At 43.2% G+C, this 499,355-nt stretch overlaps 15 protein-coding genes and 1 long non-coding RNA gene across 37 annotated transcripts; 6 read left to right on the top strand and 10 right to left on the bottom strand.

Moving 5' to 3' along the window:
- The first annotated feature begins 24,375 nt into the window (after positions 1 to 24,375).
- Positions 24,376 to 111,825, top strand: rxrab (retinoid x receptor, alpha b). 4 transcript variants are annotated; one of them, XM_023809542.2, is made up of 13 exons: positions 24,838 to 25,036; positions 45,301 to 45,691; positions 45,817 to 45,990; positions 48,474 to 48,605; positions 75,408 to 75,646; positions 90,075 to 90,225; positions 90,894 to 91,073; positions 92,448 to 92,617; positions 100,530 to 100,659; positions 103,478 to 103,610; positions 105,422 to 105,513; positions 107,468 to 107,573; positions 108,067 to 111,825. In XM_023809542.2, the coding sequence occupies exons 4-13, from the start codon at positions 48,572 to 48,574 to the stop codon at positions 108,212 to 108,214; spliced, it is 1,383 nt and encodes a 460-aa protein (XP_023665310.1). In that variant the 5' UTR covers positions 24,838 to 25,036; positions 45,301 to 45,691; positions 45,817 to 45,990; positions 48,474 to 48,571; the 3' UTR covers positions 108,215 to 111,825. The 4 variants fall into 4 exon arrangements, with proteins under 4 accessions (XP_023665309.1, XP_023665310.1, XP_072559420.1 ...); XM_023809541.2 differs by lacking the exons at positions 24,838 to 25,036; positions 45,301 to 45,691; positions 45,817 to 45,990 and adding an exon at positions 24,376 to 24,721; XM_072703319.1 differs by lacking the exons at positions 45,301 to 45,691; positions 45,817 to 45,990.
- A 1,624-nt stretch (positions 111,826 to 113,449) lies between these two features.
- On the bottom strand, positions 113,450 to 123,145 carry LOC111842672 (WD repeat-containing protein 5-like). Of its 3 annotated transcripts, none has more exons than XM_072703362.1 (14): positions 123,022 to 123,145; positions 119,503 to 119,633; positions 119,247 to 119,355; positions 117,713 to 117,786; positions 117,336 to 117,425; positions 117,024 to 117,113; positions 116,748 to 116,831; positions 116,261 to 116,316; positions 116,095 to 116,141; positions 115,643 to 115,718; positions 115,406 to 115,439; positions 115,230 to 115,304; positions 114,682 to 114,769; positions 113,450 to 114,544 (listed from the first exon to the last, which is right to left on the bottom strand). In XM_072703362.1, exons 2-14 carry the CDS (start codon positions 119,581 to 119,583, stop codon positions 114,444 to 114,446), a joined length of 1,005 nt encoding a protein of 334 aa, XP_072559463.1. In that variant the 5' UTR covers positions 119,584 to 119,633; positions 123,022 to 123,145; the 3' UTR covers positions 113,450 to 114,443. The 3 variants fall into 3 exon arrangements, with proteins under 3 accessions (XP_072559463.1, XP_023665308.1, XP_023665307.1); XM_023809540.2 differs by lacking the exon at positions 123,022 to 123,145 and adding an exon at positions 122,916 to 122,934; XM_023809539.2 differs by lacking the exon at positions 123,022 to 123,145 and adding an exon at positions 120,519 to 120,683.
- Positions 123,146 to 123,288: 143 nt separating this feature from the next.
- On the top strand, positions 123,289 to 143,671 carry brd3b (bromodomain containing 3b). 8 transcript variants are annotated; one of them, XM_023809531.2, is made up of 14 exons: positions 123,298 to 123,398; positions 127,133 to 127,239; positions 128,147 to 128,491; positions 128,976 to 129,113; positions 129,465 to 129,609; positions 129,901 to 130,112; positions 130,287 to 130,658; positions 134,402 to 134,530; positions 134,821 to 135,027; positions 135,381 to 135,449; positions 137,023 to 137,267; positions 138,699 to 138,991; positions 139,594 to 139,719; positions 140,855 to 143,671. In XM_023809531.2, exons 3-14 carry the CDS (start codon positions 128,291 to 128,293, stop codon positions 140,971 to 140,973), a joined length of 2,256 nt encoding a protein of 751 aa, XP_023665299.1. In that variant the 5' UTR covers positions 123,298 to 123,398; positions 127,133 to 127,239; positions 128,147 to 128,290; the 3' UTR covers positions 140,974 to 143,671. The 8 variants fall into 8 exon arrangements, with proteins under 8 accessions (XP_023665298.1, XP_023665300.1, XP_023665304.1 ...); XM_023809530.2 differs by lacking the exon at positions 127,133 to 127,239 and having other exon boundaries at positions 123,289 to 123,398; XM_023809532.2 differs by lacking the exon at positions 127,133 to 127,239 and having other exon boundaries at positions 123,289 to 123,398; positions 134,821 to 135,012.
- A 208-nt stretch (positions 143,672 to 143,879) lies between these two features.
- Positions 143,880 to 145,876, bottom strand: LOC140581250 (putative uncharacterized protein BRD3OS). The gene has a single exon (XM_072703364.1). The coding sequence runs from the start codon at positions 145,137 to 145,139 to the stop codon at positions 144,873 to 144,875; it is 267 nt and encodes an 88-aa protein (XP_072559465.1). The 5' UTR covers positions 145,140 to 145,876; the 3' UTR covers positions 143,880 to 144,872.
- A 1,147-nt stretch (positions 145,877 to 147,023) lies between these two features.
- Positions 147,024 to 255,530, top strand: LOC111842692 (guanine nucleotide exchange factor VAV2-like). 4 transcript variants are annotated; one of them, XM_023809589.2, is made up of 30 exons: positions 147,024 to 148,417; positions 184,660 to 184,776; positions 225,959 to 226,017; positions 228,749 to 228,817; positions 235,728 to 235,827; positions 236,348 to 236,362; positions 237,020 to 237,118; positions 237,998 to 238,066; positions 238,268 to 238,368; positions 245,779 to 245,878; positions 246,646 to 246,741; positions 247,294 to 247,362; positions 247,564 to 247,650; positions 248,247 to 248,332; positions 249,374 to 249,506; positions 249,697 to 249,711; positions 249,836 to 249,945; positions 250,027 to 250,128; positions 250,935 to 251,023; positions 251,147 to 251,160; positions 251,338 to 251,359; positions 251,915 to 252,042; positions 252,182 to 252,253; positions 252,414 to 252,475; positions 252,613 to 252,729; positions 252,971 to 253,058; positions 253,136 to 253,259; positions 253,824 to 253,910; positions 254,154 to 254,308; positions 254,516 to 255,530. In XM_023809589.2, the coding sequence occupies exons 1-30, from the start codon at positions 148,214 to 148,216 to the stop codon at positions 254,561 to 254,563; spliced, it is 2,637 nt and encodes an 878-aa protein (XP_023665357.1). In that variant the 5' UTR covers positions 147,024 to 148,213; the 3' UTR covers positions 254,564 to 255,530. The 4 variants fall into 4 exon arrangements, with proteins under 4 accessions (XP_023665357.1, XP_023665359.1, XP_023665358.1 ...); XM_023809591.2 differs by lacking the exon at positions 253,824 to 253,910; XM_023809590.2 differs by lacking the exon at positions 236,348 to 236,362.
- Positions 255,531 to 256,650: 1,120 nt separating this feature from the next.
- On the bottom strand, positions 256,651 to 260,196 carry edf1 (endothelial differentiation-related factor 1). 2 transcript variants are annotated; one of them, XM_023809511.2, is made up of 5 exons: positions 259,962 to 260,193; positions 259,426 to 259,477; positions 258,278 to 258,438; positions 257,580 to 257,673; positions 256,651 to 257,146 (listed from the first exon to the last, which is right to left on the bottom strand). In XM_023809511.2, the coding sequence occupies exons 1-5, from the start codon at positions 260,037 to 260,039 to the stop codon at positions 257,085 to 257,087; spliced, it is 447 nt and encodes a 148-aa protein (XP_023665279.1). In that variant the 5' UTR covers positions 260,040 to 260,193; the 3' UTR covers positions 256,651 to 257,084. The 2 variants fall into 2 exon arrangements, with proteins under 2 accessions (XP_023665279.1, XP_023665280.1); XM_023809512.2 differs by lacking the exons at positions 256,651 to 257,146; positions 257,580 to 257,673 and adding an exon at positions 257,773 to 257,893 and having other exon boundaries at positions 259,962 to 260,196.
- A 10,389-nt stretch (positions 260,197 to 270,585) lies between these two features.
- On the bottom strand, positions 270,586 to 292,545 carry LOC111842674 (protein PRRC2B-like). 2 transcript variants are annotated; one of them, XM_023809547.2, is made up of 32 exons: positions 292,330 to 292,545; positions 289,355 to 289,532; positions 289,051 to 289,228; positions 288,525 to 288,627; positions 286,566 to 286,629; positions 286,276 to 286,419; positions 285,247 to 285,554; positions 285,046 to 285,161; positions 284,649 to 284,812; positions 284,231 to 284,318; positions 283,791 to 283,947; positions 282,809 to 283,607; positions 282,408 to 282,580; positions 281,726 to 281,909; positions 281,447 to 281,642; positions 279,228 to 281,105; positions 278,880 to 279,070; positions 278,625 to 278,761; positions 277,361 to 277,502; positions 277,150 to 277,229; positions 276,556 to 276,717; positions 276,141 to 276,422; positions 275,841 to 275,942; positions 275,360 to 275,546; positions 274,722 to 274,819; positions 274,491 to 274,612; positions 274,090 to 274,330; positions 273,739 to 273,906; positions 272,800 to 272,888; positions 272,653 to 272,710; positions 272,288 to 272,377; positions 270,586 to 272,146 (listed from the first exon to the last, which is right to left on the bottom strand). In XM_023809547.2, exons 2-32 carry the CDS (start codon positions 289,467 to 289,469, stop codon positions 272,003 to 272,005), a joined length of 6,960 nt encoding a protein of 2,319 aa, XP_023665315.2. In that variant the 5' UTR covers positions 289,470 to 289,532; positions 292,330 to 292,545; the 3' UTR covers positions 270,586 to 272,002. The 2 variants fall into 2 exon arrangements, with proteins under 2 accessions (XP_023665315.2, XP_023665316.2); XM_023809548.2 differs by having other exon boundaries at positions 281,726 to 281,831; positions 292,330 to 292,544.
- A 13,466-nt stretch (positions 292,546 to 306,011) lies between these two features.
- LOC111842688 (inactive phospholipid phosphatase 7-like) lies at positions 306,012 to 316,690 on the bottom strand. Its single transcript, XM_023809582.2, has 2 exons — positions 315,503 to 316,690; positions 306,012 to 308,567 (listed from the first exon to the last, which is right to left on the bottom strand). Exons 1-2 carry the CDS (start codon positions 315,984 to 315,986, stop codon positions 308,179 to 308,181), a joined length of 873 nt encoding a protein of 290 aa, XP_023665350.1. The 5' UTR covers positions 315,987 to 316,690; the 3' UTR covers positions 306,012 to 308,178.
- Positions 316,691 to 317,153: 463 nt separating this feature from the next.
- On the top strand, positions 317,154 to 323,932 carry LOC140581255 (protein FAM78A-like). Its single transcript, XM_072703378.1, has 2 exons — positions 317,154 to 318,890; positions 323,350 to 323,932. Exons 1-2 carry the CDS (start codon positions 318,568 to 318,570, stop codon positions 323,873 to 323,875), a joined length of 849 nt encoding a protein of 282 aa, XP_072559479.1. The 5' UTR covers positions 317,154 to 318,567; the 3' UTR covers positions 323,876 to 323,932.
- A 50,923-nt stretch (positions 323,933 to 374,855) lies between these two features.
- On the top strand, positions 374,856 to 379,455 carry LOC111842670 (solute carrier family 53 member 1-like). Its single transcript, XM_072709218.1, has 9 exons — positions 374,856 to 374,993; positions 375,584 to 375,664; positions 375,966 to 376,047; positions 376,990 to 377,177; positions 377,428 to 377,607; positions 377,857 to 378,025; positions 378,143 to 378,337; positions 378,725 to 378,885; positions 379,318 to 379,455. The coding sequence occupies exons 1-9, from the start codon at positions 374,856 to 374,858 to the stop codon at positions 379,453 to 379,455; spliced, it is 1,332 nt and encodes a 443-aa protein (XP_072565319.1).
- Positions 379,456 to 385,714: 6,259 nt separating this feature from the next.
- nacc2 (NACC family member 2) lies at positions 385,715 to 407,628 on the bottom strand. Its single transcript, XM_023809528.2, has 6 exons — positions 407,413 to 407,628; positions 392,221 to 393,104; positions 389,798 to 389,974; positions 389,221 to 389,326; positions 387,264 to 387,361; positions 385,715 to 387,175 (listed from the first exon to the last, which is right to left on the bottom strand). Exons 2-6 carry the CDS (start codon positions 393,053 to 393,055, stop codon positions 386,649 to 386,651), a joined length of 1,743 nt encoding a protein of 580 aa, XP_023665296.2. The 5' UTR covers positions 393,056 to 393,104; positions 407,413 to 407,628; the 3' UTR covers positions 385,715 to 386,648.
- Positions 407,629 to 409,261: 1,633 nt separating this feature from the next.
- Positions 409,262 to 411,636, bottom strand: tmem250 (transmembrane protein 250). Of its 2 annotated transcripts, XM_023809516.2 has the most exons (3): positions 411,218 to 411,636; positions 411,065 to 411,098; positions 409,262 to 410,587 (listed from the first exon to the last, which is right to left on the bottom strand). In XM_023809516.2, exon 3 carries the CDS (start codon positions 410,389 to 410,391, stop codon positions 409,972 to 409,974), a length of 420 nt encoding a protein of 139 aa, XP_023665284.1. In that variant the 5' UTR covers positions 410,392 to 410,587; positions 411,065 to 411,098; positions 411,218 to 411,636; the 3' UTR covers positions 409,262 to 409,971. The 2 variants fall into 2 exon arrangements, with proteins under 2 accessions (XP_023665284.1, XP_023665283.1); XM_023809515.2 differs by lacking the exon at positions 411,065 to 411,098.
- Positions 411,637 to 411,686: 50 nt separating this feature from the next.
- LOC140587681 (uncharacterized) lies at positions 411,687 to 414,685 on the top strand. The gene is made up of 4 exons (XR_011989362.1): positions 411,687 to 411,778; positions 412,040 to 412,214; positions 412,601 to 413,404; positions 414,068 to 414,685. It is a non-coding gene; the product is annotated as an uncharacterized lncRNA (long non-coding RNA).
- Positions 414,686 to 445,192: 30,507 nt separating this feature from the next.
- On the bottom strand, positions 445,193 to 455,952 carry LOC111842701 (LIM/homeobox protein Lhx3-like). Of its 3 annotated transcripts, XM_072703397.1 has the most exons (8): positions 455,910 to 455,952; positions 455,504 to 455,574; positions 452,282 to 452,333; positions 450,870 to 451,041; positions 450,071 to 450,273; positions 448,653 to 448,804; positions 446,725 to 446,899; positions 445,193 to 446,534 (listed from the first exon to the last, which is right to left on the bottom strand). In XM_072703397.1, exons 1-8 carry the CDS (start codon positions 455,935 to 455,937, stop codon positions 446,197 to 446,199), a joined length of 1,191 nt encoding a protein of 396 aa, XP_072559498.1. In that variant the 5' UTR covers positions 455,938 to 455,952; the 3' UTR covers positions 445,193 to 446,196. The 3 variants fall into 3 exon arrangements, with proteins under 3 accessions (XP_072559498.1, XP_072559510.1, XP_023665371.1); XM_072703409.1 differs by lacking the exon at positions 452,282 to 452,333 and having other exon boundaries at positions 455,910 to 455,937; XM_023809603.2 differs by lacking the exons at positions 452,282 to 452,333; positions 455,910 to 455,952 and having other exon boundaries at positions 455,504 to 455,853.
- Positions 455,953 to 459,853: 3,901 nt separating this feature from the next.
- qsox2 (quiescin Q6 sulfhydryl oxidase 2) lies at positions 459,854 to 476,128 on the bottom strand. Its single transcript, XM_023809607.2, has 12 exons — positions 475,798 to 476,128; positions 471,593 to 471,693; positions 471,244 to 471,292; positions 470,747 to 470,852; positions 470,539 to 470,629; positions 470,107 to 470,252; positions 469,424 to 469,567; positions 467,769 to 467,898; positions 466,843 to 466,965; positions 465,831 to 465,981; positions 464,745 to 464,933; positions 459,854 to 462,656 (listed from the first exon to the last, which is right to left on the bottom strand). Exons 1-12 carry the CDS (start codon positions 476,060 to 476,062, stop codon positions 462,181 to 462,183), a joined length of 1,971 nt encoding a protein of 656 aa, XP_023665375.2. The 5' UTR covers positions 476,063 to 476,128; the 3' UTR covers positions 459,854 to 462,180.
- Positions 476,129 to 476,432: 304 nt separating this feature from the next.
- On the bottom strand, positions 476,433 to 487,924 carry LOC111842661 (uncharacterized). Of its 2 annotated transcripts, none has more exons than XM_023809513.2 (7): positions 486,648 to 487,924; positions 484,675 to 484,940; positions 480,781 to 483,215; positions 480,156 to 480,398; positions 479,940 to 480,080; positions 478,731 to 478,856; positions 476,433 to 478,032 (listed from the first exon to the last, which is right to left on the bottom strand). In XM_023809513.2, coding segments are annotated over exons 1-7 (3,432 nt in total). In that variant the 5' UTR covers positions 486,650 to 487,924; the 3' UTR covers positions 476,433 to 477,813. The 2 variants fall into 2 exon arrangements, with proteins under 2 accessions (XP_023665281.2, XP_023665282.2); XM_023809514.2 differs by lacking the exon at positions 486,648 to 487,924 and adding an exon at positions 485,519 to 485,789.
- Positions 487,925 to 499,355: the final 11,431 nt, after the last annotated feature.

The raw sequence follows: 499,355 nt of genomic DNA on the forward strand, positions 1-499,355 counted from the left end.
ATTGTCATTGATGCAATCTGACAACCTGTTTTGGACAAATCGACGTAGAAGAAGAATCCTGTTCCACAACAAACACAAAGTTCAGCATTGAAGTAGACCGTCACCATCAGAACAGTCATGCATTTAAAGGCATGTGTCTGATTTTTCATGTTTTCCAGACTGACAGTGTGGGGTGACTGATCCTTATGCTCCTTTATGCAGTAAGGCTGATAGTGTAGGGTGACTGATCCTTATGCTCCTTTATGCAGTAAGGCTGATAGTGTGGGGTGACTGATCCTTATGCTCCTTTATGCAGTAAGGCTGATAGTGTGGGGTGACTGATCCTTATGCTCCTTTATGCAGTAAGGCTGATAGTGTAGGGTGACTGATCCTTATGCTCCTTTATGCAGTAAGGCTGATAGTGTAGGGTGACTGATCCTTATGCTCCTTTATGTAGTAAAGCTGATAATGTGAGGTGACTGATCCTTATGCTCCTTTATGCAGTAAGGCTGATAGTGTATGGTGACTGATCCTTATGCTCCTTTATGCAGTAAGGCTGATAGTGTAGGGTGACTGATCCTTATGCTCCTTTATGTAGTAAAGCTGATAATGTGAGGTGACTGATCCTTATGCTCCTTTATGCAGTAAGGCTGATAGTGTATGGTGACTGATCCTTATGCTCCTTTAAGCAGTAAGGCTGAGAGTGAGAAGTGACTGATCCTTATGCTCCTTTATGCAGTAAGGCTGATAATGTGAGGTGACTGATCCTTATGCTCCTTTATGCAGTAAGGCTGATAGTGTAGGGTGACTGATCCTTATGCTCCTTTATGCAGTAAGGCTGATAGTGTAGGGTGACTGATCCTTATGCTCCTTTATGCAGTAAGGCTGAGAGTGAGAAGTGACTGATCCTTATGCTCCTTTATGGAGTAAAGTTGATAGAGGGAGGTGACTGATTCTCCTACAGCACAAAGTATCATGCTGGTGGATTTTGGCAGAGTTTCTTTGGGTGAAAAAAAACTTATATATGATAATTCTGCAGGGGAAAGGATAATGGAAGCAAGACATCTCAAAGCCAGGAACACATCATTTCCTAAATCACATGAGCTGAACCCTTGGCGATATTAGAGGCTCCCTCAACATCATTTTTTAAGTTAAATCAAGCGTGGATTCAGGTCGAACCTCTCTGGACTGGCTAAGGTTGCCTGCCTATAAGCCAAAACTCCAAATCCTGGTAATGTTCACTCTATGAACAAATCATCAGAGGACACTTTCTTAGAGTCCAAGCACAGCTGGAGGGTCATAGTTCTTCAATGTTTCGGTATTATGTTACATTTCAGTTAACTTTACCTATCCCAGCTCGTCTACATGAAGATCATAGCAAACATAAGACAACACTCACTATGACCTTAGTTGTGACTAAGAGCAGTTGGCAAATTTATCACTGGTCTGCAGCAACTGGTAGCAAACCTTCAGTTCACCACGTCCAGGATGCAATGTGACTTTGAAAGTTCTGATTTGTTTTCTGTAAAGGTTTGCCTATAGTACAGGTAATCCACTGGTTCAAAGCAGCAGTACTGCAGTGGTCCTGGAGCTCTGCAACTGCTCTCCGGTTTTCCATCTGTCAGTACAATGGCAAGAAATCCTGATTCACAATCTATATATGAATTCATAAAAATAAGAGATATTTTAATCTTTTTTTGGGAATTTGAAAAGCCTTTAGTACAAAGTACAAAACATTTGATTCTTTCCCTCTGTGTCCTGAATAAATGCAGTGTCTCTAGTTTCTATTATAAGTTATATTGTGATGCACTAAAAGACACACACAGATACAGTAGAAAGATTAAACAGTTAATGATTCATTTCTTCTAATTTTCTGTCAGCTATGCCTTGCATCATGCCCAGTCGTGTCACGACTGCAAGCCAATCAGATTTAATGTTGAAAAAGACCCGCCCTCTGCTTTGCTGGTGTGTTTATGGAGGTTCAGAGAAAAACAAGAATTTCCTGCCCTCTAAGCACACAGATTGGAGGCCAGTGACATTTCTGCACTGTTTGCAGTAACATCAGAGTACTGCATTAGTACTGTAGTAAGATATGTTCAATCCTTAGAGTACATAAACTATTATATCACTTTAAACTCTGACAAATAGCATGTTTATCTGGTGGTTTATCATGTAGTAAAATGTTACATTGAAAATTTTAAATGGTGTTGTACTGAAATCAATCAATAGAATAATAAAGTATACCTCATATCCTCATCTCCATTTACCATAAAGATTTGTTTACTAAATGGACATGCATAATTTTAGTGGTTTTTCTTGTAGATGGATGTTTGCTGGGGAGTTTGAGATGTATGCTAGGTACAGTAGCAAACTCCCCCTTTAAATCCTGAGTCTTATGGTCATAAGAAAAGTAAGTATTATAACACCTGCTGTTTTTACTGTATTGTGAATAGGTGCATGCATACAGTCCTCAGAGAGGACATTAATGGAGGATGCCAGGATCTATGGTACATGCCAAGGATCTGCCATGGGGCTCTGGCCAGGCCGCACTCCAGATTCCATGCTGTCTGCAGCTCTGCCATCTGGCCGAGGTTAACGCACATCATCTGGTTCACATTTCCCAAGATCGTCGACATCTTTGAAACAAACTGACTGAGGAAGCCCCCCACCCCAGCTACGTGGTTGATGCAGCCAAACATGTTTGCTTCCTATGACGGCACTCACAGGTGATGCTTTAGAGAAATAAAATGAACAGCAACAAACTAGGAAATGGTGCACACTGGTTCCACTAGTGCCGCTGTGCTTCCAGTTAACTGATGACGTGCTAATGCGTTCACATCATTGTGACTCAAGTCACAGCACTTCCTAATTTTATCGTTGTCTTCAGTGGTGAGACAGTGTGGCTTGCGCTCCTGGTAAGACGTTCTCCATGCCAATTTGTCTAGAAAGTGTCTGAAATTCTCCTACTTGATGTCAGTGGAGACGTTCAGGTTTTTTTGTTCTCAACAGTACATCCACAGAAGACCCCTTTTCCCGGTTTGTTAAACATCTGAAAGTCTCCATAAGCCAAACATCATTTGGGGGGCAATATACATGTGGTTTAAACTGGACTGTTTTTAACACTGGGGTGGCCCAACTATCTCCCAAATTCTTTTTTACATTGACCAGCTTTATTATTAACAAGTATTAAACTAAAGTCATTTCATTGTTGATGATTGTGTGTGTGTGTGTTGGGGGGGGGGGGGGGTTATGCATATATACCAAATATCCCCGCAATGTGATAAAAGCCTATTATTTTGACGTTCTAGGGACCATTTTTGCGATCCCCAAGAGGGGAAACTCAATTTTATAAAAATCTGTGACTGCAATCAAAAACCTAAAAAATAAAAATGTATTTTGTTTGGTTACTTAGGGTTAAGGTTATGGCTGGGTAGGGGTTAAGGTTGTCATTGTTGGGATTAGAGTTTTCTTATAGAAATGGAAGGAGGGTCCCAAAGATATGGAAACAAACATGTGTGTGTGTGTGTGTGTGTGTGTGTGTGAGCGGGTTTACCTATCCTTATGGGAACACAATGTCCCCATAACGTGATAAATATCCGGTTTCCTGGTCCCCATAAGGGAAAACTCTATATTATAAAAATAGGTGACTGCTATGAAAAAACTAAAAATGCAAAAATACTCTTTTTTTTTGTTTGGTTACTTATGGTTATGGTTAGGGCAGGGTAGGGGTTAAGGTTATCATAGTTAGCATTAGCATTTTTCCCATTGAAATGAATGAGCGGTCCCCATAAGGATATGTTTACCCTACATGTGCGTGTGTGTGTGTGTGAGCAAGAGAGGGAAAGGTTGCGTGTGTGAATAAGAGAGATTACAGTAATAATCCAAACATTCAGTCGACAGATGGCATGCTCATTTCATTGAGGATTCAAGGCAGGGAGAGACTGGGGAACTAAAAATATCGAGGCATATTTTCACATAGCTACTCTGGAAGGCATTGAGCAATCTAATTATAGAATCGTTTCCGTCTTTAATGCTTTTTATTGGCCTAATGCTCTGAGGTATCTGATGTGAGTCTTTTGGTTGCCCGCAGCTACACCGAATGGCACATCCAGGTAACGAGAGCTGCAGCGATCACACCCTCTACATTGCATTAGCGTGGTTTCTGTACAGTGGGTATCGACTGGAGCTAGCATGTGGCTGAGCTGGATTTTGTGCCCTCTTTCTGTCAGGGTTTGTGTGGGACACGTGGGCTGCGTTAGATGCAGCCATGGGGGATTGTCTTAAACGTGGCACTCCTTCACTTCCATCAGCGTGTTTCAGGTGTGTTCTGCAATGTTGTTTTTAAGTTCCTTGTCGGTATGAGTTTGTGCAGTACGTGTGTGTTTCTGTGAGCATATGTCTGTGAGGCATAGCAATGAGCGTGAGGCAGGTTAGATTCATTATTAAATAGCTTTAGCGAACAAATGGCATTTTCTTGCCTGTATGTTTTGTGTTAGTAGCATTTTTCCTTTCAAATGCAGGCATGTTGCAATTCTAATTTTAGAAAAGCCAACCCTTCAGTGTCCTCAGAGCCCCAAAGCCATTTTCATAAGCTGAACAGGGTGTAATTAAACATTGAAATACATGCGATTATATATGTATAATGTATCATGTCCATATGAGATTGCATGTTATTGATCCACTATATATATATATATATATATATATATATATACCTGTATATATATATATATATATATATATATATATATATATATATATATATATATATATATATACCTGTATATATATATATATATATAAACATTTCTGGCAATATTGGTTAGTGAAATTCACAAGTAATTCAAAAGCCTCTAGCTTCAAGTCTAAAGAGGTTTCTTGCGTCATACATTTTGAGATGTGTAAGGTAAGGTCAAGCTTTAAACAATAACTGGGAAAAGTGCAAAGCTTTTAGATGACTGGTACAGTTTGAAGAAATTCTAAACAACATAATAACAATTACCCTGTATGTATAATGATATAAAAGCATATAAAATCAGGGATTAGTCTCAGCGGGCTTCTAACACTAGTTTCTCTTGTGGTGAGAAAAAAAAATACTTTAATCCTCATAATTTAGAGCTTGTTCTGTTTAATCTTGATCTGCTAATATTACAGTGGTTCTCTTCCTTAATTGATGTGAATTTTGTATCCCCATGTGGTGCGATCTGTGAAGGAAGTGGGTCATGCAGCATTTGATTTTGACAGTGAATTTTACAGACTTATGTCTACCAGATGAGCCAATCCACCAGCAGGCTGCAAGGACTGAACTGGAATTCACAGGGATGGACCTCCAGTCCATACACATTCCTCAGCTGTGAGGTCTTTGGGGCTAAGAACAGGCCACCAGAGAAGAGGAGATCACATCGGTGTGGTCTGTAGTAGTCATGTGTGAAATTAGTAAACACTGGGTTTGCTCATAGGAGGGATTTATTTCATTTGATAGCCAGCTAATTGGTTTGCCAACCCCTGTTATAATGGTCAGAAAGATTCTGTAATAAGAATATAACTCTAAACCTCAGGAGTTCATTCTTTCTGATCCTCTATTAGTCAACGGTAACCTGTAGCATTTGGAAAACAGCCATTCATCATTTAATTTTAAAAAAATCTTAGAAATTAAGGAAAATGGAGGGTGGATGAATGAGTGTCCTCTCATGTGAGCATCATGACCAGACAATCTCCTGGTATTTGCAAAACTCCTTGGCTCAGGAGGGGGGTGAGTCAGCCAGCTGGTGCTTCTCCACGGGCTGGACTGAAGTGAAAATGCTGTTTTCAGCAGAGATTTCATCAGCGGGTTTGACGCCTGTGAGCACGCGGCAGACCTAACACTTTCCACACCAGCCCGCTCCCCCACAAGTCGGCAGCTGACGATGTCATTATGCTAATGCTTACGCTTTTTTTTGGGGGGGGGGGGGCACCGCTCAAAGGATAATGAAGAGTGTAAAACATCGCCGCTGCCCTCCATCCCTCCATCCCTCCATCTAGCTGCTATGCTTAGTCTGCCTCATCTGTGATTTGATCTGATTCGTGGGTGAACATGGTCAGCGGTAAGGAGAGACAACGAGACCACGGGGCAATGAGGAAACACACATAGTTTTGCTGCAGACACAATCTCGTATTCAGAATGACCAAACATCATCTACATGCAGTATATGGATGGATGGATAATCTGCGCACTATGAGCCACATAATATAAAATAGCTGAAACAGTGAGATAATCTAAGTGTTAATGTTATGAAAGCTCATTTTAAGAAACATAAAAAGAATATAATAATAATGTTATACATAAGGTTCAAGTTAAACCAAGATCTCAAAGCTGAGTGTGGACTGCAGTTTTATAGGATCCCCCTAATGACTGAGTTTCAGCCACAGTGCCCATTAGACCATCTCAGCCATTTCTGAGCTACTGCTGCTTCCTGCATACCACAGGCCTGCTGGAACGCCTCTGTTTCCATCCAGCTGTGTACAGTTCCCACACTGGAGAACAGGAGAATACACTGTTTATGCCCAGAAAAGCCATAATTCATGGCAGGACAGATTTAAGTAGGACCCTCTTGTTTTCTCCATCGAAGCCAGAAAAGACAAGTGAACGCTATAAACCTCTTTTCATTGCCTCGTGTAACCATTTGGTTTTGTGTTTGTAGAGGACGTTTGCTAAGAAATTATTAGGTTCTTTTTTACGGTGTGGCCTGAATCATGCGAGACTCCTGCCGGGCTCCTAAAAGCATTTTTTTTAAGAGCTGCAACACCCTCCAGCCCCTGGGACCATCATAACGCCTGTCAGAAGCTTCTGTCTCTTCTGCCTTCCAGAATGTTCCACCCAGGACGTCCAATGAGGCAGTGGGGGATTTGGAACATTTATTATTTTTTTAATGAATGAGGTTGTGAAAGGCCCACTTCGCCATGCCTTGGTAAGCTCGATGTTAGATGTTTGTTTTCTCCTGGTTCATATGCTGGACAACAACAGGGTGTTGGAGAGGATCAGAGGTCACACAGAAAAACCAGCCGAAACTACTGAAGGCCAAATAAGGCATCCAAGGACAGCATTTCTAACTGCTTGTTGCCGTTCATTGCCCCAAGTGTTTCCACTACGTATCGGCAAGAATATATTTTTTTCATTTCTTTGAGTATTTGCAGCTGGATCAATACTCATGTGTACATATAACATTCAAGCAGACTGTAAAAATGTTCGAGGTTTAAATCTTCTCTCAGTGTGATGGGAATCTCAGTACCAAACCCTATAGCTAAACTTTCAACCTTAGGGGGAAAAAAATGTCATTTATTGGGTTGATTTAGCTGTACGAAATGAGAATGGAGTATATTTATCTCACAGTGTATATTTTGACATTAAAATAACTGTCAGTTTCCAGGCAAAGTCCTGTTTTGACAGGAAGTAATGATTGTGTTTGGAATGTGACAGGAAAGGGAGAGCTTATAGCTGATGTTTCTGTCTGGGATGAACACAATAGATGGTAACTGTCTAGAGGATGCGTTCAGAAAAAGACAGAGTGACAGTGAGAGAAGGCTGTCAGGGGAGATTTTTTTGGAAAGCCTCCAATGATGATGTCACTGTTCCATCTAGTAGAGTTCAGTGGAGTATGTCAGAGAGCATTTGTGTTCATGGATTTTTCTTTCCATTTATGCTACAGATTTGGGCATCTTCTTCATTTGTGACCTTGTCTATTTCTGATCTGACCACTCTAGTTAAAAAGGAATGATGTAGTCAAAATAATGTTTATTCTTTGTTTTTTTCCACAGTATTTAACATGGTGATACAAAATCTAAAATTTCATCATTAATGCTTCATTATCATATTGTTGCCTTGAGCTTCACGGTAAATGGTTAAGTTATGTCTGAGTAACACGTATCTCCTTCACTGGAAATTATCAGATCTGTGTGGTTAGTGAAAGGAGTTTGGTTTTTGAAATCCACACACTGTGTAGGGTAAAGATGACAGGAGTAGATAAGTTTAAATAAACAACGGCCTTTATTGGCTGCCCCCCCCCCCCCAACACGTGGGTAAGTCAGATCTGAGCCAGCGTCATGCTGCTGTTGCAGTAAGTCAGGCGGACTTCAGTCACTGGGATTGTTCACATGCTCCCTGCCAAAAAGGAAAGGACATTTCACCAATTGCATAACTGAACAGATCAAAATAGGAGGCCATCAGATGTCTAATAACCACGATCCTTGCTCAAGATTATCTGGGATCTTTACTGTGGATTGACATTGGTTGTTTCTTGTGCTCAAGTAGATAACCATATTTAAAGAAAAGGCATTTTGAAATAGTTCAGACGTATTCACTGGGCGGCTGGGAACTCTCATCCCATCCTCCCAGACTGACCAATTGGCTCTGAGGTGAAGACAACACCTGCCACTGGGATTCTGTGACTGGGGCCGTCTTTTTCAGACAGGCAGTTAATCGTGGATTCTGAGCTCAGCCTTGAAGGATAGAGTCCTCCTGGGCCACTCTGGGGTTTGAGTTGAATCAGCTTCTACTGAAATGCCATGGTTTATATTCTGGGCCCATGAGGGCTCACTGTGAATGACAGCTTTTGATCTTGATCAAAGATGGCTTGCCTTGATACTCACGTTCAAGTACACTAAACTTAACTTGCAGTGTTTATAATATAGTGCATAGTGCTTAGGCTGTGCATGAGAAACATGCATGTAAAGTTGCACAAATTGCCCATGACAATAACTGAAAGCATAACAGAAATACCATGCATAAAAATTATCTTCCATGAATGGTATCTGGTTACGTACCTCTGCTTTCTTCGGTATTCAGTGGAAGGAACACTCTACTATTCATTGCTGAATTTGGAAAAGACATCTTGAAGTTTCCTGCCACCAATCTGGTGACATGTTTGTTTGAAAGGGAGCAGCATAGACCTTAGGGAACCACATCTTAGGAATCAGAGCCGCTGCCCCAAACGTGGGGACCTGACTTACAGTATAAGAATGACAACGGAAAACAGCACAAATAGTTTTGACGGGATGTTCAATAGGGGATGTGCAGGGGAGGGGGGGGAATTAGGTCATTTTACCAAAAACAGGGATCGTCTGCTCCTTCTTCTTTGTTCCCTCCCGCATGATTCTCTGTGATCAAGGTGCCTCTGTCAAGCTCCTCCGCCAGTACCTTTTAATCTCCACTCTGCACACATCATAACTCAGCAAAGAGGACACAGGCCCAAGCAGGGAGTGGCGGGCCGGATTTCCACAGCCCGGGGTGCCAGAGCCGCAGCCTGCATGTTATGTAAATCTGGGGTGACTTTGAGAGGAAGATTTACCACAGTTCCTTGGAAGGGGGGGGGGGGGGTCCCAGGCATGCCCTCAATCACAGTGTCTGTCTTCCGGGTCATTCATCACAAAGAAAAATGCATATGAGTGTTGCAGTGAGGAGAACAGATCGCCTCCTTCATCCATCTCTCGGCGATTATGCATGCAGGAACAGACACACCTTACAGCCCTTACCTCAATCCAATTCAGCACAAGTACGTGGGACGCTTGGATAAATTATGTTTGGATTCAGTCAACTAATTAATTAGCCAGCTATATTCAAAACATTGATCGTTATTCATTCCTGTAATTGCAATTTTTCAAATAAAATTACACTGTGTCAAATTTGGGCTAAGATTAAACATTCTATTACAAGGAAAAATGATAGGGAAAAGGGGGAATACTGCAGGTTCTGTTTTTTGTTTTTGTGTTTGCCCTCACTCACGTCTAAGTATGACTGCTAAATATTGTATTCAAAATGCATAACCTGGAAAATTAGACTTAACTGAAAGACGGTCCCACATTAAAATCCTACAAATCAAGCTGCAAAAGACATCAAATCTAATGAGGCACTAAAGTTTCGACATGCAGTATGTTTGCTATAACTAACATTATATAATTGGGGATCCACAGAGAACAGCTGAATGACTTCCCAGGTTCCCTCCAAAACATCACTCTCACTTCCTTTGAGAATCTCTCTCAAGGTATAAAACCTGGGAGCTGAAAACTTTTCCCTTTCTTGCCATCTATAAAAAAAAAAAACTTTGGTTCCTGCACTCATCAAAGTCAGCTACAGAAAAATCCCTTTCCCGTGTCAGAGGGGGAAAAAAACGGCAGGTTTACTGTCATGATTACAATGTAAAAAATGTCAAACTCACACCTGTCCATTTTTTTTAGCGCTAGAGCTTTTCTTAATTCTGTCAAGCACTCCACTCATCACTGTCAGCAGAAAATGAGGACATCGAGGGAGAATGCAGGGACTCCGCTACACTGACCGATCCTCTATTATAGGAAGGGTGTCAGTCCCAGTATGAGCAGGTCTTGTTTTCACAACCCTGCTGTTCGTGGAGTGCGAACCTCACTTGGACAGGCCTTGCAGCAAGTGAGTCAGGGTTTGTCATCCATCAATGAGAAGTTTAGTAGGCCCAAGGTTATTTTGTGCTGGGTCACCTCACTAATGAAACGTAACCTCATAATTGCCATCTGGAAAACTATTTGTCCAGATTGAAAGGCTTTCAACTAGCTCCCTCTCCCCACTTTGAGTTATACTCCTTTGATTCCATGGCTGATTAGTGGGGACTGCTATTAACCTCTAGTGAGACATAATAAATAGATGGAAATAGAAAAATAGTCCAAATCACATTGAACAAACTGTAGAATCTAAAGAGGGCAATCTGATGTGCTCTTAGTAAGCCACACTGATCGAGGCTCTAGAAAAGCCAAGGCATTGGGGAAAATGTTTCAGTTCTGCTTTTTATCCCACTGCAGAAAACAAGATTACCTTGGTGTTAAAACCTTAACGCATACATTATTATTATGTATACCTAAGCCTTTCGCATTAGCTTGTGCTATTTTCTCAAGATATTATTAATTGACAGCGATGTAAGCTGGGAGCTATTCGACAAGAACATTAAAGTTTAATCGTCAGGGAAAAATATTTTTATGAAGATTAAAAAGGCCCCAGATGCCTTCTGAGAACACAGTGAAGACTGAAAACATGACTCTGTGGTATTTTGTTTCCAGGGTTGTCAGGTCAACACGAGGATTCTGGGATACTCCAGGTGTTCTCTATCCCCCATGCTAAACAGGTGAATGTCATGTGAGTGTGTGAGCTCTGTACTGCGGGCTGGCCACCCATGCTTCCTGAAAATCCCAAGCTCTGAGTCACCGTGACCCTGAGAATGGAGAGCAATCATGTGGGTAGGTTTAATAGTTGGGAGATGGATGGATGGATGGATGGATGGATAAGTGAGGCCTTTGAGAGATGACTGGAAGGGTGTGGTCTTTGGAAAGATCTCATATACACTCACCTAAAGGATTATTAGGAACACCATACTAATACGGTGTTTGACCCCCTTTCGCCTTCAGAACTGCTTTAATTCTACGTGGCTTTGATTCAACAAGGTGCTGAAAGCATTCTTTAGAAATGTTGGCCCATATTGATAGGATACCATCTTGTAGTTGATGGAGATTTGTGGGATGCACATCCAGGGCAGGAAGCTCCCGTTCCACCACATACCAAAGATGCTCTATTGGGTTGAGATCTGGTGACTGTGGGGGCCATTTTAGTACAGTGAACTCATTGTCATGTTCAAGAGACCAATTTGAAATGATTCGAGCTTTGTGACATGGTGCATTATCCTGCTGGAAGTAGCCATCAGAGGATGGGTACATGGTGGTCATAAAGGGATGGACATGGTCAGAAACAATGCTCAGGTAGGCCGTGGCATTTAAACAATGCCCAATTGGCACTAAGGGGCCTAAAGTGTGCCAAGAAAACATCCCCCACACCATTACACCACCACCACCAGCCTGCACAGTGGTAACAAGGCATGATGGATCCATGTTCTCATTCTGTTTACGCCAAATTCTGACTCTACCATTTGAATGTCTCAACAGAAATCGAGACTCATCAGACCAGGCAACATTTTTCCAGTCTTCAACTGTCCAATTTTGGTGAGCTCGTGCAAATTGTAGCCTCTTTTTCCTATTTGTAGTGGAGATGAGTGGTACCCGGTGGGGTCTTCTGCTGTTGTAGCCCATCCGCCTCAAGGTTGTGCGTGTTGTGGCTTCACAAATGCTTTGCTGCATACCTCGGTTGTAACGAGTGGTTATTTCAGTCAAAGTTGCTCTTCTATCAGCTTGAATCAGTCGGCCCATTCTCCTCTGACCTCTAGCATCAACAAGGCATTTTCGCCCACAGGACTGCCGCATACTGGATGTTTTTCCCTTTGCACACCATTCTTTGTAAACCCTAGAAATGGTTGTGCGTGAAAATCCCAGTAACTGAGCAGATTGTGAAATACTCAGACCGGCCCGTCTGGCACCAACAACCATGCCACGCTCAAAATTGCTTAAATCATCTTTCTTTCCCATTCTGACATTCAGTTTGGAGTTCAGGAGATTGTCTTGACCAGGACCACACCCCTACATGCATTGAAGCAACTGCCATGTGACTGGTTGATTAGATAATTGCATTAATGAGAAATTGTTCCTAATAATTCTTTAGGTGAGTGTATATACATATTACTGCTGTGGAAATAAATACGTTCATTTTTGTGATTAATTTGGACATCTTTACGTGTTAAGAATTGACGTGACTGACACATTATCCTTTTGTTATTTCCTGTGACGTACCAAGAATTTGCTCACTTGTCCAATTTTGCTATTAAGCATTTGCTTATGCTAGTTATGGAGGCAAGGAAACTTTTAGGTGCAAAGTTCTACTTTAAAAAGTTACCAGACGGCACTTTAGAAAAAACAAAAGTAATATGTTCAATTTGCAAAGCTGAATTTAGTTATCATCGTAGTAATTCATCACTGGCCTATCATCTGAGAGCGAAACAGCCGAGTGAAGTTTCCGAGACATCAGGCACTCTTCGCCAGTCCGCTCTGAGTGTGCTACTCCAAGCGAACCTTTGGCGAAGGAAATTAATGATAAAGTAACAGAGGCTTTAGCTAAATGGATAGCTAGAAACTGTCCCCCCGTTAACACAGTAGAAGATGAGGGACTGAAAGAAGTAATTCAAGGCGTGTGGCGTGCCAGTGATACCCAGCGCAGATACGTAGTCTAGATTATTAATAGTTGCGCATATGGTCAGGTAAAGTTGGATTACTACATGTACAATATAATAATCTATACCACAAGTGTATCTGCTGGGGTGTGGCATGAGTAAATGGTGTCCTGTAGTTGTGTTCTGGCCATACAGCAACTCTGGATATAACGGACTTTGGATATGACGGACTGTTTTGCCAGATCCCTTGAAGTCTGTTATAACTGGATTTTACTGTATGTCTAGAATAGTCACTCTATATGAGAATGAGAGGGCACTGCAAATGAGCATGTGATAGAGAGCTCAGTACGTTGCCCTAACTGGGGATTATTGGACATCTGTAAGTAATAACAACTACCTTGGTGTCACCGTACACTTTACTGATGAACAGTAGAATCTATTGTCATTTGCATTAACTACAGAACGTAAAAGTAAAATGGTGACTGTTAAGAATTACAATAGCTGATCTGATGAGAGATGAGTAGTTTTAAGTTTCAACTGCTATGTTTATGCAAACTAATTTAATTGCGTGTTTTGATGGGTAATACAATGGCATCTCTTCTCAGTGAAGTCTGTTTATCTAGTTATAACTCAGCTTGATACTTGTTTGCTACAAGTGTAAGTAAAGAACTGTAGTTTTTTCACAGGTTAATTCATTAAAATGTAAAATCTAAAATATGATGCTCATCGGTTTATGTTACAGAAAATGTATATATTATTCAATTGTCATTGTGTAAGTTTACATTTGTAAATGTTAAGAATTTCGTTCGATTAATCATTAATACAGAAAACTATGATTAATTAGTTACATTTTTTTAATCGACGCACAGCCCATATATATATATATGAACTGCATTACAAAACAACATAATGTGACACCCTTAGAACCAAAAACAGAAACCTGTCTTTATACAGGCATCAGTGAAGGTTAAATGCTTTAAATGGACTAACGCGGACTATTGTCAGTGAGGCAAATATGTCAGCGAGATATTACATAATCCATGCCAATGACTGGGAACACAAACATTAACTAGTACAAGTTAGTTAAACAGATGGTTTCATAAAACATCTTTTCATTGGTCAATTAGGTGTCAAACACTATCAGTAGACAGAAGACAATGGGCATATTCCATCTACAGTAAAGAGTCACAGTCGTTATTTGGCATGTTTTGTATTGAATGATTTAAGTACCCTGTCCTAGAATTTCCCCCTGGGATCAATAAAGTATATCTTATGTTTACCTTATGAAACCCCTCAATATTATGCATTCCAAACCATAGTATCTATGGACATGAGCAAAAGCTGAAACTATGAACCTTACACTCAGTATTTCATTGGTGGAGAGAGTGACCCAGGTGTATACCTGGCTTGCAGACTACTTGTAGAAATCCACAGCATTTTTTGCATTTATCCTCATGAGATTCAATGTTCTCTCTCATCACTGGCACAGATCCATTCTGCTTGGGGTGATATAGAGTAGGGGGCGTGAAGTGTCACCCATTTTTTTCTGCAAGTCCACTTATATCTTGAATGTATGCCATAAAATATAAAGCAAATGGTTGCGTAAAAGCCCATGACTACAGGATGAAACTGTGAAAAAAAACTGAATTCTCCTCTATAAATCACATACATAAAAAAACATGAAAAATTCAAAACTGGAAAATGGATGTGTGGAGAGGGGGTCCAAACATGTTGAAATATTTACACTGGGATCTCTTTCCAGAAGATTAAATTACAGCTCATTCTTTGTGAATATTTGAGTTATTGCAGCGGGTTGTCATCTTCATCATCGTCATCAGATTCTCCAACTATTGTTAATGATGGTTCCTTTGGTATTTAAAAATAACCACTTTGTTTTGGTATATTACACTTTAAGCTGACTGAAAACAGATATTTTTTTCATCAAATCATTGCTGAAGTCAGATAAAATAAAAAGTATATATATTTTAAGATAAGATAAGATAAGATACGATAAGATACGATAAGATAAGATAAGATAAGGGATTATATATATTATAGATGATCTTCCAAGTCTTTCGGTGTCTGTTCTCCAGATTCGTGTGTTGTGTGCAGTTTGGCCACTCAGCTGTCCCTCACCGAAGAGATTAATGGGGTCCTTGCACTGATAACCATGAAAACATGCTCATTTTACTTCACCGGGAGATCAATGGTCTGATTTATCATCTCAGTTTCCCACAGACCAAAAAAAGGAGAGGAATTCTGACACACTATTGTTTGTTACTGACAAAGCAAATTCTAATATAAATTATACAATCTAATATAAATGTATAATATAAGCAAACCAGGGTTGGTGTCTCATTCTGCTAGCAGGGTGTCCATTAGATTGTAAACTCCTCTGCAAAGTATAAACAATACGTTGAAATTTCCTGGACATGGGTTTTAAAGGCCTGTAATCCACCGTTCCTCATTGAGGCCTTTTGCGCATGAAGCAAGATCATCTCACAGCTCACATGAATTAAATTCGTATGCAAAAAGGTTTACTATGAAGCCAGGAAGGGAACAGCCCCGCCAGGCTGCCAGCCCATTGTGAGGCACACAATCACGTTATGAGTAAATTGGAGGCACCGTTTCGCCAAACCCACTGAAACCCATGTGACTCCGCAAAAGCAGAAAGGAGGATGGGACTCAAGACCCAAACCCTGCAGGTGTGAGGTAGCGGTACCACCGAGTAAGCAGCCCTGTCCGCCAAACACAGGATGCTAAATACGAAAAATATCCTTCACAAATCATCTAGATCACAAAGAACATGTTCTGTTTGGCATATTGCATTTAAGAACTGCCACAGAATTAAATCTGCATTTTTTCGTTCTCACAATATGCAGGCTTTCTGCTGCAAGGACAGCGGGAAGATGAACTGCCATAGATCTTGCCGCCGAGGTGCTGCACGAGTCTGTCGGAAAGATGAATTAGGGCACGTATTGATCCCGATCAGTTCATCAGTTGGGGAACAATGCCCCTCGACAACTTCTGTGGGAATCCTTTGATTGCTGAGGATAGATGCTATCTTGTTAATGTTTTATTAGAAGAAATTTGCCCATTCAACGGGATCTTTTGTGTCCGTCTCACAGGAGCTGTGGGAACACTTGAATGGGGGGATGCCGTCGGCCGGCTCCATTGTGCGTTTCGTTTCAGCCACACGGGAAAGACTGATCGCTTTGCCTGAAGCTCTGCCCATCGCCCCTGCCTCTCAAACCGTATTAGTGAGCCGGGGGAGCTGGGGGAGTTGGGCGACTTATTAAATTTGGTGGCCTGTTTCGCGCGCCCTTGCCTCACAGGCACTCATCACTCAGGAGGCTGACAGGGCCATGTGTAAAAGACAGCCCACCCTTTTCACGAGTCCATGTGTCTCCCTGGCACCGCGATAAACCGGCTGCATCCCAGAGCGTCGCTGGGCCTGAAGGGAGGGATAAGAGGGGAATGAGGGGGGTGGGGAAGGGGGGGACAGGAGCTCCTGCTTTGACGACTGTGGGGTTCCTGAGAGCTGACCTGCCTCTGACCTATTCCGCGATGAAGTTAGCCTGCCACTGACTTCTCCACAGTGGGACAAAATGGTAGATCCCTAGAAGGGGGCCCCTTTGAGGGAGACTCATACATCCAATAAAAATAATTCTCTCTGGCAGTGGATCAGCTGCTCAGCAGCAGTACCCAAAGTGGAATTAAGAGAGATGTGAAATTAAATGGAATTAAATGCCAAAAAAAAAACCTTATGTGCAATGACCGCTTTTGAAGTTCTCTCCTTGGTTTCTCTCCTCTGTGTTATGTAAAAGACAGTAGTGCCTTTGAATTAAGATTTCATTCCAGTGTTGTGATGCATGAACAGTCCCTTTGATGTTATCTCACTGATCTGATCGCCTGTGAAAATATATTTTCCCATGTCAGATGATTCGCTTTTTTTGTTTGCAATAAGATTGAGGCTTAATTTTTATATTTTTTTCCAGAGCAATAAAACATCATTTAATGTATTAATGTTCACAGTTTATTGGTAGTTAGTTAATGCTTAAAAGGAGAATAATCCCTTGATTGTTCAGCTACTTAATCTGCCTCTTAATGCCATTTTGCACACGAATAAACACTGGCAGAGTAAGAACTGGGTGTTTAGTTTTACAGTAAGCAGGTTACATGAAGCAGCATGGTGGCTCAGTAGGGTCAGATCCTACCTCTACCCCATGGAGTTTGCATGTGCTCCTCCCAATACCCTGGTTCCCTCCCTCAATACAAGGACATGTAGTTAGGCTAATCTGTTTCCCTAAATTACTCACGGTGCTTGTATGTGTGTGTGTGTGTGTGTGTGTGTGTGTGTGTCCTTTGATGGACCAGCATCCATGCAGTCCAGTGTGAACCCCAGTACTCTGTCCTATGCTGCCTGGGTCAAGCTGCAGCCTCCTTTTGACCCTGAGCAGGATAAGTGATTAGAAGATGGATGGGTCATATGATCAGGGGTATAATTAGCTTTTGTATAAGAAACGTTAGAGGAACCACAGCAAAAGCAAAACACCTTCAAAGCAAATGAACAGAATGGAGTGAATTACTAGTTTTCCCCACATGTCTACACAACATCATAATAAAGGTTGGAGATTAAACAGGCTTGACAGCTTCCAGTCCACATATAGCTCCACCGGACAAAACAATTATAACCTGTGAAAATAACCTCTCTGCTCTCAACACATGAATTAAATAGATTTATTTTATAAATCATTACTTAGTGTTTTCTGTACCCAGTGTGATTCAAAACGCAACAAAGATGAAACCAGAATTCTGTTTTGTGTTAACGAGTACTGTTTTCACATGCTTGGTCTCAGAAGATAAATGGATCATCTTTACTGTGATGTTCCTTTGTTTTTTATTGAACTTTTTTCTTTCATTCGCTACTGTGAAGGTTGGCACAGCTAACAGGAGAGTGTGATTCGCATCAGAACACAGCAGTTTGCCCGGTGGTGGCCCTCAGATTCTGGGCCATATGGTGCTGCTCTGTGCCCCCTGCTTTTGAAGGCCGGTCCTGTCTGTCGAGGACTCCGTAAGCATCCCGGTGATCACGGCGGGAAGAAGGAGTGATGCTAATCAAGAGCAGATGTGGCATTAAGGGGTAACTCTGTTAGGACCCGCAGAGCGTCTGTGTCCTCACCCTACCCCCAGACTGGCTCCGATCACCAGCGGGCCATCCTCTGTCTTTCAACGTGCCCTAATGTCATGCCTCTTGGTGAATAATGTGTTGGTGGAGTCCCACTGCTGATTCTGCTCCGTTAGTCTGCTTAGATGACCATCTGTGTTGAGCCTAGCAGCAGTGAGCACACAAGCTATCGACTGGGACACAAATTTGTCCGGTGCCAATTACACCTTCATGTAAACGTGTGGCTTTTTTTACTTTCTGGATGTTCCCCAAACCAAACATTTTCTGCACTGTTTTCATAATGACTTTTTCTCAGCTTCTTCCTATTTTTTAAAGAATCAAGTGACTATCAAAATCATCAGGAAATTTCTGATAGTTTTCAGATACATGTGCTGCATATAATAGGTGTTTTATACAGAAAATCTCAATACATTGCACTGAAATATAAAGACAATAGCAAACTATGAAGAATAAAACATCAGAACTCCATGGGGATGCTTTTTTTTTGTGCAAATCGCCCCAGGAGAGTGCTGCCGATGAGGTACACAGGACCTCTGCTCATCCCCCAGAGATTCCGTCGTCTCGTGATAAGAAGCGTGTCTTATGTGTGTACGTATGCCATGCCTTTCTAAAAGCTACCCAAGAGCTTCTCTCATCCCCAGCACACACAGCTGCTCTCCTCTTGCATTGAAATTACCCTTTAACTTGCCTGTATTTATGTTAAGTGATCCCTATCTCGACTTAATATAACAATATATGCTGAATGAAACCCTTAGGACAAAGTAGCCACACATGAGAGTACTCAATGGTGGAAACAGTAAGTAGCAGTAAGGAAATGGTCTTCCTGGAAAAACTGCACACTTCAGAGTGCACTGCGACTAAGACGGTCTCCTCTGTGTTTTGGGGGCTGACAAGTGTGGGGGCTGGGGCAGGGGCCGAGGACCTTAATGGCGTCTGCCTTGGCCGAGACTTTCCTTGAAGTGGGAGACAGTGGAAGGAAGTGTTCAGATTTATGATGGCGGCTGATTGCCCCCTCACTCCAGGCCAACAGTGAGTGCTGCCTTTAGCGCAGTGGCTGACCAGCAGAGAGCCAGAGGGCCGCAGTAAATCACAGCCTGAACGCAGACGCTGCACTTGCTCTTGAGAGGCAGACAGTCAAAGCGAGCAGGAGGATGTGCCCTTGCGTTGCTGGCAACCTGCACCCTTCTTCCTCAACAAAACCATTTTTGTCAGTTCAGATTTCTAAGTATTCAGCTCCTTAAAATTGCATTTTAATTTCAAATTAAAGCACAACAGACATTGTATCACACTGATTTGGAAATACAGACTATTAACTATCTCTAATGTGATATCCTTTTAATTTGCTAAATGCACACCCACTCTTTTACTGTACGTGTGGTCACCAATCTGATCCAGTTTTTAAGCATGCTGGAATTAAAAATGAATAACAGGACTATGACTGAATATTCTTTGGAGTTCTGTCACCCAGGCCATTTTGGGATATATGCATGCATGCGCTTCTTGGTTTGAGTTGAAATACACAGCTCAAAGCTATGTACGCTTACAATTCAGTTGCTAAACCAATGAGTTACTTGAGGTCCCAGGTGACCCAGTAAAATTGCCATTGTGTTAATGACACTGACAGAAAGCTCCAGCATCTTCAGGCACCTTCGACTCCAGACAAGGCATTCTTCTAGTACGTCCATAACGGGGATGCAGGAGCTAATGAGGTCTGATGCACAACATGGGGATGCATCTGGCCCCATTAGGCCAGCCGTTTTTCTCCAGCACGCTCCATTGACTTGAATTCTTGCTCAAGAGGCCTGAGAAGTGTCAGGTGACAGCAGGAACATCCACTGAACCCCAGCCAGCTCGCTCTTGGATGACGGCTCAGTTTGTCAATGCATTATACTCAAAGAGGCCAATTTGGCAATAAGCTTTGCCCTCTGTGTAAGCAAGAGGACACGACTTAATTTAGAAGGACTCTTTATCCACACAAGGTATATCAGAATACACGCATTATTTACGGACATAACAAAATGATTGGTCATTATGTCCCTTGTCACAGGCATCAGGGTCATGTCAGACATGAATGCATTGCCATCCATATCCTTTGCAGATGAAATGACAACCGTCCTATTCTGCACTAACATTGCTGTGGTTCTGTTCCTACAGTCCAAGTTCTACAGTACCTTGCTGAGCTTCAGCAAAGAGCAGCATCTGTCCCTCTTTTCCGCTAATCCCAGAGGGCCAGGATAGAGTGGTCCGTGTTAATTTCGCCCCCTTCGAAAACACCACAGACCGCATGCTATCTATTGCCTTCCTCAGACAATTGCCTCCCTGCCAGCAACCAGATTAACCTGATGGAGAGGGAGCCTTGTGTACCTCCTACCTCAGCAGTAACAAAATCACATGTCCAGAACAGTCGAGATTTATTGGTGCATCTATATGTAGCCAATTTCAGTCTAATACAGTATTAAAGAATGATTGATCAGGCTATGTATGGAAAGTGTTGATATTACAGCCATCAGATTTAGCCTGCTAGGCAGCCTGTGGAGTAATTTAAATGCTATCTCTGTCACTCTCAAACCAGTGGTCATATAATATTTAATATTGATAGCAGGCATTGAGCATTAGGGACTAATCTGTTATGAAAATATTTTTCAGTATCCACATCGCAGACACAGACCCAAACTGGGAGGCCCGTTCCCAGCTCATCTGTTACCTTATTTATACACGATAATCTCTAGATAAGCCTCCTAACTCCTGCTCTCATAATCACTTTGAATCTGACAGTGTGGAATATCTGTGAGACATTGTCTCTTATTTTATATCAGGAAAATCTGATGACCGTAGCAGAGGACTATCCTACAAGGTAGTTTTCACCTTCCGTCAAAAGGGCCAGCAACACAGAGTCTTGTGAATCCGTAAAGAATGTCAAGTCTCTGTTTTACTGGCCATCAGTTTATTTTTAAATGTATCATCACTGCTCATGCGGTTTCGAATTCAAGCGCTGTCCATTGAGGGCCGTCTTCTCATCCAAGCCGCCGGGTAACAGATAGCCATTTCATTGTTGTTTTCGGTTGGCTTGGTAAGTCTGTTCTTGATCAAGGGCCAGTCTCTCCTCCGTCCCCATGGGCGAACACTCACCCCTCCACAAGGGAAGCTGACCTCCAGATCAGGGCTGTCTCCAGACAGGACCCTGACCCCCAGGCATGGAATGTGAACCCAGGACCTCTATTGATCTTTCGGGTCCATGCCACAGCCTGAAGACACTGCCTCAAACCCATTCTGCTGCCACTGAGACCCTCAGAATCTGTCCTCTGTCAAGCGGCTTCACCCTAACACAGATCCAGCCTTTCTTACCTGCTCTCTGACACTCCTTTCTGGAATCCTCCTTTGTGTTTCACACAAACCTTCCCTCTCATGTATTTAAAGCAATACTGCTATGAACACTGCTCATAAGGACAGTTGGTTCAGGCATTACCGAACGATGCATGTTATTTTTTTCAAACCAAATCTTGTGGGAGAGATGCGGGTTTTTGTTTTGGGAAATGTAACCTGAGTAGACAATCGGAAAAAAGAAAACATAGGTGTTACGCAAAGGACTGACATTGAGTCATTATGACAAATACTGCATTTTCTTTCTTTGATTTTATTCCCGTTTCTCTTTGTTTATCCCTTGGTTAACCACTGTTACAGTTAACAAAAAGGAGCAATAATCATTGTTATTGATGAGAGGCATGTGAAGGTTCCGACGAAGCCACAGCTCATTAGCGCAGTATGAGCTGATAAAGGGGGCGATTGTCACCATAATTCAGGGCCAGCTGTAATGGTGGTCTCTCCATGATGCAACCGTGTTGTTTAAAGCGCAGGACATCGAGGAGCTAATAAAGATGGACTGCTACACACAGCTGTGTGAAGACATGGTGTGAGTAGTGAGCTCTTGAGTGAGTGTGACAGGCTAGACCAAAGGACCTATGAGATTTATACCAAAAAAGTGAAAGGTCAGACGGCTATTAATCACAGCCGAGCAGGACGAAGCTGCCCGGGCCAGTAGTTGGCCAGAGAGCCAGCCATTGGGAAACTTTAAAGGAATCTGTTGCATCTGACATTGATTAGTGGAAACTAGAGGAACAATGCAGTACCTGAAAATAAATTACTTGACTGAATAGTTATATACTTATTATTTTTCATTCTAAACACAGAATAATGGAATATATATCCATGTTGCATTTTTTTGCATAGTCGGATTGTAGCTCCTGTTTTCAGAAACTTTACCTTTGTTGTATGTTCAGTTTCTAGAAAGTAATAAAACTCAAGGACCCTTCCACCTTTTAGTATAAGCAGGTTCACAATATTTACATTTTCCCTCATCTTACACTTCAGAAAGGGTTTTTAGTTGATAAAAAAAAACTCAAGAGAAACTAATTAATTATTACAATACCCAAAATCTGCTTGTGTGGCCACATGGCTAGTCTTTAGAAGAACCTGGTAAATGGCCAAAATCATAATCATACCATAAAGTAGTAACATACAAACATGCACAGAAAAACCAGCCGTATATAATTCTAAGCTACACACAGAATCCTCCATATGGTAACTTGTCCTTGACTAGTCAATGGCCCACTTCAGTAGTGAGCCATCCGCCGATGTGACTAGAAGAGCCTTCACTCACTGACTCCCCTCTGCTGTACTGCTGCACCAAATGTAACGAGTTATTCTTGCTCCGACTGTTTATTGCGCAGCGTCAATAAATGCCTTTGATCTTAGCCAAGCCTCGCGCTGCATTAATCATGAATTACGCCCCCAGCTCCAATGCAGCAACCATGCTTGTTCAAATATTCCGTGGAAAAGAAACAGGTAGTCCTTTCTTTACCAGCCTCCAGGATGGCTTTAGATCTCAGCAGAAGGCAGCAAGAATTTTTAAACTCTATCTATCTATCTATCTATCTATCTATCTATCTATCTATCTATCTAACAAAACAAACCATACTATCTATATACACACAGATATCTACACACACACACTCACAAATATATATATATATATATATATATATATATATATATATATATATATAGTTTTGAATGCCATCACATATGTTATTCCTGCTTGTCAGTAAAGTTTCTTTGTTGGAAAAAGGTTAACTCAGTTACTTCAGTTGTTCTAATTGCAATTGATTGCTCTACATTTAATTTATAGCAAAAACTAAACTGACAGGCAGTGCATGGACCAGATCTGCAGTCTGACAACTGCTGTTGTTAATACCTAGGTAAGTATCAGGAGAAGGGGCCAAATGACTTGGCCTAAGCACCTTGTCCGGAGCAATAAGTGTCAGGTATCTAATGCTTCTTTGGGTTGCTTTGGCCTTCTGTGTCACCACTAGGCTACACTGCTTGCATATTCTATTGTGTCGTTGTCTTGTGTTCCTGCCCACGTTAATTACTTTTTGTTAGTATAGTATATTATAATCTTAAAGGACATACTCAACCAGATAGCCCCCCCACCCCCCCTCCCTTACCCACACACCCACCTGGTCTTATAAAAGAATAACAGCTCCTTAGTTATGAGGAGACTCCTTAAGATCCACACCGATGGCCAAATACAGTGTCTTTAACCGCTTTCATCGCCTTCAGGTTATGTACTTGCTTGCCAATTTGCTTTAGCCAGGGATACTTAAATAACTACTTCATATTTTCGCGCAGCTGAACAGTTGCACAGCCGCAAGGTCCCCAAGGTTTTTTGAAATAAAAATGGACAGGTTTCCGGTAAAACCCGCAACTGTTCATTTCTCCAGCTCTGTGAAAATGTTATAATGCACAAAACTCAAAGCCAATTAACGTAAGAAACAGAATAAATTCTGATTTGAACTGCCGGTTTGGCAGTAATAATTTGTGAATATAAATGCCATTATTTCAGTTTTCTTTTTGGTGGGGAATTGTTTCCTTGAATACAGTAATGAATACAATAATGAAGACATCGTTTTTAAATAATTCGCCGAAATGATCGTAACTGCACTGAAACTGCTTTGGTTTAAAACTTTTTCAGTTTAAGTTATTCGCGGTTTTAATTGTAAAATGATAACTGAATTTCATGCTTTTTTGATATATAGTGGATATTTCAGTTATATATTGATTTAGAGCTGTTCAAAAGCGTTCATACCGCATGCGAGCTCCAAGCCGATTACTTACAGGGGTTAATCATGAACTAGCGGCGCTTGTTTCGCGTCGCTGCGTGAGCGCATGTGGCAGTGGGAGTCCCCCCTGGGAGGGTCCCTTTGCGATCTAGCTCCAGTGGTTGGAATAGTAGTTGAGCGAGAGGGAGAGCGCAAGAGAAGAGCTCAAACAGACAGAACTAGTTTAGTGAATTTTGACACAACGGAGCTCCGCTCCGACACGATTGCCGTCAACCGCTGGATCATTTTGGTTCTCCCGCGATAAGACCTTTTCATTTTCTTTGGCCGAAACATCAGCTGGCATGAGCTAACCGACTAGAACATGGAAACTAAACCTTTCTTACCTCTGGGTAAGTTCTCCTTCTCTTGTGAAAATGTGTTTGCCGTCATCGTTTTGGGTCGGGACCGCACGCGAAGGCTGCCACGCGCGACGCCGCGAGGGACACCGCGCGCCTCTGGCGCGTGTTTACAAACGCAGCTGCTGTCAAGGCGATCGGGCAGCCCATCGATCCCACTGTCGGTCAGAACCGCCGAACCGGCTCCGCGCTGGGGATGCTTGCGCGAACTTTAGTCGCGCACTTCGCGCCGTTCAGACCAACTGTTTAGGCAATAAGCAAACGGTGCTAAGCTGGGTCCGGTGTCGGGTTCCGACGTGCGGCGCTACGGTGAGTGGCATCGGTAGGTGGCTGCGTACCTCAGAGCTTCTCCCGCTAGTGTCGGGATGCGGTCCGATTAGCCAACTAGCCGGCTCCAGCTGCCCGAAAGTCACTTTTCTGTTTCGTTCGGGATTTATGGTTATCTTTAACGTTTCGTTTCATATTGCTGGCGAATTGACCCGGAAGATATGAATAGATAACAACCGCGGATAACCCCGAACTAAGTCAAATTAATACTCGGTATGAGAGGTAGCTTGATTTGCTAGTGGATCACACCGACATTTTCTCTGAACGCAGTATGATGCCATGTGTGTTACGTAACATGCATACATGTATGTACACATTCATATATATGTACACATATGTGTGTGTGTGAAGCGTCCCGTCAGATCACTTGTCTGTCCCTTCACAAAAAGCCGCGGCGGCAGCTATCTCCCGAGGCGGTGTCTTTCAGTGGATGGCCGGCTCGCTAGCAGTCCGCCGGACGGTCCGGAGGGGTGGATGAGAGGGACAGTCCGAGGTGTACGGAGATCTCGGACAGGCATGCGCTCCTTCCAGTCACCGCCAGAAAAAAAGAAAAGCCACCAGTTATTTCACTACGAAATGTTAATCAGTCTGCAGTTTTTAAATTACTGCCAATCTCTGTAGCATTAAACACAATTAATGCTGGCTACATACCTCCTTTAGTACGCATATTCTTATCTGTATACATTTTTGTGTGCATCACTGTAGTATAACCTTTTCTGGAAAATAGCGAAATCCCCTGTGACATGGACGTACCTTCCTTAGATTAAACCACTGCATTCCCTTTCCTCTGTTGTCATCTTAAGTGGCCCTTTCAAGTTTAAAAAGTATATTTAATTAAACCCGAATAGTACATGTACTTCGGAGGTTCCATCGTATGTACACGGGAAAGGTCTTCTTCGTGCATTAAAACAAGTTATTTAGATATTTATTTGCTTGTTTTACGGTGAATAATGGCTGCATTTAGCAAACCGCAGATTGCAAAATCCCCAAGGTGTTTTTTTTCATTTAAGTTGTTCTAAAAAGTGTGCCGATGGCTTTGGCTCCGCATTTAGAAGTTCAAGGTCAACTGTTTTTTAAACATCTCTAAAATTAGAGGAAATTATGTAGAAAGATTTAAATAAAATGTGTTCTAATTCGGCTCATGTACAGACGTAGTATAGATCTTTAAATTAGTACAAAATATATTCTTTATTTTTATAATGTCGCACGCAAGTTCAAAATACGATGTTTTAATGATATAAATAAAGTGGATCGATTATTGTTGCGGGTTAAAGATGTTAAGAAATAGAGAAATAGTTATGCGGTTGATGGGATCAACATGAATTTTCTTAACATGACGCTCACTATTATGATTTTTAGTGTATTACTGTTGCTATGGACGCATAACTTAACATGCGTTTAATAAGCTGCCTCAAGTTTGTGTGAAGTCCGTACTATTAAGTCCTGTTGACGGTTATTTCAATTTGCATTTCCGTGATCAGTCAAGTCAGCTTAGCTTGAAGGCAAAAATGTAACTGATAAAGGTAACAGGAAAGCATTTAATATGGTATGTAGGGTGACAGATGGCCACGTCATAGAAACATAGATAAGCAATGCTATGAAATGCTATGTACAATTACGGTGTTGGGATGGAAGAATGACGCTAACCTAAAACAGCCATACTGTTAAAATAATGAAAGTAAAGTTATAAAAAAAAGGCTGTTTTTTCTGTAAAAACTACTTACATGGAATGTATGGACAATGTGAAGAGGGATGTAGACTGTCATGGAAAATACTAATCAGTTATGGGTTAAATCTCAGGCTTTTTCTAATGACTTTAAAATGAAATTATCTTCTCATTCAAATTTTTTAGAGCTTGGTTTTGTATTGAACATTTTTTCCCCACAGCTGTTTATATCTCCCTTTTTTCCTTTGCAGTTTAATTCCAAGAAACAAACATTTTTGTTGTCACATAGATACTTTATCCTGCTGATCTGATGCTTGGTCCCCCAGTGAAGGGCTGCAGCTGTCACCTTTTTTGGGAACTCTTTTACAAGAATGTTAAATACTTAAAGCGGTATTACTGTTTAGCTTCAATACACCAGAATATTTGAGTGCCTCTGGGTCACACTGATCGGAGTTACTGCTCCCCAGAGATGGGGACAAACCCTAAGAAGATTGTGAATCCATGCACAACTCTCTCCTGTACATTGGCCAATCAAAGGTCATAGGATATGCTCCTCATTGCCGGATAATGCGAGTGACTACAAAACATGCATATATTTGAACTTTCAGCATATAGTGACCAACACAATTTCCTGAAATGGAAAATTAGGTGGTTCACATGTAGACCCTGTTAATGCCATAGATCTCAAACTCTCAAGTTTTCAGCTGGAGATACAGTATCATTGTGAAAGCCCTTCTTATGAAGCAGCAATTGAGGCTGCAGGCCAAAATATTATTGATTTCTATCCACAACTACACATTTCCTGTGTTTTTATATAATCCCCCCTGGTTTGAGCAAGAGTAGTTTTGATTTTTAAAAATCCTTTTTACGCAGATTGTGACAGTACTGCTGTTAATGATTTACACTGTGCAGGTCCACGAACAAGTCAGTGATTTATTGATAAAGGACAGCTTGTGCTCTTTGCACTTTGACTGTTGCTTTAAGCATGTTATTTTTTTAATGATTCTGCCTCGTACACGTCCATGGACTCGCTGCTAAATACAGTTAGTGAGAAATCGTAGAAAATGTAACTTGATATGCGTACTCCAATGTAATTGCACAATATGCCTTTCCCCCTCATTTATCTCCAATCTGGAATGGCCAATTATCCTATTTCTCCTAGTTTCCCCTCTCAACCAATGACAACCGTATGAACTCAGGAAAAGTTTTGCAAGTGGTCTGCTCTTCTTCGACTAAGAGGGGTTCCTTGTATGATGTAAAATGCTTGGCCGGAGAGCTTCAGTTCGACCCAAAGCCCTGTATTTGCCAAACCAATGGTAGACTGTAAGGCCAGGGAGTATTACCTGGCTGTCTAGCCCCTCAGAAGTTCTCCAGAAATCCAGGCCTATCCAGCTAACACAGCTTGGCTGGGATTGAACCCAGATCCCTACTGCAGCATGTCCGCTGCTTTGGCTGGTGGTCTGTTTAATCACAAACATGCTGTATTGTTATACATTGTACTGTCACCATTCCAAGTATATTACATTCTGTGGTTATGCTTGAGAAGCTTGTTGGAGAAGTCTGCTCATTAGAAGTGAAGTCTCATTTTTCAGTGGGAGCTGTTCAAGAAAAAAGGTGATATCCATGTGCCGGAAGCCGACATTGCTCTTTGAATGTGCGACCCTGCCAGGGCACCTAATAGGAGATGCTGGAGAAATGTTGGCATCCTGGGCTGTCTCTGCTCTTCCAGGACATGTCTGCTTCAGTCACCTTCCCTCGGTGACATTTTATGAAAAGTCTCCTCTGCTGGTATCTTCTCGTGAGATTTGGTTTACCGCCATCCCAAAATGCCTTAATGAGGTGAACAAGAAAAGCCACCAGTGTTTGTTTTGTGTGTGCTTGTTTGCATTTGCAGGTTGTGTTACCCTTGTGAAGACGACTTTTGCCTCTTCAAAGATAGTGCCTCATGAAAGACATTGGGAGGACATCCATACAAAACACGGCTCCTTTGCAACTTCATCTGCTGCTTTATTTCCTGAGTTGGTGTTTTTATGTGAATTTTGATGTTTCAATTGGCTACAGTGTTCACTCATTAATGGCCATATAATGAGTGTCAATGGGAAGTCCTCACAAAGTCAGAAGTGCAAACGAGTGTCTGTGACTTTGTGGCTGATGTAGACAGACTGCAGTGGCTTGCCACTGCACCAGTGAGTCAGGATTCGGCATGACTTAGGAGGCAAAGAACCACTTCTTTAGCACCACAGAGTCCAGGTAGTGAGGTGGCACCATTCATACAGGTAGAAGCATGGGGGTGTGTGGAGCATGGGGGTGTCCCCTAAAGGGTCTCTGTGATATCACCTGGCGATACCGTTCATCTCGGAACATCTCAGGACTCGCCACAGCGGTCTGGAGTTTATTTCTGGATGATGCATTACTACTTCTGCGCTCTGGGTTGCATCACTTGACTGCTATCAGGAGACAATCGACGACGGAAGCTGCGAGCGGGGTTTAAATTTAGCTATGGTTTTTCTCAGTATCGCAGCTTTATTAGGGAATGTGATCCTAATATGTCTCCTTAAAGTGAGACATTATCACTGGGAACGATCCAACACTCTCTGCACAGAGACTTTCACTACCGTTGGAGGAGCATCACTGGACTCCTGCTTTCCAGTTGGGCCTTCTGTCTGATCCCTAGCATACCTGTGTTAGTCTTCATTCAAGTTAAACTTTATAGCAGTCTGCATTTCCTGATGCTTATCACAATGTCATTGGAAGGAAGCTGTAGGGTTCCCCATCATTCCAATCATGAGGGATTGGTGGCACTCCAGTAGAGAGTTCCACAGAGACAGTGCAGTGGATGTGTCATCAGGAATGGTGACATTCGGACACAGTAGCCACCTGCGTGATGCCGCATCCCTGTTGGAGTGGGACTGTGTGGGGCTACAGTAAGTTTCTGTGTTGCTGTTGCGGGGTTGTTCATGTTAGTACAGGACTGCGCCTCTGAGGCTCTGTGTTGGGGTGGAAGTGCTTTTCTGTGAGATGTATCTGTGCCAAGCTCATTGGGATTTTTCTGTACTACTTGTGTGCAGACTAAAAAAATGTCAGCAGATGTATAAACGTGCAACTCTTCCGGTTAAAATTGTAATATGCACATCCTTAAGGTGAGTCACATGAGTTCAGGGAGGAACACATGAGACACATTTGTAATTTTATTGTAAGAAAATTATTAATAACAAACTATTCCTTCAACTACCTAGTGATCTGTGTGGTTAAATTTGCATTTGCAACCCAAGATAGCTGGATGACTAGCAGACTTTGACAGTAAGATGAAGGATGAACAACCTTGAGAAAGTCTTGGTTAATATTTACTCCCGTGCTGGCTGACACCGGGACCTGGGGAGGAGGTCCGCTCAGATTAGTCATGATATCTGTTTCTCTGAAGGTGATGGCTCTCTAAGCTTCTGTTTTAGTACTTGAATACACCCAAGAGACTGAAAGACAAGACTGCAATTATGAGGATCAAAATCTGTTGGGGGGAAAAAATACAGGTATATAATAAAATCACAATGTATAGAGACTTTTACTTTAATCATTTGTCCAACGTCCCATCCTAAAGCTGCAGATTTGTATTACTGTTGTTGACTGCAAATTTATGGAGTGGACAGAACGCAACATTTGGAAATCCTGGATTTGCTGATACTGTGTCTTATTTTTCCCTTCAAGGACTATGAGTCCTTCCTCTGCATGCAAGCAGAACACAGCAGCCCTTCTGGTGGCACAGTCATGCTATAGTGCTGTATGACTGTGCTGATGAACTTAGATATGGATGTGTTTGTGGGAGAAGATACAATTGTTATGGATGTCTGCTCTCTTCAGCCTCCCCTCTTTAACTCTATGTTGTCCCTAGTTTGCGTGGCTGTAAGCTAACAGCTGAGAAAACAGATTGCTCTGTGGCTGTTGAGATCACAGCCCAGAGGGGAGACGTTTCTATCATCTCGAAGCCTAAGTGTTATCAGTTGCCAGATCTCACGCCTTTTTCAGGGAAGGCTTCAGAGCTGATTGAAGTGCTTCCATCACTCGCTTAGCAACCAGTGTTGCGGCGACTTTAAAAAGCTGAATAGGCTCCTCCCACTTGACCTCTTCTGGAGCAACTGTATTATTTACAGAGTCATCATTTTATTACTCTGTGTGCTTTTTATCAGATAAGTATGTTTCCCTGTCAGATTTACATTAACAAAGCGTAGTGCTTTGGCAGGGTTTTTTGGTGGGGGTTAGCTTGTAAAATTAACGTTAACGTTAGCAGTGCAACCCGAGAAATGGAAATTGCTTTCACTGGGTGATTCATTCAGAAGGTTTCCTGGGGAAAATAAGAGCAGGCCTTGTTCAGAGGCTGTTGCCATGGATGAGTAATGTCACGACTGGCATATCGAGTAGCGTTCTGGGAGACGACGTTGCTGTCTCTCTCTTTGATGACAGGTCTCAATTAAAAGTGCCCGGGTCCCCATACCCCCGGCTGGTCGTATTCGTTGACATCACATCAGCCCTTTATTTTATTTTATAGTCTTTCTACTAATGGAGCTACGAGCTTAATTGCAGGCTATTTTGTGCTGATGTGATTAAAGAAATAAAAACTCTGTATTGTGCAACAGGGTTCGCTAGTTTGGAGTCTGGAGCCAGTATCTTTAGAAATAGCACGCTTTGCATTTCTGTAAAAACAGCACACACCAGTTTGTCTTTTTATGTTTCAGTGGTGAGTCGCTCTCTTTTGTCTCATTACACTGAGAAGTATTGAGTAAAGCTGGCTGTTCTTTCCCAGCTGAGGTGTAATTTTGAATTTCAGAAATAAAACGGAAACATTTTCTTAGATGTGGGTAAATCACCAAATTGAGGTTTGATATGTATATTTTGGGAGTGGTGCAGTGGCACGGTGATCAGTACTGCTGTCTCACACGTAGGTTCAGGTCGGCACCATGGCTTTGTGGGTTGGTGCCCGATCCTGAGTTGTTCCTCTGTGTCTGTAGCATCCAGGAGGGGTTCCAGACCCCCTGTGATCCTGAATAGGACAAGAGAGTATAGAAAATGGAAGGAAATCCATATCTGAAATGCTGAAATAAAATTTTATTTAAATGCGCTAACAAGGGATAGAACTGAACATGAATAAATCCCTTCTTTAGTACCAGTTTGTCTAAGACAGGGGGGGGGCAATCTTACCCAGAAAGGGCCGGATAACCTTTAGGTCAGCTGATCAAACCCAGGTGTGAAGACTCTTTAGCCAATCATTCTTCTAATTAGGGAGTTGCAGCGAAAACCTGCATACACACCGGCCCTTTGAGGATAAGATTGCCCACCCCTGGTCTAAGACATGCAGATGAAAGGAACATTTATAGCATTTTATCTCTTAGATAAAATGAGCTCAGTACAGTACAAATATCACACTTACTGTACTGACTTTCGTTTTCCAGATGTTTCTTAGAGAATCTTTGAAAATCTTACTGAGGACTCAATAGGATCTAAAAAATAGGTTCCTATACGGTTTTTCCTGCAAAGTACCTTGTGATCTCCCTTGCATAACTCCACTGATTCTACATTTTTTTTAATATAAATTATTTATTGAAACTTACTTGTATCTCATTCATTATGCTTTATTATGCTGCTGTGTTTTTGTACCTTTATTTTCGGCAAAATAATTTACACAACAAAGAGTCTGCTGTCTCTAATGATTTTACTGTGCTGAAAATGAGAGCGGTCTCAGCAGAAAAATAAAAAAAAGCACATGATTGAGCAATAACATTTTTCTGTGAGTGTGCAAGGTGTGTTTTGACACCTGCAGGGGCGAAGCTGAAGGGGCCGGTTCTCATATTTGCTATATTCCAGTTTCTATAGAACTATTCCGGCTTTTCCCTCTTCCTCTCCAAGATGTGGGAGGCCTGGGAAAATCCAGACCTTTATAGGATACTTTCGTAAGCCAGCAATGACCGCTTGAGAGGAATTCTGCATTTTTTCAGCGTTAATGCGGTGCAGATGAATGAGCAGAATGGAGTGAAGGCCACTTGGTGAGGGTGAGGCTGAGTGTGGTGAAACCAAGAGTCTCGAAGGAGGGGGCTGGAATGGGAAGTGTGCATGCTTGCAGGTAGAAGAATGAAGCAAGTGGTTAGCACTGAAAAGACACCTGATATTCGGAGCGTGCCAGCAACTATTTCAGGGACATCTGGAATAATTATAATAATAATAATAAGTAGTAGTATAGGAATAACACTTCCTTAATTCCTCAAAAACAATTTTTAGCAAATTTAAATGAGTGGTTGCATCAAACAAGATTGTGTTATGAAATATGAACAATATGAACTGGTCTTCCTGTAGAGTTTGCTTATTTTAATTAAGATCCTATTAAGGCTGGATGAACTGTGTGAAAAGATGGCTTCATACCACTTATAAACCTAAATCATCAAATATTGAAGATTACAATACAAATAGCTTTATAAGAAGCACAACTATGCTATTTAAATTATTAGTGTTCTATGAATAAATCTGGTCTTCATTGGGTAATAAACATCAATGTATTAAATATTAAAAAAAAAATATATATTGAAAGAAGAATTTTCCCAGGTTTAACTTTTAAATCCTACATAAGTGAACATTCACCAAAAAACAGTAGACTTGTTATTGGGCTTTATCAGAAAACTGAAATATTACTGTAATACAGTAACTTGTTTTAAATGATTGCAGTGTTTTGATCTTTACAAATCTTGGCCTTTACCAGATGTTTATGACCTTGGCTGAAGTACTGTACTCTCTGGAGTCAAACTAAAAATGTATTTTGGTTAGTTCAACACAGACTGAACTGAAGAGCGCTGGATGTACTTTTGTGAAGCCCTTAAGATCGGGAATTTTCCAGGTAAATCTTCTCTCAGGTTTCTATTGCTAAGGTTACACACCTGAAGGTTTTATAAACCTTCTTCGTGGTTTAAAGTCAGGGATCAACAGCTTTGCCCTTCTCTGAACTCCGTCCTGTTCTTTATATATCGTGCTGTTCTGTATCAGTGTGTGGAAGGATGTGAGTATAGGTGTGAATGACCTCATTACCCTTTCCCTGGGTACCCGACAAGGTTCTCCCATGGTCACTTTACTTTGCCCCCTAAGAGACATATCAGCTAATATCCTTAATTTTCAAGCCATGTGGTCAGATCATTGCTTTGGATACATGCCCTGGGTACACATAGAAGCCAAAGATTTTCTTGTCTGTTGTCCCAGGAAATTTGCTGGCTGACCTTTGATAATAACATTTATCTCCTAAACAGTATTCTGAATAAATATGATACTGATAACAGATGCAATACTGAGCTCGTCTCGCTCTGAGTAAAAATTTAACAGTTGAGATAGTTACAGTCATTTTTAGGCAGAATAATGAGTTTTGTGCGTGTTCATCACAGACAAGTATGTTGTGTGAATTTGTGCGATGGATCATAACAAAATGGAGCTATCTGCTAAACATTTACAGCATACCACTTCACGTTAGAACTTATGTATTTTACATAAACATTGATTGGTAAAATGTTTTACTTGTCCAAAGTATTCGCAAGATTCCAAGTCACAGTAAATTCTTTCCTCATACTTGTAAACCCTGTTTGGTATTTCTATGTGCATTTCATGTTAATTGTATTAAATGGCCCTGACTGTGGTTACTGCATCAAATACTCTCTCCTTACTTCTAATTATTTAAAACATTCAAAATGCAGTGCACTGTCTTTATTTCAGTAATCAGTCTCAGAGTGTTTTTAATGCATCTTAATGATTCTGCTCACCAAACTGCATGTGTTAGTCCGGTATAAAACATCGGAGGGTGGGGATATATGAACTGATCAAGGCGCGTCATTGGAAAAGCTAATGTGCTGCACCTGACATGTTGGTATGATCGACCCAGAAATTTTCCCAAGTAACAGCTGGTGGGAACACAGCAGGCCCACGCTGAAGTTCTGCTCTGTTCCTTACGTCTTGGGGCAAAATATCTATAAATTAACAAAAAAGCAATCCAAATCCATTCAAGCAGGCATTATTCAGAAACAGTTTCTGGGTATTGAACGAGCCAGTGACTAAATTAGCTTCAGACTCTGTCCTTTGGCACTTTGGCAACTAAATAAAATGACCTTCTGATGTGCTTGTACTCTCTTGGCATTAACGTCTCCCAAGATGTCACCCTGCGTTAAGTTCATATCTTAGTCACAAATGTTTTAACCAAATTTAAACTGATGTTTCCGTCGTGTTCTTTCTGCATGATGTCCTTTATAACTGGACTGTATTTAGCTGATTTATAATAATCTCTATGTAAAACAGTAAAGCCTACAAATTTGAGGATTTGTACAATAGTAATTTAGTTGAGTTTAATATACTTGGGCATGTACTTGGACAGTCATAGAGAATTTATACTGGCCATATTCATACAAGCATAAAATTCTAACAAAATCCATAAACCGCTAGGTACTATGGATGTGAGCAAGAAATCATTTAAAATCATAGCCATTATGTACGATAAAACGGAAATGTAAACAGCCTGCCAGCCTGTCTGTCTTCTAACTGCTGTCCAGGTGGGGGGGGGGGCTCTCCTGATCATTGTTGGTCATCTCTTCCGTAGCATGCTGTGGTTAAAGGCATACGGAATGTCATTCTCAGCCTAGCTTCCGCTCTGTTAACCCTGGCCTTTTTAGGATTTTGTTTTGTCATGTCAATCCAGATAGGAATCAACACTCCAGTGAATTAACTTTTGATGGGGAGTTGTATGTCCATCCCAATTCCCCAGGGAACATTGTGTCACCACCAGCATTTTGGCTGTATGGTCAGGGCTCTGTTTTTTCTTATTTCCCCTCACTTCGATGGCTGGCTGAAGCCGTAGCCGCCATTCTATGTCCCCATGACATTTTTGTTGATTTACCTCTTTTGGCCACTTTGAGTGAGTATTGGGGTCCATTCTGTGACCATGTGAGGTTTCTGTTGACTTGGCTTGTCTTATTCCCCCTTATTCCCCTTCACTCTGATGTAATTGTTTCTCAACCTGGTCCTCGGGGACCCCCAGACAGTCCAAGTTTTGGCTCCCTCCGAGTTTTTGCTCCCTCCGAGTTTTTGCTCTCTCCGAGCTTTTGCTCCCTCCGAGTTTTTGCTCCCTCCGAGTTTTTGCTCCCTCCAAGCTCACGCTTTTTGGTGACTGTCTGAGGGTCCCTGAGAAACGCTGGTATATGTAACCAGGTATCATTATTGGATCTCGATAAGAGCCTGAAGGTGTTGTGCTGGTATCTTTATTATATTTATGGTTTGTTGCATTCCACAAGCATTAATTTGGAATTTTCCTATTGGCCATGTTTTGAATAAATGTGTTTATTACTGTGTGCATTCTTGGGGGAAAAAAAACTAATTGTCTTTCAGTTTGTTGTTCTGAGTGATTTGTTTAATTTATTTCTAACAGGAACTATTAAAATATTTTATTTATCTTTTGATTGAAGTACACCATGATCATGCGTTGTGGTACGTTGCAGTTGTTTCCACCAGGAAATGGTTAACCATACTCCAGCCATATATGGTTATGGAAGGACACATTTCTCTTACATTGCAACATCCCTGTTCATAATATTGAATCTACATTTTCCATTTCATATGCAGGTTCTCATCTAGCTAGTCTTGATTCTTTTTCTTCTTGGAAGTTGCACTTATTTTTCTAATGCATATTTCTGTTGTTGTTTGTCCTATTTCTAGTTACTTCTATCTCCTGCAGCGATGTCTGCTGTCCGCCTGACTCCTCTCTGACTCTTCTCTGACTCTTCTCTGTCGAAGGCCATCTGCAGTCCAGCTTTAATCCAACTTGCATTTATACTTGCAGTTCTTCTTCCCTTTTTCCTTTCTCTTCTTGTGTCTTTATTTACTCAGGAAAGAGAGGCAGGTTTCCTGTGTGGTTTTATTTGGTTTGTCAGCAAAAGTCTAAAAGTCTTCAACTAAAGCTATTTCCAGTTTGCTAATTCTGCCTTGGCATGGAATGAAGATGATGGATAAAGGCTGTTTATTGCTGCAGTTTGGGGCAAAACTGTGGCTGTGCACCAAAGTATTTATTCGGCAGCAAATTCTGAGCTAGACAGGCAATAGTCTCTTTTTTATTGGGTAGGCAGTTTTGATTGGTAGGGAGTTCTCTGTCTGTGATTCTTATTCTAGGATAGGTCAATGATTTTCTCAAAGGGTGATTAATTTTAAAACCTTTTCAAGTCAGGAATTCACAATTTAGGAAGTAGAAAATGTAAAAATTACCCTCATCAGTAGTGGGGAAAAAAGGAAAAGATGCTTTAAGTTTGGTGGTTTACTGTGGACTTGAAAGTGTAAAGTGTGAGCTTGGTCACCACGCTGTGTTTACACTCCAGAGTTTGTCTTTTTCACATGATCTCCTTAGAGCAGGAAGTCGTTGGAGAACAATGAGTGGCTGAGTAACAGGATGCAGGGGCGGCCGCAGCGTAAGGGAGGTTCTCCTGACGTCCCGGAGGCTTCAGTCATGATGGCCAACCTCTTCACTGAGGGCTGCTTTTTAAATGCCATCAGTGTGGCCATTTCTGTGACAAAGCCCTCAACCCACTCTAACCACAGCCTTGTGTTCACCTTCATATGTCTTTTGCTATGACTTTGTATGCTTCTATACAAGAAGAGAGTCTTGTATTAACCAGGAAATAGAATTAGCAATATTATCTAATTATGTATTTTTTTAAAACTACATATATGTAAATATAGAAATATTCACTGACATTCTTGCTAATATTCATTGTACTTCACCCTAACAACTATGTACAAAGTCTTTATGCACCTTCTAATTTGTAGCCAAGAAATCCTTTGTGACGCGTTTGCCGACATCGAGAAGAGCCGCTGGCAGCATTAGGGTGATGTGGAACATCAGTCACCTTAGATGCAATAAGCCTGCAGAAGGACACAGATAACTGGCTCAGCTTTGCCCAGGGCGGTGCTGAGTGATTCCCAGCGACGCCTCATCGTCTGCTTTGTCTGAGCACATCTACTGCAGATATCACATCACACGTAATTGAGGGCTCTCTACGTTGTTTATAGGACCTTTGTGGGCAGAAGTTGCTTAAAGATTTGTGGGCACCACTTATATCTTCCCCTCCAACTCACAGCATTTATCTTTTAAGTTTGGCCCCAGGATGTCTTCACATTATGTTCACATTGAACAGGTATTTTTTATAATATATTAATGTAACGTGATAGAATAGAATGTAATAGAAGGGTATATACAGAGTTTCAAAGGTCTTAGTGCCTAGTGCCTTAAAATTGAGGAGTTCAGTACTTCATTCATTAATTCATTTCGATGGCTCAGCTGAAGCTGGCCAGGCTGCACATAGTGCATCTGAAAACAGACGAATGAGCACTGATCTCCCAGAAAGGTGTTCAGGCCTCTTGAACGCCATAATCTGCCTCTCTATCGCTTAATTGGCCGCTCTGTCCATTCAGTTGTGGTCCCTAATGGCCGCAGTGTAAGTGAAATGGATTAGCAGGCATATCCCTTGATCTGATTTTGCCCGCTAATACAGTTGCTCTCAGTATGGCTGGTCTACTGGGGCCTGTTACGGTGATGGCTTAACTCGCAGTGGAGTGCGTCCAGCACACTGCATTCCAGTGGAATGCCGCTGAGGGGGTCACTTCTGCTGAGGTCTTCTGTGCTATGGCCTTCAGCTTTACAGCAGTCACATAGCTTAACAAATCCATCAGCCTCAATTTGGTAAAGTTCACGTGAGGTCGGGGCATAATATTTTTCCTTTTGTGAAGGACGACGTAATTTTGAGTATTGTATTTCACATCGTCCTATGGAATTATATATGACAATGAGAAAATGACATTGAACCGGTGGCATTTGTAAGTAATATCTCTAAAAGTTAGATGCAGGGGCAGAATGTATTCTGCTGAGACGCGCGCTCACAATGCGAGCCGTTTAATAGGAGCCCCCATCCCTGCATCCTCATAAGACCCTGTTTATGTCTTCCTTTGAAATCCGAAACTCTGTGGCTGTGTTTGTAACAGGTTTGCTGTTTTGTTCCCAAGAACAAAAAGTACCAGAAACCTAATTGAACACTTAGGTAGACTGAGCGTCACGGCTTTGTCGAGCAGGAGAAAAATAACTGCAGGGGAGAAGACGGGGAATCTGTGTGTCTCCTCACACTGTCTGGTTTCGCAACGGTGCTGAAAAATTCCCAGCATGGAGCGTGTTAAGCTAGCAAAACTGGAATTTGGAAAAAAAGAAAAAAAAACATCATTCTAACAAGTTGTTTTTTTTTATTTCGGATCGGGCTGCTATTAGAATCTGGGTCAGGCGCACATTGTTCAGATAAGGAGGAAATGCAGCTGGGTATGGTGTGTGTGTGTGTGTGTGGATTAGGTTTATATTACATTGTGGGGACCAAATGTTCCCCACAATGTAATAAAAACCTGTTATTTTGACGTTGTGGGGACCATTTTTCAGGTCCCCACAAAGATCTGTGAATCCTATCGAAAAAAGCCAAAAGTCTCGTGTTTTGTTTGGTTACTTATGGTTAAGGTTAGGGTTGGGTAGGGGTTAATTAAGGTCGTCATGTTGGGATTAGAGTTTTCCCTATAGAAATTAATGGAGAGTCCCCACAAAGATGCAATTACAAACCTGTGTGTGTGTTTTATGTTCATGCATATAAGAAGAGAGGCAGTGGATCGTCCTAGTAAGTGATATTCACATAATGCACTGCAAGGCATTAAATGCTTTGTATTAATTATTCAAGTGCATTACATATGTTACTGATGATCAGCTAATTACATGGTGAAGTGCTGAAAGAATAAGCACAGAAATGAGCTTTTCTTTAAAGTGTCAAACGCGTCAGAGGTGGTTCAGCCACAGCCCAGGAGCGACGGCGTGGGGTCTGTCTGTCGCTGTTAATCGCAGTGTCAAACATCCTGCGTTTGAGCGGGTCAGCAGAGAAGGCCTGATTGTGTGTGATAACGGCACTACCTGAAAACAAAAAGGAAAGAGGAAAAAAATGGAAAAATGTCACGCCCACACGGGGTGCAGCTCAGAGCAGGAAGATGGAGAGTTTAGACCCCTGGGAACTTCATGGAAGGAGATGCCTGTGCTGGGAACTGGCTCTCAGCACTGCTTTCTGGGGTAGAGTTCATCTCCTCTCCGGTCATTACTTGGTCACTCAGAGGACAGGGACATTTTATACACTGTATAATCCTCCTGAAGTTTGTGTTTTTGGGTTCTCCAGGTGTTCTCCAGGCTTAAACTATGTGTTTCTACAAGGGGGCAAATCACTGTCAGTTTATAGTGGCATAATGTCTTTTTTAATCATGTTCAGTGACAGAAAGAGAGCATGTCACGCTGTTATCAGCAAATGCTTTTATGATATTTATTGCTAAGGGTACAGATACAAGAGTTTAAGTCTGCACATGTCAAGGAAATTCTTTATTTGTGTCTTGATCTGTGCTTAATTGCACAAATTTAATTATGTTGTTTGCCGAAGGAGCTTTTAAAGGCAGAACTGAGCCACAGGGAAGCCGTTCGCTGCAGGCTCTCACGGGAGATCTCTAAAGCAGACACATGCACATTCTTCTTCCAATCATCCGCATAACCTTGTTATCACGTTCACTCTTTCCTGTTGTTTGTCTCACCACCATCTTGTCAAATCTGCCTCCTCTTTGTTATTCTTCTCCTGAATTTGTCAGTCTCCTTCGTCGGGAGGAAAACAAGCACTGATAAATGGCTGTGGAATCCAGAAAGCTGTAGAATCCAAATTGGCATCCTGGCTGGGGTGTAACCCTGCCTTGTGCCCTCTGATGCCTGGGACAGGCTCCAGTCACACCCCCATGACCCTGACACGGATATGCAGTTAGAAGATGGATGGATGGATGGATGGATGGATGGAAGGAAGGAAGGGTGGTTGAGCTGATGTCTCTTTCGGCCACTACACTGGCCTGTAGCATCTTCATACATTTTGAATGCCTCTTTGTAAATATGTAGCTAGTATTTGTGTGTTTTTGTGAGCATTTAACTCATCTATGGTGTCTCGGGCAAGTGAATATAAAATAATGGTAAATAATTTGTAATTCCTAAAAGAATTTCCAAAACAGTATTGAACTGCAGAAAAATGGGTTTGTTGTATGTTTAAATAGACATGCAACATTATTATCATTTGTGAACAAAATGAGTTTGTTCTTAGTCTGTATGGGATGCGTGTCTGTATGTGAATAGTAATCAATGTATTTAGGAATGATGACAAAATGTATGTCATTTATGTGGAACTTTAACCAATCAGATTTTCAGGTCTTCTTCTTTTTTAGGACTTTTTTGGTTTAGAGAGGATGTAATGTGGGGATGTTTACTTTGGAAATTGCTTAAGCGAGTTAAAAAGTGACTGAAATCAAGAAACTGTGTGTTCTGTTATTGTAATCCAGAGGGATGCCAGAGCATTGAAATCCAGAGGAGAGATCACTCCACCAAGGCCTCTTGTGTGTCTTTGGAAAGCTGCTGATTCATGCTGCCCCCAACTCGTGCAGCCTGATATCAACAAGAGCCGCAGCCATTCATGCGACTCATAGAGGTCAGACATGCGATGGAACATGCAGTTACTTCTCGTCGTTGGGCACTGTGTCTGAGACAGAGTGTCAGAAATGTGACCTCAGGAACTGTGGTGATATTTTCGGGTTCGTATCATTACACATGTTGGTTGGGCTGTTTGACTTTTTATGCGTATTACATTGACTCACAGTTGTGAGAGTGAGTTCCGAGCGGATTCCTGAAAAGATGGAGCGAGGCCGGCTCTTTGGAGCGGCAGCGTGGAGACGTCCCTCCCAGTAGATCACACCGTGTTCTTCTGCTCAGGAAAGAGCAGGACTGAGCTGAAGGAGGCAGGAAGAGGCAGGGCTGTAAGAGGACACCGGGAATCTCTGGCTGGGAATCTCTGGAGGGTTCCAGCCCGTGGAAGGCGGGGCGGCGGCACGTTGCCAGGGACGCGCTCTCTTTGAAAGCCGGAGAGCTTCAGGAATGAACTCTGACCGTGAGGTTGACCCCGAGGGACATAAGTTCCCCTCAGCTCATGTGTGGGCTCCGGGGGCGGTGCAGAAAAAGGAAATGCCCACCCAGCTACTTACATAAGGCATCATGGGGTGGAGACACAGCGAGAGGAAGGCAGAGCGCTGAAGTCTCCGTTCAGTATTCTTCGCTTTTCTTCGCTCTTGAATCTGCTCGCTTAGGTCATGTTTCGCTTTGGAGGTACGATCTCCTGCTTTGAGGTTACATGCTATTCGGGTCTGTGTCTGGCTTCTGCAGGGCCGCCCACAAATTAGCATCTGCCCGTGTTGCTAAATGATTTGTAATCCAGTGACCTGACACTCGTCGCGTTTGTCCCTTTTGAACAAATGGATGTTCCCAGGCATGTGACTTGTGGGATAATTAATGCTCCCGCACACTGCCAGAGGGCACAGGACACATGGAAGTTAATCAGAATGGGAACTGGGACCCTGGGAACAGCTTTCTGTAGCTATACTTGCTCTTACACCTATTCCCCACATGTTTTTACACTAAAATTAGTACACAAATGACCCTCAGTCACATTGGAAATGCACTGGTACTCCAGGCAGGGCAGTCAATGGATGGTTACATCAGCCCTTTCATTACCAGGCGAGTGGACACAAAGCTAGCTAGGCAGGCTTGTTAAGCCACTAGCAAAACAGTGGTTATCTCGGTGTGTTAGTTATCTTCAGCAGTGTACAAGTCATTTAATGTTTTATGTGCTCCTCTGCATTTTTACTCTGCTTAAACTAGTGAAATTACATCGAGTTTGATATAGAAACAGTCATTCCTCTAGTTGAGTGTGTTTAGTTGTATGTCCAAGTTGGGGTTAGTAATATATTGCAGTTATATATTGTTTTTCATTGAACGAGAAACGCTGGTGCTGTGATACTCAGAAGTATTAGGACAAATTGACCTTAGTATAAGAATGAATAATGTTATTCCTGAGTGATGTAGCCATCTGAATACATGGGACAAAAATTACTTTGGAGGACGAATTTGTGTACAGTAGTAAACTAATACTTGTGTATTTGGTCCTTTTAAGAATGGCTTAAAAGCTACTCAAGACTGAAAATGTACATGCCTTTGAAGTTGTTTCTTTACACTTCCAACAAGTTTGATTAATCAGTATAACAAAGGTGAAAATTCACATTTTGCAAGTTGTATAAATGGCATATGGCATTATTAAAAGCTGCTATACAGTATACTTTGGACCTGTCTGGTTTAGACTCGCCCAGTTCTCTGTTTAGTTAAACTTTAATTAAACCTCTAATATGACTTTCCAAATAGTATAACATTTATAATTGAAAGGTTGTTACAATAATTATATTATGATAGGAGTCTGTTTAGTGTTCACATTTTAACAGAAAAAGCACACTATAACCAAAATTGAAAAAAAAAACATTTTAATAAACAACAGGACAGAACTGAAAACAGAAATGCCTTTGTGTGTTATGTTGCATGCTACAGCGAGTTCTGTTCGAAACAGACCCTGAGGGTAAATTCAGAAATATGAAATGAGCCAAACTAACTAAGCATTTTTTTCCCAATGAGACTTTATATGTGGCCCTTGAACCTCTGTTTGACTTAAGATTTAGCTTCTTTTAGCCTCTGGCATTCTGGAATAAATTAAATGTGAAATAAGTCTATTGTGTTGCGTGTCAGAATCATTCGGATGACTGAAGCCTTCCTCTTGTCAATTCTCAGCTGATTCACATTTCAAGTTAGAGCTCGTAGGTACTCAGACATGTTCTTACATTTCGTTGTGAAAGTATCCTGCTACTACCTTTGCACAGTGCCCAGGAATCTCAAACTGCTCAACAAAGTATTTTTCCAATAAACTTTCTGTCCTAAAACCTCTCTACCATACCTCAATATAATTGTAGAAAATCTCTATCACTGCATTTTCAGACACCTTTACATAGAAATCTATAAAATACATCTAAAAACTGCTATCTTTGGATAAGTTTTGTATAATTTCGCATAAAGAAGATGGCCTACATGCAACGAGACCCATGGCTATGGTTATATACTTTTATTTATATCTGGACCATTTCTCTCGTCCTAGACCTTAGGCATGGTAGAGCTTCTGTTAGGAGTAGTTTGCTCTGAAGGTAATCGATAGGCATTCAGTAGAGAGGCCACATCACAGACAGGCTAGCTAAAGGAGGTACGTGTTCTCATTTGAAATTCCTGTGCATTCCGCAATTCTCTCGTGAACGACTAATACAGAGACGGCTTTGGCGCTACCAGGAAACATGCAACCTACTTTAGATACCTTAACTGTGGGCACAAATTCCGTCGTAACACCATAAGATACGAGGCCGGGAAAAGATGCAATTGCAGAGTACCACTCGGGAGGGACAAGGTCCCCCATCCGTGAGGCAGACAAGGAGATCTTATTGGGACCATAAAGCCTGGCTTGGACACAATAGGGAGAACCATCTGGGCACAGTGTTTGAGTGCTGAGATGTCTTCAATGGTTATGTGGCTCAGTCTCCTAAATATATAGTGACATTATTGATGGAATATTTCTTTAGGATGTGAAATATTGTGTTGTAACACAATTAACCTTATTGCTGGATCTCGCAAAACAAATAACACAAAAGAAAAAATGGATCTAACCTTTCTACTCCATGCAGTCTCTACGGAGCCAGATAATAATTACAGGAGCCTGTGACAGGTCCTTAATTGACAGGCGAGTGCATAAATATTTCCATTGGTGTCCGATGCGGAGCCTGGCTGTGCTTGTTCATACATGTGGCTGCCATAGCCGCTCCTTTTCCTGGGAGACGAGCACAAACACATTCTGAGAAGAAATCACTTTCATGCTGAATGTGATACATTTAAATGACTCAATATTAGTGATAGCGAGGTCGGGGCAGCATGCCTGTTTACCCCTAGGGTATTTCCGCTGTCAGTGCATTGTGGTAAATGAAATCAAAGGCTTGGGTGGATTAATGCCCTTTTACGTGGGAGTGTCTGTGTTGATGACATGGAATTTTGATGGCAAGAATTGCCCACATCTGCTCACAGGTTAAGAAATATGTGAAAACTTCACATGCTTCAGTGCCTGTTAGAGAGGCACAAAGCCCTAAACATGAGGAGTCTGTCACTGTCTATCCCGCCGTCCATTAAAGGCTCGTAGCATAGTTGTTAATATGCAGGTTCTTTGGACTCATGTTATTTTTATAAACTTAAAAATTCTCCTGTATGGATTTATTTTATTATAGCTAGGTTCTGTTTTGCATTTTCATTCGTACTTTTTTCTCTTTCTGTCCTCTTACATTATTGAGATTCCTAAATGCTCTTCTTACAGAAATAACGCTTAGTGACCATCACGTGAATAGTGACCCCATGCTTTTGAAGCAATCAGGTTACCGCATTTTATGAGGCTGATGGGCCGCCGTTTTAAAGCCAGAACAGATGTACAGCAGTCAGAGGCCCAGAGGGATCGATGTGACATCCTCCACCACATTCCCTTCCCAGCCCGTGTCCTCCTCTCTCATGTTATCTTCATCACGCGAATCTTAGGGGCAGCTGAGATGCACATTCAGAGCCAGAGAGAGAGTGACCAGCATGCCCACTGGTCAGAGGGACCCCACCATGCTCACTGGTCAGAGGGACCCCACCATGCCCACTGGTCAGAGGGACCCCACCATGCCCACTGGTCAGAGGGACCCCACCATGCTCACTGGTCAGAGGGACCCCACCATGCCCACTGGTCAGAGGGACGCCACCATGCCCACTGGTCAGAGGGACCCCACCATGCCCACTGGTTAGAGGGACCCCACCATGCCCACTGGTCAGAGGGACCCCACCATGCCCACTGGTCAGAGGGACCCCACCATGCTCACTGGTCAGAGGGACCCCACCATGCTCACTGGTCAGAGAGACCCCTGTCGCAGTGGGCCCAGTGTAGAATGTACGGTTGTCTCAGATGTATTCATTGCTTTGCAGTTGCACACAGTAGACATAACAGGATTGGTATGGTTCTGTATGAATTGTGTTTTGTGAATTTTAAGACATTATATTTACTTTATTCAGCAGAAGAGCAACATACAAGTCAGGCTCAGAGAGCAGAGTCAGGCTCAGTGTCCCTGGAGCAGTTAGGATTAAGAGTCTTCCATTTGAGCTCACAACGTTCTGGACATGGACACAGATCCATACCCTGCTGAACTGAATGCGACCCCAGTAGATGTACCTGCAGAACAGAGAAAAAAAGTTAGTATGGCATATTTTTAACACATTATAATTCTCCAATCAACCTTAATGGCTTCGTTGATGGTCCATCTGCTCAAGAAAGCCATATCTCAATGTTTGGATGGAAATATGACGGCATGTAATCCAAAAAAATCAGTCTCAATGAGCCATGATTAAACTGTTGCTTGGAGTCCAATGTCTCCTTTGAAATAATCCTTGTTTACAGTCAGTAGAAATCAGGAGCTGGGTTGATGTTTTCTCTGCTCTCTCTCACACCCAGCCAGCCTGTAGGAATAGAAGATGACAGCCAGGAAGTCATCATAGGGCTGCCGTTTGACCTGCTCGCCACTCCACAGGTGGCTGCTGTTCCAGTTTATCTGACACTAATGAATCGTGCTTTCAGTTGTTGTTGTTCTCATTTAAATTTCTTTTTAATTAGTGTCGCTGAGCTCTTCCTCCCGTGTCTAATTGGCCAACTCAGAATATTGGATTTCGGTGCCCGCGCCTGTCGGCGAGTCGGCTCTGAGGGCTTCGCCGAGTGGCCCGAGGTCCAGGTCTCCTGATGGATGTAGATGTTTTTTATTTTTATTTCCCTTTTTATTTTTTTGATTCAGATCATTGCGGAGTGTGACAGACTGGCAGCAGTCTGGCAGGCGGCGAGGAGAGCCGTCTGGGTTACCAGGGGGCTCTTATTCAATATCACCGTGCTTGTTTTAAATGTCATCCTCTCACTGTGGCTAGGCTGACATGTCATTCTTGTCGAAAATAATACGGCACCATCGAATGTGGCTGCTCTTGCTTTCATTCTGGATGTCTTTATAAAGGAAATAAAAAGCTTGGATGTTCCCCTGAGCATGGGAGTATGAAGCCAGCCATTCCCTTTCAGTGTTTCTCCTACCATTATATTAGGGGGGTGCCCAGCCCCCCCAATGGGACCTCCCGCCCTCCTTTAAGTTAATTTTTATTTAATTTTATTTTCTGTATAGCGCCAGATCACAACAGAAGTCATTTAAAGGTTACCTTTCCCATAGAACAGGTCTTTACATTGTCCTTTTATTAAACAAACTAAATAGCCTTATATTATTTATCATATGTACACAACAGCTTGTCATTTTTGCCTCTACCCGGTCGCGCGTTTACAATTCTCCTCTACTCTCTGTATCATGCATGGCGGAGTTCCGCCCCGACGCGTGCGCACAGACACGTGCGAGCGCACAGACACATGCGCACACACAGGTGAGCACACTCCCATCAGCGGACAGAGAGCATGTGTCGGAAAATATGTCGCGTCAACCACCTGAAAGGCAGACAAAAATATCTGTGTTTTTTTGACTGCCGTCATTAAAAGAAACACATGAACACCAAGAGTCCTGTCGGTGTCCGTCTGCCCCCCCCCCCCCCCCCAAAAGCTGTAAACCTAGGGGAAACACTGCTTTTGGATAACTCTTCTGGCTCCCCCACCTCTGAAAGCACCTCCTGTCCTTCCCAGCATTCACTAGTAGCTGAAGCTTGATGGAGTCCACTTTGATACAGGCCTTCACAGACGACGACGGGTGATTTCATGTCAGATCGTGCCCAGGCTCTTCTCTCTCACCATCTAGCGAGAACTTAATCTTGAGTTGAGTTGCTGAGGGCTTTGTTTTTCATGCACGTGGACTTGTTGGTGGTGCCTGATGCGTGTCCTTTTCTTGGCAGACCTGTGCTTTACATGCAGGAAGAAACCTTTTCTGGGCAGCCATCTGTCGAAGGGCTATTGGACTGAGACTTTGGGTCCAAGGTTATCTCGGGAGATGCTGTATTTTTTTCTTTCTCCATTTGTTTCTGCGAGTTTATTCTTTGCTCCAGGGCTAGTACGACAGTTTGTGTCAGTGTTGGCCTGGAGAACCTGAGACCCAGGATTTATGAAGGTGCCCAGCAGTTGGGTGACCTTGTCCCTGGTAATGGCTTCCCGGACGAGGGTGACTTTCCTGATCTTGGGAACAGACGGCCGTAGGTCCTTCTCTCCCTTGCAAGGGGATCGGCGCTGGCATTTCACCCAGAGATCATACCCTGCACTCTGGCTCTGCGCATCAGGCACGGGCGCCGGTCCGGCAGGGTGGCGGGGCTGCTGAGAAATGGCCCCACGGTGCGCCGAGGCGGTGAATGTGAAAGGTCGGCAGGGCCTCCCAGTCGGGGGCAGGAGTCGAATCCACAGGCCATTATGCTCAGGTGGGAGGGGTCTGTTTACCATTCGTCCGCTGCTGCTGAAAGGGCAATTCTTCAAGTGAGCCTCATCTACGTCGACAGAGCTACCCGGTGCTGGGAGTCCCCCGTGGGGCTTCCTTTACTGCCACCCAGGATTCTCCTCCCTCACCCCCAACCTTTTGAATTCCAGACGCCCGCCTGCAGTGTGTTTGTTTTTACTGTATCCTTACTTCACCCATCACTTCCATCGTCACGCTTTATCTGCCGCCTGATTTATTGAAACACACAGGAGCGCTGACATGCCCCCTCTCTCCCCCCAGGGTTCCTGAAGCCCCAGTGCTCGCTAGCGCCCCCCCATCACAGAGGCCGCACTGGGGAGGCCGACGGCTCGCCCACCGTCTGCTCGTGCTTCACCGGCATGTGCCCCCTTCACCAGCGTCGCATATCCACAGGTAATCACATCCAGCTCGCCCACCTTTCATGGGAAACTGTGTTTCTGCGGGAAACACATAGCAGTTATCGTTATCTTAATAAATGAGCAAGAGCCAATTTCCTGAAAAGGAACCATTTATCCCCACTTTATTATAATTTTTTTTTTATTATTTAAAAAAAAAGCCTTTTGTTCATATGAAACAGCATGCGACTTAATCCAGATCTGTCAAGTGAAAAGTTTTTTATTCATTTGTATCCTGTTGTGTGCAGCATATAAATTTCAGGATTTTTTTAGCGTCTGATTTTTTCTTTCTAACTAGAACTTTTCTTTAAAAATGGTCAGTGAATCTTTGAAGGGTGTGTGAGACCAAGGCCGTCCCACTTATAAACTTGCATGGAAATCTGAAGGAGCACAAATAATAGTTACTATTTTTCAGTAGAGTTATAATTTGTATTTTTCCAGTGCAGGCTTGGCTGCAGGCTGCATTCGCTATAAAGGATCAATTGTATCCGTCCATCCATCCATTTTCCATAGCCACTTACCCAGTGTGGGGTCGTGGTGAGGCTGGAGGCTTTCCCAGGAAGGACAGAACGGGAAGCAGGGTGCAGCCCAAAGGGATGCCAGTGCGTCTCAGAGCATGCACATATACGTGAATACACACACTCACGCACGCATACACACACACACACAATCTTTGTAATCTAGTCATTTTCCTGTCCAAACATTTACTATAAGGCTGTACTTTAATGTAGTTTCCCTCGGCTGAGTTTTGTCAAAACACCCAACAAAGGGGAAACTTATTATACCGAATGTTGTTCTGTTTCTCAGTTCCTGGGCTGTACCGCCGCCAGTGTGTTTGTGTCAAACTGACAGGCAAAAACCTCATTAAGCACATTTTTCTTTTTACCTTTGCTCTCTTTGTTTCTCTTATGTGGCGGCACGCCTGTTTCGCAAAGCTCGTCTTGTCGTTTTTGAAAGCCAGCGAGTTTATTTGTTCTGCACTGAGTTTATTAATGGCGTCCAAAAAAGAAAAAGTGTTGCTACAGGCTAATGTGCATTAAACATGAGCTTCCTCGACGGCGCGTTGATCTGTTCTGAAGATTCGGCTATGAAGACTCCCTTCGTAAAACGGCGCCCTCCGCAGGGAACGTGTCGCGACAGGGTCAGGGAAGCATGAGCCGTGTCTCGCGGTCTCGCTCTCTGAAGTTTAGCTCCTCGTTCGAACTCCAGCGCTGCAGACGCCGTGACGCTCGTCTTTGATAGGTGCACATTATGGCTTTCATGCTTTTTTTTGGGTCTTTATTGTGGCTCGATGTTTATGACACGACCGAGGCAAGAAGATGGATTCCTGGCGAGTTCAGTGCCTCCCAGAGAACTGGCGGGGAATGGGCCCTGTTTGGCAAAGTTTGTTTTGACACAGTTGCTGTGTAAATGCTGAGGTGTGGTTACAAGGGGTTGGAGTTCTCGTACTTTAGTGTGAGCCTGGATTACGGGTCTTCAATTATAGGATGTATAGCCATAAGTCAGAGCAGCCGCATGCAGGCCGCCCGGGAAGGTCTGTGTCTTCCGTGATTCTCGGCAATCCCAGCCCACCGCAATGATAGCTTGTTGCCCGGCGTGCAGACAGCTGGAAAGGGGGGAGTGGAGGTCGCCAGAAAGACCCTCGGCCTCCCGGGATTCCGTCCACCCCGGTGATGTGGCGAGTGTTTGCCACGCCGCCCGCGTGTTACCAACATGGCGGCTCACTGAGAAGGCCGACGCTTGCCGCCTGGAGAGGCGCCGCCCCAGAAAGGTACAGCATAAAGAGAGCGAAAGAAAAAAAGAAGGAAAAAGAAAGAGCGCACTTTTTAGGGAGCCGTACAATGCAGGCCTTGTGTGGCGATCCGGCTTCTCTGCGAGGAGCAGAGTGGAGGAATGGAAAAGATTATCCACTGGAATGTCTGGGGTGGCCTCAAACGGCTTAGGCTGCGCGGACAGCCAATGGGAGTATGCGGACAGCCAATGGGAGCACGCGGACAGCCAATGGGAGCACGCGGACAGCCAATGGGAGCACGCCGCCCAGCACTGGGCTAATTTTTTCCTGATGAATGCAGCCGCCTGCCCCGTAATAGAGTCTGATTGTCAACACTGGCTTCACATATGGTCTGTGTTGTTAAAATTAAAGTGGCAGCTGCCTCTAGGAGAGTGAGACCCATACAACTCGGGCGATTTATTTTCCTCCGAGAGAATGGGTATCGGCAGGGGACACGCTGCCGACTCTCTCTGGATGGTCACCTATCAGTATGACGTCAGTATCATCAGTGTTTTTAGTCTGACTTATAGAGTCTTAGTTCTTCATTGGCTCTCACAAGACATGGTGCCTCCATCAACTGAAAGTCACTGTAAAGGAAAAATGAATGGAATAAGTTAGAATAGTAATATTGACTGTCAGTAGTATTTATTGTTAATCTGACTGAAAGTGAGAGTCTAAACTGAGGAATGATGGTGTTCACACGACTGTCCACTGCTGGAATGACTCTGCTAGCACTTAGGAATTGTATGAACAGCAAAATATAGATTTTATGAGGCCTTCCTGCTATTCAGGAATGTGTTTATTATTAGAGGCTGTAAGCATGTGACCCCCGCCTCCTGTTTGCTGTTTCCCCCTTCCGAAACATGAAACATGAAACATGAAAAGTATCATCATGGGTCGACAGAGAGCTGTGTGGCGGAGCATGCCTTGCGTGTTCCTGAAGCGCATGCGGACTCCCTGGGGACTCACCTTGCCCCCCCCCCGACTGCCTTACCTATGGTCTGGCGAAGGTGGAAGAGGTCGCGGCAAGAGTCCGCTAGCGTTGATATGTTCTCCTCCCTCTGGGATGAGATTGACCCTGCCCCTGCAGATTGTGCTGGATCATGTGTTAAGGAGGTCAGAACAGCATAGTTGAATAGTCCAGCCTTCTAACCAGTGTAACTCCGAGAGTGTACGAGTCCGGGATACATACTTCCAATGCATGGAGCAACAAAAGGTCCCATACGACTACATCGATTGGACTTGCGCTGGGACTCCCTGATTCCAGTATGGACAGGATTGGTAATATATTGTATGGAATTACCAACTTTAGAGGTACGTTAGGTTGTTTCATCTATTGGTATGCAAAGATGTTTTCCATATTCATTGTTAAGGGAGTAACAATACACAAAATTCATGGCTTGGTATGAACCACGGTTTTGGGTTCAAGGTTCGGTACAATTTTGGTGGAGCTGCGAAAACAGAATTTATTTTGAACTTTCATATTAAATATGCAAACAGAAAGACAATTAAGAACAGTTGTAAACCAAAAGTGTGTGTCTGTAACAGATGCTTATTTGCATATTTGTAAACATAAATATATGAAATAAATTAATCAAAAATGTAACATCATAACAATCATGATGGACTAAATCCCGTCTAAGTCCCATGTTCTCTACTACAGAGTATGATCGCATATTGGTAGCGATAAACACCCCTATAGTTGTAGTTATTTTTTTAGTCTGGTCTGAATTTCCTGGCAAAAGCCCCTTAATTGTCACCGGGAGACTAATTGGCAGAGGCAGCTTCTGCCATGCTCTGGTCATCCACACGTGCGGATGATGTCGTCTCAAATGAGCTTATTGGATGTGTCACCAGCAGCATAGCCAACAAACAGCCTTATCAGCTACTCTGTCTCTGGTGCTGCTTGTATTTTATTTGAAAATCAAACTGTTCACAAAAGGCCGACTGGCTGTTACCAGCATTAGCCGTAACCAACACGCAGCCACAATTAGCATAATGTTTTCCATGTTAAAAATCTACTTGTGAACTTAGTTTCTGCCCGTGTTAATAAATGCATTCATTCATTTCATTGTGCGTACTGAACCAATAATGATGTACCGAATGGCACATGTATTCAGCCCTATTCATTACCTAACGGCAGCGCTCAAAAACAAGAAGTAATAGTTTTTTCTGTAAAGATCTGCTACCATGACATTTACCAAATGTTGATTTGGGGAACAAGACTGGGCAGCAGGCTTGAGAAATGGGCTAAGAGCAGGATGATGTCATGAAGAACAAAGGAGAACTAATTCCCCCACTACTGCCACAGGAACACAGCTGACCAACGTTATTAACCCTTCTGTCTCCTGTCATTTCTCACTGCTCATTGCTCATTTCTCTGGTTGGTCCCTTCTTTTACATTTGCTAATGTAATTCTTCCAGCCATCAGTCACATCGTGGACTAATCGCAATGTGAGCAGAATTAGTCTTTATAATGATTTTTTTTGTGTCACAGAACTCGGATTAGGTTCAGATTTAAAACCATGATAAAGGTAATGCGCTGTACATGTGGCCATGTGATTCCTGGCAGGTAAAAACATCTCACATTGATGTGCTCGGGGTAAGCAGTCGAGTTATGTTTGTATATGTGTGTAAGTGTGTATTTTTTCCGGGCACCAGGAATTGGGAAGGGATCAGATCCGAGCGTAGCCATTACTCTGGGCTGTCCCTACCTCACAGGCATGGAGTCCTCTATCGTGTCAGCAGGCGGTGGGGGTGGCTGAGGTGATCCTGTCCGGGGGTCGCTATCAATCAAGGGTCTTTATCACAGCGAGAGCGAGCAGCTAAGCCTTTGATAGCTCGCTGAGCACTTAATCTCTCCTCGGCACTATGGGGCCGAAACGCTATCTGATTGCTGTGGCTCCTTGATGACAGGGCTTTCCTCTGCTCCCCAGACCCATCCTTCAGCCCACCGCTGGCTACGTCACATCTGCGTAGTGTGTATTGAGGTAAAGGCTTGGCAGGGAATCCTCAGGGCTTTCCTCTGCTCCCCAGACCCATCCTTCAGCCCACCGCTGGCTACGTCACATCTGCGTAAAGGTTAAAGGCTTGGCAGGGAATCCTCAGGGCTTTCCTCTGCTCCCCGGACCCCTCCTTCAACCCCTCTCCCAACAATGGCCACCAATCGTTGAGCCATGTGGGCATGGTGTGTATAGGCTTAAGGCTTAGTGGGGAATCCTCCACAAGTTACGCATCATCAAGCAAGTTGTACTTCAGGACCATAGCTGGCCCCACTGGCCTACCTTTTCTGCTGCCGCTGTCCCCGTTGGCGTGGTACACTAGCATCATTTGTAGTGAACTTTTAGTTCAGAAGGTACGGGAATTCGGCTAGCTGGGTATCCTGCCAGCTGTAACATTACTGCCGATGATTTGGTGGGGTAAAGTGGCAGAGGATCTATGTACTTTTTTCAGCACGGAGTGGACCCTGCTTGATAAGAGCTACACCAGGCAAAACTATTAGCCTTAAATACGGCAGTTGTGCAGGGATTGCCCATTCACCTGATAACACGTGTGAATTTGTTCCCTGATGAAGCTAAACTCACTGTGGATACCGGAGGATCCCATTCTGGCTGCTAAGCTGCATTGTCGTCGGTCACCCCACAGCATGCTGCATCTTCGAGGTCCATTGCTTCAGGCCTGGGTGAACTGACTGCTCAAACTGGCGAGTATAAACGTGAGGGAAGGAACATTTGATCGGTCAACCTGAAAAATGCTTTTCGGAAGAGGAGGGGGTCGGAAGTTTCATTCATTAAATGGTCAGGGAGACTTGACGTCCTGAGGGAACAAACAGAGGCAGGACAGGATTCTGGGGTGTGTGCTTGGTCCAGGTGCCACTGAAGTACAAGGCCAGAGGTCGTGTCCCAGTCCCCCCGGTCTGTGGGTTCCTAATGGAAACACAGCGTTTTATAGTCCACTGCCCAAGCTGAGCAGACCCTGAGCAGGCTACCCCCTCAGTGACACTCATTCACCTCACCCGAGTCTCACCCTGCATAATGCACTAATGCTGGTGGAGCTGTTCAGAACCGTGATGAAGTCTACTCACTGGGCACATCAGTAACATAGTCAAGTTACTTTGTTTCTCCTCAAGTACTTCCGGAGCTAGTGTGCCCAATGACCTGGATACATCAGTAACATAGTCGAGCCAGAGTTTGTTTCTCTTTGAGAACTCCTGGAGCAAGTGTGGCCAATGAATTGGACACATCAGTAACTTAGTCAGGTCAGGGTTTGTTTCTCCTCAAGAACTTTTGGAGCTAGTGTGGCCAATGATAGTCAAGCTGAATCTTCTGGCTTTTAAGAAGCAGCTATATTTCAGCAGAGGAAATAAGTCTTTCACTTTTCTCTTTGTTTGCTTCGCTCCACTGTTGCCTCCTGCTGGGCGGTCAGAACAGAAGATATAGTGATGTAATGTAATATATGCTAAAAATAATTAATGCTAATATAATTATTTATGTTTAACAACTGCCTTTCTAACTGCATTATCACTTAATAACAAGGAGAATAAATAGTACTGTAAACACAGTAGTTTCATAAGATAAATGTATAGTCATTAATTGAACAACATTAGTGCTAAAATGTGACAGCACTCGGCTCCCATTGTAATCAGAGTGGTAACAGAAATGTTTCCAGGAAGTAGCCTATTAGTGCACGTCTCCAGGATCTCCAGCCCGCGTACCTGTTACACAGAGGCCTTCACAGCCGAACTGTCTGCTGCAGCCCGACAAATGTGCTAATTGTCCAATGGGACCAATTAATGAGCTGGGCTGGAAGCTGTCAAGTGCGGAGGAAGGAAAGCGAGTGAATAAGAAGCTCTGGTGTATTTTCTTGGCTGTTATGCGAGCAGAAGTGGCCGAGAGCTCTATCCACAGCGCTCCCACGCCCAGGCAAGAACCGGGGAAGGCGATTCTGATCATTCTTTGGACATCGCGAGGGAAGAAGCCTGCAGATGAGCGGGAGCTGCAGGAAGGGGACGTCGGGCAAATATGTGAACGTCACATGATCCCATTGGGCAGCGGGCCGAGGGCTTGATGAAGGGCTGCCAGGGAGGGAGAGCAGAAAGGCGGCAGCAAGGTCGAGCGCCCCCCAGGGAAACGGACGGTGATGCGGAACGAAGCAACAGTAATGCGCTGGGGGAGTGCCGCTGTGGCTGAGAAGGAGTTAATGATGTGTGACCGTCCCAGAGGGAGCTGAGCCGTGATGAAACTCACTGGGGAGGCCAGCAGTGTCTCTCACTAGCTAGGGTAGGCGGCAGAAGGGCTAACATGCTGGGGCCAGGAGCACAACATAACGCAGGAAGAAATAGCTCTTTGGCAGAATTAAATGAAGATATTCAAGTTATTTAACATATTTGTATTGTTTTTTTTCTTGTTTTTGCATGTGGTTGTGGCAGGGTGATTCCTCCTTGCGGTTAGTCTGGTTTTTAGTACTGACAAATCTCTATACTATGAGTTTTTTTTTTTTTTAATCTTGAGCTGAGTGTGAATCTTGCATACAGATCTTTATGGCTGAGAAGCAGTATTACCTGGAAGGCAGGTTTGTCCCCTGCATCCCCCCCCCCCCCCCAGATCTGTAGACCTGACTTCAAAACTCCCCCATGAGGCTGCTTGTACCATCACACTCTCATAATCGGTACAGATTAAAATTTAGCACTTTGTGGCTGTTAACCATTTTATGAATTCCTTGTTTATGGGAAATTTCCATTTTTTTTAACTCAAGATAAAAATACATCATGGATTCTTTTCGTTTGTATTTCTCACTGTGGCTGAGTCTTTCATGTACAGTAGGTATTTTTTAAGGATATACATTTTATGAGGTTGACTGTCATGAAACGTGATACTGTTGATATCCTTAGTATTAGGCCTCAGGTGCCGCAAATATCCTTCGAGAATTTATCACAGAGCATTCAGTAAGCAGGTGTACATATACCTATTATTAAATATCTATGATACCATTTCTGCAGCATTAATAAATTATATCAATGTGAAAAATATGGATACAATATGGGTTGAACACATGCAGAATATCCTGTAACCATAAACAAATATACTGTTACGTACTAAACATGTTATATTTAGCTACTAAACCAAATAACTAAGCTAGCTGTTAGGGCAGCTCCTAACAGAATATATATTACCACTTTATCCTCGCTGCCAGAGTTTTTAGATTTAAACCACAGCTGTTAAAGTGGTTATGAAACTTGGATTGTGATCAGACTTATTCCAGTTTAAATCCCAGAGGAAGAAAATTATACATTGAGCAAGAATTTGTAGTACCATTGAAGGCTATTGAGTTGCTTTGGAAATGCCTACATATATAGAGTATATATTTATATTTATATATCTGAAAATATTACCCTAAGGCGTGTGCCCAAGGTGCATTTTGCATGCTAATAATCCTGAGTATATGGATAAATTCCATCTGATCTTCTCCTGTTAAAGACTTCCTGTGGTTGACAGTTCCACTAAATTCTTACAAATTAATGTCTTTCTACAGAACAGTCCAGCTTTCTATTTCTGTTAGCTGGTAAACAGCAGAAGATTAAAGATCTTATCTCTTGTTTTAGCAGAGCAGTGTGGTGCACAGGAAACCTCAGTGAGTCTTGTTTCCTACGCTGCAGAAGCGTCACCTACCCATTAATTGCCTTTCGCCTTTGACACGTGACAAACATGTAAACTTCTAACAATATTGAGTTTACAGTGGAGTCCCGCGTTTTTGAGGTGAATGGGCTAATGGACGTCGTTTGCTTGTTTATTCCAATTGCAGTGCAGCTTTTGGAAGCTAAATAAGAGCTTCTATGGTCTCCACAGAAGAACCTTGATGATCCTTCTCAAGATCCAAAGTCAAAAAGGTCCCACAACAGTTGCATGATTGAAAATGTGTAATTTCAAATTGAACAATTATGTTATTGCTCATTGTGGCAGCGTTTAAGCCACCGACCTCAGTGTTCAAGATGCAAACGCATGAAAGAACAGACCGGTCCCCCACAAACCAGCTCGCACCTGCAATCGGGAGGTTCTCATTCCACTGTAGTCATGGTGGGAGTTAAGGCAGGAGACGGGGCTCTGTGCAGCCACACAAGCGCTTCCCCTCTCAGGGAGTGTGCATCTCTACATCTTAGCCGTCCGACTTCTCCTGCCGTTCTGTGTGCAAATCCAACATCTCTCACCTAGCGAGGGGCTTTGTGGCACCTGCTTGTGTTTTGAGCTGTGAAAAGGCAGAATGGTTTGAGATGAGGTGGGGAAATCCAGAAACAAATACACACACACACACACACGTGCACATGGTCACCGGCACATTCTCTGGTTATCAGTCTGCAGATGGCCGCCTATGTGGTTAATACTCCAGTGTGTGTCATGCGCTTTTATGGACCTCCTAAGAAAAGATTGCCAGTTATAACGTGGTTTGATGAACTTTACAGCCTCGTTGGCCAGGTTTTTCAGCCACTCCACTTGCTTTAACCCGAAACTTCAAAGTCAGGGGAAAGGCAAGAAACACTCTGATCTTTTGATGCCTTCGTGCATGAATAAATTATGGAGAATCAGATAGCGAGATGCTAACCTTTACTCCCAGCTAAGCCGCATTTTTCCAGCATTACCAAGGCCTTGCTTTATTGATAATGTGCACCTGAATTTTGGACGTCTTTGAGGAGCAGATGGGGGTGAGTGGAGGTGTGCTGCATCCGCCTGGCCCGTGGCCGCCTGCTCTGTGACAGGAGAGCAGGGGCGCTTTGCGTCGCACCCGGCCATCAATCACCATGGCTCGTGTCTGCGGCCTGGTCCCACTGCGTGACCCGTCACTCCCCATTAACCGTGGTCATGCCCCCGTCTCCCTGGCTCTGTGGCGGGTCAGACCGCCGTCGTAATTAGCAGCTAATTGCCTCTCCGTGGCTGACAGGGGGTGTGCATTTCTATGTCTTTTCCAGCATGTTGTGTCCCTTAGAGACGCGTTTATTCGAGTTTTGTGAAGGGATGCATTCATTATTAGGCTGGGTCTGTGAACATTCTTATTGAGGCTTCTTGGGGGAGTAAGGAAATATCCTGGTTATATTTCTTAATTTTACCTTCTGAAATATAATAATCCAACTAATAGTTTTAAATATCCAGTTTCAGATTATTTAGATTAACTTTCATTTTCCCTCCAGAGTTCACCAACCTATTAAAGGTCATCTGTGATTTTAAGATTGATACATCACACATGTCAAACATTATTTTAGACTAAAAACAAGATGGCAGCATGACCGAAGCCAGCCATTAAACGTTTTTGCTAGAAGCATGATCCCACTTATTTTCCATCTACGTGGATGTTAAATTTGCTGTTACAATCAGGCCTGCACTATGACTTTTGATTTTTTAAAAACCCTTTGGCAGAAGACCTCAAACTCCGAAACTTGATCCTCTCTATCTGTAGCTTGTTAATGCTCCTTCATACCCTACCGGAGAAGCCCCATAATCTGCGTGATGGTGCTTCTCCTGCACAAGCTGTAGCAGAAGCTGGGACGTGAGAATTCCCAAGTTAGGACCCATTTAATCTGCCCGCGAGCCAGAGCGGCTCAGGGGGGCCCATGCATGTGCACTCACTCATGTTTTGGTGCAGAGTCATGGCAGTGGGTGGGGGGAGCTTTGCCTGGGCTGCCTTGTCCATGTTAAACAGCTGCCCACCACAAAGGCATAAAGAACTCAAAAAAGGACAATTCTGGGAAATAATGTTTTTGCAGCCTCCGTGCATTAGGTTCTCATTTATTTGCCTTCTGTTTTTAGAAGTCTATACTCGAATTTGGTTGGGGAGTTCATCTCGTTTTTGTGTTTTATGGCTCCGAATTTCATCCGGGTAATTGGGGTTATGGGTGATTAAACTCTAGGTGCCCTACAGTGCTCTCTAGCAGGTTATTATTCAGCGTCAGACGCCAACCCATCACCCTGCCAGCACCGGGCTCCTGTTCTGGGCTCTCAGCGTATTAGGGCTGATTTAGTGAGACTCTAGTGTTTACTTTGGGACTGGTTCAAAATGGAGTGGTGTTCGGATTGATGCACATGGGGCTGAGTGTGTGGGTACACATGTACGGATTTCTTTACGAGTGCAGTGAATGCAGTACTGTTTCTTTGTAATGTAATTAAGTTTGTAATCAAGTCTTCTGAGTGGGATGCTGAAGACTCCTGGCTTTTATTGCTGGAAGAGGACGTGTCTCTCTGCTTTCTTCCCAGTAGCCCCCTATTGCTGTAGGATCACGGGCTTGTAAAACCTCCAGTAACATGTAGGATTTGGGTTTTAAGGGAGAGGAGGCTTAACTAGAGGGCCGGGCTGTCCACAGTTCTCCATGTGCATATCAGCAGCTAGGCAGGACCTCCTGACCATTAGTAACCTGAAGTCATTTCACCAATGAACCGACAGCATCCGAATGTACATTCATAGGCACACTGCCTGTACCTCTGGCCGACTTTGCTGACGAGGAGTTTCCAGTAGGAAGGGCGGTAGGAGATGATTGCAGGTATATAAATGTGTATATGGGAAACAAGGTAGCACTGGACTGCTCATACAGTGTCTTTCTTAGCTGAAGATCAGCGTTAAACTCCTGCAAATAAATCCAGTTATTGTATCATTTTGAATGAGCCTCATTTTAAATGCCACAGAAAATCCTTTTGGAATCTTTAGGTAATATCATAAAAATTCCATATATTACAGCATAAATTATGGGTTATTTATAAAACCGTTGTGGTTTACTGGTGTTAATATATCTTATTATCTCTTATCTCCAGAGCTGCAGATATTTCTATCAACTGACAGAAACACTCACCACAGAGCTCTGTATAAGTGATGTTTGTTTCCGTCTTTTTTGGCTTGCTGCCAGTTAAAGGGAAATGTGTTTCATTAGCAATCACCATGATTCGCCTTGTTTTTCCTGACCGTGTAGCTGGAGCAGAGGGCAAATGGCCTGGGAGTGAGTCTGGGGCTGTCGGCTGTCCCACGTCCTACCATAGGTGTTACACTGCAGCCTCCAGCAGCAGAAGAAAAGACGTATGGACTGGAAACAGGATGTGGGGCTTTACATTGATGTTTAGCCTTAATCTGCTTGTGGGGCTACTCTGTATGGCCACTGAACACTTGCTTACGTCTTGTGCACTGCTTGCATCTCCCCAAGTCCCCGCGTTGCTATGACTCCAGGTGGAACAAGTATGGAAGAATTTGTTGAGTCATTTTTTTGCCAGTGTGAAACACACCCCCTCCTCGGTCTGCCGCAGTTCTGATGAGGCGTCTGGCATTTGCTGCTTAGTCCAGGTGCTTATAATCGCTTTTCCTGCGACACTTTCCGGTGAGTAAATCGCACTTTCTTTGTGCGTGGGTGCATTAGCCACGTGTCTGTAGGTGATAGGGAACGCTTTAGAAAGTGGCTTCCTGGAATGACATCAGTCACCTGGAGAGCCTTGAGCAGTGGCACTCACCATCCGGCTTGCCGTGAAGCGGAGCACAGCACGTTAATTAAAGCCGTGCAGAATGAAGTCTATGAACTGTAAAGTCAGTGTCTGAAAATTACATTTCTTATGACGTACACGTGTGTTTTCAGAATTTTAGGCAAACTCTTATGCATGTGGGTAATAACCAAAATTAATGCCATGTTTACTTTAGCCAAAGAGAACGCGCCCCCTGTACTCAGAGCCAATCATAACATCACACCATTCTGTATGAGCCAATCGCAAGAACCAGCTCATTATCATTAAAGTCTTAAGCATGAATATGCGGGCTGTTTTTATGCCAGTAATCATTTGATTTTCTTTGTTCTGGAATGCTTTTTTTAACAATTACGTTTCGGTTTCATTATTTGTATGAACAGTAGAATGACAAACCATGTAATTAATTCAAGGACTTATGATAAAAAGGAAAGTGTAAAATTTAATTGCTTTAATTGATCAAAAGTTCTCTTCATTTTCACGCACTTCCCTCCAAACTTAACAGGTTTTAAGCTGTTAAAACAAGGATTTATTGGAAATGCAGTCATGGATTAGGGTCCCGTATCCTACTGCTTCCTGTTAAAATAAAAAGATCTTCTCTGCAGATAGATCTTCATGTCATTAGCTGCACTGAGACATCTTCTAGCTACACTTAAGGCTACGTGACGTCAGCCTGCTGGCCTCTGCCGATGGCTCTAGCTGAAGGAAAATGTGATTGCCAGAAAGCAAAACCAGAACCATGAGTACCGTCTCGCACTTCATTTCCGAACAGAAAAGGCCTCTATCCAGACAAGCGACATGGCTGTGTTTGCACAGGCACCCGAGTCGTTTTCGCCGTGATGAAGTGCTGTGCTGTTGTAGTCTGGAGTGTCAGATTGGCTTATTAGCGACCCAGAAAAGTCAGCGGAGTGACGCCAGCTCAGAGCGTATGGTAAGGCGGGGTGAAACGCTATTGGTAGGGAGCTGGTCAGCTGACACACGTGCATATGGCTTTTGCAGAATCTTTTTCACACTGTTGAGTAATTCATTAAGCCACCCCCATTGGCTGTTGGGGCTGTGTCTTGGCCTTTAAAGTTTCCTTTAAAAATGTGTTAAGGTCACTGGTACAAAGCCCCAGTAAAACAAATGATTAATATCCATGTGTGAGAATTTATAATCTAAAGGACCTTTTCGTTCATCAGGGAAAACGGCCCTCACATGCACAAATTTAGTGTTATTTTTATATCATGTGTAAAGCAGTGTTTCTCAAACCGGTCCTCGGGAATCCTCAGACGGTCCACGTTTTTGTTCTCTCCCAGCTCCCTGTCAGACAGTACATGCCAGGATCTGGGAGGAAGCTAAAACGTGGAGCGCTGGGGATTCCTCAGGACCGGACTGAGAAACACTGTAGTAATGAAACTGAAAGGCATCAACAGAGTCTGGTGTGTTTAGTCTGAAAAATAGACACTCGTCATCTGTACACTGGACTATTTTTTCCTCTTTTTAAGGTAAAAAACAGGCTTCTAGAGTGGTTGTTTTTTGTGTGCGGCTTGGGTTATTCAAGTTTGTGTTCTTGGTAGCTTTTATGCATTTAAAACGTTCTGGTTTTATGATAGAAGTATGTTGTCCGTATTTTTGTGACTCACTGTGTGTGGATGATGCCATGTGTCAGAAGGGTTGGGAAGAGGTGACAGTGCACGGCACCTCCCTACCGCCCAACCTGGACCGCCCAGCCTGGCTAACAGAGCCCCCCCCCCATATTTCTTTGTACGGCAGCCTGGCAGCTTTGCTGGCACAGAGCCGCTTCCGGCTGCCAGCAGACAGGCATCATTCCGAATCATTAGGCCATGGCTCAATGACATCAAAGGTGTGTGTTTGGGGGACTATTCCAGATGGGCAGCACCGGAACCCCCGCCCTGCCCACCCGCCACACAGATTACACGGTGGCTGGAGATGGGGATTTCCCAGCCACAGTGATGCCAGCCATGAGGAGTCCCCCTGATGTCACAGCGAGTCACATGACCCTGGCTACCGTCAGCCTTATTTATCACTCTGGGCGCTGAGGTTTACTGGGGAGGTACTCCCCCCGGGGGGGGGGGGGGGGGGGGGGGCTGTAAACTCACTGGCTTGTATTTCCCTGAAACACTAGGTGAAATTGGCCACCCTGGGCCGTGACACATTCCTCAGCCTCATGATTCACAGATATGCGGATAGAAAAGCCTTTTTAGAGAAAAATAGATCTTTACATTTATCCTCAAGGTGCATAGACCTCCTCATGACGGCATGTGGCAGGTGGTTGGTGTGGGAGACGCCAGCCGGCGTCGTGCCCGCAGTCTCTGTCCTTCGGCCTGGCTCCCTTCTAACAGACGGCTCCTTCTCTCATACCTTCGCAGTCTCTGTCCTTCGGCCTGGCTCCCTTCTAACAGACGGCTCCTTCTCTCATACCTTCGCAGTCTCTGTCCTTCGGCCTGGCTCCCTTCTAACAGACGGCTCCTTCTCTCATACCTTCGCAGTCTCTGTCCTTCGGCCTGGCTCCCTTCTAACAGACGGCTCCTTCTCTCATACCTTCGCAGTCTCTGTCCTTCGGCCTGGCTCCCTTCTAACAGACGGCTCCTTCTCTCACACCTGTGCAGTCTCTGTCCTTCGGCCTGGCTCCCTTCTAACAGACGGCTCCTTCTCTCATACCTTCGCAGTCTCTGTCCTTCGGCCTGGCTCCCTTCTAACAGACGGCTCCTTCTCTCATACCTTCTGTCCACCAAGTTTACTCACAAAGTGATAAAAACCTGCCATTTTGACGTTGTGGGGAGCATTTTCTCGGCCCCCATAAGGAGAAACTCAATTTAATAAAAATCAGTGATGGCAATCAAAAAACCGGAAATGTCAAAAGTTTTGTATTTTGTTTGCTTACTTTTGGTTAAGGTTAGGGCTGGGTAGGGTTTAAGATGAATTCTAACATATATATGTGTGTGTGTGTGTGGGGGGGGGTGGTAGGGGATGGGGGGAGGCGGCTGAACATGCTGCTGTAATTGTGTCCGTTGGAAGCACAGGGCCTGGTTGGATATTGTTGTTTGCTTGCGGATGTTGGCCGCTGCTCTCCGGAGTACAGCACACGCCGTCTTCCAGCCCGGGAGGCTCCTTCCTGCAGCACGTAGATGCAGAGTTTCCCAGGATGCATCCCCCCGCCCCCACCCCCCACTCCCAGAGCCGGAAGCATCTCCATCTTTCCTCTGAGGTCCCCCCACCCCAACACACACACACACACACACACACACGTGTGCACACACACACAGCCAGCCAGCCATGTCTTTCATGTGTAGTGTGTCTGGATCCAGGTCATCCCACATTTGTGTTCCATTATGGTCTCTTTGAGCATGCAGAGTATCAGGAGGGAAGACAAATCATCGTAAAAGTTGGAAAGGATTTCAAAGGCTTGTTACATGCTCGATAAATTCAGCCTTTCACTGAGAGTGTCGCTTTACACCGATTCGGCTTTGACAAATAAGAAACATCTTTCTGCTTCCCCTTAGATGGGATTGTGAAAAATTTCCACTTCCAGCTTTTCATTCATGCAGCCCATGGGAAGTTCAGTAAGAATTGACAGCAAGTCACCAATGGTCAAGTTATTACCCTTTAAGCAAATATCAATCATTTTGTGGGATATTGGCATCCTAAGTTTAGGTCCAGTTTGCTTCATACGTTGTTATTAGTTTACAGTTTATATACATTTAGAAAATTTTTTGATGCATCCAAGTACAAATTGTGTGCCTCGTATCTGACAAAAATTATATCTTTCCTTTCTTTGTTAAGGTATTTGTAATATACATTCTTTAGCATATAAAAGATTTTGCAATGAACAAAATAAGCAAAAAAATATTTAAATAAATTTTGCTTGTATTGGGAACTCTATGTAATAGATAACTGTAATTCATAGAAATGCATGAGCTGTGTTTTGTCTTTGCTTAAAAAAAATATTATAGTTTGTCCATGGGATTAATGACTTGACATCATGGGAATCGTTCTAGCCAGTTCATAATTTCTCACAAGGTTTATTAGCTCTGAAAATGTTTTGTTATTTCAGAAGTAGTTTAGCAGGTTTCATCCTCCTCCAGTTTTATAATGCCGGGCTGCTGGGCTCATCGTGTTTATGCTCATCGTGAAATCTGTGCTCTGCTCAGACACATTGCCACGCTTGCAGGAGCTGTGTGCTGTCGTACAGCCTGCCTGCCGCTGGCATGTTCAGCCTCCCTCACACACCTGCTGTTAGTTTACTCTTTATGCTTTATCCTGCATTACTAGTTGTGAAGTTGGGTATCAATTATTCATATTGCAGGACATGGGAATCTTGGTCATGGGTTGATTAAGTGTCGCGGAGCTCGGTGACCTCGGATTTAGGGGTCACAGTATTAGGAGGAGGTTGGCCTCGGTGTGTAAATATGCCCTGATGGACCCCTCTACACTGGCCTGCAGGTGTCCCTCCTGTGTGCCTCTCGTAAAATATTTCAAAGAAAAATAACCCTAAACAGCAGCTGCAGAGTCCATATATGGCCATGGCCCTATAAAGCGGCTTTTATAAGGATTTGGCGAAATGTAAAAGGCTCCTGCAGTAATGTGTCTGAGCACATTTCCAGTAACCGTGCAGCATTTGAGAAGTGGATTCCAGTAAATTACTTGGAAATTTCTTGTTGAATCATAGCTTCCTTTAGCTATTTTAGACCGCTGAGAAATGGCTCATGCTTCTCCCAGTGCCGTGTTCTCCACACCAGCCATGTAACGGAAGGCTGCTCACACAAAGGCAGCCTGTCTGAAAGGTTTGTGCTGATTCTCAGGTATGCTAATGCTACGTGTCTGCTAATGCTACTTTGCCGCTAGCTCTTCTCAAGCAAGTTCCACGCGAAACTCCAGCACTGGGGTGTGCTTGCTTTCCAGCAGATATCACTGAAGGTGTTCAGATGAGATTATGTCTATGGTGAGAAGCATCAGACCCGCTATTGTCAGTGTGAGATTATTTGAGTGTGGAGTCTCTGAAACCTTCCAAATGATCAGTATAGAGTCATTATCTGCCCTTGCTTTTGAGTAAAATTCAGTGATGGAGATGAGAACATCCAGACAGCTAATGGACATGGAGCTGAATAATGCTTGAGCGCAGCTGTCATGTCGCCGTCTAGTCCTTCTGAGATACCGCCAACTGGAAAACACATTCATAGACGGAAGATCATACGAGTGCAGGTCTTATCCGCTCTGTAATCCCTATTCTGTGTTTTCCGCTGCTGAGACTTCCGCATCTGGCTTTTGAGGGGTTTGGACCCGCGATGCCTCCGTATCTGCCTGCTCTCGGCATGTGGATTTGGCTCGAGTAGCCGCCGGCAAGGTAATGAAGATCTGGAGCTTTCAATAGGCATCAGTGGAGACGAGTTTGCCCTCCTGTGGGGCCGAGCCACAGGTCGGCCGTGTAATTACAGCGGGCCGCGCTCACCTGTCCTCGCAGTGCACTGCGGCCTCTGTGTCCTTCACTGGCAGCCGCTGCTTCTCGTGGAGACCGTGCGAGCAGACCGCTGTGAGCACTGTTATAGATGTGCTCCACGTTCCAGGGTAAAAATAGCTCCCCGACACACTCGTCTTCGATGTTCTCACCGTCCTCTGGACGCCGCGTGCTGCCATGATACTAAAAAGAAGCAGATAATTCTGTAATGGCCCGTCAGACTCTGACAGAAGAAAGCAGCGGCTCTGGTGAGTGGTGAGTGTAATCTCACAGAAATCCTTAGGGTAGAGTTTTAATTCTGCTGGAGGCATAAAGAAACATGGTGTGCGGCTCAGCGCGTTAGGGTGCCGCACCCACGGTGTGCGGTTCAGCGCGTTAGGGTGCCGCACCCACGGTGTGCGGCTCAGCGCGTTAAGGTGCCCCACCCACGGTGTTCGGCTCAGCGCGTTAAGGTGCCGCACCCACGGTGTGCGGTTCAGCGCGTTAGGGTGCCGCACCCACGGTGTGCGGCTCAGCGCGTTAGGGTGCCGCACCCACGGTGTGCGGCTCAGCGCGTTAGGGTGCCGCACCCACGGTGTGCGGCTCAGCGCGTTAGGGTGCCGCACCCATGATCGGAAGGTCGCCGCTTTGAATCCCAGGGTCAGATGAAAGATTTCACCGTTGGGCACTTGAGCACGGCCCCTAACCCTTGTTGCTGCAGGGACTTCGTGACTCTGCTTTCTCAGAAGATCTATGTTGCTTTGGATAAAAGTGTCTGATAAATATAATGCAATTAACCTCAACTTAATTATACCACTCAAGTATTATGGGCTCGGGTACGGCAATGAAATGGGGTTTGCTTTGCTTGTGGGGGGTAGTTAAATTCAATATGAATAAAAGCACATCACATCTGATTGAATCTCTGTTCTGGAACCCGCTGGTCTCCATCTGCTGTGCATCCTCAGCTCCATATAACACATAAACACATAAACACATAAACACCGTCTGCAAATAGTGCTGGGCTCTATACCGGTTTTAATTTTCCATACTGTATTAATTTTTCATATACCCCCATACCATAGTATCGATTAAACTGCAGCTGTAACACTTGAATAAGCAGCCAGTTATATAATATTGTTTGCTGCTAGAAGCACTGTGGATAATAAAATCACACCTTTTTAAAGCATTAGTAAACATATTTTATTGAAGTAAATGCATGCTGCTGCAGTAAGAGTGAACTTCAAGGGGAACAAAAATGCGGTATACCGTGAATCCACCAGAATCTTAAAAGATACCGTGATACAAGCTTTTGATCATATCGCCCAGCACTACCTGCAGGGGCTGCTCATGTGGCTGACATTTGTGGTTATGCCGGCCTCTGGGACACTCAAAGGAGCAGGGTATAGGGGTGGATGGGAGCTTCCACTAACGTTCCTGGTTCTGCAGGGGAGTTTTTCTAGTCATGGCAAATGTATGAAGACCGGTAAGAGCCGCTGAGGCAGCGCAGTGAGAAAGGCTCACAGAAAGACATCAAAAGGCAGCCACCGTGGCTGAAGGGCGTTTACAGCAGGACGCCCCCCGGTGTGACAGTGAGGTACAGCACGCTCACAGAAAGACATCAAAAGGCAGCCACCGTGGCTGAAGGGCGTTTACAGCAGGACGCCCCCCGGTGTGACAGTGAGGTACAGCACGCTCACAGAAAGACATCAAAAGGCAGCCACCGTGGCTGAAGGGCGTTTACAGCAGGACGCCCCCCGGTGTCACAGTGAGGTACAGCACGCTCACAGAAAGACATCAAAAGGCAGCCACCGTGGCTGAAGGGCGTTTACAGCAGGACGCCCCCCGGTGTCACAGTGAGGTACAGCACGCTCACAGAAAGACATCAAAAGGCAGCCACCGTGGCTGAAGGGCGTTTACAGCAGGACGCCCCCCGGTGTGACAGTGAGGTACAGCACGCTCACAGAAAGACATCAAAAGGCAGCCACCGTGGCTGAAGGGCGTTTACAGCAGGACGCCCCCCGATGTCACAGTGAGGTACAGCACGCTCACAGAAAGACATCAAAAGGCAGCCACCGTGGCTGAAGGGCGTTTACAGCAAGACGCCCCCCGGTGTCACAGTGAGGTACAGCACGCTCACAGAAAGACATCAAAAGGCAGCCGCCGTGGCTGAAGGGAGTTTACAGCAGGACGCCCCCCGGTGTCACAGTGAGGTACAGCACGCTCACAGAAAGACATCAAAAGGCAGCCACCATGGCTGAAGGGCGTTTACAGCAGGACGCCCCCCGGTGTCACAGTGAGGATCTACCTCGTCCCCCCCTCCCGTGTCCCGGAGGCCTGCGCTCTCTACAGCATCCCGCAAACAGTTTCCAGCATGCTTTGACTCAGTGTGCCCGGTTGAGACTCTCAGCATGAGCTGTGCAATTCCTGCTGAGGGCTGTGGCTTTAATTAAGGGCGCTCCCTGCTTTCGCGTGTGGGACGTCCCGCTACGATGGGGGCCGCCTGCACTGCCTGCTCCAGTAAACACACCGGGCTGCACTGTTTACATGCTGTAGCTAAACTGTGTGTCTAAGATTAGCATGTTTATGCAACAGCGAACGGAGATTTCCTAACTGCGTACAGCCTCTAAATGGCTGGCATTCATTATAATAAACAGCACGTTGGGCAGGTGTATTTTTAATAGTTAGTATTACAACTAAAATAGACAGAATTATGTCATTTCCACGTACTTAATTTCAAATGCTTTAATAGATTTCTCTTCATCTAGGGTTGTTGTCTTCACATTTTACATTTGAAATGGATTTTTTTGTTTGTTTTAACTTTTCTTATGACTCAATTTATAGCATTTGGTTACAATTCTAAAAATGTTTACACCTCAAAACATTATCAGTTCTCAGTTTGCTATGACTCAAACAATGAAACCACAGAGGACTGGTTAACCTCCTGCAATTAACACATATCTACCTGTTGTAGATCTGTAGGTATCTGCTTATTTAGCAGGATTTACATCTCAGATGTTCCCGGCTCTATAAATGGCAATGCAGCTTTAGCATATCTTCGCCAAACGCTAATGGAATAATGGTTTTAAAGTCCTCTGTTAGCTTTGTCTTGCTTGGCACTGAGGTCCATTTCATCCTGCCAGTCACTGGTGGCTCACTGACCAAGACTTTCTCTGCGTTATGGCCATTTAGGGAGATGATCTTGTCAGCTATGTTCTGTCAGCCCAAGGTGCTTTTAAGCAGGGTAAATGTAAAAACGTACCACATCCCTTTGCCAGATGAACAGAACAGAAAATGATGGATGGAAAGTCAGAAAAGACCCAGCACATATTAATAAAATCCAGTGCGGAATGTTAGTTTTTTTCCTCAATAATGCAGATTTTGACCTTGACCGATGAGCAGGACATTTTTGCTGAAGTGGTTGGAGTTAAACACCTTGGGCTGGAACAAACAGGTCTGAAACCACGACCTTTTGATGGCGCCTTGCCGACCTCTCACCGTACCTCCCACCCGCCGTTCCAGCTCGCGCTCAGCGTTTCATACGCTGTGGGGAGTTTTAAATGAGTCACTTCTTCAGTGGCGTAGGGGCCGATGTGTGGCTCTGTCGGTTAGTGTCAGCGATCAGTAGCTTGCTGGTTCAAATCCCAGGGTTAGTGATATGATTTCACTTTTGGACCCTTGAGTAAGTCCCCTAACCTCTAATTGCTTCGGGGATTGACTGACTCTCCTTCTTCAAATGTTCATTACTTGTGATGAAAGTGTCTGTTAAATAAACAGATACAAATGTTACATCTTGATATAACCAGCTGCAAGACACAATACTAATGACCTGAAACTGTTTCGATTGGACTGATGGCCAGGACATTCGCTAGTGCACCATTAAACAGCTCAATGACATCAAATGTGAGAAGAAACATAGTAGCCTTGTTGTTTTTCCTTTTAGTTGAATGAGCGGTTTGCCCAGCGACAGGAGAGGCTTACTGCACTCATGGCACTAAAGTAACACGTTAGGGCCGCTGGCATCTGTCAGTGCTGCTTGCATATTCGGCTGGCAATGACTGCGACGGCGGCAAAAGGTGCTAATGGTAACGTATGCAAGGGGCGGCTGTGCTGGCTAACGTCGCCTTAGCAGAATGGAGGAGATATCCAACAATGACAGGCCGCTGTCCTGCAGGAATCCGTGAATGATAGAGTGATCAGAGCAATGCATTGTGGGTTGCTTTTACCCTTCAGACTGCTTTTACTTCTTCCTGTCGTATCAATGCATATATTTTTATTTCCCTGTTCATAGCCCAGACTTCTTGCATTGCCCTAGATAAAATTGTGGGTAATTAGGTATCTGAGGTTGGGTGTTCGTGGCTGGTAGAGGGACCTGCTTCATGGGGGAGACCATTCTGGAGTAGCTTGTGTTGCCCGTGGCCCCGGGCCTCCCCAGTGACTCCGCTGATGAATAATGGAGTCCGGGGCAGTAATGGGCTCGGATCCTGGTGTTCGCTGGTCTCCGGGAGGGTCCCTTCAATAATGCAGAAGTGCCTGCTAGCAGGAGGCTGACTGTCCGGGCGCGGGGCTGATGTAGGCCAGCGCAGTGAAGCCCGGCCGCACCAAGCAGCCGTTAGTCACCTGGCACCAGCCACCGGGTTCGACACCCCCAAGAGCCCCTGCCTGTAAAAGCTGCACCCCCGGCGGCTCGGGTCGGGGCTCTTGATGCACAGCCTGGTGCAACGTAAATGCCCTATTTTTGGCTGTGTGATCACCTCCAGTGTGGCCCCAGACTGATGCAGTGGTCACCTGTCGGATTCCAGGTGCCGTGGGCCAGTCCTTCACTCTTCACCTGGGACGGCACCAGGGGGCTCGCAGGGTGACGGGCTGACTCCAGGAGCTCACGAGCGCCCCCCGCTGTCTGCTTGGGACACATTCGGGCTTCTTACGGAACAGCGTCATACTGGGCGAATCTCACAGGCTGCAGGGAGGTGGCTCTTGAAAGAAAAACTGGCTTTATTCCTTTACTGAAAGCAGAAAGACGGTGTGCGGGGCTTTGGGTAGCTGGAGGGATCGCACAGTGACAGCGGCGTCGGCAGGGGGTAGGCCAGCTGTCTCCCCCCCCCCCCCCCCCCCCCCGTCTGGCTGTGGTCCCGCCGTGCTTGTGAGGTTTTATTAAGAGTGAGAGAGACGGGGAGCGCGGGATGCTGACGCTCAGACAGCGCACCCAGAAGCTGTCTCCACCATTAATGGATGACATAGTTTCAATTTGGAGCGCTTCTGTTTTTCTGACCCATTTTGCTGTCAGGCGGAGTGTCCGCACAAACAGGGAACTGACACATTTAACGAGGCGGAGGCACCTCTGCTCGCTCACGCCAGCCCAGGGCCGCCTCGTCCGGGGCCAGCTTTCCGAAGAGGAGGGGGGGGGGGAGATTTTCTCAGGACCACTTGACTGCTCAGCGGGACGTAGGAATGGGCATGTTTCCCCTCCCGGCGGGCCTGAGTGCCCACCTAGCAGAATGGGCTCTGTGGCACAGGTTGGGACTGACTTGGCTCAAGGCTCTCTGATGAGATGCAGTGGTGGCTGCCCATGGCGCCCCCTGGAGCACGGGCTGAACACTGCATTCTACATAGAGCTCACCCAAAGCCTAGTTGATTTAAAAGCCATCCCTGGATTCAGGCCCTAAATGCCACGAATGTGGACTCAACATTCGGTCCCCAGCTGTGACGTTCCTTCCTGTGACGCGTGGCTGCATCTCTTAGCTGCACCCGGACCTGGGTCTGAAACTGAGAATCCAGCAATGCTATATTTAGCTCCCAGACGCGGTTTGCCTGCATTAAGTGGCAAGTCGGGGGCGTCCGGCCGCAGGCTGCAGAGCATGCAGATGTACGTACACACCCACCCACTCAGGGGCAGAATTCAAAGGAGGGGGGTTGCCACTTCCAGTTACAGGTGCCGCTGATCTGCGGCAACGCAAGGCTCCTTCTTCCTCTGTCGCTGAGGAACATAGGTAACGCTGGCCGCGGTGGTAAAAATAAAGCCTTTTCCAGTCCATGTGCAGGTTTGTTTTTCCCCTACCGACGCCGAAGCAACCATGGCGCTATGAAACTGCCGCCCCCTGACCACTTCCTGTAAACAGCGGCTCAAACAGACAGACAGACAGACAGACAGACAGCATCTGTATGGGGGCTACTAGGCGTCTTACAATAGCAGCAGAACTTTTGCTTCTGAGTGAAATGCAGCCCCCGGTTGGCATTTTCTTTTCAGGGGGGAGGGGGGTCAACTCAGTGTTTCCGACAGCAGTAAAGAGAGTCCAGGTGAAGTGGTGAATAGACACAGCACTGTGCTAGTGACAGCGTAATGCATGCAGTTTAGAGGGTCATCATTCATGCTCGTATTTATGTACTTAATTTACCATCTGGCCTTCTTAGGTCCCTCGTTAAAAGCGATGATGTCACATTTGTCTTTTATCTCTATGGGGCTCCAACTCACAATCTCACGACACGTGAATTATAATACGCAGTTGCGAAAAGTAACTATCCTCATCTCTTTCTGAAGGACTGTTTCTCTTTCTCCATCAAGAGAGGACTTAGTTCCTAGGTACAACTCCCACAGACTTCGTATTCCGGGATGACTGACTGTCGTCCAGTATCTGGGTTTTGTTGCGTTCTGTTGGTTTCTCTTGAGTTTCTGTTGGACGTTTTACACCAGGACCTAAGAGGAAAACTGTACCGGTGATAAACCTCTGACTGCTTTGAATCTCGCCTCTTTGACCTCAGATCAGTTCATATCTTATGTGAACCTTCAACGAGATGAACTGCATCAGATACGTGGACGTGATCTTTCAGTCGGCCTCACATAGATTGTTACATGGATTGCAGTTAGCTCAGTTTTCTCTTGATGGTGACTCGCAGGCCGAATCCCTTTTCGCTCTCAGTTGGTTAGCTGTGCTGCCCCGGAAAGGGTGAGCAGATGAATTTTGGTTCCAGAAGGCCGCCCGCTCCTTCCCGTTGGAGCTGTGCAGGTCACCGGCATGTCCCCTACTGTGTCATGGCGGTATTCAGCGTCCTGCACTGTGAGAGGTGTCCCGTCCCCACCGCAGTGATGGCCACTGAGGGCAGCTATCACTGTGCTGCTGCTTTTCATTAGATCAACGTGAGTCAGTCCTTCCTGCTTGCAGACACACTCTGGCTCTCGGTCCGCACAGGCTTTGAATTTCCCTGGGGGGGGGGGGGTGGGGCAGCAGTCAGCCACCTGTCACCATGCTGGGTGCTCTTCCTCAGTACAACACGCTCGTCCACTTTGGTGACAGACAAATAAATATGGTGTGGATTGCTGTCACTCATTTGAGAGCCCCAGTCAAAGCTGTCATTCTCTTACAAATATCATCTATCCTAAAGGGACAAACTGAAAATGATCATTGAACTGAGCATTTCAGCACTGCACCCTTGCCACAAACGCCTGTGTCTTCCCTGTGCACCTTGTATGTAAAGATTCACTTTTGCATGTCCTCTCAGCATAGCTGCCGGTTATATCTGGCATTGGTGCTCTGGAGGACCTGCATGGGTAGCAGGGAGCGCAAGGCTGTCCTTGAGGGAATTCATTTGCCCCAATATAAAGTGTTTTTTGACCTCGATCGCCATAAGATTCGATTCAGTTCGATCCAATTTTATTGCATTTTCATTGTCTCAAAGCGCTTTACATTATCCCAGTCCAAAGCCCCAATTGAACAAGCCAGAGGCGACAGTGGCGAGGAAGAACTCCCTAGAAGGAAGAAACCTTGGGAGGAACCAGACTGACAGGGGGAGCCCACCCTCCAGGAGCTGGCAGAGGAAATCAAATGAGCAAGATGGCGAAGTCCCAATTCACAGCGTCCAAGTTTTAACATTTGAGTCTCAGAGCCGGGGGCAGGCAGGTGCTGCTGCTGCTTCTGGAGGAACGAGCAGTGGTGCAGCAGCAGGGCATGCAGGAGAGCTGTACGGGCAGCTTAATTTCTTGTTTTGTGTGATTAACGTTTGCATGAAGCTGTGTTCATTCTGCTTCTGAATCTTGGCAGGTGAAGTCATCCATGTCTGCTGGCATCTGAATCAGTTTTAATAGCCTTAGGCGGTGTTTTCCAATCCAGTTCTCTGGGACCCACAGTCAGTCCACGTTTTGTTTTCTTTTGGGTCCCTGAGGATTGGCCACGTACCAGATCGCATAGCGCCCGTTCCAGGGCGGGGCGGGGCGGGGCAGGGGTCTTCCACTCGCTCTTCCGCTGCCTCACATTGAGCTCCATGTGACAGAGGAGCGGTAAGAACCCCCCCCCGCCCCGGGCCCTCAGCCGGGAGGACTTGGCTGCGTCAGATTACCATGTGGAACTCGCACTCAAGTGTTTCTGGAAGCTCTGCAGATAGGAGCCATTGTTATTCTCAGCTGGCATGGAGCTACGATATAAATCATTTTTATTTCATCTGGTGGACGAGAAGAATTACAAAGGAGTGCTGCCGGTGTCATTAGATACGCTGTGCGATGCGGCCAAACATAGGCCTGTAACTGCAGCTGTCTCTTAGCAGGGCTCCTCTCACACCAGTAACGCAATGCAAAATGCTCCTGCTCCTAGATCCACACTGTAAACCGTACATGTATGTGTGTGTATATATACACACACAAACACACACTGCCTGCGGGTCTCTTATTCTCTGTTAAACGTAATAATCAACTTTGTGAATGATTTATAAGCCTGATCTCCATGGCAGTGAGCTGGCAGTGAGCTGGCAGTGAGCTGGCAGGTGGGGTAATGTCAGTGCCTGGTACCAGCAGGGGAGCCACCAAAGGGGGAAGTTAGCATAATTCCAAGGACCCCTGTCGCGAAAAAATTTGGACCGTAGTTGGATTGGTTTGGGTTGGGGGTCCAGTATGATATGCTTTCATGGGGCCCAAAATCTGTAAGTGGCACCCCTGAATGTCACGGAATGAAAGTGTCGGCACTGTGCATGCCGAGCTGATCCTGAGTGTCACTCTGTAGCCCCCCACCCCACCCCAGCTCCCCGGTGGCATCCTGGTGCCGAGAGACACACAGGATGTCTGGTTAGAGTGATGCCATGCCCCGCCCTGACTCCTGCCCGCTTTGACATGTGATTACCCCCCCACAGACTCCAGCCAGCTGTCCTCCTCGCCCCTGGGCTCGCCCACAGGCCACCGCGGCATGGGCGCCCACCCGCTGCACCCCTCCATCCTCAGCCCATCCTCCATGGGCTCGTCAGGCCAGCTGCCATCGCCCATCAACGGCCTGGGCTCTCCCTTCTCCGTCATCAGCTCGCCCATGGGCCACCATACCATGCCTGCACCCCCTGTCTCGGCCATGGGCTTTGGGCCCAGCATCAGCCCACAGGTAAGAGCCCCCCCTCCTGGTCGCACTGCGCTGGCGCGACTTCAGCCGCTGCTCGGGTGCTATAAATATGCAGCTGCAGTCTTTGCTCCCTGCAGTGTTCCTCCTCTCTGCCTTTCAAAGGGAGAATTTGCTTTCAGGTCACAAAATGCATCAGCATATAGTCAGAATTATTTATGGTGCTGGGGAAGAAAGTTCACTTTAATTGGTTAAGTGCCCTTATAAGTGCCCTTATATATTAGCTTTATCATCTTAGGTTCCCTTCACACAGTTCAACTGCTGAACTTCACTATGACTTGAGTAACGGAAACTCATGGAGTTGGGAGTCACCGCTGGGGGGCGAATATCCGCAGCCCGCGAGTGCCTGTCCCGCCGTGCATGGGGGGGGCTGTTTACTAACAGCGCTCTTAATTGTTTTTAAGGAAACGGATGTAGGAAGGCAGCTGCTGTCTCTCGATGGATGACGGAAGCACCTTTTTTTTTTTTTGCTGTACTTGTTTTCAGGATTTGCCGAAGCACTATTAAAGGGTTCATTGTCACAGAGGCATGACATCACAACATAAACACCGTGTACAAAATGTAACATCTTCATATATTTAGACACATACATTAATTCTGCCCCATATCATACTTACACAACATTCAGCATGTAGGTGTCCGTATGTCAACTACTCATTCCGGTAATTTCCATTCTTATTGTCTGTTATGATTGCAGCTAACATTGCAGCCGTGTCACATGAATTAATGTCTGCCCAACTGTTAATGAAAGATATTGTTATGATACTGTTATGGATGCTCATGCCTGTCACCCTGCGGCCAAGAGCGGGAGTTGGGACACCAGGGTGCATTTGCAATGGGGGCTGCTTGGGGCTCATTGGCTGATACTCAGGGCTGACTACAATCATAGAGCAGGGAAGACAACATCTGACCACTAACACATGCGACTAATGCAAGACTCCTCAGCTAGGGGCCTAAGCTATTACCTATAAAGGGTAAAACAGAGGTGCAGCACATGAGGGCAATAGGGGCAGGATAAATGGCAATTACAAGACACACTAGGGCAACACAGTCGGTAATCCTGACAGTGCCATTGCAGGGAAGCTGTTTTTCCGCTTATGTTTTTTAGCCAAAATTGCATCGATTGAACAAAATTAAAACCACCCGCCAAAGGAGTTCACATATATGTGTATAATTATATACACCCATGTGTTTATTTGAACGTGAAACTCCGTGGTGGAGAGGCTATATTACTCTGCCGCTTTTTTTTTTTCCTGCCCACATTAAATGACCTGTATTTTAAAAGCATTTATCGTAACCTGTACAGAAAGTGTTGCGGAATATAAATAAATGCATATTTTCTGCAGTCATGCTGAACGATTTCAGTAAAAGAGGTCCGTGCTGTTTGCTAGTTTAATGTGATTTGCCGGAAGTGTGCAGTGCACTGAACACTGTCCTTAAAACGTTTGAAAAGAGTGCCCAGTAGCTTTAGGAAACTGATCTCGTGTTGACTTCAAAGGAGAGGTGGGTGTCACTATTTTCATTGTTTATCGCACTTATATTACACTTATTTATTTCAAGCAGCAGCAGCTGGACTAGAGAGGGACTGAAATGTGATATTCAGAGAGGGCATATGATCCAGAATAAGTGACACTATGAAATCACGGTAATTACAGTCGGCTGAGGCCAGCCTCACCTCTTCCCTGCCGAATGAATTCAATCTTATAACACTCCCGTCTCATCCAGCCTCCGATGCCCCAGAACGAGCAGCTTTAGAAGAAGCTTTTTTCTCCAGCTAAATTTAAACTCACAGTAACTTTCGTATTCTCCTCCATGTCGCGCCGGACAGCTTGTCAGAGGCCAGGAGAGGCCAGGTTTGTTTCTGGCTGAAGCCAAAGGCCTCTTCCCAGTCACGAGCAGAAAGGGGAGAACGTCCCAGTCGCGAGCAGAAAGGGGAGAACATCCCAGTCGCGAGCAGAAAGGGGAGAACGTCCCAGTCGCGAGCAGAAAGGGGAGAACGTCCCAGTCACGAGCAGAAAAGAGGAGAACGTCCCAGTCATGAGCAGAAAGGTGAGAACGTCCCAGTCATGAGCAGAAAGGGGAGAACGTCCCAGTCATGAGCAGAAAGGGGAGAACGTCCCAGTCGCGAGCAGAAAAGAGGAGAACGTCCCAGTCGTGAGCAGAAAAGAGGAGAACGTCCCAGTTGCGAGCAGAAAAGAGGAGAACGTCCCAGTCGCAAGCAGAAAGGGGAGAGCGTCCCAGTCATGAGCAGAAAGGGGAGAACGTCCCAGTCACGAGCAGAAAAGAGGAGAACGTCCCAGTCGCAAGCAGAAAGGGGAGAACGTCCCAGTCACGAGCAGAAAAGAGGAGAACGTCCCAGTCGCGAGCAGAAAGGGGAGAGCGTCCCAGTCATGAGCAGAAAGGGGAGAACGTCCCAGTCGCGAGCAGAAAAGAGGAGAATGCCCCAGTCACGAGCAGAAAGGGGAGAACGTCCCAGTCGCGAGCAGAAAGGGGAGAAGGTCCCAGTCACGAGCAGAAAGGGGAGAACGTCCCAGTCACGAGCAGAAAGGGGAGAACGTCCCAGTCACGAGCAGAAAGTGGAGAACGTCCCAGTCACGAGCAGAAAGGGGAGAACGTCCCAGTCGCGAGCAGAAAGGGGAGAAGGTCCCAGTCACGAGCAGAAAGGGGAGAACGTCCCAGTCACGAGCAGAAAGGGGAGAACGTCCCAGTCACGAGCAGAAAGTGGAGAACGTCCCAGTCACGAGCAGAAAGGGGAGAACTTCCCAGTCGCGAGCAGAAAGGGGAGAACGTTACGCATTTTTTTCTTTTTTTCCTCAAGGCGTCCAATTCTGCCCATCACCGGGCGCCTTCTGCTGTCTGTGCCGGCATCCACGGCAAGCTGGGCCGGGCCGGGCCGGGCATTAGCGAGATGGCGCCGGTCAGGGGAACTTCTCACTGCCAGATGCTGATTTCAGTCGCATGGCAGGTGACTCTTGTGCTTAACACTCACTTTACTGGTTGTTTTTTTATGTTTTGTCGAAGCCTCTTGTGCAGAAGAAGGTCATGAATCAGAGCCTTGGAGTTTCTCATTTAACCCCCGAGGGTCCGTGTCAAGGCCTGGCCCCAGTCTGGTCTGACCCCCACCTCAGGCTCTGACCCATCACCTATACTCTCGTCCCCCAAACAGCCCCACTTGCCCCATTCGAGCCTAAAGGCAGCACAATGGCATGTTAAAAACTGCAGAATGCGATTGCCGCTCTACTGCTGCTGAGAGAGCCTGGAACGTACCAATCAATGAGAGGCAAAACTATCACAGGCCTGACATTAGCAATTAGCACCTGTCCGTTTGATGTCTTCCCCAAGGGGTGACTTTGGTGCTAACCTGATCCTATGATGTGTACTGAGAAAATGGACCCTACTTCCTACCTTTAAAGACCGTGTTGGATTTGCTACTTTTAGATCTGAAACTTCCTTCTCCCACCTATTTGGGTCAACAGTTGACCAGGGAACATGCTATAACCATGACACGGGGCTTTGACTGCCTTATGGGACAGTTCACACATTTAACCGCAGGTTACCGCTATCCTCCTCATAAAAATACATGCCTGGCCTATTTAAATCCTGTTTAGTAATCTTATGTGCCAATTTGTAGAAAACGTTCAATTTATCTTAGCGGCAACTATTTCTGTGCTAAAATAAACCGTGCTGCTCTCCCCGGCCAGTTAAAGGTAGCATGTTTTTTGAGCACATTGTTTCCCCTCTCTTCTTGTTTTGTGTCAAAAAGTGGTTTTGCTTCGTTGTCTCTCCTTTTCCCCATGCTGGAATGTTCTCTGAGATCTGCCCTGGGACGCTCAGTGTGAGTTTGTGCCAGGACACCGCTCCGCAGCCCCACTCAGTGCCGTCCTTTCGGATACCGGCACTGGCTGACAGACACCTTGCAAATCACACTGTCATCCACACTGAAATCTTAGAGCAGCTGTAAAAGATTACAGAACGCTGGAACTAATTTTACACTTCGGACGACAATTGAGGAGGCTGTCTTGTAGTGTTCTGGTGAATGAGACCTTTTATAATTTGTTTGACCATAACCTCACAGTGGAACGAACACTGCAAGTGCAGTGAATAAATGATAATTTCTTTTTTATGGATTTGAGCTGGCAGCGGCTCAGAAGGTGTCAGGTCTTCCTTCTCGATGGTAGCTTGTGTGTCCAGTAGTTACATGGCTGATCTTACCCGAGAGAGAATGTTGCTGTACATAGAGTTGGTGGTGATACTGGAGTCAAATTGCATTTTAATATGAAAAAGGTGTAAATGTTTTATAAGAAATGAAACAAGAACAAACAAGGTAATATCTTATTTATGATGTCATAAAGCTTTAACATGTTTGGTCACCAGGAGATTGAAGCTCAACCAAGCCCTATGTTATGTTGAGTGTGTACAGGCATAAACTGTGAATAATGGTGGAGATCCGATTTACTGGCTGGTTTCAGTGAAACCACCAGAACGGTGCTGGATGACGTCATGACATAGGCGTCAGAATCGGCGAACAATGGCCGTGTGTCTGACTTGGTCCAGTTTGTTATTACATATGGTGGAGTAATGGAAAGAAACACGCTGGCATACAGGCACACACAGAGACACACAAAGCGGCATGTGTCTTTGAAAACATCAGTTGGGTTCAATTAGCTTCAAGGAATTTCTTAGGTCTTGGATCGCTAATGAGGTAACGGCTAATGCATTTTTACAGATATCATGTGAGCTGCTGATTAATCTTATCCAGACCCAGTGACATTGTTCCTGCGCTTATTGGGCCCTCCGTGCATGTTTCTGAGGTAGAGCTCGTGTTGCCTGAACGCACATACGGCGCACATACGGCACGCATATGGTGTCTAATAGGTCTGCCAGGTGTGTCGTTTGAAGTTCCCTCCAGAATTCATCACAGCCTTGGATTTCTGAGACTCTCGATTCACTCATTGGATTATATGGAAATGGAGGACGTCAGCTTGGTGTTCGTACACTGAACGGCGTTTTCACCGTGCCTCACTTGGATTTCCCTTCGCCAATGTCTGTCCAACCCTCCATTGTTGTAGCTCAGGTCCAGGAGCACAAACACATTCTGACCTGTTAATTGTCAGCCAGGGGGAGGGGCAGGCAGCTCATTAACCCCCACAGAGAAGCTGAACCCTGACCCCTGGTGTTGTCACCTGTGAACCCAGTCTGCCACAAGAGGCTGTCGCGCTTTATAACCTGCCCAAATGAGCTTAGCAGGCCTTCGTTAACTGCCCTGGCCGACCCATGTGACGCATGTCAGGAGTGAATCGTAAAAAGCCCACCAAATGGGGCCTGCACGCATTAATGACGATCCCCTCCTGAAATTTCCAAGAGCACATTTGGCCCCAATCCTATAAGATCAGAAATCCACTCAGTCAGCCAGAGCTGCCAATATGTTCTGAGTTTAGGCCATTGTTTTTTTTTAAAAGGGAAACGTAAGTCACATTTACGCTGCAGCAATACAATCTGCTCTTGGACTCTTAAAGCAGAGCAAGCCGGCGATTTTCCCAGCTCCCGTCTACCAGAGGGAAGGCTGAAGGAATGCAGTCCAGCAGATGATGGCCATGGTTATGATCACTTCAGCCAGGACTAATTAGGCAAATACAGCTGCAACGCCATGTATTCAGATGTGCTCTGAAATTTCTGGGAATGATGGAAAAACATAAAGTGGGATCAAGAGAAAATGGCTTGATAGTGTTTCAGGGAGATGTTTAGGCCTGATGGGTGTGATTTTGATATTTAACCATTGGCTTCATACTGATTCACGCACATACAAACACGCACATACGGTGTGTACATACATGCCGATACACGCACATACAAACACACAAGCAAAGGCCCAAACAGCAGCCTTCAGCAGAGACCGTGTTTCCCCTTACAGGATGGACACGGCATCACGGTGTCTACATACATACTGATTCACGCACATACAAACACGCACATACGGTGTGTACATACATGCCGATACACGCACATACAAACACACAAGCAAAGGCCCAAACAGCAGCCTTCAGCAGAGACCGTGTTTCCCCTTACAGGATGGACACGGCATCACGGTGTCTACATACATACTGATACACGCACACACAAACACGCACATACGGTGTGTACATACATACTGATACACGCACACACAAACACGCACATACGGTGTGTACATACATACTGATACACGCACACACAAACACGCACATACGGTGTGTACATACATACTGATACACGCACACACAAACACGCACATACGGTGTGTACATACATACTGATACACGCACACACAAACACGCACATACGGTGTGTACATACATACTGATACACGCACACACAAACGCACAAGCAAATCCTGCTCATCACATTACCTAATTGGAATATCTTTGGAAGGATATTTAAAAAGGTAAACAAGTACTATGTGATTATCAAAGTAAAATGGCAGTCCTTTTGTGAAGTCAGTATTTATATAGCCTTCTTCTTATTGCACTACATATATTTAATTCACGTCTTTGTTATGCCCTGCAGAAATCAAATCCGTCCATTAAATCCAAAAACACCATAAAACACCACAACATAATTATGCTGAATTTAGTCTGGGTATAGTGCCAGTCATTTAGAAATAACTATTAAAATGAGGCTACTGTAGAGATGATATAGAGTTCATATGCATACTGTTGCCAAGTGCAACTAATTCTTCAGATAACTTTCTCTTTTTCATTTTGGAAACATATGAAACCTTGAAATGAAGCTGTCTGGCTCTTTTTGTTAACTTGTATCTTTCCTTCATGTTGAGAGCAGAAGCTTCTCTTTGCATGCATGCTGCTTATTGGTCAGTGATTAATGTAAAACAGGCATGTTTTTGCAGTGCAATGGATTAATGACCGGGGGATATGTAGAGAAATGTAAATCCTTTAGTGTTCTTGGAGCATACAGCCCAAAACATCTAACAGACAGCTTTCAGTCTGTCAAAACACCACTGTTAATATTTCTGATCTACAAAAGGGTAAAAGAATGAGTGTCTGTCTTTCTAAAGCCTGTTTTTAAAGCTGTTCTCATGCTGTTCGCGTCTTGCCCTTTTTAGGAATGCAGTACCATTTTTTTGTAATGAGAATGACTGGTGGGTGTTTTCTTAATCACAAGATTTTAAAATCACGAGATTTTAATTGGTTATTGCTTATTTGTTGTTTCGTGACTGTGCTGCTCCCTTTGAATTTGGATTGAAGGCCCAGTGAAGCTTGTCCACATTCCTGTCTGATAGTTTTCATGACTGTATTTCAAATACATTTTATGAAGTTGAATTTTCATCATAAATTAGAAAGGCTGGTTGTTATAAGGGTTAAATGCTGATTGCTGATTGTTTCCTGTAAGTTATTTCTTTTAAGAACTTCTGGACACGTTTTTTCAGCCAGATCAATGAGCCTGGGTGTTTCATTGGCTGTGTGGAGAGTAAAGCCCGACTGGCTTCAGACAGAGCTGGGTACTCAGCTCACCGTGCTAAAGGAGAGCGGTCTGTGTATGACAGGACCCACCCATCTGCTGATTCGAGTTTCTGTCAAAGATGGGAAGGTTAGCTTGGGGCCTTTGAGTGACATGTTTTTAGTATGTGCTACAGGCTTAATGAAAATACTTTGGTGTACATTATTTCATTTCATGAGGTATACGTCATCTACAGAAATGTACATAGTGCAACTATTGTGGAATGTTTTAGGTACGGCACATGCTATATAAGACTGTGATATCAAGACAATATACGCAGAACCAAAAAAAGAAAAAAAATGTCGCACCTTTGCTTGAGTGTGGCATTGCTATTTTCACCCGTACGTCTGCCACCTGCTCCTGCCTGCCCACTGCAGGGCAAGCTCCCGGCGGATGGCCTAGACATGCCAAGTAACAGAGCCCCGTATCTTAGGGCTGCAGCAGGAGTACCTGCCGGACACTCGCACAGCACCAGGAGAACGTGCGCACTTCACACACGCCACACGCTCCACACACGCCACACGCCACACGCTCCACACACGCCACACGTTCCACACACGCCACACACACACAGCAGGGGCTGGACCCAAAGTGCCCACTCCGGAGTTGACGGTGCCACCCACTCAGCCATCGTGCCACCTCTGCGACTGTGGCCTTCCAAATTTAAAATAATATGTAATAATTCATCTCTTCAAATATATTACATTAAGCAACAAAAGTAACAAAATGTAAGATCGGAAATATGGAAGCTGTAATAAACAAGATGTTTTTTTTTTTTTTTTTTTTATTAAAATTCATTTTAAATTACTAGTAATTTTCAATTTTTAAAAAGGTATCAGATATGTTGGTTATGTTAAAGATTCAGTTTAACATGACAGTGTTATGATTCTTTGGTACTATTATTCTATACATCAAATACGAGATGCGAGTATCGATTTTTGTGAGTACCATCAGGGTATTCCTGGTTTGTGAGTACCATCAGGGTATTCCTGGTTTGTGAGTACCATCAGGGTATTACTGGTTTGTGAGTACCATCAGGGTATTCCTGGTTTGTGAGTACCATCAGGGTAATCCTGGTTTGTGAGTACCATCAGGGTAATCCTGGTTTGTGAGTACCATCAGGGTATTCCTGGTTTGTGAGTACCATCAGGGTAAGCCTGGTTTGTGAGTACCATCAGGGTATTCCTGGTTTGTGAGTACCATCAGGGTATTCCTGGTTTGTGAGTACCATCAGGGTAATCCTGGTTTGTGAGTACCATCAGGGTATTCCTGGTTTGTGAGTACCATCAGGGTAATCCTGGTTTGTGAGTACCATCAGGGTATTCCTGGTTTGTGAGTACCATCAGGGTATTCCTGGTTTGTGAGTACCATCAGGGTAATCCTGGTTTGTAAGTACCATCAGGGTATTCCTGGTTTGTGAGTACCATCAGGGTAAGCCTGGTTTGTGAGTACCATCAGGGTATTCCTGGTTTGTGAGTACCATCAGGGTATTCCTGGTTTGTGAGTACCATCAGGGTAATCCTGGTTTGTGAGTACCATCAGGGTAATCCTGGTTTGTGAGTACCATCAGGGTAATCCTGGTTTGTGAGTACCATCAGGGTATTCCTGGTTTGTGAGTACCATCAGGGTATTCCTGGTTTGTGAGTACCATCAGGGTAATCCTGGTTTGTGAGTACCATCAGGGTAATCCTGGTTTGTGAGTACCATCAGGGTAATCCTGGTTTGTGAGTACCATCAGGGTATTCCTGGTTTGTGAGTACCATCAGGGTATTCCTGGTTTGTGAGTACCATCAGGGTATTCCTGGTTTGTGAGTACCATCAGGGTAATCCTGGTTTGTGAGTACCATCAGGGTATTCCTGGTTTGTGAGTCCTGCTGTTACACCTCCTGTGGTACTTATGAAGGCTGTGCGGAGGTGAAGATCTAAATCGCGGTGATGTAGCCGTCCAGCCGAACTGTCTGGGCGTGAGCCCTTAGCCAGACTAAGCACTGCCACGCTGCAGACTGATCGATTCCGGCTGCCATGCTTTGTGCAGGAAGGCTGTATTTTTCATTCTGTCACACCCTTTCGCACCTCTTAAATATTTACTCGCCGTTGCATGGGGACATTCCTCTCACAGCAATCCGTCTGTAGCACAACGTCGGCGGTTTTGCTCATGTTTGGCCGTGAAGATTTTCAGCTGGAGGCACGTGGTGACGCAGACAGCGAGGCAGCCTCACTCCCACGAAGCGCTGCCTCTTCCAGGAGGCATCAACAGACTGGGGCCGCCGCTGCCTGCTGATGCAGTTTGTGATATTTGATTTATAAACTTCTCTTTGGGGCTGTGATTTCATCACCCGCAATGTGTGGCCGAGCGAGGAGGAGCCGCTGTCGCTGTGAATAATAGGAGAGTCTTATACAGTACATGTCATTTTTACATGCATAAAAGCATCTAAACTCATATATAAGACAGAATTAAGCAGCGATCCTCATCTGTCACCACAAGCGGATTGTCCTCTCCAGTAGCACAGGACTGTCTTTGTTCCTTGGATGAGTCCCGGTTAGCTGAAAAGCTGGAATTTTCCATCATATTTGTTGTGCTTTGGGTTTGTGCCTCTGATTGAGCGCCCTTAGCGTTTAGCGCAGGTCAGTATGAATGTGTGCATCACATATATCAAAACAGCTCTCTTTTTATTTTGATTCTGCACGACATTTATGGGTTATACAGTCTTATATTACACATTCCATATGTGTGGAACATGAAGAATAGCTGCAAGAAAACAGTATGGCTCCTTCACCTCATCTTCGAGTGATTTTGTGATCTTATAACCATTTAAAATGGAAAAATAAATATAAAACTCCCTGTCATGTCCCTTGGTGAGATATGTTACCGATGATCTAGCCCAGCACCTGTCTTCCCAACACAATGCATAAAGATTACCATAAAGAGGTTGTTTTTTGCCAAGTGAAGACTAGGCCCATTTCCCACAAACTTCCACACATGGTCGAGTAAAATCTCCAAATAAAAGCCACAGCGTGGATGAAAGTCTGCCAGACCCCAGGTGTGACGTCCCTGCGCTTCAGGGGCGGGGCGGCCGAGTGGGGGCTTGTGTAACAGTATGAGGTGCTAGGAAGTTGAGCGCAGGGCTTGGAGCGTGATGGCTAGAGGAATCCTTCCCCCGGGTCCCTGGCTGGAGCTCAGGAAGGGAGTTTCCAGCCAGTAGGGCAGGACACACTGTTTCGCATTATGTACGGAGCCCCGGGACTCTACCTGAAATAAAGCAGATTTCCCACAAACAACCCAAGTCCGTGTCCCCTTCACTGACTTTGTTGTCCATAATCTATGTTTTTATAGGGCCGCGAAAGCCAGAGATGTCGACGCAATGTCGTCATGTGGCAGTGTGATGACAATAAGGCTTCTTGACTTTGCAGTCCTTCTTTACTCTGCCGTTCACCGCCAAACCCCGGGTGAGACGGAATAGGGTGTGAAATGGGTTTTCCCAGTTCTGAGGCGCCTTCCTTCACAGGGTGCTGTTCCTGAGGCCAGTTCACAGATGGAGCGAACTGGGGGAGAGCCTTTCTATTTCTGGGCACTTAATGGGGAAGCCGCGATCGGCCTGCATCCCCCCGGCCAGAGCAGAGTCCCCTGGCGCTGCCATGGAGAGCGCTCTGGGTAGATTGAGTTGCAGGACACTCAAAATAGACACAGAGAGGGAAAGCACTCTCAGAGAGGCGGCAATTCAGTTTGATTGTGGCAGTCAAACAATCGGGCTCTTCTTACAAGAAAACTAGGTGGCAGTTTGGAAGGACTGGCCCATGCACTAAGCAGAGGTGAGATTCTATTTGCTTGTGATGTGGACAAAACTAATACTAACTTAGAGGGAAACTTAATCTTGGGGGGAAAAAGATCAGAACAAAATTAACACAAACTAAACTAGCAGAATTTTTCTGATTTTAATATTCTTTAAGAATCTTGTTAACATTCATTGGAGCAACTTAAGATGCATCGTTCTTCGTGTTCCTGTTCCTTTGATTTCATATCCTGCCTGTATAAAGTTAAGGTGTCCTCCTTTCTAGTATGTACTAGAAAGTTAGTATGGATGGCAAGATTGAAGTTACTCTTATATAAGTGTCTGTGTGGCCAGGGTGGGGAACAAATACCCAAGGCTCGCTTTAATCATCAGTACAGAATAAATTACTGTCATATTATTAAATGCTGAGAAATATCGTCAACGAAAGAAGGAAGAAAGTAACACAAACACATCTGTGGACACTTTTGACTTGGAGCCAGATTCTACCCACAAGTCATACCTCGGAAATGCCTCTGGGCATGTCCAGCAGCCGTGGGCTCTGCAGGCTCCTGCCCACTCTCTGGGTCAGCGAAGGCTTCTCATCTTACTGCACAGCAAGACACATGTGCATTCAGCGGCCCTGCTGAGGAACCATGCGATTTACGGAGGAGGTGAACTGAGAAGGAGCTCGGTGTCTGCAATGAGCTGAAACACAAAGGTGCACGTCGGTTGGGGGACCATCATGCTCTCTTTCGAGAACATGTTGTGACATCACCATGGGAACCGCGGTGCTCCGGTGGGAACCGCGGTGCTCCGGTGGTATCGGTGCAGCCGTGTTTCTGTTGCGGCTTTGGCTCTTATATGAAGGTTTGCATGCCCCCCCATGTTAGCTCCCAGTTCCTCTCCCAGTCCAAAGACATGCTGCTGGGGGAGGGGTGTCCCCAGTTAATAGTATATATGTTCATGAAGCCTCTGGCAAACTGGAATCTTAGCCAGGGCAAGTCCTGCCTCATGTCTGTCGGATTGTAGGCTGTCTTCACAGATATGGATGGATGGTGGGATGGATGGATAATTAATAATTCATTGGAAATCCACATTAAATAGGAACATGTAGTTAGAATCAGAACATATACATTATACATGCAGCACAGTCAGGTATGTGTGGGTGATGCAGAATATTTTAATGAAGAGAATATTCAATGAATGTTATCTATTTCTGTTCTTCCCTAGTGGATATTATTTATTGACAAATTTCCCCAGCTCTTCTGGCAATAAGGGGTTGAGTCCATGCTGCAGCTGAAACTTTTAGTAACTGTTTTAGTTATTATCATGGCATCATTAGAAACTGATTGAATATGCATGTCTGTTTGTTGGAGAGAATAGCGACTTTCTGCGGTTCTCAAATCGCATGGATCCAGGTCACATTCTCTATGTTCTTCTGTATACAGTTAGAGAGGCTGTACCTGGGGTACAGCAGCAGCTCTCGAGCTGGAATGTTAATTGGCATCATTTAGGAGGCAACCTTCAGTTCACGAAACAACGAGCCAGTTACGCTCAGATGCTTTTGCTTTGGAAATTATATGTAAACATTTGCATAAAAACCGTTTGCTATTGCACAATTTCCATATCTTTAACATGATTAGCTCTAAGCTTTCTGGTCGGCTTCCAAATACGTTCTGCGCTAAACTAGCCCCTGAGTATTTGGGCCACGTCCCTGCACTCCAAGACACTTCACTGTAAAAAGGCCTCATTAGATTTTCATTAGGAAAATTTGGGTCAGGTTTGCGTACACGGCTGTCTATTCGAAGAGCTTGTCTTCCTACCTGCGGGGACAGATCTGATGGCAGTAGGCAGGAAGCCTCGTCGTATGTCAAGCAAAGGTAAATAACAGAATGAGTGTGTTTATCTTCTCTTTATATGTCTGGCTGCGACAGGCTGAGCAGATAACTGGCATTATCTTTCTACAGCCCCGTCCTACAGGCTGTTTTTTTTTCTCATGTCATGTGAAAACATACTATGTACATTATCCATCTTACCAGCAGCCCTGTCTTAAACGAACAGGGGGGGGGGGGGGTCGGTCCAGGGCTGGGAGAGATGAGAAACTGAACTGGGGGAAAAAAATCAAAGGGTTGGACAGATGCCGGGTGCCGGGTGGGTTGGGTGTCTGCTTGCAGGACCGGGATCTCTCACCCCTGTGTGTGGCCTTCTCTGTGGAGAACACGAGGGCCCCTCTTCATCCTGCCCAGGTCATTAGATACACGGTTTACATTAGCCTGTGAATGTGATCTCTCCTTCATTTTTAAGGGGGTGGGGGGGGGGTTGTAGAGCTGTTGCATGTCCCTGGCTCAGACTAAAGAGTCTCTGAAAATGCCCCTGCTTCCCGAGAATGCAAGCCGGTAGCTCCGTGCTTATTTACAGACTGCTGTAGAGAAACACTATTAACAGGAAGAAGTGACACAATAACAAGCCACCTCTTCAGAGAGCAGAGAATGAGCGTTTTGGAAAATGCTTTGGCTTTTGTTTTTTTTTTTCCCTCCTCTCTGAAATCGTAGTGTTGCTTTATTCTGGGGACTTTGCTGTTAAATGTTGCATTTGCCTGTTAAGTTTTACACCCACATTTCTTATGCTGGACTTAATAATTTAAATAAATCATGAGATTTTTGCTTTTACGATGGTTGATTTGAACAGGTGCCGTGTGTGTTTTTTTGTCTCGAAGTGGATAGGCCTGTTTTCTTTTGTGTGTTAGCCGAAGCCAGTGGAGCGGCGTTTAAATGGCCTTATGAGCTGAGCTGAGGGTCTTTAAACAGCAGAGATGCCTCCTTCACCCGTCTGCTTTGGAGAAGAGAGACCTGACATTGGAGCTCTAACCGTGGCACTGTAATCCTTTTGCTGCCCTTTGCTTGTCCGTAGTTGTTGGTGTTTTTGTTATTACTTCCATTTTCCATCCGCAGCTATTTGCATGGGGAGGGGGGGGCTTTAGCAGTGCAGTGAGCACATACGTTTTAGCAGATCAGAAAGGGTGCTTCTCCCTAATTCTGAATGTCTGTATTACTCCTATATGCTTTCCCCCCAAAGCCAGTATGTCTTGCCCTGAGTCAGTCCCACGGTTAGTCACATATCTAACCCATCGTTCTGCATTTGTGCCTCAGCTGAACTCCCCCATGAACCCAGTCAGCAGCTCCGAGGACATCAAGCCCCAGCTGGGTCTGAACGGAGTCATGAAGGTCCCGGCTCAGCCCTCAAGTACCGCGCTCTCACACACCAAGCACATCTGTGCCATCTGTGGGGATCGCTCCTCGGGTGAGAGCACCGTGAGAGCACCATCAGAGCACCGTCAGAGCACCGAGAGAGCACCGTGAGAGCACCGTTAGAGCACCGTGAGAGCACCGAGAGAGCACCGTTAGAGCACCGTTAGAGCACCGTTAGAGCACCGTGAGAGCACCGTTAGAGCACCGAGAGAGCACCGTTAGAGCACCGTGAGAGCACCGTTAGAGCACCGTTAGAGCACCGTTAGACCACCGTGAGAGCACCGTGAGAGCACCGTGAGAGCACCGTTAGAGCACCGTTAGAGCACCGTTAGAGCACCGTGAGAGCACCGTTAGAGCACCGTGAGAGCACCGAGCCCCTTACAAACCACCACCAGGGCTGTGGGAGTTGGTGACACATCAACAAAACTGTGCTTGAGGAATCATTCTCTGATTCTTCCAGTTTTTTATTAGTTGGTCTAAATTCCCACAATTGGCTGCGAAAGTGAAGGTGTGGCACTGGTCCAGAAGAAAATGGTAGAGGCCTGTGAAAGTAGACATAGGACTGTGAAGCTCAGTAACATTCAACCTGGTTTGCTTCTGCCAAGTTATATAAGTCAGTTTACTCGGGTTTACATGAGGTTAACGTCTGATCATTGTCTTTCACCGTGTCCAACCTATGCAGTGCTGCTTGTGTAAGATTCACCTTGTGACTTCTTGCAGGGAAACACTATGGCGTATACAGCTGTGAGGGATGCAAGGGTTTCTTCAAGAGGACGGTGAGGAAAGACTTGACCTACACCTGCCGAGACAACAAGGACTGTATGATCGACAAGCGGCAACGGAACCGATGCCAGTACTGCCGCTATCAGAAGTGTCTGGCCATGGGCATGAAGAGGGAAGGTATGGCATTTGCTGGAGCGGGCAGAGCCGTGCTGCACCGAGCAGCTCAGGACCATAGCATCTCTACTCTGACCAGTGTCTCTGCTGTAGCCTGCATTCCGCATGAGGTTCGTGAGATAGCCGGTCTGCGGGCTTCACAGCAAAGACAAAATGTCGGTTGTGGACGTCACATGGAAGATTCTCTCAGCTCGATTCCTAAGCATCTCTGTCAAACGACGCCTTGCTGCTGAAGAGTAGAAAATACACACACACACACACACGCACACACACAAAGAGCGTGCACATGTGCATTCATACACCTTCCTGGGGTGCATGTGGCTTTGAGAAAGGATGGCTAATTTCCTCTTCCCGTTACCCCGCCTCGCCCTAAATACACATAACATCCCTCGGACATGGTCAGAGGAAGCAACTCCCTGTCCGCTCTAGGTGCAGCAGCGGTTTGCGGGGGTCCCACTTTAAAGCAGCAGAGCACAGGCCCAATGCCGTTCACTTACACTGAGAGCGGCAACTCCCTGCTAAGCTGATTTATCATGAAACTGTGAGCAGAAGCATTTGTCAAGTTACTTACACTGTTAATTGTCTTGTTACACCTGCCATAAACAAAGAATAATCAGCTAAATGCATCTAGATGAAATTCTACAGAACACATATTGCTAGGAATAAATGAGCGCATACCCTCCCCCTCAGAGGAAAATGCTAACACGATTTCCTCTTGTGAATTCCTCCATCTTTACCCCAGGGTGACTTATGACCAAAACCGTACCCTTAAGCTGACCCCATAGCCAGACACCGGTGACCTCAGCCGACGGCGGCCTCCAGAATTCCCCACGTGTTTCATTAACTCCTACACAGGCAGAGTGGAGGGAGAAGTTTTACGGAAAGACGGAGGGGGTTCTCACTCGGGTGCGGAGTGAGACCTAGAAGCATAAGCAGCTTTCTCCTTCTCCGACCGCAGAGGGCGGGTCTGTGGTTACCGCTGCCTCCGCTGAGCAAAGCCCAGCGCCCTGCACACAATGTCTGCTCCGCTCAAAAACCACTTCCTGTGTCGCCAGAGGACATGACTGGCAAACTAATCAACCAGAGACATTTTTACTGTCGATTGTGCTTGTTTTTTTATGGAAAATCACTAGCTATTTAAAGTTGTTTAATTTTACTTGAATTAAGGTTTCAAAAAACCCCAAGCAGTGCAATAATTATTTATAAATAATTAAAAGTCAGACCTTAGAGATGTACCTTTAATCTTAGTGACTGCCACTGGCGTTCTGGTAAAACCCCCAAAAAATGGGCTCATTGCACAGAAATAGCCAAGAACTAGAGACTAGACTCTAGAATCATGAAGGTGTGTGTGACCAGAGGCGCTCTTGTCAAATGCAGCTGTTCAGGAGGAGCGGCAGCGGGCGAAGGAACGCAGCGAAAATGAGGTGGAGTCCACCAGCAGTGCCAACGAAGACATGCCCGTGGAGAAGATCCTAGAAGCGGAGCTGGCCGTGGAACCGAAGACGGAGATGTACACTGAGGGGAGTCTGGGCATGCCTTCAAACTCGGTGAGTTCCTTTTGCCTCGAAGGGTCTTTTCCATTTTTAGGCCTCGCCGACCTCCTTCACTGCAGTTCTCATTACCTCCAGGTGTGATATTGTACTGTAAAGTTGCAGAGCAATTGGTGGTTTAAGAGGATGGTTCATCAAAAGGTGCCAGACACATTTAAGTCCTCTGGAACATCAAAGGAAAGCTTGCTAGATAATTCGGTAGTCCTGGCTTAACAACGTATAATGAAGACTTGTAAGGAGGGACTTGATTTATGGTGACATCCTCCAGATTCCTGCGATGATCTACCATTGAACTCATTTAGCATTTGAGCTCATTTAATTTGCTGAATGCGGTGTGTAGTATGTTTCAGTAATAATTCAATAAATCCTACTTTTTTCCATCTGACATTGCCAAGACCTTTCAGATGTAGCTGCTGGGTGGGGCTGTAGATCTCTGTTGTTAAATTAGGTAAGAAATAACCAGTAGCACTTAATGATGTGCATGAGCCGGCAGATTATTTCACCAATCTTACAGACTCTGGCGGTTTTTCAAACAAAGAAAGGATTTGCTGGTGTTTGCTTTTTGGTGTGGTTTATGGCAGAGTACTGCCTGGTCCTGACACTCGCTGGTGGAAATTGGAAATGCAAGTTCTTCACACATTCTCAGCGTCTGACTCCCAAAATAACCGACTAAAGTCTCTTCAATTGTCCTTCATACCCGCAACGTAAACACGAGCTGAATTTCTTAGACATTTAAATTTACTTTTAGCAGGATTCCCTCGCGCTTCTGCCTGAAGCTCCATTTCACAGGATTTTCTGTCAGTAGAAACTGGAGGGAATGCAGGAATGTGTGCAGCGAGATGACTCAGTCCAGTTTGCTTTCACAGATGAAGACGGAGGATGTGGGGAGGAGGAGGGGATCAGGGGAAGCAGGGAGAGCAGACGAGCTCTGGGGATGTTCTCGTGCAGAAATGGGAAAAGAAGTCGGAAGGGCAGCGACTGTTATGCGAGTAAATGGGTGCTATTTCTGAGCTGATGGAAATGTACATTGTGAAAGCTGACATTAAGGGGGGCTCAGTGGACCTGCTAGCAGCTGCTACATACTAAAGCACTCTAACACTGGAGACTCCCGTCCAACTCAGCAGCCCCACAGGGTCAGTGGGATAAGCGCGATGCAGACATGACTGAGGTGAGACACTTTGAGTCACATTCACCAGCGCCTCCGACGTGATTGGTCATTTTGCAAGTAGTGTGCTGGAAACATGTAACTGTCCCACCAGAATTCAATTGGATCAAACAGAGCAACCTGCAAATTTTTATCTATCAAATTCTACCCAGCTGATCGTTTTAACATATAAACGTAGCTGCTGTGTTCTGTTCTAATTAGTCGCCCTCCTCTGTGTTTGAAGTTGTTAAAGTCTGCAGGTTTCACTCATTGGTTTACGCAAGTGAATGTTAGTCAGATGAATTGGCGATCCTTGTCCCGGAATTTCCCTGTATAGACGCAGAATGTTGTGCCGTTTGTTGCCGGAGACTCAGCATAGTCCCACTAAGTTTCTGTCTGAGTCGTTAGGCGCCAGCCCCCCATGTCATAATTAATCAGAGTTGGTGTCAAGAAGAATCCACACTGTCACTTAATCGCTAGAATTTGGTCAAGCTGAATGAAATGCATTTATCTCGTAGCATGTAGTTAAACAGTCATTACTAAGAAGTTGAATGCCTTTGTCTTTCCCTTCTGTTTTCGTATTTCATGTAATACTTCTTGCATTGGCTGAGGATTTGGCATGATATGTGACATGGTAGTGTATATTTTGATAGTTTCTTTTGTCAAAACTGTTAGATAAATATGGGGAGAATAACTTGGAAACTAGGGTCTATATTACATTCAACATCTGTGCAAGGAAAGATTTTTGAGTAAAATATAGAGTAAACAAAGTCATATTTGTATTGTATTAATTGGTAAGAGGGCCTGGAAGCTGAAAGCATGAAAGGGCTATATCACAGTCAACCCACAAGGTACGTTTTTAACGTTGCGTACCAACATGTTAATCATTAGCCAGTCGCTAACATTGTAGTTTCATCTGAAGTGTTTTGAGAGCTGTGTTGCAGAGCTGTGTTTTGAGAGCTGTGTTGCAGAGCTGTGTTTTGAGAGCTGTGTTGCAGGGCTGTGTTTTGAGAGCTGTGTTGCAGAGCTGTGTTTTGAGAGCTGTGTTGTGGTATCACCACTTGTATTTGTTTAATATGTGTGAATTTTGTTTTGAGTGCGACCCGTTCATTACGCGCAAGGGGCTGATTTTTCCGTCAGGACTCACTTTGCCAAGTGGACACAGTGAATGGAAGGTCACATATACACAGCAAATTACAGAACCATCCATGATTTCATATGAGCTCTGGTGTTCAATGGAAACTCTGGGAAATTACTTATATACTGGGGACATACAGCAGACCTTGGTTTTATGGTGTATACTTTTCTGTATTCATAACTTCATGAATTAATTAAGCATTTTATTTCTATGATCATGCGTTAAGCTGTGTTCTTCATAAAATGTTAACATACTGGCTAAATCAATATATATTCTGTTGTTCAAATAACCAGATGGCTGATGATGTCACTGGCATATGAAAATCGCTCCCAGAACACAGTGTCACTTCTGAAAAACAATAATGTCTTTCCTGAATCCTTCTGCACTGAATTCACTTGCCATTTGAAGTGTGAGTACTGGGGATTTCCGGTGCGGTGCAGCTAACATTCGGATAACCAGCTCACTGCCCCAGTAAACACCAGTGACAGGTAGCTAAAGGAGCCTGGAAGAAAGATAGAGCAAGTCAGCTATGGATAAAACGCTCGTCTTAGTTTAATCTCCTCGGAGAAACTTCATTTGAAGTTTGGATCCTTAAGACTGTGAAGCTTAAAGAAGTGAAAGTGGTCGAAAAGTCTTTTGCCATTTCACTCGTTCTGAATATCAATCAGTTGTCATTATCATTAAACCGGCAATGCTTCTCATTGGCCCTGTTTACGTGTTGTCTTAAAATGCCTCTTGGGTGATCGGATCACAAGTGGACCGTCGGGACTCATAACCATTTACATCTGTGTCTATCATGTATCTCCAAGGTGTCCGGCAGACCACTTGTGTTCAGATTTTATTACTGACCCGTGCACAGTTATTGTAACATCCTTTTCGGGGACACATCCAGGACACATTAGCGTTTATGTGACAAAAGATATGTGGTTAGCTGCATTCCAGACCACCACTACTAGTGCTCACGGATCACATCTTGGTGGTTCTTTACACTTGTATTTAGCGCTGTCTGCTTGTGATCTGATCACCCAAGACGCATTTTAACACCAAGTGTAAACAGAGCCAAAGTGCGCTCCGTAGCTCCATTGGCAATTCTCTGCTTTTTTTTTTGCCTACCAAAGTGCATGGTGAGTTTTTGTGGTGTCAGACCTGCTCAAACTAAACAGTTAGACATGAATGTACGTTTAATATTCAGACATTGTCCATCCATCTTCTGTAATTGCTTGTCCTCTTCAGGGTCGTGGGGGGGTCCGAAGCCTTTGGGCACAAGGCAATGAACAGTTCAGGATGGGGTGGAAACCCATTGCAGGGCAGAGTCACACACCTACGGGCAATTTGGTAACTAGTTTACCTTAGCAAGTTTTGGGACTGTGGGAGGAAACAAGAGTACCCGGAGGAAACCCCACGACGATACGAGAGTCTAACCCTGTAAGCTCCACACACACAGAACCTGGGGGAGAGTCTAACCCTGTAAGCTCCACACACACAGAACCTGGGGGAGAGTCTAACCCTGTAAGCTCCACACACACAGAACCTGGGGGAGAGTCTGACCCTGTAAGCTCCACACACATGGAACCTGGGGGAGAGACTAACCCTGTAAGCTCCACACACACGGAACCTGGGTGAGAGTCTGACCCTGTAAGCTGCAGACACACGGAACCTGGGGGAGAGTCTGACCCTGTAAGCTGCACACACACGGAACCTGGGGGAGAGTCTGACCCTGTAAGCTCCACACACACGGAACCTGGGGGAGAGTCTGACCCTGTAAGCTCCACACACACAGAACCTGGGGGAGAGTCTGACCCTGTAAGCTCTACACACACGGAACCTGGGGGAGAGTCTAACCCTGTAAGCTGCACACACATGGAACACATGGAGAGTCTAACCCTGTAAGCTCCACGCACACAGAACCTGGGGGAGAGTCTGACCCTGTAAGCTCCACACACACGGAACCTGGGGGAGTGTCTAACCCTGTAAGCTGCACACACATGGAACACATGGAGAGTCTAACCCTGTAAGCTCCACACACACACGGAACCTGTGGGAGAGTCTGACCCTGTAAGCTCCACACACACGGAACCCGGGGTGAGAGTCTGACCCTGTAAGCTCCACACACACGGAACCTGGGGGAGAGTCTGACCCTGTAAGCTCCACACACACGGAACCTGGGGGAGAGTCTGACCCTGTAAGCTCCACACACACGGAACCTGGGGGAGAGTCTGACCCTGTAAGCTCCACACACATGGAACACATGGAGAGTCTAACCCTGTAAACTCCTCACACATGGAACACATGGAGAGTCTAACCCTGTAAGCTCCACACACATGGAACACATGGAGAGTCTAACCCTGTAAGCTCCACACACATGGAACACATGGAGAGTCTAACCCTGTAAGCTCCACACACACACACGGAACCTGGAGGAGAGTCTGACCCTGTAAGCTCCACACACACGGAACCTGGGGGAGAGTCTGACCCTGTAAGCTCCACACACATGGAACACATGGAGAGTCTAACCCTGTAAGCTCCATACACACGGAACACATGGAGAGTCTAACCCTGTAAGCTCCACACACACACGGAACCTGGGGGAGAGTCTGACCCTGAAAGCTCCACACACACGGAACACATGGAGAGTCTAACCCTGTAAGCTCCACACACACACACGGAACCTGGAGGAGAGTCTGACCCTGTAAGCTCCACACACACGGAACCTGGGGGAGAGTCTGACCCTGTAAGCTCCACACACATGGAACACATGGAGAGTCTAACCCTGTAAGCTCCATACACACGGAACACATGGAGAGTCTAACCCTGTAAGCTCCACACACACACGGAACCTGGGGGAGAGTCTGACCCTGTAAGCTCCACACACACGGAACCTGGGGGAGAGTCTAACCCTGTAAGCTCCACACACACGGAACCTGGGGGAGAGTCTGACCCTGTAAGCTCCACACACACATGGAACCTGGGGGAGAGTCTGACCCTGTAAGCTCCACACACATGGAACACATGGAGAGTCTAACCCTGTAAGCTCCACACACATGGAACCTGCGGGAGAGTCTGACCCTGTAAGCTCCACACACATGGAACACATGGAGAGTCTAACCCTGTAAGCTCCACACACATGGAACACATGGAGAGTCTGACCCTGTAAGCTCCACACACATGGAACACATGGAGAGTCTGACCCTGTAAGCTCCGCACACATGGAACACATGGAGAGTCTGACCCTGTAAGCTCCGCACACATGGAACACATGGAGAGTCTGACCCTGTAAGCTCCACACACATGGAACACATGGAGAGTCTAACCCTGTAAGCTCCACACACATGGAACCTGGGGGAGAGTCTAACCCTGTAAGCTCCACACACATGGAACACATGGAGAGTCTAACCCTGTAAGCTCCACACACATGGAACACATGGAGAGTCTAACCCTGTAAGCTCCACACACATGGAACACATGGAGAGTCTAACCCTGTAAGCTCCACACACATGGAACCTGGGGGAGAGTCTAACCCTGTAAGCTCCACACACATGGAAGACATGGAGAGTCTAACCCTGTAAGCTCCACACACATGGAACACATGGAGAGTCTGACCCTGTAAGCTCCACACACATGGAACACATGGAGAGTCTAACCCTGTAAGCTCCACACACATGGAACACATGGAGAGTCCAACCCTGTAAGCTCCACACACATGGAACACATGGAGAGTCTAACCCTGTAAGCTCCACAGACATGGAACACATGGAGAGTCTAACCCTGTAAGCTCCACACACATGGAACACATGGAGAGTCTAACCCTGTAAGCTCCACACACATGGAACACATGGAGAGTCTGACACTGTAAGCTCCACACACATGGAACACATGGAGAGTCTAACCCTGTAAGCTCCACACACATGGAACACATGGAGAGTCTAACCCTGTAAGCTCCACACACATGGAACACATGGAGAGTCTAACCCTGTAAGCTCCACACACATGGAACCTGGGGGAGAGTCTAACCCTGTAAGCTCCACACATGGATAACATGGAGAGTCTAACCCTGTAAGCTCCACACACATGGAACACATGGAGAGTCTAACCCTGTAAGCTCCACACACACGGAACACATGGAGAGTCTAACCCTGTAAGCTCCACACACACGGAACACATGGAGAGTCTGACCCTGTATGCTCCACACACATGGAACACATGGAGAGTCTGACCCTGTAAGCTCCACACACACGGAACACATGGAGAGTCTAACCCTGGTCCCAAAGGTGTGAAGCAACAGTGCTAACCAGTGCACCACTGTGCCATATTCAAACATTAATGCTCAGCAAAACACCAAATTTTAGGTGGTTCTGATGCGGTCAGTCGACACATGGAGGTTACGACGCTGCTATGACGCTATGACTTCCTTCAGTAGCTAGCTACTTACAGATATTCCTATTTGTATTTACTGCAGACTGTTTTTCCGAAATGCCTTTTTACCCTTCGGGTGCCTCACCTTTCTGAGGAGAGTTTTCTTGTGCTGTTGGGCTTTGGGTCTGAACACCTGGCCTCAGACAGACCAAGGTCTGCTGTTTGCCATACATTTACATAGGAATACATGGCAGCATTACACATACATTTAGCTATGCAGCTCGTGTCTGTATACCAGTGTCCCAGATTTTCACTCACTTTCTTCATCGTGATGTTTGCTGTCTGCCGCGCAGAGCAGAATCGCCCAAGGTCGCCCATTTCTCCAATATGTTACATAGGAAATCCTTATTGTGGAATTACTCTTTTGTAACAGCTAGTAGAGAAATTAATTTGGATGGAACATGCGCCGCTGTGCCATGCTGTGATTTTCTCACTGATTTTTAGCAATTATTAATTCCAAATGAACATCCCCAGGGAAAAGCAGCTCGTAACGACACGCCGCACAGCCTCGGCAAATGAGGACACGCCGCAGCCTCTGGCGGCTCATGCCTCTCGGCTGTTTGCCTGATGCCCCCCTGTCTGTCTGGCTGCCTGTCTGTCTGTCTATCTGTCTGTCTGCAGTTAAGTCTGACTATTTCGCAGGCTGCCTGTCTGCTTGTTGTCTGTCTGTTTGCCTGTCTGGCTGTCTATCTGACCGGCTCTGTCTGTTTGGCTGTCTGTCTGCCTGTCTGTTTGACTGTCTGTCTCTTTGGGTGTCTGGCTGGCTGTCTGTCTCTCTGTCTGCCTGTCCATCTGACCAGCTCTGTCTATTTGTCTGTCTGTCTGACTACCTGTCTGTCTGTTTGCCTGTCTATCCGACCAGCTCTGTCTGTTTGGCTGTCTGTCTGGCTGTCTGTCTCTCTGTCTGCCTGTCCGGCTATCTCTCTGACCGCCTCTGTCTTTTTGGCCATCGGTCTGTCTGTCTGTTTGCCTGTCTGCCTATCTATCTGACCAGCTCTGTCTGTTTGCCTGTGTGTCTGACTATCTGTCTGTCTGTTTGCCTGTCTGTCTGTTTGGGTGTCCATCTGCCTGTCTGTCTCTCTGTCTGCCTGTCCGGCTATCTCTCTGACCGGCTCTGTCTTTTTGGCCATCGGTCTGTCTGTCTGTTTGGCTGTCTGTTGGTCTGTCTGGCTGCCTGTTTGACTGTCTGTATGACTGGCTGTCTGCCTCCTCAGCCCAATGATCCGGTCACAAACATCTGCCAGGCGGCTGACAAGCAGCTCTTCACCCTTGTCGAGTGGGCTAAGCGGATCCCGCACTTTTCGGAGCTCCCCTTGGACGACCAGGTCATCCTCTTACGAGCAGGTACTGCCGGCCCACCTACCCTCACCCTCTGTGTCACCTCCCTGCACACAAGTGTCATTTCAAAAAGAAATTCATATATTTTTTGATCAATGCCTCCAAGACCTTAATGCACCAGTTTGCATATTTTTACTTTAAAGATTGTCAAAGAACAAAGTTAAATAAATTACAAAGAATCCCACCAATCAAACCTAATGTCTCCCCTGACGTGGTTATAGATGTTTACAAATGCAAGTGAACTTGTTAACCGGTACAAAGAGGGTTCTAGGATCTCCTTCTCAGACTCTGACTCCCTGTAGTCTAAATCTGAGCCAGACATCAAGGTTGTAGAACCGTAAACTAGGATAAGAAGTAGAATGGAGCAGCAGGACAAGTTTCACTGTCCCTTCACAAAGACCTTTCACACATTTCAGGCATCTGGCCCCAGAGTAACATTGCCCTGTATCCTCAGTCACAGCAAATAACCTACGGCCTGTAATGGTTATAACGAGTAATGGTTTCTCACATCAGAGTAGAGTCAGCTCCTCACAAATAGTAGTCGCTGTCAGTCACATCTTGTCAGAGGATTGGTCAGTAATCATAATAATAATAATAATAATAATAATAATAATAATAATAATAATAAATGCCCGAATCACAATTGATTAGTCTGCGATCATTGATATAGTTAAAGATGCTACAGTATAAACATCGCACATTAAATATCTGGCATTTTAAAGACATAGTTGAGACCCGGGTGACCGAGTGGTGCAGTGGTTTATTGTATGATAGATTACATTTAGTGCATTTATCATTTGTTATCCCAAAATAAGAGTTTGTGGCACATGAATTTATTTTTTCAGACTCTACAAACTTATGTCTTTGGGAAGCAAAGTCTTATGAGATTCACAAGGAAATACTGCATACCTGAACCGTACTGGGCGCTCTTATTTAAGACTGTTTAGCAGAATGTATAGATAGGAAAGGTTTGTATGCGCGTCAGGATCCAGTGCTTTGTGTCTTTCTGTGCTTTCCAGCGTCGGGTTCTGCTTCCCCTCCTGCATTGCATGTCTCCCTGGGGAGATCTTTAACAGTTCGGTGTGTGGATTTACACCTGCCTGCCAGCTCCACACACCTCACCGCCGACTCAGTGTAAAGGTGTATTATTCATTATTCACGCTAAACAAACACACACCTACTCAGCTGCAAAGGCTCTGTCTCCTCACCAAATCACACAGGCCCTCTGGGGATGGCCGATTCCTCCCCTGCGCAGCCTGGCTATCTTTACAGCCAATAGCTATATTTTTCCCATTGCAGTTTTATAAAATTTTGATCCCCTTTTGCTGCAGAAGTAAGATATTACTCACAAGTCAGACAATATTAGCTCGTAAGTCGTGGCCCAAACATTTGGTCTTCATGTCCCCGTCTGAGCAGGTAATTAAGTAAGTTAAGTTAGTCTCCTGCAATGCCTCATTGCGATATCATAATGTGACTCAGGTTATTAATCTGTTTGTGTACCAGCAGACCACCCTGTTCACCCAATACTCATAGTCAGGCTCCAGACTGAGAGCAGCTGACATTAAACTTTATTTAGCCGGACCATGTTCAGCCACACGCTCGCCAGAAACCGCGGTCACTACAGACGTGATCCGCATTCACAACATGAGCACGCCGGCTGTTTCCAGTGAGCGTTAATGCTGTTTACTCTTTAAGCATAGAGTGTGCTTTTTCAAAATGGGGCCTTGTATCGTTTATGTTTATGGTGTCATATGTTTGACATTAAAATCATCCGGAATGCACCCACCAAAGCTTTAATATGCCAACGAGTACAGTTAGTGCTAACTAACTCCCTACTTATCTCTAACTGTTGGATGCTGATGGATGTGCTGTGAGTAGCTTGAGTGGCAGTGACACCGCTCTTCACAGGGGATGACTTTACAGGCGCACTGCAAATAGGTCCCTTTCCCTGAATTCCTGTAATCATCTATTAAATCTAATGTCTTCTGTATACAGATTTACTAACAGAGAACCCATTTCGCAACTTAATGTTAATTACTCTAAGTCTTATGTTGATCATTTTAAACAGCATGAAATCTTTTTTATTTTAATAAAGATGAATGCACCGATTTTAAAATTCCTCCTGAAAGGGGATTCTGTCACCTTTGAGTGCTTTGTTTCTTTTGGAAATACAGGCAGGGCATCAGCAGTAAACTCAGCTTCTTCAGATTGCCGTCACGTCGTGTGGAAGACCTGTGTCTCAAATCATATTCTCCCAAACTCTCTAGCTCTATTAATAACCAGTTTAGTTCTGCTGTCTCGCAGACGAAAGCATCCAAGGAGATTCACAGGACTCAGATAGGGGGGGGGGGTGTTGCTAGGCAAAACAGTTAAAGGAGCTCTGTACCTACATCTCTCAATTAAGTATGATTGTGTGTGTGTGTGTGTGTGTGTGTGTGTGTGTGTGAATGAGTGGTCCCCATAAAGATTTGTATATGATTACATATCTGCTCGTGCGCATGTATGGTCATGTAATGGACTGTCATGTCATCCATGGAGTTGTATCTAAATTTTCTCCAGACAACTTCATCCCTGACCAAGCTAATCGGTTAGGTGATGGATGGATGTCACCTAATGGTGTTTTGGTTAGAGGTCCACCTAGTGTGACCTGTCTATGCCATAGACTGCATATGTGCTATCATTACTGTTTATTGAAGATCAGCTAGATGACCTCATTCTAGGGTAGAAAGGCAGATTCCCTAAGCAGTAGACCACTTGTTGATGCTAATCTTCTGTACTTTGTGCTCAGCCGGATCTCTCTCTCTCTCTCTCCCTCTCTCTCCAGGGTGGAATGAACTCCTCATTGCCTCGTTCTCACACCGCTCCATAGCGGTGAAGGACGGCATTCTGCTGGCCACAGGCCTTCATGTGCATCGCAACAGCGCCCACAGTGCCGGAGTGGGCGCCATTTTTGACAGGTGGACGTCTTTCACCGTTCTGTGTTGTCTTGTTCTGGACAGACACCAGCATAGTCCAGTAGGAAATTGCCAGTCATTTTGTGCATAAGTTAGGTTGAGTGTCCCCGCCAAAACGCATCCCAAAAACCAGTGTGTTGCTCACAAGCTAAGGCTGAAATGCCCTTATTAGACAATACATGCATTATGACTTTCATAAGAGGCTTGGTTCATTTTTTCCACACATTTCGATTAATGGATCGCATCTTTGCATTAAAGACAAAAGCTTTAAGTGTGATGATGCCTCTTTGTTCATCTGCTGATGGGAGCTATTACACATGACCAATACAGAATACCTTAAACACATAATTGCTTTATTCTGCCTGTTCTTTGGGACTAAAGAAATTAGTTTAAATAGACAGAATAAGCTATTTACATGAATTAAAATGCATTGATTGAAAAAAATCAATTAAGTAATTGAATCTTAATTAAACTAGACACTGATTTGTACAGGTATTTAGGGTACATAAGTAAAACAAATCAGGCAAAACTGAAATTTTAATGTCTGATCCTGTTTGGTGATGATTTATTTAATATAGCACCTTAGCTGCAGGCTTCATATCTTGCTAGTTGAAACTGTTGTAATTGCTCACCGACACCGATAAGGAGTTTACACATGAGTAATGCATTTACAGTCTGCTCTTGTCCACAGTGGTCAAAAATATTTGTATACCTTTCAGTATTAATATATGTTTTTGAATTAATATTTATATACCTGTATAAATCTTGAGTGCTGAGAAAACTAGATCAGCAGTTCTGCATATGCCAGTTTTAGTTTCAGCTGCTATAAAAGAATAAATCTATAGCATATCACATTGCCGAATAAAATTTAAGTTCTTCATTAAAAGGTTTATACATACCAAAAATATACTAAATCTCAAAATTATTTTATTTTATTTTTCAGTTTACTTTACTGTTGAGGGCTGTGTAACTACTGAGATATCAAGGTTATAGCAAATCATGGTCTAGATTTAATCAACAGTGCAAATCAGCCAAATTAATTGAGCCCAAAATGTAGCATGCCACGGCTGGGAACCACTGAACTAGATCACACCCTGGCAGAACCCCAGAGGAATCGCCATGTGTGGGCGGCATGCCTATTTTAGTTTTATATTATGCCACTAATTAAAGGCATTGTATAATAAAGAACCGCTCTTTGGAAATCTCTCGCTTTTGATTGATTACGGATGGCAGGTACTGGATTTACATAGTGCAGTTTTTTCCAGGCTATTCTGCCATGTCGGTTCATCGGTGTTGTTGTCTTATAGCATGATTAAAGAGTGACAGGTCCCCCCCCCCCCATGGAGGTTGTTTCACAGCCATATGTAAGATAAATAAGTGGAGCGCCTGCCGGCATGGCTGTTGGTAACTCTGCGAATCTGTTGTATTTCTACTGCATCTGAATAATTATTCAACATCATGTACAATGCTACCTTCAACAGTGTCCCTGAGCACAGATTTTTTTAAATGTGTATTTTTACCTTTTTATTGAACAAAAAATTCTCAGGCAACAAAAGAATTGTTGCTTTCCTTTTTACTTTGATGTTTGTTAAAAACAAGTCAGTTTTTAATTGCGGACATCAATGTAGTTTGATGAAAAATACTATCACTGCATATATCTTTATTTGAAACTCTTTGGAATTTTATAGGTGGATACAGTAGCAATGATCTATTCAAATGATGACATTTAATGTGCCATGATTTCCAGGATAAAAGCTATAACGTTTACGTCAGGACTGTCTCATGCCTCGCTTCTCTCATTTGGGTGGCGACAGGGTGTTGACAGAGCTGGTGTCCAAGATGAGAGACATGCAAATGGACAAGAGCGAGCTGGGGTGCCTGCGTGCGATCGTGCTCTTCAATCCAGGTATGCCAGATGCCACTTTATCCGTGGGGGGGGCGGTGATTAGACTGTATTACTATTTATTTCAAGAGGCAGGGGCCTCTAAGGTAAACACACAGAAACTGTTTCATAAGGAAGGATGAGAAGATCAATGGCCCAAGGTGCTCGTGGCCCCATCAGGCTGCAAGCACATCCCACTCTTCTCTACTCTATCTGTACTGGTTATCACGTCCAAGGCCAAGCGATGTCTCCTGGTCAGAGACGAGTACAAAGCAAGCAGAGCAGCTCCTGCGTCTCTCACATCCTCTATGACTTCAAGCCAAAACTGTATATAAATATATGACATGTAGATCATATTACCATTTACTGCCACATGAGCTCAGAATACGAACTTTCAAGATACAAGCACAATACCAGCCCCAATCCTTGTCCCAGTTCCAAAGCCTGTTAAATACCCACCTTTCCTTGAGGTTGGTATTGATATGTTAATATAACAAGGCTCGCTCAGTAACACAGGTGCCAGACAGGTGGTCCCTTGGAGCAGACGCCTCTGTCAGAGAGGTGCGCACCCCCGAGGACTATTGTTATGCGAGCAGCGTTCTTCCAAGACAGGCCGCTCTCCTTTTCCTTTTGATCATACTTTTGAGCAAAATTGATTTTGATGGCCTACTTTTCAAATGAAGCTTCCCCCAAAGTCCCTTTTAATGCCAGATAAGCCGTTCCCAGCCGTCCGCTGGAGCGCTTTTGTCTGGGGTGTCCGCAGAGGTACCGTGCAGCTTACATTATGGTAATTACACCCCATCCCCCTGCACCCCCCCTGCTGGATTCTGCTTTTCCACCTTGTGAGACCACTAATTTCCTTTGTTTATTCAGCTTATAAAAGTACATATTCAAATTCATGTGGCACCAATACCTATTTGTAACATTTTTACTATTGTTATTATTATGAAACTGGTACAGTAGCAGCACTCATTTCTTTGTCCAGAACCTTCTTCTACAGAAATCATAGAGACATGTGACAAACCCCCCTTTCCAAGTACAATCCCTGGAAAAAAAGCTGCTTAAGGGCGAGTTTGGACTTAAGGGCTTCTTAGTTTCACACACCATGGTACACACTGACCTTGCTGAGCAAAGGATGTCTATTAAGGAACAACTTGGTTTACAGTAGATTCACTGACCACAGCTTGGTGTGTCTAACCAAGTGTCTCTGAAAACATCTCCACCAAACAGAAATTCTCCATACTCAGAGAGATAACATTCACAGATTCGAGTAATCTTTAAAGCCTTTATTTGTGATTGTAATTCTTTCACGAGGAGCAAGATTTCTAAATGAGACCATCCACATCCCACAGCAGTTAGATAGTAACCATCCTGATATGGCATCACATACTCTCTACCTATCAGCCGTATGCGCTGAGTAAAGCAGATGGCGTCTCCAGCACACACGAAAACCCACGGCTGGAAAATGATTCTCACTGCAATTATGTGGTGTTTATATTTACCCATTACAGCGGCCCTTTATAATGTTTTATATCCATAGACTGGTCACAAGTGATGCGCAATCAGTGCAACTAATCATTGCCTTATGTTCCACACAATATGGGGATGAGGCCTTTCGTTTGGCAGAAATGCTAGAAAATAAAGCTTTAGTGTACAACTGTGTTATATTTTATAGCCTGTCTTTGTTTGGGGATAATTAAACTGATTATATCAAATTAAAGTTCCTCAGCATCAGTCTTTGGTGAAGCTTATTCTTCTCCTCAAGCCTGTCAAGTATCAGCATCATCCAGGTTAATTATTACCTCTTTCCATGGTAACCATAAAGTAGGTCTTAGCCAAAAAGCATCGTTACCAGTAGCTGAGAGACCTCTTTACTCTCAGTCATGTTTTACAAGGGCTCAGTAGGAAAATGTCAATTCCGTCGCCATAGTATGCTTGCATACTGAGCAGTGTGTGGCTCGTCCGATCCATTTCCTAGACTCCAAAGGTCTGTCGAACCCTGGCGAGGTGGAGGCACTGAGGGAGAAAGTGTACGCTTCACTGGAGGCTTACTGTAAACAGAAGTACCCAGACCAGCCTGGGAGGTGAGTGTTTCACTCATTGGCTCATGTGCTCTGCTCTTTGGGTCACATGTTCTGCCCTGTAGGTCACATGTTTTGCAGTTTGGATCAAATACTCTGATCTTTGGATCTCTCCTCCTCACACTTCACGCATTTACATGCAAACCATGTCTAATGCGACCCATTCCTTCCCAGTGCATTTTTGATGACATTTATTTTATTTTATTTTATTTTATTTTTCTTTCGGCCCAGAAGTCAAGAAGCCCATTTAATGATGGATTTTTAAAAATCCACCAAGTAGTTGTTTATGTATAACAAAACAGGAACCAATACTGGCCTTGTCATTTCTCATTACCAAAGTTTACTTAGTTTAATCTGATTTGTTACAGAGCCACAGTTTGTTTAATCAAATTTGTAAGGTACTGTTTGTATTTATTTCTTCAAACCACGTGTGGGACTGAACCCAAAGCTGCCCTCTAGTGGCTAACATGTACGCTGCTTGTCACTCTGCGGCCAGGTTTGCCAAACTCCTCCTGCGGTTGCCTGCCCTGCGCTCTATCGGCCTCAAGTGTCTGGAGCACCTGTTCTTCTTCAAGCTAATCGGAGACACACCCATCGACACCTTCTTAATGGAGATGCTGGAAGCGCCACACCAAATGACCTAAAGCGGAGGCCGGCCCAGTGCCCAGGCTTCCCTGCACGACAGCGGACGGTTTCCTGATGCCCTATGGAAACACCCAGGATCTCCCTCATTGTTTTTTTTTTCATGTTTCAGAGGAGTTCATTATGTTTATGGGTCTGTTTTTTTTTACAATGTATAAAAGAATAGATTTGCGATTATATAGCTCATGAAAAATGAGAACAAGGGATTCAAATCTGCAAATTGAAATATCTGAGACCCTTTTTTATTAAGAAAAAAATGTCACGGAGCAGAAACAGATATTGCATAGAATGGAAATGTGTGCGCTGATCCCAAGCTCAAAGTAGGATAAGTATTTGGACAATCTCGTTATTTACAGGGAGTTTTAGAGTGGCAGCCTGGTACGCCTCATCTGATGGCCGTACACGGTGAGTTTCTCTGCAGGCCAATCAGACTTTACGAGAAGAGGAGGTCGGGTCTCCTTTCTGACTCCTGGGACCGGACCCTGAAAACGTAGGACACTGCTCCGACCAGCAGAGGGAGCCGCTGACCAGCCCAGCCTCAGGGAGGCGGACCGTCCTGACTGTGCAAGGTGTGAGGGGGGCTCCAAACCCACATCACGGCGACTGTGACACGGCTGTCTTCTAAGGAGATGGATTAGCTCCCCGGGCTGGGAGCACGAGATGAGCTCTGGCCTCGGTTTCCGGGGGAGACGATGCCATGCTAGCCGACCCACAGCGACCCGGGGACTCTTCTGCGCACGGTTCTGCAGGCTTGCGACATTCATGCACTTTCTCTGCCCTTTAACCATGAGCCACTGCCCACATTTGGTCTGGAGCAGATTCATCCCTCCCCCCCTACTTCTCTCTGCAAGATCAAAACTCCACAGTACCTCAATAGACTGTGACCGCTAACCTCCGGATCCCTCCCTGCGGCCCCGCATGGGAGCCTCGCTACACTGTAACTTGTTACAAGTCATACGTCACAGCCAGACACAGTATTGAAGGCGCATGTTTCGTGACGCGACCGGCATTTGGTGTGATCTGTTAGTGTGATCTCTGCTGGGTTAGCCAGTGACTGGAGGAGTGCTGGGTGGGACCTGTGCTCTTAGGAAGGAAAGCTTTATGTTCTTGGCACTTAACTCTCCGTATGAAATAAGGACGGAGCCAGGAGTAGGTGGGTAATGCAGGAGCGCATGGACTGGTGAAGGAGCGGAATGGGTGAGTCACCGCCCCCCTGCTCAGGGGATCAAAGCACAGGGCCTTCACCTGACGAGACCGTTAGGGCTCTTTTGCGAAGATGGTTTGTTTGTAGAGATGTGCAGGTCAGTGGCTCTCAAGCCTTTCCTGATGCATCTCCAGCCTTTCTGTATGTTTCTCCAAATTCTACCACCAGACAATCTAACGATAACACGTCAGCTCATCTTCAAGCCCGTGATTAGGTGCATAAACTGTTCCGGAGCCCAAATGTAGCAAACATATGCAACGGCTGCCGGTGCTGAAGGAGAGGTTTGGGAGGCACTGGGGAAGGTGATCGTGTGTCTCTGACCATATTATTCACTTTCGTGCTGCTGTGGCGAAACTATGCATCTGTCATTTCCAAAGATCATCCACGGGATAGTTTTTATCTGACGCAACCAAGCTTAAGGAGTGCTCAGCTGTGAAGCTGTGCATCAAGGCAGTATTCGATGAAAACTCTGACTGGGCTCAGGGACATTTCAGGAAACTGAGAGCTTTTACTGCCCTCTAGTGGAACAGAATGAACAATGCAATTTAGCTCGTCAAGGAGAACAGCTGCAAATCAGATAAATACTTAGATGGTCTCACAGTCAGAAGCGTTGCAAGGCTTTCGCAAATCAAACAGTTTTACCTCAGGTATATACAACAACAAAAAAAGTTTCTAAAGTTGTTTCAAAGAATAACTTGTCCAATTTTCTTTTAAAAAGGAACTTGTCAGTATTTTTATGTTTTTAATGTATTTTGAAAATTATTTCCATTAAAATGTTAAATTTTAGAATGAGATTATTGGCAGTTCTCACACTCACAGACTAGCACTGCAGAGCGTGTGAATGAATGCTTTCTCAGTTCACTATTGTAACTAGATCCTACCAGTGTTTACCTTCATTGGCAGTAACTCACCAGCCAGAAACTCAGAGGGAGCTACAAGTATATTTTTGAAATTTGTAAATTGCAAGTAGTGGGATCGTGTAATCTCCCTCAAATAAATCTCTTGTCTAGGGTTCGTTCTGTAGATGTGACTAGCCTTTCATTATAAATTTAAAAGCACTAATCATTAACAGTTTGCAACCATGCTGACTAAATCCAGATTCAACCAATCATACCACTCCTTGTCTTTTCTCTCATGTGAATAGATGGACACCTAACAGGTGTTACAAAAATCAGCAGATGGTTTAGCCAGAGGTTAAAAAGCCATATTGGTGTACGGCAGAAAACTCCTAAAAGAGACGGTTAAAGAAATGAATTCATAAATATGCTTTATACATGCACAAAGCTATTTTGTCTATATGTATAAGTGTGTATATTTATATAGAGATCTAAGTGTTAAACAACTGATATATGCTAGCAATGGGGATAGAATCGCAGCATTCATCAAGATGTGTTTTGCAGTCTTCAGACACCTTTCTGTTTGTTTGTTTTGTGGCCTTTATCTCTGATTACTTTATGTTTGTTCTCTTCTACCCAGTGAAGCTAGCAACCTGTAAATGCCACCTGCAGGATGTAACCCCTGTAAATGACCGCGGACCGGCTCCTGTAGCCCCTCCCCCACCCGTGCTGACCTTTCTGATTGGTTGGCACATGCTCTGCTGGGGGGAAGGCTGTGCAGTCCCCCGTCACACCCCCTGCTGAGCAAATAACATCCCTTAACACAGGGTCGCACTGTGGCTGCACAAACACAGGTACACTGTGACACCCCAGTGGGGAAGCAGTGCCAGTGTGCCCCCACTTCTGGACAACTGTGGGGCCAAATTTCATTTGTCAGCTGACTTGTTTCATGCGTTTTAAAAAGAAGATTCATGCCGCATACAAGCGACAGCAACCTGGCAGGGGTATGTAGTAGGGGGACATCAGTGTCTGAAAATAGAACTATCCTGTTTGCACAAAAACGACAGACAACCCGCTGGATGCTTTTGCGCATTTCAGACGATGATCACAGTGTGATACCAGAAAACATAACATGGCATCTGAAAGCTGACTTTTCAGCAAGCTGACACAAAACAAGTTATGATTCCCAAATTAACACAAAATTCATGCCCCACAACTCTGTACTGAATAAACTGTTAGAAGATGGATTGATTTGAAGATGTGCTTAGTCAATATCCTGCACGTGTCCAAGACAGAGGCATTATGAGAGTCTCGTATGGTATTTTTATTTCCCCAGAATGGACACGAGTTCAGCGCAATATACCGTTTTGTGCTCAGAATGAACAGGACGAGAGTCTGTTATCCATCTGACTGTAATAACTTGCACTTGTTTTATGCTGACATGGAACAGCCATGCCTGCGGTGGAGGACAGGGTCAGGGGGTGCAATTTGGGTGCAGCCAGCGAACGAGAGAATGGAAAACAGCCGCGGTCATAGTTATCGGCCCTGTTTACACTAGATTTTAAAAGCATCGTGGGCGCTAATGTGAACTACGCTAATTAGTTGTTAAGTGTAAAGAACCACCAAGATGCACTGGGAAACAATCACTCAAACCACTTGCTGATGTGGTTTGGAACACGTATCTTTTGTAGCGTAAATGCTAGTGTGTCCTGGATGCGTCCCCAACAAGGACAAGGACAATAACTGTGTGCGGGGCAGTAATGAAATCTGAACACAAGTGGTCTGCTCGTCACCTTGGAGAGACGTGATAGTCCACTTGTGTTCACCCAAGACGCATTTTAAGACAAGGTGTAAACAGCGCTATGGTCATGAGGCGACATAAGCAGGACACAGGCTGCTCAGCGTGTTTATCAGTAGCTGGGTCACTCAGGAACTTAAAGGTTTAGTGAGAATCTTTCTATCACGCGTCCAGTTGTAGCAGTAGCTACCAGCGTGAGAAACGTGCACCAATCCTGGAGTGTGTTTGACTGGGAAGTGGCCAACAGGAGCCCCCGGAAGCTCGAGGAGCAGCGGTCTGACAGTCCCAGTAGCACAAGTTGCGCTGTTCTCTGTTAGATGCCTGAGGTCAGAAATTAGTGTTTGTTTCGATTTCATTTTCTTTTTGGTTAATTTACTTAATTATGGATCAGGTGAAGCCCCAACAGTCACTGCATTTGTTGTAGCAGTTTAGCAGTAACAAAAAAGAAAAAAAAAATATACATTAACGAAAAAGTCTATTTTTGTACAAATGTAATTTTATCCCTCGGTTATATATTTCTGATGGTTACCTTCATTCTATGGAATGTTATATACATTAATTGTATAAATGTTAATTTTAAACAGAAAAGAACCTTCAAAATCCGCAGGGTGCTCGGGTACCCGTCATCCATCGTCCATGTGCATTCACAAGGTTTTTTGGTTTTTTTTTTTTGGTCCAATTGAAAATTCAGTTGTCCTTTCTATCGTTTACCTTTTTTTTTTTTTTTTTTTAGAAAAATGAAAAAAGTCATGCTTTGTGGGTTGTTCTTTGATGTACTGTTTAAAGATTATTAAAATCAGAAGGCTTGTGAGAGTTCTGTTCTTTCATTTTCTGTTAAATTCCAGTAGAATCACATACATGGTGAAGTTATCAGGAGCAAAGACTGCAATTAAGACAGAACAACAAATGCAAACCTTAAGTTCTGAGACTCATCAGCGGCAAACAAAACATCTCACATGTAAGCATTTCATTAGCAATTAAGTAAACGTACAACGTATTGACTAGACCAGTGTTCCTCAACCCAGTCCTCAGCGAACCCCAGCCAGTCCACGTTTTTGCTTCCTCTCAGCTCCCAGCGCGCCTGTACCAGCTATTCGGTGTTCCTGATTGGCTGGGAGCTGGGAGGGAGCAAAAACGTGGACTGGCTGGGGTTCGCTGAGGGCTGGGTTGAGAAACACTGGACTAGACCATAAAAAGCTCCAGAGATCCCAGGATTGGGAGAACTGCACTGCAGGATGGGTGGAAAAATCATCCCACTTTGGAAGAAAACTAATGGGATGCAGGTCATACACTGGGAGGAACTAAAAAGTAGAGTTGGAAATTATATTATCCACATGCATAACTATAAATATTCATCATTTCTCCTCCCCTCAATATGAACGTCAAGAAAAGTTACAGCTTTTATATAAAAGGAGTTTAATCAAAGTTTGTTTTTAAACATCAAACATTTTAGCCAAAATTTTGATCAACTGCTGCACAACAGAACAAGCAAATAACCATAGAAAAGGAGCAACTTTTGAACCTCACACAGCCTATAAATAAACGTACACCGTATACTATGTTAGGCGGACAAAGAAGATTCGAAACCCCTGCCATGTATTTTTCAGCTATACATCTGAAAAGCAACCGTACACAGGAACATGGAGAAAAATCTGGATTTTACATGCCATTGAAAGAAAGCCATTTTGCACACACAAAAGTAATATTCCTTGATGAATAATTGCATACATATGCTGAGGCGTGAGATTTCTGATAAACACAGTATAGAGGCAGAGTGTAAGGACCAAGCTGTCGCTGTCCACAGTGCAGTCACAGAGCGTCTCTCTCTCTCTCAGACTCATTGTATGTTACTAAGCTATGAAATTCCAGATGTTTAAACCAATTGGTCAAAGTGACGACCGAAAGTCAAAGTGTAAGTTCTATCAGCCTCATCAGAAGTCACCGCTGAAGCACACAACTGCAAAGCTATATATTACCTATATAACTATATATTGTTTATATAAAAATCAGGTATATGTACAGCTAAGTGGAAAGAGAATTGCTGAAAGGAGCAGGTCTTCGCTCTAGCAAGTCTACTAGAGGTCAAACTACCAACACGTTCACAACCAGCTAACTGGTAAAGTTCTAAATGGGAAGCCAACTGATTCCCAGCAAATTGGTGACAACATTTGTTATGAATAAAGCAGAAAACACATTTTACAGTGTTGAGATAAGGCTCTCGGCAGATGACGCGGGTCAGACGAAGTTCAGACTGCACTGGCAGCCTGGGCGGCTCCTCGCTGAGCAGAAGGGGGCGCTGCTGTCCCATCTCACGCAGACCAGCATCCTTCTGAAGCCGGACCTTCTCGCTAAACAGTTCCTCCTCAGAGTTGAAAAGCCGCGGACCCTGGAGCTTAGCAGTCGCTCTTCCACAGTTTGATGGTTTTGTCATTTTCCAGTGCGGCAGAGGCGATGATGTTCTCCGTGGGGTGGCAGGCGGTGGAGATCACAACATCTGCAGAGGAGAGAGCAACTGCCACTCAGCTACAGCCCTCTCACAAAACATGGCCGTGACACCCCACCAAATCCTAGCCCAACCCGCACTGGGCCACCAGCTCCATACAGCCCTCATGGTCCCTGGACCCGCCTTACCCATGTGTCCCGGCAACTTCTGCACGATCTCTTTAGTCTGGAGGTTCCAGATATACACCATGCTGTCTTCCGACCCAGAGACGATCCACTGCGGAAGGAGGAAACCAAAACAGACACAGTGAAGCAGACTACGGCTACACGTAGCGGCCAAAAAGCCAGGGCCCCATCCCAGAATGGAGAGAGTTCATCCAGCAAGCACCTGGACTAGAAGGTTTTAAATCCAGATAATTCAGACAGACCCACTTATCACAGCTCATGAGAAGGTCACCATATTCTATCATCTAGCGTTTTGTCTGAGGTGCAGCTCAGCTACTCATGGGTTATTTAAAGCTGGCATCGAGCGACAAATCTGACCAACACGTGGCATCAGGTGGCACAGAGTGTGAAGCAAGTCAGAAAGCTGTGCTTCACGGGTACTGCTGTAACTATTTGCTCATGCAAGTGGAAACCTATCAAACCGGTTCCAGAAGTGGAACCAGTCCTGCATTTCAATACTCTCATGGTCATAGGACACTGGCAGCGTTAACCCTTTACGGCGATGCACCCACCTTACCACCAGTGACGGAGAAGTTGGCAAACACACAGTATTTCTCATTTTTATGGCCAGTGTACGTTTTCAGGCACTGAAAAAGACAGGCATGTTAAAACAGCATGGTGACGTCACGGTACTGCAGTCATGGTACTCCAGTCACGGCTCTGGGAGCCCAGTAAGATTCACACACACCTTTCCTTTACTGTAGTCCCACAGCTTCAGGGTGCTGCAAGACAAAAGAGTTTGTTCTGCGTTAAGACTTACAAACATTAAGAATGAAGCCTAGAGCCAGACACGGGGGAGGGTCATTCCTGAGAAAATTCACAGCTACAAAACAAATTTCTAGACTGTCCTTCACCTCCTTGGGTGGGGGGGCAGGCACCTTTGAACACAAGCAGGCAAGCATGAAGGACCAGTGATGACACTCACTTATCCAGGGTGGCTGCTAAGATGTATTTCCCATTGGGGGAGAACTTCACAAACGACACTGGGGGGTTGTCATCATCTGTCAGAGACAAAAAGAAACGGCACCTCAGCACTCTGAAGGCCCAATCTGTGCACCTCATACACAGCAACACAGGTCATTGAACAGCTCCTTAAACACCGGCCAACTTGGTGCAGATTCGTGAATCCTGAAGGTGCCATTTTTACCGTGGAATATGAATCCCATCCCCATATTATTTATGCAGGTGAAGCTGGAGACCGATAAAAGCAGCCAGACCACAAGAAAACCAGATGCCAGACGCCTTGTTGCACCACCCACTTAGATACTGGTCAAAATTTATAATGCAAATCAGAATTACTGGAACATACATTAGCTGTAAATAGGTCTGCATTTAGGTCACTGTTTCTGCTTTTGTATTCATTCAAAAAGGACATACCGATGAGTGTTTTAAGACACTGTCCTGATGCCGTGTCCCAGATTCGACTGGAAAAAAATGTTTTTCACATTAAAACTGGGAGACACTGAGCACAGCAACTGACAGACAGACAGTAAAGTCAATGGAGAGATAGGAATCATCTACTAACAGAGGTAGGAGAACCTACCAAAGACCATCATAGCTGCTGGACACAATCAGAGAGCCGTCCCTGTTAAAATGGACCTGGAAAAATACATTTTAAAAAGAACATTTACACCTATGGCAGATAACTTTGCAAAGAAATGTTCCAAGTGTGATATCTCTCATTCAGAATTAGCTCATTCAAGTTATTTCAAGTCATGAATGAGTGAAACAGAATGATTCTGAAAGTGAAGCAGGAGAGGAATCCATGGTAAAAACGAGAGACTGCTTAAAGTCAGCAGCTGGATGAGGGAGGGAAAGGGCCCAGAGAGAACAAGACTGTAAATATGAGAACGCCACCTAGAGGACACAGCATTGCAGTACAGCAGAAATGAAATGACAAGGAGGCCTGAAATGTCAAGTGCCTGTGTGTTCTGACTGAAAACGGACATGCAGGTTACCTGCCCAATACTGTGTTAAAAGTGTCACATACATGCAGCTGGGCCTAAGCAAGTGAAACCATGACTACTAACCGCAGACACCGGATCTGAATGGGCTGGCAGGGTCTTCAAGCACTTTCCAGTCTTGACGTCCCATATCCGCACGCTCTCATCAAACTGCAAAGACATTCAGACGCTCGTGACCCGACGGACCAAGAATCAGTGCCTAAAGTCTGCCGGTCCATCAGTACGCCGTTATAATTATTGTGGTCCAACTAATTAAAACTCAAGTTTGGCCATTGATATAATGGAAGTCAGACAGGATATTCTTCTCCACGTGGAGCTAAACATCCCTGGAAATGGACTTACCGATCCTGACACGATGAGGTTCGACTGGGGGTTGAAGTTACAGCAGAAGACGTAGTTGCTGTGGCCCTTCAAAGTTTTCAGACATTTTCCCTATGAGAAAAACCCAAATTAGGCACTATACAGCTGGCTATCAGGCCAATGACAAAATACACCTCCATGGCCAACGGAGCTGAAAGGGAGAACACAAATTCATAACAGCAAAAAGTTCTGTGGTATTTGGAGAGGTGGGCTGACACGCTGGCTTCTGTCTGCAGGAGCCAGCAAATCCTCGGCAGAAAGAGAGAAGGCAAACGTGCCCCTCAACCCCCTCACCGAGCTAACATCCCAGATCTTCAGGGTCTTGTCGTCAGATGCCGAAACCAGAAGATTAGAGTCTGAGGACCAGGCCACATCAGAGATGCCCTGGAGAAGATGTATGAAGTTAGTCAGAGTAGTGATTGGTTAAGTTGTGTCTAATCTCCATTAATCCAATGCTAAAAACCACTGTTTCTCTCTTTATGGATCCCAAGACCTCTAGAACTTATGTGTGTTGGGATGATAAGTATGTGCTAGTCTTTACAAAGTTCATACAAACTGCAACCAATTTAGTATTAAAATCTGATTAACAGACAAGGTGACTGAAAATAAGGCTGCTGTCTTGTAGCTACAAACATAACTATTACATGATTGATACATATAGGTGAACTTACTAGTTTGTGTCCAGATATCGTTTTCTCAAACTTTCCATCATACGCCCCCCATATTTTGATCAACTTATCAGCAGCTGAAAAACACACACACAAAAAAAATCAAAGCTAAGCCATGTTACATCTATATGTCAACAGCATGTGGAAACCTAACAATCAGGTAACATTAGCATATCAACTCAGCATCAACAACAGCAAGACATGTTGCATCATCTCAGAATTTTCACAGCTGCTTACACAGGGTGGCGTCTGTGAGACTGTGGACTCCATGGATGGATGCCTCTCATTCACACACTTACACACTAAGGGCAAGTTAAGGTCACCAATGAAACCAGCATTATTACTGTTAACAAAAATTAAAGCTATAAGAAAACATTTTCATAAGCTGAACTAAGATACGAAAATAAAATGGAAAAAAAATGTTTTTTAATAAAAACTATAAATACTGATTCCAAAACTAACTGAAATAAAAACATTTCCATTATCATTTTAAAATACTGTTCAGTAGTCATTTATCTTTCCTCATTGATGAACATCATGCAAGGAAATGTAATTCACCATATTGCCATCAGATGGCGCCACATCTTGGACCTCTTCTGTGCAGTGCACTTGAACCACAGAAACTACACCTAACTAAAAGTAATTGTCTTTACGCCTCCCTCAACTTGCTCTTTGCAGAGTATATATTATACTTTTTAAATATAGCTTAATTTTTATATTATTTTCCATTTTTTTAATTTGATATGGCAATATTCAAGTTTCAAGATTCTTTATTCGTCACATACAGTTATAACAAGTCAGTGAAATGAACCCAGACCGATCTGGGAGAAAGAGCGGAATCTTAGATTGCACTGTGAACAAAACTGTGCCTTGACTGCAAATGTGCGTTTCGCAGTTGACAGCTGGAGACAGCAGCATATCTCAGGTGCACTGTGCATTGGTTGCATTAAAAAGGGCATCTTCAGCACACAAGTGGTGATAGATGAAATGATTGTTGTGCGATATACAGTGAACAGAGATAAGTAATGTATTTAAAGTGCAGTGTGCATTGACCTATAGGAGGATAGATACACACAGTTGTATATATAAAGCTGTGAATGCAGTTGTTTGCCTTAAGTAGATAGCAGGGTGTAAATAACGGCAGTTTATGCATCAGCTGTATAATATATAAAAGATAGTGATGTCATGTCCTGGTTAAGAAGTCTTACGGCATGAGGATTTCTTAACCAGGACATGACACCATGACAATATGGTGGATTACATTTCATATATATATATAAAATAAAATAAATTTAAAAGTCTAAACTTTAACACTGGTGGAGATCACACGGGATTCAAAATCCACTGCATTGTTTTCTCTGCTTTCACAAAATTTATACACAACTGACGAAGTAAAAATTTTGTGCAACTTGTGCATGAAGAGTCACAATCAAACCATGAATCTATAAAGACACGCCACACTCACATAAGGCTGCATTCAACAGTAAAGTTTAGTCTGAACGCCAGCTTAAGAGAGGAAAAATAACGGGGCACTTACAGGAACTGGCCAGCCACTCCCCACTGGGGCTGAACTTGACAGAAGACACGGCTTTCGTATGGCCAGCGAGCGTGAACTTCAGGGTGTAGTTTGGCTTTACCGGTGTCGACTATCCAAGAGTGGAAGACATGGGAATGATATGTGAAAAACGACAAAATAAAATACACTAAATAAAATGGCTAAAATGGCAAAACTGGCCTCTCAACCTGATAGATTCTGTGATTTAAATTAAACAGGCCTGAGTCACTGCCGATACCTTGCTTTGACTCGCTGAGGCAGAGGATGCAGACTGCGTTTTAGCGCCTTCAGCTTCCGGTTTCTTCTCTTCTGTTGCCATGGTTGCACAATGAGCGAATCAGAAAGTCGGGATCGTGAGCCTGTTCAGCACTGCCAGCAACACAAAAGTGAAGAAGCATAACAATCAACCATCCGCATCAGTATAAAAATACACTTAAACTGTACGTACAGGGCATAACGTATTATCGTCCAAATAACAGGCATTTAATAACCAACCGTATGTTAAAATCACCAACGGTACGACACATTCGGCTATCACTGCACAGCATGTATTTTGCTAGTAATAAACCTGACCATTTCTGCCTTTGTGAGTATGCAAGGTACACCCAAAGAAGCACATTCATTTATGCCAACGTAGCCCATGTGTTTTAACACGGCAGCGGGATGCAGGGCTTCTACCCTTGGTTAGCAGGAGCCTACAATGGGTCAGTGTTGCACTTTTTCTCATCTGATGTACGGTACCATCAAGATCCGTGAAGCTCACTGCCTGTCACAGATTTTCCCTTCACCGGCTACCTGTTGTCTCACGCTGCAGAGCTACTCTAACCGTTAGCTTCCCACTGACAGCGTACAGCCCCGCGGACTGGCACCTGGGGTAAACCCCTCCCGTGAATTCTAGCTAAGCACCCCCAAGACTGCCATCAGCACTGATCATCCCGGTGCATAGCTAAGGCCCGGGAAGAACAAAATGACCAAGCGAGACTATCTGCTGCAGATCCATACTGGATCAGTTAATACTGCCAACTCAACCTAGTGATTTCATAATTAGTTATTTAGTCGCAAAATATCTGCTTCTAAATATGTTCTGGTTTCCAACAGCGAATATCCTCCCTTGTCGGTTTTCCTGCCCGATTCCTTCTTCCTTACAATTAAACCTGCTGGCTGTTGCTATTAGCACGTTAGCAAGCCAGCATCGTCCCATTCAAACAATACTCGCACGCTTAGTTAAACCGATCGGAAGCTAAAGGTACTCACCACGACGGCGGCGATTTATTTGCAGTAAAAGTCTTGTAAAGCGAAGAACCTTATTGTTATTTCAGGATAAACGCCAGAGCTTCTTCCTCTTTAACCGCAACTCTCAAGACAAATATTCTTTTCGCTGGTCTGGCGGGTAATGTGGCATTTAACCGCCAATGCGCGTGCGCGGAAGCTGACGACGATATACGGCGCTCAAGAAGGGACATGTTTTAGGGGCAACGGTACTGCATGTTGGAAATATGTCTTATCTAGATGCATATCTAAATGATCAGATAATATAGATTATATGTAATTATGTATTTTCTGATTCCCTTATTCAAGTCTAGAGGAAATGCAGTCGAAAATTCTCTTGGAAAATCAAATCTGTAATTAAACTTAAATATTCCATAGAAAATAGGTTTTAAATACTTGTTTCCATTTTTTATTTAAAAATAAAAGCAATACACGCAGCTGGCCAGGTTACTTAGCTTTCATTGATCAGAGTAGAATTCAGTGAATATGACCCTGCTGAAATGCTTCTAAAATTTACAATTAACTGGTAAACATCTTGTCATGACCCTCTTGATAATTAATTATGGTTATTTTCTTTTTCAAGTCATAATACCATAAAGGAAACAGTAATGTAAACAATATTTTAATAAGAATCCAATGCCTTGCTTCAATAGAAATAATGCTTGGAAATGCAAATACTAATATGTTGAAAGGGTCTTTCAGTTCTCTGTAATAACATTACCCTCCGTATTTATTCTAAAAACCATAAACATATAATTGCCAGAAACAACCAATCTACAAGACATTTACAAATACCTAATATCTGCTCTAGCAATAATACAGACCACTGACTGGACTAAAATGAAAATACCACTTAATGGTATAATCTATGTGATATACACCTATAGTGACACACATTTTAAAAATCTAAGCTGTACATAAAAAACACCCACAATTTATTATGGGGTTTTCAAAAGGTATTTGTGCAAGCGGTGTTCAGTTGCACGTTCTGTCACTCTGCTAGTATTTTTAGCACCACACACCGGCAAAAAAACAGAGAACATCAGCCCATCCACATATCCACATCATTATCCCACTCAGTAAAAACACATTCTTATGCTCGACATATCATGCAACTTTAGAAGAAAGCTGTTAATTATTGGCATCAATTACTCTTTGGTTATGCACACATTAAAGTATGACTAACAAAAAGTGTCTTAAGGAGGTCAGTCCATCTTGTCTTATATTTCTTTACTTCCTCTCCTTATTACTCCCATGGATCTTCTTTTGTATGTGCACAGTTATTAGCTGAATTGTCATTTAAATGATTCCATGCAGTGTCATAGCAAACTTGATGATGCACAAGAACAGAGAGCACCTTTAAGGGATGCCAGTCACAGTGCACATACACACCGCTGCCTTTAGGCAATGGGAGGAATCCGGAGGTATCTAATGCAAAGCCATACAAACAACAGGAGAACAGATTGTGCTTATTTACCTACAACTTCAATGATTCTGTATGTTTTATTATCCCCCATTTTTTGCTTATCTAAATTAAAGCATGCAGAATTGGGTTAGAGCTTGCAGGGAATCAATTTAAGCAATACTCGCGCATGGAGAAAAAAACAACGTATTTTAAATGAGGTACTAATTCTATGGGTGTGCATTATATGCACGAGTGATGTAATAGTTCTCATATTTACCAACTTACCTGTGATTTTGGCAGAACTACATTATTGCTGAAGTGAGTTTTGGAATAAGGCAACATGCAATTACATGGGTATTATTATAAACGGCAACAAAACACATTTATGTTTATATCAAATTGTGTATTTCTTCTGAGTGATACATGATATGATTATTCTTAGATGATATAATCATAAATTCTGTAGATCCCATACTATAAAAATTCCCGTTATATCAATGCTGTAATTACTATTTTTTCCACTAACGTAGTTCACTACAGTCTATCTTTAATGCAATTTATTACGGTTTACATTACATTTATAAGTTGTGTTAGACGCGGTGTCCAGTAAAAAATAGCCATTCGGCTTTTTAAAAAACACGTAATAAATTTTAATTATTACCGAGATAAATATAGAGCAATCGTAATCGCGTCCAAACTATATATGTCGAGTAACTGCAAGGAAAAGTCATATCCACGTTCACTGATTATCGGTTGCACCTTCCTTCTCTATAATGGGGATCGCGAACATGATTTTAGGATTGACAATCATCAGTTATTGTACCACTTTCACTTGAAACACATTTTTATATTAGATAAAATAAAAGAGCTTGGATATATCGCTGTATAAACCAACTATCTATTTCTGGGCCTTTGAAAAATATAAGAAGCTGGCATTCTTGTTATTGTTTTGATATGTCTCTCCAGCAGTGCCTTACCGCTGAGCCACTGTGCAATGACGTATGGTTAGCTACTAGGTAATGTTAGCCCGTGTCTCACCGCAGGAAAACGGGCAAGAACGAGTATTTCGGGAAAACGATTTACCTAAATACGAGACTGTACTCAATTTAGTCATATACAGTATGCATATAAAGCCACGTGCTGACTTCTTAATGGTAAATTCTACATCAAAATCTCCTTTAATGTCCTAACCCTCGCGGACGACATGCTGAAAGGGCCAAAAACATCACCGCTCTCTTTTATACTGCATTTTGGGAAGCGTAGTGCTGTTTTTAATGAATATTAAATTTCCCTACGTAAACGTGTCTTTAAGAGAACTACAAAGACCATACGCGCCCTCTTCATTGCGCATGAGCAGGGGGCTGGTGTTACCTCGTCTATTATGCTGCTTCGCTGAAATAAAAGAGCAGCTAGGACGACTTCAAGCGAAACGCTGTTGGAGCCGCAGAGGGGGAAAAAAAGTAATAAACTATTTCTCTTTATTCGTCGCTGTTTTTTAAATAAAGAGCGGTTTAGTTTAGCTACACGAGTTGATTGTATTATTTAGAGCACAAAGCGAACCTCTGGTGTTTGCTGTGTGTTTCAGCAGTGCTAACGTTATCTCTGCGCTTTGCAACAATGCAACAAAGCCTGCTTTCTTTAACATTGGGGGTTAACGCGTGAAGTTTAGATCGTGAAAAATTAAAGAGTGTAACGGCGAATCGGCCCTTTCGGTACTGGCGATCGCGGCATTGCTCGCCTAGCCGCGTTTGTGAAACGCTAACTAGCTGTATGCATGGCGCGCGTTACGCGGTGGGTCTTTTCGTGTGGCAGCGCTACGGGGAGGGCAGCCTGCTAGCCTGCGAAATAAGATCGGCTGCATTTCTCACTGTACCGTATCTCTGCCCTGCCCGCCATCTTTTAAAGGAGAATGTGTGGAGTGGGGTACATTTTCCCCCCCGAAAGGACAGGTCTCGCTCGCGTCCGGTCTTTGCGCCATTTGTTTTCTTTCTTTTTTTTGCACGATTAGCAGATCGTGCAGAAATCGCGAGGGCAGCCGGGCGCGCGCCTTTCGGTTTAATTAGCCCGATTCCGCGTGTTTACTATTTACTCTCGTGGCTCAGTCTAAATTCCGGAGCGAGTCTTTTTTTGCGATTTTGCTTTAATTTCTTGTTACGTAGCATGCATTCTTGTTTTATTGATTGCAACTGTTTGCGGAGTTTGTTTTGTGGATTCTGTTTGATCGTGAAGCTGCTGTGCGGTTTGTTAGACTTTTAGCGTGTGTGTGCTAGAGGGGGGTGGTTGACGTCCCATTCATAAATTTGTCTCCATGTTTGCTAAATTATCAGCTCGCTGGTTAGCAGCTGCTGGCCGTATGGCTACATGCTCGATCGCTCTTTAAATGTGCCGCTTAACATTAAACGCGATGACCATTACTGTTTACAAATCTTTAAGGAATGCTTCTGGTGAAAATAGTGCATTGAACTGATCCGTTTCACTTTAATATTACAACGACATTAAATTTATTCTATTGTAGATGTACAACACATGATCGGAATATTAGATGTTGCCATTATTCAGAAGCATTGATACATTTCGCACGGTTTCTTAGTCGTTTTATTGGAATATCTTAGTTAACATCAAATCTGTCACCAGTGTAAAATTTTAATGGATGTTACATAGTTGAATCATATCGATATACAAATATAGATAAGGACTCGTCATGTTTCGTTTGTTATGGTGCTGTCAGTCTGAAATCCGAGAATACAGGGAAAAAATTCTGACGAAATGTTTTGCGTGCTTGTATTATTATCCTTTAACATTGTAAGTTAAAGTGTTTTATTTAAAATGTGTGTGAATTGCCAGAGCAGCTCTATACAGTAGGATTTGTTGAGCAGTCACTATAGTTTTAATCAGTGATGTGAGTCCAGGCTTGGAACTAAGCGCTATTTAAATGTAATTTAAAATGACCTAAATGTTGACTCCACTAATCATACAAAACTTTTCTAAAGTTATGTATTAACCCGAAACATTTCATTCAGTCTGTCAAACAGAGAGGAAAGTGTCCATTGTGTACTTTAATGGTTTTTGCATCGACCTGTTGGCTTTCCGGGGGAAAACGTTAAACAATTTATTCTGCTGTTTTTATATATATATATATATATATTTCTCCTTTTTTAAAATGTTGTTCAAATGGAAATTGGAAAGACCCTTCGAAAGAACTCTCTCTATATATTTTTTTTGCCTTAATTTAGACTAAGATCTGTTGATGGCAATACTACATTTGTTTTCATAACACATTGCCAGCCTCTTGGGAGGAATAAAAGAGAAATCTACTGTGTGGTTTGCAATACAAACAAGTTAAATATTCCTGCTACATCTTTCATTCTTGCATCAACACATTATCAAATAAGGATTACAGTGTGACATGATTGTTTTCCACTTTGTGCTTATGTTTTCTAAGTAATGTAATACTTTTGTTACATGCAGAGTAGACTGATGCATGCTCAAAGTCACTTGTACACTTGAGTTTTTAAGAATTTGAATACATTTTAATCAAAGTGCATCTTCCAGTCAGCACACATGCAGTTGTAGGTCTTTTAAAAATGTTATAGAAATCACTTTTTCAAATGGTATTAATCTCTTAAAATTATTATGAGTGAAGTTCTGCAATATTAATCAATTTAATCACTTGGTCTCTATGAAGGGCATTGATCTTGACTTGTCAGTCGTGTGCCGCTTTCATCTAAGACTGATGTCCTCATCTTTAAAGTAATGAAGACATGCAAACTTGTTATGGTTTTACGTTTGCTTCAGCCACGATGCTACGGCCATGAGGTGCACTTAGCTTGTATTTCATGTACATGTATGTTGGCTTTGCCCAAAGTTGTATGCATGCTAGTGAAATGGTCGAGTTGTCATCTGATGAATCTTCATGTTAGCGCTGTACTGATCATCACTTCTGCATTTTGTCTCAAGTTGGCGTATTTTAAAATGAAAAACTTGATTAGCTTCATGTTTATATTGCTAACTGATTAATGCTCTAAACATCAGTTGCTACACAAAAGCATGTCTCTGTTAAATTGTTACTTTCTGCCCCTTGGTTGAGTTTACCGCGTGTTTTTGGTGTGTCCCTTTTCCTGCTTGTGCGTATAAGAAATGACATGGTGTCCCACTGCTTGGGATTTCAGTCTCCTGAGTTGATGTTCAAGGAGTTTTTGACCAGCTACAAAATTACTTTCGCCCTCTGTGGGTTACTTGCAGTGCTGCGCCTACACAAGTCCTGTTTCCCGTGAGTGGGATCACGCCCTTGTTTTAGGAGGCATTTGTTCCTGACCGTCATGTGACCCTGTCGCATCGCTCTTGGTGGGAGTGTTATTTCTGTGGTTTTGTGACATTGCGTGCTTTTCAAGTAAGACTCCTCCTGTTCCTTTTCTTTTGTTGCCGGTCGTAAATATGTATAAAAGGACAGTGACTGTGCTTCTGCTTGTCTTTGAGATTGCGTCTAAGTCAAGTGCTGTGTCCTTGTTTGTTCTAAGTTGTTGCCTTCCTGCTGTTTTTTTTCCCCCTTGTTGTTGCACATGTGCATAACTGTTGTGTATTTATTGGAGTTATCCTGGTTAAATGCGTTCCTCCAGGTCTCTGTAGCAGTTCCCCTCCTGGGAGCTGAGCAAGGAACTGTCGGCGTTCACTAAAGTCTTAGTCGCTCTCCTACCCGCCGTCTGACATTCCCAGAGAAGCTTTTTCATTCTCTTGGTACCAAAACAGATATATCACACACGTATACACATATTAAAATATTTATTAGTCCATTTGTTTTCTCTGGCCTAATTTTGGTTATCTTTTGGGACAACTATCCCTTTTCTGGGGCAATTTTGATTAGTTTGAATATATATATATATATATATGTGTGTGTGTGTGTGTGTGTGTGTGTGTGTGTATATATACACAGGTGCGCACGCACACATTTTATATATATAGTTTTATTGGTAGATATCTGAAAACATAGTAATAACTGATAAGTGAAGTGCGTTTTGTAGTATTTTCACCTTCAAGCATCACTGCTTCTCAAAGCGTTCCTCTAGAATTATACTCATGTTGGCTTTCTGTCCTGATGTTATTGCCTAGAGGTGTCGTAACTAATAGTCTATAAGTTCTGGAGCTGTCTTCTGTAATATACTAAATGTATTTTATACTGTTTAACTGCACTCTACAGAGCTGTTACAGATGTATCCACTGGTCCTTTTGCCTGCCTATGATGGCTCACTTTCGCTCGACATTTACTAGCCAGCTGTCAAAAGATCCAGTCACCAATTAATAAAGGTATAGTCATTATCTAACACCCCCTATATGTTTTTCACTTAATATGGATGAGGTTATTGCGCTCATTTTTCCCGCTATTGTGCTGCGAATGCTCTGGGAGTTTCTGGTTCTCGCGTGGTTTTTCCAGGTCTGTTACACATCTGTTACCTTTTCCATGATAAACGGTGAAGTGTTTGCTCCCCTCTGTTCCTGGAGCTGGGACCCCCTTCAAGTGGGTTGGTCTGATTTCTGTGACATCACTTATCCGGTTAACTTCGACCGTTTCTATACTTGGTCACATTTGTATTGTGTTTTTTTTTTTATTATTGTTATTGTGATTTTAATGTTGATATCACATATGTGTAGGGATGTAATTGGGAAAGAAACTGAGTGTATCCTGTGGTGGACTTGTCTGCTTTTGTTGCAGTCTGGTATATTTTTTGAAAAGAGGTGGTAGACAATCAGAACGTTACTCCCATTTAGGAATTGCACTTCAAACACATCATCTCTGGCAGTTTTTTATATAAGTAAAATGTACACGCACACACATGTTCTGCTAACATTTCAAATAAAGCCCATTCAGTTTTTACTTTTTTGTATACCTGTAATAGTAAATGATGGCACATTAATTTCATTTTTATTTTTAGTTTTAGCATTTGATCATAATTTTGTTAGCTTTCTATTAGCATTGAAATCAGCCTTTTAATTATCACAAAATATAAATGCTTAGGAAAATGTTGCTGTTTGAGCTGGAGCTGGTGCATGAACATGCTATATGCGTAAGGTGCACCTGACCTTATCTTGATTTGTAGGAAATTACCCAACGTACAAAATGAACATAATGGTTTTTTTTCTGGTTTCCCTTTTTTCGGGATGCTGTGTTCTGTTTTTTTTACACGCTGCTTTCTTCTGAATTATTTTTTGGCAGCATACAGATCAGCCCTGAAATGGGATATCGGTCCCCCAAAGAGAGTGAAGACCAGAAACAGGAACACCGTACCCACTGAAGACACAGAATAGCCACAGACGAGGAGAGCATTAGAGAGTCCGCTCCCCCCCTCCCCTCACCGCCATGTCTGCCGTCCCCTCGGCAGTCCAGACCCCGCCTCCGGGGACCAACCCACCTCCACCCGAAGTCACCAATTCCAACAAACCTGGCAGGAAGACCAACCAGCTGCAGTACATGCAGAACGTGGTGGTGAAAACACTGTGGAAGCACCAGTTTGCGTGGCCCTTCTATCAGCCTGTTGACGCCATCAAATTAAGTCTTCCAGTGAGGATGACCTTTATGTCTCTCTTTCAGATGAATAAATATATGGACATGCTCTACTGATACTGAGCATGGAACTTAGTGTGGTAACTTTGGATTGTAGCTGGAATGTCAGTAAGTGATAGATGTGCCTATTTATTGCAAGAAAAGTGAACAGTACTAACCTTTATCTCAGAGTCCCCTTTAAGCTGCTGTTAGATGCTTTGTTAGATTATAGTGCCCAGGAGAGCTTTCTTGCACTTGGAAAATTCCAGATTTTTAGTGGATAAAATTCTTCAAACCGTTTCTTTGGACAATTTCTTAAAATTCCAAAATCTTTAATGCATGGAATAATTCTTTTGTGCATACTTGGTCTTTTTGATTAAATATGAAAGGCTAGTGACCCTATCAAACCTGAAGCAGTAATTTCATGTGGAAAATACAGACTTGAAGGTGATCGTCACCAGCGCTGACGTGATGTTAGAGTAAGGTGGCTGCTGTTTTTTAGGATTACCACAAAATAATCAAGAACCCAATGGATATGGGAACCATTAAGAAGAGGCTGGAGAACAGCTACTACTGGAGTGCCAGTGAGTGCATGCAAGACTTCAACACCATGTTTACCAACTGTTACATCTACAACAAGGTAGGTTCTGGAGCGGCCCAGCCTGCCTTCGGCCGCCTGCTCTGTAAGAGCCCTGCCAAGAAGTTTTAGTTGCGTTACTATCCAGGATGTCTGATCCCTGTAGCTCAGGGGTGCTTCTTAAACCACGATGACGACCTTATTATCTGTAGATATCCGAAACCCTTAGCTTTCGACTAGTCCTTGTGTTCTCATGTGTTGTCAGTTTGATATTGCTAATCAAAGTCCTTCAGTTCTGTAAATGTAGAGCCTATGTGCAGAGTGAGGATGTTTTTCATATTGTTGCGTCTTGAGTTACAGTTGGTTTTCAAACTTCCCTGGTGATTACATCTCCCCACCTTTTTTTTTCTGAAGCCCACAGATGACATCGTCTTGATGGCCCAAGCTCTGGAAAAGATCTTCCTGCAGAAGGTAGCTCAGATGCCTCAGGAAGAGGTGGAGCTACTACCGCCTGCCCCCAAACACAAAGGCCGCAAGCCCGTAGGGGAGCCTGGCCTAGGTAACGTGTAACCCGATTGGCCGGATACCCAGCACTGTGTTTATTCTGCTGGCGGTTAATGGTAGCAAAGCTCGTTTCCCGTCAGTGCCATGATATGGGTTATGGAGCTTGTCGTCTGTACATTGTTGAATCAACTTCATTGATCATTGCTCCTGGTTTTGGTTTATGGACAGAATGGGAAGAGTCCCAATAGTCTCAGTCCGTATCTGTTCCGACTAAAGGAGCATTAGCGTAGCGTAGCAGTGTTGCTATGCTGCTACTCATCACTCATTCTCCTGCCTTTGTCTGCAGGGGGGCAGCAGGTGCTGGCCGTGAGTTCGCCTTCCCCGCCGGCGTCCTTCCCCAGCACACCCACCACGCAGGTCACACAGACCCCCGTCATTGCGGCCACTCCCATACCTGCCATCACCCCCAACGTGGCCCCGGCCCCGGTCCCGGTCCCGGCCGCGCCGCCCTCCGCCCCCATGATACCCGTCGTCTCCACCGCGCAGCCTGTCGTCAAGGTAGGTTCTGGCCCCCGAGGGTCTGCGATGGTAGCATTCGGCAGACGGGGGCACGCCGAGATCACTGCCGCTGACATTTTGCTCCATCCCGTTTTGAGGAAAGCATCCGCTCTGGTGTCACTGAAACTCCTTGTGTGTCTGATGCTTGAGCCTGTTCTTCATTCCTCCTTGCAGAGGAAGGGGGTGAAGAGAAAGGCAGACACCACGACTCCCACCACCTCCGCCATCACGGCCAGCAGAAGCGAGTCACCCACCCCCCTCCTGGAGCCCAAGCAGGGCAAGGTGGTGTCGCGGCGGGAGAGTACAGGACGGCCCATCAAGCCTCCCAAAAAAGACCTGGAGGATGGCGAGGTCCCTCAACATGCGGGCAAGAAGGGCAAGCTGAGTGAGCACCTCAAGTACTGCGACAGCATCCTGAAGGAGATGCTCTCCAAGAAGCACGCGGCCTACGCCTGGCCCTTCTACAAGCCCGTCGACGCAGAGGCCCTGGAGCTGCACGACTACCACGAAATAATCAAGCACCCCATGGACCTGAGCACCGTAAAAGTACGTCGCCCCTAGACCGCTTCCCAGCCTTCCTGCCCTCTGGGTCTGCTAGACATGTGCTGTAGGAACAGGGTTATGTGATGATGATGATGGTAGTGGTCTTAATGATGGATATTGGTAGGGCTTCACAGTTAATTGTGAAAGAACCACGATCTGCCGTCTCATTTCTAAATTACAACGGCTCCTCTGCATTGTGTTACATCAGCTGGATCACGACAAGAGCTGCTTCTCCTCAGAGAGCGTCAAGCGTCCCATAATTCTGCATTCTCTTTGAAGGGCGCTTTTCCAGTGCCCCAAATACCTTACTTTTGTTACTTCAAGGAAATACCAGAAGTACGGTACTTCAAGGTGTTGGTTACTCACAGGCGTAAAAACTGGTACCGGCACTGAATGACATCACAGCGTGAGGTCGGGTATTTCGTACTGAATTCAAAAAATGGCTGTAGCGTTTTATAGGCTGGCCGATGTGCGATATTAATACCAACATCGCATGCTGTGCATGTGCAATTCATACTTTGGCTGTCAGCTAGATTATGATCGGGCTTTTTCTTACTTTCAATTCTGTTTGGACATTATAGCCTTTTGCTAAATCATTTTTATTCAGTCATGGGAAATAAAAATCAAGTTTTGCAATTTTAATTATTCCTTTTTGAGATTATCTAGTATATATTTGAAAATCAGTTTAAAGTTTTTACCTCCTCCGCTTTTGCATGTCAATCATAATAATTTTCATCCTTGCTGTTTAAATCACTCCTGGATGGATTTTTGAGAAATTTATGGTGAACTCCTTTTTTGTTTTATAAATACACAATATTTATAAAACAAAATCACATTGCAGTACTTAGAAATTTTCCAATACCATGCTGTCCTAGTATATAATATAAGTGCCTTATTACTTTTTGTGCTGTCCTGATCTCAGGTTCTTCCTAACAGATCGCAGTTAAAGCTTGGGTCACTTGGGTCATTTGTCCACAAATCCATTTTTATTATTTTTATTATTATTTTTTACATTGTTTATCGTTGTTTTCAAGACTGCGGTTGCATTGCTTTTCAGAGGCAGTCTATCTACATAGCCGCTGGACAAAGAAAGTGTTTCAAGTCCCACCCCAAAGTACTGAAGTAGCACAAAAGTATCCCACTGGAGCTTTTGGTCTGGCTGTTTTGGTTGCCCTAATCGAATGGCCCATGAGCGTTTCCTTTCTGTTTTCAGAAGCTGATATGCCGGTTCTGGATCAGTCACACGTTTGGCACAGTCATGTTTTGTTCTTTTCTTTTGCAGTTTAATGACTGCAATAAATGCTTAAATTTAAGAAAAAAAAAACAATTCCAGAGAATCGTGATCTCAATTCTCATCAAAAGAATACCAATTTGCATGTTCTTTCCCCAGAATTGTGCAGCCCTTAGGTATTGGGTGGGATGAGCTTGCTGCTCCTGTGTGACGCAGTTGAATCCTCCCTTGGTGGCTCCGCTTTAAAACATGTGCGCTGATGTGAGCTTCTCAGCCCCAGACATTGAGCGCCTACCAGAACCCCTGTGTGTCTAGGGGGGCGGCGGGTTTGGGGCTGAACTAAGTCTGCATGCTATTGGTAAAAAATCATATTGTGATATTTAAATTTTTTGCAATGAATATCATGATGTTTATAAAGCAGTAGTCTGCATTGCTGCCATGAGTTGTGCCAACACAAAGTAGTGCAGACAGAACTTACTTTTGCTCAATGTCATGTCTGTGGAATCCAAAATATTTCCATACGGCGGAATTTGGATGTATTTTGATGACGAGTTTTTGTTTACTTTTCTCTTCCTCACTCATTCTTGTTACATTTCTTACAAACACGACTTAGAGTGAGTAGAACAGTAAGGATTAGGGCTGCACGATTTAATTTGCGATTACATTTTTTTAATGTCAAGCCTTAGTTCAATATTGCCCATTCCCAACTGTAATAGCAATTAAAGCGATCTATTCTTTTAGTATTTATGTTAAAGCAAGACTTATTTTATTACTGTTAATTGTGGGATTAATCTTTGGAAATACTTAAATTTAATAAGCACAAAAACATATGACATAAACATGACTGTATTGTGGGTTTTACGGCTTTTGGAGGTCACCGACTCCGCTGCTGTGAGAATTACTGACTGTCCCGTTGTTGTTTTGATGGGTTAGCGGTATACTAATGCTATTGCCTATTAAAAACCAAAGGTATGATACGCTGAAGATATTGCAACTGGTGTTTAAAAAGAGCTCGCCGGTTCTATTGATTGGACCTTTCTGAAACAATCTCGGACCATGAAATAGGAAGGCAATTCACTTATAGCTCAGTAGCTTAATCAGTATGTTTCCGCACCGCGAACGTAACATTTTCCTTGGGTTTCACGTGTTTGCTGTTTGTGGACCTATATGCCTTCTTGGGCCACTTCTGATTGGTGAGCATGACTGGCATGCGAGAAGCACGGCGCTTGTGATTGGTGAGAATGACTGTCACACAGGGAGCACGGCATGAATTTGTAAAACTATTCTCACAACAGTTTTAAACCCTGGGTCCGACGTGCTGTATAATGTATATCCTAAATCGCGATTTTTGCGATTTCCTAATTGTGTTGTTTCAAATCGCGATTTCGATTTGAAATCGATAAATTGTCCAGCCCTAGTAAGGATGAAAATGAAGGATTGGCCCCGAGAGTGCATGCAGAGCTTGTGCAAAACCAGTGACTGCAAACTTGGAAAGGAACAATCATGAACATTGTGGAACTTGCTGTTTTCATGTGACCGAGTAAAAATGTTGTAGTGTAACTTACTGACTCGCGTTCTGTGTGATGCGACAACTGCATTGAATAACATGCGATGTCGATATTGACATGGCACCCCATGCGGCCCCAGCTGTTTCGCTGAAGCGCCACTGTGTGTGACTGCTGGCTGATGCTAACGCTAGAGGTCCTAGTGTTGTGGTTCGAGCACCACACCTCATAAATCACGTTGGCTTCATTTCATTCCTTAGAGATGATGATGATGATGATGATCACAGTTTAAAAAAACTTCTTGTTTTTATCTGACATCCATTATTACATCTTACACGTTCAGTTAGATCAGAATTCTTGCAGATGTATAATATACCGAGATGCACCGCTTCTGTTGTTCTGATTGGCATGCTGCAGTGCTGGGGGGGGACGTGCCAGTGGGTTTGCAGTTGGTCTTTGTGCTACTTGGTCAGCATTAGGCTCCCTCTCACTATTGTCCTTGTCATTTGTTTCTGGACCTTTGGCCATGATTCCAGTCTATATCCATGTTGAGCTGTTTGTTTGTGCAAAGTGCATTTATCTGTGCTCTCCTATGGTTTTACAGATTTACTTTTTATTGTGTTCAGTTCAAAGATCTGTTTATAAGTCTTGCGCACATCACGATGTAGATGTGAGTGTATTTTGCATGAACTATCTTAGGTGTTAATCACATGGTACTCTTTGCACAATCTTTGCAAAATAACCTAAATATTCAATTAGTAGTGTAATTGCCTGACACTCTTACGGGTTTTGAGTCCTTGCCAGGCTTTTCCATCACTGGTTGAACTGCCTTTATACTTTTCCCTACTGAATGATTTAATAAGGATTTTCTTGAGGTGAACCGTTAATGTGAACATTCTTTTTTTGATAGGTTTTGTCTGTAATTACTGCTTAACGAACTGAGGAACAAGTTAGCGCTCGTGGTCACAGGACCCTGCGTTCTCACGCCAGTTGTTCCTGTTCCCCTGCAGAAGAAGATGGACGTCCGCGACTATCAGGACGCCCAGAGCTTTGCAGCTGACATCCGGTTAATGTTCTCTAATTGTTACAAGTACAACCCGCCTGATCATGAAGTGGTGGCCATGGCTCGCAAGCTGCAGGTGTGTGTCTCTCTCCTGAAGTTTCAGTCTCTATTTAGCCTCTAGCTTTTATTCATGCAGAATGCAGCACATTTATAATGGCACAGCATTAACACATTGCATTTGTTTATGGATTTGAATTAAAGCAATTTTGATTTATTGTGAAAAAAAAAAATCTGACGGTTGCCGGAATCTGCTTAATCCGTGCAGATTGCCTGTCATTCACCTGTCTGTCTTTTGCTGTCTCTGTACGGCTGATCCTTGCTGTGGGTGCCATTGACCATTGACCCCCGCCCACTGTCTTCCCTCAGGACGTCTTCGAGATGCGCTTCGCCAAGATGCCGGACGAGCCGGCCGAGTTGGCCCCGCCCACAGCCCCGCCCACCTCAGCTGTCGTCAGCAAGAGCACAGAGAGCAGTGAGAGCAGCGGTGAGACGTCGAGCTCAGACAGCTCCGACTCGGAGGAGGAACGCGCCACGAGGCTCGCCGAGCTGCAGGAACAGGTGGGTTCGGAACAGGTGGGTTTCAAACCGCGGATCGAGATCCGAACCCAAGGGTGCTGGGGGACGGGGGAGGGTTTCAGTCTCGCTCCGGCCGCCTCCCGCCTTCAGCCGGGCCCTCCCTCTCACACTGCAGCCACACAAACCTCTCTGCTTCCAAAGCTGCCCCCCCCACCCACCCCACTCTTTTTTTAAACTGAAAGTTAACCCTCTACCGCCTGGAACGCTCTCGTTTGGGCTCCTCCTAGTATAAATGCATGATGTATTTGTCTTTTTTTAACATCAGTGCTGCTATATGGAATAGCTCTGATTTGTCATAATAACATTATGAATATTCTTGTCCCCTGATTTCACTCTGACTTTTTTACCAGCCGTTCTCTGTGGAGCACCCCAATGGTAACAGGGCGGGGGAAAAAAACGGGTGTGCCAAACATTTTCAGGTGATTTACGTTTTTCTTCCCGCTCCCCACTGTCTCCTCACTTTTTTTTCCTTTATTTTTATCGTGTATATATTTTGCACCCTGTCGAGCGAGCGGTAGAGGGTTAAGTTAAGGGAGCGTGTTCAGCAGGGGGCATCCCTGGTTGGTGGGAGGCGCCCCCTGCTGACCGTTGGTGTCCCCGGCTGACGGGAGGCGCCCCCTGCTGACCGTTGGTGTCCCCGGCTGACGGGAGGCGCCCCCTGCTGACCGTTGGTGTCCCCGGCTGACGGGAGGCGCCCCCTGCTGACCGTGGGTGACCCCGGCTGACGGGAGGCGCCCCCTGCTGACCGTGGGTGACCCCGGCTGACGGGAGGCGCCCCCTGCTGACCGTGGGTGACCCCGGCTGACGGGAGGCGCCCCCTGCTGACCGTGGGTGTCCCCTGCTGACCGTTGGTGTCCCCGGCTGACGGGAGGCGCCCCCTGCTGACCGTTGGTGTCCCCGGCTGACGGGAGGCGCCCCCTGCTGACCGTTGGTGTCCCCGGCTGACGGGAGGCGCCCCCTGCTGACCGTGGGTGTCCCCGGCTGTTGGGAGGCGCCCCCTGCTGACCGTTGGTGTCCCTGGCTGACGGGAGGCGCCTCCTGCTGACCGTTGGTGTCCCTGGCTGACGGGAGGCGCCCCCTGCTGACCGTGGGTGTCCCCGGCTGTTGGGAGCGCCCCCTGCTGACGGCTGGTGTCCCTGGTTATGGCGGGCTCACCTTGCTTCTCTTGATCTGCTCTCGCCTGTTTCCCGATTCCTCTCAATCACTCTGACTGCTGTAAAGTGGGGGAGCTGAGAGCAGGTCTCCTCCATCGTTATCTATTTCTTTTTTTTGTTTTTACACCCCCCCTCCCAACTCTCAGCTTGTGATTGTCCTCTGGCCATATACTCTCCTTAAGGTCTTTATTCCCTTTTTAACCTCTTCCACCAGTACAAAAGAGGTAAAGGCCTTTTGGATTGCTTACCCAGTGTAGGTCACCTGGAGTACTGTGGCCATAACAAGATGCAAGATCTATCAGGACAGCAAGTGATTTTTGCCATTTAACCCAATTGACAGTGTGTCCCTGTAGTCATTTTCATTCCCCCCCTGATAAGCTCCTGGTGTGGAGGAGATGGTCACTTTCCAAATTCTGCTAGTCAGTGGTAATACTGAGATAACAGAACTCCAATGAAGCCATTGGACGGTGTGAGTTCTGAGTTAATATATCCCGTCTCCTCACACCTACGTACAGTGGAGCTATTTTCCATTTAAGCACTAGGTAAGCAAGGCGAGTATTAGCCTGCAAGCACCCAGTAGCTGTGAATCATTTTTAACAAATAGAAAATATTTCATTTTGAGTCAGCATTCAATGACTGGAAGGAATATTGCAATGTGATTTACTGTTTTTACTGTGTGCGCATATATATATATATATATATATATATATATATATATATAAATAACACATAGTATACAAGATTCCTCCTGATCAGCATGACTTATGCCTGTAGCGCCCCCTACCTGCTGAGGGTGCCCTGGTTGAAGGCTGACCCCCTCCTCTGCCTCTCTCCCCAGCTGAAGGCCGTCCACGAGCAGCTTGCCGCTCTGTCTCAGGCGCCGGTAAGTAAACCAAAGAAGAAGAAGGAGAAGAAGGAAAAGGAGAAAGACAAGAAGAAGAAGGACAAGGAGAAAGAGAAGGACAAGCACAGCAAGGCCAAGCCAGAGGACGAGAAGAAACCGAAGTCCGTACAGCCAGCCAAGATGGCGCCGCAGAAGAAGGGCCCGGCAAGGAAGGCGAACAGCACGCTCACGGCCAGCAGGTAGCGCTCATCGTCCCGCTGGGCTGCTGGCAGCACTGCGGCCTTCCTGCCCATCATCTAGATCAATGTTTTTCAAACCAGTCCTCAGGGACCCCAGATGTTCTCCCCAGATGTTCTGGGAGTGGGTCTGAGGATCCCCAAAGACCAGGTGGGGAAACAGTGGGTTAGATAACCACAAACTCTCACTGAGCCAGATGCCCACGTTGACGCTGCAGGCCAGTTTCATTCTCGGAAACCTGTGACAGAATGGTAGCCCGTTACAACTGGCAGTGCGGGCGACTCACGATTAGAGCTGCAGCGCTAGATTATTCCTCACACGATAACAATAGACTGATGGCCAGTCCCAAGAGCAGCTTGCTGGGTAGATGGTCAGCCAGTACCAGAAAAGAGGGGCAGACGAGGAGGAGGGAGAATGTGAGAAACCGCGAGAGAGCTTCATTAGCCGCCACGCTAGTGGCAGCTTGGAGATTGGGGTGTCCTGAAAAGGCAGCCGGCCATGGCAGACGAGTGAGCGAAAGTAACCGTAGACCTGCAAGGTGAGAGGCTTTGCACTATAGCATGTTGCATCCTGCTCTCTTGGCTTGGCTAGTGGTGCATCGATGTGGAAAATCTGTCCAATAACGATATATTTTTTGTCCAGTATAAGCGATGCCAGTCACTGGCTAACCTTTGAGCCGTTTGTGCTGCCAGTGAAATGTGACAAGCTTGCCAGATGTAGTACAATGATGTTACGTAATTTAAATTTTGTGGAAAAACAGGTCGATCTGTGGGCCTCTTCTAAATGGTGAATGAACCAATGAAATCCATTGTTCTCCATTACAGATTAAAACTACATTAAATATTGCCCCACACTCTCAGCCAAGATTGTCGCATTTGGCTGATTTTGATTTTTAACAAATATCAACCAATAACGTTTTGGTCGTTCATCTCTAGGCTTAGCCAATGCTAAATCTGCATTACCTCATGTCTTTACCGTTATAACCGACGCTACAGCAAGGTGTTAGATCAAATTATGACTGGTTTATATTTCATAAGAGATGACCAATGGATGGATAGCCCTCAAAGTAATCACCACCATCTCTTCATTAACTGCCTCCTCCTCTCATTAATGGCTGTCCCGTCTTGAATACTGTGGTTATTTGCCAGTCTCTCACAGAATCATGAGGGAATTCTGGTCCACTTCATGATGCATTAGCTCGATGGCATGTGTCTTCTGAGCTTTACTTCAGGCCTAAAGTGCACTTTGCTCATGCCACTACATGTTCATAGGATTTAGTTCTCAACTTTGAGCATGGCTTTTCTTGTACTCCCAGACAGGCGGCATTGGGCCAGCGGAAGATTACAATGAGAATCATTTTTTGTGGTCTGGTATTTGGAGCCCCTCCATGCTGGGGTGAATGTCCCTCTTGTGACGCGACTCTGACTTCGCAGGCAACTGAAGAAGGGTGGCAAGCCGGCGGCAGCGGGGGGCTACGAGTCTGACGAGGAGGACTCGCTGCCCATGACGTACGACGAGAAGCGGCAGCTCAGCCTGGACATCAACAGGCTGCCGGGTGAGAAGCTGGGCCGCGTCGTTCACATCATCCAGTCACGCGAGCCGTCGCTGCGAGACTCCAACCCCGACGAGATCGAGATCGACTTCGAGACGCTCAAGCCCTCCACCCTGCGCGAGCTTGAGCGATACGTCAAGTCCTGTTTACAGAAGAAGCAGCGGAAACCTTTACGTAAGTCCGGTGGGCCGCCCTTGCTCCATCCTGGATCTCTCCTGGCTTCTCTAAGCCAGAGAGCCTGTCTGCTTCTAAGAGGAACCGCACTTCCCTCTCCGTCATGGCCGCCCCGCAATCTTCTAATCTGCCGTCAGATGCTCTGACCTGCTTAGGCCTTAATTATTTTCCTCCCCCCTCCCTTTGAGTTGGAGTAGCCCCCATCCCTAACCCTTATGCACGTCTGTTGGTTAGTTATCTTCAGTATGATTCCTGTTTTATTTCATTTTTCTATAGGCATATCCATTTTTGTAAGCCTTTTCTTCTTTGGACCACCTCTTTAGCATTTTTCATTTATTTATTTATTTTTTTTGGTAGCAGAGTTTCCGATTTTAAGTGGTGTGTTGCCCGATAACGCCCACGTGTTAGAAGTTTTTGCTGGATCACTGTAGTAATCCTTCACCGTCCACATTATCTCTGGGGAATTAAAAAAAAAATAATAAAAAAAAAAAAAGAGAGAGAGCGAGAGAAGCAGTGGTGCTGCTTGTTGCCGTGGCAGCGAGGTCCACTTGTGGGGGGGGGGGTCCTTGTGCTTACGGTGCACCGCTGTGTGTCTCCTGCAGCGGGCACAGGGAAAAAGAGTGCCAAATCTAAGGAGGAACTGGCTCAGGAAAAGAAGAAAGAGTTAGAAAAGAGGCTTCAGGACGTGAGCGGACAACTGAACAACAACAAGAAACCGCCCAAAAAAGGTACCTGTGTTCCAGGGTTGGACACCGTGACAGGCTGCCCAGTGGACTAGAGACAGGCTAGGACAGGCCCCCCGTAGCAAAGCCCCCGCTCACTGCGTGTCTTTATCATTCGTCACCTTTACATTTTCTTTCTAGTGTTTTTTTTTTTTTTCGTTTTTTTTTTTTTTTTTCCGTTTTTTTAATATTTCCCTCCATATGGTTATTCTTGGATATAAGATCTGATCTTCTACACGCCAACTTGCCTGGGATTGATTTTTTTAAAAGTTTGTTTTATTTTAACTAGTTCTTTTTTTGGATGTTTATTCTTGTCAGCTGTCCCGGAATTCATGACGTTCTGTCGTGCATCCAGTGAACGTCCAGTGGTCACGTTAAGCACATCACATTGCGTGACGTCGGAGTCGCTCCCCATGTGTGTGACGTTAGCGGAAGCAGACGTGCTGATGGGAAGGCGTAGGCGCCCGGGGAAGCCCCTCCTACCCCTGCTTATCTTCCTCTTCTCGTTGCGTTCCTCCTCTTCCTTGCTCATGCGTGTGTTTGTGTGTCTGCATGCCTCAGGTCTGCTGCTGATGCATTTAACGCTTTTGTTTGCTGGTGGGGTTAAGGAACCTTTCTGGAAAGAAAGGCAAGAGAAAATGAGCAATGTCTACGATTGCTTTAAGACACCAAAATTGTTTTACACTGAAATTCAGAAATGGGCAGATCCAGGAAAATATCACTCTGGTCTGGATAAGTTAAAGTTAGGGTACACCCTGGATGGGATGCCAGTCCATTGTTGGGCACATACAGACATAGACTATGGGCAATTTAGAGATATTGTTTAGCCTAAATGTATGTCTATAGATGCTGGGAGGGAGATGTTTGTGAAGGAAACCCATGTAACATGGGAAGATCCCACAAACCTCAGACGTGCACACAGTCGAGGGCAGGATTCAGACTCCTACCCCCAGCCTGGAGCCCCCCCACTCTGCCACCTGGCTGCTCCCATATTTGCCCTGTAGCTTAAAGATTCCATGTGTGTTTCCCTTTGGATGTACCCGAGTAGGGAGGTGTGCGAGGCATGTGTGCGCCCGCTTGGCGCGTGCCCGCTTGGCGCGTGCCCGTTGACCCTCCCCTCTCTCCCCCTCTCCCCCGGCAGAGAAGGCGGGCTCAGCGCAGGCCGGGGGCCCTTCACGCCTCAGCGGCAGCAGCAGCTCCTCCGACTCTGGCAGCAGCTCGTCCAGCGGCACCAGCTCAGACAGCAGCGACTCCGACTGAACCCGGCCACACCCAGGACTGCCCCCCCCCTCCCCACAGCAGCGACTCCGACTGAACCCGGCCACACCCAGGACTGCCCTCCCCCCCCTCACCTTCCTTTTGGTTGCTATTTTTTTTGTTTTGTTTGTTTTTAAGGCCAGCCGTCATATGTGCTCACGGTCGTCGTCCCCCCCCCCCCCCCCCCGTATGACTCGGTCACAAACAAAAAGCTCTACGAAGGCAGAGAAACGTCTAAGATTCCTCCTTATTTTACCACTCAAGATCTCCAGTATAAGGAAAGAAAATGGGTGTTTTTTTGTTTTGTTTTTTTTTTTTTAAGTGGATGGGTTTTTAAACAGATGAGAAAGGGGTCAGGCATCTCACGTGCAGTGTGGAATATCCATGCCTGACCTGCCGCCCCCAGCGGGAAATCCTCCTGTCTTTTGAGTTTTATTTTTATACCCCCCTCGTTCTCCTCCATCGTTCGATCTCCAGACCCTCTCCACATTCCACAGCATCTGCCTACATGTATATTTATATATAAGTAAATATATCTACTCTTACATTTTTTTTTAATTTATTTGAATTTATTGTGTAATATGCATTGAAAACCAAAATGCATGTTGCTTTTAATCAGCCGTTTTTTAAAGCACATGTAAAAATTGGATCGCAAAGAACGATAGGTACTTCCCCAAATACACTAATTCAGTTGCCTTGTCTAGATGTGAGCTGCGAGTCCGCAGAAGCGATACTGGTGTCCTGCAGACGTGTTTCTCTGTGCTGGCCACGTATCGAGAGGGATTTGGAACGCGACTATTGTGTAATTTTTTTTATTTTTAATTTCCTTCATTCTCCTGGATCATTTGGGGTAATTTCTTTGGTTTAGGCTACTATCTCTTCGTTTTTTCCTTTTTAGCCCTTTCATAGTGTTTCAAAAAACATTTGGTCAGTTTTGTAATTCAGCTGCATGTCTTTCTAAATACGAAAATTAGTTACGCAGATGGTGTGCGTATCTCACCCCTATTGGTTTATATGATGGTAGTGTCTCATAGCTTTCTGTAGTCCATTCCATAGGACAATCAAGGGGGGGGGGGGGAGGTGGGCTGGGAGTTTGGGCTTTTCAAGCCAAAATTGGGTGGTTTTACTTTTTAAAAAAAAAACAAAAAAAAAAAACTTATTTATATTGACAATAGATGCAGTTGTGGCATTAATTTCTGTTTTCAGGCATTTTAGTTACTATCATTTTCACAGCTCCTTCGACTCATCCGTATGTGACTTAAAGTCATTCGCTCGTGTTTACCAGTATGTCTGAATGTCTTTCGATACACTGTAGCCCATGCCAGACAGGCAGTTGGAGGGCTATTAAGAGGTGACGTAGTGCGACTTTTGGAAGTTTACGTAGCCCGAAAATCTCCTCGGTCTGCTTTACAATACTGAAAGGTTTCAGTAGTCGTTCTCAGAAATGCCTTTTACTCAATGTTGTAATGGGTGATCTTTACAGATTCGGTCGTGTGAATCACATGATGTAAACAAAACAAAATGGGTGTTTACACTGGGCTCATGACAAAGTAAGCAATAAATCTAGTTGAGAAAATGCAGTATTAATATTTCAGCCATAAATATCAGTACATTAACTCAACATTTAGGCCTCAAACTAATAGTTGTTGAATTTGGGTGAGTAATACATTACTTAATAAAAATTCCGATTCAAAGCTGTGTTACCGCCAATGCACACGTCTATAACGGATACCAAGTTTTTCCCTGATTGTGACAGGGACCGTTCTTCTCTCCCCCCCTTAGTTTGGATTATATCTTTATTAAACATGAGATGCACTGATTAAAACACTATACTCAAGTTCAGAATTGAAAATAGTCTCCTGAACATGTATTTCATTTTCTTTCCGTTTCATGCCGTCTTGGTTAGAATCCTGAAAGCTTAAGAACTGCAGGTGTTAACAGGACAAAATCAGCAAGTCTTCCTCTCCTGGGTGGGGTATTGCTTTCCGAATGTATTCATTTATCCTTATTTTGATATTTTATATTGCTAGCCCTCATTGTGACTCGACTACCCTATTTCATACCCATGTTTTTTTTTTTTGGTTTTTTTTTTTTAAACTATTTTTTGTAACTAATCTGAAATGGAAATCTTTAAGGAGGCAAGGTGTCAACGGTTAATTATTGTGGTGGCATTTCTTTTTCTGGCAGTACTAATTTTCAAACTCCTCACCCTTGCAGTACTGCAAGGATTCAAGGATTGAGCTCCAATTAAAAACCATGATAGGTTTTCCTGAGTGATGTCACTAGAGTTTAAAGACTGAAAATAAGTATATATAAATATATATTCACCACTTATTAGTTCATTTTTTAGGCCCTGGTCAAGATATAATAGTTCTTTTTATATTTAAAAATAAAAAATAATAATAAAAAAAGTTTTTATGTATGTGCATGCAGGAATATTGTAACTTTCTTATACCTTTTTTGAGCTGTTTATAGTACCTTCCTGTAAATGTCAGTCATTGAGAAAATCAAGGATTCAATGTAAGTAGTTTTAGGCTTGTTTATTGCAACAAAGGTTTAAAGAGCCTGTGGGAGGGGGTTGGGGAGGGGGTGGGGGGTGTTGGGCAGAGTTAGAAGCTAATATTTGATGTAACTGCTAACCTGGAGTCTCTGACTCATCAAGCTCATTTTGTTTTTCGTAAATAAACTACAAAAAACCTTACCTCTGTTTCTGTGTCTGGTTCTATACTGGGATCGTGCAGCAGTGCAGGCTTCCAGCAAGAGATTCATAGACATAATGCTGCATTATTTTCTATTACCGGTGTCATCTGCAGACCTGCATACACCTACACCAGGTGAAAAACTGCATGCTGGGCTTCTCCGTCGGGCTCCTACAACAAATATCTGGTTTTTGGGTAAAAGCACAAGTGTTCCATGGAAAACTGATATTTATTCCATGGCCATAGACATAAAGCTTATGTGGTGGTGGATATCTGGGCTACTTCTGCCAATACACCTAATCACAGTCTAGTAAAAATATCTAGAGATACAATCAGCTGCCCTCCATATTACTTGCACATGAGTTCAAAACCGAATTTTGAAAGGAAACTAAATTGTACTGTCTGTTAGATGGGGTGCTTCATAACCTTGAATTTACAATGCAAGTCTGTAGTACAGTACTGGAAGACAAACCTTCCCTATCCAATAGTCACACTCATAAAGTTGCTACTTGGAAAGCATTGTAAGTAAGAGAATGAATAGTAATGATAAAAGTAAGTAAATATCAGAAATGTATGTGTAGATCGCAGACAAAACTAAAGTTTCAATATATCTTGAGCATTACCAGTAATAGTGGATGCAATTAGGCCTACACAATATTTCAAAACAGTAATCTACCATATTTTATACAGTTCACACGAATTTCATCTATGATATTTAAAATTTAATTCAATTACACTCATTGTTATGGAACACGGATAATTCTAGTACGTTATGACCAACAAATGTGAAATACAAGTGACAGATTCTAGACCTTGTAACAACATAAAATAACTAACGTTGCCGTTTTATAAAGATACTGTTTTGGTTATAATACTGTTCCTTACACTTTTTGAAAACAGTAAATAAACTATATTTTAAACACACAATAATACGTATCAATTCAAAACATGTTCCACTCAATTTAAACAGATAAGATAAGCCAAATTGCAAATATAAGTTTAGTTTGTAATTAAAGTTTGTTCGTCTGGACCTCTGGATCAGTGACCAACACAAAAATTAAAGCCATATATCAGGTCAAATGCTCCCAGTGAGAATACGAGGTGTATAATAACTTAATAATAAATGAATGTTTTACAGTATACGCCACGTTAAAAGAGAGCAAATAAAGCACGCGTGGCGCTGACCCATCAAGGCTGTATGCGTCACATGATCAGACAGATGCGGGACCCCCCGGGCCCGGGATCCACGTGCGCTTTCCCCTTGTCCCGCACCACCACGGCCTGGTTGCCGTACTGGCTGTACCACGTGCTCTGGCTGCGACTCAGGTAGGTGGTCGGGGGCGCGCGCTCGAGCTCCAGCTGCTGCTGCTGCCAGATGAGCAGCGACGTGTCGCGGTAGCGGAGGCGCGCGTAGCCTTCGGACAGCGCCTTCTGCGCCAGGGGCGGCCTGTCCGGCGGGCTCTCAGCCATGTCTCTCCGGTGACACTGATGTGTGGGATGTCGTTGTCCGGCACATCGCTTTGACTTTCTTAGCAATCAGATACCTCCCACGACTAGGTCTTTCAGGTCCTGGAAAAAGCTAGTCGTAAGAATCACGGCTTATTCAGTAATCACACTGTCCACTTTTACATAAAATGCACAGCTCTCCGCGACATCGGTAAAATCACTCCCTAAAGAAGTATATTTTAAGTTTTTCCTTGGTTTAGTCCAGTGCTCCAAAAACGGTTCCCGCTTCGCTGGGTCATAGATGAATTAGTATTCATATTCCTCATATGACCGGATTTGTAATACTGCTTTCTTTTGACGAGCAGTACTACGTGGATAAATTCATGTATACTCCTACCGACCCTCGCTCATTTCTGCACGGGCTTCTGTACAATACGCCGCTTAAACGGTGCTATTTTTATTGCAAACTGAATATTAACAACAATTATTTCAAAAGCAAATGACCCAGTACCAGACACAGATACTTGCGAATTCCTTTCATCCTTTTACTCAGGATGTAAACAGAAACTTAATCATTATCATTATTATTAAGTATTAAACTGCAATGGTAAAGCTAAGGCAAAATATCATTCCGTCTAAGTTGCCTGTAACTTCCGTCGACAATATTTTATTGCTGCTAAGGGCAACAGTGCTCTTCTACACTCCAGTCCCAATGGAAACAATGGGCACAAATATTGGTTCCGAGTACCTTAAGTTTCTTGCATAAGCCCTTTTAAATGTCTGTAGCTAATTAATAATAATAATAATAATAATAAGACAATGTTGTAATAACCTTTCGTGCTTGCTTACTATTTAAGATACCATAATAACACTGACCTCACCAAATTTGAATGGTTCAAAATTTAAATAATAATGCGTACGGTTTGAAGGTTTACCTCAACAAATACCAAATATGCAAATAAAATCAAGAGCATGTATTTAAATATAATTAACGGTTCATTTTTGATTTCTGGTAATTTACTTTTCAAATATATGTATTCTTTTTCATAGGCCAGCAGAAGTTCATTTTCAGATTTTTGCAATTTATTTTATGTCCAGGAGATGGCAGAATTGTAAACATCCAAGTCACACACCACGCTTTTGAGGGGAATGTGATAGTGGTCTTGGACCACTGGTTTAATTACCGATCAAATGCAATGCGTTTTTGATTGGATAAGATTGTTGGGTGACATAACTAATAGCTATACTTCTTCGACTCTTACTACGGTAAAGTACAATGACATTAAGATAAAAGAAAATGTCAGTTACACTTCGGGCGATTGTTGCACATATAGAATTTGACAGCAAGCAGCAGGAAATACTAATCTTACATCATACAATGAAAATATGCTTGTAAAATATAACTAAGTGACCGGCGCGCGGTCAAAAAATGTGTATCTTCTGGCATTTAGGCTATTCAGTAAAAAAGTAAGCATATTATAACATGATTAACACAGCTAATATTACTAGGCATATATTTTGGTGACAAAAATAAAATAGTGGTTAATATAAAAACTAAATCAGTATTTATTTCGGTGCTATTATGGCATGGCTACCGTCACTAAAAAGGGTTAATGTGCACTTTCTTTTAATAATTTTGTGTCGTAAATACAAAGGTTATTTGACAGGAAATTACTAAGATAAACATTTGCAATACAACATAAAAATAAGTTTAAAAAAAAGAAACAGTAATATAGGCCTGTCAAAAAATAAAACGTTCACTGCGAACAGTTTTAAATAACTAGTTTTATTCTCAATGTATCTCATGTTCCGCTTAAATTGGGAAAATCCGGTTTAAATCCTGCTCTCTGCAATAACGAAAAATAATAAGACTTTCGGCCTCATGCAAATTGCCGCACTAGCTGTTTGTCCTCGTGCTGACGCGTGTGCTCGCTCCACCGTTTCAGTCCTCGCACCCGCTCCGTCACGCTCAGCCGCCAAGACCGACAAACTGAGCTCGACGCCGACGAGGAAGACTCTCCAAGTCAAAGCATGTAGCTATTCTGCGAGGTAGAAGAAGGCGAGGAAGAAGAAAAGGATTACAAAGGATGCAGAACATTTAAATCTTTCAAAAAATTGACTCCACTGGGATAGGGTCCAGACCCCCCGCGACCCCGACCAGGTTAGAAGATGGATGGTTGGATGGTTAGACTTTATTCATTCTGTTTTCAGTAAAGGTTGAACTGAAGATTACGATTTTATTGTTTCAATTTTCGGCTGGGCGAAGAAACATTACAGCTTAGCGGAGCTGCTTAATTAGAAAATATACAATGACCATTGTGCGAAACAGTCTGTCTGCGTCAGCACGAAGAAGACATATCTCTGGCTGTGGACCAGAAATAAATATATATGCACCGCTATAACTTTCAAGTAAAAACTACGGCTGCGCTTACACTGATACTTTCTATGCGAATGCAAACGTTAGCCAAGTCTTGCAGGTCCTATAGTATATGGGATTTCAGTTTCTTTTGGAAAATACATTTCTCCATCCGTGCTTAAATACCGGGATTAAAAAACGCTGCTTACGGCTAATACATAAAAGGCTTGCATGCATTTTCCGGCGACAGCAACGTGACAATGGAGAGCTGCGCTGACCTGTGGTGTGTGGCTGAAATCAGACATGTTTATACGGGATAACATTGCCTGGCAATTTACTGTATGCGATCTCACTGGTATTTTGACTCTTCTGCTGCTCGAGAAACTCAGCAAAGCGCTTCTTCCCTCTGCACAAAGCGGCCGTCCGATTTAATGATCTGACAGCCTAATCGGAACTGCGGCGGAGGACGGGCTGTCTGTATAAGAAAGACTTCAGTTCCATTTAAAACACTGGAACAAGGAGAAAACTTTATATGAAGTTCTTCCCTAATGACTTGTTTCACCGAGAACGACATTTTCATCTAAACTGGAGAAAGGATTGTTGGATCGCAGTTTAAAGTGCCCTTCGGCGTGAAATAATTGCAGGAATCGGAAGGGATCCGGGTACCACGCCGATTCACTCCCCAAGACTTTCCGTGTTTCGGGGTGCTAGAGAAGGGTGCTTTTTTCTTTCCACCAGCGAAATGGAGGAATGGAGACAGTGCGGACGCTGGCTGATAGACTGCAAGGTCTTGCCTCCTAATCACCGGGTCGTGTGGCCATCGGCGGCCGTGTTTGACCTCGCTCAGGCGCTTAGGGACGGAGTGCTCCTCTGTCAGGTGCTGCACAACCTTTCGCCGGGGTCCGTGGACCTAAAAGAAATCAACTTCAGGCCCCAAATGTCTCAGGTAAATCGGTCCCACATGAATAAATATTATCTCGGTGTTCCATGTACTTCTTTTATTAAATGAGTAATTAACTGATCGACAACAATTTTCGGATTAATCGAGACATTGCTAGACGAATGGGATTATTATGGAAGGAGGAAAAGCTAAACCGTAATAATTGAGGACGAATGCTGTTGCTTCGGATTCACTGAGGAGGCAGGACACTTTCATGCAATCTCACCCACCCAACAAACGAGCGATTTATTGTCACTCCAGTAAACCTTCAATAGGGGGCACTGTAGAACATTTTGAAGATTACATATTAAGCTATAGAATATTTTGCAAATGTGAACATTTTGCAGATTACAGTATTTGAGACTGAGATTGGCAGGAGGTGGAGAGAAATACTCATTATACTAACCCTCAGTCTGAAACTGTATCACAGACACAGTGTTTTGTCCAGATTTTCAGTAGATATCTTAAAGAGGTAATGGCTTATATTTATAAAACGGCGAAGCATCCCTAATGGTTTGCATTCACAATTACACGTGTTAATTCTAAAATATAGAGACTGCAGTTTTTATTGCTTTAATATTCAACTTTTTTCCAAGCAATTTTTGTGCCTCATTTACGACATGCAGCATGTAGGCTTACCAGTGGAAACATGGCTACACCCTGCATTTAGGTTCATGTAAACATGGAAGATTTGTGGAATGAGGCTTTCATGGACAACTGACTTTAGAACTGTGTGCGGTTAGGTATGAATGTCATTATGACAGTTCCCTGTGGGTGTATTTATGAATATTATGGAAAACTCCTGGATATGATGTTTATGATTGTATCACCAGAGATAGAAGAGTTATACCATTAATTTATCCTGCCACAAAACACATTTGGGGTAATTTCTGGAAATATTTTCAGCGAATCTCTCTCAGATTATGGCACGTAAAGTATAAACAGACATAGAACCTTGTTCCTCAGTGCATCCAGTAGCATGTCATCGCTTGCTGTAAATCTCGAATGGGCTTTCTGTATTGGTCAACCTGTACTAGAGAAATTGTGACCCGATGTCAGGAATAAATTACCCTGTTATGAGGTCATGCAGTTTGTATGGGAAAACAAACTTGGTCCCTTGTTCTGCAGGAAATGAGTAGGTGGTTAAAGAGGTTTCCATTGTTAATGAAAACCAGTAAAAAGAGTTTTTTAGCCATTATGTAAGCCAGAAACTTAAAAAAATTTCTGCTCCTATTTTAATTGGTTGATATACAGGTGAATGCTGTCATTGTTCACAGTTGCAGATCACTTTTTTTTCCCAAACTGTTAATGCAGGTTTGCTGAGCTGTGTCATTCTTCATGGAGGACAGTGATATTGCTGGGCAGGCAGTGTTTATTTGTCCTGACATGTTCTGTGACTTTCTTGCAAACCCTCCTACTTGGGGAAGGTGCGGGTTTATGGGTGCGGAGGGTGGCTCAGCGAGCTGAGCTTCTGTGCCTGTAATCAGACACCCACCGCCTTGAGTCTGGCCTCGATGGAAGCAGGGCCTGTATCCCCCTGCTCTGGGGGCGCTGCATGACGGCTGACCCTTCACTGGGACCCCCACACTTGCTTTCAGCTGTACATGTGTCTCATGGAGAGAAAGTTGGGGTTGGCAAAGAGAAGCAGTCTAATGTACCTGTACTTGTGTGGAAAATGATCTTTTCGTTGTGCTCTTTTCCTGTACAATGATTTTATTAGTAGGCAAAAGGTGTATTAAAGTTTTGTGATTGGTTGTTTGTGGTATTTGTGCTGCATGATCCATTTCCTCCCATTCAGATAGATTTTTGCTGCTGTAGATATGAGTCTTGTATTTTACAAGGGTTACTGTTTAACTGCATGTTTTAGATGTTCCTATCCAGTGAGCATCCAAACTTTGCCCAAGGCGTTGTTTCAGTGTTTCAGATGCACAGAGGGATTTCTGTTAGCTGCTTTCACAATTTATAGGGAACATTATTATCAGTGTAAGAATACGGTCTTGAATGAAGGCTGTTGTGTGCAATGCCAGTCACTTGTTGTGAGTTCCATTTATTTTAATTTTATTATTAATGTATGATTGATTGTTTTTGAATTGCCAATTTTGTAGGATGTTAATTAGGGATGGGCATTTCAGGCAGAATTATTAGTCGGATTTCCCCAGTCATTATTTGAATAATATTTGATTTACCCAGCCCCCAACCGCCCCCACTACATGCACAGTGAAATTGTGTATGGATTAAAATATTTCTTTCTTTCCATACACATTCAGATATTACTTATTGCTACAAAAGGATAACACAAAACATTAAAAAGTACAATTAATTAATTGAAATGAAACTGAAATTAACCTGAAGGGATAGCTCAAGTGCAGTAGCATACAATAACATTTAACAGGCTATGCCTTGAGCAGTTACATTGAAAGGTGATGTCATTAGTTTCCGAACAATATGTCTCTGGCTTGTAGGCAACTCCATTAATTTATTTCCATACAGAATGAAACATCATTTGTTTCTGCAAGTGGATAACTTAAAAGAACTTTAAATTGGCTTTGAAACTGGGGCTGGATCATAATGGGGGAAAAATCTTTGCAATATTGCAATATTTATAAAACAAAAAAGCAGTTTAAAATTTAACTGAAACGAACTATAACCAAATAGAACTTCTTGTTATCTACCAATGGAGTTTGTCTCTAATGGGAAAGACAAGCCAGTAATTTATGTGTTAAAGTGTGGTTCTTGTGATTTCCCTGGTCAACTCTGTGATTTGTCCTTCTGTCACTGCTTGTAACCTCAGGGTAACCTTGGACAGTCACCTGTCCTTTTCCTCTCACATGGTTAATCTTTCCCTCTCATATTGATTTCTCCTCTTCATCATCAGAAGGGTTTGTTAATTCCTTTCTGCCCAGGCCACTCAGGTACTTGTTCAATGTATCGCCATCTTGAGACTAGACTACTGTAACTCACTCACAGGTCTGGTTCTGAGCATTGTTCGTCCTCTGCAAATGATCCAGAATGCAGCTGCCCGACTCATTTACAGCCTTCCTAAGTTCTCCCACAACACGCCATATTATGATCCCTGAACTGGCTGCCTGTCGCTGCCCATACCAGATTCAAAACACTGATGGTTGCATATAAAGCCAAAAATGAACCAGCACCCTCCTACCTAAAAGAACTTATCTCACCCGCACTGCACCACACTCTATTCCGTCGTCCAGCACTGCTCAGCTGCTCCCACCATGTCTCAAGGCGCAAGGAAGACATGCACCTAGACTCCTCTCTGTTTTGGCACCTATGTGGTGAAATGAACTTCTGCTAGATGTCCAAACAGCTGAGTCATTGGGTGACTTCAAACGCTGACTAAAACCCAACCTCTTTCGGAAGTACTTGGATTAGCACTTCCAAGATTATACTCATTAAAAAAAAAAATGTATTAATAGGCAACTGAGTTTATTAGAGTGATTGTCTTCTAAACCGGGTTCAATTGGACCAATGTCAGAATGTATTCACTGATGAGACTTCTAAGCACTTATGTAAGTTGCTCTGGCTGAGGTCGTCTGCCAAATGCTGTAAATGTAAAAGAGTAATGTTAACGTATTGGGTTTATTTCAGAATCAGGTTAATCCCTGTTGGGAATGTATGTGAGAAAGCTGTCTCAATCTCATGCATATTTTAAGGAATCATTTTATATTGTATGTGGTAAGATAATGATTGGCTTATGCTCACACTTTAGTCTTAAAAACTGCTTCTCTCTTGTCCAGTGGATGTAATTCTTGTGGGAAAAAAGACTTAATCATGTGTAGAAATTCTACTAGGCATTAATCCCAGAACAACAATCAACATTTTGCACAAAATCAAGGCTCCTGAAGATTAATTGATTAATCAAGTTTGATCATTAGTTATTATTTATTGTTTGACTCAATTATTTTTAAACCACCCCCCCCCCCCACTCGGGGTATATAGGATAACATGTAACATGCATTTATTGCAACCCTCTGTTTTCTGTTTAATTTGCTTGCCAGTCATTTCAGTATGCTTGGATTTGCCTAGATATATGTAAACAGCAGAGTCCTGCTCTCACTTCTCAGTACAAATGTGCTGGTTTGGATTAAAAATATCAGCTGTCAAAAATGCTGGTTCCAGACAGATGGTGTTAATAAAAGTCTCCCACCATCTGTTGGGATGTTTTCAGCTTTAGACGAATTAGTTTCTACATTCATTCCTCTCAGGAAGCCATGAACATTTAGCTATTCCCAGTTAGGTAGGAGACAAAAAAATATAATTGTGTTTGGTGTGTTTTACCTTGCTGCTGATAGATGAGGTTAATGTGATTGATCCTTGTATATGACATTCTGCAGTTGCTGCAGTCTTGCGGCGATGTTGCGATTAATAGCAATCTAGCTCTCTATGTGACCCAATCCATCAACATTTCAATGCCACAGTACATTGCTCTGGGATCCACTTTTGCCAGGGAATATTATTTCTTGTGTGTTTGTTTTTGGATGGAGAATGTGGATGGATTTAGATCTCCATGGCTTGGATGAACTTGGGTTAGTAAATACAGATTAGTTCCCAAAAGTAGAGTTTGCAGTGCCATTAAACATTTCTTTCTGGAGTGCTGTGTTCTGCGTGGTTGCACGTGTCTAGGGTTCCCCCAGTGTCAACAGACCATCCTCAGGCTAAGAGCTCTCCATCCCCTCAAGGTGACTCTCCACCCCCTCATGGTCACTCTCCATCTCCTCATGGTCACTCTCCATCCCCTCATGGTCACTTTCCATCCCCTCATGGTCACTCTCCATCCCCTCATGGTCACTCTCCATCCCCTCAAGGTCACTCTCCATCCCCTCAAGGTCACTCTCTATCCCCTCAAGGTCACTCTCCATCCCCTCATGGTCACTTTCCATCCCCTCAAGGTCACTCTCTATCCCCTCAAGGTCACTCTCCATCCCCTCATGGTCACTCTCCATCCCCTCATGGTCACTTTCCATCCCCTCAAGGTCACTCTCCATCCCCTCATGGTCACTCTCCATCCCCTCATGGTCACTCCAATGTGCATGGTCCACCTTGTGCTGTGTCTGTTTGTGGTGCAGTTTTTCCTGACACATAAAACCCCTTTATGTCATCCTCTCATCTTTTTTTTTTATTTCACTGTTCCCCTCTTTCCTCCTCAGAACAACGTAGATGCTATGGTCGTCAACGACAGCCACTTAATCTCTGGCCCAGGGAGAATTTTAATGAACTAATTATGGGGTGAAATTTCTAAGAAAAAATAGATTAAAAAGACTCATATTGACATTGAAGTTATATGAATTATTAAGAGTACACATAAGTTAAAATACTACATAGCCCTGTAACTGGTGTTGATATGCCAAACCAGTGGAGGGAAAGGCTACTTCTTAGCAGATATTTAATCTTACAGTAACATCCTGAATGATGTCTTGGTTCACTGTAACTTCCTTTTTCATTCTCGGCAGCTTGCACTTGACTCGTACTGTAAGATGCGCAGGTGCTTGATGTAGGCAAAATTCCCCTCTTTATGAAATACCTTTGGCTGTCATTGAAAAGGCGAATGGCTACTCTTCAGCAGAAGCGGGAAGAGGTATCAAGGCAAATGCTGCATGTTATCATGCAAAGGTGTGTGGTGATTGTGGGAGAGCGACTGAGCTGTTTCCCCTCAGAGGGACCTGACAAACATCAGGGGGTTAATGTGATGGCACTGAATGGCTACGTCGGCCTCTTATTGCAAAGCATGCGTCTGATGCATAGTCAGTGTCTTTTCTTTTTCTTGATTTATTCCAGCGCGGACATGAAGGCATTTGTGATGTCCCTCAACATGCAGTCAGATTGCATGCCGCTACAATGCAGTCCCTGGTGCTCTGATGTCTGCACATTTGATCGTTCATTATACATCTTGAAGACCACTTAAAAAAAAAATTAGATTTAGCATAAACACTTGACCTCTTCATAATTTCACGCTTTGAACAGTGATTTGTGTTCTTCCTAATATTGCCTTTACCATGGGCATTTGTGAGCTGGCCATGAACAGTAGAGCTTATGCTTGAACATTGTGCAGGACATCATGGGTTCTACTATGCAGAGGATGTGGACACTCGATTTTTTTATTATTTTGAAATACAGTCAGCATAGAATGCATGGATATTTTAGGAATACAACTGGAATAAATGTTTTTAGGGTGAAATGACATTTGGTCACATACTAAGTGACAGATACGTGGTAAGTACAGTTACATGTTAAGTAACAGATCATTTCATTTGACTTCTTTGTCCTTTTTAAATTAAACGTGTAAATTATAGGAGGAGTTTTGTGGGCACTTTGCTGGTTCTTCTTGAGGTTGAGTTGCAGTCCCCTTTTCACAGCCTCTGAGATCCACCTCCCACATGGCTGGAAAAGGAGAGATAGGTTATGCGCTTCTGCCGTGGCTCAGATTTCTACTTGTAGGCCTGCAGTGATGCTTGTAGGCCTGCAGTGATGCTTGTAGGCCTGCAGTGGTGGGTTCTCCATGCTTTCTGGGGGAAGGGGTCTTGCCACACAGACTGTGGACCTGCCTTCCCTGCTTTTTTTTTAACTGTACATGTAAAAAAACAAAGCAGTTCAATAATCATTCATCAAAGTGAACAGAAGCTGGTCTAAGGGCAAAGAAATAGGATTTTTATGGCCAGGAATCTGGTTGATGAAACAATGAATCCATTTGGGCTTTGGTACCCTGGTGAATGAGTGAATGATCATGTGATCAGAATAGTTGGAGCACACATTGGGTTATATGCAGAACAGATCATGCAAGGTGATATTTATCTATCTCTTAGATCTCATTTGTTTGGAATAATGGCATTGCAGTATAGGGCTGTGAACCAATCCAGACAGTGCTGACCTCTTTATATCCCATAAATTGAAGGACATTATGTGTGGGGAATGGCCTGTCAGCCATGGATGGGTAAATTATGTTAACTTGTCATAATGCTGCACGGCATCTGATTTACAGCTCAGTCCGAGCACATTGGCTGGCTTTAAGAGGGCTTAGAATGCACAAGGAATATAACAGGGCTAATGACCACAGCCGTTCAGTATTCATGTGTATTTTTCCATTGAAATTTACCACTACGATACAGACATCTCTTTTGTATGTTAATAGGTAAATAAAATGAAGCATGATAATAGAGTTGCTTCTACAAAACATTTGGTTTTAGACTGAAAATCTGTGTATGTGAACAGCATTCTAATCCATGGATGTCTTTCCTTGATATGGGACACCATCTTGATAAGCTAACGAGATAAGATAAGGAAAGATAGGTGATGCCTTGTAGGAAACAATGAAAATGGAAGAACCTGTAATTCACCACTATTGTAGGCCAATGTGATGGCATCTTGAACGATCAGAAAGTATCTGCTATTAGTGGTAATTAGGGCCGGGTATTGGCAAGATGCCCTGATTTTGATTTGATTCTGATTCACGTGGTAACAATTCGATTCAGTCCAATTAGAAAAGATTCCAATTCAATTCAGTCTGATTTAGATTTGATTTCAGTTCATTTGATTAAATTCTATTCCAATTTAATATCAATCTAAGTGTAATGAGATGTGAAATACTAACACAATTAGTAATAAAACAATAACACAAATTTACAGATGCAGGGTCACTGGAAACAAAGTAAAGAAAGGCAAAAGGCTTGTATGCTAAAATGGGTATAGTTCCTTAAAAATAAAACCAACCGGTCTCTTTCAAAGCATAAAAAATTACTTCTGACCGAATGGGCAAAAATGGGCAAGTCTGAAACTCACATGCCTTGTTTTAGAACACAGGTGTCAGACTCCAGTCCTGGGGGGCCGGAGCCCTACACATTTTTGGGTTTCCCCTTGTTTAACACACCTGATTCAACCCCTAATTGCCATACAGCTCTTGAGCTGAATCATTTGTGGTGGAACAGGGAAAGAACTAAGCTACACAGGGCTCCGGCCCCCCAGGACTGCAGTTTGACACCCCTGTTTTAGAAGGACTTGCAAAGATATGTGCCAAAACATAAATTAGAGTCTTTTTATTTGAGGAACAAATGGGTATTGTTTAGGGCAATACTGTTGCAACCCTCTTATAGGTGAGAGCGAATTCAATTCGATTTTGATTCACAAGTGGCTGACTGGATTCAGTTTCGATTGTATTCAAGTAATTCTATCCACTAATGTGCGATCAAACGAGATTTGTTGTAAAAACAATGACAACAGGCACAGCACTGTAGCATCAAAATCACAAAGCAACATAATTAAGTTACCACTACATAATGAAAATAAGAAATTTATTCTTGTACCTTCCCATGAATACACCAAAATATTTCACCCACACTTTTCTCTCTGTAGTTCTTGTACCAGCCAGAAATAAATTAAACCTGCAGACCTTTAGTCGCTTTCACTTGCTTCTGTGATACCCATGACGTTTGAAAACCAGGTAATTTACAATATTCTCATAATTGACAGCAGGTCACATCCAGTAATATCAGTTTTCTCTTTACATCGTTTGCTTTGTTTAAATTGCTTTTATATAACATTTTATTTCATATCCCTGTAAGCAGTGTACTCAATATGACTGGTGTCAGAATAAAGCCCTGTTCGACTTGACTTGCTTGTATTCAGGTGCTTGAAGTATTCCATCACCATTATTGATAATCCAAGATGGCGGCACAAGGCGGTTGGGCAATACTGTTGCAACCCTCTTATAGGTGAGAGCGAAAGTAGTGCCACCTACTTGATATGAGGACCAATATAAGTAAAATGCAGTGACAATATTTTCAAAGTCACAGGGAAAAGGCACCAATTAACTAGATCAATCTCGGGATTTTGTGAATCGGTATTGAATCCAACCTATCAAAACCAGGATTGTGATTAATCATAAAATTGATATAACTTCCCACTAGCGTTGGGAAAAAATAATACATCCGCCTTCAATGTCTTGGCGGGTGGATGGGATACAATTGGCCTAATCCAAATAAAGGTTGACCTGTTCTTTAGGACATTATTACAGCACCACATCCAGCAGTATGATATAACTTGCTGCTGATTTTAGTTGGCATCCACATGAAGCTGCTTCCATTGTCATATTTTGGATTATTTTCATAGGTCAGTTTGTGTAATTTCTTTAGGGGGAGGTTAAGTTCCTGGAATACAAAAGGGTCAAGCCCCCTCCTCTTTTCTGCTGAGTTCCTTGGACCTGATTAAAGACACAATGAATTCTTCCTGCCTGGCTCCAAAAGAAAAAGCATAGTTGAACTTCCTCCCTCCACCCTGGACTGAACAGCAACAGTCATCTGGAATCAGAACTGAAAGGTCAGAGGGCACCCTGAGGAGTAAAACAATGGCATGTTAAACATTTTTTCTATTGGTGTGTAGACTGTGAGAGTAGTGTGTGAGCAGACAGAACACACCCAGTATCGAATGTCTGAAGGCATCAATGCCAAAGTGCCTTTGATGATCTACAGTGAACCACTCACTCATTCATTCCCGGGCCCAAAGTTCCTTTCATCCTTCAAAATTTTCCATCTCCCAAAGAACAAGAGTGGCGTTCTCCTCCAGAAATCCGTCAGAAATTCCAAAAATAGCCCCAAGCACTGCTTGCTGCCAATTATTTCATAGCTATGTTGGATATGTAAATAAGGAAATGTGTATCTTTGTTCCGTTTTCACTCTGATCCACCAAGCAGACGGCTCTCCACCCGGCACTAATAGGGTACGAATCGCACTGCTTCTTGGAAAGCGGGTACATTCATGTTAGTTTTGTGCATGTGAATACATTGCTGTGTGCATTTTTAATAGACAGCAGCAGCTCTGATCATTTCCTGGCTTCTCTTGCCGTGGTTGAGTCAGTGTTTTCGCATCTGACAGCAAAACAAAACTATCAAGTCAGAAAAACCACACTTTTCTCTAAACTGATAATGACTGTTTTATATGGCTTTATATACAGTGTTAATAGATGCTGAACATCTGTGCTTTTCTGTACATGTCCAGTCCCAGGATTAACTGAGTAACCCTGTTATTATTATAAACAACAGCATGTAGTTGTGAAAAGCTGAAAGATATTGTCAGCTGTCTCACAAAAGAAGTATTTTACCCAGTGAAGCCATCAAAACAAGTTGAACATACTCAGCTGTATGCTTGTAATACACTTTGAGTGTAATTATTTTGTTGTTTTGCATTTTTTATTTCCCACAAGAGTAATACTCAGGTTCCTTAACTGTGTATTTTTTGTGCTGCAGGTATCTCCGTGACATTTTGGGCAAGCAGATATGTTATTGAAGGTAGCAGTATTTTAATTGTGTAAGCTTTTAACATCCTGCTCCTTGCCAGTGTGCTATCTTGTGTGTTAATGTGCAGGCAGGTTGGGGAGTTTGCCTGGAGAATCTGTTATGGACCCGTGCAGGAGATTGAGTAGGAGAGTGTCCATATTCATCTATTTTGGGACAAATTTTGAGAGAATATGAGGGCATCTTAACAAAATTATAACAGAACTTGGCTTAATAGATAACACAAGGTTTTCAGTCTTGGTATTTCTGTTGGTTTTCTTTATTAGTTGAGCAGTAGTAACTGGCATTAACACTGAATTCAGTAGGAAGCACGTGCAAGGCCTGCCACATGAGCAATGCTGACTTCTGCTTTGTGTCTCAGCTGGGCCCACGGTGCCTCTAACTGGGTGTTCAAGTTCTGTGCTGCAAGATAAATGTCTTCGTGCCTTGCAGTTCATCATTGTGGGCAACTATTCCAAGGCACGCGATCATTTCGCTTTCCAGACCTTCTGAGGCTCAAGGTCAAACTCCTGGGGGGGGGGAGGGGCTTACTATGAATCTTGGGGGTGGGGATCCATCACACTAAGGGTGCCGGGGTGGTATTATATTGTCCTGGCCTGTGAATAGGCCAGTAGGGGCAGGGAAGCCTCGTTATTGCTGAGACACACAGTTCATTGTTCCAGCTGCTTCCCCTCCCACCAGAGCTCCCATCTCTATTCCAGTACAAGAAAACAGGGCTTGTCTGCACTGCACTGATGCATTTAATAGCGTTCAATTCTCCGAGGTGAATTTCACTACAGTGTGGTGCCCTTTCTGTTAGGCTTACAACAAGACTATACAATGCATTGATTCTGGTGGTCAGTGTGCTGTCTGTCATGGGAGGGAGGGCTGTTTTAAAAAGCCCATTGCATTTTGGATCTCAAAACTGGCAAATAAAATGCATGTTTTACCATTAAAGCCTAATAAAATGTTTAATAACCCATTTTCACTGTGACTTCAGCATTCGATTATGACTGCTCTTCCATCGAGTGATTTGTGGTGCAGTGGTATTTCAGACCAATAATTTGTTTTATTAAACATGGGAAATTGAGTTATTTGTGTCCAGTTGCATTGCTTTTTTATTCTGCATTTTGAAAGTTATTTTTACCTAGTTCAAATCAGGAAAGCAATAATAGAGGTCTGTGTGTTTTTTTCCAGATGAATCCATCCAGGGGTAGGGTTAGGGTTAGGGTTAGGGTTAGGGTGAGCCTGTCCCCGGTGGCAGGGCAGACTAAGGGTGGGATGCAGCGCACAGCTCACACACCAACAGGCGATTTAGAGAAGGCAGGCCACCTACATGCTGGAGCGCCAGAGTTAAAGCCATGCAAACTCCATAGGCATACCTCAAAGCTGAAGGGAGCAGTTAGGGTGCTACCCACTGAGCCAGTTTATCAGTACAGAGGCTTATCCCTGCACAGGTTTTTGCCTTTTTATGTTCCTCATCTTAAGCTGAAGATCTTCTGTATTAGCAATATATTAGATGTCTGTACTTTTCACTGTGTGTTAGATGTACGCCTTCATGCATGTCTGCATCCTCTGTTTCCGGGTCATTCACTCCTGCTTTTCTGATGAGATGTCACATACTGCCATTAGCATGTCAGCCACTTATTTAGCTTTTCTAAAATGTAATTTCATCCATCCCAATGGGAGATCCAAGATGTATTTTGAGATATGGATCCCTGGGGTCATTATTTATAATAAGGGGCATCCTTTATCTACAATGACAATAACCTTGGGTGCTTTTCCACTGCCCCAAGTACAGTACTTTTGGTACTTTCACTTTTCCATTGACTTCAGGTCAATTACCAATACCAAAACCAACTGGAGTACTACTTTGGAACTTTGGGGTGGAACTTGAAACGCTTTCTTTGTCGATTGGTTATGCAGATAGTCTGGCGCCTTCGAAATGGGAAAATAATGATAAATGAAGTAAAAAAAAAAAATGCAATTTGGTTGGCATGACAAGACAAAAAAGGATGAGAAAAAGTATTTTGTCAAACATAGTAATACAGCATGCATCTATAAAAGGAATAATAATTAAAATTTCAAAGCTTTCTTAGTTTTTTTTCCTATGACCGAGTTAGAGTAAAAGTTTTTTAGCGAAACTTTAACCCCCTGCGCTGTAATGTCCGTACAGAATTGAAAGTAAGAAAAAGCCTGATCTTAATTTGACTCAGTAGAAAATATCGCACCTCAAGTTGCGATATCATTCGGTGCCGGCAGCAGTTTTTACGTCAGTGGAAAACCAACACCTTGAAGTACTGTACCTTTGGTACTTTCTCAAAGTACCAAAACTATGGTACCTGATGTGGTGGAAAAATGCGCTATGTATTACAGTAACTGGGGCTGCATCATCCATCCATCCAACTATCCATCCATCCACTTCCTATAATCACAGTACACATTCTTGGTATGGTGGTATTATGGGCGCACTGAGATATGTGCTACAAGACAATCAACCACTGGCCCTGCAAAAATCACACATACAACCCATCAGTTTCTCATTTGGTGTCAATATCAAGTCAGCTGACTTACATCAACAGCAGTGTTTTAACAGGGTGTAGAAAGAAGAGAAACTTCTCATGGGAGAATCTCTCCACCTCTTTAAAACACTTCAGCTTCAAAATTTACCTCATTACATCCTTGTCAATCATGCAGCTTTTTCTTTTCAGACAGACTGATAGATGTTCTGAAAAATGCCTATTTTAACATATCAAAGCTATTTGGCCGCCTAACAGCTAGCTAGGTATCAGCTGTGATGTCATAAATGTCTGGGATGATATTTAAAAAGTCACATTTTTGAATAACCACCCTAGAAGTCAGTGAGTCTTCTGTTATTTTATATACTATAATAGAGCAGAATAGGATATTTACTGTGATGTGTAAGTGATGAGTCATCTTGCTCTGACTTAAATGCTTTCCAAAAAGTTTCTAAAAAGAAGCCAATGTTCAAATGACATTTCTGCTGCATGAATAAGACAGTTTCTGAAAGCTGTGCAGGGAAAGTGCATGTCCTTCCAGTTTCCCACCGCGCCTTCTGCCAGAGTGACCTTTACGCTTATCATTAGCAGTGACGTGGTGGAAATCGCTCCCCTACTTCGCAATTAGGAAATCCACTTTAAAACTCCACAGTATTTTTGTTGTTTTTCCATTTTTCCTGATGCTCCTGCATTCACCTTCAGAGTTTCACCTTTCGTTACACAGCGAAACCTTATCGGTTTGTAGGTTGGACATCATCGCTTTGCATGGAAGACTGAAAAGCAGGCTGTTAACTGAGTTTTAGCTGCACGTTAGCACAGTGGGTAGCTCTTATGTTCACCCTCCTGGGTTCTGCGTTTGGTTCCTGTCCCCAGCTCTCTGTCTGATTCAGACATGTTGAGTATTCACATCTGCCTCTTTCTGAGGACTGATTAGTGTTGTTTTGAAGGTCAGTTTCCTTCATTTGACCCCTTACTTAATAAGGCTAAGAATATCTGTATAGATTTCCTTCCTTCTAAGCTGAACGTACACTAAATGGACAATGCTTCAGGGACGGCTGCTCTTTCTTCGGAATATTTATAACCCCTAATTAACCCCTAGGTTCACTTTAGACATTGTTGGTGAAGGGGAGGAGACAGAATAAAAAGGATTTGAAAGGTTTTCGGAGAACCAGGCAATGGGTCTCTAAGCACCCTGGAGTGGAATATGATACCAGGAGCCTGGTGCTGGTTTTATGGTTACATGTTTGTGTGTGGCAAGAATTGGAGCAACCTTGATAGTCTTCCGTGTGTATATGGACATCAGCACCCAAAAGCCATCCAACCAACAAAGCTGCAGGACCTATTGGGTCAGTCAACGTGAGCCAGTAACCCAGTAGGACGCTTTCAAAACCTTGAGTCCACATGCTAGTGAATTGATGCTGTTTTGAGGGCAAAACTGGGTGCAAAACAATATTAGCCAGGTATTTCTACTGTTTTATGCTGTATACATAGATGATTTTATTCATTCCTATCTTGCTATTCCTGTTGTATTTGAGAGGAGTGTTAGAATTCCAGTGTGAAATTAGATTTGAACTGTTGAACCACATCAAGTTGTTGTGCTATAAATGAAGGACGTTGGCTTCATGTTGCATTTGCATGTCAGCAAATCTGCACCTCTGCACTTTAATAGTGACAACTGCCAGTTTCAGTCACGCTTCACGGACGAATGTTTTCTGTGTAGTTTTGCAGATTTCAAATATCTGCAATTCAGTCAGTTGCACACAGGCCAATGGAGGGGACTGGAAAAAATGTTTACCGCAGGAAAGCAAACAGCCATTATCATCATAATCATGTTTGTGGTTCTCATAGCTGCTGACTTTTTCAGTAGACTTTTGTTGACTGAGCAATTAGCTGATTAGTACTGTAAACTGTGCCTGCTTTTCAACTTATCTGTTATATCTGTTAAGGTGAAATGGAGGCTTTTATAATAAGTGTAATTATGATGAAATATATTGATTCATTAGCATTAGAGCCAAAGAGGTCTCTGGGTGGTCCTATGGCCTAATATTTGCCTTTTTCTGGATATGTCAGTCCAAAAACATGTGGTTTAGGTGGATCAGTGTTGCTAAGTTGCCCATGCTGTCTCACTTGGAGTGTGATTGTATGACTTGTGATGGACTGTTACATACCTCATGTTCTGTGCAAGCTTATATGGGTTTCAGGTTTACCACGACCTGCGTTGGAGAAGCGTGTGTAGAAAGTGGATATTTAAAAATTGCTAAAAGTTTTTTGTGATTTTGTGTGATAAAACAGGGAGTGACTAGAATTCTGCTTTAGTCCTCTACCTACACTGCTGCTGTTTTGGACCGGTTCTGATTTATTCTGTTAATGTGATTCACTGCTTCTGAGTAACCTTTTAAAATATTTCTGGCACAAAAGCATTTTTATAAAGTTAGTTTCCTGGTATTGATACATAAGCTATATGAATTTTTATTTTTACCAAATCATTCTAGAACAGGTTCTCCAGTACTGGTTTGTAATATAATTATTAATATAATTAATAATTACTGGTTTGTAATATTGCAACTGTGCTGCAAACTGGTGCTCCAGGACCAGAACTGGGGAACCCTGTTCTTGAACAATCCATGGTGATGGATTTCTCACCGAGTTCCTGGTATCAACAGCTCCTCTGGATCTTTCTGCTGCAATATGGGGGGGGGGGGGGCATTAAGGTGTGGTTCTACTGGGTTGCCAAATGATTTTCTCTCACAACACTGGCCACTATTGTCGAGGAACCCTATTGCATTGCTCATGGAGACCTGAAAGCGAGGCTTAAAAAAAGGCATAATTTGGACCAGATCATGGAAAATAGCTGAATGTCCCCGGATGAATTCCCTGAGCCCCCTCAACCACCCCCCATTCCTCTCAAAGCCTTGCAGTTACTCTAATGAATCGTAGGAGTGAGTGTCCCTTGGGAAGCAGGTGCTTGCTGGGGAGATTAAACAGGAGCAGCAGCAGAATGGTGCTGAGGACAGTGCAGGGCAGGACAGGACAGGACCGGACAGGACAGGACAGGACAGGACAGGGCAGGGCAGGGCAGGGCAGGGCAGGACAGGACCGGGCAGGACAGGACAGGACAGGGCAGGGCAGGGCAGGGCAGGACAGGGCAGGGCAGGACAGGACCGGGCAGGACAGGACAGGGCAGGACAGGACAGGGCAGGGCAGGGCAGGGCAGGGCAGGACAGGGCAGGGCAGGACAGGACAGGGCAGGGCAGGACAGGGCAGGGCAGGGCAGGACAGGACAGGGCAGGACAGGACCGGACAGGACAGGACAGGGCAGGGCAGGGCAGGGCAGGACAGGACCGGGCAGGACAGGACAGGACAGGGCAGGGCAGGGCAGGACAGGGCAGGGCAGGACAGGACCGGGCAGGACAGGACAGGGCAGGACATGGCAGGGCAGGGCAGGACAGGACAGGGCAGGGCAGGGCAGGACAGGACAGGGCAGGACAGGGCAGGGCAGGACAGGGCAGTCGTCCTCTGCTAATATTCTGGCCATATTCTATTTTGCCTTTGTAGGGTTTTGCTAGTGTAATATTCAGGAAACATGCACCAAGGCAAACACTGATGAAGGCTTTGCTAAGCAGATTCATGTAGAGAGTCTGAAAGGGAAGACTGAGATTGGGTGAAGTAGACATTTTTGCAGAATAACCTTGGTGGAATGAAAATTATTGAGCATGTTGACAGATTGCTGGTTTTTGTTCTGCTTGGTCGTGGAGCAGTGAGTGATTCTGCCCCTGTCATATTTTTCATGGAATGCATATATGAGGGAGTAGAAGCTAGGGCCTTTGTTTCCAATTAAGATGGTAACGCCCTTCTGCTGGTGTGAAACCATTTTTACAGTCATTTTCATCTGGTGCTGAATTTTTTCCATGCTTTTTGAAAGATGTGCTGCAGACGTCATTAAACTAGGCTGGAGACAGACAGGCTGGCACAAATTAATGGACAGCTTCTTTTGCCCTGTGAAAAGGGGTGGGTACTGCTCTGTGGTGAGCTGTAATGTCCATTAGAGGATATGTGCTGGTCACCCCTTCAACAGAGCAGGAAGTCACCCAGTGATTGACAGGACAGATAAGATAATAATAAGTCCTTGCCTCAGGAGAGCCCCAAGACACCAGCCAGTACCATTATTGACCAAGAAACCAAAGTGGGAACCACACACTGAGAATAATGATGTGATGCAGTTCCCTTAATGAATCTTTCATGGGTTGAGGTGCTGGATAGGTCAACACAACTGGTGTGATAACCATTCCTGTCTGTTATCGTAGCATCTCACTGGAAATAGTATTTATGGGGCAAGTTACTAAATACAGTGACTTGAGACTTGAATTCCGGTTTTACAGTTACGCTGTCAATCATAGTTTCATCCCTTTGTTTTACCTCAATCAAAAAATGGGTGCCGTTGCTTTTTTTCTGGGAATGAGAATCAAGCCTAGTGAAGTGCCTGAGCCGCTCAGAGAGGGCTGAGTGTGAGATGGACAGCTGCATCGGGAGTTTGTTGCTCAAGTACTGCTGATTCAGCTGCATGTGGAGAAGTGCAAAGATCCACTATTGCTTCTTTATAGTGTTTAATTTGCTTTTGATTTTTTGTGCCTGCCTGAGATGTGTTTTTTGTTTTGTTTTTTCTCCTAGTTAATTAGCTTTTACTTTAACTGTCATGAATTTTATGTCATCCACAATGAGCTGAGCTTGCAGGACAGGACTTAGATGTGGTTATCAGACCAACGTGAACAATGGGGGGGCCTGTCCTCCTCTGGCCCACAGTCGCTCCTAATGGGTCCTCTGAGCTCCCACCCACTACAGCTAATGGTCACACTGTTTTTAAATTCTAAAAATACCCTGCGGACGACGGGTAGGAAGCAGGGGAGAGTCTGGGGCTTTGGTGGAGATGGCTGTTTGAAAGAACTGGGATGGATGATGAAATGTAAGAGCTGAGCAGATATCCGCAGGCTGGCTGTGGAGGAAACAGAGATAGGAATGGCATGGAGGTGGTGAAAGGACAGTGCTGTCGCTCTGATGGGGAGGGGCAGAGTATTAGGCTGTTAGGCTAACTCTCCTTAAACTCATTTTGTTTGTTAGCTAAAACTGAAACTGGTATTCATTGTGCCCTCCACACCAGGACAGCAACTGCACGTTTAAATTTGTGTTTTCAGATAATTTTATTACTGTTCACAAGTGATAAATATTTGGACCCTGGTGAGATAGGACCTCTGTTAAAGAGAAAGCCTGGTGAATGTGTGGAGTACTGATCATGTTGTATACCAAGGTCTACAGTGTTTATTAACAGGTGCCACCTGTAGGCTGCAAGGTAAAACAGCTACTCAGTAATTCATCCAAAATAACCATGGTAATGATTAGGGCTGTGCAATATGACCAAAATCTCATATCCTGGTATAAGTCATCTCATATGCCGATGTGGGTCATAGTCAAGGCTTATTCCCGAACACACTTTCGGAAATACCTCGCCGGTATTCTCGCGTAATGATGTATGTGGGGATAGGCGGATCTAAGCTAAAATATTCCAGAAAGCGGATTTGAGTTTAAACTCCAACACCACGGTAAAGTTAGCTTTATAAACAGTTTTCCAGATGTAATATCTTTCAATGTTTGTAATATACAGTGCTTGTATGTGTGCACTTCACATTCAATAGCCCAGCTGTCTTGCTTAAAGTTACTGGTGGTGAATGAACACAGTGCAATTATTAATAAATACATATAAAACACATAATATTAAAGTTACATGGTGTACATTGTCCCCCACAGGTTAATATTTAAAGCACGCTTTACAGGACATGTCTGTATTATTTAGGTTTATCCATACTGTCCTGTTGCAGCATATAGCAAGTGGACAAGTGTAATGCGATCGCAAAACTGTTGCAAGTGAGCACAAAACTATTTTAAAAATCCGCAAATCAACAGGAGAGAAGTCACAAATGTAACATGATCCACAAATAGACAGGATGTGATCCACAAATGTGCAAATGACTTTTCACGTGTATAAATTGCTTTCTTTTTTTCTTAATATGATTTTACCACAAATTAAAAAATACAAATTTGTGGATAGTTGCATATTTGTGGATTGTCTTTTGTGGGTTACAAATAATAAAGTCCAATAAAAACTTACAAGTGCTTCATCCCATATGGTGGCGTGTCATCTTGCAAAACTTGTCATGCAAATGATAAAAAAATGTTGCCGTAAACAGTGTATTTTGCAACACCACGAAATAAATGTTAGAGCATAATATGAAATGATAGACATTTTTATTTTGTCATCCAATATATATCGTCATATCGCACAGCCCTAATAGGGATATTCTTTTGGACAAAGAAAGATTATCATGACAATTGTACGGATCATGCAGACATAAGTAACTGTTTTGGCACATACCTGTTTCCATTTTTATTGTTTACTTTCTCAGCTGTCTACTAGAAAATGTATATTTAGTCAATGTGGTGCACTATATGAGAGGAAAACCCTTCACTTGTTTACTCGTAATTTGCTGATGAACCTTTTATTTTTGGATTTTCCATCGTATGAATCACACCTCTATAGTCAGTCCACGAGTTTCGTGATTTAATAGATTTGCTTGTGGAATCTAAATGTCAATATAAATTCTACCATTTTTAAGCAAAAGTTAAGGTTTACCCAGTCTTCCAAAAGAACAGAACAAGGCTTTGCCCATTACAAAACAACTGAACTTGTTGAACGGTGTTCTAGAATAATCTATTGCCTTAGCCCGCCACACAGAATGTTCCACAGGTCGCAATTCATTATGACCCTTTATCTTCATGGATGATTCTGTAACTCTTTAAAATTTGTTTTGTTTTCTCATAGCTCCCCTGCCTTCTGGGTGAATAAAATGACCTTAAAAACGTCACGAACTGGCAATAAATTGTTTTTATGGAAGACTTAATGGATTTGTCTTGTCTAGTGATAGTAAGCTATGATTGGGGGTGGGGGGGATAGATGGTGTGTGAGGAAAGAGGGTAGGTCATTGTTAGCCTCTGGAAAGAGATTCAATCCAATTCCTCTGCCCTTGTTCCAAGCCCTTATATGGGTTGTCCTCTTTTGTGTACCCCCAGTATCATAGGGTGAAGTTCTTGTGCAGTCCAGAGAGCTATAGCAGCAAAGTACTTGTCTTGGTTTTTTGGTCCAGACCAACATTACAATTCCCTTGCAAACATATGGCGCTTTTCCACTTCCACCAAGAACCAGACCCGTACCGCAAACTGGCGCTTTTCCATTGTTCAGTGTGTGAGCTGTGCCCGAGCCATAACCATGCTGATATGGTCCTGCTCACTGGGAGTCACTGGGAAGTGTGACCAAACTGATTGTGTCACCACCATATGATTGGTCAAAATGCATGGAGATACTTGGATTCTGCGCGTGGATTATATGAAGGAAAAAGCATATATTCTGTTTATTATTCATTATTAGTAGTAACGCCGAACTTGAAAATATCAACCTCCTACTTAAGTAACAGCTGAATGGGATGGATTTGTATATCAAATTTACGGAAATGAATGCTAATTCTGCTGCCGTTTGATGTTAACATGAGACATCGATTCTCACAGGCTTGCTAGCAGAAATTGTAAATCATGATGTACACCGTGTGAATAATAAATAAGCATCTTTTTGATTTTATGAAGCTGTCGCTCTCCAAACCAGGCAACACCTTTACCTGGCCTTCAGCAGTGAAAAATCGAAGCGAGTCGGAATCGCACTGTAATTAGCTTTTCTTCACTGTGTGGCTTGGTTCTTGTATGCCAGTGGAAAAGCCCCAGTAGATTCTCTCCACTGAACCCTGGTTTGCTCCTCATTTTCTGTATCACGTGGCTCAGTTTGAGGTTATTTTCCAGTGTTTCCCCAAGGTTTACAGCTTTTTTTTTGGGGGGGTGGCAGACGTATCTTTCTGGGCTTCTGGAAGAACATTTCTAAAGCCTCTTGATATGGGAAGTCAGAAACATCTGGCCCATTTATTGAGATCCGCATGCAGGCTGCAAGATGGTCTCCTTGCAGCCTATTGCGGATGTTTGTCTTGACCTGCAAATACATGAACTGTTAGGCTTTAAAAGTGATAGCTGATCGTTTAAAATAGTGACACATATTTATTACCCTGTTCATGGTTCCCGAAAATGAAACAAAAGCGCTTCATGTACTTCCATTTCACAAGTCCGAGATAGAAGATTAGCAAGTTATTTTAGCCATAGGAACACTGCAGCCTCCCTTCTTCCTATCCTCTCTTAATTTTCTGTGTTTTATTACCAGAGTTGGGTAATTCAGGTCCCGAGAGTGTGCTCACCTGTGTGTGCGCGCATGTGTCTGTGCACTCGCATGTGTCTGTGCGCTCGCATGTGTCTGTGCACTCGCACGTGTCTGTGCGCTCGCATGTGTCTGTGCGTCGGGGGGGAACTCCGCCTTGCGCGATACAGGGAGCAGAGGAGTATTGTAAACACACGACCGTGTAGAGACAAAAATGACAAGCTGTTGTGTAAAAAAGATAAATAATATACGGCTATTTAGTTTGTTTAATAAAAGGACAATGTAAAGACCTGTTCTATGGGAAAGGTAACCTTAAATGACTTCTGTTGTGATCTGGCGCTATATAGAAAATAAAATTAACTTGACCTTCAAGAGGGGGTGGGAGGTGCCGTTGGGGGGGCGTGGCGCCCCCCTAATATAATGGTAGGGGAAACACTAACAAAGATGGGGAGTGGAGTGTCGCAAGGTTATTGTATTCTGGGAGGGTCTGCATTTTGAGGGGTTGAACTGGAACTAGTAGGATGGTTGTGGTAAGAAATAGCAGGATAGATGCCCGATCCATTGTTTGGTTTGGTGTGACAATATGTCCCATTCGTTATGCCAGGTCCTTCATCAATGAGCCATCTACTTCCGTCCAAAAGAGAGAACAAATTCAAATGCAAATTCAATAAACTAGAGTTCCAGTTTAATTAGTATTGTGGTGAAGGACATGAACTGACCTTAATGCCCACAACCACTTCCTCCTTTAAAACATGCAGGTATCTTGAAAGAATAACATTAAGACGAGTGCAAAGTTGAACAAAAATGAAAATTATAAAAATGAAGGGGAAACTATATTGAAAACTCTGTATTGTCTGGAAGCTCGTTCTTTCCTCCAAAACATTGCAGCATTTTCAAGCTTGAAAAAGCTCTGCTGATGGTCAGGAACTGGGTGGGGCTTCTAAAAGAGTGGAATGACGAAACCATGGTTTAAGCTGTACTTCAGAGAGGTCAAACTGACCTGACACAGCATGTTAGTGGAAGATCTTCAAACCATACCAAAGAAGCTGAAGCACTTATTGAACTTGGAAAAATTACTCTTGAACTGGATAAAAATAGTTATTTCAGTATAAATTGGTACTTCTTCTCAGACAGCTTGTTGGTAACTACAAGGTGCCATTCCTTCCCTAATTACCCATTCACATATAAGCCGCCTTTGCTGCCATGATTGGCATTTGTTGATGATATATTGATAGATCCACTTACCCCACAGTGAGCCTAGTGCCCATCGCAGGAAGGGGCTGGGCTGCCACTTCCTGTCGGGGCAGACGCGTGCAGCCATGCCTCATTCATCAATTTCAGTTGTCAAATAATCTATTAAGTACAAATTCATGTTTATGAATGCCATAAAATTCATTTGTAGATGTTATGCATTCTCTATAGCAATTGATTTCTTTTTCTGCCTATATGCTATGAGATTGCACTGACTTGTGGGATTATCATAACTGGCTCATTATAGTTCTGTGTGTCAAGCCAGTTTCATAATACCAGCTTCGAAAACATAACTGTACAGCATAATACTCAAAAAGGTCATAGGTATGTATAAAGCATAATAAATCTATAGACCGTTAGACTAAAAGATTTTTTTCCCTTTTACTAAAATATCATGGGCAACCATTAAGTCCAATATGCGATACACAGCAGTGAGCAATGCTAAGTCCCTATGTTAATCTATGGCTGAGCGGGTCCTTCATTGCTGGCTCAGAAAATGACTGCAAAGCAGAATGTGATTTGATGTTTCTGACGGTGCTCAGATTCAGGGGAGTGTTTATCACTCTGTTCACCCTAAAAATGAAAGCACACTCGTGATGGAGAGAGAAAGCGCCGATCGTGTCTTAAGTGTCCTCTTCCCATGACTGGACTCGAATAGGTCAGTAAATACGTTTCATTAGTCCAAGATCTGACAAAATAGAGATGCGAAGCGCCCAAAACCAGACCTTTTGCCCCATATTGCCTGGTTTTCTGCCCTTATTGGATAGAATACCACAAGAAACACAAAACCATCAGACGGCTCTGGAATGAGGGGTTCAGAAAGGGGACTTCAAGGTGGATGATACTAGACTTAGGGGATAGGAACCAAGATACAAAGCCAGGGCAATAGGAGATTAGATTTGACTAAATGAATTACATGTACATTTTATTAATAGATGCTTATATCCAAAGCAGCATACCTTTTTGAGATGGCAGGGTCCCTGGAGCATTTGGGCATTAAGGGCGTTGCTCAGGGCCAGTGAAATCACTCTGACAGCCTTGAGATTTGAACTGGCAACCTTCTGATCACTAGTATAAAGCCTTAACCTGCTGAGCCACAGACTGCCAAAAAACTAAAACCCGGTGAACAGGAGTCTGACAGACAAGATGGAAATGTAAAGCCTCAGAAGTGAACAGCAAGACTGAGCCCCAAACAAAGCTTGCTGAGTTGAGCCCTGGACTTCCCGTTTCATTCAAAGTGCTAGGGACTGCCCCCATGCTCCCTAGACAAAGCAAGATGGGGCCTTGGGTGTAACAGTGGTAATACAGGTGCACCTGGAAAGAGGAGGGGAAATAATTGAAAATAGCAGAAAAAAGAGAGGGGTGGATAAAGCCCTTTGCACACTGTACTTGCACGCTAAGTCCTTATACGGTTATCTATATTGTGGCTCACAATTCCACTTTCTGAAACCCCAACAATGCCTCAGTAGAGGTGTCACAACATACCAATTAGAATTTCAATTGTACAGATTTATCTTTCCTATTCCGTGTGACAGGTGGATGACTAATGTGGTTTTGATAAAGGCTGCCAGTCGTGAATGTGGAAGCAGCAGCATGAACAACAGATCTTCAGATGAAAGTGCATTTAGCTTTTCTAGCCAAATTCTGTTATCGATATGACTGATATGATACATGCTCTAGCTGCCAGCACATTGTAACAAGCCTCAGAAATATTCTGGAATGTAAATTCTATCATAATGGAAATATATATAGTACTGAATTTAAGTTTTAATATTCCTGCTGGACAGTTTTTCATAGTGTTATATGTACTATTTTTTTCTGTAAATACTTGAGAATGGAAAAAAAATATAATGTAACCCCTTCACATTCGTGAAGGTTAGGGGCAGAAGATCCCTGCAAATGTGTAAATTGGTGAATAATACTTGGGCACCCCTAACCTTAACCCATAACAGTCTAATTTCTAAACAAACTGTTTTGTACTTTACACTTCACATGTCAAATTAGTTTGTCACTTCTTATCTAGAACTTTACATACTGTACATGTATAATGTACTGTCCATCTAAATCAGGAGTGGGCAATCTTATCCGCAAAGGGCCGGTGTGTATGCAGGTTTTCGCTGCAACTCCCTAATTAGGTCACTAATTAGAGGACTGATTGGCTGAAGAGTCCTCACACCTGGGTTTGATCAGCTGACCTAAAGGTTATCCCAGAAACCCGCAAACACACCAGCCCTTTGCGGATAAGATTGCCCACCCCTGATCTAAATAATGCCCCTGTATGTACCAAGTTACTACCATACGCATTAGAAGCACTACATTGTGTACCCATTAATAAAAATGTAAACTTAATGGCACGGAATAGTTTAAAAGTTACGCAAGATTCCATGGTCACAAAGACAGCTAACACATGAGTGAGGCTGGTTGCCAAAACAAAGATGTATTATGTACCCAGACCAAGACTTTTAATAGGGCCTATTAAAGATATATTATACAGTTACACAAATCAAATATTATGTATCACAAAGACTGATATGATTTAAAGTTATCGGAATCATTTTTAATATTGTTCTTGGCTAAAGCGTCGTCGGTGAGTTCCTGGGGCTTTTCGGGAAGCTGCCAGTCTGTTCACATTTAATTGTTCACAGCCAACTTGCAAATAGCCAAAACCACAAATGTCACATTTGCGAATGTGGAGGGTTTACTGTATATACAAAATTGAAATTTAAGCAGCGCTCAAGAAAGGTGGAAATTGTCTCAATGATGGGTTCCTCAATAAGGCCAGCATTTGCCTTGATAACAGCTTCACAAAGCAAGACATCCTGTTAACACGTTGTAGCAGGAAAACACCTGACGCAACTTGGGAAAGATGTAAGGTGCTTGTGGGTTGCTTTGCTTTGGTTCTTCTGGCTAAGATTGATAGACTCAGTTACCATTAGGATGAACATAACATTAGTAAACTTAAAGACCTAGACAGAAGGCAGGAACCATGCTGTTTAAATGATCGCATGATCTGGCATAATCTCGACAACACCTGATAATCATAACCGTCATGAGGTGTTTGTGAGGTGGTAGAGTGAGTATCAGATACTCAAAGGCCCTTTAGCAACTCACAGCTGTACTGGACACACTTTTCTAGTTGACTCAAAGCTACAGTTACCTTAGTATCTCCATGGTAACCCTGCTGCACATTCAGTCAGTGATGTTTCATTACCTGCCCAAAGGGAAGGCAATTATATCTAGCTTTGTGTGCACAGCTGTGTGTGCATTTATCGGAATGTTCCGATTGTGTAACTCACTGCTTCATGCTGAAGACTGACTGGCTTTTTAGCACTCAAGATACTGATACACAGTGTTCTGCTAAAAAGGGGATTATTCACTTCTGTTGGATCAGTGTTGGATGAAAAGACACTATAAATGATGGTGAAAGAGACAAAACATGTTAAATGATCCCAAATATGGTTTCTAACCAGTGTTACAACTAGCCAGAATCTTTAAAAAAAAAAAATCTGTAAATTAAGAATTGATGTTAATGATTATGTTCAAGGCCACACCTTGAAATCGTGTGATTTAATGTCTATTACATTATGATCTAATTTGATGTATGTTTGCATATTTTACAATGAATATCATTAGATCTTTAAATAAAGCTGAAAGGTCAACTGAATGAACAGATGATGCAATCTGGGTGGCTTTTACTTAGTTTTCAATAAAGAAAATAACACGGTATCTCTATGTACATATATCTAATTTTGGACCACCTATAAAAAATCATGAATGAACAGAAAATGCAACAAGTGCAGGCTAGTGATGACACGTCTTCACATGTGCAGCAGAGGTGTGACTGTTTCTGATGATTCAATCTATGAGGCCATCTGCAGATGCATAATGATGGATGATTTTATGTAAATCACATGTACGTAATCAGATGCCTGATTTTTGCAGGAATCCCATTATAGTGTAGTGTGTGTTTTCTGAACTTGACCTTTGCATGCTCTGCCCTTATTGATTACCTGAGACTTTTGTTTGTTTCTTTTATTGAGTGAGCTTATGCAGAGCCTCACCACAGCCCTGAACTCATGCTGCACTGGGCTTTATATTCAGAAACCCTCGTATGGTCACAGTAAAAGTGTGACAGATTGAGACTGAGGTGCTGTATCTACATCAGCAAAGCTTTCCCCTGAATCAGCAGTACACAAGCTTTGATTGATTCAATGGATTGCATGTGTTTTATCCGATCTCTCCAGATACATAGCCTGGAGCAGTTTGGAAATTCACATTCAACTTTACTCACAGCTGGAAGTTAGACTTCTACCATATTAACATTATCAAGATCGGGGAAAGTAATGGATGTGTATTAACACAGTACTGCTGCCAGGATAAAATTGTTATTGTGGTTCTTCTAGGTGTTTTATGAAATTTAATTCACCATCACTGGCTTTTCACTACCAAGGATACATGATGATAAATGAGATTCAAGGTAAGAAATAAGCATCAAATGCAGGTCAACCAATGGAATCTCTGAACTAATCTCATTTATACAACAGGCCCAATCAATAAAGGGAAACAATGTAGCTATTTTTTCTGGATGTTGTGGCTTTTTTACAGTAGACTATATGAGCAAAAGTGTTGGCACACCTGTCTATTACACCCACAGGAACTTTTATGACATCCCATTATAAATCCTTTGGCATCAATATGGAGTTGGTCCCCCCTTTGCAGTTATAACAGCTGGCACACTTTTGGAAGACTTCCCATAAGATTCTGGAGTATGTCTGTTGGGATTTTTGCCTATTCATCCAGAAGAGCATTTGTGAGGTCAGACATGGATGTTGGATGTGAAGGCCTGGCTCGCTGTCTCCTTTTTAGATCATCCCAAAGGTGTTTGATGGGGTTGAGGTCAGGGCTCTGTTATGGCCACTCAAGTTCTTCTACACCAAACTCACCCAACCGTGTCTTTATAGACCTTGCTTTGTGCACTGGGGCACAGAAATGCTGAAACAGAAAAGGACCTTCCCCAAACTGTTCCCACAAAGGCGGAAGAATTGTCCAAAATGTCTTTGTATGCTGACGCATTAAGGGTTCCTTTCACAGGAACTAAGTGGCCCAGCCCAACCCCTGAGAAACAACCCCATACTACAATCTCTCATCCACCAAACTTTACAGTTGGCACAATGCAGTCAGGCAGGTAACGTTCTCCTGGCATCCACCAAACCCTGATGATCCATCAGACTGTCAGACAGAGAAGCGTGGTTCGTCATTCCACAGAACGTTTCCACTATTTCAGAGTCCAGTGGCAGTGTGCTTTACACCACTCTGTTCGACGCTTGGCACTGCGCTTGGTGATGTGAGGCTTGCATGCAGCTGCTCAGCCATGGAAGCCCATTCCATGAAGCTCCCAGCACACAGTTTTCGTGCTGGGTTTAATGCCAGAGGAAGTTTGGAACTCTGCCATTATTGAGTCAACAGTGTATTGGCAGCTGTCATGCACTATGCACCTCTGCGCTGTTACTTTACGTGGTCTGCCACTTCATGGCCGAGTTTTTGTTGTTCCTAAATGCTTACACTTTGCAATAATACCACTTACAATTGACCTTGGAATATCTAGCAGGGAATAAATTTCACGAACTGACTTATTACAAAGGTGGCATCCTATGACAGTACCATGCTTGAATTCACTGAGCTCTTCAGAATGACCCATTCTTTCACGAATGTTGGTAAACCTGACTGCATGGCCAGGTGCTTGATTTCATATACCTGTGGCAATGGGTATGAATGAAACCTGAATTGAATGATTAAGAGGTGTGTCCTAATAATTTTGTCCATATAGTGTACATCCCAAGAGCTTAGCAGTGCAGACTGGGGTAGTTTAACATTTAAACCACAATCCTGTCTAGTACAGTGAAGTCTGATTTTCTTCTGGGAGTCAGATACAGTAATGACATCACCACCTGAATTCAGGGCATTCCTATGGTCAGAACACTGAGCCCTTAGCACATAATCTTTTCTACTGGGTTACTGGGCAGGTTATGGTTGCTGAGAATGGGGGCTGAATCTCTGCGGGAGTGAAGCTGTTACACAGTGATGATCTCTGTTACTACTCCTATGCGTAACTGTTATGTAGTATGGAAATAGCTGGTTGGGAGCAATTTTCAATACGAGAAGCGTAATGTAATCCAGTTCCCCTCAGCTTGATTGATGGCAGCTGAAATAGATTCATATTAATGGCATAAATATTTCTATACATCATTAGTTATTTGTGCCCAGAATGTTTTATTGCTGTATTTTGCTGATTTTTTATTTGTGTGATGTAATGGTGTTTTATCAGTATAGTAGAACCTTGGAACTCAATCACCTCTTAACTTGACCAACTCAGACATCGAATGGGTCTATTGAATTACCTCGACCATTCCTGCTAAAACTTCTATGGATCGAGATGCGTTCAACTCTACCAATTCGGACCTCGAACTGTTTGGTCAAGAAAAATCTAACCGCAACTCGACCAAAAACCCAGAACACGACAAAACAAAACACATCTGTTAAAACTTGTACAGATAGAGGCATCTCTGATGGGCTGACACAGAGACAGACAGACCTACTGGGATGCTGATGCCCTATGAATCACTCTCAGTCTCCCGGTACCTCTCAACCAAGTTCGACGTGCAAAAGTTGTGTTCCTGTCTTCAGTGTGAATTTTTTTGTGCTTTATCTACAGTACATTTAGTGATACAGTAATCATGGCCCTTAAGAAACTGAGCACTGATAGCAGCAAACCAAAGAGGAAAGTAGTGAGAGAAGCAATAGAACTAGTCGGGGAACACCAGCCCATCCACATCAACGGTGTCAAGGTCGAAAGGGTCAGCAGCTTCAGATTCCTCAGAGTTAACATCACCGAAGATCTCACCTGGACCCTTCACACAGACACTGTAATCAGGAAAGCTCGCCAGCGGCTCTACTTCCTGAGGAGGCTGAGGAAGTTCGGCGTGAACGCCAACATCACCACTGTTTTCTACAGGAGTGTGATCGAGAGCTTGCTGACAGGCTGCATTACAGTCTGGTACGGGAGTTGCTCTGCCAGTGGCCGGAAATCGCTACAGAGAGTGGTGAAGGCAGCAGAGTACATCACAGGCATCAGTCTCCCTGCAATTCAGGACATTTATCTCCAGCGGTGCCTCCGTGAAGCACACAGCATCATGAAGGACCGCAGCCGTCCAGCACGACAGCTGTTCTCCTTGTTACCATCTGGCAGACGATACAGGAGTCTGTCTGCTCGGACCACAAGACTAAAAAATAGTTTTTACCATCAAGCCATTCGACACCTCAACTACAACACTTGAACACACACATCACACTTCATTGGATGCATTTACGAACTGTTCCCATAAAATATAGTCTCAGGTACACCTTGCACTTTGCCTTTATTTTTATTTTTATCTTTATTACTATAAAAAATAAAAGTAAAAAACTCTTACTATGTGCAATACTGGTACTTGACTTCCACCTTAAACCATTGACAGTTGCACTGAAGCCCACTTTTTTCACTTTATTTCATGTGTGAGAACGTTGTCTTACTGCTCTATAATATATTGCTGAGAGGCTTGTTTATTCTCGTCAGTCACATTTCATTGCAATGTTGACCCTGCGCTAACTTGCATATCACAAATAAACAAAACTGAACTGAACTGAAAAAAGGAAATTATACCGAGACTTGAAGTGGGTGCATGTGTATCTGCCCTCGCTTAGGAGCGTGGGATTGTCGTTTATTCAATGTTTATTGCTTTTGGACATGTGCTTTTTCATGTATGTATTGGTTTCATCTAGATCATTAATGCTTTTTCTTATTAGTTAGGTAGGTAGATAAGTTGAAATAGGCAATCATTAGGGGGTCTGGAACGGATTACATTCATTTACATTATTTCTTATGGGGGAAATTCAACTTGGAACTTGACCAAATTTCAACTCGACCAGCCATCTGGAATGAATTAAGTTTGTGTTCCAAGGTACCTCTATATATGCATCTTGGAACCACAGGGGCGAGAAGCAATGTTTGAGGATGGGTCCTTGGTGTGGAAATGGAGTAGCATCTTGAAGATGCTTTCCATAAAGAAACCACCATGCTTCAAAAAGGAATTTAAGAATGGGAGAGGGTGCCACTTTTCCCCCAAGAGTTCAATCATTTTGGCTTCAAGTTGCTTATTAGAGAGACTCAATGCACTGAACGAGACTCGCCCTTAGGGTGGACAGAGGCCTGTGGATCATTTGTACTGAAGGACACTTGAGATTTGTGAGTTCCCCGGGGATGTTTCTCTTCTTCTCTCAGTAAATAAATGAACCCAATCCATGGTGATAAAAGCCTGTTTTTTCTTAGGGAGGCATTTACTGGTGGTCGGAGCAAACTGTAAAGGTGAAATGGATCCGATTTTTCACACAGTGGTCTTTATCTCTAAAGTGCTGTAATGTCATCCAGAGGTTATTGTGGTTCAGTTTTTTGGGGGATATGGGAATGCCTGCTAAGGATGGTGTGAGACTGCACAACTTCCGTCCGGTAATCCCTGCTCCTCGGGTTGACATTTCTAGGAGGCTTGGGAACGCAAATGCTCTGAGACAAACTCAGGAAATCGTGCAGGAAGGGGGCCCTGCTTGGATGATGACAAGTTTGCAAAAAGAGGGGAGGTAGTCACTAGGACAAGGGGTGTTGTTTGTTTATTCTTGTTATATCAGCCAAAATATTTGTAGCATTTCATAATACCATTTTCTTTTCCCCAACACATTCTTGAGTGAAAGTTTTCAAGACAGTTAACTCCAAGTTAAACTGAGCCAAAATGTTTCTGAAAACAATACAGAACTGCAAAGAGTGGCCGTTAAATTGTAGTCTGAGGGGTCATCTGTCGGTAATGAGGTAAGGTTGGGGACAACAGCTTGGCCACAGAAGCATGTCTGAAGTGAAATGACTCTGACCAGGCCCGGGTGCAGAGCTGAGAGTGCTGGTGGAAGCGCCAAAGCTTCGTAAAGGGAATCATTAGAATATGGAAAAGACCGAAAGGCCAAATGAGACGGCAGAGAACATGTTGCATCAGGGTGAATGGGCGGAGATGATGGTGCTTTCCGTGACGGTGAATCATTTTCTTCCCAATGGTCCATATTGACAACTACAGCATGCTATAGTAGTGAAATCTCACATTAACATTTCTTTAGAAAAAGCTCAGAAGCTGGCCGTTTCTGTATCTTCAGCTCTAGTTTTGAGGTTCTATTGCTGTGTCGGTGTGTCCGCTATTGCACCATTTAAAAGGCTGGTGGTATTGTTTGCATTGGTTCGTCACAATTGCTGGAGTCATGTTATGCTGAAAAAATGTATATATGATGACGAAAACCATAAATATAGAATATATAATATTCTATATATATAGAATATAGATTAGAATACGGACAGACAGACAGACAGACAGATAGACAGATAGATAGATAGATAGATAGATAGATAGATAGATAGATAGATAGATAGATAGATTATTTAGAATGCTGCTTACCTGGGTAAATTATTCTTAATTAGGTGATGTGTCTAAGCAACAATGGAGAAATAGATTTTTTCTTCTTGTGGGTAACAGAAGCTGCACGATTCCAAATGCATGACCTCTGTCTGCAAGCCTGCTTTCACACCGTTGATTTCTTTCTCGGGTTGGAAGGACAATAATAATAATGAAGGTGAACCTTCCATGTCCCCCTGGCTCCATCCTAAAGAAGGAAGGTGGATGTCCATAATGGAGATCATTATTCTTCTTAAACTCTACACTTGTTACATTTCTGAACAATGATTGCCAATAACATTTCCAGATGGCACCATGCCTCAGCAATTGAGACTAGTTTTAGTTTGAATGTATTTTCCTTATGTTCTCTTTCATGCCCATTTTAAATATTGAGTTAACAAAGCAATAAAACACAATTTATGGTCATTTAAATTGTCCCAGTGCCAAGCAAATGTGCTGTAGTCTTCTTTCCACCCTGCACATCATCAGCACTCACGGTAAATAAATGAATTAACCAGGCATGGCTCCGCATAGCCCTGCTTTTTACTGGGTTCTTAGCAGAAATAAGATTTTGGCTCTCGCTTGCCTGCCAATATACTGCAGCCCTACTCGAAGCAGCTCAGTTTGGATCTCCCAGAGTTCTCAGGCAGCCAAATAAGCTGTACTGTCTCTCGTTGTCTGGTCAAAGTGTTGGTCCTGACTTTCTGACTCTTTGATGCCAAGCTGTGCCACAGGGTTATTTGAGTCTGTGCCCAGAGCTCAGCAAGGAGGCAAATCAGGTGAAGCAGATGCTTAGAGACGGGTGATGAGCAGCGATTGAGGGCTCCTGCAGGAAGCCGATAGCTACTGTGTGTCAAGATAGGCAGAGAAGATGCTGGGCCAATTTTATTCATTTTAATTATCGTGGTGGTAATTTTTGTAACATTCGGTAGTGATTAATGTAGTTTATTAAAATGTGGGATTGAATTTAGTTGTATTATTAACAAGCTGAACCCCATGTAAATCATGCAGTTATGAAATACGGTAAGTTTATATTTTCCCCCAAGTGCAATGTCTGTACAGAATTAGACTCTGATTTCTAAATTGCCATTTATGAAAATATACAAACACTTTGGTGATTTTGGTCCTCAAAACCTCACCTAACCTTCAATTACGGATTCTGATTCTGATTCTGGTGCTGTTGACTGGAGACCTAATTTCTGCTTTGCGTCACTTTGGGAACCAAGTGACTTTAAAGGAGGAAGACTAACAATCTTCTCTTTGAGTGACGACTGTGTTATTTCTGTTTCACACACGATTGGTGCGTCTTCAGGCTGTAAACGGAGCTTAGACTCAAACCCACTGCTCAAGCACTAGTGTGATCACTGTGTATATTAATAAATGCATGTAGACGGGAAACACGAGCAGCACGGACCCCTCACACCTCCCGGGTTGGGGGTTTTAATCCCCACTTTCTGTGTGGAGTCTGTATGTGACTTTCCTCTCATCTTCTTAAGACGTGCTGTAAAGTGAATTGGTGTCTCTAATCTCTCCATAGTGTGTTGTGTTTGTGTTCCCTGTATGGACTGGCTTCCTATCTAAATTTAATATATTATACAGAAATAACCATATATAAATAAGTATAAACTATGCAAGATTTTGTATGTTCAGCCAATACATACATTTAAAAACAAAAAAATGATTGTGAATCTTGATTCAAATTGTCAGTTAAATCTTTTTTTTTCTTGGTATGCTGCTGTGCTCATCAGTCCAAATACAGATATGATAGATGCAGAAACATTCTTCTAGTTTACTAGACTCTGGGATACATTATGCTAGGGTCTGTCTTTGTCTGATCTCGATAATGAAGAAGCTCACACTCTGCGTGAAACTCCAGGTCGTGTCTCAAACTTCATTAGCTTTCATGGAAAGAACTCACTGATGGAGCTGTTCAGAAACAGGAGGGCTGAGGATGCCATGCAGTGAAATGGGGAGAACGACACAATCCCAACCAATTCGGTGTCATCTCTTCTGGGATGGGAAGACTGAACAAGCGGGATAATCACCGGCTACCTTGGGACCCTCCAGCTTCCCTCAGACTTTATGTGGCAGCTTATGTAGACTCGTTCAAACAGTGCAAACAAGATGCCATTTTTACAAACACATGCAGCCCCCGGAGCACCTTCCTGGACTGATGATGCACCCCCCCCCCCCACACACACACAGTATCACACTGACAGTCTGGTAAAACTGGGGACTTGGGAAACTAGAACTGGTTGTCTGGTGCCACATTCATGACCATGAATTATGAGTTATGAGAACTGTCATAAGAGTCCTCTTGCGGCCTCTTCTTGGGTCCGTTTAGACTGAGATCTGACATTTTAGTGTCTGTCATTGACTGACACTGAGAAACTGAAGATCTGTGAAAGTCTTTGAATCTGTGGCCACTCAACGGGATGTACCAAGTGATATCAAGTCACATTTTTTTTGGTCCAACCATTAACTTTACAATGTTGTAAGATGGAATGTTTCCTCCAAATTATGAGATAATTTGGTAATTACAGTTTCTGTCATTTTTGTAATATCAGCTTTTATCACCTTGATCTTTTCATGGCTTTTTTCCTGAAGCAGCAATGGATGCTTGAAGATTTTATACCTGGGGAAGGAGTATAATTAGGAAATAACACGTATGACAAAGGGTTCTGTGAGTAAAACGGTTCTCCACGGCTGAGGGTTTGGTGAGTCATATGCAAAGATGAGTGATTCTCGTTTCCAGTCAGTGGGAAAATTTTGACTGGATTTTGAAGTGAGGATATGGGGGTGATTATCTCAGCACTGAAGCATCAAACCAGAGATCTGCAGGTGACTCACGTATGACTCAGAATAGAGTAGATTTCATGATTTTTCTTTTTTGACTTGACACAGTGTGGCTTGTCAAGGCTTTGCAGTCTTTGTCCTACCTGGAATGATTATTACTGTGTACCCCAACACTACATTGTTCCCAGGAGAGTCATGGGGGAGGCATAACAAGCAGCCCAGGTAAACAAGTCCCAGTGCACCTACCCCCCCCCCCCCCCCAGACAAAACAGCCCACAAAAGCCTCACTTTTGCCTGTCTCTCCAGATTACTTGCATGTTGGAAACCAGCCCCCTCCCCCCACCACTTACCACTGCATATTTCCCATTTCTGTCACTGTATTGCTTTCATATGTTTTAATTGTACCCACGGTTGATATGTGCAGTTAGATGATGGGAATGCATTATCTTCCATGTGGCTATGACAGCAGAGAGGACCTATCAAACTACCCAAGATGGCAGCTCATCGTTCTCTGGGTTACTGTTACTCCATTTAATTATCTAGTCTTATTAGCTATCCTCCGATTTATTTACATTCATTGAACAGCAGTGGAAAGTGGAAAAATATATGAAAATCCCACACAAAGGGACAAAAAGGCACCCAGAACCCAGAAGTTATATCCTGTTTCTGATGTTTTACAAAAGCTCTTTTTTATATTATACAGCATCTGCTGTATTTGTGACAATAACTTAAGGTCACCACAGGATATTGTTAGTTTTGAAGTTTTTCTATGCCTGATAGTATAATATGGTTTCAATAAAGAACTACTCAATCATGTGATAGGATGCAGTATTAAAGATACTGTCTTTCTGGAGCAAGATTCGTTCACCACTCCTGGCTTCAATATTAAATATCAGCCTAGAATTATCACGACATGAATACAGTGTCAACAGTAATAATGCAATGAATGTATCATTTACCTAGCAGTGGGTAGGTAATTCATTATACAACAGGCATTGGAAATATGGAGTGTTACAGTATGTTCTCAGTCATTCATCAATCAAGCATTATGTCCTCCGTGGCATTTAAAAAACTGTGTAATCGTGGGAGTTGAATCATAAAGGCTAGTTCTCCAGCTGCTGTGGCATAAGGTACAAAGAATTAAGGCACATTCTTTGTGGACCCTTATGGACTCCTGGCCATATTGCTGATGCATCTCAAATGCCATGTCTTACTGGGAAACCAATAAATGTCTGCAGTGATCGATTTGTGTATTTTCTTCATGTCGGGGATTTCAGCTATTTAAGTTCATGCAGCATACACACCAGCACAGGAACTCACTGGAGTAAGCATGCTTTATGGTGGTTGTAGGAGTGATATGAGATGCGAGTGAGAGGGACACAAACAGCAATGGGGTTGGTAACATGGTCTAAAGCTTTGCAGGGTTGATTTGTGGATGGTCTGGTAATAATATCTTCCAGCGTTATCTTCCAATGCATGAAAGTTCATCTAAACTAAGCATGATTCACACTTTTCTAACTGAATTTTGCCTCCACATTTTCCCCTCTGAGTGATTCTTATCTATTGATATCTATGTTCTCTTTCAGTTCTTATGTCTGAAGAACATCCGGACCTTCCTCAAAGTGTGCCATGACAAGTTTGGGCTGCGCCACAGTGAGCTCTTCGAACCTCTTGACCTTTTTGATGTACGGGATTTTGGCAAGGTGAGGTATAAGGGAATATTTATGTTTTTTTTTTGTTTTTTTTTGGACTGGCAGTGGAGTTTGAAGTCCTCAGTGCTGCAGTTTGCCAGCAGGTTTTCAAAATATCACAGCATACTCCATAATACTGTCAAACCCAGTAAAACTATTCATTACATTTTTACCAATTTCACTACCCTGTTTGTATTTTTGTTTGTTGCAATACATCTGCTGGTCTGGTGGAATATTACTGCTGTATGCATGCAGCGACCATGACCTTATGCATACATGGACAAATATAGTATGATTTGTATGAGAGTAAAGGATATGTAATTATACGTCTCTTATTACGAGTCTATGACCTCAGTAGAGTAGGTGAAAATACTCAGACATATTACAGTTCCTCTTCTGTGAATCGTGTTCAGGCACACTTTAAGATCACGGTCATTATTACGCTATTGATTTTACATTAAAGCTGAAGTTGACTTTGCAAGGTACTCTACCAGATTAAACTGAGTGGTTTCTTATCAGAATGAGAACCTATACATGCTCTTTTCATGAAAGAAATGCTAGACAATAGCAGTGGTCTGCCTATCCTAATAGGTTACATTTCTTTGCAGTTAAAATTGTTTGCCTGATAATATTCTAAGACTCACTTAGTTGCATGTTTCAGCAAAAAGTGAATGAAGAGCAGCGATTGCAGCTCATGGAGTGTAGGGGAAGACAGCCCTCTCCCCGTCAGAGTTTAAGGCATGCTGTTGCCACAGAGCTTAACTATAAATGAGCAAGGTGACGCACCTCACAAAGGCTGGATGAAACGGTTCACGCTGCTTGACTCGAGCTGTCGTGCGTTAACTGTTCGGCATCCCTGCGCAGCTCTCATGAAAAGTATGGAAAACCTCATCCCAGGAAACCAACACAAATTAGTTCCCTTCCTGTCCGCCTGGATCCACAGAGCAGCAGTGCCAGGAAGAGGCCCAGACCTGCTCATTAATATTAATGGCTGCCATTGTCTTATTACTTATTATGAGCCGAGTGGCTCTTGTCACCCCTGTTGCATCACCAGTGAAATATCACCACACAGAATTTTGCCAACATAAACAGTCATGTGACTTGTCTTTTTCGAACACTTTATACTTTACACTTTATTCACAAATTCCAGACACACAAACTCACGAATGCCAGGAATAATGTATCTGTTGACTTACTAAAATACGGCTTTCTGAGTTCTTTCCACTCGCAGACACCTGTCCAGTTTGTGATGGGAAAACAAGCAGCTGAAGTAGCTTCACTCATAGCGCGTCCGTGTTGAAAGTTTATACTGCACCCTGCTTCATGGTTGGGAAACTGGAAGCCAGAAATAAACAGAACCAGCATTACTTGTTGTGCTACAAATCTATACCCCTTTGATTGCATCCGTTTGATGCAGGTTGCTGTCAGTGTCCGACACGCAGCGATATCGATGGTGCAGGTGCAGCCCGGCTTCCCAGTGAGCCCAGTTAATGCCTGACATGTCTATGACCTGTTTCTCATAAACGCCATGCGTCGCACGTAACCTGCAATGCTGCTGCTGCATCCTGATTTCTAAATAGAAGATTTATATAAGGTATTGATTCAGTCATAACAGATTAATGTTTCTGTCAGGAAATCACTTAGTTCTGTGTTGTATGAAGGGAAGCTTTGAATTTTCTATAAAAATGATTTTTCTATAAAACATGGAGAATTGCTGTTATGATGTCACTTCATCGTCTGATGTAATTCAGCCTTGTTAATCAGTGATAGCAATCCTGATGGGCAACCCCCATCCATGTCTGCCATCCTGACTATACAGAAATGACAGATTCCTCTTGCATGCCGTGCTCTTCCTGTCTCCTTTACTTCTCTATACATGAAACTTGTGTTAGAACTATCAATGGACTGCATTACAGCCATCACCATAACAACAAACAAGGCCTGTGTCACTCTAAATGGGACAATTGCACCGGCGATCCCCTGAGAAGGGACAGGAAACACACCTCCTTGGCTGTGGCCATCAGACCTTACTGTTACTGCTAAAAATAAGGGCCAGCATGCTGCATGTCAGTTCCCCTCTAATGAGGAACGTGTCTTGCAGTTATTTATATTCTGACCACCAACAGGCTTGGTTTCAAGCAGATGTTCAGATACTTTGCATGGGTCTCTTCTTCCCTTTCCGTATCAAGCTGAACTTATTAGTTCACTTAGCTAATAGAAGAGGAGAAACATAACAGAGAAGCAGTTATGCTTATGAGAAGGAAACACTCACGTCCTCTTTGTGGAAAGAGAGAGAATAAGTAGAGTTATCAGGAGATGGATTTAACTGAAAGATCCCAGGAGAGCTTCCAACTGTACTCTTAAGCACAGTACTTTGTCTAAAAGGCTTAAATCGATATAATCACTAGCAAGTAAATAAATAAATCCATAAAGTGCCTGAATGCCTGAACTCAGAATGCCTGAACTCAGGAGTGTTGCGTTTCCTTTCTGGACAGCACACAGGTCCTTCAGACGCACCAGCTTCTACAACCAAGTGTTCTTGCCGATTCTCACGTATCAGGAAGAACGTGCATGTTTTTCGATAAGCAGGAGAGACAGAATCAATTATTCATCCGAAACAGCCCATCTTGATGATAATTTTTCTTGCTATGAATAATTGAATGTTAGGCCCCTACCCCAACCCCCCCCCCCACCTGCCTTCTTCAAACACACACACTTTATCACAACCCTAATTGGTCTCGTCCTCATTTTCATGTTGCTGCTGGATTATCAGTGACTGGCTGAGCTGAGCCTGGGCTGTTGCCTGGGATACGTATATAATTATTCTGTGGAATTTGTCCTTTACAGCAGCATAGCTGCATGCTGACACACTGATGTGGGATGACATGCCTGCAGACAGGGGCGTGTAATATTGGACCTGCAACTTGCTTGGTGATAGAAGAACCGGCCTTTTGACTTAAAGTACAAAGTAGCCCCCTGCCATTCTGTTCAATTAGGCTTTAGCAAGATATTAAGTAATAAGATATTAAGTACGAGTCTGCTTCTGATAAAGCACCTGGTGACTAAATCTGTATGCATTGTTTTAAACTATAACAAAAGAGATATTTGTTTTATAATTCAAAACATCCGGTGATCTGGGTAGATATATTTCAGCTTCTGTAAGTATTATTGCAATAGTATGATTAGTATGATGCCACTCTGCATTGGGGAGTAAGAGGACCAGTAAGCAGCCTGTTCCAATAATCACGGTCTGATGACTGGCATTATAGGGAGGCACCCAGCCTGAAAAGGAGCCACCATGATGCATTGTCAAGGGGGAAAGAGTGGAAAATGCCCAGCTGCTTATGAAAATCCCTGACATCAAGCATATGTAATAAACCAGACTCTGTGTACATTTTAATAAAGACCTTCCCCGCTTCTTTAGAGGTGCTGCAAGATTGACAGCATGCTGCTATATTCATGTGTGTCTGTATTTCCTCTGTCTAGTACAAAGGCTTCCTGATGGGTCGATTAAAGACGTAAGTCTGCACTCCTCTCTGCTCTGCTGTTTGAGTCCTGGAGCAACGGCTGCTGAATTCTGGCCCTTTGGTGGCACCTTCGGTGACCTCAAACAAACTGTAATCAGTTGTTTTTGGCCTCATTAGTTATTAATTATTTATTCAATTGAGGTTTTTTTATATATATGACGGCACAAAGGGGTAGTGCAATGTGAACTGTGACTTATACACTTTTCTGAAGTGATCGTCTAGGAAAAGAAAAAGCATCAACTTGGATACAGCTTTATTATCTGGCTTTAAGCAGATGAAATTGCATTCTGGGCTGTCAAAGCCAACTGAGAAACTGTGGCAGAGAGGTGGAACTCATGAATAGTTAATAGTCGTAGGTATTTCTTCCTCTCTGCCTGCTCCTCTGTGTTCATGAAAATTCACAGATGGTTCTGACGAGAATGTGGTTGTTTAGGACAGGTGGGAGTTTCATCGGGTGTAACTCACTGGTGTTTACCTACACTGGGTGTAACTCACTGATGTTTACCTACACTGGGTGTAACTCACTGGTGTTTACCTACACTGGGTGTAATTCGGCGTTTTAACATGTAGTACATAAGGGTGTGCACGGCGGGTTTTCTCTGCAGTTTAGGGAGCAAAATCTCCCTTTGACCCAGAGGGTCGGCGTCATGAGAGGGCATTCACAGGCCATGCCCCCCCCAAATGAGCCATTGCGCCCCCCCGTGCTACCCACAAAGGACACAGTCTTCTATTTTATATCAGTTTAATTTTTTTACAAAGCCATTCATCCTATAACAAGCCGATCTGCCTATCTCTCCCTGGGTCACAGATACGGATCATCTGCTAATCCAAAGCTTCATTACCCCCTAATCAACAACTTTTACTCTTTACCCTGGGCAGTATACCGAATTTTTACCGTATATAGATGTATTTTCTATACTAAATATACAATAATGCAATGCCCTTTATACAGATATACTTTTACTGTGCGTTATTCATTTAGCTCTAAATCACTGACGGCTCACAGGTAAAAAATATTGTTTTTTGCAATTTTTCGTATATTTTATTGAAGGCTAATACTTTTAAGTGAGGGTCTTTTCAACTTTAAATGGTTGTCAGGCTTCTGTTTTTAGAGACATTTACCAAATAGGATCTAGATTTACATTTTAATTTTTTTGTTCATGGACATTCACCTTCTGTTTTAAGAACAGTGTGGAAGCTGCTTTATTGAACCCCTACAACACAGATATAGGCCTAGGCATCATTTATTTTTATACTTATCTTCTGTTTGTAATAATGAACATATATGTAATAAATAGTTATAGCTGTATGCTTGTAAACGGGGTAGGAAACCCTGTAATTGCATTTAGCTTTAAATGCACTGTTTTAATAAAAGTGTTTGTGACATGTCACATGTGGCTTTGACTTAAAATTAAACATTTTGTCCACTTATATATATGTAGAAATGATGCTGGCTAAATACTTTAAAGCCAAATATATCTATATGTATACACACCACACACACACACAGGGGTTGGACAACGAAACTGAAACACTGGCCAAAAATAGTGTTTGAGGTTTTACGCCTGTATGCACGATCAATATCATGTACAGACAAGGGCTGTAACGGTGCACGTATCTGTTGTGTGCCTCTCAGCATTTTCAGTTTGGAATGCTCAGTGAAATCAATTAATTTCTTTCTTGATATGGGTGAAACGTAAATTCACAAGTACATGTTCAACATGGAAAACATCATGCTAATTGTGGCTTTGAGTTGGTTGCAGCTCAGTGTCCCCCCCCACATCACCCCCACATCACTTACATCAGTAGTTTGGGAACATTTTGGCTTCCCAATAAATTATGCTAACAGAGAGAGAGAGAGTAGTTCATAAGATTAAGAATGTCTGTTGGCTCTATTATACCAAACTCAGATCATTTTTCTTGAAATACATCCAATGTGCTAAATGATTTTAGATGACATCATCTGAGTGTCTAAAATGTCCCCACAATGTGGTAAAAACCTGTTATTTTACGTGGTGGGGACCATTTTTTCAGTCCCCACAAGGGGAAATTACATTTCATAAAAATCTGTGACTGCAATCAAAAAACTATAAAAATATGAAAAGACTTGTATTTGGTTTTGTTAGGATTAGAGCTGGGTAGGAGTTAAGATTGTCATTGTTGGGATTTGGTCCCCACAAGGATATGAATACAGGTCTGTGTGTGTGTGTGTGTGTGTGTGTGTGTGTGTGTGTACGTACAGACGTGCACATATATCGTGTCTCGCTATTCTGATGAAAAATATTGGATATCGAGATATGTTTTTTTGTCCATATTGCCCAGCCCAATGTGCCCCCCCCCCCCCCCCCATCAGGTTTTGGGTTGTTGTGCCTGCTTAGAGCAGGATTTGTGTCCGCTTGGATGAGCAGAGCCCTTCAGCCCCACTGGAGAGTGTTTGTGCCACACGTCTCTGCCCAAACTGCTGCCAGTGAATTAATGTGTAATCTTCCTAAATGTCACTCACTTCAGGATAATACCATCTGAATGGAAATGTGCTTCTTGCCAGCTTTGTGGAAATTGTTTGCCTGTTATCACGCTCTCTCCTTCTCCCTCGTTACTCTCTCGCTCATTGCGTACCTGTGGTGATCACAGACAGGCTGCGGGTCGCTGATGGCATACGTAGCATCACAGGATGTTGAGCGAGTGTTGCCGGTGGCTCTCCGTGGTGGTGACAATGGATAATAGTGCCTCATCCGCTCTCTTCCTCATCATACATTATTAAATCCATTTCTGCTCTTATCCGCTGTCCAATTGTTCTGCCTCCACGCTGCTGGGATGCTGCACAATATTGTCCCATAAATAACCAAGTGGAGTAACACAGGAGTAACTCTGAGAGCCTTTCTCTTGTCACACATGATTACAGAATAACATTTTTCTGGCCTCTACGTCTCCGTTGAAAGGAAATGTAAAATAAGCACTATGGCATAATTCTGCAGTTGGAAAATTAATGAATAGATCCAGCTAATAAATTTAACAATTCATATATGGGCCATATCCACAAACCAGCAGAATATAACCTATTGCCTGTGTAAAGGATTTTATTTTGATCATCTGATAGAATAATTATGTTAGGAATGAGAGATGAGGTCTTTGTTTATTGCCTGTAATTTACTTTTCGAGAGCTGACAGATAAGTGTTTGCATATTTGTGTTGGTTGACACACTATGCTCACATGAAACAAAAGAAATATAGAAATCCTTGGGTGAAGTAATCACCCGCCACTTAGTCTCTGGTGTCATGGTGCAATTGGTTTTTCTTAAAGGCAAAGTCAATTTGAAGTAGAATTTTCAAGTGAGAATCAATGCCCCACCTCAACACAACGGCCAGACTTAAGAGGGGTGACGGTGGATTGGATTGAGCTATCAGAGCCTCTGTGTGCTCATTATTAAGTGTGAAAGTTGTGAAAGTATCAGACCCTCGTGAGAAATGCACAGAATGTGATGTTTTGTCTTAATGCTGTGTGTTCTTGTGATTACAGGTTGGCATCAAGAAAGATTTAATTCTTATGTCAGAGCTTGCACGCTGCAACTGCCAGTATTAGATTCATATATACAAACGGTGTGGAATGCCTGCATGCATACAGAGTATTATTTTGGATTATTTCTTGAGAGGAATGAAAGCTTGTCATTTTTAGTAAGAATCTCTGCATCTCTGAGGTCTGTGGGAAGCCACAGAGGACAGAACATTATAAGTGGATATATTATGTTGTGGGTCTAGAAGTGCCCACCTCAGTCTCAAACCCTGAAATAACGAGGAGTTAGGAGCACTTCAGATCATACAGCAAGATCATTGGAGCTGCAATATTTCCGTCATTAGGCAATTTGCATCTCATTTTATGTCAACGGAGAATTTAATTATAGCCGATGTAGGGAGCCATACAGTCAACATATTGCTCACTGCACAAGCCTCAATGAAGTTGGGTAATGGCCCAAATTGAGAAGACCGCTGATGTGTTGAAAATGGGAATGAGAAGCTCATTAATCCTGCTTCTGTGTGTTAGTGGTTGTTTGGCTCAGTTCAGATAAATACACCAGTTTACTGTTATGCTGCAATTTAGTTTCAGAGTGTCGTCTTGGAGCTACTGACAGATTTCTCTGCCACAGAACAAATTACCCAGACTGTATTAAGGAGAAGCTGGTTCCTTGTTGGCTTTTTCTCAAGAGCAGGTACTTAACAGTTCAATAATGTCCCTTCTGCAGGCCTACTTGTCTTTAATGTTCATTTCCCAGTAAGTGACCAGGCTCTGATGGGCATTATGGGAAGTAAGGACTGAGTTGGGCTACTTATGCAGAGGCCAAATGTATGTCATTGTGGCTGGAGCTGCTGTCATGTATGTCATTGTGACTGGAGCTGCTGTCATGTATGTCATTGTGGCTGGAGCTGCTGTCATGTATGTCATTGTTGCTTGGAGCTGCTGTCATATATGTCATTGTGGCTGGAGCTGCTGTCATGTATGTCATTGTGGCTGGAACTGCTGTCATGTATGTCATTGTGGCTGGAGCTGCTGTCATGTATGTGTCATGTATGTCATTGTGGCTGGAGCTGCTGTCATGTATGTCATTGTGGCTGGAGCTGCTGTCATGTATGTGTCATGTATGTCATTGTGGCTTGGAGCTGTTGCACGTCACACATGTCCTTCCTCCTTTCTCTTCCACACTCCTTATAGTGAGCTCCTGTGTAAGTTCACCCCTAAATACCCTTCTTAGATCATTCAAAAGTCAAATGCTTCTCCCAATCCAATTACAGATATTTTTTGCAGTTATGCTTGTTTGATCAAATTAATGTTTTCCCTGGGGTCAATTGCACTGAAGCAAACTTTGTGTGTGCGTGTGCGTGTATGTGTGTGAGGCTCGAGTCTCGTCCACTTTTATTAAACCCTGGTGTTTTCACAAGCCCGAGGGTCCCTCACTATTCTGCCATCAGCTCAGCATCACTACACACAGCTTGCTAGGCCTGGATGCCTTGGGGTCATTTCCAAGAATTCCTTCTTTTTTGTCACTATTAAATACACACATCTTTTTTTGTGGAAGCTGTGAGCAGGCACATCTTCATCGCTTCATGAAATGGTTAAACACTTAATGAAACACATCTGTCACTTTGTAAAAGATATTTCAGAATTAATTATCTCATGTATTAAAGTTATTTTGACTTTGAGTTAGTTGAAATACAAAATATACTTGAGAAAAAGATAATATTGGAAATCTGAGCAAATAATTTACTTTCAATCAAAGACAGATTTCCACGACTGTCACTGCTGATTAATCCAAATGCCCTGAATTGGAGATGCCTGACACCCTCAATTTCTCTTGTGTTTTTTTTTTGATCCACAATTTACAGAATACACTTCTGTTTATGTATCAAGCCAATGATGATGCTGGTTTGCCAGGAATAGGTATCGTCTGTGTGTTCCCTCACCTAACTGTCTGTTTGCTGCTAACCATTCCCCCGCTCAGCTCTCTGTTCTTCTCGTTTCTCTACAAATCCTTTGTCTTCCTCTCTCCCCCTGAAGCCCTCAGGGACGTATTGATTGGTAGGCTGGGGGTGGTTTCCACTCACTAGGGAGACTGAGCTTTTAAAAATGTATGTAAATCATTTCTATCCTTGCACAGGGCACTCATAACATCCTGACATTACAGAGCACTCAACATGTTGACGTTAAGGCACCCTTTTATACAGCTCGATATTGCAGTTATACACTCCCCTACAAATGGGGAAAAGATGTTATGGGACAAAAGGATATATGATAGCTCGATGGCTCAAAGACAGGGTAATAGGGGTGTTCTCTGTCCCTATTTCTCTCTGCATCTGAGTAAGATTTTTAAAAATCAGATTACCATAAGAACTCTGCTACACTCTGCTCTGTTTAATTTGCAGACGATTGGCTGGCATGCCACTGTCTAATAGATGCCATTGGTTTTCTGTTCAGACGCTATAAGATTTGGTTATAGATTCATATTCTTTTTGTTTTCTTATGAATCCGTCCCTCCTTTTCACCATGAAATAGATTCTGAAGTTCACAAACAACAAAAAAAACTTTTCTGAATATATTCAGTATGGTCCCACTTGCACACTGATTGCAATATCAGAATACAAGCTGAAGCTTAAAAAATATAAGCTCAGTTTAATTAAGGCATAGCTGAATTTGCTAACAGAATTCCAGTATAATCTTTGTTCAGTTACACGGGGAGCATCATTCAGCAGGTAATGAGGAGGTGGATCTGCAGGAAGGAGCATACAAATCCAAAGCAGCCAGCTCATTAAATCTCCCAGCAAAGAAGATCAAACAGGTGATACCATACTGGTTTTTTGTTTACTTATGCTGTTCAAGGTGTGTGTGTGTGTGGGGGGGGGGGAGTTGGGGGAGGATAAATTTACCACGTTTGGTTACTTATGGTTAAGATGAGGGCTGCGTTGGGGTTAGGGTAGCACATAGCATTTTTCCCAAAGAAATGAATGACCGGTCCCCACAAAGATATGATTACAGGTCTGTGTGTCTGTGTGTGTCTGTGTGTGTGTGGGTTTGCATAGATCACATTTGAGGTCCAAATTGTCCCCAGAGTGCAGTAAAACCTGAAATTTCCCTACTTTTGGGGACATATTTTGAGGTCCCCATTTGGATAGACTCAGTTTTATAAAAATCTGTGAATGCAATAAAAAAAGTAAAAATGTATTTGGGTTGGTTACTTATGGTTAAGGTTAGGGATGGGTAGAGGTTAAGGGTGTCGTGATTGGGATTAGGGTTTTTCCCATAAAATGAATGGACAGTCCCCATTTAGATGCATGCGTGTGTGCACATTTACGTACATCTGGAGTTGGGGCTGTGTCCCTGTGAATGATGGGAAATAATGAAGGCTTTAGGATCAGAAGCCGGTGAAGGCTTTTGAAAGACAGCATGATTTCCCTTTCAATTTTACTTTCCAACTGTGTCTTTGTGTGGCATGTTAATCTTGTGTGTTTTGTGTGGTATAGTATTTGCAAAAACTGGCCAAAGTCACTTTAATTAGAGTAGGATAGTAAGACTTGGCATCCCTTTATTTAAAACTAGTTCTTAGATTGTGACCACAGAGCTAGTCTTCTCAAAAGATATTTTTTTCTGATTCATGTTAGGATTATGAGCAATAAAAATGATGTGGTAGTTATGGGTGATTTTAATCTACCGGGGATACAGTGGGACATTGTTGCTGGCTCTTCTGAAAATGAACTTGAGATGGTGGAATTAGTACAGGATTGTTTTTTTACTCAGTTTGTTAACACCCCTACCAGGGGAGATGCCATTCTTGATCTTGTTTTGTCTAATAACCAGGACAGGATTGGTAAATTAGATGTTTTAGAACCACTTGACAGTAGCGATCATAACATGGTTAAATTTGAGGTTAAGTTTAGTGCCCGAAGAGCAAAGTCCAAATCAAAAATATATAATGTTAGGAAGGCTAACTTCAATTGTATGAGATTAAAACTAGAAACCGTGAACTGGATGGAGTTAAATAACAAAACTGTTGAAGAGGCATGGGAATTTTTTAAAAGCACATTATTGCAAGTACAAGAGGACTTCATACCTGTTTCTAGCAAGAATAAATCTAGGAAATTGCAACCTAGGTGGTTTAATAGGGACATAAAGTATAAAGTAAGGAGGAAAAGGGCTTTGTTCCAGAGATGGAAAATAACTGATGATGACATAATAAAGCAAGAGTATCTAAATCTACAGGCTGAATTAAAAAATGACATTAGACGAGCTAAAAGGAATGTCGAAAGGAAGATCGCATTGGAGGCTAAGGATGACGTTAAAAGTTTCTTCCAGTATTTTAACTCTAAAAGAGCTCTAAAAGCTGAAATTACTAATCTGCAGGATAGTAAGGGTCTTATAATTGAAAACGACATTGACATAGTAAATGAGTTCAATGATAGTTTTGCACGGGTATTCACTGTCGAGGACACTAGTAACTTACCAGTTCTTATTACTAATTCAACATCGTCTATAACTAATATATATATAACTGAAGCTGATGTTTTGCAAAGCCTAGCTAAGCTCAAAATAAATAAATCACAGGGCCCTGATGGCATCTTACCTATAGTGTTAAAAGAGATGAGGGATATTATTTGCCGACCCTTAACATTACTGTTTCAAAAATCCTTATCTGAAGGTGTGGTACCTTCTGATTGGAAGCATGCCAACATAACGCCCATTTTCAAAAAAGGGGATAGAAGTAATTTGTCAAACTATAGGCCAATCAGTCTAACTTGTATAACTGGTAAAGTTATGGAGGCTATAATCAAAGAGAAAATGGTAGATTACCTGGACTCAAATAACATTTTGAGGGATAGCCAGCATGGATTTAGGAGAGGTAGATCCTGTTTAACAAATCTGTTGGAGTTTTTTGAGGAAGCTACTCAGGAAGTTGATGATAAGAAGGCCTATGATGTCATCTATTTAGATTTCCAAAAGGCTTTTGATGTTGTTCCCCACAAGAGGCTCTCACTTAAACTCAAAGCGACAGGTATTTTAGGAACTGTAGCGACTTGGATTGATAACTGGTTAACGGATAGGAAGCAGCGAGTAGTTATAAGAGGCTCGATGTCACAGTGGGCCTGCGTTCATAGTGGGGTACCGCAGGGTTCAATTTTAGGACCACTTTTGTTCCTAATTTACATAAATGATATAGACACCAATATATACAGTAAACTGGTGAAATTTGCAGATGACACCAAGGTGGGTGGTGTAGCAGATACTGAACTAGCGGCTCAGCAGCTACAGCGGGATCTTAATTTAATTAGTGACTGGGCTGACACCTGGCAGATGAAATTTAACATAGACAAATGTAAGGTACTCCATGTAGGGAGCAGAAATATAAAGTACAGGTATTTTATGGGACCTACTGAAATAAAGGTAGCTGATTATGAGAAAGACCTTGGTGTGTATGTTGATGCTTCCATGTCTCATTCTCGCCAGTGTGGGGAAGCAATAAAAAAGGCCAATAGGATGTTGGGGTACATCTCCAGGTGTGTGGAGTTTAAGTCAAGGGAGGTAATGCTAAGATTATACAATTCCTTGGTGAGACCTCACCTAGAATATTGTGTACAGGTTTGGTCACCATATCTTAAAAAGGACATAGCGGCCTTAGAAAAGGTGCAGCGTAGGGCCACAAGAATGATTCCTGGTCTTAGAGGAATGTCATACGATGAAAGGTTATTTGAGCTAAATCTGTTCAGCCTCAAGCAAAGGAGACTGAGGGGGGACATGATCCAGGTCTATAAGATTCTAACAGGTTTGGATGCTGTTCAACCGAATAGTTACTTCAGCATTAGTTCAAATACAAGAACTCGTGGCCATAGGTGGAAATTAGCGGGAGAACATTTCAAACTGGATTTAAGGAAGCACTTCTTTACACAGCGTGTAGTCAGAGTATGGAATAGTCTTCCTGATAACGTAGTGCAAGCTGAATCCTTGGGTTCCTTTAAATCAGAGCTAGATAAGATTTTAACAACTCTGAGCTATTAGTTAAGTTCTCCCCAAGCGAGCTCGATGGGCCGAATGGCCTCCTCTCGTTTGTATAGTTCTTATGTTCTTATGTTCTTATGTTCTTAACCCATTTTATAAGTACAGTAGAGGTTCTATTTATATTTACATTTATATTTATTTAGCTGACCCATTTGTCCAAAGTGACGTATAAGTCAAATAGCACACTACAAATCAAATAGCACACCCCAAATCAAATAGCACACTACAAATCAAATATTACACTACAAATGAAATAGCACACTACAAATCAAATAGCACACCACAAATCAAATAGCACACTACAAATCAAATAGCACACCACAAATCAAATAGCACACCGCAAATCAAATAGCACACTACAAATATACATCTGTCAAACAGGTGACTAGGTATAAGTGTAGCTAGGCTGAGCTTCCAATGAATGTCCAGTTACAAGTTTAACCAGATCAGATTTGGATCAAAACATTTTGGTATTTATGCTTTCCACTGAACCTAGAGGGAAACCTGTTCAAGAGAATATTGCAGAATCCAAAAAAATAGGTTTCTATGTTGTAACTCACAGTGTTATGGGGATAATCTCTGCTTAATCTCATTCAGAACCCATGCTGTTTTTTCAGCTTCAGTTAGTTTTATTAGGTCTACTCAGACAAAAGTTCATCTTGTCCTTTGCGTTTTTGTGAGAGTGATTACTGGAATGGCCATGTGATTGCCAGCAACAAATGGTCCATGTCTTACAGATATCAGGACCTCCGTGTGCTTAGAGACGACCTTGACTGTGAGCATAGAGTGTATGGGACAGACGGGGGAGAGGCCACCAAGCCTTCTTGGGAGATTCATTGTGGAGGGAATTAACCTCCCCTTCTCATAATCCCACTCACATTCATCACACTAGTTCTCTGGCCCTACCGGAATTAACACTCTGATGGGCACCCAGGCAGGGGCTACTGCTCCAGCCTGTGGGAGCACAGATCTAATCCACTGCCAGGATGATGGATGCCAGAGTGAGGTGGCAGGGATGGGCACAGGGAGATGGGAATCTGGAGGAGGGCTGGTGGTGATGATCTCACAGCCCTACAGACCTCCTCTGGGAAACATGGGAACACAACTGGAGACATAAATCTGTTACAGATCTTGGTGGTGGGTTACCATGACCATACAGTACCACTGGAATACCTTTGAGATAATGGTGGAGAGCTTTGAGTGGTCTGGGTTTAGAGGTGATAATGTATGAGGGTTAAAGGTTGGCTCATCCTTTCCTGCAGCACCTTCAGCAAAGTACAATGATCAGCCTTGAAGGGCTACTGGGACGTGTAAGCTGCTGTGTATGATATACAAGGATTTCTGTGCCAGCGAAATAACTTCAAATCATTACAACAAGAATTGAATGATTAAATCTGGGAAAGAACAGTGTTCAGCCTCATTATCACCATAATGAAGGGTCTGGCTTCATGTTGCCCTCCACTTCCTACTGCTGGGACTGCCTGTCTGTATAAGAGGAACGGCATCTGACCCAGCTTCCGTTGGGATGCTTCTCTTTTGTGTGTTTGACCCTGTTCCTCTCTCTGGCCTCACCACAAATCACGTCTAAACCGCCGCCTGCTGTAGTCGCATAATGAAAGAAGAGCATCTGGAAAGAGGAAGGCGGATTGAACCTCTTTTATGGAAATTTTCATTGCTTTAGACAGATCTTAGCAATGCCCGTTAAATTACTGTGGGACTTGGACTTATTACTTGTTAGACTTGTTATTATTACAAGACAGATTGTGTTTAGTGTAGCCGCTGTAGCGTATCTTTCATCACTCTTCTCACCTAGTAAATCTTGTCTCTTGTTTTATTTTGATTACCCATTTGTATGTAGTTGTTTGTTTAGTCTCGTTAACTGATCTAAAACTGGATCTAGGCAGAAATGAAGATTAATGCACACATGCGCAATTTGCTTTAAATGCTGTCATTTAAAGAATTACAAAAATGCAAAACCAAAAGTTCTGGATTTCAACAGAAAACGTAATAAAACATTTATGCATTAGGAATGTTTATCTGTAGTAACGTGTAAGAGATGATGTATTTGGCCTAGAGAGACAGTTACACTAGGAGTTATATAAAGGATACCTTTTAACTCCATCTAATAGCTTTGCACAAGGCATCCCAATAGGGTCACAAAGTGGAAGCCTAAAGCTGGCTGATGCTGGAAGCTGGCAATTTTCTCTCGCTGTCACTGTGATATTGATGATGAGTACAGAGGCTTCCGATCACTTCTGAAAGTAAACATGCTTGTTAGGTAACAATATCTATTGTTTTTTTTTTTTTTTATGTGCTTCCTCTACTCATTTCTGGGTTTCATCCACAAATCAAATGCCTCTTGTGATAAGTGCAGTGAGCTGGTTAGGCAAAACAACTGACTGGCAGCCAAAATTAATTCAGGTGTTAATCACACTCATTCATTTATGACCAGTTTTCCTGATAACCATTAGGTGTGGTTTGCAGTATGTGTAGAACGTGTAGCTCTCTGGATATCTTCAATGGAGCACTCTCCCACATTAAATTACTGAGTATGCTTTACTGATCTGTAAAATTGTGTGATTTCCCCCACTGATCACAAGTGTTAATAAAGTCACGGTGATTAAAGATTTAAAAGAGCATTATGGCTAATCTCAGGAGTTTTCCAGGGGTGCTTAATGGTTTGAATTTATTTTGCTGAAGGTCATACAAGATATGCAGATCATTAATACTCAGTTTGTTAAAAAGGCATCCATGTTTTATGAAGGACTTGGCTCATTGAAAGGAGAGTGTAAGACGCTTACTGGTGCAGTCAGAGATCAGGCTTTACAGTCTGTAGGTCAGGGAGCCATCGTGTTCAGATATGGTGTACATTTGTTTCATCAATTATTTTTTATTGGTATGAGTTCCTCTGATGTTTAACTGTCCTGACCCTGTTGGGTGCTATTATTAAAGGGCAGAGATTGTTGTAGTGTCCGCTCTCTCTTACCAGTGTCTCATCTGATTAGATCTCAAAGCGCAGGGTCCCAGCCTACTGTTGGATCCATAGCTGTCACATAACATTAATAGTAACCGTGTTTCAATGTGTGATGTGTAGCTGCAGGCTGACTGAGCTGAAAGCAAGTGTGAGGGTGACTGTGCATGTGGGTGCAAGTCCATAAATGGGGCTGCTCCATGTTGACAATGCATTTCTTAACATCCAATGAAAAAGAAGTGAACATCATAATAATTAAAGCACATTTTATTTTTACTGTTATTTTTTTAAATTCAGTTCTGTTTGTCATCGTATTTGGTTCCTGGTTAGTATTAAAGTCTATGTAAGTGCCCTTGGGTACTTTATTGCCACGCACCTTAGGACACAGTTTTGAAATATTTAACAAGCGTTAAATATTAAGAGTTCTTTGGTTAATCAGAATGAGGCCTTGAATAAAAAGGCTGAGAGCCAGTTACCTGATTCCTCATGTAATTTTCCAGTTGAGGTAAAGGGAGCAAGAGCAGGTGGATCAGTGAAAACCTGATTCAGGTCCCATATCAGTTTGGGTTGGGGTGGCATTTCTTTTGGAAACCTCTGTTGCTGAAATTAGAGGAACATCTGTTTAATCTCTAATTTGAAAAGTATAAATGAGAACAACCTCAATATTTTCTTGGGCAGAAACATGACAACAAGGGCCTCAAGCTCGCTACCATGCTACAGCGTAGTGTTTTGTTAATTAATCTGCAGTATGAGCACCCCAGGAGCAGTACTGCCTCTGCAATGAAGGCAATCATTTAAAGTACTTTTAATTAGACTCTCTGTAATGAGACAGGTGGAACAAGAAAAGCCAATTACTAAATTGTTGCTACTGAATTACTGTTCTTCCTATCAGGGGATAACGGACTTTAGACATGCTGGTTTTCCACATTTGTAGGCATAGTGGGAGATGTTCCTCCACCACATAGTCCAGCAGTCCTACAGCCTGGAAGCTGAGCTCAGATTTGGTTCACACGTTTCTTTAGATGGAGATGTATCCATGTGGGAGATGGTCCTTGAGGAGCGAGGCCACCCCACTGCATAAACTGAGAACTGAAGAAAAAGCTTCCCTCTCAGGCCTGAACATGCTTCATCTTTGTTGTCCAGCTTCCTCTTCCATGTATATGGAGTGTGGAAGCTGGAGTGTGTCTGAGGAACTATAGAAAATGTGACGGTAAATGGTGAGGGGGGGGGGGCATTCTGGTGTTCCTCTGGCCCCCGTTCAGGCTGCTGTCCCCTAACTTTATTGGGACAAGAAGCCTGTGGCAGCATTTCTTTGGAATCCCCGTTTTGGTTTTCATTGCATGCAGACTGTCGCTTTGCCGTTAGGGATGCTGGCTTAATTACACTGACCTATTTTTGGGACAAGACAGGGACAAGGTGTCCTCCTCACTTGGCTGTAAATGCAATGATTATCATGCTGTGGAGGCAGTTTATACAAAAAGAGGCACATCAACAGACAAATAAATAAATGTGTGAATATGCAGGATAGTGGTTGAACAGTTATGCTGCTGTACGTCCATAGTTTTGTTTCATGTGCTCATGTAATCAGTGTTTTATTTGTTTCTAGGATAAAATCCTCATAAATGGATCTGTTTATAGACTACTGTAAAAGACAGCAGGACACACTGGTGACGCATTTTGTGTCACTGAATGGCTTTTGGCAGTAATTGATTAGGGAAATTAAAAAATGTGCAGCCTGATTTATAGTGACCAGGAGAGAGGGGCTGCTTAAACCGGGGTCCTCAAAACAATGTTGTCTGAGGAGGTTACTGCTGTCATTTGGTTTATGGTAAAAGTGTCACATTTTAGGGAAATCCACCAATTTTAGGTCATCTGGTTTGTTGCAGGCAAGGCTATAGTCATAGACCTATTTCCCTATACCAGTAATAATTTTGCCCGAAAAATGCAAAACTGCAATATCTTTTTTATTAAAGGCAATTACCAGAATATGCTTATTTATTTAGCTGATGCTTTTGTCCAAAGTGACATCCAAGTGAGGATCACAGAGCATGGTCAGCCAGTTCCCCTGGTGCAGCCGGGGTTAAGGCAGGCCTGGGCAGTTATTTTGGTGAGGGGCAAACTGAGTTTCACTATGTCAAAGGGGGCCATTTTTTCCTGATTATTTTCATGTCCCATGAAAGCTTTAATAATAGACTTGTTAGATTTTGCTAGATGATTATTATTAATTCAAAGAAAGATTTGTAGACAAAAATCTGTTTATTCATAGAAAACAAATAGGTCAGGGCAGGTGAAGCTATTTTGTACAAAATCGTTCAGGAGGAAAAGGGCTTCTGTTCCGCAAATAACTAATGATGCTGGAGTATCTAAGTCTACAGGTTGAGTTAAAAAGTAATATTATACTCACTAAGAGAAATGTCGAAAGGAAAATTGCATTAGAGGCTAAGGATGACATTAAAACTTTCTTCCAATATTTTAACTCCAAAAGAGCTTTGAAAGCTGAAATCACTAATCTGCAGAATAGTAAGGGCCTTATAAATGAAAATGAAATCTATATAGTTAATGAGTTTATTGATTGTTTTGCACGGGTATTCACTGTAGAAGACACGAGTAACATACCGACCCTTATTCCAAATCCAGTGCCGTCTTAGACCAATGTAGTGTAGCACTGGCGAGATGGTTCCGTTGAGCATGTTGGGAGATGTTGTCAGTAGCCCCTGTGTTACTGTTAGTGTTAATACTTGTGTTGTATTTCCCGAGTGTCACGTGAACCTCTAAGTGTGTTTCTATGTGTGATCCTGATGTGTCCTTAGCCATTGTGTAATTATCCTACCATGTGTGAGCTTTCCTGGATATTGTGTAACCTCCCCACGCTTGCCTGCTGTGTTATGGTTGCTTGAATGCGGTCCTTGTAAGAACTACAACTTCACGTTATTGTGTTCCCAGTTGCCTTTATTCACCACTGCCACAATGCTTGGTGTGCCTGGCACCACAATATATGTATTGTGAAGCTGATGTGCTACAAACCCAGCCAAGCTCAAAATAAATAAATCACAGGATATGGGCTTAATATCTTATCTATAGTTTTAAAATAGATGAGGGATATTACTTGCCGACCTTTAACGTCACTATTTCAGAAATCCTTATCTCTTGGTATGATGCCTTCTGATTGGAAGCATGCTAATATAACGCGCATATTCAAAAAAGTGGATGGAAATAATCCATCAAACTATAGGCCAATTAGTTTAACTTGCATAACTGGAAAAGTAATGGAAGCTATAATCCAAGCAAATATGGTGGATTGCCTGGATTGAAATAGCATTCTGAACATGAACATGGATTTTGGAGAGTAGATCCTGTTTAACCTATGTGAGTTCTTTGAGGAAGCTACAAGAGAAATTGATCACAAAAAGGCCTATGATGTTATCTACTTAGATTTCGAGAAGGCCTTTGTTGTCCTCCACAAACGACTATAGGTTACTCTAGGAGCAGAGATTTTAGGGACTGTTGCAGTTTGGATTAAAAACTGGTTAACAGGAAGCAGCGGGTAGTTCTTAGAGGCACAATGTCTCAGTGGGCCTGCGTTCATAGTGGCACACCCCACAGTTCAATTTTAGGACCATTTTATTCCTAATTTACATAAAGAATATTACATAAACAATATAGGGACATGATCCAAGTATATGAGACTCTAACAGGTTTGGAAATAGTTACTTCAGTGTTCAAAGCACTTCTTTGCACAGCGTGTAGAGTATGGAATATTCTCCCGCTTATTGTAGTGCAAGCTAAAACCTTGTGTTCCTTTAAATCAGTGCTAGATACAATTTTAAAAACTTTAAGCTATTTTCTCCGAGCAAACTTGATGGGCTGAATGGCCTCCTCTCATTTACAAATTTCTTGTGTTTTTATTGTTCCTCTTGTGACCCTGGGCATAGTTCCTTGTCATTCTACATATGATGCTGTATCAAACTAAGCTCCCTAGAAGGCTGGTGTTAAAATTCTAGTAACTAATACCTAGTCGGCTATTTTGCGAATTCTTGATTCTTCAGTTTTGGTCAAACATTGAAGGAGGTCTCTATTGAATTCATTTTGTGAGAGAAGTATTAAACAAAATTTTGAAAACCGCAAGCAAATTATTAAATATCAATATGAAAATATTCATTGCAAATATATAGATATATAAAAACAGGATCAGATGTTTTTCTTCTTTTCGTTTTGCTTCTGAAACGAGCAAGTAGAAGTGTAGGTTCCCCCCCTTTTAAGCCCCCCCCCCCCACTTGTTAAAAAAGGGCCAAAAGGCAGAAGCAGAAGAACATTCCAGGAGGAAGAAAAAATTCTCCCACTGCTTTGCATGTCATGGTATTCCAGTTCATTCCTTATTACCTTCAGCTTGCATATCGAGGATTCATTACAGCTATTTCAAACAAATCCGGACACATCCTAAATATTCAAAGAGATTTGGGAAATAATGCAGGCACACAGAAATTACAGGTCTCCCCTGTAATTATGCGAGAGGCTGGCTGATTATCTGTCACCCAAACCCAGAACAGAAATGTGAAGTAAACACGTCTGGAGGAGGACATCTCAGTGACCTGATGGAGCTGTCATCCAGGAACTCAAGTTTGTAGCATGAATGAGAGAAGCCTTTGATTTTTTTGCAGATCTCTGTCTGTGAATTGTCTTTTTTTTTATTACGGATGCTCCCAATATGATTAGCGATGCTCTAACCATCCCTAATCATGGTGATCATGCTTGAGTGGACTTTTAGACCTTGTAACTGAATTCTCAGTAGTATGCAAACGTACGCAAACTAATTATTGTGTTTTTTTTTACTTCAGTGATTATATTCCTCGAAGATGTTGTTAATTGTTTAGAACAGAAAATAACAGGAGTAAACGACCTGTTCAGCATCTTACTACAGCACAGAACCAGTCTGCCCAGTTGCCCTGACCCCCAGCTGAGAACACAGTCAGTCATTCCAGCAGTGACATCACAATGGTGCATGGACCACAGAAAGGGGCTTGAATGGCTCCGCTATCTTCCAGAATCTAAAACCTGATGCAGTGAAGGGAGTATTGGGAGGCTTTGTCTATAAGGTTTCATTGGCTGGACGCAGGATTTGTTAACTAGTCCATCAAGAGAGATTGCTTTAGACAAATAAGTCTAGCTGTTAAAATGCACAAATGTATCCAATGGATTACTTGTATTTTTACATTGGCTTGAATTCTTACATTTATTTTTTTACCTCTTATCTCCTGAGCTTGTGATGCATGATACATTGGGGGGGGGGGGATTATCCAAATCTAGCTGTGGATGTGAGCTTCTCATCTGAGTCATTCGATTTGATAAGGCGTAAGGCATGCAAAATCTTATCTGATTGTGTGTGTGTTGTGTGAGTGTGTGTGTGTGAGTGAGCACGCACGCATGCACGCACACAGGTTTATAATTATATCTTTGTGGGGACTCTCCAGTCATTTCTGTGGGGAAAAATCTTATCCCAGCATGAGGACCTTAACCCCCACCCAGCCTTAACCTTAATCATAGGTAACCAAACTAAATACGAGACTTCTGCCATTTTTAGTTTTTTGATTGCATTTGCAGATCTTTGTGGGGACCTGAAACATGGTCCCCACAATGTCAAAATAACATGTTTTTAATTACATTGTGGGGAACATTTGGTTTGAATACATTTTTGTATTTATCGGGACTCTCCATTCATTTCTATGGGAAACACCTTAATCCCAACAATGACAACCTTAAATCCTACCCAACCCTAACCTTAACCTTAAGTAACATAAAAGACTTTTGGCATTTTTAGTTTTTTAACTGCAGTCACATATATTTATAAGATTGAATTTCCCATTGTAAATACACCTCCCCCCCCCCCCCCCCCCCCCCGCCACACACACACACACACGCATTTAGTGATTCTTCTGTTTCTGTTTGTCTGTTCTATCCATTTTATTTATTGAGAAACCCAATGTTGTCTGTTTGTTTAGTTTCAAATGCTGGCCTTGGCTGTTTTGGTCCCCGAGAACTGGAATCGTTTTGCTTTTGGAGTTGCCTTCAAATGAAGGACTGGACAAACTTTATAAACATTGCAAAGCCCAAAGGCATCCAGGAATTTCTCATATCTGCTTAATTGTGTGGCAACATTTGGAGATGTTGCTGTGTCAGCTCAGTGAGGGCTCCTTGCGTCCCCCCCCCCCGCTGGATACGAATGGGTGGGGCCATCACTGGACCAGCGTTACTGCGGTCTGTGTGTTTGGACAATGGATAAAGCCGCCTGTGTATGGGGTTGTGCGTGTGCCCCCCCAGGGACCAGTGTGTGGGTGTCGGTGGGGGGAGGTCCCCTCTCTCCCACCCTGGCCACGCAGCCCGCTCGGTCCATGTCAGATTCCAGTGAATCATGCAATACCTCATTCCAGTGAATGGCCTCATTTGAATTTTGGAAATTAAACTGTTCTGCTTTCCATCACTGGACAAATGGGGGCAGCTTCTGGGATCCCGTGACCCCCGATCCCTGAACCATTTAGCACCACAGCTTCTAGAGTAGCCTTTTCAGAAGGGGCTTGAGGAGCCCTGCAGCACCGCCTGACCCCGAGAGCACCCCATCTCCGATCCACCCCGTCTCCGATCCACCCCGTCTCCGATCCACCCCGTCTCTGGTCCACCATCACATGGTTCTCCTTAAATGCTCAGTGAAAGGCGCAGCAGCCTCTGGCGTGTCTGCGATTATAACCTGTTATAACATGCAGTATGGGGGATTGTTGCCTGAGATTATAACCTGTTATAACATGCAGTATGGGGGATTGTTGCCTGAGATTATAACCTGTTATAACATGCAGTATGGGGGATTGTTGCCTGAGATTATAACCTGTTATAACATGCAGTATGGGGGATTGTATGGGCAGCATCATGGCCTCACGTCTCCAAGGCCGTGCGACTGATTGCTGCCCTGTTCTGTGTGTGAGGAGCTGGCATTCTCTCTGTCTGTATCTGGGTAAACTGTAAAGCAATATATGGTCACAGCAAGGACTTAGACAAGCTGGAGCATGCAGCGGGCATGCTCCAGCTTGTCTAAGTCCTTGCTGTGACCATATATTGCTTTACAGTTTCTAGGAAAATAGATAATACACAATATACACAATATATTCACTCATAATTCACTCATAATTCTCATCTACTGCTTGAGCAGAAAACCTTTTAATAAAGTAAAATCCAGGACTGAACGTCCACTTGATTGAAAGAAGCTTGGTCTGGCTTTCTTGTCACAATATCCTTGCATGTTCTCTTTGACCAAATGTGCACAAATGTATTTCCTATAAACAGCAATAAAAAGGTCCAGCGCCCTAGGCCGCAGTTAACCGGTGGAATGTTTACCTTAAAAAATGAACACAAAGCTAAAGGAACTTCATTTAGAACCACTGGGAAAATACAAAAATATATTCTGCTGGAGGGTGACATGTTTAAATGGGCACAGCAGTGGACCCCGGTAGACAATACTGCATTACCTCATTATGCCTTGAATCCCTGGCTGGTTTGCTTTTTATCCATTAACTTGTTGGTATGGATAGTCTCTCAGTTGCCATAGTGACAAAACAGTATCATGCCTAGCAGTTTAGCCTGCTGTTTAAATTCGAAACAACTGCCTTAATGCAGGGACATAAGCCTCGTCTCCGATCTCTGCTGTTTTCTGGGCTGTGGAAACCACCCTGTCTCTCATATTATTATTATTATTGTTATTATTATTATTGTTGTTGTTATTTAACATAAGCAGTAAGGTTGCAGGTTCCTATGTACATCTAAATGTGGGTGATGTGTGGCTCAGCAGGTTAAGACTCTGCCTGTGATCAGAAGGTTGTCCCAAATCCCAGGGCCAGCACAGCAGTGTCATTATTGAGCCCTTGAGCCAGGCCATTAACTCCCATTGTCTCTGGGATTGGCTACTTTCTCAATTGTACATTGTTTTGCATGAAAGCATCTGCTAAATACATAAAATGTACTTCTTAACTAGACACAAAATGTGTGTGTGTGTGTGTGTATGTGTGTGTGTGTGTGTGTGTGTGTATGTGTGTGTGTGAGCGGTCCCCATAAGGATATGTTTACCCTACTGTGTGTGTGTGTGTGTGTGTGTGTGTGTGATGTACAATCTGTCTAGTGTTTGCTAAGAAATCCACACTCTTGAGATATGGGAAATCAGTTGCAAAAGCAGTTGGAAATTCATGGTTTAATGCATAGGTTGGTGCATTTTGAAAAAGATGGATGGCAGTGAGGCGTGGATTTACCCCAGGTGACACACATAATGGTGTGTTAATCAATCCCGTTCTCCCCCCACAGAGCTGCGCAGCTCCATCTTCATCAATATATAAACAGGAAACTCTTGCAAATATATTGAAAAGACTTAATTTGACGAAAAGCTCAGATAATTGGAACCTGCATCATAGAGCCCATCTTTGGTACTTTCAGGCTGATGTGCCATTAAGTGCCAAACAAAATGAGGTCACATATCTGAATTTAGAAAATGCAAATGGACAGACCACCTCAGAACACATGGTAGATGTCAAAGACTAGTGGATTTCAGGAGAACACTGGCCTTTGTGTTGATGGCTTCAGTTCCTCTGGGGCCAAGACCTGAGTTTTTGAAAAGCAGTTGGATGAAGAGGGATTTGCCTGGTCAACACAAAGTGGGGAAGTTTCTGGTCTTTATTTAGAAATTTTCCAGATTACTAGGTCAGCAAGTCAGATGTAATGTACTGCAACAGTGTAGCAAACAAAAAGAAGATACAGTCTGGGCATAAACATCTAAATTTAGGACATGCGACTGGAACGACCACCTCAAATGCATTAGATAACAGAGAGGGATGAATTTCGTTGGCCTTCGTTGGTTAAGAAGGAAGTCCATCCTGGCCATTGATTTATGTGCTGTAGCATCTCTGCTGTGACATGCCAGTAACTTCGAGGCAGCAGAACATTCTGATCTCTTACAGAATACAGCCATAAGAGATGTAGAGGAGCGAGACATTCCTTCCCTGTAGCACTGAGCAACTCTTGATTTAATCCCTGGTATGCCTGAAATTAGCAAATATACTGTATATTCATGCCAAGTGAATGTCCCGGTCGGGTCACCAAATAATGTGATTATAGGTAAGCATGAGTCATGCCTGGCATTTCGCTGGTTTTGTTTATAGTGTCAACTGATGTTTTGTATTTTCTAAACATTTTTTAAAGCAGATTAATTATATGGCTTCATACTGCTTACTATAGCCCACTGAAAATTCAGGGCGGCCTGTGCTCACTTGATATTTGCTCTTGGTGATACTTGCGTGGAGATGGAAGTTAAGTTCTTGATGCATATTGACATGCTATGAATTGCTTAGTTGTAAAAAGGCTTCATTTCATCCTATGTGCTTTTAGATATATTGACAGGAATCTCTCAAATCTTTTATCATCAGTGGAACAAGAAGTCACCGTGTCTTTGAGATGGCGGAATGGAAGGTTACTTTGGATCAGCCCAGCTCCACGATCATGGGAGATTTCTGCTTGACTAACTGTGTCTCTCTACTGACCTTATAATTGCATTTATTTGCCAATACTAAAAAACAGTCAGGTCAAGGGAGACGATCTTATCTTGAGATATTGTCACAAGTAACATTAAATGACACTGAATGAGATCTTTGATTAAAATTTCATGATAAGTAAATTGTATGGTTCAGCGATCAGATCAAACGTCAGTTCTTCTGTTCAGCCATTGTTATCATCATTAGTTCTTAATTCGATTCCTTGACTATTTCAAACTGAATGCCAAAACAAAATTATCGTAAATCTGCATATAGTCTGTGCTTTAAATCTGTGTCTTTTCAGATTGTGTTTGAATGTTTCTTCTCCCCAATAAGACCAAGTGTTCCGTTTTAAAGAAGCCAGCTGATTCGTAGAGGGCCCTATTTTCCCTCATCGGTGAAGACACTGGTTGGTTGTCCATAACTGCACTCACACTGGGTCCATCTGCATCAGCACATATGAGAGCCTGTCTGCTATACACACTGCAGCTGCTCCTGTTTGCAGCCTGTAGACTTTGCCGGTCTTTTGTGCCACATTTAATTTTTAATCGACAGCAGTCATCTTTGCGGTAGCTTCTGGCCCCGTCTGCATCCCCCAAGACCATCTAGGCTGTGGCCTTTGATGAGAGGAGCGACGCCTTTCCCCCAGTAAAGGTCTGCATGCTGTTTTAATCACCGCTATGCAGCACTAGCTGCTATGTGCTCATTAGCCTTGGCGGTGGATGGAGGCCCATGCTGGGAGCAGCTTCTGATGAGCTAAATGCAAAGGGCTGCCACTGGTGCCTATCCCTGCTCATTGTGCTCCAGTGGAAGAAGGGGAGTCCCCCATTTAGCCAGCCCCCCCTTCCCACGGTGCTCATAAGTCACCCATCACCCTGCTTTTGTGATCCTTTTGCCTTCTATTAGCTTGCTGAAGCCAAATGGCCTCCTCTTTGCTCATTTTATTTTGTTTTTGGTTTGTCAGAAACGCCAGCAGTCATCTAATTATGCTATGATCATGCAGAGTCAGCTTTAATCAGAGCACAGTAGTGACTCTTGTTCTTGTAAACACTCTGATTAGGCTCTAAATCATGTCATTGTACCTTGTCAGTGGAGAAAGATTGACACTTTCCTCAACATACCAGCCAGAATGATTGCTCACTTTTGGGTCAGTGTGTACTGCTGTCAGTGTGCTGTGACCTTTGGGTCAGTGTGCTGTGACCTTTGGGTCAATGTGTACTCCTGTCAGTGTGCTGTGACCTTTGGGTCAGTGTGCTGTGACCTTTGGGTCGGTGTGTACTCCTGTCAGTGTGCTGTGACCTTTGGGTCGGTGTGTACTCCTGTCAGTGTGCTGTGACCTTTGGGTCGGTGTGTACTCCTGTCAGTGTGCTGTGACCTTTGGGTCGGTGTGTACTCCTGTCAGTGTGCTGTGACCTTTGGGTCAGTGCATTTTCCTCACGCACGGCAGGAAGCCTTCCTGAAAGAAGTAAGGACTGGTTGCCTGTAGGACTGTAAACATGTCAGGCTATTCTCCTAATGTCTCAGCTACTGTCTTTCCTCCCAGCGCTTTGGAGCTAATTTGGTTAGCAAACACACACACACACATACACACACACACAAACCCATCTTTGCAGGGACCATCCATTCATGTCTATGCGCTTAACCCTAATCCCAACAATAACCTTAACCTTTACCTTTACCCAGCCCTAGTCTTAACCATAAGTAACAAAACAAAATACAGTGGTACCTAACTCATTAGAACTCAAAGTTCTTAAAAGTCGAACCAACCACTTCGAAAAAAAATTACCTAGAGCTCGATCTGAATCTCAGAAGTCAAACCGTGAACGCCGCCCTAAGATAACTTGCACGCGCGGGGAAATGAGTCACGCGGCACGTCTCTCAGCGGAAACAAAGGGTAAAGCTTCAGTCTCAGCCTCTCATTCACAATTTAATATTAATAATAAACCATTAATACATTTAATTATAATAATATTGCCGTGCCGAGCGGGGACAGAACGGAGACAACATAAGAACATAAGAACTATACAAACGAGAGAAGGCCATTCGGCCCATCGAGCTCGCTTGGGGAGAACTTAACTAATAGCTCAGAGTTGTTAAAATCTTATCTAGCTCTGATTTAAAGGAACCCAAGGATTCAGCTTGCACTACGTTATCAGGAAGACTATTCCATACTCTGAGTACACGCTGTGTAAAGAAGTGCTTCCTTAAATCCAGTTTGAAATGTTCTCCCGCTAATTTCCACCTATGGCCACGAGTTCTTGTATTTGAATTAATGCTGAAGTAACTATTCGGTTGAACAGCATCCAAACCTGTTAGAATCTTATAGACCTGGATCATGTCCCCCCTCAGTCTCCTTTGCTTGAGGCTGAACAGATTTAGGTCATCGTATGACATTCCTCTAAGACCAGGAATCATTCTTGTGGCCCTACGCTGCACCTTTTCTAAGGCTGCAATGTCCTTTTTAAGATATGGTGACCAAACCTGCACACAATATTCTAGGTGAGGTCTCACCAAGTAATTGTATAATCTTAGCATTACCTCCCTTGACTTAAACTCCACACACCTGGAGATATACCGCAACATCCTATTGGCCTTTTTTATTGCTTCCCCGCACTGGCGAGAATGAGACATGGAAGCATCAACATACACACCAAGGTATTTCTCATAATCAGCTACCTTTATTCCAGTAGGTCCCATAAAATACCTGTACTTTATATTTCTGCTCCCTACATGGAGTACCTTACATTTGTCTATGATAAATTTCATCTGCCAGGTGTCGGCCCAGTCACTAATTAAATTAAGATCCCGCTGTAGCTGCTGAGCCGCTAGTTCAGTATCTGCTACACCACCCACCTTGGTGTCATCTGCAAATTTCACCAGTTTACTGTATATATTGGTGTATATATCATTTATGTAAATTAGGAACAATAGTGGTCCTAAAATTGAACCCTGCGGTACCCCACTATGAACGCAGGCCCACTGTGACATTGTGCCTCTTATAACTACTCGCTGCTTCCTATCCGTTAACCAGTTATCAATCCAGGTCGCTAAAGTTCCTAAAATACCTGTTGCTTTGAGTTTAAGTGAGAGCCTCTTGTGGGGGACAACATCAAAGGCCTTCTTATCATCAACTTCCTGAGTAGCTTCCTCAAAAAACTCCAACAGATTTGTTAAACAGGATCTACCTCTCCTAAATCCATGCTGGCTATCCCTCAAAATGTTATTTGAGTCCAGGTAATCTACCATTTTCTCTTTGATTATAGCCTCCATAACTTTACCAGTTATACAAGTTAGACTGATTGGCCTATAGTTTGGCAAATTACTTCTATTTTTGAAAATGGGCGTTATGTTGGCATGCTTCCAATCAGAAGGTACCACACCTTCAGATAAGGATTCGAAGGCGCAGACGTCAGGGTATTGGGGAATGCGGGGTTTAATTACAGGTAAGGCAGGCAAAACGCAGACAGACAATACAATGACCGGACTGGGGAAACAAACTGAAATGCAGACTAAATACAGAGGGCTAATGACAACAACCAGAAACAGCTGATCACCCGGGGATTCCACAATGAGGTTAACGAGGGGGCGTGGCACACGGAAGGAGCGGACGATCGAGGCAGGACACATTGTTTGGATACATTTATTTTCTTACTTTACAAATTACTGTTTTGATAAATGTGCTTAGATGTGTTTAGTACAGTATATGCTCTTCTTGTTTTATCCTGTTCATTTTGTGTTTAAATGCTAAAAAAAACATATTTAGGTGTAATTTTTTTGGGGCCGGGAACCAATTCATTGGTTTTCCATTATTTCTTATGGGGAAAATTCGAACAGAACTCTAACTTTTTAGGATTCTATCCGGAGTTCTGAACGGATTATGTTCGAGTTCTGAGGTACCACTGTACAAGATTTTTGGATTTTTGATTGCAGTCAAAAAATTGAGTTTCCTGTGGTGGATACCAAAAAAAATGGTGTCCACACTATCAAAATACGTTTTTATTACATTATGGAGACATTTGGTGTCCACAATGTAATATATACATAATCCGCACATACAGACACACTCTAGCTTCTCCATCATCACATCTTACAAATGCAAACTTTCATTATTGTGTCTGGACCTTTTCCTGGGAACATGCAGGGAGCCTCGGGCAATTTAAGCTGGCTGTAATTGCACAGGTTCTGATTGTCCTCTTTCGGGGATCCATGTAGGAAGTTTTAAAACCATGGCAATAAGGCATGACTTTGAGTAATACAAACTTAATGTTTGTCGGGTTGATGGTTTACCACTGATAAACAGCTTTCCTGGTTGTGTGTTCAGTTGAGACTAGCTTTCAGTATGTTCTGTGTGCATGAGTAACCAGATATTTCCTGTAGTTGTTATATCTTTCTAAACCAGGGGTGGCCAATCATATCCAGATAGGGCCATTATGTACATAGGTTTTCACTGGAACTCCCTGATTAGGTCACTAATTAGAGGACTGATTGGCTGAAGAGTCCTCACCCAAAAACCTGCATACACACCGGCCCTTTGTGGATATGATTGCCCACCCCTGATATAAACAATTGTGCACATTAAATGCTATAAATTTGGGATGATTGTTTCATGCAGAATTACTAGTGGAATTTCATCAGTCATTATTCAAATAATATTTGATTAACCACACTCCCGCCCCTCCCCCACCACACACAGGGAGAAATGTGCATGGCTTATGGATCATAATATGTATTTCAATTCAAAATTAGATATTACTTGTTGCTGCAAAAGGATAATGAAAAACATCAGAACGTAGTTCAAATAAATTAATCTGAAATTGAAGTAAAAATTTAACTGAAGAGATAGCAGTAGCATAAACTAATGTCTAATAACCTGGGCCGTAGGCAGTTATGGCGATTGCCGGTTTCTTTGTTTTTAACAACGCAATCCTAACAATACTTCTCTGCCTTATAGGTTTCTCCATTAATTCATTTCCATACAAAATTACATCATTTGTTGCTGCAAAAGGATAACTTACCTGTCATTAAAAGTAGCCTTGAAACTTGGGGTGAATGATATTGGAAAAAATACACAGTGCAATATTTAAAATCTTTGTGATACATGTTGCAGTACTTATTACAATACTAAGAACGCAAAAGTTACCAAATATAAACTATAGCCAAAAAGAACTTAGTGTTATTTACCAACAGAGTCTGTATTTACTGTATTTACCCTCTAGTCAGTCGGCATTCTGGTTAACTCACAAAAAATATCTACTGGTACCCTGACAATTTACTCGTATGTAAAATTGTTTTGAAGAATGAATTTCACAGAACATGAACTTCAAGAACATTATTAACAGCATGACAACCTAAATGTAAAAATTAAATTAAGAGCAGCAGCATAATCAGATTCTCTTACATGTGTTGCTGACTTTTGCCATTTTGGGTCAGTTGTGCCAACAGACATAAAGCAGTACTGACAAACTGCTTGCTATTGCTCAACTAAAATATTTCCATATAGCAAAAGACGAATGTTCAGTTTGTTTGCTTGTTCACCTCAGTCATTTTTGGCACCTTCAGACATTTCTCACAAATGTTTCACACTATGAGTGTGCAAGGACGAAAATCATTATGATTGGTGCTGATAGCGCATGCAGAGTTCACACAAAAGCAGCGGAGGTAAACTTCAGAACAAATTAACCGTAAACTTATTAGAGAATTCATAAATCAAAGCTAGTTATATTGCTGGTAAATAACATTTAAAATCGCACACCAGGGTACGCACAACAGGGTACGCACACCAGGGTACGCACACCAGTGAGCGAGAAATGGCATTTCAGTTCTCATGTATGTTTTACACATAAAATGTGAATTGACAATAAAATATCTTTGATCTTGATCTTGAAAATAGCTAATTTATTATTTGATTTTAAGATTTTTTTTACATGTTCTCGAATATTCCGATATTTTAAATATTGGACAATGCTGACATTTCTGATATATGGAGGTGTGTGTGTGTGTGTGTGTGTGTGTGTGTGTGTGTACATCTCTGGAAAAAAATTAAGGGACCACAGCAACATTTTTAGTTTGACTTATTTCTTAGTTTATGGGACTGTGTCTGTGTAAAATATTTATCTTTTGTTTGCAAACTCCTGGCTCTTCCCTGCCTCTCATTGAAGGGCTTCTTCCTTGCTTTATGGGTATTTAAGGGCTTTTAGGAGTCATAGCAGTCCTAAGTCTCATAGCAGTGCACTTCACACAACTTAATCTTTCCTATTCATTTTGAAAGCCACTTGAAGTCATCCTCTGATTTATGAGGCATTGTTGGATAAGTTGATGGCCATCTCTGGCATTAGAAAGTTGCTTCTGCCCTTTACCTGGCTGGTTTTTGGTCATTTGCCAGTGTCTCCTGCTTCACTTTGATCTTGTGTACTGCTGTCTTGGAAATGTTGAGCCTGGAAGCAACCTGCCACGGAAAAAAAGGATTAAACCAGGATTTAAGAATGCAGATTTTTTTTTTTTTTTTAAATATAGAGTGGTTTCTTAATTTTTTCCTGAGCTGTGTGTGTGTGTAAGTGTAAATCTAATTTTTAAATCAATCAGAAATTAATGAAACTTTGAAAACAAGGACTCATGGACACATGAATCATTAAGTGACAGTATGAATCAATGAACTCAGGGGTCACATCCCAGAATTCCCTTGGGAGCAGCATGTCGTGTGTGTGTGAGTAAAGCGACATTTGCTTCCTTCAAATGTCTGCTCAGTGTGTTTTCTGGAGCTTCCTCCTGGTTATGGAGTTCTCAGGAGATCCGTAGAGAAGACTTTGTGTTGTTGATAGGCTCGAGTCAAAGTCAGAGTAAAGAGAGACTGATTCTACATACTGAAACCACATAAGAGTAATCGCCATTCTTGTTTTTGAAATTGACCGTAATCTACCAATCACGTGTTTCCCTGCGATAGACTCATCTCACAGGGCAATTTTAATGATTGATAACAATGAGCTATTAGCTGTGATTGCTGTCTCCTGAGTTATTTATGATTATGCACATTTCCCTTTTAAAGCACTGCATGAACATATTTTTGGTGCAAAAAATATTAAATACGACCCCTGCTTTTAGAGGCTTGTGAAATAAATGTCAGTTAACTGGAACCTAATGACAGTGGATGCAAAAGGCTAGTTCCTTTGAAAACAATCATATGCCAAAAAGCAGAAATCAAGAATTTTCAAAGCGCATGCTAGTTCAGATTGGTTCAATTAGTTAAGTGTATACTTATTGGGATGAATCCTTTTCCCATATGAGCATATAGCACAACTAGTGCATTTACCCACAGAGGATCACTGTGAATTTCAGTTTACCTCATTTTTCCTATAGCATTCACATGTGTGATTTTTTTTCTCCTTCCACCTCTCTTCCCAGTAGCTAAAGGGTAACATGTCCTTGCTCTACTCAGCACCAAAGTAAATTGCCCCACGTGTCCTCTTGGTGGGCTTTCAGCATGCCTTGACAGTTTAAGTGCCATTTCTTTCCACATTCTTCAGTGGCACAGCTAACAGCTACAGGTACATTTTGGCTAACAGCTGCAGTACATTTTGGCTAACAGCTACAGGTACATTTTGACTAACAGCTACAGGTACATTTTGGCTAACAGCTACAGGTACATTTTGACTAACAGCTACAGGTACATTTTGGCTAACAGCTACAGGTACATTTTGACTAACAGCTACAGGTACATTTTGGCTAACAGCTGCAGTACATTTTGACTAGCAGCTACAGGTACATTTTGGCTAACAGCTACAGGTACATTTTGGCTAACAGCTACAGGTACATTTTGGCTAGCAGCTACAGGTACATTTTGGCTAGCAGCTACAGGTACATTTTGGCTAACAGCTACAGGTACATTTTGGCTAACAGCTACAGGTACATTTTGGCTAGCAGCTACAGGTACATTTTGGCTAACAGCTGCAGTACATTTTGGCTAACAGCTACAGGTACATTTTGACTAACAGCTACAGGTACATTTTGGCTAACAGCTACAGGTACATTTTGACTAACAGCTACAGGTACATTTTGGCTAACAGCTACAGGTACATTTTGGCTAACAGCTACAGGTACATTTTGGCTAACAGCTACAGGTACATTTTGGCTAGCAGCTACAGGTACATTTTGGCTAACAGCTACAGGTACATTTTGGCTAACAGCTACAGGTACATTTTGGCTAACAGCTACAGGTACATTTTGGCTAGCATCTATGGTTCATTTTGATTAACCGCTGTGGTGCATTTTGGCTAATAGCTACAGTATGTTTCAGGTATGTTCAACACCAGTCACTCCTCAACACTGCCTTCCGCCCCCCATTCTGCTTGCCCTGGGTAAAACCCACCACATGCTGCAAAAGGTATATTGATAAACTGCAGCTCCGCAGAGGCCCTCCCCAAAAAGCAGACATTCTTAGAATGGAGCGCGGCTGTCCTCTGGTGTCACACACGCACCCCACTCCCCACGGCTTACCAAACAACATATGCCCTTTCCTGGCTGGTTTGCGTGCAAAAGTGAAAACCATTTGAAAACTCTGGCCTCGACTGGGAACCTTGCATGTGGCAGGAAGTCGTGTCTGTTCTGTCCCCTTGTGTACATCCGTGTGTAGCTGAACATTCTTCACATAGCTTCTGAAGGTAAATTCCTTCCTGCCCATAGACAGCTGGACTTCCCCAGTCATGAGCGTATTTTCTTGTGTAGTCATTTGATAGTGGCCTGTTTATTTCTGCAGGAAAAGCTCTGCAAGGCTGAGCCTTTTTGTTCTAAATGGAGTGAGTGTGGTGATTTTCTTGAGTGGTATTTAAATGTCATTTGGAGGGTAAGGCTGCCATTTCTTAACACCTTTAATAAAGATGTCCTTGGTTCACTAGTGAGCTTAGGAGAACTTGGCAGACCACATCCTGTCTGTAGAACATAGTCATGGAGTCATAGTCCATATGTGTTTCAGGCTTCCACAGACGCCATCCCCCCACTCACACTTTGACCTTTGAACTTGTATTAGTGTCTGGAGTGAGAACACTTCATTCTCGCTGATCCTGTTGCATCTTTCTCTATGCATTCATTTGGGAGAATGTTGCATATTGTGATGCTGGGAAAACAACATGGCATTTATTGTGGACAGACAGACAGACAGATGCTTCTGCTAATGCATGGTGAACGGGCTGGATTTGTGACAAGAACATCGAGGTCCCGGTGTTTGCAGGCAAATACATCGTTGATTTGTAGATGTTTAAATACTACACCACTTCTGATATAAATTGGTAAAACCTGCGAAATAATAAGGGGTTTTGGAAATTCCCCTGGGAGGGGTCTGAGAAACGAAGCATGGAAACAGTCTAAGCAGGGACCTGGATACATCTAATGTGCCTGCAGATATCTGTCCAAGTTCCTCCCCAAAAATGGCCCTTTGTTCCCCTACAAATCAGCAAAGCTTGAGCATTCCATCTCATGTGGTTGTTGCTTATTTTGATTGCATCATTTCTTTTCATATCTCTTGTTATCATTTTGCATGGTAGTTGTGTTATGATCCAGATATTGATTTAGTCCAGGGGACTGGAAAGCAATTCCCAGCCAACCTTCTGTGTGTGCTGCTCCATCTTCCTGTTACCCGCCTCTCACTTAATCAGTCTAATATACCTGGACCGTTCATACATAAAGTAGCCATCAATGGCATTTCCATCATAAAGGGGCGGGGATGCAGATACCCTCAATATCTGGACCTAATCCATTACCGGAATCCTATTTGTAGAAGAATATTTCTAACTTGAAAACCCTATTACCATTGCATTTTATGGAAAGATGTATCACTGTCTTTCTTGAGCTGGAAAATCAGTCCCCTTTTTCCTAATCAAAATGTACTCAAATTGTAAAAAGGTGCAAATGGTTATATCATTTTAATTATTGCTGATTATTGCATGAGTATGTAAGTAGCATGTTCAGATATACTGGGAAGGCTATCTCTGATTTCGAGCTGTATTTTATAATTTGAATTCATTTAAATAAATAAATAGACCAGCTTGCGAGGCTAAATTTAAACATAGCAAAGCCCTTTATTTTCAATGCCTTTCTGGTGCCTTGCGGGGGAGATTATGTCTATGAATAGGTGTCTGTGAAATTTTCCAAAGGTATTTCTTTTTTCCTAAGATCATTTTAGACATCGTGCTCTTAATCAGACATTTCACACTTGGCAATAAAAAAGAGACACTAGAGTGAGCCAGCTAATACTGTGGCATATGATCACTGAGCCTGAGCTTTGGACAGTCTTAGCGTTGTTGAGTGATGTTCTTAATGATATCTATAGTTTATTAAAATATTGGTTTTTGCCTCTGTAACCGTCTGTTGTATAAGTGATTGGAGGATGGATGGGTGGATGGATATTTCATTTTGTTGCAGTGCCACATATAGCCTCAATAATATGTGGAATAAATATATTATTAGTGTTTGTTTTTATACGATTGCTTATTGTAAGTTACATTCACTTCATTATCAAATGTGGACATTTATCTGTTCCTATTAAAATAAAGCTCATTAAGGGCCACTCTAAGGGGCTCATTGATGCGTCCAGCCTGCCTGCTTGAATAGTTAAGCCCCTTAACAACTACATGGTGATTTCACTATAAATTATGTAATGACAATAACTGCAGCTGTAACTGCAAACTACCATGATAATACAGTATTTGTCTTCTGATACTAATCCTGACATAAGCTTTTAGACAAACGTCCGAGAATGACAGAGCCCATATTTCCGAGGGCATCGAAAGCAGCCCAGGTTTCCACTGAGGAGCCCAGGTGTCCACTGGGGAGCCCAGGTGACCACTGAGCAGCCCAGGTGTCCATTGGGGAGCCCAGGTGTCCACTGAGGAGCCCAGGTGTCCATTGAGGAGCCCAGGTGTCCACTGAGTTGCCCAGGTGTCCATTGGGGAGCCCAGGTGTCCACTGGGGAGCCCAGATGTTCACTGAGGAGCCCAGGTGTCCATTGGGGAGCCCAGGTGTCCATTGGGGAGCCCAGATGTTCACTGAGCAGTGCAGGTGTCCACTGAACAGCCCAGGTGTCCACTGAGGAGTCCTGGTGTCCATTGAGGAGCCCAGGTGCCCACTGAGCAGCCCAGTTGTCCACTGAGCAGCCCAGGTGTCCATTGAGGAGTCCAGGTGTCCATTGAGGAGTCCAGGTGTCCACTGAGGGGCCCTGGTGTCCACTGAGGAGTCCAGGTGTCCATTGAGGAGCCCAGGTGTCCATTGAGGAGCCCTGGTGTCCACTGAGGAGTCCAGGTGTCCACTGAGGAGTCCAGGTGTCCATTGAGGAGCCCAGGTGTCCACTGAGGAGTCCAGGTGTCCATTGAGGAGTCCAGGTGTCCATTGAGGAGCCCAGGTGTCCACTGAGGAGTCCAGGTGTCCATTGAGGAGCCCAGGTGTCCATTGAGGAGCCCAGGTGTCCACTCAGCAGCCCAGGTGTCCATTGAGGAGCCCAGGTGTCCATTGAGGAGCCCTGGTGTCCACTGAGGATTCCAGGTGTCCATTGAGGAGCCCAGGTGTCCACTGAGGAGTCCAGGTGTCCATTGAGGAGTCCAGGTGTCCATTGAGGAGCCCAGGTGTCCACTGAGGAGCCCAGGTGTCCACTGCGGAGGCTGGCTCACTCTGTGTTCCCCTCCAGAATGGTCCTTTTACAGTACGTCATTTTGACCAGGCTGTCTCCTGACCCAGTTTCACATCTGGGTCGTCTGTGCTCACACACTCTTCACAAAGCGGCGAAATGACCTACAAATGCAGGAAAAAGCCGCGGCTGGAGGGTGAAGCTGCCGGGCAGCAGATGTCCAGCAGACACCCGCCGGACTTCTCAGCGGACAGCGGCATCTGACTGTTTGACTCTTTCAAAGGACTCTGACTGATCACACAATGGGAAGGGCTCCAGCCTCTCTGCATTCTCTGTTTATTGCTGGGAGTTGGGAAGGACTTTGGCTGCTTTTTCCTAAAAGAGACAGTAGCTAGTGGTCAGGATTTGTATGTAGAATTCACCCCATGTGATGGAAATATCTTAACTTCAACCCCGTGATGGGTGTCACCATGGTTTACTGTCGGGCATCGCTGCATCCATCCAAACATTTTCAGATTTGGGAATCACATGAAAAATAACAGTGTTATGATAAAATTTATGGATTATTTAACATATATCACATGCCTTTGATTAAATGGCATATCCGCAGGTACTCTGGTCCTTAGCTCTTGTGTGTCTGAGTATTAATGGGACACTTCTGTGTTCCGTACTGCTTCTACACTAGAATGCACTGTCCGCATCCTTGTCGATCAGGCAGGAACTCATATTTTGAGTGCTCTTGCTGGGGATTATCCTGAAGACCACTAGACAGAAAAAGACCACTGAGTGTGAGCCCAGAGAGAGGGAGACCGGCTTCGCCTGTGCTTTTAAGAGCAGTAGCGGCTGGTTAATGGCCTAGAATACCCTGGAGCGATGGCTGATATACGACAGAATATGTGAGCTGTTCTTTAGGAACGAGCAACCGGTGGCCTGGTGCTTTTGTTTTGACTGGAGTCCGATTACGTCAATACCCACCAAACAGGAGCGGCAGTCACAACTGGCAGGGCCCCAATTCCCACTCAGCTAATGGTGCTTTCCCACTTTTATGGTGGCATTTCGTGTTTGCATTTTTACTTTAAATCACATAAACCTTTGCACAGAAACGTAGGGGTCGCTGCATTACGGAGGGAATTGGTAATTCAAGGCCGGCAGATTGCCTCAGCTTGACACCTGTTGCATTGTACGCCTTTCATGTGTCTGATTATGTTGAGTCGTTTGGGGAGGACATTTCAGTCCAGCAGTAATCAGCAATCAGGCTTGGGTACCTGTATAATTCTTCACCAGCCCTGTTGATCAGCAGTGAGCATATTCTCCAGGCTGTTTTCACACTGGAAGTGAATGCAGGACCCCTGAGTATAGGAGTTCTACATGGAGGCATCATGACAGCTGCGCTCTGAGCACCTTCACAGCTCCATCTGTTTTCACGGCATTATAGCATGGAGATCTGCTACCGACGTGTCTCCATACTCTGACTTTGCACGTCCGCTGTCTCTCCCCTCAAGCCTCACGCCGGCACCTGCTTGACAGCATGGCGGCAGGAACAGCTTGTCATACGGGCACCTTGCCTGGCTCCCTCCGCCTCTGTCCACGGACCCCCCGCGTTCATCTTCCAGTTGTTACATCGATTATCGTCCTCTGGGGCGTTTTCCGCGTCGGTGTTCCTTCAGACCACAGCATGCCATTGACCCCCATTGCAGTTTTTCATGAAGATTAAATTCATTGTGATGGGTTTGTTTAATGCTCCAGGTTGTGCTGATATAACCACGTCACAAAAACAGCAGTAACTAAATGGGAACTACAACTCAAAGTTACAAGGTTGTGTTCGTTGGACTTAAACATTTTATTAGGCATATATGAGAGATTTAAAACTATGTATACTCATGATTTATGGCGGGGTGTCCAGTGCTTCCTTATTCAGGATGATTTCATTGGGTTGGTGGTGAGGAGGGCAGTACCGCGGTAAACAAAGGAGAGCCTGAGCACTGGCTGTAATTCCACTGTTGTCATTTGTATATCTGTGTTTTATATCTTAACCGTCGTCGTAGCCTTTGACAAGCCTGCATTTGTAATTCCCTGTTTCTCCTGGGAAGTCTACGGCCGGCACTCTCTCCCCTGCTGCCGTCCGCCAGTCGGAGCCGCATTGGGATATAAAAACTTGGAAATGCATTTTGCAGTGAAGGGGAAATAAATCCGGAATAGTTTCCTCTTTATGGATGATGAGGGCATGGCCTTTAAACAAGCGAGCCGGTTAATATCGCACGGATGACTCACTTTCAGCTGTAAAGCACATCAAGCTGTAACGACCCTGCTTTTGTTGGGAAGTCTTTCATATACATGATTTTAAATCTACTTAAATGTTTTATATCAATCTGATTAGGAAATCAAAGGTTGGGAATTAAGTTTTATTGGCGCAGTTTGTAGGCTAGTCACTGGTACCAGGGACCAGATAATCCCCATGTGTAATGGTGACGGGGGAAATTAGTATTGTCTCGTTTGTTTGAGTGACAGAAATCCACAGAAGTGGAATCGATTGCAGACGTGTTGAATGTGAAGAGTAAACTTTTGTAGCACACCAGCGTTAATCCGTAATAGCTACTAGGGATTTAGGGACCGCTGACAGCGGGGGGCCGCTGATCGCTCGGGTGGAGCCCATGACCAGGAGTTACTAATGGAGTGTGGCGGCCCTGAGTGGCAACACTCCGCTAGCGATTAGCCTCCGCGGAGCCTCCTGTTCTGCACCAGCAGACCTCCATCTGGCTGCCTTCAGCAAACCGCCTGAATGTGCCTGATAGCTGGGTTAAGTCTGTCAAAATTACTTTCCTTCTTCATTAACTGAAAGCTGTGATTATGAAACTGGGTGCGATTGGAGAGTGTAGTGTCCCTTTGCAAAATGTCCCCATCTTCTTCGTACATGTGTGTCCAAGCTCTGCTTTGATTATTCTCTGTTTTGTAATTTGCTTATTTTGGTCACAAGTAAGTGCATGTGATGGTCTCTGCACTGACTTCCCACAAAAACCTTCTCTTGCCCTCCAATACAATGCATAGCAGTGCACCACTTTCTCTTAATCACATCCAGCATACTAGGTTGTACAAAATTCAGAATTAATAAATTGCACCCCATTCCATTCATGACTTGGAATTTGAATTGAATTGGCGACATCCCACAGGATGTTCAATTGGTATTTGAATTGCAATGACAGGAAAAAGAATTTAATTAATTTCAGGGTCATTCTCAATTTGGTTCTGAATGGTGCTCAACCCTGCTGTGCAGAGAGTAATACAGTGCTAAATTAAATAATTCAGACTCTACTTATCAAGGATAATACAGAACATTATCACTCCACTGAGCAGCATAAGAGAGGCTTGAAGGACTGGCTGCTGGCCTCTGTCTTCCTTTTATGTTACGCTGTGGAAAATGCTGCGTAAAGCTTGGGCTCTAAACGCTTTTCAGTGATAGGATTCCACCTTCCTTGCATTCTCTGTATAAACCGTATTAATCTATGAAATAATAATTGAAATGTATCCACAGCTGATAACTGAGGAAATTTCATAAGCATTGCATTTCACATAGGTGGCACTTTGTTATGTATCATAACGTCAATTTTTTCTGAGCCCATTACAGATTTTTTTAATCTTGGCTTTTAGATGATTTCACACCATCTGCTTCTGGAAACAACAGATAAGTTAAAGTAGGGGTTCCATGCTTGAAAGAGAATACTTTTGGGACTTGTGATACTTCTGTAACAAGCCTTATAAATATAAATGAGTTTTGTGCCTTAGCTGAATCCTCAGGCTGCTTGTCACACTGTATCACTGAGGCCCGTGTATTGCTGACAACTTATTTACACACCTTTAGAGGCAGACTCACAGTCCCTGGTCATCACTTGCATTCATAAATGTGACAATGAATCTTTCAGTTGAAGCGCTAATGCATTTCTTCATATTTAGACAACTTTTTCTGACTGATTGCTGAACGTAAACTGTCTTTTCTTTTAGGTAATCTCTTGCCTGTCCAGAATCTCCCATCACTCCATTGCACACATTAAAGGGATCAGGTATGTCTTGAAATCCCTTATATCTATATGCCAGAGAGATGCTGGGGAGATATGCCAGCTAAAAAATTGCCTGAAATAAGATTAAAGAAACCATTTCTCTGAACTTCAACATTTGATGGAGATAAACTATATAACAGATGAATAAATGCAAAATGTATAATCAGTCAATCAATCAATCCATCCATCAATCTTTCAGCCGCTTGCCCTAGAGATGGTCGCTGGGGGCCTAGAGCCTAGCATAGGGCACAAGGCTGGGGTACACCCTGGGCAGGATGCCAGTCCATCACAGGGCACAAGGCTGGGGTACACCCTGGACAGGATGCCAGTCCATCACAGGGCACAAGGCTGGGGTACACCCTGGACAGGATGCCAGGCCATCACAGGGCACGGGGCTGGGGTACACCCTGGACAGGATGCCAGTCCATCACAGGGCACAAGGCTGGGGTACACCCTGGACAGGATGCCAGGCCATCACAGGGCACGGGGCTGGGGTACACCCTGGACAGGATGCCAGTCCATCACAGGGCACGGGGCTGGGGTACACCCTGGGCAGGATGCCAGGCCATCACAGGGCACGGGGCTGGGGTACACCCTGGACAGGATGCCAGTCCATCACAGGGCACGGGGCTGGGGTACACCCTGGACAGGATGCCAGGCCATCACAGGGCACGGGGCTGGGGTACACCCTGGACAGGATGCCAGTCCATCACAGGGCACGGGGCTGGGGTACACCCTGGACAGGATGCCAGTCCATCACAGGGCACGGGGCTGGGGTACACCCTGGACAGGATGCCAGGCCATCACAGGGCACAGGGCTGGGGTACACCCTGGGCAGGATGCCAGGCCATCACAGGTCACATATACACACAAACTCATGAACTATTCAGAGATGCCAGTTGGTCTAGCTGCATGTCTTTAGACAGTAGGTTGCCTAGAGGGGAGACCCACGTGGCACGGAGAGAACATGCCTACTTCACACAAGACTGTGGGTGTGATTTAAGTCCCCAGGGTTGGGGATGTGAGACAGCAGGGCTGCCTGCTGAGCCACGGTGCTGCCCAGAAGTCTATGATATTAAAGTAACATTAAATCAAAAGTAAAGTGAACCTTTTAATCGGACATGCAGTCGTATTGCCTCCACCTTATGTGAGATTTTCTGCGTGATTTCTAGCCCTTTCAAGCTGGAACATCACCTTCATTTGCTCTGCATATGGGAGCTGTCTCACCTGACCATAAGAATTAATCCCTCATGTATATAGCACTATATATAAAGGTTCTGATTCATGGTGTATCTGAAGCAACAAATTGTCCTATAGATAAGCTACAGTTTTCTGTAAGACCAGCTATTGTGAATTGGTGAATCCTTTGTTTTGCCACAGTAAATATGACATCGTTAATTAGAGACCTTGGGTCACTGTTTACTTTTGATGAAACCTCAGAAAGGCACTAGGGAAAGTGACAGTAATTGGTCCAAGAAAAAAAATAGATTTCCAAAAGGCTGGTTTTATAATAATCAAAGACTCTGTTTCCTGGCACACCACTACAAATGGAGATAAGATAACAGAAAACTCACTCAGAGCCAAACAGGGATGTAGGGTATGTTCACATTTGGAAGATGCAGTGGGTTTCCAGTTTCTTATTTGATTAACAGAAAGTATGGTAGGAAGGAGGTGTTGGTGAATTGGTGACCTGAAAGAGGGGATGAGGAGAACATACCTAATTATGACTGTTCTTGGTGAACTGAAAGAGGGGATGAGAAGGACAGACCTAATTATGACTGTTCTTGGTGAACTGAAAGAGGGAATGAGGAGAACAGACCTAATTATGATTGTTCTTGATGAACTGAAAGAGGGAATGAGAAGAACAGACCTAATTATGTCTGTTCTTGGTGAACTGAAAGAGGGAATGAGGAGAACAGACCTAATTATATCTGTTCTTGGTGAACTGAAAGAGGGAATGAGGAGAACAGACCTAATTATGTCTGTTCTTGGTGAACTGAAAGAGGTAATGAGAAGAAAAGACCTAATTATGACTGTTCTTGGTGAACCAAAAGAGGGAATGAGAAGAACAGACCTAATTATGACTGTTCTTGGTGAACCTGGCTGTGTTTGTTCATCCAATTTCCTTTCAGGGTGAAACAGCCTTACCTTGCCCTTGCTAATTGTAATGCGAGGCCCACGTCTCTACATATGATGCATGATTGAAATCCTAATGCGGTGTTACTCAACCCGGTCCTCAGAGACCCCCAGGCAGTCCATGTTTTGTTCCCTCCCAGCTCCAGGTAGGAGGGAGCAGAAATGTGCACTGTCTAGGGTCCAGTTGAGAAACACTATTCTAATGTATTGTGACAATTACCCAAAGCCAACTTCAACCTCTTTATTAATAGACATGTGATACTTTATTTAGTAACATGTTTGGTTTATGAAAACTTTGTAAATTTAAATTAGAATTTGAATAGCTTTAATTAATGAATTAAAAGGCTTGTATAATGAAAAACACTGACACCATAACAAGCTGGGTTAATCTCAAAGAGAGAAATGAATGCAGTCTTGATTGTGTTCATGCACACATTCTAAAGAGGGGTTTTGGTTGCTTGTTTCTAAACTGCTAATGGAACTAAAATAACTCAATAATTTTGATTGTAGTTGTCAGAATGCTATATCGGATGTTCCTTCCTGCTATTTTCAGATCATTCAAGTGTTTCCAGAACTAACACATGTCTCTGGTTTCAAGGCCCTTTCCGTCAGAGGACACTGCAGAAAACGAGGAGGATGTGTACAGGAGCTTGGAGGAGCTGGCTGAGTGAGTATCTGCCCTGGCAGTGGGGAGCAGTGGGAATCATGCTCAGGAAGCGGCCAGTCTCAGGGGAGAGCATCCTGTCATGCTGAGGCCTTGTCTGCTTGTTTACTTGCACATCAAATCTTTCACTGCTGGGGTTTCCATAGTTACACCTGCACATTGGCGAAGGGTATCACTTTGTGGGCTGATGGGGGGGGGGTTGAAATGGTGACAGGCTCTTCTTTCACCTCCTCTGATTAATTAGGTGTGGTGCCCACATGGGTGTCATTTATCTCAGTGCCTGATGAACCGGATCGCCCTCGACCCCCACTGCCCCATTCCTGAAAGAATAAAATGTGTGTTACAGTGATTGAAGATAGCGGCCAGCTCGGATATGATGAAGAGGGGAAGGGCACAAAGGGGAGGTGCCTCTATTGAAAGCATGCCTGATTCACGCTGTGAACATGGCAGTGTGAATGAAATCCTGATATTGCTGCTTGTAAGTCTAATGGCAGAACAATCGCGGGGGCTGCTAAAGCTGGAGTGTGGCCCTGTGGTGAAGGTAGCCGTGAGCTCAGTTACATCCTGGGCTTCCCTGTCGCTTGTAGCTTTCCTGGGCTTCAAACCTCTTATGGACAGTCAGACGGTACATGATGGTTACACGTGATGTATGGAACATCCATCTGAAAAGGTGAACTTACTTTGTTCCCATCAGAAAGGTGCATGTCCTGAAATGCTTCTGGAACTTCTGTTTTAGCGATTCAGAGCATCTGCCTAGCAACACAATGTTAATTATACAAGTCTGATTTCCTTCATGTGGCTGTAAGAATGGATCGTGAACAGTGAATAGACCTGCCTTGAGTAGCACCTTTCGGTTTGTGGGGTGTCTGACTCTCCTTTGCAGAGTCTACATTGATTTTTGTTATGTTTACATTCTTTATTTAAAAATGCAGATACTTGATTGTATAGGCAGATTTAATGCCTGCTCAGTCAGGCCCCCCACAGCCCTGACCAGGATAAGCGGGCGGACGATGTTTGGGAAGCGTATTCAGAAGGAGAGTATTTCTGTTTTTCTGCTTAATTCTACCACGTTCCACCTTGCTTTCCTCTGTTCCCACATTTTGTACTGCCTTTCATTCTTCCAAGTGTTTGGCAGATGTCTGTCCATTCTTACAAATCCAGTTTTGGGATTCACCATGGTTATAAGTGTAATTGCACTGATCCCATTGTGAAAGTATGGATGTTAAACAGGATAAATTGAATGTGGTAATTCAGCCATTTAAAACCCTTTAACCCTCTGTGTGTTTTAGGCGTGTAATACCCAAATGGAATATTATATGCACATTGAACAGAAAACTGTACTTACATTTAGTGGCATTTTATTAGGTACACATAGCTAGAACAGCATAGGACCCACTTTTCCCTCCGGACCTGCCTGGCAAGTAGATAACTTTCTGTGAAGCCATTCTATAAACCTGTCTTGTACTTAGCTGCTATTATTATTATTATTTTTTTGTAGCCATCCTGATAGCTTGAATACGTCTGGCTGTTCTCCTCTGACCACACTTGTCTTTTTTTACTCCCACAGAAATGCCACTGACTAGATATTTTTGTTCATCCTAGCAGTCACTTTAAACTATAGACAGTGTATTGTATGAAAATCCCAGTAAGGGGACTGTTTCTGAGATGCTGGAACCACAGTCATACCACATCCTAAAAGTAATAATTAAAATTAATACATTTGATAATTTAAATAAATAACAATGAATGTTATTTTTTTAGCCCTAACCTTATGAAGAGACATTGCTGTTTTGGAAAGGACAATGCACTGTGCAAATGATCAGAATTTCTTTGATCTTTCTTGTAGCCTAGCTCCTGTGTCTTCCTGAATGCCTTTCATCTGCAGTGGGTTTAACCTTCTAAAATAGCATTCTGTTCTGTGATAATTGCATTGCAGTCATCCACTTATTACTCTGCATTTCTCATTCTCATTTTCCCATGAATCCTTGGAGCTCTCAGAATGTAGAGACACGTGTCTTGTGGAAGAGTATTAAACTTCTGCTCATCATCCAAATGTTGGGAGAAGAAAGATGGAAATGTTTATTTTCTCACTTAGGAAAATGTTAAACGTTTAATGGTTTAACAAAACATGACCTGCATTAAAGTCATTTCTCATTTAAATGTAAATCACTACTTATCGTACATAATGATTCATCCTCGATTATAAATACCTGTTTTGAGCTGATTGTATATTGTCTTTATTAAGGAGATTGTTGATCACCTGCATGAAAGGTAAATCCATTGTGAACACCGCTCCACGGTGTTTTACAAGTTCAGCTGTTTTTTGTTTTTTTTTTTTATATCCTTTTAAATTATAACACAACTGCCCCAGCAGCTGTATTCCTGCATCACTATAGATAATTAGCGCTGGATTATCCAGCTGTCCTTTCTCTGTTTTTTTCTCTATCTGGGGCTTTTGTAATATTTTTATGATTGTTCTCCACTCTGCGGTGTATGCTGTGATTTGTAGATATTACAGCCACTCTGGTTCCATCAATAAATAGAGTTTCCTTCCTCCACAAATTCTGTGGCATATTTGAGAAGATTAGATTTTTCTGGGTGGAATCGCCCCGCCAGTCGAAATATTGCAGCAATGTTCTCCTTTGTTCCCAGTATCTTCTCTGCTTCCTACATTTTCACATCCACGGGCAGAGTTATGAGGTACTGGCACTGTTGTCTTTTTTGTTTCTTGTCTGCACTCATTGGGGACAGAGCTGGAAGCTGCATTTTACAGTGTGATAATATATCCTGAGCATGCAATAAATTACCTGCAGGGGAAGGTTGTGTGATTGCAGCGGTATCATCGTACCCCTGTTCAGTGCTTCCAATATCCACACTGAGGCTGGTCTATCAGAATATGCTCCTCTCTAGCTCAGTGCCCTAATGGGTGCTCCTCACACGTCAGACGTCATGCTGTATTTACCATTATGTATCTTTTGAATGGGAAAATTCGGATGGCCCATTATTATTCTCTACAAAGTACCAGATGAGGTCGTCACACACATCATTTTCAAGCCATGCAAACCCAGTCAGTATAAACAAGCAAACTTCTGCCCCTCAAAAGGAAATATGACCTCAATAGAGGAGATCTCTCGTAGTTGTTGCACTCTTATGATCGTGTATAAAACCATGGAGGAATATTGCAGTACTTTATATTAATGAATAGCAATGAAAAGTAATTTCATCCAAAGCACCTGTTATTTTGCTCGCACTGAGTACTTTTAAGGCTATTAATAAAATGAGCTATAAAATAATTATGCTTTTGCATAATTTATAATGATGTTTGTAGCTGTTTAAGGAGCTCTACTTTGTTCCGTATAGAACATATTTGCTTATGTGATTCAGTTAATCCATCCATTCAATTTTCGATGCATGCAGAGTTCAGGGCCATGATGAGGCTGCAGCTTTGCCCAATCAGCACGGCAGACAAGCACCCTGAGATGGTGCCAGTCCATCACAGGGCACACACACAATCACTTGCAATGGGCAATTTAGAAATGCCACTTTGCATAACTGCATGCCTTTGGGCTATGGCAGGAGGCCTGAGAAAGCTTTCATAATGGGGGGGGGGGGGAACATGCAGACTCCACCATACGCAGATCAGGGGTGAGATTTGAACCTCTAAACCCAGAGGTGTAAAGCAACAGTGCTATTTCCTGCACCACCATGTTGCCCTTATAAATGAGTCTGCTTTGAATTTCAGTTTTTAACAAAGCTATTTATAACTATTCATTGGGGTCACTACTGTGGTATAGAGTTCGGACACACAGTCGCTTCTAAAGTTCTCACAAGGAGTGAAGGGAATGCATAAACTCGCCTGAGATTGCAGTTAGTCTAGTAATTAAATGTTTTACTGCTGCAGTTGCTATGGTTTCATTTTATCTCCATGTGTGGTTGTTCTGTTTGCATTGTTGTACTAATAGGATAACATTATCAGGCTGATTTATCCAAGGAGATGACTAGATTGATGGACACCCTGTCAGCCGTCATGAAACTTTCTCTGGTGGATTTTGAGCTGATTTTTGTGGACAGGGTCACGTCTGCAGATCTGCTCTGAAATGAGAACTATGGTGTGGAATTAATCAGTGCTGTATTAGACACGTTCATGATTAAAGGCGTAAACAGGACAACCCTGCAGTGAGTCTGTCCATCATGTTTTACAGCTAGCATTCACTGCAAAGGAATATCTGATAACAAATAAAAACATTAACATTAAAATTAAAACTTTTTCTTATGACGGACAAGGAACAGAATAAAGTTTTTTTTTCATTAGATGAAATATTCACATTTAACCTGATATTATTAAATGTATATATAATTATATTATATATATATAATTATATATTATTAAAATATATGAATGCATTCAAAATTTTAGATTTTTACATATCTGCTAAATATAGTCTATACCATGAAAAGCAGATTGGTAGATGCAGAATTTTTAAATGTTGAAATGAAGATGTTGCAACTGTGGTGAGATAAGTAGTTACACAGCCATGTTACAAGTACAGTGAGATAAGTAGTCACACTGCCATGTTACAAAGTACACAGATGAGTAGTTATACAGCCATGTTACAAGTACAGTGAGATAAGTAGTCACACTGCCATGTTACAAAGTACACAGATGAGTAGTTACACTGCCATGTTACAATTACAGTTACCTGGCCATGTTACAAGTATGGTGTGATGAGTAGTTTTTGCTGGCATCTTAAGTGACTTGGGAGAAAAACACCAGCTGACTGCATAAGTATGCAGATGCTAAACTCCTTGTCAGGGAAATCGTTGTCAGCACTGACAGCCTCAGGTCATCTTGGCTCAGCCCCTATCACTCCTGGTCACTCCTGGTCTTTTCCCCCATTTCTCACATTGGGGCTTCTGCATAAACATTCCCTTTCACAGTCAGATGGTAACTGTGTCAGCCCCCCCCCCCCCCCATATGGAATATAGTCAGAGTGTGGCTGAGAGTGGCCTGTATTCTTTGTCCTCTGTGTGATATGACAGGTGACCCATCCCTAGCTATGCTAAGGGCAGCGTGACCCACATCAATCGCAAGTTATTACCTGAAAACAGGAAATTGGTTTGACCATGGAGAATGAACGGATGGGATACCCTGTTCGGTTACTTCCTCTCAGTCAACAGGAAGTGGTTTCCTGCTTAACTTTCTGTCAAATTGTTATGCACTAAGTAGATTATAAGACATTTAAACACTGGTATTTGAGAGCATGAAATTTAGTTGTCTCCCTGAGGGTTTACATATGTAGTTGAAGCTGCTGTGTACGGCCAGCTGGACGCATCAGTGCATCTGACATGGGTGGGTCCAGGCGGTTACCTCAGGCTTTTGGAGTGTTTTTCGCAACAACAAAAACTGACAGTGGTCTACAAGAAAACACACTGATGCTTTATATCAGCCGCCTCTGTGAAATCGACAGGAACAAGGCATGTCAAGCCGTCTCTCCGTCAGTGAGCGCTTTTCCAGAGCTGCGACTGATCCCCCCTGGGCGAGGAATATCATGGCTGTCACCCCCACTTAGACAAAGAGAAGGGTAACACTGCAACTCTATCAGTCTAGGGGACCTGCTGCACAATGTGGCAGACAGGTGTCAGGCAGACATGCTGCCAGGGTGTCGGGGGGCTGAGAAACTCAGGCCTGATGCAGAAAACACCAGTGTAACCCGGCTGGGTGTCAGTTTAATAAAAATGGCTGCCAAGGTAAACTAGAAGATTAATTGCAATAGTCTGTGGTGAATTAGAGTAGAGATTCTGTCAGTCATTGAAATCAGTAATTAGTGTTTTTGTATAACAAGACTGAAAACAAATAATGTGCAACACTAAAAACAAATACTAACAAATAAAGAAATAAAGAATGGCGTGAGGGGAGTGTGGTGGCTCTGTGGGTAACTCTGCACCCTCACACCTCCGGGGTTATGGGTGCGATTCCCAGAGGAGGCCCTGTGTGTGGAGTCTGCATGCCCTCCTTATGTTTAAGGCGCTATGGGTGTGCAGTCTGCATGCCCTCCTTATGTTTAAGGCGCTATGGGTGTGCAGTCTGCATGCCCTCCTTATGTTTAAGGCGCTATGGGTGTGCAGTCTGCATGCCCTCCTTATGTTTAAGGCGCTATGGGTGTGGAGTCTGCATGCCCTCCTTATGTTTAAGGCGCTATGGGTGTGCAGTCTGCATGCCCTCCTTATGTTTAAGGCGCTATGGGTGTGCAGTCTGCATGCCCTCCTTATGTTTAAGGTGCTATGGGTGTGCAGTTTGCTTGTCCTCCCTGTGTTTACATTCCAAAAGCATGTGGTTAGGTGAAATGTGATCCTGAAAGTATATGCCCTACAATGGACTATTAGAGTTAACCTTATTCTGTCCCATATCTTCGCAATGAAAGTCATTTCAAATTCAAGTAGTCCCTCAAAATAACAGTATTATGATTTTGTTTTGCACAAATATGTATTCCATAGCTGCTAAATGGAAGCTATTTTCATGACTACCAAGTAATATCATATGCCATTTAGTGTCATATGGACAAATATAGCTTTTTAGCTCAAAATGCATCCCACATGCCACTCCATGAAGCTACATGTACCCCAGGTTCAAAGCAATTCCTTCAGTGAGTCCCATCTGTCTATTGTGAATTCTGCGGCTGTTACATGAGATTTAAAGGAATTCAGAGGCAGGCTGGGAGCTCATCGACTGATAGGCTGCTTCAGACTGAACACTGATTGGAACCGACAGACACTGGGACTCTGTAATGGGACCACTGACCCTTTAAAGTGGAACTGGGACTGCTGTTAATACACTACATTTCCATTTCCTCCAAAGTCGCTACATGTCATAGTAATAATGCTAACGCGCCTTGATGTATGTGTTTTCCACCAGCGAGCACGATGTTGGCGAGGATGACATCTATGACTGTGTGCCCTATGAGGAGGATGATATTTATGAGGACATCATCAAGGTGGAGGTTCGGCAGCCCATGGTAAGCTGAGCTTCTTGGCGTTTTACTGGTTTATCAGCCAACAGAGGAGCCCCTTGCCAAGGGAGCTGATTGGTGTAATTACTTTTGCTTATTGTGTTTTCACACTTCCATTAATCTGTCAGTGCTGAAAGTAATTTTGCCAGGAAATAAGTTGTTTTAGTTAGGCCATCCAAACTAGAGGTGTCAACAAACCAACAAGCCATGGTGAAGAAGATCTTTCTATTCCTCTGTCCAACATCTTATAGATGAATAATGAGTGGGATGGTGACTTAATGGTTACAGACCTATTGAGCATCTATCTAAGCATTGGCATCAGATCTAAGGAGAAACGATACCTATTAAAACACTCTCAGCCTTCAGTATAATGCAGTGTAGGTGATAATACATTTTGAGCCATTGAATAGTGTGTGCAGTGCTTCGCAGTGAGGACAGGCTTCACTAGGCATCGCAGTGGGCCTGCATTTCTGCACAGATGCGTGCCCTCCTCATGCATGTTGCTCTGGTTTCTCAAACGCTGCAGATAAGGTACATGCAGGTAGGCCCCATGTTCATCGTGTGTGCAAGTGGGTGTGATATGCATGTGTTTAGGTAGCTCCCTGTCTGATTTGGTGTTGTATTTGCTCTTTTGCGTTCCTACTCTGAAATCTCCAACAGAATAACAATTCCCCCCTATTGAATGATTATTTTACCATGAAGTCCCCATTCGTGTGAACTGTATTTCAGTGTGCACCAACATGAAGAATCCCCTTCCTGAGTTTCATGTCAGCCCTCCTTTGTCTGGATGACAGCCTTGGTTTTTGATGACAGGTTCTTGTGACAGCCAGCGCTGTCTTATTTGAGTAGTCCCCAGGCTGACGTTCTGTTTACTCTCGATTTCTTTAGTCCCAACAGATCAGAAACCTTCAGAGATATCTGAAATGTCTGAGGGCAAATGCATATATCACGTACATAATCAACCAATGTATATGTTGATTTGTGCTTACTTTAATTTTATGCTTATTCAAATGCTTCTTTTAAGATCTGCCCTCTCTCCATAAGCTCAAGACGTTCCATTTTTGACATTTCTTCAGCAGAAAGGAATAAAGCTTTATATTTGCATGTTTCCACTTTGAAACTACCCCCCTGTTTCTTAGGTGAGCATTTGCTGCGGCTTACGCCATTAAATGACACATTTGTCTTGTTTATGAAACAGAAGATGGGCATGACAGAGGAAGACAAAAGGAACTGCTGCATGATTGAAATTCAGGAGACAGAGGCGAAGTACTACAAGACGCTGGAGGACATCGAGAAGGTGCATTTGCCCCACCCTCTCAGCACCACCTTCTCCAGCACAAAGCGCAATATTGCTCCTATCACTCTGACACTCCCCTTCCTGTCAGCAGTGGAATTTATCGCTGCCAGTTACACTGAAGGAAATGAACGTGAGAAGAAGAGATCGATATGGATATAATATGGGATGGAGAAATAGGACTGTGTGACCTGATTTATTGGGGGCAAGGTTTCCCTTTTCAGGGTTTTCAGATACAGCAGGGCTGAGATGACGACAACATTATAGTGAACATGAGAGTCATTTCAATGAAAATCAAAGTAACCATGGCATTCAGGAAACAATAAGGTCTGCACCAAGGGACAGGTGGGATGTATCAGCAAGGATATCACTGGTCACTTGCCCTGCTAAACCCTCATAACATGGTCCAGTCCTCTTGTCTCAGTTATGTTCTGAGTTCTGTAGATTTTCAGTTCTCAGAAAGGTTATATACACATACACATGCCGTTATCTCCTAAACCTACTGAATAATCGCCCAGCATCATACCACCATAAACACATTTAAAGCAAAACTGTACTGTCATTTCTCAGGTACCTAAAACGTTGACTCATTTTTAATATATTTCCTAATCTAATGTAATGTGTTAAGTAGTTTCTCACTTTGACATACAATTTAACATGTTTTTATTTGTTAGCTTGATGTACATGTAATTAATTGTTCTTTTATATTATATATTGATTCCAAATTACTATGTCTGAAGCTTATTTTTGCATTGCTGGTTGAACTTTGTATGCAATGCAATCTGGAACATTTTTTTTCGAGCCCTTTTACAAATATTGTGAATAAATGTGTTTTATTATGTGAATTAAATATATAATCTCATTTTAATGCTTATTTTTCAGAGTTATATGATTCCCTTGAAGCAAGTGTTAAGCCCGCTGGATATGGGAGCAATTTTTCTTAATCTTGAGGTACGTTTGATTTAATGTAAGTGTGTTTTAATGTAGTGGTCAGTGCTTGGTGCCTTGTCTTTTTCACTCCTTTGATGATCTCATCATGCAGTAATGTTACACTGTGCTTTGTCTCCAATGTCTGGAATGTTCAGCTGTCTGTTATCCACGGAGAGTCCCAGGCTTAGACAGGCTGGTTATTGTCATGTTGTTGATCCACAGGATGTGATCAAAGTCCATTTCTCTCTGCTGAGAGCCATTGACTTGAACATGATGAGTGGAGGTAACGGCCTGGGCAAGATCTTCCTGGACTTCAAGGAGCGGTCAGTACTGCTCTGCTTCTCCCTGGGAACTGCCAAAGAACTCAACTGTCACTGCACTTTGTCCTTGTACAGAGTATGTCTGTCAGTAGGCTGGAGTATACCCAATCACGGTAACGCAGAAACCTCTGAGGCTTAGCTACTGCACTGAAATCATACAACTTTTGGTGTTTACAATGACAGATTTATTGTTTTTTGCTTTGTTCTTTCCGTAACCAGCAAATGAGAGCCACTGCGTTTGTTGTCGCTGTAGCAGTTCATGTTGATTTATTTTAAGTATACCGGCATACTCTCTGGCCAGATTGTTAGGTACACCTGCTCTTCATAGCGATGAGTCATGTGACTGAATATATACAACAGGCAGACAGGGTCAAGAGGCACACTGTGTGACTCAGCATTAGAATGGCTGACACTAACCATACAGTAAAAGAGTCTGAAAAGACTCTGAGAAGACTTTTTTAAAGACTAAAGTCTGACACCCTCTCACATCTAAAGACAACGGGCTCTATTTTCCACCTGTGCAAAGCACAACGCAAAGTGGTTTTGCTAGGTTTGTACCAGCATATTGGTCATTTCCATATTTGGTTTTGCGTCCACTTTCCGCTCATAGGAGTGATGTTTTTAAATGAGGCGTGGCCGGGCGCATTGTGGGCGTGGCCGGGCATATTGTGGGCGTGGCCGGGCACATTGTGGGCATGGCCGGGCGCATTGTGGGCGTGGCCGGGTGCATTGTTGGCGCTACGCTATTTTAAGGCACCACAGTGTCATAGTACTTTTGACCAACAAAAACCACATCGAAAGTCAGTAGCGCAATGTTAAAAGGTATTTAAATTGATACTTAGAATATTATAATTAGATAATTATAATTAGAAACGTGCCCAATGCTTGTTATTGACCCAGATAAGATTATTGTATTTAGTATTATATTTATGGTATTATATTTTATATTGGTAGTATATTTATATATTTTTATAGAGTACATCTGGTCCTTTCACGTAATCATACTGTTAATGAAACAACAAAAGAAAAACAATAAATATTAAGTAGATAACAAACCCTATCTTTAAAAAACCTTTAGAGTCCATTATCAGAATTAAGCACGTGCTGTAACTGAAAGGACATTTGAATTGCTGCGAATGCATTTCAGATGTTTAGATAAGTCAGGGGAAACATTACAATACACCCTTCAGAAGGTCATGGCATTCTTTGTGGCATGTTGTATGTTGTGTAACATTGCCATGTCTGACGGATGTCTGATGGGCATAAATGAGGACACATTAGGGTGCATTAGAAGGCGTGATGTTGAACTGCATGTGCCGATGCCAACAAAGGAGTGTACACTGGCACCAAGGCAGTCGAGGAGGGATCGGCTGGCAGAAGCTGGATCGTCTGTAGCCTGGAAAGGAATCTTAATTGTGAGAGTAGAAAAATAACAGCCCTGTCTTTTATTTGAACACTGTAGGGTTTGTTTTGTTTGAACAAAGATCGCACTTTTACTTATATTTTACGAACTGCAGATCCAAAATAATAATAAAAAACACACAAATGCATACTTAAGTTCCCGTTCCCTTGTTCCCTGCTCTCGTTCTGCAAAGAGCTTCCGTTTTCCCCGTCTTCTGACATCATTATACTGCTTTCGGCACTGCGTGGATGATGTGGTGATGTTCTAAAATGAGGACACACCCACTGCTACCTCATCCCATGCCTGCTTCACTCGAAAGGCTTGGTAGGACAGTGATGCTACCGTAGATGATATGCTCACGCAAGAGCACGTCCATTTGCTTGGCCAAAAAGCGATCTTGTTTGCCATGCAAACGCACCATTATAATGGCAATCCACAGTAGATCATGTGCCACTGCCTTTTAAAGGTGCCATTCTGATTGATTCATTGTATTTTACACCCAAAACATACCTGAATAATTAAGAGAGATTGGACAAGCTTTTTCAGCCTTGTGCTGGTGCAAAGTTTGGTTTTTCACCATCAAAATAGCTAAATGGATTTGGACACGCCCATAACTATTCCACTTTGCGCTTTGCATTAGATCAAAATAGAACCCAATATGTCACAGAATTCATTATCACAGACAAGGATTTTGCAAAAGCTAGGAATCTTGCAGAGTCACTGTTTGCAAGACGGCGATTATTTCCTATCATGCTTTTGGTGGAAATTTACAGGGATAGAAAAACTGTTGAACAAGGGAGCCGAAGCAGAAGCAGCTTTTGGCCACAGCTGCTCTCGTGTGTTCAGTGGTTTATGGTGATAAGACAGTGAAAAAGAGAAGATACCACAGAATGTGGACCTGACTATGGTGGCATGAACAGGGAGAGAAAGATCTAAGAGAACAGTGGTTTCTGAAACCTCCCCGGAGTCTCCTTCATGTCTGTCTCCCTACCTGAATTCCTGTACCTGCTTCACTGCCATTTGTTGGGAGCTCACCAATTGGTTATTGACAATGTCCATGTCACTATTTGGATGAGCCAGGACATATGATAAAAATAAACATGGATGGATTTTATAGAAACTTCAAGACAAGAAAAAGACTGACAACTATCCTGATCTTACACCAAACGATCGAGATGACGGAAGTACACCACAGCTCTAGAAAAACTCATGAGTTTAATTGAATATTGAAAATTTGTCTGCGACAGTGAAATTGCTTGAAAAATTCTTTGGATAAATTGCCAGAATATGATGCCTGAGATAATTGCTTTTAAAGTGTTGTAATTGTTGGTGTCATTCGCAGTGGTTCTATTATCTCAGAAACAGCCATCCTCCTGGCATTTTCATATAATACAGTATAAAGAGTTTATGGAGAAGGATGCAATAGACCAAAAAAGAATCAAAATCCAGTCAACAGTAGTTTTAAGTTAAAACTACCTTGTTAATGAGAGGAATATGGCCAGACAAGCTAACATGAAGGTCACAAGTGCAAACACAAAAGTTCAGTACAAGCGTGTGAGCTAAACTTCAATTCAATTCAATTTTATTTATATAGTGCATTTAACAACAGTCATAAATGTCTTCTCTGAATGCACAACTCCTGTTCCCTTGAAGTGTAGTTTGTAGGTAAACAAAAATAATAAACACTTGTAGCTGCTACTTTCCTAAAATCTAAAAGTTTTAAGATACAGAAAGATTAGTTGTTGGACAGCATTGAACATTTTCTCCACTACTGAGAGAAAAAGATCTGCAGTGGTGTGGATGAAAGGCTAAATAGGAAGAACACTTATGGGTTTCTAAATGGGTTACTGTTTTTCCCCGTGATGCCAAACTGTAAATTAAGCCACAAAAAAACTTCGCATCCAAGGATGATGCACTGTGCAGTACATGTCTGTGGGCCCTTGAGCAGGGCCCTTGAGCAGGGCCCTTGGCTGACCCTGCACTGTGACCCCCAAGCTACGGAGAGCAAGACGGGGTAGGTGAAGAGAAGAATTTCAGTGAACCTGTACTCTTACTTGAGTAAATGGCAAATAAAGGATTTATCAGTTATCATTTTGCATCATGTTATCTGGAAATGACCTTGGGTAGAGTTTCGCCTGCCCAGCTGTGCCGTGCGTCTCAGTGGCCTTACAGTGTTTTCACGTTTGATATTTTGAATCCTTTGCTGGATCAGCTGACTTGCAGATGACCCCCTGTTTACTTATAGCATCATGGCTGCTACAAACTGGCAATCAGACCTAATTGTATTATTACTTTTATAATTTTTAGTCGCTACTTTAGGTTTTATAAGTTCATCCATTTTTCAACTGCAGTACAGGGTCTTGGATCTTATACGTAGTGACTAAAAATTTCCCACTTATACAAATGGGTACGATCCATCCATCTTGTAACTGATTGTCTAGTACCAGGTTGGGGGGGGCTGGACAGAACAGGGTGTGATTCAGTTTATGTCCTTGACAGAAGGACAGGATTGGCCCTCTGGAACTCCCAAGGTCACATATTCATGTTCTTAACTACTTTACAGCTGTAAAAATGTTTATATAGTGTCACAGTATCACTCGTGGCTGTTTTTGGGTCAGTTACTGTGCAAGTTATATTTTTATGATGCTGCATTCCATTTGCCTCAGAAGTAAGAGCTGGGAATGACATCACACCCAGGTTAACTGCATTCCAGTACAAGAAGTTAGAAAGCCATATTGCTATACCAGTTCTAGCCAGGTTCATTGCTAACTGTTGTTAGCAATACCAGTTGATAACGCATTGTGCTGTATTGTGCGCATTCAAACACTGTAGCAAGAGGGAGCGGTTGGACAATGCTGTGTGTATGACTGAATTAATGAGACACAAATAAGATATAATAAACAGTACCTAACTACAGCTTTCACTTCTATTCATGAAGGGCACAGCCAGGGGAGTAAGAGGTCGGGGTTCTAGAGGTTCCTCCAACTTTCAGGGGGCGTTCCAGTTGAAATTTCTGACAAGGGGCTCAGAAATTGCGACTTCCCAGTTCAAATGGAACACACCGTGAGTGCGTTTACTGGGAGACACTGACGTGTCCCCTCCCCGCTGCTTATTTGCATGCACAGCCCAGAAATGCCGACTTTTAGCGTTCCGTGCCTCTGATGGATATCGTGCATTTTAACTAGCTTTCTTTTTCCGTCGTCCAGCAGAACCCGCATCCTGTGTTGGGCGTAAGGTTTCCTCAGGTGCTCAGACTTACACGTGATGAATTTCCTGCTGGTGTTGATCACCATTGTGCCCTAAGCAGTCAGACTCACCCTGGCCCTCAGTCGGTTAGAAACCTCCAGGCTCTTAATTGCTCACTGGTGTGCAGTGAGCATAATTAGCGGTCCTCTAAGGGACACATTAGACGGGGTTAGTGTGACAGCTGTCCCCTCTCCTGCATCGTTGTCCCTGTTTGTAATGCACTCTGTGTGTCTGATTGAGATGTCCCTGAGTGTCACCACATGCCTGTCCCAGCTTCCCCAGCTAGAAGTGTCCCATCCTGCCAAAGGCACCTTGTGCCAATGCAGACATGCCAGCCTTTCAGGTCATATGACATTTTGTCTGCCGGGAGATGAAGGGCATGCATTCAGATGCATTCAGATGACCGTGAGTGTCCACCTTCTCTATTTCAGGGATCAGAGACATACACATAAATATTCATGATTATAACCTTCTATGACACATTTATATGTCTTACAGAGAGTGCAATTATGGCACAGACCCAACATCATGTCTTTCAGACAGTGGATAACATGCCATTTTCTATGTGCTTGTTGTCCCTTACTATTACACACTAATTGACGTAATAATTTTTCCTGTCTATAATATGAAACAGATCCCAGTAGTACTGATATGACGTCACCACTGGGAGTAGAAACTAGTGCAGTGGTGGAGTACTGTAGATCGAGTTTAATTAAACAACCTTCAGTTGTTTGTTCATGTGACCTTTGCAACAATACGATTCGTGAAAGCAGTGGGAAGCTGAATGAATTTATAAATTGCTGACATTTCTGCATCAAAATACAGTTAAACATAACAAAGGCAGTTTTGACCCAATGGCATGAACCTGTCTGGAAAACCTCAAATAGCAGTTCAGTGCAGATGGACACAGTCCTGTGAATCCACATGAAGTCATACATAATTAGTTGCTAGATCTTGATTAACTTTTCAGGTAATTGGCTGTTAAAGCAAATTAATTGTGAAATGATTATTATTGTAATTTCAGTCCATTATAAACCTTTGATATTCACATATTCACAATAGAGTGCTATATCAGTGCTCATTTTAATATGACATTCAGTTTAAGATCTTCAGCTCCCATTTCACATGTTGAGTTGTCGCTGACATTCATGGATATGATTTATTGAGATCTGGCTGCCCATTTCAGTTTCACGTTTATTACTTCTGTCAGACGTGTTTCACATTTTACCTCTGGGTGATGCCATGTCATTTCCTTGCTAAATTGGCCTTCCAGATGCTCCCAGATGTCAAATTATGTTTCCCTCTAGAGTCTAATGTCTGCTATGCCCTTAAAAAGCCCTAAAGGTTTTTTTTGCCAATTGCTCTACCAGGAGTACCGTGCATGAGTCCATAAACATGCCATACTATGGGCTTCGAGAAGACTTCTCTCATGTAGCTTCAGTGTACAGTAGACTGCTACACCTCTGAGCCTCATTGAGACTAATTGGCCTACTAGTTAAATCTCTCTTGCTCTGTCCCTCGACCCCACCCATATATTACGCCCTGAGACGTCTTTCATATGCTAGTTAGTCAGTTAGTCAAGACTCAGGAATATGTCCTGCAATGCATCACCTCTGTTTGCCGGTCGGCATCCTGGCATCCACTGGTTATTGGCACATGCATTAAACGTGTGTTAATGAGAAACACCCACTGTGTTTCACTGATTTGGTACAAATATCCTTTTGCAAACTAATAGGCTTAAGAGGCCAGGGGTCAGAGCATTTACAGGGATGGCTTAATTTGCTAAGCGAATACAGCAAACAGGAATAGGTGTTTCATTGTGATTGTGGCCTTTCTCTCCCAGTGATTCCTTTACTGTTTGGTTTGTTTGTTGTGGTTTTTCTGTGAGTCTCCTGCCAGATAAATATCCAGCCTCTTATACATACATTTCACATGAGGTGAAAATTGCAAAAATGTCTATTACTTAAAAAAGGATAAAATGACTAGTAAAATTAGCAAATAGCAGTGATTTTGGGTGTTAGCAGGTATTGAGATCTTGTTTAGTGACTTGAGTCCTATATGAGTTCTGTTTTCTAAACCAGCTACCTGATATGACCAGAAAGATCGTTAAAAACTAATTCGAAATGTAATGCAATACAAACGTGGGAGATGATTTAAGAACCATAAAAAATATCAAAAATATTTTATGTCAGTGCATCCTTCAGATTTTTGAGAAGCAAATTAAATGAGGTTTTCATTTTCCTGGAATGACATCAGATTTCCATAAGGTATATTTTGCACTTCATTTACCTTTACATGCCTTTATCCTTGAAGCATAATGAAACTGGTCATGTAGAGTGAGAGAGAACTGGGGAAGCAGAAGCAGTCGGGTGGAATTCAGAGCGGCGTTCCTCCCTAGTGGGTCTTGAGAGAAGCTTGGGGGACCCCCTGCCCTGCGTATCTAAGTCTGTGGGACCATTTTCCGGATTTTTGTTGCTGTGATTCCTGCAGCAGGACCAGCAGTACCTGCAGGTTCTGTTGTATTTAAGGATGGGGGCTTCACCTTATTTGATGAAACAGACTTGTAATATCACTGCTTCAAGCACACTTTAGCGAACCGCTAACCTTGAATCGCTCTAGTAGAATCACTGCATGAAGCTTTGGATCAAGGTTAAATCACTGCATGAGGCTTTTGATAAAGGCTGACTATGTAACAGTACTGCGTTATTCAGCCGTGTTGTTCCAAACGGTCTGCAGTGTGTTCATCCCCAGCCTTCTCTCTGCAGACTGTTGATTTACGGCCAATACTGCAGCCATGTTGAGTCTGCCCAAAAGACACTGGATGACCTGATCACCACAAGGGAAGATGTCAAGATGAAATTAGAGGTATGGCAGGATCTCTGGGTAGACCACACCAGCCCAGTAGTTATGGTTCTGGGTCAGATATTCTACGGTCTTTATTTGGACCACAGTTTGTGAAAATTTCTTAACTTGGGTACACAAATGATTTGGTTACAATAAAACGAAGATAGGAATCATTTAGCCTCCTGACGTGACAGGAGAATCTGTTCCCAATCACTCTCCCACCTATCTCCACTGTTATTATGCGGGTAACTTGGATTATGCAATATCTGTATGTGCAGATTGCACTGAAATGATCTTCACTTGGATTATTTTACCTCTAAATAAGCACCATTTCTAAAATATCACATCTTTCCTCACTCACATCTTTATCACATCTTTATCTCACTTCAGCACTAGATGACCCCTAAATTTTCTGGGACCTACAATAAAGGACCTTTGGAACCATTAGGACTGTTATTGCAGATGAAGTTCCGTTCCTGTAAACATCCTGCCGCTGTTCACACTGCTTATGGGTGGAACATAAGAGAAAAATAGAAGTTGGTGCAGCAGGACCTGGGATCAGTTTTACATTTAGCAGTTAGTAGCGAGAGAGAAATTATATGAACAAATCAGAGGATGCAGTAAGATTATTCTCACATTCCATATAATGTGTCTCCAGCTTCCAAAATGGAAGCATGACTCGGATGATAAATGACAATGTCTGAGTGATCCATAGTGATGCCACAGATTAGTCAGTGGGGCAGAGCATGTCTGATGACACTGATGTGGAATGTCTGCACTTATTTCAGGAATGTACCATGAAGGTCCAGGAAGGGAAATTCAAACTGCAGGACCTGCTAGTGGTGCCCATGCAGAGGGTTTTAAAATATCACCTCCTTCTCAAGGTAAGGTCATGTTTCATAGAGACTCTCCCAGGAAGATAGGCTTGTGTGGGGAAAAAAACTCATTAAAATTCATTAAATATTCATCTAATTTTTCCACATTAACCAAATATGCTGTGGCAAGACTTATTTAATTTGGTGCAGTTAAATAGCACTCATATGTAAAACAATTGTCCTATATGATACAGACCTTAAGTAATTATCTCCATACTGCACAATTGAGAATGACAGATGTCTAATAAGTGTAAGTGAAAGTGTGCCCCCTGCTGACCTGGAGGGGAACAAGCAGATATCCTGATCAAACCTGATTCAGTTGTGCCCTCCAGAGACTAAGAGAGTGTATTCAAATAGACCATGGCTAAATCTCATTACAAGCATCAGATTTTATTGTACCCATGCCGTGTGGGTGCACATTTATGCGCCATCGCTCCTGGCCTCAGGTCAGCAAACGGCAGCAGGGGCTGAGCCTGGAAGCTCGCCGTCTGCCTCGTGTCAGCCAGTCAGAAAGCTGCCGCACATGTGTTGTACGGGGGTGACTGTGACATCACCTCGCAGGAGCTGGTGAGCCACTCGACAGACCAACCGGAGCAGCAGCAGCTGAAGGAGGCCCTGGAAGCTATGCAGGTGAGGACCGGCGTGAAGGTCCAGCAGATCATGCCAGATAACACCGGCGTGAAGGTCCAGCAGATCATGTCGGATAACACCGGCGTGAAGGTCCAACAGATCATGCCGGATAACACTGGACAGCCACTGCAAGCTTTCTGCTTCAGAACTGCTGTGCTGTTGTGGTTTGAGGTTCATATGACCCTGTACTTCTTCCTGCAGGATCTGGCCATGTATATTAATGAAGTGAAACGGGACAATGAAACCTTGAAAAAAATTAGTGAGTTTCAGAACTCAATTGAAAACCTGGTAAGTATAGAATAAACTAATGTTTTACCCCATTATTCACAAACTTAACACCCGTATTCAGTATTGTGATGTCAAGAAGAGGATTACTTTATATATATATATATATATATATATATATATATATATATATATATATATATATATATATATAAAAAAAAAAAAAATCTATAAAGGCGCTCTTGGATAAAATATTCACCTGTCTTTCATTAGTCCCTTGGGCAATGTCAGGATGTTTCCCTGATTCCTTACTAATCTTCCCGCTTCTTGTTCGTTTTGTTGTTAATAATGAATAATTCACACCACAAGAAGGCATGTTTTTGAACTGGCATATAATGAAAATGAGAAGTACCATGAATTTATTTTCATACCGACAATTTGCATGAATTTCCCTGGTGTGTTTTATGTTTTTTTTGTCTCTCATGTTAAAATTGAGTTATTTTTATTGTCACTTCTGTTGAATATTCCCTTTGTTTTTCATGCTGTTAATGGTGACACCTGCTTAAAAGCATCTCTTCATCATGGACTCCTGAATGTTTTATCAGTTAATGTGTGTGTATAGTGTCAAATCATAACAGAAACTTCTCTACTCCCAATAGCAAGTGAAGCTTGAGGAATATGGGAGGCCGAAGATAGATGGAGAGTTGAAAGTGTGCTCCATAGTAAACCGCACCAAGCAGGACAGGTAAGCAAGCGATAAACCCCAGCTGGCTGATACACGAGCTGCAGGCTTGGTGAGTTTAGTGGCCTTGCACTGTGCCGGGCCTTGTGGGAGCCTGTAAGTGTGGCGAGTCACTTTCAGGACACGGTCGCCTACTTGGCCAGATAACGACACTGCAGAGAGTCTCAAAGAAGAATATTTGGTTTTGTCATCTGAGTGTCTGTAAGTTGCACGTGTTACGCTGCAGAGATAAGGCTAGTGAAGGACTGATAATGTCAGGAGGAAATGACAAAGGGAAAGTCACGGCCTCAACGAAGAATCACACAGTGTGGGGAGAAGCAAGAGAAGATTCTGGAACTGTGCGTGAACCAAAAATGGCACCACAGCTATGCTTAATGTCAAGTGATTTTTTGAGCATGTTGCTGTATTCATTGCAGGAAACAGAACATTGTTATCAAAAATGCTATGTCTGGTATAAATATCTTGTGAAATGTAATGTGGAAAAAAGTGCCACTTAAATCTGGCAGAAAGTACCGGAACATCCTAGCCAGTTCTTCTTCTTCCCCGAGGCTATTTAGCTCTGATTTGCCTCCCCCCCCCCCCGAACCACTGACACTGGTCACTTTATTGTTTATTTATTGACACTCTGCCCGCACTGTTGTGTTTACTCTACTCTGCTTTGTCGCTGCATTATTTATTATCATTGATCACACACTCAGGCTGCAGTCCTAAGTCCAGCCCCACTCATTCTCCACTGTCCTGTGTTTTTATGATCTGTAAAATCACTGTATCCTCCCTTTTCTTGTCACCTGCTGTATATGTCAGACCATGGTCTTTGGGGAGCGCCATCTCTTGCCACTGTATATCTGTATATGGGCAATAAGGCCCAATTCACTTGACCTAACTTAGATGCTGGTGGAGTTCGTCCGGGAGTCTTTCGTCACAGTGGGAAACACAATGACCAGAGCAAATAGCAGCACGTTCTTCACTCTGTACTAGCGGGACTGATTTTATATTCCAGCAGACTGGAGTGTCATCGACTTTTTTTCCTCTTTGTGTCTTTAGGTACATATTTCTGTTTGACAAAGTGGTGATTGTCTGCAAGCAAAGAGGATTCAACTATGAGCTAAAGGAAACCATAGAGCTGCAGTCTTACAAAATGTCCGATGACCCCATGAACAACAGGGATGTAAAGAAGGTGAAATGTTTTTCTCCTAATACATTTGCTTTGGTTTAACACATCGTACATTGTTTAATATAAAACTGAATTATGTACATCGATAATTTAGTTGAGTTATATTACATAAGTATGTTTTACTAATGCAAAAATATATACAAATATGTCCGTGTAACTGCATTTCTGGTGCTTTTCTTTACATGGTCACCAGTCAAGTGGAAAAAGGGTAAGCTCATGCAAGACTGCTTATCTTCTCTACAGTGTATTGCTTTTTATAATTGCGATTTCAGTTCTCTAATTTTGACACATGAGTTTAACCCTTTCTGTCCCTCTCCGCTTTACCCCCTCAGTGGTCCTATGGCTTCTACCTGATCCACCTACAGGGAAAGCAAGGCTTCCAGTTCTTCTGCAAAACTGAGGACACTAAGAGGAAGTGGATGGAGCAGTTTGACATGGCAATGTGAGCTCTAGGCGAGGACAGTCATAAATTGTTCTTTTAGACCATTGAGACTAAATGAACATGAATGTGCCTATGCTATAGGTCGAACATAAAGCCAGAGCGAGCCACGGCCAATCAGCACAACTTTCAGATGCACACCTTCGAGAAGAACACCAACTGCAGGGCCTGTAAGATGTTGCTGAGGTGAGGAAGCGGGCAGTTTTCCGTTTGGTAGCGACCGCATTGTGTTCCCTGTAATGAGACAGACTCTCTGTAATGAGACAGACTCTCTGCAATGAGACAGACTCCCTGTAATGAGACAGACTCTCTGTAATGAGACAGACTCCCTGTAATGAGACAGACTCTCTGTAATGAGACAGACTCTCTGCAATGAGACAGACTCTCTGTAATGAGACAGACTCTCTGCAATGAGACAGACTCCCTGTAATGAGACAGACTCTCTGTAATGAGACAGACTCCCTGTAATGAGACAGACTCCCTGTAATGAGACAGACTCGGCCCTCCAACCGGACGGAAGCTGTAACACATTCACATCGACTGTCTCTCTGCCCCAGCAGTGTTAATGATCACACATTTTCTGGGACACTAAGCCGGATGCAACCCCCCCTGTGCCAATCTCAAGCAATAAATCAAGCACAAATAACGCAGCTGGTCCAAAATGATCTGCTACAGCAATAATAAGACAATAGCTAAATTATGCATTATGTCTGAGAATTTAGCCATACTTCATAATTAAGGAAATGGGCAATGATATAAATAGCGGCAATAATGATATTCATGTGATTATCATGCAAAGTTTCTGTCATATTTCGCCGAAGACGGGATCACACAGCAGCAGGTCTTCCCAGGAGGTTTTTGGGGAAACCACCTTGAATTTATAGCGATTGAATATAGCTACCATGCATGTTATGGATCCAGTTTTAATTCCACATTTAAGTTAAACTGGCCTGAATAGCAGTTAATCGTATCTCCTGTTGGCCTCTTCCCAGGGGAATCTTCTACCAGGGGTACTACTGTGCCAAGTGTGGCACTGGAGCTCACAAGGAGTGTCTGGAGGTCGTCTCCATCTGTAAGATAAGTAAGTGAGACTGGGGCAGCAGCCATCGGCGGAGTGTCACATGAGCTTGTTTAGGAACCTTTATGTTTCTTAATTAGGCATGATTACAGCAGCTGTCAACAACTCTCTCCTCTATGCTTTCAGGTCCTCATGATTCGGTGAGTTTGCCTGTGCTCATGTACGGTCAAATAAACCAGCTTCTCGCAAACAGAATATTACCACATCTCCTAATAGCTCTTCACACTAAATATGCATAGGATTTTTATTGTTTTACTGCAGTATTTTTAAATTTGTAGCTAAAATGCTTTTCTTTTTGTAAAATCGTTTCTCCTCAGGAACCTGGACCACTAGCATCTGGTAAGTAACATTGTGAAACACCTTATGTCACACATTGACTGCTTTCCATATGCAAAAATTGAGTGAGATGTAATTTCAACCCACAGCGACACTCGGTCAGACTGTTACCTATGCAGCTGCAGCAGATTGATTTGCATGGCTGTCCATCTCCTAACGTGCAGCCAGCCAGCTGTGATGCATGGAGAAGCTCTCTGCTGCCACAGAGTGGCCAAAAAAACAAATGACAAGTCATTGGTGGTGCTTTTGGGTTTTAAGCTGACTGAAGAAAGCGTTGAAAGAACATACCCTTTTGGCCAAAATTATCGATATACTTCCAACTTTTAGAGAACTTTATTCAACTGTTGCTTCGGTTACTTATTTAATCATCCAATGTATGATATTTCTAACATTCTTTGTTCATTATCACCAATATTCTTGCAGTAATTTTTAAAGCACGTGTGAGCCAGATTCTGCACTGCAGCTCAGTGGTTTCCTTTAGCTCATAGTTGAGTCCTCTTTGCTTGCATGGGGACAAAACTGTTCATCTCCATCTTAAAGTGGATTAATTTCTTCAAGGTCCCAAGATGATGGCTGTTCGGAATTACCATGGGACCCCTGCTCCACCCGGCAAGCCGGCACTGTCCTTTCAGACGGGGGACATTATTGAGCTGCTGAAGGGTGACCCAGACACCTCATGGTGGGAGGTTTGTAATCCACACTGCTGCTTCTTGAATCTTTTGACCCTGCAGGCATGCACCTGCTTATAGTGTAAGTACATGTGCACCCGCCCTGAGTTTCTCTACTGAAAGACAGTCAACCATATCTGTTACATGTTCCTTAAAGGGGAAGCTAGTCCAGGGCCAGAAGACTGGTTTCTTTCCCAGTTCGTGTGTAAAGCCCTGTTTAGATCCAAAGGTAAGATCTTCCAGAGAACAGAACACATGTTACACATCTGCAGGCAGGAAGGCAGATTTCAGTTGAAATTCAGTGTAATAGAACAGCCAGTTTAGACTATTTTATGCATTGTTGTTTTGTGTTTACTGCATATAATGCAGGGTTTGTGATTCCCCTGCAGCCTTTTCAGTCCATTCCCAGCAGACAGTCATCAAGGGACCCTGATTATTACGTATACCCCTGGTAAGAGTTGTGTTTGTCTGATAAACTTATTGTATTGATAGATCTTTTTAATCAGTTTAATGAAATTCTTCATTTTTGTTCCCTGAGTAGTGGTCACCAATACAGGTGGAAAGTCTCACTTACTGCGTCACTCTCAGGTTTGCAGGGAACATGGAGAGACAGCAGGCTGACAATCTGCTCAAATCCCACACCAGTGGGACCTACCTGATCCGGGAGAGGACGGCCGAGGCAGAGAGATTTGCAATTAGCATCAAGTGAGAGCAGGAAGACGCATGGACTAGCATAGACCAATGTGCTATTGAATGAAAACATCATTCCCATGGACACCGGAACCCAAAGAGACTAATATTTTGAGAGAACAGCAGATACACAGACACACATATGTATTTTTTACACTCGCTCTCTCAACTAATGCACTATATATATATATATGATCACACACACACACACACAATTAAATGAAGACTTTACTCAGAAGCTGTCTCTTTCAAACAGGTTTAATGAGGAGGTCAAACATATAAAAGTTGTGGAAAAAGACAACTGGATCCACATTACAGAAGCAAAGAAGTTCGAAAGCCTCCTGGTAAGCAAACCTTGACAGATCTATCACTTTTCCAAAAGGCAGGAACTCATGTGTAATGGTTCGGTCACCATCCACAGGAACTAGTGGAATACTACCAGATGCATTCTTTGAAAGAGAGCTTTAAGCAGCTGGACACAACGCTGCGATACCCATACAAGTCACGCGAGCGCTCCGCCCCCCGCACCAGCACCCGATCACCAGGTAACTCCAACTCACTATAGTCCCTTCACAGATAATGGAGGCCCAACTTGCTGGAATTCAGTGACATTAATGGCACATTGTTGCCACCACTGAATCACGATTATGGGCCTGTTGGGAAAGATGCATGCAGAAACACAACAGTCTAAGGCTGGGAGGTTCTCTCTGGCCAACTTAAGAATGCTTGCAGTCACGGATGAAGGGCTTTCACAGCAGAATGGAATCTGACTATCAGGATATACACAGGTGTTGCTAAATGATACTGTGTTTTTGCCAGCCGCTGCTAGTTGAAGTCAATGTGATTATTCATCTGATTATGCAAATGAAAGCAGTGACCAAGGGTCTGGTGGTTAGACCTTAGACTAATTTCTAGTTCCCACAGGACACAACTGCATGCAAATAAATTCTGAATCAGGTTTTGCAATAGGGGTCTAGGGTTTGCTAAGCTTCTGAAGATGGGGAACGGGCCCCTCTTCCGCTGTTGACGTGCTTGGGTAAAAGCACCTCTTCTAATGAAATTTCTTTCTCACTACTCTTTTCCATTCTTTTATCTCTATGCTTCAATAGCCTCCTGTGCTTCCTACAACTTCTCTTTCCTTAGTCCTCAAGGCCTTCACTTCTCCTCCTCACAGACTTCTGCTCCCTTCTGGTCAGGTACTCTCTCTCCACCTGTCTGAATATCTTGATGCCTCTTTACTGTCAATCTTCAATCTATCTTCCTATTCCATTATGTGAGTCACTTCCTTGATTAATACTGGGATGATGAACATTTGTCATAGTTAAAAAGCAATAAAAATAAGAAATGTGTAGGACTCTTGATGGACATTAACCATGCAAGTAGCATGAGGGCTTTGGTTTGCGGTAACAGATTGTCCTCTGTGATGGACGTGTCTGCAGTTTTCACGCCAAGGGTAATTGGCACAGCAGTTGCCAGGTACAACTTTGCAGCCCGCGACATGAGGGAGTTGTCCCTTAGGGAGGGCGACACCGTCAAGATCTACAACAAAATCGGTGGTGACCAGGGATGGTGGAAAGGCGAAGCCAATGGCAGGGTAAGCAAGTAGCATCACTTATGAGGATCTGGGAGGTCTGACTAGCTCATGCACATATAAACGAATGAATACACATATAAACCTTGCGTGAAAAACTGGACTGTAATATAGGGCTGCAACGATGTAATGCAAACACTGTAAAAACAAATCACTGAGGAATTTGGAATGACTATGCTCATAGACAGCATTGTACCCTATTATTCTTAGGTTGGCTGGTTCCCCTCCACTTATGTGGATGAAGAAGGAGTACAGTGATTGGACAAAGCAATGATGGCATCTGCTATTGAGAGGACACCTTCTTGGTTTTTTATAAAGAAGACTAAGAGGATTCCGGCAACATCCGTGCGATACTTCTTTGGCAAGAAAATCTGATCCATTTTGTCGTCTAAATTTCAATGCTGAAAGACATTTTCCTTTTGATAGGAAAACCTACAACAGAACATAATTACACCTTACTGTGAAAAATCCTGGAGGAAACACAGATGTCTGAAAAGACCGTTCGTGAATAATTTTTGACAATTTAAAAAGGACTACTATTGATGTTTAATAAGACAATGATGCCTTGACGGTCGGGAGAGGGAAGGGAGCAGTGTCAGTGTGCAGCTCTCTTCACCTTGCACAAGTTGCCCTTCTCTCACACACAGTGCCTTGGAAGGGTGACTGGCATTCCAAAACCACCTCGCATGTCCGTCACCGCCCACTACCGTTACATGGCTGGATCGCATCCCAGGATCTACCATTTAGAGAATTCACAGAGCCATGGACGAAGGTGGCCTCTCTCTTCAGTCTTTGTACATTAGGACAGCTGTAAACCTCAGCCTGACCAGGAAATGTCTGTCAAATGGGAAATAAACTGCACAGGACAGCAAGCTGACAAAAAGATACATCTTATGTACTGTTAATACTTTACCTGAGACAAAATTAACAATTCTCTCTGAAAGAGATTATAAATATATATAAAAGAATAACTTATTTCACTGTTATGAATAAAAATGTTAGTATTTTTGTACATTTAATTTTAATGATCAAGGCCAAATGTTTCTATTTGATAATGTTAAGTAAATGTTTTTTAATTCCCTTGTGTGAACATTTCAGTGTTCTGGTTTTGCCTAAGTGCAAGTCAGCATCTGGTGCTGAATTTGTTATTGATGTTGACACCTTCAATGGCGATTTAGTACCACATGGAACCAAATCCTTAATATTAAATGTGCTCTAGAAACAAGTGTATTCCTGTATGAGAATGTGTGTCCTGAAATATCCATTTTAAATAATTGATACAGTACATAATGCACAAACACAAAGTGATCAATCCATCTCACGATGTTCAATGTGCATTGTAATCTAATTCTTGTATTTCTGTAACATATGATCCTCCACTGAGAACAACATATGATATCCATCTTCAAACCTTTATCTCAACATGTACTTGCATTCAGACCAAAACATGATACAGAATAACCCTTCAATTCTATTAAAAATGCCATCAAGTACTTCCAAATTAGTAACATTACAAAATACAACTTGTAAGTTGTCCCGTTTGGGGGTAACGTGTGGCTCAGTGGGCTAAACCTCTGTGCCTGTGGGCAATGGTTTGAGCCCTGGTAGAATAGTCTGTGTATGTGGGCCCTTGAGCAAGGCCCTTAAGCCCCAGCTCCGTGGGGGGCACTATGGGTGGCTGCCCTTCACTGCCAAGCTTGCTCTCACCGACATATACTGTATGTCTATCATAGAGAACAAGATGGGTAGGCGAAGAGAGAATTTCCCTTCAGGGATCAAATAAACTATCATTCATTCATTCCATTTAGGGGGCAGCAGTGTGATCAGAAGGTTGCTGGTTCAGCCCTGGCCTCAGCACATTTGTAGGCCCTTGATCAAGACTCTTAACCCCTAACCTCCCTGGGTGCTGTTATGGGTGCCTGCCCTTTACTGCCAAGGGGGGTTGGTGAAGAGAGAATTTTCACGGGATCAATGAAGTTTCATCATTCAAAACTTCTGAATAATCATGCTATGCATTTTCAAATACACATTTGCCACTTTAAAGACAATCAGTTATCTTAGGAACAGACTTCTCAACTCACTTCAAGGCAAACCAAACAGAATGCCAGGAGAGTTGCAGAAGGTCTTATCGGTCACTGCTAGTGTTCTTGGGTAGATGGTTTCATTCAAAAATGTATCTCAGGGCTTGACAGACCTGGTAGCACTCCAGGCCAAAATTGACATTGTCAAGGGTGAATTTAGGAACACTAAGTGTACATGGAAGGGACATGTCCATGAAATGCCAAATATTCCAGCCATAAGAAAAAATGCAACTAGCAAAGTGAAAACAACAAAAAGACACAAAATTAAACTGCCAAATGCTTCAATCTTTATTTTAAGTACAAAGGTACAACTTAAAAATGCATCAAGTCAGCTGAAATCATGACTCCATTAAGTAGAAAGGAGGAGAAAGCACAGCATGCCTGAAATGTCTTGGGGGAAAGAAAATGAAAATCTCACCCAAGTCCCACAATCATGTTAATTTAAGTCGTTAAAGTTTCAACCAAGATTTAAAGCATTAGCACTTGGGAATTTTGTTACTCTATGCATCTATTTATTTGATGTATTTAGAAAATCCAAGTCAGATAAAGCTTCTCATTCCACAGCATGGCAATGAGATGGGGCACCATGGTCCAGCTGCAAGAACCAGGTGGGATCAGCCCAGATTGGGGGGATGAGGGGATGGAAGGTAGGTGATGTTGGTCAGGGTGGGGGGTGGGCTGACTTCGAGGCTTTGTATTCAATTCTTTTTGGGTGCAGCCTCAAGAGGCTTCCCAATGTCCTTGCCTCGCAACTTCAAGCCTGAGAGCAACATGGAGTAGAAGGTGTTACACTTACTGGCAGATCCGCAGGAGCACAGGATCAGCTGGCCTCTTAACATGCAGGCAACACCCATCACGAGGTGAGGAAAGCGGCTCTATTAAACGTATTCCCACTCGCTGACGAATAATAGCATATCTGTTACAGCGTAGTGCTGTATTACTGTTTGACCCAATCTTTGCAATGTCCAAACTGAAAATTCAAGATGCAAGTGCCAAATAAAATGAGTATGGAACCGAAATAATTCAGTTGTGTGTCCCAAAAAACTCCAGTTTTATCCACTCTATAGACAGACATTTACCCAAAGGGGCAGTAGCAAGACACCAAGGTCTTAGACCGATACACAGCTAATCCACTAAATAGGAAGGAAATTAAAACCAGGCACACAAATATTGACAAAAAAAACCCTACTTACCGATGGCTCTCTCAATCTTCCCCATCACCTGGTTATTTGGAATGGCCCGCCCACATTCATAGTCAGCGATAACCTGGGGCTTCTCGTTGATTTTCTATAGAAGCACATTTAATGCATTGAATGACACAAACAGATTACTAACTTATGGGCATCACAATACACATCTCATTAAATACACAGTCTCACCCTACATTGTTTGACACATACCATTTGTATTCAAAAATGTTGTGGATCTACTTGTGAGAAATCTGTTGCAGCTGTTTGGAAATATCTCCATGTGCCTCCAAAGACTGCATTCCACCACAACACCAGATCTGAGAAATTAACTTCTTAGCAAGCATTTTGTTTTTTGAAGCAGAAGAAAGACGCCGGGTTTTGCAGCAAGGACTTGAGATCTACTGCTCTGGTGAATTTTACTTATGCTTCTAGACCAATCCACACCTACAGTTGAGAACCACATGTGGCTGGGATAACATGGCACAACTCCAATACGACGACATTGGAACATTACTCATCATATATTGTTATTCTGAGGGATCTGATTACCAATAAACATATTACAAAAGGGGCAGTTCTCCCTTTAACTTTTTGTTTCTTTAAACCAGTAAATCCAAGCACAGATGGGCCTAGTTGCATCTGTCGAATAATCACTGATGAATGGAGTGCCGTAAGACACCAGTGCCCCCCGCAATCCTTACCGTGGCCAGGTCTTTCTGCGTCAGACCCTTGTCTTGCCGACCCTGCTGAATGACTTTCCCCACTTCCAGTGTCACCCTCTCGTGATGCAGCTCCTCCGTCTCACGGTCCAGCTTGGCTGTATTCTTTGTCACCAGGTGCTGCTTGTTCTGCCCCGCTGCCCCTAGTGGTGAAGGCCAGATCAGTTATTACAAACCCAACATATAAAGGTTTTATATTTACCAACTAGCCAAACTGAAAAAGAGCAATTATACCTTACGTTCAAATGACACACTTGGGAGCAAGCTAGAGAAGCAACGAGAAAGCTAACAGCAATTATACAGACAATGGATTTGAGGGAAATGTGTGCATTCAGCAGGCATCAGGAGCTGTCATGCAGGGTACCAGCTGCAGGAGAATGAATTACTCTATGGAACCATGGCCCCAATTCACAAATACCACCTGGCTTTACCATCACATTGTTTCTTACTGAACTAGTGCAGCAGACAGAAATGAAACTGAAAATGGCAGTGTGGGAGATAACTGAAAACGTGAAATATTCCAGTGGATGTTTTCATCATTCAAAATCTGTGTTTTTGTCAGAAGCAAGTAGGTTTCTACATACAAAACAATTCCTGACTATCACGAACTCCTGTGGCATAAACAGATCCTATTGATTACTGACAACCACAGCTACCTTTCGTAACCTTTAGAAATGTTTGCAGGTAGACGTATCAAATAAGGCCAGATAAGAGCATGTGAATGATAAACTATTTTTAACAAGTAATTATTTCATAGTTACGTTGTGTATTAACTACTTGGAGGGTTAATGACAGCTGTCGGCCTCTGACTGCGCACGTATTAGAGCTGTTGGCCTTGTTCTGCATGGCGCAGATGTTTTCGCCTATATGAAGAGGCTCCTCCATCTATGGCGGTCATCAGGCCGGACCGAGCCTGTCAGGCACACGGTCAGCTGGCTCTCACGTCATCGGCTGCCGAACGGTATTCAAAGGCACTTTATTTGTGGCATTACTTCGCACCCTGAGGCAAGTATATTGTAATAAAAAAAGATGCTCGTCTACCCCACAAATTAACACACACAGGCATTAAACTGGAGAGAAAAAACAGGTCAAACACAGACTATAAATGTTTTGTTTACAGAAGGTCTTACATTTTTTGGAGGTTTCCAACGCTTCCCCGCGTCTCTGGGCGGCTGTGACGGCCTACAAAGCACGGGAACATGGTTTCTATTCTCGTCCACAGGAAAAACAAGCTGTCTTGTCGCATCGAAGACGGTAAAATATTCGGGACATGGCGACATTTCGTCGCCTGGGGCCTCACAGGGAAACGCGGACAGTACCAAGCCGATAACCAACACACAGACGATTATTTACACGTTTATTTACCTATTGGCTAAGAAAGGGATAATGGAGACACCTGAATCCGATACGGTGCTTATTCCTACTGGTCACTTAACATTCATAGATACGCAACAAAATGGTAGCTAATATCGGCCATATGCCACAAAAACAACTGAGGAGTTTGGCAAAAAGAAACGTCTTCTTTCGTGTGGCCACCACAAATCCACCGTGCAGATCAGCCATCCATGTGGCAGACAATACCTTCGAAAGATATACTACTACTATGCGAAATAACCAGCCAATCTCCTATCTAACTGGTCACCATATTCTCCTTTGGAAACGCTACCTGTTTAGACTTTGCCTGCGCTGCGGTAGGACCCTTCTTTCTCAAAACAGTCACGGTATCCCAGTCGCTTTCCGCCATCGTTTATTTAACTTTTAGTGTACTTTAAACACAAATATAAAGCAGCAGCCTATAAACTGTACACGTGAATCCCTCTTCTCCGCCTGTGAAAACTCCGAACGACTGCGACAAACACGCAGCCTCCCCTTCTAATCTTTATTTAAAACGGCTCTTCGTGACACACTCCTCTTCCGGTAACGTCAGCCGCGCAAAGCATGCCGGTATACTGAGGAAGCCCGTGTGGCGAGCCAGCATGGCGCTGGCAGTGACGCTCAGCTGCAGTCAAACGGCTGTAAGTGGGAGGGTAGTGGTTTGAAAAGAGATTGTCCTTTCGCCTTCCTTGTAATGAGCTTAATATAATTTTACACGAAAGTGTAAATGGTCAGTGAAATTTCAATACATCTCCACTGGCAATAAGTAGCAGTGGAATGTTCCAAAACTCTACATTTCCCAAGAGGGCCACCAACCTTTAAAAAGTAAGACAGGGTGACAGTTATATTTGTGCATTCCCTTACATTCAGACCTATTAAATTAATAAGCGAGCTGACCTGCTCCTGTTCACAAATTTAGGTTTCGATTGTTTTTTCATACAGACTCCTGAACATGCGTCGACATAAATATTTTAAATCGACGCATCGTTTATTATTTTAATAAAATTACCTTTACGATTTCTAAAACACTTAAGTTCATTATAACAAATGTTTTCCTGTAATATGATCTAATATCACTATGTAATTATGGGAGTAGTTCAATTTATCAAGAAATAAAAGGCGGTTTAACACTGTGCAGAGTGCGGTATCAGACCACGGCGGTGGCCCCCTATGCATGAGCACCGGAACACAGACCGCTAGAATAGGCAAAAGCAGCATGTCGATCATTCATGTTTATTAAATTACCATTAGTAATGGAGAACTTCTTAAATATATCTTTGTCCTTGTAGCTGCTAAGTATATTAATTATTAAAGGTATAAAGTTGCTTGCCTGCTACATTGGAATCTCCAGTGAATACGTGCTTGTGAAAATGTTCAGGCTAAAATCAGCAGGGGCCTCATGTATAACGACGTGCGTAGAATTCACACTAAAACATGGCGTACGGACAAAACTAGGAATGTGCGTAAGCAAGAAAAAAACCAGATGCATAAAACTGTGCGTAAGCACAGATCTACGCACATTCTCTTTATAAATCCGAATAAGCGTGAAATTTTACGTACGTGAACGAGCCCACAGCCACCCCCCCCGACCCGCCCATAATTATGTATATTTGCATATGTAAATCTATATAAACGCCCGCTTTGTTCTATGTTGTTCTTAAACAACAATGGATAAACCACGAGGGAAAAAGAAGTATTTCAGCGAGTGCGAAGTGGAGGTCATGTTAACAGAAATCGAGAAAAGAAAAGTGATATTATTTGGTGGTATAAGTGGCATCAGCAATAAACGAAAGTTTACGGAGTGGCACAGCGTGGCGGAGTCAGTTTTTGGTTCCGAAATTCGCACGGTGGCCGAAATTAAAAAGAAGTGGTAGGACATTAAAATCGACGGCGGGAAAAACGAGCGGCCGCTCACCTTAAGAGTCTTAACAGCACAGGCGGAGGTAGCGGAATTCCCGGTCTCACATCCTTTGAGCAACTAGTTGCTGCTATGATTGGAGACACACTTTTATCGGGTGAGGGGGACGCCGATGTCATCGCGGGTGATTTTTTCTCGTACCATACTTGTTTGAATTACTTGCATGTTTATGAAAAACGCGTAGGGCACAGATGCGGTGTTACTTTCGTTTATTCTGTTTGTTTATTCTTACAGACAACAGTACACAAGGTGCCCCCAATACATTAATAGAGTACATTAATAGAGTGAAAGTGCTTTCCATTTACATAAGCAAATTCGTTCACTGAAGGTTATAGCAATGTGCGCGCAGTCGATAGCTTCGACTACGTTGGGAAAACCGGACATCGCTGCAAATTGCGCTTTAATATTTGCCTGTTCAACCACAGTGTAAGGAAATTTTATATATCTGGGTGACAAGCGAATTATGCCGTCCCATACAGCCGGCATGGCGCGACTCAGAATTGACTGAGAAACACCCGATCGGTCAGCAAGTTCTCGCTGAAAAGCACCTGTGGCTAAGAACCCGCGAGTGGACAGAACTTGTAAAGGAACAGGTAGCCTATAGCGTAATTCCTCATCGTCTGCTTTTGTAATACTGTAATGTTTAGCACACAGCTCCAAAAGGATTGCTCTTGGAAATCTTAATCGACTTAGAAGCCAGTCATCATCATCATTATAAGCTATGTCTTCCAATAACACAAGAGCTGCCATGGTAGTTGTAATAGTTCGGTCATTTTCTGCACCGTTTTATTGTTACAAATTGATAAAAAAAAAATCAGCTGCCGTACATTTGTAAACAACATACAATTAATGTCGCTGTATTTGATAAAGTCAGCGTCATGATTGTGAGTCTGACACAGTGAAACTGCAGTAGCACTCTTTTGCCAGTAGGTGCCTCCATTTTGCCAAATCGAGCAGAAACTTTCGTACGCCTTGTCTGGGGTTGCCGTGAGAATGTGCGTGGCGGTACGCCAAGTTTAGTTTTTATACATCTCGACCTGAGCGTGGAAACGGGCGTGCGCAACATTTTTGTGCGTAAGCACCGTTTATACATGAGGCCCCAGGTCTTATTCTACGTTGATTGACGGTGCCAGTGTACGCGTTGGACTTGCTGGGACCAGTGTCGTCATCCTCAATTAAAACTGAAATGACAACGGACACTAAATAAAAGAAAACAATTCGTGAACTTAAATGAAAACTTTAATCTGCAAAAAGCACCAACATCTTTTTACCTTGTTTAACCACAGTATCTCCTCCATTAAAAGATGTTGGCTACTAAGCTCCCTCCCTTCATCGCGATTTCAGTGCTTGTCGCATGTGGCGTGATCCGCTAACTTCATTTATTAAGCATGAGGATACACCAAATGTATACAGATTACTAATTTATGGGAATCACAATACGCATCTTACTAATATTTTAGGCATACTGCTAATCTGCATATCAAATTGTGGGCGAAAATAATTTTCATACAGTTTCACATAGTGCGTACATTATCTAAATCCTGAAATGGCACACATTATGTTGTCGTTAAAATAAAATTAACTTAAATTAAGTCAAGTTGAATTTCTGGAGAAAAATAAATCATTTAGATTAATCTATCGACCAATCGATAAAATAGTTGATGGATTAATCTATAGAAAAATAATCGTTAGTGGAAGCCCTAAACTCAAACTTTTTTTTTTTTGAACCATACTATTTTCTTAAAGTATTGCCATCTGATAACTATGTGCTTAGTGACTGCAGTTACAAAGGAAATTTCACTGAAAGAGGACATAATTAATATAATTAAGTGGCACATTCCCTGCTGCATTTAAGCAGGTTGCTGTAACTCCACTGCCTAAAAAACCCTCGCTTGACCCACTCTGGTTGAGAAATATTGACGAGTCTCACTCCACTCATTCATGTTCAACACTCTTGAACATGCTGTCTTCATGCTGTCTCTGAATATCTCAAGCAGAACAACCTCCTGGACCCTCTCCAGTTTGGCTTAAGGCCTGGACACTTGACCGAGACTGCCCCCCTCATTGTTGTGCACACTCTCTGCGGCCTACGACACAATAAGTCACCAAATCTTCCTGACCAGCCAACTTGGCATCACAGGGACTGCTGGGACAGTTCTGCTCTGGTTTGACTCATCAGGCCGATCATTCCAAGAGGCTTGGGATGGAGAGGTATGAAAGTCACATTAGGTAATAACGGGTGCCCCCAAAGGCCCTGTCCTTGGTCCCTTCCTCTTCTTTCTTTACATTACCTTTCTAGGTCAGATCATCCAATCACATGGCATCTCCTTCCACTACTCCTCTTATGACATAAGAAATTTACAAACGAGCTCATTTAGGGAAAACTTAACTAATAGCTCAGAGTTGTTAAAATCTTATTTAGCTCTGATTTAAAGGAACCCAGGGTTTTAGCTTTCGCTACACTAGCAGGAAGACTATTCCATACTCTAACTACACGCTGTGTAATTCCTCAAATTTGTTTTAAAATGTCCTCCCGCTAATTTCCACTTATGGCCACAAGTTCTAGTATTTAAACTAATATTGAAATAGCCATTTGGCTGAACAGCATCCAGACCCGTTAGAATCTTATAGACCTGGATCATGTCCCCCCTTAGTCTCCTTTGCTCAAGGTTAAACAGATTCAGCTCAGCTAACCTCTCCTCATAAGACATTCCTCTAAGACCAGGAATCATTCTCGTAGCCCCCCATTGTACCTTTTCTAAGGCAGCAATGTCCTTCTTAAGGTATGGTGACCAAACCTGCACACAATATTATAGGTGGGGTCTTACCAAGGAATTATATAAATGTAACATCACCTCCCTTGACTTAAACTCCACACACCTAGAGATATAACACAACATTCTATTGGCCTTTTATTGCTTCCCCACACTGACGAGAGTAGGACATGTAAGCATCAACATACACACAGAGATCTTTCTCGTAATCAGCTACCTTTATTTCAGCGGTACCCATAAAATGTCTACTTTATATTTCTGCTCCCTGTATGGATTGCCTTACATTTATCTATGTTAAATTTCATCTGCCAGGTATCAGCCCAGTCACTAATTAAATCCAGATCTCGTTGTAGCCTCTCTGCTGCTAGATCAGTATCTGCTACACCACCCACCTTGGTGTCATCTGCAAATTTAACCAGTTTACTGTATGTATTGGCGTCAATATCACTAATGTAAATTAGGAACAATAGTGGTCCTAAAATTGAACCCTGCGGTACCCCACTATGAACGCAGGCCCACTGTGACATTGTGCCTCTAATAACTACTCGCTGCTTCCTGTCGGTTCACCAGTTTTCAATCCAAGCTGCCACAGTTCCTAAAATCCCTGCAGCTTTGAGCTTTAGCAAGAGTCGTTTGTGGGGGACAACATCTATGGCCTTCTGGAAATCTAAGTAGATCACATCGTAGGCCTTTTTGTGATCAATTTCTCTTGTAGCTTCCTCAAAGAACTCAAGCAGATTAGTTAAACAGGACCTACCTCTCCTAAATCCATGTGGATTTCCCTCAGAATGTTAATTACACCAGCAGATAACGATTTCTGGAATATTAAAGTTAAAGGTTGGCTAATAATATCCCTCATCTCTTTTAAAACTATAGGTAAGATGCCATCAGGGCCCTGCGATTTATTTATTTTGAGCTTAGCTAGGCTTAGTACCACATCAGCCTCAGTTATACATATATTGGTTATAGACAACGTTGTATTCCTACTAATTGATGGTAAGTTACTTATGTTCTCTACTGTGAACACCTGTGAAAAATAATCATTAAACTCATTTACTATATCAATTTCATTTTTAATTATAAGGCCCTTACTATCCTGCAGATTAGTGATTTCAGCTTTTAGAGCTCTTTTGTAGTTAAAATATTGGAAGAAACGTTTATTGTCATCCTTAGCCTCCAATGCAATTTTTCTTTCTACATCTCTGACAGTCTAATGTTATTTTTTAACTCTACCTGTAGACTTAGATACTCCTGCTTAATTTTGAAATCATTAGTTATTTTCCAATTGTGAAACAGAGCCCTTTTCCTCCTGACTTTATTCTTAATTTCCTTAGTAAACCACCTTGGTTGTCATTTCTTAGATTTAGTTTTGCTGGAAACAGGTATGAAGTCCTCTTGCACTTGCAACAATGTGCTTTTAAAAAATTCCCATGCCTCAAACTGTTTTGCTATTTAACTCCATCCAGTTTACAGTTTCTAGTTTCAGTCTCATACCATTAGTTAGCCTTCCTAATACTGTATACTTTTAATTTCGACTTTGCTTTTTGGACACTAAAATTAACTTAATTTAACCATGGACACTAAATTTAACCATGCTATGATCACTACCGTCCAATGGTTCTAAAACCTCTAATTTTCCAATCCTATTCTGGTTATTAGAGAAAACAAGATCAAGAAGGGCTTCTCCCCTGGTAGGGGTATTAAACTGAGTAAAAAAAACAATCCTGTACTAATTCCACCATCTCAACTTCATTTTCAGTAGAGCCAGAGACTGTGTCCCACTGTATCCCAGTTAAATTAAAATCACCCATAACGACCACATCATTTTTATTACTCATAATCCTGATATTGTCATATAATATTCTGCTTTCCTCTGCAGCTACATTAGGTGCTCTATAATAAACCCAAACAATTAGGCCATTTGAGTCTTTAACATCCAGTTTTATCCATACAGCTTCTGTACTTTTATTTTTATCAGTGAGCTCCCTTGCCTGCAAGTTTTCTTTTACATATACTGCAACACCACCTCCCTTCTTGCCTATCCGGTCTCTACGGAACAACGTATAACCATCCATATTATATTCTTCACCATCATTGTCACTCATCCATGTTTCAGTTATTCCTATAATGTAAGTGTCCGATGAAATTAAAGCTTCTAAATCATTAATTTTGTTTCTAATACTCCTAGCATTTAAATACAGACCACAAATGGTAAATCTTCTACAGTGCCCATATTTATTTGGGCTTTCCGTCTCTCCCCACATAAATTTGTAACTAACCTCTCTGCCTCCACCAGTCCCCAGTTTAAACAGTCCTCAAACTACTCTACACATACGCCACCCCAATACACTGGTTCCCCTATGGTGCAGATGCAACCCGTCTGGCTTGAACAGGTCCCACCTGTTCCAGAAGGTCCTCCAGTGCCCCATAAACCTGAACCCCTCTTTCCTACACCACCATTTTAGCCACACATTTAATCCCCTTATCTCAGCTAACTTAGCTTGACTCGCACGTGGCATGGGAAGTATTCCAGAGAATACCACTGTGGATGTTCTGCTTCTAAGCTTATTCGCGACTCCTATAAATCTATCCTGCAGAACAGGCCTCATGCCCTTTCCTATGTCGTTGGTGCCAACATGCACCACGACCACTGGATCCACCCCGGCTGGGGCCAAAAGCCTGTCCACTCGATTCGGAAGGAAGCATCCAGAAGGGCAAACTTCTTGCAAACACAACACTGAGCTGGCCCCATAATTACCTAACTCACTATGACCCCGTCCTTTACTCCCAGCCCAGTATATTAATATAGCGTATTTAAACTTTTAGTTGATCTAATTAACGTATAGTTAAAACAATTAAGTGCCGAGTACACTAAAACACTAAATTAACACTTGCGTTAAATCGGAACTTTTTTTTTAATATAAATTATCCGAGAGCGTCAGCGAAAACAACCTTTAAATCAAACTTTTTAAATAAATAAATTAACAATTACATACCCGAGACTAACTTCCTGCTGAACCACGTTTAGGTAAACTAAAGTGAAGTTGCTCTAGGGAGGCCGAAAAACCACAAAAAAACCCTCTCAAAGCAGGCTACTGCTGGAGCGGGGGAAAAAAAAAAGTGGAAAATGTCCTCCCGGCCCGACTGGCGACCGAGCAAAGCTCAGGAGCAACTGTCCTTTCCGAGTTAAATGTTACCGACGTTAGATAATATTACCCGCGGGTGTTTGATGCGAAGGTACGCAGACAGAAACGCCGCTCGCGCAACACCTGCAGCTATCGATAACACTCGCGCTGTCAAGGACAGACAAGTACTCACATAAACCGAGAGAAAAAAAAAGTGAAAAGTTAAAAATAAAACAACAACCATCTACATAACCGTACTGGCACACAAACACTCAAATATACTTCCAGATAATTCCAGTCAACCGCTTCAACAGACGCACAACACAAGTGCACACAGCGTCTACACCCCTCCCGCACAGTGCAGCAATCCCAGCAGCCTCTACAGCAATCCCAGAAATCTTAGCGAGAATGACATCCAGCTATGCCTGACAACATCCATGTTTCTACTTAGGTAATAACAGGTGGCCCCCAAAGGCCCTGTGCTTGGTCCCTTCCTCCTCTTTCTTTACATGAACTTTCTAGGTCAGATCATCGAATCACATGGCTTCTCCTACCACTACTCCTCCTATGACATCCAGCTATGCCTGACAACACCCATGTTTCTGCTTAGATCTCTGCATGTCTCATTGACATTGCAGCCTGGATGAGGGACCATCACCTCAACAAGATTGACCTTCTTGTCTTCTCTGCCAGGCCTATCATGCAACATGACATCGCTGCTCACCTTGGATCGTCAACTTTGTCTCAATTAAGGTCTGAGGAACCTAGTGCAATGACAAACGACCAGGTGTCCTTTGTTGAGCATCTTATAAATTTACCCAACATAACATCAGGGCCGGTATGCATAAAACTTCCTAAGAATGGTCGTACACTTTGACTTAAGAGTTAAAAAAAATCTTACCAAAAAGTAGGACCTAAGAGCATTGTATAAAGCTGCTAAAAGTAACTTTCAGCAAAGTCTAAGCCCAATTCCTAAGTGCTGACGGAGCCAGCATTTAAGGGTCGTGAAATGAGGACTACAAATAAAATCCCGCCCCAAATACTGAGTTCAACCAATAGAGGAGCTGCACGGTGAATATATTAGTGACATTAAACCGTTAATGTAGAGCTTTATACAACATACCTTTTTGTGATCATACCTTTAATTGGTTGTACGAAAATCTACCTAGCACATCACCAATAAATTTCCACTAATAGATGCACATGTAGTATAAATTATGGGTCAATCGCAAAACTTATAGCAAGACATTGGATCCTGAAAGAAAATCAAACTGGACGACAAACAAAACAGTTCTTTTGGCACAGTTGGTGCTTAAATGGAAGGAGGTAGTGCGACGAAAGTTTGGCCCAGCTGTTAAAAGCACGGACAAAAAAAAGCTTAGGAGGCTCGGACAAGGCGTTCAGCAGAGGAATGTGAAAAAAGGTGGTATAATGTTCTATCGACCTCGCGAAAGGAAATCACAGTTTATAAAGCAAGCATGCAAGCTACAGGTTTGTGTCATTACTTATATTGCTCTTATGACCCTTTGATGATAATAATAATTATTATTATTATTATATTTTTCCAGTTGCCAAAAACGTAGCATTATTATCACCTTCAGTTCAACTGTAAGTGCATTTTCAGGTGACGTAGGAGATTGTGTCCGGTTCCTAATTAGTTCGGTAACAAAAATAATGCCTTCACGATCAAGCCTGTATCTTTTTATCAACTCGTTATCATCGTAAATCCGCAGTACGTCCTTTCTTTGACGGAAAGTGCGCGGTCTCCGTCTGGATGCGCGTAGTGCAGCTGCCATCATTCAACTCCTAACTGGCTTAGGAGTCCTCTCCAGCTCTCTTAAATAATTTAGGAGCTGAGACCAAGTCTTAACACTTAAGAATGTTTATGCATGCCACTTATTCTTAAGTCTGGGAGTAGGAGCAAAATCACGTCACTCTTAGAATTGTGACGCATTTAAGAGTGAAATTTTACTCTGAGAAGTTTTATGTATACCGGCCCAGGTCTTTTCTGCCTGAGTACACAGCGTAGTTTCTAGTCTAGTCAATTGCTGCCTTGTGACTAAACTACTGCAACTCTCTATCTGCAAAGCACATTTGGTGTTCAATCAGTCCTCTGTCCCATCTCACCCTCTTCATTCAGCAAGCCAACGGCACCTTGCGATACCTCTCCCTCGTAGAGTCTCACTCCAGATGTTTGTTATGTGGTTCTCTGATGGTGGAATGAGCTGCCAAATCACATCAAGGGATCATATTCCCTCTCCACCATCAAGGAACACCTGAAGGAACCATCTGTTACAGGAATTCCACTACTAGCTTGATGCATCTCTGCATTCCCTGAATATTCTTAATGTTGCACATCTGGTCATTGAATGGTCTTATCTGGTTCTTGTTTTGCTGGAAGATGTTGATAGCTCTTGCTCCTATACAACTTACCCTTGTGACTGTGTATTCATTGGAAGCTCAGTCTAGCCATTTTTTACCCTTGTGCTATTTTCCTCACTTGTGCATAACTTTGTTAAATAACCATCTGTTAAATAAAGTAAATGTACAAATAGTTCTCTGCAGAGATTTTTAGTTAATACTAGGTAATCTTAGCTGCTTGGGTCACATGCTGCAAAGAAAGCAGGCTTTAGATTGCCAATGTGAGAAAAAATCTGTTACATAGAAGAGTTCCCAATCCCAGTCCTGGAGGACCAAAATCCAACAGTTTGCAGATTTTCCTGTTCAAATACAGCTAATAACCCGATTCATTAATTAATTAGCCAATTAAGATGTTCAGGAAAATATGCAAACTGTGTTGGACTCTGGTCCCCCCAAAACACAACTGGGAAACCCTGACAGGATGTTACCCTTCAGCGAAATGTTTGTCATTTAAGTAACATGTGAAACCTTTAACCTTGTTTTATATAGACATGAAAATATATAAAAAATAACTATCCTGGGTTTCTTGTACTTTTTCAATTGCAATCATATACTCGGTCTTCAGAAATGTCTTTAAGATTGACAGCCAGTATGTGGAGCCCCTAAATTTGGTTCATATGTCTCTGAAAAGCAGCTAAGAAATTCACACAATTAACCACAAAGGAATTATTCTACAAGGATGTTTGACCTTTTATTTTCCCCTTTATGTATCAAGTGATGCATAAATACTGCAACAAATCCAGTATAGGATGTTGGCCTCCCCGCAGCACAGAACTGTACATGTATACATGTAGAAATCTATTTAATGCTGACAGTGATGCCTGAACATACACAAATAGTGTTCTGTGATTTTAATCTATTTTAAAACTGGAAACAGAAACGGCAAAAGCATTTTCAAGGCTTCAGAACATTGACACGATGTAGTGACATGAAATCAGTCATTGAAACCCACGGTAACATTTAATCAAGAGATGGAGCCTGTGCTGTTGTGGCCCAGAATCCTCCTGCACCTTATAACCTCAGTTACCACATGATGCTCTTAAAGCCGGCCCATGTCTTAAACCCATTTGGACCCTGATCAGTCACTGCTGTGTAGAATCCCCTCTTCAGCAGAAGGGAATGCAGGTTATAACTAAGTTTGTAAATGTACTAAGTTACAGTTTTAGGTGACTGACTGCCTTAATCAGCTGAGCTGCAGCTCAGTTTGACGCCACCACCATAACCCCCCCCCAATGCCGCCCCCCCACCCACCCAAGCTATACTAAAACAGCAATACAGAGCGAAGGCCAATCAGAAAATATGCCAATCAGAGCCTTCAAACTATATCAAAGGCAAAGCAAAAATAATATGGAGGAAATAAATGTTGCATATTTTTGTACATATATTGATATTTTAGACTCAAGCTACTAACTGTGAATATTGAAGGGGGGGGGGGGGGTTGGGGACTTCTAGTTAACTCGACATCATCAGGAATTCTGTGTAACCTTGTCTGCCTCCCATATGCAAACATCACCGACTCAAGATGGCATCCCACTTCTCTAAGAAACGTATCGGAGTGCGTTTTCAGGAGAAACACAACGTAGCTAAGCACAAAGCTGGCTGCACATCACCTCCCAAATCGGCAATCAACGTTTGGTTCACTTAAAAGGAATGCCAACACCACACACTGAATACAAGTAAAATTGGCAAAACAAGGGTAACATTTTGCTGGAGGGATACATATAATCATTGTGACAGTTCCTCCTCTTTGCATCAGCTTTGTGCACTTGCTGGAACCGAGAGTCTACAAGAACTCCTCAACTTTGATAGTTTTGTCTTCAAGTAAACTCATAAAAATGCGTATATTTACTATTATACTTTCTTTTACATTGACAAATGTTAACTGAGAAACAACTATCTTCTGGGAGGGACTATTTTGTGAAATATACTTATTTTTTTATTTTCCCATAAATGCCTTTTTCTGCTAACACTACAGCGTCTGACTTTCGGTTGTCGAAAAAAACGCCCCGATCTGTCCGGTGCAGAGCAGCCAGAAGCTAGCCTGAGCCGTCTGTGTCTTGTGCTGAACGCCGTGGAGCGGAAGATGCTCCTGCAGCTAGGCCGTGCCCTCCATCTTCACAGTCTGCGGCTTCATGGCCCTGGAGCGGCCCGGCTTCATCGGGCCAGCAGGTGGCGGCTCTGAGCGAACGTCGGACTGTCCCTTCCCCTCACAGGTCGTGAGGTCTTGCTGGGCTTTTATCTTCCCACCAAAAAAAAAAAATAGAATGTAGGAAATGCCACCAAGCAACAGCTTGAGAAATGAAATGGGTTAAATCTACCAATGTTTAGAGTGGGCGGCCAAGGGGCCCAGCACCGGGCTGTGCAGGAGGGGTTTGCTGACCTGCATGACCGGTCGCTGGATGGGGCTGGGGAAGGGGCTTGAGGTGGGGGGCCACATGTGCATCATGATGCTGCCCTGAGGCTGGGGGGCCTAAAGAGCAGAAACCAAGTTATTATGTACAAAGATAGAAGGGGGGGGGAATCTTAAAAAGAGCCTTCACACACAATGGTAGAAGCATACAAGATAACTGGGTGCATTTGCAGGCTGTAACACTGAATCACTGAAAAGCTGCCTGAGGAAATCCCAGCTACACCAGGGGGCAGCAGACACAACCACGGCTAAAAAGACAAGTATCGTGACTGAAATGAACGGCATGAGGTTGTATATGGGCGGATATGGGATGGGCATGGATGTCGGCACCATACCTGCTGAGCGTGGTGTCTGGGCCCAGGTGGATTCCCACTTGGGCTAGCAGGCCCAGGCCTAAGAGGGAGGAGTCAACATTAAGCACCTTAAAAGGAGCATCTGGGGTACCAGCAAACAGTATCAGCCAACTGCGGCGTCAGCCTCACCGGTAAAAGCTGGCGTTGGGGGCGGGGCAGCCAGGCATGCCCTGGGAGTGACTGGGTGTGTCTGCAAACTGAAACCCTTTCATTTCAAGCTGAGGGGTCAGACAGAGACGTCAGAAGAGAGGCGACCAGCAAAGCAACACTTCTGTTTTAAAATGCTAACATGTCGATGGACAGCAGCAGATCAGCGAATTAATACTCTGATGCTTTTTTTCTGCCCACAGTACAGCATCTGATTTCCAGTCATTGAAAAGACCGTTCGCCTCAGGCTTGCTCCCTGGGGGCATTTGGGAGGGATAATCTAAAGCCCTTTAAAACTATGCAATGTTGTGAAAATACACTATACATATAAAAATGAACTGAATTAAATTTACAATGTTTACAATTGGTTTTAAAATGCATCTTGGGCGATCGGATGGCAAATGGACAGCACTAAATACAAGTGTTAATGAGCACCAAGTCAAGTAATCTGATCACAGTGCGTCTTGGGGGTTCTTTGCACTTGTATTAATCACCGTTCACTTGTGATCCAGACGCCCAAGACATATTTTAATACCAAGTGTAAACAGAGACTTTGAAACATAAGTCCTGATTCAAGGGTTTTATTTTTCCTTAAATGTGACAAATAAAACTTCAATTAGGTCTGATGATTCATAGAGACTTGTATGTAATCAGAGAGTGTTAATTAGCAGTCATGAAAACCTAAAATAAAGGTGGGTTTGCAAGGTTTTTGCTACAAAACTCGACCGTGTCCTTTCATCTTTCACTGGGAAAGGTGAATTTCTTTTTAATAAATAGCCCTTAACATCGTAACACAATTTCAAGAAAATACTACTCAGGGGTTAAACATCCAGAGTCTAGTACCGCTTATTTACACAGACCAGTCTGTGTGAAACCAATTAATTGATAACTCAGCATTTTTTGGCATCATGAAGAACTGACCTCCCTGTTTGGGGCCATCACAGGGGGTTGGGAGCCAGGGGGGAGGATGCGGCGGGGGCCCCCTACTGGCAGGCTCTGGCCCTGCTGGAGCTGAATGGATGGAGGAAGGATGAGGTGCTGCTGAGCAGAACCGAACTGCAGCTGGGAGCCCGGCATGGGCATGGTCACCTGAGCAGAACCGGGACATGGTACCCATGTCAAGACCTGCTGATATGCCTCGGCGGTCACACACTTTTACTAATGGTGATCAGTGTTTCCAACCCAGTCACTATTGTAGATCATTAAGAAAAGATGAAACTCATTAAACACACAGGTATAGGAGGTGCAGGTTAAAGGCTGAGAGAGTAAAACCTGGATGAGCTGGGAGTCCATCAGCTGGGACGCGCCCATTCCGGGGGCCTGCCTCATCTGTCCCTCATAGACCAAGGCCTGACTCCCACTCATTGGCTGGTAAGGAGGGCCTGACTGCGGCTTGACCATGTCCGAATGCTGCAGGCCGGGGAAAGCAGAGTAGGGCCCCTTCAGGGGGGCGCCCCCGGACAGCACCATGGCGCTGGGCTGGGACAGGCTGGGGTGCATGTAGACTGGGGACCTGACAGTGTTCATCAAGAGAATATCAACACAGCACGAAACTGCAACCACCAGACAAGACCCAGCAGGTTACCAACGTGGGATCTAGAAGCACTATTATTTATAGGTTTTAAAAGCAGAATTTGTTCACAATACAAAAAAAAACATGCATGAATTTTCACCGGAATGGAGGGATGGAGCCAAATATCTCCTGGGACTGGGAGACGGGCAGGCCGCCGCGGAGACCCAGCTGGGCCTGTAGGGAGGTGTGCAGGGAGATCGGGATCTGCTGTGCAGCTGCTGCCTGGGGATGGGGACCAGCAGAGCGTGACTCACTGCCTTCGTCACCATGTCCCCGGGGAGAGGTGAAGCCGACGAAGGACAAGGCCATCTGTGCCCCGTAAGGGACTTACCTGCTGATAGCCGTGCTGCTGCGTCAGGCTGGGGCCCACCAAGCGCGGCTGGCTGGGGAACACGTGCCCGTCCAGGTACAGTGGAGAGAAATGGTTACCTGCAGGGAAAGGAAGACTGTCGCTCTGCTCTGCGCAGGGTCATGCCTGCGGGGGAAAGGGGCCCGCTCACGCCGCACACGCACACTCGTCATGCCTGCGGGGGAAAGGGGCCCGCTCACGCCGCACACGTACACTCGTCATGCCTGCGGGGGAAAGGGGCCCGCTCACGCCGCACACGCACACTCGTCATGCCTGCGGGGGAAAGGGGCCCGCTCACGCCGCACACGCACACTCGTCATGCCTGTGGGGGAAAGGGGCCCGCTCACGCCGCACACGCACACTCGTCATGCCTGCGGGGGAAAGGGGCCCGCTCACGCCGCACACGTACACTCGTCATGCCTGCGGGGGAAAGGGGCCCGCTCACGCCGCACACGCACACTCGTCATGCCTGCGGGGGAAAGGGGCCCGCTCACGCTGCACACGTACACTCGTCATGCCTGCGGGGGAAAGGGGCCCGCTCACGCCGCACACGCACACTCGTCATGCCTGCGGGGGAAAGGGGCCCGCTCACGCCCCACACGCATACTCGTCATGCCGACCTTGCATGGAAGGAGCAACTGATGCCACGGGCATTGGGGGCATGGAGACTCCGCCGAAAGAGCTGAGGCTGACCCCGCTGGCGGAGGCCATGCTGCAGGGTGGCTGAAGCGCAGAGCCCGCGGCCCCCGGCGAGCCCTGGTCGGGCAGTGACTGCGAGTTCTCCCAGGCCTTCCGAGCAGACTCCATCTGGGCCGGGAAACAGCCAGAGAATTCCAGCGCTCATCACACACGTGCGTTACCTCATCTCAGCTACCAACCACTGCGGCAAATACTAAACACGCAAAATCAGAGCTTGATGCCAATACCAAACACACACAATCCTTCATCCCGAAACATTTTAATGTCCCACACAGAGACAAAAATGTTCTAAGGGCAGAATGAAAAATGATTGGTTCAGAGAGATAACCAATCAGATTGTACAAGAGGCAGGACCAAGACATCTGATTGGTTGATCCCACCAGAGCGGCTGATCCAAGGCACCTTGAGAGTGAGTTCCACACTCGTGAAGGAAATGGGATTGAGCCCCATGGGTTGCTGCAGGTGATCTCTGTGCAGTGTGGGGATCGCCTGGGTGAGGGCCATCTGGGGACAAGAGAAGAATCGTCACATGCAGCAGGTCACCCCTCAGTATACCGAGATACAGGTGCGAAAGGCAGCCAACCAACAGCCCACAAAAATAAGCAATAAAAGACACACAGACGACATTTTAGCCCAATTCGTCCTTGATAGTTTTTGTCCTGGTTAATGAAAGGCAAGAGACCAAGCTGGCCACACACTCACGTTTCTGGCTAGAACATCCTGCAGCTTAGCACCTGGGCCGGACCCCGGCGCCGCCCCCGGGCCCGGAGGCACGCTGAAGTCCGAGTCTTTGGGCGCAACACCGAAGTCGATGGGCGGCACAGGGAGACCGCTCTCCACATGGATATCCACCCCGTTGACGGGGGCAACCGGGTTCTCCGGATGTTCGACGCACTCTGGTCCCTTGCGGTGCCTCAGGGAGCGCTCGTTCCCAATGGGACCCGGCTTGTGCTCTTTGCTCTGTTCCGCTGCAGGATCTACGTCCTTATGCACAGAGCAGAGGCGAGACAGGAATCAGCACCAACCAGGATGACGTGAAGCTCTGCAGAAGAAGCCATCTAAAAACCCTCACGCCGACGGAAGGGGGAGCGGGTAGGAAAACACGTGCTCACAGCACCTGCTTCTCCACCTTCTTTAGGTGACTGTGCCCTGCAGGGCCGGGCACCTCCTCCGGCTTGAGGGAGCCGTAAGGGGAGCTTCTCTGGGAGGAGCTGGCGGAGGAGCCCTGAGACTCAGCACTCAGGTCAATGCCGCTGTCCGTCTGACTGCCCTTATACACCTGGGAAGAGACGCAGCCAAAAGGGCATCTCACTCTATGCTGGGGTGGTGACTGAACCCTGAATGCCAGCCTTCCCCAGGGGCTCGCACAGAATCGCCTGGAGTACCATCAAGCCCTTCTCTCCACTATACTGTGTGTAGCTTGTATGTCGTAAGCCAGTCAAGGGTTTAACTGACATGCCGAGGATCTTCATTACCATCAACACCAAGGAGGGGTAGGAAGAGGGGTGTATCAAAACTTTAAGGACATCTAGGCTCAAGGTCACAAACGCTTGGTTCTAATCCAAAAATACGATTGGTTAGTGGAGCGAGGGTACATCAAAAGATAAAAAAACCAGAAGATAACAGCCTGGCACTATGTCATACCCGGTGAGGAGAAGGGGCAGTCTGACGCCCCCTTCTGGCAAGGAGGAGTACATCATAAAGAACATACCTCATTTGAGTTTGGCTCAAGCCCGCTATATGACACCTGCTTTGTCCACGTGTCTCCACTCGATGACTGGACAGACACAGCTGAAATAAAGTTGTGTGAAATGTCACAACTATTCAGTTGGCACAATCTGATGACAGGTCACTGTAAATGAGCACACTTTCAGGCAAAGTGGCACTGCCAGCTTCCCGGTCAGCAAGGACGCCACATTTACCCGTGCTGCTGGCCTTCCAGATCTCGGTGCCCAGGCTGCTGCTGGCTCGTGAATCTGCATGCTGCCCCACAGACGTGGCGCCCTGTTTCCTGGTAAAGCGAGGGGGCATCTTGGACGAGGTCATCCTCACCTTATTGGGTACCTGTGAAATTAAAGAGTTTTTCCTCCTATACAACTTTGCAGTGCCTCTTCCGAGTTTGTTTATATGAAGCACACATAACCTTGCAAACATGGAACTGGAAGAAGGACCTGCTTCTATAAAAAGGGACTTGCTTCCATAATGCACGTCTTAAATGCAGTCAGAATACTGTCTAAAGCCCAGTGAATGATTAAATGTGCATTTCAGTTTAACTCAGCCCTAACAACTATTCTACGTGACTATATGGGGCATGTGCGATAACCACCAGGGTTTCAGATGACGGCCGTAAACATTTGTCTGGAGGCTGGGTTTTTGGTACTGCACCACAGTACGGAGGGGCGTACGGAGGGGCGCAAAAGTTAGTAATCTGTATAAATTCGCCGCATCGTTATGTTTAATAAACATGCAAGATTTGAAGCTGCAAAAAGTCCTGCCATAGCACAGATGTCTTTTTTACCTTGTTTATCTACAACCCTATTATTCAAATCACGGTCCTCAAGGTCTGAGCCCTGCTGGTTTTCCAGCCTTCCTATACCTGTGAGCCAGGTGTGAAGCCTCTGGCCAATCAGAATCAGGAATTATTAAACTATCTACCTGGGAGAACTGAAAACAAGGCCTGGATTTGGAATCGAGGTCCAGATTTGAAGAACCCTGATCTACAATATCTCCTCATTCAAAAGATGTTGAGCTGTCCCTTTCTTCATTGCCAATAAATCACTTGATATAACTTTTAGGCATCACAATACAATCTCATTAATCTTTTAATCGTATGCGAGTAAACGTCCATACAGTCTCTCCACTGCAGCCAATCTTCCAGAAGGTAATTTACAGATCAAGACAGGACAGATACCCTCAATAGTGGAGCCAGAAATACCAGCATAGGTAGACCAGCAGAAATGGGCCAGTCCCATAACAAATGACCTGTGAAATTACCAGGACCAAATGAACAATATATTTGCCCATTAATAGCTCAGCCCCTCTGATTGCTCTAAGCAGGCACACACATACCTATCTGACAGCTGTCTTATTACACTGTATCTCTCGCTTTGAGTGCAGAATTGCTGGGCCCGAGTTCCATCTAGGGCGGCCCATGACCAACTGTGCCACGCAGTAGATCTCCCTCACCAGAGCATCCGGATCCTTCTTTCGGCGCTCCTCCTCCGGCTGGCGCCGCTGCTTCGTAGACGCGCCGTCCGAGAGGCCCTCTGGCACTGCCACTGGCACTGGCACTGGCACTGGCACTGGCACTGCCCTGCCCTCCACTGACAGGCCAGAGCAGACACATGCAGTGAGCTGACAGCACAGCCTTCACGAAGTGAAAAGATGAAGGAATTGAAGAGTGTCCCTCTTCCTGTCCTTACAGTGCAGCCTTGCACTTACACGAGCACACGTTGTGGTCATATTGAAGCACCGGCGTGTTGATCTCCTCACGCGTGACGGCCCCGGCCTTCACGTCCCTCTCCGTCTTCTTGCACGCAGACTCGCTGGGAACGCTCCGAGAAGCAACGTCGGAGCGCGGGCCGCTGTACACTGAGCCCAAGCTCAAACCTAAGGCTCTTTTCTCAGGAGACCTGTTTCGAACAGAGGCACCATTGCAGCCATTAATATGCCAAAATGTAATCAGGCCCAAACACTAACCTCACACATGAGAATTCCAGGTGAGACCTTCATTAGTTAAAACTCATCAGAGCAAGCAGAACAGAAGCACATTTATATTGTGACGGTCACCTCCTGCAGCTCAGAGACGTCCCGTTCTGCCACCTGTCGCTTCTGCCAGATTTTGCTGCCGTCCCTGGGATGTCAGGAGACCGGGACATCTTGATTCCCTCCAGAACAGAATCTCCTTTACGGTTCTGCCTGTCCAACAGATGGCGCTGGCTAGAGAAGCTCCTTCTGGAAAGCTCCCTCCTCTGCCTGTAGCGTGGCTCACCATGTCCTGGGTCTGAAGGCACGTCCCGCTGGGAAAGACCTCCATGCTTCCCACGTCTTTCACTGAAGTCACTGCCATCAGAGACAGTTTCCCAGTCCTCCCATTGGACCCGCTGGCTCCTCCCACCAGAATGGTGAGCGGAAACAAACCCTTCCCCACCCCTGGAGCGCCGGGGCCAGTCCTGGCTGAGGTTCTCCACACTGTCTCTCTGGCTGACAGAGTCCCTATCCAGCTGCTGCCGGCGGAATCGAGGTGGCTTGTCCTGGCGGGGGGGGCGGCGCCTTCTTGCTGGGCGGTTATCAGGGCCGTCACTGTCCAGGTGATCCTCTGCTCCACCACCTCCATTCTCAATGAAGGAACCTGGAGATTGATACCTTACAGACTCGGAGGGTTTTCTGGAGAAAGCCTCTGCCCCAGGATCACAGCTATTCTTGCGTACGAGATGATTATCGAACTGGCCCCCATGTCCCCTCCATGTGCCATAGCTCGGGTTCTGCCCTGAATGGGTCAACCTTGGAGGCACAGAGCGACCAGGACCCCTGTTGGCTCTGGCCTTGTCCTGAAACTCTGCAGTGGTGGCTTGGTTATGGTTATACACCTTGTTGGACCTCCAAGAGTCTCGGCTGTCCACCCTCTTCCGGTCTCCATCCTCCCTCTGCCCGTGGCCCTTGGGCAGCCCCTCACATTCGGAGCTTTCACTGAGAGTCTCGCTCATGTTGCGTCGGTGCTGCGTCCCCCTCTGAGCTCTGTCAAGTTTGTTGAGGTCCTGCGGGCTGCAGACACGACCCTCGCTCTGACTGCCACCATAGCCTCCTCCTCGACTGCCCCGGGTGCCTCCTCGAGAGCTGAACTCCCTGAACCCCCTGGCCCGGCCTCTTCCAGTTCCCCTGGTGCCACTAAAGGCCTGCTCCTCATCAATAAAGATCCAGTTGTTGCGACGGGGTTCCAGGGGGTTCCTGCTCGACAGGACCTCCACAGAAGAGCCTTTACTGCGCTCCCAGATGCTCTCCTTGGGCCCCTCATCCCCCAGGCTTTCAGGCTTCTCCCTTCTCACTAGGGTTGGTTCCTCCTGAGCTGCTGCTGCAGAGGACTTGCTAGCTAAAGGGAGGGTTTGATCATTCTTCAGGTCATACTCATCAGCAGGCATCTCCTTCAGTTTGTAGGGGACTGGTTTCTCCTGCAGCTCATATCTGGGCTTTTCATTTTCCTTATCCTCCATATTTAGGGCCTTCAGGACTGGTTTCTTAATGGGGCCAATTCGCCTGGCTTGGGTTCTGCTGCTGGATTCAGTCGTCCGGGGGGTAGAGTCTGGGTCCGACCAATGAGGAAGGAAACCATCTTCCTTTTCCAGAGAACAGTCACTTCTCCAGAAGTCCGAAACACAGCTTTGGTCTTTACTTAAGCAATCAGACTCTTCTTTGTGAGAATCCAAACTGTCCTTGTGGTTTTTGCTGTAACTTATCTCCTCTGATTCTTTCTCAGGATTGGAATTTCCATACGGGGGCTGAATTTGTCCTGCTGAAGAAGTCAAGACTTCATTGTAAAACTCCTTTCTTGGGGAAGATCCTTCAGCCAAATCTGGCATTCTTTCCTGACGATAGACAGGATGAGGCATCTCTTCACCCGGGGCATCACAAAACTCCTCACCCAAATCAGGCTGAGATGGTCGGTCACACCTAGATAGCCATAAATAAATAAATAAAATAAAAAATCACTACCACTTACTGTAAACGTCACACTTTATCCTAGACTTAATTTGAATTTTAAGCTTAACAATGCAACACAAGAACATGAATGTGTCCAGCCAGTAAACGTAAAAAGCTTCATCAATTGTGAAGTAAATTCTGAAGGAAACATAATGTGCCTATAAATATTGAATGATAACTGCCTGAAACTTGCCTATATACTTGACTAAACATTTAATGTCAAATGTGGTAAACTCAAACAAAACAAAACACTAACTAAACAACCCAAACAAACAAACTGGGGGGGTGGGAATAAAAGAAAAGGGCCACACCGTTCATCATCATGGCTCACAACCCTGCTGTCAGGCTGCTGCTGATACGGTGGACTGAAGCCTTCCTGACCCCAAACAGGGGGGGGCTCCACAGAGGGGGGAGTCCTCTCCTGGAGCATGCTGGGAAGGCAGCCATCATCCGACACAGAGCCAGGACTCTTTAGGAGGTCACTAGGCATCATCTGCTTTAACATCCCTGTAATAAGCAAGTACATTCCATCATTTTCATTTGCACAAGGAAACACGATTCAGGATTCAGAGAAAGACACCCATACGGACCTGAGGAGGGGATGCTGGGGTAGCGATCTACATGGGAGGGCCCTGTGGCTGCTCGGGGGTCCACGTATGGAGGCATCATCATCCAGCGGGGATCAAAGCCCAGCATCTGAGGGGAACAGTAACAGCGCTGAGTCTGGCCAGGAAGGCCCTGCCGCTGCCAGGCCTGCGTCGTGTACAGCGGCCCCTGAAGAGGAAATGTGAGGCACCGTCACCCCCCGTAAGACCACAAGGGGAAACACATCCACCTTTTTGTAGTCTGCTCAGTATTGGAAGAGGACTGATAGCAGCAATTAATCTGGAGGATCTGCAGAACGAATCTTGGGGTGCCTATACAGCCATCAAGTGCTATAAACACTGGACATAGGAATCGTTAATAAAATAAACTGTACACTGTCATCTATTTACCCAAAACACATACGGAGTGATCGACTACATTTCCATCCTACTAATAAGTTCTTGAGTAAGACCACAATTTCAAAGCTGCAGATGAACTGACCTTTGTAGAGATGACACCAAATGAAAGGCAGAAAAAAAACATGGAAACTGAAGAACTACGCCGGCTGCCTTCAGGTTTGTTAGGTAACTATGGCATGAAATGGTTCCTCACCACACCTTGCTGGGTTCATTAGACGAGGATCTTCAGAAATGAAATGCAGTGTATTGGAGGAGGGCTTCTGCTTACTTGGGGGTGACGCTGGATCTGGAAGCGAGGAGGCAGAGTTTTCTGATGCCTTGTGGAGTCCTGAAGAGGTGACGGTGGCTTGCAGTCCTCACCCCCAGAGCGGGGACCCGGAGCGCCAGTGTCACTGCAGCACACGTTCTGACGCCCACCAGAGGGCACCTCAGGAAACTCAACTGCAGCACAAAACCACGGGGAGACATGAGCTACTGACCAGGAGTCTCAAACCAAAAAGTCTCCTTTTGAGAAATTTGGCATCTTGACAATTATACCAACAATTCAGCTTATGGTTTAGTCTATTTTACTATCATATTAAACTTGCAAAACACCAAAGAGAAAGATAACAGTAATAATTATCTACATCTATCATTTATATTAAATCGCTTCCTAACTGCACGGCCTACCCTGCCTGCTGCTTTGTGAGCGCTTTGGGCTCGGTCTGGAGGAGGCCGCCAGCTCCCCGCCTTCCCAGTCCCTCAGGGCCTCCTGTGACCGCTTTGGGCTCGTTCTGGAGAAGGCCACCAGCTCCCCGCCTTCCCAGTCCCTCAGGGCCTCCTGTGAGCGCTTTGGGCTCGGTCTGGAGGAGGCCGCCAGCTCCCCGCCTTCCCGGTCCCTCAGGGCCTCCTGTGAGCGCTTTGGGCTCGGTCTGGAGGAGGCCGCCAGCTCCCCGCCTTCCGGGTCTCTCAGGGCCTCCTGTGAGCGCTTTGGGCTCGTTCTGGAGGAGGCTGCCAGCTCCCCGCCTTCCCAGTCCCTCAGGGCCTCCTGTGAGCGCTTTGGGCTCGGTCTGGAGGAGGCCGCCAGCTCCCCGCCTTCCGGGTCTCTCAAGGCCTCCTGTGAGCGCTTTGGGCTCGGTCTGGAGGAGGCCGCCAGCTCCCCGCCTTCCCGGTCTCTCAGGGCCTCCTGTGAGCGCTTTGGGCTCGTTCTGGAGGAGGCCGCCAGCTCCCCGCCTTCCCAGTCCCTCAGGGCCTCCTCGGAGCCAGCAGTCTTCTCGCTCTTGCCAAACTTCTCGTCCAGCTTCTTGAGCTTCTCAGCGCAGGCGGCCAGTCTCTCCTGCCGGACGCGTCTCTCCTCCTCCTCCCGGCGCCTCCGCGCACGCTCGATGGCCTCAGACACCCCCGCAGAAGCAACTTTTCCCCGGGGGCCCTGGCGCGGGTCCTCCTTATCCTCTGGACACTCTCCGAAGCAAGGCCTGCTGACCTGTGGCTGAAAAGCAGGGACCACCGGTAAGGGAAATCCCGCGATATCAGACACACAGTGGGCACAAAAGGCAGAGCAGCTTGTAGACAGGGAGCCAAGTGAAGCACACAGAACAGCACTTCATGGTTCAGTCCATACATCATCGAAAAGTTATTCAAAGAAGGTATTTTTCATTTAATCAAGATTTACCTGGCTGTCAGCAGGCGCCATCCAGCCATTGACCTTTCTGGGAAGCCGTGGCTCCTGGCAGGGTGGGTAACCCTCCTCGTCTGCAGAGTCCTGGCCATATGGTCCTTCTGCAGAGCTCAGGGAAGACTGTTGCTCACTGCGGAGCTCCGCCTCGGCCCTGGGGGAAAACAGCAGCAGTGTACTACAGCTCGCCCGTCTGCATAATTCATCATTATTATGACAGTGAGGGAATGTGTGATGTGGTCAGCATGTGATGTGGTCAGCATGTGATGTGGTCAGTGTGGTATTCACATCATTGGGTTATAGATCATACAATATAGATCATTACAGATACTGTTAAGCATCTGCTGAGCCAATAATGCAGCATCAGAAAGTGGCCCGAAAGATACTGAACCAGCAAACGCCAGACGCCGAACGGTCAGACTGAAGAATGTGCTCACCACGGCTCACGCTTATCACCGCCATTGTGATCCTCTTCATCGTCACTAAACTTAAGCTTCTCACTGTAGTCCACTTCGTCATGGATACCTGCAGTGGAGTGGAGATGCTCTCAGTCTGGCCTGTTGCGGCCTTCAGGATGGTCTGATTTGCTCCGTAACATAAAATCGGAGAAACCAAGCTACTCGAGTCTTAAGCAATTATAATAGGCTGAAAGCAACTTTTGAAACGGTAATGCATCAATTTACACATTTTCATGCCTTTACACATTTGCCTGTAGGCAATACTAATCATGCTGGTATTCACAAAGGAGTGTGTCTGTTTAGCGGTAGAACTCTCCGGATGCGAAACCGCATGGCAGTTAGCTATGGGGTCTACACACATAGCCAAAGATAAACAGGAAGTGAGCGAAGCTCTGACCTGCCCAGCCATCTTCACAGCTGTTGTCCAGATCGTCCAGCTCCTTCAGATCCTCTGGGTTAATGATGGTGGGACGGGGTGTTCTGTTGGCAGGTGGCCGGGGGGGGCGCGGAGTGGGACGAGCAGGAGTGCGGAAATAGTTGCCCTCCCTCCCCGTCTTGCCGCTGCAGCAAAAACAGAGTGTTTAGATGCAACAGGCACGCTGTATACAAGGATAGCTGTACGAGAGAAATGAGCACAAGTGACTCTGAAAATCACCATTCCTCGCAAATCTCAGGGAGAAAAGTGACCCCCTCCATGCTGAGCTCATGGATCTCCATGTAAACCTGTTACTGTTCGAGGGTTACGATGTCGAGACATGTGAACTGAACACGTCACGTTTCAACAGGATACTGACTTGATGGAGTTGGGGGCAGGAGGCTGCTGCCTGAGCAGAGGGCGAGCCGGAAAGCGCATGGGGGCGGGGCCTCGTTCCGAGGATGGTGGAGAATCACGCGACTCCTTCAGGCACATCTGGAACCACACGGGTGAGAAGAACGTTGGTGTATCGCTGGTCCTAATCAATCAGACACGATCATCTCCCACCACCCGTACTCACAAAGGCAGGCAGCATGTCGGGGTAGACTGTCGCGGAACGGTGCTGCTGGGTCGGGTGCGACTGGACAGAGGCCGTGCACCGGCGTGGGCTGGGCTCCCTGCCTCCCAACGGGGCTGCGGGGGCCAAGCTGGATGGAGGAGGGGGGTGCAAGGCGGCAGGGGTTCCTGAAGCGGAGGACGGAGGAGGGGCCGCTGCGGAGGTGTGAGCTGGCCCACTGCTGCCTCTGTCCTCGGGCTCAGCAGGGGGAGCAGTTGGAGGGGGCAGCGGGTGCAGGATCTTCCCCCCACCTTCCCGCCAGCTCGTCACGTCTGACAAGCACAGGCACGGCTACTAGCCAAACACTTACACAGGTTTACCACGCACGCACGCACATACAAAACCATGGGGAGCATTCTGAATATCACCACCATTACATTTACCATCAATATGTTTAAAACCTCTTTTCACACAAAAGCAAGACTGATATTTAGCATCCATCCAAAAAACATCCCGTTAATCCATTCCCAGTCACATCTAGCTTAAGAACGGCATATAAGCATGTGCCTGAGTTTGCTGTGACGGACAGGCATCCAGTACAAGGCCCTATGCTGTCGGGGATAGACTCCAGCACCTCCACCCACCCTACGCTGGATAAGGTGGAGGATGGATGGATGGATCGATGATTCAGGCTAATGGCATATAGTTGCAGATTTTCATGTGGCCCTTAAACATCACTATTACTAATAAGTGTGTCACTGTGGCTGCAGTCAGCCCAGCTGAGGTACAGTACATAGGATTTGCCACATGCAAAGAAACATCAGTTATAACCATATGTACATAATTATACATTCTCTTTGCATGTGATATATCAGGATTACACCCACCATGACAATTTAATTTTTTTTTTTAATGTTTGGTTAATAAAGATCTTTCTGATTCTGAAGTAAACAGGGTATCTGAAGTCAGACAACCACAGCAGAAGTCTAACGATCCCCTTCAGGCAGTGTAGATACCAAGTGCCATCTAGAACCTCCCCCCAGGCACACTTACTCTGGGGGCGGAGGCTTGGTCCGGGCCCATACGACAGATCGAAGGCGTTTCTTTCCTTGCCGGCCTTGTCCTGCTCGCTGGCTGTCTTCAGCGCTGGAAATTCCTCGTGACAGAAGGGCTGCAATCTGTTTGAGACCCTTAAACCTGGGTTACAGAACAAATAACACATGAATGCAATACAGCGACCAGGCTGACACGCAACCGTAACATTATACTAATTTGTTCTGAAATAGCAACAACAAAAGCATTTAGCTCCCTATGCTGCGAGAACCGTGCAGAAATCCACTCACCATCTCCTCTTATTGCCTTTCCATTCAGCTGTGCCCATTGCTTTGGTCCAATGGTAACTGTGCTCTGAAAGAAAGACACTGATCTAAGGAGGCATTGTGGACTCGGAACACACCTCACCACTTTTCATTCAACGTGTCATTAGGACAACAGGATAAACTTAATCCCACTGATGGCAGTCGGCGTCTTGCTAAAGGCCGGTTCATACTTCACGTGCAGACTCAGCATTTGCGTATCCGCACATGTAACAGACACGGAACTGTTCATACTACATAAAATTCTACATAAACTTAGCACATTTCCATATCTACAGAACGCATGGGAGAAACTGGAGAAAAAATTATTACATTTTCATACTAAAATAAAAAAAAGGACAGATACCACGTCAAAATGTTACTTGTCATCCAGGAAAATACCACATGTAAAATACCTAGTTTTAAAAGTACTCAAGTAAAAATACTGTACATGCGAATCCGAATATAGCATTGTGAGTTACGCAAGTTACATATTGTAAGTTACATCACAATAAGGAAAACCCAGTCGCATATTTTCTTTTTATTCAGAAAAAGCGGTGAAACTTGCAGAGCTTGCTGGTGCTAGGGCTTCCACTTGTAACATTTCTCTGTGGCTGACCTCCACCCAAAGGTCTTCGACCAAAACTTCAATTCAATCAATCATCTAATCCAACGCCTTGATGACTCGTTTGGCGAATCGGCGAAGCCTGATTCCCGCCCCCTTCCCCAGAGCACAGACTATGGGATTTAGCTAGTTAACAGCACTAATGGGCTATATTACATTATCATGTAGCAGACACTCTTATTACAAGGTCTAATAAAATCAGCTTACTTAGGTAAGAAAAACACCAGAGGCAGGTAAACAGAGCGGGCATTTCGTTAGGGGGGGTTTATGAGGCATCCCTCTCCTGGCTCTCTGATACCGCATTCTCGCACACTGAAACCTGTTTATATGGCTATTCTACCGTTATGGCGTCATGTGGAAATGGAAGCAAAATGATAAAATCCCGCTAATCTATCCCCTGGTGACTGAGGAACATTAGTAGTAACCTTCTGACACGGCTCCAGTGTGAATGTGAAACTATAACAGATGACCATGCTCGAGAAGGACTTCTCCCCCCTTATTCACTACATTAATATCAGCTGGGAGTACACAGCACATGCTTACGGTTATGGAAGACTGCGTGGGTATTAAAATGTATCTATCCTGTATTGTTTTTATCTCATACATTGACGGGGGTCACACACCCCACAACAAACCTGCTAATTTCGACTGAGTCATACACAGTTCAGTTGGGCTGCGTGCAGTGCAGTTAGGCTATTGATACGTTATTGAGCAAAGCACTGGAAGAGGCAAACTGCCAAAGACTTCATTTAGCAACCACTCAAAAAATGAAACGGTTAGAACTGACACTGAAAAGTAATTAGCTTGTATGAATTCATACAGTTATTAAGTGTCAGTTTACATCCAGAGACAGAGAGGGAACATGACATCACTAAACAATAATAAAAAAAACATATGTATGACAAAGGCCTCATCTGCATTTTAATTAATAGTACCCCCCCATCACAATGCCCCCACAGCAAACCTCTTGATCCACAGGAAACACTGTGCCACAGATTAGTGGAATGACTTCTTTATTCTGTAGAAAATGGAAGATCGATCTACAGGAATGATTTAATAATGAATTCTCAACATTTTGCAGGCTCGTAATCTAAATCAATAAAAAACAAACAAATAAATAATGAGGTTATTGTTAAAATAATAATAATTCCAAAGCATAGACATGCACAATGGGTAAAGGCCCAGAATGGCTGGTGGCTGAGGAGACAGAATGTTGGTGAAATGTGTACATGTATGTACACATGCAGAGAAGTAATAACCGGGTTTATGCAGCCTGCTGTAACTCCCGCATCCAAGAGTGGAGTAAGGAGACGGACACCCACCTGCAGGCTGCCAGCCACTGGGGGCTTCTCTGGACTGGAGACGGATTTCTGCAAAGCCGGCTGAGGCTGCAACTCCAGCAGGAGAGCTGCTGATGCAGCAGAACTGAGCAAACATGAGAGACAGAGGATTAGACAGAAGATGGGGAACACGTGCAGCTATGGTATTACACAAGCATGGAAAAGACAGAGAGATTTTGTAGAGTCAGGCCCCGTACGGGGGGGAGTGACAGAGCGAGAGCTTGAAGGACACGTCTACTACCAATGTACTAAACTTTCGTTCATTGTGTTGTTCTTTGTCCACTGGGCTCAGGCCTGACTGAGGGCATCCGCATAACTGTACACACACACACACACACACTCCGCCTATCTGCTCATCACACACTCCAGCAAGCCTCTATTCCTGACTCCCAGCCCTCCACCGACATTTGCATCTATGCGTCACTCAGACAGTACTCACTCACATTCCTTGAATGGATTTGCTGACCTCTGATGACACGTGAGCGCATGCACGCTCACAGACACGCACCTCTTTTGGTCTGGTAGGTCCTGCTTGTTTGCCCATCCCGTTCCGTCTTTGGGCACAATAATCACGTCAGGGTCCTTCCCTTTATTTTCGGACTTCAGGCTCGGCAGGTGAGTGGGGGGGGGCATACGCCGGGCAGCAGCCACTTTACCAAGACTTTGCAAGCCATGTCGAGGAACAACTAGGGGCAGAGTGTGAAAAGGTCAAAAAAAGAAGAGAAAAAGTGACAAGACCCAAAATCAGCTTTTCCTGCCAATTGTGCAGTGATGGACATTACTCCAGAAAGCCTGAGAGTCACCTCACTCACCTGTAGTTCTCTGTGTATCTATTGACTTCCCCTTGTATTTGTCAAACAGGCTGAGAGAGGAATACTTGCTTTTCCCATCCTTGGACTTGATTATTTGCCCCAAACGATCGGACATTTCGATGTAATGTCATTGAGTATGGGAATTTGTCTTCGCGCCTCTCTCTTTGTCCTTTGTTTTCTGTAGAGGACAGACGGCTTCAGCTGACACTCCACACTGCATATTCAGGCAAAATGAGAACTTACCAAAACCATCAGCTTTCAGAGATCCACATACAACCACACCTAAAAATATGTGATACTATCCCTTAGAGGCAACTCCTCCCTATTCCCCAAAACTGCCTAGAAAACAGACAGACTCTCACACTCAAAAGCATAACCACAGCAATCAGCTTGAACACTTCCTGAGATTAACAAAAGAGTGGGGCAGCTCTGATTAGCTTCATATCTAAAGGGAACACCACTGACTGCTGACTGTATAAGATTAGGGCAGCACACACAAAAGGCAAATGCCTTTAATTCCATGGCATAGCAGGCTTTCTGCTGCAAACTTTTACTATGTATCCATAGTAAACGGCTGCACAGATATCACCCAGGTGAATTTGAGCAGTTCCAGTTCAGAAAGCAACTTAAAATCACAATGTAGCAAAGACAGTCAGGCAAAGGCTAAGCACTAAAAAGTGTTGTGCTTTAAAAGCGACTTGTCACTGTTCAAGGAGCCTCCTGAAGCAAAATATGACAAACATATGCAGGAAGTTATGCATGTTTCCTGTGCAAGTAAACAAACGCCTTTTGGCGCCTTAGTTATTCTGTTGTACATGGTAAATAACAGCCAAATACATGGAAGGACAAACACCTCTCCTCATATGCCTCATCTGCTGATTGTGACACTCTTCACTGCAGGTAATATAGTAAGAAATAAACATTACAGCCACCCAAATCATTTCAAGTTGTATTGAAATTTGTGATAAGGGGGCTTTTGAAAACTAGTGATGTGCTGATAAGGACATTTCTGGCCAATACTGATCACCGATTATTTCGAAAACTGACAGAGACACTGATACTGATTGTTTGGGAGGTTCTGTTTAAATAAGTTTAAAGGAACCCTCCGCCCAAAAAGCCTGAGAGAGTGCATGACCATGAACAAAATAACAATCCCACAATAATATCTGGGCAGGTTTACACTTCAACCTCTCTACCAGGGATAAGAAAAGTATTCAAAACAGACTTATTGCTTTTAAAAATAATATGAAAGCAAGTAATGCTCAGTCATGCCCCAGACTAGGGTGAGCGCACAGGTAGGCCCCTGACTTACTGATCAACAGACAGTGCACATTGAATTCATGAGCAGGTGCTATGAAATATCTGCTAATCACATTTAAGCCGTGTTTACAAACAGTGCAAGAAGAAAAAAGGTTGGATGTTGAACCAACAATTAAGGCAGGACAGAAGGGGTAGTGTGCAGCTCAGTGAGACAGAAATCTGGGCCTCTGTCCAGAAAGTTGTGGGTTCAGGTCCCATGGCTGACAAAGTGAACATTTTACCGTTTATTGAGGCCATTAACCCAAATTACTGACCCTGCGCTCAGGACAAAAGCATCTGCTAAATAAGTGAATGTACTGTCTTTTCAACTAAAGAAATACATAAGCTGCAAGACAAAGGCGAGGGATCAAACATTGAGGTACACTTAATGACAAGGTGAAGGGATATTTACAGATACCCCAGGACACGTTCAGTTTGCACAGTTCAGTTCATTTCCAGGAGCAAATGGTCAGGAAAGACTGCTCTTCATTCTAAAGTGCATAACTAAAGTAAATGCCTTAGTGTAAGTATGAATGGGAGTAATTAAAACCACATATGAGCACGTTCATGTCAATAAAGCAGATAAATAACCCACTTCTGCGAACAAGCGCTAAGCCAACCCTGTGGGGCTGCTAGCTTGCAGCTATCCAAATAGTACACTGCACTGAAACTGGAGAAAAGACACTGATGATCGCTTAATCTCTTCGACTTTTTAACAATCTCCTGGCCCCAGTACCCTCACCGCCCCCCCGTCACTGTCACGGAGGAGCTGCGACCTGCTCACAAATGCCCCTTAACGGGATGATGAGCTAGCTGCCTTATAATGCAGAGTCAGACAGCCGCGATGCTGAGCTAAGCCCTGAACTTGTTCTATGCTTTGTATTAGTTAGTAACGGAGCAGCCCGTTCTTGGAGTTGGCTAGCCAGCTAGCCTAGCATTAGGGGGTTCCATCACGCAGACAGATACCCGCCGTGCATGCAGCGGACGTGCAGCACCTGGGAGTCCAAACAGACCGAACAAACCGACATAAACAGGGGGGGAGAGGGTGCCGTTACAGGCACGGGCCGTGCAGTGCGGGAGCCCTCGCAGGTCAGCCGCATAACCCCCCAGCCGGGGCACTGCGAGGCCGCCGTCGGGGCCCAGGTCGGCCGGGGTGACTGAAAATGTGACTGTCCTCAAATGCCCCTAATAACATACCGCGGGACATAACGCTAAATAGCAAACATGGCTGTTTGTAGAGAAAACTGCCGTTAACTGGTCTAGCAGGCAAAACACGGCCCGTTACAGACCGGGGTGTGAAACGCACGACACTAACATCGTATTAATCTCGAGTAATTAATGACAACAGGCAGGCAGCAGATGACACCTTACCGTTGCATTTTTAAAGCGGTTAATGACAGAAAAACGCCTCCTACACATTTTAATCGTGATTTTCCTCCGGAACCAGTCAGGAACAGTCGCCGTGCTGACAGCCAGAGCCCCGTTATACTCACAGCTAACGCGACTCTTTCGCACCGCAAGCTACAAAAAAACGTGTTTCTCCAACAATAAAAGCCAAATAAACGATTAAACATGATTAAGATGGCTGCTGCCCGGAACAAAGCGGCAGGGATACAGTCTGCATGAAGCCCCGGGTTGTGTCGCATCAACACTCTGGCGTCGGGTCCGATCTTTACCTGCTTCACCTACGAATGCCGGTTTTATACAGTTAGGAGTCCGTGGGGACAGACCGCTTGGAGGATTTTATTCCCGTCTCTGCTTAAAGTATCCCTTTTTTTCTTTAAACACCGGGTTCCGGTACGTATCCTCCGTGATTATACGAGCCGCCTGGCCTGGGTGTCGCTCCCGTTAAACGCCAGCCTGCGTGAGAAACGGGTGAAACAGCGCCCCGCAGCGTCGGCCCATGTCACTGCCGTCGACTGCTGGAATTTCAGAGGCCGTAACAAATTACTACAAATAAAATCAAAGCACTATTATTAGTAAAAGGTTGTAACAGAAAAACTACGGAAGAGGATTAGGACCACCATGAAAATATTATTTGAATTCTGACTTTAATCTCAGAATTCTGACTTCAGAATTTTTTTTCTAAACTCAGAATTCTGAGATTAAAGTCAGAATTCTGAGAAAAAAAAAGTCAGAATTCTGAGATTAAAGTCAGAATTCAAATAATATTTTCATGGTGGCCCTAATCCTCTTCCGTAATAAACAGTCCAGCAAATCAACCGAAACTTTGAATACTCTATGTTACTGAATTCACTTGTTACTGAATTAATTGAATAATAATGAACTTCCTATGTAACTTACACTTAATTCAGCGACTTACATTTGATAAGTATGCTATCATTTGATCTGTTCTACAATTGTATTTTACTCTTGTACTTTGTTTAAATTATTAGTATCATTATTAATAAAAGTTGTTAATTAGGTGCTGCTGCCACTTTTGTTTGATGCATGCATTTGCAGTGAACTAGATGCATTGTGTGTATCCTGGCTTGACTCAGCAATGCCCAGAATCATACCAGTGTTTTGAACATATTGTAGCGCCGGCGGGGGTCAGCATATCCTGGCATGCTCGTGGGCAAGCGATCCTTCTTGTCCTTCGCTGCTCGCCATGCCTCAGTTCGTCCGACACTACAATATACTGCTGTTTATGCAGTGACGTGCGCTCAGTGTGAACTGCAGTTGTCATGAAAACACTCCGTAGTGCCAGCTCTGTATTCGTGTACATGGGGACAATCAGAGTCAGGAATTAGTAGCCAAGTATGCATGCATACAAAGAATTTGAGGCAGTGTGTTTTTTTGTGAAGTTAGTACTTCATTTTTTCAACACTGCAGTGTTGCAAGTGGAGAAAGATGAAACCTTGAAAACTGAGATTTTGGATTACATGAATAACAAATATGAAGATGATGATGCCCAGTGCCTACTAGACATGGCATCCTGTATGGATTCCAGGCTCAATACACGGGACATCAGTGAAGAGAAGAAACCTGAAGTTAAGGCCAAAGTGATATTGGAGAGCATGGAATGTCAGGTGGAAAGGAAAGCCAAGTGGATATTCGATTTAGTGAAAAAATGTGTATGATAGAGGTGATATAATGGTTATAGGATTGAACATAATACAAATGTTGAAATGACATAAGTATCAATAGTGTTAATTTCTGATCAGCTGTGATATATAACAATGCATATGTGCTCTTTTCAAGGCGGAGAACTCAAGTAGCAGCACTGAAGCAGGACTCATGGTCGCTCGTGTAGATCTTCAGATTCAGTCTTTATTGCTTCCTCATAGGTTACAACCAAGGCTGGACACGCCACAGAAGTGTCTATTGCCATGTTGCATAGATCTTTTATACACTTTCTCTTATCAGATACTTTGTCACCAGGAAGTCTCTCAGCGTCATCTCTTCCTTTCCAAGGCAGGCCCAGGTCCTTTCACCTCTCCATGAGATTTTCCTAGCAGCCACACCATTTTGCTACTTGGCTCCTGAGGAAACATAATTACAATGGAACCGTCCCCGTCCGAGGCATCTCCCCATGATTCCCACCACAATGGAACCGTCCCCGTCCGAGGCATCTCCCCATGATTCCCACCACAATGGAACCGTCCCCGTCCGAGGCATCTCCCCATGATTCCCACCACAATGGAACCGTCCCCGTCCGAGGCATCTCCCCATGATTCCCACCACAATGGAACCGTCCCCGTCCGAGGCATCTCCCCATGATTCCCACCACAATGGAACCGTCCCCGTTCCAAAACAAAGTTGAAATCATCAAATATCATAAGACGTAGTCTGGGCCAATAGCGTGGGCTAGTACAAGGCCCAAAAACATTCTTACTTTGATACGATTCGATTCAGCAGCATCCAGGCACTGATTAAAAGGTTTTGTCCCACTACAAACTACATTGACTGAATTCTTGTTTCCAAGGTTACATTTTCTATGGGTTACATCCTTTTAGTATTGTGCTAAAGATTTGAATCTCTAAGTGTTATGTAGTATTATACTTCATACTGTATAATATTTTATAGTCCACCTTTGACAAAGAAGACCAAGAAGTCCCCTGGGACTTTATTGACGGCAGAGCAGGTCCGCAGCAGTAAGTGTGAGCGCTCTGTCCCTTCAGGACGCAGTGGAAGCAGCGTTATATACATGCTCACTATCATCATGCATAGATGAAGAGGAAGATCTGTTGCTTGGTGGTAAACACACAAGTGGAAACATTCTCACTTGTCACAGATCAAGTCTAAAGCTTGCAATGGTGGAGAAACGTGTTCCTAGCTAAAAAATCTTTAGGTGTTAGTATAGTAACGTGAAATTGAGCTGGTATTGTTGCCACCCCCCCGCAGGACGGAGCAAGCCAGTTAGCAGCAAATAGTGTTTTCACCTGCTCTGCCGTCTTTAATTAAAAGCCTGTCTGCCCCTGGCACTCAGTGCAAATCAGGCTTATTGTCCTCGTTCATGAGCTGTACCGAATGTTTACACCCTGTCCTCAGTCTCTCCCGCTTCTTACCCGCCCGTCCACTTCCTGGTGTCCCTCTGATCTGCCTGGTGTCGACACCCCCAGCCCTGTGTGCCTCAGTCGCATTGATCTCCCTGGATTCTCACGTTACAGCCCCGTGACCCCTGACTACATTTCAAGCCCATCAATTTGCCCTTTGGTCACCAGTTTCAGAAATTAAACTCTTGGTTCCCCCACATTTGAGTCTCCTGCACCCAGCCTGACAATAGTAATTTAAATATAATGGTCACCTGCACCCTATAAGTTGTTCTCATTTATGTGTTTAGATTTAAAATACATGGTATGCATGGGCCGAATGGCCTCCTCTCGTTTGTATAGTTCTTATGTTCTTATGGTGTAGGGAAAATGTTAGAGTGACAAAGGCATTACAAGATCAAGTATCACTTTGACTTCATATAAGATTTATGTGTAAACAGTGTAGTATTGGTCAGCTGATGTAATTATCTATTGTTTGTTTTTTTGCAATTTAAGATGTCATTTAAAAAAAAAAATCTTTTCAAATATAAGAGAATCTCTGTTGCTGCTGTTAATTTTATATGTGCATTTCCATTGGCAGGACCTTGGTTAAAAAGGTTCTCGAAATTCATGTTTTGTGTAATTGTTTATAATAAAAATTTAAATAAGAAAGATTTGTTTTCAGTGTACCGCTAGGGACCTCTTGATTTATGGGTCTCAGGATTCAGTTGTTAGAGTTAATCAGAATGTAAACTACTGACTTGTCTTTCCCACTAAAGATAAACTCTAATGGTAGATAATAATTTGCTATAGTTAATTTTAGGCAAATTTCAACTCCTTTTTTTGTTGTATGAATAGCACAATATTTATTGCAAAAAAATCCAAATATTGCAATAGATTTTTTTTCTGGTATCTTGCAGCCCAATTTTACTTAAACTCCAACCACATGTTAATTTCATGAAGTGATATATTTTTTTTTATTAAACAACACATCTATATCTTATAAGATATTGTCCTCTTATGGGATAACAGCCTGTGTAATCCTGCCTCCTTATGGGCATCGTCATGTCCGACCACTCGTGGCTCTGGGCCCATGTGCACTTGACGTTACCCCAGATCACGAAGAATCTGTATGTTCGGTACGGCCACGTGCCTCTGTATGGCGTGCAGAGCAGTGATCTTTAATGAAAAACGTGTGGAAACCTCAACCCCCCCAAAGTTCACCCAAAGCTATGTCCTTGATTTTAAGCTAATCTATTGGTCTTGCTGCTAGCCTGTAAATCCCAAGAAAACAACAGGCATGATTTTTTTTCTTCTCTCTGATGTTCTGAGCTTTGGCAATTTCCCAGAATTATCACTACATAATCAATAAATGAATTAAATATTGGGTAATTCTTTACATTAACTGCACTCTCATAATGCATTCAGTATGCATTCATAGAACATTCAGTGCACCTTCATAATGCATTTATAATAGATTCATAGAACATTCATAGGCAGCATGTAAGAATATTTTATCCTAACATACCTCAACAACTTCAATATACATTAACGGCAAACATACGATTACAAAGTTTGTTATTATCATATAATGTTCATTATTAATGTATATTAAAACTGCTAAGATATGTTAGGACGTTGTGGTATATTTACATGCTGCTTATGAATGTTCTACGAATGCATTATAAAGGCATTATGAAGGTGCAGTTAATGTAAAGCCTTACCGTTTATTAATGTATATTAAAGCTGTTAAGGTATGTTAGCATGTTAAAATATACTTACATGTTGCTTATGAATGTTCTACGAATGCATCATAAAGGCATTATGAGGGTGCAGTTATTGTAAAGCGTTACCAAATATTGTCATCTTTTAAATTTGCATTCAGTTTTTTGTTCCCCAGTATCAGTAGTATTTGCATTTACCTGAAAGATGACAAGACTTTTGTGGATCTTTGAAAAATAGATGTACATGTCAGAGATTCCTAAGCCAAAACACAGAGGAGGTGTGCATAGTGAATAAACAAACAAATAAAAAGTATTTAAAAATAAACCCCAGAATGAGTGTAATTCTTATGTAAGCCAATAACTCCTGGCCAGCTGCCTGTACTGAATCAATGGGTCTGCCAGCTGGCTTTATCTGACAGAAATGGCACCACAGCTCGTGTTGGAAATGATGATCTGTTAGAGTGATACACACAGTGTTCCAGACAGGTGAAGCCAAACCCACACATGTGTAGCCTGGAGCTGAGAGGACGGGGGGGAGGGGGGGGGTAACAGCATCCAGCATAAGTGCAGTGTGAGATACTCTGTTCCCTATTTAGAAAGGATGCTTTGTATCAACTAATTGCAACAAAATTTAATACATATTCTGACAGGTTTTGTGGTTTGGGGATTAGATTGTCTTGAAAAATTAATAGCTTGTATTCTCCAACACTGTGTCTTATGCAGTACTTTAGCTCTGACTTTTAAATTTTAATTTCCATCTATTCAGTTTTATGGTGATTTTCTTATTGGATGAGTTTTAAAAATGAAGGGATATTTTATCAGAAACTATTGACCTGGTGTATAATTATCTTAATAGGTTAAATTAAAGGACTTGAACTTGACCTAGTTGCACTATTTATATTGTGCTAAATTTAACATGTATGCTACACTTTGTATTCCTGAACATGCACCGGGCAGTTTTTTGGGTTTACCTGCTCGTTAACGCTAACAGCCTGCTCCTCCAAACAGTAAATCATGAGACATGACAGTCGAGAGGTTCACTTACTGTTCATCTAAGCATTAGAATATCTTTGACGTGTGTACCAAAGACGGTGAGATGGTTGGTGCTGGGGTTTGCGGCCCCTTGCTGGGGTGATACAGACAAACGCATCCAGACAGCGATGGTTCTGTGGGGAGAAACACCTTCCTAATAAGTGAGGTCACAGGAAAATGACTAGACTTGCTAAAGCTAACAGGAAGGCCACGAGTGCAAAAATAGCAGCGCAGTCTAGGACTGTGGTGTAGAACAGCTTCTCTGAACACACAATTCATCTACCCTCAAAGTGGTCCTGGAGGCACAAAGTGGGGCCTACTTCATAATAGCTAGGCATATGTATTATTGTAAATTGGAGAACCGAGTGTATGTTCGTTTATCTTGAGGGCAAGAACACTACCAATCATTTTTATTGTGTCCGCTTTGATTTGGTGTTCATAGATCGGAGTTATAATTGATGTTTCTTATTGCTGTAAATGCAAAGCAAAGTTCTAAATATACAAAGTCAAAAACATACCCTGTATTTACAATACACTGCATTCCTGTAAATGCAACAGACAGAAAATATGATTCTGAAATAATGAGTAGAACTAAGACGACTTCAATTTTTCACCCGATGCAATGTACCATTATGGACAGTAGGTGGCAGCACTGAATCATGTCAAATCAAATAAATTGGCGTGAAATGGAAATCAGTTACAGTCTTGATGATTGAAATGGCGACTTATAAAAACACAGTGAGATATTGCATATTGCTATAGTATTCATTTTGATAGGTTTCATGGTCTAGAGTGAAATATACTCTAGTGCAATGCCGTGCAGAGACTTTTCAGAACTCAGAACTCAGAATTCAGGCACTTCATTGCCATTGTGTATGAACATACAAGGATTGTTAGTGATCTAGTGCCTAACATGAATAACAGGACAAAATTACAAAACATATGTGTAAAACTAAGAAAATAATTAAAATGACAGATTAACAGGAGACAAATTTGCAGAACACAGTGCAAGATGTCTCAAGACAACAAATAACATCAGAGAACCATGTGCAGAAATGGCTACAAGTGCACGGCAAAACAGTGTGTGGGCTACAGGTCAAGTGTATTTAGCAGCTGGACGGCTGCAGGAAAGAAGTTGTGGAGATGGCGTGAGGTCTGGGTTGTGATGCGCTTGTACCTCCTCTGTCTGGGTTGTGATGCGCTTGCACCTCCTCTGTCTGGGTTGTGATGCGCTTGCACCTCCTCTGTCTGGGTTGTGATGCGCTTGCACCTCCTCTGTCTGGGTTGTGATGCGCTTGTACCTCCTCTGTCTGGGTTGTGATGCGCTTGTACCTCCTCTGTCTGGGTTGTGATGCGCTTGCACCTCCTCTGTCTGGGTTGTGATGCGCTTGCACCTCCTCTGTCTGGGTTGTGATGCGCTTGTACCTCCTCTGTCTGGGTTGTGATGCGCTTGTACCTCCTCTGTCTGGGTTGTGATGCGCTTGTACCTCCTCTGTCTGGGTTGTGATGCGCTTGTACCTCCTCTGTGATGGCAGTTTGGTGAGCAGGTCACCCGCCATGGGAGGTGGAACCAGCAGCTGTTTTCTCAACCCCCCTCTTTGCCTTGGCGGTGGACAGGTTGCTCCTCAGGTTGCTCTACCAGAGAGGTGGGGGGGGGGCACCTTAAAAAAACTGAGTAATTTTGCATTGTGCATTTGGGTAGAGCCCCCCCCCCCCAATATGTATCTGCTGTGGTGCACAGTAAACAGAGCCACATAGCAGGGGGAGAGTAGGAATGGAGAACTGGTTCATTAGGGGTGTGATGACACATTAACTGGGTAGGGACGCCTATCAGAATATAACAGATGAAAACTAACGAACAGGAATAAAACTAAACAAGCTCATTTTCCAGACGGGAGTAACAGGGGCCAAATCGGGGTGAGGCACAAGTCGATCTGCCAGGGGGCATGTAAGAAAAAACAAAGATAAACATTTATAGCAAACAGCAATGTAGCAACATGGATTTATCAGGTGGAAAAGGGTTAGATGGAATATATCAACATGAGGGCTGACGTCCCCCCACCTTCCAGGTCTCAAAGCTGCAGTTTATCACATATTAGTCTCAGCTGTGATGCTAACAAATTGTGGGCATTCATTTGTTATTTTAGCCAGACGATCCTTCTTCAATGAGCTGCACAATTAGTGAGATTGTTTTCTTATGCTGCATCTCCTAGGGTGGATTGTGGCTTTGAAATCTCACAATGTTCTCATCGTCTTACAATAAACTCATCAGTTGCTGTCAAGTTTTGTGATCAGTTAGTGAATTCCAGGTAAAGGCACTTTCAAAACAAGGAGGGAAAGGGTGGCTGAATGAAATATCGCAATGAATGATGGAACCAGGGGCGGATTAAGGTGCACAGAGGCCCCTAGGCTACAGTGGTCTGTGGGCCCCCCAACCCCGCCCCCCTCCCCGCCAATGGGGGCCCCCTTGCAGGCTGGCACACGTGGGGCCCCTAGGCTTAAGCCATATCTAGCCTGTGCGTTAATCCGCCCCTGGAGGAACCAAAGCAAATCAACAAACAAAAGAGGAGGCGATTAAGGCAAATCAGGAAATACGTGCAAGAGGTGATCTCAAAGAAATAAAAGGTCATGGAATTATCCAGATTCTGCCTAAATCATCCTGCGGCAAGATCGCTTTGAAAATGGTGAGGGAGGATGGTGAAACATACAAGAAACATCAATGGTTTACGTGGCGATACATACAAGAAACATCAATGGTTTACGTGGCGATACATACAAGAAACATCAATGGTTTACGTGGCGATACATACAAGAAACATCAATGGTTTACGTGGCGATACATACAAGAAACATCAATGGTTTACGTGGCGATACATACAAGAAACATCAATGTAGAAAATCAGCATACTCTCCTAAGGGCGGCAAACAGGGCGACAAAATACCAGCATTATTATAACAAATTGGTGGCTTTTAGTTGTAAATGAAGTCATATAAAATGAAGTTGATGTGAAGCCAAGCAGTGTGTGGTGCCTTTTGCTGGTGCTATATGAGTCCCTTGGAAGGGACTGAAAAGCTTATTATAAATAAATGACTGGCATAAGCGAATGGCCAGGAAAAAACATTCTAAACGCCATGTCATTGAGTGTCCCAGTCAAGGTCATGACCTGAGTTATATTATGCATCTGTTGGATGGACTGGAATCCCATCTGGGGTGTAGCCCAGCCATGTGTGCTGCACTGCGCTGCCTAGGATGGACTCCAGGCCCCTTCGCTACCCTGACCAGGATAAGCAGACAGAAGACGGATGGATAGATGGATGGAAGGTTTGGAACAGTCAACTGATCAGTGTCTCGCTGGTCTCATGTCAGCATAGGATATAAATTTCCCATAGATAAGTGAAAAGCACACATTTCCAGTTCCGATAACATCATTAGGCGTTCTAGGAGGGCTATTGTCTCATGCATGTTTTACTTTAACAGTAAAAAACTTTCAGCGTAAATCAATGGGAAAAATATCAGTTTCATGATTCCTTACATGACACAGTGCTGAAGTGAGCATAGACATGTACCCAACATGCCAGTGCTACAATGTTTACTTGAAGAGTAAGAAAAACTGGCAAACATAATCCAGAAAGAGAATCCACTGCTGGCAATGAAAACTGATGGTACACATATCCAAATATGAAGCCATGCGCAGATGCGCAGACGGGCGAAAGCCATGCATCTGCATGCATGTTACCATAACTACCGTATTTGTAAACCACATGTTCATTGTACAATATAAAACATCTGCTCTATTTTGTATAACACTGGCATAAGCTAATCCACATTCATAAGCTAATTCACATTCATAATTTCCTATATGTACACAAGGTACTGTGTTAACTTTCATAGGCATGGAATGCAAGTAATGAATTTAATGCACAACTTACCCTGACAAACTGACCACTACTACAAACACTAATATCTTTTATAAAAAAAAAAAAAAATACATAAAAAAAAACCCCATTACATTCTCTGTACTGGATAAGCACTTTTTGAAGATAAATGGATGGGTTTTTGAAAAACGTGTCCTAAGTGTATTTATGCTCATTCAGTGGCCGTTTCATACCGATTAGGCTTGGCGAGCAATCGGAGATGCTTTCTGCACAGCCCTGCTGCACTGAGCTGCCATATACTTATGGTCTCCTGTTAGCTTTAATGACTGAGCCTGTTTCCCTGATCCCTCTTATTAACAGGGCCTGAATTGCCATTGTCTGCATGTTTTTTTCTTCATCCCACCATTATCTATATACTCTAGACACTGTAGTGCATGAATCACGCTACATTTAATCACACTGCATTTAATATCACTTAGATCGCTCATCTTATTTGTTCTAATGCTTAGCCAAACAGCTGTTAAGCCATTTGACCCTCCTTGCATGCTGTATGAATTCAGCTGCGGGCAATATGTTAACAAGCAGGAGTATTTATTATTAGCACTCGCAAGATTTTAATGGCATTAAATGTCTTCACAATTAAATGCTTCACATTAATGAAACAGTCCAGAGTAGATTCTAGAAAGTGATTCCAGTTGCAAGTGAGGAATAAAATAACCCGTCTCATGTGTCTCCAGAAAGACAGACGTGTCCTTCCACAAGTAGTCACTTTGTAAGACGGAGCACAGCTACTCCTTGCTGCCGACAGCATGACGTGACGAGCTGTAAGCACACTGACGGCGTGTGCCTCTGCTAGGTGAGTGTCTGCTGAGCTAAAAGCTCTGCATGGTTCCAGGTTGACACTCCTGGAGACATGGATGACAACCTTGTTCTCCAAGAATGATGCATCCATTGCATATTTCCATTAAAGCTTTGTCACTGACTCACCCACCGGATGCTTCAAAGACAGAGAGAATGGGCCCAAAAAGTCCTTATCAGTAGCACAGGAAGTCTAACCTAATGTTAGGAGTTATGCAGATTAGAAGATCTATTCTGGGTAGATGGATGAAGAGGCTGCTGAGGACCTCTGAGTCTGGAGCCATATTGCCGCGGGCTGCTATGTGTTAACTGTACGATTTGGTATTTATAGGGTGCTGAGTCAGGGCCTCTAGCAATGTTACCTGATCGTCATGGCGAGTGCTGGAGGGGAGGGGAAAGAACTGACAGAAACAGCTGCCCCAATCTGTGGATACACACTGGGTCTGTCAGGAGATTTCCCAACCTGGGCACCGTGCCGGGCTCCAGGGATCCAGTGGAAGACCAAGATTAGACGTTTTTTGCTAAAAGCTCACAGACCTGTAGGTCAAGTGTGATTTGTGTATCTGTTTAGTCACTATAAGAATTGTATGATATCAAAATGTGGAATTTTCCAGTATACACAGTATGACGAGAGACATTCTGAAGTGGCCTTTGAGGTTGGCTTCAGCGTGTTCTCCTGTGTTCCTGCTCTATAAACTAAGGAAACGGTCATTAGGCTATGGCCCTGTTGACCACTCATGTTCTATAAATGGCTGAAAGGGGGTGTTTATCAATACCAAGAACACAAAGAATCGTACTTTTACTCTTGGCAACAGTGGTCTTGCTAAGTTGCTTCCCAAGACCAAACTTAGGACGCAATGAATCACTGGGATTGTTATCATTATCAAGGATGCGACCGATGCATTCCTGATTTTTGGAGCAACGCAAGAAAGACACCCGGAGATTGTTTTCCGTTCTCCATACTTATGTTGTTGAGTATTGGAAATGTACTTCAGCAATGGAAAATGATGCCAAAGGGGTATGATAGAACAGATAGACGGTCACGCGCGCATATTGATAAACACCAGGGACAGAGATGCATCGCAGTAGGAAGTGTTGTCTACTGCCTTCACTTCCTGTGTAAGTATGTCTGGTTCTCCACGCACTCGGAACCCAATGGCTTCTGAAGACATGATGCCCACTTCCTGTGTAAGTGTGTCTGGTTCTCCACGCACTCGGAACCCAATGGCTTCTGAAGACATGATGCCCACTTCCTGTGTAAGTGTGTCTGGTTCTCCACGCACTCGGAACCCAATGGCTTCTGAAGACATGATGCCCACTTCCTGTGTAAGTGTGTCTGGTTCTCCACGCACTCGGAACCCAATGGCTTCTGAAGACATGATGCCCACTTCCTGTGTAAGTGTGTCTGGTTCTCCACGCATTCGGAACCCAATGGCTTCTGAAGACATGATGCCCACTTCCTGTGTAAGTGTGTCTGGTTCTCCACGCACTCGGAACCCAATGGCTTCTGAAGACATGATGCCCACTTCCTGTGTAAGTGTGTCTGGTTCTCCACGCACTCGGAACCCAATGGCTTCTGAAGACATGATGCCCACTTCCTGTGTCAACTGTCACTATGGCAGCAGCAAGTCGTCCTCGAGGGAAATGAGAAAAATCTGAAAGAAAAACACTATACCCTTTCTGGCAACCATTCAAATAAAACTAATCTTTGGTAATGTCTCCATCATTTATACACGACCTTTGAAAATCCCTTCCATGGTCTGCAAAGTATTGCACACGCTTTCACCTTCATCCAGCTCATTTTTTCAAATTTGCATGGCTATAAACCACAAAAAAAAAGAAACATAATTATAATTTCTCACCATGCATGATTCAACTATGAACCTTGATTGAGGTTATAAATTTCATTCAACATTTGTCTGCACTATTATTCATAAATTTTCCCAATAGATTTATCTAAATCCTGAAAAATAAGAAAAGCAATGCCTTTCCTACAGTCTTAACTGCTAAAAACCCGACAAAGCAGTTTTGTTTCTTTCCCATGAATAGAACTTTGAAATTAATTTCTGCCTTTTTCACAGTGAAGACTAAAGCCCCGATGCCGTTTCAGCGGAGAGTCTCTCAGCATTGGATCCACGTGTTTTACACTCCTTCTCCTTCATAATTAGCTGGCACCTGCCATTGTGTCACTCTGACAGGTATTTATCGGTAAGTGTCTCTCACTGGGACGCTGAGCTACTTCCACTGCATTACTCCCAGACAGCATTCAGTCAAAGGCTCTTTGTCATTAATCAAATAGAACTGGAGAGACTATTAGACATGTAAAAATCCAAGATATAATGTCATTTTTGTTCTAATAAGGTTTATGATCTTTTAACTGGATGTTACACACTAAGGAAACACACGGACTGCTAATTCTGTACCTGCATTCTGATAATTTGGGCATTATCTCTACGATTTTATAAAAAAAAAAAACGTGTTTCTCTTTCACAGCGAAATAAAGTTGCTGTTATTTGCACTTTGCTCCCGGTTTCTTCTTCACTCGCTTCATCTCGTCCTTCCCCTAATTAGCGGAGAGCTGACAGCTTCGTACGTTGTGACCAGCTCCTGGTGGTGTAACACAGGCTCTTGCCTGGTACTGCTGAATGGTCTGCTGCCTGTTGCCATGGCAATCTTAAGCCATGGCCAGAAATTGCTTTTCATTTCCGTGCCTCTCCACATTTCTTAATGTCGTTATTCCGAATGGTAGATGCTCATCACATTTTTAAACCGGGAGATTGACAGAGAGACTAAGTACCATCCCTACATAAATGAACAAACTTAATTCTTTTTAAGCTACTTCTTTGCTAATCTCATTAACAGTATGTTGGTACCTTGGCTTAGTTCATAAAACAGGCTGATGTTTCATCAATATTATCTGAAGTAAAGAAAACATTTAAGTGGTTAACTGCATTGAGTACTTATATTACCCTGGTAACTTTAAATCCTGCTCGAACAGCACCTGACCTGCATACTTAATATGACACAGTCATGTGTGTGAATGAAATCTTTAAATAGGATGGTTCTACTGGGAAGAAGTTAAAGATACATCTGACCTTTTGTGCACAAGTTTAGCTATAGCAGATATTGGTTTGAAGTGAAGCATTACCAGGCCACGGAATAAGACTTATATGTAACGTATATGTTTACAATAAGGTGTTGCATTAACTTTGAGGAGCAGAAACTGTAATTCATGGACATTTTGACATCTTTAAAAATTCCCTGAATGATCTGTATAGCAGATTTTGTGTTCTTATGCCTTCTAATGATGCAAAGGCTAGTACAAAATAACCTAAAGTCAAAAATGTATGGCTATATGAGATACGTGTGCCTTATTCAAATTCTGGAATAATCTAGGTTGAAACCCTTTTTATTGAAATATTTTACATTCATTAATTATATATTCACACAGTTCTTATCTTCTTATAAAAGAAAATCATGCAAATTTTAAACCATACTCATAACCAAAAGCTTATCGCACAGTCATCTTAAATTAAACACTCTTTCTGTTTAAACAAAAGGACATCTCTTTTAAATTCAGGAATATTTCAAAGAACTTGGTAAGAGAAGCTGAAGCACAAAATTAAACTCAAGTAGAAATGAACTCTGGGGAAGGAAAAAAAACGAAGGAGTCACTTTGTTCAAAGACAGCAGCTCAGGGGGCCCCCTGTTGGACAGTGGCTGCCATTGCACTCACCACCTGACACACTCAGGTGATAATAATGCAGTAGGTGTACCTGACAAATGGTAAGATACAAAAGGCCAGACAACTAATCTTTCAACCTGACACCTATGCATACAGTTCCACATCCATATCTCACACATAGAACCACTCAAGGTCACAGAATGCTTACTTCATATAAATATTTATAGTGTCAGTGGCAAACAACAATAAATGTAACCTTTCATGTTTAGCCCAAATGAATGTCTGTGAGATACCACAGAAGAACGGCCAACTGCTATTTACTGGCCTGCAGTCGGTTCATAAACAGTGCTGTTTACACCAAGAAATCAAAGCAATCTTTCAGGTACAAAACCCATGAAATTATGCGATTTTCAGTAACTGATGTACAATATCTGTAAGTGTGCTTCCTGTAGACAGGGAATTAGTTAATCCCAAAATGACGATGAATTTCCATGATGGACTTATTGCTAGTGTCCTACAGTTATGCAGCAATATATATCGCTGCAACGAGATTAAATCTGCATCCCAACTAACAAAATGATGAAGGGTAACAAGCTCTGCAGTCTCTCCTGCGAGCATGTACATGCTATTAAGCTCTTATTTTGATAAATATATAACTGATGAATAGAGAAGCTACTCAGAGTTTTTCAGACTGTGGTGATTCTTTGGGTCCAATGTTATGACAGCAGCACTCATTCACTGCCATGACTAACCAGGGTTAATTCTGTAGCTGGACAGTATTGGGGGGACCGGGGGGGGTGGGACTCAGATAAAAGGCACCGTACTCTGAAGAAAAAAAAAATACAAGAGTAATCAGAAGCTCAGTCAAACTGGGCTGTTACAGCCCTCTGGAGTCCCATTCACAGAGAAGCTCAACCCCAGCTTCAAAATACTGCCAAGATGATGTAGCTCCAATCCGGGTACGAGATCCACCTCGGTGCGCTTGTCCATCGGAAAGAAAAAAATTCCTGAGACTTGATTCTCAAACATTGATTTAATGATGTCCCTCTAAACTACTGAGCAGTTTAAGAGGGAAGCGATTTTTTTAGACTGCATTATCTAACAAACACCTGAAATTTCTGCATAGATTGTTGAAAAGTGGAAAGCCAACCGTCACATTGCATAACAGACAGGCGAAAGAACAACTTCTTATGCGGAGTCAATAGCATAAGAAACACAAATGATCTGACAGTGGTTGTCAGTGTTTGTTTCTTTATGTGTAAATATTTAGAGTAAACTATTTGGTGATGCTAATCGTATGAAAAGTGGCATTAAACTCTGACATATAAAAATGTCAAGTTAGTCACTTCTACTTGGAACAGTAATCTGTGAAGAGTGGCGATAGGAGACGGATGACAGAGGCAGGGCGGCAGGCTCAGAGGAACAGTAGAAGGTGTCGGATTTTTAAATTCTGAACTGATCCGTGCAAATAAACCAAAGCTGCCAAGTCCCTGATCCGTATTCGCAGATGTGCTCCTGAAATTTTCACAAAAACTGCTAAGAAAACAAGGAAAACTGAGCTCTCACTGCCCATGTTTGACACCGTTCATCAGCGCAGAAACTGTTCTTTTCGATTGTCATGCTGACAACAGGGAAAACGGCTTGCAGGTGACATTTCTGAAACTTAACGAGCGTTTAAGATGCGTTGTAAACTCCCAGCTGAAATATCCACCATGACACTGGTGGAAAAGCGAACCATTCTATACCTATGCTTTGGCACTATATGTACAAACTAATTTTAAAAACGGAAGCGAGTGGGAAGAAGGAGCGGAAAACCGGCGGAAAAGGAGGAGTGGGCACCTAAATGAAGGGAGTGCGAGCGACGTACGTGCAGCGTTAAATAAGGGGACTCCAGCTGAGCGTGCCAATGGAGATGAGGGTCTGGCAGGTGCTGGAGGGCAGCCACACCATCTCCACCAAGCTGTAGTGCAGGAAGCCCAGGGCGAAGCCGCAGCCCACGTCGGTCAGGTGGTGGCGCCCGAGCAAGATCCGCGAGACCCCGACCAGGAAGGCCCACAGCACCAGGAGGATGCGCAGAGGCACGGCCAGCACCAGGTGCGACAGCAGGAACTTGGCCACCATGACCGCCCGACTGGCGTGGGCAGCTGGAAACGAGTAAACATCCATAGCCACGTAGTCCAGGAAGCTGGGGCTGAGCTCCAGGGGGCCCTTACGCTTCACAAGCTTCTGCACGCCAGCGACGGTCATCACGTCCAGAATGAGAGCTTCCAGGAAAAATGGAGAGAGGGGATACAGGAGGTTAATACTGCAGCCTCAGTGGGGAAGGACAGGCGAGATGTTTGCATAATGTGTTAAATCCTATTGTCTTATTGTGTAGCCTTTTTAAAAGATGCACAACCAACTGGATTGCATTTGACTGAAAATATCCATTCTTATTTATGAAGAATCCAATTCAGCAAAGAATACCAGCCTGAACAAAAAAAAACAAAAAACAATTCATATACGCATCTGTGCACTTCCATACACATTATATACAGTGAGCCACTGGATCCAAACAGACTTTGATTAATAACATCTTTAAATAAAAGCATCCAATGGAATGTGGCAGAATTTCATTTCGGTTTTGCCCACTGACACATACATCTGCTCCAGTTTGAAATGGTTCAAGATGTATCTGTAAAGATTGTCTATGACGTAGATACAGGGCTTGATCTCAAACTCAGTGTAGAGATCTGGGGCCTGTTTCACGAAGCAGGATTACTTGCTTAGCCAGATAACTTGCCAGATTTAAGGTAGTCTGGGCTAAATAGACCTTATTTTCATCAACTTACATTTAGCCCAGACTACCTTAAATCTGGCAAGTTATCTGGCTAAGCAAGTAATCCTGCTTTGTGAAACAGGCCCCTGGACATTACTGAATGTGTATTTATTAAAGTGACTTTTATTCACAATGAAACTTGCTGGAAAATGAGGTGGTCATGCGCGTTATTACATGTAACAACAAAGTTTGTTTTCCTCTGGCTGATATAGTTAATAATCAGGGCAGATTGTAATAAATAATACAATGAAAAGTAGAAACATGGTAAATTGAAATCTGGAGTATTCCCCTGGAAGGATTGACCAAGACGACAAGGTAAGACCTGCCCGCTTCCTGGCAGCAGTCCAACTGCATCAGATGGGTTTTCATTGGGAAGACTAAAAAGGGAAGGGAAATATTCACCCAGCAAGCATAATATTAGGCTAATGGTTGGAATATTAGCATTTTTCCAAAGACTGCAGCTGTAGCTGTGATATGAAACAGTGCATCCATTGTTGGGTGGATGGAGATGTTCTGGAGATGTTTAACTCCTCAGCTGTTTGCTCATATCGCCACCCTATGAAGGACAATTCAATGATCTTCCTCCATGATTCTTCTCCATCTGAGCTTTTTTCCATGTGTAGCTTCATAAAAACATTAGAATCAACTTTTCAATGAAAAGGTTGCCCTTATTTTCCCAGATTATTCCTTTAAACTTCAGCAAAAGAAATACACCAAAAAAAATTACAATTTGTGGAAACATTAATACTGTCTGTCATAAGTTCTAAAGATTATCATCTGATGGGCTGGTTTTAATGGAGCCCATGGATGAACAATGCCAGGATCCATGTTCCAGGTATCAATTTCATCTAGGAGGCTGACAGTAAACTTATTGTTCCAGTGTAAACCAAGTAGAACTAGACCAGTTTGGTCTGCTGTCATTGTTCATTCCTTCCAGAATCATGACATCTACCATAATGCATGTATTGTTCGCCTTGTTGTTCGGAGGAAGTCCACCGTGATGTTTTTCTGGAAGGGACTTATGTCTGAAATTAGCTTGATGTCTCATCTGAAAATAAACAGTATGCAAGGTGGAAGCGTGGTAATCCAACCACAATACCGGGTGTTATGATCCAAATGTAATCGATTCATGGTTTTTCAGAGGCTTAGAAAGAACATTATTTACCATGTTAACCAACACAAAGTTTAGGAAATTGTAAATCAAATGCATTTATAAAAACAATAGGGACCCAGGAGCTATGCCGCTTGGACGCCTAATACTCTGCAGTTAAAACGATCAGCCCCAAGCCAGAGCCCTCAACAGATGTTAATTTCAGGGAGGTACTGATAACTGTCTGCACAAGGTTGTTGATCCCTCATTACCCACCCGTCCTCTATGCCTGCGTGTCTTAAACAATTGTACTGTATTCCCATCTTTGTTGGGACCGTCCATTCGTTTGTACGGGAAAAACCCTTATCCCAGCAACGACAACCTTAACCCCTACCCAGCCCTAACCTTACAATAAGTAACCAAACAAAATGTAAGACTTTTGGCATTTTTAGTTTTTTTGATTGCAGTCATAGATTTTTATAAAATTGAGTTTCCCCTTGTGGGGACCGAAAAAATGGTCCCCACAATGTCAAAATGACAGGTTTTTATCACATTGTCAACAACATATGAAGCTGGGGCAGAGACTCAAACCCAAGTCCCAGAGGCGTGAGACAACAGTGCTAACCACTGTGCCACCCTCAGCTCTCATTACTATATGTTATGATGTTAGAAAATACGTGAAAATAGGATGTCATAAGTATTTGATTCCAAATGTTAAAAACAATTATAAAAAAAAAAAACCTGACCAAAGTCTGATTAACTTATAAAAACGTCATTTATAGAAGGTATTGATTGTCCTGCATTTACTCCCAAGATGCAGTTTCAGTATCTAAAGACAAAACTATGTGCTGGCAGGAAGAGTGGCGGCTGCAGGCTTTTCCACTCAGCAGTCCTTCAGGAGGCCTCTCAGCTCAGCGCTGAGGACGGAGCCGTCACACGTGCTACCCCATCAAAGACAGATTATCTGCTCTCGTATTCCCCTATCTCCTGACCCACAAACCTCGCTGCATTCCGCGATCCTGCCCAAAAAACCTTCACCGTAATCAAAGCAGCTGAGCTGCAATCAGAACAGGAACGACAAAGACGCACAGCAGGTCCATAGGAATCGCTTTTCCGCTGAGGATTTTTAGGGGCTAAAATTGTAGTGAAACTTCAACCAATACTGAGACAAAGAATGTTGCATTGAGAGTAACGCAATCAAAAGTCAATTTAAAAATGTGCTTTGTTGAGGCTGCAGAAACCTTGCTTTGTCAGATAAAGGTACCTGATTTTATCAAGTTAAATTAATTTCAAAATGCTTATAAGTGTTTTACAGCTTATTGATCCTGATATTTTCATAGCGACCAAAGTTTTTATTAAAATGAGAAAAGAACTTAAAATGCTAAAATGATTATAAAGTCACATAAATTAATATTTATCTTTTGCTTCAATTTAATCCAGTTGGCACAGTAAATGACTGGAAACCTTCCGATGACCCACACCATTGCCAAGGCTATGCAGTGAATCTAGATTTACTAGATTGTAAAGGCTGTGAAGAATGCTGCTTTGTTGAAGATGTATGAACTCACAAAAACATAATTCAATATCCCATTGCACCATTCTGTGTTTTATCAAATGTATTATGCATTATAATTCCAAGATAAATCCATACCCTCCTGCACATTAAGTCAATACATTCAATTAACTCACCCAAGTACAGTTTTTATATATTTACAACTTTAAAAATTGATAAAATGTTCAAAATTAAATGAACTGTGAATTATTTTTGCACTTTAAATGCAAATGCAGCTTAAAAATCCGAATGAAAAATTAGGGATTTGGCTGTCCTGTCACATCCTTCTAAGAAAGTATTGCTTTTGTGTAAAAACTAAATATCCCTGAAAATCATAAGACTGCCAGATCGATGTGAGATGTAGTTTGGTCTCTATGGCAGGGTCGACTTTGGGGAAAATCCGCTCCAGCCAGACCTGGAGATCCACTGCAGTGCTGCTCTGGCAGGCCGACCAGGTTCTGCTTGAGCTGAGCCAGGTCCTGGCCGGGGTCAGCTCAGACCCCAATCTGCAAAGAACCTGCAGAGGTGTGCTGTGATTTAATCCTTTGTGCCACCTCACAGGGCGCTGTGGCATCCATGTGGGAGGTGAAAGAGGGATGCCCATGACATCACTGAGGAGCACCCAATCCCTGGAGTACATTTCAAGGGGGACATTTTTAACCACAACATTCAGAGCTGGAAGACCGTGACTACACCCAGTGTTTGGATGAACCCCACAGACATGCTTCAAAAACATGTCAGGCTACGGCGTCTAGGCGCTATGATAGAGCACTTTACTCTTTCATTTGGACTATAATGTTATGGACGTTCCAGAAATGGAAGCCCGTGGGTAACAGGATGAGACCAACCCTGTGTACAACTGAAGAAAAATAACTGTGTGAAAGATCTCAAGATAGTCAAGTGCAGGAAAAACAGACGCAGATTTAGTGAGTTTCTTAAACACCTTCATTTAAAGGTAAACAACAGTATTTTGAATTTCCTGCCAAAAAGCACATTTATTAGCAAAATATATTCCAAATACCATTTCACCCACTTCAACGAGAATGTCCCATCCTGAGAAGAAGAGCCATGGGGCTGTAATGATGAAACGTCACCTCTGCCGACCTATGATCTTCCTCCCCGTTACCTAAGATATCACACATTCTGAGAGTCCCAGAACATTCTGAGAGTCCCACCACATTCTGAGAGTCCCAGCACATTCGCCAGGGTGAACTCCTGCGACTCACGATGGCTCCCTGTGGGTCAGGTTTCCCTGAAGGCATGGGCCCCTTAAGTTTCACCATCACCACAGACGCAGGTCTTAAGCAGCCCATAGGCCAGGAATAAACTTTGTAGATAAGCTATAGTTTTGGTAATCATTGACATTTCCTTGGCAATTTATTGCCAGGTAACTCAATTCATAAAACCTAGCAGTTCCCAACTGGACTAATTGCCTGTTTTTGGTTTTAAAAGGGCCAGCTGGTTGGATACAGGGAAACAAATGAGGAATGAGATCAGCTAAATCAAACACAAAGGCTCATCATTGTAACATTATTTCTGGTACTGTTATGCCTGTGTTTGTGATACTGCTTTTCTATCTCTCTCTCTCTCTCTCTCACACACACACACACACAAATATATATATATATATATATATATACACACACATACATACATATATGTGTGTGTGTGCGTTTCAGTTTTATAACCCAAATTAGCTGTCAATTCATCTGTGCTTGTTTTTTCTCCCTGTAATATGTCAATATAATGCAGTAAACTTCCAGTTCGCGACCAGTCTCATTGCACTATATTCATTTAATTTACCCAAATAAAAGGATCTTCAGCATGTATTTCTCATAAAACACAGACGACAGATAGGGTAAATTGTGTAAAATAGTGTAGTGTAAAAATAATGCAATGCAAACTGATTCCATTAGGCCTAAATCACTGTCCCAATTTAGAATTAGATAGTAAAGTAATGCTTGAACAAAAAAACAGTAAAGTGATGAAAGTGGAGAGGATATTGCTTTTCAATGTGCATTTTCTTATAGAATTGAAAGAGGGAGTATGAGTCAAAGGAAGAGGGAAGGTTGTCAGAGATACATGCAACCAATATAAAACAACCAACCTTGTGCCAAGGTATTTGCAAGCTAATATTTCATCTGTTCTGTCAGATTGAACTCGCAGTGCAAGCTGTTCAAGGTGTTTGGGGAAAACTGCAGTGGTATGAAACAAAATCTAAGAACTGTCCCTGAGACCCAGTGCTAAACTTCAGAGGCAGTGAACAGTGTTTTTTTAGTTTACTTCTGTCTTATGTAATTTAGGGTTTGTATACTCATGAGTGCAAGACAACTTAAGTTTCTATTCTCAATGAAGCCAAATCCAATTTTGGCTTTGTGTAATCGGTGATGAGACGCCTAATTTAAATCACTGTGTGGCAATTGATCGTCTGTGTAAATCACAAACAGCAGTCAGCCTGCTTTTAGCAATGCTATATGAGTGGCTGAGTATAGAGTATGTGTCCACTAGTACTGCAAACTGAGACAGACATTTGAGCCAGGACAGGCAGTGACTTTCTGAAATACTACGCTGTCCCAGCAGCGCACACCAGACAACTGCTGCATGACACTGCACAGCACTGTTAAACTCCCCGCATCGCCCCCCACACGTATATACAAACCTCATTACAGCTTCAGATATATCTGTATGTGTGTACAGGTGATGTTCACTAAGATGCACAGAACATCAGTTAGCTGTACACTTTGTATTAACTTTGTCTATTTTTGAGATCTCCTTATATACCAGTGATTCCTCTGATAAGGTGGATGCATGCAAATTCAGCCCAGGTCACCCCAGTGAGCAGTCATTCCAACCAGGCCCACCAATTCACCTGAACTGCTTGTGCCTAGGTATTTGGAGATAGCGATGCAGGCGTGAGGTCATGCAAAGTACACACACACACACACACACACACAATTTTATCTTTGTGGGGACTCTCCATTCATCTATATGGGGAAAACTCTATATAATCCCAACATGATGATCCCTACCCAGCCTTAACCTTAACCAGATTGTATAAACAGATTTTTGTACAATTGAGTTTCCCCTTGTGGGGATTGAAAAAATGGTCCCCACAACATCAAAATAGCAGGTTTTTATTACAATGTGGGGACATTTGATTCCCAGAATGTAATACCTGGACCACACACACACACACACACACATACAAACACACACACATCTTGAATGGGAGTGTAAGGCAGGTATGTTACCGGCAACGCCATTCTTTTAATCCCTCAAACTTTATTTAACAAACGAAAAAATATTATAATTTGTGAAGATATAACGTACAATATTTCAATGTTTGAAACACAGAATGTTGGACTATTGTTGTGGTCTTTTTTATAGTAAATTAAATGCTGGAAGGAATTTAAGTCTGGAGCACTTTCATGCAAATCCTTGCAGGGAGGTAATTTGAGACCCAAAGGATAGAAATGCACCCAGAACAGCCTATTTATACACATTGACAGACTTAACGGCATTGGTAACTAGGCTTCCAGTATGCGTAGGTCATAAAAGATTTTTTTTTTCCCAAAAACGTGTACTACACATCACATTAAGAAAATAATAATCATAAAAAAACACTCACTTTTCCCATAGCGAAATTTGCGTATTTGGGGTGCATGCATAACATTGCAGCACAACAGACTAAAAAAGGCTACAGCGTATTTTCATAAATTATTTATTAGGAGCAACTCACCGAGTAGAAGGTTGACCAAGACCTCCTGCCCTGCCAACGTGTTGCTTCTGCTGAGACACAGAATGGTGCCACAGATCCACGGGATGAAGTGGCCAGTGAGCGCCAGGAGGCCCACGATGGAGCGGATGCTGCCCCAGGAGGAGTAGGCGTAGGCGCAAACCCCCAGGCGCTTGGACATGCACAAGTCGATCGCCAAAAGGGAGTTAAACGCTATGCCTTTAAAGGAGGGGTTAAGCTGCATGCAGTCTTCTTCGGGTAATTTGACAGATTCCCTTCGGTCCTTGTTATGTTCGACCGATTCCTGTGCATGATCAGCCTGTTGGTGCGGGCACTGCGGGTGCTTCGTCTGGCCGGCTCGCCTCCCAGACCCCCGAACTTCAGCGTTACTACCAGTCCTTAGAGGGTGGTTCAGTGACATGAACTCGGGTCTGTTCAGGACATTGTTCCGATCCCTTGTCCTGGATCTACTCTGATGTGCAGGCATCTCGATGTCGTGGTTGTCGTTCTTCTCTCTTCAGTTTATCGCTTTAAGCAAATCAATCTACTTTTCTCGCCGCTAACAGATGTGTAGAGGTTATAAGCGAGTACGGTCCTCCTGACCTCTTACAGCTACAAACCTCAGCTATATTTAGCCTAACTCCCTTACTAGCTTATTAGACGAAAAACATGCAAATGCTGTTTACTCCGCGCTGTTAACAAGCTTACACACGACTGACTGGCATCTGGTACAGCCAATGCAGTGAACGGCAATCTACAGAAAAAGGAACAAAACAAACGGATTAGTGACAGGCAAGAGCCTTCGAAGACAGCTGGGATATTTTAAGCCCCATACCGTAGATACAAGAACAGTTTCACTCTGCAGAGCATGTTGGGAACTGTATTTCCCATCCTTGGTTTACGTGCTTTTTATATTTTCTATATATCATCTATCAGACAATCCGACGAATTGGTAGAAGGTATAGTACAGATGCAACACTTCAGTTTTGATGGACTATCAAATGGAAACTGTCGAAACTTTTTCAGCGCTGTCACTGCCAGATTTATTTTTTAACGTGTGTAGCCCATTATAAAGTAAGAAGACGTGTGGTTATGTATATATACATCGACTCTTGTGTGTAATCATTACAGTTGCCCACTGCGCTGCGACGCTTGCATTTCTCTTTATCCAGTGCATTTTTCTCCATTTAAAACGTTGCCAATGGGAGTTTCTCCATGGTGCTTAAGTGGAAAGCAAGCATTGGAAATTTGGCACGACTGCAACGGAAATTAGAATATTACAATCACCAGTCATCACCAAAAGAATTACATTTTCCCACAAAAATTAGAAGACATTGCCCCTAAAACGTGACATCGTACATGCAATCTAAAAGCCCATAAACGAATATATACATATATAATCATAAATACAAACATAAACATGAACATATGCGTACTGCAAAGAGAATAAATCGTCCATCGAATAGGTAATTTATTACTGAGCATCTATCCAGATTTTCAAAATCCATACCATTGTTACGAAGCACAGGACAAGATGCGTTCTGGGTGTTTGAACTACAAATCCCATGACATCAGCTGTCTTAGGCGGAAGTGTCGTGTCAAAGCTGCTGGGATAAAAGAGCTGCATCTCTACCAGCTGAGGTGTAGAATTGCATGAGAGGCAACCTTCTGTGGCTGTGATGCGACTGGCAAAGGGAGCGAAGGACTCTCCTGGATTCATACCGAGGAGAAAAGGCATACAAAGAAGTGGATTGGGTCGCAGCAATCACACCTTACTACGGCAATAAAATTATTTTTGTGGCTTTCTTTTCTTGATGACAAGCGAAAAGTAAAAGAGGAAAGTTGACCTGCCTACCTTTGGCTATTTCAGTGTACATTGTACACTTGAAATAAATAAAACTTGATAACATCTTGGCGTTATGTTAATGGAAAGAAGATACAGTGAGGATCAATTACTAAATTGTCCAAGAATAGAAAACAATGATGAGAAGTGCTTCACCGGAGCATGGCTTTGGACAGGGCAGTCTATTGCGAACAGTTACTAATGCAGACCTTTCTATTTAAAAGCTATCTAATGTAACCGACAAGTGGTATGTATTTCTCACTTACCTCCCGACGTCCGCCGCTCTACTCTGGTCCTCCAGATAGGCTAACCATCCTCGTTTTAATATGTTGAAGGCAAACCATAACAAATGGCGTTTTGCTTGGCATTTTTTATTCAACAGGGACACTGAGAATTATTTTTGGAAACATTTACAACCAAACAAATGAATGGTTTTGCTTGATGTGACTGTCTGATAACGCAGGTATACATGCAGCTTCATAGCTTTAAGAAAATGTTGCACGCTATTTATTATGAGATACAACACGCATAACTGAAATTTTGTCTTTGATAAATTTTCTATTTTCCCCCATTAACTCCTCGCATCACCAATTTGAGTACAATATGTCGTTAGTTTGACGTGTGTATATTTCACCATAATGCCTTTTACGTTATCACGTCGTTCCGAACTGAGAAAACTATTGATATAATTTATATTGTCGCTAGTAATGATTAAATGGAAGTATTAACCGAAAGCGACACGTTTAAATTGAGTCTTAGGTATTCCCCTGCTTAATTGTAGCTGTTTTTTTATTCTTGTCTTATGGCCTGAATTAATTTGACTGGAGTCCGAATACATAAATCGCGCAAAGTTTTACGTAGCGATTGTAACTGGGATTACGTTCACTTGCTGTCATGATAAACCACTAAAAGAGCAGTCGAAACGTGTGTTCAAGTCAGAAGGCAGGAGGAAGCAGGAAGATACGGAAAAGAAACTTGCTTTTGTCAAATTATTCGAGGACAAATTAACGCGCACTTGTCACCGAGATCACTGGCAATATCACTAAAATGCCAATTTTGAAATCCGACATTTTATAAATCTGCAGAATTTGACAGCTACAGGAAAAATACAAAGTATACAATCAAGCGCAGCGTGAACTTACACGATCTGTCAGAGAGACACTGTCCATGTGTGTGCAAACCGATACACCGCAGGCAACTTCACTGTGATCATACGGATATTTCAATGCGGCTTTTTTACCGAGACAACTGGAAGATCTTATGGCATATATGCTTATTTAATGCGATGGGCTGTGTTCAGAGTATCAGATGCAAGCCAAAGGGTTTCCGTGAAAGTATCAAAGTCTTCGAAGTCACCTCTTCCATCGACTCGAAACCCACCAGCATCGATGAGTCCTCTAGCGTGGTTCTGCGGTACCGAACCCCCCACTTCCGAGCCTCGGCTCGCGTACTGGTGCCTCCATTCGCCTGCAAGGAGACGTGGATAGTGGGATGGATTCAAGCGTGCAATCACATGGAGTTCCACAACAAGTATGGGAAGAAGGGGATGTAAGTATGACCTTTTCGGATGTGTAACAGCATTAAAATAGCTTGAAATAATTGTCTTTTGACGCAGATGGCTGGGGCCATGTTGTTATGAAACATTTGACTTATATTGACTTTTTTATATGTTAATATTAAACCTGAATTTAATGTCAGTTATGGTACGGATTTACGTAAGGGCTGATTCCAGCATTTAATTTACAAGCATGATTTGCACACTATTGCACCAACGGAACAGTGTACATCTGTTTTTTTAGGTCTTTAGAATGCAAAATCCGTCTTAATGTATGTTTTTGGAGGCATCGAGTGAAAACCATATTCATAACAATTCTTAATGTATCAGTGCATGCAATTAATATATTTGTTGAGAACCTTGTATTGACCCAGGGGCATATTTAGAGATGAATGGATAAGGGGGCTGAGTCTTTACTAGGGGGTGCTGACGGCAAACTGCTTATGACTTAAGCCAATTAATAAATGCATATTTATTTCGGGGACGCAGCTAAAAAGCATTTTAAGGAGGTTAAAGCCCCCCTACAATAAGCGTAATTACGCCCATGTGTTTACCTATTGCCTAAGTAGTAAAACGGCGTGACAGTATTGTGTTAAATTTTTTTATTGATATTACAGTGCAGGTTACTTCTGAACCAGATTTATTTCTAACATTGCATTACCATTTTCTGGCACTCCTGTGACTACTTAAGAAGGACCGATTAAAAGTGTACACGGTACACGCGGAGTTTCAATGCATAGTGCTTTAATTTAGATAACAGATATTTTCATTCTTAACCAACCAAAGTTATTTTAAAAAGAAAAAAGTTATCAGCTTGAAGCAACCTCAGTAGTGAAGCCGCACTACGTTATTCCATTACTCCATACTTAAACAGTCAGTGTGATAATGGATGTATTTCTTCGCGAGGCTTTTTGCTAAAGCCTGCTTTTATGATCTATAAAGGGTCTGAAAAGATATAATGCGGCAGTCCTTCTGACTGTAGGCTTTTCCGTACTCAAAAGAAGTATGACACACCTCCGGAGGTACCAGCAGAACATGCACGTACTGTAGGAGACAGCACTGAAGCACGACATAGAAAAGCCTGTAACGGAGCAAACTCTAATGCGAGTCAGAAGCCGCACGAATAAATCTGATCACGAGCAGGCAATTGAAGGTGTCCTGAGGCAAACAACAAAACTAAGGGGGATAGAACTAATCTTGAAAACTAAAAGGAACAAGGAAACCAGATCAATATAATAAAAATAATAATAATAATAATAATAATAATAATAATAATAATAATAACAACTCAGGTTTCCCCCCACAGTCCAAAGACATGCTGGGGCTAATTGGAGTTACTAAATTGCCCATAGGTGTGAATGGTGTGTGAATGTGCCCTGCGATGGGCTGCCCCCCATCCTGGATTGTTCCCCACCTCGTGCCCATAGCTTTTGGGATAGGCTCCGGACCCCCTGCAACCCAGAAGGATGAGCGGTCTGGAAAATGGATGAATGTGATAATAATAATAATAATAATAATAATAATAATAATAATAATAGTAAAAAACAACAAGAATCAAAAGTGTACAGACAGATCTGAGCTATATAATAAGAATGATGTGTCTGATGTTGTAAAAGGAGACGGATAGTTGTGGCTGTTTGTTTCTGCTCATTAATGACTAAAATGGAAAGTTGAAAAACTTGAAGAACTGGACTGAATTGAAGAAGCAGAGTGCAGAGTTCTGATTGTCAGAATCCATAGTAAGAGATTACAAATATGTGAAGTTTATTAGGGGATGGTAATCGCACACTGGTACGACCCATTACATTTTACTACAGCTAAAACATTGACACAATTCTGATATGCACACTACACAGGTTGTTTTTGGAAAAAGGAGAAAGAGAGAAAAAAAACAGAATTAAAATAAAAACATGCAATGTCTGTGAATTTTGTCCTTCCGTTTTTACCAGAGGATTAGGGTCCGTCTGCTGTTTACACTCGGGCCGTGACTCTGCAGTGTCGCACAAAACAAACAGACCTGCTTTATTTGCCATCTGCACAAGTACAGGTACACTGCAATGCTTCTCTTCACCAAGCCCATCTTGCTCTCCATAGCTTGGGGGTCACAGCGCAGGGTCAGCTATCTTGCAGGGCCTCTGGAGCTGGTGGATAAGGGCCTTGCTCAAGGGCCCACAGACATGTGACTGTTCTGCTGAGGGCGAAGATACAAACCGACGATCTTCTGATCACAGGCACAGAGGCTTGGCCCGCTGAGTAACTCACCCCCCAGAATCTACGCATTCTGGCCAGTTACAAGCTGGTTCTTTTACCAGAATTAGCTATCTTTTCACAACGTTAACAATACTGTCAGGTCACATGATGATTTGTTTCCTATTAAGATGAAGGCAATTAACTGCAAAGTTTTTTCCAGCCTTTTTCAGTTTTATAAGGTTATTATATTATATAGTTATTTTTTTAAATTTCGAAATAACAAAACAGTCTTATTTGTAAACTGAACATGACTGCAGGCATGTACCTGTGTGTTTTAAAATGAGCTGTCATGCACAGTATTTATATCCTTTTTCTTAGAATAGCAACTTAATAACTTAATATGGTTATGGATGCTTCATTTCCCATAAACGTCCCCCTTTTAAGAAACAGTAATGTGAATGTGCAGGGGGCAGGGGGGGGTACCCACCGGGCGGGCAATGGAGCACACTGCAACATTGAAATGAAGCCTATAGCAGCCCCAGGAATCCAGGAACTTTGTAGTGGGGTATAACTATTGTTTATGCACCCATTTCCTGGGATTGTTACAGCTGGAGACGAAATCTGTTGTGACTGATAAAAGCCAGGCTAATTCACTGGCTCCAGTGATTGTGGCCAGCATGTGGAATAGATCTCCTGTGGGGGGGGATTCTTACTATAAGGTCAGCTCTGTTATGATAAAAAAGGTACTTTTGTGTAATCAGCATATTAAACAGAGCAGTGCAGCCTCATTCCCCCTTGGTGTTTTAATTAATTCTAGCCCCAGAGCATCAATGGATTTTTCTGTTGCCAGTGACATTGATGCTGAGCTCACTGGAACAAGCAGGGGCTCATTGTGAGGCCGTCGCTCATTGGCCAGCTTGGGCACACTTACTCTACCTCTACCCTCACTTAACGGGAAAGAAACAAACAACCATAATATGAACCAGTATCTGGGAGGTTGTGATCAATGATGTAGAGTGTAAGTACATCTGATTCTGAAACACAAACACCTTTGAAGAAATTATATTCACATCAAATTTTTTATTTATATACCAGATGCTTTTATTCAAAGTGACATACATTTTTTGAGAAAGCTGGGTCAGACAGCCCCTTGCCCACAGACTCAATGCTGAAATCACTTGGCTGCCCCTGGTATTTGAACCAGTGACCCTCTGATCACAGGTACAGTTTCTTGACCTGCTGAGTCACTCACTTTTACACCCTTTTATTTTTAAAGGACATATTACAGCACATTGCCTGATTAGCAGGAACTTACACTCCCCACCCATTTGTCTGCTTTCATATTTACAATTTAAAGAGAATGCAGAAATAAGATACTTTAACTTTAACTTTATTTAGAGGTATTTTTACTGTCAGGTGACCATGGTCAGCAGAGTTTGCAGAATGTTACCTGGTTGTACATCGATGGCTCTGATATCTTGTCCTGTGAGGAGGTGTTTGTGCAAAGACGCAATGATTTTGGAGGCTATCAGTTTCATAACAGGGAGACTAATTTTCCAGCTGCTGAGGTATTCTAACATGCTTAATTCGCCAAAGGCTTTTTAATAATACAGCGTGTTTGCTTGAAATTAGAACTCATATATTTTTTAATGACTCTTTGTAGAGTTGTTCAGTTTGGCCAATTTCAGTATGGTGTGTTATCAATACAACATTTGACTGTCACTCTTTTCTTGGTGGCGATGATTAATTTCAAGTGTGACAGTAACTCTTTGCCCCTTCAGCCTTCACTAAAGACACACGTGCACCATCAGCCAGGAAGTGCTGCATGAGGTTTTATGTGATTTGCATAAGATCGATCCCCTATATTCTCGTGCAGCAGGTAAACCACAGACAGCGGCCCTAAACTGCGAGAGGCCTGGAGGAGACGGTGAATAGGTGTTCCATTGAGAGGGTCTGTCACAGGCTGACGAGTCACACTTCACTTTTGGTGGGAGGGTCACCTAGGTGAAGGTGGCTGCTCAAAGAGGGATTGTAAAAACTTCCTGCATTTCAACTCCAATCTAAGGTGTAGCCTTAGTCTAAATCAGAGATGTCTGTGAGCCAAACATTCTTCTCATAGGATGTGTATAACTGACATACTAACATGTCTATTTAATCAGCAGTATTATCATCTCATCACCTGATTCATTATAGAGTATGTACTATAATACTGGTAAGATATACCTAATCTGAGCAGGTTTCTTCTTGACTTTGTTTCCCAAGGTCAAGCTGGGAGCTTCCAGACCTAAGGGATGATAAGATCCAAGCAATAAGTGATTCAGACGGTGTGAACTACCCCTGGTACGGCAACACCACAGAGACATGCACAATTGTGGGTCCCACAAAGAAGGAAAGTAGGTTCACCGTGAGCATGAATGACAATTTCTACCCCAGCGTGACGTGGGGAGTGCCAGTGAGCAACAGCAACCTGCCTCAGCTCACGAGCATACGCCGTGATCAGAGCTTCACCACCTGGTTAGTGGCCATAAACCAGGGGACAGGAGAAACACTGGTACTGCAGACCATCCGGTGGAGGATGCGACTGCATATCGAGATCAACCCGGACAATCCGCTGGGCCAGCGGGCCAAGCTGACGGAGCCGGCGTCCCAGGATCAGCCACAGATACTGGCTAAGAACGAGCCTATTCCGCCTCAAGCCATGGTCAAACCCAACGCCAACGATGCCCAGGTCCTAATGTGGCGGCCAGCGACTGGAGATCCCATTGTAGTAATTCCGCCCAAATACTGAATGCCTCATCCAGCTGGTTTAAAGAAAAACAACAGACATCATGGGTTTTTACAAAATGGACGTGTTTTGTTGACCTGAGACACAAACAATAACTACTACTGTAAACCATTCTACCTTTCAAATGGATTGAGCATCATCTTTACAAAATGAAGAGCGGATTTATACACATTTAACACAAAGTAGGATTATTTATTGAGAGGCATTGTTTATTTGTGCATAAGGAATTTTGGTGTTGTGTTATTTTGGTCAAAGGTATGTTCAATTAAAAGAAAGAGTAAAAATATGTCAGACGAAGGAATATGCAATACTCAACCGAGAGATCACATGCAAGGCATCTGTCCATGCGGCCTTACACTTAATATATTGCTTTTCATTGACATGTTTGCCTTAAACTCAGTATGATGCAGTATTCATGTCCTGTGCTCTTTGCAAGGCTTACTGAAAGAGGAAAGAAGAAAGCTGATGGGAACAACATAAAGGCGGAGCAAGGAGCACGTGGGGAAGTGATACCAGCTGACACTATGAGACACATTGTTGTGCATGAAAAAAGAGCGGACTGAACGGAAGTCAAATCACTGATGAGAGTAATACTGACCACTGGTGTATAAGCCATGTCACGCAGAGCTATATTAGTCCTGCATGTTGAATAGAGGGCCGAGGATCATTGTGTTGCAACAAAGCAGCATCCTCAAAACGCTCTGGGGCTCTCCAGTGACATTGACGGGGTGCAGCAGGTTTCTTTGTTGGGTACTGCAGCTGAAATTATGGTCCCAGTCTGCACTGCGCTGTCTAATTACTCAGGCCGCGTGACATCAGCTACTTTCTAGTTCCATGGGAGCACCAGCATGTGATCAATAAGATTATTGATATGCAATCGTAGAGGTTGGCAGGCTGCCAAGTCAGTGGTACTATGAATAACTCTGACTGTAGAAAAATGTTTTTCCATGGAGAGTTTGCATTGTGGATAATATTCCCGCCATGGAAGGCTGGGTATTGTGTTAAATTCTGCATCAGTGTGCCATCCAGGTGCTCTCCTTTGCTCATGGGAGTTATACTTACAAAGAAATGTTTAGAAGTCTTGGTCCTGCCTCTAGCTGCTTGGACCCACCTCCTCTATAATCTTATTGGTTAGCTCTCTGAACTAATCATTTTTCCTTCTGCCCTCAAAACATTTTTGTGTAAGTAAAACTCCCATGAGTCTCTGTTTCCCGTAAGCTAAAGAGACAGGTGAAATCAAGGCCACAGGCTTCTGTATTGTGGCCTCAACCTGTATATAACAGTGGGCCTGACTGAAAGTACCATTCACTGGGACCCAGGGCAGCTTCCTGGGGTAGGTTCTAAGCAAGGGGTGGGGAACCTGTTCCATGGAGGGCCGGTGTGGGAGCAGGTTTTTGGGATGGCCTCTCAATCAGCCAATAATAGTGGGTCCCCAGGACTGGAGTTGAGAACCACTGTCTTGTTATTCACGTATTGAGAGGTCATCACAAAAACCTGCACCCACAGTGTCTCTCCACAGTGTCTCTCCATGGATCAGGTTCCCCACCCCAGCTCTAGGTTCACCACGACCCTGTACTTCATGTGTGGTTTACAAGACAGATGGATGGATCAAAGCACTGCTTGAGCAAGAATATCTTTTCCATCTCAGACCTGCTGAAGTCTTGAAATATAATTACTATTTATTGGATAACTTATTCATGTATTCTCTCCATTTTTTTATGAAGTCTGATTGGAGGGGATTACCATATGTAAATATATTTTGCAATTATTTGTATTCTGATGTAGAACTGGGCTCTGCTGGGTCAGAGAGTTAAACAAACATCTGATCTAATTTTTACAAGAAATAATGATTATAGATGTGTTTTAAGATCTTTGGGTTGATTCATGCATTTGTTTAAAGAAATACTGGAGTGGACTGCAGCAATTGAGTGTAAATGATTTTGAGATGTAGAAATGAATTGAATTTCTACTTCAGAGTTCTACCATCAGAGTATTAATTTTCTCCCTAGGATTTCTCTAGAGGATTTGCTTTTGGATGTTGCATTAATGTTTACTGCTGTGAAAACTCAGAGTGAAAGTGGGCTAAGTAGTTGTGAAGAATGTGCATTGCATCTGGAATATGAGATGGACAAGCACAGGAGATCTTACTGTCATATGTACTACCTGTCATGGTCAGAGGACATGGAATGAGGTCACTGTCTACTGAGTAGTGTTGACTGGTCAACATTACTGGGCGTCAGTATTGGAAGAAGACTGTAAACCTTTGAAATACCTGGAACTGAATGTTTTGTAAAGTTTACTGTAGATCGCATATTGTGAAATGCTGATTATTTTGATTCAGACGACACGCTAAGACCTCGCAAGTGTTTCCAACTGTGCTCCCTCCATTTTTCCGTCAACGTAATTTGCATTAGGGAACCAGTTCTCACAGGTCACAGGTTGCAAATCCCTGCCGCTGGCATTGAAATTCCTGTAGTCCTGTAGGCCGCTGTGGGTGGAGATCATCCTTAGACCATGGGAGGCCTGTAATTAGCGCCGTAGATACTGCCCAGTATGGAGTGGCCAGGAGCAGCCGCTCGCTTATCGAGAATCGGTGGAAGACATGAGAATTGGTGGAAGACATGAGAATTGGTGGAAGACATGCTCCCGTCATTCACATTTACCTCTTCATTGAGCGGGGGCAGCAGGTCCTCGGATGCTGCCCTCTGTCATGTTTCAGCTTTCAGACGTGTTAAAAAAGCTTTACCGGCTCTTGTTTAATTGAAACGTTTCACATTGCTGGTTTCTGTGCATTTCCTTGTAACACAAAGACTGCACCCTTTGCACACAGACACATTTTCTCATGCAGAAACTGCGACTTTGTACCTGTGTCTGCTTTAGCACCACTGCAGTCTGTTGAAGTCCTGGCTGTGTTTTGCTATGTGGGCCAGCCCCCGACATGCAAGGGGACGCCCACTTTTTCGCCGCCAAACTCACGCTCAAACTACCGGGGAGGTGCCCTTTGAGCATTGGTGGTGACATTTACGCCAAGTGTTAGTTCAACTCAGATGGGATTTTAGTGTCAAGCATCTCAAACTCAGGGCTGCGTGATTTCCAGGCTGTGAGAAACCAAACCAGCTCAGAGAGGGATGCTCTTGTGCTCTGATAAAGACTAACTCTTTGCTATTGTGACTGTGCTGTTTCAACAGAGGACGTGGAAGCCATGTTTTGTGTGAATACACTGAGTAGGACATACTGTCTGTTCCAAAACACTTTACTTGGCAGCTGCCTGTGGTTGAATGGATTAATGCTGCTGTGTTTTGCCAATACGTGTCGTGAGGTATTCCTGTGACGTTATCTTTGCTTAGCCTGGAGATATCCCAGTGATAACACTGAGTATTCATTTGCAAAAGGTACTGTATGAAAAAGCCACTGGAATCAGCACAGACATCAGCCATAAGGTTAGAGAACTTCTCTTAGTGCAAGGCAAAAGCGTGATGAATATTTATTGAGTCCCAAACCATGTTCTTTTCTTGAGGGAGATCCTAATAAAATGTATTGCAATGCTGCAGATGACAGCAGGATTTTTTAAAATATATAAATCCTATATTTAACATTAATACTTGAAATGGAGTATTATTGAAAAACTGTGAAAATGCACAATATTCAAATAAAAATGTTTTATAAAAACTAAATTTGTGTAAAAGCCTACCTTTATGTCTACATTGAAAAATGTATAGTGATACTGCATATGTGTTGTGATGATTGACCATGCTTTAAGTTAGATCCTTTTGCCTTTTTGAAACTGTTAGCTGCCGTGTGTTGCTTGAAAACCTGCATATCAAAGAGTGAACTGTCAGAGCCCTTTAATAGCTGGCAAACATACTACATACAGTCTTAGGTACATGCACACTGTATGGACAAAAGTATTGGGACTACAATACAATACAAAAGTATTGGGCCACTACACCTACAGGAACTTTTATGGCATCCCATTCTAAATCCATAGGCATCAATATAGACACACAGCTGCCATTCTTCTGGGAAGGCTTTCCCAGTGAGTCTGGGGAAATTTTTGCCCTTCCACTCAGAAGAACATTTGTGAGGTCAGGCATGTGGGACGTGAAAATCTGATTTGCAGTCTGTGTCCTGGTGCATCCCAAAGGTGTTCAGTGGGGTTGAGGTCAGCGCTCTGTGTGGGCCAGTCAAGTTATTCCACACCAAAGTCTCCCAACCATGTTTTTATGGAGCTGGCTTTGTGCACTGGGGCACAGTCATGCTGGAACAGAAAAGGGCCTTCCCCAAACTGTTCCCACAAAGGCGGAAGCATAGAATTGTCCAAAATGTCTTGGTATGCTGAAGCATTAAGAGTTCCTTTCACTGGAACTAAGCCCAACCCCTGAAAAACAACCCCATACCATTATCCCATCTCCACCAAACTTTACAGTTGGCACAATGCAGTCAGGCAGGTAACGTTCTCCTGGCATCTGTCAAACCCTGATGATCCATCAGACGGCCAGTCAGAGAAGCATGATTTGTCACTCAAAAGAACAGGTTTCCACTGCTCCAGAGTCCAGTGGCGCTGTGCTTTACACCACTTCATCTGGGGCTTGGCACTGCGCTTGGTGATGTGAGGCTTGCATGCAACTGCTCAGCTAAGAAAGCGCATTCCATGAAGCTCCTAGTGCACAGTTTTTGTGTTGGGGTTTATGCTAGAGGAAGTTTGGAACTCGTCAGCACTTGGCAACCCGCTCTGTCACTTCGTGACACAGTTTCTGTTGCTCCTTAAATGCTTTGCAATAATACCGCTTACAGTTGACCGTTGAATATCTAGCAGGGAAGATATTTCACAAACTGACTTATTACAAAGGTGGCATCCTATGCTTGAATTCACTGAGCTCTTCAGAAAGACACATTGTTTTATAAATGTTTATAAACCTGACTGCATGGCTAGGTGCTAGACTTTATACACCTGTGGCAATGGGTCTGAATGAAATACCTAAATTCAATGATTAAGAGGTGTGTCCCAATACTTTGGTCCACATATTGTGTGTGTGTGTATATGTGTGTGTGTGTGAGGTCCAGGTATGTCCCCACAACAGGATGAATACCCTTTGTTTTTCCTTATGGGGACCAGTTTCCTGATCCCCATATGGGAAAACTCTATTTTATAAAATCCATGACTGCAATGAAAAAACTAAAAATGCAAAAACTCTTGTATTTTGTTTGGTTACGTATGGTTATGATTAGGGCTGGGTAGGGGTTAAGGTTGTCATAGTTAGCGTTAGCATTTTTCCCATAGAAATGAATGTTCCCCAAAGAGATATGATTACACAACTGTGTGTGTGTGTGTGTTGTATAAAATCATATAATTTACTACATTTATACTAATAGATATATTCATATGTGTATAATATACTGTATATATTATATTGAACATTGTTTATTGTCATTTCCACCTCTTGCTTTCACACTTTAAGTCGCAGTTTATGCACAATCAGCCAGGTTCTCATACGAGCCCTTTCCCCTGGACTCGCAGAAGCGCCCTTTGATTTCCCGCCTCGTCCGGATCCTTCGGGGGGGTATCTGTCACCGATGTGCCACCAGGACACATGAGCAGAATCCATCCTCTGTGACTCACACGGGGCCTCTGGCACGGAGGCGCGATCATGAGATAAAAGAGGAACTCAGAGCTTCAGGCTCTGCTCACACCAAAGCTTCCCAGACATCAACAGGGCAGAAGATTGATTCTTTCTTGTTATTTGATGTATATGGGCGTGAGTTCTGTCCCTCTGTGCCGCTCAGAGCACCGGTGTCCTTTGCCTCTTTCCACAGAACACATCCATGGCAGCCGCTATCTCACCATTAAGATGACATCTGCTGCTTGGAGTGCGGCTGCGTTGACAGGAAGTAGAGGGGCTGGTCCCAGTTGCACGCTGAGTCATCCACAAGGCCCAAGCTTATCGCCAGCATTCAAATCTATGCATGGATGCTTTGATATTTGATTATGTACTTTAAATTAAAAGGAGCAAAATTAATTCTGTTGAATCTGCATGGCTTTGGATCAGTATGCGTCTTTTGTATTTAAAAAATGCTTAATCAGTGAATAAAGCCTTCTGTGTAGTTATCCAAAAAAAGAGTTAATAATAATAAGTCTGCTGCAGGGAGACAAGGCTGAAATTATTTTGTTGATAAATGTTCTCTTGTCTTTGTAAACTGCAAAGAGGCATCTATCCAAGTGATGACAAAAAACAAATAGTTAATGGATTTGCTTTGGTGGCAGGTATCGAAGATCTCCGTTCATCAACCTTTTAGACAAGCTGGGTGACAAACCGGCTCGCTGGAACTAAGAACAGTGTGGCCGCTCACTGCAGTGCATTCAGCTTACAGATACAGGGGCCACTCAGCTTACAGATACAGGGGCCACTCAGCTTACAGATACAGGGGCCACTCAGCTTACAGATACAGGGGCCACTCAGCTTACAGATACAGGGGCCACTCAGCTTACAGATACAGGGGCCACTCAGTTTACAGATACAGGGGCCACTCAGTTTACAGATACAGGGGCCACTCAGTTTACAGATACAGGGGCCACTCAGCTTACAGATACAGGGGCCACTCAGCTTACAGATACAGGGGCCACTCAGTTTACAGATACAGGGGCCACTCAGTTTACAGATACAGGGGCCACTCAGCTTACAGATACAGGGACCACTCAGCTTACAGATACAGGGGCCACTCAGCTTACAGATACAGGGGCCACTCAGCTTACAGATACAGGGACCACTCAGCTTACAGATACAGGGGCCACTCAGTTTACAGACACAGGGGCCACTCAGCTTACAGATACAGGGGCCACTCAGTTTACAGATACAGGGGCCACTCAGCTTACAGATACAGGGGCCACTCAGCTTACAGATACAGGGGCCACTCAGCTTACAGATACAGGGACCACTCAGCTTACAGATACAGGGGCCACTCAGCTTACAGATACAGGGACCACTCAGTTTACAGATACAGGGGCCACTCAGTTTACAGATACAGGGGCCACTCAGCTTACAGATACAGGGGCCACTCAGTTTACAGATACAGGGGCCACTCAGTTTACAGATACAGGGGCCACTCAGCTTACAGATACAGGGGCCACTCAGTTTACAGATACAGGGGCCACTCAGTTTACAGATACAGGGGCCACTCAGTTTACAGATACAGGGGCCACTCAGCTTACAGATACAGGGGCCACTCAGCTTACAGATACAGGGGCCACTCAGTTTACAGATACAGGGGCCACTCAGCTTACAGATACAGGGGCCACTCAGCTTACAGATACAGGGGCCACTCAGTTTACAGATACAGGGGCCACTCAGTTTACAGATACAGGGGCCACTCAGTTTACAGATACAGGGGCCACTCAGTTTACAGATACAGGGGCCACTCAGCTTACAGATACAGGGGCCACTCAGTTTACAGATACAGGGGCCACTCAGTTTACAGATACAGGGGCCACTCAGTTTACAGATACAGGGGCCACTCAGCTTACAGATACAGGGACCACTCAGCTTACAGATACAGGGACCACTCAGCTTACAGATACAGGGACCACTCAGTTTACAGATACAGGGGCCACTCAGTTTACAGATACAGGGGCCACTCAGCTTACAGATACAGGGGCCACTCAGTTTACAGATACAGGGGCCACTCAGTTTACAGATACAGGGACCACTCAGTTTACAGATACAGGGGCCACTCAGTTTACAGATACAGGGGCCACTCAGTTTACAGATACAGGGGCCACTCAGCTTACAGATACAGGGACCACTCAGCTTACAGATACAGGGACCACTCAGTTTACAGATACAGGGGCCACTCAGTTTACAGATACAGGGGCCACTCAGCTTACAGATACAGGGGCCACTCAGCTTACAGATACAGGGGCCACTCAGTTTACAGATACAGGGGCCACTCAGCTTACAGATACAGGGGCCACTCAGTTTACAGATACAGGGGCCACTCAGTTTACAGATACAGGGACCACTCAGCTTACAGATACAGGGACCACTCAGCTTACAGATACAGGGGCCACTCAGCTTACAGATACAGGGGCCACTCAGCTTACAGATACAGGGGCCACTCAGCTTACAGATACAGGGGCCACTCAGCTTACAGATACAGGGGCCACTCAGCTTACAGATACAGGGACCACTCAGCTTACAGATACAGGGGCCACTCAGCTTACAGATACAGGGGCCACTCAGTTTACAGATACAGGGGCCACTCAGTTTACAGATACAGGGGCCACTCAGCTTACAGATACAGGGGCCACTCAGTTTACAGATACAGGGGCCACTCAGCTTACAGATACATGGGCCACTCAGCTTACAGATACAGGGGCCACTCAGCTTACAGATACAGGGACCACTCAGCTTACAGATACAGGGGCCACTCAGTTTACAGATACAGGGGCCACTCAGTTTACAGATACAGGGGCCACTCAGCTTACAGATACAGGGGCCACTCAGTTTACAGATACAGGGGCCACTCAGCTTACAGATACAGGGGCCACTCAGTTTACAGATACAGGGGCCACTCAGTTTACAGATACAGGGGCCACTCAGCTTACAGATACAGGGGCCACTCAGTTTACAGATACAGGGGCCACTCAGCTTACAGATACATGGGCCACTCAGCTTACAGATACAGGGGCCACTCAGTTTACAGATACAGGGACCACTCAGTTTACAGATACAGGGGCCACTCAGTTTACAGATACAGGGGCCACTCAGTTTACAGATACAGGGGCCACTCAGCTTACAGATACAGGGACCACTCAGCTTACAGATACATGGGCCACTCAGCTTACAGATACAGGGGCCACTCAGCTTACAGATACAGGGACCACTCAGCTTACAGATACAGGGGCCACTCAGTTTACAGATACAGGGGCCACTCAGCTTACAGATACAGGGACCACTCAGCTTACAGATACAGGGGCCACTCAGTTTACAGATACAGGGGCCACTCAGTTTACAGATACAGGGGCCACTCAGCTTACAGATACAGGGACCACTCAGCTTACAGATACAGGGGCCACTCAGTTTACAGATACAGGGGCCACTCAGCTTACAGATACAGGGGCCACTCAGCTTACAGATACAGGGGCCACTCAGTTTACAGATACAGGGGCCACTCAGCTTACAGATACAGGGGCCACTCAGTTTACAGATACAGGGGCCACTCAGCTTACAGATACAGGGACCACTCAGCTTACAGATACAGGGGCCACTCAGTTTACAGATACAGGGGCCACTCAGTTTACAGATACAGGGACCACTCAGCTTACAGATACAGGGGCCACTCAGTTTACAGATACAGGGGCCACTCAGTTTACAGATACAGGGGCCACTCAGCTTACAGATACAGGGACCACTCAGCTTACAGATACAGGGGCCACTCAGTTTACAGATACAGGGGCCACTCAGTTTACAGATACAGGGGCCACTCAGTTTACAGATACAGGGGCCACTCAGCTTACAGATACAGGGGCCACTCAGTTTACAGATACAGGGGCCACTCAGCTTACAGATACAGGGGCCACTCAGCTTACAGATACAGGGGCCACTCAGCTTACAGATACAGGGGCCACTCAGCTTACAGATACAGGGGCCACTCAGTTTACAGATACAGGGGCCACTCAGCTTACAGATACAGGGACCACTCAGTTTACAGATACAGGGGCCACTCAGTTTACAGATACAGGGGCCACTCAGTTTACAGATACAGGGGCCACTCAGCTTACAGATACAGGGACCACTCAGCTTACAGATACAGGGGCCACTCAGTTTACAGATACAGGGGCCACTCAGTTTACAGATACAGGGGCCACTCAGCTTACAGATACAGGGACCACTCAGCTTACAGATACAGGGGCCACTCAGTTTACAGATACAGGGGCCACTCAGCTTACAGATACAGGGGCCACTCAGCTTACAGATACAGGGGCCACTCAGTTTACAGATACAGGGGCCACTCAGCTTACAGATACAGGGGCCACTCAGTTTACAGATACAGGGGCCACTCAGCTTACAGATACAGGGACCACTCAGTTTACAGATACAGGGGCCACTCAGCTTACAGATACAGGGGCCACTCAGTTTACAGATACAGGGGCCACTCAGTTTACAGATACAGGGGCCACTCAGCTTACAGATACAGGGACCACTCAGCTTACAGATACAGGGGCCACTCAGTTTACAGATACAGGGGCCACTCAGTTTACAGATACAGGGGCCACTCAGTTTACAGATACAGGGGCCACTCAGCTTACAGATACAGGGACCACTCAGTTTACAGATACAGGGGCCACTCAGTTTACAGATACAGGGGCCACTCAGCTTACAGATACAGGGACCACTCAGTTTACAGATACAGGGGCCACTCAGCTTACAGATACAGGGGCCACTCAGCTTACAGATACATGGGCCACTCAGTTTACAGATACAGGGGCCACTCAGTTTACAGATACAGGGGCCACTCAGCTTACAGATACAGGGGCCACTCAGCTTACAGATACAGGGGCCACTCAGTTTACAGATACAGGGGCCACTCAGCTTACAGATACAGGGGCCACTCAGCTTACAGATACAGGGACCACTCAGCTTACAGATACAGGGGCCACTCAGTTTACAGATACAGGGGCCACTCAGTTTACAGATACAGGGGCCACTCAGTTTACAGATACAGGGGCCACTCAGCTTACAGATACAGGGACCACTCAGTTTACAGATACAGGGGCCACTCAGCTTACAGATACAGGGGCCACTCAGCTTACAGATACAGGGGCCACTCAGCTTACAGATACAGGGGCCACTCAGCTTACAGATACAGGGGCCACTCAGCTTACAGATACAGGGGCCACTCAGCTTACAGATACAGGGACCACTCAGTTTACAGATACAGGGGCCACTCAGTTTACAGATACAGGGGCCACTCAGCTTACAGATACAGGGGCCACTCAGTTTACAGATACAGGGGCCACTCAGCTTACAGATACAGGGACCACTCAGTTTACAGATACAGGGACCACTCAGCTTACAGATACAGGGGCCACTCAGCTTACAGATACAGGGGCCACTCAGTTTACAGATACAGGGGCCACTCAGCTTACAGATACAGGGACCACTCAGCTTACAGATACAGGGGCCACTCAGCTTACAGATACAGGGGCCACTCAGTTTACAGATACAGGGGCCACTCAGTTTACAGATACAGGGGCCACTCAGCTTACAGATACAGGGGCCACTCAGCTTACAGATACAGGGGCCACTCAGTTTACAGATACAGGGGCCACTCAGCTTACAGATACATGGGCGATGATGCAGCTTTGATGAGAGACGTGGAATGGGCTCAGACAGGCTGGTCAAAATCAGCTCATTTAACAGTAATACATTTCAGCTATTCTTTCAGTAGATGCAGCCTTTATCATGCAGATACATTTATTATCAAGGGGCAGGCCATGTGGCATTACAATTAAAAGCAATTAGCATGTAGCATGTAGCTCACAAACAGTGCGGTATCTTGGAGTGGGGAGACATCCCAGGCTTGTTTTCATAAACTGCGGCCGGAATGACACGGATGCACAATTATGCAAAAAGGAGTGTCCCCAGGGGATTCAAATAGCTAATCTCGGTGAGATTAATATTCTGGTTATGTAAAGCAATTCACATCAAACAAAGGGAAGAACTTTTCTTTTAAATCTGACTTTTCTATCAGTTGAAAAAACCACCAGCGGTTAATAAGTTTCATGGATTATACTGGACTCAGGACATTATTACTGAGCACTGGCCCTTAGCTCTGGAATAGTCACATCATTACTGAGCACTGGTCCTTAGCTCTGGAATAGTCACATTATTACTGAGCACTGGCTCTTAGTGCTGGAATAGTCACATTATTACTGAGCACTGGCCCTTAGCACTGGAATAGTAACATTATTACTGAGAACTGGCCCTTAGCTCTAGAATAGTCACATTCTTACTGAGCACTGGCCCTTAGCTCTGGAATAGTCACATTATTACTGAGCACTGGCCCTTAGCTCTGGAATAGTCACATTATTACTGAGCACTGGCTCTTAGCTCTGGAATAGTCACATTATTACTGAGCACTGGCCCTTAGCTCTGGAATAGTCACATTATTACTGAGCACTGGCTCTTAGCTCTGGAATAGTCACATTATTACTGAGCACTGGCCCTTAGCTCTGCAAATAGTCACATTATTACTGAGCATCTGCACGTAATACAGGGAAAGTAAGCAGTAGACATCCCAGGTATTCAGCGTGTTACCTGACAGGAAACGAATTGCCACCACATAGCAATCCCTTGCCTTTGTGAGGTGTCTAATGGTAATTTAGACTATTGGGTATTAGATTGTTGCAGTAGATTCAGGATGGGGAGAGTGAGCAGAGAGCTAAGTGTCTGAGATCAGAGGCAGGTAATAGGAAGACTGCTGATTCAGAGCTCAGAGCTGATGCAGTGCCCTGATGCAGTGCCCTGATGCAGTGCCCTGATGCAGTGCCCTGATGCAGTGCCCTGATGCAGTGCCCTGATGCAGTGCCCTGATGCAGTGCCCTGATGCAGTGCCCTGGGGTGCTCATATAAAAAAAATGTATTTAAAAGATACAAAAACTGGCACATATGAAAGAGAAGGAGAAAGGTCAGCCACAAAATGAAATGATAACATGACTATCATCAAAACCCCAAAAAACTTTTATAGTTTTCTGTTTGTACTAACAAAGATAAAAAGATATTAAATTACAAATGATATTAAATTCAACCCCTTTGAGGCTGTTATCTGGCTATTCCTCAGGACATACTGTATGTGTCACTTTTTCCATGACAGAAATCACCTTTCTGTCATTTTAGTGAATTCTTCAGGCATCTGGAGAATGTCAGCTCAAATTCCGCCATCAAACTCGCCTTCCCATCCTAACACTCTAACAATAAGCCATGCGCACTGAGATACGTAAGGCCCTGCCGGCTGTCTAAATGAGAAATTCACAATGCATTCACACTGTAGCGGTTTTCTTCGGTCTCTGAATTTCCTACATCATTCTCACCTGTTCAGCACTATGTGGTTCCTCACTCACCAAACATTAGCCTGTCCAGAGACTAATAGCTTTGTTTTAAATGACTGATTAATACAGATGATGCCCCATTCTTTCTTATAAAACATTTAGGCCATTCCTCCAAAAACACGCTCCATCCCCCAGAGAGCTGAGCTTCGCCCACCCCCCTTCTGAAAAGGAAAATCCCATATGCAGATGAAGGCTTTGGGGGAAGGTGGGGGCCGGGGGTTGGTCAGGTGACTCGGGTTAATGCCGATGTTGGTTCCCTCCACCTGCCTCGTTCCCATCCACCCATATAAATGGGGGGTCCTGGTCTCTCTCAACCCTCCACTATACTGAGCAGACCCCGAATAGCCAGCCATCCACAATCCTGTTATGATGTCAGCACTGGGCTGGATGATGAGAGAAAACAGAAACAGGGCAAGAAAGGGTAATTTGGCATTATGGGATAGCATGGTTTCTAACATTGAAGTCTATTAGTAATGTCTAATATCTATAGTGAGCATCGTCACGCTGTATGACTTTAAAGCCTTTTTCTGGGTTAATTGTATTTGATCGGTTTTTAAAATGTAAACGGGGGAAATGCTTTTATATTAATAATTTAAATTAATTATAAACCCAGTCCAAAGTGAACCTATCACATTCTGCAGAGCCCCGTGTGCTTGTGTGAGGAAGAGGAGGCTCTTCGTCAGCAGCGAGTGACCCACACAACGCAGCGTGTAAGACACAGCCAGTGCAGCCCGACACGGTGCACGACCCTGGCGTGTAAACGGCCGCACACGCCGTCGCACGGCCAGATCCCCTGCACGCTTTGTATGGCTAAACAGCAGAGTGACATAGCAGGAGTGATCCGATTAATTTTAATTAATGCTAATCGGGGGAAATAATCTGATATCTAAGAAATCCCCATATATGATAATTTGTCATAACAATTGCAAAAAGAGCCAGACCAGACTAATATATGTTAATGTAAGGAACTGCCGTAATATTGTGCATTTACTGAAATGTGACAGAAAGTATTTTTGTCCGGCAGATAAAATTATACTGCAGCTAAAGAAAAGTGTGGTAAATATGACATCACTTAAAGTGGGGAGCAGGGATGCACGTTGATATCACTACAACATTGGTATCAGCTGAAAAAAGCTTAAAAAGTTCATCATCAGCATCGACAGATTTGAAAACTTTTGCCGATGAGTCTGGCCGATAATGTAACGCTTTAACGCTGCGCATGTGACAGTATCTGAAACAAATAAAATTGCTGTTTGCAATGCTTATGAAGCACCAATGATGGGGGGGTGTAAAAACACACCATTGTTACAATCCTGATTTCTTTATGCATTTTAAGCATGAAGACTTCCTGAAAAGGTGGGCAGATGAAATGCGGTCACTAGCTGGCCCTACGTCAGTCATTGGACGAAGCTGAAATATATAGTAGTGACCACTCAACTTTATTGGGATTTGAAAATCCAGGTATTTTAAATGTATTGTTTTTATATAATACGGCCCTGGAAAAAATTAAGAGGCCACTGTATATTTTTAAACAAATCTGCATTTTTAAATCCTGGTTTAATCCCGGTTCTGCTGGCAGAGGGTATGCTGAGCAGCTGGCTGATTTCAGGTTCAACATTTCTAAGACAGCAGTACACAAAAATAAAGTGAAGCAGGAGACACTGGGAACGACGGGAAACCAGCCAGGTAACGGGCGGAAGCGACATTCTAATGCCAGAGATGACTATTAACTTACTGTACTTGGCAATGCCTCATAAATCAGAGGATGACCTCAACTGCCCTTCAAAAGGAATTAAGTGGTGTGAAGCGCACTGCTAGGACAGTTCGTATCAGGCTCCTATAAGCGGGATTGAAGTCCCATAAAGCAAGGAAGAAGCCCTTCATTAATGAGAAACAGGGAAGAACCACAAAAACAAAATCACACACAGTTACTCACAGACACCCACCATACATTGAGAAATGAGTGAAATAAAAAATTGTGCTGTGGTCTCAATTTTTTTCCAAAGCTGTAGATAAATAAATGGTACCATGAATTAACCTGCACTAAAGCATCTTTAATGCACGTCCACATAAGCAAAACCAGCTAAGACAAGATATACATGTACAAAATGCATCATTAATTGAATGATGTTCATGTCATGTCATTATCAAGTAATTATATTATTACAAACTGATATAAATATCCATCTTTTCATTTTCAGCTTATTTAGTCAGTGTTAATTGTCTGCATTGACTTGTTCCAGGCACCCGTCATTCCTGGTGAACTCCTCATCTATATATTCCTGATCTATATTGATGTGTTGTGTTTTGCTCTGCCCCAGTTACCTGGGCCACCGTTTTAACAGGAGTCTCTATGGTATGACTTTCGAGTTTGGAGTTCTTGGTTCTGCTGTTCTGTCCTCACGCTCGTTTTCTGTAAAAGATGTAGCATGTTTTCAGGCATGTTAACTGTTTGTGAGACTTGGAAATCAATAAGACAGATGTGGTCTTATCCAGAAAGGCCCATTGTATATGCAGGTTTTCGCTGCATCTCCCTAATTAGATCACTAATTACAGGTCTTTTTATTATCCATTCAGGGTTTTTAGAGACAAATCATTTTAATCACATGATTTTTATTTCAAACCTTTAGTTAGCTCATGGCTAGGCAGCACAATTTACTGGGAGATTGGGAGAATCTCCACCAGCTTTGGTTAAAGGTTAAAATTTCCATGCTGAGCCAGAGGGCAAAAAACATCCAGCTTGCCGAGGATGCTGGGTAGAGGGCATGCGGAGGAGCTCAGTGAACAGTCAAACCCGGCACCCTCATTACAAGAGCTACACTGATTATCCAGGTACAGTTTACCAAAATGCAGGTTTAAGCCCCCAGGTGGGTTCACTGTTGGTACACATGAACTGTATAAATGGGGAGAATGATTTCCATTCAGACGTAACGTGTAACGTGCCAAATGGAATATTCCTGTGTTTTTAATGGAAACAAACAGCAGTCCCCATTGCATACAAATCGGCTCGGCCCTTCGTGGCTTTAGCTTTGCTAAATGATACTATTGTTTACAACCAGATGTACTGTAACCTTGCTGTCTGACCAAAAGACAACAGGACCCCTGATGAATGACAAACACATTTAAACTGTGAGCTTATCAAGTCTCATTGGAATAGTTTCATTGGAACAAAAGTATAAAAATGTACACAGTATATCTCTTTAGCTAAATTTTGGATTGGCTGCTTATTAAGTGAAAAAAAAATTCTGAATGTATTTCAGGAAGTTGAAATTCTTTTGATGGATGTTCTTGCTGTTTGCCAGTTTCGCAATATACTTCACAATTCCTATTGTCTATTCTTTGAGAACTTTTTAAAAATTGTATTCCTCTGAGCACTGTGCATATTTTTTGTGGCTTAACCCAGTTCTTTTGGGTCAAATTTGCTTTAGATTTATTGTAGTGCACTGGCATGTCAGAGTCAAAGGCTGACCGTGGGTCATGTTGATTCTTTGCCAGACGATGTTCCTCCCATCCTTGATGACAGTTTGGGCACCGTGAAGTCGGCCTGTCCCAGCACGTTATAGGTGCACGCCCTCCGGTTCCATTTGGCTATCGCAATGCACTGCCTGCTGTATGCCATTCAGCCCTTGTTATAGGTGCACGCCCTCCGGTTCTGTTTGGCTATCGCAATGCACTGCCTGCTGTATGCCATTCAGCCCTTGTTATAGGTGCACGCCCTCCGGTTCCGTTTGGCTAACGCACTGCCTGCTGTATGCCATTCAGCCCTTGTTATAGGTGCACGCCCTCCGGTTCCGTTTGGCTATCGCAATGCACTGCCTGCTGTATGCCATTCAGCCCTTGTTATAGGTGCACGCCCTCCGGTTCTGTTTGGCTATCGCAATGCACTGCCTGCTGTATGCCATTCAGCCCTTGTTATAGGTGCACGCCCTCCGGTTCCGTTTGGCTATCGCAATGCACTGCCTGCTGTATGCCATTCAGCCCTTGTTATAGGTGCACGCCCTCCGGTTCTGTTTGGTTATCGCAATGCACTGCCTGCTGTATGCCATTCAGCCCTCGGTACCAGCACAGGGTCAGCATAATGCTACTTTGGAAGACTGATCTTTCCCAGCAAGTTCTTTCTTGGTCGGGAACCCAAACCATAAAGCATGGAGCCCAAATTAATGTCACCACCTTCCTGATCTTATTGACATCATTCTCCTTACTGACCGTCTATCTCCTATGATTCTCCTACCTACTCCAGAAATCAGGTCACCTGCCCACAGTTGCTGGCCCTAAGGTGTCATTTGGGGCCTTGGCATAAATAAATTCCACCAGGTATAGGCCGACATTATGGTCTGTTATGGTCCATTGGGGGCAGGGGGGTGGGGGTTGGGGTGGCACCAAACAGGGCTTTAGATATCAGAGCCCAGCTCTCCTTCCCATGTGATGTGCACAGTGGAAATGAAAGCGTTTCGGTGGAGAAGTGAATCCCAGAACTTATCTTCTGCTTCTCCTTGGTAGACACAGAGGAATTGTGAAAAGCAGAGACTTTGAATTATTTCTGGCAAAGAAAAAGCATTAGAGCGATAAACAGCATAAGAAGAAACACACAAATTAAATACTAATTATATGAGATGTATAATCACCAATGACAAGGGGAAGGAGCAGATGAGCCCCTCTAGTAATCTGATTAAAATATTCTGAGATAAAGTGACACTGGAGCACTCCTGTGAGATAAAATTAATGACTTCTGCTTTGTCCAGAAATAGAATGGAAAACGTTAGATTTCACACACTTAAAATTTTGCAGACACAGCTATAAAGCATGTTTGCTAAACGTATATATATACACACACACACACACACACACACACACACACACACACAGTTCTGGAAAAAATTAACAGGCTATTCTATATTTTTTTTTAAATCTGGATTTCTAAATCCTGGTTTAATCCTGGTTCTGCTGGCAGAGGCTACACTGAGCGGCAGGCTGCTTCCAGGCTCAAAGTTTCTAAGACAGCAGTACACAAGAATATGGTGAAGCAGGAGACACTGGAAATAACAAAAAACCAGCCAGATAGAGGGTAGAAGCAACTTTCTAATGCCAGAGATGACCGTCAACTTATCCGGCAGTGCCTTGAAGGGTGACCTCAAGTGACCTTCAACAACATGCACTGCTAGGAGAATTCATAACAAGCTCCTAGAAGCAGGACTGAAGACCCATAAAGCAAGGAAGAAGCCCTTCATCACTGAGAAGTAGGGAAGAGCCAGGCTGGAGTTTGAAAAAAAAATGTATATTTTACACAGGTGTACATGCCCATAAATTGAGAAATGAGTGAAATTGAAAATTTTTCAGTGGTGTCTTAATTTCTTCCAGAGTTGTAGAAATAAATCAGCTTAAAGCTGAAAAGAGGTGAAAGGTGAAGCTGGAAGCTGAACGACATGCTGCCTGATGGCTACATGAAGTGTTTACTGACAGTTATCCTTCCCAAACGCTGTGTGACTAAGTACAAAATCTATCTGTTTGATGGCTCAGTTTGGCAGTTGAAATAGAATTACTGCAGAAGCAACTGGAACTTTCTAAATCATATTTTCTGATTCATGTTAATGTTTTTCTTAATGTCCAGGCCAAAAATTGGGACACATCAGTGCTGTGGATATAAAGAAGATGCCATTTAGCAGCGTGATTGAAATAAGCTACCAACAGCCACACTTGCCTGCCTAATGAAGATAACCAATCCGGCCAAAGGAAGGCTGCCTGGTAATTCATGAAGATGGAAGGCTGGAGAGCCTGTGTGTGCAAGAGAATAACCTGAATGAGAAACGAAAATACCAGCTGTGCTTTACTTCCATGTATGAAATCAGTCCCTTGAGGAACAGAGGTTCCAATAAGCAAATGTAAAACTGGATAAGTACAGGCTGATTGTCACGTCCGGCTCGTACGATCCTCGTGTGTGCCACGCCCCCCTCATTACCTCGTGGTAATTCCTGCTTGTGATCACCTGTTGCTTGTTCAGTTCAGCCTGTCTGGTGTATTTAGTCCATGTCTAAGTCCGTATGCGTCAGATTTGTCATTGAAGTTTCGTAATGTCTGTTGCTGTCTGCTCTGTCTCCCCGAATAAACCCCGTTTGTCCGTATCTACGGCTCCGCTCACCTGCTTCTCCGCTCACCCGCTTGCCTACGTGACACTGATAATTAAAGAACTCTTTCTACACTTGAAAATAACTGAAGGTGGGAAAAGCTGCAAACCCCAAAATAATTCCCAGCGCAGCTCAAGCACACTAACAACGTCATTCATGGCGGCAGCTTAACATACAAGCAATGGACCAGACCTGCTTCCTGTGTTTGCACATGCAAAATGTTCCCACTATTCTTAGCTAAGTCCTCCCTTCTCGTATTGATGTATTATTTATTTAAAGAAAAACGGGGGGTTATTATTGTTTTTGAAAGCAGAAAAAAATGTAAGACAAAAAAAACAATGCAACCATTGCTTGTCTACACTTTTTTTTTTTAATCATGGGCTCTAGAGGTGAGATTTTTAGTTTAGTGTTTCTTGGTCCAGTCCTTGCAAGCCCCCAGACAGTCCACATTTTTGCTCCCTCCGAGCTCCCTGCCAGACAGTCCACATTTCTGCTCCCTCCGAGCTCCCTGCCAGACAGTCCACATTTTTGCTCCCTCCGAGCTCCCTGCCAGACAGTCCACATTTTTGCTCCCTCCCAGCTCCCTGCCAGACAGTCCACATTTTTGCTCCCTCCCAGCTCCCTGCCAGACAGTCCACATTTTTGCTCCCTCCGAGCTCCCTGCCAGACAGTCCACATTTTTGCTCCCTCCCAGCTCCCTGCCAGACAGTCCACATTTTTGCTCCCTCCCAGCTCCCTGCCAGACAGTCCACATTTTTGCTCCCTCCGAGCTCCCTGCCAGACAGTCCACATTTTTGCTCCCTCCCAGCTCCCTGTCAGACAGTCCACATTTTTGCTTCCTCCGAGCTCCCTGCCAGACAGTCCACATTTTTGCTCCCTCCGAGCTCCCTGCCAGACAGTCCACATTTTTGCTCCCTCCAAGCTCTCTGCCAGACAGTACACATTTTTGCTCCCTCCGAGCTCCCTGCCAGACAGTCCACATTTTTGCTCCCTCCTGGGTAATGGACAGGAGCAAGTGGGGGTCCCTAAGGACCAAGTTGGGAAACACTGATTTAGTCAACGCAAAAACTCATCCTCAAAATGGATGCAATGGTCAAAATTGATTAAGTCTTAATCATCTTGCTGGACTCAAGTAAGTTAAGCCAAGTAGTGAATACATCACAATCCATTACCTTTACATAAACAAGCATTGGTCTCCCACACCAAATAATATCACTTCTAAGAACACTGTAGATATATTGCACACATCTATACTCTTTCTCCTGTCTACTGTACAGTGAACATGGTTACATATTTTATTTCTGGAGCAAAACAAGATCAGGTTTAAAGTAACAGGTGTAAAAGATGAATATTGACGGCAGGCATATTTTCCCAGTTTACTTTCACTAATTTCCTATCCAGAAGCTTGTTGTTCTAACCATGCAGTCTCACATTTTCTCACTTTGTTCCATTTTACTGATGCCGGCAGGCGAGGCAGAGGGATTTCACAAGGATTTTCATTTCAGCACATCAAACGCTGGAAACAAAGCACTAAGTGCTACAGACATCCTTTGTTTTGAACCTTTCAACACGCTGCACACAAAAGGAGCAGAGCTGGCAATCATGTGAAGGAGGTGTGCTGCTCGGTACTGAACGAGGACTCGTCACTCAATAACAGTGTGATTTCTTCAGCACAGAGAGTAACAGCAAATCCATCAGCTTTCCCACTTTTTACCTCGTGCTAAATTAAGCCGCTTAAATTTTCATTTGGAATGGGCATTTACCACACAAATAATATATGTTTTCAATACCAGAGCAAAGTTTTCTGTAAAGAAATTGCACATCACATGGAATATCCATCCATCCATTTTCTGAAACCACTTGTCCTATTCAGTTGAAATATTAACAGTAATTTTATTAGTATTACAATATACTCTTAAAACACAATTATCATTAAACAGTAGGGCACCAGCCTCTAAGAAACAGCAAATCTTCAAAATAGCATAAAAAGAACACAATTATACTTTTGATATGGGAGCCATACAACTATATGCTTCTTATAAACCTCATCACCATCAGACATAATTCTAAATATAACTTATTGTTGCCCTTGACGACAACCTCAGCCAGTCTCTGTACAGCTGTGTAGGACAGCCCTGGCTTGTGTTTGCTAAAACAACTAACTGTGAATAAGAATAAGAATAAGAAAATATATGCATTATATTCAATTTGTAGCCTGATCAAATCAGAATACCAAAAATAAGATGTCAGGGTTTTCCAGATTAAATTAACCAAATTAACTGGTTACACATCCTGTACAGTAGTTCACTGGATCTCATACTTACAACAAAGTTTCTGTCTGTAACTAGAAAACACACGTAAAGTATGTTCATCAGTATCCAGTCAAGAAGTGTAATCTGGAGCCATATTTTTAATATTCATTCATCCCAAAACTTCTGTCTTCATTTATCATGTTAGATACAGTACTCAGCAGCTGGCTGTCTCTTTAAAATCCCATAATACCCATGACATGCATCAGTCTGGATTCAGACAACGTCATAGCACTGAAGCAGTGCCTGTCAGAGTAATGAATGCTAAGTATCACTCCCTTCATTGTGGCAATATCTCTCTGTATAGCACTGACAAAGACAAACAATGCCCACATTTGAATGTGTGAACCTGGATAGCTAGTGAACAGATGTGGATATCTCAGTAAAATCTTCAGTGCTACAAATGACAAAGAATAACATTCAGAATATAAAGATATCTGCGTACAATACAGAAAATCTAATCCATGTATTCATTATCTCAAGGACATTACTTAAGGACAGTAACAATCCTAAATTTATAAATAATGTGCTTTACTTTTAATGCATTAAAAAGGCTTGTGCCAGTGTATTCTGCGAATGTTATTCTCACACATATTCCCATCTTCCAGTGTGAGAATTTCATTCAGATTCTGCTACTTATCTTGTTGCTCCATTAATGTTGATCATAGATGACTTTAATGTGCAACACATCAACTAGCTGCACAGCTGAAAAATAATGCAGAATGTTATTGGGCTACCCGAGAAGGCAACCAACTGCAATAACTCAAACCCAACAATTGCAGACCAAGTCCTGGTTCTGACTTTGCTGTTTAATCAATCAACACTCACCAATCCAGACACCTAACCCTAACCCTAACCTTACAGGTAAGTCTTCTACTCCTCTTAAAGGAGGAGTAATGAGGAAATGAAGATGAGAAGCAAAGGCTATTTCATAATAAATGTACCCCCATCCTCATAGAATATGTACAGACCAATACACAGCTTGGTGGTCTATTTAAATACTTCCCCACATCCCTGCGTTCCATCATTAGTAAGGTTATGGAAGTGAAAATAAAAAGTTATGAGGTCCCAGCCAGAACAGGTCAGACTCAGACCAGGCCATGGCAGATTTTGATGTGCTTGAGGCTGAGCTGATTCCAATACCATGGAGAGATCAGAGACAATTTCTACAGAATGTGACACTGTGGCCAGGGTGCCATGCTTAACTCAAAGTGGCTGCCTGGAAAAGCTGTTTCCATGACTGGAAAGCTACTTCTTCAACAGAAGCATTATTGTCCTGTTAGGCCAATCCGCAATGCCAATCCGCAATGCCTCAGGACCATAAATCTCAGATCTGTTCTCCACCATCTCTGATGAACTGGTATGTAGCTCAATGCTGACCACAGCCCAATATGCTCCATTAAGATCCTCTGCAAGCCATGCAGTGACAGTCCGTTCGCAAGGTGACCTCCACAAAATAGATACACCACACCTTGCCAGCATCTCCATCACAGCATGTCAGGAGACAAGCACTGGAGAGGGTAGCAAATGAGCTCCATGCTGTGCTCCAACTTACAGTGCCTGAGTTTATAGTTCTGTGTTGTAAGTATCTCTGAACGGGATAAATAGCCCACATACTCACTGGCGTCTGCTAAATTACACCCAGAAGTAGGTTCTGAAAATAACTGGTGTGAATGAAGGCAGCGCCCACACACTTCATATATGTTTCAACATCTCTAGCCTGCCCTGCATGCTGCTATCACTGTGACCTTATAGGGAAAATACACACGGCCATGCAGACCCTTGTCACCTTCCCACATGGGCCAGGCCATCCAGTCACCAAAGCACACGCTATGGAACAAAGGGTTCCATGGTCTCCCGTCCATGTGTGGAACAGTTTCCAAGAGCAAACCATTGGCGACACCATATGCAGACACATGGTAAATTCACCATCCCAGTCAACCATAAGACCGCAGCCAACCAGAAGACTGACTGGGTTGTTTTTTCCAACTTGTACGTCAACTTGACTTTGGTGCTGTTCCTAATTGCAGCCGACTGAAAAACAAAACTTCACAAGGACTGCAAATAAAAGGATTGCAAAGTTAATAAGATGCATAAATAATTGCTACATTTTAACATAGCAGGTGGGATATTCATTAGGGAAATAATGTTGCAATATTTGCATTTTTAAATATAAGAGGCGACAAAAACTCATATATGTGACTATATTAAAATGAGTGCATCTAAAGCCACTCAGTGTCATCTAATGGTTTTAATGGTCACATTAGCCCAATGCATCTCCCCCAAATATGTTTCATGTTGATTTCCCCAAATAGCTACTTACATTTACTAGGGTATAAAAATCTGCTCATTTGTATTGGTCTGTCCTTCCCTTTAAGGTGGCATTGGTGACCATGACTTTAAATCTAGACTAGGTACAGATGTCTGTCTTGGATACTCTTCCATGCTTAACAGCTTTAACTCAAAAAGAGACAAGGATATTTGAAAGGTTAGAACATACTAATAATAATAACAACTAAACGGTCCTATTTCCAAATGTAGAAAAGGTCTTTCTCTGGTCAGAGTTTGCTAATATTTAATTAAAATCAAAACCTTTAAATAGATCCACAAATACAATACGCAAACTGCCCGACAAATACTAGGCTGGTGGCTCGTGTGATTAAAATGGCCCTTGATGGTCAAACTGTTTGCGTGGAACCTTGTGGCTCTGGGATTATGAAGAATTAATCCCGTGTTCCCACCGGTACACCATAAGAACTAATGCCATGTTCCCGCCGGTACACCATAAGCTCTACACTACTCACCCTAATATGCTTCCATATGGTTTGGTCTTACTGGAGAGCAGTAAATTGGGCAAAGGACGATAAAACTATACTGACCGCCATTACCATATCTGCATTTTCTACGCTGTGCTGGACGCACACTTGCTCGCTGTACTGAGAGATGTCCAGAAGGTGCATAAAGGGTCGTGTCCCATTGAGGAAGTCGGGGAAACGCGCTGCGGGAGCGGAGTAACATAATCCGACATTCTGGACCAAGGGCTCTGGAGTGCGTGGGATGCTGGGCCGTTTGCCAGGCAGTGCCCTCCTGCTGACGGCCGTTCTGCATCAAGAACACCTTCCATCCTGCTTCTAGTGTATCTCAGTGAATCGTGTCAATGTCTGGAGAGAAGCCACCTAGCATAGCTGTGCCTCTGGCAGACGCAGGTTGCCCCGCCCCGCCCTGCCCCGCCCCTCTTACTGACAATAGCGTAAGCAGAGCTGATGTAGAGATGGGCTGGCTCCTGCAGCTGTCACGTGAGTCGGGGTTTATTCCCACCCCGATGACCCCCCGTGACCCGGTCTACCTGGCTGTTGGGACGGAGCGGACCATCGGGACGTGGGGGTGGCAGCACTCCGCCCAGGTGGGTGGATGTTCTGCTGCAGATGGGGATTTTACCCTAATGAGAGCGGATCAGCCAGTGCTGGGGGCTGTTACACGGACTTCTGTAAGAAATGCCAGAAGTGGACACAGAACTGTCTCCCCCCTGCCGGTCTCCTAAACACAGACAAGGAGGGTGGAGCCACGTGCTGATTCTGCAGCACTGCAGGACAGAAAAAGGCTCAGCTGAAAATGACCAGGCAGGCTGAATTCCCCCCAACACAAAACTGCCGATTTCCCTGTGCAGCAGCCAGCTGAGAGCCACCGATGTTTAGTCACAAGTTCATTCAAGTATAGCCTTCTAAGATATATAATGTATTACAGTTAATTCCCTATATAATCACCGTGAGCCTGGGGCACACGCATTACTGCATGACGCTGCCCAGATGGCTCCTCTGATAACAGATGAAGAGAGAGGGATGAAATTTCAGGAGGCCACAAGTGCGGAGCACTAAATAATGGATGCGAGCGATGCGATTGGCGGTGAGCCGGCGAAGGTGTTCGCGCCTGGGTGGTCGCCCCCACCCCCCAAGCCCGGAGTGTGTCACAGTTAGCAGGGAGCCATCCTCCCGAGGGGTGGGGGGGGGGCACGCGTCACACAAAAGCACCGCTTAATCCATTCGATACCCCCACCACAGTCCGCAGCGGGCGAGAGAGCGGAAGCCGTGCTTCTGATGCTGGGAAGCTGCCATGAAATTTAACCATCTGATTCTTGGCCGGGGTCCACGGCAGGAGGTTTGTAAAATTCACAAATCGAGCGGATACTTCTGCAGAGACAGACGGACCAAAAAAACAAAACTAAGAAGTGGGACCAACCCAGGTCCTGAGTTCCCCGGAAGGCTGAGAAGGACGCAGTTAAGGGCTGGATGGTGTAAATTGTGCCAAAACGCAGAGCCACCCTCACCTCGGCGTGCTAAATAAAGCACCGCACAGCCAATCAGCCAGATCATCTGCACAAACATATGCGACTTCGGAGACACCGTATAAATAAAATGCGTATGCAAAACAGGCAGTTGTCTCACAATAAACAGCATGGGAGTCCTGCTCTGTGCCTTAAATGCAAAAAAGACATTTTTATTTCTGAAGGACAACAGCATGATAGAGCAACGGATGCAGACACTGTATATGTATACCAGAGCTGTGGATCAGAAGGGGGAGGGGGTGGCTGAGGAAAATGCAGCCCCCTGAACTTTAGAAACTCGGAATTACATTGCAAGCAGACTCAAAGCCTCAGTGTGCTGTGTGAGCCTCACGCACAAACACACATCCACACACAGAGGTTTGTAATTCTATCTTTGTGGGGACTCTCCGTTCATTTCTATGGGGAAAACTCTAATCCCAACATGGCGCCCTTAACCTCCACCCAGGTCTAACCTTAATCATAGGTAACCAAACAAAATACGAGACTTCTGCCATTTTTACTTTTTTGATTTCAATTTACAAATCTTCATGTCAACAAAATGTCAAAAAACATATTACATTGTAGGGGACATTTGGCATTTAACCTTTAGCTTGCGTAGTGCAACTTAAAAGTAATCCAGGTGATTTTTCAGACTAACTTGGTTCGATATCTTTCTAATCCTGGAACACTAGGTGTGTTTGTTAAATGGAAAGCCCCCCCAAAACGTATTTAAAAATTAAAATTGTCCGCCCCTTAGGAAAAGAATGATGGAGTGCTTGGAAAAGCAGGTATACAAAGACAGCTATGCTGAGTGCCAGGAGGCATAAAGAAATATTTGCCAATGTGCAATAAAACATGAAGCATTTATTTTGAAAGTAAAGATTTACGTTTGCTTATTTCAGAAGGCCGAAACAGGATGGATAGGTACGTCACATAAGTGCCAGTCGATCACATGACACATACACACACTTTACAGACGTGACCCATCAACACTGCATGAGTTTTGGCGGAAACCTACATGGGGACAACAGACACAGCTGGCAACATGAACAAAAGCCAGAAGCCCGGAGGTGAGAGAGCAGCGTGAGAGCAGCGTGAGAGCAGCGTGCCTCCCACTGAGCTATCAGCTGTGTAATGAAGAACAAAAGAGGCCAGAAAAGAGCTGAATATCTGGAGAATAAAGAAAATATCTTTGTAAAAGATCTAATGTGGGATATAAATCACAGCGATCTTACGATTTGTTGGAAGCCTAAGATACAGTTGCCAGTTACTGTATACTACTTTTTGTCATTAAAGGGTTACAGTTTCCCTTTCTTTTACAAAAGGGGGATAAATTGTTTATCCATGGTGCTCAAAAATTTACAGACAATACTGTACCCAGTGTTTCAGAATGAACTGAGCTGTCAAACTGATTTTATGAATGAAGCTGTTCTAGGTTCATCAGGTTGCAGTAACCAGTGACAATTCTCTCTGCAACCAATACATCTCCACGGACACGGAAGCAGAACAATACCCCACTCAACAGCATGCCCACCCCAAGACCATCACCTCTCTACAGCCCGAGGGGCGATCTCTCAAGCCACAGCGATGAACATGAGAAAGAATCAACAAAGCAAGAGTAAGAGAGCATCCTGACATAACTTTATTGATGTTCAGGATTAAGAACAATCTGACAGCCTAATGCACATTTCTCCCAGGGCTCTATAGAGTCTAGAGTTAGCCAAAGGCCCAGCTCTCTGTCTTGCTTGCATATGTGCTCTCGGTTGAAAGGTTCAGTTTCCATCTAGCTATTTTTCATTCAAACTGAATGCATTTATAAGGGCTGAATTACTTCTCGGAAATGCCCAAAGTGCACAATCTTGCATCTCCCACGACGATCAGGTGGGTAGGTTTTTTTCATGCGGAAAAAAAATACTGCAGGCTTAATTTATACCTCATTCTATTCATCAGCGTATCCTTACTGACCTTGGAGCAACTGGCATTGCCATCAGAGCCACAGAAATAAACCCAGCCTTCTCAATCCAAATCTGTTCACACAACATTTATAAAGGTACCATTCAGTCTTAGAGCACTAACAAAAAAATAAGAATCTGACAAAGTGTGGGTGTTTTGACAAGTAAAGGCACCATGATGTCTCTGTTCAGCCTTTACAGGTTACCCTCAGCGTTCTGGCCTGGTATGATGGTCTATAACGGTGATGACTCACCGTACCCATGGAGAAAGCCGTACCGAATATGAGGTTCCCTGCGAGCATGGGAGGAGCCCCAAGGTTTAGGAAGAAAGTGTTGGAAAGAGGAAGACATGTGATATCCAGGGTATACGATTGGTCAGACCTTTATGAAACTGCAATAAAACAGCACCAAATTCACTGGCCCACTCAGAGTAAACAGACGGTGTTGGATAAAGACTCCTTGTCCTGCTCTTTAACTGATTCAACTCAGAAGACCTTTGCTGACCAGGAAAGTGTGTCACACAGAATGAAATGGCTTTACTTATTGATGGTGTCATAATGTTCTCTCCCTGAACCAACGAGACACCCATGAAATGGGTCTTGAGCTGTACTACCCAAAACTGGCCGGCTGGTGATAATATGTCATCTAGTTCCTAAATCATGAAATTCTGCGAAATGTGCTTAAGGGCAGAACTCTTAGAGGGTAGCATGGTGACACTTCCTATGAATGCCAAGTCTATAAGAATCTATGAACACATTCATAACACATTATAGTGCATTCATTAAGCCTTATAAACATGGCTATGTTTATAAGAAGGCATAACACAACTGTCACGCCCCACTCCGTCCGCTCCTAGTGTGTGCCACGCCCCCTCATTATCCACGTGTGCTTCCCCGATTGTGCCCAGCTGTTTCTTGTTTCTTTTGCCTTGTCTTGTGTATATTAGTCCGCGTCTCCCCATGTATGCCAGATCCAGCAATGTATTGTCGTGTATTGTCCATTAGATGTCCCTACCTGTCTGTCAGTCAAGGATTAAAGACCCTGATTACCCGTGATTTTGGCTCTCGCCTGCTTCCCTGCTCACCTGCCTGCCGAAAACGTGACAATAACCATGTTTAATACGCATTATGAATGCTTCATCAAGCTCTCTAATGCATTATAGGTACCTTTATAATGCAGTATAAAGCATCCTTAATACATCCTTATATAGTACTGACCATTATAACATATTATGAAGGTATCTATAATGCATTATAGATGAGAGCTTTAAGTAAAGTGTTACTGAAAATAAGGCGTCTCATCGTAGCACTAGCACCAGTGATACTGTTTCTCCCTCATCAAGCCATATGTGCCACAGGAGTGCAGGATGTGAGCCTCGGGATTGAGAATGCAGTGGCCAGTCTCCCGGTGACATCATCGCAGTCAGCCATCTTGGCGCCAGGGGCCCCTGCTTCAGCACCACGGAGAGCACTGGTCCTCCCTCAAACCGTCAGCTGCTGTAATGGGTGAATCGCATGACGTCACGTACTGGTTGGCGGGGGGTGGGGTTCCCTACACAAAACTGACCTTTGGGGGCTTCACGAACATCTAAGCCGACTGTGTCATGGCAGACTCCTAATCCAGGGATGACAAGTACTCCTTAACATACCACTATAATAAACAAATACATGCACTGCATAAGAGAAGAAATCACCCGCTTTAGGTACATTTACCTTTGTAGTAACTACAGTGAAAAGCATTTCCAGGGCTACATGGACTCTAAACAATTTTGCATATATTGCAGATTGAATCGGTTTACTTTTAAGTTGCACTTCGCAAGCTAAAGGTTAAATGCCAAAACAGGTATAATAAGCTGCTATTTTGCGGTACAAAGACATTTTGTTACTTATATAAAAGCTTATTATTAATGTTTATCTAGCACAGAATAACAATCTGCAGTAGACAAAGAGCTTGATTCTCCTGATTTGAAACCTTCTGGCAATCTTCCAGTTCTTCAACCAAACTGGAAGTTTATTTTATTTGTTAGGTATCGATTTCCACACTTATTTAGGATAAGAAAGTCGGTTCACTATAACAATACATTCACAAAAAAAAGGGAATGTTGTGTAATACAGAATCTCAAATTCTCTCTGGAGAATTTCGAGTTGTCATGGAAGCATTTAGTGGTGGTTAGAGATGGCTGGTCTAACAGTAGCATGACTTCACAGCTTTCAGCAGCTACCACATGCCGGGCGGAGAACGTTTCTCCAGAAGGGACATTTCACAGTGAAGGAGTGGAGTGGGAGGGAAATAAGGTCAGACTACTAACCTGAACGAGACCTGCAGTGGAAAGCAGGAGGCTGAGCAGGACAAGCTGTGGTCTACATTCATACAGCAGTACAGCCATCTGGAAGCATTACACCATATTGACATGCAGGGCCCAGCCAAGCAAGACATAAGGGTGCTTACTCTAAACTGAGCGCGGGAGCGGCGCTGCTGCCAAACACTACAACATGCACATTTTTTTTTATTATTTTACTGAAGGATAAGGTAAACAAAATATGTTCAGGTTTCATACACAGTCAAAGTGGAGCCTCACATAAGCCTGAGAACTGAGATTCTCTCCCCGGCAAATACCAACAAACAAACAGCTAAAAACGGTGAAAATGCGCAGACAGAAAAGCCGGCTCGCTTTCGCATCTCACTGCCTTCGCTCTCGCTGTTAAACTTCTCTTGTGTTTCATATCTCTGGAGCGCCAGTGCTGTCACTGCACTCATTTCTTACTTCCCAACTGAATGACCTCTATGCCTCGACCTTGACACCAGACCAAAAGTAGCTACTAGAGGCATATGCTATAAGAAGGGGAAAACAGCAGGTGTATTAAAGGCATTGATGCTATTTCGGCACCGGACAACATAAAAGAACTCATTGGCTCTAAGTCAACTGCTCTGGCACGGGCTCGTGACAGTGTCCCATCTCGGTCAAGATATCCGGCGGCCTGCCGTGATGGAGGCTGTGGCCTGTGCGTTGCCTGGGGAGACTTTGCCAGGGACTGTTGCGGGATCAGAGCCCGTCCCAGGGGGCCAAGCTACAGGGCCTTAACCCGGCAAATGATTACCTCTCCCTCGTGAGCGCGTTTTGTTTCATAACCTGGCAGTTCAAAAGGATCGGTGACGGCTGGTCCCTGCATTATTCAGAACCTGTGCCCCTAGCTAAACAAGTATTTGAAAACGCTTATTTAAATTTTTTAACTATTTATTGAAATACGATCCCTGTTCCATCTATTGTTGACATTCTATTTCCAAGACATTTTGTTTACTGTGCGGTAATGACAAATTTGTATAAATTACCAAAATGATGACATAATTATCAATCCATATAAATATACAGCCTTAGAAAAAATTTATAGACCATTTTTTGTTTACCCATTTCTCAGTTTGTGGGGGTGTGTCTGTGAGTTCTGTTTTTTTTTTGTTTTTTTTTGCAAACTGCAGCCTGTTTCTTCTCTGTTTCTCATTAGTGAAGGGCTTCTTCCTTGCTTTATGGAATTTTTCAGTCCTGCTTATAGGAGCCTGTTATGAACTTGTTCTAGCAGTGCACTTTATACCTGCACTTAATCTTTCCCATTCCCGTTAACAGTCATCTCTCCCATTAGAATGTCGCTTCTGCCCTTTACCTGGCTGGTTTCTGGTCCTTCCCAGTGTCTCCTGCTTCACCTTATTCTTGTGTCCTGCTGTCTTAGAAATTTTGAACCTGGAAGCATCCTGCTGCTCAGCGTAGCCTCAGCCAGCAGAGCCACAACTAAACCAGGATTTAAAAATGCAGATTTGTTTAAAAATATAGAGTGGTCTCTTCAGTTTTTCCAGGGCTGTATATGCACACAGTATAGATACACAGCACACATAGGGATTTTGAGCAGGTATGTGGCTGGAAGAGACACAGAATACAAATCAACATTCTAAAGCTGCTAACGTGACAGTGACCATGGCCACATTACATATTTGCGATTTTAGTATTTTGTGATTTTTGAATTTTGCCACAAGCAAGAAGAGAGACACTTTTCCTTCACAGAATTTATAAAAAAAAATAAAATTGACATTGGTTTGGTCATGTGAATAGTAACAGAAATAAATCTCTAGAAAAAAAACCATCAATATGATGAGCATCACATTGGCCAGCAAGCTGGTCTAGTGCTTACAAAAGCTTATCAAACGCTTATGAAAACCAGCTGTACTTAATAGAGCATGCTTTCGAGATTATCAGTGTCTATGAAGGCTTATCTGATCTCGCTTACGAGAGCTCACCTTTCAGAGCCTACAGTGTTCAGAAAAGTTTTACCGTGCTTCTTACAGCTAAGCTACCCTGAAAAGCTTGATGGTATTCAGGTACTCATTTACACTACACTGGAAGTACTCCCTTCTGGGCAGGGCGGTCAGGTACTCATTTATACTACGCTGGAAGTACTCCCTTCTATGGCAGGGCGGTCAGGTACTCATTTACACTACGCTGGGAGTACTCCCTTCTGGGCAGGGCGGTCAGGTACTCATTTACACTACGCTGGGAGAACTCCCTTCTGGGCAGGGCGGTCAGGTACTCATTTACGCTACGCTGGGAGTACTCCCTTCTGGGCAGGACAGAAATGCTTGCATGAAATTCAGCTAGCTGCTTGATGCCTAAGTGGTTAATGACCTGAGTCATGACAGATGTTATGTTGACAAGCGCTACATTCATGGTGAGAGTATTTTAATCTAAATAAAAAAACAATGCAACCTAAATCAGGGCTCCCCAGTTCCGGTCATGCTCAGATACCTTACAGCTAACTGCCAGGATTGTGTTTCAGAAGGGAAAATGGTTAAGATTAGTTATTGGAGTCATGACAGAAGGGCAGAACCTTCAAAGCGGGGGCGGCTCCGTACCTCCCAGACCTGCTTGACCCCTTACACTGCAGAAGGCAGGAAGTGTATGATTGACGCTGCACAGCAAGAATTATGACATGGGTCAGTAGTGAAAGAGGCTTAAGGAAAAGCCAGATGTGTGAAGAATATATGTCAAGGAATATATAATGAAAGACTGATTAAATTAACCTTTAAATACAGGGACTTTGTAGAATAAACCTTAAATTTAACAATTTCATCTTATTATCTAACTTGTAATTTGACACCCTTGATGGACAATACATGACCTGGGCTTAAGTGTAAAGGAATAAGTGACATGGAAACAGGCTGTGAACAGACACACACACGTCCCTGTGAATGGCATGACCCCCCCCCCGCCACGACCACTCCTGAGAGATCAGCATCAGCACAGCAGCTGGCCACCCGGTGCACACCTCCGCGGAGAGCTTCCCCGGGCGGGGGGGGGGGGGTAATTGTTTCCTTGCTGACGTCATGGCCGCCTGGGTGATAGGGGACGCATTGCGGCTGGTGCATGCTGATGGATGTGCAGACCGCATACCGAGGGCAAGGTTGGGGGGGGGTGCTCTATGACAGGACATCCCCCCCCCCCCTACATGCCACCGGCCAGCCTGGCAGCAAGGATGACGCTGCATTCATCATTCCGGTGAGTGTCTCCTCCGTGAAGGGGGGCAAAAACATCTCCACATGTGATAGAAGGCAGGACAACAGGAGGGCCGCAGTGACCGGGGGGGGGGGGGCACACAGCGCCCCCACTAGTCCTGCTTGCAGATTTAAAGAAATGGGAGAGTGGCTGGACTGGAGCCAAAAGCGTAACCTTTTGGGAAGTCCGCTCTCCTGCAGTCAGCCCTGTGCGGGCAGCTCATTGGCCCCCAGTCCACGGAAACAATATTAACACACACTGGGCGGCTGAGTCTGAATCTAGTGATAAAGCAGCCCCCCCCCAGAGGATTCACTAAGGCACTCAGTGTGACAAAGGGCTGAACCTACATCATGGACATCACCGGTCACACCGATGATTGGTCAGAGGCTCTTTGGGGGCCACGGCGAATCTACAGCTGGGGTTTAATGGTCATTAACCCTATGTTACGGACATATAAAAAAAGATTAAGCCGTCAGCCAGCCTCATGTGACAAAAAATACTATGACGCCTTGCTTGTCCTCTCCTTCTTCTCTAAAGACATTTGTGACATTGAAATGACGGATCTATTAAAAACCTAACGGCTTATAAGTATTCCTTCGTCAGCATCACCCTCTGATGGACCCAGTTTTCGAAATTCCTGCGTCTCTGGAACATGGCTGTTCCAGAAATGGAATCTCTAGTGTAAGATGTTGATGGGATTTTTACAGCATTTTTATGAATAAGGCACGACTATGATTTACGCCGCTTCACTTCACACCAAGGAAAGTGTTTTATAATGTTATTTAAATTGGAATTCTTGGCAAACATCCTCCGATATATTGTACTACGAAACCTTGACAAGGCTGACATCTGGACCACAAGACCTCAAAATGGTTAAAGTCTAACGGCAAATAATAGAGGATTCATCTGCATTAAACATCACATTTGGACCTGATTTTTACTTTAACCTCCTGAGACTCCACCCATTCATTTATGTCCATTGTAGTGGACGTGTTGTTTTTGCATCTATCTTTTCACTGATGTAAGGAAACATATTTATTCCTGTTGTACACTAAGGAGGACATGCTGTGAAATTAAAAATAAAAATAAATTTGAAAAAATCTAAATTGTAAGATGCCTTATTTCCTCCAAAGACAAATAACCTATAATTGAAGGACACTTTTTTCCTTGGGTCTCAGGAGGATAATGCAAGTTCTTAGCTTCTTAATTTTCGACCATTTTGCCAAGTATAGGTATGTCTACTGTATTTGCATTCAGTTGACAGCGGTAAAAATCAAGTGCATCTCTTTAAATTTAAATAGCAGCTTTTCTACATTCTCCCTTAAGTACGGGCCTAAACTCATTCAGTGCTAATGACCATTTTAGATGCAAGAAATCAGCAGCAACATCTTGGCTGCAAACCCCAGTTTACTAAAGGATCTGCTTGCTGCTGTTACCATATGGTCTGTTTGTTATCAAGCTGGACTCAAAACAGCACATCTGTTGGAGGGAGAGAGACAAGTGGCAGATTCTCCCATCCTCCAGAAATTTCCATGGCCTGTCACGGACAAAGGGCAGAAATCCACTGCAGCATAAATGCCGATATGCTGGACCAGCCGGCAAAAGTCAGCAATCCAGCGTACATAGTCGTGTTTTATTCTTACTTTATATACAGTTTATCCAGGGTTGCCAACTTTGGTCAGCAGGCTGGTGTGAGATTTTCAATCAATCAGAAAACGTGAGTGTCACCCCAGATGTGTGAGTCAGAAAACGTGTGTCACACCAGATGTGTGAGTCAGAAAACGTGAGTGTCACCCCAGATGTGTGAGTCAGAAAACGTGTGTCACACCAGATGTGTGAGTCAGAAAACGTGAGTGTCACGCCAGATGTGTGAGAGTCAGAAAACGTGAGTGTCACGCCAGATGTGTGAGAGTCAGAAAACGTGAGTGTCACGCCAGATGAGTTGCCAGCCCTGATTATTACTCTTTTTTACGACTCTGAATGCTTGGGCATGTCACTGCAAATACTGTGCTGTTAAGGTGACCTTGAATCTTTATCATTTGAAAAGCCAAAAATGGCATTTAGACTGAAAATTTGATGACTGAAGAATTTGCTCTGAAAACTGCTGCTAAACATGCTTTATATACATTTTAAAAAGAAATCACTCAGAACAGCTCCGCTGAGCAGAGGGGCCCAGAAAAGGGGACGGGGGGTTGTTAGGATGATTCCAAGGGCCCCCTGAAATACAGGGACCCTACAAACCTTGGAAACATAATTGGGTTGGTGTGGGTTGGGGGCCCCATATGATATGCTTTCATGGGGCCCCAAATATCTAGGGCCATCCCTCCAATGCAACATGTAGCAGCATTAGGACAAACATCTCCATGGCACGCAGGCCTCCTGCGATCAGCTTCCCCTCCCAAGATTCATTTCATTTCAGTGCGAGCTCCAGTAATGAGGCCACGGAGCATCACAGTGTACAAATGAGTCTGATCCCAAATGGATTTGAGTCGTCTTGGAAATGCAGTAAAGGCGACAGGGCTGCCGAGCTAAACAAAAAACTGTATTATTTTCATACCAAACAAGAACGTTTTAGCTGCGAATGATAAAAGCTAGTAAACATTTTTTTGAAAACTCATGTGTCAGAGCGACGACAAAATCCATCAACGGAGTAAAATATTTCATAATCGTTTTAGGGTGGTCATTATCTCCCTCTTGTGGCTACTAATGCACACTGCAGCTGCCCATGTAACAATGTAACAAATATTCATGATATAAAGGCAAAAATGAAACATATACGGGTTCATTTAAGACCAGAGGGATTACAATGCATAAATAAAATTATAATGACACAATACAGCTTTCACTGACCAGTTGTCCTAGTGTAAGTATAATTACACATCACCATCACCTTTTATAATCAACAAGAACAATAATAGTCGTATAAAAATATCGAAAGTCAAATATTTATCCTGTCACAAACTACAATGTTACAATAAACTTTTTAGCAATGAACGTAATAATTTACATTAACACTGTACATGAAAGTATTAAAGTAATTTTCATTGCCGTATTTGTAAAATACGTAGAAACGTACTTTGTGCCCCCTGGTGGGTCTGGTGTTCCCTGTACGTGCGTCGCCTTCTGTCTCCCTTTTTGCAGGTTAGCTGCACCTGTCTGGCTGCCTAACACACTTTATATTGATTGGAAACCACCTCGGGGGGTGGGGGTCGGAACCGGCACGCCGGGTTTTTCGACTTTTACTCAGCGCGCCTGGTTATAAACGGGAACAATATATAACTGTCATTTTAAATTTAAAAATATTGCAAAAATAAATATATAAAATATGTTTGAATGAAAAACAAGGAAGTGCACATGTAAGACCGATGCGTATTATAACACGGTTCAAAAAGCATGTTGTTTGGTCTTATTCATTTACAGCTAATATAGATGTAAAACGTGTCCAAAGCAAAAGGCGATTTGCCTTTTGGCTGTATTGACATGCTGTTTTGTTAAGACCTGTACATACAGCGAAAATGAATAATTGGGGCTTACACTATATACTTGCAAATTACAACCACTTATTTTAGAGTAAGTAGAAGATCTAGAGAACACTTTAACATGACTCATAAAGCTTTATGACAGCTATCATGAAGGTGTGGATGTTAAGAGCAGCCTGTGCTTCAGCAGTTTTACTGCGCTTCCTTAGATGGTCACAGCCGACGCCCCGCTTTGAGGCAGAAGCCCTGAAGGAAGCAGAAGGGACCGTAAACCGCGCTGCAGGGACTCCCCCTCGAAAACTCATGACCTGGATCAGTGATCTATGAATAGCTGGCCAAAACGTCCCCGTTTTTAAAACCCGGAGCACACGTTCTGCCGGCCGCTTTTGTGCATCTCTGTATCTAAAGTATGGAATTCTGCCGTTTCCCATTCTGTGTGAAAAATAAGTCAAATAACCTTTCTTTGACAACAAGTATAGATGGGTTTAAGTATTGTGCACAGCAAAACATTGCGCTTATCTTCAAAGCCCCCCTAAAGTTGGCTTAACAGAAGCCCCTGCGATCTACATTGTGCTGCCATGTTTAATGTCCAGTTGACCCTTTAGAGGAGTCAGTGTGAATGATAATAGAATATAACCATTCTGAGTGATCCCAGGATACCAAGGTCAGGGTCGCTGGTCATCCTGTTCCCTCTGTCATTGTCCTTAGTGTGTTTCCCTTATTCCTTGAGCTGCTGCATAGCTCAGTGGCTTGAGTGTGTGGTGCCTAGACAGTAACCATGCAGTCATGTTTTGTTTTTTTCTAGTGTTTCAGTTGTTTATCCTATTCGTCTCTGGTTTAATTCCATTCTGTTGTGATCCTACTCTCTCCTACTGTCAGCCCTCAGTTGTGTGTCAATATTCCCAGTGTTTATTTCCCAGTACGTACTTATTAATTTCTTAGTTTTTGGTATTAAGTTCCCTTGTTTCTGTGCGTGTTAATTGTTGGTTAAGTTTCTCCACCTATGGCCTGCTTCCCTGCACTATGCTCATTGGTTAATTGTCTTAATGACTCGCACCTGTCTTTTGCTAGTCCTCATTAGTTGTGTATTTAAGTGCCTGCATTTGTCTTGCTCGTCAGTCTGCCATTGTGAATGTCATTGAGTGTTTGGTCTGCTAGTCCCTGTGGTTTCTTACTTGTGCTTTGTCTTATTGTTTTAGCGATATTATTCCCTTTTTGTTTTCTGTCCCCTCATGGTTGTTTTAGTTTGAGGTTCCCCTCCAGTTCGTTCATTCCCTTAATAAACCCCTTTGTTTTGGAACCATCAGTGGATCGTCACTCTCTTTTCCCCACCTGCGCCATAACAAACAAATCTTCCTTTTCACTGGGCACGAGTCATTCGCGATCAGTACGACGAGCATGGTGAAAAGCACAAGGCCGGCCCAATCCTGTCGGCAGATCTCAGATCTGTGAAGAGGCACCTCAAGGGATGTTTTCCACAAATATCGGCGAGACAGCAAATGATGGATTTCGGTGTGGAAGAACGATCCTCACGCACATATACACACGCTACTCCAAGCTGCTGTAGCTCCATATTTTGTGCTGGTGATTGTGTTTCTCCGATATATCTTGTTCAGTAGCTTACTTGCTTCACAATTTATTTGCTTGCTCACTATTATTGTTTTACTTAATGGGCTTCCTAATAATCCTTTATTGGAATAATAATTTTTCTTGGAAACATTCTGTGTAATTTATGAACACACCACGAAGCTGCTTCCTATGTATGCTGGACATCTATAACACTTTTAAATTGCGGCTATAGAGTCTTCCCTCTATGCAGCAGCGTTTTGCTGACGAATTTGGTCCCTTTTCACGTATCACAACAATTATCAAAAAATATGTGCTGTTGGAAAACTGTTAATCAAAATGGTTAATTCAAACGGTTTTCGTGCAGCTGTGGAAAAAATGAGACCACTCTGTATTTTTAAACGAATCTGCATTTTTAAATCCTGGTTTAATTGTGGTCCTACTGGCAGATTATTACTATGCTGAGCAGCTGGCTGCTTCCAGCTTCAAAATTTCTAGCAATACACAAGAACAATGTGAATCAGGAGATACCCGGAATGAGCAGAAAGCAGCCAGATAAAGGCAGAAGCGAAGTACTTTCTGTTCCTTCACTAGCAATAATTCATAGGGTCTTATTTTTTGCATCATTTGAAGGAATCACTCAATGTTGACGTCTACTTCCATTAGCAGTTTTTATATCTGGATGCAGGGCTGCCGGAGGGGCATGGATACCCTGACAGGTCTTCACTCTATCTGAAAGGGGCAGGCACAATAGCGCAGGTCTTTGTTAGCAGCAATAATTATTGCACAAGGACAATTGTGCGTAGGATGCTATATATGCTTTGGCAAAGGGAGTACACTCTTTGAAAGGTATCCTTTGATACCACTGATTCTGAACGAGACCGGTTTCCATTTTCAGCATCTAATTCTTTATACTGGGACCCATGAAGAGCTGAGGATTGCCTATTAGTCGTGTGGCCTTTAGTCTGTCAATTGCTGCTTGACTCTTTAAATTATTAAAGGCTTTGTGATTCTTTGCGCGCAAACAGCGTGAAAGACATCATGTCTCTCTCTCTTGTTCTCATTCTTCCCCTCCCTCCTTTCAACTCATTCTGCTCCTGCTTTGAGAGATATTCAGGTACGACCATTTTTTACTGGGAACCACCAGCGAGGAAGAGTGCGGCAGTTCCAAGCACGCCATTGCTTATTCCAGCACCGGCACCCATGAAATTCTCGGATCACCTGCAGACGTGCATGACCCCGGAATGGAGGAAACAATATATTACCTATTGGGTGAGCAAGTATTTGGTTTCTCCTGTTGGCTGCTGGTCGTTAATGCTTGCAAATAAAGCATCAGGCCACTGAGTGCTTGCTATGGTTTTAAAATGTAATTCATCGGATGTGCAAATTCCTTTACGAATGTGATGGTTTTGTTCATGACACTGATGGTTGTGGATAAGAAATTATGATAAAGCAGTGTGACCGATGCAGAGGCAAGGTGAAAGTATGCATCTGAAAGCCTATGAGGTGCTTAAGGTAAAGGCCAGTTTGTAAACTTTGTGGTAACAGAGGTGTCATTGTGACAAAAGGAGTGTTCTGAACTGCAGGGCAGTTTACCCGAGAGTATTACCTCTGCTTCCAGACCTTGAAGTCCATGCTGTATGCAGGAATGAGGAAGAGATTCACAGATGAAGGTAAGGCGTGAAGGTATGACAGTGTCGTGCTAAATTCCAAATAAACCGCGAACCTGACAATGCATGATTTAGCACATCTGACACGAGTTAAACTGCAGTCAGTCTGAACACATCCTTCCAATACATACCAATGCAAACTGCCTTCCTGCTTTCTGTTCTGCTAGGACAGTCAGAGGAGGGTATGTTTTGAAACAGCACAACATAAGGCATTTATTGTAAAGTTCTGCAAACAGAATGTTTATGTCTGTGTGCATAAATAATCTGTGAGTTTTTAAACATGGTTTTATTAGTAGGCATCCGAGTAGCAAAGTAAACATGAAGCTGCAGATTTAGGATGCTGGTCATCGCTGTCGGTGGCATGAATTAACGACGGATCGGAAAGATAAAAGAAAAGGTATTTATTGGCAGGAAGAGGAGATGTACGCTGCCTCCAGCGACCGCGCGGGGCAGGCATCACCCCCGCCTGAACCCGCCGGCCAGTCACACGATGCAGAAGCAGTACGCCGCCTTTGTCCGCATCCACAATGGACAGAAGAAGATGGATTCAGATAATCTTTCCGAGCTCGTTATAAATGCGGCTTAAATCATCATTCTGTGGTGTAGATAAAGGCCAGTAAGCAGCTTTCTGCTGATAGCCACACCCCCCCCCCCCCAGGGGACGGCAAAGTAATTCAATATGTGCCTTTGGAAAAAGTCTGTGTGGCATTGCCATACATTCAGTGCAGCTTCATGTTCTTACTGTCTGAAGGGCTGTGTGAGCGCTTTAAGTCTGTTTTAATTAAGCGTTACGCTATGCAGCGCTACAGAGGATCTACAATGTCCCGAAGAGCGTTGTTAAGTGTGGCCTTTATAAACAAAGACAGCCTCTATAATGTGTGTCTGTGCTGTTAATTAATTAATGACAACCGAAGTTTCCAAAACTCAGTCCATGGGATACATTTTTGAGAAAATCAGTGACTTTTGGAAATTTAATAAAGGTTCTTCGTTGGATTACATGATTACATGAGGACTGAGTGAATTTTGGTTCCCAATACTGTAACATATGATGAGAAAATCTGACTTTATGTCATTCGTGGTCTCATCTCAAAAACTACTAAATTTTGACTTTTGGAAATGCTATGGAGTTTTGGAAATTTGCTCTTCAATTCTGAAAGAAAGGTTCAAAGATACAAAGATAAGTCTGAATTGTAGCAAATGAAGTACAAAAAAAAGGGGCTTCACTCCTAGTGATATAACATGATCGTTAATGAAGTACAGAAAAAAGGGGCTTCATTCCTAGTGATATAACATGATCGTTAATGAAGTACAGAAAAAAAGGGGCTTCACTCCTAGTGATATAACATGATTGTTAATGAAGTACAGAAAAAAAGGGGCTTCACTCCTAGTGATATAACATGATTGTTAATGAAGTACAGAAAAAAAGGGGCTTCACTCCTAGTGATATAACTTGATCATTAATGAAGTACAGAAAAAAGGGGCTTCACTCCTAGTGATATAACATGATTGTTAATGAAGTACAGAAAAAAATGGGCTTCACTCCTAGTGATATAACTTGATCGTTAATGAAGTACAGAAAAAAAGGGGCTTCACTCCTAATGATATAACATGATCGTTAATGAAGTACAGAAAAAAAGGGGCTTCACTCCTAGTGATATAACATGATCGTTAATGAAGTACAGAAAAAAAGGGGCTTCACTCATAGTGATATAACATGATTGTTAATGAAGTACAGAAAAAAAAGGGGCTTCACTTCTAGTGATATAACATGATTGTTAATGAAGTACAGAAAAAAGGGGCTTCACTCATAGTGATATAACATGATGATTAATGAAGTACAGAAAAAAAGGGGCTTCACTCATAGTGATATAACATGATGATTAATGAAGTACAGAAAAAAAGGGGCTTCACTCATAGTGATATAAAATGATTGTTAGAGGGCCAGACCTCAAAAAAGAATCAATAGTGTGACTAGAAGAGGTTGAACTTTGTTCAATATGATTTTATTCAATGTCTCTGTTGAATGAATTATATAATTGCAGCAAAAACATTGTGACCCTTTAGTAGGGCCCAAGAACTGTCCGACACATCTCAGTAAGCGTCATCCCTCCTAATGGCGACTTGGTGTCTGGAAAATGGCCACTGCTTTCCTCTTACACCTGGCCAAGAGGCTTGGCATTTTCAGACAATATGCTGAATATTAAATTGTTATTCCTGGGCAGTGTTGCTCAAAGATTATCTGCATTTAAAGCAGCTTTTCTGAGCAGGTTTAAGACAGATCCAAGTTTTACTGATGAAATAAAAAGGACTCTATGTAATAGCAAGAGAAATTTTCATCAAGGAAAATTATATCTGATAATCGCTTTCCAGAAATAAAGCATTATAGAAGACATTACTTAAAATCGTTCAAACATAATATACTCCCATTTGAAATGTTTAATAATAATAATAATAATAACAACAATAATAATAATAATAAATCGCATTCTCCAGGTGCTTCCCCAGTGATCTTTTAGAGGCCTTAGGAATGGCGTATCTGTCTATTTTGCTGTGAAGACACCAGGAAAGACTTTAGATGTTTAAAATGTAAATAAGTAAAAATGTCTGTTTTCCCTAATCTGCAGATCCTCATAATGGTGAAAGGCATTTGAGATCCGTGCAGGAGGTCTTCTTCCAGATGTGTAGCAAGGAACTGGTCAAGGTGAACCACTTCTACTCAGGTGAGAAGACAACAAGTCAGCTTGAAGGCCATTTTGAGTATAGCTCACATCGTCTCCTCTGGGCTACTCTGAGAAGACATTCTACCGCTTTGCATTTCAGAGAAGTACTCAGAAGCCCAGGGGAGACTGACCATGCTGAGATTGGCTGTAGGAGTCTATCAGGAGAAGGAGAAAGCAGAGCAACAAGCCTCTGTGTGGAAGCTGAGAAGGTTCCTTGAAGCCTTAAAGGCAGATGATGAACATCAGACTAAGAGGGGCCTTAGTTTAGCTGTGAGGGAGTTTTACTACAGCTTGATGCTCTTGCAGAACTATCAGGTATGAAGGAGTTTTGACACACGAGGATTCAACATTCTTTATGACCATGTTCAGCTGGTGCAGTGGGATGCTTACTCGCTCAGCCAGACTCAGTTAAGGGAGACTAAACAACACAGTGCTAAACAATACAGAGCATTGGAAAACAACACAGAAGAGTACAAAACAATATAGATACTGAGTACAAAACAATACAAAAAAGAAAAAAACTACACAAAACAGCACAACGTGGATGATTTGTGGTCAGTGGCTAATAAAGTGCAGTAACAGACCTATGGAGTACCTGTGTCGGCTACAGGAAACACTCCTACTTCCAACATGGTGACAGTATGGGCCACATACAGACCTATGGAGTGCCTGTGTCGGCTACAGGAAACACTCCTACTTCCAACATGGTGACAGTATGGGTCACATACAGACCTATGGAGTACCTGTGTCGGCTACAGGAAACACTCCTACTTCCAACATGGTGACAGTATGGGTCACATACAGACCTATGGAGTACCTGTGTCGGCTACAGGAAACACTCCTACTTCCAACATGGTGACAGTATGGGTCACATACAGACCTATGGAGTACCTGTGTCGGCTACAGGAAACACTCCTACTTCCAACATGGTGACAGTATGGGCCACATACAGACCTATGGAGTACCTGCGATGGCTATAGGAAACACTCCTACTTCCAACATGGTGACAGTATGGGTCACATACAGACCTATGGAGTACCTGTGTCGGCTACAGGAAACACTCCTACTTCCAACATGGTGACAGTATGGGCCACAAACAGACCTATGGTGTGCCTGTGTCGGCTACAGGAAACACTCCTACTTCCAACATGGTGACAGTATGGGCCACATACAGACCTATGGAGTACCTGCGATGGCTATAGGAAACACTCCTACTTCCAACATGGTGACAGTATGGGTCACATACAGACCTATGGAGTACCTGTGTCGGCTACAGGAAACACTCCTACTTCCAACATGGTGACAGTATGGGTCACATACAGACCTATGGTGTGCCTGTGTCGGCTACAGGAAACACTCCTACTTCCAACATGGTGACAGTATGGGCCACATACAGACCTATGGAGTACCTGTGTCGGCTACAGGAAACACTCCTACTTCCAACATGGTGACAGTATGGGTCACATACAGACCTATGGTGTGCCTGTGTCGGCTACAGGAAACACTCCTACTTCCAACATGGTGACAGTATGGGCCACATACAGACCTATGGAGTACCTGTGTCGGCTACAGGAAACACTCCTACTTCCAACATGGTGACAGTATGGGCCACATACAGACCTATGGAGTACCTGTGTCGGCTACAGGAAACACTCCTACTTCCAACATGGTGACAGTATGGGTCACATACAGACCTATGGAGTACCTGTGTCGGCTACAGGAAACACTCCTACTTCCAACATGGTGACAGTATGGGTCACATACAGACCTATGGTGTGCCTGTGTCGGCTACAGGAAACACTCCTACTTCCAACATGGTGACAGTATGGGTCACATACAGACCTATGGAGTACCTGTGTCGGCTACAGGAAACACTCCTACTTCCAACATGGTGACAGTATGGGTCACATACAGACCTATGGAGTACCTGCGATGGCTATAGGAAACACTCCTACTTCCAACATGGTGACAGTATGGGCCACATACAGACCTATGGTGTGCCTGTGTCGGCTACAGGAAACACTCCTACTTCCAACATGGTGACAGTATGGGCCACATACAGACCTATGGAGTGCCTGTGTCGGCTACAGGAAACACTCCTACTTCCAACATGGTGACAGTATGGGTCACATACAGACCTATGGAGTACCTGTGTCGGCTACAGGAAACACTCCTACTTCCAACATGGTGACAGTATGGGTCACATACAGACCTATGGAGTACCTGCGATGGCTATAGGAAACACTCCTACTTCCAACATGGTGACAGTATGGGTCACATACAGACCTATGGTGTGCCTGTGTCGGCTACAGGAAACACTCCTACTTCCAACATGGTGACAGTATGGGCCACATACAGACCTATGGAGTACCTGCGATGGCTATAGGAAACACTCCTACTTCCAACATGGTGACAGTATGGGTCACATACAGACCTATGGAGTACCTGTGTCGGCTACAGGAAACACTCCTACTTCCAACATGGTGACAGTATGGGCCACATACAGACCTATGGAGTACCTGTGTCGGCTACAGGAAACACTCCTACTTCCAACATGGTGACAGTATGGGTCACATACAGACCTATGGAGTACCTGTGTCGGCTACAGGAAACACTCCTACTTCCAACATGGTGACAGTATGGGTCACATACAGACCTATGGAGTACCTGCGATGGCTATAGGAAACACTCCTACTTCCAACATGGTGACAGTATGGGTCACATACAGACCTATGGTGTGCCTGTGTCGGCTACAGGAAACACTCCTACTTCCAACATGGTGACAGTATGGGCGACATACAGACCTATGGAGTACCTGCGATGGCTATAGGAAACACTCCTACTTCCAACATGGTGACAGTATGGGTCACATACAGACCTATGGAGTGCCTGTGTCGGCTACAGGAAACACTCCTACTTCCAACATGGTGACAGTATGGGTCACATACAGACCTATGGAGTACCTGTGTCGGCTACAGGAAACACTCCTACTTCCAACATGGTGACAGTATGGGTCACATACAGACCTATGGAGTACCTGCGATGGCTATAGGAAACACTCCTACTTCCAACATGGTGACAGTATGGGTCACATACAGACCTATGGTGTGCCTGTGTCGGCTACAGGAAACACTCCTACTTCCAACATGGTGACAGTATGGGCCACATACAGACCTATGGAGTGCCTGTGTCGGCTACAGGAAACACTCCTACTTCCAACATGGTGACAGTATGGGTCACATACAGACCTATGGAGTACCTGTGTCGGCTACAGGAAACACTCCTACTTCCAACATGGTGACAGTATGGGTCACATACAGACCTATGGAGTACCTGCGATGGCTATAGGAAACACTCCTACTTCCAACATGGTGACAGTATGGGTCACATACAGACCTATGGTGTGCCTGTGTCGGCTACAGGAAACACTCCTACTTCCAACATGGTGACAGTATGGGCCACATACAGACCTATGGAGTACCTGCGATGGCTATAGGAAACACTCCTACTTCCAACATGGTGACAGTATGGGTCACATACAGACCTATGGAGTACCTGTGTCGGCTACAGGAAACACTCCTACTTCCAACATGGTGACAGTATGGGCCACATACAGACCTATGGAGTACCTGTGTCGGCTACAGGAAACACTCCTACTTCCAACATGGTGACAGTATGGGTCACATACAGACCTATGGAGTACCTGTGTCGGCTACAGGAAACACTCCTACTTCCAACATGGTGACAGTATGGGTCACATACAGACCTATGGAGTACCTGCGATGGCTATAGGAAACACTCCTACTTCCAACATGGTGACAGTATGGGTCACATACAGACCTATGGTGTGCCTGTGTCGGCTACAGGAAACACTCCTACTTCCAACATGGTGACAGTATGGGCCACATACAGACCTATGGAGTACCTGCGATGGCTATAGGAAACACTCCTACTTCCAACATGGTGACAGTATGGGTCACATACAGACCTATGGAGTGCCTGTGTCGGCTACAGGAAACACTCCTACTTCCAACATGGTGACAGTATGGGTCACATACAGACCTATGGAGTACCTGTGTCGGCTACAGGAAACACTCCTACTTCCAACATGGTGACAGTATGGGTCACATACAGACCTATGGAGTACCTGCGATGGCTATAGGAAACACTCCTACTTCCAACATGGTGACAGTATGGGTCACATACAGACCTATGGTGTGCCTGTGTCGGCTACAGGAAACACTCCTACTTCCAACATGGTGACAGTATGGGCCACATACAGACCTATGGAGTACCTGCGATGGCTATAGGAAACACTCCTACTTCCAACATGGTGACAGTATGGGCCACATACAGACCTATGGAGTACCTGCGATGGCTATAGGAAACACTCCTACTTCCAACATGGTGACAGTATGGGTCACATACAGACCTATGGAGTACCTGTGTCGGCTACAGGAAACACTCCTACTTCCAACATGGTGACAGTATGGGCCACATACAGACCTATGGAGTACCTGTGTCGGCTACAGGAAACACTCCTACTTCCAACATGGTGACAGTATGGGCCACATACAGACCTATGGAGTACCTGTGTCGGCTACAGGAAACACTCCTACTTCCAACATGGTGACAGTATGGGCCACATACAGACCTATGGTGTGCCTGTGTCGGCTACAGGAAACACTCCTACTTCCAACATGGTGACAGTATGGGCCACATACAGACCTATGGAGTACCTGCGATGGCTATAGGAAACACTCCTACTTCCAACATGGTGACAGTATGGGTCACATACAGACCTATGGAGTACCTGTGTCGGCTACAGGAAACACTCCTACTTCCAACATGGTGACAGTATGGGTCACATACAGACCTATGGAGTGCCTGTGTCGGCTACAGGAAACACTCCTACTTCCAACATGGTGACAGTATGGGTCACATACAGACCTATGGAGTACCTGTGTCGGCTACAGGAAACACTCCTACTTCCAACATGGTGACAGTATGGGCCACATACAGACGTATGGAGTACCTGTGTCGGCTACAGGAAACACTCCTACTTCCAACATGGTGACAGTATGGGCCACATACAGACCTATGGAGTACCTGTGTCGGCTACAGGAAACACTCCTACTTCCAACATGGTGACAGTATGGGTCACATACAGACCTATGGAGTACCTGTGTCGGCTACAGGAAACACTCCTACTTCCAACATGGTGACAGTATGGGCCACATACAGACCTATGGAGTACCTGTGTCGGCTACAGGAAACACTCCTACTTCCAACATGGTGACAGTATGGGCCACATACAGACCTATGGTGTGCCTGTGTCGGCTACAGGAAACACTCCTACTTCCAACATGGTGACAGTATGGGCCACATACAGACCTATGGTGTGCCTGTGTCGGCTATAGGAAACACTCCTACTTCCAACATGGTGACAGTATGGGCCACATACAGACCTATGGAGTGCCTGTGTCGGCTACAGGAAACACTCCTACTTCCAACATGGTGACAGTATGGGCCACATACAGACCTATGGAGTACCTGTGTCGGCTACAGGAAACACTCCTACTTCCAACATGGTGACAGTATGGGCCACAAACAGACCTATGGTGTGCCTGTGTCGGCTACAGGAAACACTCCTACTTCCAACATGGTGACAGTATGGGCCACATACAGACCTATGGAGTGCCTGTGTCGGCTACAGGAAACACTCCTACTTCCAACATGGTGACAGTATGGGCCACATACAGACCTATGGAGTACCTGTGTCGGCTACAGGAAACACTCCTACTTCCAACATGGTGACAGTATGGGCCACAAACAGACCTATGGTGTGCCTGTGTCGGCTACAGGAAACACTCCTACTTCCAACATGGTGACAGTATGGGCCACATACAGACCTATGGTGTGCCTGTGTCGGCTACAGGAAACACTCCTACTTCCAACATGGTGACAGTATGGGCCACATACAGACCTATGGTGTGCCTGTGTCGGCTACAGGAAACACTCCTACTTCCAACATGGTGACAGTATGGGCCACATACAGACCTATGGAGTACCTGTGTCGGCTACAGGAAACACTCCTACTTCCAACATGGTGACAGTATGGGCCACATACAGACCTATGGTGTGCCTGTGTCGGCTACAGGAAACACTCCTACTTCCAACATGGTGACAGTATGGGCCACATACAGACCTATGGAGTGCCTGTGTCGGCTACAGGAAACACTCCTACTTCCAACATGGTGACAGTATGGGCCACATACAGACCTATGGAGTACCTGCGATGGCTATAGGAAACACTCCTACTTCCAACATGGTGACAGTATGGGCCACATACAGACCTATGGAGTACCTGTGTCGGCTACAGGAAACACTCCTACTTCCAACATGGTGACAGTATGGGCCACATAAATGCACCCATCCATCTTCCAACCAGTCACCCTGGTCAGGGTCATAGGGGGTGATCCGGAGCCTTTCCCAATCAGCACGCGGCACAAGCTTGGGGTGCACCTTGTATGGGATGCCAGTCCATCGCAGGGCATATACAGTACGGGCAATTTATGAACACTAAAGAGCTTAACTGCATTCCTTTGGACCATGGGAGGAAACTCAAATGGCATGGAGAGAAGCAGCAGACACACACACACACACACAGATTAGGTACATATCTATATTAATCTGGGGACTCTCCATTGAACTTCATGGGAAAAACTCTAATTCCAACTATGACAACCTTAACCCCTTAAATTAACTGGAAATTTCCAAGTAAACTTAACTTTTAGAAACTTTATTTAATTCTTAAGTTATGTTGTGGTTTTTACTTTGCAAATTTTTGTAATTTTACTTGTCTTTTCTGAGTGAAAATTGTTTCCAAGCTTTTTTCAAGTAAATCCTACTCCGAATTTTTTTCAGTGTAGAGTCATTTAAGTCCTGTACATACAGCTCTTGAAAAAATTAAGAGACAACTGCAAAATTATCAGTTTCTCTGGTTTTACTATTTACAGGTGCAGTCGTGTGAAAAATAAAGTTTCTCAATTCTAAGGTTTTATGTATCAGGACACCATAGAAAATAATCTGGTCCTTAGCAGGTCTTAATATTATAATTCATAGATTATTTATTCACATAGGTGAACACACAAGCAATTGGGTTGTATTGCCATTTGTCACGACGCGCCGCTCCGCTCGCGTCCGGCAAAGTTAATTTCAAAGTTCACTGTACATTAAAGTTCTCCGTAGATTGCATGTAAAATACAAGACAATTGTCTTCGACACAGATGCTATTTGCTAATAACTTATGTTTGTGCAAATCGGTTGTTTAGCAAAGTCAACTCTATCAATGCGTTAACTTACAGTCTATGGTTAAATCTTTAACCACCAGAACAGCTTAATAGCTCTGTACTTTAATGCAACCGTAACTAAATTGACCAATAAACAAATATTTCATAACTTACCGTGTATAAACCTTCTTCGAGAAAAGATCCGTTGGTTTTCTTTGCTTCTGCGCGCCACTTCTGACCCAAGGGAGCATGCGCATAGATTCCCTGGCTTCGTGGAGTAAGCTTTACTTGAGCTTGCCATTTTTGCATTAGTTCATTAAATGACAAAATATAAAGTAAATAATGCTTGGGAATTTCCATTTGAGTTTACTCTATTTGAATACTATGTATTCAAGTGCAATAAATTACATCAAAACCTCAAATAGTTGACTGAATTAAACGTAACATTTTCAAATAAAAAGACAAAATAGAATTTGTTTGTAAAATGTACTTAAATTATACTATCTTTATTTACAATCACAAAAAATAATTTTTTACTGTGTACCCATTGCCATGGGTAGACAAAAAGAAGTGGTCCCCACAACGTCAAAATAAAAGGTCTTTATCACATTGTGGAGACATTTGGGCCACACAATGTAATATATACATTATGACCACACAGATGCATGCATGCACACACATATACAAGACTCTGCTCTGTGTGTCACTCCAGCTGCATGAATACTTTCATTATATCCTTTAAAAACAGAATGAATTTTACATCTACATGAACAGAATGGTAAAATCATCAATAGTAAAATGGCAGTTTCAGTATTAGTCTATTCGATGATACAGTATATGCATGTACTGTTCTGTCTGTCAGCAAGATTTTGTGTTCGATCGTGTCATCTTTGAGTTAGGAGCTGAACTACATGGGCTTCTGCAAGATCATGAAGAAGCACGATGTGAGGTTTGCTTCGAGGCTAGGTGATAAGTGGAAGAAGGAGAAGCTGGATGAATCGCTGCTCCACAGCAGTAGGAGAACATGTGAGTTCATCGCTGAGGTGGAGGTAAGCAAGGGAGCATCACGAAAGGAGTGGTACCATCACAGAGCATGGAGAACCCACAACATCCACAAGACTCATTCTGCTTTTACACCCATCCGCCTTGAGTCTCATCCTGCTTTTACCCCCACCCGCCTTGAGTCTCATCCTGCTTTTACCCCCATCCGCCTTGAGTCTCATCCTGCTTTTACCCCCACCCGCCTTGAGTCTCATCCTGCTTTTACCCCCATCCGCCTTGAGTCTCATCCTGCTTTTACCCCCACCCGCCTTGAGTCTCATCCTGCTTTTACCCCCATCCGCCTTGAGTCTCATCCTGCTTTTACCCCCATCCGCCTTGAGTCTCATCCTGCTTTTACCCCCATCCGCCTTGAGTCTCATCCTGCTTTTACCCCCATCCGCCTTGAGTCTCATCCTGCTTTTACCCCCATCCGCCTTGAGTCTCATCCTGCTTTTACCCCCATCCGCCTTGAGTCTCATCCTGCTTTTACCCCCATCCGCCTTGAGTCTCATTCTGCTTTTACCCCCATCCGCCTTGAGTCTCATTCTGCTTTTATCCCCATCCGCCTTGAGTGTTATTCCTTTCTCTCCACCAACAGTCATTAATGTGCCAGTTGGTGGGTGGAGACAGACAGAAAGTCGCTGGGAAACTTCAGCTGCCACCAATAGGAGGAATGAAGGTAAGTCTGTGAATATAATGCATTCAGTATCTTTTAAAGCACAGAATGAAGATTTTATAGCAATATTTAGAAGAAATTAAGTAGAATGCAAGCTTACAAAGGGTAATTGCAACACAGATTCCATTTCTTTAGTATTAAAATCTCTATATCCATTTCCAATGAGCTTGTACCAAGAATATTAGTAACTGAAGTTTTTAATGACTGAAATTACTCACCTTAAAGACAGGCCTGGACGTAAATTCAGCTGAGTTGAGATGCTCAGCCATGATATACCAGCTTCTATGATGAGCTCTTTCTCCAGCCTGTCCCTGTATGGACCACATTTCGGTTGGGGGTGACCTGTGGTCTCCTGCTGGCTTTATTGGCTCTCATTGCACTGAGAGGTGAGATGTTTGCATGCTCTTCCCCAAGTCACTGTCCCCAAACAAGAAATGACACAAAGTTTAAATCCATGGAGTCAATGATGAGAAATGTTTGTCGATGCGGAAAAGTACGGAGACCCGCTCATGACGTAATGATAAAAATGATATATATTGTGGACCATGTTTTAACACATCATGTGAATGAATAAGTAATGCATGGTCATGACTTAACCAGAACGAGGGAATGAATTAATAAAACGTGGCCATGATTTAACCAAAATGAGGGAATGAATTAAAAAAAACTTGGCCATGATTTAACCAGAACGAAGGAATGAATAAAAAAAATGTGGCCATTATTTAACCAGAACGAAGGAATGAATTAAAAAAACGTGGCCACGATTTAACCAGAACGAGGGAATGAATTAATAAAACGTGGCCATGATTTAACCAGAACGAAGGAATGAATTAAAAAAAACGTGGCCACGATTTAACCAGAACGAGGGAATGAATTAAAAAAACGTGGCCATGATTTAACCAGAACGAAGGAATGAATGAAAAAAACGTGGCCATGATTTAACCAGAACGAAGGAATGAATTAAAAAAAACGTGGCCATGATTTAACCAGAACGAAGGAATGAATGAAAAAAACGTGGCCATGATTTAACCAGAACGAAGGAATGAATTAAAAAAACGTGGCAATGATTTAACCAGAACGAAGGAATGAATTAATAAAACGTGGCCATGATTTAACCAAAATGAGGGAACGAATTGGTAAAAAATGTTACCGATATAATACATTGTGCGAACGAATTAGTAAAATGTGGCCACATTATATAAATTTTATCTGTATGTCAGAATCAGGGCTCCGCAGAAAAGTATGAAAGGAAGAACAAGAGATATGGAAGACTGTTATTAATCCAAATCTTACCCGCTGCTGGTGGGATCCCACCCTTCTGATACCAGTGACACAGGTCCAAGAGTGGGAGCCGCTCCGACCACTGCTGCGACTCTACAGGGGGGGGTTTCTGCTTATCGAGTTCCTCTTTCTGTTGGGGCTCAACGTGTACGGTTGGAAGAAAGCCGGAGTCAACTATGTCCTCATCTTCGAGCTGGACCGCCGAGATAATCTATCACACTACCACTTTTTTGAAGTAAGAATGAGTATGACATCCGTTCAGTTTTATTGAGGATACAATAGCAAGCAAAACATTCTCTCAGACAGGCAGTACAAAAGCGATAAAAGCAAAGTATCACGGCTGATATCAATCTAATCACAATGTAAATCTGAACAGTCATTGAAGCTAGACTTTGTTATGCATTAGGAATTAGGAATACCCAGTATGACCCTGAGATAACCAGTGACTGGATGGTGGTGAGTGACATTGCTGTCCTGTGTTTTAGGCGGCGGGGGGTTTAGCCGTGTGCTGGTGCACCAGCATCCTGGCCTGTCTCTATGCCCCTCTCCTGCCCGTCCCTCTGCAGCTGCAGCCCCTCCTCTTCTACTGCCTGCCCCTCGTGCTGCTGCTCAGCCCCATGCCCACCTTGCACGCCCGGGCTCGGCGCTGGCTTCTCTCCGTGCTGGTGAGGATGTGCTCGGGCCCGGGCCTTGGATACCCTCACACGCAGGCAGCAGACGTCCTACCAACCTCAGTTAACACAACTGACCGTGTGACTGGGTATTTGTATAAGACTGTAGAAGGTGAAAGAAATTGTGTGAATATTGCAGTTATAGAGGCTACATTTAAGGGGGAATGGTTTGATCGAGATCTGAGTTCTCCAGGGCCTTCTGAGCATCTCCTTGATCTCAGTGTCCATTCTGTCCCTCCACAGTACAAGGTCCTCACCACTCCGTTCCACTCAGTAGGGTTTCCTGACTTCTGGCTTGCCGACCAACTGAACAGCCTCGCACCGCTTTTCCTGGATCTGTGGAGCCTCATCTGGTTCTACGCATGTGAGGTGGATTGGAAGGACCTGGCCGGCATGTACGCTCCGCCTGTAGGTGAGAGGCACCTCGGAGCGGCTCGTCGGGGCTGAGGTAGGAAGGCAGATGGGGCAGCATCGCTGATTGGCGGGCCATCCTGCTCACCTCCTCTGCCTCTCTGTGTGAGTGCTCCAGGAAGCCTGGACTGCGAGAGGACCTCCAAGGACCTCAGCTGCCTGATACAGTGCTTCCCGCCCTGGCTTCGCTTTGCACAGTGTCTAAGGAACTTCTGGGACAGCGGGAACACCAAGCCCCACCTCCTGAATGCCGGCAAATACTCCGTGGTCTTCCTCACGATCACCTTCGCCGGCCTCTACAGCATGGCGTTAGGTGACTTCCCCGGCCTGAAATCACGCAGCTCGGGGAGCGGGAGAGGAGATGAACCACAAGAGGGCGTAACTCTAGAAAGGAGGGGCTGCAGTCTTACTGTTGACTACAATATCGTAAAGATTAAAATGCAGAATATAACTGTAATAACTGATACAGCAGTACAAAGTGCAATGATTTAAAGTTGAAGTGTATACAAATGAAGAGCAATAGAACAGACAAGTACTAAAAAGAATTAAAAGGAAAAAAAACTGCTTTTAAAATGTGCAAACACATTTTATTATAAGGATATATGGAGTGATCTGAAGTGCTTGAAAGTTGAGGTGCAGTGTTCACACCTGAGAGCTGCTCTTCATGGTCTCTGTCTCTGCACCTGTTTGCATCTGGCAGAGTACCCCAGTCAGGCAGAGGGACTGACGCTCTACCTCTACGTCTGGGCCGCCTCTGCCTGCTGCAGTGTGCTGGTGGCCATAACCTGGGATTTACGCATAGACTGGGGGCTTCTCCAAGGCCCCGACTATCTGAGAGAGGAGGCTGTCTATTCTAAACGGGTAGCCAAGATTCTGTAATATTTTTTGCTAACCCTACCGTAACTCTGCAGCGTGTGTGTGTATTACTGCAATCCCAATGGAAAGTCAAACGTATTTCTGGAATTGCATTTAAGCGTCAAATGTCTTTTATGAATCGAAATTAGCATAGAATCAGTATTTGCTCTGTAAACTTGATCTTTCACTGAGACAGTGTACAGGTCAATTGGCCAATATGGTATGAGAGACTGGCATAGAGACAGCCTCTGTTAAAACATTCCAGATTTAAACCCTAATGTATAATCATCTTTGTTGCATTTTTTATGATCTGCTTTCAGTTATTATGGCTCGTGCAGCATGAATGGCAACTGAAAGATAGCTTCATATAGGAGTGACATCCGCCCGCTACACACTGCATGCCACGTTTATAGCCCACCCGGGTGCTTGCGGTTACAGGCCTACTACTACTGTGCAATACTGGCGGACGTGTTGCTGAGGCTGGCCTGGGGGGTCAACATCATCCTGGTGCAGATGCGGGATGCAGGCTCAGCTACCGCCACAGGGATCCTGGCTCCACTGGAGGTTATTCGGTGAGGAGAGCGATGCCGGCTGTTTAGGCTTCACAAGGCACTCTCTTCACGGAGTACGGACAAAACCGACGGGTTTGCTTTGGCTTCTCTGCTCTTTCAGCCGGTTCATCTGGAACTTCCTCAGATTAGAGAAGGAGCATCTGACTAACTGCAGCCTGTTCCGAGCAGTCAGGGACATCCCAGTACGGCCCCCGACCCAGAACGGACACTCCTTCCTGGAAAAGATCGTGGAGCAGGAAAATAATGGAAAAACCTGTCAAAAACCACATTCTGCAAAGACTAAATCGAATTCCTCCTTTAAGTGGACGAGGTAATGCTCTGGAGCAGGACAATTTATCAGTCTCAAATGTTTACTGTTCACTGGTTTTACACTACAGTTCTGGTTATTTATGTTTTACTGTCAACCATAATAAGCTAAAGATTAAATTTTCTTATGCAAGCCTATTGATTCTAGGACAGTTAAACTTAAATTAGCATTCCTTTTTCACTGTTTCAGGACAGCAGCAACAGAGAGAAAACTTTCAATGGAGTGTACAGAAAGTGAGTTAAATTTAACCTGAGGAGGAACAGAAGATCTCAGATCCTCAAAGTCTCCTTGCATTGCAGGAATGAACCTTCTCTACAATCAATATGTGGACTTTGAAACAACGGAACTGTAATCATCCTGACCACCCCTGTGTTCAAAATTAGCAGTAACGTGTAATAAATTTGATATGATTATGAAGTCTTGAATATCAAAAACACTTAACATAATTCTATGAATTGGTCGTGCTACAGAGAGTACAAACAGCCCTGAATGCAGAAGACAAAAACATTACTCAAAAAATATATACACACAATTCCAAATAATTCACTTTGGAGCTTCACATTAAACACATACAAAAATCATCAGAAATAAAACAACATGGATTTCATAGGTCACTATAGGGGTTTTATTATAAAGCATACAGCTGTTTGTATTTTGTTTTATAATAAAATGCTGTTACGCTTAAACTGCACCACAATGAATGAACGTCGATGGACATAAGAAGTTCAGGTGAGACTTAAAACATCTGCAAAGGATTTGATTTATTTTTTTGTTTTCAAATTTTTTTTGTTAAAAGCAGATTAGTGTTTTGTAAAGCTTTTAACTTCTGATTTCTAGGTACTCAGACTGTCATTTCATATCGCATGAATATGAGTGAGTTATTGGGCTGAAAATAGTGGAGTCCAGTATTGTATGCATTCATTACTCTGCAGTGCTCTGAAGGGGACCAGATGTCCTGGCCTCCCACTGCATTTCAGTGACAGCCGCTGACAGTGACCACACTGCTATTGGCTTTGCTTTGTGAACTACACTCCAAGAAGCGACTTCAAGATGCAGGCTTCTTTAAAAAAGGAGTCGGGTTTCCAGACCCTTTGTGAGCGCTTGGATCTTCACGCTGTCACAAGCCGCATGATAGCTAGTATGGGGAAAGGGACGGTGTGTCCTTCAGACGTGCTGAGGGGGTCCGCGATGGCGAAGGCTTCCTGTCTCCCTCTCCCAACTGTCAAAGCTCTGCCTCCCTCCCTTTTGGGTGCTGATGTTTACGTCACTGCATCATTCCCAAGGATAAAAAGAACCGTAACCGGACACAAGGTGGTCTCCAGATATGTGACAGCTTCGAGTGACACTGACCTGTCTTAGTGCAAATGCAGCTGGCATGCAAAATAACATGGGACTGAACAAAAAAAGGGCTGAGAGCCCAGTGCTGAAGGAAACAGACTCACACAGCGTTTCCCTGCAGAGCAGACCTGTCCCAAAACAGACTCACACAGCGTTTCCCTGCAGAGCAGCCCTGTCCCAAATGTCACGCTCGTCTTTTTTACGAATCCAACGCCAAGGCAGCAGGTCTTCCCAGTGTCCAGCGGGACCGAGGTCTAGATCTTCCCAGTGTCCAGCGGGACCGAGGTCTAGATCTTCCCAGTGTCCAGTGGGACCGAGGTCTAGTTCTCCCCAGTGTCCAGCGGGACCAAGGTCTAGGTCTTCCCAGTGTCCAGCGGGATCGAGGTCTAGGTCTTCGGCTGCAGCTTAACAGGCGACATTCATGTGCACATGCCTCACTCCGTCACAAATTTCCCTCCAGAGTTTAACATAAGAAAAAGTGTGAGTCACAGGGATAAAGGGTTTCGGAAAATGAATCCACAAACTTGGCATCGGATTAAGAAACACAGTCAACAGGTCTGTGGGTCAATATGGTATCAGTGACATAGGGTTTGGCAAGGCAACTAACTCTATAATACTATTGCCTTCTGCTGCAACTGTAGCAGAATATTTCACTACCTATGAACCCCCACTAGGTGGTGGCCAAAATAAAAACAGGTCTATAAAAGCATTCAAGATCATTGTCAATTTTATTTTATAAAGCTACAAATTAGCCTTAAAACAAATGACATATTGGGTCAGCTTAAACATTCCTAGAGTTTCTGTCTCAGTTTTACTTCTGTACCTCTAAAAAATATTACAGACACGTGCAATGGCTGCAAATGGTGAAGTTAAATGCAGAGAGCCAGGCAAAATGACTGATAGTATACCATTTATAAAACACAGCTGGGGAGAAAGAAACAGTCATTCAAGCAGACTTGGGGTCAAATGCATTTCAGTTTAAATGCTACTATATAAAAATATGTTGGACTTCATCTTTCATATTAGACTCAATTCAGAATATACAATATTTACTGTAGCTCTCAAATCAGACCGCTTTATGGGGACATTCTTTTCATATATGGAGATAAGGCTGAACATCTAGGGGACAGCATAGTATGTACAAGCAATTTTAATTCGGGTGAAACTGTATAAATGTAACATTTTGCAAATACTCAATTTACAACGTACTTACAATTTAAACAAGTCAGGTAATTGATGTTTTCGACAAAACTGGTTGCATTTCCGTTCAGAACCCCAAGTCTGGCTATAAACCATAGATTGTACATTACATTGCATAAGCATATATTTAGCAATTGGCCATAAATTTGCATTGCATGTAATTTCTTTTTCGAAGAAAGTTCTCAAATAAAAAAAGTGCACATTGAAGCTGAATCAGATTCCCTCATAGTATAAAATCAGCTTTTCCTAAAAGCTGCTAGTCGGATCCCCACAGTCTACAGCACGATACCAAGCTTCCTGGTACGGTGTGTTTTTCTGAAGCAGTAAACGTGTACAAAAATGCTCATGCAACAAATAACGATCCCACGGTTACAGTCACGTTAATCGTTTTTGGTTCATCCTTAGTTACTTTTCATCACGGTGTGCAGAAGTGTCAGCCCCCCACCCCCCATTCCCAAAGCAGAACGTCTCTCTTCTCACTCTCTCTCTGGTATCCTCTGCTACACCAGCTTTCCCAGGAAAGCATGGAAAATTGCACAACCATGTCAAGCCACCACTGCAAATGATTTCTGTGAAACAAACATGGCTATAGTCGGGAACATATGCACAGTACATTTTAAAGTAACACCATTAAAAAAAAAACAAAAAAACTTCGCAATCTTCTGCTTATTTATCTAGCTGTGTGTTTTGTTTTTGGGTCTCTTTTTCGGGTCTGCGCTAAGCATCTGCAAACCAGAGGCACAGTTAAAAAGCAAAGCACAAAGCAGACGGATATACTGTGCGAAACGCAGGCTTCTCAAACACTTTCATAATAAGATATTTAAGGCACTCTACTCCCGCCCACACGTAGCTCCTACCAGCCCCCTCCATTACAGGAGAAGCAACAAACAGGAGAATTTGCCGTGTTAATACACTACTATAGGCAACTACGAAAAATAAACACTCGTAATGACTATTTCCCCATATAAGGAAACAACGCGATTGGGTTGAAAATGTCTTAAGTGATATCAAAAGGCCAGTTCAACTTTGATATGGTTATTGTAACGGTCATCATGCCTCGCGTTTGACCCTGTAACTCAGAACTGAAGCACATCTCTTCCAAACCATCCACATTTAAACAACTCTATATAATATGATTCAAGTTACTTGAAAAAGTTATTACAATAAATATGATATAACCATCCATATGCTTATAATTAGTGCTCGCTGTTTCTCCTTCCATATAAAAGGGTTAGCTGCACACAGACTTCATATTATAATCCATGTATTTGATTCATTCATAGTCACAAAAATAAATTACCAAAATAACAGGATCCCTAAGCAAGGTTTCTACCAGCTGGAGTAATTAATTTACAGACCCTGCTGACCACTGGCCAAATACGTCGTTATTACAGTAGTTCTTTGCAGAATTACAGTTCCTTCATTAACACAGGGGTCAGGTAACAATGATGAAGGCTAAGAATAAAAAGCGATAACCTAGGATGAAGGCTGTAACAGTTTACAATGTCACTAATTCACTCCTCTGGCCATCAATGTAACCGAAAGGGGCCCTTCACGTCCAGAGGAAACTGGGTCAGCTCACAGCCGCGAACAATCACGCAGGACCCCGCTAAGGAGGCAGCCGCTGACTCTGCGATTCACTTCAAGGCTCCGCTTGAGGCATGAGAGAAATTTTGCTACTTGTTTGAAAGGCATGAAAATGAACCAATCAGATGGAGTCGTCTATGAAATGCCCATCGAGAAAACAGGCACTAGTTTGGGTGCCAGTGTCCTATGGCTTTGGAAGACGTCTTCAAAGTCCTTCCTGGGACTCGTACGACCCCAATGCAGCCCAGCCTCATGCTGACGCCGCTGCTCTCCTAAACCAATCATTAACTAGTCATTAACTAAGCATTACCCAGTGTTCACCGTGTGATCTTCACTCATAATTGCACATCAGAAGCAGATGAGCATCCTGTCCTCAGATCCCACCCATCCCCCTCCCCCTCCCCCCACCCGAACACACCCATACTCACATTCAAATCAGACTGTATCGTTCACAGCAACTCTTGTAAACTTTGTCCCCTCAGCTCCATAGTGCAATCAAAACCCTGCTTTCCATTCCACAGGAACCAGACCCCCCACCCCCCCCCCATCCCACTTTTGCCTATTTCGGCAAAACCAAACACTTAACACATCTGTGAAACACAGCTAATTGCATATTCTACCTATGGCACGCATATTCAAAATATACGAACATAAGTGCATATGATTGAACATCGTGAATCTTTAAAAACATTCTTAGAATAGAAAACTTACTTTGTACGAGTTACATTTTTTGTGCACTCCTCAAACAATGGTGTTTATCTTAAACCTTGAAGTGAAGGGACGTCTGGGAATGTTATCCCCCTCTTTGTGATGAAATACCATGAATGTTAATTTGAAACACCCCCCCCCCCCCCCCCCCAAAACGACTTGCCAGTGGTAAACAAAGGCAAATGGACAAGGGGCGTGTTCATAAAAATATGCGAGACGATGACTTTGCAATGTCGGGTGATCTCTGAGTAGCACTCGGAGAAACGTCGGCGAGGAATGTGGGCGAGAAGACGGACGGAGGGGTAGAAGCGGAACGGCGGTCCTGGTATTATGGAGGGTCGACGTGCCATTATACCAAATGACAGGAGGCCGAGTGCAAAACAAAGTGCTGATGTAATACATCACGAGCGTCACCCAAGTGACTGCTGCAACAATTCGATATCAGATTCAAAAATCCAACCAAAACAACCTCTCAAAAAACAGAGGGGGAAAGAAAGCTGTCCAATCACACCAGCTAAGCCCGAACCCATGACCTGCGCGGGCGAGTGAAGAAGCAAGCTAGAGGGCGAGAAAAAACAGCAGCAAAAACGAAAAAGCAGGTGAAATGTCAGGAAAGGTCAAATCGATGTGTTACGTACTTTTTTTTTTTAAGGTGACCAAAGCATCTCCAGTCTTCTCATCCTCTCATAGTGCAAGAGCAGGAAACCAGCAGGATTTTCACGTTTCTAAGCCTATTCAGGTCAGTTCACGAATAAAACCACGGCGGAAGGGATGAACACAAGGTGGGCTCCTTACTGTGAGCTGATCTGTCCAAGTCACCGGAAAGCTGAGCTGACGGCAGGCTCCTTGTGCTCTACAGGCCAGCACCCGTAACCCACCCAGCATCCTAACAGAAAATGGCATTTGTTTACAAGAGCGACTATTTATCTCCAAGCAACTGAAGCATGTTTTTTTTTTTGTGTTTTGTATTCATGTCGGAGCCTGGCTTTGCTCGTCTTATTGGGCTGCATGCAGGTGTATTTGGTGCGTTTACCCCCCTTCTGTCCTGCACTGCCAGCCGTGGCAGGCAGAAGGCTGGGGAGGATGTCCCCCAGCAGGGGGCACAAGTGATACATATCCCCCCCCCCCCCCCCCCATAGCTTGTGGATCTTGATCCTTTTCGACCTCCAGACGCCTGGCCGGACACGACCACTTGTGAAGTGTTCAGGCGTGTCGGGGGACTTGAAACAGGACAGAGAGGGAAGAAGCCCTTTTGCTACAAGTCCAGAAGGTTCTTAATCTGAAGCCAGGAAATCATTTCACTTCCCACTCTTCTGTACAGGACAGGGTGTACAAACACGCTTTACAGGCCAGTCATGCTTCATATAGACATTAGACACATTTCCTAATGCAAATTTCCATGACTGGCCGTCATTGGACTCTACAATGCTGAACAAAAGTCCCATTTTCCATGGAGACACATCTTGTCTCTCTTAAAAATTAACACTTCACCATGTCATTTTATCCCTTTCCCAATGAATTCAAATTTTCTATACATGTAGAAAGTTTGATTTTAAAAATAAGGGGAAGAAAAATCACCCTTTTTGTTACTGACTGTCAATTTCTCATCGTACTTTTCAGAAAAGCTGGGACTAACAGATCATGAATGGATACATTCATGTGAATTTTTGTTTATTAAGTGTACTTAAACATAAGGAAATAACACTTTTTTTAAATACAGGTCTATACTGAACGTGATTCTGGAGATAATGAGCAGTTAATCTCTGTTTAGGTAACTACTAACTGGGTTAAACACAGGAAACTAAATTGGTCACCATTTTCACAGAGAAGCTTGCATTCGATACTCAGTCACCTCCGAGAAGTTCAGGACTGCATGAGTGTGGGTGTATGTATGTACATGTTGACGTGCATTTATATTCTAGGTCTCAGTGGCCTCTCCTGCTCCCCCTACAGGTGCGTAACAGATGTGCATGCAAAGAACACACCGGCATTTAATGCAGCGTGTTTCAGTGTGGTGCAGAGTCTCCTTCTGAGAGGCAGGTGATCAGATGCTGGTCTCACTGGCCGTTTATTCGCAGGTCCTCCCCTGTCTCCTCCTTCTGCTGCTCCTCAGCTGTGGGGGACTGGCATCCGTCCCCTTCTGGGTCATCCCCCGGAGTAAGGGGGACGGTCCCCTCCAAGCTGTGTAGCGCTGCTTCCTCTTCCTCTGGCTCCTCCTCTGCCGGGGGCCCTTCCAGCTCAGGCTCCGCCTCCTCCATGCTCGGCCCCGGGCTGGCCCCGCCCAGTTGCAGGGGAGTCCGCGGTGTCTCTTTGCGCTCGGTGTAGGGCCGCTGCTCGAAGCTCAGATTGGCTGGAGTAAGCGGCTTGAAGTCAGCCTCGAAGGGTAAGGAGAGGCCTGCCCCCGCCATGCCATGGCCACCCCCCACGGCAGGCCCACCCCGGTACACCTCCATGCCATCAGGCAGCATAGACTTGATCTTGGGCAGCCAGCGTTTCCGTACCCGCCTCGCGTTGGTGCACATGTCCGCCGCGATGACGTTCATCTCGCTCTCCTTGAAGTTCGGAGCAAAGTTCTGACAGTAAACTGCGGGGGGAGGGGCAGCATATTTCAGAGTGCATTTCAGCATCAGAACGATGAATGGTGGTGGAGCGTGAACACAGGAGAGACTCACGTTTGACGGCGTTCAGCACACGGCTGTCCAGCGGCTTACGGCTGGGGTCACTGGTGGACGAACGGATCCCTGTCCCACAGCTGTTAGCCAGTGTGTTTCTGGTGGGGGAGACATTGCCGTGACGATACCACCATTACTGTAGTGTACTTAAAGCAATATAACAAAAAAACGTTTAAAAATCCTTGGTTCAAAATGGACAAAATACAATTAGGAAACAAAGAAACATCATTTCTGGGCAAAACTCCCCTTCTTAAATATTGCATTTTGCTTAATAATATACTGTCACAGTTTAAAAATACAAGTAATTAACTAACAAACATCAGGAGAAGATATTTCTCACTATTTTATCTGGTAAAAATTGTTTATGCCAAACATCCCCCTGTTTGCAGGTCCTCTTTTGTACCCCCTCTTCTGCTTCTTAAAACCAACCCAAACTGGTTACCTCAATGGCACAGACTGTTCTGCTCTAGTACAGATTCCAGCCAATAGTTTTCTTTATACACTACAAATAACAGGGGAAACTGGAGACAGCACCCCCTGGAGTTTAAATCCTGAACTACAAACCTGTGCTTAAGAGGAATACTAATTATCGATGTTCAATGCATCTCATGTGCAGCGGTACATTACATCACATACAATCATAATGTCATTACAACATATGATTGAGAGATTTGGGTCAGCCAGTGCCTGCTGCAATTGTGGGTTAAGGGCGTAGTGCAAGAGCCCATTGATGATATTACTCTGTTGACCACATGATACACTATATTGCCAAAAGTATTGGGACACCGTTCTTAATACATAGGCTTTAATATGGAGTTGGCCCACCCTTTGCGGCTATAACAGCTTCAGCTCTTCTGGGGAGGCTGTCCACAAGGTTTAGGAGTGTTTATAGGAATTTTGACCATTCTTCCAGGAGAACATTTGTGAGGTCAGGCACTAATGTTGGATGAGAAGGCCTGGCTTGCAGTGTCCGCTCTAAAGGTGTTCTATCGAGTTGAGGTCAAGGTTCTGTGCAGGGCAGTCAAGTTCCTCCTGGCTTTGAATGCTGCAGCATTAAGAGTTCCTTTCACTGGAACGAAGGGGCCAAGCCCAACCCCTGAAAAACAGCCCCACACCATAATCCCCCCTCCACCAAACTTTATACTTGGCACAATGCAGTCAAAGCATGTACCATTCTCCTGGGAACCACCAAACCCAGACTCGGCCATCCAATTGCCAGACAGAGAAGCATGATTCGTCACTGCAGAGAACACAACTCCACTGCTCTGAAGTCCAGTGGCAGTGTGCTTTACACCACTGCATCCAACACTTTGCATTGCACTTGGTGATGTAGGGCTTGGATGCAGCTGCTCGGCCATGGAAACCCATTCCATGAAGTTCTCTACACACTGTTCTTGAGCTAATCTGAAGGCCACATGAAGTTTGGAGGTCTGTAGCTATTGACTCTGCAGACAGTTGGTGACTTCTGCACACTGTGCGCCTCAGCACGCGTTGTCCCCGCTCTGTGATTTTACGTGGCCTCCCACTTCGTGGCTGAGTTGCTGTTGTTCCCATTTGCTTCCACTCTGTTATAATACCACTAACAGTTGACCGTGGAATATTTAGTAGCGAGAATATTTCACGAATGGCCTTATTGCACAGGTGGCATCCTATCACAGAACCACGCTTGAATGAGCTCCTGAGAGCGACCCATTCTTTAGCAAATGTTTGTAGAAGCAGTCTGCGTGCCTAGGTGCTTGATTTTATACAGCTGTAGCTATGGAAGTGACTGGAACACCTGAATTCAATGATTTGGAGAGGGGTGTCCCAATACTTTTGGCAATGAACTGGTGACACAATTGAACTATATGTAAAATCCCTGTATCAGTCATTTGGAAATAATTTGGGGCAGTTATGGTGCCTGCAGCTTTTAAAGGTGCCCCCCCATCCATACCCCCCCACCCCTGATGGCACCGACCTGTCAAAGAATGTGGCCAGAAGACGACGCAGTAGCACCTTGTGCTTGATCCCTGCGCAGAGGTGGCAGTTCATCAGTTGCCCCCGAGTCATGAACACGCCGGTGCCTGGGATGGGGGGGGGCAGCAGACGCAGGGTGTCAGCGGGGGCTCTGAGCAGCCCGGCCCAGCCTGCACACCAGCTACACCTACCCAGTCCGATCGCCTTACTAATAATGCAGCTCCTAACCGTCTGCGTCTATGTGACTGGAGTAAGCTGCCGACTCAAACGCAGCTCCTATTTGCAGGGGGGAGATCTGTGCAAACGGAGCTGGGAGGGGGCCTGAAAAAGAGCCGGATATCCGGGCCCATCATTGTCATTATGCTCAGAACTTTTCCTGGGGGTGGGGGGTATTCAGGCGTACGAAATGTTCTGTTTGCTTTCACCTCCACTCTGCTAATTAACACCTCCCCCCCCACTGCCGGTAGCCCCGGCTTCGCACTGCAGTAAAACGCGCTGCCTGCACCTCCCCGGCAGGCCGCTGTTTGTCACTGTCCCGCTCCGCTCCCCTCCGCGCCTCCCCAGGGCCTGCAGCATACCTCCCACCAGCTCCAGCTTCTCCCCGGGATCGCCCTCCGAATACAGCTTTGGGTGGCAGCGGTAGCCGATCTGGCTGATGAGGCTGGCGGGCAGTGCCACCAGGTCACGGCGGATCAGCACGCAGGAGCGGCCCTCGGGCGGCAGGGGCATGGCCGCCGCGTCCTGCTTGTCCGTGACTGCGGAGGGCGCAAGATGGAGGAGGACTCTGTCAGACCTTTTTTATTTTTTTGGCAAAGCCCTACAAAACAAGCACTACAATAAAAAAAGCATCCTGCCCAAGTGAATAAAACAAGTGTTACAATTGTATAAAATTCATAGTGAGCTAAGAAAAAAATAAAGAAAAAAGCTAGCATGTAACAGCTAAAAATGTGCAATTTTTTAAATGGCACCAGGAAAATATCAATAACCAAAATCATAATGTCATTGTTCTCCTGTTCTTTGTTCCTTTTCAAATGTATCATTTTCAAATCGTATTTTATAACAAACAGGAAATATGTTAATAATGTCATTTAATGTATGGATCATAACAATGTGACAGATCTCCCACTTTTCATTTCTACTCAAATGCGTCATCCTTTCAACTGTTGTTTTATAACAAACAGAAAGTACTTCACTAATGTCTAAAGACTCAGGGGCACATAAATGAGAAGAGGACAAAGTAAACTGGCTTATGTTCCTTGGCCACAGACCCTGGCATCTCTCTTTCAGTATCAGGTACTCAGACTTGTGGGTTTGACCAAGCTGATAATCAGACTGTCCATGTCTCTAGGCTTCTGCGATATCAATTAAGGAAACAACCACAGAGATTCGGCCACGGACAGAAAGGACAGTCATTTTCTGTTGTCTCTCATGCCTATACCAGTCATCGCAGTACCCTTTCCGAGCCAATGCGTAGCTGTCATTGTCACAAACATCAGCATCGTTGAAATGTGATGAATGCCAACAATATAAGATAAAGCCTTAGGGTCTGTCAGCTGGAAAAATACAGCTCTGACTGCAAGTCCCCCCCCCAATATTTTATATTCCTATTTATATTTCTCATTATTTTCATGAACTGGTTCTGTGTTAAAAAACATAATGCAATGTTTAAAAATGTATCGAGCACACTGCACTTTTCCAGGTACTTAGACCCGCTTTCACACTGCATGGCGACGTCCACCTGGCCGGCCGCTTCTAGCACACTGCATTTTTCCAGGTACTTAGACCCGCTTTCACACTGCATGGCGACGTCCACCTGGCCGGCCGGTTCTAGCACACTGCACTTTTCCAGGTACTTAGACCCGCTTTCACACTGCATGGCGACGTCCACCTGGCCGGCCGGTTCTAGCACACTGCACTTTTCCAAGTACTTAGACCCGCTTTCACACTGCATGGAGACGTCCACCTGGCCGGCCGCTTCTATCACACTGCACTTTTCCAGGTACTTAGACCAGCTTTCACACTGCATGGCGACGTCCACCTGGCCGGCCGGTTCTAGCACACTGCACTTTTCCAAGTACTTAGACCAGCTTTCACACTGCATGGCGACGTCCACCTGGCCGGCCGCTTCTAGCACACTGCACTTTTCCAGGTACTTAGACCCGCTTTCACACTGCATGGCGACGTCCACCTGGCCGGCCGCTTCCGCAGACAGCAGTAAAACACGACACTGACACTATAGCGTCTGAGTTATAAGCACCCCCAGTTCCAGAGGCTTCGCTCAGAAGTCTGAATCGGACCATGTTCGCTACGACAATAAATTGCGAATATCAATCTGCCCCAGCGACTCGTAATATACCTTCACTTTCTGCTGAGTGACTGGAAAAAAATCATTTTTAATTTACCTCCATATAAAAACCGCCGCCTCATTCACTATATAGTATATTAGAACTGCGTATAAAATATTTAAAGATTTAGGGCATTAGATATAATGAAAGCACCAAAATGATGTCCAGGATGTGAGAACTTCAAAAAAAAAAAGCTCATTAAAAAATATTCATATCATCAGTTTATCACTGGGTTTATGATAAATATCAGGCCTGCTCCTAGTTCATTATTACAAGCCTATCGAAGTCATTTAATAAAAAAATAAAACTTTGTCACATGCTAGTTATTTTTTTATATCCTAATCAAAAAAGGACCCAAATTCCACTGATAGCATTAATAAAACTGCAGTTTTCTGAAAATGCAGATAAGGTCAGGGCTGCACTGAAAATCGAACCTGGACGTTGGGGTCCCCATGACCCCACCTTAAATTTTGTGTGTGTGGGGGGGGGGGGGGGGGTGATTACATTTGAGATACATTTTGTCAAGCGGGGTTGAGGGTAAATTTTGGTGAGCCACATACCCATAGCCCCCTGACAAATTGCCCAGTATGTCAGATGGCCAGTCTCGCTCCGTATAAGTTGCACTTCTTGCCGTAATAAAAGAGGTCCATACTTACTGATGTAGGGATTACCAGAGCGAACGTAACCCTGCCCATAAACATCCTCCGCGATGCTGTCGTATGACTCTTCCTCAAACTCCTCATCCTCGTTCTGGTAGGAGGTGGGGCTGTCAGTGGTGGGCAGACTGGACGCTCCGGGACTGGAGCGCTCCCCAGTGGTGAGCTGGTAGGACTGCATGCCTGGGAAGATGACACTGCCGCCAGCCCCAGTGAAGAAGAGCGAGCTGCCCCGCCCCAGCCGAACCCCCGCTGTGGCCGCCTCCCCCGCTGCCCGCTTCTGCCCCACGCCGGGTACAGAAAGCGGGGGTTCGCACCCTTCCTGCTTAATCCTGCCCCTGGCGCCGGACACGGACATGGACCAGCAGGGCGGGCCCAGTGCCGCTGCCGGGTTGTTGCTGGGGCTCTGGGGCTCGGATCCCGTGTCCTCCATGGCGGCGGTCTGCGAGTCGCAGTGCGGCGAGTTGGCCTTGAACATGAGGTCCATGCCCCGTTCTACGATGTGCTGGATCTGCAGGTAGCCCGCCGTGTACATGACCACCAGCTGCTCGCTGGCCGCCATGGTCAGCTTGCCCGTGTAGCAGAAGGAGAGCAGCTGCTGGAAGCAGGCGGGAGCCACCGACGACGGCAGCTCGAACTGCGCCTTGGAGCTGCCGCTGAACAGGTCGCGGAAGTAGAGGCTGCTGGCGGCCAGCACCGCGCGGTGCGCCTTGAAGGCCTGGCCGTTCACCACGATGGACACGTCGCAGTGCTGGCCCTGCAGCCGCTGCTCGTTCAGGCAGCCCAGCACCGTGCTGCCGAAGTTGGGGATCTCCAGGTGCAGCAGCTGGGACATGGTGATAGCGTTGGGGCTTCACTGGGGACAGGGCCAGCTTAGGGGGCGTCTGCAGGAGAGAGGGGAGGAGGGCAGGTGAGGCCAGGGTGCAGAAAATGCGAAGAGGACGCTGTCACCGGCCACGGCAACGTTACGGACAAAGCGTGTGGCCCATGCCAGCCAGCAGCCTGGTTAGATAGGTCTGCAGATTCTCGCAGCCTCATTAATCAGACCTTTGCTTCTAACCCATGCGAGTTTCGGTGTTGAGCGACGGCGTAGTACGTTTGGTCAGGGCTCTCTGGCTCCGCCCACCTTGATGCCACCCCCCCCACCCCAAATGCCCCAACCTGCCACCCACTATTCCCGGTAAAGTGGCAGTACGGGAAGAGCGGGAGGAGGGGCAGAGAACGGCGGGCATCCCGAATCCGCCACCCACCCCCTCCAGGCTGAAATCGACAAGCAACAAGTGCTGCAGCTGGAGGGAGCATATCAATGATGAAAGGCACGGGGGGGAGGGGGGGCTGCATGTGATCAATGCAGCATCTATATGTCGCAGAGAGAGGGAGGGATGGAGAGAGGGGGTGGAGAAAGGGCTACAGTTACAGACAAAGACAGGGAGAAAGCGGGGGGGGGGGGGGGGCTCGAGACAGAGGAGAGGGAAAAAAAAAAGTCATTTAAGGACAGAAACAGCGGTTTAAGGACATATTGGAAAGTCAGAACAGTGGGAGGAGCAGGAGGAAGAGGAGGAGCAGGAGGAAGAGGAGAGGTCATGCCTTAGGACACCTTTCACATGAAGAAGAAAGGAGACGACTCAAGATGGCCGTCCTCGCAAATAAACATCATCAACATAATGTATAATAATTGCTTTTCTGAGGCTATGCATATGTAGTGCATTAAGTGCTGATGGCTGCCTGCTCTATGTAGGTCAGCCTGTGCTGCTTCTCCACATACACATGCACAGGGTTCGTCCGGCTCTGCATCGCTTCTCAGCGCTCGGCATGCATTTCTCCAAAGAGGGGCTCTGCCCGACGCCCAAATCCGCGACACGGAAGCCGGACTCGCAGCGACGTGTCCTCGGTCGCAGTCACTCTCTCGGCCGATTCAGAGGTGGATTTAACGGGATGTAATGAGTAGCTCATGGTGGGGAGAAGGAGGGGATGAGGAGAAGTTGCAGGAAGAGACCAGGAAAGGAGAAGACGTGTAGGACATTTGACGGATGTCTGACTGTCTCCATGACAAAACTTTTTTATTTGCAAAGTAACGCTTTGGCAAAACTTATACATGGCGCTTTGCAGTAATAAATAGGAGCGTTGGTTGCGTGCGGTGACATTTGAGAACGTGTCATAATTACAGTGGGTTTCTGAGCAAATGTGTTGATGCAGCGACACGCGTGAAGACCGGAGGGAGAGAGAGAATCTTCAAACGCGTAAAGGTGTGAGGGGAGAGATCTTTCTACCATCGCAGATCCTGCAGATGCCAAGGGGAAAAACACACAGTTGAATATTTAAGGCTTGCTACAAAAAAAAATACTCAGGAGATTGAAAACCTACGTCTGCACAGCCATGTAAGACTTTTAAAATAACAAAATGTAAAAAAAAAAAAAAGCTTTTTCTGTTTCAAATTCATCACCGGTCAAACAGGCATAAGAGAAAGTGATAAAAAAAGACTAATCAAATTAGCCAAAGGTGCCTCCATGCAGATTCCTCAGCTAGATCAGATCAGACACAGTCGAATCTGCTCTGTGCACCAGCATGATCAAACTCCTCCTGAGGACCAGAACGACCCAAGTGCCCTCAGGAGCCCGTGCTCTCCGAGAAGCCCCCCCCCCCCCCCAACACCGTCATCCTCACCCCCCCCCCCCCCATACCACTTTCCCGAGGCTGCTGTCTGGCTGCCAATTAATGCACAGAGCTGCAATGCAGTACTGCCACAGCCAGGCATGCTGGGTACAGAGTCTACAGACATGAACGTACGTGCCAGCTGGGCAGTGCGGAATATGTCGAGTCAGGCAGACAGGACACCACGCTAAATATAGACTTTGTACATCTCTGATAACAAAATAAGAGACTGGCTGCCTCCCCGACTCTGATTCGCGGGGGCCCAGTGCCCTTTACTCGTTCTTGTTCAGATCACTGAATCATTGCAATAACTGACACGAGCGATATGGAGGGGGGGGGGGGCACAGGGGAGGGGCGGGGAGGGGGAGGGCGGGTCACGAGGGTCCACTGGACCGAAGCTGCCAGCTCCGAGATATCAGAGTGCCGGAAACGGGTGGAGGTGCAGGGCGGGATGCTGACCGTCAGGGACGAGGGCGCTGCTCTGTCTGCTCGACGTATTTAAGTAAAACAAGCGGACCGCTAAGCTGCGGCTACCGCCTGTGCTGGATTCAAATGCCACAACAAAAAATACAAAATAAATAAATATCATGAAAACAATCCGGCGGCAGAACTCCCTGGCAACAGAGCTGCCAATCAGGACTCAGAATCTGCCCCATTCAGGGGCTGGATTCTGACTGGGAGGCTTGGGACAGAGAGCCCAGCTGCAATGATCGGGTCCAGCACTGCCTCATCATCATCACCATCACCATCACCATCATCATCATCATCATATCAGCTAACCGAACACGCAGTACATCCTAAACACTCATCATGCAGCAAACCCCAAATCAATGTGTTTGTAACTTCATTCCCCACTGAGTGCGGAGCAGAACGTCGACCACAAAGTACTGCAGTGAGCATGTGGCCTTCACGCGGCTCGTGCCGGACATGCGAGTCCGAGCATGGCATTCATCCCGGACCAAAAGACAAGGTCAGATAACCTTCAACTCATCCTCTAAGGTCCAATAACAGTGCTCACCTGTAAAAAGAAGTGCTGTACCTGATACTCCGAAATGAAAAATTCATTTTCTGTAAGCAGCAGAGAGCAGGCCACTCCTGGCCCGTGCCCGCGCTGAAACCCAACACGGCCACACCTCAAGGTGAACGCGTCCCTACGTCCTGCACTGCCCCGGCCCTCACGGCTCCTCGCATGGCAGTGCCGAGGACCCCGTCAGACCCAAGAGGGCCTGGGTCCCGCCAAGCCGTCAGAGAAGCATGCCGTCACCGCCGATGAGGAGGACGCACCGAACGGGTCGCTCGAACCCGAGGTACTGGAGCTGCACCTGGCACAGGAGGGTTCGAGGGCTGTGGAGATGCCCTGCACGGTCAGCCGTGCCATCCAGCTGACGCGATCCAACACGCAAACACGCTAAAGCCTTCGTCACGGCTGCTCGATAACCCCTGAACTGCTCTGAAGGGCAGAGATCAGGTGGAGAGCATGAGGAAATCGAGGTTTAGGGTAACACACATGTGTCATAATTACAGTGGCATCTTTATAGGGGCATCTTGGTTTAAAATTAACAAGAAATACAGGGGTGGGGTCTGCATAATTAAAACAAGGATGAAAAAGATTGCAGAAAAAACCGGCCGTGTGACACTCGCAGCTTGGGGATGGAAGAGGGACTTTATCGAGGTCCAGGAGTGGAAATGAGTCTAACAAGGATCTAAGTAAAAGGAGAAATAATTCGGCATCAATGGGGGGGGGGGGGGGGGCAATGTGGGAGAACAAGATCACTATCAGGTTTTGGGGAGGGCTGGAGATTGGGTGGGTATGATCTGACCGTAACCCCCCCCTCCCCATCTGACAATCTCTAACAGTGTTGATATGAAGACGATCCACTCCTATGTACCACTGTAAGACTCCGGCTGCAGCAGAATGTGTGTCGAAACAGCTGAACAGGACTTTCAAACTCCCCTCCCCTAAAAGAAGGACTGAATTACTGAGCCTTAAAGCACAGACGTGGGGGGAGGGGGGAGGGGGTTCAAAAATGCAGACGGCAACAGCCACTGGTGACAAAACAAGGTTATTTGTTGACAATGAGAGTGGTGGGGGGGGGGGAGCAGGTGCTGGGGACGGCCCAGCCAGGGTGGCCGATACAAACACCGTCTCTCTTAGACAGACGCTTCATCCAAAGGGAATCACGCGTGAGGATGAACCCGCCACCAATTCATAGCTAATGGGCATGTCCTCCAGCCCCAAGAACTACTGCTGGTTTCACAGCCCCGCAGCGACATGGCGATGTGGTTAACCAGTTATGGAACCACTAGCTCGCTGCCCAGTTTGGCCTGCATTAATGGTGAAGCTTATAATTGTAGCAGAAGTCTATCTATGTGCTGACATCACATGTTTATCATTTTACGTTCCCACAGTCGAAGCCCCTTCACAATCTGGGTACAATGCTGTTGCCCATCAGTCAGGCGATGTTAGTGGCCCCATTTTTACCCATGTGTCCCACCCCTACGGTGTGTGGGAAAATGCCAAACTACGTCCTTATGTGTGCGAGGGGCTTGTTTGGACTATATAGCAACACGGCCAATAAAATGGCCATTTATAAAACTGCGGTGTTCCTCTGCCATTGAGTCGTTACCTTTTAAGGACGAGATGTCGAGATCCTGTATGAGTCAGCAGTATTATACAGAGAACGAGGGAGAGAGTGTTGGAGAAGGGGGGCGAGAGAGAGAGAGAGCGAGAGAGGAGAGGGAAGAGCGGGCGACAGCCAGGAAAAACAGGAAGTTAAGACAAAGACGAAGTCAGAGAATGTGAAGGTGAATGTGCTTATGCTGAGCTTTGGTGATGCTGTCCTGCAGATCGTCTGGCAGAGTTTGGGTCCCCGTGACCCTGCGACTGCACTCTGCTCGCAGCCAGTAAATCATAGCGACACCGTGAAGGGACAGCGTACGTCTCACGCGGCGTTAATCACCCCAGAGTGCGTTACACAAAAAGAGGGAGGCCACAGAGCCCCACAGAGACGATAGGAGAAAGGCCCGAGGCACAACGCCACAGGCCACCTGGCCTGCGACAGGAGCACTCATGCGCTCGCATGAAAGCGGCACCTTTCCGCCGCAGCCTGGGCAGCCTGGGCACAAGTTCCGCAGCCCAGAGAGCTGAAAGCGCCGCCCCTGAATTCCGGGCTTTTTCCACTGCCTTGGCACGATACCAGCGTCCTGGCACAAAGCTGACACACTTAGTACACACAGGGTTCGGGTAACACTAAACGCAGCCCCTCACCCCCCCCATTCACAGTTACATACCACACATACAGTCTGCATGCACTGATTCACTCCCCAAACAAAGGGAAGGTAAATGCAGCCGGCAGAACACTGCGACGGATACGGCGGTGTTCCCTCTGCGACCGGCAGTATAAAGAGCCCAGGAGCTACTCCCTGCTGTTTACAAAACCAAAGTTTCCCTGGACTAGTTATTTTTGGCCCTGTTTGGAACATACAAATGTAGCTGAGGTAGGGGCAGTAACAGCACAGAACATCGTTTTGAATCAATATGCTTATTATTCACCTGTCTTAATATCAAAGCTGTGCGTCAATGCTTATTGATGTGAATCAGTGCATGTCATCAATATTTACAAACAAAGACGCCATTGTATGGCAGTGGAGGCTTTGCGACAGCCTCGTTGTATACGCATTAGCTAATGTAATTCAAGAAACCAAAGTTTCCAGCTCTTTCGAATTGGATCACCCCGCATTGTATCGTATCGAATTGTGCTACATTTCAAGGTACTGTACACCCAATGTATCATATTATTGTTTTGCTGTCCATACATATAGTATCATCATTAAATGTATTAAGATTATATTGTTCACTTCTGGTATTTAGCAGAACAGGCTTTCACAAGTGCCAACCTTTCACAACCTTTCTGGGTATAAATTAAACAGTCAGACTGCAGAATGAAGCTCGATTTAACCAGACATAACATGGCTGACATTTATTTTCACAACAAGCTTCTCTGTGTATAGCTAGTTGTTGCCGTTAAATAATGGCCACATGAAAACTCTTTCTCATCCAGGGGCGTAAGAACTAAACTCCTTCACAAATAAGATCAATGCAAAACTTTATGCGATTATCAGTTCAACTCCCTCCATTTACAAACAGGGATTAACATTATATCCCTGTATTTGTGCATGAAGATTTCAGGCCTTTCAGCCCCATAGCAAACAAAGCCATCCTTCCACCCATTTGCTTAACTGGGAATCACGGCAACACCCTCAGGGCAATTCCAAAGCAGTTACTTTGCCAAACAAATTATATACGACCAATATGAACAATAAAGCTAATGCATATTGATTAAATATTTTATGGTGATTAACAGACAGAAGCCTTCTGACGATCAACAACCTGGTATAGTTCACATATTCATTATAGCTTATAACTTGATTTAAAGGAAGGATGGAAAATGCTACCATTGGTTTACAATTCAATCTCCATTCTACATCTGCTTCATACTAGGTCAATCTGCAGGATATTACTTTGTCATTGATTATGGTGACAGTCAAACCATAATTTCAACAGGGTTAATTATTTCACCTTTGTTTTACAGCCCTATGTAACTGTGACTGGATACTTTATAATAGGAAGCTGCGTTGTATAGTTCAACTGATTTATAACGAATAAAATGAATTATCAAACCATAACAACATAAACGCCCAGGTTTTTCCCCCTGCTTTGTTTTACTAGTTGCCTCACCAAGCTGGTGAATACAAAGGCACTTGTGTTCCATGTGATACACAACACCAATTCCTGCCCTCAAGGGGTTAATGGAGAATCTCTCTCCCCTTTCCAAGTTCAGCCTATCATGTAAAGAGCACACAGTCACGCATGCATGCATGCGCGCGTGCACATACACACACACACACACACGCGCACACACACGCACACACGCGCACACACGCGCGCACACACACACACACGCACACACCTATATAGAAGAAATTGGCTTCACCCGAGCCATATGATACTACCAGGCATGTTGCCAAGGGCCAACCAAATTAACCAGAAATTTCTGAGAGGGAAGCATTCAGATAAAATACATTTAAGTTGTACAAATCATTTGTCCAAGCACGCTTACAAAACGTCTCCTGTTAGAGCTTTGCCCTTTATTTAATGTCTCTTTTGTAACAGTTTCATGCGGGTCTGCTGGAGTTTGCGAGGAATGCAATTACTTTTCATAGTAGCATGTCTTGGACTGGCTCCTGAAAGCATGCGCCTACACAGTGAGATTCCTCAGCACGCTGGCTCAGAGAGCAGCTCAGAATCTCCCCGTATACACCCATTCTGCGGTGCCGTGCGTGCGGCAGACGCCACCGGGACCCAGCCTTAAGCGGGACGCTCTGCATTAACGTGCTTGCTCATCTTACATCTGACTGTAAGACGAATCAAGCGCAGATACGTTACGGGTACGTGGTTATTTGTGCTAAAACGTCACTGCCTGTTGGGATACCAGCCGATCAATAAGGTCACCCAAACGGATGCATGTGGGGCCGAGTTTGTACCACAGTTCCCGTACTCAGACCTTCAGCACCACGGCCCAACAGCAAACACAAGACCCTTGGGCGAGAGGATGGCATGTTGCTCTTCTGCATCACGTCCCAACTTCATTGTCACCCTTGAAGGTTTCCACACACTCCCAAACATGGACCCAGCCTCGATAAACGTCACGATCCTTTCCCTACAGGCCAACTTCCCGACTTATATACACATTTAATAAAATGCCATAATAGCCAAGATTCAATGAGGCATGAAATATTCAAGCTGTGTTTAAGGGAAAAGCAGAAGCAGCCGGCCACGTTTCCGGCCGCATTTATCCTTTATCCTCTCCCTCTTTCACAATGTATCGCTTTTCCGGAGAGACCTGAACTGTTTGTTGGCTTAGCGGAGATGGTTTGCAATTTAGCCCACGTATCCTGGATATTTACGGACACGGCTCACATGAAATATGCTCCGTTTCCCAAGGGTACAGCAGCGAGGCCCCGTGAGGAACTCGTCACAAGCCCGGATTCTCACCCAGCGCCAGAAGTCCACAACTTCACTGAATATGCAGCACTAGATGGTCACTAAACTAATATCAATAACAGGTCTGACAATCATTAGAATGCACCAAATATTATTTTAGATTTTCATCTTTTAAATTGGTTGTATATTCTGTTGTATAAAAATACATTTTTAATGCTGTAGTTGTCTATCTATCTATCTAAAAAAAGTAATGCTGTGTTTTACTAAATGTGTGCAATATTTTCTGTAATAAATGCTCCCTATAGAAGTCTGGGCCTGATAAAACTGCAGACACCAGTACTGGGTCTGAAATGGTTGTTGTAATTACACTTAAAAAAAGCTAAACTAACTGATATGCTATAACAAATTGGACAAATTGCAAGTTGTAAATAAAATCATTATATAGCTACTTAGCAGAGCCTTTCACCCTGAGTAAAAGCTTCCCATTTGCCACTTTAAATGGCTGGCTAACACTTTCATTCGAATGCTACACTCACATGCAGTACTGCACTTCATGTAGCCTACATTAGAGAGGTTTTATATTAATGATAATACGTTTTTAAATTATCAATTAAATTAGTTTTCTGTTTCAATGCGTGCCGATGCAAATTTTGTTCATCCAGCTAAATATAAGCAACACTAACAACACTAACAGACTAAAGGTAGGAAGAATAAACTAAGAGACTTGTATAAATTGAATTTTCATTTGCATTAGATGCTAGGATGATGCAGAGTGAGCTACCCACTCAGGTGGACTCACTGATCTAGAGGAATTATTTGGATCATGCATCTGAGGCTTGCAAAACCTTCTGAGTTATAAACCAGTGTGCTTAACAGTACACTACCCACTGCCATGGAATCATCTTCAATAACCATAAATTTAATAACCATGCTTCTGTTATACACGGTATGATGCTTTTCAAATAGCTCCTGATATCCAGGCCTTAGACATTTTCTTCAAAATGATGAAGTTGCCAGTTCAGTAATAAAACCATCATATGTGTAAACTTCCATTCACCTCCAAATTACCCAAAACACAGCTATGCTGATTGGTGCTGACATGCCAGCCTCTCTAACAATGTTTCATTCTAGGAACATTTACCGAACGTTACCATGAAGGTATGAAGTGTCCAGTTCTCCAGAATGTTCTCCCACTTCTACAACTAAGATTAATATAAACGCAAATTTAGGGCATGTTAGAGCAGTGGGTAATACTGTCGCTTTACACATCAAAAATCACGTGTTCAAGGTTGGATGGTGTTTTTGCACTTTTTAAAAATAATATTTCATTATAAAATAATATTTTTCAACATTAATTGCATTAAAAGGGTGTTCAGGTAAAAATGCTATCGAGCTGACATTGACAGAACCATTGTTAAATTGTAAAATGTGGAAATAACTTTCCATTAATGCTACAGTAAGAACGTTCTCTGCCAACTTTGAGAATATCGTCACATAACATTGGCTAAAGTTCTGGGAACATTCCCTGTCAGTTAGAAAAGCACTCCATGTCTTTTGGCTGAGGCCTACATTCACTTCAAGACCTTGGTCTTGGTATACAAACAAAACTGGCACAAAACACCGGCATCACCCAGACCTTCATGAAGCTATAAACTGCTAAAGGTCATGTCAGGCCTCACACCGGCCTTTCAAAGCACGACGTGTTTCTTTAGACTTATAACCTCCATGAATATGGTGTAACCGAAGTCCTCTAACACACTAGCCCACACAATCCCTCCCACTGTTCGAGGAAATCTTGAATGCACCCAATTTGATTCCTGTTGCTCTAAACAGTTGTATTTTACGGTAGTATACACACATTAATGACTGTGATATATTATTAATGGTACTGCCTTCCTACCTGCTCGAAGGAATGCAGCCATTCTCTCTCTTTGCAGCTACTTTTAACGCCCAGTGCCAAAAAGAGACCCAACGCAGTGAAAGATTACGGCAGTTCTAAATGCAGACTTCTTGCACATCTTGAAACTAACCGAAAACCACCAAACCCACACTGGGGTCAGTAGCCCCTTCAACTCACTCACTGCCAGCATTAAAACTGACCCCAATAAGATGTCATGAAAGAAAAAAAAAGGTAATTGTATGATCTCATTCTCAGAAATCCATACAGGGCCTGTGAGGGCATACAGTCGGCTGACAGAGAGGGGTTTTGAGTCGCTTTCATGTACACACTGAGCTTTATTTTATTCCGTTCATGTTTGGTGTGACAGCTGTGCAGAATTTCACTGTGGCGAAGCAGCAGTGAATAGCAGCCTTGTAAGCTTATGGATACCAGCCACACAGCTACTGGCTGCACACTAGAAGCTAATTGGCTCTCCCCTCAATCCAAGCCTGCCATCCATCCCCAATAAGATCTGCTCAATCCACACCGACACGGCACCAGGGATCATCGTATTTGCACAAAACACACACCTCCTGACTTACAGAAATCATTCTCTAACTCATAACACATAGTCAAGTAAATTATAGGCCATCTGCTGAAACTGCCTGACCTTATACCATTGAGCGATTTTCACATGGTATGCGAAAGGCATTAAATATGAAATGACCCATCTCCGAGTGCCAGGCACAAAAACACCATGATTTTGACATACATTTCAATGTTAAAATGATCTCATAGGTAAAAAACTTTATGACTGTCCTTGAGGTTGCTGATTTAATCCAGAAAGTCTTTACACCCTTGTTCAGCCATTCAGAATTCATCCATTCCATCTCAAGTGAGTCATTACACCCTGCAAAAATTAATCACCTTAAAAAAAAGCTCGTTGTCAGGAAACCGGCTAACAGGGAAGAAAGTTCACTCTTATATAAAATTATAACAGCACAATAAATGACGGGTTAGGCAAAAAGCTTTCTTCGTTTTTTAAAAAATGGTTTAGATCACGTCTTGCAAATGTAACTGTAAAATTAAGTAAGTTATTCAAATAATCATATTTTTGTTAGTGAGCTCAGGGGGAAAAAAGAGACTCAGGATGAAAATCTTTGTCTTATTTATTCATGTCAATCTTACACGATTTCACAACAGGAATTTTGCAATGAAGTTCTGTTTACACAATTATTCATTTGCTTACAAAGTAGTGTTTAAACTATATATCCCAGCTGCCACGTTTGTTTCTGTGGTTACTCAGAAAAGCATTTCGGCCATAAAACAAAAAAATATGTTAGCCTACAGACCTTTAATTATGTTTCTTTTTTTTTTTATTATGTTTAAGTAGCTGCCAACAAACTAAACTAGCAGTTGCGCTGAATTAAAGAACTTAAATCACTGTGAGCGTTAAGAAACAAAACCTACAGGAAAGTGGAAATTCCAGAAACAAAAGGCCACCTGATGTTGGCCCTCTGGCATCTTATGAATCATTTCATAAAGTTGTTCAACAGAAATTATCTGCATTGAATTTCCAAAACAAATACAGCGTGTATGTCCTATAATAAATGTAACTTCCTGGCTATCAGGCCAAACTCCTAAGGCTGCTGAAGGAACCCTAAACCATGTGGCTGTGTGTTACTTTCAAAGGCCTTTGTGTGTGTGTGTAAATATAACACACACACACGTTCTCATATTTTTGTGGGGACCATCCATCTATTCATTTCTATGGGCAAAACCCAAAACACACCACAATGACCCAGCCCTACCCTTATCTATAAGTAACCAAACAACATACAAGTCTTTTGCCATTTTCAGTTTTTTGATTGCAGTTATAGATTTTTTATGAAATAAACAACGTCACCTTATTACATTTGGTCCCCACAATGTAACGTATACCTGGACCAAATGTACACACACACATATTTTATATATTATATAAAAATAAAAAAAATGTCATCATTCCCCATAAAAATGGCCTATCAGGTTCTATAGCCAGCATAAAATTCTTACACTATCAAATACTTTGAAATCTTAAGGTTCCTCAGTAGCTATGTCCTAACTTTGTTTAAATCATATCTAGCATTTTGACGCCAGTATAGAACAAGCAAGGGAGAAAGAGAAAGAGAGAGAGAGAGAGAGTGTGAGAGAGAGAGAGAACATTTATGTATATAACCAGCTACGTCCTGCACGAGTCCAGTATTTCGAAACACAAATATCGGATATGATTACGCAGGTTGCACTTTATGTTCTTTGCAATCGCCTGGGGACTCTGAAGCTCGTAACTGTTTCTTTTTTTTTTTTTGAAGAGTATAAAATGCTGGCTGAAAGGCCTACTGCAGCATAAACAGAATCACAATTTCAAGACCATGCATGATGTCACATGTCACAGCCTCCTAAGGGACAAACTGAAAGAGGAACGCTTCAGCTTATCAGGCTGTCATTCAGCATTCATCCTCAGTTGCCCCTCACTCCCTCCCTTAATATTCTTCCCAGCTCTGCCATCTACTTTCAGACAACACAGGTCATCCTCCCCCTTCGGCCAAACATTTCTGCACAGTGGGGTCCAGGACACTTTCCTACTTCCTGGGAATTGTTGGTCTCTGCTCTCAAAAAGCATATAGACCGCTGTTCTGTCGACAAAAATCACAACAGAGGTTTAAAAGGCCAAGGAGTGGGGTATGTACCACATGCTTGCGATAAAAGAAGACTCGTGGGACGCCTTCGGTGCTTCTGCTCAGGATGTGTGCTTTTTAACTGACCCAAATGCTAGCTGGCAACAGGAAGAAACTCGCTGGGGCCGCAGGTCGATTTGCTATGCAAAGCATGCCCATGTAGCGCCAGGCAAATTGACGAATCTCTTCAAGGGCTTCCTGTACTTATCACTTCCTCAGTCTTAAGCTGGGATACACCAGCACTAAGAATGCAGAGAAAAACACCGTGCGTGAGAGAGAGGTGGCAAGAGTATGGAGAGAGAGACAGGAGGGGCAAACAAGACAGGGAGAGACTCAGAGCAACAGTGATCCTCTTATGATTCAGAGAAAACAGAGCAGCACTGGTGTGGCACAACCAACAATGCTTGATTCTTTTTATTATTAATTCTTAAACTAGTATCTACCCAAACCCTGAGTCTAACCAAGTAAACACACCGTTTGCAGATAATTTCACAGAAATAACCGTGAGCTTTTTTAATACAGTATTTCAGAATTTAAAGCACAATTTGCAATAATTTCCTCATTTAAAAGAAAAACGTTTGGCAATCAATGACTAAAAATCCCAGAATAATGTCTTAGGCAGGGAAAAGTAAATGGAGAATAGAGCTTTGCACGCCATATAAACCTGCAGGGTCTGGATTACATTTCATCATAGGGAAGAGAGAAAAAAAAAGTTATAAAACAAATATCTGGGGAAATTTAGTCAGGTTGTGTTGGGGCCTGTCTGCAGTCTGACACCAAAGAGAAACAGACATGAATGTTACAAAAATATTGATAATAAAACATGAGAGGCACAGAACATCAGTTTTCTGTTGCCTTTTATACGCATTGATAGCAAGCAAGGTGATATTTGGGGCGTTTAGGAAAGAAGTGACAATGCCATTAAAGCGGCTCGCATAGTGGCGAGTCGCCGCCCGAAATGTCGCAGGGTAATAAGTTCAATAATGTGCCAGTTACAGCCAATTTATAAAAGAGTACGATTTCATCTACAAACTTTTCGTATTAAAAAGCGCAACATCTGGATTTCTTAGCGCTGATGGCACATTTTTACTGAGTGTATTTTTAGCAGGAGAATTTGAAATCTACTGGACACCTGGTCAACATCCCAGTTCATCATAACTAGACTCGATTATTCACGTATATATAACAGACTGTATTACTACGACTAACTCAACATCCAAGACTGAATATGTTCTCGACCCTATCATCTCTTTACGTTAATTAACGCTATTGGATTTCTCATCTATTATGCTTGACATAAACGATAAAAGACGAAATGTAAGCGCCTAGGATACACTGTAAAAATGAAGCACTGACAGCCCTAATCTTAGAGACGAGCACAACTTTTCCTAAATGATTTTTATCGGTTTTCTCCCGTCGGGGGGCTTTGATAGAGTCCTTTTGGCAGGCTTGTGTGTCTTCTGACGTGGGGTCTTACCAACGATCTTAAGTGTAGCCCACGTGAAATTAAATCTATCAGACGCACGTAAGACCCCGCCGGGGAAGAGAGGGGCCGCGGCAGCGCGTATCGGGAGCGCGCCTCAAGGATCCCATCCCATCCCAGCATTATACGGTTAAATCCTCAAGGCCAACTCCGCATTCACATTCCTGCACATGCTTTTTTTAAATGTCGCAAATAAAGTTCGTCTATCAAATCAATGTCACGGGGTGGAGGAATAGTGGCAGAAGAAAAGAGCAACGCTGGCAAAAGAGATTTAATAAGCGTGAAATCTTACGCCGATCATTAAAACAGGCGACCTAGAAATGTGCGATTTATCCGTCTCGCAGGTAACTGTTTCTAAAACACACTCCTAATTAATGTAAGAATTTCACGAATGCCATGAATATTTTAAAGCCCCGAGCTGTAACGATCTAGCTTGGCAAAATAAAGGGAAAATTACCGGCTGCGTCTCTCCTCCATAAAAGCGCCACCGTCCACTTCTTGAGGCTGTGATATTTGTCGGGCTGTAAAGTTACAGGCTGCAGGTATGTTCGGCTCAGGCCGCTGCCCCGGCGTCCGCTCGCTCGCTCGCTCGCTCGCCCCCTTTCTCCGGCTGCCTCTCCGGCTGCCTCTCCGCCCGTCCAGGAAGGGAGTGTGTGGCTCGCATGGACGCCGATTGAACTGCACTCTCACTGACATCATTCAGTCGGAGTTTTTAAAGACACAGACGAATCGTTTCAAGTAAAAGCGCCCATGCGCACCGAGTCGTTATAACTGCGGATATATGCAGGGCTTTTCCACAATATTACAACAGACGTAACTTAAAACTATACTCTCAGGATGTGGTCTGTCCACGCAAGTCATATATAAATTAGAACATGGATTTTCATGGAAATATAAATATTTATATTTATTGTAATTGTGTTTACCGTGCAGAAACTTCATACATAGGTATAATTTAGCAGGCCGTTCAGATTTGGTCTTTTTTTGTTTCTTTATTTTTATCGAAGTATGTTCTTTTAAAAATAAGTGTAAAAGAAAATGCTTTATAGGCATCGCCACTTTGCTTTAGATTTGGAAAAACCCCATGAATACGTTTCAGACGGCTGTGATTAAGCGACCTTGTAGGAAAGGATAGGGTAGTTAACACTATATTTCCGAGCAGTTGTTTCTACACTGTCTCATTGAGAAGAGCTGTAGGTTGTTTTGGCTCCTGGTAAGGATACCCCCAGTGAGACTCTCCTTGGTGGTAATTCAGGCATGCCCCACTGGGCGGAGATGATGATGTGGGCTACCCAGAACTAGAGATTGCATTTCTTGACTGGGAGCACCTAGAAATATCAAAGGAGAGGCGGAACGTGTTATGGAAAAGGGTTTGATAGTTTCCACCTGACGTGTTCTCAACTATGAGCTCTCAGCTACATTACAGGAATAGAAAATTGACAGATGGGTGGATTTTGATGTAACTTATCATGTCAAATTACTACACATAACAATTTAGTGCCTATGTGCTCCCAAGCAATTAAAATAAAATTGTTTTTAGGGACACGTATCACTGGAAACACCTGATATGGAAGCAACGATTTGACACAAATTGATGCAAATATAGTACAATAGGTGATGGTATACATAGGGAAGGTTTCACTCTGCATGTGGCTATTCTCTTGTCCTCCACACAGGCCCTGTTTAAATAAACATGCCCTAGGCTACTTGAATTTGGTCCTAGGTGTACCCCCCCCCCCCCCCCCCGCACACACACACACACACACACACACACACAATCCTTACCAGGCTAAGAAGTTGGAAGATGGATTGATGGATGGTCAGTTATTTGGCACGGAGACATTCAGAAATTTGGTGTCACAAAATATAACTACGATTCATAAAATCGATTAAGGAACTTTAGCGCAAAAGAATTTTCCATTGCAATTCTATATTTAAATGGCAAACATAAGAAAATGGTATTTTTGTTACGCCTTTCATTTTGTTGTATATTAGTATCTATGTAATAAATGTCAAAGGGCAATATGAAAAGCAGTGTTCCCTAACCTACCAGCTGCGACTGACTACAGATCCATCCAGCTGTAACCAAGACTGATACAATTAAGATACATGACAAAATGTCACTTGAACCATGTATATTTATATAATCATAATAATTATTATCCCTGACCGGAATGAGTGCAGTTGAAATATGTATTATTTTTATTTATTATTATTATTATTATTATTATTGGACATTCAGCATACATGCCATCCTGGCTGAACCACAGCAGGGCACAAGTAACTGAACAGTAATCAAGCAACAGTTACACAAAAGACACGAATTTAATCACTGGTCATGTTGGCATCACATATTTTTATACATTGCAAACAGGATGAGAACACTGTAGATACATATTGTATAAGGATATGTACTGGCAGTGACACATGATATGTGCTAAGCATACTGGTACTGCCTCCTTCCAAAGCACAGCTATACACTGGCGCATTTTCAGAGCAAAACAACAACCTATTAGGCATGACCAGTCAACCAACAGGCTTAAGAGATGCGCATGGCAAAACAATGGAGGCACTGTCTCATTCTGGCTGGATGACAAATCCAAGGGAAAACGTACTCCCATGATACCAATGCAAAGGTCATATTCCTTAGTTTTGGTTTAAAGTATCGGAAATATAGTCCGCCTTCCTTTAAAAGGCACACGACTCCAGCTGAGAGAGGGATCGTATGATGGTTGATGTTGATTATTTCATGACTCAAATGTGAATCACATCAAACTACATTTATCTCAGTCCACTGTTTTACATATAGACATTGTTCTCTTTGTCTTTACACTCTGTCGAGAAGTTATCCTGAAGACTAATGCAGAGAATTTTTATCCCCCCACCTGTTGCCATCCATACGCACCCACATCAAAAGCGGCCTGTATGTGAATAATGTTAAGCCAGACAAGAGAGGAAACGTTTAGAGTGATGATAAAACAAAGCGATATGAGGTTCTGAGACTCTATCGCAGGCTCTACATATCGACGAAGACCATGAAACACCAGCCCAGGCCACCGACGAGGAACATGGTGACATGGATGCTGTAGATGAAGAACTCATTCAGCAGACTGAAGTCCAGACGCCGGCGGCCCAGCAGCAGCAGAATTACGGACAGTTTGTACTGGAACCGCAGAAATACCCTCACGCTGAAGTACTGCAGGCAGAAGAGGGCGGACAGGGCCACCCAGAGCAGCGAGGTGAAAAGACTGCAGCCGAAGTAGAGGAGGAAGCGGATGAATCCATATATCCAGCGCGATTTCAGGTACAGGTCGAAGTTATTGTACTTGGTGCGCACGAGCTGTGCCGTACGCACAGGCCCGCAGGCGGAGTGCATGCAGGTGGTGTGGGGGCCATGGAAGGAACGCACCCGCCGCGGAATGGGGATCACAGGCATTAGCGGGCGAGGCGAGCTGCGGTCCACAGGGAGTCCCAGCCGCAGTCCCCGTCATCCACTCCAGGAGTGCATTCCAGCATCATCTGCTGACTCGCAGCGGGCAAGGGAATCGCCGTGCCGGATCTCAGCAGAAGTGAGTCGCTACATCAGCTGCACTTCATCATCTGCAGGTATCTCCAAGACAGCAGGGGGGAGTCTGCAAACAGTGGTATAATAGCATCTCGGTCTCATTAAAGTCATCACATCACACTGATACATCTAACATAACATTATACTTAACACTGTTAATTCGTCGTTCGAACTATTAACAAAAGCAAACTCTCTACAGTATTAAACAATCACAAGTAAATCGCATGTAAAGACAAGATTTACGAACAGTTAGAACGTTTTATGCAAGCTTAACGTGTATACAATGAATACCTATATTCTCTAATCACCTCTATCTATAGTAAGATCTGTTAATTATTAATGCTAGTCCTGGTACTGGAAAATGAATTGCCAATCCGTATACTGCAAAAATACTGAAAAATACCAGGCGTGGCATAGTGAAGATTTCAACCTGGAGATGTATTTCGTTTGTAGTATTGTTAATCACCTGTCGTTCATTTTAAACGCACTAAATTAAATGGCTGACGAGGGTAAGCGATTAGAAGATGGATGAATGGAAACGTACATGGTTAACCAGCGAGGTCGCACATTATACTGTCCTGAAAACATAAACGCATATATAACACTTTATTGTCCTTAAAAGCCTAACAATATGATCTGTGGAACCTTAATGACAATAAATAAATAAAATCATTAAAGGAAGACAGCTATACTGTACCGACGCATGCTGAACGGGAAGATACAATTTAGCTAGCTGAATTGCCATGGACTGTATTTAAAATCATCTGCGATCTTGATGTGCCACAAAGCGAATCCTCAAAAAGCATCACCATCGCACAGAAAATCGCTCTCCAAGCTGGTTAATGACAGTTGTTTAGCTGTTATAAACTACCACAGTTCCGCCGAGATCAGATAAAAAAGAATGCAATCACGTAGGCCGGCTAAACGGTTTTCTTATTGGTAAAAAAAGTATTTTTAAAAAACAAACTGGCGTATTATGGGGCAAGAATACAAAATAAATATCTACGAACTGACTCTAACAGTAAATATTCTCCGCTGATTTGTTCCCTTGGTCATACATTTAAATTTTTCATTTCACTGCTTCCTGTTTGCACAGCAGTTTACGGCACGTCGTAAGACTCCTCGGCGCAGCTTACCGGCTTACTACTGTTGTCATAACAACCACCGTGATTTATAAACGTGAACGTATTCAGACACATTAGCAACAACATCAACGATAGTATTAATATTTTTTTTTTGTATTCCAAATACTTGAGAAGTACGTTTTCCATTCACCAAGTATTTACATCAATGGATTGTTTTTAACTACATATTGCCCATATTTTTTACCATTTAATGTTACATTTTCTCTTCGTGGCATGAAATGGCCTGCAGGTTTTCTTTTTAAGTTCATTCATTGTCAAGCCGTTGAGCTGATTCTAAGCACACACTTCATTTGCGATGTATATTAAATATGTTGTATATGGTATGTATATTGTTTCATTCCAAAATGACCTTTTTTACGCATGTTTCTTGTCAGAGCCCAGTCTGTACAGTATGCCCCAAGCCCAGTAGGGCCAGCCTGTGCTGCAGTCTTTGTTCAGTGGGTGACAGCCAAACCAAGCCGTCTGCGTATAAAAGGAACGCATTCTCTCTGTTGTGCAGGTGCGGGTCCAGTACCTGCAATTGAACTGCTAACTACCGGACTTTGTAAGGTAATCTTTCATGCCAGATTGAATGATCCAACATTTTTGAAGCACATAAAGCAACATTTTTTGTTGTTGTTTTGATGAACATTTCTTAATTAAAGTATGTAGGGTAAAATTACGATCTGTTGCAGAGTGCTTTGGCAGAAAGCCAATCTGATTTTTTTTCTGAAGGAAATGTTCATTAAAGAGATTCCTTAGAAAGAGATTAGTGTTCATACAAATGTCTTGCTCATTTTGTGATCAAATTTAACTGTACTTTTAAATTCTTAATTCTTGTCAGAGAAGAATGTAGATTTCCATTTATTTTGGTCAAATTTCTTTATATAACTTAACTGATTCCCCCCCCCCCCCCCCCCCATAGACATTTCTTTTCTCTTTTCTGTCTTTGTTAGCAGCTGTACCTAATACAGTTCAAGCTATATAATCCAGTTGAAGAGCTAAGCTGGTTTGGGCTTGACCAGCACTTCAGTGGAAGACCAACTAGGGAAGCTACAGGATCTTCTATGACATCCCATTCTAAGTTGATAGACACAAATATGGAGCTGGTCCCCCCAATGCAGCTATAACAGCTGCCATTCTTCTGCAAAAGAAGGCTTCCCACAAAATTTTAGGGTGTCTATGGGACTTTTTGCCCATTCATCCAGAAGAGTATTTGTAAGGTCAGACACTGAGGTTGGACATGAAAGTCTCGCTCACAATCTCTGTTCTAGTCCATCCCAAAAATGTTCGATGTGGTTGAGATCAGGGGTCTGTGTGGGCTAGTCAAGTTCTTCCACACCAAACTCACCCAACCACAGTCATACTGGAACAGAAAAGGGCTTTCACTTTGCAATAAAAGCACTTACAGTTGAATGTGGAATATCTAGCAGGGAAGAAATTTAATGAACTATTTCAAGAGTTTTTGCAAAGGTGGCATCCTATAACAACACCATGCCTAAATTCACCAAGCTCTTCAGAATGACCCATTCTTTCACATGTTTTCACATATGCTTGATTTTACATAATTGTAACAATACGCCTGAATGAAACACCTGAATTCAATGGTTATTCATTAAATGGTTAAGAGGTGTGTCCAAATACTTTTGTCCATTTTTTACAGCAATGGTGGATTGTGGAACCTCTTATTAGTTCCCAGAAGTTAGCGTTAAATGCTAGCAGTGCAGTAGAGTTGCAGCAGAATAGACCACTTTAAAAGGGTAAGAAGTTTTCAAAAATCAGATTGTGTGTTATCAGCACCTCAGTATCAAATTACTATGTGCGTGGGACTGCATATATATGTATATATATATGCATGTCCCGGACAAGCGGCAGATGATGGATGGATGGATATATGCATGTATGTATGTATTTTTTTTGCTAGTTACGTATTGGACTCTTTTGTGCTTTTGTGTTGTGTTTTGTGCTGCATGCACTTTTTCACCCGAGGTGCTGCACTGGGTGGCAGTGTTACCTCACACAGTGTTACCTCAGACAGTGTTACCTCACACAGTGTTACCTCACACAGTGTTACCTCACAGTGTTACCTCACACAGTGTTACCTCACAGTGTTACCTCACACCTCCGGGGTGGGAGACCTGAATCCCATCCCTGTTCTGTCTTTCATGTTCTCCCCATATAGTCCCCATGACCCTGACTAGGATAAGTAGCTGTGGAAGATGAATGGATGGACAGATTGGTGTTGTGGTTTAAAAATTAAAATCTTATGTACAACCTTATAGGATAAGTATTATTAAACAATGCATATAGATAAGCATAACTTCAATTTTCATATTATCCGTTCTTACTCTTGCCATGCTATATGTCATTCAACTTATCCAGCAAAATGTAACAATCTTGCGTGATAATAATCTTGATTTCAGGAGGCAGAACAGGCTGTTGCTGGGGAAAGTGGAGTCATTGATGATTCTGGTTGCTCTGTTCCTGCAGAGGTGTTCCATGGAGAGGTGTACTCTGAGGTACTTAAAGTTATTCCCCCTCTCCACTGGTTTCTCGTTGATGCTGAGAGGGGAGTAGCTCTTCTGTTTCATCCCTCTAAAGTCCACAGTCAACTCCTTTGTTTTGTTAATGTTTGATTGAGAGGTTGCTAGCTTCAAACCAGGATGATAGGTGGTTGATCTTGTCCAGGAAGTCCAGCTTGTTATTGTTAGAGATGAGGGCCAGCAGCACTATGTCATCTGCCTACTTGACAATGCTGAGTTGGAGCTGCGCACAGTAACACAGCCGTGTGTACAGGGAGTATAGCAGAGGGCTCAGGATGTTGCCGGTTAAGCTGCTTGGATGTGTGGTGACCTACTTTCACCACATGGGGTCCAGAACATAGTTGCAGAGGGAGGCATTCAATCCAAGGTCTCTGAGTTTGGAGGCCAGTCTATGGGGACAGTTGTGTTGAACGCTGACCTGTAATGAATGAACAGCATTCTCACATCGCTCCTCTTGTAGTTCTCGAGATGGGTGATGGTGGAGTGTATAGGTCATGCAAGATCGCATCATTAGTGGAACTGTTTGTTAGGCTGATTCTGTTGTCCTTTGCAATAAATGGATCCTAGCAATGTTATTAAGGAGGAAGTAATCTATTTTGACAAAAAATGTTGCCTTTAATATGAAAGGTCACTATCTGATTTTCTTTTCTTTAGACCATTTTAGTCACAAAATGTTGTCATTTTGAAGCAGTGATGTAGCATCATTTCATATCACTGTCAAAATCATCTTAGACTCCAGTCAACATTCCCGTAGTTAGCAGTAAGCTGCCCTGTGTGTATGTAGCTGTTAGAGGAGCCTGAATCTGAGGAACACACTTTAAGCGACCTCTGCCTCCCAACAGCTTAAGAGAAAAGTCACAGGGAAAGCTGACAGCGAAGTCAGGTCAAATTTATTGGCTCCGCAGTTTGCTTATACAGTACAGGGTCACGGTGAGCCTGGAGCCTATAGGAAGCTGCATGTTATTAGACTGTATTGTGCCTTGGGGTGAAGCACGGATCAGGGAAACAGGGAAAGGAGCCACAGGATCAGGGAACGAGGGATTTATTAGGAAACCACATGCAGGAACATGAGACGTTACAACGTTAATGACCGGACTGGGGAAACTTACTTTAACGCAGACTTAAATACACAGGACTAATGACAGCAACTCGAAACAGCTGGTAACACGGGGATTGCACACGAGGTTAACGATGGGGCGTGGCACACGGGAGGATTGGACAAGCGGGGCAGGACAGGTTGCAGGAGAAAGCCATGCAAACTCCACACACACGCACATAAACACACATACACTTACAAAGGTTTGTATTCATACCTTATGCTTAAAAAGGATTTTAGGAATGTGCACTTTATAAAGGTGCAGGCTCCACTCAATGGTGTTGAACAAATTGTTGTTAAAGAAGACAGAGATTCTGTTGTAAGGGAAATATGTTCTATCGTAACCTGGGATTTATGACATGCTATGACATGTGTGTTTTATCTTAAACTGTGTTTGTGCAAGGAGGTTCCTGACATTATCTGTAGAGAGAGTAAGGTCATGACAACATCGAAAGGTTACCATCACTGGCCAGGGATGACAGAATGATGTGTGGCAAGCCAATAGAAATTAAGCAAATCAACTAAGGTGAGTTTGGAGGAGGAAATCATCTGGTGGAGACAGGAAACTGGTTTACTGTAAGTGTGTTGGTCTGACCTGGGTCCAGCCATTTAGGTAGAAGAGTTTTGTTGTCCTGATGCTAACAATCCATCCATCCATCTTCTGTAACCACTCATCCTATTCAGACTTGCAGGGGGTCCAGAGCCTATGATGTGTCCTGTCATATTCCTGAACATTTACTCAACATCTGCCTGGTCATGTAAGACCAATATAAGCCACTTATGATTTTCTTCTGACCCTCAAAACCTACATGATTTCTGTTCCATATAATCAAGTGTAAGTATATGTGTGAATATCTTACATAAATTGCAAATAAAGGATGGGAATAGAGACAAACATGATGGCAGGATTCCTGCCTCCAGACCTTCCCCCTCGACAGGCTGGTCTCTAAGTGCTCTGTGCTGACAGAGCTTGCGCCTCTGATAGTGGTACATATAGGTGAAACATGAATCATGTACTACAGGACTAACTAAGGATGAGATGAGGCCAAGTGTGGACTCTAAGCTTGTAAAGGACAAATTAAATGTTTAAGTATTAAAACCATGCTCCCATCCATCCAACCATTCATTTTCGGTAACAACTTGTCCTATTCAGTTTCGTGGGGGGTCCGAGTGCAAGGCAGGGAACAACCCAGGATGGGCACCAACCCATCACAGGGCACACTCACACACACACACACACACACACACACACACACACACACACACACACACACACACACACACACACACACACACACACACACACACACACACACACACACACACACACACACACACACACACCATTCAGCACTATGAGCAATTTAGTAATTCCAGTTCACCTCTGTTTTTGGGCTGTGGGGGACACCAGAGTATCTGGAGGAAACCCCACAATGACATGGGGAGAACATACAAGCTCCACACACGTATATACATACGTACACACACACACATACATACATACATACATACAGTTGTCCATTGGTACGCATGCATGATTGGTTTCAGGATATCTGTGGATTTCAAAATCAGTGGATGCTCAAATCCCTTGCATAAAACAGAACAGGATGTATATATAAACTATGCACCACCTCCTATGTACTTCAAATTATCTCTAGAATACTTATAATGCTAAAAAATATACATGCTATGTAAATAGTTCTTATACTGTATTGTTTTTGAAATAATTACAAAAAAAAGAAGTCTGTACGTGTTCAAAACTGACACAGGCTACAGCATGATGGCCTATACATCACACAATCATACATTATCACTTTGGGAAGATGGTGGCACAGGAGGTAGTGCTATCGTTCGGCAACTGGAAGGTTGCAGGTTCGAGCCCTGGGTCCTCCTGACCCCTTCAAAGTGTCCTTGAGCAAGACACTGAACCCCAAATTGCTCCCGGTGAGCTGGTTGGTGCCTTGCATGGCAGCCTCCGCCACCGGTGTATGAATGTGAATGTGAGGCATGTATTGTAAAGCGCTCGTAGGAGTAGAAAAGCGTTATATACCATCACTACAGGAGATTATATATATTTTATACAGACACAGGCTACAGCTTGGTATGCCTATACATCACTACAGGAGATTATATATATTTTATACAGACACAGGCTACAGCTTGGTATGCCTATACATCACAACAAGAGATTATATATATTTTATACAGACACAGGCTACAGCTTGGTATGCCTATACATCACTACAGGAGATTATATATATTTTATACAGACACAGCTACAGCATGGTATGCCTATACATCACTACAGGAGATTATATATATTTTATACAGACACAGGCTACAGCTTGGTATGCCTATACATCACTACAGGAGATTATATATATTTTATACAGACACAGGCTACAGCTTGGTATGCCTATACATCACTACAGGAGATTATATATATTTTATACAGACACAGCTACAGCATGGTATGCCTATACATCACTACAGGAGATTATATATATTTTATACAGACACAGGCTACAGCTTGGTATGCCTATACATCACTACAGGAGATTATATATATTTTATACAGACACAGGCTACAGCTTGGTATGCCTATACATCACTACAGGAGATTATATATATTTTATACAGACACAGGCTACAGCTTGGTATGCCTATACATCACTACAGGAGATTATATATATTTTATACAGACACAGGCTACAGCTTGGTATGCCTATACATCACAACAAGAGATTATATATATATTATACAGACACAGGCTACAGCTTGGTATGCCTATACATCACTACAGGAGATTATATATATTTTATACAGACACAGCTACAGCATGGTATGCCTATACATCACTACAGGAGATTATATATATTTTATAGACACAGGCTACAGCTTGGTATGCCTATACATCACTACAGGAGATTATATATATTTTATACAGACACAGGCTACAGCTTGGTATGCCTATACATCACTACAGGAGATTATATATATTTTATACAGACACAGCTACAGCATGGTATGCCTATACATCACTACAGGAGATTATATATATTTTATACAGACACAGGCTACAGCTTGGTATGCCTATACATCACTACAGGAGATTATATATATTTTATACAGACACAGGCTACAGCTTGGTATGCCTATACATCACTACAGGAGATTATATATATTTTATACAGACACAGGCTACAGCTTGGTATGCCTATACATCACTACAGGAGATTATATATATTTTATACAGACACAGGCTACAGCTTGGTATGCCTATACATCACTACAGGAGATTATATATATTTTATACAGACACAGGCTACAGCTTGGTATGCCTATACATCACTACAGGAGATTATATATATTTTATACAGACACAGGCTACAGCTTGGTATGCCTATACATCACAACAGGAGATTATATATATTTTATACAGACACAGGCTACAGCATGGTATGCCTATACATCACTACAGGAGATTATATATATTTTATACAGACACAGGCTACAGCTTGGTATGCCTATACATCACTACAGGAGATTATATATATTTTATACAGACACAGGCTACAGCATGGTATGCCTATACATCACTACAGGAGATTATATATATTTTATACAGACACAGGCTACAGCTTGGTATGCCTATACATCACAACAGGAGATTATATATATTTTATACAGACACAGGCTACAGCTTGGTATGCCTATACATCACAACAGGAGATTATATATATTTTATACAGACACAGGCTACAGCTTGGTATGCCTATACATCACTACAGGAGATTATATATATTTTATACAGACACAGGCTACAGCATGGTATGCCTATACATCACTACAGGAGATTATATATATTTTATACAGACACAGGCTACAGCTTGGTATGCCTATGCATCAGAACAGGAGATTATATATATTTTATACAGACACAGGCTACAGCTTGGTATGCCTATACATCACAACAGGAGATTATATATATTTTATACAGACACAGGCTACAGCTTGGTATGCCTATACATCACAACAGGAGATTATATATATTTTATACAGACACAGGCTACAGCTTGGTATGCCTATACATCACTACAGGAGATTATATATATTTTATACAGATACAGGCTACAGCTTGGTATGCCTATACATCACTACAGGAGATTATATATATTTTATACAGACACAGGCTACAGCATGGTATGCCTATACATCACAACAGGAGATTATATATATTTTATACAGACACAGGCTACAGCTTGGTATGCCTATACATCACAACAGGAGATTATATATATTTTATACAGACACAGCTACAGCTTGGTATGCCTATACATCACAACAGGAGATTATATATATTTTATACAGACACAGGCTACAGCTTGGTATGCCTATACATCACTACAGGAGATTATATATATTTTATACAGACACAGCTACAGCTTGGTATGCCTATACATCACTACAGGAGATTATATATATTTTATACAGACACAGGCTACAGCTTGGTATGCCTATACATCAGAACAGGAGATTATATATATTTTATACAGACACAGCTACAGCTTGGTATGCCTATACATCACTACAGGAGATTATATATATTTTATACAGACACACACACAGATATATTTAAAGCATCCCAGGATTTATGATATATATTAAAGTGACTGCAGTAATGGAAATTGGGAATGTACAGTACACACTCTAATTTTGTGCAGGCCTTATTCAAGGGTGGTGAACAAATAGTTTCAAAGATGACTAAGAGCGCTGCATCCTGTTGTGAAGGAAATGTATCCGGTTATGAAGGAAATACACCTTCTATTGTAACCTGCGATTTATAACATGTCATAACATGTTCACATGAAATATAAGTCGTAACTTGTTTTTGTGCTTATACAGGTTTCTTGATATTATCTATAGGAATCGTAAGGTCATGAGAATATCAAAATGTTATCATCACACCAGTGGAATGATGGAATGGTGTGCAACTAGCCAATAGAAATTGAGCAAAACAACTATGGTCACAAGGAAATAAATGGGAAGCTCTGCTTGGTGTCCGTGTGTATAAGAGAGGGAGTTGCCCTTCTCTTTTTCGGAGATGCCGATTGGCTGAAAATGCACCCCAATGCCGCATTATAATTTACAGTTTTTTTCGATCGCTAACAAGCGCTTACCCATACTTCAGATACTTTTTCTAAACTCTTAACACAGACTCACACCTACAAAACACAACTGGCCAAATGGATAATTTTCTTCTCAAAAATACATTTTGTTAAATATATACTAACTCTTCATTTCAAAATAGAACACATCTTTCTCTGCACACACTAACTTTACAAAAACACTATAAATCTGACTCAAAATGAAATTATTCTGTCAAAGAATAACACTTGTTTTCACTTCACAAGGTACATGCAGTCAATCAAAGTACACCAGGTTTCAAAATACTGGCTATTATTGACATTACAAAAACTGCATAGACTTTTATGTTTCAGTTTTACAGGTATTTGCATGCAAAACATGCAATCCACCATTTTGACACCAGAAATGTCTTGGTTGGTAACTGTATGTCCACATGTACAGTAATGTTCACATTCAAAAGCATTCCAGTAAAAAGCAAACAAGTTTTTTTTTCTTTACTGTTTACTACAGGAGGTACAGTAGAAACACGGTATGATAGAACAGAAAAAGTTTTACAGTATTGCTTACAGTGAACAAAATATCCATGAAACACACAAGAGCATTCTGAACAAAAAAACAACAGCAAAAAGCCAAGATAAAAAGGGGGGGAGGGGGAGGGGGGCAAAAAAAAGGCAAAAAATTTGCATCTAATCTCTGCGATCTTCAGGGTTAGGCCACATGTTTCCAAAAACATCACTCCTCAAAGTCTTGCCTTATAAACCCCACTGAGTCTAAGCCAGAATGGAATAAGCTGTGGTTGGCCCAATTTACCCAACATAAATCAGCTGTGTGTCAATTATTCAATTGTTTGTTTATTATCAGCTGAGATATATTTTTGATATTGATATTGTTTTTGAACTGATATCATTGCAGAAGCAGAGGTTTTTATACTGTATCTAAGGTTTGGAATATTGTTTTTGCTATTGTGGGATGTTGTGTGTTAACATTCGTAAATACTACAAAAACAGTCCATAATTTTGTTGGGAGGTATAGCTTGTCTGTTAAGAAAATGTAAGCATTGTGGAAATGTGTTCACTGACTGCATATTGGGTGAAAACGACATGAAATGTGTGAATGGTATGGCCACAAAAGACCGATGCTGTGCTAATTGTGTTTAGAGTTTTGAAAATGTGACAACTGTTTGGACAAACGCTTGTTAGCGACTGGAAAAAACTGTAATAAAGAAGCAGAGTCTCTTACTAGTCCACAAACTAAACCATGATCCAGACATCAGAACCTACAGAACCAATCCAACTCACTAAACCAAATAGAGCTAGGGGAACCTAAATGTTAAGCCAGACAAGGTAAACCTAACCAAACCCAAGGCAAAGTTGAGGAAATTAATCGGCTTAAGTAGATGGGTAGATTGATTTCAAGTGGGCGTGATTTCAGACCAGAACCTTCTGGAGGCAGGTGTAGCCAAGGAGAAGGACCACACCTGCACAGGTAACTTCTAAACTGGGTTTCAAACCATAATTATGTACCATATTTAGTTGGGACATGTTCATTTTTAAATTTCTCAATTAAAATGAGAATATTCCGGAATTTTCTGGACTGTCACAATAGTGGAAAGCACACAGCACATTGTGATGCTCTCTGCACCCTGTCTCAGGCCGTGCATCCTTACTTTGCTCCTCCTTTCACTTCTCCTGTAGATTGAACAACCTTCCTCAAGCAGATTTATGGACCGGCCTGAAGAACCACATCCAGCTCATTTCTCAGCTGGTCAAGTAGCATCAGTAGAGACAGCAGCATGACAGATAAATCATAAACGGAGGCATTTTTAAAAAGAGTTTATTACGGTCGTTAATGGTGCACCAACTCCCCTAGCAAAGGATTTAAAGGTATATTATGCAAAATCAGAAAAACAAACCTTATAATACTTAATCAAACAGGCATAAAGCTGTCACTGCAGCTGAATAAATCCACCCAATTAACTTGCTTCAAGATTGTGATTGCTTTTATTAATTTAATCAGCAGCATAATAATTTGGCATCAGCTTGTGATGGATGGTCAAGATCAGCGTATGTATGGAGGGATGCGGTAAATGCAGGCAACACGTGCGGGAGCACCGACGATGATTAAAATGGGGGCCAAGGTGCAGCAAATGTCTTTTATCATGTGTTCAACTTTCAGGGGACAGACATCCTCCATGCTGTCCCCCACATTGCCCCCCCTCGTCTGTTTAGCCAGGGCGCCTTCAGACGACGAGCTGCCACACGGAAATATAAAGATGTTTAAGACGTATGGACATATGCTCAGTTTTCTTTTTCGATCAACGGCAGACTAACAGATTCTTCTTTATGTGTGTGTGTGTGTGTGTGTGTGTGTGTTTGAAAAGTAACTGCAGTAAAGGATATTAGGAACATGCACATTATAAAGGTATGGACTCCTCTCAAGGGTGGTGAAGAAATTGTTGTTAAAGAAGACAGAGATTCTGTTGTAAGGGAAATATATGTTCTATCGTAACCTGGGATTTATGACATGCTATAACCTGTATGTTTTATCTAAAACTGTGTTTGTGCAAGGAGGTTCCTGACATTATCTGTAGAGAGAGTAAGGTCATGAGAACATCGAAAGGTTACCATCACTGGCCAGGGATGACAGAATGATGTGTGGCAAACCAATAGAAATTAAGCAAAACAACTAAGGTGAGTTTGGAGGAAGAAACCATCTGGTGGAGACAGGAGGGTGGTTTGACGTGAGTGTGTATTATAGAGGGAGTTGCCCTTTTCTTTCACAGAGATCCATCTGACCCCAGGCCCATCACAGCAGGGGGCACACTGCAAATTTACCAAGGGGACCCCCCCCCCCAGCCCCCCTTGCTGTGAGACCCCTCCTCTGCCCCTGGTACCCCCCCCCCCCCCGATGCTGTAGCATCATTTAATAAAGAAGCTGAACCTCTCAGGTGTTTAAGACTCTTGTCTTTAACTTTCACAAATTTCAGAGTGAATGCTGGTAGCTAGGTGCCCGACGTGCCTTAGCGGTTTGGGACAAGTGCCTGTGAAAATCTGGCTCAGAGTGATGTCACTGTTAGGCCCCTGAGGGAGGCCCTTAACCCCCAGAGTGATGTCACTGTTAGGCCCCTGAGCGAGGCCCTTAACCCCCAGAGTGATGTCACTGTTAGGCCCCTGAGTGAGGCCCTTAACCCCCAGAGTGATGTCACTGTTAGGCCCCTGAGCGAGGCCCTTAACCCCCAGAGTGATGTCACTGTTAGGCCCCTGAGCGAGGCCCTTAACCCCCAGAGTGATGTCACTGTTAGGCCCCTGAGGGAGGCCCTTAACCCCCAGAGTGATGTCACTGTTAGGCCCCTGAGCGAGGCCCTTAACCCCCAGAGTGATGTCACTGTTAGGCCCCTGAGCGAGGCCCTTAACCCCCAGAGTGATGTCACTGTTAGGCCCCTGAGCGAGGCCCTTAACCCCCAGAGTGATGTCACTGTTAGGCCCCTGAGCGAGGCCCTTAACCCCCAGAGTGATGTCACTGTTAGGCCCCTGAGCGAGGCCCTTAACCCCCAGAGTGATGTCACTGTTAGGCCCCTGAGCGAGGCCCTTAACCCCCAGAGTGATGTCACTGTTAGGCCCCTGAGCGAGGCCCTTAACCCCCAGAGTGATGTCACTGTTAGGCCCCTGAGCGAGGCCCTTAACCCCCAGAGTGATGTCACTGTTAGGCCCCTGAGCGAGGCCCTTAACCCCCAGAGTGATGTCACTGTTAGGCCCCTGAGCGAGGCCCTTAACCCCCAGAGTGATGTCACTGTTAGGCCCCTGAGCGAGGCCCTTAACCCCCAGAGTGATGTCACTGTTAGGCCCCTGAGCGAGGCCCTTAACCCCCAGAGTGATGTCACTGTTAGGCCCCTGAGTGAGGCCCTTAACCCCCAGAGTGATGTCACTGTTAGGCCCCTGAGTGAGGCCCTTAACCCCCATTTGGTCCACGGACTGTCTATAACCCTCCTTCCTGCACCGTGACTAACACATTGATTTATATACAGTATGTATTGACAATGTTGTTAAATACATGCTTAAAATAAACCCCTCCCTTGCTTTGTTAGGGTCTTTGAGCCAAAGCTGCAACAATGTCACTTCGAATAACCATTTGCTAAGTAAATAAAATGTAAGAATTAGCAGTTAGTGAAAGGATGTTGGCCATCAATATTGTAGTAGAAGTAACTAGAAGCATACACATTACATATACATCAAATGTGATTATATGCTTTCATGTATAGTGCTAATAGATTTTTTCATCACCAAACATCATGTTTCTCTGAGAACGTCAACATATTCTGTAGTAAATATTTTTTTTTCCTTTGCTAATAATCTGAATTACCACTAGAGGGGGATGTTTGCTGAACGTTACCTTGAAAATTTGTCAGTGACCTGGCGGCTTAATGTAAACTGAGGACCCAAATCCAGCCGCCGGCTCTGTGCATGTGCAGTTTGCTGGTTTTGGTGAGTTTCGTTTGGTCCGATCACTCGGGCTTATAGCCCCTTGTGTTTTAAGCTCAGCCCAGAGTATTTTTGCCCCGACGTCAATGTTTTTTTTCAAGCTTCAGGTAAACTTCACTTAGCCCCTGATTTTTTAATAGCTTGAAATGGCCCTGGGTGTGTCAGTCTCCAGAACATTGCGTTTGGCTAATTAGCGGCTCGGAATTGCCCCCAGTACCTGTGTTTTATATGTACTCTGTGATCCATGGGGTCCCTTGCCAAGTGCTCTCTGCTTCCTGGGATAGAAAGATGGATGGATGTAAAAAGCTCAGTGTGCTTTCTTCTGTCTGACAGATGCACTTTTTTGATTTTGAGGCTAAAATTGGACTCAGCTAGTATAGCCCTGAGACAATAATGCGCATTAAAAATAAATCAGTTTTGCCTTGGAGGTGTTTACAAATGATTTGCTTCACATAACTCAGCAGAGTACTCAAGCCTGTATGAAATGACAATATTGAATTCCATTATTTTAGCTTAATATCTTTTGGAAATGAAAGTGTTCAATACACTAAATATTATGCATTTTCAGTTTTAATGCCTGAAACAAATAGAGAAATAATGAATGTTCATACCATTTACAAAATAAAGTCAAACATTCATTACTAGTTTATGCAAATCAATACAATCCAAGTCAGAACAATGCTGAAATTTAATTGACAGTGGTGTTGTGCTGTCGTGATCTTATGTTGTCATAAGTTGTGCTTGTGCAAGGAGGTTCCTGGCATTATCTTGAGAAAGGAAGGTCAAGAACATCAGACTACTATTATTAAGTGGCAGGCAGTAGAAGTGGTTGAGTCCTACAAGTATCTGGGCAGACTGATTTCTAAATTTAACACAGAAATGATCTGAAAGAAAAGTCAGCAATGTCTCTCCTGCCTCCGTAACTTTCTAAATTCTTTTTTGAATCATAATTTTACACTCCAAAATATATATATATATATATATATATATATAATATACTCATTAGTAGCTTGTTAATCATCTGGTTTCTACTCATCATGAAACTTGCCGCACAAGTCGCCCTCCAGGTCTGACAGAGTCAGACAACACCACATAGAAGCCTGTCAGAGAATCTGATTGGCAGGTTGTGACAGCATGGACCAGGGTAATGCAGACAGTATTGATTGTGGTCAAAGCCCAGATCGTAGCTGTTTTCAAAGAGGCAGAAGGTGAATACAGTGTCAAGTGAAATCAGGGCCATGCTCACTGATCATGTGACTCATATACACTGTCCCCTTCTCCTATTCATTTGGTACTTAAACACACAAAAAGCTCTGTACAGCTTTGAATTGTCTGACTCTTGTAGCTGTTTTCATTATGAAATTTGCATAAACGAAAATCATTGCTGGAGATCCTTCATTTAGTCAGAAATTAAAATAAGTTAAAAAGCTTAAAGGTTTTCTAACAGAGCAATTTCCTTAGTAGATATACTATACAGCATCTTCCCCAAACACCACACATTCCGTTTGTGGTTTTCTTTTGGGGTTACTGTGCTTGAGGCTTGGGGCTACTTGGATCTCTAGCCCCAGTGTGCCAGTCCAGTCCTTCTGAGTTATGCTGGAAGGTTAAGCATACGCATCACTAATAATAAGGCCCAAGCAATTGGAAAATGTAAATTTAATTAATTATGGGGTCTAAAGAGCCTCTGGTGGCTGTTCATTAAATGTATGTAATTTAAGCAGCATTATACTCTGGTCGAATTCAGTCCGCCAAGCCCCCAGGCATCTTAAAGGCTGAATTTCTAGTCTGCATCTGATTTTTAAATAAATTCAGTAGATGTCATGCCCACAAAGCAGGCAAAAAAAGGGAAGCATATTTTGTTTCGAGACTTTTGCAAGCTTATGTTTCAGTATTACACGATTGTGCAATGTTACATTTCCACATGTGCTAATGCTGAAAAAGGGTGTTCAAGTGAGAATATCTAGGAACTCAGAAGTGTGTCAGACACAAAGTGTCTGCAGTGTCCTGCATTGTCTGAAAAGACTTAAATCCTCAACTTTCCTGAGGGTTTTGAATTTGAACTAAGGAAACTTCAGCAGCTCATTAAGCATTATGTTCTAATCAGAATGTGTATGCTTTCTGGTACAATACCAACAGAATACGCAATGTAAAGACTGCAGTGTTTTTTGTGTGTTCGTTGCAATGAAGTATTCTGGACACCGAGCACCAGGTTCAAACAACTTCACTCTTCCAAAATCAACTTGATTGCCCCTTTTTATCTATCTGGTCCATGTTTGGTAGCGCCCTCTGCTGAATGCACATGGAATTTGCTTTACAGATCCCGACAATATACAGGCCACTGCCTTTTCAGGATTGGTGTCTTTTTATTGTGTAAAACTGGTTCTTTCTGTGAGATGAGGGCAGATCTCTTGCTGCATGGCTATTTTTAAATTCCATTACTTGTTATAAATAGTTACTCATGGATTACATAGTGGAGGAAGTTCTGAGACAGATTTGCAGAGAAATATTAACTTTGGATGCAACTAGCATGATTATCCCTTTCTAGTCACATAGCAACCAGATAACACTGCAGAAATTGAAGAATCACTTCTCCCCCATTATTATAAGGGAGTGCAGGAGTTGGTTCTTCATTGGACTTTACAGAAATAACAGGAAACCAGCAGAGCAGCAGCAGTCAGTGTTATCTGTTCCTGTGAGAACCAGGGTGACGCACATTGTCTTTGCAGAGTCCAAAGCTTCCACATACCATTAGCCTAATTGGTTGGGAGGTGGCCAATCACAGTATCGATTCCATAACCAAATTGGGCCAACCATAACCTTGTGCTACAGCAGTCCACCTGCCTCTACCTTCACTGAACCCTGTGTCCTGAAACCCTGCTCTGTAAGAAGAAATTATTCACTCATTCCACTTAATGTTTTAATTCACTATTTTAAGGGTCTTTTTTTCTTGACCTGTTCAATGAATATTTGAAATGTTTAGATGAATTCATATGTGAACTTATGTTCACTAGATCTTTTTATGCTGAATAAATGTGTTGTAACCATATGACAGCAAAATTCTCCCTAAATATAATACATAGTAATTGAACAGGCTAAACAATGCATGTGTTTATGTGCGTATGTATAAATCCATATATGCAAGTTTGTGCATTTTACTCTGATTTACACAAAAGGGAGTCCTTGCCCACATCATGCCTGTCAGTTCATCCCAATATGTCCATTTGGGTGAGAATCAGGCTGTTGTTCCAGGCTTTCCCAGGTCCTCAGCACCTAGGGCTCTAAGAACCTGATTGATTGATGACTACTGCAATCATGCGTCTCAGCCCACTGCCAGGAGATACTGGCAGGAGATACTGGCAGGCCATTTGTGTTTATGGGATACTGGAAATGTGCTTAACTGCAGGCCTCTTATTAGCAGGTAAAACTGGGAGAAGGTGGAGAGATCATTGATTTTTTCCCCCTTTTTTTAAAATTCCTTCCTGGCTCCGACTGGATTCAAGAGTCACGTTCTTCACAAACTCTCCAGGCTGGGTGAGGCGTGTTTGTCTTCCAGCGAACCCAGCAGCTAGCAAGGTGGAGGATGTGTCCTTCCCATTACATTTTTTTGTTGTCCTTTATTTGACTTTCACCTACTATTCACATTCTGCAGACTCTCATCAAGCGTAGGAAGGAGAATAAAACAACAGAATCAAGAAGATTTATTAATATCCTGTATAAGTGCCTTTTCCTCACAACTGCAGCCAGGCTGGAGGATATATGAGTGGATGCAGCAGGCTTTTCAAACAGTTATTCCTCTTAATTCTTTATTCACTCATGGATTCCTCCTCCACTTGATTTCAGTTATTTTTAATTGCAACGTTGCTGTTGTTCTTGAAAAAGATATCAAATGTATAAAAAGTATAAACGTAAATCAACTGCATAAGTCACTTTTGGAAAAGGTTAACAAGCATATATGTATTAAATTCTTGCATGACCATTTTAAAGGGTACATTCAGGTTAAGTATTCTGGATAGAGGACGGTCCCTTTCTGACTCTCTCTGCGCCCCTGTCACTCAGCTCTTCTCTGGCTGCTTTGGATCCTGGTGACAGACAGGTTTTCTCCCTGTAAAAGTTGCCCCTTCTCCCCATGTTGAGGAACACCTCCGCATCGACTGTCACATTTAATGCAAAGTAACACTGAGAGGATGTGTCATCAGTCGATGGAGCATTTCCCCCTTTTACGCCGACCTCCTCTTCTTCCTTGTTTACTCTCACCTTCTCTATCAATTGCCCTGTCTCTCTGTCCTCCCCGCTTGCTCCGCCCTTCCCTCCCCTCCCCTGCCTGATGAATAACCAACTTATTGGTTGCCATGGGTGATGGATGGTGAGGCTCAGATGAGCGATGGGATGCTGAGGAAGCTGCCAATAAGGCCACGTACAGCCAGCCTAAACGGGAAGTGACCGGCCTTCCTGCTCTCATCCCGCTGAGCAGCAGCACATGTGTGAGGGTTTTGCATGAATTGGAAGGAGGCTGTTTGAAAGATGATGGATGGTTTGGGTGGGAGAGACTGCTTCGCTGCTCCAAATTGATATCTGAGCAAATTCTTTTGTCTGCCGTGAAAAACAGACCCCATGCGATCATCCTCCTGCCTTCTCTGCCGGTCTCCTCTTTCCATTTATTCCTTAATCGAGCAGAAACCCGAAGAAACCAATCAGGTCCCGCATGTTCAGCCGTCAAATGCATCACTCTGGCAGCTGTTTGCCTTCCAGGAGACCATTTATTATTTTTTTCTTTGTCTTGCTGCCAGTGCAATCCCAGCAAATTCATTCCTCCAGTGCTCTCCTATAACACTCGAAGCTCATTAGAAGAGAACATCAGGTATGTTGCATCACAGAGGTGGGGGAGTTCTGTGTGCGGGGGTGTATCAGGACCCGGCACAAACTGCCTACATTGGAACTACTGCACTTTGGAATTGAAAAAGAGGGAATTGTTCTCACTGGTAATTCTGCTAGGCGTTGGCTAAGATAAGCGCTTTACTCACTTTCCTCCTTTCTCTGCCTCCATCGCTGTAGCCTTTTATAGCAAATTGTGTATTTAATAGTAATTGTCTAAAAATTCATCTTAATGTAAACAAGCAAAGCTCTAATGCACAAGAAACCCACAAGTAGATATTTATCTGTGAAAACATCATGCAAGGACACATGAAAATGGGTCCTGTTTAAAAAAAATGTAAAACACTTTAAAAACTGTTGATTTTTTTGTTTTCGGCATAAAATAAATTTTTGGCCTAGTTAAGCACCTTATGTGATGCAACAAAAAAAAAACAATTCAAAGTAATGCTTAAATGGCAAAAGACAGCCCACATGTATGTATATATGAGGTACTGCAGTTCTTTCTATTGCATAAAGGATCAGAGGATTTAGACAGTCTTAAAAAGAGAAGCCCTGTCAAGGAACCATCCAGATTAAGACCGGGTCTAAACCAGCCCACACGTGGATTATGGTCTTGAGACCGACACGATTAGCAAATAACCAAGCTGTCATGCAATCCATTTCTCTGTATCTGTCGCACACACACAAATACCCCTAAGGAAGATTAAAATAACCCTCACTGTAAACATTAATTTTATTCATGCTGTAGAAAGATGTTAAACCAAGTGAAATGAGTTACATTGTTTATTTTTGGTTAGTAATAATGAACTTTATCAGAAGGTTACTAAGAAATATCTTTGAAGTATAACCTTTCATTGATTATTATTGATATGTTCTTTGAAGTTGTCTGTTCCAGATGCTATATACTGTAGTTTATTCTTATCATAGTTAGGCCACCATGCCTATCCCCATAAGGCCATTTTCCCCCTGTTGCTGGGCCAACAAGCCCTCACACCAGTACCAGTGTCAGCACCCCCTCAGAAGCTGATGAACAGATTTATCTTTCTTTCTCCAAGTGTCTGTATTCAAAGGTAATTAGCGCTAAATCTGACCTTTTATAGATCAGTGAATTCTGCCAAACTGATAAATACTAACAATCAGCTCTTAAATCATTAAAACTCTGAGCCTGATTAAATCATATAAAAAAATAAGTCATCATATAAAAACCTGACACTATCAAACACTATCAAATCTTGTCTAATATTGTGTTTAACTAGAAAATGGTCACTAAACAGTTGGATATATACATGGTACATTTTTGTAGTGCACTTTGTCTTGAAATTGTCATGAACTAGTTCAATATTTGCTTCATTTTTTAACCTTAAACACAAATACTGTGGAAAAGCATCATTACTTTCTCATGGAAAATTGATCATTTTTCTGCCGCATAGGTGACACTTATATACACAGCGGCAGAGATGAATAATAACCTTCCTTGAGGGTGTCACTGAAGTCACCAGGTCACCTTCTCTCTTCTTCCTCAGAGACATCTGTAGCTACAGGGTGGTTAAGGACTGAAACCTGGCAGAACTGAATTCATTGTCAAAGTAAATGTTTAGATAAGAATGTTTAATATTAATTATACATAAAAGGTCACTAAAGCCTTTAGCTTTTGCAGATTTATAGATGAAGCCCTGTTTCCGTGTTTTGTTCCTTTTCATAAATTTATAACGTTGTACTGGTAGCTCTGTTTAGGCAGTTAAGATAATTGCGGAGATGATTTTCTGTTGCAAACGGCAAAGGCAATTAGGGGTGTAAATCAGAACACAGAAATGCATTAAAATGAAAGATCTTCGAGTGACACAGGGTGTGTTTGCTGGTCCTCCCCTTTCTGAAGTTAGAGGGTGAATATCAGAGACTGTATGGTGTCTCCTGTAGGAACTTGCCTGCTACGCCCTTTACTTTATTCTAGGTATAAATATCTGCATTGCCTCAAGTCTCCACAAGACCTTCAGACATAATGTTCCAGAATAAATAATAGACCAAGTAGCAGTCCCAGGTCAGGTAATAAAGCTGGTTGTCACAGTACTGTGAGCGTGTAACAGATGTGTAACCAGTTTGCCAAGACATTTCCTAAATAAAACAGACTGGCCATTGATTCCAGTTCGCAGTCTGCTTGTCCCAAGGCAGTATTCCAGTGGGCAGTCTGCTTGTCCCAAGGCAGTATTCCAGTGAATGCCTGTGTTGCCTATCTGGCACTCTGGAGGTGTAAGCGAGGATGAGACATGTCCTGAAATGCAATGCTTAGTGGGAAGCCGTATGTCTGTACAGAGCATTGCAAACGAAGGGACACATCGTTCATTGTAAAGGAAATTCCTTCATGGCAAATTTGTCTATGGACTAGAAAAAACAACAACAATTGATTCAAAGATATATATATATATATATATATATATATATATATATATATATATATATATACACACACAGTTTAAAATAATACTAATCCTGGCATCCTCTATCAGTTGAAAAATTTCCATTGACCAAAAAATATCCTTCTTTCAGTGAAACATAGGACAAGGTATTCTCATTTTATCTTCTTTTTTTCATACAGATACATACATCTTTCTTCTGGCTCAACAACAAAAAAAAAACCTCATTTCACCTTCTGACAATTTAAAAGGGTTTAATCTGCAAACAGAACACATACTCTCTATTTGCTTGTCCCCTTGCCTGGTTTTATTAGCAGGCAGATGAGGAGGGGTTTATGGGTAATTTATGAGCTGATCAATAAGTCTTGGCCTAACATCCTTAGTCTGAAATAAAGAGGCAGGGTGGCTTGTCAAGGTTATACTGGACGGAGTCTGTGCCCCTTTACCCACGGCCATGGTGATGAAAATAGGGTGACTGTGAAAAAATGTGTCAGGGCAACACTGATCTGTGCATATGTGCATGTGTACGCACAGAGGATTTATCAAGATTCAAGCACTTTATTGTCATTGCATAAAAAACAAATTACCTTTATGGCAACCCCAAGGTGCGTTAATAAATGCAAAATACGCTAAAAAAATATATACCAAATATGTATTGCATAAGTATTTGCTAAGATGCCATGAATAATGTTAAATCTTCTGGGTTCATAGGTCATTCCTAACCAGAGCAGAATAACTAGCACAAATATTATTGCACCAGTGTACAGCAACAAAAATAATTCACATTTACACATGGACACACACAATATTCACAGGAAACATCATACATAGGAAATAAAATCTAAGAAATAGATAACAAAACATTTTTAAACTGCAAAACATATGACTTAGAGGTTGTCTGAATTATTTTCTGTTTTTAGTTTGTTGAAAATGTTAATATTTATAATGATGCATATTATATATAATAAAATAAATGTGACTGCTGATTTTCAGACTCTAGATTTCTGCTGATAAGTTAAATCTACAGCTCAAGGGCGATTGTGGCAGATTGTCCTCTGAAAATCCTCTCCGGAATGGATTAAAGATTAGCCCAGCATAAGTACGGGCACCGAACACCAAGCTCTGTGCACCAGCGGAGACCCATCTCCCAAAACCAGGCTTCACATATCAAAAATGTGAAGTTCAAGTTTACATGCCCTCAGTTTTATGTCCATGTGAGGACAACCATTAGGAACAAGGATATGTTTGTGCTTCTCTCGGACTTCCAGAAGAGGGCAGCAGACGTGTGTCATCATAAATGAGATCCAGCTAAGTATTTTCTTAGAGAAATATGACATAAAAAAGGATATAAAAGTTTCAGCTTTTCATAACTGCATTAATAAAAACATAATGAATTAGATAGCCAGCCACCCAACATACATTAAAACTATTGCCAAGATTATTTAAGAAACTTATGGCCATTTTAAAGTGATACATTACACTGTGTACACATTATACAGCATTCTGTGGCCTTATGCACCCAGCAGGTGCCTTTCAACCAGGGATTATGTGTTTGTGTCCAATCAAATTAAAGTGGATCTTTGATGTCTTTAGACTTTAAAATCAGCCTCTCGTTTTTTTGCTGCTGGGTTCAGACAAGCGACGGGATCGTCTCCGTGAGCTTGTCTTTGCACAATCAGCAGTGATATAAGGTTGGCATAAATGCTATATGGCACAGATACACCAACTGTTAGCCTCTTAAACCTTTATTAAGATTTTTCTATGATCTGAATTTCTGTCTTATAATGTTGTATAATCTTATGTTGACATCTTTCCGTTATACAAAAGTAGGTAAGACTTCACTTAAGGCCATGTTTTTAGTAATTTATAGACACCTTCATAACAAATAATAATGTATTCATAAAGCATTATAAAGATGGCTATAAGTATTTATCAAAAGGCATAGCACATTACAGCCATGTGTATTATGCATTATGAGTGCTTTATGAAGCTCTCATCTATAAAGCACGATAGCTTTATAATACTGTATTAGCTGCATTTTCATCATTCACTCCAAAACATCCTTTCTCTGTCTGATCTGGTGACATTAAAAGCGGTTGGACAAAAATATCACTGGATGCACAATGATTATAATACAGCAGGTGTGTAAAACTCTATGATCTGTTTCCAGGCAAATACCAGGCAGCTTTTTAAAACAAAATGTAGAAAAGGAATGAACTGATTTATCTGAATAAGCCTCTCTGTGTGCAGCTAGACATAGATGATAAAATTTGCACTGATGGAATCATAATATGAATGTAAATGTGATGTTTCTATATTTATAATTATGTTCTTAAATACATAACACAATTTAAATACATGATTTACATGCAAATAATGGTACTGGTCTTGAGTTTTCAGCCGCATAGAAATATGTTTCCTTGCAAGCTGAAATAAGTAAGCTAAGTACTGTAAGCTTAGGTGACAGAGCACAGGGGGGTAATAAATAATCAGGTGTTAAAACAATTGATTTTTAAATATAGAAAGACTTTAATCCAAGGAAATGAATCAAAAGAAAATCCATTTTAAATGTTTTGGACCTAAGCATAGTATTCCTCAGGAATCATCCATTACTGTTCAGAAATCTGATGACATTAAGGGCAGAATAAATGTAGATCCATCCATCCATCCAATGTCCAGTACAGGGTCATGATGAGGCTGAGATATATTACAGGAAGGCAGGGGACACCCTGGGTCAGATGCCAGCCCATTGCAGGGTCAGAGTGAATGTTTTTGCTCAAAATGTAATTACAGGAAAAAAGCAGTTACAATTAGCTGGCTTCATCATACAATTTAAGAAATACTGTCCATGTGATCTGTGACTTTAAAATCTTCAATGAATGTGTGAGCATGAGCAAGAGACGGAGCCCTGTGAGAGACCAGCATACTCTGCCTTATGCTTCAGCCTTCACCGAAAGGGTTTCAAGTCTGTGAAAATGCGTGGAGAGATTAACAGGGTTTCCAATAAGTCCCAGCTTTTGTAAGAAATAAGTATAGTTCCTGCATGTAGCATTTTTCTAGTTTAATTGTACAGTTCAGAAAGTTCTCTAAGAAATATCAAAAACAATTCTTGTTTTTCTTCAAAATAAAAGACTAAGTAATGTAGTATTATGCTAGTAGTATTATGTAGTATTATGCTATTTTTTTTTATTAACCACAAACAAATCTTAGTTACATACTGGTCTCATGTTTGTCCATCAATGAATCGTTACACATCTTTCATCTCAAACAATTATTATATTGGTTATTATATTTGTTAATTCTGTAATCCTACTGAAAGAACAAATAATGAAGTACATACTGTATGTGAAACACTGATCTCATTTTTGTTCATTCATTAATGAATCATGAGGCATCTTTTATCCCAAGCAGTTGCATACTTATTTGGGGAACTAATTTGATTTACAAATTGAGGGACAGGTGTATAAATACATATTTTGTTTACTTTTGATATTTTTCCTTGTTTCTTTCCTTGATGCGCCAACTTTCAGAGACAGAAGACTCTAATTTATGATGGAAAAACAGCCAGAATTCTCAGACAAGGATGAAGCTAATACTGTAATTTATAGCATCTCTACTAGGATCTGAGATAAACAGACTGAAAACTCAGCATTTTTTTAACTGCCCGCTACTCATTTCCTTAATACGTTTTGAGATGTAAATGTATATGCACACATGCATCCCGCACACAGTCAGTCTCCCAATATGAATTTTATGTAAAACACACTCATAACTCTGAGATACGGTGGGACGTAGGACTTTCATTACATAAAAGGGCTGTCACTTGGATGGGGGTGGGGAAGGGGGGGGGCACCATGGATTGTGCAGTGTTATATGTGTTGGTGTGTAAATACCTGTGTGTGCGTTAACAAACACTGAAACTAGGACACAAACATGCAGCACTAGAAACTAGGGAACATAACACAGAGGGCTGACTACAATAGGAAAGACTATCAACAAACACAAGCAAAACCAAAATCAAACAGGACACAAGGGCAAACTAAAACAGGGAAGCTAAGATAACTAGTAACACATATTAGGGAAAACAGAAAACCAATAAACAGACAGACTGGTGAGGTTGTCCTCTGGCCCCATGAACAGAGAGTTACAGACTCTGAGCCACACATTCAGCCCATTGAGCTACGCAGTGGTCCGGGGACCAGGGAAAAGACACAAGGGCTGAACTGCTGTAAGACAGGGAGGGGAGAAGTGGGATGACCAGCGACGCCTGCTGGCTGAACGGGGAAGAGACCCAAAAGGCAGGATGGGCACCGACCCTGACAGGTTCAATCACCAATGTCAATATCTCCAAAATAAGTGGAACAAAGGCTTTCACACATTAATACTTGGACTTCAATTTAAATTAGTTTTTATACTTATACACTTGAAGTTATATCTTCCTGACCATTATGAACATATTACTGTAGCTTCAGTTTTGTAAACAAAAACCAAACTTTGCATATTCTAAAGCAGGTTTTCTCAACCCAGTCCAGGGAACTGGGAGAGAGCAAAAACGTGGACCGTCTGGTGGTCCCCAAAGACTGGGTTGAATAATCCTGTTCTAAGTTAACATGCTCACAATGCAACTGATATCTGATGTCAGCAACTACTCACTTTTGTGATTAAAAATTTGGATGGACATCGGAAAGGGAAGCTCAACGACAGGTTCGGAATTTGTTCTGTCATGTGTCTGCAGTTCAAAGATCAGGCAGCAGGTGTGCTGCAGTGGCTCAAATGGATGGGAGGTGGATACAGGAGCAGAGCTGCAGTACAGCTCTAAATAGATCCAAGGCTGTCCTTTCATGTTGGGGCTCAACCAACTGTCACAACATGCAGGACAAAGGACTCGAAGACAGGCGTTTGGCAAACAAAAAGGGGTTTATTGAAATGAACGGGAGCAGAGAAACAAACAAGACCACTAGGGGTCAAACCAAGAAGGCTAGTATGGGGAAGGACGAGGACAAACAGGAGCAGCAATGTTAATAACCAGATTGGGGCTGATGACACAAACAGGTACTTAAATACAAAGACTAATGAGGGGTAACAAGCAACAGGCGCAGCTCAAAGGGAGGAGATTGGAGGGTCAGGTGGACATGCCAGGGAGGACATAATACCAACCGTGTTTAATACATTTTTAAATGCAGAGTTGTCACCCATCTTGTGATTGTCCTGAGACAAACAAAGTTATCATCGGAATTACATTTTTTGTCATCGTACCCCCCATCAACAACTATACCATTGAAGAAAAAATAGGGCCCCCCTGCCAACTCAAATAGGCCAGGGGCCTCTGCCCATTTTAATGAGCCTCTGCTGTCATGAGATTAACACAGTTTGTGTGATCTTTCATATGTCCTGCCTGAAAGCTTGTGTTTGATGCTCTGCAGTAAGCAGGAGCTTCCACACACCCCTCCTTCTGAACTTGGAGGTGTTCATCTGGGCTGAGCCTTTGAACCCTAAGGAGACTGAGAAGATCAAGCAGCTTTATTCTTTAGCACTAACAAATCTGCAATCAATTTCAGCCATGAATCAGGTCAATTACACTCATGCTCTTAAACCACAAGGCTGCATTTTTAACAGTAATTTTTTAAAGATAGTTCAAGTAGCTTGTGTGTTGTACTGCCCAACAAGATTGAAATTCTAGCATTTCGTCCAATCTAATCATAAGCAGCTGGGCGTTCTGCATAGCGTGAATAGCGCGTTACTTTGTATCGATCAAGTCAGGTGCAAAAGACGTGGCAGGGAACTAGTGTGGGCACAAACCAAGAGACACTGCAGTGTATTGGATTGAAATTCAGTCACCATTTAACGGTCAGAGATCAGGTCACAGGGGCAGCTGGACTAACTGATCGATATCATCCTAATAAACACACCCGCACACACGCACACACACACACACACACACACAGGTTTATAATTATATCTTTGCAGGGACTATCCATTCATTTATATGGGGAAAACTCTAATCCCAACGTGATGACCTTAACCCCTACTCAGCCACCTATAATGCAGTCTTGAGATCCTTCCCAGGAAATTTAAATGTGAAGGGCAACCGCCTGTAAGTGGTCCACACCTTGGCTCAGGTGGAACCAAGATTTCTCCCAAAGTGACACTAACGACCCATTGGACAGCAGGGTGTGTCAAAGAACACTTTCAAGGTAACAACCCAACTAGAAGATAAATACCTGGAACTCCCCATCAGACTTTAAAATCTGAAGAAGCTTTCAGATGAGAGGTGTAACGTCTTCAAGAAATTGAAAAAAGAAGTTCAGTTGCCTTCGATTCAAGCCCTTAAGATCCAAATGTTCCGCTTTTCATTCACTTGCTCATAAAACATTGTTCCAGATCTCAGATCGCTGACTATGCAGTTGGTTTCTGTCTTAAGAGAATCTTATACTGTTTTACAGTAAAGTGGCATTCTAGTTCAGAGAAGGCTGCCACTTTATGGGTCCCTTCCTTACCTATAATCATAAGCTGTAGGTAATGCCAGAGAGAACAAATGGCTGGAATGAGGTTTCCATGACAGGGTAAGGAGAGTTTGAGACCTGCAGGGACCTCAGAATAGACCTGCTGATCCAACTGATGGAAAGGAATCAGCCAAGCTCCATCAAACATCTTTTAAAGATAACAGTTAGAAAACATGGGCTGTGGGGCAGACTCAGGATTATGATGGAGGGGCTCTAGCTTCCAGCTAGCTTGGGAATATCTGAGGATCCCCCAGAATGAGATGGTGCCTCTGGCCCTGGAGGGAGAAGGTCTGGTCTGACCTGCTCAGCCTGCTGCTACCATGAGCCTCATCAGGAGAAATCTGAAATCTGATCCGAAAATGGGTGGAATGAAAACAATAAATTATGGTGCGTATAAAAAAACTGTAAAGCAGTATGACATAATAGCAAGAGGTCAAGCATAACAATCTGTTTTTTTTAATCAAATCCAACAGCCTGCTATTAAAAGTGTCTTAAACCTAATGAAGCCAAACATCAATTAAGCGAGCATTTCTAAGATCATTGTTATTTCTGTTTTCAGTTTCAGCCCCTGATATCAGAGCACTTTTGAAGCTGCTGGGAAATGCTGCTGAATGTGCTTGAGTCCTTCACATACCCTTAGTGTGCCTTTATTTACATAAGGGGTGCAAACGAAGCATTTCCCCCCACGCTGTCTGCGTGCGCACACACACACACACACCACTGCCTCACTCAACACACTGCCACAGAGAAACATGCATGCATTAGATTCAGAGATATGCCTGTCTGACTGATATAGTGGGATGAGGTTTGTACGGACACCAAGGTCACTAAAAACCAATGTATTCAATCCACTTAATATGGACATAAATAATTTGGTCGAGGTCTTGCACTTTGAACCGTACCCACTTGCACCTTTATTTACGTTTTTCTCCTATACATGTGTAGGGTTATCAGTGAGTGCTGTTTCCATTAAGACAATGAGAACAACAGAGTATATAGAGTTCATTGTGGTCCCATGTAAACTTTTAATATAGTGAAAGCCTTGACAAAACATATATATTACTTTTAAGATCCTTACTTCAAATGGAATGCAAAACATGAAAATATGCAAATGAGTAGCTACAGGGATGCATGCTCTTGAGAAACAGAACCATCACCCAAACGGTATGACACTTCATGAAACACTATTAAAGGGCTTCTGAAATCTTGCAATAAATGTGTCAGCCTGCTTTCACGTGACACACAAATTCCCAAAAAGAACAGTCATTTGATAGTCGGAGTGACAGATTAGGTCAATAAATCATAATTTATCCCATAATATGTACTTCCATGCTGGTGGGATGTCCAATCCCTTGATAAATGATGAGATTGCTGGTATATTAATAAACCAATAAATACTTCTAGGCTGGAGGATTAAGGGATGGTTTGTCTCACTAAACATAAAGTAAACAGGGTCACATGAATTATAATAAAACAATGATTTTCCAGCAAAGCGGTAAAATCTGGGCTCTTTTTAGTGTAATCACTGACAATGGCAGACCTTCCTCCTCGACCGGTTGGTTTCTGAATCTGAGTCACTGCTGACAGGGCTGGGTTGGACTCACATAGGAGTAACTAAGGATGAGATTATAAATCCAAAGGTCCAACCAGCACCAAACCCACTAAGTACAGCTAAGACATTAAACTTCTAAGCCAGGGCAAGTGAACTTGACCAAACCCTAGACTGATCAAAAAAAAAAAAAATGCATCAGCCAGAATGAGCTTAAATAGACAGATGACAGACTGCAGGCAGGGGTGATTACAGACCAGTATAAAGGTAGTTATTACATTTAAAATGTATGTGTTGACATGTTGCAGTTGAAAAATAAGGCCTCATATTTGAATATTTGCATATAAAAATTTGAAGTTTTTAAATATATTTAGTATGTTTAATATTCTGTGAAGGTAATCTGTATAAGTCAATGTAAAATTGTGTATCTGGGATTATAACAGTAAACCACAGAACATAGGAATCAGTGCCTGAGATTACACTGTAACTCCTTCAGAACCACTGTCTATAACTAACAATGAATTGTGCATAGGGGACCAATGTAGTAATTAATGTAAATATATTACAAACACTTGATTGGTGGATAATGATGACTATTAGCTAAATCAAAAGAAGAGGTTACAGCAATCATATTTTAATAAAAACATGCTCACATTCTAAGTAATACAATTCACAAAAGAAAACGAATTTACACAAAAAAATTACAGAAAAAAAGACTTCAAATATCATGTTGTGGGTTTTAATAAAATACCACAAACCATAAGAGTTCAGACCCGATCTCTAGAATTTAAAAAATGATGATCAAACATAATTTAACAAATCATCAATAAATACTACTTTTTATTTCCATCTAAAAATTATTACATAATATATAACTAAAAATGTTGCCTTTATACATGGAGAGAATAAAATAGCAAAGCTTATTTAGTAATCAAATTTGTTTCCTTATTTGTTGCACCTCATCATCTAATGAAACAAGTACATCATCATATTAAACCTGCTTTATTTTATGTATGTGGTCAATAGCACATTTATATGACTGACATCATTTATATCATTCAGATATTTTGCTTGCACTATATTTGGTATGTCCTGATAATTGTATAAGTAACTAAAATTTACATCTCATGGATAATTGCATGTAATGTTGTAATATATCTCTAGGTTACTGCTAATATCAGAGATTTTATGTGTATGTATATGTAGATAGATATAGATATATATACATACTGTTTCACCTTTCATAGTTTCTGTTTGCCAATTTGCCAACTGTCCTTTTAATTACAAGGATAATGAAGAAATTTGCCTATCAAAGCTTCGACACCCCTAAGCCCCATATGCAATTGAATTCAACTGAATTCAATTGAATTCAATTGAATTCAACTGAATTCAATTGAATTCAATTGAATTCAACTGAATTAAATTGAATTCAATTGAATTTAATTTAATTCAGCTCAGTTCAGTTCAATTCAATTAATTTCAGTTCAATTTTATTTATAATGCACATTTTCACAACATTACATCATCTGAAAGCCCCCAGTGACTAAGCCAGAGGCAACAGTGGCAAGGAAAAGCCGTCTGGAAGGAAGACACACGGATGCTAAATGAAATCTCACATGGGGGCATCAGCTGAGCTATGGGCTCGGTCACAGCCTCCTGCCCTGTCTACACTATCGGCAGACCCAGCAGGGGCTCGCGATGCAGCATTCCCTGACCTCCAACGCAACAATTATACAAAGTGATTGATTACTCCCCTTCCGTGCAACACTCTTGTGAGCTGTGTCCCTCTGGCCACCACCTCCAAGTCTAGACATGTTATTCAGAAGTGTGACAAAGCCATACCTCATGTGTAACGAGTTGTATCACAAGGGGTAATTGTTTGAAAAAACGTTAACCTTTTCAAGCGACGGGGTGATCATAGTTAATGTGTGTAACATTAAATAAACACAATTCTAATTAAACCAACTTTATTCAAAGACATTAAAGACAATCCAACCACTGAAAAACTTAGATACAATAATAACTAATAATTCTTATTTGTATCGTTTCCATTGTTGAATATGTAGCTAAAAATCCCAACCAAACATGAGTGAACAGGACTACACGGCCCTCCCACATCTTCTGTCATGCTATTGGCAGCCGATGGAGGGATGGTCTTTTCTCCCAGTTTAATTGAAAAGTGTGTCAGTTAGCAGAGCCATCTGGGGTTGTGTGCTCTGGGGATATAAGGGGGCAGACAGGGAACCCAGGGGAGCTGTTAAAACTTCACTGAAATAAAAAAGAGTGACAATGAAGTTTGGGATATGTGACAGCATGTCCTGCATAATCTTAAATCTACTCTCTCCTACGTTTTAAGCATTACAAAGAACATTATTATACCGAACAGAAAATATAACATCCTCTAAGTTTTATCTCTGAATGAATCACAATAATGTCTTTCAAGCTTAATTTAATTTTTCTGTAATTCAAAATGAATTACCTTGCCTGGAAATTCCAGCTGCAAAAAAACAAACATAAGCAGGAAGATTTTTTTTGTAAAAAGAAGAGTTCATAAAATATTTGTATGTAACACCATCCTCAAAGTTTCCATACGCACTGATTCTTACTGAGCAGGAAGCGCAAAACATTGAGAAAAGAAAAAAATCTAAAACACCACTGTTTTTTACGGAAGCGTAATGAATCTATGTCTGAGTTAACGTGAGTGAAAGAAAAGTTTAGAAGTCTCACTGTTTTTTAAGTGTAGAAAATCTTTTTTCCGAGGCCAAAAAAGTTAAGCATTTCAGTTTTTTTTTTCCAAAATGTACTATGTTATTATTTTAAAATATGCTTCTTTATTTTAATATATAGGCTCATTACTTATTGTTTAAACAAATAGTGTAACTATTTCCTTTGAAAAAAGTTCTTAATCTTCTTCAGAAAACGACATCCCACCACAATCGTTTGTCATACTTTACACCTTATAATACTGTGAATTGTAACATATAAGCAAATTCATATTTAATCACAAAATATCTAATGATTAAAATGTGCAAATAGGTCACCACAGTTCTTTACCCAAATCTACATTAATGTAGCAGCACAACTTAACATTGTTGCATGAAAAATGTGACACGTAAAGTCTACAGTTTACATAGCAAAGACATAAACTTCATCCTCAGCAAAATGTATCCATCCAAATTGTTTTTTCTCAGATGGAACATTCCAAACCCCCCTTTTAAACCGTAAGGATGGCATCTGCCCAGGCCGTCACACCACCAGAAGCTACTCGTCAGCACGCAGAGGTTGCAGTAAATCGGCTGTTTGTTAATCATTGCTACATGCTTCCTCTCAGAAACATGTCTACCCCGAACCTCCAGATTAGGACGAGGCTTTTGGCTGCTCCATTACCCCTGAATAGTTGGTGTAACATGTGGTGCTCAGGGGAGGTGTAGCTGTCAGTGGTGATTTACACCAGCCAGATGACACCATGGGTGTAGGCAGGGTTATGCTGGAAGAGGAACCCAAGAAGCACTTTAACACCATTTCAATATCACACTCTTCTTGGAGATATACACATCATTTTTATTTTCAGCTATTTCCCAGGCCAGTGATGGTGATGGACACAGCAGCATATACTGAAAAGCATGGCCGTGCTTTGCCTAGTAGCCTGAGTCTCCTGAGATAAGCTCCTGGTTAACGCTCTTGCCCTATACTGGGCATGACGGTAGGCCATACTGAGGGCTGGAGAGATGGATGGTCGTGATCAGTGCAGAGCTTTAATTGTTTAACCTGTTTCTCCAAAAATATCTATTAGTGGACATACGCCTTAGATGTTCACCAGGAATACCTGCTGGAGAGTATGAGGCTGCTTTCAGGACTCACATGCAGGGAATATTTAATCGGAAAATTTTGGTTTTTGCTGTAAAAGTTGTTTACAGAAATACAATTTCAAGCAGTAAAGTTGTTAAAACTTTTATTTAGTTTTAATTGGTATTCTTGCAAACGCAACGCCGTTATCTTTGTTACAACTGATGTGGTGTTTTAACTATATCATTCTATTTGTTGCTTTAGACATTTTAAGCAGAAATGCTAATAACCACAGACATTTACATGCTTTTGGGTATTAATCCACTACTTGTAGAGTTTATCATCTGGTATAATTTATAGTGAATCTGTAATCATGACAGTATTTTGGCTGGTTCAGTCTGTTCTAACTAGAACGTTAAGTAATGATACTCTGTGTTAATGTGGTACTCTGTGTTAAGCTGTACATTCTTCTCTATTTGTCTTGTTTAGGCTTCACACTTAACAAAGTCGTACCATGAACAGGTCTATAGGAAATGTGAGATGCGATTCCAAACACACACCTGCTTTTTGGCCCCCAGGAACGGAACAGCGCTCCCAGAAGATGGGCGTCACCTAGAGCACAGGTTAACTAGCATAGCCAAAGCAGGCCTATATCGAAAATTACTGAACAGGTTGCAATACCAGGTCAAGGGAGGTCACACAGCTAAAATATAAATGAGAGAAATGATTATAAAAGGCACATTTTAAATGGTTAAACATTAGTCCAAAAATGGAGTTTAACTGGAGAATTTAGACTGGAGAACAAGTAAACAAACTAAGAATCTGCCTGCCTCTGTGAAGGTCTTCCTCTACTATGCTTCACTCCAAATCATTTTTAGGAAATACAGCAAGCTTATTAAATCTTTCTTTTCCATCTGACATTCAGCACATGCAATCAAATATGATGCTGGCAAACAGGAATAGCATCTCTCTTTTATGGTTAATTTGGTCTCAGCTGGAAGGTTTAAACATCAATATTGCTTCTAGACACTTTATTAGCAATTAAGTGGCTTTATAGCCAAAATGCACATTTTCACTAAAATGTAAATGGTCTTTAAAGGAGCTATCTAATCAAATTTGTATTAGAAAAAAATGTGTTCAAGGACAGGCAGTCAGAAGAAGCGGTCTTATGATTCGTATTTATTCAAGTATTCTTTAACTTTCAGATTAATAAATAAGATCCATACAACATCATTCACAAAACAAACACTGACAATGAACAATCCCAGATTGTTTCAGCATCACATAACAAATGAAATATGATGACATACACACAATTATTACATAAGAAAATAGTTTTATAACTGATCTACCCCTTTTAATCACATTTACCACCCCGCGTACCTTTGTTCAAGTTATTTTTCAGAAATCTGTTAAAACAGAGATTTTTACAGTGGAAATCTGCAATAGATAGACATTTAGCAACAGCCTGCCCCTGAAAGACACTCGTACTAATACTGCAATGTATCACAGGAACAACAGAGCAAAACAGGCAACACAAACAGGAAGTGACATCAGCCAAAACCCATGAGAGCCATTTTAATTCAATGCCATAGCACAGCCATGCTCAGGGGTGCCAGTAAAGTGACGCTTCACTGAAAAAAAAGCTGAAATTCATCTGACCCTAAAAGCAAACTTGACATTTCCAGGTATTCCGTCTATTACTAACCATCACAAGTTGTGTAGTATTAATGCATGTAAATAATGAGTGATGACATCGTATTTTATAAGAAAATAACTTTATTTGAATAATCATTTGCAAAAATTGAGCATTTTAAAGAGCTCTCCTTGCAACTACCAGTGACATCAGAAGCGACTGAGGGTCATGTGATGTAGACAGCAGCAACATATTTTTTGTAAAAAAGTTTAAGTTAAGTAAATGTCTTCATATGATGTTCGTATTAGAAAGGCCTTCCACATACACACTGCTAAGGGTTTAACAATGACCAGTTACAGTATAAAACACTAAGCACTGGTATGGAGGACACATAGAGACCCCTAACACCATCTCTGAAATAATAATCCAAGGTACTTGAATGCCATGTGTCTCCAAAAATTGTCACATTCTGTGAAAGTGGGCAGAAAAAACTCATTTTAAATGAACAGTGCCGTCCTCCTGTAGACCAATCAGAACTGATTATGATCTACTTCATCGAGCCAGGAGGCTGGACTTGCAGGGAAGTCTGGGTAGCTACCGCTGCTGCCTGTGGACAGGTCTGAAGTGGGGCCGTTTCCGCTCCCAATGACACGCATGCCTGAGATCAGGATGGACATCGCTGCTTCGGGGTACAACAAGCTGGACACAAGTGGCTGCTGTCCCAGCAGAGGCTGCGTGGGTCTCGGGGACTGGGGGGGACCATAGGGGCTGCTGTGTTTCGGAATCAGCCTTTCCGTAACCGGCGATGTCTCGCTCACTGCTCTATAGATCCCATCGGAAAGGTCAATGTCTGCCATTGATGGTTCATCTAAGGATAAGGAAACAAGTGCAAAAGTATTTCGACTTATGTGCCCCTTTTTAACACAATGAGTGTGACAATGATGATGTTTACATAGCTAGTTACAATATGAATGTATTTGTCTATTGAGTTATTATCCGGGCATCTCTGAGTATTAATGGTTTTCCCGTGTCCATGCAAGGCCGTGTTCCCGCAGTACCTGTGAAGGAGACCTCGGCATCGCTGTCCATGTCCTCCTCCTGGACGCTGCCCTTGTCTGACTGGCTGTTGCTGGCCCGGGGCCGCTTCAGGCCTCGGAGGTATCGCCCCCACCTATGCCCACCGGCATCCTTTTTCAGTCTCTTCTCCTTCGCTCGTCTGTTTTGGAACCAGACCTGAAATAGCACAAAATTCCCCAGGTAAGCGCTGGGTATAAACTGCCCAAGAACCTTCTGACAGACAGAACAAAAGTAATGGACTATCTGGATGAATATTGGCAAATATTTCATTATATAAATATTAAAGATGTATTAAGATTATACATAATTGCAAAGTATACGTTATATGTAACTAAATGAATCAGTCAAGTAATCAACCAAGTATTTAAAATAAGAACTTTCTTCTTCCTGCTTCCTTTCATTTTAAAACACAATAAATAATTCAGTGTTTATATTCTTTCATTGTAACTTAATAACTAAATAAGTATGAATAAATTATTCATACTTAAAACGATGATTAAAAAATGTTTATGTAAGCATTTATTTTAATTAACAAAGCAATTACATTATAGGGAAACGATCAAATTGGCATCCCATGGGTACCCCAGCTTTGTGCCCGGGTTCCAGGCCCCCCGCCCCCCCCTTGTCCCAGCCCTGACCAGGATTAGCAGCTGGAAGATGGATTGATGACTGAATGAATGGAAAATGATTAAATATTATTTTACAGTACTATGTAAGTAACACATCAGTACATAGATTAGATGGAGTGCTTTTAAGAATACGCTTACCGTATTTTACATATACGCAACATATTTAATAGTGCTGTTTTATGGTATCTCAGGATTTTCATAGCAAGCTGTGATTTATTATTACGTGTACATTTTATCCGAGGTAGGAAACTAAAACAGTCGGATAGAGCATCAACAACAGCGTCACCATGCCCTTGGCCTCCCAGAAGCATCTGTTTCACATGTAATTAACTCAAAGGTAACTGCACACTGTCCTTAATCTGGTGCGGTCAGGTTGCCATTGAGGATGAGATGATCCAAAATCAAGGATCAAGGAGTTTTATTTGTCATTTTGCCAATGAAATACACAAGTACATTAATATTTAGTAGCAGCGTGCGTGACATAAATAACTTACCTACATATGTGACCCAACAATCAAAAGTAGCCCAGTATAAAATACATGCTTATAAAACTTTACATATATAGATATATATCATACAGAAATTCCTATTTTTCAGAGGCACACTTTTAGGTTCACTTACACAAGCTACCCTTAAGGAGCAATTCTACCAATTGCCTTAAGCCAGCCAAGCAATTATGTTGTGTGAATATATATGAACACTGTTAGGCTCCTGATTTCCCTCGAAAAAATCGTGAAAGCTGCCAAAAGGCTAAATGCATGATGGTGAATGGAGGTAAAGTAGCGTGTAAATAAAAGGTGTCAGGGAAACGTCCTTGCTAACACACATACATAAAAGAATATATACAGCCGGCACTCGGTGCAGCCCTGCGGGAGCGTGTAAACGATACTCGCTAGAGGGGTTAATGAGCTACTCTCAGCCCTGTCCTTACTAGCCCTGACTTTCAAGTGCGGACTTTGTTTCCAGCTCATCATAAATTAACACTATTAAATTCCCCCCTTTTAGATCACTGGGAATCCCTAGCATTACAGTTCATGTAATCTTTTGTACCAAAATGCAGTTTTGCTCAGCATATAAATGGGATGATCCTTTATGTTCCACTGGGACAGTGACACTGGAACGCTTCTCCTAGCCTACCCCGTCTTGTTCTTCATGAGACACACATGCAGGTGAGAGCAAGCTCACAGCAGAGAGTCAAAAGGCGAGTCCGCTGAGCCACTCATCACCCCACATGCATGCGTATAGATGGTACTGTGAGTTAAAGTATTAAAAGAGCTTACCTGCACAACCCTCATGTCCAGACCTGTTTCCGATGACAGCTGTTCCCGCACATGTCGGGCCGGCTTCGGTGAGTTGTTGTATGCCAATTTCAGGGTTTCCAGCTGTTTTGCTGTGATGGTTGTCCGTGGTCTTTTCACAGATGAGTCTGCCTCTGAAACAGACGAAATGCTCCAAATCATTGACAAAACGATCTCTGATATTAAAATAATATAGTATTATGAGTTGACAAGTTATTCTAAATGATGTGAATTTGTGAAATTCTTAACAGATTCAAAGCTGAACTTCATTCCCAAATTATTTTAATAAATATCCACATATGTTCTGATATACTCTCAGAAAAAAGGGTAAAAAAACTGTACCTTCACGGGTCTGCCAATTATACCATTAGCTGTAGGTAATTGTACCTTTTAAGGTACATAAATGGACTCTGACTAACATTTCTGTACCATTGTTGGTACATTATTGCTGTTTATACCTTTGGGATGTTCCTCAGAGTCCATTTCTATACCTTAAAAGGCACAATAACAAGGGTACAGGCGCAGGGACAAGCAAAGGTACAAATTTTTACCATTTTTTCTGAGAGTGTACATATATGGGTAAAAGGGAAATGTAACAATTTATATTACCCACTATAATACATTTATGCTTTCCACTCGACTTATATAATAAAATAAATGGCAATAAATTTCATTTTAAGTTAAGCCATTCATAAACCTTGGAAAACCTCCTTTTACAATTGTTTCTGACAATGTTATATTTTGTTTTTGTTGGTTCTAGGAGATGGTGATCAAAGGACATTTTCTATTTTATTTACTTTTCTTTTTGTTCATTGACATTATCTTATACAATCAGGAGCTTCCGTTGGTTTGCAATTAATTTAATCACAGTAAAGCTGGTAGATATAGTTTAAACATGTAAACGCTTTTCCTTGGGCGATTTTTACTGAATGGCGTATCGGACACTAGGCAGACAGGTTAATCAGCACGGAGGATCTGCCGAGTCGTACATCTTGTCGGAGGAGTTTCAGCTTTCGGCAGGAGGCCGATCGTTTTTCTTTGGGCTACCTTTGGGTCTGCACTACATATATCAAGGGTGCTATCGATCCGAAGGCCCACAGCGCTGGTTAATAGATGACCTACTGCCCCAAGAGATGAAGTTCACAGTTCAAAGCTGTTGTTTAATTAAAGGTCATCAACATAAAAAAGTGAAGGCATATGTGCCAGGCCTAACTCAAAAGCATGTTCCAATCTCTTAATACAGCATGGAGACAAAGACCAGGCGGTCCACACCACACTATCTTCACTACACAGCACAGTGGTGTAATATAGGTCTGTATAAGATGGAAGTGATCTACAGTTCGCAGTGCAATGTGTTGACGGTATAAAGAAGGAAATAACCCAGCTAATCGCATTCTCACCTCGCTGCTTTGCAGTTTCGTAGTCAGTCTTGCAAACGAGCCGGCTATCTTCCATTAAGTAATATTCATCACCTGTGGCCAGCTGCCTCTTGCACACAATGCAGGCGAAACAATTCAGGTGAAACACGAAGTCTTCCGCTCTTCTCACTACTTGGGACGGTGGGACCCCTTGCTGGCAAGCAGCACATTTAGTCCCAAATCTCCTTTTGAACATAACAGTGTGGACATTAAATCAGTTGAACCCAAAGATTTCATTTGTTAAAAAACTATATTTAATATTAATATAAAGGGCCGATGCAATGACAACACTGACAAGATTAGATTACAAGCCTTCATTGTCATTGTGTGTTTGTATAATGACATTTAGTGTGTGATACTCCTGCACAGTGCTGACAGCAAAGATCATAATAAATAGATACATAAACAATAAAATACACAATTAATAATTCATTCATAAACCTTCATATAAACCTAAATATACAGGGTGAATATTGTTACAATGGGACACCTGGCAAAATTGGACAGTTAACGTTTGCAGTTAACATATGTGTTTATAATAGGCCTACTTTATTTTCCAGAAAGCAAATTTTCTGAAAATGTCCCATTTTAACAAATACTCACCCTACTCAGCCCACTCCAGGCCTCTTCAACACATCACCCACAAAATGCCCCAGATCACAGTCAAATTGCATTGTAAGTTTCATGTTTCAGACACTGGATTTCATATACCGATCTGTATACCTGTATTTCAGAATCAAACAACGTAAAACTTGACTCATGTCAGCAAAGTAACACTCACTTAAAGAAGTCTTCTTTGCAATAGAAGCTGTCGCCTCGGTTGAAACACTTGTCTGCCAGCTGGGTTCGGCAGTCGTTGCATTTTAAGCATTTACTGTGCCAGTGGCGTTCAAGGACCTTTAGGATGAAACGGTCCGCTATGTGTCGGTTACATCCGGCACATACCGGCATCTCTGTTAAACAAAGGGAGACGACAAAAAAGTGAGACGTGACAAACGATTGATAAATAGGCGACTCTATACCACGATAATGTGAACCCGTTTTTGCCCCATTGACTGATTATGTACTTTAAACGTAGATTTTTAAAAAAGATTTCGTGCAGTCTAATATAATTTTTTGTTTCATCAAAAAGTGTCAAATGAAATGATGTACTGGAGACACTGTAAAATACCTGTAAACATACTTACTTGTATTAAATACCAATTCTCAGAGTTTCAGCGATAAATATGAAGTCATTTTATGTTGATGGAGATTTCGAAACCACGTAGGCCTATTGAACTGAATCAATATTATAACGTAGCATCCTGGCTGATAATAATAACAATTATTTCTAATTACACTGATGATAATTCTTACAGGACAACAGGAAAACAAAAAGGCAACATCAAAAGTACAACAACACAGAAGTGTACCAAACGCATGATGGAGAGAGAATCGCTCATATATACTCTCAGTTAAACGATTTTAGAAATTTCAGAATCATTTGGAAAAACATTGGAAATAAAATCAATTATTCTTCAGGTGTATGTATTAGCTAACTGCGTAGCATATCAAGTAGGCCTATCTGAATAATAATACGAATTAGCCTCTTGAAAAGAATCAGAGATTAAAAATATGACAATAATCCTCTAAAAAAGCTTAAATGCGGCAACACTCAAGATCGAGGTTCAAAATGTGATGTGAAATTGAATGCACCTATTAACATAACTAATAACGATAACGCATTACCCTGAACAAAATATTAAACGCAATCCTGAAAGTACTGCTATACTATATTAGGCTACATAAACATCCCTTTACTGCTTTCTGCACGTTCGCATGTACAGCAGCGATCATCTTAGTAAAAGCAACTATTTTAAATAAGTTTGACATAGAAAGTCAAAAGAAAAAAGAGAGAAAATAAAAGAAAAAGGAACTTGCCGGTTAGAATGAGTTTCCAAGACAGACAACCCTTAAAGAACTGTGACTTAGCTGGTATTCGAGATCCAGTTTTTTTTAGGCTTAATCGTATCGCCTCTTTCCATCAGTTCTGAGAAACATGATATCAGCCTCATTACTGTCTACTTCCAATACGTAATAGATTCATCCCAAAGGAAAGAAAGAAACTTCAACGGTGTGACTGACAACTGCAACCCTCCCTATCTCCTCCCCCCCTCCATTCCTGTGCATGCACGTGCTGGCGATGAAAAGCACCTGCAGAAACTGTGATCTGGCTTTGCATGTCGAGTAGTAGCGTTGGAGAACTCTGGAAATGAAAAATACAGAATGGCTACTGTATGTTTGATCCCCCGTTTAGTTTCCACCTCAAAAAGTACGGTTGTGCCCCGCTGTGGTTACAGCCTGCGCTGTTAATCTAAACACAACACGTTTAGAAAAATAACCACGAATGTCCAAAAGTTCCAGCCAAATCGCTTAAATGAATGAAGGGGAAACGACCCCTGAAGTCAGCACACGAATTGGCCAATCACGGGCGCCTAAAGCCTGCTCATAAAACGTTATCTTGCATCCAAGGAAAGCTTGTTAACGAGCATATCCAAAGAAAATATATAAATATTATATACATTTCTTTATTACTAGGTTATTAAATATCTTAAGCATTAGGCATTACTGGAAATTAACCTATGCATATTGCCAGTCATGTAGGATATAGGCTATATAAGTAAAATAGGAATCAAAAACACCTGATGCTTTTGCGGATTGTATGTAGGCTAAACAGTGACTATTTCCCAACTTGATATATTCACGTAATGTGTTCCTGTTTCCTTAACGTTATAAAACTGCATTACATTTATTTGTCGATACAGGCCTATTCGGCTTCAAACTAAAAAAACTTTTTTTGTAGGAAATAATAAATTTCTCAGCAGGTGAGGCAATATATATTAATATTACGAATATAAGCCTACTGATATCATGAGGACAACTTACATTTGGGTAAAATGATTGCTAGAAAAACGTAATTATATTGCTTCCAGGATTATGACATTATATTTGTACATTTCCACAAAATACGCTATTTCACTAAATGCTTAGGGCATTGCATTTCATAATTAGTAAATTAGGCACGTTTCACAAACGTTTATTCAATAAACAATTACAAACATAGGCCTATTAAAAGACAAAATGAAGCTTAAGTATACTTCATTAACAACGACTACATAAACGACAAATAACAGTACATTTATTTTAGCAATAATATTAACCAAAGAAATAATTATACGGTAGTTTAACCGATGCCAAATAAGTATGAACAGTCCAAAACAATTCAATCAATATGAATTATACGTATATAGTGTGGTAGTCTACTGTTTTATAGCACTTCAAAAAAAACATTAATAGTGTTGGGGAACAATTCTCAGCAACAGTAGCAGCCCCAGTTAAGCCGTACATAGCTCTGTAGTCGCCTGTTTACAAATGTATTACATTTCGAATTGAAACTAAAGGCAAAGTAATGTTCTACATAACAAGAAGAAATGCTTTGTAAATGAAAAAAAATTAAAAATCGAGAAAAGTGATGTTCTAGATACATCACCATTTATTAGACATTAATCCTAAATTTTCATATTTATCTAGGCCTATAATCTAGTATGTTACTATGAAATAATAGCGGACGACTGAAAAAAATATTTATCTGGGTTTTTTATTAATAGTAGATACAACTCATATCTCAAGTAAGATACATATAATACGAATGTTAATAATCTAGACGTTCAGTAAATTAAATAATAATAATAATCACAATTGGCCTACTTAGAGATCCAAATGATAAACGTCACAAAAAGACCATTGGTTATGACATAGCGCAGAAAAAATAGTAATTCACGGTTTCTCCATGTTCTCTTTCATTGCAGAGGTTGTGCTATGTGAATTTTATTGTTTCTTGTTCTGAATAGATCTATTTATTTCCGATTATTTATTAATTACTTGTAAATAGCTCCAAATGTAAAATCTTTGTCCAAAAAAATTTAATAGGTCTATATAACGCTTAAATATTATACTATAAATGCCTTATATTTATGTAACCTTATAATCAAACTTTAAAAAAGCCATCACCTTTGTCATTCAATACATGTGTATTCGAATACTGTTCAAATCTTACGCTGAAACTTCACGCGTCATTTCTAAGAGACAACTGTTTAGTTTACGAAATACAGGACGCTCAATAAAAATTTAAGAGCCAGACACATTTTATTGACAGTGAAATTTAGCGAAAAGATCGCCTGGGGAAATCAACCGTAGTACCACCATTGACTGGTCCTCTGATGAATTCAAAATCAATGTCCCATTTCCTTGCGTTTTCAGAGTATATCAAACGCATTTTGGTGAAAGGTGCCCGATGCTTCAATGTTTTTCTTACTTTTAAGCTTTAATGATATTTTTTTATGTCTTATTGATCGCGCACTTTAGAAGGGTCAGGTGACACTAATGGAAAAAAATGAGCTACGTCTATGGTCGTGGATGAAAGGTACCGCGTAAATAAGCACGCGTACCCGGGCCGTATAACTCACTCTACTACTGCTTTCTCTGTATTTTTATTAAATGATACCAAAGGTAAATGAAAAAGGCAAACGAAATCAAAAAAGAAATCTTCGGTGGGTGCAAAAATACATGGACTCATTAGCCGAAGGTTACTAGTTCGCGTCCCAGGTCATATTCTGTCATAAGTAAGCGAATTGTTTCATCTCACTTGCCCCCAGTGAAATATTCCCTATGTTAGGCCTATAAATGGCCAACACGAATCAATAAAAACATAAGCTAAAGACCATTTACGTTACTACAGCAGGGAAAGGCGTGCAGATTCACTGATTACGGTTTACGTTGTTTTCACTTCTCCCTTTTGATGCCATTACCTTAAGGTGCAACACACGTCAAAGAAACGGAAGGTTGCTGAGTTGCTCGCAACAGGTGACCGTAGGTAAGAACAGCAGGCAGTCAAGGTGCCGACATGTGTTGACAGTTTGGACACCTTTGGTGATCTACTGACATCTATGAATGATGGTGTGAAATGACAGCACGCGCTTAACATCTGCTCGGACAATTTACTCATAATGCTAGTATTACATATTCACGGCGTCTACCCCAAGCAAAATGCGCTCAAAACAGACCATCACTTTACTGTATTTCATTGTGCAACCTCAGCATTCTACAAATCTACATTGATATCTTATTCAACTGATTCAAAAAGCACATTTTATTTTCATTTCTCTGCAGAAATTCAGTTATGCGGCGTTCAGTTCTATTGAAGAAATTCACCCATACAGCTTTTTTTTTTTTTTAAATGTTGGAGTGTAATTCTAGAAGTAATTTAATTTACAATAGCGTTATCGTAAAGTATGGAAATCCAGGCTCGTTTTTCTTCTTGAAAAGAAGGCAATTCAAAATCACGGTAACGATTTTTGATGCAAATAGGCTACTTACCTTGAGTCGCGCCGTATCTAGAGAAATGTTCATGATTCTGGCAACTTGATCCTGGATGTTCAAGCAACATTCTGGAAAAACATGCGTTTGTATAAGTATAAAATAAACTAATCTACATTAGTGGAAAAAGTGATTAAAGCAAACCATTAATTGTATAATAAGAAAACCTAGTAGGTTATTGTGGATAAGATCTGTGAAATATTTCGAATGAAAATCAACAAACAAATTCTTTTCTATTAAACAGAAGTCTCCAATTGCCAGACTGACGTTTCTTCCAGTACGGCAGGTTGTACAATGCAACCACTAGCTTTTGTAGCAGAGAGTTAGAGTTAGACGTTTCTGCGTTGACAGTTATATTGATAGCGTCGAGTGACCTAGATCTGGATTGGTGCGTGTATTAACATACTAGGATATCTGTCAGGGTCCCGCAGCATTGGTCACACTGTCAAATGTGCTAATGAGACACTGGGAGCGTATATAGGCCTATAACATTTTCTTTAATACAAAGTCTTGCGTCAGGATTTTTCATCAGCGAGTTTTGCATGTCTGAGTCTAAGAAAATTTTGAGCCCGTTTTTCCCCTTTACCACACAGATTGTCGCTTCAGACTCGAGTAGTTTTATTTATGATCAAAATTCCTGTGTTATATGTCTATTTATGTAATCACTCATTTAAAAAAAGAAATTCGAACAAAACAATTTACTAAAATATAATTCAATAATAATGCAATACAGTATTTGCTAAGTAATTGAAGAACTGACAGATTTTCTGACTGAATTTCCAAATAACATTTTTATAATGAAAATCTAAATATATGTGTGTACAGGTGTTTAGTGACCATGAATACAGGAAAATGGTAGGTTATAGCAATTATGTATTTTAGTGATCAAAAATTTCAGATGTTTAATACAGCCCACAACATACTTTAGGAATTTAATTGCATTGTTTTATTTAATTTACCTTGAAACTTGCAAGAATTACTTTAATTACACGTATAGTAATGAATTATATTTAACGCATGATAAAGGAAAACCCCGAATCATGTCAGCAATCATAATGAAAAAGGTGTGTATTATGATTATTTGTCAGTCTGGACATCCAAGTCCTGCGACTTTACATTTGTTGGGCGTTTACATCGTGACATTGCTTGGAACTAGACGTATGCAAGAACCGAACGAAGAAACAATACGAAGAGAGAACCGAACCGGTTTGTAATTCTTTTGTATTTCTGTTTTTCACTTAAGTGGGTCATCAATTGTTATGTTTTTTTGTTTGTGGCCATGGCACTTAGGAACGCTATACTGTAACTTTTTACAAATAGGACTATATAGGCTACAAGGCTTTCATTAAAAATGTTTCAGCCTACCTGAAGATTATTTGAGACGCCACGCAAACAACAACAACAACAATAATAATAATAATAATAATAATAATAATAATAATAATAATAATAACGGGGGAAGCTATATTCACGTTTATGACGTGACATCACAAACATTATCTGTATTAGAACTTTGTAGAATTTCCCTCTTTACCGTTTACGGACTATTCTACCATTTTACTAAACGATTAGTTTCTTTGCTGCAATGCTTAGCCTCTATTAGATCTATACTTTTTCCAGAATCTTCCTTCTAACATCTCGGAGATATATTATAACATGACATGTATTACTTTGTACGATTATCAGTGGAAAGTTTAATGGTAACACTCTATTTGGATAGTCCGCCTACATTTGTAACATTTCAACAACTTAGCTGAAGTTCAACAATTCAGCTATTTCCCTCTATCTGCAGATGTTTAACGGAATATACAGTAGGCCTATATATAGAGTATATGTAACGATTCTTAAACGTATCTGCATATTCTTAGATTATTTTAACTGAATATGACTACCAACTCAACCCATGTTATAGGCCTATTAATTGTTTAATCTCTAATAAGTTGTTGAAATGTTACAAATCCTCTGTATACCCGTATAGGCCTACAGGTATTTGCATACCTTTGTTGACATGTTGTGAAGCGGAACACAACAAATGAACCGAACCTTCCTTGCTATGTTATGCGATGAAATGTGAACTTTGTGTACAATACGCATTTTAATGAAATATAGGCCTAGGCATATTTTAGCAATATGGTAATTTAATTTATATTCATTCAATCTATTTTAACTTATACCATTTGAAGCTAATTTAACTAGGCATATTGCCGCTTTGGAGATGTGGTCTTTGATTTCACGTTTATGCATGTGTTTGCCGTAAACCAAATACCACGCAGAGAGAGCGATTTACGACATACTCCGTTATCTCATAGGCCTGTTTAAGATTATTAGCTATTTAGCGAGTGTTTCCCGAAACCCTTCGTAACTAAAGTAGTTCGTAAATTAATGAGTGAGACGACCCACTCGTCATTTTCTACTTTGTTCTTTATTGGAACTTTTTCCTGCTAGGCCTGTTCTCTAACAGAGACAGAGAGGTCGCCTAAAATAGGCCTATGCCTAGATCACAAAATCACACTGATACTCTTTTTGAACAACAACAACAACAACAACATAATAATAACAATAATAATAATAATAATAAGTTAATGTTGTAGTACAGTATAACACAATAATGTGGGTTATTAATTAGCGCAGAATGGTTCTTTGTAGCTTTAACACCTGCTACAATTTGGGTAGGCCTACCTAAGGACGTGGACAATTCAATTCAAATTCATGAATTTTGCATTTTGCACCACCTTGGTATGCCTAAATAATGAGCTAACCAGTCAATCTTGCTATGTATTCAGCCACATCATTTAAAGGGGAGAGGTGAATCAGCCCTTACTTCCAGCAGCGTCCAAGCATCTTGAACTCCAATTGCACCTGTCCAAAAGAGTTCTCATACGAAATGTCCAGGTGTTATGCAGCCATTGAGGCATTTTTACAGACATTCTGGCAACTTGATCCTGGATGTTCTAGCAACATTTTGGAACATGCGTTTGAATTCAAGTATAAGATAGACTAATCTAATCTAGAAAAAAGTGATTAAAGCAAACCATTAACTGTACATTAACAAAACCTTGTATGTTACTGCGGATAAAATCTGTGAAATATTTCAAATGAAACTCCAACAAATTCTAGCCTATAAAACAGAAGTCTCCAATTACCAGGCTACCATTACTGCTAGTACAGCAGCTTGTATAATCCAGCCAGGAGCTTTTGCAGCAGAGAGTAAGACTTGGACGTTACTGCATTGACAGTTATTATACTGATAGCATAGAGTGACCTAGATCTGAATTGGTGCATGTTTCGACATACTGGAAGACCTGGAAGGGGTCCCGCAACATTTCATGGTCAGGCTGCCTGGTAATACACGAGTCTTATACCCAATTCATCAGTGTATCAGATGGCGAAGGATGCTGCGCTTGCTGGTGGCTGAATACAGGGAGGTAGCAAGTATCCTCTTCGTAGATACCTGCTGACTTCAGTGTGGAATCCTCAAACTGTGGCTGAGGAGAGATATAACACCCAACACTAAAGGACACAAACGTGGAGCGTGATGTGGACATGTGGAAGATGCGATTCTGGGGCTGGCACAAGACCTTGGGAGTCTAGAGTTTCCTCTAAATGCTGCATAAACGCTACAGTAATTACCTTATTAACATTTCTTGGCCATGTGCTCCATAAATGCTTTTAATTTTTCTCTTGAGGAGTTTTGCTTCCCATTCCTGCTCGCCATTGTTCTTTTTTTTGCAAGAAAATCACATCATGTATTGAACCCATTGATATGTTGTCAATTAATAGGTTATTACGGTCTTCATTTTTTGTGCTTCCATGAGCTGATTTTTTTTTTTTTTGCATTTTAAGGTGTATGACAATAATAGAGGCCTAATATATCTGACAACTGAAATGTGTGGAATCGATCTTCCTGTTATTCACAGTCTGCCCTTTTCTCACATGGATGTTGGGAGGCCCAACAAAGAACTACTTTAAGTTTGCTCATTGAATCTCAGATATCAAAGGGATATGGAAAACATTTGGAAAACTCACTTGTTCTTTACTTACATTGTTCATTATCTTGTTTGATATTTGCGAAGATCATTGAATATCGGCAAATGTAACCCCGAATACAAAGACGATCAAAACCCAGGATGCCTTGACTTCTCCAGTCTCCTGCTATGACTAATGCTGCATTTTTACTCTTCCATAAAAAGTGAAATTTATTATAAATGTCATCTAATAGACATGCATAAGCAGAAACTTCTATAAATTTTCTGTGGTGACCAGCAAGCAATAAGACAAAAACGTTATAAATACATGGAAAGATACATCAGTTAGTTTTGCATTGGTTTGAAAGGACAGACTGAGACCAGACACTCTTGCATGTTTTAATTTCCAAATCACAGTAATCACACATCAATTTTATACAAAAATCCTAAAAGTCCACTGAAATAGGAAACAACTGTACAGGAAGAAATGAAGAAATTAATTTAGTGAAAAATAAATTACAAAAAAAAAAAAAAAGATTCTACTCAAAGCAGGTAACTTGAAGCAGCTCCAAAAAGGGCCACCTGACAACCAGCAGGAGAGGGAATCTGCTTTATTCTCCTCTTAGAAACAACCAAATGAACTGAGAGCTCCATTGGAAGCGGAGCGCAGGGCAGGTCTGTGCTGCTGACACTAAACCCATTCATGCAAATAAATCAAGATTCACATGTGCGAAAGAGGGGCCAGTGTAGTACTTAGCACTGACTTGAAGTACAAGGTCAGAAATCAAACCATTCCTCCTACAGAAAAAAGGTACACATTTAAACTAGCACCTTAAATTAAACATCCTAAAATTTCTCTGCAGTCACACCAAATGCAGGTGCCAAGCCGTTCAGGAATGACAATGTTTAAAATACATTATTTTCTTTAATTTTAAAATAATTGTAGGACAAATCAAATGAAAATACATTCAATTCACTTACTATAATCATTTACATATTGATAAAAACAAAGCCTTTTTGCTTATTAAAAAAATGGAATAAATACTATATTTAAATGAACCTTGATTGAAAACTGAAGACCTGACTTATGGCTTTGCCTGCAGAAATTCTTAGCAATGTTTCTAGTGTTTCATCTGAGATCAGACAGGTCCTGCCATGTTAACAAATAAGCAAATGCCATTTGAAAAAAAAGGAAATAACTTTCCAGAATGTCTCACTAACCAAACCAGCCTCTTAGAATTGGATCCAAAATCAGGCCTATTCAGAGGTGGCAGTTTTGAATCATTATATTAAAACTACAAGAAACCTAGTGTAACCACTGTAACAGTTCTTGACGGCGCACACACTCAGGTGTGGTTACAAGAAAAAAAATATATATAAAAAATATCTTCAGTATGATGGATTTAACCAAAGCAGCAGAGGCCGCTGAACAGCAGTGATAATATTTGCAAACTTCATTTTATCACCGGAATAACCGCTGGACCTTAAATACAAATTACACTTCCCAAAATATTCATTATCTTGTCATAAAGAAGTCCTCTTATAAAAATAAGTATACTCATAAGGCAGCCAGATCAGAAATATTCAAGTTCACTTAAACTAGATTTTGTTTTGCATTGCAAGCTTTAAATAACATCTGCAAATAGTTTTTAAGAACATGTTGAACAAACTATCCATCCATCTATCCATCCATCATTCAATTCCTTATCCTGGACAGAGTCACAAGGGGCCCAGAGACTACCGCAGTCAGGATAGGACACTAGGTATGGGGTATACCTGGAAGGGGTGCCGCCGCCCCACCACCCACCACACACACACACACACACACACACTACAGTCGATATAAAGACAGTGACTAGACCAACTGCTGTCTTTGGACTGCAGGAGAATACTCATGTGACATAGGGAGAACATACAAATTCCACAAACACAAAATTGATGTGGGATTCAAACCCAGTCCTGGAGATGAGCGGTAAAAGTGCTATCCGCCAAGTCACCATCCTGCCTACAGGTTAAACAAATTACACTAAAATTACATTTATGGAAAAGTGGTTCAAATTATTAACCATTAACACATTATAACTTTTGAATGCTTAGGACGAACAGTAAGGTAATGCGAACCGAAGACCGTCATGCCTATCCGATCTCAGCCACTGAAGGGCTTTCAAAGCCAGCACAAGTCAATCTGATCCTTAAACCTCACATATTCTGTTGTGCATGTGGACCATGATTATCTATGTCTTGATAGATAATCATACTACTAATGGCTCAAGAGAAATTTTTGGAATTCATATGGCACATATATAAAATATACAAAATGATTATGTTATGTAGTGGTTCAACTGTTAGAGCAACTGGCGGAAAAAGAAACGAAAAAGGGAGATGCTGTAATGAGGGGCATGGTATAATTACTACCATTTAAAAACTACCATTTAAAATTTCATCACAAATATGAGATTCTCACATAATATTCTTCAAAATGAATCATTTTACACTTCCCATATTTATGTCTTTCTGAATCAAAAATTTGCTGAATGTCCATGACTGTCAACTGAAACTGTGACTACAGGAGGGGTTATGAGGTATCCTGCTGTAGCTTCTGGAAAACCCGTCAAGTCTCACTCACTTATACTGAAATCCGCTTCAGCTGCTACATTTGGTTAAAAAAATGAGAGGGTGGGGTCCCGGTCTCCCAGCCCCCTGGACCGTGTGCTACACGTAAAGACGGCTGTGCTTCAGCTTCCAGCGCTTGGACCGCATGCGAAAGAAGAAGAAAACCACCATGAGGAAAACACAGGAGAGTGTGTAGAGGAGCACGCAGAGACTCATGTCCAAACTGGAGAAGCCAAGGACCAGGAAAGTCATGCTGGGCTTGGGTTTTGGCTGGGTGTCCGCACGCACCTCTGCATGCACGGCAGGGCTGAGCCTCAGGACGGGGGCGTCCGTCTGGTCAGGCGGCCGCCGCCGCTCGTCTGCCTTCCTGCTCTGGCCCGCCAGTGGCTCCAGACCGGCGTAGCCCATGGCGTACTGTGGGGAAATGTTAGAGGCTCCATAGTGTTGCTTTAAGAAGTCCAGGACGCGTTCCTCGTTCCAGACGTGAAGGCCCTTCTGTTCCTCGTGGCAGGCCGGGCAGAGGTCTGGGGTGGGCCACTGACTCTTAGGGGAGTGCGGGTCTTCACTCAAGGTACCTGAAAACACAAAAAGGGCAGTCAACAGTGACTTAAAGTGTGTACATTTCAAAGAAAATAAAAGTTTTATTTTTATATATAGACAAAAATTGGTGGAAACATTTCCTTGCAGCACTGCAGAAGAGGCCGACTATGTACAAATCGCAGTAACTGCAGCAGCCACAGATATTGCCACCTGTTGCTTCAGCAAAGACTTATAATTGCATGGGTATATGATTATGGAAGTGACAAGGTGTTTCTATGCAAGGAGATCCCCTTCTCGGACATCAGGCTTGCATTGTATGCATGTCTCGATCAATCACAGAGCTTTCCAAGCAGCCTAGTGCATGGGATGAGGGCACAAACTATCCATCTCATTTCCTAGCCTTCAGCTAGAAAATGCCGTCAAAGCAGCATCCACCTGCGTCTGAAATGGCCAAGTGCAGTGCCACTTAAAAGCAGCGTCCACCCGCGTCTGAATTGGCCAAGCGCAGTGCCATCAAAGCAGCGTCCACCTGCGTCTGAAATGGCCAAGCGCAGTGCCATCAAAGCAGCGTCCACCTGCGTCTGAAATGGCCAAGCGCAGTGCCATCAAAGCAGCGTCCACCTGCGTCTGAAATGGCCAAGCGCAGTGCCATCAAAGCAGCGTCCACCTGCGTCTGAAATGGCCAAGCGCAGTGCCATCAAAGCAGCGTCCACCTGCGTCTGAAATGGCCAAGCGCAGTGCCATCAAAGCAGCGTCCACCTGCGTCTGAAATGGCCAAGCGCAGTGCCATCAAAGCAGCGTCCACCTGCGTCTGAAATGGTCAACCGCAGTGCCATCAAAGCAGCGTCCACCTGCGTCTGAAATGGCCAACCGCAGTGCCATCAAAGCAGCGTCCACCTGCGTCTGAAATGGCCAACCGCAGTGCCATCAAAGCAGCGTCCACCTGCGTCTGAAATGGCCAACCGCAGTGCCATCAAAGCAGCGTCCACCTGCGTCTGAAATGGCCAACCGCAGTGCCATCAAAGCAGCATCCACATGTGTTTGAAATAGCCAGTGGAGGTCCCATCAAGGTAGGATTCACCTTTGTCTGGCCAACAGTGGTCCCATCGAAGCTGCACAGAATCATGAAAGCAGAAACCATGGAGAACTCGCATAAAGGAAGCCAGTACTTTGAGATGCTAATGCTGTGACACAAAGGTCAAAAGCAGGGTGCAGTCACTGGACAGAGCACACAATGGCTCTTCAGTTAGGCCCAGGGCTTTCATGGCCCAAAGTGTCCCTTGTGATTTGCAGTGGTCTGACACCAATAATTGTCCTTCTAGCTCTCACACCTACCCTGGGGTCAAATTGACCCCAAAGGCACATCAGGTGACTTCTCATAGTAACATAATTATTGTAGAAGCGTGTAAGAGCTAGTGCTGGCTGTATAAGCTAGCCAGGGAGATGCTCTGTAGCCGAAGCTCCTGTATGACGGATGCGATTAGCATACTGTAGCCAGAACTGTGTGAGAAGGATCTGTAGACGGATTTCTCTTGCATCTTCTGCTGGGTATGCAATTTTTTGACTTTGCAGCTGCAGATCCTGAATCGAGGACAAGCTAGTTTCGAACTTTGTGAATATTACTTTAACGGCCAAATGTGATTTCTGTGCAGTGTCACTGCCCAGGATGAACGGGATTACTCAAAAGATATGAAGCCTAGAAGTAATCAGAACAACCCATAAATAAACAGAGATCACAAATAAAGTGTTCTGGAACAAAACCTATAAATAAAAATAACTAGAGTCGCATTTAGTTAGTTTTCTTTTAACGTGTAAGTAACTTTTTGGTAGCGTGCAGAAATACCTACGCACATTCAGTCATTTGCTGTCCAGGTGGATTCTATCACTGGGCCAGGGAGTGGTTCTTTAAAGCCGTCACACTCACACGCTAAACAAACACCTAAGCATTGAGCATAGGAGTTGCACACTCCCTTCTATCTCAGCACATTCTTCCTCTCCACCAGAATCAAAGCTCTTTCCTAAGGGGTGTTAAAACATGCAGGGAGGACTTCACAGACCCAAAGTTACTCATACACTGCCTGCTCTGGGTGTCAAGCTGTCCTGGAGCCGTCAGACTCTTTTACCTGCCAGTCTGTTGTTGACCTGATTGTGTTTTCTCCACAGCCAAAGTATGGCCTCATCCAGGGTCTTGACCTGCTGAAGAGACTCCTTGGCCATCTCCTCGAAGTGCTCGCCACACTCCCGGCAGCCGAAGAAGGTCCGGATGTACCTACGCATCGTCTGCAACACCGCCAAGGGGTCCTCCTCAAGGCCTGGGAGACAGGAGCGAATCGGTCAGAAGAGCCACCAAAAGCTGTTCTTCAAAATTCTTACAGCTGGGGGAGGGAGGACCGACCACTCATGAAAAGAAGCAGACAGATGCTAAAATAATGCTCAGACAAATAATAGAAAATTAAAGGGTAAGAGTTTGCATAAAAAAACCACAATACCGAGTAAGTGAGTAACAGACTAAAAGAAGGATTATAATCTGTGGAGGAAGACCCTAGTAAGGGCTACAGAGAACAAACATAAGACCCAGATTTAGCCAGGGATCTGAAAATAGATGTGCAGCTTAGACCGGTTGATCAGAAAGCAGTCCAGATATAATGCTTCAACCAAATCCTTTTTCGATTCTTAACCATTCCAAGTCCCTAAATGCATCTCTTATAAGACGAAGAGCTCAAAAAAAAAGAGACAAAGATCAAATGCGGCCATCTGTCCAGAGAACAAGTAGGCCAAGCTCAAAACAAACGGGCCACTGTGTTTTCTGGAGGTCGTCTGTGATGGCACATTTTTTGCCTGGATGCCCTTTCACAGCCTGATTTGCAAAAAGTGTAAGAAACATGTGTGAATCAGCAGACTGTTCTAATTATGAATTCAATCATTTCTCCCGAAAACGATCGAACAACCATTGCACAAGTATGCAACTACAAAACCTTTTTCCAAAATGATTAAAGTGACTAAACAATAGTATGCTTTCCATTTCCATTTTTACAGTTTATTACAGTTTATTAATTGCTGACATGTATTTGAGCCTTAGGGGACAGAATCCACCGTGCTCTCTCGTGATTTTGCATGGCTAGTTGCAAAATTTAAAGGAAAAGAACAAACATCCTTGTAACACATAATTCTGCACTTCCACATGTTCCAAACAAGAAGATGATTCTTACCAGTGTTGGCCAAAGCATCAGGCCGAAGGGCTGCCTGTACAGTCAGAGTGTGGAAGAGAGTCCACAAGGAACACGGATACCCCCTTAGCTCCGACTGGCTGCCCTGGCAACCGACCCACTGCAGCTGCTCACTCAGGAACATCCCAGCGATCTATGATGTAAAGACATATGCTTACAAGTCTCTCCCTGCTGACTACAACCTGCAAATAATAGTGTCATTTGTTACCAGCAAGCTGTGCCCTTGACTTACACCACAGGATTACCAGCACTGAAGGTCATTGTCCTTAACCTTTGAGATTTAGGATATAGTCGCACTAGGTGATCCATACAATGCCTGAGCACATTTGACCCAAAAGTCCAGTGTGTTTGACTAGTGTGTTTGCTCCATACTGTGCCTAGATGCACTGCATGCAACTACACTGTCAGGGGAAAAAAAAGTACCAATTTGCACCTTTGCTTGTCACGAGGCTGTACCCTCAAGCATCTGCCAGTTTTACCCTATAGCTGTAGATACACGTACCTTTTAGTCTAATTTAAGGTACAGAGATGAGAATCATCCCCAAGGTACAAACAACATTAATGTACCCCCAATGGTACAAAAATGTTCCTCATAGTCCATTTCTGTATCTCTAAAGGTAAGAGTACCTACAATTGATTCGGCCCATCAATTGCAATACATAGTACCAAACAGATTCCTTTGGTGTAGTATTTGCTGGACAATGACAGTATCTAGGAGCAATTCAGTACAGCACACAAAAAATTGGTAAGCACAATTAAATGAAATTCAATGCGCTGCATCCTCGATAAATCAATAACAGGGTTGTGTGTTATCTGCTATCCTTGTCTATCCAGAGAAAAGCAGCTGCTTTGGATGCACTATGAACTGCAGTACAGTAGAAGCTTTCACACTGTTACATGACACTGTTCTTGTTGATATGCTATGTTGAGATGCTAAATCCAAACCCAAGTCAGACCTCAAGATTGACTCACAGATGAAGCTCCCAGCACTTACTCTCATCTTGTTGTTGACCAGATCTAGGATGGCGTCATAAGGAATCTTCTCAAGGGGCAAACTAACCAGCCACTCCAGCAGAGTCTCCAGCAGCTTCACCACGGACTGGCGACCAGGAAAAAGCTGTGCAATGAGATTTCACAGCTGTTAAAACTATTACCAAAGAAAACACAGATCAGGTAAAAGAGCAAAGATCAATTTGTGATTCTCTAAATCCAGGCTAGTTTGCTATAGCCTAATCCTCACCCACTTAGGCTCAAGTAGATTTTACGCTGCTCATTATATTAATCTTTGACAGACTTTAAGGTTCTGGCATCATTGTGGAACCTGGACATGGGTGGAGGCCCTTTATCCCAAAGCCCTCAGACCCAGGATGCCCTCATGTCACCTTCCTCTCAAAGTAGGCCAAGAACCAGGAGGGACTATAGGCTAGCAGTCTTCAGCAGTGAACTAAGCTTAAGGGTTGGCCCAAAACCCCAGTCCTCCCCCATAGTAGCATATTACAGGGGCTAGGAAGCCCAGTAGGTGGCCAGCAAAGCCAAAGCCCACTTCTAGCCTAATGCCTCAGCCCTCCAGATTAGACAGAGCACTTTCTTCAAAGGAAGGGAGGTCAGAGAGGGATAAGAGCCTTTTACTCTAATTCGCACTGATCTTCATGCCCCCCCCCCCTGATGCTCACCACAAGCACTTCCTCATTGAAATCACATACACATTTCGTCCAAATGTAAGACACCGGCAAAGTTTTCCTTTCTTACTAAATAACACTAACTTCATAATTCTCCTCATCTTTAAAAGTTCAAGAAATAAATTTAGACAGGTATTTGACAGTTGAGTATACAAGGGAAAATAGCAGTGAACCCCGCAACCCTCACAGCTCTAGGAGCTCGGCGAAGCGGCTTTAAGGGGAACCCAAACACAGATGCTACCTTGGCAACCACCGTTACAAAATCTTTGAAGGTCTTCAGCTCGTCTCCAGTGAGGGTCTGGTGGCTGGCCAGCTCGACTCTCAACAAGTAATGCAAACCTGATTCCATGTCTACCATGTACACTTTAGACCTGGGGGGGGGGAAATCAATAAAAACATAGGTTTATGAAGCTAAATCATGCATTTCAAAAATACACTGCCCGGCCAAAAAATAAAGTTGCCATTTGAATTTATATCAGCAAATACTTAAGAGCCAATGACTGGATCATTATTACAGCTCAGCAACACTATGCAGCAATAAAGTGAAGTCAGCTGAGTACCTGAATCTACTGAATGGCCAGGTTACACCTCCATCCATCATAAATGGATGTTTTCTTCTCTGTTGGCATGGGCATATTCCAGGACAAGAATGCCAACATTCTTGGGTTCGAATTGTCAAAGAGTGGTTCAGGAAACATGAGGAATCATTTTCACGCGTGACTTGGTCACCACAGAGTTGTGACCTTAACCTCATTGAAGGTCTTTGGGACGTGCTGAAGGAGGCTTTATGGAGGTTCAACTCACTTGTCAATACAGGATCTCGGTGAGAAATTAATGCAAATATGGATTAAAATAAAGGGTGAGATGTTGCTTAAGCCTGTGGAAACAATGGCATGACAAATGTGCGCCATAATCAAAGCTAAAGGCGGTCCAATGAAAAATTCAAATGGAGACTTTTTTTTTTGGCCGGGCAGTGTATATCCTACTTAAAACAGCAGAACAATTTAGTACTAATATAAAACTCAAGAAAATGACAAAAAATAATGTACTTATTCTGAATGGACTGGTTCTGTAATATGAATGTTTTCCAGAAAAAGCATGATCTCCAAGCTGTCAGTGCTTAAGGGGTTTTTAATTAAAAAATATATGCTGCAATGTCCTGATAGGTAGGTGCCACCATACAATACAGCATGCAAAGAGAGCCTGAATAACTATAAATGTTATTCAGAAAACACAGTAAGGTGGCCCCCTATTGGTGACTTTGAGCATAACAATATTCCTCAGTTGGAAGAGAGGTCCTGCATGGTATCATCACTGCAAGAACTGTGGAGCCTTTAAACATGGAAAAATGCAATTTGTACATATAACTAATGCAGCGGATTTACAACTGACAGAATATAATTGTCTCTGGCAATTAAGACGACAACAATTCAACAACAATTTGTTTGAAAAAAACAAAAAAGACAAAACTACTCCAAAAATGATAAAATGTCATAATAGAATGGGCGCGATTTCAAGGTTCGGTTTGTAAACTAACACCATATATTTAAAGTTCAGATATTATCAAGCGTAAGCCTTAAAAAAGAATGAACATTATTCAAGTATATGTCTGAGAGACAACTCACATATAACCCGAAAAAGGCAGGGCATTTCTAAAAATGTAGCAGTCACGCCCCCTATCAACTCAGCCAGAAGATCACTAATACAACACATGACCAGAAGGTGGCATCAGATCACTTACCCATTTAATGAGCAGCAAGGCCAATTAATATTGGACAACTGACAAGCACCGACATCACTATCGAAAAGTGCAAACCTGCTTGTGACTCTAGACTCTTCTCTATTTAGTTTGCGAGGCGCTAAAGGCAGATGGGAGGAGAGAACGGTTGTGCTCACTTGTCAAAGTCCTTCCATATCTCTGCAGGCTTCTGTCCTTTGCTTCCAGACACCACAACCCTCTGGGCAGAAGAACCCCGCTTCCTGTGCACCCCAGGGAGGAGCTTGAGGTATGAGGAGAAGAAAAAGCGCTGACTCTTCTTCCTGTGAGTGGAGTAGCAGAACTGAAATGGGTCTAGTGCGTACATGCGCAGGACAGCTAGGGGGTGCGTGAAGAGTCAGGTGGTTGGAAAATGACAGATGCAACGATTATCTACAGCTGTAGTTTCATTAATAACTATTAAGGGGACTGCAGCTATACATAGAATTGCCACAGTTCAGGAAGACTTTAGAAGAAATTGTGATGAAGAAGAATTCAATGGCCTGATTCAGAGGATTAATTTCAGTTTCTATACTTGGGGGAATAAAAGGCTAAGTTTTACTGTAAAACTTCTAATCAAGCCATAATATTGGAGTCAAATAAGTCAAAGTGGGGTCAAATAAAATTAGTATTCAAACATTTTCCAAAATAATGAAGATTCTCAAGACAGATCAGAAGATTAAAAAACATCTCAATTTGGGTGTGACCTCACATGTCTTAACTATACAGTACGATTAGTCAAGCACACCTCTCTAAAATAACTGAAACTCCCACAACTGGCATGCATCCAGGAAGATGGTACTGGTGTAATCAGGTTACTTACACGTCCATGAGTACATGTGATCCATTGGGGTACAGCAGATACACAGCTGGGACTGAGCTAACACCCAGCCTGTCCAGAAAGGCTTTATCCAAATTCAAGGTTCTCTTCACAGTCATACCCCCATACATCATCAGGTCCAGCATCACCTGAGTCCAAAAAACATTTTAACCAAATCACATCATGTGCGAATGCAGCTTCAAACAAGCCATATTTCTGATGGTTTGTGAAATGGTCGTGCTAAATGTGCAGTCTTCAGTGGAGAGTGTCAAAGGGCGAATGAAGCGGCGAAAACCCAAACAGTAGCAGAGTCGATGACAGGGCCTTTAATGGGTCCAGGCCTGAAGTTACAGCTAAGTCTCCTGCTGTTATTTTAAGTGTATCAGCACAGAGACCCAGAACCTACAAAACAAACAAAGAAAAACAAAACAAAACCTCTCTGCCAATGTAAGAATCTTCTTCCTCTATGATGACGGCAGTGTAGTGGTCAGCTTTCTGCCCCACGAGAGAGAGGATTTCAGCCGACCTGCAATCGGAAGCAGAGGGTACGTCTGACATCATGGAGATGGTGTCCCATTTCATATCTATCCATTTAGCATTTGAATATTTAGGAGAAGGATGTATCAATTCAAGCACGTGGTACCTGGAGGGCTCCAGAGGGGGGCACTGTGGAGGCCAGACCTCCGGCGTGTGGTTCTGGAGGAAATTCACCATCAGCTGCCTCACAGTTTGCAGTTCCCTGTCTGGCCCTGTGGTGGAAGAAAATTATTTGGCAGTGACAACAATATCCCATCAAGGTACCAACTTTATTCATCTCACTCCAGTTGGATTCAATCCAACTCCAACATGGATTCAGTGTCAGACAAAATAAGTAGTACTATTACATTATTGCAGTGCCTCATACAAGAAACTCTATTCAACCCTATATACAAAGCTTTGTGGTCTAGTCTTTATCCATTATATTAAATTATCAAAAGAAAGCAGTGTTATATTATATAGTTTAATGGGAGCCAATGAACGCAAAAGCAGTGACACTTCTGGGGGGATTTGACGTACAGTATAATGGATAAATCTTTCAGTAGAAACCAAACATCTAGGCCATTATCCACTTGGCAGAATATATTTTATAGAGACACTCACCCTTGAAGGCTTTTCCGATATCAAAAGTGCTGCTACGTGCTTTGAAATACTGTGGGAGATTAAAAAATAAACCCATTAACAGCAACATCTTAGAAAGCAAAACACTGAAATAAAAAACACCCAAATCATTACAATGTTATGAGGGAGAATCAAAAAGTAACAAGACCTTTATGGTTACCACGGCATTTCCAAATTGCCTGTATTTTAACCTCAGATAATTTTTTTTCACTTTTTACTACTAGGTACCAATGTAACTGCAAGAACAGAAGCCACATTTTTCTATCCACAAAAATACAATGAAATGAGCAGATAAAATGGTGACAGGCACATGTCCATGTCTAACACATACCCTGAAGGTCGGGTAGAAGTGAATGCCAAACTCTTTACAAATATCAAAGTTCTTTTCATCAGCACAGTCCAGCACTCCTATTCTTATGGCCTGCTCCCAGTCTATAAATAGGGGAAAAAAAAACATACAAAATATTTACACAGAAGCTGAAGGCAATAGAAAACATTCCTGAATTTATGTTTTCTCCACCAAATGTGTGCACAGAGAAGAATAAGTGACATACACAAGCAAAACAAAAGCAGTCCAAACACAATCTAACCGGAACATGTCTTTCTCACTAATGGAATCCCTGATATATGAGCATCTGCTGTGAATGAGACAGCCGGCACTGCTTTCATTGCATTTATTTATTTAGCAGATGTTTTTCCCCCAAGGCTACGTACAAGAGAAGTGAGCTTGGCTCTCACAATACCACCAGCTTTTTGAGCAACTTAACTTACAGTCAGTCTGATCAGCCTTGCATTTGCTTGGTTGTTGGTTTGTCTCCCCTTAGCTCTGTAAATGTATAGTTCACATATTCTTCTGGGGTTTTGCACAGATCTCTTCCCACAGGAAATGCTATCCCTACATTGGACATATATGAGTGTGTGCGAGTGCGTGCCACCCAGGGTGTTTCAGGACCTCGATGTCTGGTGTAAGATCATTAAAAATCTAATAAAAAAAACAACTACAAGAGCCAATACAACAATGACTACAGATAATGAACACAAAAGGACAATATTATAAATCACGGAATTACATAAATACAAAAATACCAAATTAAAATCTGATCCCATATCTACAATTTTAGTTGTTCATTATACTGTTCAGCATGCAAATCGTAAAAGCCTTAAGAGAAGACCTTTGCAACAATTTGTAAAACTGTAGCACTATTCATACAAGGGACCAGAATGAACAGAATTCCACAGTAGATGGGTTCATATGAAACTCTGCCCTTTACTCTGGAATGGGGAACAATGAGGGATCCAACTGACAGGCAAGCTAGGCAGGAGGCTTACGGAGCTGGCTGTTAGTGTTTACGATATAGCGGTTAGCGGTTCGTTAAGAAGCGAGTAGATTTACAGATATCTCTGCAGGCTCATCAGGAAGCATTGCAGCACTGTGTGTTTTCCCACAGTACAGAAGTCGGCAACCCGGTTAGACTGCAATTTCATGCACGTACACAATCAAGGCTTAACAGAGACACTGCAAGCAGGCAAAGCGACAGATGGACAGCTTTTCAGGGGCAAGACAATATGAACAGGCAGAGCACTGGGGTGGGCTTTTTTAAACTAGAAGCTTGGGGCGTGTGGCTGTAGAGGGCCCCCGTGCGGTAACCCTCCACCTGTCCCCCATGCAGAACACACTCCTAACAGAGTGGGGGAATGTACGTCGAGGTCAATGTGGGACAAAGGGGCCAGCTGACCCCGACGGAGAGAACAACAGCTGGCAGGCCGTCACTAGTGAGCCAGCCAAACGACAGCTTGCTCTCACAAAGGCACACAGGAAAGTCTACATGAAGTCTGCAGCAGCCATAGCTCTCAGAAAGAGAGGATTCCCTAGGTCTCCATATCTGTAGAAAAACAAGGCAGCAGTGGACCTGAACCACAAACACAGATATCTAACGAGAGTCAATGCTCTGGTGAGCCCAGCTTCATGAATCTCTGCACTCACAAGAGCAACATCAGAAAGACTAATAAAAATGAGTAAAAGTTCCAAAAATGAAAAAGCAGCAGCAAATTTCCTGAAATGCTTATAAATAGAAAATTCAACTAAACAATTCTAAAACAACTGTTTTCCAAACAAGAAAGTTAGCACTAGGTACTCCTAAGATTCCACCATTGTTACCATTTTCCGACACATATACTTAAGGGGGGGGGGGAAAGGGTGGAATCCCACACAGGAAAGATCACTTAGGGTATCAACACTTAAAGCACCATAATTATCTGAGGAATGCCTTGAGCACAGGGTGTTTGGGTGTCTGGAGGGACAGCAGAGGCAAACCCTACAAGCAGGGACCACCAGATCCCAAAGTCAGCATTCTCCTCAGCACCAACCACATTTTAAGGCAGGGTCCCAGCATTAGCCTCTCCAAGCTCAAGAAAAACACCAGACTCAAGCCTCAAGCCATAAAATTACGCCTCCAAGGCTTTGAAGGCTAAGGACAAAAGGCAGACAAAGCCATTCACAAACGGCTGAAAATACTATATCCAATAATGGCCCTGAAGGAAAATAAAACCTCAACAACAAGCCAGATATCATTGACTGTCTCTCCATGGCCAAACCGGCAGAGCTTTGGACAGTGGATGAGGACTGTGACCTACAATGACCACCTGAGGAAGATGGTGATGCAGGAGGTAGTGCTATCGTTTGGTTCCTCCTGACCCCATCAAAGTGTCCTTGAGCAAGACACTGAACCCCAAATTGCTCCCAGTGTGCAGGTTGGCACCTTGCATGACATCTTCGCCACCAGTGTATGAATGTGAGTGTGGATGGGTGAATGTGAGGCATGTTTTGTAAAGCACTTAAGTACTCGTAGGAGTAGAAAAGTGCTATATAAATGCAGTCCATTTACAAATTATGTTACTGCTGTAAAATACAAGATAAGCATGTCCTGGATGTTTGCGGTCTGCTCTTCTTACTTCATAATACGTTGGCTTTTCTGGGAACTTATCGCAAAAATTTCTACATATATGTGCCTGGATTAAAAAAATATGTAATGAACCAGATATTATTATTCTTACATATTTATTCTTTCATGGGTGGCAGCAGTGATGACAACACTGACGGGGAGACATGACCAGAGGCAGCCTGAGTCATTCCTGGGTACCGACGACCTGCTTTGATGCAAGCGACCCAAGGCGGTACATCAAAAGGCAGGAGTGGGTTATGAAACCTTCACAGCCGCTCGTGCCCCACGGCTGTGAGCGACGGCCTCCACGTGCTCAGCAGCTTTGCTCCACTAAAAGGCAAATGTGAGGCCGCTGCTTCCCACAGGTAATATCATGAGCCCCCCCAGTGCCTCTGCAACTCTCAATCAGATGGAAAGAAGGCCAAGTCCCGCTTCTGTGACCACAGCACGGTCCAGTTTCAGGAAGGACCTCTTGCAGGTCTTTTGATTTCAGTAACAGGAATAAGTCCTAAACAATGATGTGCTGTTTCCAAGTTCAACTATTTCGATTTAATCTTAGTAAGCTAATCATTTGACGTTCCAGCATGCCAGAGCTCTTCATGAGAATGGGAGAGCACAATACTGGGCACTGTTCTTAGTGTATCCGGGGGTTACTGGGGGCAAAAAAGGCAAAGGAGGAAGGTAGAAGGCTAATTATTAAGAGGTTGTCCACAGTACACATCAGTCAGGGGACTATAAATCCTGAATTACAATGACACAAACAAGTACAACACGTCAACCAGTCCCATTGCTATTTATAGAAACTGCAGGACAACTTGATGAGGCATGGCCAGAACGGAATTGAACAGGACAGCTTAATTTGTCCTTCCAGGGACACATCAAACAGAAAGACAGACACTTTCAGCTGTATTAAAACATTAAAACACATTCGCGAACCTTACTTCCCACATATCATCAAATCATCCATGAAAAACCAAAACATCCAATTAATAAAGTTACAAGGACCCAACTTGGGAAGATGACAGCAAAGGTGTTCTCACTAAAGCCCCACGTATGGCTTTAGACACAACCGTAACTCGCGGTCGCAGATAAATAAACACCATACATTTTCAGTAAAATCGATATGAATAAAACCAATCAAAATGCTAATTCATATGTTCATTCGGGCATTACGCCGATTCATACACGAAATAAGCTTCTCCGATTCTCTACAATGTACAACTGAGACGAGGTACAGGGAGACTTTACTGATCAAGTCAGATGCCCGAAGCAGGTGAATGACGAGGCCTTGAAGACAGTGTTTCTCGGGGTGTTGGGGTGTCGGCAGAGTGAAACCCGACAAAGAGGGACCACCAGATCCTAAAGCCGGCGTCCTCCTCAGCATCATTCGCGTTTTAAAGCGGCGTCACAGCGGCTCGTCACCCGAAAGCAACGTTACCATACCCGTTTACTCTGAATGAACCGTTTTGGTCCGGTTACACGGTACAAACGCTGGCTAGCCGGGTTAGCAGCTGGCGTCTGCGTCCGAACATTAGCTCCCGGGCTAACTGGGTGCCCGAAGGCGAACGGCGAGGACTTATCCACGGCCACTCACCTTTTACATCGCCAGCCAGCGCTTTCCAGGTCGTCGAGTACTGGATGCAGTGGCCGCACCACGACGAGTAAAACTGCACCAGCCAAGCGGTGGACGAGTTGAGCAGCGTTTCCTTCAAAGTATCGCTCGACAAAATGGTCAACGGATCTTCCTTCGAGTACAGCCGGCCAGCCTGGACCCGCCAGGACAGCAGCACAACAAAAAGGCATTTTAATGACCAGGCTAGACCTGAAAGAGCCGAACTTCTGCTCCAGAAGCTGGCCATGTCGCTCCACTGGTACGATTATGTGGGGAGAAGCTTTGCTCGGAAACGGCTGCACTGCGCGTGCGCGGTGTCACGTAGCATGGCAGTCGCGTGGCTAGGCGTGTATTGAGAAGACAGTGGAAAGTACATTACCTACATCTATCTATCTATCTACCTATCTGTCTGTGTTTGGTTTCGTGTGTGTGTCACTGTGGTCACTGTCTGTCTGTCTCACCACATAAGATCAAAATTTACATCAGATAATCAGCTGATAAAAAAATCCTACGAGCTATAAAGAAACAAAGAAACGGGCGATTTCTCAACTCAGAGAAATCCAAGAAAAAAAAAATGCACCAGACAGTTGTTTTTTTTTATGAAAAGAGGAGAATAAATCATAGAGGCATATTCTTTGGGAGTACAAATTTTACTTATGTTAATTAACCCATCAAAGTCCTTGGAGTTAAACAGTTGCGAAATTGTTCTTCATTTCAATTGATTAATACTATTTTGGTAGATTAACAGTAACAGTGCCTTCACTTAAATGGAACAATACAGCCATCCTCAACAGAGGGATATGTAAAATAAAAGATGGATATGCTGACCGTTTGTGTTTGCACTATGAAACCAAGACAGGATCTTATGTGATAAAAAAACATCCTTAAGGCATATGATACCATTTACGCAAACAAAAAAAACAACAGAATAATATACAAGGTATTGCCAAACTGGATGTGTACTTTTCAAGGGATTTAACCGCATGTTTTGTTGAATACTTATAACTATGATGCCAGACCTGCTTCACATGACCTTGGCTACTGCAGTCAGAGGTGTTTCCTGATGAAATGCACAGACACCTGCTTCTTTAATTTATTTATATGATTTGGTCTCTGCAGGCACTTTTCAAACTTCACATTCATAAACCATGTGAGCTAACTTCTACTGTCTGCTACTTTTTCCATTGTCCACCGAGTTCAGAATTATGCATTCAGGCCCCGTCTTTAGATCAGCATGCTTGGGCCAATAAGAAACATTTACAGATTTAGCTTTGGATTACCATAACATTATGATGACAGTTATAACTAAATGAATAAATTACAAAACCGACCAACATGAACTGAAGTTGAATAAGGTACAGAAATATGTTTTTATGAGAGAAAGGGCTCCCATGCAAAATCAGCGCAGAAGAGCAATGATGAAACAATGAGTTCTATAAAAACGTAGGTATCTAATCCATGTTTTATGGTTTTGTGGGAAAATGACATACAACAATGTAAAGCAAAGCAAAATAGATAAATAATTTAATTAGATTTAACATCACACCTTAGGTGTAATAAAAAAATAATATAATGTTAGAAACTACGAAACAGGCAAACAAAAAGCAGGTTATAACAAGAACACACCGAGAGGTTGTGGGCTGCATCATATCCTATTTTATAACCTTTCTCCCAAACAATCAGTTTGCCAGAGTAGGCTTATAGAATGTAGCCTATATAGGTGATTATCAAGATAAAGTCACCATGGAAGAACACTGAGACAAACAAGAATTACAAGGAGGTCCCAGTATCAACTATTTGTCTTTCACAGGAAAAAAATGAAAAATTATGATATTTAACACATAAAACAGCAGGGAAAAAATTTTCATGTAATCCCACATGATTTAACACAGCTTTATATTGCTTTTTATCTAAAATCATCCTACCTCAATTCACATATGGAAGGGAGAGTTATTTGCAGTACATTGACATTTATGAATTATGAGAGGTGTCTCTTTATTACTGTATGTAGTCTTGCTCCCGTTGACCAAATGCAGGTTGGGATGCTTGTATGGCTGGAGGATTGACATTAGGGGGTGCTGTGTAGATTTTGTTTAGGGTTGACATAGTGTCCAGCAGAAGGATGTTGAAGATCTCATCAGCCAGTCTAATTTTGACTGCGAGCTGGTCAAGGTTGTAGTCTAGCCACTGAAGTTCTTCTTTATGAAGCTCCTGGATCTATCCATTAACACAGACACAGTCCGGCAGAGATAGTACATTTTTAAATTATAAAACAATTCAGAGTTTTGCTGACACGCTATAATTTCAAGTGAACGTATCCATCGAACTACAATAACTAGTTTTGTGTGTGGGTGGATGTAACTATTTTACTTCATTAGCATGGGAAAATTAGAATATGCAGAGAAAGATCATAGATAATAGTGGTTGTTTCTTTAAAATTTTGCTCTGCCTTAATATGCCAGTCTGTCAGAACTGTTTCCAGTGTCAGCTCAGTAATATCAATAGCTTTTTTTCTAATAGCTAAGAAAGTAAACAAGTAACAAAATAATGGGTACTTCAAACATGTAATGTCTGTCAGGTAAATGTTATGCCTGATTGATTGTTTCATATTTATGGAATTGTTTAACTGATTGACCATAATTACAGGTGATTAATGTTTAAAATACTGATTTATAACTGTCTGTGAAATTCATTTACAAATAATTATGTAAATAGCACATCTTTGACAAAAATGTCAAATATAACCTTAAACTCATGATCTACTTACCTTTCTGTTGATTAATATACATGTTATTCCCTATAGGTAGATATTTTCTGTATGTAATTGTAGATTTGCAGATATCTAGTGTAGCTATTCTGACATGGGTAATAATGGTGCAGGGCTGGACGGCTTTCATAATCTATACTCTGCATACCAGTATGTAGTCCACTTTGTCCCGCTGCGCGTTCCCATACTTGCACATAACCTGGAGCATTTCTCTCATCTGCACATCATTACGCTCCAGATTCAGCGCTCTCTGCACCTCATTTTGGACCGCTGCCTGAAAAAAGCCATTAGAAAGGCTACAATAATTATATATCCCGGTCGATACTGAGTAGTGATGGTTCATGTAAATACAGACTAGGTATGTCAATATAAAGTAGGATTAGAACCCGATGCACATTATCTTTAATGTGTTGTTTCAGCACACAAACACTGGGTATTATACTCTACAGAATAGAGTAGTCAGACCCAACCATCCATTTTAAATGGGTAAGACAGACAAAATCTGCCTACCAGCATTTTTATCATTACAGTCCACAGACGGCTCCTCCAGTCATCAAATACTGTATTTGATCTTAGTGCCAAAAGATAGCGCTGTCAGTGTTGAAAAGTCTTGCTTTTCTCTGCTCCGTTAAGTGAAATGAATAGCTAGTTTTGTGCGTGGGTGGATGTTTACTGTGAATATGACATGAGAGTCAGCAAATGAATATGAATATCTTAGTAGTAGTAAAACAAGTTGTATAGTCTACATATGTATTTAACTGTATATAACTATGGTAACAAATTTGGTAACATGACAATTAGACATTATGATGTTTAAAGTTTTACAGACGCTCCGCTACTTACGAATGAGATACGTTCCGAACGGCCGTTCGTAACTTGAAATGTTCGTAAGTCGTTATTCAACATTATTTTAACGGTATACGCAAGTACTAAGAACTAGGATGCTGCGAGTACGCACACTACGCTGCTGCGCGGCGGGAGTAGTGGCCAGACATCGTAATAGGTGGAATTGGTGCACAGAGAAAAAAAATTGATGCTGCGGAGAGCCCAACGGGAAACGGGAGCCCAATGAACACAATTTGGACTTACAGCCCTCTTCGTTTGTATGTCAGAAAGTTCATAAGTTTTAAGTTCGTAAGTAGACGAGCATCTGTACTCATTGTTACAATTTATTTTAGAGGGGTTTATAGACTAAAATAAAAAACAGAAGATGGTAAGAAAAATAAGCTGGTTATTCCTGACAGGAAACGATTGAAAGTAGTGAACAGTAAGAAAACTGGAGATTCATTACCTCTATCCAAACTATTAAAATATACTAAGTTTTTTTTTTTTTTTTTTTTTTACCAAAAGACTTTACCTTCACATGTGTGAGAAGGGACTTGCTTGGGTGGACTGTTGAAAGAGATAATGCTTGATTTGTTTGCCGTGGAAACCCACATGCGGTTGGATGGTCCCGTGAAATCTCTTCAAATACCTCTGAGGTGAGGTCGTATATGACCTGAAACACAGGCACCATTATGTGCCTTCTGTCATGTTACCATTTTCATGCAGCAGCTCCGCAGTTTATACATACCTGTTGGTAAGATCTGCGACTCTCCCCATCGATTAAATGATCAGGGGCATCTGTGATATCAACCTTGCAACTTATAGTTTGACCGCAAAGTCTCTCCACAGCGCCTGCTACAAGATGGCGGATGACCATGGGATCATGCGGCTGGATTTTGAGGTTTACTGAAGATGAGAGCGCGCATTGCCACTGATCGCTGAATTCCAGTTGGTTTGCTCTAGTAAGATTATCCTCCCTCTTTTTTACATTCTGCACGGTTGAAAGAGAGAAACACACAATGCAAGAAAGGGGGCGAAATAAATAAATGCAAATGTATAGAACCCAATTTTCCAGTTCAGAGCCTTATAAAACCTGTTCTAAATAAAACAACACTTATTATGCAGACATGCCAACAACACATTTTTTGATTCTATGGTTACTTAGCTGTATACTGATTTCAGTAGGTTCGTACTAAAATTCTGATCATGAATATATCTTTAATGAGAATTTTTTTCTGGAATTTCTGTTTTGGGCTACATGCATCTTGAGATCTAAAATAGAGTCAAGCTGAGAATTTTAACGAGTTAATTACACATTTCAAAACTGTCTCCAGTTAATAAATAATGTATATCTGCCGCTCTACATTACTTACTCTATCAAGAATCTGGCTGTCATTTTGGAAGCTTCTCATTCGTCGATGTCTCCTCCTGAGTTCCTGAGCATCCGTCATGATGTCCTTTATCAAGTCTCCTGCTAATTTTTCGACCAGAGAGTTTAGATCATGGTGGCACTTGCTAAAAAACCTTACTGTTTCTATCTCTTGTACATCAAGGATGGGGTTGTCATGCTGTACTTCTTGGACTGCAGCTCCTGGTGCAAAGTCCTTCAGGGAACCCTGATCAATGAATGATTCGATAGGTGAGACTAAAATGGGATTTGTCTTGTTGGCACAGAGATTTAACAGATCCTCCTGTCCCCTCACACATTCAGAAAATTCAGCATTGGAAGGATAAGGAGTGTTTTGGTGGAAATGATCTGATTTGAGTCCATCAAAGCCAGAAAGTGCAAACTTGTTTAAAGTCGTATTATTAGTAGACTGTTGAAGCTGGTAACTTGGAGTTTCTGATAGTAGATGATCACATGTCCCTATAAGTTCTGAACAGGTGTTGTTATTTGGTTCTTGAAGTGGAGTTACATCTTTGCATGTCATTTGGGGACCTGAAGAATCATCTCGTAATGGTTTTTTGCTTATATGTTTTCTTTCATCACCTGAGTATCTGGCTTCTCTCCATCTATTTTCTTTTTTATCATCACTAGATGGTTCGTCATCTGAAAAAGGATCATTATGCAGGGTGGACTCCAAGTCGCTTTCGCGTTCCTCATGTGGAATATCTTCTGCCCTGACAAGGATCCCACATTTGAAGTATTCCATATCTTTGAAGGTTCCATTGTGATTTCTGGTTGGGCTGTCCAATGTCACACCTGCCCAGTTCCCACCAGAAAATGCTGGCATTTCTCTATCTTTCCATTGACTGGGCATAGAGTGGCAAAACACAACTCCCTCACCAACACTGAAGGAGGACACACGTTCTGAACAGCCTTCAGCGTCTTCTGCTTCAGAAATAATAAGGTTTAAAAGAGGATTTTTGTCTTGGGTCTTACATCTGTTATTGTCACTTAATTTCTTGTATGGAGAGGTAGTTTCTGAGTTTGTTATTAAGAGGTCTGATTTTAAATCCTCATAATTTATTGCTTTATCTGTTTGTCTGTTTGATTCCTCCTGGTTTACCAAAAAGAGAAAATCCTCAGAGAGAGATGGCAAATCTTCACTTATGATGGATGGATCCTCGGTTGGGCTCTTGTTAGGCTGGGTTTTATCCAGACCTTCAAAAGGAAGAGCAAAGTCCTCTTCGCTGGTCCAGGTTATGATTTCACTTGCAGGTGGGGGAGGTGGGTAAACATAATTGCCCATGTCTGACCCTGTAACTGCCGTTAATGATGGAAGGAGTTCAGCGCTGCCATACGACAGAATCTCATCCACTGGAGACAGGATCTCTGACAGAGTTTCCTCGGAAACCAGGGTATTCCATGAGGGAAAATCCACTGGGTTATTTATCCCTGATTTTTGTCCGAGCATTTGTTTTTCCAGTGATATTGGATCAATGTCAAGAAACAGTTGTTTTTTTTTGCATCGAAAAAAGTTTGATTGCTCTGAGCTTAAAAAATCAGACCTTTCGATCTCAAGCTGTCGCATCGTAACTAAATTGCTGTTTTCTCCCCCATTACCCAGTTCATTGTTGAAAACCATTTCATCCCCTGAGGAAACCAGACCTTCACTGCTATGGGAGAATGCTTCTGACTTCTCTTCTGTGTCTAAAGGACCCTCATCGGCAGAAGAACTTTCATGACTAATGTCTATGTCCCCATCACCTGTATCCTGGACTGAAGAACTATGAAAATGACTGGCCATGACAGGAGATATCTCTTGCTCATGCTCTTGCTGTACATCTCCTCCAGCACAAGTTACAAGTGATAAACACCGATTTGCACCCGCTCCTATAGTGCTACCCCCAAGGTTGATGTTAATAGATGCCACATTTTCTAGTCTTTGGTAGTTCTGAAGATTACAGGGAACAGTATTCTCACTTGTTAAATCGATCTTGCACTCAATGCAAAGATTAGAGCTAGTACCCATTGTGGACTGACAATTTTTTTTGCTACAGGGGATTTGATACTTACATTTGCTGTCCTCTAAATCAAAGGGCAGATCCTCATCGATATCTGATGAAGACACCGACACCTCCGACACATTTATACAGATGGCAACTGCTCTCTGGAACTCAGGGAGTGATGCAAATGAGCCAACAGTTTTCTGAGACCTCCAAGAGCCATCAGGGGAATTGGGCAATGATCTTATTCTAAGAGGTCTTCCAGAATATGACGAGGATGACGATGATGTCAATGATGCTGATGCTGAAGATGATTCATCTCCTGAGGATACATTGCCATTACTTTTTCCCCGAGAGTCACGTTTCTCCTGCAGACGTATGTGAGTTTGCTGTGGTTCCTGTCCTCCTTTTGCTGGGTCTGAAAAATAAATACTGCATATCGATCACCAGAACACACGGTCCAGCTTAACAAGACTGATGGGATTGTTTCGCCGTCTTCCCTGCCGTCACTAGGTCTGAAAAATAAATACTGTACATTGATTACCGGAACATGGGCCCCCATTTAACAAGATTAACCTCAGAGTATTATGGGATGCGGAGAGCCTGCATGGCACCCAGCACTAGCACACCGAGACTGCGTAATCAGTTTTAGTGCTTATCATTTATCAACACTGAGATGCTCTTAGCCCGTGAAAGTGATCAGTACTTAGTGGTGGTCCACACAAAAGGTGGTTTACTTCTGTTGCCAGACTGTATAGAAAGAATCATACTGATAACAGTTTCCATTTTGCATTTCAACTAAAAACAGACTATGATACAAAATAATTTCACAGCATTAACATACTTCAGGGATGAAGGTTTATTTGATGTGCAGATACAGCAATAGAATGCAAGATATCATCCTGTCGCTGCCATATAATAAATAATATCCATTTAAAACTTGACACCTCTAAACAGTCTGTGGCAGACGTACACTTTAATGCAGCCCTCGTAAATAACATATCAAGGGGATTATTTTACATCCCGGTCTGATCATATAAAATGATGTAATCATATTTTGGTGAAGCCAATAGGAAAGGCACAGCTGCTACATGGGTCTCGTGTTCGGTGTGAGTACATCTGCGTGGGGCAGTCATTCAGCTGAAAGGCAGGCATGAGTCAGCAAGCCTGTCCCTTGACGGTGAATGGAGCCCTCAGTGGGACCCCCCACCCTGCCACTTAGAGATGGCAAAGGGAGTTCATGTTTCCCAAGGAGAGCCGATCTCTCTGTCTCTCATGCCCCTACCCACCACATACGCGGTATAATGCTTCTGGCAGAATGTGGCTGAAATAGGCCTAAATCTCATTGACATCCTGCTGATAGTAACAGCCAAGATGAGCGCCAGTCTGATAGGTGTGGCAGCTGAGGGTGAGGGACTACGAAAATGCGGATTTCCTATTAATGACTATTGGCTGAATTTTTTTAAATGCAACATATTATGATAAGCTAGAGGAAATTTGTATTAAGTCTTTTATTCAAGTTTTTTAGGATTACTGAAAATGTCTTTCTTACTAAATGTGGCACCTCTAAAACTGAAGTCAATTTATATTTGTGACGGCATTGCTGTGTTAAGGCCCGTGTGTGAGGCGTGTTGGCAGAGGTGCTGTACAAATGCTCTGCTGTACATCTGTAAGGATCTGCTGCTGATTCCCTCGGGGGAATTATGTCAGGATGTATCAAGATGACATCATAAAGCAAGAGCTTCTGAAGTCACCCATTGATACTCTCTCTTTATTTCACACAAAGAATGTCTTACCCATTGTGGTAAAACAAATGTAGTACTACAGCCTAACCCAGTAACCCAATCTGTACGTAAGACACACGGTTTCCCCCTCACCTGTTTCAGCACTGTCATCCATCGTCTTCACCGGCTTGTGTTTTTGCTGAGGTGTCCCCTCCTTGCCTTGGAGAGTCTCCTCAGACTTGCCGTGTTTTCTCGAGCCCCTGGGTGAGGTCTTAGGGTAACCGGTCTGCGTGGCCCTGATACCCTGCAGCACATCCGGCTCTGTCAGGCCGGCTTCTCCGCCCTTTTTCTCCTTCCCCCAGCTCCACACCTCCTCAGAGAAGAGCCTCCTTAGCCCTGAGTCCGTCTTTGCCAAAAACCTGTGTCGAAAGTTTCCAATATCCCAGGTGACGGCGCTGGCTAGATAGGGTGGCCCACTTTTCCTACTAGTCAAATTAAGTATTGCTGATAAAGAAAACCACAAACTGTAAATTCTCTAACCTTGGCCAGGAAAACTGTCCCTCATCACACGTTTGAGAATAGGCGATACATAACAGGAGTCACACTTTCCATGCTGTGCTGTTTACTGAAGTATCCTGCTCTGAAACGCAGCATTAAAACTCTGCATGTGTATAAATGGCTCCCAAATTACTACATTTCTGCCAGTTGCCCCCTCAGCTGCGGCACTCTTGCTGTAACCGTGTCAGGCAAATTACAGGCCTGCTTGTATCTAGCGGCTTGTATCTGCTCCTGCTCTGGCCTCTTTTTCTTTCCCGTGCATCCATGCTCTGCACTCAGGGGGGAGAACCGTAATGTCAGCCGCTCTTTAGCGGGACGCACTCCCCGGGGGTCATAGTGGGGAGGGAGAGAATGGCAGAGGCGACGGCATGCTCTGAAAATGGATGTGCTGCGCATGCAGAGGAGCAGCACATGCGGTGACAGAGAGAGCTCCACCTACCCCGGCTTGCTCATGACTGGCATAGTGGCAGTACTTAGCTGTCAGGGACGCTGCAGCCCACTTCCAAAGGCAGGATGTCCTATAACAGGTTTCCCTGAGCCAGGCTGCCGGCACACAGCCGCCCCAGCTTTCATTTCAGCTGCGTGGGCTGCGTGGGCTGCGCGGGCTGCGCACGCCGGTGCGTGGAGCCTCCCTCCAGCTGGGCTGTCTTTCAGTTTCTTTCCTGATGCTCTGCCTCTCCTTCCCTGACCAGCCTGCTCCACTCTCCTTCTTTCCCATATCTAAGTCTCTCTCTCTGCACCCTCTCTCTCTCTCTCTCTCTCTCCCTCCCTCACTCACAGTCCCTCTCTCTGCTCCTCTCTCCCTCCCTCTCTCTCTTGCTTTCGCCATCCCTCTTCATAACCGCTCTTGCTGCCTCAGTATAAGACAGCTATCATGCAAGCATGCCGTGCCTGCTCTCCCCAAGACATAAAAAGGTTATTCTTCCTCTTTTTTTTAGAAATCAACTTTCAGCTGCTTATTCCACCCTGCTGCTCAGCATTTATTCTCAGCTTAAAAGCGAATGAATAGTCCAAAGAACAACCGCACACGGCAGCTTTTCAAAATCTTATTACATTCCGTCATACACGGGCATGTACGGCCAGGCTGATTAAATTTACTCTGAAGTACTGCTTCTGAAAGACCTTCCAGCTCTTTCTCTTGCCGCTTTGTGATATTTCTCGCCACAGCTGCATCGTCCCAAAAAGCAAAGGTTTCAGTCTTAAAGAAAGACCCGGAAAATGCTGAGCCGTTAATGTGTTTGTTCATTTACATGGGAGGCTTGTTTGATGTCGCTGCTCTCTAATGAGTTTTTCATCGTACATCAACACTGTTTATGCTTAAAAATGGAACAGTCATGCACAGCCTAGAGAACCGTAGTAAAGTGAACATGAATACAAAGACACCCCTAGAAATATCACGGTGCCGAGATGGATCACGCTAAAAGACATGCTGGTTCATGACCTGTGCTGCAAATAAAACCTGGGAATGACAGCTATATGTGAGTTTTATTACAGCTGTATATATATTGTACTCAGTCATTCACAAAGCAGTCGCTATGAGTACGTTTTCCTTATCTGCTTACACTCACATGTCTTTTGCATGGCGTGAGCTGTCCCGGGGTCCGTGTGCATCCCTGATGCTCTGTGGTGCTGCTGCCTGCTCCGGCTGCTCTTCACTGACCACAGTACTTTGACTGGCATTTCCTCGGAGTATTCACATGCACAAGACAAAGGCTATATAAATACCACCCACAGTCATACAAAGAAAATGCTTTATCAATCAATAGAAATATTGATTCGTTTTTACCCATACAACTAGCTAATTAATTAATGTCCCAACAGCAACAGCAATAATCAAATAGCTGTTTTTCAGTGCGGGGGGCCCGCAGCGCTGTGTTTTCGTCCTCTGTCTGGTCATTTTTCTTTTGTACATTTTTTTTCTGGGTTGAAAAGGTTTAGGGGTGTATTCTAGTTTTTCATCTTTAATTCAGGACCGTCATTTTGAATTCGGAACTTTCTAGGGTAAGAGTCCTTGCACTCTCAGCACATTGGTCTGCTCTTTGAGAGTGGGCAGCTCGCTACAGGAGATGGGATCTCATGGCTTGATCTGAGGCTGCATTTCGCTGCTCCGGGTTTTGCTGGATTTCTGCAGTTGACCTTTCCACATCCAGAAATTCCTTCTGCTTACAAAGTGCTCATTTTATTTGGTGCCTTTCGGATCTGCATGTATCTGCCTGTGACTAAGAAGAATAACTTTTCAATGCTTTGTTACCTTCACATACTGGTACTTTACTCTATAGTACTTGATTAACCAGCCGACATTTTAAAGTTTTTTGTTAGGTGATTTAACAAAAACAAGTGCATGTTCTACAGTTTTTCACATAGTTTCGGAATATGGCTTCCAATTTGCCGCCACACGCCTGGTTTTGTCACAATTTACATTAAAGGTTCAACATAAATTATAGCAAATGTTACATTAAAGAAACAGTTCATCGTGTCTTTGCTGGTCACTTAGCACCGTGAGACTGTTTCCGGTATGATTTTCTTGTGTATGAAGCATCAGGATTTTGTCTGTACAGACTCCAACAATAATCAGCCATCACATTTACATTCCAACGTCCTTGGTATCTTCGCTCCATTTCACTAATATCTTGGTGAAATCTCTCACCTTGCTCCTCACTATACTCACCCAAATTTTCAGGAAAGTAATTAAGGTGCGAGTCTAGGAAATGCATCTTGACACTCATTGTACATCCAAGATCTTGAAAACGACATATCATATCCTTGACGTGAACCTCATAGTCAGATGACTTCTTGTTTCCGAGAAATCCATCAACGACTTTACGGAATTCTTCCCAGGCTTGCCTCTCCACTGTCACCATTTCGGCTGCAAATACACTGTCCTTCAGCAACCTTCTTATCTGTGGTCCACCTTCCGGTACTGAGTGACAGGACCGGAAAGCGGACCACAGTTCTGCATACAAAGGTCGGCGTCAGTGGACCCGCAGCAACATGCCTGTAAGTTTACATAACTGCAAGCTGCCTGTAAACCCTGCTGACTAGTTTGTACAAAAAATTAGTCTATGACAGGTTACTGGTGATTTTATATCACTGGTATCAAAGTGACACTATTAGGTATACAATGCATTATATATGAAAAAAAGTTAAGTCGAAATCACAGAAAAAACAGACGTGCTGGAGCAAAACTAAATATACTAAAAATGTTTGTTTATGAAGGGTGTTTGAAAAATGTCATTTGATATTATTCACCATATTTGATGTGGGCTAGTGTAATTTATTTCCTCATAATTGACCACTAGACACCATGCTACAGTATCAAACACTTGTATCCTGCTATATTTTGATCTCACCAGCCTCAGTTTCTTGGTTCATATTGCAGTTTATCTAAAGCTAAGGGGTGTTTATTCTGGACTAACCAGCTTCTCTCTCATTCTCTCTCATTGACTTCCTGTTTACACATACGTACAAATGTGAGTTTAGCACTGCTTCTGTAAACATTCTGTATCCATCCATCCATCCATCCATCCATCCATATTCTACCAGTTTATCCTGGTCAGGGTTGAGGGGAGTCCTGCAGCCTACCCTAGACAGCAGCATGCACAAGGCAGGGTACTCCTTGAATTGGAGATCAGTCTGTCTCAGCATTCTGTGTTCATGTTATATTCAATACTCTGTACTTTAACCTCTACAATACATTTAGAAAGAAAAACGGAATCTTCTGATACCAAAAAGACTCTTCTCTTTGTTACCATTTTCAGTTTCCAAAAGGGAAACATATAACACAAAGCTTTCAGGGCAAGGAGAGAGTACAGAATGTGCACTAGTGCCATTTCAGCTTACATATCAAAGGAAACAAGCTGCACTCTCCTTCCATGCACCTGAAAGGGTCCTCTGACAGTAGACATCCATCAGCAAACAGAAGGGACCTGAAAGTGCACCAACAACGACTCCCTCCTTAAAAGCAAACCTTCAAAAAAGATTATGTTTAACCTAACTTCACAGAGGAGGTCAAAAGATAAACACATACATATTGCTTTTCATTTAGATGGACTATTGTTATTTACAATGGCTTTTTCAAACAGCTTCTTTAAAGGGGTTAAAAAGTAATGTTTACTGAAATGTCCCTTAGTATTGTTACGGATGTCTAATTTGACTTGCGCAAAACAATTTGTTTAAAGTTTATTCTATTCACTTGCCACTTTAAATGCTCAGCCATTGTAATCATTATCAGCATGAAACTTCATCAAATAGGTAGATTAGCATACCTATAAACGTTCACAATGAAATAGTCCTGAGACTCCCAGCCAGAAATGAGAATATCCTGCTGGTTTTTGTCCCAGTCAACCTACAACTTGGTTGGTTAATTTCTAACATGTATTTCAGAGGGCACATATTTGTAGGCTACTGATTGAGAAAAGATGACTCACTATCTCACCACAGTGATTACCATTTATCTTGATAGTTCCTGAAAATATACCAATATACCAAGAGGAAGTGCTACTTTGTCGTCAGGCTAACACAGGGACTACACTGAGAGATGCCTTTGTGCCTTGCAGAATGTAAACATTGTTCTGAATATGAGGTCACCCCTACCTTCTTGGTTGTCTTATGTCGATCTATCAGACTGACCTTTTAACAAATTGCATTTCTGCAGCATGACATTTACATTAATGGACAGGCTCCTATACCCTTAATAAAGTGATATATACTGCTTCTCGGAAGCAGAGTGAAATCCGCGTGGCCCGCAAACTGTTTTCAAGTGATATCAAAGCCAGTTGGCTCCTTTTTGTTGCACCGCCTCCGCCGGAGCACGGTAACCCGTGCACAGAAGCTCTGTGACACTCCTCCCTGTCCGCCTGCTCTCGACCCTCAGGCTTCGCCCAGTCATTACATTATCTGTCCTCTGCAGCCCGGCTCTCTGGAAACACGGCTAATTAAGCCTGTGCCTCCCCTGCTGTGCATCGCAGACCAAACTGCCTCAGCATTTCACCGTGTCCCCCCCCCCCCATCTCCTCTTTGCCCTGCAGTTGCAACAATTACTTGATTAATACTCATAGCAATACATCAAAGCTGCATGATATCCCAGACAGGGTATGCGTAGGCATTGGGTATGCGCAGGCTTTGGCTATGCGCAGGCTTTGCTCGAAACTGCCAGTGGGCAAGGGAAAGGATGTGCAAGGCTCCTCTCAAACGGCCAACCGAAGCAGCCTAAAATATCACTTCCTGATCCCCCTTCTAAAACAAATTACAGTGTTCTGTCAAATGTGAAATTCCTAATTGTGAAATGTAACAGAGATCTGGTCACTTTTAATTCCCTGCAATGTTTCCGTCATGTCACGTTACATCATTCATCCATCATTTATTAATTACCAAGAAACGTTTATCCGGTTCAAGGTTGTGTTGATCCTTGTGCGAATTGCTTGAGGGTTAGAGCTAAAGGCTGGGTACACCCTGCCGGGGGACGACTGTCCAGTAAATCCTGTGGAAATAGATGTCCTATGATGTCAGAAAGCCTGCACTCACTGTTCATGGTGGTCCAGCTTGGATATCTCGGCCTGCGTCTTCTCCCAAAGCGCTTCCACTGTCAACCTGCAGGGGGTGCTGTGCTGACGGGTTCATATAGCCCCCTCCCTGAGTGATTGCTGTGAATGGGCCAGTGAGTTGGCTCGGGAGATGATCCTGATGGAAAAACCCACTCAACTCCAGAAGGCGCAGTGAAACAGGAATAGCACAACATGAAGTCAGCGTGCAGTAACTCTTAGGCTTATAGCCTGCATTGGTCCAATATTTAGATTTGGTAACATAAATTGTTAAGATAGTTGTATTAATCCACACACCACATTGTGGTGCGTAAATCAAAAGGTGCAATGTGTACTAATGGTTTCGATGTCAAACGTTCAGGCTTATATTTTAGACCTTTGTCTGAAGACGTTTATTATAGATTGTAATGGAACTTCTACTGAAAAACAAAAATAAACTGACTTGTACAAAATGTCAGCAGCAACTTGTGCTGTAGAGGAAGGAAACTTCGAAAAGCCAAAAATAAAGGGCTAGATGGTTCTATCCAGCCATATCCAAGTTAGCTACTGGTGGAATGAGAGAGCTTTGCCTCTGCTGGGAACATCCCCCTCCCTCCGAAACACTGAGATCACGCTGAACTACACCAGCACTAATCTAAGGGATAGTTCCCATAACACTTGATTTAAGCTCATTACGCATATTAACCCAGTTTAACGTTCTCTGACGATACCACAAATGCCACCAGGTTTACAGAGATATGTGTAATATGTCTTCTGCCAGCAGTACTGTTTGGAACCCACTAAAGGTGAAGAAATGCTGTATGTATGGACAAATAAATGGAAGAAAATAAGGGCAGAATAGAATAATCATGCTAACTGAAAGAGCGAGTTAAGGTTATATTAAGACTGCCCTGGGTGAAAAGAGCAAATAAAACGTCACCTTAATGGTCAGCCTGAATGTCTGGGTGGCAATCGATGAAAGTGAATCAACCCTAAACGAACCACTATATAAGTTACATGACTTGTCTTATTAAACGTCACATACTCTTCAAATGTTCATTGAGAGTCATTCTAGAAGCCAGTTTCCCCCTAATCTCACCCTCTGCTTTGGGCTCAGATGGCACTTTACATGTAGGTTATTTTAGGCATTTATACAGAAGATTTATAAAAGTGTCTTGTGTTTATTGTTGTTCTGTTTTTTTCTTTCTTGTGAAAGTCCCAACAGAACTACAGAAGATCAACAAAGTGTACTCCCCCCCCCCCCCCCGGGTGCTATCTGCAGTCCCTTCCCTCAATTCCCAACACAAGGAAGATCCTCACTTCTTTAGTCCAGCATTAGGTCAGGGAAGGGGCATTATGTTAGCACCAAATCTAGTGAAATTCAAGGAAAACTGGCCATTAGTGTAAGGAGATTGGGTAAGCGGGAAGCATTGTCTTTGGATTGTGGCTGGGGCTCAGATCTTTAAGAGGCTTTCTTCCAGGGCTAAAAGACTTCAGCCTGGACCCTGGTTGGAAGATTTTGTGAATAGCATTGAAGACAATGTGATGGATTTGTCAGCTCAAAAGCTTCCTTTCCCGACTGAAATCCCAGAGTAGAGCTTTCTTCCATTATTCAGATTGGCTCTTCTCCTCACATCCACCCTGCATATGCCTACCATGAGGTATTGGGAGTGCAGGAGAGCTTCTGCTCTCTCACAAGCACATATTGTGGAAGGAAACCTCATCGGCATGGAGACACGAGGCTGGAACTGTGACTGGTGCACTTCCCAATGAGTCTGAATCATTATGACATCACTTCCTCAGGAAGTAAGCCAACTGTAATCTCCAAGAATGTTTTTCTGCACTATAGGTAGGATGAGACAGATTATTACTGTTTACTGTGCAAGTTAGTTTTTAGTTAAACTGTCATGGTTCCGGGCTGCTCGGACGCAAGGACGTGGCATAGTGCAGACAGAAAAAGGTGGATGACCCACTGGTGGCTCCAAGACCACAAAAATGGGGTTTATTAAACAAAACAGAAAAGATCACGAGGGGTGAAAAACTAAAAGGGGATTAACAAAGACTAAATAATAAAAACCAAATACACATCTAATACTGAGAATATCTAGCATCACAACCATCAAACACTATCAACGAACCACTAGAGAACAGAACAGAAGCAGGGACTTAAATACTGAAACCAATACTGGGTAATAAGACTAACACAGGACAGGTGAGACTAATGAACAGAGACCAGGAAGTCAGGGCACAGGTGAAACTAATAAACTAAAAGGAACAAAACAGGGAAACAAAGAACTAACCAAGGAAACAGGGAAACAGAAACCAACACTAGGGAATTACAAACAGGTAAAGACACAAGCAGGGGCACAAGGAACAAAACCAAAACCAACTACAAAATCAGACACAAGAACTGGAGAAACTCAAATGAAACACTAGGGATCAAAATACAAAAACAGAGGTGGTGGGATTCGAACACAGGACAGAAGGATTCACAGATAACTAGACGCTCAATGTGTTGAGCTATGAGGCTAACAGAGAACAGGGGACACACAAAGACTAACATGAAGGACGGGATGACCAGCAACACCTGCTGGCCAAATGGGGAAGGGACACAGTAGGACCACAGGGGCTGACCCTGACATAAACATGTTCATATGATAATAATTATTCTGATTGCAATCAATAAATACTATACTATAATTATAATATCCTAATTACAGTCATTATGCACCAACACAATGTCCCTACATTTCAGCAGCCATGCAATATGATGGTTAAACATATTGTGCTGAAAAAGAAGTGTGAGGTATCAGTATGGGGGGAGGGGAGGGGAGGGGGGGGGGGGGGGTCAATGGTAGAATTGCTGCCAACAAGCCATTACTGACGGACACAAGAAGACTTGTGTCCAAGAAATGCAAGAAATATACATCAGGCCAGTGGAAGCCTGTCTTTTGGTCAGTTGAGCCCAAATATGAGATTTTTTCTCCCTACTACCATGTCTTTGTCAGATGCAGAATATGTAAGCAAATAATCTCTGTTCTGCCTACTGTGAAACATCGGGAAGCAGGTGTGACAGTTTGAGGCTGCTTTTCTGGCGACACTGTCAAAAATAGTTAGAACTGAAGACACACTTAAGCAGCATGGCTACCAGAGGGTTCTGCAGTGACACACCATCCCACCTGACTCGCTTTTAACTGGGCAATCATTTGTTTTTCCACAAGAGAATGACCCCCAAGCAGACCTCCAGGCTGTGAAAGTTACTTCTCAAAGAAGGAGAGTGATAATGTGCTGCAGCAGATGACTTGGCCTCCACAGTCAACCGACTTAAACCCTTTTGAGAAATGCTCAGCGTATTTGGGAACTCCATCAAGACTGTTGGCAAATCATCCCTAATGAATCATAATGAATCCATTTGAGAGAATGCCAAGATCTAGTAAAGTTGTCATAAAGGCAAGAATCTAAGAATCAAGAATATAATGATTTTGATTTTTCACACTTATGCAGTGCATAAATCCCCATGACTAAATAGTGAAAATAAAGAATACCCCTCTATAAGTAGGCATGCCCAAACTTTTCACTGACAGTATATGTTTTCTAAATCATGAGTACGCTCTGTAGCTGTCTGTTCTGGAACTAAGTATTCAATTTGGTATTGAACATAGAGGGCAGCACGAAGGTGCAGTGGTTCACACTGCTGCCTCCCGCCCTGGGACCTGGATCCAAATCTCTGCCAGGGTTCCATGTGTGTAGAGTGTGCATGTTCTCCCTGTGTCATCACGGGGTTCCCCCTGGGTACTGGGGTGTCCCCCCATAGCCCATGTGTGAGTGTGCCCGATGACGGGCTGGCTGACCAGAGTGCGCTGTTCCCTGCCTTGTGCCCATAGCCCCCAGGACAGGGTCTGGACCCCCCTACAATCCTGAATAGGATAACTGGTTACACAAAAATGGATGGATGGGATGGATGGATTTATTATATATGTTGTTCTCAGTCAATCATAATTTTATTTACCTGTGGTTACCAATACTTTTATATGATTAGACTGCTTTGCATGAGACAAAAACTAAATTCCTCATATCCATCCATCTTCCAAGCTCTTATTTTGGTCAGAGTCAGAAGGGGTCTAGAGCATATCCCATAGAGAAAAAAGGCTGGGGTACACCCATAATGGGAAGGCTGGGGTACACCCAAAATGGGAAGGCTGGGGTACACCCATAATGGGAAGGCTGGGGTACATCCATAATGGGAAGGCTGGGGTACACCCAAAATGGGAAGGCTGGGGTACACCCAAAATGGGAAGGCTGGGGTACACCCATAATGGGAAGGCTGGGGTACACCCATAATGGGAAGGCTGGGGTACACCCATAATGGGAAGGCTGGGGTACACCCAAAATGGGAAGGCTGGGGTACATCCATAATGGGAAGGCTGGGGTACACCCAAAATGGGAAGGCTGGGGTACACCCATAATGGGAAGGCTGGGGTACACCCAAAATGGGAAGGCTGGGGTACACCCATAATGGGAAGGCTGGGGTACACCCAAAATGGGAAGGCTGGGGTACACCCAAAATGGGAAGGCTGGGGTACACCCATAATGGGAAGGCTGGGGTACACCCAAAATGGGAAGGCTGGGGTACACCCATAATGGGAAGGCTGGGGTACATCCATAATGGGAAGGCTGGGGTACACCCAAAATGGGAAGGCTGGGGTACACCCAAAATGGGGCCCCTGTCTACTGCAGAGTTTACCCACAGCACCTGCCTGACTTTGGACCATAGTGAGGACATACGAAGCAGAATTCACAATTTTTTGTTGATAAAGACGTTTAAAAGATTACAAGCACAATAATTCTTTGTTCTCCTTACCACTCTTCCCATTTTTACAGTTTGATGTTTCATAGCAGATGTGACAGGATCCCATAAACCATCACGCCCCAACATCCATGTCCCATAAGCCCCTGGGAATAATCCTGCCAAATTCTGTGCAACATGACTCTCCTATCCTTAATTATTTCAGTTAACTTTCAATTTTATTTAAATTCACAAAATGCTTGAGGGAACAAAGGACTAGTAGTAAGTCATTTCACAAAACTGCTTAGCATATTTACTACCATTAACTGCTTTCAGATCTGAAAGAAAATGGGCAGAAGAGAAAACATGCAGAAAGTGCCACCTAGTGGACAGGTGAGTGGTCTCACGTTTCTGTTTGGGGATCAGCCGTTTTCTTTACCTTTGCATCAGAAAGAGCACATATAGAATGAGGAGGCCATAGATGAGCAGCAGTTTGAAGAATGTAGTGACATTTGGCAGAGACCACCAGCCCCTAGCGGGACTGGAAATTATACCCCGTGGAGTGGAAAATGCTGATGAATTTGGAGGAGACCCAAAAAGTGTAAGATTGGCACCAACAGCATGAGGAGCTCGTGTTGTACACCAGCCCCTGGGGCTCCTACCCTTCAGGGCCCCGTCCCATGTGCTTAGACAGCACCATCTGGAACTTTCAGCAGAGTGCTTCCAAGGTAACCCAGGTCGTGAGGGACCCACAGTATCCAAAGAAGCCCGGGGCTATTTCCATGCGGGATTACAGGGAGCCAATCGCGTAAGGCAGCCAATCCCGTAAGGCAGCCAATCGCGTAAGGCAGCCAATCCCGTAAGGCAGGAACCTGGAACCAAAGCTGTTTCTCTTCTGCAGGATCATGCCCAGGTCCCCAGAATCCCAGTTCCTACACAGAGCTACAGCTCAGCTGCCCCTGAGTAGCGCAGGTCAAATGGAAGAAGAAGCAGACAGGAGCACAGGCTGCAGCTTTGTCACGTTTCCCCATCCCAGTATAGTTAGAATTCGGGGAGATGGAAGTAATTGTCTTTGACGACGGAAGATCTTACCATGGATTTAACATGGAATTTTACAGCCATTTGATATACAGGAAATGCATCAAAGGAGCAGCACAGAGGTTAAACCAATGCTGCACTAATGTCACAGCGACACGTATGCTCTGCATTCCGATGATAAACTGTTAAGAAGATTAAAATTAATGTCCTTGTTAACAGTGTGGACCTCGTGTTGACAGAATAAGTTTGATTGTTTAGAGCACTTTGTTTATGTTGATCCAGGATGGGTGGGAGGGTCTAAAATAGCTGCACGCACTTGATTTGTCTCCCTGCACCTAGATTACATGCATCAGGGAAGCATTTCCACTTGTATAATATTTATGTTTTCAGAGGGAGGTCCACGTCCTTCCTTCCCCTGTGCTTTTCTGCATTCCTCAACTTCCTGTAACCAGCCCAGAGCTGTCCTGATACAAGCAATAGTGCAATTATCAAACAGGAGTAACAGGCGTGGTGGTGGGCATTAAAAACAAAAAAACAAAAAAAAAAACAGGAGTAAACTGGTTCAAGTTACACCGACTTTGATTTTAGCCTTAAAGTTTATTCTCTTCTGATTTTTTGTGTGTGTGTTAATGTTTCCTTGTAAGATTAACAAAAGTCTTAAGAAATGTCTCATGCTGTGTTGCAGAACTTCATATTTAGTGCAGCAAGGTCACATGACCTCCTGCAGTTAATTTAACAATGACTCATGCTCTGGCCTTGCTCATTCCCCACCTGTCACCTTACATCTGTGACTTGGGGACGCCGTATTACCCATATCCACACGGTAATGAACAACATGGTGAAGTTACTGAGGAATGTCAAGTCCAATGCAAAATAGGAAACCACTTATTATTCAAAGATAACAAGGTAAATATCTGCTTGAAAAGAAAAGTGTAGCAGAGCCTTGGCCGACAAAAATGCCCCACAATGTACAGTGTGTCTATCTGTATAAATAGGTGTCTTCAGCTTGATAAACTTAATACAATACTGTGATATTTCAGCTGATGTCAAATTATATACGGGGGCATAACGTTTTAAAGCTGTATTTATATTAAGCACAAATAACTGAAAGGAAGCACTCTAATCTTGTCAGTTTAATACTTGCATTCAGACGAGGGAGAATGAAATTTAAAACAGTATCGTATTACCTCTTTTCAATAAAGTGGCTTTTGCTGATATTGAAGCTGTATTTTTAACTTTCCAGCACAAGAGGGCAATATAGAGTAAACTTTTCGATAAAGTAACAAAATTCAATCGCAAAGATAAGTTTCTGTTTATATACAATATAGATCACTCTGTATTTAAACTGATATTTCAATATGGCAAAGGTTGGACTTACCATCATTCACACAACTTCATAACATATTTAAATGTGTAAAGTTTATTGCAGAATAGAATATAGATACTTTTAATCCCTGAGGGGAAATTCTCTTGTTTTGCCTCACCTTGCTTTCCATACAGATAGCAAACCTGGGGGTCACAATGAAGGGGCAGCCACCTTGCAGCATCCAGGAAGCTGAAGATTAATTAAGGGCATGTTCAAGGGCCCATAGACATGTGATTACGCTGCTACAGCTGAGCTATAGGCAGGAACCTTCAGATCATATGTACAGAGGCACGATGCACCAAGCCACACGCCACCCACAAACTAATCTGTGCTGTGTGCAACTAGATCGGTGTAACTTTGCAAATAGCCAGTCGCTGAATTAATTGAGCTTTCAAATATAAATGTTACTTGCACAACAGAGCAATAAATCAGTCATATAAATAAACAGAAAGTGAATACAGGTATTTGTTGATTTTGCATGAATTTCCGTAGCTTAGTCCAAACAATCCAAGACATAAATACCAAAGTGAGATTCATTGTTTATCTAGATAGCTAACTAACGGTACCCCAGGTAAACTGGACTTTATCTTTGTTCACTTACATTCAACCCAGATTACTGTAGATCCAACAAGTTATCCAGCTAACTCAAAAATCCAGCTTTGTGATACAGGCCAATTTTCTTTTGTTATTCATTGAATATTACAGTGTTACTGATATGTGTCAGTGTTTTATCTCCATAGACATAACTTAAATCAACATTAACAAAGCAGGCAGCAACGTCCGTGTTTTTTGAAACTGGGGAGAACAAGATGAGATCAATCTCCATAGCAGAAGACAGACACATACACGGTATTTTAAAGACCCCATTTCACAAAAAGCAGAAGTCTGAGTACTAAGAGGAGAGTTATGCATCATGAACACGTGAACATGCAAGCTACACACGCAGTACACAGAGGGAAACATGGAAGAGTGTGTCGGAGCCTCTGGTGTCGGGGCCCCTTGAGGCCATTTCAAAGCAGCCTACAGCTACGCTCAGTGCTCCAACAAATCTCCTGCGCAGGAACAGAAACCCCGAATGGGTAATGGAGGCACAGGACTTAAACAATCCACCGCCAGGTGGAGATAATCATTCCTTAATTTAGGGCTTCCCAGCTCCTAGTCCGGGGAACACTGCTGGTTTTGCGGAGAGGTTGGCAAATTTCCAAAAATTAACTACCGGTATATATTTTCAATTTTGAAGACCCCTCAAAAAAGTTATGTTTATGAAGTCAATTGATTCTCCGGCAAAACCCCCGACCGTGATTTTTTCACTGCATAAACCAGAAATCAGAAGGTTAGGAAGCCCTAATTTAATTGATCAATGAAGCCGTCCTCGATGGTCGCACACACACCACGAATGTCATGACAATATTTAGATACTAATGGAAGAAATGTCCTGAATTTGTTGGTGTTAGATTTCAGGTTTTATAGCAGCTTGGTTTTTAGTTTTAACTTTCTGTTTTTGTGCTCATGAATTATGAGCGTAATCTTATTTATCTGCTGCCAGGTAGTGGAACAGCTTGTGCCT

This window comes from Paramormyrops kingsleyae, chromosome 2 (genome assembly GCF_048594095.1).
Source record: "Paramormyrops kingsleyae isolate MSU_618 chromosome 2, PKINGS_0.4, whole genome shotgun sequence".
NCBI lineage: Eukaryota > Metazoa > Chordata > Actinopteri > Osteoglossiformes > Mormyridae > Paramormyrops > Paramormyrops kingsleyae.

Coding starts and splice junctions, on each gene's coding strand:
- rxrab (XM_023809541.2), top strand. CDS start 24,694: ATGGAAACTAAACCTTTCTTACCTCTGG. Junction 24,722..48,473: donor TAAACCTTTCTTACCTCTGG/GTAAGTTCTCCT, acceptor CTCTCCCCCCAG/GGTTCCTGAAGCCCCAGTGC. Junction 48,606..75,407: donor CCAGCGTCGCATATCCACAG/GTAATCACATCC, acceptor ACCCCCCCACAG/ACTCCAGCCAGCTGTCCTCC.
- LOC111842672 (XM_072703362.1), bottom strand. CDS start 119,583: ATGGCAACAGAAGAGAAGAAACCGGAAGCTGAAGGCGCTAAAACGCAG. Junction 116,832..117,023: donor ACCTCATCGTGTCAGGATCG/GTAAGTCCATTT, acceptor ATGTCTTTGCAG/TTTGATGAGAGCGTGCGGAT. Junction 114,770..115,229: donor TCTCCGTCACTGGTGGTAAG/GTGGGTGCATCG, acceptor CTCCTTCCGCAG/TGGATCGTCTCTGGGTCGGA.
- brd3b (XM_023809530.2), top strand. CDS start 128,291: ATGTCTGCCGTCCCCTCGGCAGTCCAGACCCCGCCTCCGGGGACCAAC. Junction 128,492..128,975: donor CCATCAAATTAAGTCTTCCA/GTGAGGATGACC, acceptor GCTGTTTTTTAG/GATTACCACAAAATAATCAA. Junction 129,610..129,900: donor CGTAGGGGAGCCTGGCCTAG/GTAACGTGTAAC, acceptor CTTTGTCTGCAG/GGGGGCAGCAGGTGCTGGCC.
- LOC140581250 (XM_072703364.1), bottom strand. CDS start 145,139: ATGGCTGAGAGCCCGCCGGACAGGCCGCCCCTGGCGCAGAAGGCGCTG.
- LOC111842692 (XM_023809589.2), top strand. CDS start 148,214: ATGGAGGAATGGAGACAGTGCGGACGCTGGCTGATAGACTGCAAGGTC. Junction 238,067..238,267: donor CAATTTTTCTTAATCTTGAG/GTACGTTTGATT, acceptor GTTGATCCACAG/GATGTGATCAAAGTCCATTT. Junction 250,129..250,934: donor GCCTGTAAGATGTTGCTGAG/GTGAGGAAGCGG, acceptor GCCTCTTCCCAG/GGGAATCTTCTACCAGGGGT.
- edf1 (XM_023809511.2), bottom strand. CDS start 260,039: ATGGCGGAAAGCGACTGGGATACCGTGACTGTTTTGAGAAAGAAGGGT. Junction 259,478..259,961: donor CGCAGGCAAAGTCTAAACAG/GTAGCGTTTCCA, acceptor CGTGCTTTGTAG/GCCGTCACAGCCGCCCAGAG. Junction 258,439..259,425: donor GTTGGAAACCTCCAAAAAAT/GTAAGACCTTCT, acceptor CTTCACCACTAG/GGGCAGCGGGGCAGAACAAG.
- LOC111842674 (XM_023809547.2), bottom strand. CDS start 289,469: ATGTCCGATCGTTTGGGGCAAATAATCAAGTCCAAGGATGGGAAAAGC. Junction 286,630..288,524: donor CAGTGGCTGGCAGCCTGCAG/GTGGGTGTCCGT, acceptor TCTTTCTTTCAG/AGCACAGTTACCATTGGACC. Junction 281,910..282,407: donor AGATCCAGCGTCACCCCCAA/GTAAGCAGAAGC, acceptor TTTCCTCTTCAG/GGGCCGCTGTACACGACGCA.
- LOC111842688 (XM_023809582.2), bottom strand. CDS start 315,986: ATGCCTGCACATCAGAGTAGATCCAGGACAAGGGATCGGAACAATGTC. Junction 308,568..315,502: donor CTTGGTCAACCTTCTACTCG/GTGAGTTGCTCC, acceptor TTTTCCTGGAAG/CTCTCATTCTGGACGTGATG.
- LOC140581255 (XM_072703378.1), top strand. CDS start 318,568: ATGCGGCTTTTTTACCGAGACAACTGGAAGATCTTATGGCATATATGC. Junction 318,891..323,349: donor AAGTATGGGAAGAAGGGGAT/GTAAGTATGACC, acceptor TTGTTTCCCAAG/GTCAAGCTGGGAGCTTCCAG.
- LOC111842670 (XM_072709218.1), top strand. CDS start 374,856: ATGGGCTTCTGCAAGATCATGAAGAAGCACGATGTGAGGTTTGCTTCG. Junction 378,338..378,724: donor CCTCTACAGCATGGCGTTAG/GTGACTTCCCCG, acceptor TGCATCTGGCAG/AGTACCCCAGTCAGGCAGAG. Junction 378,886..379,317: donor AGGCTGTCTATTCTAAACGG/GTAGCCAAGATT, acceptor TTGCGGTTACAG/GCCTACTACTACTGTGCAAT.
- nacc2 (XM_023809528.2), bottom strand. CDS start 393,055: ATGTCCCAGCTGCTGCACCTGGAGATCCCCAACTTCGGCAGCACGGTG. Junction 389,975..392,220: donor CTCTGGTAATCCCTACATCA/GTAAGTATGGAC, acceptor CGCCCTCCGCAG/TCACGGACAAGCAGGACGCG. Junction 389,327..389,797: donor GAAGCTGGAGCTGGTGGGAG/GTATGCTGCAGG, acceptor CCCCCATCCCAG/GCACCGGCGTGTTCATGACT.
- tmem250 (XM_023809515.2), bottom strand. CDS start 410,391: ATGCCTGTGATCCCCATTCCGCGGCGGGTGCGTTCCTTCCATGGCCCC.
- LOC111842701 (XM_072703397.1), bottom strand. CDS start 455,937: ATGCTGCGGGACCCTGACAGATATCCTA. Junction 450,274..450,869: donor TGCAAAGAAGACTTCTTTAA/GTGAGTGTTACT, acceptor TATGTTCAAAAG/GAGATTTGGGACTAAATGTG. Junction 446,900..448,652: donor TGGACATGAGGGTTGTGCAG/GTAAGCTCTTTT, acceptor GTGCTATTTCAG/GTCTGGTTCCAAAACAGACG.
- qsox2 (XM_023809607.2), bottom strand. CDS start 476,062: ATGGCCAGCTTCTGGAGCAGAAGTTCGGCTCTTTCAGGTCTAGCCTGG. Junction 470,853..471,243: donor TATCGGAAAAGCCTTCAAGG/GTGAGTGTCTCT, acceptor CTTCCACCACAG/GGCCAGACAGGGAACTGCAA. Junction 469,568..470,106: donor TCACATGTACTCATGGACGT/GTAAGTAACCTG, acceptor CTCCACTCACAG/GAAGAAGAGTCAGCGCTTTT.
- LOC111842661 (XM_023809514.2), bottom strand. CDS start 485,541: ATGCCAGTCATGAGCAAGCCGGG. Junction 478,857..479,939: donor CCCTTCTCACACATGTGAAG/GTAAAGTCTTTT, acceptor GGCTTTTTTCAG/GCAGCGGTCCAAAATGAGGT. Junction 478,033..478,730: donor ACAAAGTGGACTACATACTG/GTATGCAGAGTA, acceptor GTTAATGGATAG/ATCCAGGAGCTTCATAAAGA.